The sequence below is a fragment of the Panthera leo genome, chromosome A1, assembly GCF_018350215.1.
Source record: "Panthera leo isolate Ple1 chromosome A1, P.leo_Ple1_pat1.1, whole genome shotgun sequence".
NCBI lineage: Eukaryota > Metazoa > Chordata > Mammalia > Carnivora > Felidae > Panthera > Panthera leo.
The window spans coordinates 204,391,082-204,967,797 of NC_056679.1; the positions used below are offsets into that span (position 1 = coordinate 204,391,082).

General features: G+C 39.0%; 3 protein-coding genes and 1 long non-coding RNA gene across 19 annotated transcripts; 2 read left to right on the plus strand and 2 right to left on the minus strand.

The window, feature by feature from the left end:
• Nucleotides 1-34,587: 34,587 nt before the first annotated feature.
• Nucleotides 34,588-45,400, plus strand: LOC122226859 (selenoprotein P). 2 transcript variants are annotated; one of them, XM_042950753.1, is made up of 5 exons: nucleotides 34,588-34,675; nucleotides 37,943-38,158; nucleotides 38,412-38,624; nucleotides 39,914-40,031; nucleotides 43,900-45,400. In XM_042950753.1, exons 2-5 carry the CDS (start codon nucleotides 37,956-37,958, stop codon nucleotides 44,548-44,550), a joined length of 1,185 nt encoding a protein of 394 aa, XP_042806687.1. In that variant the 5' UTR covers nucleotides 34,588-34,675; nucleotides 37,943-37,955; the 3' UTR covers nucleotides 44,551-45,400. The 2 variants fall into 2 exon arrangements, with proteins under 2 accessions (XP_042806687.1, XP_042806679.1); XM_042950745.1 differs by having other exon boundaries at nucleotides 34,613-34,675; nucleotides 43,900-44,532.
• A 91-nt stretch (nucleotides 45,401-45,491) lies between these two features.
• Nucleotides 45,492-74,152, minus strand: CCDC152 (coiled-coil domain containing 152). 6 transcript variants are annotated; one of them, XM_042950807.1, is made up of 9 exons: nucleotides 74,098-74,152; nucleotides 71,959-72,047; nucleotides 69,931-70,036; nucleotides 64,932-65,000; nucleotides 52,735-52,799; nucleotides 50,765-50,867; nucleotides 48,405-48,532; nucleotides 46,403-46,486; nucleotides 45,492-45,664 (listed from the first exon to the last, which is right to left on the minus strand). In XM_042950807.1, the coding sequence occupies exons 2-9, from the start codon at nucleotides 72,043-72,045 to the stop codon at nucleotides 45,515-45,517; spliced, it is 792 nt and encodes a 263-aa protein (XP_042806741.1). In that variant the 5' UTR covers nucleotides 72,046-72,047; nucleotides 74,098-74,152; the 3' UTR covers nucleotides 45,492-45,514. The 6 variants fall into 6 exon arrangements, with proteins under 6 accessions (XP_042806741.1, XP_042806733.1, XP_042806723.1 ...); XM_042950799.1 differs by having other exon boundaries at nucleotides 71,959-72,052; nucleotides 74,098-74,151; XM_042950789.1 differs by lacking the exon at nucleotides 74,098-74,152 and adding an exon at nucleotides 73,985-74,083.
• Nucleotides 74,153-99,396: 25,244 nt separating this feature from the next.
• Nucleotides 99,397-368,567, minus strand: GHR (growth hormone receptor). 9 transcript variants are annotated; one of them, XM_042950829.1, is made up of 10 exons: nucleotides 368,509-368,567; nucleotides 242,525-242,605; nucleotides 174,525-174,590; nucleotides 131,129-131,258; nucleotides 123,884-124,056; nucleotides 118,827-119,005; nucleotides 110,998-111,163; nucleotides 107,765-107,855; nucleotides 102,756-102,825; nucleotides 99,397-102,424 (listed from the first exon to the last, which is right to left on the minus strand). In XM_042950829.1, exons 2-10 carry the CDS (start codon nucleotides 242,592-242,594, stop codon nucleotides 101,453-101,455), a joined length of 1,917 nt encoding a protein of 638 aa, XP_042806763.1. In that variant the 5' UTR covers nucleotides 242,595-242,605; nucleotides 368,509-368,567; the 3' UTR covers nucleotides 99,397-101,452. The 9 variants fall into 9 exon arrangements, with proteins under 9 accessions (XP_042806763.1, XP_042806771.1, XP_042806798.1 ...); XM_042950837.1 differs by lacking the exon at nucleotides 368,509-368,567 and adding an exon at nucleotides 269,218-269,356; XM_042950864.1 differs by lacking the exons at nucleotides 242,525-242,605; nucleotides 368,509-368,567 and adding exons at nucleotides 160,279-160,450; nucleotides 229,012-229,030.
• LOC122226922 lies at nucleotides 245,968-269,981 on the plus strand. 2 transcript variants are annotated; one of them, XR_006205816.1, is made up of 4 exons: nucleotides 245,968-246,090; nucleotides 255,993-256,128; nucleotides 263,657-263,798; nucleotides 269,909-269,981. It is a non-coding gene; the product is annotated as an uncharacterized LOC122226922 (long non-coding RNA). The 2 variants fall into 2 exon arrangements; XR_006205817.1 differs by having other exon boundaries at nucleotides 263,657-263,794.
• Nucleotides 368,568-576,716: the final 208,149 nt, after the last annotated feature.

A 576,716-nucleotide genomic window follows, 5' to 3' on the forward strand; every position in this document is an offset into this window, starting at 1 on the left:
TGTTAGCATTTCCTAAACTAAGTACTAGGCAAATGTGAATCTTTTTTTTTTTTTTTTTTTTTTTCTGGCCAGGAGTGATAGCAGCAGGAATAGTATAAGCTGCCTTCAGACACTGATTGCTCTTCCCCACCTTTCACTAAAGTTCAAGTAAGTCAGCAGACAGAGATGCACTAGCTTCAGAATGCTTGCTTAACTGACCTGGTTGGGGTGTGTGGTGACTCAGAGACGACATTATTTTGTCCTCCCAGCAAGGACAGCGCAGGACCCTCGTGGGACTGAACAACAGATGCGTCGCAAAGCATTTGGAAAATTTACCATTTTTGGTAAAAAAAAAAAAATCTCATTTTTGAAAATTGTTTGGTTACAGTTATATTTTATTTCCATGGGCAAGGCAGAAACTTGGGGGAAAAAAAAACCCAAATTCGTCTTTCATAAATTATTTGTCTTAAAATAATTTCAGTGAAGTCTGCAAGTGGGTGGGCTTTTGTCTGAAATAAACGTTATTCATGCTGCAGCAGAAAATGCGGCGGTGTCTTGTGTCACTTGTGTCTTCTCAGCCCTTGAGGCTGGGGAACACGACGCACATAGGCCAGGGAGGTCTACAGCACGGTGTTGGCTGGAGCTGGAGATCCCTCTTGATCTGGTCTTTCTGAGACGTCCTGGGGAGAAAGCGTAAGTGTGTGATGCGTATGTGAGTGTGTGTACGTTTGGGAGAGTGTGTGTGTCCATGTGCACGTGAGGGCGCGTCTGTGTGAGCGTGCGTATGTATGTGGAAAGAGCTGGAACCACCAAACTCCAGGAGGGGCTGCGGAGTCCTCCAACCTGAAGGGGTTTCTCTGGTGGTGTAGAGTGAGCCATCAGAGTTGTTTCTCTGGACGAGAAGTAAGCATCCTGAGTGTGTGTCTGTGTGAGTCTGGGGGACGGGATTTGTGGAGCTAGAGCTGGGGTTCAAGAGGAATTTACTTTTCAAGCGCCATGCTCTTGGAAAGACTTTGACCTCTGAGACGCCTTTCATACCTAAGTTGTCAGCTATGTGTTTTCCCGAATTACATCACGTCGAAAAAAATTCTTTGCAACTCCATAAATATTTATATGCATCCTTATTGGTTAGGGCCCTATCATAACACACACGAAAGAGAATTTGTGAAAAGGGGTGAGTGAACAGAGTTTAATGGGGAGTGTTTACAAAGGCAGGGGCATGATTAGAAGCAACGAACTCAGTGAGAACTGTAGCCAACGGAGAAGCTGCCTGATGACCTTTGCAGACTTTCGCAGAGGAATGCAGCGGCTGCCAAACCAAAGCCTGGTCAGAAGAGGCTCTGATCTCTGCCTCTTCCTTCCCTCCATCTCCTGTCAATGGTCTGTACTGGTGGAGACCAACCAGAAACCGAAGGCAAGGAGCCCCTGGTGATGGCAGGCACAGAGCAGGGTGGCGATGGGTGGGAGAGTAGACCCGGACAGGCAAATGGAGAATGTCTGTGACGGCACACTGCGACGTGTCGGGCTCTATGCGAGGTGCTGCAGGTACACAGCGGGCGAGGTGTGGCCCCTTTCTAGAAGAACGCAAGTTAGTAACTCTAGGAGAGAGCTAGCTTAGAATCGCGGTCTAGATAGTGGCTGTCTTATGGCAGAGCAAATGACAGCTTGTAATCAATCTAGAAACTGGAATCCATACGCCTAAGAATAGCAGCCTCTGAACCAAAACCCTGATATTGATATGCAATACCTTTCTAGTGTCTTTCTCTGACAGGGTCCTGTCAGAGAAATGCAGACCCTGACCCTTAGCTATTTGGCAACCTGGGTTCCTTGTCAGTATGACCTGTTTTGCTAATGGCAAAGGTGCCTTGCAGTAACGCAGTAGAAAGGAGAGGGACCCCACCCCCACTCCACTCCCACCTTACCTGCCAAGTTAGCTCACAATGTCCTGTCATCTCCGAGGGGGGGGGGGGGGGACAATTGGCAACTGAAGGAAACATGATGAAACGTGAAACAAGGTAATACAGGATGTCCGTACATGACAAGTACGTGACATTACTTAACTTGTGAAACCTGTCACAGCTCTACATGGCAACACAGTAAACATCATGGGCGCGTGTGTATGTCTTATTTTTTAAAGTTAAAAAAATATATTTATTTTGGGGGGGGAGGGAGGGGCAGAGAGAGAAGGAGAGAGAGAGAGAGAGAGAGGGAGAATCCCAAGCAGGCTCCACGCTGTCAGCACAGAGCCTGATGCGGGGATCCGACCCAGGAACTGTGAGATCATGCCCTGAATTGAAGTTGGACACTTTACCGACTGAGCCACCCAGGCGCCCCAGGTGTATGATTTCAAACACTGAAAACACAGACAGATTATGTGGATTGTATGGATCCACTCCTGCATTGGATTATTCCCTTCCCATCTCAGGAAGCTTCTGCTATGATGAAGAGTAGATGTGGAGGTGGGTCTATATGTCAACCTAAGACGGGGGTGGCAGGGCTCCTGTCCCCTGAACACTGATGGCCCTTGTTCTGCGGTGGCTGACTGTCAGAAGGCAGCTTCCAGGAAGCCTGAGGGTTTGCTGGGCCTCTGACCTCCTGGGAGAGCACCTGCCCATCAAGAGTGGGCAAGAAATCTCATCTTAAATGTTGTAGTTCAGTCTCCAGTTGAACTGCCACTGGATGGTTAGGAAAACGTGAAACAAATTCTTAATCAAATAAAACTGTGAAAAGAAGTGTTTCTGGTCAGAAAACATTCGTTGATTTTTATAAATGCCAGCAAGTATGTGGAGAAAACATCTGATTTATCCAATGCAAGACTCCACAATTATGACTTAATTTTTCTAAGAATTGGAAATGAAATCGTTTCCCTGAGATAGAAAGGAAGTGGTTAATTGACCCCCTCTCAGAATCAAGTCTTCGAGGGAAAGGGAAAGGAGGAGGCAGCACATATATTGGCAGTACTCCGCCATGTCTGAGTCCCTGGGAAGGTGGGGAGGTTTTAACGAACCCTGTAGGCTCCTTTAGCGAAGCAAAACCTGCCTGAGACGGTGTTCGTAAGTTCCTTTCTGAAAAGAAACACAAAAAGAGCGGGAAGGTCTGTTTTGAACACCGACTCTCTAGTCTGACTTTGTTTTCAGAAGCTGCTGTTTCCATTCACCTAAGACTGTGCTTTTTTTTTAATGTTTATTTATTTTTAGGACACACAGAGACAGAATGCGAGTGGGGGAGGGGCAGAGAGAGAGGGAGACCCAGAATCCGAAGCAGGCTCCAGGCTCCGAGCTGTCTGCACAGAGCACGATGCGGGGCTCGAACCCACGAGCTGTGAGATCATGACCTGAGCCGAAGTCGGAGGCTCAACCGACTGAGCCACCCAGGCGCCCCGGGTCTGTGCTTTTTAGAGGTGTACTATGCACAGAAAGTTCCTCTGGGTGGAACCCAGGGGAAAGGGGCCCCAAGGCGAGAAAACAGTTAAACAAACGTGCCCAGGAGAACGAGGGGTGGCGTACAGGTTCTAAGGGCAGACGATAGGGCTGCTCAGTCTTCACCTACAGCCGCTGGGTCGCTTGGTGTGGGGAAAGCTGGAGCCCCTCCTTGTCACTCAGGACGTGACAAGAAGGACGTACTTACTCCAGGTTCCTGAGGAAATAATTCATGGACGGGTCTGCACTTTGTCTTCTGAGATTCCTTAGCAGGTAATCAGTCAGTATGTTGGTAGGTTAAGGCTTGCTGACTTCCTCTTTCATGACTGTGAGAATGGTACATGTATAGTTTTTTAAAATCAGAGGTTGAAAGTACCCATGTCTTTAATGGAAAAAAATGGCTGGAAGAATGCTGTTTGGACTCACTGCCAAAACAGAACTTCCTTCTGTTTTCTCCTTTGAAGTGTGTTAACCCATTAAGCTATGGAGAGTTGAAAAGGAGCCAGTAGAAAGGGGTAGAAAGGTAGCTGGGCCTGCCCAGAGGGAGGAAGGCAGGGAGCCACTGCCTCTGGGTACCGGCTGGTGGGGGAGGAGGAGAGAGAATGAAGGTGGAGGAAAAGTGGGGCACTTGTGTCTTCCTGCCCACATTTTTTCCCCTCCGTTGTCCCACCGCTAGAATAGAGGAATGAATACCCTCCTCCTTTTCCTGTTTCTCTCCTCTTGTAGCAGCCACACATACCACTGTAAAATGCTGGGCGCGTGCTGTTCTGCCAACCCTTAGTGTGTATTTTGGGCAAGCTACTTAACTTTCTTTTCTATTTTATTTTATTTATATTCAAGTTAGTTACCATACAGTGTAGTCTTGGCTTCAGGAGTAGAACCCAGTGATTCACCTCTTACATATGACAGTGCTCATCCTGAAAACTGCCCCCCTTAATGCCCATCGCCGATTTAAACCCCCTGCCCCCCGCCAGCAACCCTCAGTTTGTTCTCTTTATTTAAGAGTCTCTTATGGTTTGCCTCCTTCTCTGTTTTTATCTTATTTTTCCTTCCTTTCCCCTATGTTCATCTCTTTTGTTTCTTAAATTCCACATATGAATGAAATCATATATCTGTCTTTCTATTCTATGACTGACTTATTTTGCTTAGCATAATACCCTCCAGTTTTATCCATGTTGTTGCAAATGGCAAAATTTCATTCTTTTTCATTGCTGAGTAGTATTCCATTATATATATATATATGTATATATATATATATATATATATACATATATATATATATATACACACACACACACCACATCTACTTAATCCATTCATCAGTTGATGGATATTTGGGCTCTTTCCACAATTTGGCTATTGTTGATAGTGTTGCTATAAACATTGCGGTGCATGTGCCCCTTGAATCAGCATTTTTGTATCCTTTGGATAAATTCCTAGTAGTGCAATTGCTGGGTCATAGAGTAATTCTATTTTTAATTTTTTGAGGAACCTCTACACTGTTTTCCAGAGTGGCCGCACCACTTCACATTCCAATCCCACCAACAGTACAAAGGCTTCCTTTTCTCCTCGTTCTCGCCAATATCTGTTGTTTCCTGAGTTGTTAATTTAAGCCATTCTGACAGGTGTGAGGTGGTAACTCAGTGTGGTTTTGATTTGTATTTCCCTGATGATGAGTGATGTGGAGCATCTTTTCATGCATCTGTTGGCCATTTGTGTGTCTTCTTTGGAAAAGTGTCTATTCACACCTTCTGCCCATTTCTTCACTGCATTATTTGTTTTTGACTGTTGAGTTCGATAAGTTCTTTATAGATTTTGGATACTAATACTTTATCAGATATGTCATTTGCAAATATTTTCTCCCATTTTGTCAGTTGCCTTTTAGTTTTGTTGATTGTTTCCTTCGCTGTGCAGAAGCTTTTTATCTTGATGAGGTCCCAATAGTTCATTTTTGCTTTTATTTCCCTTTGGGCAAGTTGCTTAGTTTTCTGGTTCCCTCATTTGTAAAACGAAAAAAATAAAAGTCCTTAAACATCCTAAACATCCACTGACAGCACTTAGGACGGTGTCTAGCAATAGCAGATTCTCAGCAAAGCTGATAAAATCACAGCTCCTCCTGCTGATAACTCTTTGGATTTTCCCAAGGCCCATTGATCACCAAGTTAGGGGTGAAGGAGGTCATGGTACAAGCAGCTTACTGGGAAGTGGAGAAAGAGAATTTGTCAACAGAACCCTCTTCTTTCTGCAAATTCCTGAAGAGGGTGAGGTCAGTGGCAACAATTGATTAGGAGACCACCCAATAAGCATTGAGGATCTAATGATAAGGGACCCTTGCTTCAATGCGTGCTGTTGATTGTGCTGCACAGGCTTGGTACTTAGGCCTGCAGATCTTTCATCCAGAAGCAGAGAGGAGCAGTGTAGATAAAGAATGGGAGTAAAAAGGTGTGGGAGCACCTAGAGAAGGTTAGGATTAGCATAAAAAGATCTTGACTTGCAGAGAAAACTCACACTGGTTTGGCCCGAGGGGGTGGAACTGACTTTACTTCCCCCAGTAGGATTGAGAACTTGAGCAGAGTAAAATTGATAAAGTAGAGGGACTTGGTAGGGAGAATTTTGAGATGTGAAGGGTTAAGGCCAGAGATGAAGCAGGGAAATCATAGCTACCACTTTCACCATTAATAACCAATATTCACTAAATCTCTAGACAATTTTTATCTCATAAGTAATATACACTTGGATTTTGAAACAGGACTGTTTACATGGAGTAATCTCAGTTGTATAGTGTTCTCACTGTAATGATTCAGGTTATAGCAAAAGTTTTTATTTCTAAGTGACTGAGTAGATACCCATGATGAATCTGTCTGTACTGAGGAGAAATGCATGGGAGAGATAGAGCAAAGATGACAATGTGAGGTCTTCGCCCTTCAACATGGAATTCGCCTTTAGCCCCGATGGCAAGGACAGGTCAATGTCTTCACCAAACTACATACATTCAATTCCTGAGCACTCAAGGAAATCACCTTTCTCAGTGTTTTGGGTCCATATGATTAATTCTGGCCAACAGAATATTAGCAGAAGTGATGTCAGCCACTAACATTTCCAGATCTTCTACTCTCTCCTTGTCCTTTTTAGGGAGTAGAGCCATGGTTGGGAGGGAGCCTGTATCCCTGAGTCAGGCTTAGAGAAAATCCACCTGGGAAAGCCACCTAACCAACATCAGCGTGCAAAGTGGACTAGCAACAAAACTGCTGTATTAAGCCACTGAAGTTTTAGGCTTGTTTGTTGGGGAAGCTAGTAGCATCAATGACCCTGACTAGGTCATTGACATCAATGACCCTGACAAGGCTGACAGCCTCAGACAGCAAAAGTGTTGAAATCTTACTATTAAAATAACCATGGCATTTCATAGCAAAAATAATTTATTTTGTCTTAAGATTTTCCTGTTAAAGTACAAATATAGAAGTAGAATATGTCGTGTGATCAAAAGGCATGATGATACCTGCAGAAGTCAGAGACACACGGAAATGCATAGATTCATTCATTCACTCAGCATTGAACAAGTGCTTGGCAATGGGATAGATGCTAAAAGGACTGGCATTGGTGCTGGTTGGTGGTTTGCGAAAGGCTTGTCTACTAGGATGGAGAGGTTTTAATATTTATTTATTTATTTACTGTTATTTTACATGATCTGTACACCCAGTGTGGGGCTCAAACTCATGACCCTGAGGGGCGCCTGGGTGGATCAGTCGGTTAAGTGTGCAACTTCAGCTCAGGTCATAATCTCACCGTTCGTGAGTTCAAGCCCCGCGTAGGGCTCTCCTGCTGACAGCTCAGAGCCTAGATCCTGCTTCGGATTCTGTCTCCCTCTCTCTGCCCCTGCCCCACTCACACTCTGTCTCTCTCTCTCTCTCTCAAAAATAAATAAACATTAAAAAAAATTTTTAAAAAGCCCCTCATGACCCTAAGATCTAGAGTCGCGTGCTCTGCTGACTGAGAGAGCTGGGTGTCCCTAGGATGGAGATTTTTTAGATCGAAATGAGAAGCTTACACATTCTAGTGTGCCTCCTCTCTGGGTTTTATTCCTCAGTCACACCAAGGAAGGACAAGGAAAGAGTGCCAAATGGTGAACATCTTGACTCACCCTTTGCAGTATAAGTGGAGACAACTCCCTGGTTGAGAGGCCCTGGGCTGGGCAGGGGAAGAATAGGGAATCCTTATGCACCCGAGAAGGGTGGGTAGGAGAGGACTACTTACTCATTTATGGTAAGGTAGGAGCCTGGAGGGCTTACAGAGAGCTTGGGATTCTTTGGAATAGGGACCCATTAGGAGGTCTTGATGTCTAACAATGTCCACTGTGTATTCAAACAAATAAAAGCAGTGTGTCGTTTCCCACCTATAGATTTATATCCTTTGGAATTCTTTCAACTCTCTCAATATGATGGAGACTCTGAAGAGTGGGGTGAATGGCTGATGTAGAATTTTAAAATACTTTGTGAGAAAATCCCATATTTATAGAAAGATAGAAAATCACCTTGGTGTAGACATTTGCTTCACTTGACATTTGAGATCACTTGAGTGGCCTCCTCATAATTGTCCAAGATGAGAGTAGAATGCCCTGATGCCCTAGGAAAGGGATCCGAACATTTTTTAAAAATGTTCATTTATTTTTGAGAGAGAGAGAGAGAGAGAGAGAGAAAGACAGAGCATGAACAGGGGAGGGGCAGAGAGAAAGAGAGACCACAGAACTCAAAGCAGGCTCAGGCTCTGAGCTGTCAGCACAGAGCCTGACTCAGGGCCAGACCCAACAACCGTGAGATCATGACCTGAGCCAAAGTCGGACACTCAACCAACTGAGCCACCCAGGTGCCCCAAGGATCTGAACATTTTGTATTTGATGAAGAGAGCCCCTTCCTTGGTTGGAACTTGCAGAGTTCTGGAGAAGGGGACCAATTGCATAAAGAGATCAGGACTTCCTGCAAGAAAGGGATGGGATTGTAGCTCCTGGGTGGCTCAGTTGGTTAAGTGTCCGACTCCTGATTTTGGCTCTGTTCACTATCTCATGTACTTATACCTGAGAAAACACTCCTATGCTTTTTAAGCACAATGTGACATTTATTATGAAATAATGAAGTTCCCCAAGATGGTCTTTCAATTTCCCTAAACGTACCAGGTTCTCTGTTCACGACCATCTACCCTAATCTAAGGAGGAAGCAAACTGGGTCCAGTTGTTGATATTACTAAATAGTGAACTTAAGTCTTGTAAGAAAAATAATACATGTATAGATATGATCTAATGATGTACAAATAAACAGTACATACATACTATGTGTTATAGGGTTTACTTTACAATGTGCCTTTGTATACATACCTAATTTGATTCTTTAACTTATCTGTAGCATGATTATTATTATTAGTGTCTAAGGATTACACATTATTCTTAATTTTGTTATACAATATAATGCTTGTATATTACAACGGACACTGTGGTTGCCTGCCCTTCTCCTTGTAACCACTCCATATTTCATTTGTAGGCACACCTCCTCATGGAGTTTCTAGAGCAGGTTTCTCACCTGGCAGCTATTTTCCCCCCACCCCAAGGACATTTAGCAATGTCTGGAGACATTTTCAGTTGCCAAAACTGGAATAGAGATGCTTCTGGCAACTTGCGGGTAGATGCCAGGAATGCTTCCAAGCATGTGACAAAGCATAGGACAGTCCCTCACATCAAAGAATGATCTGTCACAAAATGTCACTAACATACAGAGAGGTTCTAACAGCGGGGCACATGGTTCAAGCCTAGCTTAAAAATCACAATCCCTGGGGCGCCTGGGTGGCTCAGTCGGTTAAATGTCCGACTTCAGCTCAGGTCACGATCTCGTGGTCCGTGACTTCGAGCCCCGCGTCGGGCTCTGGGCTGATGGCTCAGAGCCTGGTGCCTGCTTCCGATTCTGTCTCCCTCTCTCTCTGCCCCTCCCCCGTTCATGCTCTGTCTCTCTCTGTCTCAAAAATAAATAAAACATTAAAAAAAAATTAAAAAGAAAAATCACAATCCCATCTCCTTGCAAGACTTATGGATTCAGGGTGAACACATGACCATTAATGATCAACGAACCTGAAGAAGATATTTTCTGAGGCTTTCTGGGAAGAGAAGCTTCCATACTCTTTTCTTTTTTTTTTTTTTAGATTATTTATTTATTGGGGCGCCTGGGTGGCTTAGTCGGTTGGGCGGCTGACTTCGCTCAGGTCATGATCTTGCCGTCCGTGAGTTCTAGCCTCGCTTCGGGCTCTGTGCTGACAGCTCAGAGCCTGGAGCCTGCTTCATATTCTGTGTCTCCCTCTCTCTGACCCTCCCCTGTTCATGCTCTGTCTCTCCCTGTCTCAAAAATAAATAAACGTTAAAAAAAAAAAAACAAATTTTAGATTATTTATTTATTTATTTTGAGAGAGTGTGTGAACAGGGGAAGGGTAGAGAGAGAGGGAGAGAGAGAATCCCAAGCAGGCTCTGCACTGTTAGCATAGAACCTGATGCGGGTTTCCATCTCACCAACTGCAAAATCATGACCTGAGCTGAAATCAAGAGTTGGGAGCTTAAGTGACTGAGCCATCCAGGCAGGTGCTCCCATACTTGTTTGAGAAAGATTTTGAAATTGACTTTTGATGGTTCACTTTCCAGCCTAAATGGACTAGCAGTCACAGTTTTACCCTCCTGTTGGAAATTACTAAGAAACAGAAAAAAATATATATGAAACGATGGTTTTAAGACATTGGACATCAGATTGTGCAGGACAGTCATTCCTGAGAAAGGAGAAAAGCTGAAATAAACACAGTATCAGTGAACTATGGAACAACTCCAAGCAACCTAATTCTATGTGTTACTGGATTAAATCGGGGGAAAGAAAAAAAAAAAAAAAAAAAGAAATAATAACTTAAAATTTTCCAAATATGATTTTAAAAAGCTCCAGAAACTCAAGATCCAAGACTCTTGATAAGCTTCAATCATAAAAAAAAAAAAAAAAAAAAAAAAAAAAGGAGAGGGGAAAGAACATATTACTATAGTGAAAGTAATTCACATCAGTGGTGGAAATCCATAAATCGTTTTTCCTTAAAAGAGGTCCATATGATGTCTTGTAGAGCCTGTTGTCAATAAATTACTCTTCTCTAACTCAGCAGTACACTGGGGATAGTTTGGTTTCTGTTTTGGCAGAACTCAAAACTAGCTCGGATATGTGAATAAGTCTCATTGTCCTGCTAATATATTATTCATCTCGATCACATGTTCAGGCCAGACCACTCTTGAGATTGTTGACAGGCAGGAAGAGGATGTGCCCAGCGTGTTGGCAAAGATGGTGAGCAGCTCATCTGTGATCCTCCTAATTGTCTGGGTTCGGCTCCAGCGATCATCTATCTTTATAACCAATATAAAGCATGCTGGGATCATGCAGACATGCTGTGTGTCAATTTATAACAATTGCCCAATTAGACCATGAACATGATAAATGTAGATTAATGGAGATTTGGAAAAGACTTTGAAAGGCTAAGATTACTCCTCCAGGAGAACCTAAGTGATAATCACACACTAGCGCACGGGGGTCGCCACGACCTGGTGGGACAGGTGGGCTATGACTATCGCTCCAAGCCTGACTCATGTGCTCAAAGTTCAGATATCTTCCAGGGATGCTCCACTTACAGAAACAGAAAGGAAAATGTCCTCTACTTCTGCTTCTGCAGGAGAGGAGGGCCAGCCCAGGCAAAACTGAGTCCTGCTAGTTTAGCTTCCTTATTTGGTGAAGGTTCAGTGATTGTGGACTATGTGATCAAGCAAAACCTGTCAATTAAAAACACCAGAAGCTGGCTCTTTAGAAAAAATCAATTGTAACTTTAAATTTAAAAAATATGGAAAATAACAGACACGTATCTATTGAGTTAAAAATATTAACGTATTGTCATATTTCCTTTAGATCATTCTTTTTCTCTATAGAAATTAATCACACTCATTCCTACATCCATCCTAAAACCACAATTTTGAAGTTCTCTTGCTTTGAAATTAGAGACTGTAATTTTATTTCTACAGTGGTTATTCTTACATTAACAAAATCCTCTAAAGAGCCAAAAGTTAATAGAGCTATACTTTTTCTGAACAAAACAATGACTTTAGAATTCTTTACTCTCAATCACCTTTCCACCTTCCATTTTTTGTTTAATATTTTAATTTTACCTCCTTTAAATCCCCCTCTTCAGCCGTTGTTATCGTTGTTATTTCAAAGAGCCAGTGAGTATTAACCTGAGTACTTCCCCAATTCTTTGGTCCCTACTCTTCCTGGTTCCTTTCCTGCTCCTTGAGTGCATCCTTTAGGGATTCCTTGAAGGACTGTTTGAAAATGTATGCCATTCATCGCATATGACATACACACTCGGACTTTTTCAATTTTCTCTCTTCCCTTTTATGATAATTTGGCTGACATGTTTCTTAGGCACTCTCTCTTATTTTGTGGTCTTAGTTTTATTTCTATTGAGAAGTTTCCTTTAGTCTAATTGTTACTCTGTAGGTAATCTGTCTTTTTCTGATTACCGTTAAGATAGATCTCTGATCTAAAACACACATTTTGTTGCTTCCAATAGATTTTAAGAACTTAGCAAGAATTCTTTCTTCATCTGGGAGATGTTAGACATATAGAACATAAAAACTAGAAGGGACCTAGTATTATCTGGTCCATTTTTCATATTTCAGTGATGAGAAAACTGAGGTCTTGAGAGTTTAAGCAATGGCGCCATGGTTGGATCCTTTGCAATGGCTAGCAAAGTGTTACGTACATAGAAATGTGCTCAATAAATGTTCATTATGTGCATGAAAGACTAGAAATAACTTTCAGATGGACACCAAAGCTGGCTTACCTTTCAATATGCCTCAGGAGCTCTATTCTAACAACTTTCAAGCACAAATGTCTGGTCAGAAAATGTGAATTGGATTTGCCCTCTACTTGCTGATCTCTCTCATCCTTGAGTTTTTGTGACATTGTAAGATTTACTGTATGATCTAAGTGCTTATTATCTGAAATATTTTTCTGTACATTATTGATGCTTTTCTGCACTTTAAATGTTCCGAGAGCATCTTAGTTTGTATTGCTCTGCCTCCCTCCATCACACCCAATCTTGGAACAGTGCTGGGATTTTAATAATGGTTAGCTAAGTTCTTTGTCATTAATCACTGATAGATTACTGATGCCTAATTTCCAAGTAAAGTTGTTATACAGGTGACATTTACCTTCTTTGAGCTGAATACTGTCACTTGACATAGTCTTCACAGTAAATGGGTGAGTAAAGGTTAAATTCTCTTTCAAGCATAACTTTAGCAAACAACACATTGTGCTGCCTTGTTTTTGGAGACTCAAAAACACAAAATTTGAAAGTAACTTCCTGTTCTTTAGGGACATGTGATCTTAGTCTGCAAACATTAGTGCATTTGAGAACGATGTCTTATTTACTTATTACACAATGACAAATCCACAGCCTTGTGAATGTTAATATTTTCTGGAATGACAACAGACTTTGAAAAGATAAGAGGTGCAGAAATAGTCGGAAGTCACCTGCAGCTTGGAGCCTGAATGCCATTATTACACAGGAAAAGATGAAGACGAGGGGCCTAGAGCGGCAACAAATTAAATCTCCTGTGAGTCAGGAGGTTAGAGCTCTACTGGTTCAAGCCAGCTGTGAGGCCTCGGATAAGTCTATAAATCTTGCTGGGCCGACAGCTTCTCACTTTTAAAACCAGAGGATTGAATTTCAAGTGATTTGTAATGTCTCTTCCAAGTCTAAGAGTCTACCATTTATTTGAACCCATAACCACTATGATGGAAAGAACATATAATGGTGACAGCAAGTGTTAGCACTGGGAAGATGGGCTGCAGGATGGAGAGGAAGAAACTAGTGGTCTTGGGATACAGGGAGGACTTAATCCTTCAACCTAAAAGCCCACATTTCACAGCATCTGAACTGAATATTTAGGTGTTTATTTCCTTGCTTAAGAAGACTTTGAGGGGTGCCTGCCTGCCTTGTTGGTAGAGTGTGTGACTCGATCTGGGGGTCATGAGTTTGAGCCCCACCTTGAGTATAGAGCTTCCTTAAAAAAAAGATTTTTGGGGCACCTGGGTGACTCAGTCTGTTGAGCATCTGACTTCAGCTCAGGTCGTGATCTCTCCGTTCGTGAGTCCGAGCCCTACGTTGGGCTTACTGCTGTCAGCCTGTGGGCATAGAGCCCACTTCAAATCCTCAGTCCCCTCTCTGCCCCTCCCCCACTTGTGCTGTCCCAAAGATAAATATTAAAAAAAGGATTTTGAAGTCCATAGATATGTCCAGCTAAACATTAAGTGAGTGAAACCAAGATATACGTAGACATAGATAGAAGTTCGTAGATACTAGGATCTCTTCTACGGTTTTCAATCAGTTGTTTTGATTCTGGGACTATGAAGACCAAGTCTTCATGGTCTCTATGACCAAAACTTCCAAATAATTTCTGCATAGGTATTACTGAATTCAGCCAAAAGTCCATCTGACGTGGAAGGCAGCATGTTTCCGGGAATGACAGTTGTGGCTTTGTGAAGCCTATTCTGGGTGATGAGCCCACATACCTCCCCCTACCCCCTGCTTTTTGAGGTTGGGTGTTGGTGGTTGCTCTTTCTCTGCCTATGTGTGAGGTAGTCCTGGGTGAGCATCATGTGATGAGTGGGCTTTTAGCTCTTTCAGTTAAAAGATATTAAGACTTACCCTGGCTGAGTGATCAAGGTTTATAGAGAGGATGATCCACGTGTAGAAAGGATAAACTTATAAAGTGACTCTAAGGGGGGGCGCCTGGGTGGCTCAGTCGGTTAAGCGTCCGACTTCAGCTCAGGTCACGATCTCACGGTCTGTGAGTTCGAGCCCCGCATCGGGCTCTGGGCTGATGGCTTGGAGCCTGGAGCCTGCTTCCGATTCTGTGTTTCCCTCTCTCTCTGCCCCTCCCCCATTCATGCTCTGTCTCTCTCTGTCTCAAAAATAAATAAAAACGTTAAAAAAAAAATTAGAAATAAAGTGACTCTAAGGGATACAGAAAATCCATGAAAAACCAGGGGAGGCTGGGTTGATAGTTTTCAGGGAGAAAAGAGGAACAGCATTTGGGTAGCAGAAGAACAGAGCTTGAATAGCTGCGTTATCTTGCTGAACCCTCAGCACTGGACTTTCTTCTCTTCACTAGAGTATCACCATCACCGTGACTCAACTATGCCCTTATCTTTGTTTCTCTTTGTGCCTGGTCATTTCTCCCCTCAAAATCAACAGTCTGAGGCTATTCTTGTTTCCCAGATTCTATTCCGTCATCAAAGTTTATCAGTCTAGCTAATAATTATCACCTCTGTTTTGGGCCATGTGCAGAAATGAGTTAATACAGCAGGCCCAAGACTGCTATGTCTAGAAGGACAGTTTACAAAGTTGGCCCTCGGCTGGTGTCTGGGTGTTTCCACCATTCTCATAACTGATAAGAGTGGTCCTCTGTGCCTAGACTGTTTGCATAAACAACATGATTCATGATGACTATATTATTTCCTTCTGGGAGTCTGGAATTTGGAAAATGATAAGCAGAATGCAGATGTGACCAGCCCCCAATAAAAATGTTGGACGCCGAGTCTCTAAAGGGCTGTTCTGGGGAGGAACACCATACACATGTTACTGTACTTTTCATTGCTGGAGAAAGTATCATGTTCATGTGTACCCCTCACAGAAGGAGAGGGCACAGGATGCCTGTAAATGGATTTCTCTAGATTCGGCCTATGTCTTCTCCCATTATGATCTGATGGTGTATCCTTACTATGTCATTGTAATAAATCTTAGCCATGAGTCTAGCTATGTGCTAGATCCCATGAGTTCTCCTAGAAAATCTTTAAATATGGGGAAGGTCATCCCAACTCATGCCACCTCAAAGGACCCAGGCCAACTTAGGTATTGGCTGTCCTTGGGCCAACTGTTCAACATGGGTCCAATCAATCACATATGGGGGAGGAAGCGTGGGATTGTACTTAGCCTGGCCAGTTCAGCTTATGGAATAGTCTAGCACAGGGGTTCTCAGTGCAGGCTGAAAAACAGAATCTTCTATGGTGGCTTTAAAAATTAGACCCTATCCGGGGCACCTGGGTAGCTCAGTCAGTTAAGCATCCTACTTCAGCTCAGGTCGTGATCTCGAGGTCTGTGAGTTCGAACCCCACGTTAAGCTCTGTGTTGATAGCTCAGAGCCTGGAGCCTGCTTCAGATTTTGTGTCTCCCTCTCTCTCTGCCCCTCCTCAACTTCTGCTATCTCTGTCTCTCTAAAATTAAAAAAATAAACTTAAAAAAATTAAAAATTAGACCCCACCCAAGATTAATTAGGATCTCAGAATTAGAATCTGCAGGAATGGGGTTTAGATAGTGACATGTTTTTAAAGCTCTCCAGCGATTCTGATGTATATCCAGAATTGGGATAGATGGTCTGGAGCACAAGGCTCTAGGTGGCAGATTCCTTTAGAAGGAGACTATAGTCTTAGGAGGCATTGTGATCCATTTGGCCAGGGCAAAGTACATTTTTCACATGAAGAAAGGAACTCATATCTTCAGTCGTCTTGAAAAAAATGAGTGTGATTGCTTTGTGCTTATGAGCAATATTCTGGGAATTATGTCATTTTAGGAGTTCCACTGGAGCCACCTTCATAGCATAAAGTTCATGTTGACAATTTTCTGTGCTTCTAAACTGTGGTAGAAAAACAAGCAGGAAAAAATGAATTATAATGTATGTAATCAGTTACAGCAATATTTTGCCATGGATCCATATTCTTGAACATATTATTCCACAAAATCTGTCTCTTATGAGATAAACAGTCACATCTGTTTCTTAGGGTTATTTGTTATTCAAAGATCCATGTTAAATTGTTTATCCTTAGAGAGATTCTTTCTTTGTCTTTATTTTTTAATTTTTTAAATGTTTATTTATTTATTTTGAGAGAGAGAGAGAGAGAGCACAAGCAGGGGAGGGGCAGAGAGAGAGGGAAAGAGAGACTCCCAAGAGGCTCTGAGCTGTCAGCGCAGAGCCCAACACGGGGCTCCATCCTACAAACCATGAGATTATGACCTGAGCCAAAATCAAGAGTAGGATGCTTAACAGACTGAACCACCCAGGCACCCCCTTTCTTTGTGTTTAAAAAAGCTGACTGGCCGAAAGTCCCTATTGGGTCAGGCTGTGGTATCATGGTGATCCTTCCCTTTCAGTGCAGGGGGGCACAGCAGTTGCCCCTTGGGTATGGGGGCGAGGGTGAGGGTTCCTCGGCCAGTCTTCCTGTTGCTCACTTCCTCACAGCCTCCAGTTCCAAAGCTGGCTGGAAGCTGCTGCATGAGAGAGCTCCCAGCTGCAGGACGCTGCCTTCATTGGGCAAGTCTACCGTGATGCAGTGTCCTGTTCACAGTGGATGCCTGGCAGATATTTGTTGAGTTGACTTGATGTGATGGAGTTACTGGAAGGAAAGAACTGCAGTTGACAGGTGGGCGCTCACAGCCTTGTGTTTTCTATAGAGCCCAAGTTCGCTCCACAAAGTGCCACCTGTTTTCTATATGGAAGCCACCTTGGTCTGTATGTCCTTGGGAGAGATCCCGAAGCCCAGGTGGAATGTGTCTTTTCCTCTGTAGGGTATTTGTAAGAGACCCCGACTACCAATCATGCCACCTCATTGCCCCCAGAGCTTAGACTGGTCCTTGCACAGTCCTTAGACTGTTTACCTTGGAGGCAAACAGGACTTAACTTCCAGCTTCCCCTTTGGAATCAATGTCTTTCTTACCCACACATGCCACACGTTCTCTCAAGCTGTTCCCCTGCCCCCGTTAAAACCTGCTTTTGGAAAGAACCTGCAACTCATTTATCCTAAGAACTTGAGGTTTAAATGTTCTCATGAATTTTTGCATTTTAGGAAAGGTCAGTGGACAGAACTTCCGGTGAAGGAGGTTGCTTTTCGGTGGTAGAGCCAGGATACGGGCACCGAGGGGGTAACTTCCTGGTACCTTTGGCACCACAGCTGGAGTCTCCTCCTACAGGCCTGCTGCTCTGTCTTGTGGCGGCCTGGCTCTGTCAGAGGTGTGGGCTTGGGGCACAGCTGACCCTTAGAACCACTGCTAAAATCAGCAGAGGAGCAAACGTCCATTCAGCCACCACCATTTTGTGGTCTCTAAAGCATTTTCATTTCATGATTCCATTTTGTTTTCCTTTCCATGAGTTAACCGAGGCATCTGGCAGCTACAACGTGGAGTCAGCAGGAACGGTTCTGTTTAGTTTTTGCCTCCTGGCAGTGTCTCAGATTTGAATGAGTTCTCGACCCCAACTGTGCTTTTGGAAGTTTTCTCAAACACAAGGAGCCTGCTAAAAGATCAAGAGTCTTAGAACGGCATAGAATTCTATACCAAGAGGTCTAAAGGAAGGCTGTTCAAATGAAAACATCATGAGACCAGAAAAAACCATTCTTATGTATGGGGCATTTATATATCCAGAAATGAAACTTAATAGGTAGATAAAACTCTAACAAACATGAGAAAATCTAGATTGCAAAAATAATGTGTACAGAATGACCCCATTTTGGTAAAATACAGACTTTGTAAAAAGACACAGAATATTTATTGTTTGCTTACTATGTATGTACCAGGCACTTAGGGCGCTTTATATCCAGCACTCTATTAATATATAATTGACAAAAGCCCAGAGAGGCCGTTCTTATTATCCCCATTTTACAGATGAGCTCATAGAGGTTCTGACTTGGTCAAAGTTGGCTGAAGTCACATTAATAATATGTGGGAAAATCCATGATCCATTAGAATACTGTGAACCATCACTGCGTATATCTGTTGAGACAAATCATTGGTGCTACATCATAATATAAGTTGGTAAAGGATAACGAGTGATTTTTATTTTCTTCATTTTGCATATGTATATTTTCTACTTCTGTTTATTTTCTAATTTTCTCTCTAATTTCTCTATTTTCTAATATTCTCTAATTTCTAATTTCTCTCAAAACATCTTCTGATGACAGAAGGTTATTCCTTAAGAAACCCATACCAAATACAGGCTTCCCCCACTATCCAAGAGTTGTAAAGTTGTAAAATCTTCCATAATCGAAAAGGCATAAAGTGAAGAAGCAATTGCCATGAATTTATATGGAAACATTTTCGAGCATTCCCAGACCCCAAAAATAATCTCCTCTAGGTTTTCCTAATACCTCAAAACACATCTTACTAAAAGATCATAAAATAAACGAAGATAAAGCACAGACGCTCACATACCGAGACGCTGAGTGTAGTTCCCAGGGAACGCGTTGGGTGGCGCCATTCTCGCTGCCTCTAGAAGACTGCGAAACCAATGTTGTGCGCTGTTGTCACTTTTTGCCTTTTTCGTGAAAGCAAAAATCCTCTTTGGATTTCTTTTGGTTAGCGGAAATAGGTACTAATGTAAATCTTTTTTGTACAAGCGAAAAGGTGTAAGGCAAACATTCAAAAAGCAGGGTAACCTGCTGCAAACAGTTTATAGATGAGTGAAAATATATTTACTATGAAAGAATGATTTTTAAAGTTTTAAGTAAATTCTTTTTATTCTGCTTGTGAAATGATAAAGACTTTAGTGTTAGTTTGCTAGGGCTTCCACCACAACGTACCACAGGCCGGGTGGGCAACCCTGCCGATACCTTGATCATGGACTTCTAGCTTCCAGAACTGTGGGAAAATAGATTCCTATTGTCTAAGCCACCCCACCTAAATCCCTGATTTTAGTGGGGGAGACAGATAATAAACAAATACAGAGATAAAGAAGCACCCAGAAAATCCAGTTATGGTATGAGCTGTGCTAGGCATTAAAATAAGATGAGGTGAAAGAGTAAGCCGAAGTCTGGATTATAGTACAGGGTAGGAGGTAAGAGCAGGGACGCAGGGACTTCGGAGCCTGTGTGACCTTTGGGCACATTATTGTGGTAAAAAAAAAAGTCTTATAAAAAATCTACCATCTTGTCCATTTTTAATATTTTTTTCAATGTTTATTTTTTTGAGAGAGTGTGAGTGGGAGAGGGGCAGAGAGAGGAGGGTTCAGAAGATCCAAAGCTGGCTGGTGCTGAGAGCAGCGGGCCCGGCATCGAGCCCGATGCCGGGCTCAAACCATGAGATCACGAACCGTGAGATCTTGACCTCAGTCGAAGTTAGACGTTCAACCGACAGAGCCACCCAGGCGCTCCCCATCTTAACCATTTTTAAGTGTACAGTGTTAAGTGTATCCACATTGTTGTGATCTTCAACACATTTTTGCAGGAGTTTGCCTGATGGGAAGATTGCCTGGACCCAAGAAGACCCATCTCTCCAAAGAACAGTGAGAACCTGGTCTGAGGCAAGTCTCACCTGATTGCTTAGGCTGAGGTCAGGGCCTCCACTCCTGGAGACTCTGATCTTAGAGCTTATGAGACATTTATCTTGGTGGTACCCTAGTGAAGTCAAAGTCTCTGGACAGACCACTGTGATCTCCTACATGCTGCCAAATGTGGCTGCTTGATTGATACTCGATTGTTTGTAAAGAAACACAGGAAGGAAGGAAGGAAGGAAGGAAGGAAGGAAAAGAAGGAAGGAAAGAAGGATACAGTCAGTATTGTTGCTAAGCAACTTTTACCGTCTTATGTAGACCCAGCTTTCATGGTGTCAGCATTGGACTAAATGATATTTCTTGTGTAACTACAAAATGACCAATGTGCATGCTCCAAGGGCTCAGGATGCTGGAGAAACTGATTGCAAGTCTGCTTCCTTGAGCTTTCTTCACTAAAAAAGAAAAAGAAAAAGAAACATATTGTTTTTCTTCCCTACAGGCCTTTAGCTGCCTGGCATAAATTTGTTTTCTCATATTTTCCAGAAAACCTCGCCGTTGGACTGAGATCAAGAAAACTCTAGGCTTTTCTCAGAGCAAATGCAAATAAGATTCTGAGTGAAGTCTTCAACTCTGAGGAATGCTCTGTTTACTTTCACCCAAATACATGCTTACCTGGCCCCAGGCCTGGGGGGCTCTGTCTGGGAACTGCTGGTGGAAACCCAGGAAGACAGGAGCTGCTAAAAATCTGCCAGAAAACCAGTCATGCCTCTTCTTTCCCCCTAGTTGTTTTGCCAACTCACAATTTCCCTACCTGAAACCTCCTTTCCCAACCCAAAACACAGAACCTTCTGAAGATTCTTGACTCTTCCTTATCAGTCACATCTGTACTTTTCACAGTGACTCTAAATTCTATTACTTGAGGGGAAAAAATTGACTTTCTTTTCTCAGGACGACAAACTACATATAATACATATTTGTGGTCACCAAGTTGACAAGACATGAGTTTTGAGTCTCACTTGAAAGCTAGGAGGGTAGGGGCGCCTGGGTGGCGCAGTCGGTTAAGCGTCCGACTTCAGCCAGGTCACGATCTCGCGGTCTGTGAGTTCGAGCCCCGCGTTGGGCTCTGGGCTGATGGCTCGGAGCCTGGAGCCTGTTTCCGATTCTGTGTCTCCCTCTCTCTCTGCCCCTCCCCCGTTCATGCTCTGTCTCTCTCTGTCCCAAAAATAAATAAAAAACGTTGAAAAAAAAAAAAATTAAAAAAAAAAAAGAAAGCTAGGAGGGTAGATAGGAGTCTAGCAACAACCTTAGGCCAACTCTTTAAATTGAGGGCACCTGGGTGACTCAGTTGCTGAAGCATCCAGCTCTTGATTTCGGCTCAGGTCATGATCTCATGGTTTGTGGGTTCAAGCCCCACATCGGGCTTTGCACTGACAGTGTGGAGCCTGCTTGGGATTCTCTCTCTCCCCCTCTCTGCCCCTCTCCAGCTCGCTATTGATCTCTCAAAATAAATAAATATTTTTTTGAATTAAGAAAAAAAGAAAAAAGAACAACTCTTTAAATTGAGTTGGTCCTTCTTCCAGCCCTGAACTATTCTGGCCAGGTGTGTAAATAGCCCCTCCGAGCTCCTTTTTGAGCCCCTGGGAACCTTCAAGAAGCGGGCTTATGGTTGAAAAGACAGAGACTGGCCTTTGGAGAAGCCTTTCTGGACTATCTAGGCTCCACCTGCCGTTCTTGCTGCCTTCCACCCCACTCCTCACTGTGCGCTAAAGTGATCTTTGAGAATACAAATCGGACATGTGGCACACAAACTCCCACCAGGTGTGCATGGTCTGGCCCCTGTGCATGGCTCCTTTTCATCGCTTACCCTCTGCTCCAGCCACACGGGCTTTATTCAGTCCCTTCTGCCTGCCATGCTTCCTCTCACTATAGGTCTTTGCTCATGTTCTGCTCTCTTCCTTCAGCTTCATCTGATTAACCCCTCCATCTCACGTGGGTGGCAGCTCAGTTGTTATCTCATCAGGGAAGCTTTCACCAACTCTGTGGACTGGCTGCTTTTCCTGTTTTCTACTCGCTGTTACTTAGCACTCGCTGACATTCGTTCTACTGTTAGACTACAGTGTCGTAAGCGTAGGGCTGAGTATTCTTCTGCTTTTTCTTTTCTGCTCTCTAATATACAGCTAGTGCTCACAGCAATCTCAGTATCTAGATACTCAATACATATTTGTTGAATTAAAGAAAAAACACATCTTAGGAACAGAGACCAAGACAACAAACACCACATCTTTCCTTCCTGGGATATCTTGAGGTTTTTGCCATATTTTTTACTTTTATACTGCTTTTAAATGATAGGGTATCATTCTGACACCCAATTCCAATGTGTGTGTCTTTCCCCCACACCACCAAACAATTCCCTGAGACCAGCTGGGTGTCTTACATTTTAACTCAATTCTGCCACTATCTACATGAAGATGCATTAGATTCCACATGTTAAGGGCTCGGTCCCACACGACACTCCCTTCCCTCCCAATAAGATGTCCAGGTTATCACCTGCGTGTCTCACCACCCGGCTGTAGGTCAGAGGTTCCAAGGACCCCCTTCTTGGGTTTGATTAACTGGCTAGAATGGCTCACAGAACTCAGAGAAACATTTTATTACCAGATTACCAATTTATGGTGAGAGGATATAACTTGGAAATAACCAGATCAAAGACACGTATAGGGCAAGATATGGGGAAGCGGGGGCGGGGGGGGCTCCCACCGTGGGCCATGCAAGCCATCCTAGCAAGTGAAGGAGAGGACAGGGTACGAAGAGTTCACTGGACAGTGGTTTTCTGCTCCAGTGCTAGGTCTTTTTATAGTCTGATTCCTGAGGTGAGGGGAGCTTGTTAGAATATTGTATCACTTGATAAGTAAGACAATGTGTAGACATAGCTATTGCTACTATGAATTAGCAGCCTTTCAAAACTTACCATTGATTATCTGTTCTACAGTAGCCAAAAGGTAAATAAAAAGAAAGGTTATTACCTAGATAATTTCATAAAAACCTATCAGCTGTACAATTCATCAAGAGAATTCCTTAGCTTTAAAGAATCTGGCCACAAAGTACAACCAAAAAGCGTGAGGAAACAACTTTTCCAATGCTTCAGGGGTTCCAAAGTTTCTGAACAAGCAACTGATTATTCACCGAGCAGCACCGAGCAGAACTGGGCTAAGCATTGCAGGGAGAGCTCGGACTATCACATGTGCCCCCTACAACATAGTATCTACCTGCAGAGCTAGGAAATACAACTTTAACAACCACAATACTAAAATTACAGCAGCGGGAGAGACTTAAGGCTCAGTGAATGGCGCAAAACGTAAGCTTGAGAGTCCTTTGAGAAGGGAGGTCTCAGCAGGCTGGTGGGCTTTGGAGCCGCTGGGACTTAAGTTGGGGTTTGAAATAGCAAAATCAATGAACACTTCATGAGCACTTACGAAGCCAGGCATTGCGCTAGGTGCATACATGCATTTTCTCATTCAGTCCTCGCAACAACTGTGCAAAGCTCTTAGGTAACAGAAACCCAACTATGTCAGCATAATGAAGGGGAAGCTTACTTGTCCTCACATAAGAAGGAGGCCAAGAGCGGGCGGTCTGGGGCTAAGACAGGTGCTTGAGAAAACATCAAGGCTCCAGCTCCTTCTAACTTCCTGCTCTACCGGCTTGGGTGTGGTTTTTTATCCTCAGTATAAAGTCCTTGGCCGATCCACTTTGGGCCTTACATTGGCATCCCAGCAGAAACATAAAACCACAAGTGCTGGGGCACCCGGGTGGCTCAGTCAGTTGAGCATCTGACTTTGGCTCAGGTCATGATCTCCCGGTTCTTAAGCTCCATGTAAGGCTCTGTGCTGTCAGCTTAGGATTCTGTGTCTCTCTCTCTCTGCCCCTCCCCTGCTCTCTCTCTCTCTCTCTCTCTCTCTCTCTCTCTCAGAAATAAATAAACATTAAAAAACATAAGTAAAACCACAAGTGCTAACAATGGAAAGAAAAACTTCCCTAGGCTTCCCCAGCAGACTTCAGACTTCTGCTCCGTTCCATTGGTCAGACTGTGTCACATAGAGACCCCGGCTGCAGGACTGGCTGAGGAAGGGAGGTGTTTTTGTTTTTATTATTTAGCCTGAGTACAGAGCTGCTTAGAAACTTCAGAGCTGTGTACAGAGGAGAAGGAGGGGAGTGGGTGTAGGATGGGCTGCTGGCAGGGCCTCTGCAGAGAGCACTGCCCCTCTCATTTTATACTTAAGAAAACCTAAGCAGTAAGAGTTAAGTAACTTGCCCAGGGTCATATAGTTAATAAGTAGAAAAGCTGGACACACGCATAAGCAAGCTGATTCCGGAGCCTGAACTTTTAACCCCGTGCTAAGGTCTGAACTGGAGAGCGGAGGGAAAGGCACTCTGGGGCAAGGGGGACGGTGTTGACAAAGGTGCAGAGAGGGGCCCCATGTGTGAGTGAGGCCCTAAGGCTGGAACAGGGGAGCTACCCCAAGGCGTGGTAGGAGATAGGCTGGAACGAGTGGTTTGGGCTCATTCCATCTGCTTGGTTAGGTCTTCAGGGTCATGAGAATTGTCAGTCCTGAGATTGAAATAGTGATAAAATACATAGGTGAGTGCTGGCAAGAAGCGAAAGCCTTGTCCAGAAGGCAAAAAACCAAGTCAGCAAGTATGACCAGGGTCAGTTTATCAGGAGCTGCTAGATGTGAGCAGAGCCCAAACCCACAGTTCATGGCACATTCAACACTGAACTTGGGGGACTCTGGAGCAGCAGCAGAGGTGTGGTCCAGGTCTGTTCTGGAGAACAGATGATTCCAGCTCCCTTAGAGCTGGAGGTCAGGGTCTGGGTCTGATGGTTTGGGGTCAGAGAGGTGAAGAACTGGACCCCTGGATATGACATGCCTAAAGCCTGGTTGGTTTTATAGCAATATTTGTACACTTGAGCACCTTTGGAACGTTACTGTCAGCCTCCAGAGTCGAACACTTAACTTTCGATAGGATGTGATGACACCAGACTATCAAAGCACCAAGGAAACAGAGAGAGATGTTTTCCATCGGAACTTACTGCTTTCAAATATTAGCTTTACCTTAGTTATCTCACAGGGTAACTGGAGTGAGGACACAAAGAGAAAGGCAGAATTCATAAGGAGGGGGCTCTTTCTGTAGAAGGACCAACCATATCAGGTTGAGCGCATATGCCTTTCTGTGTAGCTCCTGAGATGGAGCTTGTACCGTAAGACTTCAGGGTCATGTCAGGAGACATTATTTATGAGACGGGAGACTCAGCAAGCCTGCACACGACCACCCAGAGTGGGAATTTTCCACACTGGCAGTGTTTAAGCAGAGCCTCAGAGAGAGGTTTCAGAACTGTTTCCTGCATGGGGTTTGAGGACTTCAAGTTTACGTCTTTTATAATTGTACAGCATGCTCATCTGAAATCGTCTGAATTTTAGGCTCTAAGTAGTTAATCTGAGAGCATGCTGTTCTGAGTTGGCTGCCAACCAAACAGTAGGAGAGGCTTTGCAGAACCTTCTTCCTCCTCCCACATGTTTATTCTTTCTTCAGTTGAAAAAGCCTAGCAGTTAAGGTAGTTTGGGAAATAGTTATAATGACATTTCTCCAGCAATCGAGAGAATGGAATTCAACTTCAGGTGTCACGCATTTATTTAAATGTACCAAGCCTCAGCACACATGTGCCTAGCCTTAAATGAAACCAGATGTACAGATGATTCTTGAACAATGTGGGGTTTGGGATGCCAACCCCCTGTGCAATTGAAAACCTGTGTATAACTTTTGACTCCCCTCAAAAACATAACTACTCACAGCCTACTGTTGACCAGAAGCCTTCTCAGTAACATAGTTGATTAACACATATTTTGTATGTCATATGTATTATATACTGTATTCCTACAATAAAGAAAGCTAGAGAAAAGAAAATGTTAAGATTGTAAGGAAGAGAAAATGCATTTACAGTACTGTATTTATTTTGAAAATCTGCAAATAAGTGGATCCATGAAGTTCAAACCCATGTTGTTCAAGGGTCGACTGTACACACACACACACACACACACACACACACACACACACGTATTTACACGCACACATACATTTACAATGAGAAGTAAATTCACATTTATTACAGCAGTTGAACTCTCCAACTCTGGAACTGCTGAATTTGATCTCAGCCCCTCTACTTTCTAGAACCAAATCTGGTGGAAGCTACTCACCATCCAATCCAGGTGTGAGGATTAAACGAGCTGTGACCTATAAAAGACTTAGGATCATGACTGGCACATAAGAAATGATAACCATTACTGTGAACTGTTTAGAAAAACCCACTGAGAGCAAAGAAGAACTAAAAGTTACCCTTATACTAAAGGAGAACCACTGGTCATTCTGAGTATATCTTCCCAGTCTTTTTCATGTGCATGTCTTCTGTTTATTTTCACTCTGGTCTCAGTGAATTTCTTGTAAAGGTTAGATTTTTTTTTTCTTTTGCTTCTTGTAAAGGTTAGAATGTGTGCTTTAATGGTTAGATAATCCTGCACAAATACGCATTCAGGATTAAGCTATGCACCAAAAGGTCAAAACTTGCTTTAATAGTTATCTTGGGGTCATTTTTCAAAAAGGGACAAATATTTTGCCATTTTCCCATTAATTTTCTAATCAGAGAAAGTATATATTCTTCTATTGGTTGCTTTGTTTGAATGTTTATATTTTTTAGTTACATAACCACAGAGTATCTTAGGACTGAAATGGATGTCTATTTACACGACCTGTTTCAAAAGGGAAATAGAGTATATTAGGTGCTTTAGTTGTAAATTACTGATAAATTGCCAATAGTGTTTCAAATAGCTAACAGGTCCCTTTATCCATCTGATCTGCTCCTGCCTTCCTCCCCTTCCTTCCCAATGTAGAGAAGTCATTTTATTTAACATGGGTCTCTGCTCACTTATTTGTTGGTTAAGCGCCTGACTTCAGGTCATGATCTCGTGGTTCATGAGTTCAAACCCCACATCAGGCTCTGTGCTGACAGCTGGGAGCCCGGAGCCTGCTTCAGATTCTGTGTCTCCCTCTCTCTCTGCCCCTTCCCCACTCATGCTCTGTCTCTCTCTCTCTCTCAGAAATAAACATAAATTTTTTTTAAAAAGCATACTGTTATACAAGTTAGAAAACTGAAGCACAGGGTGATAAAGTTCCAGTTTCCAGGAAGAACTGGAGTGGTGTATCCCTTATTTATTTCCTGTTTTCCAGAAGGAATATTCTCTACCTAATTTCTTCCCTTCTTCACATGAGGATTTCTGCAGGCTCAGGGACCATGTGTCTCATTGGTGAACAATATCACCCAGTAAGTACATGAGAAACAATGGGTGATGATGACAATGTGACTATTTATGTTCTCTACAGTTCTAAGCTCTAAGTTGCATTATCAGACCCTCCTGGCCTCATTTCCTTAAGCCCGTGGCCTTGTTGCAGCACTGAGTTACTGTGCTAACGGTAGCCTTCTTTCTCAACTAACCATTTGCTATATCCCAGCGCTTTCTGGAGTCAAGGACAATGCTCCTAGGAGGACTTAAGGTACAGAGGAAGTAGTTTTGTGCCTCTCAACTAAACCATATAGATGATTATTTACCTGCCTAAAAAGATAGCTGCTTCCACAGGCTGCTGTTTTATTTCTTTTTAGAAGGACGATTTTCATGACTGCTTGCACCAACTACTGGAAGGGTTAATAAGAAGAAAATAGCAGAGGAGAGCCTAGAGCTAAATTTGGGTGCTGGCTCTACATATTTTGTTGCTAAGATGTCTCCATGCTACCAGCATTACACTGAAACTGTGTTGTAGCAAACCCTAGTCTTAAAACTCCAAGAAAAACTGGGGTGCCGGGCTTCTATTTGGTATTTTCAGGGCATAAGAAGAGTAAAATCCCTTCTGCACCTAGACTTATACTGTTAATAAGCCAGAATTTAAAAGATACACTTACATAAGTTGATACATAAACCAGCAAAGAAAAGCACGAAGTGGAAGTATAATTTCCTCAATATACAAATAATCTTGGTAATAAATTTAAAAAGGTGACCCGATGAATAGTAAAATAGCCAGCTGGCATGTACTGGCATTTCACAGACGAGGACCTACAGATGGTTAATACTATGGTCTGAATTGTATTCTCCCAAATTCATATGTTGGAATCCTCATTCCTAGCACCTCAGAATGGGACTATATATGGACACAGGGCCTTTGAAGAAGTAGTTAAGGTAAAATGATGTCATTCAGATGGGCACTAATTCATCATGACCGGTGTCCTCTCAAGAAGAGATTAGGACGTAGGTACACAAGGAGGAAGACTGTACGAAGACAGAGAGAAAATAGCCATACAAACCAAGGAGAGAGGCCTCCGAATGAAATCAACTCTGCTGACGCCCTGATTTCGGACTCCTGGTTTCCAGAATTGTGAGGAAATAAATTTCTATCGTCTGAGCCACCCAACGTATGGTACTTTGTTACGGCAGCTCTGGCAAACTAATCGTTGGTAAACTTACAAATGATGAAATAAGCTCAAATTACACAACAATTTGATGGTGGAAACAAGTACTACCGTGTACTTTTAGGTGGGAGTATAATTTGAGACACTTTGCGGTGCAATTTGGTAATAACGATCAAATTTGAAAGATGCACTCCTTTGATCAACAATTTTACTTCAGGCAGAAATTATACGTCATGCACAAGTGCATATATTGTGTAAATATGGTCATTCGTTCGTAGAATGAAATTTTGTGCATTTTTCTTTTGAAAGAATGAGGTAACGCTATACACATTGACATAGAAAGATGTCTATGGTTTGAAAAGATGTCCATGATAAATTATTAAATTAAAAATAGTTGTGGGGGTGCTTGGGTGGCTCAGTCTGCGAGATATCCAACTCTCGATTTTGCCTCAGGTCATGATATCACAGTCGTGGGATCAAGGCCTGTGTGGGGCTCTGTGCTAAGCATGGAGCCTGCTCGGGATTCTCTCTCTCCCTCTCAGTTTCTGCCTTTCTTTCTCTCAAAATAAATTAATAGACTTTGAAAAAAAATAGCTGTGAAACAGTAAGTAGAAAATGCCTATGTTTATTTATACCCAGTATATACTTTTTCACCTTTTTAGGATATAAATTAAGACCGCATTTCCTTTTTTGAAAAGTTGAAGTATTTTTAATGAACACTATATAAACCCACCTGGTCTGATATTATTATACTCAGTCAGTTATTCTGTCAGAAAATTCATGAGATCTGCCTTAACATTTTATCAGAAACTCTTTAGATTTGAGAAATCATCAAACACAAGTCCTAGAAGACTTTTTGGTAGTACATACATATGTAAAATGGAAAGTGGCAAATTAAGACCACCATAAATTAATGTATGTTGTCTTGAAATATCCATTTAACTGAGATGAGAGGTGTGGTTTTCCTATATGAACCTGGCTTCTTTGCAAACTGGATAGCATGTTAGACGTGCAATAGACAGCTCTCCAAGTTTTTTTTTTTGAGTTGATTTTTATTTATTTTGAGAGAGAGATAAAGAGCAAATGGGGTAAGGGAAGAATCCCAAGAAGGCTCTGTGCTGTCAGTGCAGAGCCTGATGTGGGGCTCAAACCCATGAACTGTGAGATGATGACCTGAGCCAAAACGAAGAGTTGGACGCTTAACTGACTGACCCATCCAGGTGCCCCAAAAGCTCTCCAGGTTTTAAGGAAAGTGGGCATAAATGGTTTTTGATAGTCAGTCTAAGGCATTGTTAGTTTTGGAAAGGAATTCATCAGATACAACTATGTTTTGGGTTTTTCTTTTTAATCTGGGATATGAAAAATGAATATTCACTTGAGTTTTACTGGGAATACTGCAGCTCTGATCATGGCAAATATTCTGGATAAGAATGAAGGAAATGATTTACTTCATTATGTTTGAATGCTCTTTGGGCTACAAAGGATTTCACAGGGATTTCAATGGAATCTCATAGTTCCAGAATTCAGACTTAGTTCATACGTCTCAGGGAAAAATTCACCATTAATTTACACATCCCTTCAGCAAATATTTATTGTGGATCAGTAATTTATCAAGCTGCCCAGTGAATCTCTACTCTTGTGATTCAGAAGCTCCAAGGGCCATGAGAAAATGTGGCATGTTCCTAGTGCTTGTCTGGGACACCCGTCTCTGGTCCTTGTCATATTGCCGTATCAAGTATGTAAGAGCCAAGTACTGTCAACATTGCCTGTACAGGTGTCTGTCCAGCCATGGCTTCCAGATTACTCTTTTGATTCCAAACTCCCTGATTTTTTTTCTCTCTGCTCCTTTTTCCTAGTTCCATACCTGATTTTTTGAGCACTGACACTAGCTCCCCTTAGTCTGTTGACCTATTAGAGCCCTTACAAACCTCAGCTTCTGACTCAAGATTTTATCTTTATACGCTCCTTCGACTTTAGTGTTTCCTGAAGCTTTGAGTTGAAGATAGTCCAGTCAGCCCTACGTTCAAGAACTCTCATCTTCTGGGCTAGTGGGAAAATTATAAAGGTTAAGCGTCAATTATGAGAAAATATAAGAATAAGACCCAGAGTTGCATTTAATTTCAGATTTTGGGAAAACTAGATTGCACACTTAGGAAGAAATTCCATAAAATTTACTCCAGACACCAATCTAGACAATGGTATAAGGGCTGATCAATATTATTTTTTTTAAGATTTTTTATTTTTAAGTAATCTCTACACGCAACATAGGGCTCGAACTCACAACCCTAAGATCAAGAGTCACATGTTCCACTGAATGAGCCAGCTGGGTGCCCTGGTCAATATTATTATAATGAAAAGTAATTGCCAGATTTGCAAGAATATTCTTGGCAAGAATATTCTTTTTATAAAAACAGTTTTCTAAAAGTTAATAGACTCACAGAAGGAGTCCTTGATCAAAGCCACACATTTAGTTGGAGTGCTGGTTAACTACGATATCAGTGTGCTTTTTCTTCCCTGAGGACTGGGGGCATACCTACCTATAGTACAGGGCAGATGGTGTGAATCAGAACACCACTTTCCCACATGATCTCTGTCTAGTGTGGCTGCAGTTGACTCAAGAATCTCCTTAGTGCTTCTCTAAGCTCAACAGCTGTGTGTGTTAGAGCCCCAGTGCAGCTATAGTTAGGTGGACACCTCTCTAAAAACACAAAAATACTTCTTCAAGGCTTAAAAAAACCTAATGAGAAACACTACTGATATTTTTAAAGATAAGCTAAAGTAAGTGAATAGAACATTGATTTTTCAGAGTATGTGATTCTTAATAGGTCACAATAATGTTAAAATTCCATGTTAAATACTTTAAAAAATTAGCTAATATGTTATTCCCTATTTTTCAAACAATGAATGTTTTAAAAATCATGAATACTAACCTCATTGTTCCCCCCAAACCCCCCCCCCCAACAACTATGCTTTTAAAAAAACTAAAAATTCTTCTACCAATTAGCAAATGCGTTAATAATACTTAAATACGTAGCTGGTTTTTCATTGGTCAAAACACAAACGTCATACTCTATGAATGTGGTGTTTCCTTGATTCAGGGGATTATGTCACTTGGGGGCCATCTGATGCCCCTACATGCTTCTTGCATGTTTGTGCCAACACCGTGTCCCGTGAGGAGCTGTGGGCACCAGCTCTGGCTTTGACAAGTTTGTTTGTTTTAATTAATAGCATCCTATTTCAAGCAAAATTTGTCTCTTGTTTGTTACCTTTGGATGTGCTCAGTCCCACGTGAAATTTGTCACCATATAGTTACCTCCTTACCTGCATTTATGTTTGAAACAGCAAACAGTTCTCAGATCTGTAAACTTGTGAGCTTGAAGAAAAGCTCCCTTCAAAGCAGATCTCAGTCTCATATGAATCGTGAAGGATCAAATTAGTCCTTATCTAATCAAAGCTGCTGTTCCCATGCCTTCCTCTGACTACTGTTCTTATTTATCTTCTTTACTTTGAAAACATCTTGCGTTTTCCTAGGCATCCCTTCCATATCAGTGGCTTATCTTTCAACATGGATGCTCAAACAATATTAGACTTGGAACAATGCGTAGGGTGAAGTCTAAAGCACCTTCTAGTACATGCAAGGGAAAGGACCTTTTAGTAAATACAAGCGAAAGGAAGAATCATACAGGTCAATTGGTGCTATTTCCCAAGATATTTCCCTTTGCATGTAAAACCCCCACCTAACACTCAAGCTAAGGGGGTTAATACTTTACATAGGCTCTTCATGTAGCAATAATACTTTCACTTTCTCATATATTGAGACATCAGTGTTTTACAAATGCTAATGGATCAATGCTGTATTATCACCTGCTGTAGCTAATAAACTCATTTATAGAGTCACAGCTCATAGCTCTTCTCTCTTTTAAGTGTATATTGGACTCAGATTCGTAGGGTCCTATTCTCCATGGAAATTACCTACTACCTATAAAAGGGTGAGCATGCTTATTCAAACTTGGACCTAAATAAGTGCATCAACATTCTGGGGCCAAATAATAAGGATGGGGAAGAATGAGATAGTATGCAGAGAGATCATTAGGATAAAGTTGAACTTGACAGAGTGCAGTCGATGAACTTAATGTTCGATTGTGTGCTGGTGGCTGGAGCAAATGGTCAGATTTTAATCATTCATACAAATTGGAACAAAAAAACTTTCTAGATGGTGCTGTGGCCAGGTCTGCTGGGTGCTCTGAAGTAGAGGGTAAAATAAAAAGGGCCTGTTGAACTTGCTTGAAGTGCACTAATCTAGCATGCTGGCCTATCTGTAGGCTGGGTTTAATGCTGCTTTTTTCATTTCCAGCTTTCCAACAGAACCTTGCGCATGCAGCCATTAGGACATTGTCACACTTTACGGTTTTGTTTTGTTTTTGTTTTTTTCTGTTTGCTTGTATGTCTACCTTATTAGATTTTGAGATCCTTGAGAATAAGAGAACTTAGGAGCATTGTAAGGGAACTTAGCATTGTGCCTGGCGTAAGCACCTAATTAAATGTTTAATTTCATTTGATTTAATGTAATTTAACATCACAGAAAGGTGTGTTTGAAAATTCTGTTTTCTTTTTCTTTATAAAGTTTGTTTATTTTGAGAGAGAGTTTGAGAGAGAGGATCCCAAGCAGGCTCTGCACTGTCAGTGCAGAGCCCACGCAGGGCTTGATGAGATCATGACCTGAGTTGATACGAAGAGTTGGACACTTAACTGACAGCCACCCATGCGTCCCCAAAATTCTGTTCTCTTAACAATGCTGACTGGTCCCAGTTTGCTTGGCACAGAAGAGGCTGAGTCTATTAAGGATGGATTGGTTCCCTGCAAACATCCCCGCCCCCTACCCCCAGTCTTCTCCTTTTGCCATCTGGGGTTTTAGACACACGCTGACCTGCACTCACAATCCTGGGTACTTCGCTGTGTAGCTAGAGGCACATCTGGAGGGAATCCTTTTGGGGCAGGAGGCAGCTGCTAAGCCACTTGTAAAGGAGGGAGGGGCTGGTAAAATTTCCTGCTGCAGACAGACCCAAGATGACTACTCAAATAATCTGTCAGGGAAATGAGGTACAGGGGGGACAATCGGCTTTAAACAAAGATTTTTGACAAAAGTCTTTCAAAAAAATGAGTCTGTATATTTGCTTTTTTATTCCCTGGAAAAACTAGGCATTTCTCAAAGGGATCTGGGACCCAAAATAGTACTACTGCTTAGTTTGAGTAAACAGTTTGGCTTTCAAAATCAAGCTTCTAATTTGATAAATTTCTTTGTGGGAAGGCTGACATCTGAGCCTCTTTGTATTCACCCCTGTGTGGTACAATAGTACTCAGTACAAAACAATCAATAGGGGTTTGTTTGGGAAAAATACATTAATAGTATAAGCAAGGCTTACTTGAAAACCAGGGCTACCCAGGGATGACATTTGACGTTGCTCCTTACCTTATACCCCATGGTGTGCTCATGTGTAGCAGTTATTGGGAAGCGTTTACCCCCTTCTGAAAGAGTAAGAACTTTCCATTTAATTTGTGAAAAATGTGAAATTTCTATATCCTTTTCCATGCTCAACTTCTACCACTAAAATTTTTTATCTGTATGGTACTTATATTTGTAAATATTTCCCATTCAATTCTTAAATGCTTCTGTGGGATCCACAGGTCTTACAGGGAGTACAACATCTGTTATAATAAACTGAGGCTTGGTTTGCCTCTGCTAGGAGGTTTAGTTTCTTGTTCCTTTCCTTAAATGAAAAAGAAGAGAGCAGAGATCCTGTGAGATCCCACACAGATCCAAGTTTTAAACATAGTAAAATAATCCAAGCAACTCTGTAACAGCAGGAGAGGGAAAGATTTGAAACAGCAGGTGACTTTTGTAACAAAGCTCACACAGTCTAGGTTAGGCTAACCTGGCCACAACAGAGCAGAAGGAAAAATCAGATTTTTTTCTTTTTTTTTTTTTAAAGCAGCAGCTTAACTTGCTGGCTCAGCAAATGTTTTTCCCTATTATAGTTTGAAAAAGAACATGACTTGGAGGCTCTTTTACCCTTAGTCCTTCCTCCCGCCCCCGACTGTACCATTAAATTCTAGATACTGGGGTGACTAAAAAGGATAAGGAATAAATCAATAATCACAAAAAAGTTTCCCCCCATTTTATGCCTGGCAGCACTTGCTGCTTTCTTTAAGTTGATTGTAACAACCAGTTCAGGGGTTTGCTCTGCTTGCAAGGTCACAGCCAGAGGGGGGCAGTGAACTTTGGACTACAGCCGGGGAGAGAGGTAAACAACAGGACTATAAATATCAGGGCTTCTGGCTGTGGAGCTGCGGAGCTGAGCAAAGAGAAAGGAAGCAGGCTGATCTCGAAGGGGTTGTGTAAGTAGGAACTTTGTGTTCTCCAGTATTTCTTTTAGAGTCTGGTAAATAATTTGATTTTGAGTCTGATAAAATGTTTCTGTCCTTACAATAGATTTTTTAAAAACAGAGATAGGTAAAGTGATAAAAATAATACAAAAGAAAGAACAAAAGGGTCTGGACTTGGGTGTGGTGGGTGGAGGTCCACAGCCCTTTGCTGATTTCTGCCCTGTCTTGTGCCTCCCGAGGATAGAAGATGGGAGCAGAGGAGGCTGGAAAAATCAGTTACTCTGCAAAGAGTTGTGATGTTATAGAGACAGTTTTGCTTGTTTAAGCTTAAATGTCTCCCACTGCAATGCAGAGTGAGAACTCTAAGGAGAAATCAGCCTGTGGGTTTGAAGAGCAGAGACTGAAATAAGGCCATTCTACAGTGCTGTAGAAACGTCCAGGGATACTGTGAGGAGTTTCAGGAAACAAACAAAAAAAAAAAAGAAAATCCCTGGCGGCAGGGAAAGCAGGTTGGGTCCACTGGGCAGAAATTGTTGCCCTTAAAAGAGTTCAAACCCATGTCAAATCAGGTGGCCTGTGATTAAGTGCAAAGTTTTGCAGTTTACAAGGTGAGTGGGTACTTTTAGGTGAATGAGGAAGGACCTTCAGATGCCAGTTTGAAGTTAAGGGAGAAAGTTTCTGCATATTCTGCCTTTTAATGGGGGAGTTTTAAACAAATGTCAGTCTGTATGTGGCCAGAAATCTAGTTCTGTGATTGAAAAGTGGTGAGATTAGTGAAATTTACAAATACTTTCAACAGCTTCTAATAAATCCTATTTAGTTATTTATACATAGATATAACTATAACCAAATGTTTATTATGCAAAAAAATGATCTTAAGACAAAGTTGAACGGCCTATTGAATATAACAGAAGAGGAAAATTTGCGAGTGTGAACACTGTAACCCACTACCCTTTGTCTTTTTTCATCAAAAAAACTAAATGAAGGGAATAAGGGAAAAAGCCTTTTCATTTATATTTGCTACTTAGCCACTAGAAAGGGTATGCCAAAGTGAAAGGGTATGGCAGAGTGAGGAAACCAAGTGCTGAATTTATGCTGAAGCTTCTATAGTTACTGAAATTCTATTCTAGAAAGTAGGGGAAATCTCTCCATCCTAGTAAAAAACCAAACAGATTGAATTGAATTATTTTGATGTTCTCCTTGCCATCCCAGGGCATAAACAAACAAAACCCTGGCTACTATAGTTATTAAAGGTGATCTACCTCATAGCTAAGAGGTCATGTTTTGGATTTAGCAGAACTGGTTTGAATCTAGTTTCTTTGGTGACTTAATATCTGTGTGGACTTGGGCAAGATGCCTAAACTCTCTTGGCCATGTTTCTTCAGCTGCAAAAGGAGGGTAATGGTCATATAGTTGTAAGGATTAACTGACATGATAAAAAAAAAAAAAACAACAAAAAACTGCTTAGCACCACCTGCATAGAGTTCTGTAAATGCTCAATGAGCAGTAGCCATAATAAGGATAATTGTGTCACCAGTATAAATACGATCCTAAAGAAATTTGCTAGATTTAGTCCAGATATATCCTCTCTTTTTTTAAATATTAGAATTTTAAAAAACATTAGAATAGTTGGGATGGCCTTAATCATTTGATTTATCTGTCTCTCTTTAAGTTAGGCTCTTGGATTTTGTGATATTAAATGATATGAAAGATAGTGAAGTTTTAAAAATTCTATACTTATCAGTGCACCAGATCTCAAATCAATCTGATTCTAACCTTTCTACTCCCATCTTAATTCTGGGCTCACTTTAACTTATCATTAGCTGCCTACTAGCAGCTATCATTAGCTCCCTCCTCCCATCGCTCCCCCCCCCCCCCCAAAGTACTTTTACTTTCTTATCCCAGATCAGTGCCTGAAAATGTGTCAACTTCCTAGTTCTGGAATGTTGCCCTGATCTCTCTCCACAGATTCTTCCATCAGAATAAGCCTGTTCCTGGGTTTTTCTTTTTCTGCTCTTCTCTGCTGAATGTGTTCCTTGTTTTCACTACCTGTCTATAGTTCACCTGTTTCATGTGTACCTCTCTGCTGAGAGTTAGCCCTAGTCTGGGGAATATTTCTAGTCAGATATTTAACTTTTCTACTCAGAGGTACTTACCCAAGAACGTGCCATCTAGTCACAGAAATTTCTTGAAAGTAATGGTAGCCAATAAATAGACTGAGTGTGAATTGCAGTGGGTCTTAAATGGTTGAAGGGGTCGTGATTTGTGACATTTCTCCTTGGTCAGTCAGGCTTTTTCCTTTGGTTCCTATCTATCTTGGATGTGGTAGTAACATTTTGGCAGGCAGTTTTATACCTGAAAAGATTCAAATCCTTTAATATTCACATACAGCTAGACTGTAAAGAATAAGAAGAACAAAAGGGAGCCGGACCCAAGAGACTTATAAATACAGAAGGCTTGAACATGAAGAACTAAGGGCCCCATATGGGCCACCTTCATGTTGGTAAACTGCCCTTACAGCCTCCTCTTTCTTCCGGGGTTCTCTTTCCATGCTGGCTCTTTTCATTTCTGTGCAGAATCGTCTACTTACCCTTTCCTTTCTTAGATTGGTGGAGGACAGAAAGCAGCAATCAGAACTTGGTGCATTTTAAATATTTTTTTTTTTTTAACGTTTATTTATTTTTGAGACAGAGAGAGGCAGAGCATGAACGGGGGAGGGTCAGAGAGAGAGGGAGACACAGAATCGGAAGCAGGCTCCAGGCTCTGGGCCATCATCAGCCCAGAGCCCGACGCGGGGCTCGAACTCACGGACCGTGAGATCGTGACCTGAGCTGAAGTCGGACGCTTAACCAACTGAGCCACCCAGGCGCCCCAGAACTTGGTGCATTTTAAATAAAAACAAAATCATGTCTGCAGAATGTTATTGGGTTATAGAGGGCACAGTCTCAAAATTTTTCTAAACATGTATATTCTCCTAGAGAAATACTGGGCTGCCTGTTCAGGCAGATTTCCATAGCATGCTTACTAAAGTATCTTGTCAGGTCAGATAGTTAAGAGGTGCTTTGACAACTCCCTTGCCTCTGGCTGATTTTTTACTCCTTTTGGGAAGATTTGATGCAGGAAGGCCCAACATGATGAATGAGCCCAGCAACACTGGGATAGAATCCATGGGCTAGATAGTGATAGAAAGGGGGACTGTACTGGCTGTATTTCTAGAAATTCCTGGCTATGACTGTGAAGTCACCTGTGAAGATGACAGCAAGGTTTCCTCTTTTACAGGACAACCCCAGCAATGTGGAAAAGCCTGGGGCTTGCCCTGGCTCTCTGTCTTCTCCCATGGGGAAGAACAGAGAGCCAGGGACAAAGCTCTTTTTGTAAGCAGCCTCCAGCCTGGAGCATAAGGGATCAAAATCCAATGCTAAACTCAAGTGGTTCCGTGACCGTGGTTGCTCTTCTTCAAGCCAGCTGATACCTGTGCATCCTGCAGGCATCCAGGTGAGCTGGTTTCAGTGGTCTAGGATTTCTCAAGGGGAAAGCTATTAAATACATGATACATACATACATAAAATAAAATAGAAATGGAAAAGATGTATTTATTAAATCACATTTTATAAAGAAGAGATATGAGTAAGTAAAAAAAAAGTCGTAAGAGAGTTTCATGTAAAAAAAGAGTGAGGAGAGAGAAGTCACTAATGAATTCAATGAGATTTTTCCTTTTTTTTTTTTGTATTTTTCCCAAATATTTTAGATTGGAAGACCTGAGAGTAAAACTGGAGCAAGCAGGATATTTGAACATCTCTTATGTTGTTGTTAATCATCAAGGACTCTCTTCTCGATTAAAATATATGCATCTTAAAAATAAGGTTTCAGAACATATTCCTGTTTATCAACAAGAAGAAAACGAAACAGATGTCTGGACTCTCTTAAATGGGAAAAAAGATGACTTCTTCGTATATGACAGGTGCGTATACACACACACATGCACACACACACCCCAAATTAAAAGATGCCTTCTTAGCATTTAATTTAATAGTGATTTAAAATAAGACATCTTCTTTTGTTTTATTACCAAGTACTCAGAGTGAGCTATTAAAATGGTTTTAATGTTTTATTTCACAAACTGACTTTCTTCTGTGCAAAAGAATTCACCATTCTAGTAGGGAAATACAGAAAATTGACTATAATCCCCCCCCCGCCCCCGCAAAAAATTAGCATTCTGCCTGAATAAAAGGATCAATTTGTGTATCAAGTACAATTCAAACCTGAGAATTTGCAGAATAACTACACTTTGCAGACCACTTTTTTATCTTTAATCTGATTAATAATTTAAAGGTTACACACCTGAATTTCTGAACTATAAAGTGTTAATCATTTAGATCTAATCTGCATGAATCTGCTTTTGATTTCATGAATAAATAAAACATTTGTATCTTAAGGGAACCTCCATGTTTACATTATTTGATATTACCAACATTTTTAGTTGGTGCTGTTTTCTTTTGACTCTTCAGAAATGGTGAGGCATACTCTGGTTAGACCTAAGCCCTACTTCATCTTACTCTAAATATTTTTAATATTACATACTCTTTTAGGACTGCAAACTTCTAATTTAGACAGTTGCAAAGTGTAGCTCTTTGATAGTCACGTAATATTATATATCCTGGGAAAAATGTGGGAAAGAAGGACATTTCAACTCCACTATTTCTGAGAATGCTGAGTATTATAATTCCATTTCTTTCATTATGCTGAAATTTTTGTTGCATCAGACATATTTTTAAATAAATGGGCTATTGGCCAAGACTTGAGGATGCTGTAATTTTTTGTTGTGTGGAATTTGTGCTGCCATAGCAGTTATGAAAACCTCATGTGATTTGCAGAGCCTGATTTATGGTAAGGTAGTGGTTTGTGCATTCATAGAATTTATAAGTCTATACCAAATTGTATTTGACCAAGTCACAATGACTTATGTATTTTGATATAATTTATAGTGGCATATCTAGAAGATTTCAAAACGCTGGTATGAGACTCCCGGTAGCCTTGCTGTGACCTAACCTGATATGTGGTGCCAGGGAGCTCACTTGAGACCCCATTCAAGGAAGTTTATTGGAGGTGTGAATGGGTCTTAGTTATAAGACCATTAAACCAATAGCACCTATCCCAAACTGCTTGAGTATGATCATGATACAGAAAATATTGTAATGATATGTAATGATATGTAATGATAAATGTAATGTTTGCCCTTTTTTTTTTTAGATGTGGCCGTCTTGTATACCATCTTGGTTTGCCTTACTCCTTCCTAACTTTCCCATATGTAGAAGAAGCCATTAAGATCGCTTACTGTGAAAAGAAATGTGGAAACTGCTCTCTCATGGTATTTTATTTTTCTCAATTATTTCTCCTGGGAGAAAAGAGAAAGTCTTTTAAGAGTTATCTAAATAAGTTAATATTTCATGATCAATTAGCTAAGCAATGTTTCTGTTGGTATACTAAAAATAAACAACAGTCATTTTTATAATTACTTCCTATTATGTAACATACACCGTAAGACATTTTTTTCAAGATCCGTATTGCTGCTTTTATCTAGAAGGAGTTTATAAAACAAAAACCAACATAGATGGCATATTTCAAATACCACCAAATGATGTTGGGTGTGTTCAAAATGCCTAAAGAATTCAGCCAACATAAAATATTATTGTAGTACCCTGAATGTGTTCACACGAGAGCATAGTGATGGCAAAGCTTATTCATGGCATTACCTGAAATGGAATTGAGGCCCAGATAGTTACTTACTATATCAAAGATCTAAGACTGCAGCTTTCCCATGAAGCCCTTACACTGTCTGCCCACTCTGCAGTCAGAATTACTGCATTTATTTCACAGTGGAATAAGTTTTCTACTTGTTATTGATATTTTTCTCCCAACAACCATGAGAATATTTACTCCTTTTTATGAGAAGCTCTACATTTAAGTATTGTTTATAAAAAGATACTCAAGGAATTGATTTTAATTTATATTAACTAGACTCCCCCCTTCCCATATTGAAAAGGAAAACAATTCCAAACAATGTTTCCTTAATAGGGAAAATTGGCAAAATTTGAACTCAGGTTTAAAAATAGTTCTGCATTTTATTTGAGAGCTATACATCCTTCAGATTTTTCCAGTTGTAAAGAAGCCATCTCGATTTGTAATGAATTATTTAATTAATTAATTTAGTTGTTGTGGAGCACAACAGGTTAATTACTCTAGTTATATAATTTTTCACATTTTAATCTTCATTATAATCCTATGAAGCTTAGTCTATTCTTTCTAAAGATGGGGAGACTGAAGTAATGCAAATAAAGTATTAACTCAATGTCTGACTTCTACTAAGTATGTAATAAATGCTAGTTATATTGATTCCTCATATTCTGGGACTATTTTGCATTTTTGCAAATGCCTAATAGTTATAAATATACCCCGTTATATTGAAACAAAGGCAGAAACAGTCCCATAACATGCTTAAAATTTATGAACCTCTTGTAAATAGGATATACCATATATATCTGATGTGCCAAATCAAATTGGAGTTTTCCTTTTTCATTGTATCCTAGATGCCATCAATTGTAGGACACATTATTTTATGTACTATTTTAAAAATGCTGTCAGCTAAGGTAGGACACTGTTACAACACCATCAATAATAGGATGCATTCTGATTTTAAAGATATTAAAATGTGAAAAAAATCCCTTGTAGGATCAATAAAACCTAGTAATCCGTTTCAGAAACTAATTAGACCACTACTGTCAACTTTTGAACATTTAGAACATTACATAGTATATTTTAAACATTTATCAAGTTGTTTATAAGCTTTTAATCAAATAACATTAAATACTCAAAAGGAAACAAGTGACAAAACTAAAAGGCATCCTGTGGAATGGGAGAAAATAGTTGCAAATGACATATCCGATAAAGGGTTAGTATTCAAAATATATCAAGGACGTCTAAAACTCATCACCAAAAAAAAAAAAAAAGAATAATTCAATTAAAAAATTGGCAGAAGACATGAATAGACACTTTTCCAAAGAAGACATACAGATAGTCAACGGACACATGAAAAGATGCTCAACATCACTCATCATCAGGGACACACAAACCAAAACTACAATGAGATGTCACCTCACACCTGTCAGAAGGGCTAAAATCAACAACACAAGAAATAATAGGTCTTGGTGAAGATGTGAACAAAGGGGAACCGTCTTATACTGTTGGCGGGAAGGCAAACTGGTGCGGCCACTCTGGAAAACAGTATGGAGGTTCCTCGGAAAGTTAAAGATAGAACTACCCTATGACCCAGCAATTGTGCTACTAGGTAGTACTAGTATTAGTACTAATTCAAGAGGATATGTGCACCCTGATGTTTATAGCAGCATTGTCCGCAATAGCCAAATTATGGGAACGGCCCTAGTGTCCGCTGATTGGTGAATGGATGAAGATGTGGTGCATATACAATGGAATATTACTCAGCCATAAAAAAGAATGAGATCTTGCCATTTGCTAAAGATGTGGATAGAGCTAAAGAGTATGATGCTAAGTGAAATAAGTCCAAGAAAGACAAATGCCATATGATTTCACTCCTATGTGAAATTTCAGAAAAAAACAAATGAACTCACAGGGATAAAAAAGAGAGGCAAACCAAAAAACAGATTCATAATTACAGACAACAAACTAAGGGTTGCGGGAGGGGAGGCGGGCAAGGGGAATAAGGTAAATAGGTGATGGGGATTGAGGAGTGCACTTGTCATGAGCATCAGATGATGTGCAGAAGTGTTGAATCACTATAATGTATACCTGAAACTAATATTACACTGTATGTTAATTAATAGGAATTTGAAGAAAAGCTTAAAAAATAGCATGAAATTCTCAAAAGTAATTCAGAAATAACCAAAAACTGTACCACTTAATAGTTGTATGCAAAAATCCGTGGAATTTTTAACCTTTCAAAACACGGAACCATACCACTTAGAAAATCAGTTTGAGAGATGAAAAAGACTCACTAAATTTATTTATAAATCACTTTAGGGTAAAGGTTTCATATGATATTGCGATATCTATAAGCTTTGAGCTTATATTCGCAGGCACACAAGACAATAAAGACTTGGCAGCAAATTAACTAGATTGAGGCAGAATGGGATTGTATGCCCAGTGGAAGATGGGCAGTAATTTGCTACTTGCAGCTGCCAGCTCAACAGTAGGGACACAGTAACAAGACTGGTGAATGGTGAAGTTCAAAACATTTCCTGGCATAAGCTGAGGCGTGAAAAACTGATTTTCAGCAGAGTTTATTGGCATTTTTGAATTAGCAGAAATTAGTTTGCTTCAGAATAGAACATTAAGTATGAATATAATATTAGAAGTATCCATGTAGTTCAGCTGCTTTTAGGATTTGATATTTGTTTGACTTTACTGCAATCGATGTAAGTTCTTTTAACCAGTTTATTTAGTTTTGCTTCTGCAGATATAAATATAGTGGTTTGGCTTTCTTTTTAAGCCTTCTGTATCTCTTAAATTCTTCTTCAGGGTTCTTAAAAATCGGGGAAACGCTCTTGATAAGAAAAGGAAAATTTGAATTCTGCTATTGATTTAACCAGTATAGAAGCTTAGGCAAACTGCTGAATTTATTTATTTATTTATTTATTTATTTATTTATAAAAATTTTTTTTAACATTCTTATTTATTTTTGAGACAGGGAGAGACAGAGCATGAACAGGGGAGGGTCAGAGAGAGGGAGACACAGAATCTGAAACAGGCTTCAGGCTCTGAGCTGTCAGCACAGAGCCCGACGCGGGGCTTGAACTCACGGACTGTGAGATCATGACCTGAGTCGGAGTCGGCCGCTTAACCGACTGAGCCACCCAGGCGCCCCTGAACTGCTGAATTTTAATTGTCTTGTGCTTTGTTTTATCTATTTGCAAAACATTAATGTTAATTCCTTTGGAAGATGCTTGAGGATTCTCTGATTAAATGCAAACTTTGCACAAGAAGAACTTTATAATTATGTATGATTGGAACCAAATTTTAATAAAAAGTTTGGGTGTTGAAACACATCAAAATTTTATCTCATTAACATGATGTTAGAAAAACAAAGCCAGTTTAATCCTAATTACTTTGAATTTTATATATGTTAGCTTTACAAAGAATTTTTTGTGCACAGCTCCTAGATCTACAAATTTGTTGAAAAATGATTCATAAATTTGTTCTAGACACCGGAAGATGAGGACTTCTGTAAAATTGTATCTTCAGCTACCGTGGGAAATACAACTGAGGCTCCACAGCCACATCACCACCACGACCATCACCACCATCACCACCATCATCACCATCATAATCATGAGCATGGGCATCAGCATCATGGGAATGGTGAATTTGCAGAGAACCAGCAACCAGAAACACCAGATGCCCCTGGGCACCCCCCTTCTCAAGTCCCTCATAACCACCACAAGCACAAGGACCACCAAAGACAGGGCCATCCAGAGGACTGAGATATGCCAGCAGGCAGTGAAAGTTTACAACTTTCTGTCCCACCAAAGAAGCTCTGACGAAAGGGATGTATAAATCAATTACACTGCAAATTGCCCAAAGATTCAGAGTTGGCTCCTAGCAGCTGATGCTGACACTGACGACATCTGATATTTGAAAAAACAGGGTCTGCAATCACCTGACAATGTAAAGAAAACCTCCCCTCTTTATGTAGCTGACAGGGACTCTGGGCAGAGGAGAACATCATTGAATCTTGACAGTGACGTTTGCCTCCAGCTGCCTGACACGCAGTTCAGCAGCCCAAGCCCACAGAGGCCAGCACCAATTGAAGCTGAGAAAATAAGGCCAAAATGTGAAAATGACCTTCATACTAAATATTTTAAATAGGATTTTACTCCCCAAGTCAGTCTAGACAATTTCGTTTCCAGCATTTTTATATGCTACCTAATTAACAATGATCTAAAACTAAGAATTGGATTTGTACAAAACACGGGGAAATCTATTATATTGGCTCCCAAATTTTAAAATTTAAGTCAAAGAAATTTTGACCTAAACCAAATTTTTATTATTTTATTATAAAGGTGATTGCAGCACTTGGTTAATATGTTTTTCTTTTTCTTTTTCCAGCATTCTACTTGTATTAATGAGAACAGAGACATAAACTATGACCTAGGGGTTTCTGTTGGATAGTTAGCAATTTAGAATGGAGAAAGAACAACAAAGACATGTTTTCCATTTTTTTCTTTACTTATTTCTCAAAAAATACTTGTCTTTTTAATCTTACATTTTTAACTGATTAAATCTTATAAAGAACTGCCTTTATAATTCTTTCAGGTTCCAGAAATACTGACACATGAATATTTTGCTGTGACTACATTTTAAATATCCATTTATACTTTGTATGTCTAAGAGTCATAGTCTTGATTTTTACTATCACATATGAATGAAACTCTTATGTCTTATTTTCTTTATCTAGCATTATTATATCATACTGTTTAAAATTTGAGATAGTCTGTCTTGAAAGATGTAATGGAGAAGGTAAATGAATGTTGTCTGTCTCTTGATTGCTTAGAAAGTATTTCCATAGTCAATGATGGTTCAATAGGTAAACTACGTGCTATAAACCTGAACTCCTCTATGGTTAATACTATTAAGCAAGAATGTGGTACACACAGTTGGCCAAATGTGGATTTGTTTAAATAAACTCAATTTAAAATGTTTAAAGCAATCTTTTTTTCATTGTTACTATTTAGGTAGTATGTTATATTAATGACAGAAGTGGCATTTTCAGCTGCTTTTAAAGAAATTAAGTAGCAACTAATGAATTTACTGTCATACTCAAAACCGTCTACGCTTAGGGCAAGATCCTTTGTCAAAAGGTTTAAGTTGAGAATCTTTGTCAACAGAGAGACGTTGCTCTAAATTGCGAATGGTATTACGAAGAACTGCAATCTCCTTGTTTTTTTCTTCTTGAAGATGTTGAAGCTTCTAAATAAAGCAGCAAAAAATTTGTTACTGCAATTCAGAAATAGTAAGATTAAATACAAGAAGCAATAAAACAACAAAAACTACATTTCTGGTTTAAGTAGATTAAAAAAGCTTGTTTTGAAAGGTTTATGATTTTATTTTTATGAGGCTTATGGGGTACAACTGGAATAAGGATATTAAAACACATTTTAGCACCATTTGTTTTAGTTTATTCTCTTTTTTTGTATATAGCTTGAAGTTATGAATCATAAAGTAGGAGTTGAACAATAAAAAAAATATATTACCTAAGTGCCTAAATAACTTCAGAATAGCAGGTCAGCCTTAGTTCAGAACAGATCATGGAATTCCTTACATGACCAAAGATCAGAGGACTTCTCTAACGTTTTAATTTACTGCTAAGCTTTACTATGTCTTTAAATTTTTTAAAGTTTTATTTATTTTTGAGAGAGAGAGGGAGAGAGGGGGAGAGAGAGGCTCAAACTTGTGAACCACGAGATCATGACCTGAGCTGAAGTTGGACACTTAACTGACTGAGCCACCCGGGCACCCCTAAGATTTACTATTTTAAATTGAAAGTGACTTTTAAATATTACTCAAAACCTAGTATCTTTCTGGTTGTGTGATATATTTTAAGAAAAACTGTTAAGTATATTGTTAGTAAATACTAGATAGCTTTTATAGAAACACACAGAACATTTATTTTCTTATACAATGGCTATGGAAAAAAATTTCACATACCCTTCTGTAGATACTCTGTGGCAAAATAGTAGAATCTGCATAGGATTTTGATTTAGTTTGAACTCTTGCTAGTTTGGCATCAAACTGAATCAAGTTTAAAAAGAAAGTCATTGAGAACATTCTAGTTAAACAACTGCTTCTATAAATATAAGTATAATCCATTATATCTTTTAACATGTAATCTCTAATTTAAGTATATTCTCTGTACAATACAATATAGAGAAGTTTTTCTTTAAGAAACAGTTTTTAAGAAAGAGCAAGGAACACCCAAACAAGATTAACCTTGCTCCATGTTAAAATTTCCTGGGGAGCTTTTTAAAAGTACCAAATACCTGGGCACTACCTTAGAGATTCTGGGATGGAGTCAGCATTATCTTTTTAAGACATTAAAAAGATAGATGATAGATGATTCTATCATGCAAGGCAAAGAATCTAGATAACTAGGGTTGAGAATCTAGTTAAAGATGGATAAAAATATTTTCACGTTACTGTGAGTATCCTTTTGTAAAGAAATGTAGTATAGTCAACAGTCGTGGGATAAAAACTCATATACTCTACTGTAAAAACTTTGAGACTAAGTGGTAGAATCTGGATATAATTTTGTTGATTCAGTCTGAACTCTTACTATTTTGACATTAAACTGAATCAGGTTTAAAAAATTCTCATAAGTCATTCTTACAGGTCATGTATACATATATTTTTTGCAAAATCTTTCATTATAATTCTTCCCTTTGGGTTGAGTTCAGTGTAGCCTCTCTGTGGTCTAAAAACAAACTCTGTGAGATTGTGTTCTGGTTTGAGGAGGAAAATGGATAGCTACAATGAAGACGAGGAACAAAAACAGTTGTGTGCATCAGTGTAAACCACAGATTTGGGCTCCACCAGAGACAGGGCACAGATGGCAAACAAAATGCACATTTGCAATCAATGGATTAGAAGTTGATGGTAGAACCTGAAACATGGCTTATTGCTTCTCAGTTGGCTATCCAGACCTCTCTGTGGGTTGTGGGCACACTTGACCAGAGACAGTAGCAGCAGCAAAATGCCTCTCAAGTCAACATCAGTTCCCTTTTGCTCAAAGATTGTACAGATTTCAACACTGAACCTCACCAAACACCCCAGAGATACCAAACTTCCATGAACGTGAATAGTAAGTTATCTTTAATAACTAAACTGGGGAATTCTGACAACATAAAGTCAGGTGGGAGTCAGACTGGGGAAAAGCAATGGAAGAATGATGGAAATGGAGATGGGTAGAATCTAGAAAAAAAATTTTAAAGAACAAATATATTGTCAAAACATCAATGTCTCTGAGATTCTGACATCTGGTTAAACAACCTACTGAAAAGGCTTTAGAGCCTAGAACTAGAACTGCAGCCTTTGAGATGCCCTATGTAAGGTCCCTTTAACATTTATTTATTTTTTAAATTTATTTTTATTATTATTATTTTTTAAATACAATTTATTGTCAAATTGGTTTCCATACAACACCTTTAACATTTTTTTAAACATCTAGTTTGTCTGCCCTTCTGATATGTATTGTCCACACATTTATTAGGGAGCAACCTGCCTCTTTTTAATAAAAGTTGAAGGAATTTCTATTGGTTTACCAGGGTTCCACAATTTCTGCTGAGGAGAGAAAAATGTTAACGATTAGATACACTCTCCCCACTGCTGGAATGGTAATCCTATGAAGCTTGCATAGACTCAGCTACAAAGTGTGGGTAATCCTTGAATTATCGATCTCCAGTCTCAGAGTAAACAGTACCCTCTCTGGAAACCAGGACCTTTTGAACGACTGAAGAATCCCACCTTCCAGCCAAATGCTGCAAGGTAGCGTAGCTAGCGTGGTCTGGTGTTTGAGAACTGCACGTGACGGAGAATGAGTGTGTCAGGGTTGTTTCTATACCTGAAATTTATCTCACTGTGATGAAAAATAACCAAAATTCAATCTAGACTTAAGGGATGCATCTTCAAATTTAGCAGACCCTTAAACACTTACCTCGAGCTGTAATTTGATTATTTCACTTTGTTTTTCGTTTTCTTGAGTTTTTAACTTTGCATTTAACTCTGAAATTTCCACCTCCTTTTTCTCTATCAGTTCTTTATGCTTTTCTTCATTTGACTCAACTGAAGAAAACGAAAATAAATAAATAACTAATCAGTTAATTCATCTTAACATTTCAAACATTTTATAAGCTTATATTTCATTAGAATTTTAAACAATCCATAAGCAAGTACATTTTGGTAATAAGTACACATATTTTAGAAACTGTTTATATGCAGGGTAGGTTTTATATATTTTGAATAAGCCCCTACAAAATGCTTGAAACACAAAGATCACCCATTAACTGCTTCTGAACAAATAAGCTGATTTGTATTCTTTTTTTTTTTTTTTTAAATTTTTTTTCCAATGTTTTTTATTTATTTTTGGGACAGAGAGAGACAGAGCATGAACGGGGGAGGGGCAGAGAGAGAGGGAGACACAGAATCGGAAACAGGCTCCAGGCTCCGAGCCATCAGCCCAGAGCCTGACGCGGGGCTCGAACTCACGGACCGCGAGATCGTGACCTGGCTGAAGTCGTACACTTAACCGACTGCGCCACCCAGGCGCCCCTGATTTGTATTCTTAAACATGAATTATATATAGAGGTGTCTGGGTGGCTCAGTCAGTTAAGTGTCCGACTTTGACTTGGGTCATGATCTCGCAGTTTGTGAGTTCGAGCTCTGCATCAGGCTCTGTGCTGACAGCTCAGAGCTTGGAGCCTGCTTCGGATTCTGTGTCTCCCTCTCTCTGCTTCTCCCCTGCTCGTGCTCTCTCTCTCTCTCAAAAATAAACAAACATTTTAAAAATTTAAAAAAACGTGAATTATATATAATTATATAATATATAAATAATATAATATGTAATATAGTAATAAAATTAATAATTAATTATTAATAATATAACATATTAATAATATATAATACATATAATATTTTATATATATATAATATATATATATATGAGAGACAATAAATAGGAGACTTAGTGGTTAAACAGGGACACAAGGCCTGGGTTCCTAGGTACAGGGGGTCCCAAATTACTGGATGATTCTAGAGCTACATCAAACCCCCGCTATACTCTGTTCCACGTGATTGGGCCTCTGTCATGTTCACACCATGTCTCTATGCTTCATCAAATTTCCTCTGCTCTTATCTTTCCTATTCCTACTAGTGATACCATATTATCCAGTATGGGAGTCTCAAGGACATTTCTGACTTTAGGGGGAAAAGAAGGAGTCAACTCATCCACAAGCCTCACAAATAAGGGGTCTCCATCCATGATTAATCCACTACTTACTTAGTTTCAAGCCTCATTTTTGCCTCAGTTGGACTCTATGTCCAGGCTCTTAATCACAAGTCTCTACACCCTATACACTGTTGCCAGATTAGTCTTCCTAAAGCATACCTCTAAGTATGGCCATCACTTTCTCAGAAACCTTTAATCCCTCCCTTTTTTTTTTATCCTAAAATTCAAGGGGTCAAAGAATCCAGCCCTAGCCATGGCTGCTGGCTTTTTTCTTGCTAACCTTTCTGTGTGGTGCAAAGAAGAGGTAAGAAATAGACTATTATTCCCTAGAATGTCCTATGTCTTCCCCTCTCTACGTCTTGGCTTCTATTTTCTCTCTACTGAGAGACTCTTTTTTTCCATCCTCTCCAGTGAACTTTAGCCATATTCAGTCTTCAGGATCAGGGCCTTGTACTTAGTGCTGAAGGACAAAAGTTAGTAACTTTGATAAAGTTCAAGTTAAAATGTTTTCCTTCATTGTTTGTGCTTTTTAATTCTTTCCAAGGAGTTGTAGCTAATTCAAGTTCACAAAGATTATCTTCTATGCTTTCTTCTAGCAGTTTTGTAGATGTAGGTTTATATTCTGACATTCATTTCCAGCAAATTTTTACATATGTTGTACATAAGTATGGGCTCATTTGGAAAAGTTTTTATTACTTTTATGAAACCATATAACTCTCAGCATAAGATCATGAGACCTGCTTTAATAAAGGAAGAAATTTTATTATTGAAATTATATCCTATATGCCAAGTATATAAATATTAAAGGTATTATACATTTCACATTAATTTTTATATAAGGACATTAGCTGCTTCATATTAAATAATGTTAAATACAAAAACCATAAATCCAGCTTAGAAATGTTGTAATTTATATCACATAAATAAATTGAAAGGTACAAAACCCAAATTAAAATGCATCAAGGCAATGTTCATTCAAGAATACGGGCAATTACTGAAAAAAGTTTATACATGCATTTAAATTATTTTATGATGTCTTAGAATTCAGTAGGTCAAAAATAAAAACTTACTTTTTTCCTGCATATCCTGATAAAGTTTCCTTATTTCTATTTTATGTCCCTCCTCTTTGATTTTCATTTCACTCATAAGTTTGGCAATATTATTCTTATATTCCTAAAGATTAAAATACATATTAATTCTTCAGTTTAAATATATGTACACAACTTTCCACTAATTAGAAAGGTGAAATTCTCATACTTTATATTAATTGTTAATATGTAACCATATCTAGAGAGGAAAGATATTGTTTATCGCTTGAATAATCAGCTTTGAGAAGGAACAATTTCTGGTCCAAGTAGATACAACCCATCCAGAGACAATGTATTCTTATCTTTGCTTCCTGAATACTCATCACCAGTGTTTAACATATCATATAATCTCAAAGTATTTTGGTAACTGTATAAATCAATGCCATGATAGCATTAAAATATGTCAATTAAAGCCAAAGTTATACTTTAGAGCTAATAGTACATTCTGTTCAATAGCTGGCAAGCTTAACCTAACATAGGATGACTCCTTTGAATGTGACCTGAAGTTCTGTTTCTGAAAATTATATAAACATCCCTAATTCCCAGAAGGAAGTTAAGCACTACCCATGGTAAAGTTTAGTTTTATGAGGAGGAGGCTAGAGAAGAATGAATTTGGGAGTTGAGAAGTGCTTGACAAGTGCCTGAGATTAGTTTCTTAGGTTGCTGCAGCATAGGAATGATTATTGTGTTAATGTGGACAGTCGCATTCAGAGAGGTGTTGGAAGAGAAAGCCCCCAAAGATAAAATTTACAATTTTTCCAGAGGGATGTTCCTACATAAACCACTTACAGTCCTAAGATGTAGGCAGGAGAAAAGGAAAGCAGCAAGAATAAAAATAAAATAGGATACTAAGAAAGGTACATTAATGAAGGCAAGAGGTTCAAGAAAAGCTTCTAAACGTCATAAAAGCAGGGACTTTATTTTTACTCATCATGATGTCTCCAATTCCTATAGTATCTTAGGCTAAGCAATATTCTATGGCTTGACATTTTAGAAGAGAAAGAAGGTAAAAATTTCTCCCCCTTTTCTCTGCCCCAATGATACCCTAACTGTACCATCTACCATTGAGCTTTATAGGAAAGGTATGGAAAGAATGGGAAAGAAGAAAGGAAAGGGATAAAGGAAAGGAAAAATAAAGGGTGGGATATATTCCAGACATATTTAAATTAACTCAAGTGAGGAACCAGATTGAATATGGAAATGATCCTTCAACTTGAAGTTCTAAGCTTGATACAGATCCAATTTGAGTTTTGGAAATCTTAGGTCTGCCAAGGTTTGACATGTTGGCTCTTGGGAAAGGAGAAAAAAATTATGATAATAAGCCTCCCAAAGGGTGGTGGGAACTGACATTTACTGAGAACTTTTTATGTTCTAGGCACTGTGTTATTTGTTCTATAATTGCTGCCATATGCTGTTCCTATAGGAGGAAAGAAAAAGTAGCAGAGGGTATGGTAGCCCTGGGGAGAGAAAGAATTGGTTATCCACATAACCAATGTGGATAAAGTCCACATAAAGTCTTCCCTTCGTTTGGATGATGCAGTAAAATTGCAAAAGGTTACTTAAATCAGAAAGATCAAAGACTCATTTATTTTATGGTAAAAAGTTTAAAAGTGCTAATTAATATAATAGAGTATACTCTAGAGTAAAAGTTTTATTAACATAATTTAAAAATATGTAGCAAAATAGTTATATCTCTTTTTGGTGGGAAGACAAAGTAATGTAAGTGATACCTTAGTGCGTTATAGTCTGCAAAGAGACTAGAGTCCTTAAAACTGTTATTTCTTTAAGAAGTTTTATTCATTAAAAATTCTGGCACACACATACACACATATATATTTCCTTTCCAAATTTTGGCTGTCCTTATTAATGAAAACCACCCTCCTTTTTTTTCTAATTTGAGAAGACAAATGCTCTACAGGAATTTGATTGAATATAAAAATACATAAACTCACTTGTTCATGAGACTTCAGCTTTTCTCTCATAAGATCAGCATTTCTTTTTAGTTGTTCATTTTCACCTGTGTAAAAATAACCAGAGGGCATCCTAATACACAAAAAATTTTAATTAACATGGGAATACATTTAACATTTTGAGTTTCCATTCATGTATGCATTCAACACATACACACAGCATCTACTACACACGAGGTTGCATGCATGGCGCTGGAAATATTGAAACAAACAAAATTATTGCTTTTCAAAGAACTTACGGCCAAACGGTAAAACAGATGTGTAAGTGGTTATGATATGCTATGATAATTGCTCTGGAATGGCAGTGTGTCTGAATTACCATGGGGACTTGTGGAAAAAAAGTCTTATTCAGCCTGAAGTCAGGAAAGGATTTACAGAAGAGAAACCATTTGCACTAAGACTTACATGATAAGGGTTACCCCATGTGGCAGGAACGCATTTCACATACATAAAACTGCACAGAAGACTTTGGGCTTGAGTGACTATAGCACATTTGGGCAAGTTACAATTCAAATACAGTATTGTTGGAATGTAAACTCTGAGGAGGATGTGTTACATAGGTTGAAGCCATATCCTAATAGGAGATGGACATATTGCATATGAATGGCTTTAAATTTTATCTTATAGGTTACAGTCAAAGAACTTTGAACAGTGAAGGGAAATGATTAGTTACATGTTGAAAAAATGATCTGGCAGTGTAGATGACGAATGGGCAGGTTTTGACCCTAGATGAATGGGTATCAGTAAAAATAGATCAAGTAAGAAATAACAGGAGCCTCAATTAGGTCAGTGGCAGTAGGACATAAAAGAAAATGAAGATAATTATTTAGATGGTAAGATTACCAGGAGACTTATGACTGACTGGATAGCAGAGGCAAAAAACCTGCTTTCTAGGTTTCTGGTTTGGGTAATTGAAAAATGTTTGGGCGCCTGGGTGGGCTCAGTTGTTAAACATCTGACTTTGGTTCAGATCACGACCTCAAGGTTCATGAGTTTGAGTCCCATATCCAGTGAGTTCAAGCTCTGGTAAAACCTGAGACCCGCTTCAGGTGAGCCCTGCTTCTCTCTCTCTCTCTGTCTCTCTCTCTGCCTCTCACTCACTTGCGCCCCATCCCTCTCTCTCAAAAAACAAAGCAAAATTAAAAAAAAAAAAAAAGAAAAAAATGTTCATCAGTTTGGGAAAGATTAGAAGAGGAAGACTTTTAGGAGTGAAATGAAGACTATAGATTTTTACTTGCTAAATTTGATTGCTTGAGATATCCAGAAAACATTTCTGGTAGGCTGAGAAATATTTAGAGGTGGCCAAAGGAGAGTATTCTGTAAAGGAGACTGAGAAGTGTCCAGAGATGCAGGAGAGAGTGGTACTGAGAAAAGAGAGGTTAAAGGGATCATAATAAGTAGCAATAAAAGCAGTAAGAAGATCAAGTAAAAGAACTTTGAATCTGAAAACTTTGGGAAATGCTCAATTGTTGTAAGTTGAAGACTAGGCAAAGGTAAGGCAATGGATAGAGTGAGTACACCAGACCATTCCCTCGAGGTTTGATTGTAAAAGGAAAGAGTGAGGGCATTTGGAGGGAATCAACCTAAAGTTAAGGAAACTTTATTTTCTTGTTTATTTAAAATATGGGAAAGATGTGAGTTGTTTAAATGCTGAGAGGAATGGACAGTAGAAATAAATTAAAGACAGAAAAGAAGGGACAATTGAAGATGCAATACCCCAGAAGAGAGACAAGAGTTAAACCCAAGTGGAGGAATTAACTTTGGATAGGAAGAAGGATTTTCTCTCTCTCTCTCTTTTTTTTTAAGCTAAAGAGGAAGGTAGTAAGGATATGTCCAGGTATGTATATATTTGGAAGAGGTATAGTGGGAAGAAGAGGTACTAGGTGGTAAGAAATGAGATAATTTATGTCTGACAGCTTTCACTTTTTCTGTGAAATAGAAAGTAAAATAAGTTGAAAGAGAAAAGAACAGGTTTAAAGTTGGGGGCTAGAAGATTGCAAAGTTTGAAAAGTCAGGATAAATGAAAGGTATAATTGAAACTGAGATTCATAAATTAACATAGGTCTGCAATGTATGTTTTTTTTTTTTTTTTTTTTTTTTTTTTTTTTACCATTAGTCTTCAGTAATTGCAGCCTTATCAGTAAAGCAGGTGTATGGTTGGATTGATCCATATTTGAAAATTACTATAGTTGGTATTACAGGATGGGTAATGGAAATAAAACCACTGCCAAAAGAGAAGATAAGTGATATTCTAAGCTAGATATATAAGCTATAAAGGGAGGAAGGTTTTATCTTACAGCAACATTATTGAGAGCATTGTTATATTTACTTAATGTCTTTTCATGTAAAATGTAAATAAGAAAAAAAGAGAAACATATTAAAATATGGTTTTGCATCTTTAATTTGCCATATTGTTTCAGACCTACCATAATTGACATCTTTTGTATATAACCAAAGCCATCTCCTGACTTGGGATGATTAAGAAGGAGCAGTGCTTGACAGTTTTCTATACTCACCTTGGTAATCTCTAGATTAGATCAGGAAAGAGTCCATCCTGATATAGTGTGTGATGAGAGTTTGAAACAGAGACAGATTCTGTACCTAAGCCAGACATAAAAGGCTCAAAGCTAAAATATAGGCCAGGAGTAGACTTGGCATCAAGACTTGTAATTCAAAACCAGAGTGAAATAGAGGCCGGGGCTTGAGTTCAGGGACTACTGGGGACCAGTGACAAGGATGAATGAGACACTAGACTTGGGTAACAGTAATTATAGCTTTGTATTGTTTAGAATCAGTTTGTCTGTCAATATAGACAAAAAAACATGCTAGAATTTTGATTGGGATCACACTGAATTTATAGATCAAGTTGGGAAGAACTGACATCTTGACAATATTGGGTCTTCCTATCCATAAACATGGACTATTTCTTCATCTATTTAGTTCTTTTTGATTTACTTCATCAGAGTTTTGTAGTTTTCCTTATATAGATCTAGAACATATTTTGTTATACATATACTTAAATATTGAATTTTGGAGGTTATTGTATTTTTACTCTCAAATTTCACTTGTTCATCGCTGTTATATAGGAAAACAGTTGACTTTTATGTATTAACTTTGTATAATGCATGCAACCTCGCTATAATTGCTTATTAATTACAAGTTATTTTCCTCCCAAATCTTCTGAATTTTCTACCTAGACAGTCATGTCATCTATGAACAAGGACAGTTTTATTTCTTACTTCTGAATCTGCATACCTTTTATTTCTTTTTCTTGTCTTATTGTCTTGTCTTACTGTCTTATTGTACTAGAACTTCTAGTACAATGCTGAAAAGGAGTGGTGAGAGGAATATCCTTGCCTTATTCCTGATCTTAGTAGGAAGCCTCTAATTTCTCACCATGAAATATGGTGTTAGTTGTAGGCTTTTATAGATTTTCTTTTTAAATCAAGTTGAGTACATTCCCTCTACTCCTAGTTTACTGAGATGTTTTATTTTCAATCATGAATGGGTGCTGGATTTTGTCAAATACTTTTTGTGCATCTACTAATATGATCATCTTTTCAATCTGTTGGTGTTCTGGATTAAATTAATGAAGCTTTGAATGTTGACCCAGTCTTGTATACTTAAGATAAATTCTCCTTTGTTGTAGTGTATAGGCCTCCCAAAGCCCTCTTCATTTCTGTTACAGAGTTTTTGATCTCTAGCATTCCTTTTTGCTTCTTTCTTAGGATCTCATCTCTCTGCTTACATTGCCAATTTGTTCTTACATGTTATCTACTTGATCCCTTACAGTCCTTAACATAGTAATCATAGCAGTTTTGAAATTCCCAGTCTGATAATTCCAACATCTCTGCCATGCTTGATTCTGCTCTGTCTCTGCAAATTGTGTGATTTTTTTTTGCCTTTTAGTTGGGCTAATATAATAGAGAGTCTAGGTTCACCCTAACTTTTGGTAACATGTTAGCAGCTCTCTTTAGAATACAGAAATATTTAGCTTAGAAATATATATTTTTAAATCTTGTGCCCTAGTTAGTAATTTCAGGTTAATAGCACAAGTCCCACCCAACATCCTATTACACTTTTCCTCCTACAATCTTAACATAACATAATCAATAACTAGTCACAGCAATAATGAATCATTAAAGATTTAAAAAAAATTTTTTTTTTAACGTTTATTTTTGAGACAGAGAGAGACAGAGCACGAACGGGGGAGGGTCAGAGAGAGAGGGAGACACAGAATCTGAAACAGGCTCCAGGCTCTGAGCTGTCAGCACAGAGCACGACGCGGGGCTCGAACCCACAGACCGCGAGATCATGACCTGAGCCAAAGTTGGACGCTTACCTGACTGAGTCACACAGGCGCCCCATTAAAGATTTTTTTAATGTTTATTTTAATTTTTTGACAGAGAGAGAGAGAGAAAAAAAAAAGAGAGTGAGCAGGAGAGGGGCAGAGAGAGAGGGGGACAGAGGATCCAAAGCAGGCTCCATGTTGACAGCAGCGAGCCCAGTGTGGAGCTCCAACTCACAAACTGTGAGATCATGACCTGAGCCGAAGTCAGACGCTTAACTGACTGAGCCACCCAGGCACCCCTAAAGATTTTGGATGTTATATGAACAATGCTTTAGGAAGGCTTGTCTTGCAATATAGTACTGTTAAGAGGAACTTTGGAAATGGAGTCTACGTGTGAAACTGTCGCAGAAGCATGGGTAAGAGGTTATGAATATGTAAAATTGATATTGTTGGAGAGGAAGAGTACATAGTAACTGCAAACTTTTGGAGTCCTGGTTATTAGGAGAATAGAAGTATTTGGAGCAGAAAGAGAAAATCCAGAACTATGTTTACAGGGGAAGATGATGAGCAGCATAAATATCCATTAAATCACAACATTACAGTGAGAGTAGAAATCTAAAATCAGTTTGCTTTCAAAGGCTGTAATCAGACAGATAAGAAAGTGTTATATTTTAAAGTGTCATATTTTAAAATGAAGAGATTAATCTGAATGGTGGCTTTAGTTTATAAAAATTTTGCTGGAAAATTGATATTTCCTTGAATGGAAAGCACCAATAATTTGACAATATTTCCAACTAAAATACTTACTTATAAAATATACTACTGCCTTTAGAACAAATACTTCAGATATGTTTCTCCCACTCACTCCCATTCTAATGGGATTTTCAAACCATAGGGACACAGTACATTAATAACCATGTAACCTGAAAGTTTCCAAGATGAAATGTGACTTGTTAATAGAATATATGTATTCTAGAATTAGGAAACTGGAGATTTTGGAGGATTCTGAACTCTATAATAAAGGAGTTATACTTTCCAGTATCATTCAGTTTTGTATGATTTTCAAGTTTAAGATTTTCTGGTTTTTTTTTTCTTTTGTTTTGTTTTGTTTTGTTTTGTTTTGTTTTTGTCACAATAATTAAGGGCTGGGAACTGTGTAAAAAAAAACAAAAACATTGTGCTAACTAGGCAACTAATACCTCTTGTACCTATTGGAAATGCTGAAGCATCCATCACTGAAAGATGAAAGAAAAGGTATTTGATGCTTTCTTTTTTCAAAAGTTTTTTAATGTTTATTTTTGAGAGAGAGAGAGACAGAGGGAGAGAGAGAGACAGCACAAGTCGGGGAGGGCAGAGAGAGTGAGACACAGAATTCAAAGCAGGCTCCAGGCTCTGAGCTGTCAGCACAGGGCCTGACGTGGAGCTCAAACTCATGAACCACAAGAATGTGACCTAAGCCAAAGTCAGACACTTAACTGACTGGGCCACTCAGGTGACCCCGATGTTTTCTAATTTATAAAAGTATACATGCTTGTCTTAGCAAGTGAAGCATCTGTAAGGGGAAGCTAATCATCTCTACACACCTTCCCTTCCACTTACCTCACCAAAGTTATCAATGTTAGCAGCATGGTCTGTATTTCTTTCCTACTTTTCTTCCAGCTTATATAATCATATATAAACATGTCACACATTTGTACTGGTTTTATTTATTTTTACCAATATAAAATTGTACTACATACATTACTTTGCAAAAAACTTGTTTCCTAAAAATGGATGTTCCTTCAAATCTGTAATTTTTTTATGCATATATGTAAATACATTTTTATAATTTTATATACATAGGGTCATATCATAGATGCTGAGCTACCCTTAGGACACTCTTCCCTTCTCTCTCTTTCATTTTCTTTCTGCTTTCTTTCTCTCCCTCTTTTTTTTCTCCTTTTTCCTCACTCCTCACCCCACACCCCTGGTGTAATTGTGTTTCCTTCTCAGTTTTTCCCTTGAACTTATTAAACTCTGGATCACATGTATGTATACACATACACATTTCCATAATTTTATTCGTATCTTTTGTTCATTTAAAAAATTCTATTTATCCCTGCTGGTCAATTTGTAGATCTCTTTGTATATGGAGAGCTCTTTGTAGATTGTAGATATAAACTACATTTGTATTTGAAAACACTTTTTGAAATAAATTACTTGTTTTTTTTTCACTTTTGCATGACAAAATAACATGCAAAGTTTTGTTGCTGTTGTTGCTGTTGTGTGGTACTTTTGTTGTGTTGTTGTTAAAAAAGTCTGTTAGGTCTTTTTTTCTTTATATAGTATCTGGAGTTTCCAGATTGGTCAAGAAGACACCCTGCAGCTAGCTCTAGGTTGTATCCTGGATACAGCTGATGATATATCCTGACTTTTCTTTTAAGTTTTTATTGTTCTTTTTCATACTGAAGTCTTTTCTCCATGTGGAATTTATTTTTAATGTGGTAGAAAAGAGTCCAACTTTCTTTTCTTCCAGATGGAAAGTTAGTTGTGCCAGTACCATATGTTAAAATGCCATTCTTTTCCCAATAAATTGACATATTTCTTGTGTCATCTATTACATTAAAAAATACTGAGGCCTGTTTCTAGAATCTAGTTCTCTATTTTTTCTGTGGATGTATTTTTCCATTTTTATGCCAATACCATAATGATTTCATTACAACAGCTTCAGGGCATGTTGTTATCTGGTAATAAAACTCCCTTTTCTCTTCATTCTTCTTATTTTTTTTACAGTTCTCTTGTTTATTTGTTTTTTCCATCAAATAGCTTCAAGATTATTTTATACAATCTCCTCCAACCCCAACTTAGAATTTTACTTAAAATGGCATTAAATGTCTATATTAACTTCAGGAAACTGACATTTTAATGATGATAAGTCTTCCCTCTGCCAGAATAACTGATCAACCCATCCAAATGTTATACTGCTTGCATATTATCTGGTTTTGGCACATCTATAATTATGCTAAATGCTAAACAGAACCATATAACTTATCTGTGAACTAAAGCCACCTACTGAAGAAATAACAAACATTCCTTAATACTTTATATTACACTTCAGTTGGCTCCATGTTGCCTTTCATTTGTAATACAAACAACATATGATTATTGTTGGCGCTGTTACTTTTTCGTCATCCTACCAGATTCTACATTAGATTTTCAAACAAAGGTTTCTACTCTGGCTACTTCTTCAAGTGGTAAGGCTCTTCATGGTCTGGCTAGAGTATCTGTAAATTCAAATAGTATTTTGTATCAGTGTAGAGTCTACCTGGTCCTTATATTTGGCAAGTAATCCTTCTCTGGCCCAGCCAAAATTCAACTTATTCTCTTGGACTCTAATAATTTTGCAGTATATTTTTCTAAAATTAGCTATTCTCCTTTAGTACTGAACTGGGAGGAAGTCCTTAAGTGTACATTGTCTTTATATTTATTGTTCACTTACAGCGAGTTTTTAAAATATCATTTATGATTAGATTGCTTAGCTTTGTAATAATTTCATTCCATAATAAACTAGATATTTTTACATTCAAAGTTTTTACTTGATTGGTTGCCTGAATAAAGGCTATGTTGATCTAGGGGCACCTGGGTGGGTCAGTTGGTTAGGTGTCTGACTTTGGCTCAGGCCATGATCTCGGGGTTCGAGCCCCGCGTTGGGCTCTGTGCTGACAGCTCAGAGCCTGGAGCCTGTGTCAGATTCTGTGTATCCCTCTTTCTTTCTGCACCTCCTCTGCTCATACTCTGCCTTTCTCAAAAATAAAAGAAACATTACAAAAAATTTAAAAGAAAAATTTAAAAATTTAAATTTAAAAATTTAAAATTTAAAAGAAATGCTATGTTGACCTAAATTAAGATTGTCCTCCAGTGGCATTTACTCAGATCCTGGAAAAGTTTTTGCCTTTTAACTAACTGAATGTTTTTATTTTATTTTATTTTAAATTGGAAATTTATAGTTATATAACCATTTTTTTTTCTTATTTTGTTTTGCCTTTGTTTCTAGAAAATTTAGAGCTAACTTTTGTGCAATACTGAAGCACCTACTCCTTAAGTGAGGTTTCTGATCCAAGTATTTTCCTAACTCTCTTCCTATTCATTACAGGCAGGGCCAGCATTATGAATGTGCAATCTGTGTGTCCGTGTTGGGCCCTGCACTCAGAAGGGTGCAACGCTTGCTTTAACATTCTGCCACTAATGTCTTGAAGTTCTTTTTGTCTTCGAACTTATATTTTTAAGTAAATTCCAGTGGGACAATGGAGCATGCATGTGAGCAGAGAAGATAAGAGCAACATCTCTGTCTTGCCACTACATTCATACACGGCACTTGCAATGCCCCATGAACACAGAATTCTGGTGGACTCATGATACTTGGGAGTTCAGCAAGACTCAAAAATACAAGTACAAGGTAAACATGTTCCATCTGCAACTAAGTAAGCAAGGGGCCTCATTTTCTTTTTCACTAGAACTCGCTTCAAATGCAGAAACAAAGCAGTAGCATTCTAAGAAATATGAATGACCAAGCAACTCTACCATGTCCTTTCTTAATTCTGTTATTTCCCTCTATTAACCCAATAATTATGCTAAAAATGAAGACATAAAAGGAAAGAGAAGGATAGGAAAATTCACAGTTCCTTTTCCTTTTAGTCCATCTTTAGTAAGTGTAGGTAGAGAGTATTGGTAGCAAGGGCAGGTATCAAGAAGTAAAATGAGGGGCTTTTGGGTGGTTCAGTTGGTTGAAAGTTTGAGTTCAGGTCAGGTCATGATTTCACAGGTTTGTGAGTTTGAGCTCTGCGTCCTGGCTTGCTGCTATCAGCGTGGAACCCGCCTGGATCCTCTGTTTCCCTCTCTCTCTCTGCCCCTCTCTTGCTCTCTCTCTCTCTCTCTCTCAAAAATAAATAAAATTTAAAAAAAAGAAGTAAAATGAATAATAAATGGTTTAGGTAGTTTTGCGCAGCATTTACACTATTCTGGTAAGAATGAAACAAATATGCATGTGCAAGCTAGGAAGTATTAATTATGTACTTTTGTGATTCTGCATAGGAGTTAAATGCTCATGTCTTTGGATTTAAAATTCATTTGCACAATATAAAGATGAATGGTAACATTTATGTTCCTAATTAAAATTTTTCATTCTTTTTTACTTACAGCAACATTAACAGCAAATACAAAAACCTGTCAAGTTGAGAGAGACCACAGAAGAAAGAAAAAAAGCTCTATATTTTAGAACTTTTAATGTTACTTTTTTCCTGCCTTTTGCACATTAGGCCCCACATTTTCATTTGGAATGGGGCCCTGCAAATTATGTAGTTGGCCTTGTTTATATGTTTTGTTCTTTAGCTTTCTTTTAATGTGCCATTAGCAAATCTCTTTTGGAAGGAGGCAATTTTTAAATAATGAAGATTCTGAAGTATATTCTCATAGCAGACCATTTCTCCATACAGAATATACTTATATAAATGTAGCATTTTCCCAAGGATGTACTAGAAGCTAGCATGTCAAATTACTGCATGTTGAAAGAAGTTTTTCTACATTTTTCAAACTACTTTTAATTTGAGCAATACTTTTTTCTTTAGGAGTAACTTGTCATTGATTAGTTTACTTTCTCAGATAATTCTTTTACAAAATAGCACTCAACTATGTGCTATTGTCCTTTTTAAAACATTCTTGTCAGTGATCAATTCTGATTAAATCACTCTGCTTACTACAATTTTGTAAAGTTGTACTATACATAATGATGTCTTCCTGGAAACCTACCCTGATAGAGTCTAAGGGCCGAAATAAATTCAAATTATTCAAGTTCAGTTCAAACAGGGAAAAAAAAGCAATACGAAATTGCAAGAAATCATTTAGAGATAATTGGAAAAAACGAGTTTGAATTCTACTGATTTTGAAGGTGCTCTGTGTTTACAGTTGATTTCATGTGTCTCCCTCTTTTCTTCATATGACACCCTGCCAACGTGTTTCAATTTCTAAACTAAATTCCTGAATTCTCCTCTAATGGACAAAAATCTCTGAATCTTGTTTTCTTTGCCCTGGTAGTAACTAACCATAAGTTAGATGGCATAATGTAACTATCTTTAATACAATGTATTATAGGGGTTCTCCTAAACCAGTATATAATATATAGTAATATGATACAGGAAAAATCCCTATCATTTGATATATTGTGATGAATTACTCTACTAAGGACCCATGTCCATACTCTAAACTCCAAACACACATTACTTCAAAGACAGGATATTATGACTATGAAAATATTGTATTCTTGAGCATTGGTCAATATTTAATATCTTTTGTACAAAAAATTAATTATAATTCAGTAATGAATATGTTAAACATTAACTTTCTGAGACTTCAAAGTAACTTTAATTTCTGGTAGATGTTTTATTTGAACAAAATCCTAGGAAGAATTCAATTAAAGTACCATTTGAATCCTAGAATAAGAGGACTGTAAGGATTATGAACATTCACAATTTTTTAAATGCAGCTGGGTATTGTATTTAGTCACAGAGAAGGGAAAAGTTGTTCTGAACCATTAGCATTGATATGGAAAATGAAAGCCCAGACCAGGTGTGGGATGGGGATCAAACCCTGAAAAAAAGTGAGCAGACTGCTAGAGTCAAGAAAAATGAAAATCTATTGGACACAAGGGAATCAGAAGTCTGCAGGACTAAGCCAAAAGAAAAGGCATTGGAGAGGCACCTGGGTGGGTCAGTCAGTTAGGTATCTGACTTGATTTCGGCTCAGGTCATGATCTCATCATTTGTGGGATGGAGCTCTGTATTGGACCCTGCTTGGGATTCATTCTCTCCCTCTTTCTGTCCCCACCCTGCTCGCACTCTCTCTCAAAATAAACAAACAGTAAAAACACAGAAAAGAAAAGGCACTGGAGATGGTGTAGTTCTCTATATTACTCTTTTGCTCTCCAGAGGAGCTGAATCCTCTCTGTACTGCAGATGCTGCCTGACAATGTAAGTGTAAAGTCTTTTAATACAATTTCTATATTTGTTTCATCAACCCTTGAGGAGATATTTTAAGGTAAAACAATGGGGAAAAAGGAAGAATAGTAATTCTTAAAGATAAATACCAGAACATTATAAAGACAATAAGGAATAACATGCCAAAGCAAATAAATGGTGTGTAAGATCATTATCATACTTCACCTACATATAAAAAGTACTTTATGATAACAATAGAAGACTAAGGTAAAAACATTCTTGTTTGATGAGAGTTTTATGTTGGAAGGGACTCTGAACTAGGGACTTTCATCTAGTCTCCTATATGAAAGGAAAATCCCAGTAACACTGCACTGTAGCTAACTCAGGATGAACACTTGGTTGCTTCATCTGTTTTGTCAATGAAGAGGCCTATTGGGTTATCACGACTAGTAAAAATAAAATAAGCTGAATATGCTGGCTTCATTTACACAAACATAGCTTTAGTCTCTGATAAAACACTAAATCATGAACTATCACTGCTGTTTGAATAGTATATTCATCATGTAACTACTACGAAATACCTACTCTTCAAAACTGAACACAGGATCATTAAAAACCAAGAGTACTTCTGAGAACAAATATATTTCTAAACTTTTGAAAATAATAAAGAGAATTATGAATATGATTATAAAATATCCTCTGATGTTCCTGTCAGAATATGACTGAATTATTCTGTTCAGCATGGTATTTCTTATTTCATAACAATTTAGGAACGTATTATTTTGTAATGAGAAGTCTTGGCATTAGCCGATGAGTTTAACAAGTCCAGATTAAAAGAAACTTACTGTCAGTGATGTAAAAACTCTATTTTTAAAGGCACTCAAATATATCATATTTTCAAAGATTTTTTTCTAACTTACCTTTCAAATTATGTTGATGTTCAATGGTCTGCTGTAGCCCTTTTATCATATTATGAAGAGCAGAACATTCTAAAATATGAAAGACACATTTATTTGAAAATTATTCTCTTTCATTTTGGAACTATGCACTGGTATGACATACTAACTTCCATTCTAGTTGGGCATCTGTTTTGATGGTTAAATATTAAATACCATATTTGCATCTAATAAAAAGTTACCTGTGTATAATAATACCATTGATTGTTTACTCTGCCAGCTATTACACTAAGTGCATTATGAACATTACCCCAATTAGTTTTCAAAATGATACTGAGAAGTTGGTATTATCCTGATTTTACAAAGAGAGATGGTCATCCATAGAGGTTTGGTTACTTGCCCAGGATTTTAGAGTTAATAAGTAGAAGGTATGGACTTGAGCATATGTTTTTCTCATTTCAAATCCTGCTCTTAATCTGCTATTCAATACCTCCTGGGGAATTATAGGATATAGTGATGAAACCATGAAACTTGGAGTCCAAGGAAATAGAATAGAGTTTCCTCTCCACTCTCTAGCTATGACACCCTGGACAAGCTTTTTGAGCTTTAGATTCTCCATCTGCAAAATAAAAGTATGGGTAATACCTATCCTCCTTCACATATAAGACTATTCTCATATATAAGACTAATCTGACAACCAAATGAGAAAATAGTACTCTCTAAATTTACTCACAAATGTTCAATATTGTTATTGTTGTTATTTCTCTCCTCTGTCTCTCAACAATTTGTATATATCTCTTTTCTCCTTTTATCACATTTCATTTATTTGTGGTTCCTCCCACTAGATGGTGAACTCTTTCAGGTAAAGATCATATCTTATCAGTTTTGATATTTATTGCTTCTAATATGGTGGCTATTTCATAGGTATTCAATAGTATTTCTATTTATTGACTAAAGGAAAGAACCCATACTGTGAAGGGAAAATGCAAAATTTTGCCTTTCGGTTAGAGGTCCTACACTCAGTCTCCAGTACTTTCTTCAACTATGCTAATAGAAATGAAAGTACTTTGCAGAAGTTAAAAGCTTTATGCAGATATAAGGTTCTTCTGTTGTGGTTTTTCACTCTTCCTTGTACCCCCTGTACCACCCCCCCCCACCCACTCAAAGTTCCCACCATCCTCCATTTTTTCTCTTTTACTATTTCCTAGTAATAGATTGATGGTTAAATCACACTTGACATTGCCTACTTCATATATGTTACTGTGTTAGCTGCTATAATTAAAAAATTAAGGGGGCACGTAGCTGGTTTAGTCGGTGGAGTGTGCGACTCTTGATCTTAAGGTTGTGAATTTGAGCCCCACATTGGGTGTAGAGATTACTTAAAAATAAAATCTTAAAAAAATTAAGGAGGCATAGACTCTGCCATCACTTCTCTTTGTGCCTTTTAGAGGAATAAATAGATAGCTGAAGCTATTTCAGTACAGTTGACTCTTGAACAACATTGGATGTTTAGAGGTGCTGATTCCTGTGCAGTTGAAAATCTGAGTGTGGATGTGCTTGGATGGCTCAGTCGGTTAAATGTCCAACTTCGGCTCGGGTCATAATCTCGTGGTTTGTGAGTTTGAGCCCCGCGTGGGGCTCTGTGCTGACAGCTCAGAGCCTGGAGACTGCTTCAGATTCTATGTCTCCCTCTCTCTCTGCCCCTCCCCTGCTTGCATTCTGTCTCTCTCTGTTTCTCAAAAGTGAATAAACATTAAAAAATTAAAAAAAAAATCTGAGTGTGACCTTTGACTTCAAAAAGTGAACTACTGGGGCATCTGGCTGACTCAGTTGGTAGAGCATGTGACTCTTGATCTTGGGATTGTGAGTTCGAGCCTCACATTGAATGTAGAGTTTACTTTAAAAAAAAAAGTTTCCAAAACTTAACTACTAATAGCCTACTATTGGCCAGAACCTTACTGATAACATAATGTCACTAACACATATTTTGTGTTATATGTATTATAGCCTATATTCCTATAATAAAGTAAGCTAGAGAAAAGAAAATGTTATTAGGAAAATCAGAAGGAAGAGCAAACACATTTATAGTATTGTACTGTCTTTATCAAAAAAACATGCACATGTGAGTGAATTCATGCAGTTCAAACTCATGTTGTTCAAGGGTCAACTGTAATCAGCAAATTGAAAACAGAGCCCTGAAACTGAAAGTATACTGAATTTTTTAAAAAATGTGTATTTTCAAAATATGAACACAAGGTGGCTCTCTCAACACTTTTTTTTCCCAAAGGAAAATGGCTCAATAAAAATTGTTCATAAGGTAGAATACCATTCCTTATTTTAGAATAATGGCTTTTAATTCTTTGCAAACCTTTATCCACATTATCATTTCTGTTGGATTTTAGAATGAATACTATCCTATCCAATGCTTCTTAAAAGCTAGAGCTCAGAATATTAAGCTACTTGTTTAAAAAAAATTTTTTTTAACATTATTTATTTTAGAGAGACAGAGCATGAGCAGGGGAGGGGCAGAGAGAGGGAGACACAGAATTCCAAGCAGACTCCAGGCTCCAAGCTGTCAGCACAGAGCCTGACGTGGGGCTTGAACTCACAAACCACGAGATCATGACCTGAGCCAAAGCTGACGGCTCAACCGACTGAGCCACCCAGGTGCCCCTAAGCTACTTCTTAATACTGTATAATTTAGTAAATAAATGGTGGTTTTGAGCTCACTTTAGGCTCTGCCATTAACTAGCAATTTGAACATTAATATCTATTTCACAAAGCACTTGGAAATGTTGAATACAATTATGTATGAAAAGTACTTGGCCATTAATACTAACATTATTATCATCTTCAACTGGCACAGAAATTCTTTATCTGGTATCCAATGTAGAAAATATAATGTCATGACCTCATTCTTTATTGTTGAACAAATCGAATCATATATCTAGTTTGTTATTCCTCTCTAGGTCAGTTGGTACACACTTGACTCTACAAACTTATTCCTACTAGTTCTTTTACTTCTGCTGCGTATTATCCAGTAAAAAGGCCATTAGATTTAGAATAAGTAGAGCTGGATTTTAAAAAAGTATTTAATTATTTTTTCAAATGATAAATACACACGAAATACTAGTATAGTAAAAAATGATTATCTCTCCAGTTTCGGCCTCTAGACTAACCAGTTTCCCTTCCCCCAAAGCAAGCACTGTTACCAGGATACTGAGGCTGTTTATCTTTCCAGAGATACACAAATGTATCAGGGAGAGGGTTTTCTGTGTGTACAAAGATATTTTTATAAAAATGATAGATGGTTGTGAACACTGTTGTTTTCATTTATGGTATCTTGGAGATTATTCTGTATCATATAGAACTACTTTTTCTTTTATCAGCTGCCATAATTTAACCAGAATCCTACTGATGGATCACACTCGGAAAGGCCTTCTCCGTACTAAAAAACACACAAAAAACCCCACAAAAACCCATATTCTATTCTATTTTTTGGGTGGTTTCATTTTTTTCACCTTTGATTAACTTTATTTGTTGGCATAGTTTTAGATGTACAGAAAAATCAGGAAGGTATTAGAGTTGCCAAATATCCTACACCCAGTTTCCCGTTATTAATACCTAACATTAGTATGAGATGTTTGTTACAATTAATGAACCAATGTTGATACATTATTATTAACTAAAATCTATACTTTATTCAGATTTTCTTAGTTTTTACCTTATGTTCTTTTTCTGTTCTAGGATCCCATCCACAATACCATATTGCATTTACTCATCATGTCTTCTCAGTGTCCTCTTGGCTGTGCTAGTTTCTCAGTTTTCTTGTGTTTGATGACCTTGACAGTTTTGCAGAGTGCTGGTCAGGTATTTTGTAGAAAAGCCCTTTTTGGGGATTTGTCTGACGCTTATCTCATGGTTAGATGGGGTTATGGGTCTTTAGGAGGAAGATCATAGAGGTGAAGTGCCATTTTCATCACACCATGTCAAGGGCACATACATACGGCTTTCTCTCCTTTCCCTCCTGACACAGGGCACTTTATTAGTGAGGAGTGTTGGTCTGGGAAAAGGGTGTTGGGATGAACAGGATCAGCAACTATCCTGGGGAACATTCCTAAACATCAAGCATTCCTCCACGAAAATTTAGAGAAAACTCCATCATGGATGAAACCTCCCCAGAGGACAGCACTGTGACCACCCGGCCCCGCCAGCAGTGGTACAAAGGGCACCTAAGGACAGAAGGGCTCCAGTACAGCAGGGCTTCAATGTCAGGCACAGACTGTTGGGGGCATACCAGGAACTTCTCACAGTTCCAAGTGAACACGAGGGAATTCTGGCTCTCTTGAGTTCTCCAGATACCCTGAACTGGTTGCACAGTGAAGCCAAGCACTACTGGGCCTTGAGGGCTGCAGGTGCAGCTGAAGCTCATTTATCTGGGTGTAATCCCAGACCATTGTGCCTCAAAGCAAGTTGGCATTCTCAAAGAGCAGCGCCTTGCCCTGCAAAGAGCCTGGGTTTTCAGGTTCCCTGCAGGCTAGTGGGCGTGCAAAGGATGGACCAAGACCAGGGACACAGCCGGGAGGACAATTGGTTGCTGGGAGCTGAGAGGCACACATGGCCTGGTTGTCCCAGAAGTAAGGGGAGAGCTTTGGACTAGAACAGCCCATTTTTGGCACTAAAATTTTTGACCCATCTGAAATTTCTTTTGGTGTAATTGTGAGACAGGAATTCAACTGTTATTTTTTCCCATGGTTTTGAAGGCTTGGACTTGCCATTTCTTGGTTTAGTGGTCTCCAACAGATTATTTAATTTCTCTCATCCTATGTTTCTTCATTATTGAGGTGGCTTAGTAATACCAATCCTATGTATCAGGGCTATAAAAGATAAAATGAAATGATAGCTCGGAAAGTTCTATGTGAATTTAAAATATTTTACAAATGTATGGTATAATATTAATTGTTGTGGTACCAGAAAATACTCTTATGAGATTTTGTATTTCTTCAGGCAGTAAAGAACTAACCTTTTTTAATTGAAACCTCCTTTGTTTGTGTTACTTTTAACAAATAGTTAGTTTTTTCCAACTGCATATCCAGTATATTATTCTTTCCACTGGTTTCTATCATTTTCTGTAGAAGAAACAATATATATTACCAAAGCAAGGAATGTCGCTATTTTTATTTTATTTTTTTTTACCTAATGATATGAAGACTAATGAAAATACAGACCACTTAATACCTGCAAGTCTAATAATTAAGTCTGGCATATGGTTTATGTAAGCCAACTTCCTCATTTATCTAATTTTAAAAGTAACATGGCAAAAAATTAAAACAGACTAACAGTTATAAAGAGTTATGAAAAGTAAGAATATGAGCTAACTTGGAATCCCCTTCTTTCCAACTATTCAACCCTCAGTCCTATGGTTAACAATTCCTTATACATATTTCCAAAATATTTTATGATTAACTATACAACTATAGGAAAGCATCATATTATACTCTGTTCTGCACCTTGGATGTTCCACTTAGAACTATTATCTTGGAGATGATGTCCATACAAGCACATCTAGGTCTACTTTGTTCTTTTTAAGACCTGCATTGAGTTTCACTTATGAATATACTGTAATTTATTTAACTAGTCCCCTTACTGAGGATAATTTGTGTTGTTTTCACTTTTTTTTTTTTTTTTTTTTTTTTTTGCTATTACAAATAATGAATAAACCTTCAACATACCTTTTTGGTATCTTTGTGTACAGTGTAATAGCTGACATATACCCTTCAGACAGCTTCAAAAATCCTCAATTAATTGTATCATCTATATCTCTACCCACTTCCCCATTCTCTCTGCCTCTGAATTTATCTTAAAGCAACTCCCTGACATTATATTATTTCATCCACAAATATCACCGTCTATATGTATCTCTAACAGGTAAGATTCTTAAAAATACAACCACAATACTTTATCACATCAAAAAATCAATATTTCTTATTTAAAATATTTAAGGATATGACAGATATTTCTAAATAATCTCCAAAAATTTTGCACCAATTCCTCTCCCACGAACAGTGCTTCTTATTTCTTTCTCTATTCTCTCTTATTTTAGTAAGAATCACTTGGTTAAGAAAACTCAAGTTCATTGTTTAAAAAAGTTCATAATGTGGGGCACCTGGGTGGCTCAGTCAGTTAAATGTCTGACTCTTGACCCCAGCTCATGAGTTCAAGTCCTGCATTGGGCTCTGCAGGGGTGTGAAGCCTACTTAAAAAAAAGCTCATAATGTTATCTCAAAATACCCATTGTCATGAAATTCCTTTATTATGGACATACCAGACTGTGCAGAGGAAAAGAAGGAATAGAGAAGAATGATAAAGAGAGAAAATAGAGGTAGGTATTATCCTCTTTCCCACCCTTGCTTCAAAAACCCACTCCCCAAATCTTTCATTTATTCACCTATATCTTCTCAACAACTATTCTTATTCCTCTCCAAGGCAGACAAGGGGGAAAAAACCTAATATATACTTGTGGGTTTGGTTTATCATGTAATTTGTCTAGATTTGGGGAGAGGAACTTCAAATACATCTGTTTTTAGGCAACAGAGAAGGAAAAAGGAACAGCAGAGGAAAGAGTAAAAAAAAAAAAAATTAGAGTTAGTCATAATGGTAAGAGACTGAGGATTGAGTTTATTTTATTTCAATTCTTATTAAACCATTCCTGAGTTTATGGACATTTTGAACATTTAAGTATGTATTTTCCTTTTAACTTTAGCCAAAGTATATCAACTATTTCCAAAATGTCCCAGAAACATTTTGATGTATTAGTACAAATGATCCAAAATGAAATATATTTTAAATATGGATTTTAAAAATGAGAAAGGACTTAGCAAAAATATATTTCCATTGTCTTTACTTTGCTTATTTTTTGGTACATTTTTCTTTACTTCCCAAATTCTTCCACTGGCAAAATCTATTTCCCTTTAATACTATAACTTTTATACTATATACTTTTATACTATATATAGTTTTTCTACTATAACTGTTTTATATCTTTACATACCTTTTCTATCTGTGAGAAATCACTTATAAGCTTGTCGAGATTCACACCGCTAATCTTTTTCATACATCCTTCGCTGCTTTGACTCATGTCTAAACTAGTGAAGAGTAAATAGGGTTAAAAAATAGATGAAGAAGTAAACAAAAGCTGTACAATAGTGACAATAAGTCAAATACTAATGTTTCTGTACTCCACGCATAGAGCACCTACTTGAGCTCCATTGCACGTGGAAAATTTTTGCTATACACATTAATAATAGTCAAATGCATTAAGGCCTCTCCATTCTTCTGCATGCCACCCAAGTTTTCTCTAAACAATCTAAAATTAGTGCAATGTTATGTGCATATGTAGAAATTATTTGTCCCTGTTACACAAAAAACTATTCCATTGTTCAACTCATCTTCTTGCCATCAGTATGACAGGACTCAAAATCTGGTGTACTGCTAAATCTGATGTGTGACTTTTAAATACAGGTATTCTCAATGTACGGTGTTTAAAATTTTCATAACTATCATGCCACGAGTATTTTTTGCTGTATTTCCTGGTAGTGTGCTTATTGCCATGGACTGAATTGTGTCCCCCTGCCCCTCAAATTCCTCTGGGTATAACCAGCTAACTGCAAAGAATGAGTTTTAGTTTTAGTCCTATGGAACCAATCATAAGAAATTCTACATTATTCTGGAGGTAAACTCATCCAGTTAGGATGAAGAAATTGACCTTCACAAAAGTGCTAGCATTTACACTTGGGGATGGGAGAGTGTTTAGAAGAATTAGGATTAATACAATCTAAAAGTATGAGACACTTTAGACTTTTCACAAGTGAAGTGCAAGGAGAAAATACAAATTTGAAATTTAGGCATTCTTGATTAAGGAAAGAACATATGCCAATGCCTGGTGTGTGAAAGTGGTAATGGAAACTAGTCCAAAGTAAAAGGTAAATAAAATTCCTAATTTTACAGGTCATATTATTGTTTCAAATGAAGTACAACACAACAGACATTGCTTTGACAATTTGTTACTTCACAAATCTCGTTTCCTTCCTCTTTTTGATTGGACGTTAAATCACATGTATGACATCTGACAACTATTAGTGGTTTTTAAATGAAAGAATTTTTAGCTGTGCATTTTCAGCTTACTGAATTATTATTCAAGTAAAACTATATAAAAATCCCTTTAAAAATTACAACTTGATCTTTAAGGCAGGAAAATAATTGTAATTAGCGTCCCATAATAAATACAGCAAAATTCTTTTTTGGGGTAAAGCTTAACAATCATCAGTATTTGATAACTGTTACTCTTTAATAGAACTATAGGATAATCTGAGGTAGTTAATGCAAAACTTTCCCCCGTCCCCCCCCCCCCAACATTTTTCTTTTTAGTTCCTAACATTTTACATAAAAAGGTTTTACTACAGTTCTCAGATCCCAGCTCTTGAATTAAATTCATTTTAATTTCAGCTTGATTTTCCTCCCAAAAGCCTCTGTTCTAATGAGACTCTGGGAGTGTTTTTCTTTTTAAAACCATCGCTAATATTCCACTGGCTGTTATTGCATGCCGTTCCGCCCGGTGTAGGAGTTTGTCACACAGGCTGAAAAGCCATCCAATCCATTTCTAGGTGTCTTCACGGTACCCCCCAATTTCCTCCATCAACATCTCTTCAGTGGCTGTGGCCTTCGTGCCCGTGAAACTAGGAAACAAGCTGGTGATTCAGTGCCGGTCAAATTCTTCGGTGAGAAGCAGGGACTGACTTGTGACCTTCTGGCCCAGCAGCAACCACCCCCTCAAGTGGGTGACAGCGCCCTTTTCTCCCTGGCTCTTATGCCAACCAGCATCTGGGCCTCAACTCTGTCTCTCCCCCTCCCCGGCTCGGCGGGGCCCGAGGACAGACTGGGGGTGGGGGTGGGGCTCCTCCTCTCCCCTCCCTGCTGCGCTCCGTGAACGCACGCTCGGTCCCGAGGCTCGGGGCTCCCGCTCCCTCCACCCGCGTGCGGGGGACCAGAGGGACCCAACTCTACTGCAGGACTCGCACCAGCGGGCCTGACGGGAGTGGATGGCTTAGGAGACGTGAGGAGGTATGAAGAAAAGAATTTCCAAGGCCAAAGTGGGAATTTCGAACCCGGGGACAAAAGGCCTGGAGCGTACCTGACGCCGCTCACAGTTCCCCACAGTCTCCCGCGTCACCACTTCCGGGTGCTGGTCCGCCCCGCACTGCTGTCCCCTCCCCGGAAGCAAGTTCCCCCAACAATAGGCCCGCCCTTCTCCCGGCCCCGACCTGGGCCGCCAGTTTTCCACCTCCGGTGGTCCCTGCCTCCTTGGCCCTTGCTCGCCTCAGCATCTGGTGCTTCTTAGATATTTTTTTCTGGTTTCTGGGACATGACCCAACATCTAGTGCCTGCCAGATTCCTAATTATTTCCCTGACCAAAGAATAAATCACATTGGTTTTAAGTTTGGAGCAGTGAGTCAGCATCATTGAATTAATAATCCATATTTATTTGAGTAACTTATGAAATAGGCTTATAATGTACGAAGAGACTGTGCTAGGTGATGGAGATGAAAGCATGAATATAATCAGTCTGTGCAGTCCAGAGTCAGCTGATGGAGATGATCTCCCATCTACAAAACTGTCTTGGTAACTAATGGTAAAGGCTTAGGCTCCCTCCGCATGAATTCAAGCCCCCAACTCTTTTATATCCCAACTGGGTGATCCCGGGCAAGTTTTTAAGTATACCTGCCTCGGCTTCTTTATTTGTAAAATTGACATTAATAATGATGCCTACTTCATAGGCCTGTTGTGATGACTAAAGGATTAGAATTTTGGTCAATAACAGTTTGAAACTGTATCCACTGCCAACTCTGGCCTACTTTTTTTTTTTTTTTTGAGTGGGAGAAGAGAGAGATTTTTATGGATTTTGTTTTCTATGAAATCCAAGATGTGGCCAGCAAATACATGTATACTGTAATAGGATAATTCATACTTGATTATTGGGAAGGTAGGAGAGCATGATGGCAAGATAATCTGGTCAAAGTGGGAAATGTAGGGTGGAGCCGTCTCTATGCCATTAGTCATCTGGGAAGGTTGATTCATCTTCCCAAGACTTCCCCCCCACCCCCAATTTTAAAATAAGAGAAGTGGACTAAATAAAAAAGCTAAAATTTTAGAATTTTAAACTGGTCTTATCAAATATTTTGAAAAATGTTTTTTTCATGTTCTTCAGCTCATTAGTTTCACAAAATTTGTGTATATTATTTATGCATATATGTCTTATATATATGCCTTATATATGTCTTATATATATGTCTTATATTTATGCATATATGTCATATATGCATTTTTGTTTAATTTTTATTTATTTATTTATTAAAGTTTATCTGTTTTTTGAGAGTGAGAGAGAATACGCAAGCTGGGGAGGGACAGAGAGAGGGGATGCAGAGGATCTGAAGCAGGCTCCACGCTGACAGCAGAGAGCCTGACATGGGGCTCGAATCCACAAATCATGAGATCATGTCCTGAGCCAAAGTTGGATGCTTAACCGACTGAGCTGCCTAGGCACCCCTTATGTTTAATTTTTAAACTTATGGCTACCCAATAAGCTTTCCTTGATGTAACAACACATAGGGATATTAAAAATGGCCTTTTGAATTGCTGGTTCTATCCAATTAGCACATGTAAAATGTTCCATGTAACCCATATCATAATGGTTATTGAAATAAGCCCATTTTAAGACCCACCTAAGATGCTACCTTCTCCATAAGGCATTCACTGATCATATCGATCAGCTGTGACATGCCTTTCCTTGCTCTATGCTCCTATTACACTTCGGACCAGGCTGGCCTTCCTGTGGCCTTTGTTTGGGCTGTTGGAATTTTTTTCCCGCTGTTTGATCAGCTCCTTGGGGGAAGAATCTCTATTTTATATATATATTTCTCCATAGTGCCTAGCTAATGAGAATAAATAGAAATGAACCAATACACCAGAAATAAATCAGAAAAAATTAGCTTGATTTTTCTAGTTTGAAATGAGTCATAAGCTTCTCTTCTAGTTCATAGATACTAGTTTTTTTTCCCCAAAGAGTCTAGTGAGTTCAAAATATCTCTGTCAGTGAGAAACTATATAAACTTCCCATGATTTCATTTTTAAAAAGGGAATGCCTTTCACAGTTGTATTCACAGTTTTATTCATCAAGTATCATCCAATTGAGAAACAGAAAGGATTCATTGAGTATTTGCTCAGAAACTGCCTGAAAAACCTAAGAGGAATAAATTATATTATTGTGCCATATTAACAAAGGGAGTATAAAGAAAGTAATGTGCAAGTCCATTAAAAAATACCATGATATGGAAAATAAACATACGAGCCTACCCAATTGCAAAAAAAAAAAATCAGAGGCTACTGATTTATTCATATAAGGATCTTAAGATGAGTGATATGTCGATTTTTTTTTGTAGGTTACAAACAGCTTCAGTTATTAATTCATTCAAAAATATTTGTTAAGTCCTTGCAAGGTATCAGCTACTGAGTGTTTAGGCACTATGGAGAGAAAGACAAATAAGGTGCTATCTTAATTTGGACCTCACATCTCATAGGATTGCCTTTTCAAGACCATGAGCAATTACCCATCTGTTCAATCAAGAAATACTTGCTGGGCACCAAACCTGTCCTGGGCTCTATAAGAATAGGAATGAATAAATCAGACATGGTCCTGGACCTCAGAAGGCTTACAGTTTTGAGAGAGAAATACATAATAAATAAGTAAACGACTGATAAATAAAAACTGAAATAAGAGCAAAGAAAGAAACACAAATCCAGGATATTGACTCAAAAAATGAATGGGAGCAGCTTTAGATATAGTGATCAAGGAAAGTCTGAGGAGACTTCCTCCTCCTCCTCTTCTTCTTCTTCTTCTTCTTCTTCTCCTCCTCCTCCTCCTTTTTAAGTTTATTTCTTTTGAGAGAGAAAAAGAAAGCACCATTGAGGGTGGGGCAGAGAGAGAGGGAGAGAGAATCAAGCAGGCTCTTCACTGTCAGTACAGAGCCTGATACAGGGATCAAACTCACGAACCATGAGATCGTGCCCTGAGCTGAAGTCTGATGCTTAACCGACTAAGCCACCCAGGTACCCCTCAGTTTCTTCTTAATGCTCACTTTCCCTGATCGATTTTCTTATTCTTATTTTTCACTAATCTGTTTTAGTGGCCTCTAGATCTCCTATGGGAATTCTTCATGGCACTACTTACAAGGGAATTGGTTCTTGTCCTCCTGAGTTTTAGGGCACTGTTGGTTGGTAACCTTCCAGGAAGCTTCACTGGTCTAATCTGAAACCAGTCCCCCCTTACTGTGAGGGCAGGAAGAGACCAAAGCAAGAGACTTGCCACTCCAGATAGATAGGTGGCAGTTTTAATAAACGAAGGGAACTTATGAGGTTTGTCTTGGGTGGCAGCAAGGTGAATGGATCCCCAAACCCACCTGTCAAACCATAAGTTTACATAGAGGCTGTAACTAGGTTCAATCATGTATACTGTGCAGGTGGTTCTTAACACCACATCACTATCTCAAGGCCCTGCAGCCTCTAGAAGTGGGAAAGGCAAGTGGAATGCACATTTCAAGGACAGCAGAAGGGATGAAGAGCCTCTGAGTGCCCAGGTCCAGCTCATAGGTCAACTGGCAGTCACATCTTTTTGATGACCTTCCTCAACAGGCACTTTTCACTCTTTGAATCTCATGACCAGGTAAGAGAGAGGCTTTCAGCTTGATGGAGACTGAAGGGATGCAATTTCTAGTAATATCCATTATACAATCAAATATAAATCTCCTATTTTATGTTAAGTTCATTCATTAATCTATCTTGTCTCTGACTTATAGTTGAAGACTGGGAATTGAGTTCTAACCACTTTCCAGTATCTTGATTGTGGAACAACTTTGATAAAGCTGTTCGCAGCCTTTGTTGAAAAATGGGCTTAGCAGTCTCCTCTGAGGCTGTGTTCAATCTTCACTAATGGAATTTACCTTGTAATAAGAGCTTATTCTACTCCATGGGATAATATCTTCATGTCACCGATTGTTTCTCAGGCTGCTCATGGAGGTCTGAAGCCTGTGTTCCAGCCGAGACTCAGCCCAAGTTTTTCCCTCCGTCCATTTCACCTGGGAGATTTTCTACTTCTCCACTCCACCCTTCCCCATCATAAGGAAGTATTTGTTTAGTCTACTTCTCTCCATAGTTAGGAGGCATAAATGGAAGTCTCGGGACTTTTCTGACTCAACAGTAATGTTTGTAAGGGGTGACGGTGGGTAGAGGAGCCCTCACTAACCTGCCTGTGTTACTCTCTTTGCTGTCATCTTTTTAAAAAATGTGTATTTATATATTTTGAGAGAGAGTGTGAGCAGGGGAGGGGCAGAGAGAGAGAGGGAGAGAGAGAGTCCCAAGCAGGCTCTGTGCTGTGAGTGCACAGCCGGACGTGGGGCTCAATCTCACCGTGAGGTTCAATCTCACTGGGAGATCATGACCTGAGCCAAAATCAAGAGTCAGTCGCTTAACTGGCACCTAAGGCTGTCATCTTTTTAAATGTATGATATGGGGTTGTCTGGTTCTTGTTGTTGTTGAACTTTTTTATGGTTTCATCTATTTTTTGTTTATCTTGCTAGGTTATAGGGTGATGGGATTCTGTGATTTGTTTATTATCTCCCATCTTTACCAAGAAGCATCAATAACAATTGTACACCAATTGTGTGCATAGTTTGAAGAGATTTAAGGAGATAAATCGTACTTGAAATATCATTTACAACTCCTACGAAACAATTTATCCATGGGCTTCATATGCTAGCATGATTCTCAAATTGCTTAGTGTCATGTCTCCTCAGCTCCATGGCATGCATTATGAAGACTTCATGTCCATTTCTTAATTGATGTTGCTGTTAAAAGGCAATTTCCAGTTCCATTTAAGTTGATCTAGTAATCCCTAAAGGATTTATGTTAGGATTTTAAAGAGAGAATCTGGGTAAAACAGAAAGAAATGATAACCTGTCTCTTCAACACCTTCATCAGCTACTCTGGGGCCCCCTGGGTGATTTCCCCTTGCAGTCGGGTCTCCATCAGGAGCAATGTTGTTTATTTGCCAAAGTACTTTGAACTCTCTCAAAGCCTTGGACGGGAACAAACAAAACAACAATGGGAAATAAAATACCGCTGAGAACCAACAAGACTAATTTCGGCTCCAGGAACTTGAATTACAACAGAAATCTAAGTTACAGTCACCTCACGGGCTCAGCTGAAGGATTAGGCACCTCTAAGTGGTTGGGCTGAAAGTGCCAACCTCTCCCCCTGGATCTTTAGGCCAAACACTCAAAACCAGCTCCCAACAGTGAAGCTGATTCCATCACAGCTGTTGTAAATACTGGAAAATAATATTGCCAAAAAACAGGAAGAAGAAAGTGAAAATAGGCACACAGGAAACGAAGATAATTAGATTCCACCTAGATCCTCTTGCTTACTGAAAGAATCAGAGAAAATCAGCTGCCCAGGGTTAGCACGTGGTAAAATGAAACGAACACTGGCAGAATGTCTTCTAACCAATGTTAAATCGAAAGACTTTATGGCTGGACTTGGATTAAAAAAAAATTTAAAAAAACCTTAATGAAGAAAATCCAACACATCAAATATTTCCCTAGGAAAGGTTTAGTGTGGCTGAAAGTGCCAGGCTTCAAATCTTTTGACCAGAACTGGCTACAAAATTTGTGGGGCCTTGTGCGAAATGAAAGTGTGGGGCTCCTGTTAAAATAATATTAAGAATTTTGGGACAGAATAGCAGAACATGAAACCAGGAATAGGCCCTTCTATACGTGAAGCTCGGCTCTGTGCTACTACACTGGTCACACATCCGTGCAGCTGGCCCTGCCTTTGACTCCTGCACTCTCATCCCACAGCTTTTTACTTTTTTCTTTAAAAAAAATTTTTTTTAATTCATTTATTTTTGAGAGACAGAGCACAAGTGGGGGAGGGGCAGAGAGAGAATGAGACACAGAATCTGAAGCAGGCTCCAGGCTCCGAGCTGGCAGCACAGATCCCTATGTGGGGCTCGAACTCACAAACTTCGAGATCATGACCCGAGCTGAAGTCGGATGCCCCACCGACTGAGCCACCCAGGCGCCCCTTTTTACTTTTTTCGAGTTCCTCTGTTATTTATATATTTTTGCTTAGACGTTTAGGACTTGTCTGTATGCGGCAGGTGGGTAGAGAATGTTTGGGATGCAGAGGAGGAGGGATACAGCTCCCTCTGTTGACGCCTCAAAGCATTGCATAACCTCCTGCCAGGAAGGCAGGCTCCTCCTAGGTTCCCTCTTATGCTTTATCGCTAATAGTCACTGTTTTATAGCCATGAACCAGTGCGAAGAATTCTTTAAAGTGAGCTCAGCAACTGTTGTGTCACTGAGCTATTCAAAAGGTTACAGGTATATTTGTTTATTTCCAAAGTTTCTTTGTTATGATCGGGGGGAGGAAACACTGCTCTTTCAGTAGGTCAGATTTGGTGGAGTCAGGGGGATACAGGACACAAGGCACGGTTAAGGTCACTAAGTCATTTCGTTAAAAAGAGAATCCACACAGGCCATCAACATCTTCAGGCCAAAGCGAAAGCTCAGAGTTTTAAGGATTGGCTCTAGATTGAGATAGGAGTTAGAAGTGCCTCAGAAGGCTGGTGCCGCAGGCCAAGTTTGTGATGAGTCTTAAAGATGAGGCTAAGGAGCATAAACTTAACCTTGATGGCCGTGGTGTTGCAGGATTTTTTTTTTTACCTCGATACCTGGGATTCATGGTCTCACCATTTCGAAGAATGAAGGGGTGGACACGAAATGAGCAGCAGACGAAAGTTTATTAGAGTATAAGAAAGTAAGTAGTATGAAAGCTCTCTTTATAGAGAGAGGGTATTCAAAGGTGAATACCCACGACTATAGGAGAGGGTCCTTATTTCGTAAGGTTCTGGTCACCCCCCACCCCCACCCCCCTTTCCCCTCATTCCTTCTCAGGTCCTACCCTTACTGGCTGGACAACTCTAGGTGCTAGGTTGTCCATTTCTGATTGTCTCGACTCCATTGTGTGAGGAGTCTGACTGGTCATACTACTGTTCCTCCCTCGTAGAACATAGGTTTCATGGTTTACTTTCTGTAGTTAGGTATTTTGATTGTCAAATTCCTGAGGGGAACCCCAGGGAGAGTAGTGGGTGTCTGTTACATTCTTAAGAGGAAACTTAAGCCCAAGGGGCTTTGCTGTGGTCAGATGCTCCCAGCAGTGTTCCAAAAATATGTGTTTTTCCCCACCCAGGGACCTCAGGCCCTAACCTTTCCCCTCTCTGTCTATTTTATCCTATCTTTCCCTATCATAGTGGGAGCTCATCAACATGTTTTAACCAAAGGATTGGTGTGATCCCATCTATATTTTAGAAAGACAGTTCTGGTGAGACTAGAGCTTATGGAAGAGAAATTTGGGAAATCAGACAATAAAAGTCTGAACTTTTAAAAGAGAAAATTCAAGGGATATGTAGAGGTTAAATCCTGGTGATGGAATGGGTGTTTGGAGGTCAGAGAGTGGATAGTTAGGGCTTAGATATTTTGTAACTTAGATCATCCTAAATGCTGATGCATTATTGGATATAGGGAGTACCAGAGGAATAACAAGTCAGTAAAATTCCTGTCTGGGGGCAAGTGTAGGGGGGCCTCCATCCTATGGAGTAAGATAATAACAAACCAAGAGATTTATCTTTTGACTTCTACCATTTGCAACCTCATCTTTAGAGATTTAGTGCATTATAGCTTTTGAAATTATTGAGCAAAAGTAAACAGCTATTGTCCAATAAACTCCTTTTAAATAAGGCCAAATAATTAGAATATAGCTGAGACAGATGTCTGCTAAAAAGTTCTGATAAAAGTTTTAATAAAGTAAGGCATTATGCTATGCATAGTGCTCTTTGGCATGAGGATCATATTGAGGTGATTACTTTGGGAAACAGCAGACACAGGAGAAGCTCTGACAACAGAGTAGAAGTTGCCCTTTTCTAAGGGTAATTTTACATTAGAAAGGGGACCTGTACCAGGAAGAGAGCTATTACCAGAGATAATTTCATCTGAGAGACTTATCTACCCAGTAGGACAATCCTTGTTGAACAAACATTTTCCTCTTTTCACTTTCCCATAAATTGCCTTCCCCCCACTTTGAAGCTCCGGACCCCTAGCCCTTTCTTTAGTTCCAGAAGGTATATAATCCTCAATTGTCTGGCTGCCTTTTGCAGGGCTCCTGTATGTTTGAACATAATTTAAATAAATTTTCTTCTCCTGTTAATCTGTCTCATGTCAGTTTAACTCTTAGACCAGACCACATAACCTTGAAGAGTAGAAGGGAGAATTTTTCCACCTCGACAATATTAACAGTCCAAAAATGGATTTTCTGACTCTAGCTAAGTTACCTTATTTATTATGTAAAAGGAGATTTCAAAATGGAATAAGCAAGCCTAGCTAAGAGAGTCTCTTTTAAAATGAGGTCAGGTCGGAAGCTGTAAGGTTGGGGGAATTTATGCATGTCCTCATTGGAGGAACCATGAACTTTTTGCCTGCTGCAAACCTTCAGCCTGGGTTTAACTCTCTCTTCACCAGGACACCTGTATCATTTGCAGTCTTCAGTTTGAAAGGCGTCAAAGTGATTGACGAGTCTCAATCCCTCATCTGCGTATTAACTCAAGCAATCCTTGACTCGCTTATTTTCTATCCCTGTTTTGCGTCAGGAACCTGATTAAGAACCACACTTGTAATCTTTTGCCTTTATAATCCTGCACCCTCGTTGTCTAACTTGTATATGGATTCAGGTTTCGACATGAATCTGTGTCTCCTTAATTGCCCAAATAAATGCCTGTTTGCTTAATTTTTTTTAGCTAATTCTTGTTCAACAATTACAACAAATTCATTGTAATAGTCATCTACAAATCAGTGAATTATATTTCTGAAACTGATCTAAACGGAAATAGCCCATTCTTTTAGACTCATTAGGAATGCTAGTCAGAGAATGGCAGAGAAATAGAACAGAAGACTATTAAATGTCGTCTTTCAGTTGAGCCCATTTGAGAAACCCTCAGAAGTACATTTCATTGGGATATGTCTTTGTCCTGTGTGCGTGACCTTAGGCGATCAATGAAAGTGAGGTTACTTTGGTCGTGTTACAAAATTAACCGAGGCATATTAAAAATTTCAAGAGTTTATCTGAGCAAAAATTGATTCCACTGGGCAGCTCCAAACCAAAAGTGGTCAGGAGGCCTCTGAAAACGGGAGCTGGGGAGAGATTTGTTTATAGAGAAAAGGTGGAAGCCAAGCAAGGAAATTATTGATGGAGTATAGCTTAAAGCCTAATTGGCTGTTTGTGATTGGTTGTCCTTAGGTTTTGATTTCATAACCTTGAGGCACTTACAGGCTTAGATTCTGGTTTGCTGACGTAAACCTCATGGCATTTGAGCCTCCTCTGTCCAATGGCCTCCTTGTTTAATTAATTTAACAGTGTCATAGGACTTGTCTTCTGTCAGTGTTATGAAAACTATGAGTCTGAGTCAGTACTATACTTCTAGGCCTTTAGAGGTAGACTCCCCAAGAAATTCCAGGGAATTTCAATCTGAGCCCATTTTACCTAGCAGAAATATTTCTATAACCTTCCCCACCCTTCCTGGTGCTCTGTCCACTGTATTACTATAAAATGTAACTAGTCCAGAAATTGAGATAACCAGAAGACCATAGTGGTGAAACACACTGATTTTGCCTATGGATGCTGGGAAGCTTTTACAGTGAAGGCAATTCTTGTAGTTTTTAGCCTCTTCTAGAAGGAGGGGTAAGAATTGTTCTGGATGAATAAAGCAAAGTGTAATATCAACAGGTGATTCTGGTTTGATCTCTTTGCAAAAGAGACTCTCCTCTCCCCTTTGAGAATTGGAAATCCTTAAGCAGGCCAGTGCCCTCTGGAGTTGCTCTAGTGTGATCTGCCTAATAGATATGCTCTATATGGATTGAGACTACCCAACAAAATCAGAACTTCATTCTTAGACTGTGTCAGGGAGTAAAAAGGGGGATATAGAAAAAGAGCATCAGGGCCACAGGAACAGGGTGGGATGATTAGAGGAGAGAGACCTCCAGATGAATGCCTCTGAGGAAATGTAAGAGTTAATAAGAGTTACCGTTGGGTCACTGTTGGAGTCTGATTTCGTAGCTAAGAATGTGACTTTCTTAATTTAATTTCTTAAGTTGATTTGTATATTGAGATCCACAAAATGGAGACTGCCCTAGTGGCCCAGCCCGTGTCACAAATCTAAACCTAAGTCAGCCTGCTCTTACAAGAAGTATCTGTCAAGGAAATCTAACCACAGGTCTCCAACTCAGCTTTAGCTAGCTTTCCTTACTCTAGAAAATGGGACCTGCTGGTCTTAAAAAGGAAACCCCTGACCTAGTCAATCCTGCTTTGCTTCCCTGTTGCTTTTTCTAAGCTCTATAAAACTTGAGCTTGCCTAAAATCCCTTGGGAAAAGTGCTTCACTGCTTAGGAGACATTGTACTCCCCCAATCCATGGCTTTTTTTTTTTTTTTTAAATGAAGGACATCAAGGTCATTAATAAATTGGTTTTGTTTTGTCATTTGACACTTCTTTACTTTTTACTGTGTGTATGAAGGCTCATCACATAGCATGGTAGATTAAAAATGGCCAAAGATTCACTATAGCTCCCGCCCTCAGAGGGGGTTCTGTTTCTTCATCCCTTTTAATTTAGATTGGCCTTGTGACATTCCCGAAGAAGGGATGTTGTGAGATTTTGAGCCTCATCCTCAGGAGGCTTTGCACATGAATCACCCTGTTTTAGAGGCCATATGGAAGAGCCTCTCTAGTGGATAGCTCACCCAATGCCCAACAGGTGTGTCCATCCTAGACCATCCAGCCTCAGCCAAGCCATCAGCCGACAATTGAGTGAATGAGCTTGGCTGAGATAAGCAGAAAAATTGCCCAGCTGGGCCCAGCCCCAGTGGCCAACACACCAACTTGCAAGCTAATAAATTATTGTTGTTTTAAGCCACTAAGTTTTGGAGTGGTATTTAGGGCATCAAAGGCTGAGGATATTGCTCTTACTTGAAACGTGAGAGAGTGTAACATATCTGCTGTGGAAAGAAATCTGGCAATTGTTTTTCATTTACTGCCATTTTCCAGAAATGACCGTTTTCAAATTAGATGAAAGGTAGCTTTCCTAATCTGATGCAAACTGGGGGACAATTTAGGAGATTAAGGCATGAGATAATCAGAGGCTGGACCAAGGTAGTGGAAGTGAGGATACTAATAAGAGGATGCATTAATGGGTATTTCAGAGACTTTCAAGTCACATTCCTGAGCAGGGCTATGGATGACATTTTCATTTTACAAATATTTCCTCTGTCATGAATAATTATAGATTTGTGTGCCAATGATTGTCCTGAGCAATCCCAATGATTGAAATTGCTGGAAAAATCCTAAGTTCTGCAATAATTTGGGTTTTCCCCTTCAAAGCACTGGTCATATGAGTGAAGACAATATTTCAAATAGGTTTGTGCATATAAAATTTCAAAGAAAGTTAAAATAATAGGAACAACAAAATATGAAAACCTCATTTGAGAAAAGAACCACAGACTAGAACTCTTAAGTTCATTTCTCTGCATTTTGACTTTTGAGAGAAAGAGGTATATGGTAGGAATTTCAGTAGAAAATTGAAAACATGTTATATATTATTTTATGACCCTAAAATAATAAATATTAATTATAGACAATGCAGGAAATTATATTGAAGTAAAAACAAGAAAAATTTAAACACCCATCTTCCTACTTGCCAGAGATAACCATTATTAACATTTTGATGTATATACCATAAATCTTCCATCTAACATATACATACATACAAGTACTTGTGTACATGTATATGTGCATATTATATCAAATTTAGACCATACTGATTATATTGCTTTATATCCTCCATTATTCTCTTATTATGAACATTTCTTATCCCTTAAGAATATGAATTTTAGTAGTTGGGTATATTAAAATATATCTAAGTAATGTTGGGTAATAATGTTCTAACTTTTACAAAATACATGTGATAGACTTTTAGGTTCATCATTCTTTGTAGACTCTTTAAGACTAATTTTTCTGATTAGTCTTATAATTAAATTCGTAGAAGTGCAAATACTGGGTAAAGTTTATGAATGTTGTCAAGGTTCGAGATACATATTGCCAAACACCTGTCTAGAAAAGTTGCACCAATTTGGACTTGCACCATTAGCCACTAAGTATTGTCATAAATGACAATAATTTATAAGACTTCCAGGATACATATGATCAGTAGATCACTTACATCTATATACATAGGGCAACATAATTTGAATTGAAATCCAGGGTAATGACCTTGATACTTAAAAAAAATTTTTTTAATGTTTGTTTATTTTTGAGAGACAGAGAATGAGCAGGGGAAGAACAGAGTGAGGGAGACACAGAATCCGAAGCAGGCTCCAGGATCGGAGCTGTCAGCACCGAGTCCGATGCGGGGCTCAAACCCACGAACCGTGAGATCATGACCTGAGCCTGAGCTGAAGTCAGTTGCTTAACCAACTGAGCCACCCAGGCGCCCCTAATGACCTTGATACTTTATGAGAGACTAGGGAAGTGGACTCAGATACTTAGTAACATTTGACAGAAAGTATAATGAAGCATTCTTCAAATTGGGCATTCTAGTTAACCAAGGGTTTACCCTTCTGCCATCTCTTATTTTTATAGTAAAACTGAAATCATCTAGAGACTGGTGTTCCGGTAACTATAAGCGTCTTTCACCACTCTGAATATAGGCAGAAAGAAGACAAGGAAAATAAAGTGTCTCTCTTGGTGAAAAAGAAACTGAGAGCAGAGAACAATCATGAAAACACCCAAGAGCCAGAGGTAGCTTTCCTGACCATTACATACCATATGCTCTGATCAGTTATCTCCTGAACAGAAGGAACCCTACTGGTCTGACTCTGTCTTTAAAGTTCAGATTTTTTGAATGAGATTCAAGGCTGCTGTAAAATAAGCAGAGAAAGAGAAAAAATAGGAGTAGATGTAAAGTAGAGGGAAGACAAGTTTAAAACTGCTTGGGTGATCCTGGCTTCAAGGATATAGAGGAGAAAAGAAGTAGGAATATAAATGTCATATCAACAGTGTGGTAGCAGTCAAACCACAGAGGGAGGAGGAGGGGAGAGAGATAATGTTAATAGGCTTGCTCTTTTTATAGAGAGAAGGAAAAGTGGAAGGGATGGGGTCAAAAAGACCCTGGATAGAAGTTTGGGTTGAATAAAGCGATAGGAATTGTTTGTAATTTTGAAGTCACAGTCACGTTTTCAGCACTTTCGGTTCTTTTCATTGATTCATTTCTATCTTTTCTCAAAAATAGCTGATAATGCATTCCCGGGGAACACATATCTGACCAGGATTCCTGAAAATAACTTATTTTATTTTTTTAACAGTTTTACTGAAATATAACTGACATATAAAAATTATATATATTTAAGACATAGCACTTGATGTTTTAATATAGTATACCTTGTGGAATGATCACCACAATCAAGCTACTTAACATATCTATTAGCTCTGAATAGTTACCATTTTGTATGTGGGAGTGGGAGGGTAGAGATTTAATTCAGGATATATCCTCTTAGCAAATGACAAGTATACAATACAGTATTATTAACTATTATCACTATGTGGTACATTAGACCTCCAGAAATTATTCCTCTTACAAAACTGAACCTTTGTACCCTTTGACCTATATCACCCTGTTTCTCCCTCTCCCTAACCTCTTAGCCTCTGTGCTTTTGTGAGTTTGACTATTTTAGATTGCATATATAAGTGAGATCATGCAGTAGTTCTCTTTCTGTGTCTTATTTTGCTTAGTGTAATTTCTTCTAGCTCTATCCATGTTGATACAAATAGCAGGTTTTCTTTGTTTTTAAGGCTGAACAATATTCCTCTGTGTGTGTGTGCACGCGTGTGTGTGTGTGTCTGACATTTTCTTTAGCCATTCATCCATCAGTGGACACTTTGGTTGTTTTCCTATCTTGGTTACTGTGAATAATGCTGTGATGAACATGGGAGTGCTGGTCTCTCCCTGTGATCCTGTTTTCATCTTTTCAATTCTAGAAGTGGAACTGCTGGATCATATGGCAGTTCTATTTTTTTTTAAGTTTATTTATTTTGAGAGACATCATGAGAGGGGGAGGGGCAGAGAAAGAGGGAGAGAGAGAATCCCAGGCAGACTCCGTGCTGTCAGCTGGAACTCATGAACCGTGAGATCATGACCTGAGCCGAAACCAAGAGTCAGAGGTTAACCAACCGAGCCACCCAGGTGCCCCGGCAGTTCTATTTTTAATATTGTTTTCCATAGTGGCTGCATCAATTTACATTCCCACCAACAAAGAACAAAGGTTTCTTTTCTCCACACTTGTCCTTTGTCTAATCGCCATCCTAGCAGGCGATAATCGGCATCCTAGCAGGTATGAGGTGGTATCTCATTGTGGTTTTGATTTTCATTTCCCTGATTATGGGATGATGAGAGTTTTTGTAAATACCTGTTAGCTATTTGAATTTCTTCTTTTGAGAAGTGTCTATTTAGGATTTTTGCTCATGTTTTTCTCCCACCAAATTTAATAAGTGTTTGTATGGGGAATCCACATAGTGGATGAAATTCCCCCTTTACCAATGTTTTAATTGGGTTATTAGTATTTTTGTTATTGAGTTGTATGAGTTCCTTATATATTTAGAGTATTAACTCCTTATTGGCTATATGGGTTGCAAATATTTATTCCCATTCTAGAGGTTGCCCTTTCATTTTGTTGATCTTTTTCTTTTCTGTGCAGAAGCTTTTAATTTTGATACAATCCCATTTGTCTATTTCTGCTTTTGTTGCATGTGCTTTTGGTGTCCTATTCAAAAACTTATTGCCAAGACCAATGTCAGGAAGGTTTTTCTTATGTTTTCTTCCAGGAGTCTTAATAATTAGAGTTTTAATAATTAAAATTGTTATAAAACCCAGAATGAATATTTGAAATGGGCAGTAAAATAGATAAACATCTGATGAGTTCAATGATGAAAAAGGAGAAAGAAAACACAAATATCAAATAAATAAGAAAGTATATATAACTGTAGCTGAATAAATTTGATAAAATTCATGACCAATTTCAAGATTTAGATAAAGTGCTGGAAAAGCATAGACAATAGACATTGACTAAGAGTTCAACAAAGTACAAGAAATTGAAAAATTTGTTAGCAATCTGTTTCCATAAGTGCAATAGATCAAGGTCTATCAAAACTTTAAAGAAGTCCTTTGTTATTTAAATTATTCCAGAGAATAAAATAAAATTTCCTAATTTATTTTATCGATCAGCGTTTAGGAACAGCATTACTAAGATATAGAATATTCTGCTTAGAAAGAAAAGCAATGAAGACCTATACATTTTATTCCTCCAGCTGAAACCAGAACAGAGATCAAACATTCCAGACAACGTTATCATGCTTATATTTAGACTGGTGCTTTTTAATATACATAACTGTAGTTCAATTAATATAGGTTGGTATCTCTTTTTGAAATTAATAATTCATTTAGAAATTTCATATTTTTGTGTATACATTCACATTTGATTATTGTTATTGATAGGATAGTTGTAATTTTTCCAGTCTCAGTCTGAACAAATCCATACAATTTATTTAATTTTTAAAAATTTTTAGGTTTTATTTATTTTGAGAGAGATAAATTTATTTATTTATTTTGAGAGAGAGAGAGAGAGAGAAGAGAGAGAGCGAGCATGAGCAGGGGAGGGGCAGAGAGAGAGAATCCCAAGCAGGCTCCTTGCTACCATTGTGGAGCCCGATGCAGGGCTTGAACTCACGAACCATGAGATCATGGCCTGAGATGAAATCAAGAGTTGGATGCTTAACTGACGGAGCCACCCAGGCGCCCGAAGTCCACACAGTTTAAATGAGGAAAGAACACAGAACATTTAGTGCAAAGACATGGATACAGTATCAGACACTCTGGTTATGTGGCTCTAGGCAAGTTCATTAATTCTCTGTCTCAACTCCGATAGGAGTGTAATTCCTCTTGTATCTACCTCATAAGCAAGTAGAGAATTAACTTTATGTGAAGACACTTGGCTAAAGTGAGTGCAATTAATGTCTATGTGTAAGGTGCTGTCATCTTAGCTTTGCCTTAATATTTGGTTGTTTTAAAAATTTACACTTTTAGACTATAAAATCCTGTATACTTTTAGGACTATAACATTCAGTCATCTTGAAATCACTTGAAATATTCAAGTTAGTAATTACAAGACATGTATTGATCTATGCTGTCATTTGATTGCAATAAGAACTTACAAGTATAAAAATACAGGCAAAATATCATAAAAATATTCCCATTTACTGTAGTCCAGGAGTTCTTGCCTGAATTACCTGGGATCAGCCATTGCTTTGGGTACTCACAGATACAAACTGTCCAGATTTGGCAGTGTGGCCAAGGTATGATGGTCATTCCATGGGCCAGATTAAGCTTTTCATCCTCCTCATCTGTGATTACATCTTACCTCTCAAATATATATTCTTCAACGATGAAATGACAGAAAGCATTTGAAATTCAAAAGCATCAAAAGCATTTGAAAAGAATCAAAAGCATTTGATTCAAAAGCATCCAAAGTCCCTCACATACACCCAAACTATCAAAATATTTATTTTCTTCACAATATTTAGCCGGGTCACCAACTTTTCTTTGATTTTGTCACAAGCTGATTTCGTAAGAGTTATAATTCCTTCTGAAACTCTTTCTTCTTGCTAAGTAGTGATGTGGGACACTTGGTAGGTGAAGAATTTACTGTGGTAAATTCAACCACATAAATTAAGATTATTCTTAAGTAAAGAATTTAACTTCTGGAAAGTTAATCAGAAAAAACATTTTATCATGTGCTTCAGTCAACTAAAATTGAACAGATGTAAACAACAAAAATACGCTTTGATCAATGCCCTTTGGCTGCCACCACCAGAGAAAACTGGCTGGATTCTGTTTTCTTCTAGACTGGTGGTCCGGGACCAGTAGCCCAAACTTGGCAAGTGGCGAATTCCTCTTTCCATATGTTGACCCTAGTAATCATTTGCTCTTCCAAAAATGAATTCCTTCTGTAAATTTCAAAAGGTCAATTCAGAATGTAGTAAACTTAAAAGAAGTTGGGCATAGATGTTTGTTTAATACCAAAAGGCAATGAGGAAAATAAAGAAAAAACTGAAAATCTAGAATGAAAGATTCCCTTTTTCACTGAGGGAAAAGAATTCTAGTAGATAGTTTTGTCAAATGTCAACCCAACCTATTTTCTCTGAAAATTTCAGCATCCCTGATTATGAAAAAAAAAACGAACCCTACACATTAACACAGGGATGAATATGGAGATCTAACCCAGACTGGGCCAAGTTCATTTTCCTCCTGATACTTAAAATGGAAATTCAAACGTCATCAGTTATTCTTTTGAGTGGTGGGAAATGTGCTATTAGCTGCGGAGCTTTGTGGAGGCTGCCTTCTTCTAATTGCACTGGGGAACAGAAAATCAAGTTTTCAGGGGAGTGGGGAGAGAAAGAGAGAGAGAGCGAGCGAGCGAGCGCTGAGACTGAAACCAAAGGGTGGAGCGAAGTTTCTTTCAGGACGTTGACACCTTTCCAATTTCTCATTTCGATTCATCATGAGGCTCTTCATTCCTGTGCTTGGCTTTTAGGAGACACCACTATGACTTCAGAGAGAAATCTTTTTAGCCAGCCTTTTGTTTCTGTTACCTTTTTTTTTTTTTAAGTTTATTTATTTATTTTTGAGAGAGAGAGAGAGAGAGAGAGAGAAAGCATATGTTTGCATGCACAGGGTGGGGGAGAGGCAGAGAGCAAGGGAGAGAGAGAGAATATCCCAGGCAAACTCCATGCTGTCAGCCAAGAGCCCAACGTGAGGCTCAAACTCATGAAACATGAGATCATGACCCAAGCCAAAACTAACAGTTGGAAGCTTAATGGACGGAGCCACCCAGGCATTCCTGATTTCTGTTACTTGTAGCCAAGAGTTTTAACTACAACAAAGGACCAATGAGGCAAGATAAGCGGCAAGGAAGTAAAAGATAATATGGAGACATCAAATATTAATTCGTGGCATCAAGAAGGCAGAGAACAGTCTCAGGACTAAAATGTGTGTTAGAAAAAGGCCCTTTGCTTCTTCCCTGCTCCACATCACTCTGTGTTGTTCTTTAGCCTGGATGGTCTAAGAATATAAGAGATGGTTGATTTTGAGGGTTCAGTGGTCTGGGATATGTCCAACTATCCTTTTCAAAATTTAAAACTAGCTATTGCACCTTGAACTGTGACCACTAAAAATGCTTGATGGGATTCTTTGGATTTTGGAGACAACATACATTACGTTTGAGTGTGCTGCTCTGAAACATTTATTTAGTAGCCCAGAAGGCTGCTGGGTTTCAGTGGGCCCAGAGTAAGAAAAGGCACTTCAGCAATTCCAGGATGTAGTACAAACAGCCCTCCCACTGGGAGTTATGAGACAGCAAATGCAACAACACTCAAAGTTTCTGTGGCAAATGGAGATGCTGAATGAAGTTTCTGAATAGTGCCAATAGGAGAATCACAGTTTAGATCTCTAGGGTTTGGGGGTAAACCGTGTCCTCCGTTGTCCTCTATTTTTTGAGAAATAGTTCCTGGTTTGATACTGGGTCTCGGCAGAGTCTGAATCCTGACTATGGGACAACAAATGGCTGTGGAACTAGACTGCCAGTCATGAACCAGGTGTTAACTAGCTCATCATGTTTTAAGGTTGGGAGTGTGGGGGGGGGGGTACCTGGATGCCTCAGTTGGTTAGGCATCCGACTCGATTTCAGCTCAGGTCATAATCTCACAGTGGTGAGATCGAGCCCTGCATCAGGCTCTGTGTTGAGTGTGGAGCCTGCTTAAGATTGTCCCTCTCCCTCTGTTATCTGCCCCTCCTCCACTCATACCCTCTCTCTCAAAAATAAAAATGGTTTGGGGGTGTGCAGCAGCAATCCATCATCAAGTGGAAGTGGTCTAAAAGAGACTGGGTTCAGGCAGGCAGGGCACGCGCAAGTAACTTGGTTCAAACTTGTACAACTTCTCTTCCTGCATGCTTCCTGTCTCTCAGGCTCTCAGACTTCACGCACACTCTACTCTCATGGCAATTTCTTATAGCCAGTTGGCAAAGGAGGGGAGAATTCAGGTTTGGTGCAAATGGTTTTGCATGATATGCTAGCGCTAACCACATTTATAGTCATAATCCGGAACGTCCTAGAAAGACAATACTGGAGGAAGAATCCTTCCAATAGGCAGAAATGTGAGCAGTACATATGGCTGCCCCATGTTTTCTTCAGCCTACACCAAAACCTTCTTCAAATGCCCCAGGCAGATTATTTCCTTCCTTGTGCTTTCGTTATGTTCTCTGTATAGCACTGATTTATCACTGTGTCACAGCCATCTATCTGTTTGACCCCCGTCTCAAGTGTGATCTTGAGGGCAGAACCTGTTTTGCACTTATATCCTCTTCATCTAGAAAATCCTTGGTGCACAGTAGGTGCTCAGTAACTTTCCTCAAAACCTCTTTATGGTGTTGGCTCCTCGATGATTATCTGTGGCTATGCTTGTTCCTGGGGTCAGGGAGGCCTGACAGAAGCATTGTGGTTTAGTGAGAAGGCTGGCTCCGGAGACAGAGGGGCCATCCTTCTTCTGCCTCTCACTGGCACTGTGACCTTTCGCACACCGAGGAAGCTCCTGAAGCTCAATGTCTTTACCTTTCAACTGTGAAGGAAGATAACACTGACCCTGCACGGCCTCACGAATTATTAGGGGTGGAGGTGGGGGTATGAGACAAACCAACCTTTGTGGTAGTAGGGCAGGGTTTTTCTAAAACAGTGAGATAATCACCCTTCGATGGTTTGAAGAAGGTTGGTTTGGAGGTTCCTTAGGAAGGAAGAAGTTGGGGATGTTCACGAGAGGTACCCTGTTAAGTAACATGAGAGTAACCCTGTTTACTGTTTTCACATGTGTTCACACGCGCCATAAAATAAAATTTTCTTGGTAATGTTATAATTCTGTCTAGTTAATCACAACCTTTAACATTTTTTAATACTATATTTTATTTACCCCAGTATATCTAAAATATTGTCATCTCAACATGTAATCAAAATATAAATTTATTAATGAGATATTTTAAGTTCTTCCTTATGTGGCTGTTTGTACTAAGTCTTAGAAATGCAGTGTGTATTTTATACTTATAAGACACACGTGGCTACTATACTAAACAGCACACCTCCGGATTATCTTCCCAGAACATTCGTTTAACAAACGGGAAAAGCAAGGTTCAGAGGGGGCAATGACTGGCTCCAGGGAATGCAGGCTGTCGTCTTTATCCCACATTACTCTGCTGTCTAAAGTGTCCGCGGTCCTGTGCCACCTGCGGTGACTCCCAGAATGGCGCCAAACCCCGGCCTCCTAAGGAGAGGTGTTGCCCACACGTGGATCGGGCTTGAGGTGCACAGCCTCTTATTTAACCCACCAGCCTGTGATCACCTTCTGAGGGACTGTCAGCTGGAAGCACTGAGCTCACGGGCAGGGAGGGAATGCTTGGGGTCCGCTTCTTCTCTCACTCCCCCGCATTCGGTGACTGAAAGGGAACCATGAATCACACCTTTCTGCACAGCCTAGTTTGGGAGTGCTTTTGGTAAATAAAGGAAGCAGAGAGTTTCAAGAAATTTGACCTTCCCCAATTCACTGCATCACTAGTACAAGGAAGGTCTATGGTCTGGTTCTGTTCAGTGGCCAGCAGCAAACTTGGAGCAAAGGGGAACGGCACAAGATGAAGTCACCATGGTCATACGGAAGACTCAGAAGCAGCATTTGCCAATCTCTGTTTTTCCCAGATATGAATCTAGATGATCATCCCTGAGGGCCCGGGAGGATGATGCTGTGTTATGTAAAGATTAGCAATACTGAATGTGAACTATTTGCTTGGATTCTCAAGTGCTCAGTAGTTGGCTGACTTTTGTTTCGTTACGTACATCCAATCTGGACACAATTAGCATCTGGAAATTGGCGGGCACTGAATTTAGAGCATAGGCTCTGGAGCTAGAGTGCATGTGTTTGCATCCTGGTTCTAATATTTCTTAATTTTGTGACTTTGGTCAAATTCATTAAACTATGTCTGCCTCGGTTTCTACATCAGTACACTGGGAATAACAGAATTTACCTCGTTGGATTGTTGTAAGGATTAAACTAAATTCATGGATGTAAAGTGCTTAGAACGGTGCCTGGCACATGGTAAGTGCTTAATGATTGTTAGCTAGAAATGTGGTCTACTCATTATTAAAACTGTCCTCCATTAGATGGAATTAATTATAAAATTGTGTAGACTCAGTGGCCTACTGGAGCCAGTTCACGCAGTCCACGAGAGCCTATTGTACAATCTCTTCCCAATTTTGTGTTCAGTGATGAAACTGATAGCTTAAAATCAGTCACATTGGGAGTATTTACACAATGGAAACTGGCAAATGTTACACATCTGACCTCCCCTCTCTCCCCCAGAGGGATTGTTAAACATTTATTAACATGCTGCTGGTTATGGTTATCAGAAAAAGAACATTTTATCTTTAGCAGGTGGTTCTTTGGATCCATGGAGATTATAAAACTATTTTCCATTTTCTCCAGACTATGAATAGGATCAGAAACTCCCTCATCCCTCATCAAGAAATGTTATCACCTCCCCTTTTTTAGAATACTGCACTAGTCAGAAGTTCTGTATTTTTGTCCTGGCTCTATCTCTTACTAGTTAGTTAACTCTGGGAAAATCTATTAGGTTTTCTGAGCCTTGGTCTTCTCTCCTGTAAAATGTTAAAAGTAACGTTTTGGGTTCTCTGCAACACATATTTGTTATGTTTAAATGAAATATTACATATGGAAGTGCTTTATGAAATAAAAATCCTATGCAAATAATTTTTATCATTTGGTACCATTTTAAAAAAAGCTAATAATACAAATCTTTCTACTTTGGCTTTCCCAATGGTACTATAATAAAAAATCCAAAGTGCATGCAAGTTCCTGACAAATTATTTCATGCTTACAGAAAATATTGGTAAAATCTCTTAATGCCCACAGAACAATCATGTATAGATTCTTTTTAAAAAAAATCAATAGATAATTGCTTTTCTATATACCCTGCAAAGACTGTTTCCTGGGCCTATTGTGCAAAAGTTTATTATGTTTGAAGTTCCGTCTGGGTATTTTTTTCAAAACTCAGCAGATGGCAGTAAGGAATGAATTATTTTTGTTCAGGTAGTAACAGATACATATTGTTCTGGAGCTTTACAGAAGCAAAATATGCTCCTTTTCATGAAGAGTGATATAAGCATTTCTGTGTTATAAATCTTAGTTGAGAGAAAACGAGGTGCACTGAGACTAAGAGTTTTGTTGATGTTGGTAAGTCTCACGTGTTAAGCATTCTCCTCCAGTCTTCCGGCCGAAGAGGTAGGAAATTCAATGTCTGTTTCCTCAAGGAGATAGAAAGTCCTTGGCACAGAGAGGACAACAAATGCTCTAAGACCTCCAAGCTCTTAGAAAATGTCATTCCATATATGAAAACAAGTAATGTATCTGAATTGTGAAAAATCTGTGGTTATTTTAAAGGTGTAGCTGCTTTGCCTTTTATATGAGAAGTGTTGCTGAGAAAGCAAGCTTAATGGCATCACATAAAGATGCTTTGTTCAGATTCACATTCATCTGAAATTTATCATAACTTCATTTTGTGTTAGGCCTGTGAATTCTCAGAGCATCTCTTCCCAAGTGTTAATAGATATAATAATGGGTACTCTTTTACCATTATATTTTTGGCTGTTAAATAAAGTAGGAAATGATGTGTTGAGTTTAAACAGGTGCGTGTGTGTGCATGCACGTGTTTTGTAGAAGCTTTAAAATGTCAATAGGCACACTGGCTCTCCCAGAGGGAAGTGTAGTATGAAGTGTTTTCCAAACTTATGTGACCACAGAAATACTCATTGAAGAACATTGTAGAGAACATTTATGCTCCAGGATATATGTTGGTACACCACCCATCTTACATGGTTGTTAGGGGAGCTAACAACCAGAGTGTTATAAACGCCATTAAAAATGGTTTCAAGAGGGGAATGATCACTTAATGTGACGGGAACTGGCATTTGAGTGGGGCCACGAGGGATCAGGGAAATTCCAACAGGTAGGTTTAGTAATTGGGAGGTTTTCGGGTGCAGGAAGAGGAATAGTCAAGGACAGAGAGATGCTAATTGCCTAAGTTAATATGGTTGGCATAATACCCTCATTAGATTTCCAAAAGAACAGAGCTTGAATCTTAACCAAAGGTCAAATTCTCATTCAGAAGCTGTACCTTTCATGCATAGCCTTCACATATTAAGCTAGCAAAGGTGACTGGGCAAATTGTGTAGATCTTGGATTCTAAACTAAAGCATTTGGATTTAAGTAATGTGCAATTTCCCCCCTATTTCTTACCCTAAGCAGAGAACACGAACATTTAGTATTTTAGTGTAAAACTGTGTAAATATGTAACGGGAGCAGACTTCAGTGTTAGTAGGTCTGAGTAGAACCAATGAGAAGATTAAATACAGAAAAACACATGTGTGGCCATCTTCAACAGGACATTAATGTTCTGTCATAGAAAGGGTTGTGCTCTTTCAACCCAAGAAAGTAAAGAGGTCTTCTTTTCCCTTCACCCCCGATACCTCGAAGCACCCCATAAGACTGAGAAGCCTGTAATACCACAAGGCTGAGTTTTCTACAGCATCTGTAAGAAATAAATATTTCATGCTTAAAGTGGTGAGGTTTTATTTGGTTTGTAATGTTAAGGCAGTGTGTGTTCCAATATCTTAGTGACAGAAGAGATGTGATTTTCTAAACCATATTTGCAAAAGAAGGAGTAGGGAAACCCTGAGTCTTCACCCATAGTTCTTTCAGCTAATAGCTGCTCAAAGGGCAGAAGCAGCAGGTAGAGAATTATTTCTGGATTGAACGCAAACTCTCTGGTGTAACGAAAAGTTGTGGCGGTTTGCACTCAACTTGCTGCGGCAATAAATCATTGCTCTGTGGGCTTCACACCATCACTCCATCCTCACTTTTCATGGACCCGGTGCCTGTACAAGAGACTGTGATTTATTAGTTAACCCACCCAAGCCTGTCTCCTGAGGAGGAATCTGCGCTTCATGGCTTTATTCCTCCTTCAGGCTCCGACACAACCTACCTACTGGGCATCCCCATGCGGGCCTGACATATGTCCTTCCCATGATGACAAGTAGCTAGTGTGACAGACTGACTTGTGCCAGTGTGTGCGTGGGACAGAAGGCCTGCCTTCCCTCCTCCTGGGCAACGTGCTCCAGCTAGAAGTGTAGCTTCAAGGCAATGCTCAAGCATGAGAGGGAAAAGCTAGGACAAAATAGGCAGAGAGGGAGAGATTAGGACCTGAGGTCTCTGAGTGGGGAAAAAACCACATATTTAGGAACAATGCTGGGAGCGTCTGACCACAGCAAAGCCCCTTGGGCTTAAGGTTCCTCTTAAGAATGTAACAGACACCCACTACTCTCCCTGGGGTTCCCCTCAGGAATTTGACAAAAGACCTGACTAAACATAAGTAGACCATAAAACACATGACCCAGACCCAAGGAACAGTATGGCCATAGACCATCCCTCATACAATGATTGAGCCAATCAGGAATGGACAACCCAGCACCTAGAGTTATCAGTCAGTAAGGGTAGGACTTGAGAAGGAACGAGGGGGAAGGGAGAGGGGTGCTGACCAGAACCTTCTAAAACAAAGACCCTTGCCTATCGTCCGTGGGCATTCACTTTCGAATGTCCCCTCTCTACAGAGAGAGCTTTGCTACTATTTCTACTTTCTGGTCTTAGACTCTAATAAACTTTTACCTGTTGCTCATTTTATTCTGTGTCATTCTTCGAAGCGGCGAGACAACGAACCCGGGTATGGAGGTAAAATAACAAATCCTGCAACACAAGCACCACTTTCTCCTCACTCTCCCGACTCCTCATGTCACACATGCTATGTTGCATCCAAAACATGGCTCTAAGAGCCTCTGCCCACGAGGTGTTACAGCCAAGGAGAAGGCACAGTCCAGGCAAGCTGGAATAGTAATTTTGAGCTGGGCTCCTGCTTCCTCAAAAAGAGAGGGAGGGAGCTGCCAGCACATAACAAAAATCTCCACATCCATTGCCAATGTGTTTAAACTGATTGTGCTCAGCTCCCCTTCCAATGAGAAGAACTGAAGAGCATGCGGTCTGGTGTAGGGTGCCTTTCATGTGGGTGTTTGACAATAGAAGCATGCCACCACGGGTCCAAGAAAATAAATTTATTAAACTTCGAAGGAAAAAAATCCACAGACATGAGGAGAGTTAAATATAAACTGCAGGACACAACTAGTCATACTAGTGAATAATGGCTTGTGTGGCCAGCAAAGTACCAGAATGACATTCTGAGACTGATTGAGGTATTTAGCTATTTTTGGCTATAGAAATTGTTGTCAGCCTATGGTGAAATAGTAAGATAGTTTTCCCAAGCACACAGTTTTAAGTTGAATTAGGTTCTACACCGATGAAATTGTATATGAAACTAAATTATGTAGCTCTTAGAGAAAACTATAGCAGCAAGGTAGCAGAAAAGATCTATTAAACACCTATTACAAAGTAACATGTTGAACTTGGAACACCCAGTTCTAGCTTTTCACTGTCCTTCCCGCAAGAAAGAGGGAATTTAAAATCACCAACCATTAAGCCTGTTTCCTAAAAAGGTCTGAGCTAAATGGCAAATACTATTTAAGTTAAAGCTAACTTTAAAGTTTCATTAAATGTAAAACAAAAAAAAACAAAAAAAAACCAAAAAAAACCCAAAACTTAAAGTGAGAAGCATTTTTCAGTGAGATGAGATTCTTCTCTTTGGACAAACCTTTTGGGGAATAATCCCAACGCTCCCAAGAATGATGTTGAACGATAATTTCAACATTACTTCAGGACGCTTCTTTCTCTTCTGACTACCCTCTTGGAGGCCAATCCACTCAGAGGGGAAATAAAAAATGAGGACACTTCTTTGCTACTTTAAATAAACCCTAGAAAGAGTTTGGTGAGGAAGAAAGTTTCCGCCATTGGTTTAAGAACATTTTGACTTATCTGAGGGGATTGAAAATCTTGTTCCTTCTGTTTCTTGTTACAATGAATAGTGGGTATATTTCTTGATCTTTTGGTTCCATTATCTGGTTAACTTCATTTTCAATTTGCTTCGACTTACAAAATGCTTCTTGTACTTTATTCCCTTCTTAGGTCACTGTGTAATAGAATCACATTGTGTTAGAAGAGATACTACTACAAAGGTTCTGGGGCCATTGCTCATGATCTGCCTGCCTAAACACTCCCTCCATGTGCAACAATAGCCCCTGAGCAGCCTGTCAGTAAGGACCAGCTAATACCCTCTCCTTCTCTTAGTAGGGAGCTCTCTGACCTGAGCCGAACTTTGGGTAAGGAAGAGTCTTTTGTTTGTTTGTTTTGGTTTGGTTCACGATGAGTAGACCTGTGCATACATCTTAAAAGTTGTCTCAATTAACAAATATTTCTTTAAAAATTTAAATTAAGACAAGCATGTGCCAATAATGCAGGTAACAACAATCACTTCAGAATTGCTTAAGGAGTTTTGGGAGGTACAAAAAGGGCTGCGTAAAAAACTAACTTGCTTATTTGTTTTTCTTTAGGTGGACTGACCAAAGCATTAAACCGGCTTTAGAGTGCGGTTGCTACATTCTCCAGATGGGTCTGCATGAACTACGGTACACAGCGTGTAGTGTAATATAAAATAGCCATGCTTGTAGTGTAAATTCTTAAAAATACCTTTATAAATTTTATGTCAAAATAAATGTTTTACATATCCAAACTATTTCTTGCCTTCTTACCTATAATTTTAGTTCCAGATTATCTAAAAAACATTGGCCTGTGCTCTGATTTGCATTCAATTTTCCTGAACTGCAAAAGCCACCTGATTTTTTGCTTTTTCAAAAAGCATGATTTACTATACATTAGAAACAGCCATTCAATGCTTAGTATCACAAAATTAACACCCACATTAACAAGACAATCACTGCCACTAAACAGTCTTTGAGACGATTCTTTAAAATATTTACAGTTCACAATAGGAATATCTATCCGATCAGGCGTTCTTGTTTCTTTTTTAATATTATCTTTCAACACTTCAGGAAAAAGGCATTTAGAATCCGCTCCCCCCATCCCCCCAAAAGTTTAAACATTGTTTTGGTGTAAGCACTCATGCCCTAGCCAGCTCCTCACCATTCAATATGTAGCTTGTGGGAAATCAAAGAAAGGCTACGGCATGATTTTGTTCAGTTGGTCTGTGCTCACGTAGCCACACGATGAGAGAAACTCTTTGTCAGGCAAGGGCAAGGCTGTGGCATTGAGCACGAGGCCCTGCGGAGACTGTACTATGTGAATGGAGGTATAGTCTGGGACAGGCATCTCAGAACTCGGAGCCCGTTCTGCTGTCCCAGACTGGCCAGCGGTAGTGGTAAGGCTTTCTGTGGTGATGTAAATGTCTTCCTGGTTAAAGCTTGGCTCCACACGTGATTCAGCCTCGACGTGAGGGGCCACAGCGATGCACTTTTTGGCGTCTGCCTCGCAGAAGTAGGCGTTGTCCATGATGAAGTTTGCTTGGCAGAGTGAGACCGCTTCTGGATGCATGTCACACGGGGATATCCCTGCCTTATTCTTTTGGCCTGGGGAAAGGACCACACTCCCCGCTGGAGTAATGTCGCTTACCTGGGCATAAAAGTCGATGTTTGCCAGTGAACTCGGATTGCTTAGCTGAGTATGGGCAGCTTGATGAGTTGACTCAGTTCCACTAATAAGAAGCGGTCTTGGTTTGTTTTCCTTTGCTAGGATAACACTGGGCTGCTGAGTGGTAGGGGTAGCATCAGTAGAAGGTGAGTTATTTTGATTCTTCTGGTCAAGGCACAAGAGATCTACTTCCCCTTTTAACCTCTGTGGCTGAGCAACCTCTGAGGTACCATCACACATGTCACTGGCATTGAAATCAGTCTCCAAAATGTCAGGTTCATAACAGCTGGTACGTCCAGAGTCATCATCCTTTGCTCCAAGGATGTTAAGTGATTTCTCATGGTCATTGCTTAGAAGTCTGTCTGTGTCGGAGCCTTCAGTCTTTTCATCGGGGTCATCAATATCCAGCTCAATGAATTCAACCCAAGAGTCATCGTTGTAGAATTCAGGTTTATAGTTGTCATGAATGGCTAAGATTGTGTTCACCTCTTCTAATTTTCCTTCCTAGGAAACAGAAAGAAAATGAAACCTATCAAAAGGAACTCATAATGATGAAATGTTTTCACAAATAACATTCAGAGACTAAAATTATGGTCACAAGAAAAGCGATAGCAACAAAGCCATATAATAAACACATTAGTGTAGAACTTTCAAATACATCATAAGACATTCTCATAATTTTAAGAGATACATTATTATTTTGAAACATTTTTCTCCAGAGGGGTTAAAAATGGGATGGGATGCACATGGCTTGCAAAAGCTCTCAACATAGGACAGTACGCTTTAGGCGGCATTTAATTAGTGTTATCTAGGCCTTAGATAATTTATTGAGTACCTTGAGGAGATCTGGATCAATTCCTTTAATCTTTGGAACTGGAACTGGGGGAAGAATCAGCATCTTAATCCTTGAAAACAAATAAAATTTTGGTTTGACATATCTGCAAAGTTATACATTCTCGTGTTTCAAAAGATAGGAATAAAATATTAATAGAACTATTACTTATTCCAAATATTCTGGTACTCCATATAAGTGGAGTATGAGAAAGAAAATAGTAAGCAGTAAATGATGAGGAAAAACTACAGAAGAAGAAAAAAGCAACAAAAGTCAACAAAAAGCCCTCATGTGAAGTCAATTTAAATAAAACATAATAGGTTGATGGGGGGTGGGAGGGTGGGGAGGGTGGGTGATGGGTATTGAAGAGGGCATCTTTTGGGATGAGCACTGGGTGTTGTATGGAAACCAATTTGACAATAAATTTCATATATTAAAAAAATAAATAAAACATAATCTTTTTTTCCTTATGTCTTTATTGACGGCCAGCAGCAGTATTTGGGAATGAGAAATCTGACTCTATCTGAAGCCAATTTCCATTTCATCTATAAGGATGGCAATTTTAATGTACATCTCATCAGTAGTTTGCAGAAAAGAGGAAGGAAGAAAGAAGAAAGAAAGAAAGAAGAGCTGACTCACTTGAAGCCAAAATTATTTGCACCCTCAAAAATGGGATGAATTGAGATAAGTTTGTACCACACAGCTCACATTAATCATAAAATTACCTAAGATGATCTCATCAACCAAGGTGTCATTGCAGGCTTCATTTCAGTTGGGAAAGGCTACACTTGAGCTATCTCTAACTGATCAATATGGATTTATATACCCAATTCTATGATGTGCTTGAATTTTCTGTTCCCAATATTTAAATTATTTCTTGATCATGATTCATTTCAATGTCTCTTCTGCCTGTCTTGCAGTTTATTGTATCCCTAGCACTTAGAACAATTCCTGGCACATAGAAGGTACTCAATAAACACTTCTTGAATAAACTTGAATACCTCATATATCTATTTTGTTAATAGCATAACTAGAATTTGTGTCTTAAAATTAACATTGCAGCTCTGGAATAAAGCTCAGAGATTAGCTATTGTAGTCAGTTCATTTATTGTTTTAAAACAAGAGTCAGAGGCACCACTGTTAGGCAGGGATGATAAACTGCTTTTTGGATATTAGCTGATATTCCACTTAATGTGAATGGATCGTCTAGTCTATTCAATAGGGAACCCATCCTCTGAATATTTCCATTTGCCTTTTTACCTAACCAAGGAATAAGCCAAATTTCACTTTTTAAATTGCTGTAAGTAGCCTCCACTAGGTTTACTTAGCGGAGCAAGTGTTAAAACAGATTTTTACTGATGAATAGAAGATACAGAAAAAATATAAATTATTAATAGTTGCTACCATTTTTTTGGAATGCCTCTGATAAAACAGACACCATAAGATATATTTCACACTAACCTATGGGCTAGTAAATGATGGTCTGAGGGCCAAATCTGGTCTGTTCTCTGCTTTTGTAAATAACATTTTATTGAAACACAGTCATGTTCATTAGTTTAGATATTATTATGACTGTTTTCATGCCACGGTGGCAGAGTTGAGTAGTTGTGACAAAGATTTCATGGCTCCAGAGGCCTAAAAATTTACTATCTGGGCCTTTAGAAAACAAGTTTGTCAACCAGACACTAAACATTTTATTTGTTCTTATAACTACCAGGGAGGCAGATATTATCTGTGGAAAGATTTAGAGATTTAAGGAAGGTACTCAAATCATACACTAATACTTGGCACAGCTGGGGCTCAAATCCAAAGTACTTAACCCCCAAACCCAGGCCTTTTGCCTTCTGTCATGCTGCTGTGTTATTTGGTCCTACATCTCTAAATGAATATTTCAAATGTCAAAAACATAGAAAAATGCAACACAATTGTAATTGCAGGAAACAAAGATTCCTAAATGTCTAATGCTTGACTTTGTTATGTTTGCCTCTTGATTTGCAGAGTATAATGCATTTAGGCACATGTTAGCTTTCTCGGACTTGTAGTTGACTTCCCGCCAGGGTAACAGAGCCTGCAGCCTATAGCGCTCAAGCAGGTGATGGAAATGCACGAAGCAGGCCTGTTGCAATGTCAAAGGGAGGGATGCCAATGGTCACAGAGAACACATATCCTTCCCAAATGGAACAGCTGGTCCTCTGCTTCAACACATGTTGCCATGCAGGAATATCAACTGAATGTCACTAGATCTTTCAGATTTTATTTTATTTTTTTAATTTTTTTTCAACGTTTTTTATTTATTTTTGGGACAGAGAGAGACAGAGCATGAACGGGGGAGGGGCAGAGAGAGAGGGAGACACAGAATCGGAAACAGGCTCCAGGCTCCGAGCCATCAGCCCAGAGCCTGACGCGGGGCTCGAACTCACGGACCGCGAGATCGTGACCTGGCTGAAGTCGGACGCTTAACCGACTGCGCCACCCAGGCGCCCCTAGATCTTTCAGATTTTAAACATGACCTGGAAATCTGGGTTTTTGTGTGGAAATTCCCTAGTTTGTAAACATTTTGTAGCAAAATTTTTACTCCAAAATCAAATACATAAAATAACAAAACAATAAGATCTGCAGGCTGAGCTTGGCTTTCAGATTGCCAGTTTGCCACTCCTGTCTGATGCTGATTCAGTTGTTTCTTTCCCCGTTAGTAATAGCTCAGAGGCTGGGATGAGTGTATGGTGAGAATGACTGAATACAGAGTAAAGATAACCTGGCCTGAAGCTATGTTTGTGACTTTGCCATCATTTTATTCAAATCCAAATCACATTATAAATATGGAAAGGGAAAAGTGGCATGGACTCAAAACTTCATACAAAATGTAGAACCTGAGCCCTTTAGAGCCCTAACATTCTGGGGAAAGCTGACATAAGAACCTCATTCTTTGGAGGATCATTTTATTTATTTATTTAAAAAATTTTTTAATGTTTTATTTATATTTAAGAGAGACAGAGAGAGAGACAGAGAGAGACAGAGTGCGAGTGGGGAAGGGGCAGAGAGAGATGGAGACAGAATCTGAAACAGGCTCCAGGCTCTGAGCTGTCAGCACAGAGCCTGATGCGGGGCTCAAACCCACGGACCAGGAGGTCATGGCTTGAGCTGAAGTCAGACACTCAACCAACTGAGTCACCCAGGTGCCCCTGGAGGATCATTTTAATCATTAGAACTTCATGTTCTTTCCACACCTGTTGACAACTGTTTTCTCCTGTTTCCTACTTTCTTTGGAACATGGAAATTTAGACCATGACAAGGGTTTTTATGGGCAAATGAAAGAACAAAACTAATTCTTTTCTATAAAGAACTTATTTAGTACAGGAAATGTGAGAGTATAGTAAAGATTTCAGAACAATTTTATAATTTGGTAATTCTGACTAAGCATTGAAGTTAAGAGCTTCATTATTCATAGAAAACTCTTTTATACAAAGATTAATATATTTTCTTTAACATCCTATTTGTTGAGAGAATTATTTTTTCTTTGAAATATTGGTAGCTAATATAATTAACCAATATAACAAATTTACATGGCCTTCACAAAGACTCAAAACTGACAGCTTATGTTAAGAGTGAATTACTTTATATACATAGTGGGTATGTCTACTGTACTTATATATAAATTAGTCCATCAACTATATAGATCAATGAATTCAAATTAATCAACAGAATTATTTGACTCTTCTGTTGTTGGCATTATTTAAATATATAAATTGCTTAAAATTCTATAAATTTATTTACATTTACTATTTCCCTCCAACAAATGAAAACCATATTGTCATGCTTTATAACACTCATGCTTGTAAAAGAAATGCTGTTAAAAAGTTAGATGAAAATGAAATTCTGCAGAATGTCTTCTGCTTTCCCATTGGTTTACATTATGAAACTGGAGATGCTACTCTAATTAAAAAGCTTTTGCAATGTGTTCACATAGACCCTATTTTGATTTGTAGATGTCTCTTGGCTTCAGCTGGAGAACATGTCTTTAGTTCTAGGAAATATGGCCAACCACCTTGGTTTGTCTGGAACTGAGGGGTTTCCCAGGACACGGGACTTTTGGTGCTCAAACTCCCAGGAAAACCGGGAGAGTTAGTCACCCTAGTCTAGGAGAAGGGGCAGGATTAACCCAGGGGACTTAAAAAAGTACTCTAAAAGTAAGAAAATTTGCAATCAGTACCAATAACATTTCCTATATTCCTATTTCCAGTCTGTATGGAATTTCTTTCAGGGAGAAAAACAGAGAGTGATAGCTCATACAGCTCAAGGGACATTTAAACCTCATTATAATCCAACATCCTCATATTATTGATGAGAACATGCAGCCTGGAGAAATTAAGGGGATAATCAAACAGCAGTAGCAGAATAATAGCTGGAACCAAGTCTTTGACACCAATACAGAATAGAATCTCCTCAAACTTAGAAAGAATTGTAGCTGTATTTACAAATTCAGGTAATTTGTAACATTGAAATAAAATTTAATGATTTAAAGAAAACCCAGATTTACTTGAAATCGCCATCATACGAAGTCTAAAACGGTTATATTAGATTGAATTATCTAGGTGGCTTTAGTTCGCCTTTTAAATTTGCTTCTATTTTAGGCCTGTGTCAAACTCAGCCAAAGGTTCTGTGCCACCTTGTCATCCTAGAGTGGATGGGCCTGCTCGTTCAGGACTCTGAAGAGGTCAAGGGGCAGCTCAGAGGTAATGATTTTGTGAAGGAGGTTCATATCACAAGGTGTGCAGTAACTAGCCTCAGCGTCCTGTGTCCTATACAACTTCCCAGATAGAAAAGACACCTGTGAATTCTCTATGATGAACACAACAACGTGGTAAATGTATACCTAGGGATAATATTTTACTGCATTAATTAAATTTTTCACTCATGATTTGCAAAAGAAAATATCAAGTAACAAATGGAAACACATATGGAAATCTAAACACTGGAAAAAACATCTAAATATTAGACCATTTCCCACCTACCTTTGCTGTTTAGAAAATATGAATAAAAATAGTATCATCGTTAGCCCAAATATTCCAAAGATAGTAATTAAGAACCATGGAAACTGGAAATCTGAAACACACAAGAATAGCATCTCACTCATAGGGTTAGGAATAGTTGAAGTTTACATTTCACTTTCCTTTTTCACATAAAAAGATTTCTTAATTTGTATTCATCTAGTAAAGTCACCGATTTCTTCTGCTAATCACTAAAACAGAATGCAATGATATGGAGTATTTTCTTTTCCAAGAACATTTCTGTCCACTGCTTCAAATCCTTTCACATATGAAAAAAAAAATCGAAATGAAGAAACAGCAAACAATTTAAGCACAATCCATGTTTGCATTAAAAAAAACCCTGCAGCAACCCCTTTAATTAAGCACCTTATGTGTTCAGGGTGCATCCTTAGTGGCTTCAGCTCTAGAAAAAAGTGCTGTTTGTTAACATACTACTTTACCTAAATAATGTCCACTTGGTTCTTTCTTTTTTTTTTTTTAAGTGTGGTAATATTTTTTTTTAATCCTCCAGACTGAGGATATATCAAAAAGATGGAGGCAGAGTTTCTATTTTTGAATCATGACTGAAACTTCTTAGACATGAAGACCATATATTTTACAGCTTAAAACATATCCTGTGATAGAAGATCACTACTGGGGCTCCCATTTTCAGATTTTAGTATATGTGTTAACAGACTTGGGGGAATCTGTTTCTAAAACTTCTGTTTCATTTCTTTTGGAAAATTAAAAATTTTTTCTTTTTTTAACCTTTTTTCCCCAAAGTTTATTATTTATTTTGAGAGAGCAAGCGAGAACAAATGCATGCCAGCAGGGGAGGGGCAGAGAGAGGGAGAGAGAATCCCAGGCAGGCTTCGTGCTGTCAGTTCAGAGCCCGAGGTGGGGCCTGATCTCATGAACCATGAGACTGTGACCTGAGCCAGGATCAAAAGTTGGACACTTAACCGACTGAGCCACCCAGGTGCCCCACTTCTATCTCATTTCTTAAGACCAAGTGCCTACCAGCTGCTTGCAGTAGGTCCCCAGTGTTCTTACCACTTACCAAGAGGTTACCCACTTTTTAGTTGAAATATAGTTGACATACAATCTTATTTTGGCTTCAAGTGTACAACATAGTGATTCAACAGTTCCAAACATTACTCAGTTCTCACCATGATAACTGTCGTTACCACCTGTCACCATACAATGCTATTACAATATTATTGACTACATTCCCTATCCTGTACTTTTCATCCCTGTGATTATTTATTTTATAACTGCAAGTCTGTATCGCTTAATCCCCTTTACCTATTTCACCCATCCTCCCTGTGCTCTCCCATCTAGCAACCACCAGTTTGCTTTCCGTTTTTATGAGTCTGTTTCCATCTTGCTTTGTTGTTGTTCTTTTTTTTTTTTTTTTAGATCACACATATAAGTGAAATCACAGGGTATTTGTCACTTAGAATTATACCCTTTAGCTTCATCTATGCTGTGAAAAGCAAGAGTTCATTCTTGTTATGGCCAAATAATATTCCACTGTGTGTGTGTGTGTGTGTGTGTGTGTGTGTGTGTATAAATCACATCTTTTTATCCATTCACCTACTGATGGACATTTAGGTTACTTCTATATCTTGGCTGATGCAAATAATGTTGCAATGAACATGGGGATATATATATATATATATATATACGCACTTGAATTAGTATTTTCATTTTTGTTGTATAAATACCCAATAGTAGAGTTACTAGATTGCATGGTATTTCTATTTTTAATACTCCATACTTTAATACTCTATTTTTAATATTCCATACTGTTTTCCATAGTGGCTGCTCCAATTTACTTTCTCACTAACAGTGCAGGAAGTTTCCCTTTTTTCCACATCCTCATCAAGGTAATCCACTTTACACAAAAAAGGCAGGTGGAGTTTACCTTAATGTTGCTTTATTAAAAGTAGATTTTATGCTGTAATGTTCCTTTCTTATTTTTATTTTCTTATTCAGTTATTAAAATCTCCAAAGGAGATATTATGTATAGTATAAAGAATTAACGGAGGAGAGAATACCATTTTATATCTTGTGGTATCTGTAACTTTGTATCAATGCCAGAGTATCAATGACAGTTCCTGTATGTATTCAGGAACATAACAAAGCTAGAACTTCAGGTTTTTTTTTAAGGAAAACATTTTTTTGGAAGGAAAAATCAGTTAAAGAAATCTATGCTAACTGAATTAAATGGCATCACAATAAGCTTAAAGGGTGTGTTGCAAATTTACTTTCTAAACCAGAATTTCATTATATCAAATATTATACAAAATAATAAGCCTGTTAACTAGAACTTAGAAAAAAAAACAGTGCTACAGGCATTTTCATTTAAGCGCTATTTAATATCATGGATTTTACTTGTACCATCAATGCAAAAATATAAATTTAATTTCTCTATTGCTTGTGATTGCTTCATTAACAAACTTCACATCCTCATACATAGCCCTGTGAACCCTCTGTGTTTAATTGTGGATGCACTATAGCTAATTCCCATGTGGGAGTGATAACTTTATATACTTATTGTTCATTATTAGGCAGACTTCTTTATGTATCAAAAGTTTTAATTCTTTTATTTTGAATTCATAGACCTCATTTCTTTGAACTTGCATTATCTTTGTATTTTTCTTATATAAGATCTTCAAATGTTCCATGTTGTCCTTGCACATAACTAGCATGCTACTTATTAAGGCTTTCTCTCGGTGAAAACCATACCTAAGCTTCCTAAAACCACTAAGCAGCTGCCATTGACAACCTATGCTGACACAATAGTAGGCTTTTAGATGCCACATATCCATCCATCCATATAGATACAGTATTTCTTCACTATGTATTTGAAAAACATTTTTTTCTGATTATAAATGCAAAACAAACTCATAGAAAATTTTAGAAGTATGGAAACATATAAATAAAAGAATCATCTGAAATTCGGATATCCAGAGATATCCCCCATTAATATGTTAGTACATCTTCTCCTCTCTAACTTACACCTCCCCCAGGACATTTCCTGAATTAAATAATTAAAAAACTAAGTTCTCCTTCCCCTTCTGTAATGAATAATATCTGTTATAGACTGTGAACTTGAGGTCTCTCACTCTGACATTTGAAGCTAATGGATCGTGATCTGAACAACGTTACGACATTGACAAAAGCCACGTTGGCTGCCATTTTAAATCTTTTACCTTCTTCACATGCAAATGGGCTCATTTGAGGAAGTGTTACATAGAGCACCTCACTGAACTCGCCATATTTTTCAGAGTTTCGTTGTCTGGATCTCACACGCACTTCATATTCTTTATCTAGTCTCAGTGAATAAACTGGAACTGATGTTGACAATACAGGGTCCATCTTTCAAGACAAAATATAAAACTTACTGGTTAGTGAGACAACAACTCAATGCAATAAACTCTATAAAGTGTTTCTGCATCTGTACTCAAAATGAATTCTGTGAAATAGCACAGGGGGAGTTTGCTACTTAAAGGAAGATCAAAGCAAATAACTTTGTTAAGAAACATTTTGTTACATGGATCACAGTTCTCCAAGCTATTTTGGAATAAACCCAAAGAAATAATAGGCTTGTTTATAGAATTGCAGCTCCATCTTTGTACTAAGCTGTCAGATATTCTATACAATCAAAGCATAATAGAATTACTATGGAGAATGGTGGAACTATAAAGAAAACTACAGATATGTTTTCTACCCTTTGGGATATTACAGTTTTGCATGAAGACATAAGAACAGAAAAAAAAAAAAAACCAACATTATTTCTACACCAAAACAAATTATAGTCAAACACACACACACACACACACACACACACACACACACAGAGTTTGTTCTTTGGAAATTCTGGGTAGTCACTCATAAGATCACAGAACTGGCAATGGTCCTAGAAAAATCACAGTTGTCTAAATTATTCTGTTAGAAGCAACTACATACCTATTCTGCTTCTTCTAGAAGGCTTAAAAGTACTTCAAATGGTTTGCTATTCAAAATTTGCAAAGACATGCCGCTAGAGTCCTTGGTAACAAAAATCAAGGTCCCACAACCCTTCTTTTACCTTCCTGGGGAAGGGTAATAAGGCTATTAGACTTTTAAGACATAAGGCCATCAAAGAAATAGACCCAAGTAATAATGGTGTTTTCCTTCAAGTTAAATTCTCAAAGCAGATATTCAATATGTGCTTTTCATGTGTTTCCAGATAGAACACCTTGTTACCATTTATAGAAAATTAGGAACACTTACATTTTCAACAGCATGGATTTTTCCATTAAAAAGATTCTCATAATTTGTCTTATTAAGTCAGAGGCTGGGCCTGCAGCTTCTACAATAAATTTCCTTTCACCTCAGTAAGTTTCTACTCACAAAGTCTCTATTTTTTCCCCATGTGTACATGGGATGGTTAGTTTGTATCTTTTTTGAAGCTTTTTAATATATGATATATTTGCATGCCTAAAGTGCATTTTTATTTATTTATTTAAAAAATTTTTTATTATGTTTATTTATTTTGAGAGAGAGACAGAGTGCGAGTGGGGGAGGGGCAGAGAGAGAGGGAGACACAGACTCCGAAGTAGGCTCCAGGCTCTGGGCTGTCAGCACAGAGCCTGACGCGGGGCTAGAACCCATGAGGGTGAGATCATGACCTGAGTCGAAGTTGGACGCTCAACCGACTGAGCCACCCAGGGCTCCCCACCTAAAGTGCATCTTTAAAGGCAGGCTTCTGAATTTTAAACTTACCTTATTGGTTTCCTTAAATATTTTTTAAACTGTGTGTGTCTAGTTTTGAAGCCCTAATTTCTGTTATTGTAACTAATATTATTAGAGTATAGATTTCACTAATAACAAAACTAAAAAGAGGCCGTCAGTGATTTGACCGATGGTCCTCTCTTTATCTTCTCCCAACCCTCTAAAGAAGCCACACCCCACTCGATCTGGCTCCCACAGCCTGCACTGAACCCTGCCACCTGCCTTTGAGGGAAGGCCTACACTCTGCCCATCCTCAATGGAAGTATTGCTGATATCCTAGGAAGTCTTTCTTGGCCCTTTTTCCTACTCCATCCTGACAGATAATCAGTATTAAGAAGATATTACTTCTTATATTTCACTGCTTATATTTCTCTATTACACTGCAGATTCCCTGGAGCAAACAAGGTCTTCATTACCTTTGCATTTCCAAAGCCCAGTTCAATACCAGGTACACAGTGGGTGCTCAAGAGAAGGCCCATATAACTGTGGATAATTCTATGCCACACATTAAGTCTTAAAAAAAACCCCATAAATTCCTTTTTTAAATTTTATTTATTTGAGAGTGGGAGAGCAAGCAGGGGAGAGGGGCAGAGGGAGAGACAGAGAGAATCTTAAGCAGGCTCCACGCTCAGTGTGGAGGCTGACACGGGGCTCCATCCCATGACACTGGGATTATGACCCGAGTGGAAACCCAGAGCCTGACGTTCAATTGACTGAGCCACCCAGGCACCCCAAAAAACCCATACATTCTTAACTTGATCTGGCAGGTAAACAAATTGCAAACAACTACATGGTCATGACTATTACTTTCATATTCAAAACGTATTTAGTTTTAAAAAAAGGCAAAATTCAATATTGTCATTGGCAACCTGAATTCCTGATATAAGCAGCAAACACTAGCTTCCACCCTCCTCTCCACCTTACAAACCTCACTTGTTTTTTTTTTTAAATATTTTAATATTTATTTTTGAGAGAGAGAGAGAGATAAAGCACTAGCGGGGGGGACCAGGAGAGGGGGAAACACAGAATCCGAAGCAGGCTTCAGGCTCTGAGCTGTCAGCACAGAGCCCGACACGGGGCTTGAACCCACAGACCACAAGACCATGACCTGAGCCAAAGTCGGTCCCTTAACCGACTGAGCCACCCAGGCACTTCCAAACCTCACTTGTTTTTATGGTTATGGCATTTGTGCTCATAACCAATTAGATGGTGTGTTTCTTTAGCAGAGGTCAATTTTTTTAAACATTTATTTATCTTGAGAGAGAGAAAGAGAGAGTGGGGGAGGGGCAGAGAGAGAGATAGAGGGAGAGAGAGAGAATCCCAAGCAGGCTCCATGCTGTCAGCTGAGAGCCTGATGCGGGGCTCAATCCCATGAACTGTGATATCATAACCTGCAGAGCAGAAAACAAGAGTCAGATGCTTAACTGAGTCACCCACTCAGTCATGAAAACCCTTGGTGTTCATGACAACTCTGAGATCCTTGTAAAAAAATACCATGAGTATATAACTTCACTCATAAAAGGTAAGTGAAGTAAAAGTTAACTGACCCCTTTGGACTATCTTACAAGATTGAGCAGAGATGCAATTAAAAGTGAAACAAAGCCAAGCTGGGATGCAGCCCTGAATGGTCAATTGACTGAGTCCCAAGCTCCCATGCACCTTCCTCAGTGTGTGAGTTTCATATCTGTGCATCAGCTGATACACAACTATATGCACTGGGCTTTCAGGGTTGAAACTATGATTCGTAAATCTAAGAATGCTAATGTTTGGATTCATACCTTTGCTTTTTCTAGATAGTCAACCTTTTTGTTTCAGGACTCCTTTATACTCCTAAAAATTACTGAGAATCCTAAAGGTTTTGGTTTACTTGGGTTATGCCTATTGCTATTTACTGTATTAGAAATTCAAACTGAGAAATTTTAAAAATGGTATTAAATTGATTTTTATAAAAGTTATACTTTGCAAGACAACAGAATTATAGTGAGAAAAATGACTTTGTTTTACATTTTTGCAAAATCTCTTTAATGGATTTCTTAATACAAGATGGTGGTATTTTTACATCCACTTCTATATATATATTTTTTCCAAACAAAAGGTCTCATATATTACCAACCAATCTACTGGTGCAGAAGCATAGTAACAGAGAAAAATCATTCCCTTGATAAAGCATGTCTATTGTTCAGGTAGTGGTGATGTTTACAGAGTAATAGGATAGGAACACATGACCTTCATGCAACATAAATATGTGTATTATCTCATGTGCAATCCCTTATAGACCCAGCGTGGTTTTTCTCCAATGCCTCCTCTTGGAGTTGTACTTGATTTTATTACCAGTTTTCATCTGAATCCACCGGGGAATGGGATGATTCTGCTTTTGTTTCTTGGCTAGGGATCACTGAACTTTCAGTGATGCTGAAAGTTTTGTGAGAAGACGTGGCGAGGAACAGTGAACTGCACACCATGATGGCGGAGAAAAGGAGCTACATCTGCTTCTGTATTACATTTGCATTAAATCTGATGTGTTGTCTTGGTTGAAGTACATGAATAAAATCTGGTCTCACACAGACATATAGTGAGGAAAAGGAGGGATATTTTAATAGCCTTTTCAGATAACGTGGATATTCTTTTTAAAATATTTTAAAGTAATCTGCATACCCAATGTGGGGCTTAAACTTACAACCCTGAGATCAAGAGTTGTCGACTGAGTCAGCCAGTCCATGTGGATTTTCTTCTTTAACACTAATACCAAAACTCAACAAGTGGTAGTTTTTTTTTAAGTTTCTAAGAAATGTTAATTTTGAAAAAGTGCCCATTGGCACATCTTAGCTTACGGTATTAAATATGATTGCCTGCAGAAAAATCAATACTGGGGATAGTTCAGAGTAATTGTGACCTTCTGTTGGATAAAGAAAGTAGCAAAATATTCACTTACAGACATGTCTATGGATAGACATCTAAGAAATCTTGTTATTTAATAAAGAAATCTATGGATTTTGCAAAGATCACTCTGAGCCATGGAAAGTGATTTAGTGTGGGGGAAGGAGTGGGCAAAGAGTAATACACAGGAGCTGATAATAACACCAGTTCATGATATAACTTGAGCATGAATCAATAGGAATTGGTAATTATTTGGATATAAGGAATAAGATTAAGATACAGATAGATGTCAGAATAATATTCTGGTTTAAATTTGAACAACTTTATCGACATGTTGTCATTTACTGAGGGAGGAAACTGGGGAGATAGGAGGAAGTTTGAACATGCTGTTTTTTTGAGATGCTAATGAGGCATGCCAGTGGATATGTTCAGGAGGCATTTGGATGTACAAGTGTGGAACACAGAAATGAGGTCCGGGCAGAACCACTGTGCTAAGTGCCCTCATGTGTTGACATTAATCTGGAACTTTCTATTTTTCAACTAGCTTCCACCAAATGGATTTTTTTTAAATACTCACAACCATCATGTGAAATAAAGTGAACATGACGAGTTTTATAGTACACTGAAATACTCCCAGCAATAAAAAGGAATGTTACACTCAGCAATATGAATGAATCTCATATGCATTACGAGGAGTGAAAGAAGCCAGAATCCAAAGGTTACTTATTGTATCATTCCATTTGTATGACTTCCCGGAAAAGGCAAAACTACAGAGATGAGCAGATCAGTAGTTGCCAAGGATTAGGGTTTTGGGAGGATTTGACTTCAAAGGGACAGCATGAGGAAATTTTTTGAAGGTTATGATAAGTTGTTCTGTATCCTGATTCTGGTGGTAGCAACAAAGCTCTATGGATTTTTCAAAACTCACAGAATCATACAAGTAAAAAGTGGATTTTAATATGTGCATTTTTTGAGTTTTTATTAAAAGAATGTTAAGCGAGAGAGTGTTTTAGAATGATCACTCTGGCTCCAGTGTGAAGAATGGATGAGACGCATCAAATACCAGAGGCATAAGATCTGCTTGGGGGATGTTACATGAATGCAGTCAGATAGGACTGCAACTAGGAAATAACACATGGTAATTCCTTAAAGGTTAGTTGCAATGTGGAATCTGAAACTATCAATGAATCTTGCCTACCTTACTACATGAAAATACACCTTTCCATCTAGCACTTTGAATGGATCATCTCCCCATGCATGATTTTGGTTACTTAATGTATTTGGCATTTGGAAAATACTCGTGCACTGAGTTATGCAAATTTTCTAAATGTTCACACATTTTATTATACAATATAAAAAAATCACTTTGGCTAATATCACCATTGCATCAGGAAAATCTTCAAAGATTGGGAAAGCTACCAGGCTCACTGCTGCAGAGGCAAGTTTCCCAAAACTCTGATTTTCCTTTGAAGGTTCAAATATCATTGGTAACAACTACCGTCCATTGTTTTTCTTGAACTGATAAGCACGCTTCATTCTTTTCCAAGAAACGTTTGCCAAATACTTGCCAACGCCGCTATGAGAAACCATCTATGGGGTTATCAGGTGTTCTTTCAAGCAAAAATGGCGTTCCATGCGAAAAGCAGCTGATCCGGCTGGCAACTTGGCTTTATTAAGACAACCGTGGGGGACTCAGTGTACAGCAGACGTATGCTATGTGTCCTTGGTATGTGTCATCCAGAATATTAAAAAGCTATGTCATCAGGGGCGCTGGGGTGGCTCAATCGGTCGAGTGTCAACTTTGGCTCAGGTCATGATCTTGCGGTTCGTGAGTTCAAACCCTGCATTGGGCTCTGTGCTGACAGCTCAGAGCCTGGAGCCTGCTTCGGCTTCTGTGTCTTTCTCTCTCTCTTTCTCTGCCTCTCCCCTGCTCGTATTCTGTCTCTCTTTCTCAAAAATAAATAAAATATTAAAAAATCTTTTAAAAAAGCTATGTTGTCAAAGGTTGAGATTTAATAAAGTAAATAAAACATGCAGCTGCATCAAGGACATTGCTCAGTGAAGCTGGCTCTCCGCTCTCATTGACTGTGAGCGCATGGTGACCCTGCCAGTGCGGTTTGCAATGACCGCCTTGATTTTTCCTCAGGTGACAGTGGGTTTGCCGCCATTGCTTTTGTACCATTGCCGCAAATCTCAACATGGTGAAAAAAGGCGATAGCATTTTAGTATGAGTAGGAAAACAGTCTTGACCTTGTGGATTCCCTGCCAGGCTCTCAGGACCCCTCGGGGGTTCAGAGTTCACACTCAGAGAACCTCTGCTCTGGAGTACGCAGTGCAGTGCCTCGTGTGGGGTAGTCCTTTCATTGGCTGTGGAATAAATGTTTGACCGAAACCTGAATTTAGAAAGTCTTATTTGACTCTGCATCCAACCAGGGATTTTTGACCAAGTTAGTGGAACAGATACCTAAATTAAAACGATTCTGGAAACTGTACCGCAAAGTCCAGCATTTAACTGTTCACAGCCGCTCCAAAATGAACTTTAATGACAAAATTGGCTTCTTTTTCAGCAGAACATGGAATGGACAGGCCTGGTGTCTCAAAATTTTGGGAGTGAATCTGTCAGGGCACTGGGCACGACCTGATGACTGGCCAGAACCCACTGGGCTTGGCCAGGGCTTGGCTATGGTTAGACTGATTTAGAATTAGTTATACAGGGAGCAGCAAGATAATCCTGCTTTTCTTCTTGTTGTGTGCCATGTGGAATTTATCTAAGCGCCCAGTTCCCATGAATTTGTCAAGGAGGTAAGGAGTTCAGAGGTCAACCACATCCATGCTGCTTGCCTACACAAAAACTTCTCAGCTTGATTCTCCCCTGAGGTATGGAGCAAAACATCCTTCTGAAACCTCTAGGGGACAAATTCCCTTCCTCTGTTTCCCTCCTGGAGTCACTTAAGCACTTAATTTAATGGCGGTCTTGTGAGCAGTAGCAACTAAAATCATGGGAGAATATTTAGCCATAGCTCCCTATTGGCCTCGATCCTAACTCTTCTCATGTTTAGCCACGTCCCCAAAGACAGCTTAAGTGCTAGAGTACACGATTTTGTTCTAATGTTAAACTGGACACTGAGGACGACTGGGGAAGTAGTTTTCCTTCCTTTCCATAGGCTTCTGTATAAGCTCCCTGTCGGCACCTGCTGTGGGACAGAATTCCAAGATGATATTTTACTGATCATATCCGTTTTCCTCAAATACGAAAATATGGAGTATACAGCACGGGCATGTGGTATTAAGTCAAAAGGAAGTCCAATGATAAATGAGAGAGGTGTTGCTGAGATAAAAAGAAGAAAAGCCAAAGCCTTTTGAAGTGTGATATGTACTGATATCTTACCGTTTTCCACTGGGACTCATTTACTTCTTTGTACTGCAGTTCATACTCCAGGACTATCCATCCCTTCTGAACGTCTGCATTGGGCGGTGGTTCCCACCTCACCTGGATATCTGCATGAATCCCCGTTAAACTGATGTTCAGTAGAGTCCAGTTGAGGCCAATGGGTGGATCTGGTTGCACTGTGCGTTTCGACAGAGAGTTAGTGCACAGAGAGACAGACAGGTACAGCTTGGTATTAATGGAGGGCTTTCTTCTGAAGAGACCACTTACTTCATGCATTTTTATTGTTTACACTCCTAATTCTTTCAATATTCTTATTATACACTCATTTTATAAGAGGGTACCATTTTTTTTTTTGACTTGAGTACGGTCTGTTTTTAACTTTGAAGAAACCCCCTACAAAAAAATTCCTTTTCAAGTCTACGACCTGACCTAAAACTTTTCTTGAGGATCTGCCATGTCTTACAATTCTTTTAGCCCCCAAAGAATTAATGCTTTGGGATTTTGGCAAAGGAATTCATTATAACTCAAAACTGAAGGAACAGAGTCAGAAAGACCTACAGCATTTAAACATGTGGCTGTTTTGGAACCAGGGATCGAAAAATCTTTTTTATTCCAAATTGCTTATTACCTGCGCCAAGGATCTTATATTAACTTCTGTATGGCTACCAGAACAATCCTTCCAAACACAGCACAGGCTCCTTAGCTTGTTGTCCTCCAGTCACATGTCATGATTTTTTTAGACATAAGAAGGATGGGCATTGCACTCTACTCTCAAATGGTGAGGAGTCAGGGTTTTCTGCCTTTTACTTAACTGCATGTGAACAATCTGAAATCGTGTTTTGCTTGGTTTCTACTGACATATTGTACATTCTCTGGTAAGTCGGCTGTATTCTGCTTATTAGGACTGCAAAGACCACAATTTCCCAAAGGTTGATGCAGAGAAATACGGATTCCAAAGCTAGGAACATATCTAAATTTACGTTCTAGATAGTTCCCAATAAATTACTGCACTTCATGTCTCAGTACAGAGGTTTTCAAAAATCACTTGCAGATACAGAGTAAAATGTACTTTCTTTTCTACTGTTTGTAGAAGGGTACCCAGAGTGCTGCAAAGTCTGGATCCCCAGAGCTGACCACAGATAAGCCTACAAATACATGCTCTGAGGAGCCATAACTGGCTATTAAAAACTGGTGGTCAAAAGGGGAAGCTCTTGCATTTAACCAGAGTTAAAACAGACTTCACTGTGAAGGAGCATGATAGTGCCCCCCCTTTCCCCCCCACCCCCACCCTGTAGAGTGGACACAACTTAAAAAATTAGGAAATCCAAATTTAATAATGAACACATTTCAGAAGTTAAATTGGAGGGATTTGCAACACAGCCGAGCCACAGTATGGCTACAATAACGACAGTAATGCTTCACTCTTCTAAATTTGTTGGGGACTGAGCAATTCTGAGAGCCGAAATTTAACACTTTAAGAGACCAAATGTTTTTTTATGGAAAAATTTCAACTTATTACTCATGTTTCATCTTAAAAACTCCCCTTTCTGCTTTAAATAGAAGATATGGAACATGGTCTTTTTCTTTTCACTTTTTAAATGTTTATTTATTTTTTGAGAGAGAGAGAGAGAGAGAGAGAGAGAGAGAGAGAGAGAATGAGCGGGGGAGGGGAAGAGAGAGAGAGAGAGAGAGAGAGAGACAGATAGACTCTGAAGCAGGCTCCAGGCTCTGAGCTGTCAGCACAGAGCCCAACATCGAGATCGAACTCAGTAACTGTGAGATCATGACCTGAGCCAAAGTCAGAGGCTTAACCTACCGAGCCACTCAGGCGCCCTGAACATGGTGTTTTTTGAGTGGACTCATATCACTGTTACAAGCATAATAATAACCTCTCCCTTTCCTCCGTACATACTGCCACACGCTGTACTTGACAGGTCCTCCAAGATGTTGGAAAAGCACCTGAGACTGAATACATCCCCAGGCAGCCCTGGTCCTCTCCCCAGAATATGCTCCCTCCCCTGTCACTTTCCCTCTCTCTGTTGCTGGTGCCTCCATTCCTCCAGTCGTTCAGGGTGAAGTTAGTGAGCTCTTCCGGGACTCATCCCTCTCTTACCACCCCCACAGTCTGTCAGTTGTACTTTCAAGACAGTCTCTGAGCCCAGCCACTGCCCACTGCTGCACCTCTCAACCCAGCCCTGCCGTTAGGGTTTTTTACCCATGTTGTTGCATTAGCCTCCTAAACGGTCTCCTCCTGTTGTTATTGTCCTCATTTTAAAAATTTACTTATTTTTGAGAGAGAGAGAGAGAGAGAGAGAGCAGGGGAGCAGAGAGAGAGAGGGAGAGAGAGAATCCCGAGCAGGTTCCATGCAGTCAGCACAGAGCCTGACATGGGGCTCGATCTCACAAACTGTTCGCTCATTACCTGAGCTGAAATCAGGAGTCAGACGCTTAACTGACTAAGCCACCAAGGCACCCTGGTCTTGGTCCTCCTTCAGTCTATTCTCAACACAGTCCTCAATACACTTGTCACAGTGGTTACTTTCACACTTGATTTAGAGCATATCACTCATATAAAACCCTCCACAGCCTTCCTATCCCACTCCAAGTGGAAGCCAAAGTCTTTCAATGGCTTCAGGTGTACTGGAGCTTTGCCTCTCAGCTCTCTCAGATGTGGCCTGTTCCAGGCCCCTCCTGGCTCACCCTGCGGCAGGTCCTCCCCAACCACGCTGTTCCTCAAGTGAGCAAATGCAAGCTCCCACCGCAGGAGCTATACCCTAGCTGTGCCCTCTTGTTGACGTGATCTTTCCCTCTTGTTGACGTGATCTTTACCTCAGATGGATACAATGTTCTCTCATTTTTTTTCTCTCCCAGCAAAGCCAGCTCTGCTAACTCTTTTAAAATTGCAACCTCTCCTGCATGCCTCTTCTCCTTCCCTATGTTAGTTTTCTTCATAGCCTTGTCTCTCTCCACCCCTATTGGGATAAGATCCCACGAGGGCAGACGTTTTCTTCCTGGCACCTAGAGATGTACTTGGCCCGAGGAAAAGACTCATGGTTTTCATCTTAAGATCTATCAGGCTTACCTTGTTCCTTGCTGTCTCCCCTCTCAGCTCCCTCCCTCCCTGCTATGGCTGTAGTATCTGTCATCATCTTTTGTCTTGGTTATCACAAAGCCTTCTAACCTCTATCTTTGCTCCGTGCTACTCCAATCTACTCTCTCCACTGCAGGGCGGATTTTCCTGAGACATTAGTAATGCGACCGTACGACTTTGAGATTAGGAACATGGACTCTGGAGTTATGCTGCATAGGTTCAAATCTCAGCTCTGCCTACTAGCTGTTTGACCTTGAGTTAGCCTTTAAATGCTCCGAGCCTCAGTTTCATCATCTGTAAAATGGGGATTACAATAGAATCTATCTCACACGGTTATTATACCCAACCCATAGGTAAGGGCTTTGTAAGTGTTAGTTAGCTATTACTATCCCCAGGCCATTTTCCTTCTTAAATATCTTTAAATGCACCTCTTGGCAGTAAGATACAGTCTTATCTTACTGGATACACTTATGATTTCACATAGGAACACTTACGATTTCTCTTGGCTGATCAGTCAGGCCTGCCTAACCGAGGCAGTTAGGTCTCCTGAGTCCTTCAACATTCTGTGCTGTTTGTCACTTCCGGAACTTAGTAGTTGTTGGAAGACACAGGCCAGCCTGTATACTTGGCAGCTCCCACTGATGCTTTCAGAAGGAAGTGAGCTGCCACAATTTCTGGGCACCCCTTTCTCATCCCTCAGGCCCAGTCAATCATCTGTATCTTTGGCCACTACCTCAGCTTACTACGTATTCCACACACCTTGAATCCAGCACCTAAGACACGGTACTGCGGTTATTTAACACATTGGACTCCCCTACTTGACCATATCTTACTCATTCTGTAGCCACCATACCCAGCACAGTGCTCAGGGCATGGCAGGCCCTCAGTGAAGGCCAGTCACAGAAATGAGTGGGGCTAGCTATTGGCAGGGTCAGGATTAGAACATGGGTCTTGACCCGATATTCTTACTACTACCTATTCAGCCATTCAAAAGCTACATCTATTGATATTGGGGGCAGCCACTGAATAGTCTCTCCAAGTTAAGCAGTCGGGTTCTCTTTTCTGCTTGTTCTTCTCCCTGACAGGCTATCAGATTTACTTGTTTCTGCCTGCAGCTTCTAGCCACATTCTCTCAGCCTCTTCTAGACTGCTGATGCCTGGGAAACCACACACAAGCTTGTAAGAACAGCACGTCTCGGAGGAACTTCAAGGAACTTCTATCTATAACAAATGAGCCTTTGTGGATAGATTCTGAGGCACCAATGTCATCTACTCAAAGTCCTTCTTTGGTTCTCTATATTTTGCTGTTTACACTATTCTAGTATAAACATAAAAATTCCAATTACAGTTGTTTGTTTTGTTTTGTTTCATTTCCCCTTGTGTCCGCATGATGGGCAAGGGATAATCTGTCTAGATCTTTCATTTAGTTCACTGAGCTGATTATCTCCAATGTTTGTCTTGAGGTCTTATAAACATGTTTTTAAACCGATTTGGGGTTATTTTGTAACTATAAAGTTCCAGAATTATTATGCCTTGTGATAAAGAAAATCTAGGTTTTGGTTATAGCAATGATAGGGATCAAAGGTCAACATATGTCAGATCTGAATATAATAATCATATTGAATAATTAGGAATGAAGGAATCGTGGGAGTATGCTGAGTTTGTCTCTTGTGGTGGCACCCAAGAACACAATTCAGCTTTCAAGATCTCCTCAAGGAAAAGACTCTGGAAGGCTCCCATTCTTTTCTCGACAACATTTACTGCCATTTATGTTAGAGCCAACTTAAGTCCCCTGCGCCTTCTCTCTCTTGTTCGCTGGCTGATCTCATGCCCTATAAAGCAGACTTCCATTCACCTAGATTACAATGACCAAGGCTTCCTACTTGAACACACTTGGACATTGAGGCTTCCCTGCTTACTTAATCTAAAGCCATGTCAAATAAAACACAAACCTGTGATTTACCTATTTCCTCAACAGAGAAACACTTTTGATCCACTGTACCACCATTGCTGGTTAGCTTGATACAGTAGGGTATCCAAATGGAGGTATAAGATGAATTAAAGTAACAGCTGTTTTCTCCAGCAGAGACATAATCGGGGCATTCTTTCCATTCTTGAGTCCACTCTTGAGTGCTCCTGAAATGGAGGGTAAAAGAGCATGAATTGTTCCAAGCATCATGCCATAGTTTAAGTCAAAGCGAAGAGCCTGACAGTCAGATTCAATAAACTGGAACACAAATATTTTACAAGCAAGTATTTTAGCAGCACCATTTCCAAGAAGTACCCCATCTGTGGACATCATCCATAGTGTCTGCAGACTGAGAGGAGGCCATTTGGGACATGGACTATAGCAAAAGCATCTGTTCATTAACTGCATACGAAGTGCCAGCTCCTAGATTAAGTCATTTGTGGTTAGGTACTTTATTGTCCACATTTTACAGATGAGGGTTCTGAGGCTCAAGGAGGTCTAAAATGTTCCTTTATTAAAACACTCCAGAGGGTCATCTCCCAAACTGTAAAGATTCCCAAAATACAATGGCTCTTTGGACTGGGTGTTTCCTCAGCTCATGGTGGAACATACTGGGGAGGCATGTTCTCCTGGAGGAGTGACACTGAGAATTGGGTGGCTTTGAGGTGGAAAATTACCACACTACTCGGAATCACTATACCCTCTATCCGTCTCCCCAAGGCTGTCTTATGCTTGGGCGAGTTATCCTGATGTCTTGAACTCCTTCCCATACTCCTGGTTTTTTCCTCAAGTATATGAAGAGCCTTGGGAACACTGTAAACAAGCTGGACACCCAGGTGACATTTACGAAGCATGGGAATCCCAGCCTTTTTCTCCCCACCCATAAACGAGACAAAAGGCCATGAACCCAGAAGTTAAAAAATTTTTCCAAACCTAGAAAGCAATTTTTTTTTCTATTTTGTAATTAGAGTGAATGTTTACTTATAATATAAAAAATGGAAACAAAATGGGCTCCACTGAATCCATGTGTTTGCCTATCTGTTCCTTTTTGTACTTTCTCTAAGAAAACAAATTCCTATTTTCCTATATCTTGGATCTGATAAAAACACACAAACAGACAAACACAACAAATCATGGAGGAAAGATGGCCACATGGAGGATACCGAAGGAATCAGAGAAGCCACATCTCTGTAATTACACTCTGCCATACATTTATTCACTTCTGTCCTACTCTACAGAAAGCATCATTTACCCAGATGACCTAAAACACTGGCAGGGTGTGTGAGCTGGATGGAAAAGAGATGCTGGGAAGTTCACTGTGGAAGGAAGCAGAGGTTTGGGAAAGGAAATTCCCTGGTCAGCTGCCATGGGGACCTGAACAAAAATGCAGAGCAACCAAGGATTGCCCAGACTCAAGTCCACCACGGCAAGAACAGAGCAAACACGTGCTAGGATGTGACACAGCTCTCCAGAGTCCCATCCCTCTGACTGACTGACTGAATGAGTTCAGCAAGCGATCTTTGGGGGGCCTACTATACAAGTACTACAGAAGCATTACATCTGGCACTAGCGTGTGTGGATACAATGGTGAATAAGATTTCATTCCTACCTTCAGGCTAGAAGAAGACGCAGAAATTACACCTGAGTACCTTTTATTTTTTTCTGTCTCCTGTATTCATTGCATTCATATTTAATAAGCACTGATTATATATCAAATACTGTGCTGGACATTAAGGGGATGCACGTGTGTCTAAGGAATGACTCCTGCCTCAGAGGGATGACTAAAAAGCTGTATTACAAAGCATCATGAGTTTGTGCTCACAAATAGTGCTAAAAGTTCAGAAGAAGGAATGATTGCTCTGTTCATGGAAGGCTTCAAGGTGGAGGTGGTGTTTCCAGCAAATACATGGCAACAGGGAAAGGAAGGAGGGAACAGAGTAGACAAAGGCATTGAGGTATGCAAGTATGGGCACGAGTGTGGTGAGGGAAATAGGAGACAATGGAATAAACGGGACAACTTTTCTTAAATTAGAATTGCTACTTGGGTGGAGTAATTCATTATTTGCTTATTATTCATGAGGTATCAGCTGAGAAAAAAGCTTGTAAGTCAAGGAGACATAAAGCCAGGGAGTCTGTGACTGAATGAGAAGAAGGTGGGAATGACCTTGTGTAGGCTGAGGTGCTTGGGGCTGGTAGGCCAGACAGTGGGGGGTCTGTGAGACTCCTTCTCAGGGAGGGGTGCTGGGTAGCAGCGAGCGACAAGGCTGTGGGGAAGGCAGGGACCGGAAGGAAGGGACGAGGGAGATAACACACACTTCCTTCTTTACAGCTGTTTCTCAGGCTGGTCTATTGGCACTAGGGGGAAACTTGTACAGTATGAGGGGGTCCTTGAGACAGGTGCTCATCAGCTGTTGGAAAGAACTTGGGATTAACATGGCCAGTGAACTGTTTCTTAAACTCTGGTTGAGATTCTCAAAAGTTGCATACCCTTGGATGAGAGGGAGATCCATCCCTGATGGGAAGTGTGAGTGGTGTGTGTATACATGCATGTACGTGTGTGTATGTGTATGTGTGTGTACGTGTGTATATGTGTATGTATGTGCACGTATACATTTGTGTGTATATGTGGACATGTGTGCGTGCGTGTGTGTGTGTTTAGAATAATAGGAAAAGGATTTAAAACGTTAGGGCTAGGTGGGTCATTGACATATAGTATGGTTTATTTTATCTTGACTGTCAAGCTAGATAAAAGTGTATTTGGGAGAATGGTTTAGCAAGATTGTCCAGAGAAATGAGCCTCTTATTTAATAGCATAGATACAAAATGTATTTAGCATAGTTGATAGTATAAAAGTTAGCATTAAAATGTAAAGATGTAGAACAGGGCCTGTCAGGTCTGGACTGTAATAGGGAGTTTAGCTCCCTATTTAAGGTTTTAAGGTTTCTCAACTTGTGACATCCCCATGGGGATGGGGACTGTATGAAAAATCTTGTTTAGATTATTCCAAATCCATGAGTTCCACAGAGCAAACAACTTAAGCACTTATCTTAAGCACGGTGGGTTGAGAACAGTTAGTTCAAAACATGACTCCCAATGCCCTCCCCATCTTTAACCAAAGTTGAACTTTATTTTAAATAAATATTTAAAACTTCTTTTTAAACTCTTAAATTTAGACAGAGAAAACCCCCAAGAAACAAATGGACTCACAAAACAGAGACTCTGTTGCCTGCTTTCCCTGGTTGAATTTGTATGCAGGCAAGCAAAGCCATATGGAAACTACTCTCCCTTTGTCATGCCGCTAAGAGTTAAGTGCACTACGTTTGTTCCTGGTCTATCTTGTGAAATAGAAGGAAAGCTGTACAATGAGACCATCAGTAAAAATCAGAATAAAGAGCAGAAGAAATGCTTTCTATCCAAATGCTGTTCCATCTAGCAACTGGAAGAAAAATCCTAAAAGTAAAACATCACTTATGTTCCAAGGACGACTATTTTCATTACATACAGATCATGTGTTTCAGGCTTAAAATTCAACCTTTTCATTGGGAAAAAAAAAAGTAATAGTGCCCTTTCTCCCTTCTAATCTCCCCTACAACCTTGCATGGAAGATCAACTTCCCTTTAAAAGGCTAGGATATATATATATATTGTAAGCATTTGTATTGAAAATGTCCCATGGGGCGCCTGGGTGGCTCAGTCGGTTGAGCATTCGACTTCGGCTCAAGTCATGATCTCGTGGTCTGTGAGTTCGAGCCCCGCGTCAGGCTCTGTGCTCACAGCTCAGAGCCTGGAGCCTGTTTCAGATTCTGTGTCTCCCTCTCTCTCTGACCCTCCCCCGTTCATGCTCTGTCTCTCTCTGTCTCAAAAATAAATAAACGTTAAAAAAAAAATTAAAAAAAAAAAAAGTCCCAAATTTCTAAATGAAACTTACTGATAAAAACTGAAAAAAAAAAAAGGCTAGGATAATTGGTTGAGGGGAGTGAGCACGGGGGAGGGCAGAGGCGTGGGATACAGCCTCAGGGACTGAGCCTTCCCACATCCGCCCACTTTCTTCAAAACTAAGGTGTCTGCAGGCAAGGAGCTGAGAGCACAGCAACTCTGATAGGTTTCCCTGGAGCCTCCTGTTGTGGTGCCTGTGGTTTGCATTCAGGTGGGGTCATCTCCCAGCTCGGAGATGAGACCTGGCACCACCTCCATCCCAGGGGGGCAGAGACCGTTCCGAATCAGCTGACCCTCCCTCCAGCTCACCTGGCTGGGAGCAGGGCCAGCCAAGCGTGTGGCTGCCTCTGGGCCCATCCTGTCCACGGCCTGACATGTTTAGGCTCCTCTGTGCTTTAGTTACCAAGGCCAGGCTGGTAAGCGGAAAGCCCAGTGGCCCGGGCCCCTTCTGTGCCCCTCCCTGTCCCCTCTGCTTCAGTTCTGGATGACATCCTGTCACAGTGTTGTATGTCAGGGAAGAGGGGTCATGGTTCTATACTTCCAGAAGTTGCCTGGGAACTGAATTCTAAGAAACAGCGACAAGGGTCAGAAAGTGCATTTGCACAGTCCTCTCTGTGCAAGGGGGCCAATGGGAAGTGTAACGCATTTGTGTACTAGACGCTGTGGTCTGGGCCTGACACTCCAGGCCCTTTGATTCTGCCCTTCCTAGATAAACCGGGTGGGGGCTTATGCTATTTTGGCTAAATCTTCAAAATAATTACAATTTTGTAGAGAAAACAGAAAATACTGGTTTTGCAAGTTTGGGTTGGCTCTGATCACGAGGTTGAAGATGTGCCAATTTTTTTCCCCTGGGATCCCAAACTCCATTAGGGCAACAGTTAACGACATCCTCCCGAATATGTTCCGGTTTCCCTGCCACCTGGTCACACTTTCCGTGGCATCTCTGTTAGCACAGAGCCAGGGTTTGGAACCGGGGTGCTGAGAGCCCGAGGGTGGGCAGAGGAGGCCTGGAGGCAAAGGTCTGTGACCCTGACAGAAGAGGGTAAGGAACAGATACATATTTGTGAGGGCTTTCTACCTTTCGGGTTATCTTTTTGCTCACGTTCAGATTTGGAGACTATTGGGGTGGTAATAACCCGTTTTCATAAAATGGGCCCGACTCTGCTATTTCTTTATCCCGTTTAGCTCATTGTGCCTGCACAAATAACTTGTTTTGTTTCCACTGAGTTGGCTCTCTGTTGCTGAGGCAAAAACAGAAGAACTGTACCTCCAAAATCTCTCTTCACTCAACAGTCAATTCAACAGGCATTCAAGAGAGTTACCAAACATATACGCTTCCTGTCTGACTGTATTCACACAATCCAGCCTAGCCTCTTGGCCCCTACCTCTCTGTAGGGTCAGCCATAACAGAGAAAAAGTGCATTTGGTGCCCAACCTTGTCACTTCCGTGGGTACATCCAGGAGACTGCTCTCACACCCGGGAAGTGGGGAAGGCCAGTAGGGGTTGCTAACTCAAAGTATTTATTTGTAAATCGAGTACCCAGTTTTGCACTAAAAATGGTCTTAGAGCACACCAATAATCACTAATAGTAAAGAATCAAAAGTCAATTTGGTAAGCGCAGCCATTGGATTTCTGTATCATTATTATTTTAAAGGATTACTATATTATAAACAATAATAGCAGCTACCACTTGCTGAGTATGTACAATGTGCCAAGCACTGTGGTAAGCGTGTTTCATGTATTATCTAAAACATCCTCACAAGACGTCATGAGACCAGGTCTGTGATCTCCGTTTTGCAAATGAGGTGACTGAGTTGTGAACAAACTACTTTGCCTGGTGTCTGTAGTGAGTGCCAGCCAGGCTGAGATGTGGCTTTGTTGGCCCTGAGCCCATGTCCTGAACTGCTCACCGCGTCTTCACTCCCTTTCCCCACTCCTCAGTGGGGGTAGATGGCATCCTCCTTGGACTGATAAACACCCCCACCCTGGGATAAAGGGTCCTGGCTAACCTTACCTCTCGGCTTGGGCCTTCCCTGGGAGTTGGGTGGAAAAGGGGAAATGATAAAGTGTTTGAACCTAAAAATTTTAAAAAAGCAAAAAGGGACAACGTAAGAGTGAACAGAAAGGGAAATAATTCTAGGGGAGAAGTCAGAAATAAACAACTTGGGTGGTGATGATACCGAGAGACTCTGTTTTCACTCTTCCTCTGTCGTTTTGCAAGACAACCAGTCAAAATGGAACGGAAAAGGATTACAGTTCCTTACTGAGTATAACTAATTTAACAGGAGCATTGTCCATTTTTACATAGAAACCAAGCTGAGTCTTTCAAAACATACATCTCTTCTAAAAGCCCACCACAGATAAAGTCAGATTCAAAGCCCGGCCGTGACCAGCAAGGCTTGGCACAGTCTGGCTCTGGCTAACCTTCTGACGTCTTCAAACATCGCATCCCTACGTCTAAGCTTGTGCCATTCTTGCTGGCCTCCTGCTTTCCTCCAGCAGCTCAGCCTCAGGAGCTTTGCACTTGCAATATCCTCTGCCTGAACAGTTCCTCCCCCCGCCCCTGCAGATATTCATGTGGCCTCTCTCACTTCACTTATGTCTCTGCTATAATACGACACGCCAGCAAGGCCCACTGTGACCTCCTCATCTAAAGTATCACCAAGCTCCCTACACACACACACACACACATACACACACATACACTCACACTTATCGACACTTTCACATACTATCTCACATATGTTTACACATTCACACATTTTGCACATCCACATACCCACTTTCACACATTCTCACATGCACATACTATTCACCCTCTTGCACACACACTTGTACACACTCCACACACACTCATGCATATTCGCTCTTGCACCTACACTTTCACGCACTCACACATATGCTCACTCACTTTCACACACTCACCCTCAGACACTCTCATGCACATGCATGTACTCATATACAGCGTGGACACTTTTTATCCTCTTTCTGGCTTTTACTTTTCTTAATAACCCATATTACCAGCTGACATTTATTTTTAAATTTTTTATTGTCTGTCTTCCCCAATTGGAAATGAAGCCCATGAGTCTAGGGCCTTTACCTTTTTTTTGTAATCAATGCCATATCTCCAGTGCCTAAATAGTACTAAACACGTAGAAAGGGCTTAATTAATAATTTTTGACTAAATGAATACATTTAAGTCATCAAAATAAATTATTTCCATCTCCACCACTGCATGCAGTTCAGTATACTTTCATCAGAAAATCCATGGAGGAAAAAGTCAGAAAGGCATGAAGGCTGCACCTTCTAATATAGAACAGCTGTGTGGATCCTGGGCTCTTGAAGCCACGACGAACCCCATCTGTCCAGTGGCACGAAAAAGTCTCTAGTTCAGGTGAACGGCACTTGGTGAACTTAGGCTTCCCAGAAGAATCTGCAGAGTAAACAGAAAAGGCAAAGCATGAAATCAGGAGGGTAATGTATGGTCCTAATAAAACACCTATTTAAAGTGGTAAAGAAGAACCACTTTTTCTAGACACAGTCTTTTCCTGGGTCACAGTTTCAGAGCTTGTTGCCTGCCAGTTATTTCTCTGTCAGCTCTTGATTCCAGGAGCAAACTGTTTTGTCTTCATTGCAAACATTATTTTTTAGGGCCTATTTAAGAAGCCAGAGCTAGAGAGAAGGTTTATTTGGAAGGTGACCCTAGGGACAGGAAGTAAGGGCAAGGAGGAGTGGGAAGGGGAGAGTTACCATAGTGGCCAGCTAGGGCCCAACTCCACAGCGGACCCTCTGAAAAGCTGTAGAGTGTGTCCTAGAGAAGGATGGGAGGCTGGGCTGTTTATCCACCAACTCCCACCACCCATTGCCTGAAGGCTACCCTGGGGGTGTTCATGCACCTGCACATGGGCTGAAGGTCCTGCCTGACTTGGGAGAGGCCTGGGCAGGCACCTGAAATGTCCCGGCAATGTTCATGATGGCGATTGTCCACCACAGATGCATGCACTGACATCAGGTGGGACAAAGGATGTGGCGTGGGATCACAGCTTCCACTGTAGGGCCCTTCCTCCCTTTATGGATTGTTTGATAAAAAGGCACTTAGGTTTGCATTCTTTTAAAAGATTCAGCCATTACATGCATTAAATAGATGATGACTAAAAAATTCATGCATACGTATGTGTCAACTCTAGTTTGGGAAGTGATGACTGCCCCTAAGTGTTAGGATATTAGCCCAAACTCCTCTGCATCTATGAAATCTGCAGCAGACAAGTCTGAGGCAAAACCGACTTTTGTATATCAATTCTCATTGTTCTCTGACTTTCATGGCCTTTTTTGGAGATAGCCAAGTTTCTTTTTTCTTTTTTTCCTCTCCTTATCTGATTCTACTTCAATTATACTGTAAACTTAATACATTTGTTCTCTGATCTAAAGCTCTCATCCCTGAGCAACAGGGAGGCTCTTAATTTTAAAGTATCTTTATAAATACTTTAAAATATACTTTAAAAATAAACAGCATGCAACCAAACACATAAAAATTCCTGATTCCAAGTTCCAGGTTCACATCTGGTGTTCTGAACCAAAACATGCCTCCTTTTTTTCCTTTGTCAACCTCGTAATGAATGGGATGTTATAAACCTTCTAAATAAATCCATCATTCAACTATCCACTCGACAAACACTTACTAAACATCTACTTAGTGCCAGGTTCTCTTCCAAGAGTAGAGCAGGAAACAAAACTGCTAGCATTCTGGTCCTTATGGAATTTCCCTTCTGGTGGGGCCTGGGGGGAGGGGGAGTCCCATGTAGAAAAATGAGCAGGGTAAGGACATAATGGGCTGGGAAATAGAGGCCCCATCCTCCTTCCACTAACACCCATATTAATGCATCAAAGAAGCTCAGGCTGGGGAAATGTGTCCTTGTTTCTGAACACCTGCTGCCCCAAATAGTCTGGCCACAAGAAAATGAATCTTCAGGAAATCCTGAGTTGCAGATAGGTCCTGCGACCTATCTGCAGATAGGGGTGGCAGAATGTCTTTATTAATAAAATTCCATGGTCATATTGTTGTAAGAAATATTCCTTTTCCTGTATTAGCTAAGGGATTCACAGAGTTTTGGGGAATGGATAGGATCTGCTTGATACCAAGGGCAGATGGTCAGCCCTCTCTAGGTGGTCAGCATTTAAGAACCCCCCTGAGAGCACTGAAGTGTAGGAGCCTGTGTGAGCTGCTACAAGTGAATATAGTGAACAGGGTGTGTGTTTTGTTAGGTAAGCACCTATTATACTGTAGAGTATCTGGAAAAGTTCCTTTTTCTATTAGCTGAAGCACTGAAAAGGGTATTTTCAGATCCTTCCAGAAAATAAGTAATTCATAAAACATATTTAAGCCACCACTACTTTTAATTCCTGCAGGTGTGAGGAGAGTCTTGCATATTGTGACTACTCCTCTGCATACAAGGCAAGAAGAGGAAATGTGCCGGGTTGCAAAGTGAGAGATCCGTGTTCCAGTCCTGGCTCTGATACTATTTAGCCCTGTTCTTCCCAAGCTGTTTGGGCCTCAGGCTCCTCAATAGAGAGGCTGGAAGAGATGAGATCCAAGGTACTTTACAACTTCATTTTTACAATGAAATGACATATACCACCACTAATAACAACGTACACAACCAAAACGTAATTTTGGCATTTGAAACAACCAGAGAGCACCAAAAGGAAACACTACTCAGTTTCTTCTATTCTCTGTGCCACAAGCCTGCCACATCATGGCAAGAATAGTAAACCCAACTCAAAAACTTGAAACAGAAAGGAAAAAAAAAAACCAAAACTTTGTTAGCTGGGGAGAAAAAAACTTAAAAAATTTAATTTAAAACACATTTTTCTTACTTAAACATAGTACTCTTGTTTATTCTGTTTCCTTTTAACTCCAGATGTATAGAAAGCCCTGTATTATCTTCTCATTATACATAAGAAATAGGAGATTTCTGGTTGTGGTGCTAATGTGATGAAGTGTGTGTCTACACAGGCATTCAGATACAGACCTAGTGCAGCAAAGCTATTTTTAACTTGTCTTTTTTTGGTGTGTATTTTCACGGTCCACCCTCCTTTCCCTACCTTCCTCCTTTCTTTTCCTCTTTCCTTCCTTCCTTCCTTCCTTCCTTCCTTCCTTCCTTCCTTCCTTCTTTCTTTTCTTCTCTTTCTTTCTTTCTTTCTTTCTTTCTTTCTTTTCCTTCCTTCCTTCCTTCCTTCCTTCCTTCCTTCCTTCCTTCCTTCCACATGGGTATGTCCTGCTAAGTGCTGTAGACAGGACTAATTCTCAATGGCCCCAATGATCCCTGCTTCCTATCATTTATAAGCTTATGTATTTCATCTCCTTGAATAACTTGCTAATCTAATCTACAGAATGTGGCAGCATCGAGGGGATGTCGTATCTGTGATTAGACTATGAAAACTGTGGCTTCCACCTCAGCAGACTTTCATTCTTCTTGGTTTTGATGAAGAAAGCTGCTGTGTTGGTGAGAACCACATGAAAAGGGACTGAGAGTGGCCTTTGGCCAATAACTAGCAAGAAAATGAGGCCCTTAGTCTAACAACCCTTGAAGAACTGAATCCTGCCAGCAACCACACAAGCAAGGATGGAAGCTGATCCTTCCCCAGTCTGGCCTCAGATGAGACCAAGCCCCAGCTGGCACTTTGCAGTCTTCTGAGAGTCTGAGTAGCAGAAGTCCCAACTGATGGGTTAATTTGGAGGAAGGGTAGGGAATAATATTAGCTGAATTCTATTTATACTGAATAAATGAATCCAATATATTAGAACTTGAAAGTGGTGTTCAACAATGGCATAAGCCACTTTTCTTAGCAAATGGAATGCCTCACGGTGCGTGTGGGGAAGTATGTAACTTCTCTGTTGGAGGCAAGAAGAACTGTAGTGTAGCTGGCTGCTTAGCTCCTTCTCTGTTGCTTCCTGCTTCAGCTGTTACTACTGTGGCTGAAGATAGCTGGCATTTCTAATGTTCAGCTCCTTAGTGTCATGCTGAGGTTTTTCCAAGTCTAAGAGGTACTGGCCTAAACTTAAAATGAGCACCTCTCTGATTATCTCTGAAAATCCTAGTAGAAGCTTGCCTTTTTTTTTAAGTTTATTTATTTATATTGAGACAGACAGAGAGCGAGAGAGAGAGCGAGAGAGAGAGAGAGAGAGAGCAAGAAAGTGCACATGCATACATGCAGGGCAGGGGCAGAGAGAGAGAGGGAGAGAGAGAGAATCCCAAACAGGCTCTGCACTGTCAGCACGGAGCTGGAGTGAGTCTCAAACTCATGAACAGTGAGATCATGACCCGAGCGGAAATTAAGAATCGGATGCAACTGACTGAGCCACCCAGGCCCCCCAGAAGCTTGTTTTACATTTCATTATAAAGACAACAAATGGCTATTATACATTCTCAGGTCCTCTCTGATGAGCCACAAACAATAATTTTGAACTAGTATAATTCCTGCTCTTTCATGGTTTTTTTTTTAGCCTAAATCTAGAGACAATGTAGTTCAATATCCATTTATAGTATCTCTGTAAAGAATGCTGCACTTCACAAGAGAGCCTACCTTCAGCCCTTACTAGAAGAATTGAGTATTCTAACTCGAGTGGTCCCACATTTTGAAGAAATGTTAGTATCAACACTGATCAGCACTCAAAATCTTGAGAACAGATTTGGTATTTATTTTTATTTTCTCTTTGGAGCCTTTATTTTGAAAATGTGGATTTTGACTTGCAACTCCATATTTATTTTAGTTATAATTACCATGTTACATACATCACCTTCCATCTTATATCATGTTGAATACTTTACATATATTGTCTCCTTTAATACTAACAATAATTACAGAAGGTGGGCATTATATCCACTTAGAGATGGGTGAAAAACTGGAGTTTAGAGAAGTGAGTTGCCCATGTTTATACTGCTGTAGGAAGCAGAGGTGAGACTGAAATACAGGTAGTGTGTGACTTTAGGTCTAAAGTCAGAACTAGCAAAAAAATAGTAGCTTTTTTGTTAGACAATTTTCTCTGGCTTCTCAAAAAATTCCCAGAAGGGAAAAATGACAAGCTCAGATGTGCTCTTAATTCAATTCTCAGAAATCAGTAACCTGGCAAGCCCTAAGAGCAGCATTTCCTAATTGTAATTGCACAGTGGAATCAACAGGGGAGCTTTAAAAAATACTGATGCCTTGGCCTACTCCCAGAGACTTGAGTCAATTTGTCTGGGGTGCAGCCAGGTTATCACTATTTAAAAAATTTTTTTCAATGTTTATTAATTTTTGAGAGACAGACGGAGACACAGAGAGAGGGAGGGAGACAGAGAATCCGAAGCAGGATCCAGGCTCTGAGCTGTCAGCACAGAGCCCAACACAGGGCTTGAACCCACGAACACTGAGATCATGATCTGAGCCAAAGTCAGACGCTTAACTGACTGAGCTACCCAGGCGCCCCTGGTTATCACAATTTTTAAAAGGTCCCCATGTGTTTGCAATGGCACAGGCTGAGAGCCATGTAGAGAAATAAAGTTATAAGTAAGCACTGAAAAGTTGGCTTTATACATTATTAGGTTCTCTGATCAGTTCTAGCAGAGCTTTGTATCAAGAGTAACTCTTGGTTTGAGCACCTGGCTGGTTCAGTTGGTAGAGCATGCAGCTCTTCATCTTGGAGTCGTGAGTTCAAGCCCCACACTGGGCGCAGAGCTTAAAAATAAAAAAAGAGTGACACCTGGTGTAAACTCCCATGAGCTTCATACAGGAGGGTGTGGGAAAGATATGAATATTAACTTTCACCTCAAAAGAGTAAAATAATCCTTCATGACGAGCACTGGAGAACTAAGAGATGGTTTAAACAGGTGCACAAATGGTACATGTCTCAATGCTAATCCTGCCTAAACTTCTGATAAGACTATAAAATGGTAATGGGAATTATTAAGAAGTTAAACTGGTATTCCTACTGCAGTTATCATTTAGAAAGCTTGAAGAGGGTTTGACCAAATTCACGTCTTTAAATGATGATCGAATGACAATGTGTTCAAACTGCAATGATAGAAGAACAGTGTCAGAGGGAGCTGGAGGTCCCTCTGGTTGCAACACGTCACCGTTGACAGTGACCATGGCTGATTCTGCCAGTCAGACCAGCTGGGGTGGCCAAGGTCGGCTCCCCTCTTCACTGGCCAGTGGCTCTCCCCTTGGGGGGAGATGATCTTCCTGACAGTATGCAGAGAGAGAATGTCAAGTAGCAGTTACACACTGAAGAAGTCTTGTGTTCTTACTCTCCCTCATCAGACATGCTTTTCTATCCTCTACTCATGACAAAGAAAAAACAAAAACAAAGGAAACCTCACGCCAGTTCCCAAAGTTGGCTTGGTGCTGGGTGTTAGGGGAAAGGGAAGAAGAGGAGGGGAAGGTTGGTGGGAAAGGACAACCTTCTTCAGAGAGCTCTGGGTTGTGGACTGGAAGGCACTCAGCAGTCATCTGCCCCGAAATGTGGAACATCCACTGGACCACATCATGAAAGAGGAAATATTACAATGAGAGAGAAGCATGACATACGTTGGACCAAATGCCTTTTGGGTCCTTTTTGGTAGATCTGAGCTCTGCTACGAGTAATCATCATATAAGTGTTTGCTGTGGTTATTGTTTCCATGCTCACAGTCAGCTGGGACTGCCAATTTATGGTTTGTTAACTGTTGCTACCTATGAAGAGCAAATGCTGAGCATGCTGCTAGATCTGAAATTTATCCTGCATTTTACATGTAATCATAAGTCCACTAGTGCTAGTTAACACTATGAAGTGTATGTGGTCATATCGTGACAGCTATTTCCCTCACGGTTTAGAGGTGATTTTCTGTGGTTATCTTCTAGATAGTCATAACTACTGAAGTCTGAGTTCTAGATAACTAGAAGATGTTGCTATATTATTATATATTAGTATTGAAATAAAAAAAATCCAAGCACAGCCTTTCTCTGTGTTTTCTTGAGAAGCAGTTAAAAAAGAATGCTGTAAGTCTATGAAGAAGCAGCAGGAAGGAAAATTAGGGGCACCTCAGGCAGGCACTGTGGGGCTGGCCCAAGAGGATCTCTGGAACACTGAGAATGCTACGTGATGCTTTTCTCTAGTGACCTGGGTACCCGTGGCACAAGTGTTATCAGCTTCTTGGCAATGATCTTTTCAGAAAAAGCCCATTAAAACAGAAGAGGGCTGAATTGGAATTTGGAGAGTTCTGGTTCTGTCATGAAGAGTCCCTCCAACTATTTCAACTCTCTGAGCCAAAGCCACCCTGAATGGAATGGGCTGGGTGGTTGAATCATATTTTTAAGGTTTTCCATTTCATTTATCTGTAGAGGAATCCAGCCTGTAAGTATTTGCTGGGGCTTCCTGGGGATGGGGTTCTGTACTGAGGGGTCCTGGGTTTTACACAGTACTTGTAAACAGATTCAGAGGACTAAGCCTCCCCCCCACCGCTTGTGGGGGTCCTCCCTTTTGAAGCTCTGCTTTGAGGCCACATATCTTTTTCCAAAGTACTTCTGTCATTTACAAAGTGCTCTTCTTTCTGAAGAGCTTCAGGAAATCAGTGATTCCTCCTTATACACACTCCCTTTCACTGAAGGTCATGTCCTTGATGGATGCTGGTCAAAATATGGTAGAAGAAATCTGTAAACTTCCTGGTTGATCACTATTGTCAAAAGTCACTGAACTACTTTATAGATAACATAATGTTAAAGAGCGCATTAAAGAAAACTGGTAGGCTTTTGTTTTTAACCTATGCCATTGCCAAGTAGTTATGAAACCACAAACGCTGAGTTTGCGTAGGCTATTGGCACAAAAGGCCGTGAATTAATGGTAGAAATTGGCAAAAAAATTTAATACAGTATTTCATGTTGGACAATACTGAATGTAAGGAATTCACCTTCATAGTTGCTTTCCTTTATGGTTCTCCGAGGCACTGAGGAAAGCACAGCTGTAAAATCTTCTGCTTAGGTACTTACTGTTTCAGAGTTGAGAACAAGGGTTCCCAAGTTCTTTCCTGAAATGTTCATCTTTTTCTTTCTATTTCAAATTAAACTCTAGTACGCTTTTAAAAATGGATTCTTGGTGCATTAAAAAAATTGTAGGGCTGACTAAAATAAAAGCTTGGTGATCATGTCCAGGTACTTTAGGATGAATGTCAAGTCAACTGAACTGAATGGCAAGTCGTTAGTATCTTGGAAAAGTGTTTTTGGCACACGCCGTCTTCCAGGACATAGACCTGAACAGAGTCTACAGGCAGCTCATGTGGATGGCAATGTCAGAAAAGAGTGTCACCTACTACTACCAGCACTTAAGCATTTATCTTTTTGCCAAAACTTACTTTCTGTTGCTTTATTTGGTTTTCATGGAATACTTTATAAAATGTACTGAATTTACTTCCCTTCTTAGGTACTTAACGATTGAACATGATTAATCCTGGTTTTCAACACTCAGGGGCGTTAATCAATCATCTTTCTCCTCTTTCCTTTCTTGTCAATAGCACGTAGCTGGTGCATTTAGCTTACTTAGTGTTTTCACATTATTTCATTTAATTGTCCTGGACAGAGTGATCATATACTTCTCTAGCTAATTTAAAACTTTCTCTCTTCTCCCTAGATTTCATCAATTCTCTTAAGACTCACAGGGCTTCTTGGTGGAATGACAGGGACACTATTTTCCTTGGTGTTTTTTCCTCTGGCTAGAGAGGGAGACGTGCCAAGGCAGCTATAAGCAGCCCTAAGTTCCAACAGTGTAGCCTGCTGGAAGGTAGAAACAGGAACATCACTTCAAAGATACACATTTACTGCCCTGCAGAACTGACCTAGGACAAAGAATTGCCACGGTTTCATTATTAAAAAAAAAAAAAAAGATTCCATATAGCATGGTTTTGAGATGTCCAAGTAACAATTAGCCCTACATTCAATAAAATCTATTTTCTGTTTGGTTAAGGTAAGGGACATCCTAGATAAATATCAAATAATTATATAATCAAATATGTTGGATTATATATATTACAAATGTATTTATAATAGAAATTATACATTATATTTATAATAGAAATTACATGTTATAAACATATGACACAACAGAATCAAATATTAAAGATAATATAATCACATAATTAAAATATAAAGCAGGAGGATTAACTAACTGGAGTAGGTGGAGCTTCTGGACAGCATGTACAATAGTACGGCCACCACAGAAATACAGTTAGGAGTTCTTCAAAAAGTTAAACAGAGTTACCTTATGACCCGGCAATTCTACTTCCAGATATATGTACACCCAACAGAAATGAAAACATACGTTCACAGAAAAACTTGCACAAGTATGTTCATAGTAGCATTAGTCTTAATAATGAAAAGTAGAAGCAACCCAATGCCTGTCAGCTGATGAGCAGACAAACAAAATGTGGCATAAACATATCATAGAATATCATTTAGCCATAAAAAGGCATAAAGTACTGATAACGTGCTACGCCATGGATCAAGCTTGAAAACGTTTTGTTACACGAATGAAGCCAGACACAAAAGGGTACGTATTAATTACATTACTCCATTTATAGAAAATGTCCAGAATAGGCAAATTCATAGAGACAGAAAGCAGATTAGTAGTTGCCAGGAAATGAGGGGAAGGGAAATTGGAAGTGACTACTAATGGGTACGGGATTTCACGCCAAAGTTGAATTGATGGTGGTGATGGCTACACAACACTGTGAATACACCAAAACCTACTTTTAAATGGCTAAAATGGCAATTTCTTAATGTGAATTTTATCTCAATAAGAAAATCTATCTAAACTTTTTAAAGCAAGAAGTTATACTTACTCTAAAATTTATTACATATAATTTAATTTTTATGTTTTCTAAGCCTTACCTTTTCAATCTGAAAATCACTTTTCATTAATTTTAATGAATTTTAACTTTAACGTTGCCGTGACACAAGAGGGATCGCCAACTCACTGAACAGAAGACACCACTGAATCCTTCGGTCCTATGAAAATATCCTGGATGAAATTTAAAGTAATTGCGAATGGGGCTGTCAGGTTCTTTTTTTTTTTTTTAAGTTTATTAATTTATTTTGAGAGAGACAGGGTGTATGTCATGCATGTGAGTGGGGGAGGGGTGGAGAGGGAGAGAGAGAATCCCAAGCAGGCTCCGTGCTGTCAGCGCAAAGCCCCACGCGGGGCTTGATTCCATGAACCATGAGATCATGACCTGAGCTGAAATCAAGTCAGAGCCTAACTGACTGAGCCACCCAGGCACCCCATCTTTTTAATGAGATTATCCCAATTCCTGAAAAACAGTAGCTGAAGAGTCTATAGGCAGAGTTAACCTGTTACATGCTGGAATCCCCTGGGGTTTAAAAAAATGCAGATGCCTGAGTTACAGGCTTCAACTGGAAGGTAATTTATAGAATTATCAATTTAATTATCTGGTCTTTGGATTTTTAAAAGCTCCCCAGTGATTTTATTATTTATTATTATTATTATTTTTTAAAAATTTTATTTATTTATTTTGAGAGAGACAGAGAAAGCATGAGCAGGGGAGGAGAGAGACAGAGAGAGAGACAGAGAGAGTGACAGAGAGAGACAGAGAATCCCAAGCAAGCTCTGAGAGCCCGACTTGGGACTTGAACCCATGAAACTGTGAGATCATGACCTGAGCCAAAACCAAGAGTTGGACCCTTAACCAACTGAGTCACCTAGGTGTCCCAAAAGCTCCCTAGTGATTTTAAAGTGTAGCAGAATTTAAGAACTGCTGACTTACATCTTTTTCCTTCTGAGCCCAGAAGGCATTGTGCTTGTTTTTCACTGCTGGAGCCTCTTGTCTGGTTCTCATATGCAAGTTGTTGGCCAGGAACAGGAGGAAAAAGTAAGTGTGGGGACATTCTAATCCAAGCCTAAAAGTATGGCAGTGCTTTGCCAACATCAAATCTCTGTCACTGAAAAATATGAACCTCCTGAAGTTTAAGGGAAGCCTTCTACTGCCAGAAGAAACCAACTGACAAATGAGACTTTATTTTCCCCATCTTGTAATTTTGCTGAGGTCACTTCATCCTCGTTGATAATGATATATTCTATCACGTAATTTCATTTCCAAAGTTTGGAGTTTCAGATGCAATAAAACATGGTCTTTTGTAGTGAGCACACCAAAGTTTTTTGGTTGTAGGATTAACCACTACATTCACCACTCAGTTATTGATGCGTTCATTTATTCAACAAACAAATCAATGAACACCTGCTTATAAATCAGGCTTCAGATTAACACGTTCACTTGCTGGAATAGTGTATTTGGTCCAAGGATCATGGCACACAAGACAGACCATTTTATTTAAACAGGCTGGCCCCATTCCCCGAGAAAGAGAATCAGCCCAGTCATTCTTCCCTAACTTTTGCTCTGTGTACGTTTTCTGGCTTGGTGGAATTGCTATTACCACTTTTGAATTCCCAAGTCTATATTCAGATTGAAAACCTGTTCCATGTATATATTTCTATTTCCACAAAAGAATGGCCAATATGATAAATACAAGGATAAATATGGTGGATGTGGACATGGTCTCCACAATGCAGAAGCAGAGAACATTTTTTCTATAAATACTTACACAGGAACACAGCTTGTCATTCTTTTGTGCGCGTGTTTTAATTTTTAAGGTATTTATTGCTACAGTAAGGCAGCTGTGTCACACTGCATTCTCCTAAACCAAGTGTCCTCAACCGGGGACGAGCTTCCTTCCCAGGAGACATTTGGCAGCGTCTGGAGACATTTTTGACGGTCACGACTGGTGGAGGGAGTGATACCGGCATTTAGTAGGGAGAGGCCAGGGGTACCGTGAAACACTGTACTGCACAGGACGGTCCCTACAACAAAGAGTTATCTGGTCCAATATGTCAATAGTGCCGTGCTCCAAACAAATAAAACCACTAACTTACAAAGTAGTTCTCCAAAATTCACATATGTACTCACAGTGAAAAAAGCTAACATAAAAATCTACATCTCCAATCTCCTCTACCCCTTTACCTCTCTAAACTCTTTTTCTGCTCAACAAAGAAAAAACATCTTGCATTTTTAAGTCCTTCAGATTCTGTTTTATTTTATTTTGTTTTCTTTGGATTTTTAAAACAGACTTCCACACAGACATTCCAAATTTCAGTTATTCAAGAAGCACTTATACACCATCTATCATGTGTAAGGCACTCCCTAGGTGCAATGGGAATTTTAAAAAGAACATGACAAATGGATTCTGCCTTTGAAGAGCTGTATAAGCTAGTACAGGAAATAATACATGTACATATGAGAAGTAGCTAACAATAAAAGGCAGTTAAAGATAATAATTGCTTTAAGAAACCAGAAAAAGTAGTGAATAATAAGAGCTGAGGGTGGAGGGACAGAGGAAGGTTCCAAAGAGGACCAAGGAGAGGGTGATGAACTCATCCCAGTTTGCCAACATGGAAAAGTGCTGACGGGTGATCACCAACCAAATGCCACTGGGGACACATCTGTACACAAAGTTAGTGTTATTTACCCTCCTAAGTACTGAATCAGAATCTGCATTCTCACAAGATCCCATGTCATCTGTATGTACAATAAAGACTAAGAAACATTGACTTAAGGCAACTGACTGCCAGCCAAGGGCTCTAACTGGATCAGTGGTTCTCAACTCTGGCTGCACATTAGACTGACTTGGGGATCTCTAACAAAATACCTTCTAGAGATCTAATTTAATTAGATTGGATGATGCCTTATACAACATTATATGTCAATTTTATCTAAAAAAAATAACACTATTTCAACATATTGAGTAAAAAGATTGGTGTGATGCCCGGACATTGGTATTTTTTCTAAGTGCCCCACATGACATGTGACTCTAAGGTGCAACCAAGGTTGAGGACCACTGAATTAGAACAATGAGCTTCTATGTTAGATTAAAAGGTCCCTCAAATACCAAGTCCTGTGTGGAACAAACCAAACAAGAATTAGCAAGGTGAAACAGCATGCATTGAATCTCAGGGGGAACTGGACAAGCCCCTGTATACAATAAGGATCTGATGTTGAATGTGTCTGTGTTGGCTCAGAGGGAAAGGCAGTGTGGTAAGAGCACAAGCCTCTCTTGTGGGTGACCTTGCTGGGGTCTCCCAGTAAGGTCCAGCCTTAAATTCCACTTGTGTGGAGCAGAAACATATGCTTACAGCTGTGTTTCAAGGGTTCTAAAGTTGCAGTTTCAAGTATATATGGCAGTGAGAGTGCAGCTGCCTTAATTGTGGGAGTCATGGAAGTTAGTGTTAGATTCTTTGCCATAATCCTGGGAGCAGAGCCAACCCTAGGCTCCAAGATGGCCCCGTGTCAGTCCACACAGGAGAACAGCCATAGTCGGCTTTGTGGGAAACTTGCAACTTCTCAACAGAACACGTTATGCCAATCCCTGGCATCAATCGACTGCAACAAATTTCCTAAGCCTTCATAGTTCTTCATTCATTGGCTCTTTCTGGAGTTCTTTGTTGCAGAAATCTGTGTTTTTTAGAGAGACGCTTCTCAAACTTTAGTGTGTAAAGGCATCACCTAGGGGTTTCGTTAAAATGCAGTAAGTAAAATTCAGTTAAGTGAGGACCGAGATTTTGCAACTTTTGTTAAGTTCTCATATGCTGCCGATGCTGCTTCTGGTGACCACATTGTGAGGAGCAAGAAGTTAGATCTGTGCTGTCCAATATGATAGCTTCTAGCCACATGTGGCTATTGAGCATTTGAGATGGGGCCATTGTGACCAAGAAATTGGATTTTTATTAAATTTTAAGTAGTTTACATTCAAATTGAAAAGTGAAAATGGTACAGAATTTTTTTTATTACATATAACTTTATTGTTTCAGTAGGACTACATTTCACTTTACTGAAAATTTAGTGTCCCAATTGAGATGTGCTGTAAAACACACTGGATTATGAAGAATTATTAGGCTAAAATAATGTAAAAATTCTTAATAATGTTTTTATCAGACTGATTACATGTTGGAATGATAATACTTTGGGTATATTGGACTAAGATATAGTATCCAAATTACTTTTAGCTGTGTTTCACTTTTTTAATGTGGCTACTAGGAAATTTGAAATTGCATATGTAGCTCCCATTATATTTGGTTTAGATGTAGAACTGCTTTCAAAGGAAAACCATATTTAATTAAAAAGGAAGAATTCAGAAAATATATTGCATCGGGCTTAAACATGAAATACCTTTTAAATGTTGCTAAATTGGCAAACTGTAGATTATGGTCTAGCTCTAACCCCCACTTCAAAGCATCTATCTCCTCTGGTCCACTCTCCTGAGACAGTCAGAGTTTTCATCTAGTTCATAGATGTTCAAGGGCTCCTCAGCAGAGCCCCTAAAACTTCTTTAATTTTCTTTCCTACCTTTTTTTCTTTAAAACACACCCGCCCCCATTTCTGATCTTAGATCCTTGCTAAGTAGGGCTAATATGGAATAGTAGAAAGAGCACAGGCTTGGAGGCCAGCGGGATTTAGGTTTGAATCCCAGATGGGCGACTTACTAGAAATATTATATAAATTTTGTAAGCCCCAGCTTCCTCAGGTATAAAATGAGAGCAAAATATCTACACAGCTGATGAAAATTAAATCAGATTATTTACAAAAGTACCTGTCATATGGTTGGTTTTCAACAAAGAACCACCACCATTACTAAGAGAACAAATTCAGCGTTTCTTGTGGATCCTGACTCCGTCTATTGATATTTTTGAAATAGATCAGGTCATTATGCATTGCAAGGACTTAGCCTAGAAGTATACCTCATAATGAGAATCCAAAGCACTGGAATAGTTCACTTAGAAAGTCATTTAAGACTAGGCAAATCTCTTCATAATCCATGAAAATGGAAGCTACCTTCTTATCTGTGCACTTACTTGGTCTTAAATGTAAAACAAACTTAGCTTAGAAGTAAGGGACTCCCGAGGTTCAATGGCATGATTTCTCAAAATGACACTACTTGTATTCTGGACCAGATAATTCTTTTTTGCAGGGGGTTGTCCTGTGCACTAAATATCCTGCATAGGATATTCAGCATCATTCCTAGCCTCAACCCACTAGATGCCAGTATCACTCCCCTCTCCCCCAGTTATGACTAACAAAATGTCTAGAGAGACATTGCCAAATGTCCCCGGGGGCCAAAAATCACCTCTGGTGAGAACCACTGCTCTATGGGAATGTATCACCCACTTTATAACTCTGATTATATTAAACTCTGATTATATTAAAAAAATTTTTTTTAAATCTTTTGTTTTAATGTTTATTTATTTTTGATTGATTGAGAGAGAGAGAGAGAGAGAGAGAGAGAGAGAGAGACAGAGCGTGAGCAGGGGAGTGGCAGAGAGAGAGAGGGAGACACAGAATTTGAAGCATGCTCCAGGCTCTGAGCTGTCAGCAGGGAGCTGACACAGGGCTCGAACTCACGAACTGTGAGATCATGACCTGAGCTGAAGTCAGACATAACTGACTGAGCTACCCAGATGCCCCTAAAAAAATTTTGTTTTAAGTTTATTATTTATTTTGAGAGAGAGATAGAGACAGTGAGTGGGGGACGGGCAGAGAGAGAGCTGGAGAGAGAGAGAGAGAGAGAGAGAGAGAGAGAGAGAGAGAATCCCAAGCAGGTTCTGCACTGTCAGCATGAAGCCTGATGCAGGGCTTGAACTCATGAACATGAGATCATGACCTGAGCTGAAATCAAGAATCAGATGCTCAACCACCTGAGCCACTCAGTTGCCCTGAATACAATTAAATTGTAAAATTGCATTTAAATAGAATAATTTTTACTGTATAGAAGTAAAATCATTTTACTTAAATGATAGTTCTTTTTAATTTTCATTGATTGAGTTCCTACTATGTGCTAAGTTCTTGTCATTTGCTTTCTCATTTCATCCTTAAAACTCTTCTGTGAGGATGTTGTGCAAAAGGATATAATCTTCATTCTATAGGTAAAGAAGCTCAGCTTCAGAAAAGGTAAATACTCTTTAGTCAAAAACCAAACTAACAAGTAACAAAGCTGGGATCTGAATCCAGATTTTTCTCACTTCAAAGGTTTTTTTTTCCCTCATATGCTGCACTGCCTCTTTCCGTTTTAGTTGGGTTTTCTCTTCATTGTAAGGTTACTTTTTTGGCATTAGTCTCAGAGTTATTGGCTTTTATGAACTTGTAGAGACTAGAGCTTAAAGGTTAACTGTCCTATACTTGATTTGAGAAGATCTTATACTTCATCTTTTACCCTCATTCTATGAAGCACATAGGAAAAGCATCTTTATTATCAGAACCATATATATTTCCTAGAGAGCAATGCCAGATCCCCTCATGGAAATAAGAAATAGTCCTTGCATCTGTGAAGTTTTCAGTCTGGTGGGAAAATAAGATTTACAGATATGAAACAATGTGAAAATAAACGTTTTAGGATATATTGGAATAGAAAATGAACTATTTCAGGATATAGCTATATAGAACTTTATAAAGAAAGGAAAGACCAGTATGAGTTATAATAGACCTAGAACCTTTAATAGAGAAGTTCTGGTGGGAAATAGACAGAAAAATGGCGATCAAGTTTAGGAAGCAGATCATTTACAACAGGCATTATAATTCCAAATTTGCCATCGTGAATTAAGGGAAGAGGTTAGATGTATATTGCTGAGTATCTAGTTATCTGTTGGTTGGACAACTCTTAAGAATCATGGTCCACATTTGCCTCTTTCTCTTCCAAGTCAGGCTTTCTGCTAACTTCTAACCAAAAGATGGATAAACACATAGAAGAGTCAGAGAAGCAACGTTTACTTCAGACATAAAAGAGGATTCTGGGAAAATGGCTTTGACAGCTTCAAAAAGAAAACAGTTTATATGTAGTCACACACAGTCTTAGAGCTAGTCAATAAGGCCACCATTTCATTTTACAGATGAAGAAAATGATGTTCAAAAAAAGAGAAGTGAATTGGCCAAAGTGGCACAGCTGGTAAGAAGATTTTACTTCCCTCCCTGAAGAAAAATCATGGTTGCTAATTGTGGTCATTATTATTTACTTTGGATCTACCAACCTCTAAGGCCCTACCAAATTTCCAACTGTCACGTTTACAGAGAGCAAATCCTGAGCCTTACACTCCACGACAATATTTTTTTTAAACTTTATTTTTACTTATTTTGAGAGAGATAGAGAGCAGGTAGGATAGAGACAGAGAGAGAGAAGGAGACACAACCCCAAACTGCTGCTGATAGCAGCACAGAGCCTGATACGGGGCTCGAACTCATGAATCGCGAGATCATGACCTGAGCCGAAATCAAGAGTCGGACACTTAACCAACTGAGCCACCCATGTGCCCCGACTCCACAACAATATTAAGACCATGTTCAGGGTTCCAGTGATCAGAAAAATAGGTATCTGAGTAGGCATTTTGAAAGCTTGTAAGAAACTAAAGCATTATTTTAAGTACTAATGGTCAACCATGTAATGAGTTCAGAATTCCATGCATAATCAATCTATTTTGTTACACTAGATGGCAGCAAATAGGTATCTAGGTGTATAGTCAGTAAACCAGGAAATTGAAAACAAAATGAAACCACACAAAGACTGAGTCTAAATTTGCCTAAATGAAGTAAAAGTTCCCACAATTATCAAGCTCTTGCATGCTCTTGAACATTCCTAAAGAAGTTGTCGTTCTTCTTACATGTTTTTCTATGGAGGTTCCTCCTTACACATAGTAGGGTGCTAAGAATTGTGATGAACCGTTCAACGTTGAATTGTGTAACCACTGATGCTTGAATAGGTAGGGCAGTATTTTATATATTTCCAGAATCCTTGTCCTGGCTGTCAGAGGCAGAGCAATCATCAGTGAGTGGGGGATAGGAAGTAGTGAGAAGAGGACTTGGATAAGATGTTGCAGGATAGGACATCAGGATGCATAAGACAGAAAAAGCATAAAAGAAGGCTGTGAATGCTGGCAACAGAGGTATTTAAAATTAGAAAAAGTAGGTTAGATAATCACTAGTGGGACTGAAAGATTATCTAGGTTATTCTAGCTTATTGTCTTCAAAGTGGACCATGCAAGCTGATCTATTGGGGAGTGAAAACACTAAAACTTTTATTTCTAGGTTTGGTATATCTCAAGTAGGATGGAAATTAAGGTTTAATAACACTGAACATTTAGAGTCACACGGAGCCTTCACTCAGCCTGTGTGTCAGGGTCACAGTCATATTTGGTAAGAGAGAAACCCTCAGAAAGAGTGGGAGAGCCACCGGTGGTTCAGAGGATGAGTTAGCAGTTCCTTTACTTGTCTCTTCATGTTAGAGTTATTTTTCATGTGGAGTTATTCTACATGGCTGCTTTAATGGATAAACACATTATACTGATATACATTCTGGTGGTTGATCATGAGGTAACAAACAAGTGGCTTGAAAGGATTCACGTAAAGAAATCTCATATAAAAAGTAATTCTAATGGTGCCAGCCCATGCCAACAAGAAGGAAATGAGCTGACACTGTTCTTATTGTAGAACAGTCTCCAACCAAATCTGATGAGAAGTTCACTTCCCAAATGGGAAATTATCCTAAAGACCATTTGAAATACAGATTGACATCTACTACAACTAGTGTTCATTTTTTGAACCTCTAACTTGCTGTACCTTGTGCCCCTTTTCAGGTAGGAGATAGTAATGAAAAGCAAATACTGAAGTAAATGTAACCTTCAAGTTGTGTATAAACTATTAAATGAGGACTCCCCCTGCAAAAGAAGTAAACTTCAAACACTCTGATGGAAGTATTTTGTTCTATTAAAGTTAAAATGTTTTATAATATTGCTTGGTTCAACTTTATCAACACTTTAAAATTTATATGTTTATATACATCGTACAGTGAACAAAATGTATACGATTCACAAATAGGTGAGCAATGTATATTGTGAGCATGTGTTTAAAAATTGCTTTACTAATGGCATATAGAATCCAAGTTTCAGTAACCGATAACTTTTGCAGATAAATGAATAAAAAACGAGGCAAGAGGCTTAGGGACTACCAATGTCCCAACATAGCACAGATTCCCAAATTCTTAGTATTCAAACTCTTTCCATTTTATTCTACTCTGCTTTCATTCCCTCCTCAGGTTTGACTTATAGGGTACACATTTAGGTACACAGATCCAGGGCACAGACCTGGGCTCCTCCTCCTTTTACAACTCTCCACATGCCTTCATCCTTAAAGGATTGCTCTCTGGGAAGCACAAACAAAGGTAAAAGTAACATTAAAATGGAAGCATCTGCCCATCAGATAAAATGCAACTATGTGCAAAAGACAGACTCCGATATTAGAGCAGAAAGACACTGCAGTATAAGCCAAGTGCTTATTCCTATAATTAAATCTTTTCACATGAGCCCTCATAAACAAGAAAATTACTAAAAATGTATTCTCCTTTTTAAACTGTACAGGAGAATGAGGAATGGCTTAAAAATAAAAGGTTGACATGGGTTTGGAGTAAATAGTCTGATATTCTGGGGCAAACACAAGGGGAGTTTCCTTCACAGATGAGGGGTTTCCATGGCCCTGATGGGTTTTCTTCTACGTTGGCTCCCTTTTCTTTGTAGAGTTTGGCTGAGAGGCCATAATCAATGGTCTGTGTAAACTGTGCTACAGAAGGTATGAACCCTTCCTATAGGCCAGTGCTTCCATAGTGTGGACCTACGAGTCTGATCTACCTCCACCAGGACCACTTGGATAAGCATCCAGATTCCTGGGCTCCACCTGAGATCTACTGAATCAAATTCTCAAGAAGGGGCTATTTTTGATTTCCCTTGTTGATTTGTATACTTTTGACTTTCGATTCTCAGGCAAAATGTGCTGTCTGGTAACCAGAAAAGGAGAAGAGATCAGAGGTTCCCCGACTGGCCCAAGATCATTAGAGGCTCATCTTTGAAAGACTGTATATTCATGTTATGGGCTTCTGTAAGATGTAAAACTTCTGGCTCATCAAGAAAATTAAACACTAGAATTAAACACATTTAAGGAGAGATTGTAAATCTTCATTTTGAAAAGGACTTGTTTAAGCTCTTCTAAGATGTACCTTTGCCTAGGTGGTGGGTAGGGCACTGAGACAGATCCAGCAAATACTACACACAACTATGTTCCAGAAACACATACATTTAATGCTCAAGATAACCACAGATGGCAGTTTATAGATGGGAAATGTAAATGTCCTCCTAAATTCATTCAGCTGGTAAGAGGCAGAGGTGAGATTTGTACCCAATCTCTGAAACTCACAACCAGTGCATTTTCAACTGCCTTTGTGTTGCTACCTTTCTAGTTCTAAAATTCAGGGTACCACTGGCAAACAGATGAGAAAAAAGGTAAACTACAGAGGAAACATAAAAAAAGAAGGAAAGGCTAGCATATTTGACAAAAGAAAAAAGGCAGGCATTCCTTTTGACTATTTTATAGAACTACAGTAACTTACAACAGAGGGGAGTAAAGGAATCTTTCTAGACAGATGACTTAGCACCCTTGAAGTTGTAGGTCAACAAACAGGAAATACTCACTTGGTTTGAACTAGAACACAGAGTTCCTGTCTTAGAAATTTTATAGGACTGTCAACAGTGACAAGTGGTTGGGTCAGCTGTTGAGTTTCACGTCTTCCATGGACAGAGCAGGCTTAATAACCCTGGAGCATGGTTCAGTACTGATTTAAGAAGCAATAGCTTTCAATTAGGAGCTACAGCTGCCACTTCCTACATCCACCAAGATTTCTTGGGTGGTCTTTCACCACGCTGCAATTATCAATGCAACTTTATTTATGGGCTCAGACAGGTCTTAGGACAGAGCAGGATAGTTGTTATCCACTGAGTCAATACAGCTGCTTGGTTAACTTGCCCTACGGTGCAATTTCACAAGGTTGACATTACTTTTTCTTGTGTGTTTTGTACTCGTGTTTTTTGATCAATGAATCGGAACTAGCTGAACAAACCTGAGCTTTAGAACAAGGCAAGGGTGGTAGAAGGAGCTAAGGCTTTGGGGCCAGTGTGCCCTGAGTCTGAACCCTTGCTTATTTGATTTTAGGAAAATAATATCTTTTCTTGTAGTCTGAGTTTCCTCAAATTCATTGAACTGGGAATAGTAAGAGTAATCTTACTGAATTATTATGAGATTGAACTCTAAGAAATGCCTGCTTAATAAATGTTTATCATCTTTTGCCCAGGATATTTGGGTGATTCATATTTCATATACTGAAGTTGATTTAAATATATTTGTTATAACAAGAGCTAACATTTATTTGGTATGGCCATCTGTCAGACCCTATGCTCAGAGATTTTGATGTATTATCTCATTCAATCCTTTTAACTGTGGTATGAGATGGGGACTGATGGTACCCATGGATGGGAAGCACCACGCCCAGGAGGTCTCATTTCAAATCCCATGCTCTCAACCTCTATATCACCACTTCCTATTATTCTAGAAGAAGAGTTCTACATCAAGAAGACATAAGGAAGTGGCATAGCACAATGGTAATGAGTAAGAGTGCATGAGTAGGATGTCTGGGTTTGACTCATGGTTCTGAACTTCTCAGCTATGTGGGCAAGTCACTTATTCTCCCTGTGCCTCTATCTCCTCATTTGTTAAATAAGGATAACAGTAGGATCGTTAGGATGACTCATAATGATTTAAAATATGTAAAGTGCTTAGAACAGCACGTGGTAATGTAAGCACTACTGTAGGTCTTCAACACGAACTAAAAACAACTTTTTTCTTGCTCCTTTCAATGATTACAAACCTTCCTCACAATTTTGCATCAACTAATAACTTTGCTAGTGCCTTATAAAAAATAAGATCTCAATTTCTTTTTAACACAATAATCCATTCGGGCCTCTTTGTGTTGTGAACAGTACTAAAACCCACTTAGGTCAGTGAAATCATAGGGCAAGAAAAAGAGAGAAAATAAAAGCATGGTCTTGAAAAGCAGGCACTCATCAGACCAGAGACCCATCCGACACTGTAGCCACACCCATCACATGCAATCTGTGATTTTGAAAACTCACACTTTTGGGGCGCCTGGGTGGCTCAGTCGGTTGAGCGTCCGACTTCGGCTCAGGTCATGATCTCACGGTCTGTGAGTTTGAGCCCTGCATCGGGCTCTGCGCTGACAGCTCAGAACCTGGAGCCTGCTTTGGATTCTGTGTCTCCCTCTCTCTCTGCCCCTCCCCCACTCATGCTCTGTCTCTGTCTCAGAAATAAACATTAAAAAAAATTAAAAAAAAAGAAAAGAAAACTCACACTTCAGCACTGTCACACTTTCAAAGACATTTAATTTTTCAAGGTCAAAAACTCAAGTTTAGGATTACATTTGAAAGTTCAGAATTCCCTTTGTCACAAGTACCTGTGATACAAAATCCAGTACTTTCATTTCACTTGTTTGGTATAAGGAGTGGGAAGTGTGCAACATTTTCCTTAATTTTTGCAGCAGGGGGTTTACCACATTCTAATTCTGAATTTTCCTTTGGCCCCACAATTCTTGGTTTATGATTTGTAATTTGAAAGCTATGCATCAGCACAGCTATACAATATAGTAGCACCTGCACATTTCCCTTTTTGAATGATCCTAAATAAACACAATTCAATAATGCCCCCAATAGTTTAATATATAGCTCATTTTATAGAATTTCAAATAGTGCCCTTTTCCTTTTGTACTTTTTTGACTAATTTTTTTAGCCTGGAGTTTAATTCAAGGGTGAAGCAACTATACCATCAGGTTTAAAATCACTGTAAAAAATTTTTTTTAGGGGCACCTGGCTGGCTCAGTCTGTTGGGCATCCGACTTCAACTCAGGTCATGATCTCATGGTTTGTGAGTTCGAGCCCCACGTTGGGCTCTGTGCTGACAGCTCGGAGCCTGGAGCCTGCTTCGGATTCTGTGTCTCCTTCTCTCTCTCTGCCCCTCCCCCACTTGTGCTCTGTCTCTGTCTCTCAAAAATAAATAAATGTAAAAAAAATTAAAAAAAATTTTTACTGTTTATTTTTTAGACAGAGAGAGAGAGAGCACGAGTGGAGGAGGGGCGGAGACAGAGAGAGAGACACACACACACAATCTGAAACAGGCTCTAGGCTCTGAGCTGTCAGCATAGAGCCCAATGCGGGGCTCGAACTCTGAACGCCAAGATCATGACCTGAGCCTAAGTCAGACGCTTAACCGACTGAGCCACCCAGGCACTCCTAAAATCACATTTAAAAAATATTTGTACTGGGTGTTGTATGCAAGTGATGGATCACTAAATTCTACACCTGAAACTGATATTACACTGTATTTTAACTAACTGGAATTTCAATAAAAACTTGAAACTACAAAAAAAATTGTACTGGGACATAATGCTGAGGTTGAGAATACAGCAGAAGACTTACTAAATAAAATCAGTACAACTTGCCCTTTTAATAAAAAACTACCACCCATCTTTTGGATTGATAATATCAGTCTGGAAAATATTTTTGAATAAGCAAATTAACTGCACAGATATGACTGGGAGAATAGGTGGAAATGGAGGAGCAGAGAGAAATAGCTGGAAACAGTTCAGCCAGTCACTCTAAGAAGTATGTTTCCCGTTTCTCACTGCTCCAGGAGACACTATGGGCCAGCTGCAAGAGAAGCCCATCTCTTGGTCCATGTGTGTCTACTAACCTTGGGCCCCTGGCCTCTTCTTCTCAACATCTTTCTTACCGATAAATGGCTGCCACACACCAAGGTTTCTGTTTCATTCTCGACACTCAACCAGGGTATCCACTGAAAACCTGGTCCAGCCTCGAGAATCTGGAGTTTCTCTAACCCCTTTGAGATGTGCAAGATGTTGGGAAGGAGACAGAAAGATTACAGAGGTGCCTGGGTGGAGACTGAAGATTTCCTGGGAGCAAACCTCTCAGATGTGAACCAGATACACCTGAAGGGAACATGTGAGCAGTGTGGCTTCTTTGGCATCGTATCATAGGAAGCCCAAGCCTTGTCAGCATTTATGAAAGCTCTCAGATTCATTGTAGAGGTCCTTAATACCCAAGTGGGGGCCCTTTTTACCAAGGATGGAGAAACCGGGCAAACCCTATTTCCAGGATCTCTTCCCCCTACTTGACAATTCCATTTTTTCCCCAGCAAAGTCCCCAAGGAGCAGACTAGATGAAGTCCAACTTATGCTAATGAAGGCCTATAATGATATAAAATCACCTTAGAGTTTCTATGTGTAAACGGACAGTGGTGACTTGCACTCATGAATTTACGATGCTTGGAAATGTGTTCAAGATAAAGGCTATGTCACCTACTTAATTGGGGAATTTGGTTCAGAATCCCAAAAAAGACAACCACAATTCTGGTACGAAGGATTGCTTCATAAAGACTTTCACATGCTGGATATATTTTTATTGTAATCACTGCTCTCACAGATTTTATTTCAACTATTAGTACTTGATGTGATTACAAAGTGATAAAACATATCATTTTAATCATTATGCCAACACTCATATATTTAAAAACATTATCTTTAAAACTGAGTAGATTGGGAAGTTTTAAATAAATCCCAATGAGGTTGTTACCACTCAAAGGATTTTTAAAACTCTTCCTTGGGAATTATCTTTTGAGTTAAATGAATTCATGCGCCACATAAGAAAATCAGTCTTACTACTTTTTAGTCCCAACCCATCTAATTTAATAATACCGTGAAAGTGTTGGAGCAAAAAATTTCATTATGTGTAACTGGCTGGTACTGGCATTTTCCTACTTGCAGTTTCCCCAGGCAACTGTGGATAACTGGGGTAGTAAACATAATGGAAGCATTTAAGTGTTACTGTTGCTCTCTATAATATTATCCCCAGTAAATTCATACCCTCGTGTATGACTTCGAATAACATCATGGTGTAAGGAAAATTGGGACAAAGAGGCTTCAATAAGTTGTAAGCACTTCAGGTGTAAGTTCTTCTTTCTTTCTAGCCCCTGGCTCCCGTCCGTCTACTTCCTGGATCCCTTAAGATAATTTTATGTTTGCAATAGTGCTCAGTAAATACTCCCAATCCACTAGTAGTGGGTTGAAGGTTGAAATCTACCTTTCTAATTTATTCTTCCAACTGAAATCTATGTTTCTTAAAAGAAAGGACTCTGGTTCTCCCCTGGATGGCTGGCTTACCACCAAAATAAACAGGATTTTCAGAACATTCTGTTTTCTCAACCTGTCACACTGCTTTATAGCAGTCAAACAAAATCCTTGTATTGGGCTACTTTATTTTCAAAAAGACTGCAGAAATTACCCTACTCCATGTCCAGGATCATGCTTTTCAGATTTAATTATTTTAACTAGTTCTGATAAATCATTTCATCTCCTTTACTTACTCTGGCTGTTCTTTTTGTGCTTCAGAAGGTTGCTTATCCAGAGTAGGAAATAAGGTCCAGGGAGTAGACCATAATTTTCCAGATGTCTGTTTTCAAGAGCTCTTCAAAAAGAACCAGACTTTTTGGCTTTGTCTCCTCTTAAATGGGATTTTATGGCTCTGTATTACTTTGCAAATATCAAGGGCCCTGTACCTTATTAGTTTGATAATTTCCTCTTTTGCTGAATATTAATCTTCAGTTTATTTTCCCCAGGTTCACTAATTAAGGTATTTTGTTTATTTTAAATTAGTTATTATTATTTTACAAACAGTCCTTATTCCATTTATAAAATTCCAAATTCCAAATCCCTTTTAAAAAGTATCCTGCAGGACCTCAGATCTTGGGGTTGATACATTTATATGCTTTTCACTTGTGTTAATGAAATGTTAATGGCTTCCTGCACCACTGCATTTTCAGAGCTGGATAGCAAAAAGGAAGGAAACTAACATCGGCTCAGTGGAAACTTTCATGCATGCTTACGAAGTTGGTTGTATTTATCCTTGTTTACAGATCAGCAGTTTGAGGCTCAGAGGTTAAGTGACTCGTCCAAAATCCCACAGCTAAGTGACCAGCAACGTCAGGATTCAAGCCATGCCTGTCTGAGTGCTTCGGCAAGACTTCTAAGAGGGCTGTGCCTTTGAGTTTCATTTTTCAAATACTCTCATCTGAAGGAAGTTTTAGGAAAATCACTTGTGCTTTCTGAACCTCTCAGATGAGAGACATTATCATTACTGATTCCAGGAACAACAAATATTGGTCAGTTTTAAGAGGCAAGATCTCGAGAGCTACAGGTACTGCAGTTTGTCACGGTTTATTGAGGACACTACCAAGTAAGCTAAGTGCAACAACCCAAATCTGCAGGCAGCCGTGCACAGGAAATATTTCCATTTATTTTGATTTCTCTTCCTTATTGTTATTGTTATTGTTAGACATGTAGAACATTCATAGACCAAGGGAGTAGGGTAAGAGAAGGCCAAATGAAATCTCAGCTTTCTGATGTTTATGAACGAAGGAGGGTGAGGAGTCCCTGTTTCCAGGCTTGGGGCAAAGAGAGGAATAAGGCTCTAGGAAAAGCCAGGAGTAGAGATGAAGCCAGGAAGACAAATTATTTTCCCTTTCATCCTCCAACACACACACACACACACACACACACACACACACACACACACACCTTGCAGTGCCAGCCATGTCCCCCTTCACCAGAAAAAATAACCAGACCTAGTCACATGACAGAGATTCTTTGCCACCCTGTTTCACTATTTGGAGCAACCCATAATTTCCTCTCCTTTGAGAGGAAACCTGAGAACTCCTTATGAGTTACAGAGTCCCAGAACACTTGGAAGCAATGTGCACATCATTGTCATACCTGATCCTTGTGAAGGTGAGAGTGTAAATATAAATATTTGCATTTTGGGGGTGCCTGGGTGTCCCAGTCAGTTAAGCATCTGACTCTTGGTTTTGACTCAGGTCATGATCTCAGTGTTCGTGAGTTTGACCCCGTGAGTTTGACCCCCGCATCGGGCTCTGTGCTGACAGCATGGAGACTGCTTGGGATTCTGTCTCCCTCTCTCTCTTCCCTCCCCTCCTTGCTCTTTGTATCTCTTTCAAAATAAATAAAAATAAACTTTAAAAATAAATACATATATATATTTCTATTTTTGAAAAGAAAGACATAGGCTTCAAGAGGTCCATGACTTTTATATGGTGGAGCAGGTACACCAGGCCAGGTTTTCTAACTATGCTCTTTCTACTTATTCTTGTTGCTGGAAATCTCTGGTCTTTAAAAACTTAAAGGGCGCCTGGGTGGCTCAGTCCGTTGAGCATCCGGCTTCGGCTCAGGTCATGATCTCACGGTTGGTGAGTTCGAGCCCCACGTCGAGCCCCACGTCGGGCCCTGTGCTGACAGCTCAGAGCCTGGAGCCTGCTGTGGCTTCTGTGTCTCTCTCTCCGCCCCTCCCCTGCTCATGCTCTTCCCTATCTCTTCAAAGTAAATAAACATTAAAAAAAAAATTAAAAAATAAATAAATAAATAAATAAACTTAAAAACATTTTTTAAACCAAGGTACTTTACACATAGTGCAAAGCATAAATTTAAGTTTACATTTCAATGACTCGACAAAAACACGCAGTGTCATCCATATCCAAACCAAGATACAGAACACTTTTTTAAAAATTTATGGTAGCATAAAATCTTGGACCATTGGGTAAGTCTATTCAAGAGGGGGAAAAAGCCATATTCAGGGAAATAAAACTTTAGGCACTTGATATACTTGTGTAAGATCCTTTTGCCTGGAGGGGAGAGGGGAGAAGCCAGCTAGAGTGCTGATTTTTCTAAGCTATCCCCTTGTAATTTCACTCATGCGTCCTGAAAGTTGGTAAGCCTCTCCACTCTTCTTTATACTTTCATATAAGATCTTCTAAGAACATGTGAAAGTTAAAGAAAAGCATCAGGTTTTCCTGTCATTTTTACTTAGGCTTTTGATTTTCTTATAGTATTAATATCATACCACAAAGCTCTTGGTTGCAGTTGGCTAATTAGTCTCACTCATAATGAAAAAAGGACCAAAATCCCGTCTTAAACCTTACACAGTGCAGCTCAGTGTTTTCTAGTCAGATGGTTCTCAACCGTAATGTTATAATTACACCATTTTCTCAGCAGCACCATCCACTATAATTACAGTCAAAGCTAAGACTATGTTTATAGTGTACTAAAGAGGATGGAATTGCTTCATTTTAAGTGATTCAGTTACCTCCTCTGTTGGTCACAGAAATGTGTGGTAATGGAAGAGTCATGGTCTGAATATACTTCTCCAAACAACAATTTTGGATACCTAGAAGTCAAAAAAGAAAATAAAAACCCCAAACCCCAATATGAGAAAGCACGGGAGACATGATTCCTGGTCTGGCTGCCACAATGACTCCTAATTTGAAAATCTAGGATGGGTAAGGTGATGGAGACCAACAGGCTGGTGGCCCCTGTGGGGCCTAGAGGATGTCCTCACTTGATTTGCTTTGCTGCACATCATGCCCAAGCACTCCAAGTCCGTCTGCAGGACCAACATCGTGGCAGTATTTTCTATCTAGGCTCTGAAGCTACATGATGATGACTCATCCAAACACAGAAAACTTCTGTCCTGAGGGACATTCATTCCTTTAAGACGTATTTCATTCATTGCCATATGGGCCAGTTCTGGGTACCAAGTACATAGCAAGGAACAAGGCAAAAATCTCTGTCCTCATGGAACTTAACTATAATCTATTTTAAACTTGTCTTTTGACTATTTACCTGGATGCATAAAAAGAAAGCTTTTGCTTTTACTAGGAGGGACTGGAGATTTATCCATATTAGCTTGCATGTCAAACCCTCAGTCGGGTATAGACTGAAAGCTAGCATTTTCTTACTATATGGGTATGGACTCAGTCTGGCAAAGAGAGAAATGGGAAGTGAGTGGAACATGCTGGGATTATGTTTGCCGGGTCCGTTGGTAGTCAGCTAGGAGACAGCACCTGTCAATTCTGTGACACTGAGAGAGGCCGAGACAGATACTGCATTTTCAGCGCACCTCTCACTTGCTTGTCCAAAGCCTCTGTTTTAAAATGTTTCATAAAACCTTGACGCTCTTTGCCTTGTCCTGCTCTGTGGAACCTTCGTGTAGGAAGAACAGGAGACAACACTGTGGTCAACCGTAAAGGATGACTTGGTGGGAAGACATATCTAGGTACATGTCTTGTGATTGTATTTTAGGGATTATTTCCCAAGTATATGGGGTTTTGTTCTTTTTCTTTTTAGAATAGGTGTAGGCCAAGTTATGAATAAATTTTGAAAGCTTTTAGGCCAATAAGCAAATGCATATGGTAAAAATGATCCTCTCCTTGGTTCTGAGACATCTAAGAGCTGAGCCTAGGGCTCCTAGAAATCAGTCAGCAACGTTAAGGCAACTGAAGAGTCCTGGAAATGAAATTCTATTATTTTTGGTTATCATTTGGATTTCTTCTTATTTACATGAACTTGAATGACTATGTTACCTGCACTGCTTTCAGCCTCTAGGCTCCCAACTTGGGACATTGTGCAGAGGTGATTGGGGAGAAAGCAGGCCATGTGGCATGGACAAGGGCAGGGGTGGCTGGCCATATTCCAAATGTTCTCTGTAGGCTTGTAAATGGCAAGCCTTCAAGCTGTGGCTTTAAGAGAAAATAGCTAGAAAGTAGAAATGAGAAAAAGACTCCATTTAGAAAATTGCAACTAACTCGTTCTCTCTTCTTTCTCTTTCTTTTTGATTTGTGACTTAATCAAAAGCCTGTTGGTTATCTTTCCTATGTCTTGTTTTATGAGTGGTGAGAGGCTAACCCACGGGGGCAGAATGTAAATGCTCTGTGGCCGTATCATCCCAGAATCTCTACTTGGATACAGCAGTGTTTACTATAATGTGACTTCAGCTCTAGGAAAATGTTTGCACCAGTGTCAGACCTAGAGCAGAGCTGTTGTGCAAGCAAATAACATCACACTAGGTAATAGCAGCAATGAAATCTTCCAAACTTGAGCTCAAATACGACTTAGAACCACAGCCTTAAATTTTAGCCAAGTCGTTTATATTTTTCCTTGCCAACTGAAACCAAGGACGCCTTTCAACATCAACCCTCATGATTACACCGTGCAGCATAACACATTAATGTCTAGTTAGCCAGAATGCAAACATTTTCTGGTTTTTCCTACAGCAGTTCTCTCAACTGATGTGTTCTTATGAGGGTCTTTCCTACTTTTCAGAGAGATAACACTCTGGTCACTAGTAAGGCTAATTTCATGGGTCTCACCGGGAATATGAATTGTCTTTACTAGGGGATGGGGATTGAGATTGTTTATGAGGTATTACTCTATTTTTATTATGGAAATACACGCAAACAGATAAAAATATGCAAATACACACAAAAATAGAGAGCCTGGCTTAGTGAACTATGTTAAATAATAATAAGAGTAACACTAGTAAAACCATGTACATTATGATTAATAATAACAATAACACATATATTCATCACCCAGCTTCAAATATTATTAGCATTTTACCAGTCCTGTTTTGTGTAGTTTATCTATTTTTTGGTCATTTGCTTTTACCCATAACTACCTACATGGCTATCTCTAAAAGCTAATAGACACTCCTGTTAAAAAATTAATGGGGCGCCTGGGTGGCTCAGTCGGTTAAGCATCTGACTTCGGCTCAGGTCATGATCTCACGGTCCGTGAGTTCAAGCCCCGCGTCAGGCTCTGTGCTGACAGCTTGGAGCCTGGAGCCTGCTTCTGATTCTGTGTCTCTCTCTCTCTCTGACCCTCCCCTGTTCATCCTCTATCTCTCTCTGCCTCAAAAATAAACATTAAAAAAAATAAAAAATTAATACGAACATTATACCTAACAAATTAATAATGATCCCTCAATACCACTAAATGCCCAGTCTGTGCACAAATTTCTAAAAAATATCTTTAAAAATGTCTTTTGACAATTCATTTGTTTGAATCAGGATGCAAACTAGGCCCACACAATGTCTTGTCTGTTCAAATCCATGACATTTCTTCTCTCTTCTTTTTATTCTGTGATTTTTTTTTTTTTGGTTGAAGATATTTTCCTTCAGCTTATTGCATCTTAGAGTCATTTACAATGTTCCTCTATGCCTCTTATTTCCTATAAACAGGCAGTAAGACCTAGAGGCTTAATGTAATTCAGCTTAACACTCACGAAAAGAGTCTATCATGGGTGGTGTGGCAAACCCCTGTGTCAGGGACATATGATATCAGACGTTGGTAAGATTGATCTGGGTTCAAAGTGTTGTCAGCCTGAATCACCCAGAACAGAGTTCACTGAAGTATTTTATCATTCACTGACAACCTTGCCCAAATCTATAATTTCATTAGGGGTTCTAAACTGGTGATTTCTAATCCTACCATTTCATCTATACGTACATATTCATACACATATTCATATTTATAGACACATTCACATGCTAGCTAATGCATATATTAGCAAGAGAGAGACACAAGAAGAAAACATTTCTTCACCAACTATTCAGTTACCCTGAAATGCAATTCATACAAAAAATTCAAAGAAATAGCGTATTTCCCTTGATGTATCAATTTTTAGAATAATGAGTACATACCCTTGTAACCTCCAAAGGTGACCATTTAAAACAATATATTGCTATGAACTTACTGATGAATCAAATTTTGATGCCATTGTTGAGAGACTGGAATTACAGGAATAAAAATGATGAAGTCATTTCTCCTTTTTCGGCTATTCTGGGCATTTTGGAGAAAAAAAATGCACATTGTGTAATGTTGGCTACCTTTCCTTTTCCACTCCCCCTTTCTCCACTCTATCATCACAATCCCTCTGAAAATAGCAGAAGGCAAGACCAGAGACTAGATGACATCTAAAAATCCACACACCTACACAAACTTTCCAGACAACCCTGGTGGATATTTACTGAAGGATGCACTCATACTCAGAGAGGGATCAGTACACCCTAAATGTCTGAACACTCACATGCTAGACGCACAGCATGCCCAAATCACTGACCAGAGCTGTGAAAGTGCCAGTTACCTGCAGCCTGTGCTCTGAAGCAGTAATAGATAATCCCTTGAAAAGAAATTCCCCAACCAACTATTTTCAGGAAGTGCTAATTTTTTTTCTTTTTCTGGGACAATCGTAATGCACCCAAGCAGATTAGAGAATCTGAGTAGTTCTGCAGTAAAGAAGCCTGTTTAACTCTGCATGGCCTAGTATTTCCTAAGCACTGGGGAAATGGTGGGCTAATACATGAAGGGCAGAGTTCTTTGCAGGAGTGTGCAGAGTATCATTTTTGGAGGGGATTTTTTTTTCATATATATGTGTAGTGGGTTAAATTGTATCCTTCAAACATATGCCCAAATCCTAATCCCTAGTACCTGTGAAATGTGATCTTTGTTTGAAAAAGGGTCTTTGCTGATATAGTTAAGGTAAGGATCTCAGAATGAGATTATCCTAGGTTAGAGCTCCAAATTCAATGATGGGTATCCTTATAAGAGACAGAAAAGGAGAACAGACACAGAGCCAGGGGAGAGGCCTGTGAAGATGGAGACAGAGAATGAAGTGATACATCTACAAACCAAGGACCATCAAGGATTGGCAGCAGTTTCCAGAACCTAGGAGAGAGAGGCATGGAACAGATTCTCCCTCAGGGCCTCCAGAGAGAATAAACAGTGATGACACCTTGATATTTGACTTGTTGCCTCCATAACTGTGAGAGAATAAATTTCTGTTATTTTAAGCCACCAGGGTTATGGTACTTCGTTACAGCAGTCTCAGGAAACTAATACAATACCTATGAGCTCCATCAATGCAGGTCTGAGGGAGACCTCTGGCATTTGTATTTATTGAAAATGTCCACAGGTGATTCTGATGGACACACTCACCAAGAACCAGCATTTTAGGATCTTGGGGGTTGAAGGGTTAGTCACCTGCTTATATTGACATCCTGTTAGGATTTTAGTCTGTGGCTGTGGCTCTGGATGCACCAATCAAGCCTCCAGCCCTTTATCTCCAGGTCTCTGTTTTTCAAAGAAAGTAGCCCAGAAAAAATATTTATGGGCCATCCCTTAAGAGGTACATTAGAACTGTTACAGGTGGTGACAGTGGTCAAGACTGTGTGAGTAGAGGAAAGGATTTATGGGCTCAAACAGGGGAGGGAGACCAGCTTTTGTCAGATGAATCATATGATCTCACTTGAAGGGAATTCTCATTTTGCAGCCCAAATAAAGCTGAGCTTCCCTTTTTTTGGTAGTTGAGAAATCTTGGTCTCCTAAGACTTCTAATCCTTCTGGACTCAGTTTGCTTCTTTCACTCAGCTGCCTGAAAAGGCTGCTTCTTTCATCCCAGACTCTTTCCATATGAAAATATTTTATTTCTTTTCTTAGTTGTTCTCTTTCTTAGCAGCCTAGCTTCCCCAGGTATCTTTTTGATATACTTATCTCCCAGGCTTTGGGTATCTCCAAAAGGAGCTGGAGACTCCTCTCTTGTCCTGGCAATAATTGATGACTAATAACAAGGTACCTGCTTTTATAAAAACCTCAACAAGGGGAGGTATGCAGGGCAGGAAGGAGTTGGCATGTGTTATTCTGGTTTGAAAACTCACATCGGGGCTGACTATACCCTAAGAGATTATTTAGTCATGGTTTAGCCAAGATTGTTCAGTCACAAACTAAATTTGGGGGAAGGCACCAAAGGAAAATTTCATCTAATTCACAATTTTTGCCTTCATCCAAGAAAGGCAGGGTATTTAGAGTAGGGCATAGGGGGAGACAATGGGTAGGGATAGTGAGGTGTCATGAAGTAGGGTGGAAATTATCCCCCCTCTTTCTGTTCCATTGAGCTCCTGCTCCAATGCTCTGGCACAGCCACAGTTCACCTGTAGCGTGAGTCAAATGGGCTGTCATAGGTGTTGGCCTGAGTATGTCACCACTAGTTAATGTATTATTTGTTGCGGCTGTGAAATTTGATCCAGGAAGCCTCCTTAGAGCTGAACTCCTGAAGCAAAAACAAATTTTAAGTTAGTGACTCCATATAAGAGAATCCTAACAATAAAACAGCACACGATTATTGTGAAAGGAATCATCCAGATAGTAAATGTTCCTTGGGACTGAGTTTAGTCTAGCAGGGGGTAAAGATGCTTTTTGGAAAAGTAGACAGTTTGTTTCGATGACACACACTTCAGTGATCTGTACAGCCTCATCTCTTGTCTATGCCTAAGGACAGTCTTTCAGGGAAAAGAGGAAGGAAAGGCAATAACATTTCACTAGGTGCCAAACATTTTACCTAATCCTGCCTGCGAAGCAAGTAGGCTGGGCTTCAGGCTGCCCTTTTGCTCTCTTCCCCAGCACCCTCTTCCTTAGGAAGAGGCTCTTGCCCGGAGCCCATGTCTTGTCCTCTGGTGTCTAGAGTGTGGCAAACCCCTCAGGCTTCCCCTTCCAATGCCCCCTGCTTCCCTGACTTAAACAGGTAATCCAGATGGCGGTGCTCGTGGCAGGACCCAAAAGCAGGGCTTCTGGGACGAGGGTCTCTCAGGCCATGAAATTAAGTTTTGCACTCTTTTAAGAGATTAAAGCAGAATGAAAAAGATATGTCCATAACATTAAAATTTATTTGTTAAATCAATTTTCCTCAAACTGGGCTATTCAAACATTCTCTGAAATCTGTGAGAATTTTATTTTCTTAAAATATATACTGCTCAGATGTGAGATATACTATATAAGATCTAGCCTCTTTCCTACTGCCCCCCCACCCCCAGTAGAAATGAACTTAAATTGGAGATAAGCTTTGGTGAGTGGGGTCAGGAGGGAGGGAGGGTACTTCCGGGGGCCCAGGCCACTACCGCTCTTTCTACCACTCTGCAGTGACAGCAGTAGTAAAGACCATAAAATAGCTAACAAGTATTCCATACCTATTTTGTGCCAGGAATTTTTCTATGTACCTATTTGCTCCTCACAATGACCCTTAAAGACAGCTGTTGACACCTTCGTTTATAGCTGGATAAGTTGGAGCTTGTGGCATATTGGCAGGATGCTGGGGGCATACACAGAAGGCAACTTGTGGTCTCCACTCCCAAACCCTAAAGTCCTCATCAGATAGCCTATGACATCAACTGGAACTAATAAGAGTTTGCCAAAACCAATACTGTCTGATAAGAGCAAATATTTCCAAGGCTTCCGTAGGACCTTCTTCTCTTCCCCATGAGAAAGAAAAATGGCAGAAGAGGAAAATGTATCTATTGCTCTCAAGTTTGAGGAAACAATTATGTTACTCATCTGCGTGTGTGTGTGTGTGTGTGTGTGTGTGTGTGTGTGTGTGTGTAGGGGGAATTGGGATGCCAAACAAATATCATGATAATCTTCGCTAACACCTCTCCCTCCACTTCCCTTCTAGAAGCAGTTGCTCTCAGGTAATTCCTGGAACTCCACATGATATCAGTTTGACAAATATTAAGCTCCCACTTTGTGCAAGGCCCTGTTTAAATTGTGAAGGAAAGGACAGGGCATATAAAGATGAGGAAGACTATGTCCTTGCTCTCAAAATAACTCACAATCTAGAAGGGAAGACACCAGGTGTACACAAGCCACTTGAGTTGAATGCAAAAGATGGGCAACTTCAAATGCTTTTGGAATTCAGAAACAGAAAAGCTTCACTAGCGGAAAGGATGCTATCCAGGTGCTTCTCCATTTCTTTGGGGTTTGCCTGGCAGGAGCTTCATAGCGACAGGTGCACATAGCCACGTGTGCCGACAGCACTAGACCACAGATGGGCTCGCCTGCAAATATTTGCTTTCCCATTAATTCAAATTTGGAGTTTGAAAATTCTTATTTATTAAAGAATTTTAAGAGAGAATAAAGAAGTGTTCAAGGCTGCTTTTCCATAAAACATGAAAAATCAGAAGTTAGCCTGTAGGAGTAAACACACGATTGCTACTTGAGAATACCTCAAGGACTCATGAAGGCTATTCATCCGAATCCTAACATCGATGGTGATGCTGTGAGGTTTCAGGTTTAGGAGTCTCTTCCATTACACGGTTTCCTAACAAGAGAGTCTTCTGTCTTTATTCTTTGGCTGGAATTCAGTGGCAACAGTCAGTTTATAAAAGATTTACAGACCTGTAAAGTCAGGTTTGCCCTCACACTAGAGCCATGTGATATACTGACTATAATTCTTCATAAGATACGTATTATGTGAAAATGATGATGTATGCAGACAGTTGAGTTGCAAATTATTGCCTGTTTCATCCATCACCGAGCATTTACAGATGCTTTCATCTGACAGAGTACCAATAACAATGCCACCACTGCCACCACTAATAATAATAATAATAATAATAATAAATCCACATGTCCACATTGATTAGAAGATACTTTTAATCTACTTTACAATATAGTGTATTTCAGAAGAATTGACTGTGAAGTAAATTCATATAGTGAATCTAGTATCCTCATTAATGTCAGTTATCAAATTGAAAATAATTTTCTATAGGAGACTAAGAGACAACAACTGATACAAACATGATGACTATCCTCAGAGCAGCCATAGACAATCTGAAGCAAATAGGCATGTTTATTTACAAAAGCAAGCATCTAGTCTGGGGACTATAGTTTGCCAACCTGTAGTTTAAATAATTGTTGACCTTAAAAGAAAATAGCTTATTTTGTATCACAGATTGCAAATTACATGCAAATCAATTTCTTATAAATCATACTTTTTTTGAGAGAGAGAGAGAGAGAGACAGAGAGAGAGAGACAGAATGTAAGCTGGGAGAGGGACAGAAGGGGTGAGAGAGAATCTTAAGCAAGCTCCACACTCAATGCACAGCCCAAAGCAGGGCTTGATTCCATGACCCTCAGATCATGACCTCAACTGAAATCAAGAGTCAGATACTCAACTGACTGAGCCACCCAGGTCCCCCTAAATCATACCTTTTTTTTTTTTTTGGAGTATTGGCCTTTTCTTTTTTAAAACTTTTTTTTTATTTCAGAGGGGTGGGTCAAGGAGGGACAGAGGGAGAGAGAGAGAAAGAATCTTAAGCAGGGTCCATGTTCAGCACAGAGCCTGATGTGGGGCTCGATCCCATGACCCTGGGATCATGACATGAGCCAAAATTAAGAGTCAGACACTCAACTGACTGACCCACTCAGGTGCCCGAAATCATATATTTTAAGAAGCCCTTTGAAAGTTGTATAACTTCTTTTCTAAGTGATACATTTTTCATTTAGTAATTAATCACCTGAGTTATGTCTTACTTAAATATGTTATTTCGTATTGCATATATTTGCCATGAGGCATACTCTTATTTGAACTACTATTTAATGGCATGTGTGTTTGAGTTCCATGAATCTTTATAAATGTGATGTAGTATCGTCTTTCTAAGTGTATAGATTAATTTGTATTAAAATCAGTGCACACCTACATAACAAATTCAAATTTTTTCCCCCAATGTACACGTGTATATTATCTGAAGAAACTGTTCATCACAAGTAGAAGCTGGTGTGGTCAAAGGCTCTTCTGGAATGACAGATTCAGGGGTTCTTTCCCTAGAGAGGCTCCTGTGTGCAGAAGCCAGAGCTCTCTTGAGAGCGGTAATTACAGAGTTGGTTTTGAAGAACTCAGCAGTGAATCAGAAGGCTGCAGGCTAGAAGAACTCCAAGGTCACAACCAACATTGGGAGGCTTTAGCTTTCTAGAGTCTAAAAAGTGTTCACCACCCACTGAGGTCACCCAGGGTGAAAGAACGTTTATCTTGGATTTCATCCTTGAAAAATGTGTGTTATGCTTTGGAAGAGAAACCAAACTAGAAATTGGTGTATAGAGCACACAAAGGGCCCACTGGGATTTTTAGGGAGTTACTTAGTCATCCTTTGCAGACTTAAAAAAAAAATCAGTCACTTCTAAGATTCAAGGCTTTTAGAGGCCTATGTCCACAGATTTCTAAATACTTTCTTATTGTTTGGGTTCCAGAAGAAAGAAAAGACCTTGATAAATGTTTATAACCAGTAAGGAGCTGCAAGTACTTGAGGAGGCTGGCCTTGAGCTGCAGGCTTACTTCCCACTCCCACAGTGCCACTAACACTGGCTGATGCATCTGCACAGAGAACAGCTCTCTTGTAGATTAAGTAGTAAACGTCTACCTACCCCCGATTGTGGCTCAGCAAATTGCTAGGAATTGAGGAAGGATAAAAAAGTTAAGACCTAGTATTTATCTTACAAAGAATCTTTATCTCCCAACAATTACATGTGAAAACAGGACAGTGTATGATAAAACACGAACAGCTGGAGAGTAATGGCAGGCATTGTCTGGGTGTTTGGGGCTGGAAAAAAGTCACTGCCAAGGCCATATTTTGCCTTGTAATTGAACACTGTTATTTGAGTTATCAATAATATGCATTGTCTACACTTTATTTTGCGTATCCTGGGAGAGATACAAAGTACTTTCACTGACAGTATCTTCTTTACTCTCTTGTTGGTCTTGTCGGTCTAGGGACGTCTTTTCTCTGTAACTCCATTTCTTCTTGTGTAAAGTACGTAATTCTGTCTGTCTTCCTCGTACTTCAGAGAAGCAAGGGGGGGGGGGCGGTAAATAGTACCTGTAGGATGCTTGGCGTTACCTGGAGATTAGTGCTATGAGTCAGGAAGGGCTACCACTAGTCTGGGTGCAAGAGAGAGCCAACATAAACACTGTTTCCTTAAAAGGGATCATAATAATCTGTGTTTACTTACTGAATCATTTACTGACTTATTTATAAACAGTCGCCTGTCAAGAATTCAATGTCAGCTTTAATTTCAGAACCCATTGTCAGAACTGCTCTCTAAAGCATGTCTGAAGCTCAAGTTGTTTGTTAGAAGTAAATCCTGCAGATTCTAAGATACCATCCCTGCTCTGACACACTCCCTTGTGTTGTGCTTATTTTAGCCGTATTGTCAGCTAGTCAGCCCATAAAGTTGAAAATATCTGATGAAAAAGAATGCTCAAAGATGAGAGGGTCATTCAGCTTGGATGGGGGCAATGATGGGTCACAGGCAGGAGTGGGGCTATGCTTCCCTCAGCAGCTGAAGTGCCAACAGAATACCACAGTGATGACATAGAGGTCCTGTGACATACCCTAAGACTAGACCATGACACCAGTCCCATGACCTGAAGTTAAGGTTCTGTGGAAGGCTTTTGGGAAAGACTGTACGTGTTTATAGCAATGGACAAGAGAAATTTTTCTTCCTGTATATATTTGTCCCTCTCCTTTCATAAATGCCTGCTGGAGGGCATAGAGGTGCTCTGTGCTAGCCAAAGAGTAATTATGCTATCAGGGAAAACCTGGATTTTTTTTTACATGTGTGCGTGTGCGTGTGCACAAAATCCAGAAACTACTCATTAAGCACTTGGCATGTGTCAGGCACTGTGGGAGACAAGGACGTATACAATAGAGCCTCTACCCTTGAGGATAATATAGTCTATTACAAAGGAATAGAAAGCATACACAAGAATCCATTAGGTTGAAACAAATGACATGATATTAAGGTCCAAAATAAAGCTGAGTATAGGACATTTCATCCAGTTCAATCCTAATACCTGTTGGAATAAAATAAGGGCCACGAGAGAACACAATAAACATCATGGGGCCAGATACTATTCTAACTCTTTTAAATATATCAACACTTATAATTCTCACAACAGCTATGAGGTAGGTACTGCTAGCACCCTATTTTAGAGACAAACAAACAAACAAACAAACAAAAAACAAACAGCCAAGGTACAGAGAGCTTATGAGACTTAGGAAAGATCACTCAGGAAGTACGTGGTAGATCGGGGACTTAAACAGTCTGTCTTGCTATCTTGCTCCACAGGCTGAGTTTTGAAAAGTACTGTGTTATATACTCTTTCCTTAAGAGAAAGCAAGGAAGGCCTACACAGATTCCAAGATGGAAGTACTCATCCTCTTGGGGGATAAAGTGATATTCGAAATATGCCTGAAAGAGAACAATCCATGAAGGATGTTCCTGACTCAGAGGAAAGAAGAGGGAAGTTCTGGTGAAGGGGTTATTAGGAATAGATACAATGAAGCAGGAAAAGCAGAGACACGAACGTGGGTATCCATAGCATACAAGGGCGATAAGGCTAGAAAGGCACTTAGGATCCACATGATGGACCTTCTTGAATGCCAAGGAGATGAGCTTCTTCATAAGGTAGAAAATAGTGGGGGGCTACCGAAGGTGTTCAGGCATAAGAATCACTGCGTGAGACGTAGGCAGGAAGAATGAACATGGGAGCAGAGAGCAGGATGGCCTGGAATAGGGAAAAGCAGGAGGTAACAGAGAGAAATTAGCAGATGAGGACAGGAGTCTGGCTAAGACCATAAGATACGGACATGTAAAGGTGATGATGACTGTATCAAACTTCTGTCTCATAATCATGTTTCTATTGAAAAGTAACTTACGATGTGAAGGAAGTTGTTTGTGAGCTTATAAAACTGTAAGCAATTCATTTGTTGTGCCCATCTAAGATGATAATCTTTTGGAATCCTTTCAAAACTTAACTCTGACCTTGGTCATTATGTTTATGTTCAGAATGCCCATTTTCATAAAATCTTGGACTCATTTATGCTCCAAATGCCAGTCAATGAAACTTCAATATTTTCCTCCGGTTGGATATTCATTTTAATTTCAGGTGGAAATGCCATTGATCTCAAAATTTACACTCTCACAGCAATATGCAGTAAATTCAGTGAAAAGGAATGGCTTTTAAAAGTGAGATAACAAAATCTCTTTCAGAAAGATGTGCAGGATATAGAAGTCTGTCAATGCTGCTTAGCAATGTAATTTGGTGTACAATCCGCACCTAAAGTGGAACCTGGGGGCTGATGGTTAAGGGCGTCCAAACAGTTAGAAAGTGCCTACATCACTGGCTTACTACAGAAAACCCATCATGAGAAGACTTTGGGCTTCCTGGTACAGAGGTGTTTGGCAGGCACTTAGGCAGTGATTCCAAATCTGGAGACAAAGAACATCTGTGTTTCACAGAGGGGACAAAAAGGCCCACACTTGGGTCAGACCCTGGCCAATGCATCCCCTTCTACTGTTACCATATCGTAGACTTTGCCTGTAAGGAAGCTGTCCTCGGAGTATAAACCATTTGATTCCTAGGAGTCCTGCCCACAATGGGAACAGGGTAATTAATGTGTAATTAACACAAGTGGGGAGATCTGATCCTCCATGAGGGTTCCAGCCAGCCCAGAGGCCCCATAACAAAGGGTGCTTGTGGGAATTGTTAAATGTGGAGAAGGATGGGTAACCAGGGAGCTATGAAGGGTGCTTCCATTTAATTAATTCATATGCAAGGTACCGTTCAAGGTACCATGTTCAAGGTACCGTTTTAGGCCCGGTGAATTACACAACTCTAAATAAGATCCAGCTGTTCACAATCCCGATGGGGAGATAAGAGAAATATGCAAATAGCTCTACTGCAAAGCAGCATTTGATATATTCCTTAAAAGTGGTATAAAATAGCATGATCTCCCTCGAAGACGAGCATGGAGAAGGGAAGTACTGCTTCGGGCCAAGCACTGTGTTCTGGCTGAGCCTTAAACACGGGCAGGATTTATATTTACGGGCAGGGTGAAGTGGAAGGAAGATTGTTCCAGAAGACGGGCTGAAATGAGCAAGTCCCAGGGGTGGGAAAGCACAGTGTTGTTGGGGAGTACTAAGTAGGGTAGACTTATAAGCGGGGATGAGGGATGTTGGATTTCAGTGGCTTGGGGTAGGTTTGAAGTTTGAAATTTGAGTTGTTTAGAGCAGAGTGATATGTTGGGTTCTTAAAACTGTCATTGGCAGAGGAAGGTGGATACAAGAAGGGAGAGATGAGGAGGGGGGAGAAGGGGAGAGGAGGGAGACTGCTACTCAGGGGTTACTACAATAGCCCCAGAATAAACTACAGGTGGCCTGGAGGGGTGTGGTGGCATCTATTTACGTTAGGTCAGTTCTGCCTGGAATTTGCCCCGAGGGGGTGTAATTTGTTTTTCCTCCATGGGGGTTTTGCTTTGAATCTGAGAATTTAGAAAAATGCACATAGGAAATGTATGAATTATAACTGCGTAATGATCAGACAGTTCACGTTGAACACTAGCTTCGTGTGTGAAGTTATCTCCTGAGTGAGAATATGAGATTGCTGATGTTAGGACAATATCTTACTCATGTCTTTCTTCCCCAGGGTGCAGAGTTAGGGCTGGGTGGCTAGCAAAGAATTAAACGCTTGGGATACAGTGACAGGGAGGTGATAAGAGCACCAGGGTCTGTCGCATCTCAATGAGATGCTCGGATGATAAAGGTGGCCCTGTGTCCAAGCATGTGCACTGTGGAAAGTGTGCACTGGTAGCCACATCCACGGATGGGAGTAACTTTATCCAATCAGTCCTGGGATGGAGGGGAGCTAACTTTTGAAAAGGAGAAGCTGGAAAGGTAGTATTCTGCCTTGTGTGGGCAGGTCAGTATCTCTGTGATATATCACAGAGAAAGGATAATTGGTATTCTTGCTTATCACAAAGACAGAAAATCAACATATGCCAAATGACTTGGCAGGACTTTCTTCAACACGTCTGCCATACCCAGAGGTTGTATTGCAACAAGGCCCAGCGTGACTTTACAAAGAAAATGGGAAAAATCGTACGACCCCTCCGAGGGAAAGTGAGGAGCAGAGTCCTACGTGTGTGGAGGAGAGACCAATGCAGGGCGGAGCATGCACATCAGTAAGACATTCTCCTTTCTGAAGTTTTTAATTTTAATTCCAGTACAGTTAGCATACAGTATTATATTAGTTTCAGGTGCACAATACAGTGACCCCACCATTCTATACATAGGAAGACATTCTTAACTGATTCCTTTTCATTTCCTTGCAGAAAGTAGCAATAAGTTACATTATCTGCTGCGTGAAGGCTTTGAAAAATACTGGCTGGGAGAACCCAAACATCACTAAAAAGCCACCCCTTTTCTAACCCCTCATATTAGGGGGTTATTAGGGAACAGACGAACATGGTGGAGGCTTCTAAAACAGGAGGGTTTGAGTTCTGCACACAGGACCAGCATATACGCTCAGACACCATGAAGGGGATCTCTAATGGAGCAGTGGACAAAGTTCCTTGGGAGCACAGAGGCAGAGCAAGTCTTTGGTTCTAGCCGATGTAGAGAAGCGTCCCCACAGAGCTGATGTCTGAGTTCAGTATTGGGGATGAAGGGGAGATTGTCAGAGGACAAGAGGGTGATGTGCAAAGGCGTTTTAAGGAGAAGAGCTCGCTTGAAGGCAGAATTTTGGATCATAAGACGATATGGTTGAAGGGAAAGCTTTACTGTCAATGAGATCACTAGGTAAATAAACATCTCAAAATCATACTGACAACATAATACACGATTTGTAAAAGGAGGCAGTTCCTAAATTCAATAAACGAATTGTTGGTCCACAATTATTTTATCTTTTTTTCCCCTTCACATTAATTTGGCTTTACTTAACCTCTAAAGACAAGCAAATTAGAGAGATGAAAAAGCCCTCTTGTAGAGAAGCTGAAAAAGACATCCTTTAAAAGTATATATATATATTTTTGCTTATTTATGCAAATTCAATCAGTCATTTATCCAGGTACCAAATCTCAAATAAGGCAGAGAAAAAAATTGGAGCTTGAATACGGTAAAGCATGGACAGTATCACTGATGACAGAAAAAGGACTGAAATTCTTACTTGTCCCTAGGCCTGGATTAACTCTTTGCAGACTCTGGGAGGCTCTGCCAAGGATAGCTGGTGTGGCTGGAACAGAAAGAGAAGAAAACCATTAGTCATCCCTGTAAAAATGGTCTGATGTGACTCTGTTACAATTTCACTTTCAAGTGACAAAATGTGACCTGGCTCAACCTCACAATAATCCTCTCCCTTGTTTTCTTTTTCTTTTTAAAATTAAAATTGTACCTACCCTCTAAAAAGAACTCATAAATATCAGAGCACATGGAAACCCTGGTGTTAGTCACCTCTGGTCTCATGGCTAGACATGGTCAGAAACAATGGAAAATTGCCTTCCTATAACATCTGAGTCCAAGCTTGAGCCTTGCTTGTGAAAATGCAGAGGGACATAAATTCTCGTTTCAAAACAATATTAAAAACAGTTCAGTCAAACAAGTTTATTCTTGGAAATAAACATGTGAGCAATCTTGGGGGTGGGGTAGGGATGAAGGGAACTGAAAAGTTGCACAGGAGGGACACAGGATTTGTGACGTGTGGCATGCAATGAGTCATCTATTCTAAAAGTGGTTATAATTCTATGGGTACCACTATTAGGTTGCATTAAAAACAGGAAAAATGGAAAATGATCAATGCAGTTGTCTTTGAACCTCTGAACCAGGTTGTTTTGCTACAACTGTTGCTACTATGCAACTGTTACCTGGGTGGACAAGGGGATTTCTCTAGGATTCTGCACCTCCGTAGAGGGGCAACGTGGTCCGGGCTCACAATAAACTCTGGGAATCATGTGGAAGCGGGGAAGCTGCTGATGCTTTTGGGCCCCCGTAGAGGTCTGCAGAAACAATGCTAAGAAATCTCTCTCTGATTATGAACAAAGGGCAAGAAGCAAAACAAAGATGCATTGGGCAGCGAGCTGACTCACTCCTGTCTCCCCGAATTTCAGAGTCAGGCGGGTCCTGCCCACCAGCCCCGGTCCACTGTTCAATGTGCTTTTTCACTAACTGCTCCCACTGAGCTACCAGGAGGAAGCAGCTGTCGGGTGTGGTGTTCATAATATAGAACCCAGCAGATGAAGTCAGGATCCTCTCCCTAAACCCTGCAGGATTCTAACCTTTGTAAGATTTTTTTCATTCTGGGCATATCAGTGAGAGCATTTTTCCAAGTGAAGTTAGGCTTTGGAGGTTTTGGTGAGTTAATATTTTAAATTCTGTGCAACTATGACTTCTGAACTATGAGTTCTTTTTATTCTCTCTCTAAATGTTAATATTAGAAGCTCATTTGCTGCCAAATGCAATAAAGAATTATGACAGAAAGCAAAGAGAATACACATTTGCCCAGAATAGATAATGTATTACACATTGATTTTACGTGACCAGAAGGAAAATTGCATTTTATGAAAATACCCTCAAGTCTACTTGACCAGAGGCCTTGATATCCTCAGTCTTTATTATTACCATTATCTAGAACATGCTCCCCTCCAATTCCTTACCACACATCAGAGAATGCTTTGTTTTATGACCCCTTGCCTTAAGTTGGGCATTAAAACATTATTTCAGTTGGTAAGTTTACATAATTTCTGACTGTAAATGACCTGTTCCACTGACAACTGTATGCACCTTAAGAAACTCGTGACAGCTCAAAGGAAGAGTAAAATTAAATCAATCACAGGACAGCATACAATCCTACGTGTTATTTTGGTCAAAATTATCCAGCAAATGTGTCTCAGCTTAAAACTGAGAACACTAATGGACACCAGTTTCCAGGCACAGATCAGCAGTAAAGCTGACAAATTTCTCCAGAATGATGACTGAGATGGAATGTGGGGGTCAATTATGAGGCCCCAAGGGAGCATGCAGAGCCAAACCCCAGGCCCGGAAATGCCTGGGGAGCCCTGGCTACCCCTGACTCGTCACAAACGAGGATTTTGCTTTCTTTGCAGACAGACATCTGGTGCTTTCCTCTTTATGGTATCAGCATTTGGTAACATTTTCATAAAGCAAAAGTGCTCCTCAGCTAACACTCTCCACAATATGTGATGAGTCAAGACATAAAAGGAACAAATGGCGTCCTCAAGGAAAGGCCACAGATTTGCACCAGGCCCAAAAGGGTGCTGGTTACAAAAGTAAAACACAATGAATAAAACTGTCTCCTTAGCAAACAAAGGTGTCATGCTAAGTTGCTAATTTTAATTAGTGTCAAAGCTGTCCTTAATGTCTATAAGTGCTGAGCAGTGAGGGAAAAACGAACACATGCGACAATAAGCAGATAATGAACACTCTGACATATTTACATAGGAGCTTTTAAATGCTGCTGTTATAAAATGGTCAGCTGCAGCCCCTGGCCTCAGCGAGCCCACAGTCTTCTGGGTAGGAATCTGTAAAGGAGCAGTGGGATGGCCCTTAGCAAGTCTGGACAAGCTTCCTGGGGAAGGGACTCTTTGAGATGGGTGCCGACCTTGGGATGAACAGGCAATGGAGAGAAAGGGAAAGGCAGCTGGGGCCAGGAGAACCACTGCACAAAAGTGAGACACAGGCTGGGTAGGTAAAGAGCCTCGATCTCTCTGTTGGGAGTGGGTGGAGCAAAGCTGAGCTGGGGTGTGTTGAGTTGGGGGCGATGCCAGGGTGCATTGGGGATGGTCATTCCAAACAACTTAATTTTGATCCTGCAAATATTGGAGAATTCCTGCTTTGCAGTATCCTGAGTAGAGCTCCTCAGGGTGGACCTGCCCAAGAACAGGACCCCAAGACTAGAACTAGCTGCAATCAGATCTTTCCTACTTATGTGCAACCTTGTATTCAACTTTTAACTATGGCATATATCTGCCCCTGGTTTCTCCGTCTATAAAATGGGGACAGTGACAAGTATCTATACATGCAAGGTTTAAATCAGTTAGTACACGCAATATACTAAATATACAATATAAGTGCTTAGTAAATGTTAGATATTCTTATTATAGCTATTATTATTTTTCAGTTATTATTGCTAGCCATTACCCTGAAAGCAAGGGCCCATCTTTTCCCATGAAGAATGTGACAGTGTTTTTCACGAGGCTGTGTGAGCTTAGGGCTTTGCACTTAGGAGGACAGGATGCTGCCCTAAGCCCAGTGAGACCCTCCACTATTTACATCCTCCTGTGCAGGCTGAATGTAGACAGTGGGACTCTGGGGAGGTGATTTTGGTCAAAGACTCAGGCTGGGACTAAATGCAGTCAATTCTAGTTTTTGTAAGTTAGTGAATTCTCTACTGTACCAGGAAGGGAGCTAGAGGGGAAGAATCAAGGTTCTGGGGAGTATCGTAATTTACCAGTGGTGCAGCAATGGCATTTACACCCAGCTCCGAATAGACCGTGCAAACACAAGTCAATAAACAAAATAGTGCATGTGGCAGCCATTTTACACGTGACGAGAGGTAACGTAAAGGGCCTCACATGGAATCTGCCATAAATTAAGCATTGATTAATGTTAGCAGTTGTTATCCCTACGAGTTTAGGATTATGATAACGATGATGTAACTGTCATGAAATCTTTATCTCAAGACTGCCTCTGACTGTGATAATTATTTTGCAATACCTGCATCTGTCAAGTTATTACATTGTACACCTTAAACTTACACAATGATTTATGTCAATTTTGTCTCAATACAATCGGGAAAAAAACCTTCTGAGAGGTTTTGCTTTCTCCTTCAGGAAGGTTAGTTGTTCTCCATCCGACAGTCCTGGATACTGCTTTTACCCCCCTTGCTGTCACTGCTCATTTGTCTGTGCCCTTTGACACGCAGCGAGCTTCCTGGGGTGGGTATTTCATCTTTGTAACCTCTGTTAGGACAACAGGGCATGACACTTTTTAGAATCATGATGCCTGCTACATAAATGAGGCAAATGATGATGACTTATAAATGCTCTATACTTTGGCTTTGAGGCTAAAAGGGAATCAAACAAAAATAATTTATTCTCAGCAAATTTTGTCTCTCCTTGGAAACCTCACATTTGATTGACTATTGCCTGTCTTTCTGAGGTCTGTTTATCCTTGACCATATAGCAGAAATCTTCTCTCCTTGGGTTTCAACGGCTACAGCTCTTTCCAGACCCACCTGTTGCCTTTCTGCCCTTCTTTTCTGTCAAACTGTGATCAACCTCACTAAAAGTATTCAGTTTAAAGTCCTTATCTCCCTTCAACCTGCCCTTGCAGGTTCAAGGTCAAGCTCGGTATCTGGTCACACTGATGCCACACCCCAAACTATCCTGCTGTCTGAAGGCGCTGGCTGATGGCAATGTTAAAAAATGCGAGGTGCTTACGCCTCACATTGCTTATGTGCTTAAAAATGCACCAGGCACTACGTTAAGCACATTTTATAGATTTTCCCATTTTACCTTCACAACAACCCTCTGAAGTATTATTAGTCATGATTTATGGATGGGGGGTCAGAGGCCCAGACCAACTAGCTAACTTGTCTTAGGCTACCCAGCAATTACATGGTAGAATCCAAATTTGAACTGGAGCCAGATTCTGAATCCACCCCCGCTCCACTGTTTCCCAAACTTGCCTGACCATCAAGATCCACTGCGACATTTGTTAAACATATGGATTTCAAGGTCCTGTCTCAGATCTATAGAATCTGAATCTCCAGGGCCCTGGTCAATCTGTGTATTGGCAAGGTCCCCAGAATCTATTAGTTTATCTTCTATGCCCCATTCCCCAGCCAGGTGATTGTTATGACAAGGTGTATTGGCTCTGCTTGGAGTCCCTGTGTCCTCTTTGGGGCTCTACTGTGAGGACTTCCCACACACAGGTGATGCTCATGAGGGCATACTTGTGCTCAGGATGAGCGCAGGATGATTTGTCTGAATACTGCAGACATTCTTTCAAGATATATTGATGGGGCCAGGTTGCCGGGGCTTTGAGCAGAAATACCCTTCAGGGGTCAATTCATGAGAGACCAGGTAAGACGCATGACAGTGATGTTACACAGCAGGTCCTGGAACTGCACTGTCTTCTTGGCCATGGCTACCCTTGGGCACAGCAAATCCTGGGCCTGACTGCAGGGATACTTCTAAGCTGGAACTTCCTTTCCTTTGTGGCTCACTGGATTAACTGAATCCCCATCCACAGTTTCTCCTGAATTAAAGCATATTATCTCGTACATATTATGACTCTTGGCAGCTCTAAAGAAGCCTGTGTAATCTGAACAGGAAATCTTTGGACCTTTGGAACAGACAATATTACCTCCCCAGAGCTCAATGAGGGAGTGTGTTTCTTTTATACTGGAACAGTAAATCACAGAGCACATCACGTGAGATAATCGAAACAAGCAAACAAAAAGAACCATGAAATGATGCAGATGGTTTCAAGCACTTTTTAAGGCTAAAAAAGTTTCTTTATGAAACAATATATAACAATTTGGAAGAGAAACTATCATCAGGAAAAGCGCATGCTGAAATAAATCTGCAGTGGCCATATTTTGCTATAAATGTATTTTGAGAGTAGCTGGGTCTCAAGGTAAGAATCCATGTGCAGCGAGAGATCTTAGAGACCTCCTTTTCTCACAGGCCAGCCCCTTGCTTAGTGGGCCCAATGGGGGAAGTTTCCTAATAATAACTTTAAGTTTCACATATTCCTTTCCTGTCTGGCAGCGGTCTCCTTGGTGAATTTTTTTTTAAAAAAAACATCCTCCTGACACAAGCTTATGCACGTACTGAGGACATCTGCTTGCAATTAAAGACAGATACTGGGGCCTGGCATTTCAAATGTAACCCTTTGGGTGATAAAACCAGTTAAAGGTGCAGTGGCTGAAGGAGAACACATTGGTGGTGCAGCTTTTGTTGTCGTGGTTGTTGTTTTTAAGGAGAACTAAAAGGAGCAATTAATATGAATTCCCGGTCTCAGCTGGCTTGCATCTTCCTTCAGCAGAGCTTCCCAGCCATTTGTCTGGCTTTCCCTTCCAACTGCTACAAGAACAGTTAAACACCCTGCCCAGCTAGCCAGCCGCTCCTAGAGCTGCTTTTCATTATGGAGACAGCGGGGGTGTCAACACCCGGCAATGGGCAGGAAGCCAGATCCTGTGCCCTGCGATAGCCGGCCCGAGCATTCATAGACAACGCTAAGAGGAGCAACCAGAATCAGAGGTTGGCACTTGGCCAAGATCAATACTAGGTAGGCCAGTCGGGGACATAGGGCTGAGAACAGAAGGACAGACAAAGAGTATTGAAAGGTCAGACTGAAGCGGAGGGAGAAGGGCAGAAGTGTCTCTTCCCTTATAATGTTGTTTTAGAGGTTTTTAAGACCTGTGAATCCACTCATTAAAGCAGCAGGGTCAGACTGATTTAATAAGGTCCAAAGCTCAGATGGTGACTCATAGATGGTGTGCTGGGGTTGGCACTTCTTCCCAACTTTGTATTCAGTGGCATCACGTCATCGACTTGAGATCAGCCAAACTGGGAATATTTACACAATAAAAGTGGGCAAATGCTACACATCCAGGCCCCCTGCCATCGAATCCTATGGAAATTCCGTCCACCTTTCAAGAGCAGTTTGAGTGTATTCTCTTCCATGAAGTGTTTTATTGTCTCCCATCCCCCCATCCCCCCATCCCTCCATCCCTCCATCCTTTGTGTTTTTACGCTTAAAAAAATACCCGGACTGGGGCACTTGTTATTTCCTGTCCACCATCTTAGTTATCTGATGTGCCCAATGAGTGAGAAATTCTTTGAAGCTTGAAGGCAAGAACCATGTCTCATTCTCCTTTGGGTTCACCATCCCATTAGCATAGTTTGTTAAATACAGTGAGTGCCCCATACATATTCATGAGATTACGGAATACTTCACCATGAACTCTTCCAACAAGGGAAGTTGGGAGGCATCACGACCTTGCTTATATTACTACTTTGAATTTATCAGACATCCTGTGGCCTCTGGAGTCTGAATTTGCACAAAAGAAGACTCTCAAACACGTTATTCGGTCCTATGATAAATGCCCTCCAGGAACCACGCATGCTCAAACCTGAGGCAAAGTCAGCATATTTTAACCCATTTTCATGGTGTCTAGCTCCTTAATAGTGTTCAGTGAGGGAAAGAAATAATGAAAATAAGATTGTTTAATTTTCTCACTTCCCTTCCTGTCACCTGGGTGGTTCACTTGCCTGGCTTTGCTTACAGCAGTGAGCCAGTCTTTTAATATCATGGCATATGGTTCCCGGTGTCCGTTTACGAGGCTGAGACTGGTAGCAGTGACTCTTACGTCCTGGGAATTGGTTGTTTTGGCAAATTTATGGATCTTGTTTAGCCAAGGCGCCATTTCAGAAGCACAGCATGCTAAAGGTGTCCTAAGAAAGCATGTACTTTGCCAGAGGTTTTAAGGTGTATTTTCCCCTTTCTGGGAAAAGGCATTTTTTATAAACAGGTTGGTCTGGCTCCTGCCACTCTGTCTCTTGTTTCCAAGCTCTACTCATCAATTTCCACATAACAGTTCTTGAACAAAATCTTGTTCCTTTGGGAAGTAGGTAGTTGAGAGCTAGGGAGCATGATCTCCAGTCAGAATTGCTGTGTGTGAGGGGGGCCTGGGTGGCTCAGTTGGTTAAGCATCTGACTTCGGCTCAGGTCACGATCTCACGGTTCATGAGTTCGAGCCCCGCGTCGGGCTCTGTGCTGACAGCTCAGAGCCTGGACCCTGCTTCAGATTCTGTCTCTCTCTCTCTCTCTGCCCTTCCCCCACTCCCTCTCTCTCAAAAATAAATAAACATTAAAAAAAAAGAATTGCTGTGTGTGAGTACTTAATGGCATGCCAGGTGTGATCCTAGATGCTGAGGATACAATGGTGAAGACAACAGATGGAATTCTGCCTTTCTGGGCCCATGTTCTAGTGTGTGTAGGGGAAGACAGCAGACAGATAAACAGATAGTGCCAGGGGGCAGGGTAGGGTAGCCAGATGTGTCGAGAGTGGCTATTACAGACCTGAAAAGCAGGGTGGAGGAATTTGGGCTCTGAGATTGGTTTGAGGGATAGCAAGGAGGCCCCAGTGGTAGTAGAGGGAGGGGAAGAGGGGGGAGAAGAAGGATTTAAGGTTGCAGAGGTGCCCAGAGTCAGATATCGTACAGTCTTGCAGACCAGAGTGAGGACTTGTGAACTGCTCACCAGGTCAGTTTCCATGACCCCATGGGACCCCAGTTTCCATGGGGTTCCATGAACCCCAGTGAGGTGCAGCTGCTGTTGCTGTCAGACCTGTCCCACTATGGTGTATCTTTCCCACTTGAATCCCTTACTGTAATTGGGGGACTGGGAGGTATTGGCATTGGGTTCTGAGACTATTTGGTATATAGCTCTAATTCACTAATTACTCTTATCTCACTGTACTTGATCTGGGTTATAGACACAAACCAGAGGGCTTTTTTGTTTTGTTTTTGGTTCATGATATATTTATTGAGCAACTGTTTTGTGCAAGGCACTATGCTAGGCATTGGGATATGGTGGTGAACACACTAACACAGGTCTCAAGGTTCATTTCTTTCTATCCCCTAAATGGGTCTTTAGCCTCAGATCAATGTATCTGCTTGCCATCTGGCATATTCCTGATTCTAGATCTTTGCCTCATTCTTCTTTCTTTCTTCAGAATGGGGAGAAGATCAGAGGTAATTTCCATTTTTAGAGCGAGGATAGTACTTCAGGAAATGAAATAATGTACATAAACTACTTAACAGAATGTCTGGCACATAGTAAGTATTAGTAATTATTTATATACTAGTACGTATTTATTATTACAATTAACTCTCAATTAATGACATTTATTATTTTTGCTACTTATCTGATAGTTACTTGTGCCCTATACTGTATGTTGCACTATTTTGTTTGCATGTGTTTCCATTCTTGCCCCCTCAATTAGATTGCAAGTCCTTTGAAAGTAGAAACCACACGTTATCCTTTCTAACCCTGCATACACAGGCCCTCAGGAAATATCTGTAATACGATGCCTCTCTGACCTTTTATTCTAACAACCCCTCTTTTGATGTGTACCTGCCTGATTATAGGTATGTTCGTTAACAGAGCGTCTTGGTGGTAGGTCACGTACATCCTATAGATCTATTTGTCGCATTTAGATACAATAAAAACAACAACAATAATAACAACAACAGAAAACTTTGACACAGCTTCGCTCAGATACCTGATTCAAAAGGTTTAAATTCATTTTCTGAAGGCCAGCTTTGGAAAGAAATTGTTGGAGCTCTGCTCTGTGGCTAACACGGGACCAGCTCCAAGAATTATTTCGCAGTGGAAAATGGAAGCTCTACCCAACAGTGAATGGAGACGGGTAAGGTGACAATCCATCACAGACACGTACCTTGGCAGCAAGGTACCTGATGCTTGTTTTTTTGCACTTTGTCCTTTTCCTTATGCCTTCTGTAGTTCTTGGCTCCAGTGAGAAGCAACCTTTATGGGTGCCGAAGCTCACTTCTAAATCTAACTTCAGTTAGAGTTTCCAAAATGGACAATTTACAAGCGGAGTCAAAACAGTCAATCAAGTCACATAACATCCACTTAAAGGGGAAAATTATACTGGGTGTAAAAAAAAAACTTATGACATTTTTCTGGAAGGAACATGCTGAAACTGAAAAGTAGGTACACTTCTTTGTAGCTCTAGGGCAGGCAAAGTCTTACAGCGTAGAATCTAAGTTTTGTTTCCTTGCTCGAATTTTGTTTAATGTGATGATGACATGACATAAGGAAAAATCAAAAGCCTTATTGATAGTCCACATGTGGCCCCTGCTCTGGCCATAGACATTTTGCACAGTGAGTCTTTGTGGCGGCCTGAAGGGGCACCCTGCCCATAGGTTTTCTGGCGGGACAGGGACACTGTATGGCTTTAAGTGTTCCCTGATCGAATGTGGGAAAAGAAGCAGCTAGCCAAATTCTGAACAGAGTTTTTATTGTGCTGTGGCCAGGAGGTGAGGGGGAGGGAAAAGGACAGGAGCCCCACACAACTTCTGCCCTGCTCTACTTTCTGGTGGATGTAAGTCGAAGGGACTGAAAGGGACACCTTTGGGTAGATGGGGCAAAGGAAAATCAGGGACCTTATAGAGTTCAAGTTTAGGATCTGTAGCAAATGCAACAAGTATACATATATTTATATTATTTAATTCACATCTATATTTAGTTTACATTTACATTTAATTTACATTTATATTTAATGAATGTCCTAGCAGGAGCTGGTCCAACAGGAAGAGCAACTGAGATCCCAAAGGAATCTTATCAGCCCCCTGCTCTAAATTGCAAAATCTCAATTGCCTAATTTCCTTTTAATAGAAGGACTATGTACGGAAAAGGAATCTATAGAAGGTAGAAATGGTGGGGCCACCAACCTCATTTCAAATGAAGACCCCAACAGGACATTTCTCTTTCCAAAGAATACCATCAGGGGCACCCGCCTGGGTGGCTCAGATGGTGAGGCGTTCCGACTCTTGATTTTGGCTCAGGTCATAGCTCACGGTTTGTGAGCTCGAGCCCCGCATTAGGCTCTGTGCTGGCAGAACCTGCTTGGGATTCTCTCTCTCCCTCTCTCTCTGCCCTTCCACCCCCCCACCTCTCAAAATAAATAAACTTAAAAAAAGAAAAAAAAAGAATAACATAAAAAAAAACTCCTCTGGAAATTATATTCTAGTTTTGGGTTCTTAGGAGTTGTCATCCCAGAATCTTCTTTTATTCCTGCATCTTTTAAGCCCTGCCTGAATGACTGACTCCACTTGTAGTTTCTTCTCTTTTGAATCCACTTCAGCTATACTTCTGACCCTTTCCTTCCACTAAACCTGTTCTTATCAAATCCAAAGCTCTCTTCTTAGTTCTTAGATTTCTCAACTTTTCAGATGCATTTGATTTAGTGGTACCATTGCCTTTTAAAGACATGTTCTTTTGCCTAGTTTTATGATGCCAAATTTGCTTGTTTTCCTTTCTATCTCACTGGCTGCTCTTTCTTGGTCCCCTTTCTTGGCTTCTCTTTCTCCTTATTGTGTTGCAGACTCTGCTTCCAGAGCCTTCCCCCTCCCGCCACCCCTCAAGGCATATCTCACCAAGTCTCATGGTTTTAAACATCATCTATATACTGATGGTTCTGTAATGGTTTCTGTCTTCAGCCTGAGCCTCTCCACTGAACTCCAGACTCTACTCAGCCTCTTTTGGCATCTTCACTAGATATTCAATATTCAATATTCTCAATCGAAACACAGAATTCTTGATAATTCCTAACAAAACCTGATCCTTCTCAACTTATCATTATCTCTGTAAACGATTTTACCATCTAACCTGGTACTTAAGCCAAAAACCTGGAAGTCATTTTTGTTTCTTCATTTTCCCTAACTCCTACCCCCCAGTTCAACCCATCAACAAGTTATGTCAATTCCATCTCAATTCAATTCTCTCCATCTCCTTTGCTATTTTTTATAGTTCAAGCTCCCAACATCTCTTTCCTGGACTATCAGCTTCCCACCCAGTCTTCCCACCTCCCCTTTGTTACCTTTCAATTAACCACTAAAACATTTCACAGAGTGACCATTTATTTATTTATTTATTTATTTATTATTTATTTATTATTTTTATTTTTTTAGACAGAGAGAGAGAGAGAGAGAGAGAGAGAGAGAGAGAGAGCCAGGGAGAGGGAGAGAATCTTAAGTGGGCTCCTGGCCTGATGCAAGGCTCAATCTCAGGACCCCAGAATCATGACTTGAGCAAAAATCAAGAGTTGGACACTCAATTGACAGAGCCACGCTCCCACAGGGTGACCTTTTAAAACCATAAATCAGATCATGCTACTTCACTGTCTAAAATTCTTCAATGGCTTGGTGTGTATACAGAGTAAGTCCAAACTCTTTATAATGGCCTTTCTCCTTCTTCTTTCCTAACAGAATCTTAATTTTATTCAGGAGCCCTTCCTCTCAAGCAGCTCATGTACCTCAAGGGAAGCTGGCCCAACCCCTGCACTCTAAGCAGGTGTAAGAGGGTGGAGGGTCACTCTCATATGCTTCAGAAGTCAAGAAAGAGGATGTGGCCCAAAGGGAATCTTACTGAGGGGATTAAAGAAAATTTAAGGGAAAAAATGTTACAGTATGCCATAATCTCCTTGCTTTATCTACTTCAACCCAAGCCCAAAGATGAAGTTGATACACCTAAGACAGCAAAGACAAAACTCTTGGAAAAGAACTTTGGAGTCACTGGATTTAGTCAATCTACCTCTGGTTTTCTAGTTATATGTATGAGTTTTCTTGTTCTTTAAATCCGTTTGAATTATGCTTCCTGTCACTTGCTCCTGATCCTAGTACATTCCAAGAGTAGCTCCTGCTTTCTGCTTTTACTTCTTATACCAATGTCTTCTTATCATTATACTCCAGCTCTGAAACTTGCTCAACTAATTCAGTCCCAGCTCTTGCTGTTCCTTGCACCTAAATGACCTGTGTGTGATTGACTGAGGTCTCAGGCTCAAATGGTATCTTCCCAGGGATGCTTTCTCTGATCAAATAATTTGAAAGAGGTATCTGCAGTCACTTGTGGGACAACACAATGTTTTATTTTCTTCAGAGCCCTTATTTATCTTTGTGTTATTTTATTCATTTAGTTGTATTCTTGATTGTTTTCCTATTTTTTTCCCCATGAGAATATAAGGCCTGAAAAAGCAAGAATCTACTTTCCTGGCACAAAATAAGCATTCTATAAATATTTGCTGAATGGATAAATACATGAATGAAGCCCTTGGCCCTGTAATAGTTGGAACTTTACCTACTTCCTGTTTGTTACCTTATCTGCAACAAGTTTAAAAGTTGTAGGCTATGTGTTCTACAGATGCACCTGTAAGTATTTTCCTGGAAACTTGATGGCAATTCCTTAAAATCAGCAACAGATAAGTGGTTGCTAATTTGCTTAGCTGGGCATAAAGGGCTGTAAAGCAGGAAGAAGCTTTGAATGCAAATAGTTGGTCATCTAAAGGGTAGCTACTATCTTTTCCCCATCTCCAGCAATGGCATCATCACAGTTTTCTTAGACTCTTAGGCTTAAAATTTTGCACTTGTCTACAACTCCTCCTTTTCCTGCTAGTTGTCAGAACATGATGTTGGTTCTTTCTTTCCTTTATGGATTTCCTAGGCTCTTCCCGTCCTCTCCTTCCCTCTTAACACTTCCCTAATGAGGCCTCATTTCTTCACTCATGCCTTACTCCAAAGTCTTGTGTTATCTCTGTCTGGATCAAGGATTCCAGTCCATTCTTTGTATGCTTGCTGGATTAATCTTCCTAAAATACCATTTGCATTCTGCTATGTCCCTGCTTATGAACTCAACTGGCACCCTAAGTCCAAATTCTTCAGTCCAGCATTTAAAGCATTTCTTCAGGGGTGCCTGGGTGGCTCAGTTGGTTAAGCATCTAACTTTTAAGCTCAGGTCAGGATCTCATGGTTCATGGGTTCAAGCCCTGTGTCAGGCTCTGTGCTGTCAGTGAGGAGCCTGCTTGGGATTCTCTGTCACCCCCTCTCTCTGCCCCTGTCCCATGGGCATGTGTACTCTCTCAAAATAAATAAATAAACTTACAAAATATTTTAAAAAATAAAGCATTTCTTTAGAAGGCTCTGCTCTACTCCTCCAACTCCTGTCTCACAACTTGTGAATGCAAACAGATGCCTCAGACAAGACAGTGTCCTTATGATCATTAGCCCGTGTTCTCTCTTCTATCTTCTTAACTTTTTTCTCTTTATCTTTTCCTGCTGAACATTTCCATCTTTCCCTTCCTAGGCAAAATCTCCAACTCCTTGCAATACACCCCTCCTTTCTAAAACCTCTCATAATTGGCTTTATTCCAACATCTGTTGACATTTCATCCTTCCCCTTGAACTGGCCACTGAAGTTCTCCATCAGTAATTTTTCTTGAAAAGATTGCTGAGGAGGAACATGGAATGCAAACTATTTGTATACAGTTACTATCATTAGGATGATCTCTCCAAACAGGAAAATGTGACCCAAGTGTATGCTATAAATGAGTAGCATAACAGTGTTAGAGGACACAGAGACTTCTAAAAAAGTTCTTGAAGTCACATTGGAATGTGGACTATTTGGAATACTTATTTCCAATAAATATAATCTATCCAAAGCTTCTAGGAAATAATTTACATTGTTTTCCTTCCTTGGACATCTTCCTACCATAGATTGGCACAAATCAGTATATTTTAGAAATATGCCAATTTATAGCCACATAATTTTCTTTAATTAAAACCAACTAAGTGTATTTTTTGTTTTCAAATTTCTACTTCTGTAGTGTGGTTTTAGTAGGTAACTTCCTGTTTCTTCAGCTTAACCACAATACCTATGTATATTCATGACCAGTGGCACGCATGAAGGTAAATGAATGGTATGTCCATATTTCTGAAAATGTCTTCTCTACACCCATTTCTTGATGATCACAAATATTGGGATGACAAACTGATTACATATAATCATTTCAGTCAAGGCATTGCCTCAATGCCTCGCTCTTTGCTGGGTTCTGTGGGCTCAGGAAAAATGTTGAAGACATGATTCCTGGGCTTAGAAATTACAGTCTAGTTGGGGAGCAAAACTAACAGAGCAGATGCTACCAGAGGTTCCTAAGGCCTAAAATGTTTAGAAGTCATTGATGAACAAGGAGTTTGAGAAGTAGGAGAGCAGCACAATCAGGAGAAACTTGATAATTTTTAGTGTAAGTAATGGGACTAAAATTGATTGTGAAAGCTTGGAGAATGGAGGATGCAGATAGACGGGCAAATGAGGGAAATAACATGCCTCAGGGAAATGATAAAAGGGCAAGACTGGCTTGTAGCTGCATTGCTAGGGACAGGTACGGCCATGATGAGAGGTGCTGTGTCTGGAAGGAGAAGGAGGAAAAGCTGGATATTCAGTATGGAGCCAGATGGCCTCAAAACACAGACTTGAAGCATCTGGCAACGGGGAAGCCACAAAGATTCTTGACCTAGAGTGTGGTGGGACAAAAGGGCTGTTTTAGGAAGTGGCACTCTTCAGCTGCATGCCTGAGGAACTGAGGAATCTAAGGGACTCTTACAATGGCCCAGGAATAACCTCTGGAAGTACTAAGGTCATATCCATTATTCTCTGTTGTTCCTACTTGTTCAGAAGACCTTGACAAAATAAGGCTTTCCACATGACTTAACTTCTATGTGAAAGTTTCCTTTTCCATATCTCCTGCCAAGTCTCCTAAGAGCCATCCCCCTAGCTTGCCTCCTTCAGTGGATGATGACTTCCTCTTCAGTACCCCTCTCACCCTCATGACCATTAAGTGCTAAAACACATAAGTGATCCTAAATTTGTGCTTGCTAAAACATCAAACCCAGCAGTGTCCAAAAATTAATAAAAATGTTCATTTCTTGTTGAGAAATAAAAGTAAAATGTTATAAATTTCTATCAAATGTTCCCCACCTCCCTGCAGTGTAGGCTATGTCAAATTCCCCCTTTCTCTTGAGTTGGGGCTCCTGCAATGCCATGTTGGGAAGGTTCTAGAAAATTTCAACACTTCCACTTAATGGAATAATCTCATTCTGATATTAAAGACTCCATCTGTTCATTTTAAGATAGGGCTTCTCTGGCAGAAGAGGGAGTAGAAGGCCCAGGTCGGCCCTCTAAATACATTTATTTGCTTCCTCTCTGCAGAAGGCTGTGGGAAAAGCCTAAAAATTAAAAAATAAAACGAAATACCTGATTCAAATCATAATATTTCAGAGGTCATCTGTACAAATACTTGAAAATGTATGAGGTACTCGTAACAACAGAATAAGGCACTGTTTCTACTCATTCATTAAATCGACCCATGATGCCTGATAACTTACTCTTCCTAGCATGTGACTGGTATGACTGAAATATCCCTGCCCTCAGGAAGGTTATATTCTATGGCAACCCTGTCAACAGTATCAACCTGGTTAAAAACGCTCAAGACGACATCTGTCTTGTGACTTCCTGAAAATAATCTAATTTCTTTAATGAGCAGAGAAATGAGACTGTGATGATGAAGAAACTAGAGAATGAATTTGGAAAATAACTAAAATCTTAGTTAAACCTCCTTTAGTTATCTAACTCAGTATTCAACCAACACAGCCATAAGTTGTATATAAAAATGGTTTCTGGAGTGGGGCGCCTGGGTGGCTCAGTTGGTTAAGTGTCCAACTTCAGCTCAGGTCATGATCTTGAGACCTGTGAGTTGGCGCCCCGTGTCGGGCTCTGTGTTGATAGCTCAGAGCCTGGAGCCTACTTCTGATCGTGTCTCCCTATCTCTCTGTTCCTCCCCTGTTCACTCTCCCTCTCTCTCTTTCTCTCCCTCTCAAAAATTAATAAATATTAAAAAAAATGGTTTCTGGAGAATATGCAACGTATTAACCTAAGTAAATGTCCAGCATTATGTACTGAATGCGTATTTCTAACAAAGGTTCAAGTCTATATGGTGGGTTATTTATGCCTCTTCTACTTCTCTCTCAGTTAACAGCAGCACATCAGTGTATGTGACCCCAAATATCCTTATTTTCTCTGTAGCATTTTTTGTTGTGGAGGTTAAAAAATCTTTGAGACGCAGTCTTGTAAACTGGCCAGGTATAGAGTTCGTGTGAAGCAGGTATGAATTTTCCGCAAAGTCATCAGCATGTGAAGAATGCCACATTATTATACTTCTCTAAAACTGATTTGAGCGTGACTCTGACATCCCCAACTCTTACCAAGTTGGTGGGATATTCAATTCAATTCCCTCTCCTGAGTTGAGAAAGGTCTTTGGCAATCTTATTCAGAGATAAATATTTACAAAAACAAAATTCATTGTCTGTCTCTTTCTTCCCTTCAGGTCCCAACTCTCCTTAACTCCAAAGATGCTCACCTCTCTCCCCAGTATTTATAAACAAACCTAGGAAGAAAAGTCCTGTTCTAGACCTGCAAATCCCCGGGAGCCAAGAGAATGTGAAGACTTGGCTGTCTTTCGGAATGGGAGCTGGAACAAAACACAAATTAATGCATCAATAAATGCTCCTGTCACATTTGAAATGTTAAGTGGCCAGTGTTAACCTTTCATTCTTACAAAATGACTCAGAAGTGTTGAAAGGCAGCAATTTTGAGTCATTAATTCCTTGGAATTGTAACCTAGACTAGAGTAGGAATTTGTGTTCATGCAAAACTGTTCTCTATGTCTTAGAGAGCTTGCTACTCTGGGTTCTGTGCTCTTTGGACCAGCAGCGTCAGCATCAAATGGGTGGGGGCTTGTGAGAAGGGCAGAAACGCTGGCCCCACCCCAGTCTTCAAAATAAGAACCTGCATTTTAACAAGTTTCCCAGGTGATTCATATGCACATGAAAGTTTTAGAAGCACTTCTTTAAGTGTTTTTCCTCCTGTTTTTTCTTTTCTACTTCTCAAACACTAGGCATAATCTTTGCATTTCTTAGGGACCCCCCCAAAATCTTCCAAATGGGTAATGAAAATTAAGCTTTTGAAAGGCGCTTCCTTCTGTTCTGCAACCCTTGGATGAAAACTGTGTCAGAACATCTGGGATTAGGTAATCAATAGACTTTCAATGGAAAGTCCATTCCAATTTTCTTCTAGATGGAACAAGGCATAGTTACACTCTGGTTCTGTTCACGCTGCTAATTCTACTAAATTGTGTATGGAGGGACTTCCAAGCTGGGATCTCTAAACTGTAATTTGAGAAATGAAAGACCAGCATTTGGTCCGGGTTCCAAACACAGCTTACCGACTGCTTACTACAGAGGGCAAGAAAAATGCCCTTTGAGCCAGGGTACAAGTAGTTTTCAAAAGTCATTTGACTTGCAAAAATTCTATTTGGCCTATAAAATTTACACTTGGCTTAACCATTTACACTGTGCAATGCCAGCTTATTTTCCAACCAGATATCCCCTTCTCTGAATGTCCCTAACTTTAATATGCCAAGGATCAAGAACCAGTTTGTCCCTACTCCCCACCCCCACTGGAGATTAGACAAGGAAAACAGATTAGATTAACATTTCTTTTTTTTTCTTTTTTCTTTTTTCTTTTTTTTTTTTTTTTTATCATTTCCACATTTCATGACATTTAGGTACATCAGTCACTCACTCATTCGTTCATTTACATTTTTGTCCACTTTCAAGTAACTGTTTTTAAGGCAATTTTATGTCTTCAAGACAATGTCAAAATCAAATACCTGAAATAATTTACACACGTTTTTGAATGATACTCTCCAAATTACACAGCTTCCTATAATGATGCCCTGGTAGAAAATGCCACCAAGAAATACTTGGCTCACTCATTTCTTAAATGTATTTATCAGGTGGTAGCTATCTGCCCAATCAGTTATCAAACAAGAATAAACAGCATGAGGCAAGGGTCATGGAAAGCAAATAGTATAAGACAAATCCCCATGCTTGAGTAGATTACAGCTTCATTGGAGAAGCTTCACTGTCTCACACAGTGAGACAACTGCAAAGATGAGCCAGAATTAACAAAGCATTACTAGAGGGACTTCCAAAAACGCTGCCTGATAAGTCACTAACTAGGTCAGTGGTGTGGTCTGAAAGTTGGAGCAGTCTGGGAAACCTACATGGATAAAGTAGGACTTGAAGCAGAGCCTGGGGGATGGCTAAGGTAGGAGTTACAGGAAAAGAAATGCCAAGAGGGCACAGTCATAGATAATGTTACATACTTATTTTGACTTTGAAACAGCTTTATCTGAAATAACTATAAAAATATAATTTCTCCTCTGGAAGAGCAATTTGGAAGCAAGGCTTGATTTGTAGAAGGTTCTCTCTGGATCTCAACATTATACAGACAGTAGAGGAGACTTAGAGGGCCACACTGCATGCTGGGTAGGCTGAGAATTTCAGACCAGGAACCATTACAGCAATATTTGCGAGGCTTGGGACCCTGGAATCGGATGGCAATCTCTGGAAGGTGCAGCTCTTCCTCTGAGAGCAGGTGCAGTTCTAATCTAAACCAGGAAGGATAAACAGCTTCCTAAATCTTCATTCAAGCAAATATCTTGAGGTAAAACTAAATAGCCAAAAGTTTTATGATATCAAAAATCTAAAACAAATAATAACACATTAGAAAAATACTTGAGCAACAGTTACACAACCGCAGAGACGTTCTGGTCTAGAATGTGGTTACCAAATACATCCTCGGTATGGTCTTTCCATTCTTCCCATTATTATTCCTCATCAGTTAATACTGCCTGATGGAGTCACCATTTGACACGGCACTAGTAAGGCAAAGTCATTGCAAATTCTTGGCCTCTATCCAAGGAATGCTCAAAAAGTTGTTAAAAATCGAAGTGCCAGAAAATAGTTTTATCTTTATCTCTGGGGCTGTGACTTGTGAAGGAACTAAAGAACAGTCAAGAGTTGTGGTGAGTTGCCAATACTAATCCTCCATGTGTGGCAAATCACCTATTATTGTGAAAATTATTAATATGTCAAAATTAAATGGCTTTCCTAGCAGGCTCACTGGCAAAACATTTCCAAGAAATGTTATGCCTATAACTTTAGGTCAAATAAATGAGACAGCTCATCTTCCCAGAGACTTAAGTGAAATGCCTACTTTTTTTGAGTTTCCGTAAGTCATAATACTATAGAAAGGCCAAACTGATGTCTTTGCACCAAAACTATTTTTACAATGGGGCTAGAGTCGTTCATTCGTCATTGAGGCAGAAGAGCCAATTCCGTGTGTTTGTGTTACAGACTTTCTTTTTGGAAATTAAATACCTAAATTTGGTGATTTTTCAGTCAGCCTACTCTAAGGGAAGCAGGTAAACTACCATTTCTCTGGCATTTCACAAATAGCCATATTAAAACCAATATACCAAGAATCTATAGGCATATTGCTGCTATTTGTGAACTTTAGTAAAGACATTCATGTTTTCATTGCATGTTTTACCATATCTGTTGCCTCCTTTACCATTCTTAAATTTTTTTTTTTTTGACGTTTTATTTATTTTTGAGACAGAGAGAGACACAGCATGAACGGGGAAGGGGCAGAGAGAGAGGGAGACACAGAATCAGAGGCAGGCTCCAGGCTCTGAGCCATCAGCCCAGAGCCTGACGCGGGGCTCGAACTCACGGACCGCGAGATCGCGACCTGAGCCGAAGTCAGACGCTTAACTGACTGAGCCACCCAGGCGCCCCTACTCCTTTACCATTCTTATCTCTACTTTACCTCTAGCTTTTTGGCTCTTCATCATTCAGGATAATAATTTCTCACCTAAGTACAAAATTTCCTTCACCAAAAAAAAAAAAAAAAAAAAAAAATCAAAATAATAAAAATAAATGTCTTTGTTGTATTTCATGTATCACCTCCCTAGATTAGAACTTGGGCATTTTCAAAATTTTTAATTCACAACAGGCAGAAATGAGGACATTATGTGGCAACACTCTGCACAGTGCCTGGACACATAGATATTTAACATGGAATAATAATATTATGTTATTTAATAACCACTTTCCATGGGCCAAACACCATGTTAAGCATGTTCTCATTCAGTTTGTGAGAAAAATCTCATGACACTATTATGCAAGTACTCTTATCACCATCATTTTAAAGACATGACTAGTGAGGTACAGGGAAGGTAAGTAACTCACCCCAAGTCACAAGGTGCTAAGTAACGGAAGTGAGATTTTAAGCCAGGCAGAGGGTCTAGAGTCACATGAGTAAACCCTACAGTCTAGTTGATATTTCTTTGGGTGTTTCTATGTATGGAAACTTTCACTTGGGTCATCATTGGAATCCAACAGCAACAAACAAAATGGACATGAAAGCAACAAACAAAACAGATCATTGAGGGCTAGGGTTTGAGTGGACCTAATTGTTAAATGGGCCACAATTTTATAAACAAAATAATTGGGTCCCAGAGTGGTTAAGGGACTGATCAAAACCAGACAACTAATTAGTTGAACTGAAAATATAATCTAGGTCTCCAACCTTGTCTGTAAGGTCTCTTTCTACTGTGCCATGCACTCTTTCCCCTTTCTTCTTTTCCTCCCTTCCTCCTTATCATTCCTCTGCCATTTTATTCCTCTACTCTAGGCAAGGCTCAGGGCATGAAGATGTTCAAAATCATAAAGACAGAGTATGAGTTATAAATTAAATAATAGTGCAGAATTAAGCTGGCATATACTTTATATATTCCTTTTGATGGCTTTATCTCTACTGAAAAAGTATCGGTTAACAGGTTTTTTTTTTCTGTGATAGATAACATTTTAATGAGAAGTAAAAAATGTAGAAACATATTAAAAGATATATCTATATTGGACTAATTGATTACATGAGATTTTTTTCACTGTTCTGATATAGCCTTAATTTGGGCAATGTGAATTGCAAGTGTGGGGGGGGGGAGCACAGAGGTTAAGAGGATGAGAGACAGTGGTATAATAGGGACGGGAATAAACTTCCAAAAAAAAAAAGGAATGATTTCAGTTGTTAAAAAGATACCGGCAACAAGTACCTCTTGCCCAGCAAATGAACGAAATGGTAAACTGGGTAGAATTTCTAATACTTGCTATTGAATGGAGACTTACATATATAAGGTCAAATTTTATAATATTTAAAAAATCTAGCAGATGTTAAAAGGCATGTTAGTGTTTACAGGCAAAAAAAGTTAATTTGACGTTGATTCATTTCAAATGAATTATGTCCTAAACACTTATTTCTGGGAAACATTTAGGTTACAAAAACCAGTACAGAAGTTGGGGAAGTATCATTCTTATTTACTTGTTCTTTTAAAATACTGTGTATGGTCTCTTTAGTTCTAGGTGAAGGCTGGCATAAATCTTTTCAATCTTTCTACTGTAAGCAACCTTTGAGGAAGTAAAATTAGGTATAATAACACTGGATATAGGATGAGGAACATTCCCATACTGGAGAGTCAAAGCACTACAATGTGCAAATTGCAGTTTTGTCTTAATGAAACTGCCTATCATGGGGTTTCCTGTAGGAAAGGAAATGATATCATTAAAATAGTCCTCATTGAGGAGAAAGGTCTATTTTAAATAAAAGTGCTTCTGTGAATAAGCTCTGAAGTGAAGATCTGAGATTGTAGCCTATCAACAATACATCATGTTCCTTCTCTTTGTAACCCCTTGTTTCTGAGAAGACAGGGAAAAAGACAACAAAAAATAACAACTGTAAAAATCTGTATATTGCTACATACCGAGCTGTAGGTCATGTGTAAGGTGAGGTTGTGTTTGAACACACATGGTAATTTGATACAGTAAAACAACATTTTAAATTCTAGCTGCCAGTGGTAACTACCTACTGAAGAGCTGTTTCAAAATAGTAACTGATTTACTACTTGGCCGGGTGTTCTTCTTAAAACTTGTTATCTGTAATACCTGATTTTCAAATAAATGATAAACTTACAATATCCTATCCTGAAGGGAACCTACAGTTCATTCCCTCAACAGAAATGATCTCGTCTGCTTAGATTTTCCTCTGGTTGAAGTTCAGAACTCTTTGGCTAAGTGAATGCTATTTTCCAACTATGATATGAAGTCTCCATTTTCTTCTACAATTCTGATAAATGTCAGAAAGGGCAAACTTGCAGAGAGCGTGACATTGTTCATGTATTCAACAAGTGTTTGTTGGATGCAACCAGAGGGTGCTATCCTAAATACCATGCTAGATACTGAGAGATGAATGAGACATGATTTATCAAAACTTCAGCTTATAGTCTGATAGGAAATATGAAATACACAAAAATATACTATAACTTATAACATTTTATGTATAAACATGTATTATGTATGAAGGATATACATAACACGGGGCTCAAATGGTTGAGAATCTGATGATGCAAAGACTCTACGAATGCCATGGCAGTATCTTGCAAATGGTGAAATTTGTACCTGCAGAGCCTAAGCTCTTTATGTGGCTATACCTCAGTCCTCATTCAAGTTTCACGTTAAGTGCCATCTATTCTTTGACCGCTGTATCTAAAAGAGAGCCTGCCTCAATTCTGTCAGAACATCTTGTTCTTTGACTTCTGATGCTCACACATGATTTGTAGACATGTATTTGTCTATTGACCTATTTAGTGTCTGTTGCTTCTCCACTAGATTCAAAGCTTCAAGAGGACATAAACTACATTTGTTTTGTTCCCTCATATATACCTAGTTTTAACTACAGGGCTCAGCCTATGGGAGGGGAACAGTAAACATATGTAATGAATGAATTATAGCTGAAAAGAACAGGATGAACAAAGAGATAGCAGTGGATAAACAAGAATCGTTTAGGAAATGGCAACTATTTCAAACGCCTAAAATACGATAAGTGGTGACTAGGGTTGGAAGGTGGGCTGGGACTAGACTGTGGGAGACTGAACTCCAAGCTAAGAAAATTTGGACTTTATTATTTGGATGCTATAGCCATATTTTTTCCAGGCTAAATTTAGATATATTGTGTGCTCATTGGCCAGTGGGCCATCTGAAAAAGTAGTGTTTCACAAAACCTGGGGTATAAGATCACACAAGTAAAGTCAAGGAGAAAGAACTAAAAATTCTTTGATGGGAGGAATGAGATGATAGCTGGGATGTGAAAAATGAATCCAATTGTTAATAAAGGGTCTTCATCAATGTATTTCTTCATCTGAAAAATAAGACATCTCCAAATTTTGCCTGTATAACCCATTGCTCCCCAAAGGTTTTGGGGTTGTGGTGGTCTGAAAATGCATCTCTCAGATCTCCTACCGCAAAAGCATCCCTGGCCTATGCCCGCAGTTGCTGTGTTCTGAAATCCATCCAGCCAATGACTTAGCATGGCAAGGACACCAAGGCAGGTCCATTCCCGGGAGACGGGGGATTCCTCTGTCAGTTGACTTTGGCTTGAAGACTTCCCACTGGCTGCCCAAACTTTCCTAACATAGTACTGCAATCTAAGATCTTTCCCCTCTTCCTCTTTCTTTCTTTCTTTCTTTCTTTCTTTCTTTCTTTCTTTCTTTCTTTCTTTTTTAATGTTTCTTTATTTTTGAGAGAGAGAAAGAGCGAGCAAGCAGGGGAGGGGCAGATAGAGAGGGAGACACAGAATCCGAAGCAGGCTCCAGGCTCTGGGCTTCAGCACAGAGCCCAATGCAGGGCTCGAACTCACAAACTGCGAGATCATGACCTAAGCCAAAGTTAGATGCTTAACCAACTGAGCCACCCAAGTGCCCCTTCCTCTTTCCTATCTTTTTTCCTTCTCTCCTTCCTTCCCATATTTCACTCCTTCTTTCATTTCTTTTCTTCTTCACAGGGGTTGGTCCTGAATTGTAGTCTGACAGCTTGCCCAGTCTCAAGTTTCTTCTCCAGTTTTCTTCACAGGCATTTCCTCTAAAATAAATCTCTTGTACCTCTTATCTCCCAGTAAATCTCTTGTAGGACTGAATCTCAGAAAACCAAGACTAATATAGCAGCCAAACCTTGCATTCCCAGAATCTCAAAGACTTGAAAAAAATAAATGATTTCAACTGGTCAGCCAGTAGCAAGCCACTGTGGAGACCCCAAAACACCATACCATGAACTTATGAGCCACTTTTCTTTGCTTCTTCTCCTAAGAATGAAGTGTGAGCCAGGTAAAATGGCTGCCAAGCTTTGAAATTTTAAAAAAGTCTCAACGGATTAGAGGGGTTCAGATTCAGGTTAGATTCACTGCCAAAGGTATGCTTGCCAAGGAGGACCCAGAGGCTGGAAGAACATGGCTAATCTCAGCATCTAGGACCTTCTCTCTTACTTTTCATTTCCCCCTTGAACATGCTATCCTCACATTTCCTCCATACTCTCGTGATTTCTGTCTGGTCTTCTTCCTTTAGAAATTCCCTTTCCATTCTTTGACACTTGAATAAGAAAAGAAGAGTAACTCCTGTCACCCACTTATAAAATTTTGCCTCCTACCATTCAAGGGCCTCCTAAGAGCCTTGGCTGTCAAGAGCCTTTCATGATTCCTGATTTACTATTTAGTCATGTTCATATTTTAGTGACAGTCACTAAGGCCACCGCATCTTCCAAGGTTTTTCTTAGTTACTGGACCATTACTTCCCCCACTCCAGCATGGTACCAAATGATAGAAAACATAGTCATTAAGGTGGAAAAGGAGGTTGAAATTTCAAATGACACCTGAAAAAGATTAATCTTGCAGAAGCAAAAGATTACTGTAACAAGAATTACCAGAAATGAATCTGGCCACTTTGGGCCTTCCTACCTCCCTTCTAACTAACTTCCTTCCTTCTTTGAACCTGTGACCTAGAACTTGTGTCTATGAAATCGGTCAGGACACTGGACTTTACCCTAGTTCTTCTAAGAAGTTCCTGTGGGCAGGCACCATTAGTTGGTTACCAAAATCCTCTATACATGTGCCCTGAATTGGGATTAGCCTAAACTAGTTCAGGCATCCCATTCACCTTCACCAGATGCTGGCCCTTCTGACAGCCTTTGTAACCGGAGGTAGCAAGAGACAGAGTTCTGACTAAAGAAATTTAAGTGGAAATTGGCTGAAGACTTCTGGAAAGGTTTCAGATGCCTTACAAAATGGACAGGCACAGGCAAAGAGCTTGCAGACATCATTCTCTTAATCTTCAGGCCCTGAATATGTGTGTGATGTCTGGAGTTACAGCTACCATCCATTCATCATGCAGAGACGATCATGAAACCCAAAAGCCGACAGAGGGGTAGAGCAGAGAGCCAGGCAAAGCCAGAGATCTTGATGAGATCTCAGCAGCTTAAGCTGCCCGAGCAAATCGGAGATCACTTACTTCTAAACTTATTTTCAGTACGCGGTAAATGTCCATATAGCTTGAGCCACTGTTGGTGGGATATTTTGTTACTTGCGCCAAAAATAATTTAAAGCCCCCTCCCCGCTTCTCTCTGTTTCTGTGGCAGAGACTGTGTTCCGCTGTGACGGTTCTGGTCATGGGGTTCTTCTCCCACTGCTCCAGTTAAACTCTTTCCTCCCTGGACCGAAACTGATAAAATTGATTTGTATTCACACTGAGCTTTAGGTTTTGATTCCACAATCCTGAGAGTTTTCAAAAACTATAAAAAGTAGGGTAAGATGAGGTTCTAAGCTTACAGATTTTAATGGAAACAAACAAACCCCGTGCTTTCTACACCGTATAGTAGAATGGGAGACACAACTGGAATTTTAACAACAGACATAAGAACGAAATGCCACAAATGTAGTTCAAAGCCCTATTTCATCATAATGTCACTTTCTTTACATAGTATAACTCATCTTTCAAACTTATCTTTTTGGTTAGTTTAACTTGAGGGTTCAAAAATGAGAACTGAACGTTTTTCACTTTCGGCACTATACTATTAAGCAGTGCCTTTCAATCTTCTTTGACAATCCACAAAAAGCAATATATTTTACATTTGACCCACAGGTCCATCACTTATGTCTTGGTGCGTCACTAAACAATACTTAACATTATGATGAATGGTATAACCTTCCATGTTAAAGAATACAAGATGTGTCTTACTCTTCTGTTCTTGCTACCTCATTAAAAAGTATTAATTGATTACTATTAATATATATTAAATATTAATTAATATACATTAATATATAATCAATAAATCAGTTGATTGAAATATTAATTATTACTAAATAAATCTCATGGCGGTCTGATGACTGCTACTTGTAGTGCAAAAGCCATTGCTGAATACAGGTAACTTTTTAGTGAAAATGAATCTTTCCAGTGAGGGTTTTTTGTGAAAAGAATCTAAATCCATGACATAAAAGTACGGTCAGGCAGAGAGGGTAACAAAAATATAATAGTTAAAATTTTTTTTCCCACATTTAGTAATATAATTTAACAGCCACAATAACCCAGGAAGATAGATAAGACTGTCATTTACACTCCTAGATGGGAAAACCAGGGCTTAACAGAGGTTAAATGATTTGCTCACATCCACACTGCCAAACAGTGCAGAAATTTCCATCTTGGACGCCTAACTCTTGCTTCTTCTAGGTTACCCGTAGGGAATCAGAATCAGTCCAAATTGTATTTGAGAAAGTCAATAATCTCAGTTGTAAATCAATAAAAAATACCTGCTTCGTTCACTTTGCCAGGAACTCTTGAAAGTAGATTCAGGTGCTGGATGTTTTCAACACTCAGAATTCTCAGGAGAAGTTAGTAGTAAGTTCTCATCAACATCAAACCTCTCTGTTCTCATCTTTATAAATCTCGGTACCTCTACCATCCATGTTACACAGGAAGGAGCCTCTTCCTTTTATCTCTCCAAGTCCCACCCCCTTCCTTGATACTCAAGTTAGGCTCCTTCTCTTCCCTGCCGTCTTCCTGACCAATCCCCCATCTATCTTGTCCCCTTGCAGTTTTCTGAATTCTACCATCATTTATAAACTATCACAACATTTAGCAATTGATTCTGGTGCCTTGTTATTTTGCGTTTATCTTATGTCTCAGTCTTTGCTCCCTGATTAGACTGTAAGCTGTCTCAGAGTAAGGATAACAAAGCCTTTTATGGCTGTATCTTTCTCAACCTTTAGCACACAATGGAACGCCTAGTTAGTGTGTTTAAGAAATTAGTTAACTATTAAAAACTGCCAGACTTATTTTTATACTGTTTCCTCCCCTCTTTCTTTTTCCAGTTTTCAAATTTCCAGACAAGAGATAGAATTTTGAGCTATAAATCCCATTAAAAACAACTTTGACACACAGTAAGTTTTCATTAAATGTTTAGGGATGAATAAAAAGCTGAGTAAGAGGCAGGAAAGATAAGATCCAGCACAACTGAAATAGAAATGGCTTCTTTAGTATTTGACAGCTAAGGGCAATTACCTTACATATATTTAATACAGTATGAAATTATAATAAATCAGATTAGATTTTAGCAATTAATGACATTAATCCTGTCAGGGATGGGAGAGAGAGGAGAGTAGTAGGAAAATTACATTTGCATTAAGGCTTTACTGAGATTTTAGAAAATAACAAACCTATGATGTGCTTGGGACTGTAATTTCTTATTTGGGAAAACTGTTTCAGAACCACTTAGAGAAATGTATCTATTACTGGGTCAAGTCCCCCCACATCCCTCTTGCAGTGAAGTGAGATTTTTTCAAATGCCTGTGGCAGTAATCTTCATGAATAGATTAAAACAAAATAAATAAAGTAAAAAGTTGCACTAGCAATTATACAAACCACAGTTGAAGACATCTGATTACTCATTTGGTGGTTAACAAAGCAGAGTTATAGGTCTGGGGGAAGAAAAGGGAAGGAAAGAAGATTCTGGTCCTTTTCAAAAAGCATTCTTTTCTGAAGTTAGAATAAGATATAGTAAGAATTGATTCAGATTTCTGGACACAGAGTGGTAACAGTTTGCTGATCTAATATTATGTGAAGATGAAAACTATTTCTGCAGTGACTGAATAAGTCAGTAAATGGGGTAGAGAGTATCATGGCACCATACTGCTCTCTTTAGGGCCAGAACTTGATTCCGAATCAGTCTGAAGAATTTAGGCACAGCCTTGGGTAACCTGTAGGACAGGGTCACACTCTGTACCTAGAGGCAGAATTGATATTCATCTGTTCTCACTGGCACAGCTCTGGTTGTGATGGGCACTGTGGTTTGCTCTCCAGACCCCTTCAGTGAAGGACTTGTTACTCCAGATGCTGGAGGTGTCCTAGGCCAATAGCCTTCAGGTTCTCAGCCCCTTTGAAGGATTGCCTCAGCAGTAGAGGGCTGCCTCAACTGAGGGCAAGACCCTTGCAACCCTCAGTGAGTGATGTGTACTGGGGCAGAATGGCCTGGCCATCTTAGTCCCATCAGAAACAATTATGAAGGGCCATTCTGGCTCCAGAGTTCCTCATGGAGTTGGCTGAGGTTGCTACGAGCCTGTTTTGCAGCTTGACTTCCCCTCTGCCCACTTCTGCTCCCTTTCTCTCTCTTCCACAGGTATTAATTGATTAAGTGGTGTCCTTAATAAACAGCCTGTATGCCAATCTCCATTTCAGAGTCTGCTTCTTGGAGAACCCTACCTATGACATAGATTTTTAACATTTTGAAAATACTTCCATGCTACCTGGTAAAAAGCTATTAGCCCAAGCCCCTGAGGGCCCCACAGCCCTCAGGCTGAGCCTCCTTAGCCCTTCCCTGGGATTTTCTGGTTGTTTCCATGATCCAGTGACTAAAGGGACAATGCCCAGCCTAGCAAAGTCACGTTCTAGGACTCTGTCTTGGTGCCTAGGCCCGGTTTCTTCTGCCTGTATTTGACTGCCTGTGTGATACCTGCTATTCAGTCTTTTAAATATGACCGTGGCCTATTGAAACCAGTGGGTAGCAAAAATGTCTGAAGCCACCATGAAGGGGAACAGTAAAAGAGTGAAGAATGTTTGCTCCATCTAAAAGGGGCAGAAGCTACTTAGATCCAGCCAATTGTCTTAAGAATTCTGGACCAGGCTTGTCTAATTAGTCAAAGAAAAGCCAGAAATAAGAGTATGTTTTTGTTAAATCATTCAAATTTTAAGTGATACTAATCAATTTGACTTTATAAAAATGCTGCCTGGGTAAAACAAAACATGTCCATGAACTAGATATAGCCCACAGACATAAGTTTATGAGCTCTGTGATTCAAGATCTCTCTGGTTCACATGACACTAGGAGGCTAATTCCAGGAGGATTTTTCTCCCTGATCTGGAATCCATGGAAATGTGGAAATACCTGCAACTTATGCAAGTCAGAAGACCAGGCTAGCGGTAAGGATGCCAAAATCTACCTCAGATGGTCTTGATTGACTTTCATTCTTTTCTTCCTTCCTTCTTTCAATTTTATTTATTAAAAAAAATTTTTAATGTTCATTTTTGAGAGAGAGAGAGAGAGAGAGAGAGAGAGCAAGCACACGAGCGAGCAAGGGAGGGGCAGAGAGAGTGGGAGACAGAATCTGAAGCAGGCTCCAAGCTCTGAGCACAGAGCCTGATGCACAGGGCTCGAACTCATGAACAGTTAAGATCATGACCTGAGCTGAAGTTGGATGCTTAACTGACTGAGCCACCCAGGTGCCCCATATTTTTAAGTAATCTCTACATCCAACATGGGGCTTGAACTTACAACCCCAATCAAGAGTCAGATGTTTTATAACTGAGCCTGCCAGTGCTCTGGTCATGACTTTCAATGAGGTATGTGATACTGACCAAACTTTCACTAAAGCTATTGATATCATACAGGATAGCTTTGTCTGCTGTCCCTGGAAGTGGTCACAGAGAGAGACTCAATGACTCAAATTTATACTTTCTGGACTACAAAACTGAATGACCCAGAGCTCTGAAATTATGCCAAATAATCTGAGTGTAAACGAAGTAGCACTCTCTTGAGAAGCTCCTGTCTACGGATACCCTTCATAGTTTACATTCATATCTGTACTCTCAAGTGACATATCTATTTTCTTAAGTTTTTCCTTTTAAGATGATCTCAAGTAATTGGTCCTTAATTTTTAAAAGGTTTTAAGAGGCTTTGGCTATGTGTATTTTCCCAAATTCTCAATACAGATTTATAGAAACACACTTCCTGAAAATGACAGGACACAAAGTTCTATAACTACAGGCAGAAGATGAGTCTGACAAGTGCAAGATGCAAGCATAACGAGTTCTGGGGATTCACAGCCATTTATGTGCAGAAGATCAGTGGACAGTTACTTAAATGATGAAAGATTAACTGTCTTGATTAAAGGTATATTGCTTTTCTAATTTACCTTGTGGAAAGGAGTAGAATAACTTGAAAGATGAAGACTACTGTTTTGGCATTGAGCAAACACTCCCTTTAAGAACAAGTTGGGGCCAACCCCTAAAAGGCCCCGGTGTTGAAATAGCAGGCAAGAAGAAAGCCTCAAGCGGTACCCAGCAGCCTGTGTACTGACTTGGGAAATTTTACCATAATCCCCAGGTGATGGAGTGGTGCCCGAGCATTTTTTTTTTTTAATTCTTACAAAAACAAACCTGATTCTTTCAGTCCCTGCATATTCTAACATCTTTCTGTTACTGAAAGGAAAAAACTAGAAACTCCTTACTATGGCATAAAATGCCCTCGACAACCTGGCCCTGAATCTCATCTTCCACTTTTATCTTTCCTTGCACTCTGGGCTAGAGAGCATTAGAGGGCCTCTTTTACAAGGGCCACTAATCCCTCCACGGGGGCTCTATTCTCATGACCTAATCACCTCCCAAGGCACGCCCCTAATATCATCACCTTGGGGACTGGGATTTCAACCTATGAACTTTGCTATTCAGACCATAGCAGCCCATTACCCAGGTACCCAAGTGGTTACCTGGACAATCCTGAAACGCCCTATGCTCCTTCACACTCCTACACTTTGTCTACCGTGTTTCTTCCACCAAGGATAACCAGTCTCTCATCCTTCCCTCCCAGTGTCAGTGATGAGTCTTCTCTACTCATCATTAAAGACCCAATTCAATGATAGCTTCCTTCCTTCACTTTCCTTTGAACCATTTCAGAACCATAATTACTTCTTCATTTCTGCCTATTGACTATCCTACATTCGAATCCCTCTAAAAAAAAATGTTCCTGAGACTGTCTCAAATTCCTTGGTGGAGTTCTCACCAAATACATCACTGGGTTTCCTACTTGGTACTAGATGTGGCAGGGTGAGAGCTAGCAATCATTCCAGTGTCTCCTAACAATATCACTCTGCTCTCAGGGCCTCCCGGTCTCCTGGCAAAGCTCATGGAGTAGCTCTACACAGTACTTTGCAAATGGAACAGTCAACCATCGATACAGGACCTGAAGCTAGGTAGGCCATTGAGGACGACTCACTCTCCCTTGAGAATGACAGTTTCCTGGCTGTTGGAAGAGACCTGGGAACAATACTGTAGCATCTAATTAGTCTTGCCTCAACCCCGGAACCACGGACAGTTGGAGCATTGGAACCATGGATGCCAGTGTTGGCACCTTTCTTGGGAAGGACAAAGTACTTCTTCCAGTTGTTCTTACCTAGTGGTATGCTGGAATGAGCTCTTACCAGCTCATGGAAGTGAGCTGGTTGTCAAATTTTAAGGAATTTTGTGAGCTGGTTATTAAACACAGTCACTATTAAAAATTAAAACATATCAAGTTAAATAAAACATTAAAAATAAATGTAATAAATACTTAAAACCCATCAGTTCATAATTATTTTACCAAATTTAATTATTATCTATGACCTTGAAATTACTGATGTCTGTTATATCTGTACGATAGAAATACTATATAATGGTGGATGGCTGTGCCTCTTCCCAATGCCTTTTTCAAGCATACTGGTGGCTGGAAGTTGGCCATGGTGGGTGTATTTATACCATGGAAATCAGCAAATGCTACAAATCGCTGCTTCTCCTTCCCCTGCTCCTGCCCCACCACCAAGAGCAGTTGGTGAACATTTACCAGCATACCACTGCAAATGGTCCTTGCCAATTTACCTTGAGTGAACACAACCTGCATCCAGCCTGTCCTAATCATTTTTCATTGTGTCCTGTGAGGATGTCAGGGACTGGCCTCACAAGTCTTATAGGTTGAAATGCAATAGGTTACTAGCAAAGCAGAGTGCAGTGCTTATAGGCCACCCTCTCACTTAGGCTGGTGAGTTGAGTTAAGAGCTAATCTGCTCAAGACTGATCTCCCTACAAGCTGGCCTCCAAGAACAGGAGGTGGATTCCTGCAATGCTCTGTGGAAGAGTTCTGGTCCAAGGCTGAAGCCAATCAATTCTATTCAACCTGAAGGCTTGGACCTCAGACACTTGATCGTGCCAGGCAAGAGGCTGGTACTACCTGTAAGCACAAACACTAAGCTGGTGGGATTGGGCCAAAGTTCTCACATACACTTCAATTGTATCCTGGCTCTTGATCACACCAGGGAAGAAGCTGATGTTTTCCTCATCAGGTGACTTAAAAATCCCACAGTCAAGGACCCTGACCCTGCAAGACTGTTGATGTGCTACCCCCACTTTTGGGAAAAGACAAAGTGGGGTTATCCACCTGCTTCTGCCATCTGTCGTCTCTATGGGTTTCCCTGGCTGACTGTAGCTCCATGCTTTCTGCTTGTCCTTGTTCATAAGACCCTCCCAAAGCAATCAACGCATGGTTCGTTTTATCTACTGATTTACCTATCTACTTCTCTTCGTCTTCCTTGGAGGCAGGGACACATTTCATTCACCTAACACAACACTTCTGAAGCACCCACCATGTGCTCCCTGCTGGGGTAGGCTCTGCATGCAGTAAGGGATAAAGCAGACCTGGCAGAAAGTCAATAGTGAACTGATTTTAATGCCGGTCAGCGACAAAAGCTGGCTGCAATTCACTGATTCTTCTCCATACTCTCACGTGCTTCTCCCTACTTGTGTTTCGACAGGCCTTTCTTCCATATATACCATCAGAATTTTCTCCTAATTGGTCTCTCAGTCTTTAATTCTCTACCTTCTCATTTATTTTAGAAACCAAAGTGAAAATCCTTTATTAGGAAACTGACTCCACCTTTCCTTAGCTCCCATCCTCAGCTGCCTCTTCAATCCAATAAAAACATAATAAGGCAGTCAGCTCCAGTCCCACAGTCAGACAGATCCCCTTACTGCCCTCAGAACATCACTCACTCAGTCCACAGCTGCCCCTTTGTTAGAGCCAATCGCTCACTTGAAACACCCCTCGCCTTCAGCAGCCTGCTTCCTTTTCCTCCTAAGCTCCACTTAAGATCCATTTCATCCATGAAACCTTATACAGCAAACTCTCCTTGGTCTGCACCACTCCGGGTACTCCACTGATCCCTCTAAACTGGATCACATATCTTCTTCATTCATTCATTCATTCATTCATTCATTCCCCCTGGAGATTAAATCCACCACAAGACATAATAAAAAAATATATGCAAAGAAAAATCAGAACAAAGGAAAAACAAGATCCAAAGGAATATGATAATTCCTGGGAAATTTTCATACAGAAGCAGTGCCATTGGGCTCTGAATGTTAAATGAATAGAAGTTGGGTTTTCAGCTCTTATCTTCCTGGTAACCAAAGCAGACCACAAAGCACAGTTACAAGGTTAACAGTGGCCATGAGATAAAAACACAGTACATTCTGAGGAGAAGCAGAATTTTTACTATGGTGTTTGGCATTTCTCCCACAGGTCGTTATACCATTTCTCCCATGGGTCATTACAAAAGGGAACCGTGTGCTCTACATCATTGCTAAGGTTATGGGAAAAATTTCAGAGGGCTGCTTCTCATAAAATGAAAATCAGTTGAAGCAATTCTGCGAGGTAGGTAATAACAGAGTAGTCAATACCAAGTGGCTAATGAATATATGCTGGCTTCTATCTATATTTTTAGGATTATTGCAGGAAGCATCATTAAATCAGAATTGAAATGGCATCACATCATTTATTAGTATTAATCTTCGGCCTTGGATTGTAAGTTTCTAGATGTTATGGAATGTGCCATGAATATATTCTATGTTGGTGGGTCCACAAGTAAAAACTATTATTGTAATACTACATCATTTATGTCTTTCACAAGTGTAGTTTTCCAGAAGCTAGAGGACATGATGAAGTCATCACTCTAATGGCTATGTTCTAACATTTCTCAGTTTTAATTTCGAATACAGTAAATATCAATATAACTCCTATAAATAAAAGCTCTTTGGTGTCTTCAATAATTTGGAATATATAAAGGGGCCCTCTGACACAAAAATGGGACCTCCTGTCCCACTACATTGGTTACTTACTAAGTATGTATAGAAAAATGTTAAAAATTTACAGTATGGGGCGCCTGGGTGGCGCAGTCGGTTAAGCGTCCGACTTCAGCCAGGTCACGATCTCGCGGTCCGTGAGTTCGAGCCCCGCGTCAGGCTCTGGGCTGATGGCTTGGAGCCTGGAGCCTGTTTCCGATTCTGTGTCTCCCTCTCTCTCTGTCCCTCCCCCGTTCATGCTCTGTCTCTCTCTGTCCCAAAAATAAATTTAAAAAAACGTTGAAAAAAAAATTTACAGTATGTGTGCTTTATTGTTACTAAAGTGAGCATTCTAAAGGGATTCTACAGTTGGCATTGCTACCTCTGTGGCTAGGAGGAAAATGTCAGCTTTATCTAAACTCAGCCCTGGTCATGACATTATTTTTGTTTCTTTTCCTCTTTTTCTATTTTAAAGCTTTTGTTTAATTCCATTAATTGATACATCACCCAGTGCTCATCCATCACGACAAGTGCCCTCGTTAATCCCCATCACCTATTTCACCCATCCCCTATCCACCTCTCCTCTGATAACCATCAATTTGTTCTCTATAGTTAAAAGTCTGTTTCTTGGTTTGTCTTTTTCCCTTTGTTTGCTTGTTTTGTTTATTAAATTCCACATATGAGTGAAATTATGGAATTTGTCTCTGACTTATTTTGCTTAGCATTATACTCTCTAGCTCCTAGCTCCCTAACTCCATCCATGTCACCGCAAATGGCAAGATTTCATTCTTTTTCTTAAGTCTGTTTATTTATTTTGGCAGAAAGAAACAGAAAGAGAGAGAGAGAGAGGGAGGGAGGGAGAGAGAGAGACAGTGCACAAGCAGGGGAGGGGCAGAGAGAGAATTTCAAGCAGGCTCTGCACTGTCAACATGAAGCCCAATGCAGGGCTCCAGCTCATGAGCCCTGAGATCACGCCCGAGCCAAAATCAAGAGTCGGATGCTTAACTGACTGAACCACCCAGGTGTCCCAAGATTTCATTCTTTTTTATGGTTGAGTAATATTCAATTGTAATATATATACATATACACCACACTGTCCTTATCCATTCATCAATCAATGGATCCTTGGGCTGCTTCTATATCTTGGCTGATGTAAATAATGCTGCTATACATATAGGGGTACATGTATCCCTTTGAATTAGCATTTTTGTGTTCTTTGGGTAAATACCCAGTAGTGCGATTGCTGGATCATAGGGTAGTTCTCTTTTTAACCGAGGGACCTCCATCCTGTTTTCCACAGTGGCTGTACCAGTTTGCATTCCTACCAACAGTATAGGAGGGTTCCCCCTTTTCCACAGCCTCACCAATACATGTTGTTTCTTGTGTTGTTGATTTTAACCATCCTGACAGGTATGAGGTGTTATCTCAGTGTAATTTTGATTCACATTTCCCTGACGATAAGTCATGATGAACATTTTTTCATGTGTCTGCTGGCCATCTGTATGTCTTCTTTGGAGAAATGTCTGTTCATGTGACCATGACATTATTCTAATGACATATAAAATGCAGTCTTAAGATTTTCAGGAAAATGAAAATAGGCATGTAAGAACTATAACAAATGATGAAAGGTTTAGGGTTATTTAATCCCGAACTGATTCCTTTCAGCTAAGGACTGCATTCATCTATGTGGGAGAGAGGAAACCCAGAGAAGGGAGCTATTTGGATCCACAAATCCACATCACTTTCAAGGACCGTCTAGCAATTCAGTAGATAAAGACACAACCACGACAAAGAAGAGCTATAGAAGTTGGCAGTAAATGGGGATCACATTTGAAAGTTTGGGAACTTCTGATTTAGAAGACAGGAAGGCTAATGTGATAGCATACACAAAGATATAAGATATTTTCATGAGCAAAATGCTGACAAAATTCTGGCAATGCAAATACGTTCCCCATTCACAAAGAACCATTTAGGTTAAATACATAGTAAAACTCTGATGGCAAGGGTTTCCAATAGAAATAGTGCATCGGGGATTGTAAGGGATTTTTTTTTCATGTTCTAAGGATGATTCAGGTACAATCTCGGATGGTGACTGGGAGGAGGGAAGCTGAACTAGACTATTCTAAGTATGTTTATTGCCCTGTGCCCTTTTCAACCTTCAACTTCAAAATACTCTGCCTAAGAAACCAGCAGCTGAATTCCCAATTAGGAAGATCCGTCACTATTTCAAAGCCTCAAGAATGGTTAATAGCCTATTCAATTCAAAAGAGGAAACAGGGTTTGGATCAAGTATCTGAAATCACTGGCTATTTCCAGCGAAGGGGATTCCCCCACAAGTGGAAAATGTGTATGATGTGCTCTTGGAGCTTCACTTCAAATTCCAGGCCCAGGCACTACATTCCAGAGCACTGCCTTCAGAGATACTTTCAGCAGGGCCACTCGTTTCATGGCCCACTAAATACAAATGGGCCACCTTGGGAGGTAGCTCTACCGGTGTAAAGTCTGGAATCCAGTTAGGGAAGCAAGAGTGAAGTGACGATGCCTCACACTTCTTCAGCTGCCCAGCGCTGTATGTACATATATGTATATAGATCTAGAATGTTCACCAACTCAGCTGAATGTTTTTGCAAAAATAGTTTGTTTATGCAAAAATAGTTACTTTGACATCCATATTCATAGATAAGAGCTTCTAAGAGACAGCTTCCCTTGGCTCAATCTCCCATATCCCAAGGAAAACATAGAAAGCACAATAAAACAAAAATTAAGCTACACTGACTCATTAAATAAGCATTTGTTAATTGTCTACACAAAACATTTTGCTAGATGCCGTGCAGACCTACGAGATACGGTACCTGACACAAGGCATTTGTATCCAAGGAAACGATAACAGGGAATCACACAGCTGACAATTTAAATCCAATATTGATTTCTATAAATGCTTTTTACAGTGTCTACTGTTTTGTAATAATGAACAATGCTTGCACAATTAACTAGCATTTTAATAAGAATGATGCTCTGAACTCCATGCTTCTAAACGACAAATTTATAACAGAACTTTGAGGGTAGAGGCCAGGTTTTCCACTGCAAACTGCTTGGCCTTCATGGAAAATTTTAAATCATTTCCCTCTTATCATTGCCTTCTCGAGGGCAACTACTACCCTTATTAACCAGACTAAGGTATCTGTCTCCCTTGATAAGTTGGCAGTACTTTGAATCTGATTAACAGAAACTTTCTGAAGTTTCAGAAATCTACAGGTAAGGCTGTCAAAGAGCATCTTCAGTTCAGCTGGAGACTTGGTTTAACAACCTGAATTAAAATGGTAGCCCCTCCTCCCCCAAAAGCCTTCTCTTATTTTCACTGACCTCAATGAATTTTGGCAAAGGTGTGGAGATAAATGTTTTCTAAGACATGACTGAACTCTACATCTTAAAAAAAGAAAATAATGGGAAGTTGGATTAGGCATTTACCCAGAGAGTACAACCTGAGCAACTAAGGAAAGAATCCCTTGGCTCCCCAAACTGTCCATACCAACTGGTGCAGGAAAACAGAAACTTCAACATTAGAGATTTATTCATTTGGATGAATCATGGTCCCCTATCAAAATGCTCATACCCCTTAGTTATCACATTCAGAATACTTGGCAAGTTATACCTCAGCATAAGTCATTTTATCTGGTTCTTTCCACGGGCCATCAGTTTGGGGCACAGGTAAATAGGTTTGGAGGTAAGGCGAAGGTCTGGACCTCTTTCAGGAGGGCAGGCCTGGTTAGGGATGGCAAAGGAATGCCTTGGCAGCAAAGGGCAGTGGGAGGGTGCTGAGTCGAGCAGGCACGGGGAGGATAGGAGACAGGAGAGAGGGAGCCTCAGAGAGAGAGGTGTGAAGGCCTTTAGATGATGAAAACCGCTGTGCCAATGGCACAGTTCTCCCTGGCTGGCAAGGTTCGGTGCAACAGTCCTTGAGGTGATTTGCCCACCCCTGGGGAAGATGGTGGACACCGAGGGATAGCAGGAAATACCAGGTCTCATTCCTCATCTTCCCTCCCTTCAGCTGCAGCTATGAAAACGTCTAACTCGCAGTAAAAGTGAAGCAGTTCAAAAAGCAAAGATCCTACCCTCTGGTTCTGAACGAGAAAACTAGCCTGAGAAATGACAGAACGAGGGCCCGGAGAGCCGTTCGCCTCACATGGGGTCAAAAGTTCACTTCACGAACCAGGCCGCTGCCACTGCTTTGACCTAATGTGGAAAGCGTCTGCCCTGTTTCTGGGCCTTCTAAGTGCTGTCAACAGCCCGCACAGCTCCTACAGACAGCCCCTGACAGTGTTACAGCTGTTTCCTCGCCTGCCAAAACCGCTTCAACTTGCAGGGCTCCCTGCATTCTTTTAAATCAGGGCTGGAAGCTATAGCTAACGGTAGATGATTCAGCTCAAGTGTTTTTCATTTTGATGGCAGAACTGTATATTTGCCTAATGTGGAATGCTTCGACACAGAGTCCCCTTTGAGCCACTGTGAGGTGGGTGGCCAACAGGGAGTTCTCTTCTGCTCAGCTTTTACTGTGCTGAACTGAAAAACAAGTTGCTAGGCTTACATCAGGGAAATCGACCATGGTCCCAGCAACGCACGCGCACGCGCGCGCGCGCACACACACACACACACACACACACACACACACAGCAGTATTAAGAAATCCAACATGGAAGGCCAGGAGTCTTTCACTGCTGTACAACTCGTGAGCAGCTCTGTGAGTTCTAGGTACACTCGTACTATGTTTCTGATGCTGCAAATCTGTAAGTTACCCATTGGAATGTCAGTAACATGCGCTTACTGTCATGAGTAACAGCTTCTTAATATCAAAATTGCCTGTTTTAGATGCTGGTTTATAGTCACATTTCCCACAGTAGAATTCAAGCAGCAAAAATCCAGGGATAATTCTATGACAGAAACTTTTTAACATTCTGTAGTCGGTTTGCAATCCAAGCATGTGGCAAAACCTGATGAACTGTGTTTGCTTTTAGGGAGACAGTAGCTCTTGAATACTGAACGGATTCGTGTTTCCATTTCCTTGACCACATCTCTAGGATGCTGCCAACACAGCAGTCCTCCTATACTAAACACCAGCCTTATTAACTTTCCCCACAAAAACGCTTCTTCCTTTCTGATTTTCATTTTATGTCTCTTTAAATAGTTACAGATAGACTCTTCGGGAATCTGTCTTTTTATTATTTTGAAACATTACATGTTGAAGTAGAAGCTGGCTAGAGCTTATTTCTTTGGTTGGTTGTGTGTTCGGGACAGAAAAGCATATCGATATGTGGACTGGTCCAGCTGTTGTGGAGGGTGGAGAGTGAGTCCTCCTAACTCATTTTCACTTCTCGTTTTGACTCCCTCATCATCCTAGTTTCACTGGAAAGGATGTCAGGCATGCAGGATGCTCACAATAAATATTTATGAATGAATGAATGAATGAATGAAAGAAAGAAAGAAAGAAAGAAAGAATAAAAGAATAATTGGCCAGTGTTGCCTTTCCCTTCCCCATCTTCCCAATGACCTCCTGTTGACTCCTAAGGTCCCAGAGCCATTCACACATGTTTTCCCCTCTAGCTGTTCCTCTCTGGCTCTGACTTTCTCACCACCATTCCTCTCTACCTAAACTTAATGGTCTTGAGTTTTACTGGGTCTTGCCAAGTAATGGCACCAAATCTGATGATTTGCCATATTTAGTTTGTAATTTTGAAACTTGTAACTTATTCCAAGAATAGTAACTCAAAGCAATTGTCTCCACCTTAAATTAAACCTCATGCATGGGTAGCTTCTCAGTTCTCTCACATGTAGCACAAATGACCTTTAAATATTTAGGATGCACTGAAAGAATGAAAAAAAAAACCTATACAAGCACATGCAGGTGCAAGTGAGAGTGCACACACACACATACACACACACAAAGAAGAAAGAGATACTACAGACTACTCTTTTAGGATGATGCAATAATCAATAGTTTCGAACTTCTACACTTAAATGCTAAAACTATACACTGAGATACATTTTGCCTCATCTCACAAAACTCTAAATATGAAAAAGAAAAGACAACTCTGAGAAGAAAGGGAAGGCAAAGGGAAACTGCTAAAGAGTTTTCTTCTTAGTCAAGGGTAATAACAGGAAGACTGAAGAGTACAGAATAAATGTGGTTAACAAAACTGAAGTCTAAAGTCAATGGACAATAAACACGATCTCAAGCTAATAATGAATTCAAACATTTGAGATCAGTTGAGACCTACCCAAGATCTGGGAAATATTAAATGGATCAGTAAACTACTCGTTATTGCTGAGGATTTTTGGAGGACAAAAACAGGAGATATCACAATGTATGAATAGGTTTAAAAGGTTGATTCTTAAAGCTATACCCTTAATCTCAATCTCCCCCAACCTTCTAGAATGAATTATTAGATGGTTTCTGAGTACCTAGAAAAGAAACAATAGGTCACTTGATGTCAAGATGGATTCACCAAGAACAAATCATTATAGGAAATGTACGTCATTTCCTTTCATGGAAAGAATTATCTGACTGTTGTTAGGCGAGTGTTGCTCATCTAATGTTTCTCAATTTCAGTGAGACAGGTGGTGTAGTCTCTCATATGTTGTGAGTGACATATATTACTGTGACCTGAATAACTATAAAGATAAGTGAATTCACTGGTAGTTAAACAAAAGACCCAAGAAAGTTCATTAGAGAATCCTGAACAGCCTGGGGCACAATCCTCAAGGGCAGGTTACAATGTTTTGAATTTGGTTTTGTATAAAAGCTTTGGTAGAGGACCAAAAGAAAAAAAGGAATGCTTATGGATTTATCAAATCCAAGGATGAAAGAAAACTGGTAATGTTGTCATGGGGAAAAAGATCTCATTAGATTCCACTAATGGACTAAAGTGAACTAAAATTCTCCAAAATTAATTTGGAGATGTAAAGTCCTGAGTCTGAATTTGAAATTCTCCTGCAAAAGTAGAGGGCACTCCTTACCACCATGTACCATGGCCTGCCCTCCAGCTGGCAGTCTGTGTTATCAGAGAAGCTTCCCTGACACCCCCAGACACTGCATCAATATGATCAGACACTGGGCATCATTTTGATTTTGAAGATGAGATTCAAGGAAGACCGGAAATTACTATAATGTTAAACAATGCACACTTGAACTCTGACAATCTTAGTCTCCCTGACTCACACCTCTCTGGCAACGACAGAAATTCTGGCAAGGATAAAAGACAAGTTCAAGATTGGCCCTGAGCCAATGGATTGCTCTTCCTGGGAGATTATAACTCACAGTCAGGGGCAGATGGGTAACCACAAAGTGTGATGGATATGGATGTGGGCTAGGGTGGGAAAAAGAGGCAATGGGAGACAACTCCAGGGGAGGGCATGCTGCCCCATTTGTCTAAGCTCATGATCTTGTTCTTTAGTTAGTTGTGGTTTCCGTGTGCCACGGAAGAAGTCTGTGAGAGCAAGTCAAGTCTCTGTTTCTTTAAAAGAAACAGCAGCAAAAGCTATCCCCTAAAGTTCATATTCCCATCTGAAAGAGAAGGGAGCCAAACTTTTGCCACTAAACAGGAAGACCAGGCAGTTGTGTTTGCACAAGGTTCCCAGGGAGGAAGGAGGAGGGATCTGGACTAGTGATAAGATCACAGCTCCCAGCCTGAGTGGTTTTCCCTGACCCTTTCTTTGGTCTTGGGAGTTCTGGACCAGAATTCAGATCCCTTCTGGCTTTGACAAGGGAAAAATAAAACCAAAAACAGAAAGGGGAAAAGAAAAAGAAAACTTTCCCAAGTTAATGATCTCCTTTCCCCCTCATTCCTTCTGTCTTTAGTCCATCCATCCCCTGCCATGATTTGGAGGAGAAAAAACTATTTCAGTAAGATCCCTAAATATTCCCACCTCTGCAGCATCCCAGCCTTACAGACCATCCTCAGGAAAGCATAACACCTTCATGGGGTTTGTTTCTGGCTTTTGTTTTGTATTCATTTGTTCTCAAATTACACATGTTTTCCAACGTATTCCAAATAAAAGAAATCTTGTTTAAAAATTTGGCTTACTAGACTTAAAAATAAGCCCAGGCAGAGTTCATTTCATCCACAAGATCCATTTTTTTAATGTGCACTCACCTTGAGGTTCGGTGTTAGAAATGGTGAGACTGACCTCAAGTATCAGACAACAGCTCAATATTTTGCCCTTCTACCCTTTTCCCTTTCCATGTTATTTATAAACCATTTCTCCAACAAACTGATCTGCTGTACCCAGTGCCACGTGTTTGGGCTTTTTTTAGTCATACATTTTGCACCTTCATTCAGCTTTGGCCATAGTCCCAGGCCTCTGGCTCAGATGTACTTCATGGCCTGGCAAGAAGGGCCCTTTGAGGTCAGTGAGGCCTTGGTAAGGAGGGGTGAAGATCAGCGAGTCTGGAAAGACACACTAAAGACACTGAAGGCCAGAGGGACAAGTTGCTCTTAGATTTTGACTTCCGTTATGTTTCCATGCAAACTGCAGCAACTCAGGCCAAAGGTTGGTGAAGACAAGGGAGCTTTGCATAGTAAATTCTCCTAAAAGCACACATGACATTCTTTTCACCTTCATCCTGTAGATCCCTGAGCCCAACTGTCCTCCTCTGTCACTGAGGCAACTTCCATGTACCCATATGAAGAGGCCCAGCCATCGAAAAGTTAAGCCCATTTCTTAAGAAGTAAGCTTTCTGATGTCACAAAGCCCTTCACTACTGGACACAGCCCCTTCGGCCGACAGGTATACTTGCCTATCAGAAAGCCTGGCACCCTCCAAAGTTTGCACCTCTTCTTTTCTTCTAAACATTTTGCCAAAAATTCTTAAGTTGTGTGGAAGAGAGATAGGAGGCAGAGGTGGATTGGGAGGTAAGCCAAGTGGGAGCAGAGAAGGCAAAGGGGGAGGAAGAAAGGATCCCAGCAGACTGAATGACTTCGGGGCTCTCTTCCTTTAGTTTTATAACAATAATAGCTTATATCTATTGAACGTTTATGTGCCAGGTAGGCTTGAAAGTTCTTTACATGTATCAACTTATTTACTCCTCGTCATAACCCTGTATGCTAGGTGCTATTATCCCCTTTTACATGAGGTAACTGAGGCACAAAGAGGTGAAAGTGGTAGAAACAGGATTCAAATCCAGTCTGTTCTCTGCATCACTCTGCTTTATCACCTCCATGTTACATGGACGCCTGTAATACTGGGCAGGTGAACATTCCAGGTTTAGACAACGTTCTCTCTCTTTCAGCCTTACTAACTCTGCCCCTCCTTTTTTTTTTCTCCAAGTTTGTTACAAAGATTACATTGGTACATTTATTTAGTATTTTATTCATCGGAAAAATGAAGAGATGGTTATTTCTTGGAATCCTGAAACTTCAAATGGTCAAAATTTGGGGGAAAGAGTTTTTTTAATTTTGATTGTAAACAGGTAAGCTGTGAGAACAGTAATAAACTGAAAAAGTGTGCAGCAAAAGGGGGCAGGAGGGTGCGTGGCTATAATTCTTATACACTGCAAGCTTGCCAGTGCTTAGCCATAGGAAGGAAGCACAGGAAGTTGTAAGGAACATTCCAGGATTGGGGCTGGATAATGACAGACTGCCAGGAACTCAGCCTTCATCTATCAAGTCAGATGTACTCTGCACCTGAAAACTTGAGATCACACACACATAAAATGAAGTTAAAAACAAGATGTCATTTACATAGACATTTTTGTTTTATGAAAGGTATAATCTAGGATTTCTTTTAACTATGCTATGCCAGGGTAGTGCTTATCTGTAGTCTGTTTAGGAACTAGAAGAATCATGAGAGAAAACCAGATTGAAGGAATTCTCTCATTGGAGTACCTGTCAGAAAGGAAGGCAAGCATCATTCATGCAAGCCAATGGAAAAACAAGATCCAACCAACAGAGACTTAATTTTGATTAACATGGTTTTCATGTAACTATTCAGTGGCTTCAACTGTTGTACAAATCAAGGTGCAGCTCACAGGCCAGAGAAGCCAAAGGAATCTTTTGGATAAGACTATTTAATTGAGCCATATATGTAATGTTGTCCTGGGTTTACAAGAGCAACTGAGGCTCACATTTTATTTACCTCACCAAGGTAGCAAAGTTTAAAAATGGCGGGAGGGTGGTACCTGGGTGGCTCAATCAGTTAAGTGTCTGACTCTAGATTTTGGCTTAGGTCATGATCTCACGGTCATGCATGAGATCAAGCCCCCAGTCAGGCTCTGCACTGAGTGAGGAGACTACTTGGGATTCTCTTTCTCCTTCTCTCTCTGCCCCTCCCCTGCTTGCTCATTTTCTCTCTCTCTCTCTTTCTGACTCTCTCCCCCCCACCCCCTCTCTCAAAAATAAATAAATAAACATTTAAAAATGATAGGAGGTCAGGAACTGGAATCCAGATCCTAAGTACTATTGTTTCCAGTGGGTCTAGAATTCACAACAAATTCTCTTATGTACATAGTTGTCTTTTCTATCATTACAGGGAAAAAAGGCATCCAGGTGAGTGTGTGTGTGTGTGTGTGTGTGTGTGTGTGTGTGTGTTTGTGTGTTTGCGTGTGTGTATGTGTATACACATCCCAGTAAAGAAATTAAATAGGCACATCCCAGTAAAGAAATTAAATAGGCACATCCCAGTAAAGAAATTAAATATTTCAATAATAATGATCACATATAATGGTAAGAAAAACATCAGCCAAATGAAATCTTGTATTGTTTATGTTCCTTAAGAAAAAAATTATATGGCTAAAAAAATCACTTACCAAGATATTAACAATCAAGGATAAAAGAAGAATGAAAAACCACAAAAGGGGTAAACTCATGCTGGTATATCAGTCATGAAGGATCTTGTGGGGGATGAGATACACATACACACACACACACACACACACACACACACACACGCACACACGCACAGTTTATATCAGTGCTTGGCCTAAGAGTTCTGATCTATCTGCTGGTTAATATAGATAACTACTTAGTTTCATCAAAGCCTGCAGGATATGTGGCCTCTACCCTGTGATTGCCAGTCTCAGCTTTGCATCGGCACTGTGGCTTCTGCTGTTCTCGCCTCCTACCCAAACTTCCCCACCTGTTCCTCTGCTAAACAATTCTGGATGCAAGAGTATTAAAAGTGAGGTATGGGGATTGTGCGGAGATACGCTGATGATTAAACATTCATTAAAGTAAAGTTGAATGATTTTACTATGAGTATAGTACCAGGAGACTTAATTTCATTTCCCATGAAAGTTATAATTTATTATTCAGAAGACTAAACAATCACTTCATGGGGATAGCATAGCACATTAAAGGAACCCACAAGGGCTTGCCATCAGCTACACCTGAGTTCTAGTTCTGGCTTTGCCCCTTGCTGAGTGACATACCACAGTCTTCTCAAACTCTCTTGACCTCAGTGTCTTGTGGGTAAAAGAGAGTTACTTCAGGTATTTCACAGGATCTCAAAGGGATGCAAGGTGAACACATTGCTGCCTAAGTGTCCATTACACTGTAAATGCTGAATTCGCATCAGTACCTCTTATCTGGTGACTGGAGGCTTCTAAACTGTAAGGATTTAAAAAAATTCTTTCCTTGCAAGATTTGAGAAACTCAAAGATTAGGGGAGGTAGGGATGAACCACCTTCTTTGGCAAGAGGTGGAATTCGGATAAATGACAGAAGAAAGAACTGGGGAGAAAGAGGCAAAAATATCCCAAGGATAATCTTTTCCTGGTAGATTTCTGAAACCTGGAAAAAACCCATAAAGAGATGCAGGGGTCTTCATAAAGCACTGCTCTCAATGTAAGTTGTGTGTCAACAGTGTCCAAACAGCTTGAGGCTATCCTAATGATTTCTCTCATAGCTGTGGTCTGTGGACACCCCTGTGGGGACTGCGTTGACTCCCTGTGAGCTCACCTGTTTAGACTGGTCAACCCCTGGTGCTCGCATTTAAATATTTTGCTGCTTGTCAGCATCTCCACTAGAGGGCAGCAGGTGGAAAGAAGAGGATGTTAACATGGATTATTAATGTAGACACTTGGCAATAATAGCTGTCAAGGTGGGGTGCCAAGCACTAGGGGTACAAGGGGACAAGTTAATGGAGTGGAAAAGATGAGAGCCTGGGTAATTATTGGTTTTCCGTTTCTAAGTGAAGCCATGGGTAGCAGGAGAAGGAGTTCGGCATTAGTAGGAAGTTGGAGCAGGGTTTCCCAAACCCGTAATTTTTAGATTCATGTTCAAAGTTTTCCTAGAACAAACACAAACATATAACATTAAAATAACTTTCAAATCACTCTAGATCTTCTGCATTAGAATCTCTAGGTATAAAGTTTACGAATCTGCATTTTTCAAAAACTTCCCAGCTTATTCTGAGTAATAGCCACGATCGGTTCCCTAAGGATGTCGGAGGTCCCTTCCAACTCTCAGAAGACTAATTTCACTAACAACAAATATGCCTAAAGCAACCTTGAAAATAATGGTAACTTGTGTATCCCTCTAGTAACCTGTTTTTAGAGACAAAAGGGGCAGAAGTAACTGAAATTGCTAGTGTGGACCACCATTTACGGTTTTCAGAGTGCTATTACAGACACATTCTTCCTCAACCTTTTAATCCTCACAACAAGACTGTAAATAAAAAGATTTTAAAACCCCGCTTACAGTTAGGGAAACCAAGTTCTAGCTAGGCTGCCTTATGGTGGTAAGTCTAGAAACAGTGCCTGTTGACTACAGTTCATTCTGTTCCATCAGAGTGCTGTGCCTTTTCAGTTCTGTTCTTGACCTGGATTTACCATCTTTTCATCAAATGATTTAGTGGAACTCTAAGAACGATGGCCAAGTCTAAGTTATATTCAGAAGAGAAATGGAGACAGTCTTAAGAGAAAGCTGGGATGGCAAGGCCAATAGACCATCTCTAACTGTGTCTTCCGGAGCTCTAGGAAACAGAAAGAAGTGAACGGTGACAATATGTGAGCGAGAAAGATGGCTGAGGGTACATGAATCAGAGCCCATGCTTCTGTGGTTTGCCTGCCACATGAAAGAGCAGAGTGATTTCATAGAGGCCTTATCTCAATCTAATTCATACATTTCAAAATCTTTCTGCTACTGACCTTTCTGTCAAGAGGGTGCCATTCTGCATGCACCTAAAGACATTTCCAAATTTTCAATGTTTCAAAATAGATTTTCAAGTGGATTCCACCAACTAGGTCACTTGCTCTCAAAGCGATCTATGGAAGAATGCACAATGGAGCAGGAGTTTGCATGTTGGCCCCACTCCTGCCAGTAACTGCTGGAATCTTGGGGAAGTCACTTAACCCTTTTGGGTCTGGGCTTCCTCTCCAATAACCAGACAGAGGGCTGGTGCTGCAGATTCCAGACAGACCATGAGAATAAGTTTAGTGTCAAATGATTTTAGATTGGTGTCTAACATTTAAAACCAAGGAGATTCATATAAAATATTGATGGCCAACCTTGGGGAACACTCCAACAAGGAACAAATGAAATGGTTTCCTATGGCCCCTTCCAATGTATTAGACAATTATTTTTTACTATTACAGTCTTTCATCTGCCTCACCCACCCACATACCCTCTGCAAACACCTCCTCCCCCCTCCCCCCCCCCCTCCTCACACACCTCCTGTGAAGGAAAGCCCCAGGACAGTAGGAGTTTTTAACTTTCTTGTTCACTGAGGCACTCCAATGGTGCCTGGCACCTAGTTGGAGCTCAAAAAATATTTGTCGAATGAATTCATGGTAACTTTGTGAAAAGTATAGTTTTTGTTTTCAAATGAGGGAAGCTAAAGACAATCCACTCAATCCAGAAATAAGACACGAATATATCTAATAAATTCCTGATTTATCACAATACAGACTTTGTTTTCATGGGCCGCTAAATAAGGACTATCAGTATATATTTATTTATGCCTATATGGTGTGTTTCTCATACATATAGTCAAATTGAGACTAAAAAATAACAATGGTGAAGTCACAAGGATTCTGAATATACTATAAGATCCACCTGTCAGCTGTTTGTTTCACTTATAATGCTTAAAGAAACAGCACGGCATGGTTATTCTAAAGGCATGTAACAGTTCAGTATGTGGAATGTTCCATATTAGTGTAAACTTAAATATGAAGATTGATTTCTCTGGTGGTAAAAGGCAGGTCTTAAGACTGATGAAATTTAATCTCACACCAATTATATTAATTTCAACAGCTGGCTTTGCAGTTACCACACTCTCCCATGCTTCTTTTAATAAATGCTCATGGATGTCTTCCTGTTCGCTCCATCAGCCTTTAATTCTCAGAGCGGTAGAGGGAGAAGTGACAGGAAGCATTTGCTGGAAGCAGTCAGATGTGACAGTGCATTCATGAGGATTTGTTAGCTGATGTTTAAGTCACTGCGCTCCTCATAAACAAGCATGAGTGACAGGCTTTAAGGGTAATCTTCCAAAACAAATGTGACTCATAACCATTAGTGCAGCACATGCTACAGTTAACAACTCTTGTTCTATCTAACCTATGAGTACCTCTGGAGCATGGAATAGGCAGAATCACAGGAAAAGTTTAAAGGGGGAAAGAAGTTGCAGCCTTTATCGCAAATGTGGCTACACCAGGCACACCAGCCCTTAGATGGACTTTCCTCGTCAGTGACTATTTTATTTAGAACACCGTAGAAATTTGGAAATTCTGGTACTGTCATGATGGTTAACCCAATCTCCTTGGTACAGAATTATTTCTGTCGAAATATACAATGTCAGATTTAGCGTTTCAAACAGGTGTTTATGTTGCTAAGAATGTTTGTTTTTGAATCAATAGACCTAAAATTATAAGCTTCCTGGTGTTCCTTGCAAGTGTTTCTGATATTTGTGCCCTCCTTAAGGAAACCTGGGTTGGAGTTTGGGGCTTTATAATTTTTATTTGATTGTTTGATATGGTTTGCTATCATTTAGCAAGTATGAAAAAAAAGATGGGAAAATAACAGGTGTCTGTAACCATTTCAATTCTTAAGTTGCTCATTAAGATTTCATATCACTTTATAAGTAGCCCTAAAAATGATAATACCTTAATCTGTGTTGCATACTGACTGTTGGCAGGCACCTTAAATACTTCTAGCAACACTGCACAAATTTATGACATTGTATGAAAAAGAATTAGTCCATCTGTAATTACTATCACAGAGCTTCAGCTGTAGAGTCCAACTAGTTTTCTACGGTTTGGGTCAAAGGCAGGCCTTTCTTTCCTGGGACTCCCACAATATTTTGTGCACGTTATATATACACATTCATTTTGGAGGTCTCCGTGATCTTTTTCTTCTAACCTCTTTGTTTACTTGGCAAACCCTAAAGCCTCTAAGTTTATTTATTGGTTTCCAGCACCTGCCCACCCCCCAAATCTTAGATGAATGAACGTATGAATCAGTGAAAAGGTAAGAGATGTACTGTAACCAAACATGTAAATATTTTATTTTTAAAAGTACTTAAACACGCTTTCTGTAATTTGACTCCCACAACAATCCTGGCACTATCCGTTCAACAAGCAATCACCAGATCTGGACCAGTGGTTCTCAATGGGTGTCCATTTGCCCACCCCCAGGGAATGCTTAGCAATGTCTGGAAATGTTTTGGTTGTTACAACTGAGGGTAGGAATGCAGCTCCTACCACCTACTGGGCAGAGGTCAAGAATGCTGCTAAACATGCTACAATGCATAGGACACCTCCCACCACAAAAAAAATCACCTGGCTTACAATATCAATAGGCCAAGTTTGAGAAACCCTCATCTAGGCCCTCCATCTCTGAAAACTAGTATAACTCTATGTTCTATGAGCTCCTGTCCAACAATATTTTTCTGATTAAGTATATCCTGTAAGAAATTACTCAGTATTATCATATCAAACGACCTCTTGCACTCAATCATCTTCCTCAAAACATAGAAACAACTAACCTTGCATGGGAATAGCAAGTTCATGGTTAGATTCCTAATTGCGGGGTCAGGATGAATGTTTGGTTTGCTAACTCTGTTCTTTTAGAAAAGACAGATGGGTGTAGTTAGTACCTGGATACCTCCATGCATCTCAATAGGAATGAATTCAGAACATTCACCAGTTCAGCTGTTTCTTATGATCAGAGCTCCTAGGAGGATAGCTAGAGAGGCCTAGGTGGATTTAAATATCAGCTGTTAAAAAAAAAACTTCAGAGTCAAAATGCTGGCAAGTGAATTCCATGTTTTGCATTTGAGAAAACCATACCTGAGTGAGTGGGAGGGAGCAGGAAGTGATGGAGCTAGAGAGAACTAGAGAGAGAGAAAGCCCTTTTGTTTGTCACAACTGAGTATCTTTCTATAACTTCCAACAATGATTCCCTGACTTAGTGGGTGTAGTGAACAACATATCTGGATCCTTTATAACTCAATATCCAGCAATAAATTATAGTTTTAGTAAGCATCAATTCCAGCAATGCAGAAGAGCATAAATCAGGGAGAACAGAGGAGTCTTAGAGATCACATTACTCCGATTTTCTACCTATTTTTAATTTTCTGAATTATTTATTCACACAAAACATACCTGGAAACCTACTCTGTAAAATCAAAGTGTTATTATATGAAGCTGTGTTTGAACAAGAATAGGGCACCAGAGTCCTTGGCAAGTTAGCTCCATACTCCCACATCTTAACCCCAGCCCTCTCTGACCTATTAATTCATCCTACTTTGGGATAATTATAATTGGCATGGAGTACTTTTTGTTTGACTGTTTATTTTTGAAAGAGACAGAGAGAGAGAGAGAGAGACAGAGAGAGAGATTGGTAGACAGAGAAGGAGACAGAGGATCCAATGCAGGCTCTGCACTGACAGCAGAGAGCCCAATACAGGCCTTGAACTCAAGAGCTGTGAGATCATGACCTGAGCCAAAGACACTTAACTGACTGAGCCACCCAGGCACCCTGGCATGGAGTATCAACCTAATTGCCCCCGTTATCCTTTTTAAAAAAAGTTTGTTTATAGAACATGAGTCGGGGAGAGGCAGAGAGAGACAGAGAGAGAGAGAATCCCTAGCAGGTTCCACATTGTCAGCATTGAGACCAATGCGGGGCTCAAACCCAAGAACCAGAGATCGTGACCTGAGCTGAAGCCAAGAGTCAGACATTTAACCGAATGAGCCACCCAGGTGCCCCTGTTCTCCTTTGGAACTAAAGAGGAGATTAGCCTTTATGGAAAACCTAACTCTTCCAGGTAACTACAACACCTACTGAACATGCTGTCTCATTTAATTCTCATGGATAATTTTATGAGCAAGGATTATTACCTTTATGTTTTAAGATGAGAAATGGAAGTGCTGAGAAGATCATTTGCTTAGATTGACAGAATTGATACAGGTTGAGCTGAAATTCATACATGCATATGTTTGGTTCCCAAAGTCTATTTTTATGGTATAATATTTTACCACATTATATAAACAGATTTGGTTACAGCCCTCCTCAAGATGATACACTTTAAAAGCAAATATCTTGTCACTGCCCCTTCATTACCCTCAGACTAAACATCACTAGTTCCTTTCACATGACTTCAAGGATCTTCACCAATAAGTCTGTTTTGTACTAGTTTGTCAATATCCTTCTTAAATCTTGATGTCTGCAGCTCACCAGATTATTCTAGATATGTTGTGGCCATTGCAGAGTCAAGACTGGTAATTTCCTTGTTCTGGACTCTCTATTTCTAATTAAAGCAGCTCCTTGGCAGCCACATCATAACAGGTTAGTTACACTGTACTTGCAATGAACTCAATAACCAAGTCTTTCACAAAGGACTTGCTGTAGGCCAGGAATCTCACTGCCTTTATTTGTGAAGTTAATTTTTTTAAACCTGGACAAAGGACTTTACATTTATCCCCATCAAAGTTTATCTTGGTAGTTTTGGCTCCCAACTGTAGGCTGTTGATATACTCTGGATCCTATGTCTGTCCTATAGCACGTTAGTTATCTTTATTTAGCTTTGCATCATCTGCAGATTTGATTAGCCTGTCTTCCTTGTCTGCACTCTAGGACACTTATTTAAAAAAAAAAAAGTCCAGAAGAAGAAGGCCTATCACAAATGACCTAAGATAGGGCTTGGCAGGAGGGAATCTGTTCCACAGTACCACATCCATGTCTAAGAAATTACAGAAAAAATAGTTTTCGAGTTGAAAGGGACAGATTAGACATTTTTTCTCTGAAAGTTCTATTAACAGGCAACTGAGTTTAGAGAAATTAAGAACTTTTGCACATAACCATAGTGCTGATTACTGATGGAACTAGATTCATAAGCAGGGTTGCTGATTGTTAACTTTTTTTTTTCTATCACACCATTAGATGGGATCACTAATGGCCAAGAAGACATCTCAAATTTGTTTCAAATAGTTTCTTGACACAATTTTCTTTTCTGACAACTTGCCCCTTTCTCCTAAAACAGCAACACAAAAAGAAATTCCAGTGAACTGAAGACTCTTGTTCTTATAAGCTTGGTTTCACTTTCACTGACTTATATGGACAAATCCTATCAGAAAAAAAAAATGGCATAAGAACAATGCTCACCCGACATAAGTCCTATATGCAAAATAGGGTCTATTAATCCTATGAAAGGTAAAACTTTGGGTAAGGAAGTGTAGATTTAGAAGCAGGCAAAAGAATATGGCATAAAAGTGTCTGTTGTGTGTAGCATAACTCTATAGACCTGTTAGGAGAGAGAGGAGACTGCTTCCCTTTACTTTGATAGCTTCTGGATTCATAAAAAATATGTGAATGATACAGAAGAGAAAACCCAGAGTTGATTTCATAAGCAGTCCTTGTACCTCCCTACAACAATGGGGGTAAAGCCTTGTGGGTAAAGGACTGGACAGCAGGAGACAGCTGTTCAGTGACCCAGGAGGTACTTTTCATGGAGTTTTTTTCCAAAGGGTAAGAGGTGGTTCCTGTCCCCATAAACTTTGGCTATTGATTTAGCTTCAGGAGGAGATGCCCAGTTGCTTTGAGAAAATTACCCATACCTCATCAGAAGCTTTATATGTATATCTGATAATTTATACGTATAATTTATACCAGAAGTTATATATTATATTAATTATATTATATTAACTATATTATATCATATATCATACATCATATCATATCAGAAATGAGGTCCAACAGTGAAAGTCTAAGTACTACATTAAATGTAATTAACCTGAATCTAAAGGATTTACTGAAGTAGCTCATGGAATCACCTCCTGTCTTTTTGACGTAATATACTATGGTTCTTTCATAGGCTGATCAGGTAAACCAGCAACTTCCAGGAATCAGATGAGATCCCTACAGAGGCATTACAGTTAGATAGTCACCAAGAGAATCCTAGGACACGACAGGCAGTGTAGTATGCACTCTTGGGCTCTCACTTTTGCCCTCATTAGCTTTGTAAACTAGGTATGAAATTATTCTTGGTGTTCTTCCCTAAGGGTAATATGGAAACTTCTTCTTAGCATTGCTGTGAAGATTAACCGAGGTAGTAATATAAGGGACTTAACACTGGAACCACTAACAAGCTTCTATATAATTATTGCAAGAAATTTGTTTTAATTCTGTCTTTCCACATCCCTACTTCACCTAAGTGACTAACCTGGGGACCTGGCCTCATTCCTCTTGACATTGTGTCTGCCACACAGCAAGTGCTCAATAAACGCTCACTGAACTGAATTGACTTGCCCAGTATTAACTACCAGCAGCAGATTCAACTCATGCCAGACCCCTTTGCTGACTTGGTCAGATTTAATTTAATTAAAAATACAAGAACTAGAGCACTAAGGTTTTTATCAAACTTACCCTCTGAAGATTCATTACAAAAACTGTAAACAGAATAGTGTCTCATTTCGTAAAAGCTTATGCTGTAATGTCAATTCTATTGTTGAAAACACCTTAAATATTAGAATGCTCTTATCGACAGTGTTCTGAAGGCATTATTACAATTATCTTTAGCTTTCAAAACTTCCTTGTGCAATTGAAATGCTTCTTTTAGGCATATATTGTTACAAATCAAATTCTGCACATATCTGTTTGTTTATTTAGGCCTCAAGGTTTGCAGTCACTCACTTCAAAGCCAATAATAGTTACCTTATTGAATATCTGTTTTTCCCATGGAATCTCAACAGGTGGTCTATTTGTGTTACTTCCCCAATGATTTTAAACAAGTTATTTTCCTTCTATTTAACAGATGAAAAAACTGAGGCTCAGAAGCTGTAATAATCTACAAAAGGCTTTGTAGCAGATGTTGTCAGTTCTTTGCTGATGTAGATCCCTTAACCATTTTTTACAAATGTTTATTTATTTTGAGAGAGAGAGAAAGCCCACGTGTGGGGAAGGGGCAGAGAGAGGGGGAGAGAGAGAATCCCAAGCAGGCTCCGTGATTGGTGCAGAACCCTACGCAGGGCTCTATCCCACAAACCGTGAGCTGAAAACAAGAGCCAGATGCTTAACCAACTGAGCCACCCAGGCTCTCCCTTAACTAGTTTTGTGCACACAGATTCCCTGTGTGCCTTCACTCTGGACACCCAGCACCTGTGTCTTTGCAGCCCTCAGGCTGCTGGAGCCATCTTGATCTGCCCTTGGAGAACTGATAGTGTCTAGGAACTTACATCCACCTGGGTCAGCCCTTAACCACCAAATGAGGGCTGATCTGGACAACTTGAAACACTGCTTCTGGACGGGAATGTACCAGATACCACCCTAAACAGTCACCTCACAGTACTTGATATTGCACCCTTGCTTGCTTTTTTTTTTTTAATTTCTCTATCTTATTTCCCTACTTCCCCGTCAGCTTCTTCCTGGAACATTTTCTAACAATTCACTTTCATTTAAATCTTTGTCTCAACTTCTGGCTTCTGGGAAACTCAATCTTTTTTTTTTTTAAGTTTATTTTTTGAGAGAGAGAGAGAGAGAGAGAGAGAATCCCAAGCAGGCTCCATGCTGTCAGTGCAGAGCCCTACGTGGAGCTCAGTCTCACAAACCGTGAGACCATGACCTGAGCTGAAATCAACAGTTGAACATTTAACTGACTGAGCCATGCAGGCAACCCTGAAGAATTCAATCTTAAAAAAAAAAAAAAAAAAAAAAAAAAAAAAAAAAAAAAAAAAATCACGTGACTCATAAATGGCAGAGCTGCATTTCAAACCCAATTCTGACAAAGTTCAAGATCTGAAATCCCTACCTTAAACTACTTATCCTCACAATGAGAGAAGAAACAGGAGTCTGATATGATTGGTACAGAGATTTGCTTGCTGATCCTTTCCCCCAAGCACCTCTGTACGTTCTCTGAGTACCAGCCAAGCCACATGACCAGCCTCTTCTCTTCTTGGCAAGTTCCTCCACAGTCTCCCTCAGCCTCTGACAGTGTAAGCCTCTGGCTGATGGCTGCTGCCCCAAGGAAGTGATAGCCATGGGCAGGACCACAGCACCAGAGGGACACCTTGCATAACCAAATCAAATGAAAATCAAACTGGGCTCCTGTCAACTAACTGCAGAAATCAATCAGTGGTCTATGCAGTATCTACTGAATGCCACTGTGGGCTCAGTGGCAGCCAGTCTCTCATTACAGCCTGGAATTTCAGTCCTTTCTTTCTATCTTCCGGTTTAAGGCATCAGTTGACTGTCCCTATATCAGAGGCTCTGACTTTGGGTTCATAGCAATCCACTCCCAACCAACATGTTGGAAAAATCACCCCCTAAATTCCACAGGGAAGAGTTCTATTTTAGATACATCTCATGTAAATGAAAGTGTTTAATATTCTTATTTTTCATGAAGTTAAATTTTTTAGACCTAGGAATACAGGTTTTTAGCACCCATTCATGGAAATAAGACAGGTCACACAGGGAGTAGCTACACTTTTGCCTTTCACACCCACAATGGCTATAATAAACATGAGTTTGACATACAGATATAGCCAAGGTATGCACAGAAATTAATCCAGCTCTCTTATTCCTCGATCAGAGCTTTCCAGGAAGTCAGGCTTAATGATAGCTGCGAAGAGTGAGAATGTTAGTCAACCGTGCTTATGAAGTTCAGAGCAAACATCCAGAGAATATGGTGCTGGCATGGTTCACACAGGCAGCTGGGCACAGTCATACACAAGCCAGGCCTGTCAGAGCATGGCCCCTTGGGGACTTCGCTGCATTCTACTCCTTGCTACATCTGACCAAACCTCCTGATGTGGAGCAGGGCTCTCTGATGGACTCCTGCCCATTTCCCTATTCCCTTGCTATCAGCACAACACATTCTTCCATCACCAGCTATTGTTCAGAACAGCATAGTGCCTCTTGCTCCAACCAAGGAAGCAGCTGGGTCAATGGCTGAGCAGAGGAGAAGGGAGGGTAGGTCCTAAATGTTAAGAAGCCACAAAATGGTCCTTTCCTTTAAAAATGACCTCTTGTTAGATGCTGGCAAGGATGTGGAGAAACAGGAACCCTCTTGCACTGTTGGTGGAAATGCAAACTAGTGCCCCTCTGGAAATCAGTGTGGAGGTTCCTAAAAAAATTAAAAATAGAACTACCCTATGACCCAGCAATAGCACTATGAGGAATTTATCCAAAGGATACAGGAGTGCTGATGCACAGGGGCACAAGTACCCCAATGTGTATAGCAGCACTTTCAACCAATAGCCAAATTATGGAAAGAGCCTAAATGTCCATCAGCTGATGAATGGATAAAAAAGATGTGGTTTATATATACAATGGAATACTACTTGGCAATGAGAAAGAACGAAATCATGCCATTTGCAACAACGTGGATGGAACTGGAGGGTATTATGCTAAGTGAAATAAGTCAGGCAGAGAAAGATATCATATATTTTCACTCACATGTGGAACTTGAGAAACTTAACAGAAGACTGTGGGGGAAGGGAAGGGGAAAGAAAATAGTTTCAAACAGAGAGGGACGCAAAACATAAGAGACTCTTAAAAACAGAGAACAAACTGAGGGTTGATGGAGGGACAGGGGAGAGGGGAAAATGGGTGATGGGCATTGAGGAGAGCACTTGTTGGGATGAACACTGGGTGTTGTATGTAAGCGATGAATCATGGGATTCTACCCCCAAAACCAAGAGGACACTGTATGTTAGCCAACTTGACAATAAATTATATTTTTAAAAAATATAAAAAAATAAATGAAAAAAAATGACCTCTTGTTTTGGGGGAGGCCAAGGGTTTCCAAAATATAGTGGTCAACATCACCAATTCAATCTCCGATGATGTGAATCTGGTAATTCTTACACATAGCATGTGGCTATCAAGAAGTCAAATGCTCTAAACATTATTTCTCATTCCACAAATTTGCAAAGTTTTACCAAATGATTAGACAATACAGAAAATACCAGTTTTTATTCATATTCAGAGACTAAGAAACTAAGGATTTAAGCAGTATAACTTTGAATTTTAATTTTGAGAGTTTCATATTTTCAGATGGGTTCTCACTGGAAAATTGGAAAGACCTGATATTTAAGGAAAGGAGCTGGGAAAACTGATCTAGCTATCCATATAATCACTAGTCAGAGTTTTCGTAATCTAAAGTTCAATGTCCAAAGGGGCAGAGAAAACTTGGATTTGGGATCTGCAGGCCTCATCATACCTATGTCTGTCAATATTTGAAATGATTTAATCAGGTAGGTGGGGCACAGATAAACGTGGTGTCTATCTGTGGGGGTTGGTGCTGGGTGACTGGTTCTTTCAATGCAGGATGGTAGGCAGTGACTGGTACATGGGGTACAGAGTTCAGTCACTTGGGAAAAGGTTGACAAGACTTAGGAAGGGCATCAGCCTCTTAGACATTGGTGTGTAGGACAGATTTCTGACCTTGATGGCATCTGAAGTATATAGCAGAATGAGATCATTCCATCCACAGAGAAAGCCCATAAATCAGGGCTTAGAGTAGGACACATGGATGCTCAGGGCTTCTTTGAAGCCACTGGGTTCTAGCTTCTATAGCTGCACAGCTATTTCCCACTGGAAGGGGGTCCTAATTCAGCCCCCAGTCTGGTTAAAACAAGATAACAGATCCCTAGTGACAATTGTGGGATATGACTAGAGAAGTCCGAGGTCAGGATTTACATTCTGGTTCATTCATTCACTCAAGAAATAAATGAAGATCTACTGTGTGTAGGGGAGGGGGATATAGGGAAGAGCAAAACATCCTTCATCGATTTTAAGGTTTGGTGAGTTTTAAATCCATATAGAGGGAGGGGATATAGGGAAGAGCAAAACATCCTTCATCGATTTTAAGGTTTGGTGAGTTTTAAATCCATGACACTTTATTACACAGGTACATGGGGGTCATTTTGTTAATCATTTACTTGAAAACAATTAGGTTGCCTAGTTCAAGCCCAATCCAGACTTTGTCACATAATTTAAAACACAGATGTCATTACAACCTCATTGAGAATTGGGACACACAACAAATGTTACTTCTCCTATACCCTGATCCTACCTCCCCTTCCCATCCCCTTGTCCAGCCTTTCGGTGAGAGATTCTATTAACAACATCCTAAAACATTTCCTTCATGCTTGGGACATGATCCACCATGATTTGGTACGTGCAAACCTGCCAAAAAAATGTAATGAAGACACTGTAATGAGTTAAGGTTAAGGCTTAAGGCCAGTAAGTTGTTGTATAAACAGAAGCAGAGATTCCTGATAGATGTATCTGGTGAAATACTGTGGATTCATTTGAACAGATTTGAGAAATATAAGCCAGAGAAAACTCTGATTTGCAGCTGAGGCTGAAGAAGGGCTCCAGGCCCCTGGCCCTTGTGGTCTGTACAGTTACCACCAGCCAGGCCACCACAGAATCCTAGCTTTGTATGGTCAGATGCATCAGATTTCAAAGTGTGTTTATGTTACACATCATTACCGCCTTTACGCTGCTAACTACAGATCATGAGGAAGCTTCTCTTTGGGTTTGAGAATGACACTGTTGACAGCATTACTTCAACACCCATACAAGTGTTGGAAAAGCCAAAACAGGAAGGTGATGCCTGCTGCTTGTGAAAGATGAGGGTCGTGGCTGCTGGGGACTGCCTGATGACAAGTTAGAAGCACAGGCTATGGATAAGCTGGCAGTTAAAAGGAGCAGGGGCTAGGCCTTCAAAAATGTCTTTGTTGCTGGCTCTGAAATGCTTAAAATTCTATATCATATAGAGATTAAAATTAAGGTTTAAACTGAATTAACCCTGGGGAAATAACTCACTGACTTAAATTCACACTGAGGAGAAAACCATCAACCACAGGTTCTTCCCAAGAGGGTTTTCTCGGGAAAAGGTGCTGGGTGGTTGAGGAATGCTGGGTCCCCTGTCGTGGAGGACAATCTCAGGCAGAGGCTGGCTGGGCTGGTCCAAGCTGGTGCGGACTTCTGCACAGCCAAACGTGGGTTAGCCTCCAACCAGAGGCAGGAAGCCCAGTGTGTCCATGAATGGAGGCTCTGGCCACATATCATATCTATTATATCAGCCTCGTTCCTGTCTACCCCATAACCGGAGCCCCAGTTTAGACTACCGAACCAAAGTGGTGGGGATACAGTTTGCATACCAGGATTGGCTCATCCCGAAAGAGCTGGAGTCTGAGGTGGAAGACTAGAAGCACAGTCTGTCACTGGCATGCGTGAATTGAATGTTCCAGGTTCAGACTATTCCTGGGCGGTCCCAGCCCTTTCATTTACTAATTAGCTGAGGCACAAACCTAATCACCCACACTGCCAGTTGCTTTGTAGGGGTGAGTCACTTAGCTATGCGTAAGCCTGACCGACCTCCCAGATTGTGCCCGGTGCAGGGCTTTGCTGCTGTCAACTTATCCCGCATACATTTCATTGTGCTCCATGAGGTAGGTACATACTCTGGTGATCATATAATATCTGGGGGTATGTCCAGGTCTCAGGATATAGTCATGAATGTCCAGAGACTACATGGGGAGACAGCCAGGCCTTTGTTCCATGGCAAACCCTCAGTGCACAGTAGCCTGAGCCATACCACAGCCACATGGCAGAGGCGGGAAGCTAGCTGTGCAGCCCAAGCTGGGCACGGGCAAGAGTTCTGGAAAACGGTACAAAAGGAAGGAAGCTTAGATGCCCTGCTATATCAGTGTGAGTATGTCTCCTCCCTTACAGAGCAGCTCCATGCAAGTACCACTTCACTGCTAACAGTCCAAGCTGTGTTCTGGGACTTCCCCGTATTAACAGTGAGTCATTGCTGATGCTGATAACCTTAACTAAAAATATGAGAACTTAGAGATGGATGGAGGAAGAAAGGTCTGACAGTTCCTGAAGTCAAAAATGCACACATAATTGGGCTCCAAGTACCGACGATTCTGTCTCCTCAACATCTCTGTGATCCATCTATTTTTTTTTATCACAACCGTCACATTTATATCTTCTCTCTCCTGACCTATTACAATCATCTTCCTCTACATTCATCTCTCTCAAATTCACTTCCACCCTATTACCAGTAGTATTTCCAAAGTGAAAACCTAGCAGTGTTATTACCCTGTTTAAAACTCTTTTAGCAACATAAGGGGATCACAATTAAATAATGTTTACTTATCTGTCTTCTCTTCTATAAACCATGGGCAATCTAAAGGCAGGAACATAAATTTAAAATTCATCCTTGGATCCATAAACTGGCCAGGAGGAGGTCAAACTTTCACTCCTCACAGATGACATGATACTCTATATGGAAAACCCAAAAGATTCCACTAAAAAATTGCTAGAATTGATTCATGAATTCAGCAAAGTTGCATGATATAAAATCAATGCACAGAAATCGGTTGCATTCCTATACACCAACAATGAAGTGACAGAGAGAGAAATCAAGGAATCGATCCCATTTACAGTTGCACAAAAAAACCATAAAATACCTAGGAATAAATCTAACCAAAGAGGTGAAAAATCTATACACTGAAAACTATAGAAAGCTTATGAAAGAAATGGAAGAAGACACAAAAAAATGGAAAAAGATTCCATGCTCCTGGATAGGAAGAACAAATGTTGTTAAAATGTCGATACTACCCAAAGCAATCTACATATTCAAAGCAATCCCTATCAAAGTAACACCAGCATTCTTCACAGAGCTAGAACAAATAATCCTAAAATTTGTATGGAAGCAGAAGAGACCCCGAATAGCCAAAGCAATCTTGAAAAAGATGTATGTATGTACACAAATGTATGGCCAACTAATCTTTGACAAAGCAGGAATGAATATCCAATGGAATAAAGACAGTCTCTTCAGCAAGTGGTGCTGGGAAAACTGGACAGTGACATGCAGAAGAATGAACCTGGACCACTTTCTTTCACCACACACAAAAATAAACTCAAAATGGATGAAAGACCTCAGTGTAAGACAGGAAGCCATCAAAATCCTTGAGGAGAAAGCAGGCAAAAACCTCTTTGATCTTGCCCACAGCAACTTCTTACTCAACACGTCTCCAGAGGCAAGGGAAACAAAAGCAAAAATGAACGACTGGGACCTCATCAAAATAAAAAGCTTCTGCACAGCGAAGGAAACAATCAGCAAAACTAAAAGGCAACCGACAGAATGGGAGAAGATACTTGCAAACAACATGTCAGATAAAGGGTTAGTATCCAAAATCTATAAAGAATTTATCAAACTCAACACCCAAAAAACAACTAATCCAGTGAAGAAATGGGCTAAAGACATGAATAGACACTTCTCCAAGGAAGACATCCAGATGGCCAACCGACACATGACAAATGCTCAACATCACTCATCATCAGGGAAATACAAATCAATACCACAATGAGACACCACCTTACACCTGCCAGAATGGCTAACATTAACAACTCGGGCAACAACAGATGTTGGCGAGGATGAGGAGAAAGAGGAGCTCTTTTGCATTGTTGGTGGCAATGCAAGCTGGTACAGCCACTCTGGAAAACAGTATGGAGTTTCCTCAAGAAACTAAAAATAGAACTACCCTACAACCCAGCAATTGCACTACTAGGCATTTATCCAAGGGGTACAGGTGTGGTGTTTTGAAGGGACACATGCACCCCCCATGTTTATAGCAGCACTATCAACGACAGCCAAAGTATGGAAAGAGCCCAAATGTCCATCGATGGATGAATGGATAAAGAAGATGTGGTATATATATATATATATATATATATATACACCACACACACACACACACACACACAATGGAGGATTACCTGGCAATCAGAAAGACTGAAATCTTGCCATTTGCAACTACGTGGATGGAACTGGAGGGTATTATGCTAAGTGAAATTAGTCAGTCAGAGAAAGACAAAAATCATATGACTTCACTCATATGAGGACTTTAAGAGACAAAACAGATGAACATAAGGGAAGGGAAACAAAAATAATATAAAAACAGGGAGGGGGACAAAACACAAGAGACTCATAAATATGGAGAACAAACTGAGGATAACGGGAGGGTTTGTGGGAGGGGGGATGGGCTAAATGGGTAGGGGGCATTAAGGAATCTACTCCTGAAATCATTGTTTCACTATATGCTAATTTGGATGTAAATTTAAAAAAATAAAAAATAACATTAAAAAATTCATCCTCGGATCCATTAAAGTGCTTGATTAAAACTTGATGAAAGATTGTTTTGTGTCATCATCTGCAGAGGTCTGTGCTCACATCTTCCACTGGCACCATTTAAATTGTTGAGGCCAGGAGCTCCTCAGCCTGGTCTGCTACATCCTGCTGAGCTCCAGTGTGGAAGCGGTTTGTGATATCAAGAGGACCAGGTGACACAGGGTTGCTGATATACATGGATGCAGGCTATGGCATGACAGCAGAATGAAAGATTTCTTCTTGCCTCCTGGTGACAGTAAAGACAGCAGCAATCTAGAGCTCTGTGGAGGTTATCTTCACTTTCAGTATGCATGGAAAGCCTAGAACTTCTTGAAATCATTTGATAGGCACACCATTTACTGGTTACCAACTATAACCATGACTCTAATCCTTGCTTGATATATATCCTACAGGTCTTGGCAACTTCTCAGGGCCCTGTGGGGCCTCACTGTCAGGGTGCAGGGAGGGCTTATTAAAAAAAAATACAATGTTCCTTCCACTGGGTCATTATTTCCTTTTTGTTAGCAATGAGAAGAGAGGTGTCTTTTTTTTTCCCACATAAGTGCTGTGTCAGTTTGTATAAGTTTATAAAAAATGTTCAAATATATGCAGAAAATATTATTTTGAGGATCCTGATTCCTTTAGGATGTAGCATCTCACCCCTAGTGCACATTTCTTACCTTGACTGATACAGAATGATGTAGCACCTTTTAATCTGCCGATAAAATACTAATTATGTGCTTTGCCTGCAATCCATGCCACATCCACACACATATATATAATGTACATTATACATAAATATTATAGATGCAATTTACACATATTATACACACACACACACACACACACACACACACACACACACACATAACGTCCCATCATTAGGGCTTATGCATGGCCTACAGCTTTGAGAAGAACTATGACTTGCAGGATATGCTTTACACTCTGTCTCTTCTCTTTCTCTCCAAATACCATCTTCATTCCTCAAGACCCAGCAAGACCCGTCCTTTCCACAAAGCTTTTGCTATTGCTAAGCCTTCTATAATTTAACTCCAATCTATTGACCTAAGTTTACTTCCGAAGTGAATAATTACAAATGGAGTGCTCATGTATAGCACACTCTGGACAAATGAATCATATGCCTTCTGCAAAGTAAGTGCTCAAAAAATAGCTGTTGAATACTAAATGTGTAAAATAGAACCACTCATTGCCTGGTACCGTGTCTGTACATAGGATAAACTCAGTAGCTGAATGAGTTGTTCTTCATGTACACCTTCTACCTACACCTGTGCGCTTCCGTTTATGTTGTTCCTCTATCACATCGGCTATTCCGAGAGTCTCCTCCTGCTCTTCTCAGCCCTTTAAAGTCTTAAACAAGTATTGTAGTTCTGCTGAATAACACCGACCTCCTTCATGAAGTTCTAATTCACTACAGCAGGAGGTGACCCTCCACACTTCACTCCTCCTAAGGAGTGTAGTTCGGGGCCACTATTTCAATTGTTAATAGACATGGTCTTACACGGCAATTCTTTGTGCAGGTTCCTGATCTCTTAACTCATGGTAACTTCCTTGAGAGAAGAATCACTATATTCCTCATAGCCCTAAGTTGAATCTTTGAAAAAAGAAAGCTCTAAAAATATATCTATACATTAAACTTGAAGTAACTATTCCAGTCCATCTTCATTTACTCTTTTTCAGAACATCTTGACCATATGTATTCATTGCACAATTTAGACCTTAAAGCTATACAGTTTCTCATTAATTTCTAGAAGTTCCTTATGTCCCAACTAGACTGAAATTCTTGAGGGCAGGGGCTAATATGCTCCCATGTTTGGTTGCTGAGGTCAAAAAGGATGCTCAGTTGTGGACTGACTGAAGTAGCAGAGATGTGACCTGATTTATAGCAGGCACTCCTTTGAGGAATATTTCAAAATCTTTATACACATTTCTCATTAAAAATCATCATCCCAGGGGGCACCTGGGTGGCTCAGTCGGTTAAGCCTCTGACTTCAGCTCAGGTCACAATCTCACGGTCCGTGAGTTCAAGCCCCGCGTCGGGCTCTGGGCTGATGGCTCGGAGCCTGGAGCCTGCTTCCGATTCTGTGTCTCCCTCTCTCTCTGCCCCTCCCCCGTTCATGCTCTGTCTCTCTCTGTCTCAAAAATAAATAAACGTTTAAAAAAAAAATTAAAAAAAAATCATCATCCCAGGAGCATCAGTTCTGATGCAGCCAGTTGACAGTTTAACCTGTGAGGCCCCTCTGAAAATAAGGCACTGCTGGTCATTCCTGATTTTGGAGTAAGAAATTGTCCCCGAGACTATGTAACTGGTCATGAGAAGCAGATGTAGAGACTAATATAAGGATGAAAGACAATGAGAGGTGCACCTATTACAACATCGGAGCTAACACAATGGTGCACTGTTCCATGTTTAGCTCTCATTAAATTTCTCCCAGGGCAATTAGACATAATGAAAAATCCTCTCAGGGCCGGTATATTTCTAACCACTCATCTGCCCAAGCAAGAAAAACCCTGCTCCAGGCTTCAAGTGCCAACCTTCCCTAGGCATAGAGATGTGGCATCTTTTACCAGCTCCTAGGTAACTTTTCTTCAAGTAACACTTGCCACATGGCTTCCTCAGCCGTGTCACATCTTTCCCTGACCAAACTGATTTCAAATGAATGGTTTCACGGTGAAACTACAGTGGTAGCAGGTTTTTGTTTTTGTTTTTGTTTTTTTTTTAAATTCTTACCTGTATGTTTAGTCTGCCTTATATAATGGGAGACAACGTAAGAACAATTTGGCTGCAATCTGGACCTGGCAGAAGAAGGACTACATGGCCCCCGAATGTCATCTGAGATTCAATCCACGTTGTCACGTGACCACTCTGGCAGAACTCATCAGATAGATGGGCAGAACTGGTAAACACACTCATGTGCATGCACGCTCATGTTCAAACATGTTCATCTACACCTTCTTATGTAGACATCATACTCATCCAAAACAATCCCCAGGCCATTTTAAGGTAGAACCCTGGAGTAGCCACATATTCCAAAAGAATTTTGGTTAGCCCACTAAATTAAAAAATTAAAAAAAAAAACACAGAAGAAAAAAGAAATTTTTTCCTTTGCTAAATCACTTATTCTGTGTAAGTACTGGTAGGCTACATGATTTGTTTACAATAAGCCAATGCATCTTCTTATCTCTGTTACCCCCAAACAGCAAACAAAAAACTATCAAAAAGCAAACATAAAACCAGTTAATGGCGGTGTTTTCTCCACTCTCCTTATGAAGTTAAAGGTTTATGTCAAAGCTAAAATGTCAAAGCAGCTGAAATAGATGCTCTTCGCAGCCTCTCTAGGTCTAAAATGTAACTTGAGCTCTACTCTTTCAGCTGGGGCTATGTTTTTAATTTTCTTTAAAGATTTCCTTTGCCATACTTTTCATTTCACAGGTTTTTTTTTAAATTCCTCAAGCCTTGCCCAGTGGAGTGAAAGCTACCTTAATGAAGAAAGTAGAGATTAAACTACCATGACTTTGGAACAGCAGAGGCCCTCAGCTGTAATTCTTTGGCTCAGAACCAGGGTCTAAAACCAGCCATGGGAAAAGCTGCTGACATGGAGCCTGCAATTCTCTCCATGTTTGACTTGCATAATGTTGACATTATAACACCAGAGAGACCCAAAAATATTTCAAACAATTATGACTTCTTTTCTATAAATATTTTAAAATTGCTTTACAAGATAAAATAACATATTTTACCCTTCTTGTTTTTTTTTACTTTGGTGGCCCTCAGCAGCTCACTACTACAGATTTATTTTTAGCTCAAAGGTCAGGGAGGACATCTTAAGGCACTACCTCTGTTGTTAAACTGTGTTTTCCAACATGAGTTGCCCAGTGAGTAGGGGAGTCAGCTACTCTTAAAGCAACAACTGAATGCAGTGTCAGAGCATAGGAGAAATAGACTTTATTTCTTATGTTGGACACTCAAGCAAGGAAAAAAAAAATCATGCACTCAAGACAATCTTTTAAAAAGTCTCGTCCCCCTTTATAAGCAGAGTTTACTTTCTGGACAGAAACATCCTTCTTCTCATTCCCTTTCATTACTCATTCTCGCTCCAGTTATTTCTGCTATGAGACATACGTTTGAATGTACTGGGACTTCACTAGGAAGAGTGTATAAAAAAGGAAGGAGACTTATAGAGATGGCCAAGGAAATCATGAGTTCTGAGTACATTATTCAACTCTTTTCATTTGTGTCTTCCTTCACACTTTGCCAAATGGTAACCATCCAGAGTGTGAGAGGTGAAATTTATTTGAAACCTGCAATTTCCGTTCTCAGAGAATATGATTCAGAGACCTTAATTCTGAGCTCTGGAAATAGGCGATGATATCCTTAGTCACGGATGAACAGAGTGATCAGTAGGTTAATAACCAACCTTCCAGTGCAATTTCAATATCTCTCCCAGGACCAAGAGACCTGGCTTGCTTTCAGTATAAATGTCCTCAGCATGATTTGCAGCATTTATTTTTGATTTGAAAAGATCAGATGCCAAAACTGTATTCCTCCTAAAACATCCACAGAAAAGTCCACCCAGTTTATGATTTTAAAGCTAAGACCAGTTTCCCATTTGCTGCTACTTAAAACTTACCTCTTCTAATTAAAGCATCCAAAGAACTTATATTTAACAAATAAAGTTCAGTGTTATTTCAAAACACTGGGGGTGGGAATGGGAAAGTAGAACTCACCTTCACTCCCAGAAAAAGCACTGCTTGATCCTGCCACTGCCAAGGTCAACAGCAGCTGCCAGAGATCCATACCTGTAGGACCTGCAATCATACAAAAAGGAGTAATCATACAAAAAACAGTAAGATAAAAGCAGACCATTATCATTACACACTGTTTATAAGCTGGCTAAACCATGAATGAGCTGACATGCATGTCAGTTCCAGAAGGAATCCCAGTAAATCTTTCATTGCCCCAGAGTCTCATATTATTATACTTTTCATAAGGGCAAACAGTAGGTTTGTAATAAATTCTATTTCCCACGTGTGCTTGCCTCAGGAAATAACATGGACACTAGAGAGTTTCCCATCTTGGCCAACAACCCTAGAAACACTTTACAACAAAGGACCCCCTCCCCCCTCTCCCCCCCCCCCCCCGCCCCCACTTCAATAATAGGGCCAGTGTGGTTTCATGTTAATTTGATCTGGAAATAGAAAAACCTGTCAGCAGTATCACCAAGCATAGGGCCTTGAGCTGGACAGGCCATAAAAGGAAAAACACAACAAACTGCTTGTAATAGTAAAACTCCTCCTGTGTTTCTCACTGAATAAAGGAGCTCAACTAATACTTAGAAACCCATGCTGAGGAGCCATCATGAGGAGGTGTAGCTAGAAGGGAGCAGAAAGGAGAAGGTGAGAAGCACAAGAAAACAAAACACCTGTACTTCCTAGGTGGCCTGCCTAGGATACCCTGCCTGTCGTGGGTTGTTTTCTCTGAAAGGCCCAGGAATGTGAACACCCCCGACTCAAAGAAAGGTCAGTTGGAGGCCTTGCTAGCTATCTGGGTGTGGCCACGCCTTAATCCCTTCAGTTTGATGAATAGGGGAGCAGATCATGCCTCAGCCAGCCCACACTTTTACCTGGGGGAAATAAGCTTCTTTGGAATAAATAAGCCAGGTGTCCACTTCTAGGACCTCTGAAGAGACAAGTTTGGGCTGGTTTAAAATGAACTCAGCACACTGTCCTTTGGAGAGCTGTTGCTACATCTGACAACTAATGCCAACTACTTTAAAGCTTAGTGGCAATATTTTCATAAAATTACATTACTTACACATCACTCAGGCATACCTGATCATCACACTGGGAGCTCCACCGGGGCCTCTATTGGCCTCATTTTCTCTATGGTACATTCTTGACAATAATGAAATAGCCTTTCTCATTACCCCTAATCAGGCTGAAATGATGAACAAGAACATTTGTTCTCATGGGTAATGGAATGGTGTGGTTCTCAGTAATGGCTGTGTAATTCTGAATACGTATAAAGTGTGATATTTCAAACTTTCATTTCTAGATAGTGGATGGCCCATCATTTTTTTGTTGTTGTTCCATATGATTTCACGTTCTTAAGAAGTTCTAAGAAAACACATCTCTACATAAACTGAATATCTTCCTGGGTCTGAATACCCATGTATATACCTATTGTATAAAGAATGCCCTCAAACATTGCCTCGCGGAGTCACTGACAGAACTGAGTGGCACTGCATGTGCACACACTGCCAATTACAGGATTGCACACAAATGTGAGTTGCAGTTATTGTAGCATCCATGTTTTAGGTTCCTAACCTGGAAGGCTCTGGGCTAATGGCCTTTGCATCGTCCTCATCTGCTTTGCAAATGTGAACCACTGAGCGGCTCTCTTTACTGCTAGGTGAATAGGCTATGTGATCCTAGCTGGAAGCCGCCAGCAGAAATGTGTAAAAAGGGCAAAAATAAATATGTGAAAGGCTGAAAATGCCATCCTTTTGTTAACTGGATATTTCCTTTTAAAATTTATTTTTAAGGTTTTTTTGTTTTGGTGTGTGTGTGTGTGTGTTCATAAGGAGGAAAAGCATCGAGGAACTGGGCTCTGAACAGTGTTAGTTTTCCTAGCAATCTCCCAATGCACTTAGTGTCAGGTAGAGACACCTCCTCTGGCACTCGCTCTCTCGATATCAGGTTGTAACAGGGAGTTCCAGTTCTAGGCAGGGTTTTTTGCTTCCCAACTGAATCAAGATATGAATAGGTCTGCCTTTCTAAGAAGGCTGCTTTCTCTGGTTTGGAAGTCACATCTTCAAATATTTCAAAGACACTTGGCAGATGCCAGAAACAAGCGAGTTTTGCTTCAGATGAATTGTAGTTGACTCCCTCTCGTCCCCAAACTTTTGAAAGCTGCTGCCTGCAAATGAACTTCACCTCTTCCAAATTTTCACAACATATCTCCATAGAACACATTCTGTCTCATAAAGAAACAAACAAATCAGAGTCCTTAGAGCAAAATTAGCCATACATCTGTTTGCACACCCCTACAGAAAAGGAGGTATTTAAAACTGCTATTTTACCCCTAGGAGACAAGAACAGGTCACTGCACTGAGAGCACTGCATAGGGCCCCAAGTCTCGCTCCAACTAGGGAGCAGAGAAGAGGATGGAGAAGTGTGGCTGGATTCAGGAAGAGCTAACTGCTTCATCCAAAGACTAAAACTCTCCTTCCACTGTTGCTGGCTCAGTGGGGCTGACTCTGAAAGTAGTTCCTTACTGAGCGGTCCCCAGAGCCAGCATGTGGCTGGGCTCATGGACATTCTGTTCGATTTGACTAGAGGCTGCTCCCTTCAGTTTTGCAGAACTCCATGTGGCAGCTTCTAGGTGAGAGGAGCCTTCTTTATTAGGTTTTAGCTGAGAGAAAAATGTCCCTAGGAGAGGACAAAGTGTCAACACACAAAGTCTGAAACTTTAATGTAGTCCATCAGTGATGTGCCCATGTGAGAAGGAGAAAGTACCATTATTCCCCTTCCCCACCATAAGTCTCTATGTAGAGGCAGGTACTCCACAGGAATCTACCAAATTGTACCTTAGCCTACTGGGTTCTTATTTTGCAATGTAAGTTTGTAATATTTTTCTAGGGAAAATACCTCTGTAAATTTCTACTGATATTTATGCATTCTTTGGCTATAGCCTCACAGCAAGATTTTCATTTGGGGTGGGGCGGTGGTTGGGTGGGGGAGACAAGTTTCTATTCTTGCATAATGGAACTCACACCATTTCCACTTTCAAAGCCTGAGGCATTTTGCCTGCCCATGCCCCCAACCCCCACTTCCACAAGGGAGAGCTAGCTGAAAAGCAGTGTAATCCAGCTGGTGTGAGTTTTCATTCTATAAACTGCCCAGCAGAGGAGACCTCCAAATTACAGTTAGGCCTGTGATATACTGACTTTTATTCCTCGGCTATAAAACGGTACATAAACACATGAGAAGAGATGGAGATTAAACATGATATTTTTTTCCAATATGTTATAACCAATTCCAGGCCAAGAAAGGAAACGCTTCCATTTTTTTTTTTAATCTTAAAATGAGCAAGTAGTTGTTGAATTCTTAGTTCTAGAATTGTGCAGGGCACAATGGAGAATACAAAAGCAATCACAATCATGGTTCTCTACCCCAAGAATTAGGCAAGATAGGCACGTGAAATTATGAAAAGAGGAAGTGTACCTAAAAATGAAAGAAAGATCAGAGTGGGGAAATAATCAGCGACTGAATGACAGAGAAGATTGTGCTAGGTAAGGAATAGTGGGGGTAGGATGTGAACATGCATTATGGGTAAGAGCTCAGATGGTACAAATGTCCTGGGTATGGCTTTGGATCTGATTAGCTCAGGGCAGTAGTTGGAATGAGCTGGTGAGATAGAGAACAGGTTTGAAACTATGAATAAAGGGGAATAAAATTGGATTGGCAAAGGAGGACTAGCCCGAAATAGCATTTCAACTCATATTAATCAGAAAGTTACTAGAAGTTTTGGGATAGGCAAAGCATGTGTAAAATGGATTATTCTTGGGCTAAATCTGCTCCTCATACTTTCCTCATTAAGTATCACTGAGAAATACTGACAAGATATGGTGATGACTGGATATAGAAGATGATAAAACATGTCTATTGTAAATGACTGAATATATGTGTGGAGGAAAGATGGCGCTATTGATAGAAATCGGAACTTTGGGATCAGAGCTGTTTAGAAAGGATAAGATCACATGACTGTCTTGGGATATTTGGTATTAAAGTGATTTAACAGTGATTGAAAGACTTGTGGAAATGTTAGAAATGTCTGGTAGGAAGATGAAGATAGGAGACCAAAGACTGGGAGAGAGAATGAGGTCATTACTGGATTTTAGAGATATTTACATAGAGAGGATGAGTACCAGATGAATTTAATGTGAAGACTAGACTATTTCATGAAGAACCCCCATATCAACTTTATTAAAAGTAATCTTAAAAACCATGTTAAGCCATATAGGGGAACATGTGTTCATATCTGGTTTGTAATTTGGCAGGGACAAAATGAACCACCACCCACAGCTACCTACACCCTCTGATTTGTATCAAGTATTTAAAAGGAAAGAGGTCAACAGCATCCCTAGAAGAATGATGTTAGCATATTTATATACAGGAGGAATAGCATGAAAGATTAAGGAACTTGTAGCCCTGTTAAGGCAAGATACCAGAGTGGCAGCTGAATTGATAGAAATAATATATCCCCCAATTTTCATTTTACTGAATTAGCTATTCTGATACCAAAAAAGTAAGAGCTGATTAAAAAATCCCTACAGAAGCAGAGGTGTTTATATTGCAAAACCAAGACTCTAGTTAGATAACATAATAAATGTGTACTTTCTGATGCAGGTGTTGATTAGTAATGAAATATTGCAAAACTGAATCGAGGCGATTTCCTGGTGAAGCTGTGCTAAGAACTCAATGCTGAAAAAGAGGCTAATCCAAAAGAGTATTTGTAACAACCCATTGTAATTAGTACTGGGCACTTATTTGAATAGTTTGCATTTGTTCGTGTCATTACCCACTTTTTATAGTGGTGGTCACTTGAAAATTGTTCAGACCTAAAATGCCTAAGGTCATTTTATTTCTTTCCCGTTAAAGAGACAGAAAAAGTTCACAAACATTACTGACCTCACTAGTTTTGCTGAGATTTCTCTCTTCTCAGAATCTAATGGGGAATACAGGATAGGAAATTATTTTAAATGTGTAATGTGTGAGGGAAAAAGGCCTTTCGGAATATTATATATACTAAGTCTCCTTTTTTATAAAACATTTAAAGCATAGATCATATGCACCTGCATTAACCAATTCAGTTACCAATTCAGTGTCCGTGGTGCATTGGAAACAGGGTTAACGTAACTGAGGAAATAAGTATGCAAAATTTTTACAAAATTTCAATTAGATAGTTTAATTAAGCATTTAATTAAGTATATTTGGGACAGGTTGAGACGTGAATCTAGTGAATCTAGATTTTTATGAAATCTAAATACAGATCAGTATTTCTGATGAAATGTTAGCATTCAAATTAAGATGTGCTATAAGTGTAAAATATACACGGATTTTAAAGGCTTGGTACAAAAAAGGGATGCAAAATATTTTGACAAGGCCTATGCTTACCATATGTTAAACCCATATTTTGGATTGCTGGGTTAAATAAAATATATTATTGAAAACTAATATTCCTTGTTTCTTTTTATTTTTTAAATATGATCAGTAGAAAATTTAAAATCACATAAGTGGCTTTCATTATATTTTATATTTCTCTTTGACAACACTAACATATACATATTATGGTTCGTATGCTTGTACTTGCATTCAGAAACATTAAACTGTTACAGTGGGCATATATGCTTTTGTAACAAACAATAATAAAAAATTACATTTCTAATGATGTATCAAACCCTGTGGTTATATTTTAAGAGGTCGTCCCAAATGCAGAATGATGGGGATTGAAGATTCACTGAAGAATTAGGCATGATTATTTTTGTAGGCTTTTTTTTTTACAGTACTCAGTATGCCTTAGTTTACCGTTAGAAGGGTGACAATTCACACTGTATCTCTCTTTAAGTCATAGACAGTGGTGCACTGATAAATGTGTAACAACTGTCTCTCTGGAATTTAAAGAGAGAGAGAGAGAGAGAGAGAGAGAGAGAGAGAGAGAGAGAGAGAGAAAGAAGGACCATGATTGGTAGCATTTACCACTTTCTTTGGTGTAAATACCTTCACCAAGGCGGATTTTAAGTTATCAAGTCACTGAACCTGGATTGCCTGAAGTCACTGAACGTGGATCCACAAGCGAGTACAAACAGGACCCAGCACACCATCAGCTCAGGAAATGAATGATGTTATCTAGGCTCCATGCAGGTGACAGGTACAAAGATTAATCTGCTGACATTGATAGAAGATGTAAGAGACAGGACTACTGAGTGAACCCTGGACACAATTTCATTTGATGCCATCTGTTTTACTGTTTGCTGATCATATTTAGTTAATAATCATTGACAGATATTTTCCCAAGTCTTTAGAAATTAACATCAGCCTCTACCATAAATGCCATCTTTGATCATCATTTACAGAGAGGGTGAGCTTGGGGCTAAGTGCATGTGTTCTGGAGTCAGAGAGAGCTAGGTTCAAATCCTAGCTTTACCAAACCTTTTTACTAGTCTCTAATATAAGGATGATAATCTTATTACCTTTTTCATAGGAAAATCAGGAGGAGATTAAATGAGATGTTCTATTGAAAGCATTTTACATGTATCCAATAAATAAGTTCTTTATTAGACTCTTTCTGATACTAGTAATAAATAGATTATGTTTTGTAATGCTTCCATTGGGTGGATTGGGGTTGGGGCCCTCATCTATATATCATGAAATAGAAGCCTAGGGGGGTGGTAAAGCAGTCAGTAAATATGTTCTCGGGTAGCCACAACATGTACAACTCCCTTCTTCAATCATGCACTTACATCACATAAGGGTCCGAGGAAAATGAAGAGTCATCATAATGTAATGTGTGCATCTTCTAGGATAAAGCAGGAATGCTGCTCATTTTTGCTTGGGTGTATAGGCAATTGTACACCTTTGACATGGATGCCCAGTTGTGGGAAAAAATCTAGAGGCTGGTTTCACCCGTAATTACTATCTCAGCTGTTGTAAAAAAAAAAAAAAAAAAAAAGTCTATGCTGTTGTTAACTGGGTCCAGATCATTTGTCTTGTGAATCATGCATTTCTAGAGATGAGAACTGGGTAGATGAATTCCAATGATAAGAGGCTTGACTTCAAGCTAGGACTTTCCCTGTGAGAATACAAAAGGCAGCTGGGTTATAGGAATTTTGGTATTAAACTCTTCCTTTCTGGAGAAGTGAAAAAATACAGGCCTTTTCAGAACTAAATACTTAGTGCTGCCCCTATCTTGGTCTGCATGGGCATTCTGCTAGGAGTGGACCTTTATTGGTGCATGGGGCAACCTGTCTGAGTTTATTAGTAAGACTCGGTGGCACTTTGCAGTACCTTGACATAACAACTACCCTTGTGGAGGGTGGCCAAACTCACCCAGCTTGACTCACTTGGTGCATCTACTGATTCACAATGTGGGTATGTGTCTCACATCAAAGAGAACATCAATTGCATAGGTACGTATTTGAACAGTGCGTTCCTTTTTGTATCATACTTTATACCACTGCACCTACAGAGTCATTTTTGTTTTTCCAAAACAGAATTTGAAAAAGCAAGTCTCTTACTGGATTTCTGCTGTGTCTCTCTCTTTTCACAAGTGGCTTTTTTTTTTTAAACCATTTATTTTTTTTAGTGCGATACATCATATAGAACATGGAGAATATACTTTAAACAAAGTTGAAGAGGTTGGAATTTCTTTCAAACTCTCAGACGGAAATTGGTTTTGTTTTACCTAATTTAATAGGAAATGGATAGGCTGTTGAAGACATGATCACAGTGAGTGAAGTCTTCAAGCAAAAACATTCGTTATCTTGATGAGATGATAATCTGACAATGATTAGTAAAGTAAGTCAGTGCACTAAAAGGACTTACTAACAGACCCAGATAACATATAGAGCGAACATTGGGAGAAACTCTTCTTTCCTTTCATCAGGTCCAAAATGAACTTGTTCTTTTAAGGCAAACAAGTTGAGAAACCAAGAGTGAGGCAATATGATCTTCTGGACAAAGCATTTCCAGAGAAGGTGTCAGCAATCCCAAGCCTTGGTGCCAGCCCGACACTGCCTGACCTGGTAACTCAGGCACTCATTTAATCATTGTGGGCCTCAGTTCCCTCGTCGGCACACCATCCGTGATTTTGTGGTAAGCCAAATCCCAGGCTGCGCAATGTAATGAAAGCTGCCATTCTTTGAGGACTGCTTGTCCCGACGCTGCCAGGCTCCTTGTCCTTCTCTTCTTTTAGCTGTGAGTAACTGGGGGCAGGAGGTCTGTCTCACGTACACGTTGTGTCCCCAACAACTAGCCTTGGGCCTGACATAGAGTAGATGCCTCCCCTAAAAACTGCCTTATTATTTCATTCAACTTTTACAAAGACTCTGTGAAAGACAGCCTCATTTTAACGTTGAGAATACAAAAGTTTAGAGGAACTTTGAGAGGTTCCATGAATCCCCCGACAGAACCATGCCCAGAGTCTCCAAGGCCTGTCTTCACCTTCCCATGCTGCACCGTAAATATGAAACTAGGCCAACCGAGCACATGAGCAGAGTACCAGTGAGGCAGGAAAGCTACAGAGGGCAAGAAAAAAAGAGGAAAGTTTGGATTCGAATTATGGACAGGGTCAGACCACAATATTTTCAGTGCTCCGGCCTGTCAAGGGCGGTAATAATTCATAAATGCTGACACAGTAGGTTCTTTAGGAGTATTGCTCAAGGGATATAATATTCATCTCTAGGCCTTACAGCCTCCAAGAGCACCTGGCCTACTTGCGGGTACATTACTTAAGAGCTATAAAGTGTGCGCTTTCCATGACATGGGGCATCCCCCCACCTCCTTTAAGCCTATATATATAAATAGAAAGGAGTCTACTTGGCCAGACTGACTGGCTGCCAGATAGATGGCAGACACGGGGCAGATCAATGTCAAGTCTCAGCTCCAGGAAGTTTATAATATACCACTTCACTCTTCGAGATCAGAGGACGTGTAACAGTTTGGACTTGGACCATTCATTGTTAATAGCTTTAATAGAAGATGTCCTCTAGAACAGTGCTGGGTCACAGAAATATAACATGAGACACAAGTGCCAGCCACATATGTACTTTCGAATTTCCGAGTAACCACGTTAAAAAAGAAAAACATAAAATTTTAATTTTTTTAATATTTTCCTAAGATATCTTATGTACCCCAATATATCTAATATATTATTTCATCATATAGTAAATATGAAAAGCATTGAGGTATTTTTCATATGGAATCTTTGAATCTAGTGTGTATTTCACGCAGCCCATCACAAGTGGCACAAGCCAGATTTCAAGTGTTCCACAGTCACATGCAGTTAAGTGGCTACCATGTGAAAGTGTGCAGCTCAAGGACACAGAGACTGTGGGTGTCCATGTGGCCAGCTCCCTGGCTACCGCAGAGTGTATCTGCACTCATTACTGCTCATGAGCAGAATAAGCTGCTGAGAAGGGACCTTGAAACAGTCATTTTTCAAGACGTAATGGTTTCTTAAAGTCCTGGAAAGAAATAAGTCTTGCTATGAAACCAAGAGGCAGGATGCTCCAGTCCTTCCTAACATCCATTTTACATATAATTACCGAGCACTGAAATCTACGTACAGTTAAATCATAAACCCTTTGTTTGTGGCACAGAACTGGCACAGAGCACCAGATCTGTCACTGGTTATGGGACTTTCAGCAAATCATTTCTCACCCTCAGCCTCAGCTTCCTTATCTTCAAAACAGAATGTCTGGAGCATATCAATAGTTCTCAGCCTTGACTGCAAATTAGAACCATGTGGGAAACTTAAAAAAAAAAAAAATGCCCTGCCTTTACCATATATAAAACAGCATCTCTGTGGTGGGGCCTGAGTATTAACACTTTAACATTTGTTATGTGATTCTAAAGTGCAGCTAGGGTTAAGAATCACTGACTTAGTCCAAACCAAATGTGCTATGATGTTTCAGTTTGTGCCAATGGAGCTCATATGCCCCAGGGAGCCTTCCTCAGCTGAGTGGAGGGAGAGAAAACAAAACAAAACAAAACAAAACATCAATCTTTCCCATCCAGTCAACCAATAAATGTAATTTTTGCAATAGAAAGCCTTCTATGCCAACTGGGGTTGAAATACTAAATATAAAGGTAGGAAAAGAAAATATTATCCCATGAAATGGCAAGATAAAAAGAATACATGTAATGGATGAAATCATTCATAGACAAGATCACTCAAGGAATGATGAAACATTATTTCAAAGTGTTACTGATGAGGTCCCCTCAAGATGACCATCTCTGGTTTTTCAATCAAACGCTAATTTAGGTACTTCCCTGAGGGAATTCTACAGATGTAATTAAGGTTACTAATCAACTGATTTTAAAATAGGGAGATTATCTTAGATCACTGAGGTGAGTCCATGTAATTATCCTATAAAACAGAAGTAATCAATGAGATGTGGCAGAAGAGGAAGGCTGAGAGGTGAGAAATGTGAGAGGGATTTGATGTGCCGTTGCTGGAGGGGACGGCATAGAAAACATGAGATGCAATGCAGGCAGACGAAAACAGGAGCGAAAACTGGCACCTAGCTGACAGCCATCAAGGGAGCAGAGAAGACAGTCCTACAATGACAAGGAATTAAATTGGGTTAGCAATCTTAAGGAGTGTGGAAGCAAATTCATCCCCAGAGCCTCCAGAAGGTAACAGAGCCCTAAAAAGTTTTTTTTTTTTTAATTTCAGCATTCTCTAAGCAGAGAATTCAGTTGAGCCATGCTGTGTCCAGACTTCTGACCTACAGAATTGTGAAGTATTAAATGGGTATTGTTATAAACCAATACATTTATGATGATTGCTTATGGAAGCAATAGAAACTAACACAGTCTCTAAAAGTCCATTAGAGAGTCCTAGGTTGATTTCCTAAACATCAATCAGGAAGATAATTATCCAGTCACCTTTGAAACATGTCCAAGTGAATAAGGGCCTTTTTCCAGAGCACAGAAACTTGTGACTTGAGAGGCAATCTAGTTCAATCAATTAATGATGGATAAGGAATGCTAAAAAAAAATTAGATACCAAATAATCTGTGGCTTTGTCTCCTCCAACTGTCCTTGGCCAAGAGCACTTTAATCAGCCAACAAGAATGTGCCAATATGGAAACAGGTACAATAATCTCTCAGAGCTAGGTGATGCTCTCACCTGAAGTCATTCAGTTCCCTCTATTCCAACTCTACGATTGCCAAATGAACTTCTGATTCTTATCTTACTTTCTGGGTTTCTTCTCTTTCTGGAAAACTAACACAATAACTAGCTGAAATGAAATTGCTTGACAGATGAAATGGAGCATAAATGAATGAACTGGCATTCTGGTATACTGGTCCATCTCTTGAGCTTGGCTAGTAGAAATTGAATTCCTAGAGTCTAATCACCTCTGGGTCATTTGATGGAATTTATTTTTTGAACACATAGATCTGGACATGAGATGATCCCAGGGAAAGTGAGAAACACTGCGCGCACTTGTCTGAATTAGTTTGTTGGCCTTGCTTCTCATCTTAACCCCAGGTCTAACCAGGGAATTAAAAAACAGATGATGTGTCAATGGGAAGGTAAATCAAAACAAAGGTCAAGGTCTATGACAGAATAGCGTAGGGGGAAGATAAGGATAAGCAGCATTTATTTTATGGAAAAGGTGGTTTGGAAGGGGGAAGTACAGGCTATCTTTGCAACATGTCCTTGTAAATTTAACATCTTGGCTCAGGAGAGCCTGTTTTTAGTCCTCTGCATTAAACATTTAATTCCCAGGAGGCTTGTGTTTACCACCCCATGAGACCACAACGTAACTCAGGAAATGGAAATTCAATGAGCTGGCCGTGTTTCTCCTAAATCAGTTGGCTGGTGGATGATGACTGGAACAAGCAGGCTGAGCCAAACCCTGACCCACTCACTAATGAATCACAGAGACTGTCCACCTACCAAGAAGTCAAAGAAACAAACACTTCAATGCTTTTCCATTGTAATCTCTTTGGGTGATTTCAGTTTCATATCTTGTGGAACAGTAACACAACATTTATCTTCTAACCTGAAAACTGATTCAAACGAATTTTTTTTATATCCAACCTCTTGTGATCATGTTACCAACTAAGACTTTACTTCCAAATGAGGAAGAAAAGCTACAGGGAATCCCCAGGGTGGCAGTTTATATAAAGCCTCATGTAAATACTGCAGAACTAGAGAGCAGGTTCCCCAGACACAGGGACTAATACCCATAAGCATCTGAAATAACTCCTGCCCAAATTGAACTCAGCACCTCCTACCTGTCCCCAATCTCATTCCTCATATTCCCTGTCTTGATTGATGAGATTAGGGTTCTGCAGCTACCTGAACTAGCTACCTTGGTTACCCCATCCCTTTTCACAGGTAACTTGATGCTATAAGAGAGTGATTCTACCTCAGAATTCTCTATGAAATGTAACTCCTCCTCTCCCACTAGCCCCACTGCGTCTTTCCTGCCTTTTTTACACTTGATGCAGCCTTCCTCGTGGTCTATCTTCCTTTACTTTTAAGTCTGCTGCCAGACAAATCACAAACCTATTTATGCTTCCATGAAGCCTTCTACACTCCCCGTGAAACATAAGTGTTAACTCTTCTGTGCCTCCACACAGACTTTTTTTAACCTCTGCTATACACAATGCCACAGTCAGAAGATGATGAACCCATTTGTGGAATAAATGAGTTCTCAGTGCCTGTGTTACTATCTAACGCTCTGCAGGGCAGAAAAAATCCCACTTCCGCTATTTATTACTCTACCCCACCACCAAAGTACTTTGCAGGATTTGATGAGTGGACAGATATGTAGGTTGGTTTTGCTGGCGAGTATTGCTGGATATAAGGTGGGCCAGAAGCACTAGAAGTTCTCCCCTCCACCCAAGAATATCCACAGTATCATCTACCTATAGTTTCTGGATCTTTAGAAGTTAGTTTGGGTAAAAGAGAGCACAGCGCAATTTTGGGGTTAGAAGATGGGCCCAGGACCGAACTTTGGGCAGCCAGAATATAGTCTGAGGGTGCCAGGTATAGGTTCGAGAGAATTTCACAAAGGGACAGAGGGTCACAGGTCAAAATTCTGCCTAGGACCCACCTGAATGGCTGCGAATGCTGACTAAAGGCTGCACTTGTTTGGAATATGGCAGAACTCAGCTTCCACAGGTCAGCTTCCCCATGAGTAACCTCACCCTCAGTCCCTTCAGATTCCCCATTCAATTTCCTCTCTACCTTTGCAGGAGGGGCAAGCAGGAAAAGTCAAGAGAAAAAAGAAGATGTATCCAGGTGGTTTTCTGCTTTCCTTTTATCATCAGCACAGCACAGAGCATGCAGTGTAATTATTTTCCTGCAAGTTATTTGCCATGATCACCAGGTTATGTTCTTTAAACTACAACTGGTTTAAACATAAGTGGTTTTGCTAATTTTTCTCTTAATCAGAATGTCTGGAAGTCCGAGGTTAGTGCTGATGGAGGGAAGGAGAGCCAATGTGGAAGCCAGAAGCCCAGTGAGAATCCGAGAGTTGGAGGGAGCTCTAAGGACCATGTTAGTCTAAACGTTTCACTTCACAGCCGAGGTAAGCGAAGTGCAGTGAGACACTGCTGGTTACAGCCGAGCTGGGAGCAGCACCGAAGTCTCCTGCCCCTCCTCCAATGGTGTTTTTTTTTCTTTTTTACAACTCCACATTGTTGTGGAGCAATCACCTGTTGCTATGATTTCAAGAAGCAAAAAGCCACACTTACCCTCAGCTCACATGTGCTGTCATACGCAATATCATTTATCATTAGACATTCAGGACAAGCAAATCATAACACGTATGGGCATACAGCCACCCAGTTCTTCTGGCAGCCACAGAGGGCTGGCCACTACCCACCCTCAACAGGAGCTGAGTGCCCCCTGCCAGCTTCTTTAGGGTAGGAAAAGAGGCCTTGAGTAATTGAGAAAAAGAATTTACTCATAACCAGCCCTAAAGTCTGGACCAAACTGAACTGAAATTTCTGAAAATAATCCTGGATAGAACCTTGCAAAAATCTATCCTCTACATGGATGCCAACGTGATTTTCCTAAATTGCTGATCAACAGCCTCTAATTCAGACTCCTCATTATCAAATGATAAACTCCTAGAAAGGTACATCCAGCCCTGGGTAGTCTGACCTGGCCTCTTTTTTTTTTTTTTTTTCATGTTTATGTATTTTTAAGAGACAGAGCATGAGCAGGGGAGGGGCAGGAAGGGGCAGGGAGGGGCAGAATCAGAAGCAGGCTCCAAGCTCTGAGCTGTCAGCACAGAGCCCAACGTGGGGCTTGAACCCACAAACCGCAAGAGCCTGACCTGAGCTGAAGTTGGACGCTTAACTGACTGGGTCACCCAGCACCCCTGACCTGGCCTCTCTCTACCCTTCCATTCCTATCTTTCACTAATTTCCAAAACCGCCCCTTTCCTCTGTCCATGAGAGGGGACTTCTCTGAAGTTTCCAGACTCTTCACCTCTTTGGCCCCTCTGCCACCTGTCTTCTTCTCACTTTACCCATCTCTGCTACTCAACCCCCCAACCCTCAGATCAAGGTCACTTCAACTTAGATGCATTTCTTCACTTACCAGATAAAATTAGGGGCCCCTCCTCTCTACTTCCATACAGCCTTGACAAACCCCTATCAGAGCAATATAAGATAGCCATGATTTTCCCATCTCTCTTCTGAGATGCTATTTCACAAAGTGCCTAGCACACTCCATTTAAAATGAATTTTGAAGGAATGAACAGAGACACCTGACACTGTTTTAAAAATGGGTATTTTAAGGGGTGGGAGCATGTCCTTCTGTGGAAAGTTCATCTGAGTGCATTTTAATGAGATAAAGTGGCATTTCCATCATATCAGGCATGGTGGGATAGCTTGATTCAGGCATGCAGTAAGGAACCCAAAGCATAGAGAGCACAAAAGCATAGAGAGCACAAAGCATAGCTAGGCTAGAAGCACAAAAAACCAAAGTAATGTTTTCTTTTTCTTTAAAGTGTATCTTTTCTCCTTACACCTGTCAGAATGGCTAGAATAAGACAGACAGGAAATAATAGGTGTTGGCAAAGATATGAGGAAAAAGGAACCCTCATGCACTTTTGGTGGGAATGCAAATTGGTGCAGCCACTGTAGAAAACAGTGTGGAGGTTACTTAAAATATTAAAAAAAAATAGAATTACCATATGATCCAGTAATTCTACTAATGGGTATTTACCCAAGGAAAGTAAAAAAAAAAACTAATTCAAAAAGATATATGCACCCCTATGTTTATTGCATTATTAACAAGAGCCAAAACAAAACAAAACAAAAAACAAGAGCCAAGATATGGAAGCAACCAAAGTGTCCATCAACAAATGAATGGATAAAGAAGATGTGGTATAGGGGTGCCTGGGTGGCTCAGTCGGTTGAGCGTCCGACTTCAGCTCAGGTCACGATCTCGCGGTCCATGAGTTCGAGCCCCGCATCGGGCTCTGGGCTGACAGCTCAGAGCCTGGAGCCTGCTTCCGATTCTGTGTCTCCCTCTCTCTCTGCCCCTCCCCTGTTCATGCTCTGTCTCTCTCTGTCTCAAAAATAAATAAATGTTTAAAAAAAAAATTAAAAAAAAAAAGATGTGGTATATATATATATATATATATATATATATATATATATATACACACACACACACACACACACACACACACACACACACATACATACCATGGATGGTATATCATGGATGGATCTATAAGGTATTATATTAAGTGACATAAATCAGAGAGATAAATACCATATGTGGAATTTAAGAAACATAACAGAGAAAAAAAGACACAAAAATTCATACTCTTAAATACAGAGAACAAACTGGTAGTTACCAGAAAGGACGTGGGGTGGATAGGTAAAATAAAGAGATTAAGAGTACACTTATCATAATGAGCACTGAATAATGTATAGAAATGTTCAATCATTATATTGTACACATGACACTAATATAACACTGTATGCTAACCATATAAATATAAATATATACCCAAAAAAGTGTTGACCTTTTCTAAGACTTCAGAAAACCTAGAAGAAAATGAAAAACACACATGGACCAGAATCAAAACTATGAAGTGTTTCTTGAACGCAAATTATAATCTCTATTGACGTTCTCAAAATGTATGAGCCCCTTAAATAATCAGAAAACTAGCCTTTCATTCAAAGAACAAAGTTTGGAAACCCAAATTATATCTCACATGTTCAGCTAAGGAGTATGCCTTCAGTAGACTAACATTCATATGTTCTGTTTTGTTTTGTTTTGTTTTGTTTTTTGTTCTGGCAGTTGACAAGAAGTTAATTTGCTTAAGGAAAATCCCTCAGTCAAGCCTTTCTAGCTTTTCCTTGCCGTTTTAATGTGGTACATGCTATAGCCCCACAAACGTGTTACTCCAGTATAATCTGCAGTGTCCTAACTAAAGTTACTGACTGGGTCTTATCTGCACAGTTTTTGTGTCCTGTTTGCTTCTTGAATCTGATTAACCAGAATATTTCTCTTACCTCTTTTTAATATGTGAAGTCACTTGACCTAGTTTATGTGTAGAAGCACTACACCATTGGTTTCAATCTTTATATTGTGTAAAAACAAAATCCAATTTATATAATAAAATCATTTCTCTAAAAATTTAAGTCATTTTCAGATAAAAAATAAACATGCATTTCTGATACGCAAAAAAATCTGTTTTTTCTGATAATATTTTATGAACTCCAGCACAAGGAAAGGGGGTTTTGTTTAGAGTAGAAAGGAGAAGGTTGAAGAAGTAGAGGAAAGAGGGAGCAAGGGAAATTAGGGCAGTTGGGGAAAGAGTGAGGTGGGAGAAGAAAGAAAGCAACTGGCTGAGCCATCAGAGATTTACACCAAAAAAAAAAAAAAAAAAAAAAGAGACCTGACTCTCAGCCTCTTAATCAAAGTTAAAAAGAACGGCACGCTAACAAATAGTCCGGCAGACATTCCTGAAGTAGAAGCCGGATTTTCATAGGTTTTCCTCTGGGCTTTACCGCAAGAGGTTTTTAGATGCCCTTTTTCATTCAGTCATGTGTGCAAGCAGACCATATTATACAAACTTGGTTAAAATCTGTCAGAAAGAGGAGGCATGAAGGTGGAATATGGTGAATTTCTTGGTCACTGCTTGGCATGTCTTAATCACTAGCTTCTCGGACTTGCTGCTTTCACTTATATACGGCACAAAATCTTCCCCAATCAATTATATTCCCTCTCGTGAGCCCCGCCCCCCCTCACATGCGTGCGCGCGCGCGCGCACACACACACACACACACACACACACACACACACACACACGCCTCTGGTACCAGAAGAGTAGATGAAAGCACACGACCATTGCCTCATATAACAACCTCCCCCCACCCCCCGACCTTTGCCCAGAACGTCTTTGGGTTCTGCCAACTGAAGTGAAGGCCAGGCCTGGGCTGGAGCCTCCTGAGACCCATCACAACATCACAGTAGAGCCAGCCAGGCCAGAGGAGAAGGCAGCCAAGTGTTAAAATTCAACAAAGAGTATGAGCTGGACAGGCTGACGACAGTGATAGGCGTAACTAACTCTAATCCTGTGGTCTAAGGAGTGCAAAAATGAAAGCTCTCAGAGGGCAGAGGTGTCCATCTGCTATATTCACTGGTGTTTCACTGATGTATACCAAGTGCCCAGAGTGTAACACTTTGAATACTTGTTAAATGAAGGATAAATGAATGACTTCCAAAGCATTAGTGCCCATTGGAAATCTTAACACACTTAACTGTTAAATGTTTAACCATAGTATCAACGATGCAAAGTAGTGGACTAGAAAATTATTAGTACTACCTACATATTAACTGGATATTATCCCACTAATAGGATATTTGGGTTGACTGGCAGGAGGACATAGTACTGAGATTACGCGGGTTTCTCTTTTGAATTAACTTGTAATAAAGAGAAGTAGGTCTATGAAAAAAATCACAAGTCAGCAAAAGGTGCTACACACTCAACATTTAGTGAATTAGGTCCACAAGCGGCACAAGAGACAAAATAACTGCTTTCTAGCTCTGGAGTTTCACCATCTTTCTTGTTGTTCCTCACATGGTTGGAACAGTCATGATGATTTCCATCACCGAGTGCGGGCTGAGTTGTTATAAATGCAAGGCTATGTTACTAACATTCCTGCGTATGATCAACACTCCCGTCCATACTATTAATACGAGAAGACTGCTCATGATTTGTGACCACAGCCGGAATTAGCAAGACCTGTTGTTGGTGAAAACTCCTTTCTGCCTACTTGGCTTTCCTAAGTTTGTATGCAAGAAACCATTCTATGACATCATCCACACAAAGTCCTATAATATAAGAAAACCTCACAGGGGAGCATTCACTTGACTAGGTTAATTAACAATGACTACATAGGAGTCTCATTAATTGTGAATTGGAGGTTAATTTATTACAAACTCATATTTTGGATGTGTAGAGGCAGCCTTCCTGACGGAGGTCTCTAAAGCACATTTCTGAAGTTGAATTCAGGGGTCCAGAAACACTTCCTCCCTCAACTTGGTGTTCCTGCAGTATTTGTAGCACAAGCCAGAAACACAGGAGTTACCTGGCCATCTTCTCTACCTCCTCTGTCCCCATTTCCTCTGTCAACATCACCTCTTCAGCATCTTGAATTCGTTTCGTGCCCTTATCCTCTGTGTTGCTATCACCAAGTCCCAGCCACTCTGTCTCACTTGGACTTCAGGAATGCCCTCTTAACATCCAGTAAGACTCCCTCCAATCCATTTTTTACAGAAAAATTATGTTTTGAAACACAATTATGATTATGACACCCTTCTGAATAAGACATTCAAATGACTTTCCTTCTCCACAGTACTCATACCACAATCCATTAAGGTGGTCTCATATTTACCAGTTGTGCTTAATAGTCACTCACTCTACTTTCAACTAGTAATGGAATCCAGTGCAAGAAGACATTTCCCAGCCAACCTTGCAGCAAACTGTGTCATGTGACTCAGTACTAGGTAGGAGGATGTGAGCAGAAGTGGCAAGTGCATCTTTCAGGGAAATGAACATCTCCTCTACTTCCCCTTCTCCACTCCCGTTGGCTTGGATGTTGATGTGCTTGGTCACCAAACACATGGATAAGAGCTACCTAGATCTGGGGAACACTTCTGGAAGTCACTCTGCAGAAGAATCACAGAAAATGTGGGTTTGAACACTGGCAAAGGACCAAGGGGCCAATGATTTTTTGACCAGCCAGCATAGACCTTTCTAGCTTATCCTTTAAAGAAGAAGGTCATTTTCACCTAATTTTTTAGGCGCAACTGTAAGGGTAGTTGGAAAGAGTAATTACACAGGACTTGCACAAAAACATAGGCTGAAATTTTATCCTTAATACCTATTTTTTTTTCTTTCTTTTCTTTTCTTTTTTAAAGAAAGAAAATGTACCTGAATGTATAATGTGACAGGGCTTTTTTTTGAGTCCTTTATTTTTTTTACAAGAGTTATGAATCCTATTAGTGTGCTACAACCAGAAGTATTTTTTACTTTAGAACCTGTGAATTGTTTTATTGGGGGAATTATTAAGGCCACAGAAATGACCACCATAGTCAGATAGAAATATTTTGGTCTAATAAGAAAATGGGACAATCTATCCCACCCTATCCCAAACCAAGTTTCCAAACCTCAAGTTAGTAAAAACAGTTAATAAACACTGGTTATACAAAGAAGTGTAGGGAAGTATAGGAAATTAGGAAAAGGAGCCTGTCCTATTAGTGTTGTGGGTTATATTTTTCCAGGTTTGGGCACCCAGCTTCCTAAAACCAAACTGTATACTGAGCAATGTATTTTGAAATGGTGCCAGTGGGACAAGCATGAGGCTCTCTGCTTCAAACAGCATTTTATTCACAGATGCTTCATATTTGTACCAAGGAGATGAGCTAAATCAAGAGTAGGAGTATGTGATGCTGGTTTGCAAAATGATTGCTTTCCTGAAGCCAATCTTTATTTTATTTTTCTGATAATAAATGCACAATACTTATGTAGAAGTTTGGTAAGTATTAATACAATCTAAAACAAATTATGAATTCCCTTTCTGTCATTCTCTTTCCAATAAAATTTCTAAAGAAAGCTGAAAACAGACCCTATACAAAAAGCTGTCTCGTGTTTTTTCTTCTTCCATCTAACATTAGTGTCTCTTCAGTACCTGCAATTAGATTGCCACTTTATCTAGGAAACGCAGCTTTTAGCAATTCTTTGTTGATTCCAATGAAATCAACCTGACTCAGCTAATATGAACTGATTAGATTGAGAATGAAGTCCTAATACCAACTGCTGTCCAATAGTAATTACTTGACATTAAATTTTGGGTGACCCAAGAAAATTCTATAAGCTTAGAGAAGTTTCAAGTAAGAGGATAGGGAGCTTGAAGACATTATAAAAGAATCCATGAAGGACCCAAGATGTACCTAGAGAGAGATACATGAGAATGGCTATGCACAGCAGCAGAGATCGGATGTCATTATAGTAAATCCCAATTACATGGAATTATATGGCAGCATCCTCTTCCTTGCTGGCTAAAAAAGCATAATACCCTCCTGCCCAACCACCGCCACCCCAAAATACAAAAACTGAATATAAAATTTAATGGCTGCACTAATTAATATTCCCTCATATTCTTGTTTTTCTAACTATGAGTCACAGCCTATTATACTGTAGGGTCAGTCTAGTGGGCCAAACCCGGCTTTGTTTGCTGGCCTACTTACACAAATAAAATGGTGCTATAAGGCTAAATGTTCATACCTCCTGCTCCAATTCATATATTGAAACTTTATCCTCAATGTGATATTTGGAGGTGGGGCCTCTTAGGAGGTGATTAGGTGATTAGTGCCCTTATAAAAGTGGTCCCAGAGAACTCCCTGTACTCTTCCACCATCTGGGGATATAGTGAAAACAGCTGTCTATGACCCAGGAAGTAGGTCTTCACCAAACATGGCATCTGCCAGCACCTTGGTCTTAGACTTCTCAGCCTCCAGAATTGCAAGAAATAAATTTCTGTTGTGTATAAGCCACTCAGTCTATGGTATTTCTGTTACAGAGCCAGAACAGATGAAGACAAATGGAGAGGAGAAGGGAGGAGAATAAGATAGTTTCTTCACATGAACCTTTGTGCTGGCCAACATGGCACTGCAAGTTTACACTTTGAACTTCCTCCTCTGTGCCAACTACTGCAATGGTAGGTAGGTTTGTTTGTTTGTTTGTTTGTTTGTTTATTTATTTATAACTAAGACAGTAGTACTGGAAAATGTTAAAGAGCAATTACAAGCCATGGAAGGCATATTGAGGAGCTCCAACCCACATATGGTGGGAGTTCCAGGAGAGAATTTAATTCAACTGCAAGAATCATTTTTGGAAAAGGTTATTATTAATTTTATAAAATTAAAAGAATGGAATGAGTTTTCAGATTAAAAACCCACAATACTCACCGAGGATTATAAATAAAAAGTAAATTCACAATAGGGCATCATGATAAAGAAAAACAAGGGACTTCAAGTAAGAGGCCGATTATCCACTAATGAATTCAAACATACCAGTAGAAGATTTTTCCTCAGGAACAACAAATGTCAAAACACAAATGAAAACCTTTAAGTGTCAGAGAAATAACCATCTATTTAGCATTTGATACCTAGCTAAACTGTCACTAAGTCTTGTGGTGAGCAGGTGGTGGAGGGAATATGAAAACAGTTTTCTACCTAAAGATTCTAATTTAAATAATTATTAAAAGAACTATTTTTCCAAGAAGACATCAATCATTTTAAAAATATACTGAAAGTCTTTTTTAAAATGTTCTATCCCAACTATTCCAGTTATTATACCCATATTTGTTGACCCATTTCTCTGCCCCCCATTTAAAGCCAAACTTCTCAAAGGAATTACATTAGACTCTTATTCTCAATTCCTCTTTGTCCACCTTCCTAAACTCATTAAAGTTAGGCCTTAACCTCCACCACTCCAATGACATAGATTTGTCCTTGCCACTAATGACCTCTACATTGCTAAATCTAGTGGTTAGTTCTTAATCATCTCATTTGATTTATTAACATCCAACATAACGGATCACTCTTTGAAACACTATCATAATTTGGTATTTCGACACTATTCTCCATTTATTCTACTACCTCACTGGATACTTCATCTTGGTCTACTTTGTTGTGTCATCTTCATTTCCCAGCCATGTGACACTGGAATACCCTTAGTCCTTATCATCCACTCTTATCTACCTACACTTATTCCTAGGTGATTTCATTTGTAATATGTCATTAATATCATCTATATGATTATGTTCTCCAAATATATAACTTTAATTCAAAACTCTTCCTTGAACTATAGGCTTATACATCCAATTGACTAATAATCCCCTTGGGTGCTTGATAGGAATCTCAAATTTATAAATCTATAAACAAACTTTTGATTTTACCCTCTTAACCTTTTCATTCCACAGTGTTGGTCATTTCATTAAATATCACCTTAATCCTTTCAGATTCTCAGGCCTTTCAGTCATACCTTGAAAACCAATCCATCAACTAATTCTCTTAGATATACCTTCAAATTATATCCAGAATGTGATAATTTCTTTCTTTCTTTATCTCCCTCACCCAAGTCACCAATATTTCTTATCTGGATTATTATAAACATTTCTTAATTAGTCTACATGCTTCTGGTCTTGAAAACCCTTATCCCCAAATATATAAGTCACCCATCAAGATCTTGCTAAAACAAAAACATGTCAGTTTTTTTGTTCAAGACCCTCAGATGGCATCCCATCTCACTTAGAGTAAATGCCAAAGTGCTTACAGTGGTCTAAAAGTCTTACTTGGTCTCCTTTGACCCTCTCCCCCCACCATTAATCACTATCTCTGCCTTCATCTACCACACTTTTCCTGCCCATTCTGCTCCAACCACACTGGACTCTTTGATGTTTCCTGAAGACCCCATGCAGTATATGCTATTCCCTCTGGGATATTTTTCTTCCAGATTTTCATCAAATAGCCATTAAAATATCATTTCATCTTTGAGCTCTTCCCTGAAAACCCAGATTAATAATAACTCTTATATCTTATTCTTCTCCATAGCACTTATCTTTATTTGTTTTCTGATTTTTATTTATCTCCTCTTACTAGAATGTCAATTATATGAGTTAAGGGATTTTATCTGTTCTGTTCACTGCTATATTTCCAAGCACCTATAACCACAGCAGGCCAATAGAAGACATACAATAAGGATTTATTAGATGACTAAATGGTGAGGAAAAACAAAGGTAAAACATGATAGCCAACTCAAACAAATATTGTTTGTAAAAACAATACAGGCCACATTTTCTACTGATCAAAAACGGTGAAAGAAAATTTTAGATGAGGAAAATAGGTGAGTTTATCTCAAAGAACAATTAAAATGTGTTAGATTTTCTACTTTGTTTGGGAGAAGGATAGATAATCTGTGTGAAATGGGAACACTAATGTTGCTTGATGTGGGAGTGAGCGGCCCAGCTGAGGGGTGCATGGGGTGTAAGGTCAGCACTGATGATGTGGCTGTCGCAGGCTTCTGCTGCCTTAAGAATCAGCACAGTTGTTAGGGGACCCACATCAGGGAAGACTGAGAAGGTCACACCCCACCCAGACTCTAAGAAGGGAAAGAGAAGGTGAGCATAATCATGGTCTTGGGAAAGTGGCAGGCCTCACATAGTTTAGGAATAGATGTTATAGACTCATGTTCTGTGGATGTTTTTTCTCAGTAGGCAGAAATGAGAATCATTATTGCCAGGTAATAACTATATGTATTTGAAAAAAATGAAGAAAAACCTTTGCATTTTTAGCTTTGCAAGGAAACATTTCTGAAGAGTGATTATTTAAGTCAATACCTAAAAAAAACCAAGTCTGCCAAAATATGCTTCAAGACATTGTGGGGGAAAAAAGCCCCAAAAGATAATACAATAGAAACATCCTGTACAAGTAACATTTAGACCAGGAATGCAAGGACAGTTCAATATCAGAAAGATTTAGCAATATAATCTACTGCATTAATAATTTTAAAGAGGTAATCAAATGGTTATTCTACCATGCAGAAAACCAGTGTTTATAATTTAACATTTATGATAAACTCTTAATAAACTAGAAATCCAGAGTTTTCTGAATCTAACAAAAATATGTCACCCAAAAACCTGTACCTAACAGCATACTTAAAATGAAACTTTTCAAGCATTCTCACAATTATGTGGCACAAGAAAAAAATGCCTATTATAAAGGCATACTATTTACATGGCATGGTACCTTATAAGGATAGGAAAGTTGAGATCAACAGGGAAAAAAAGCCTAGAAACGTTTAAAGCATATATATGATCTTAGAACACAACAGAAAAGGCACTGCAAATAATGGAGAAAGAATAGAGCTCAGTAAATGGTATTGAGACAACTGGTTTTTCATATGGAATAAAAATAGATCCATGCTTTACACCACATATACAAATTAGCTCCATGTAAATTCAATGTCTACACATGTAAAACAAAACTTTGAGAAATAAATTAAAGCAACTTAGAGTACAGGAGGGATTTAAATATAATCATGGAGGAGAAAGTGATTGCTTAAGCAAGGCACAAAATGCAAAATAATAAAAGAAATTTAACTTTATCAAAATTTTAAAATTGTGTTAAAAGAGGTCATGAAAAAAATTAAAATGCCATCAACAGACAGGAGGCAAAAGTTTCAACAATATATTTTTCAGTATATGAAAAAGTATGAGTCATATGTATGAAATATAAACACATATATTAAAATACATATACATTAGGATCATACACATTTACATGTTTTTGTAAATCAATAAAGAGAACAGACAATAAAAGAGTAAACAAAGAGTAGAAATAGATAATTCAGAGGAGGAAATCCTAATGGCCCTATAAAAATGATGTTCAATTTTACGAATAATCAGAGTAATGAAAATTAAAACAATGAGATACTGATTCATATCTACCAACCCACACATAATTACGTCTGATAATAAGTGTGAGCAAGGACCCGGTGGGAGTGTAAATTGGTAAGAGAGCACTATGGAGAGCAATTTGTTAGTGTCTACCAAACACGAAAATGCACATATCCTATGATGTGGTAAGCCCACTGATATATACTCCAGAAAAACTCTATTACATGTATCCTAAAGGAAATGTCTAAGGACATTTATTTCAGTACAACTTATTTTTGTAAAACAATTGAATCATTTTATTTTATTTATTTTTTTTATTTTTTTATTTTTATTTTTTAATATATGAAATTTACTGTCAAATTGGTTTCCATACAACACCCAGTGCTCATCCCAAAAGGTGCCCTCCTCAATACCCATCACCCACCCTGCCCTCCCTCCCACCCCCCATCAACCCTCAGAATTGAATCATTTTAAATTTTCAGTAGTATGGGAATGGATAAGTTGTGATATTTTCATGAGATGGAGTAATATACAGAAATTTTTAAAAGAATGAACAAGGGGAATATAAAAACATAAATTCTGAAAACAGAATGTTTGATAGTAAAAGTAGTGATTGCCAGAATACCACAGTCCATATTTGAAGTAAAATATATGGGGGTACCTGGGTGCTCAACTCAGTCAGTTGAGTGTCAGACTTTGGCTCAGGTCATGATCTCCTGGTTCGTGAGTTTAAGCTCCACATCGGGCTCACTGCTATCTGCCTGTCAGTGCAGAGCCTGCTTCAGATCCTCTGTCCCCCTCTCTCTGTCCCTCCCCCCACTTGCGCTCTCCTAAAAATAAATATTTAAGAAATAATAAAGCGAAATATATGAAATTTTTATTTATTTTTTTTTTTGAGAGAGAAAGTGTGCAAATACATGTGCATGAGACAGAGAGGGAGAGAGAGAAGCCCAAGCAGTCTCAATGCCCAGTGCACAGCCTGACATGGGGCTCAATCTCATGACTGTGAGATCATGACCCGAGCTGAAATCAAGAGTCAGACGCTTAACTGGCTGAGCCATCCAGGCATCCCAGGAGTATTTTACAATACACAAATAATTTGTATTTCATGCATACAATAATCATGTTTTATATATGTAGCAAAATTTAAATGTATAAAAACAGGACTGTACAAAGGTCAACACATGGCAGTTGTTCCGGGGTAGCAGAGAGTAGGGTGATGCTGAGAAAGGCAAAACAGGGAACCTCAAATTCACCTGTGTACTTTGTTTCTTTACAAATAGAAGCTAGGCAGCACACATGGGAAAAATATTTACTTTTGATGTATTCATCTGGGTGGCAGGTACATGGACACTTATTTTAGGGTCCTGAGTATATTAAAAAAAATAAGAGTATTAGAGAGCTCTAAATCTATATCCCTGCCCAGGGTCAAAAATAACAAGCCCGCACAAATTTATGCAGATAGAAAGATAAAAAGAGGTTCTGATAAAGAGGAGTTTGTGTAGGGCACCCACTCCTGGACAACACTGACAGAGGAGGGTTGGAATGGTTACTCAGGTGAGTTCCAGTCACTGAATCCATGACTGTCACCCTCATATGCACCCTACCCACCCTCATGGCTCAGCAGTTGGCCCTCCCCAGACACAGTGTTATATGACAAGGAAGGGGAGCTTTCTCAATACCTGTTTCTAGGCTAGGCTGAGGAACATTTTCTTCATAGATTCCAGAGAAAAGCCACAGAGTGGACCTTCCAGGAAGAACGGCAAATCACATGTGAGATTGCACAGGCTAGGTCCTGTCACAAGGCTTCCCAGAGTTCTGGTGCCAGCCGTGTCTGATTAGTGCAAAAAAAAAAAAAAAAAAAAGCATATTTTTTTACTAGCTTCAAAAAAGTCAATTTAAGCACTTCACTCCAGTGAAAAACTGATTTGGGGCACAATGATTAACAAATGGTTCTCAATCTCCATCCCTGGAAGTCACAAACACATGCACAAGCCCTAGGTAAGCTGGACCTGGGGATCTTACTTAGTCACGTGAGTCACAACAAATGGGTACGCCAAAGCTGGTTCATCTTACTCAAGTAGACCACCGTGGAACCTTCCAGCAAACACTTATTAAAACAAGAACCGAAACATTTTACAGACTATAGCGTGTTTCAGTTGGTTGAGAGCCATCATAATTAATAATACAGTAACAATAAAATGACAGCACAGGCAAAAGCCCTGTAGCGTAATGATCCAGAGTGAGCTTCACACATCTGTGGTTATGTCAGTTCCTGAGTGCAAAAGCACCAGAATGCCACATTCATGGTCTCAAATGATGGCAGAAAGTATCTGGAGAAAGGCCATGATTCATCTTCTTTTCTTGTCACAGGAACCACTGAGAAGAAACTCAGAAGCTCCTACTGAGAATTCCTTAGAAAGAGAATCAGTGGCTTAAATAAAAGGATTTTACTCTTAAAAAAAGATATTCCGAATAGGCTTCCTTTTATACTTCATGTATGCAGAAGTATTTTCCTTATATATTTATTCTGCATGTCATATAATAGTATCCTTCACAAACATTTCCCATAGAGTTGACCAGCAGCTTCAACTGCTTCCCTAGAAAACACTCCAGCTATTCCTCTCATTAAAAGAGACGAAAAGCCAAGAGGATAGGTGACCGACTTAGTTTGTGCCAACAATCTATCTCTGAATATGACAGAGCTTGTGCAAAACAGGCACTCCTTATATGTTAATAAAAGATTGGGCACTGGTAGTCATTTCTAGAGCCCCAACTGAGCAACTGAGTTGCATCAGTATTTAGAAAATTTAAAAGTCTGTGATTTGACATCTAATTATTTCCCAGTCTGAAAAGATTTTATTTTTCATGTTCCAATGTGGTCCCCGCTTTACAGCAAAAAGGCAAAGTATGCAATAGATAACACCGTATGTGCCACTCTGAGTTCCATCATGGCTCTGTCTTGCCCCTTCAACTAAACTGGCAACATCTGTTATTCTCTAAGACAGTGTGGACATTTCCTTCCATGTCAGTCATTTCAGAGGTAAGTGCCCCCACTAATTCACAAATGTTTGACTGTCTGAGTCTTCCTCATTATCATTTCTAAAACTGAACATCCACATGACAATTTCTCCTCTTTGATCACAATTTTAATTGTGTTGTAAGTTGTAGCCTGTTTAGTGCTAATGTTACATTTAACTTGTTGCAGGTGAGGAAGGGGGGCGCGCGCGTCATAGGGAAGGTGGGCTGAAGAGTCCCTCCATTTGTTCACTTTTCTTTTGGTCCTGAGAATGAAGTTTGGCTCCATTTTTAGTTAATAATGGGATGTTTTTAAATCATAGAACCAAAAAAAAATCATAGATCTTATATCTCAAAGATGAAGGGATGACAAGAGTGAATGTACTTCATTAACTCAGCTTAGGCAAGGGGGGTATTTCCACTATGGATCTAAAACCAGCTGAGACCTCAAATGGAGCAGGAACTGAGTGACCTACCATGAATTAGGCAGTGTCTGTGACACGGGCTTCAGTTAAACACAGTGTGGAACACTCACTCTCATGAAGGCTGTCGAATTCAAAACTTGCCAGACAGATTCACCTTCAGGACTCAGACATCTTGTAGTTGTAGGGAATGAGCTGCCTTAACTGTCGGCAAAGACACACAGCCTTCCAATCTTCAGCGTTGCAGATAGTAAGAAGATGGCCAGAATTTTAACAAGTAAAGAGAAATGTGTACTGATGTATATACTTGAATATACATGTCCTACAGGGTTTATCAGCTCACTGTGATCTGCATATCATGAGATATTGTTCCTAATTCCACAGCTGGATCACCAAACTAAATCCCATTACAATGAAACTCCACCGAATTGTTCCACTTAATTTGTGCTCTAAACAGATACTACTCCTTTGAAATACACTAATCTGTGAAGAGGTCTTACTGTAATCACATACAAAAGTGGATCTATTCCCTTTGTTCATTTTGGGGATGATTACCACACAGTCCCTGTTGTCCAACTCTTCTGTCTCCAATTCATCATTTAATTTTCCGCCAGGAATTCAAAGTCTATCTCCAAACATGAAATTTTCTTGTTTAATATTCTTTAATGACTTCCCTAAGGACCCTGAGTCCTTGCTGACAATCAAGGCCCCAAACAACTTGTCCTGGTCTATTTTTTTTTTTTTAATTTTTTTTTTAACGTTTTATTTATTTTTGAGACAGAGAGAGACAGAGCATGAATGGGGGAGGGGCAGAGAGAGAGGGAGACACAGAATCAGAAGCAGGCTCCAGGTTCTGAGCCATCAGCCCAGAGCCCGACGCGGGGCTCGAACTCACGGACCGCTAGATCGTGACCTGAGCTGAAGTCGGCCGCTTAACCAACTGAGCCACCCAGGCGCCCCTGTCCTGGTCTATTTTTAAGCTATATTCCCCTCTATACTCATCTTCTTTAACTTTGCTGTATGGACTGGCTCAAACTCTTAGTTGATAATGTTCAATACTACTTGGCATACCCAGCTATTTCTCTCCACACTTTAGCTCTTTTCATCTTGTAAGATCCACCAAGCTTTCCAGGCCTACCCTGCCTGTCATGAAAGTTGTCCTCAGCTACCAAATCAGGAGGAATTTTTCTTGCTCTGTAGTTCCAATGTATTTTCTTTGTCACCTGAGCTCACTCAGGTTACCACAGCCTGTCTATGACAGTGAGATGTACGCTGTCTTCTCTTTACCAAACTATCAATGTCCTTTGGACAGGAGAGACTTACTGAATATATTTGCTGTTAAACTGACACTGCTTCATATTGGAAAAGGTGCCTGATAAATGTGATCATGTGGGTCACAAAAAAAAATCTACTTAAAAATGATCTAGAGCTTTTCAGTTCTGCCCCTTCATTCCTCAGTGCCCAAAGGGAAAGAGATATGACATTTGGAAGCAAGACCTCATCTCTGCCTCCTCCATTATCTTGCATAATGTCCAGAAAGTTATGAGCCCTGATAAAATGTTATTTTTCTCCTCCAGTAAAGGAGGCTTGGTTGAACGAAAACAGAGCCAATCTCACTACAAGGAGGCACATCTTTGGGTTTTGATCCTCTTTCCTCTGAAGGGACAAATAACCTTGTGAGTGAGAAAAGTTGCCCAGCCAGCAGCCGCAATGACAACCCACCTTGGCAGCAGAAAAGGGTGATAATTAGACACCAATTTCTTTTGTAGGATGAGTAGTGGGTGGGGGGTTGTTTTTTTTTTTGACTTGTTACTTCAAGATCAAAGAAAAATTTTTTTTAAATGTTTATTTATTCTTGAGAGAGACAGACAAAGCGCGAGCAGGGGAAGGACAGAGAGAGAAGGAGACACAGAGTCTGAAGCAGGCTCCAGGCTCTGAGCTGTCAGCACAGAGCCCTACACGGGGCTCAGACTCATGAAGTGCAAGATCAAGACCTGAACTAAACTGGACGCTTAAACAACTGGGCCACCTAGATGTTCCCTGAGAAAAATGTTTTTATATTTAGCAGTTTTATTTTGATCACCATAGTTAATATTATTGCCAGGGTGAAAACGTGGTAAAAAGATGCTAAGACTGAATTTATCTGTATTTACATTGTCACTTTTAAGCTTCAAATAGGAAATGCCTTTGATCAAGATTGTTCAACAGATTGCTGAAAACAGAAAGTTTCTTCTGCTAAGTACTAGCATGCATAAATTTCTTACATAATACATGAGAAAAAATTTTTTTTTGATATATGGGTGTTTTTTTCTTGTGTTGACAGAAATTTGGCAGTTACTGTGCACCACCCTTCACACAAAAAGTGGCTCAATCAACCACTGGCCTTTTCTTATAAATCTGGTAATCTGTGTCCCCTTAATAGAGTAATTATAGGGATGTTTTCCTATTTTCAATACAAAACTATGGAACAATGGAGTGTTTATTTTGGCCCAATGACTTTGTACAAAGGTCCCATCTATGATCTCCCTTCAAAATCCTGCTTATAAATTCCTAACACCCAACAAGTCAACCTGAGAAAAACCATGACTTTAGTCTTTCCTTTTGGCCAAAATCTTTAATTTGGAGAATGCAAATAAGACTTTCAAAATTACTTTTGAGCAGCTGAGAGAACCCATGAATATGCCAAAACCTTTCAACCCAAACTATTTCCAAAAATTATCTGCTTGTCCCATTTTTGATTCAGTTAAGAATTAGAGAAGTACATTTTATGTAACTACAACTCTCTGCCCAAGTAACATCTTCACTTTTAAAAAGAGAAGTCAGTTTTTTCTCTTCCTTTATTACAGGTTTTCCCAGCAAAGCAAAACAAAACAAAACAAAATTAAAACAAAATTAACTTAAGTAATATGAAATATATGTGCCAAAAGTGTCTTCAGTGATCTGCTTTTTAACTAGACAAGCTCTCTGGCAGATGAAAATCATTAGCAAGCAAAACTGTAGAGCTTTTAAAATGTGCTGGAAAAGTTTCAGAGAAGATATACAGCATAAATAGCTTTATAAACCTGAAGCAAAATTCTAAATCACACCTGGTATATCAGTTGTGTGAAAGGCTTAGGTTAAGAAACATGAATTAAATCTTGAGAGACACTGGCCTCAACAACATTACAGCCTAAAGGGAACCTGTATCCAAGATGCCATCCTTTAATTGAAAAACATCAATATGTGTGTTCCTAGTGCCCACTGTTGCACATGTAGAGAGGTATGGGCTGGAGCTAAGGCAAAGGCACCTCAAGCTAAGGCAAAGGCACCTGATATTCTTGCAAGAAGTTTTCTTCAGGCAAAGAGCGCAATAGGACTGCAGGCCATTTCCCTCAGCACCTAGCCACTCACACATTCAATTTATCATTCAATAAACATGTGGGAGTGCCTATCATATGCCACACAATTTCCAGGGCCCTCCAAGTCAGTGATAAAGGTCTCCTATTTCATGGAAGTGACATTCTAGTGAAAGAAAATTGACAATAAGAAATAAACAAGCAAGAAAAGAACTATTAGACAGAATAAATGCTATAAAGAAAGCATAACAGGGTGATGGAAATGGGGGTGGGGGACTTACTCATCTAACTGGGACCACAGAAGATCTTTCAGTTGAGTTGAGATTGGATGACAAGAGGAGTCAGCTATGCCAAAATCTGAGCACAAAGCATTCCAGGCAAGGGAATAGCCTGGTGGATGAGGTAACAGAAGGAAAATCAGTGTGGCTGGAGCTTAGTCCTCAATTCAATCACCTATAATTGTGCACGCTTATGTCACTGTAACATGTTCTTCAAACCTGGGGCAAAACAAGGAAACCTACAGACAAAAACATACCCATGCCTGTAAAACACGAAGAGGTCTTAGGGTCTTCTGGACACAACAACAACCCTAAGAACCTTCATGTCAAGAGCTTGAGCTTCATTCCAGTTTGTTTTCCAGTACTGATATATTTGACCAGTTTCTCATGGTTGAAGGCAACAGAGAGAGCATGCAAGGCTAGTAGGACTGAGAAGTGTAGGATGTGGCTTTGAAAGGAACCATAACTGCTTATTTCCTGGGACCTCTGACCAAAAAGGAAACACTTTTCTTGATTCGTCAGGAGATTTGCATAAGATCACAAGATCTCTTGTGGTACAGTAATCTCTCTCTTGCTTTTGACTCTTTATTATGTTCTCCCTTGTATAATAGTTATTTTAGTATTGTCTTCTTGCCATTGTTAACCTGTAAGTGACTTCCTGTCAGAGACGGTCTTACTGATTGTTCTCTGAAGTACCGAATACAGTGCCAGGCACATAGGGATGTTCAATAAATGATAAATTCCCTGGGGTTGGCTTTGGCTTTTTTAGTCCAATATTCCAATTATAGGTACAGTAATGGTATCCAAATAATGTAATTGTTTTTGTTTTGCTGTATATGTAATAAATCCTTACGAACTTCTGTGCTGACATAGTACAGATGGATTCCCAGTAATGCTTTGGCACAAAGTAGATAATGTTGCTTGTTGAATGTATGCATGCATGTCTGAGTGGGCAAATCTATGAACAAATTCCAGCAAGAACAACTGTACCCAAGGCCATTTTATTCAATCAGCAATGGGTTCTACTGTATGTTCAGCAGTAAGCTAAGTGCTGTAGAGACAATGGTGAGTAAAACAGATGGTCCTGCCCTAATGGAGCTATTGGTATGGTAGGGAAACATATTGAAGATATCACGCATGTATGTAATTATAAGTGCTATGAAAGGATGATGATCAGAGAAGCGTTCTTTGAAGCCTACCTGAAAGACATGGTCAAGTTTATTCAAAAGTCAATGCCATAATCATGAAGTCTTTTTAGGAACCAGGCCTGTAAACATAGAGCAAGTGGTCAAGAGAGATGACAACTGATGGTAGCTCAAGTTGCCTCTGGTAACCAGGGATGGGTTACTGAGAAAATATTTGGAATCTTCCATTTTGCCCATCTTTAAAATTAAACTCAAACTTTTTATGTGTCTTGATTGTGTGTGGTCTTGTTTAAAGACAGAATATACCAAGCAACCTAAAATCGTCTTCTGCAGGCATTCTTTACTGTACCATGATTCCTTTACTAAATGCTTTAAATATAGCAGCTCAGCTATTTTTCTGAGGTAGACCAGGAAAAATTGAAATTTATTTTATGAGAAAAAAACAATGCAGTGCCCTTGTTCTCCCATCATTCAGGAAAAATAGCTAAGTGAAATTCTGGTCAAACTTTCCAAAAAGCTTTGGGCTGAGGACAAGCATGGAAAAATTCAAGCCCAAAGGAGAAATTTCCAGAAATTTAGAAGCAAGTGAAAACAGAGGGTTATAACAGTTCAGTACTTGCTGCCAGGAACAAAGTATATACGATATTATTTATTGCTGAAAGCTTTTCAGAGAGGCAGCATCTGGTTTCAGTGAGGTCTTGCTTTTTCATCCCATCCAGCAGCTGGACTGAGCACTATGGCACAAGGAGATCAACCAATTGGCCAAGGTGACGCAGCGAGTCAGTGACTCTTTCCAGATTAGACCACAAAAGCCTCTGGCTTCTTGAATGCCAAGAATAAGTCACATGACAAATGGAGAGTTTAGCACTTTTTATTGACTCCAAGTGGATTCTTCAGCTTTAATTTTCTATTTGTGTTTACATTTTCAGAGTCCCAAAGAATAATTCTTTCTCCCTTTTCTCCAGTGGACACATCAGATATCAACTTGGTTCTCTGTGAATGCCAAAATTCCCCACCCCCCTCAACTAGGAATTATTCATCTAGGCTGAGTGTGCTAATGGCAGGACAAGTCAGAAATGGTCATGCAATGTTCCCCTCACACTGGAAAGAGGAAGATGGAGATCGAAAGGCTGGCTAACTCTGAGCAGAGAAGCTGGGCACTCTGCTTTGGTCATTTCAAATGTGCCTCTCTGAGGCAGGGGAAACACTGAAGAAGGTAAGCTTAATCTTCCAGGAGAAAGTGTCATAAGCTTTTACTTCTCTGTGCGTCTTTTTCTCTACCAGTGTTATTTCTCACAGAGCCCTGGCAAGAGAAAACACATCCCTTCATTCCTTCTGCATATGTCTTCCATACCAACAGGAGAAAAGGAGGCTCTGTTTCCTAAGCATATGTGTTTCTCACATCCCAAGAAGACTGTAAGGGAACAAACAAGCAACAACATGCACACACACAAAATACATTTAATAAGAAATTTCAGCATTAATATAATCGCCAGTGTAGTACTTAATTATTCTAAGAAGCAACTTCAGCTACCATCAGTTGTCACCTCTCTTGACCACTTGCTCTATCTACAAGCTTGGTTCAAAACAACGGCACACACATCCCCTAATAGTATCAGTACAATAGTATCAGTACAATTAATTAATGATTAATATTATTACTAGTTTCATGAAATAAAAAAAAAACATTTTTAGGGAAAGAAAGGGAGGGGAGGGCGGCAAAGGGAAAGGATTTTCACCATTTTTTTTTTTAATGCCTAAACTTTTAGACGTAATCGGAGAAGACTAGAGAACTGAGCCAGTTAGTTTGTGCATGAACTTGATGTATTGTGAAATGATCAAAAGAATATCAGGGAGGGAATAAGCCCAATCTGGTTATCAGACTCTGCAATAGCAATAGGGCACAGCATCAAGAGAAACCTTGCAAGCTTTTGGAGTACCCAGCGATGCCCAGAAGGCATGCCATTTTAATAACGTAAAACATATGTCTACGCTATGGCAGCAACCTAATTTCACTTCAAATTGGAATGAACAATACCACTAAGAAACATCTGACAATTTCAACACAATAGGAGTTGGGGAATTTTTACTCCAAACTTAATGCAGATGTCAAACACAATATGAATAGAACATCTCACTTTGTTTCCTTTACATCACAATTCTCTCTTAATTGCAACAGACGAAGTAATTTCTGACCAGAAAGACGTGATGACATTTCAAGCATAAGGACTTCAGTTTTGGCTTACAGACATCTTCTATACCCCTTTGGCTTATTATTACTCGAAGGGACAGCCACAATACTATAAATATTGTACTCATTCATTCGGCATTTATTGCGTGTCTATGACCTGGGTACTAACCGAGGCCCAAAGGTTAGAGTCATAAACAACACAGACACATCCCTGCCCTCCTGGAGCTTCTAACCTGGCAGTTCGCTCTTATTTCAAAGTTCAGTTATTGTTTCGATAAAGCTCAGTTCAGGTTTTAAAAAGGAAACCTTCATCTAAAGACAATTCTTAAGTTATCACTGTCTTTCCAAAACGTATTTTTTCAACCCTCCAATTAGTCCATTGATATTAAACTCCCAGTTATGGTCATTCTTAGAAGAAAGAACTAGACATGATTAAGGGTTCTTTTTCTTTTGAGAAGATGAGCTCTTAAATTACAGATGTCTAATGAGTTAACCAGTAGGTTCAACTGCTACATGTCAAACTAAGAACTGTCACAAAAGCCTGGACAGGTTGCCTGAAAAAGATGCCTCCAAATAGTAAATGTAATCCCTTCTGGGCCAAAAACCCTGAATGGATTCCTTAGCAAGCGCCGGTGAGTAATTACACATTTGGGCAATCCAGTGCAAACAGCCAGGTTAAGTTTGCCCCAGTCCTGTCCACGAGATCCTTTGTTCCAACAGGGCTCAATCTGACCAAAGGGATGCCCAGGCAAATGGCTAGGATGTAGGTCACTCTGCTTCAGCATGAGTTTCCACCTTTTGCTGATGAGTGCTAAGGTGTTTCAAAGCTACGTGAGCACACCTATATGTCTCTTCTTAGAAAACAACACAAAACAAAAAAATAGCCATTTTATATTGGAGATTTCTTCTACCTTACCTTTTTTAGCTTTCTCTCACTGCCCTCGCCCCTCAGCCTTGCCTCCTTTCCCCTTATCATTTCTCTCCTACTTCCCCGGCAACAGGGTGAAACACTATTAGAAGCTCGTTACATTTTGTGAAGCTCTACAAACATTGTGTGTTGCCGGAGAGGACCCTGAAGCCCAAGGTCACACAGTGGGGAAGTAGCCGACCCGGGATTCCAGGTCGCCCATCTGATTTCAGAGTCCTCAATTCCTGGACCATACTGCCTCTTTAGGAATTTTTGGCTTTAAGTCTTTATGATAAAGATGGACTGTTTCTAGGCATCAAGAGTAGCAGTGAAACATAAGAAATTAATGTTAATCTCTGCTACACTTGAGAAAAATCTAACAAATTCACTGAAGTGCTTTAAAGGAAGTAATTAAGGGGACAATTTATTAAGGTTTTACATCTCAATTGCACCAGTTTCAGGTCTTTTTTTTCCTCCGGTTTTATTGAGAAATAATTGATGTACAGCACTGTATAAGCTTAAAGCACACAGCATGATGGCTTGGTTTATAGATACTGTGAAATGATGACCATAAGGGGTTCCATTAACAGCCATCTTCTCATATGGATACAATTAAAAAAAATGTTTCCCTTATGATGAGAACTTTTGGATTTACACTCTTCATAACTTTCCTGTGGATCAAACAGTAGTGTTAGTTTATATTCATTATGTTGTGCATTACATCTGTGGTACTTATTTATTTTATAACTGCAAGTTTGTACCCTCTACCACCTTCCCCCTTCCCCCTCCCCTGTCCCTCACCTCTTCTTTCTACGAGTGTTGTTCTTTTGCTTGTTTTAGATTCCAAATATAAGTGAAATCATACATACATACAGGACAAATACTGTATGACTTCTCTGACTTCTTTCACTTAGCATCATGCCTTCAAGTTTCAAGCATATTGTCCCAACTGATAGGATTTTTTTTTTTAATGGCTGAATAGTGTTCTATTGCATATCCTAGTTTCTTTTTCCATTCATCCATTGCTGGACACTTAGATAGCTTCTAGGTCTTGGCTATTGTAAATAATGTTGCTGTAAACATGGCAGTGTACATATCTTCTCCTATTAGTATTTTTGTTTCTTTTGGATACATTCCCAGAAATGGAATTACTGGATCATATGGTAGTTCTATTTTTAATTTTTTGAGAAACCTCCATCCTGTTTTCCAGAGTGGCTGCACCAATTTACAATCCCACCTACAATGTAGTGGGCCCCCGCCCCCCGCTTCCTCCGCACCCCTGCCAGCATGTGTTATCTCTTTTTTGATAATGACTATCCTAACAGGCATGAGGTGATATCGCATTGTGGTTTAATTTGCATTTTCCTAACAACTAGTGATGTTGAACATCATTTCATGTACCTGTTGGCCTTTGTGCATCTTCTATGGATTCAGGTTCTTTGTTCATTTTTTAATTGGGTTGTTTGTTTATGCTATTGACTTATAGGAGTATTTTATATATTTTGAATATTAACCCCTTATCAGGTATATGGTTTGCAAATAATTTTTTCTCATTCTGTAAGTTGTTGTTTCACTTTGCTGAGGGTTTCTTTGGCTGTGCAAAAGCTTTTAGTTTGATGTAGTCCCATTTGTTTAGTTTTGCTTTTGTTGCTTATGTTTTAGGTTTCATGTCTAAAAAATCATTACCAAGACCCATGTCGAAGGCCTTTATTCCTATGCTTTCTTCTAAAGTTTCATGAGGTTTCAAGACTTACATTTAAGTTAATCCATTTTGAGTTAATTTTTGTGAGTGGCATTAAAATATGGGTCCCATTTTCGGGGCAACTTTGGCTCAGGTCATGATTTCATAGTTCATGGGTTCAAGCCCCGCATTGGGCTCTAGGCTGACAGCTCAGAGCCTAGAGCCTGCTTTGGATTCTGTGTCTCCCTCTATCTCTGTCCCTCCCTGGTTCATGCTCTGTCTCTCTCTGTCTCTAAAAAATGAATAAACATTAATTTTTTTTTTTTAAATATGGGTCCCATTTCATTCCTTTCCATGTGAATATCCAATTATCCCAGCATCATTTATTGAAAAGGTTATCTTCTACATTGAGTGTTCTTGGCTTCCTTGTCAAATATTAGTTCACCGTATATGCTTGGGTTTATTTCTGAGCTTTCAATTCTGTTCCATTGGTCTATTTGTCTGTTTTTATGCCAGTACCATACTGTTTTGATTACTATAGTTTTATAGCATACCTTGAAATCAGGAAGTGTGATGCCTCCTGCTTTATTGTCCTTTCTCAGGATTTCTTTGGCTTTCATGGTTCCATATAAATTTTAAGAGTGTTTTTTTTTTTCTAGTTTTGTAAAGAAAATGACATTGGAATCTTATTTGGGATTGCATTACATCTATAGATGGCTTTTAGTAGTATTGACATTTTAATAATATTAATTTTTCCAGTCTATGAACACAGGATATATTTCCATTTATTTGTACTTCTTTGATTTCTTTTACCAATGTCTTGTTTTCTGAGTAGAGTTCTTTCACCTCCTTAGTTAAATTTATCCCCAAGTATTTTATTATTTTTATACTATTATAAATGGGATTTATTTCTTTTTCAGAAAATTCATTGCTAGTGTATAGAAATGCTACTGATTTTTATATATTAATTTTGGGTCCTGAAACTGTACTGAATTTATTGATTAGATCCAACAGTTTAATTTAATCTTTAAGATTTTCTCTATATAAAATCCTTCATCTTCAATCAGAGATAATTTTACTTCTTCCTTTCTAATTCTGATCCTTGCTTCCTCCCTCCCTCCCTTCCTTCCTTCCTTCCTTCCTTCCTTCCTTCCTTCTTTCCTTCTTCCTCCCCCCACCCCCCACCCTAATTGCTCTAGCTAGGACTTCTAGTACTATGTTAAGTAGGAGTGGTGACAGTGGACACCTTGTCTTATTCCCGATTTTAAAGAAAAAGCTTTCAACCTTTCACCATTGAGTATGATGTTAGTTGTGGGCTTGTCCTATATGGCCTTTATAACGTTGAGATACATTCCTTCTATGCCTAAGTTGTTATGAATTTTTATCACAAATGGATGTCGAATTTTGTGAAATGTTTTTTTTTTTTCTGCATCTATTGATATTATCATATGATTCTTTTCTTTCATCCTATTAATGTGATGTATGACATTGATTTATTTGTGTATGTTGTACCATTCTTGCATCTCAGGGATAAATTCCACTTGATCATGGTAAGTAATCCTTTTGCTTTGCTGCCGATTTGGTTTACTAGTATTTTATTGAGAATTTTTGCATCTATATTCATCAGAAATAATGGCCTGTAGTTTTCTTTTCCAGTAGTGTCTTTTTCTGGGTTTGGTATCAGGATAATGTTGGCCTTGAAAATAGGTTTGGGAGTGTCCTCTCTCTCTCTCTCTTTTTTGAAGACTTTGAGAAAATTGGTGTTAATTCTTTTTTTAAAGTTTACTTATTTATTTTGAGACAGAGAAAGAGAACATGAGCAGAGGAGGGGCGGGGGGGGGGGTGGAGAAGGAGAGAGAGAATTCCAAGCAGGCTCCATGTTATCACTGTGTAGCCCAACAGAGGGCTCCATCTCATGAACTGTGAGATCATGACCTGAGCCAAAATCAAGAGTCAGATGCTTAACTGACTGAGCCACCCAGGTGCCCCAGGTGTTAATTCTTCTTTGAATTTTTAGTAAAATTGCCAATGAAGTCATCTGGTCCTGAGCTTTTATTTGTTGGGAGATTTTTGATTACTGATTCAATTTCCTTAACTAGTAATTGGTCTCCTCAGATTTTCTATATCTTCCTGACTCAGCCTTGGTATGTTGTATGTTCCTAAGAATCTTTCTATTTCTTCTAGGTTGTCCAATTTGTTGACATACAGTTATTCATAGTAGCCTCCTACAATCCTTCGAATGTTTTATTGTCAGATATAATGTCTCTTTTCTCATTTATAATTTCATTGATTTGGGTTCTTTTTCTTTTTTTCTTGGATAGTCTATCTAGGGGTTTGTCAATTTTGTTTATCTTTTCAAAGAACCAACTCTTAGTTGGGTTAATCTTTTCTACTGGTTTTCTCCTATTTCTGCTCTAATCTTTATTATTTCCTTTCTTCTGCTAATTTTGGGCTTGGTTGCTCTTCTCTTTTCTAGTTCCTTAGGGCACAGAGTTAGGTAGTTTATTTGGGATCTTTCTTGCTTCTTAATCTAGGCATTTATTGCTATGAACCTTCCTCTTAGAACTGTTTTGCTGCATCCTACACTGTGGTAGGCTGTGTTTCTATTTTCATTTATATCAAGAAGCTATTTTATTTCTCCTTTAATTTCTTCTTTGGTCCACTGATTGTGGAGCAGACTGCTGTTTAATTTCCATGTGTTCATGAATTTTTCAGTTTTCCTCTCATTATTGATTTCTAATTTCATGTCATTGTGCTCACAGGAGATACTCAGTATGATTTCAATCTTCTTGAATTGGCTAAGGTTGTTTTGTGGCCTACCAAATGTTCTATCCAAGAAAATGTTCCATGTGTGCTTGAGAAGAATGTGCATTCTGCTGTTGTTGGATTGAATGCTCTGTATATGTCTGTTAGGTCCATTTGGTCCATAGTGGTGCTCAAATCTGTTTCCTTATTGATTCTCTGTCTAGATGATCTATCCACTGCCGAGAATGGGGAATTAAAATACCCAACTATTATTATATTACTCCTTCTGGCTCTGTTAGTTTTTGTTTTACATATTTAGGTGCCTTAATGTTGGGTGCATAAGTCTTTACAATTTTTATATCTTCTTGATGTGTTGCCCTCTTTATCATTACATTATGACCTTTTTTGTATCATTTTCACATTTTTGATTTAAAGTCTGATATATGGATAGCTACCCCTGCTTTTTATTTTTTGTGTTTTTTTCTTCCTTTTCCTTTTTTATTTTTTTTGGTTACCGTTTGTTTAAAATGTATTTTTCCATCCCTTCACTCTCAGTCCATGTGTGTCTTCTCTAAAGCTAAAGTGAGTCTCTTGAAGCCAACATATTGTTAGATCTTGTTGTTGTTGTTGTTTTATTCAATTCAACATTCTATGTTTTCTAATTGGAAACCCTAATTCATTTATGTTTAAAGTAATTACTGATAGGTAAGAACTTACTATTGCTATTTTGCTATTTTCTGGTTGTTCGTAGATTCATTGTTCCATGTTTCTTATCATGCTGTTTTTGTGTGTTTTGATGTCTTTTGTTATCAGTACACTTTGACTTCTTTATCATGTCCTATTATATAACTACCATAGGATTTTCCTTTGTGGTTATCATTAGGCTTACATAAATTTATAATACCCTATTTTGAACTGATAACAGTTTCAATAAAATGCATAAACTTTATAATTTTACTTCTCTTCCTGGTCACATTTTAAGTTTTTGCTTTTAAAATCTACATGTTATTTTATTGTAACATGAATTTTATAACAGAATATTGTAGCTATAAGTTATTTTTACTACATTTGATTTTAACTTTTAAACTAGAGTTTTAAGTGAATTATGCCCCACTATTACCATATTGTAGAACAAAACTATGACTATACATTTACCATTACCAGAAGGATTTACTCTATCTTTTTATGTTTTTATGATGTTAATTAGCATTATTTTAATTTTCAAAGAACTCCTTTTAACATTTCTTTTAGGGCAGGTCTTGTGGTAATAAATACCCTCAGCTTTTGTTTGTTTGGGAAAGTCTTCATCCCTTCTTTATTTCTGAAAAACAGCTCTACTGTGTATAGAATTCCTGATTTTCAGTTATTTTCTTACAACATCCTGAATATGTCATCCCATTCTCTCCTAGCCTGAGAAATCTTCCAGTAGTCTGATGGGGGTTCCCTTGTTTGGAACTTCTCTCTTCTCTCTTGCTGCTCTTAAAATTCTTTGACTTTTGATGATTTAATTATAATGTGTCTTGGTATAGTCCTACTTGGGTTCAATCTATTTGGAATTCTTTGGGCTTTATGGATCTGGATAACCATTCCTCTCCCCAGGTTTGAGAAGTTTTCAGCCATCATTGCTTTAAATATACTTTCTGTCCCTTTCTCTTCTCCTGGATTTCCCATAATGCAAATATTCCTTTTCATTGTGTTCCATAATACCCATAGGTTTTCCTTACTCTTTTATTCTTTTTCCTTCTCTGACTGGGTAATTTCTAGTGTCCTATCCTCCAGGTCACTGATTCTTCTGTATGGCCAAGTCTACTTTTGAAACTCTGTATTAAATTCTTCAGTTCAGTTATTGTATTTTTCAACTCTAGGATTTCTATTTGTTTTTTTGATGGCTGCTATCTTTTTGTCAAACTTCTTGTTTGTTCATGCATTGTTTTCCCAATGTTATTTAGTTATCTGTGTTTTCTTGTAGCTCATTAAAATTCTTTAAGAGAATTATTATTAATTGTCTGGCAGTTCACAGATCTCCATTTTATTAGTGTCCTATCATTGGAGCTTTATTATTTTCCTTTGCCAGTGTTATATTTACCTTTTTATGATCCTTGACTCCTTACATTGCTGTCTCCTCATCTGAGTAATCAGGCTCCTCTCCCAGACCTTACAGGTCTCTGCTTTGGCAGAGACAGTTTCTCACCAGTCCGCTCACTTTGGGTTTCTGTGTGTGTTTGCTGGTAATGTCCTTGGGCAGGTGGCACCTGCTTTTATGATCTATTTTTGAGCAAGGCAGTTGCCAAGCTCAGAGGATGGGGATGGTGGTAGGAGTGGTTTGCCACTGGCTGAGAACAGTTGGATAGGACTGCTGGCTTTGTTTCCTACTTAAGTGAAGCTGTAGGATGAGATCCACAGTTTCCTAGATTCTTAGGTCAGGCTTACTAGATGGTTGGGACTGGGTACTATATTCAGTAGTAGATGGGGCTATGAATTAGCCTCCCTGCCCTATCAGGACAGACCTATACAACCTGTTGTTTGAGGACCCAAATCAGTCCAGACTGTGCATTCAATTTCCTGGTCAGGTGAGACCACAGACATAGCCAAGGGTTGTGCTCTCTGTTCAAGTGCCACTATATGTAGGGCTGCTGAATGGGCTCTACAGCTTCCTATGTGCCCGGGTCTGGTTCCCTGGTTCAACAGGCTGAAATCTGTATTCAGCAATGGGTGGGGCTATGAATTAGCTTCTCTGCCTGGGCACAGCAGGAGAAGCAGTTCTAGAGTTGGTAAAGCATGCTAGTGGCTATCCTACTCAAGCCAACCTGCATCCCAAGTTCCCTGACCAAACAGGGCCACTGGCTTTGCTCTGCGAAGTACCAGCTCTGCCAACCTCTTGGTTCAAGTGTCACTGGACTGCACAGCTTCCAGTAGTTATCTCCAGCCCTTCTGGTCAGATGGGGCTGGAAGATACTCTCCATGGTAGGTGGAGCTGTCTCAGCTCTCACGCCTGGGCATGAGCGTAGGGGCTGCTCCAGACTGCTCTCAGTTTCCCAAACAGGCTCTCTGATTGGGAGGAGCTGGGAGCTACCCTCAGCCTTGGCTGTGAATTCATCTCCCTGCCTCTGCATACATTGGGAATGTTCCATGCCTGGTACTGGCTTTGCTCTGGGGATGATCAACTCTGCCTGCTCGCCTCTCAGCTCAAGTGCTGCTAGGCCACACTGCTTTTAGGAGTTGTTACCAGGCCTTCTGGTCAGATGGGGCCAGAAGGCATTCCCCATGGTGAGTCGGACCATGATTCAGCTCCTTGTTTAGGGCTAGCAAAACTCCTCATTTGAGGATCCAAATCAGGCAGACTTGCACTCCATGGAGTTCCCTCGTCCGAGTATACCCTGATTTGGTTCTACAGATGAGCAAATCTTCTGGCTGGGTTTACTACGAGGACATAGCAGGCATGAACCTGGTCTGCCAAGATCCATGTGCTGCTTGTTGCAAGTCCCTCTCATTTTCTCCGTCATAGTCAGATTCCCAGTGGCTGAGATTCCCTGAAATCCCCATGGTGCAAGATTAGAGTGGGGGCTCCTGAAAAGAAACCTACAATGCTGGGGGTGGTGCTAACTGTCCCCCTGGGGTTCTCTTCCCAATGTAGGAACTGGAGGCTCAAGGGAGACCTCTGCCTTTGGTGCTGGCCTTGTGGAGGGGCAATGTGGTCAGTGTGTAGCTGCTTCTTTTACTCTTGTAATCTGTCTTAGCCTCTGTGGTGTAGGGTGGTTCTTCAGCTGCACCCTCTGTTTTAGGATTCTTTCAGTGGTGCCCTATTCTTGAATAGTTGTTATTTGTTTCTCTTATGAGGGGGAAAACCTATGTTACCTTGGTGATGTTAATCCCAACTTCAAGCCTTTTGCCTGTCCCATGTGGGAGCACGTTGACAAAAGTCAGGAACAAATACCAATTAGAGGTTACAGTGACCCACATGAACACATAAGTAAATAACAAAAATCTCCTCTATAATATCACAGTTATGCTCTGTAACTCGCTCCAAAAGTAAGCCAAATGAAGCCTTTGTTTCTATTAGCATTTACTATTGTTATTCATTTCATGGGTCCAGAAGAGCCTTTGGTGGGCATAATTCTTAGATTTATACTAAGCAACTCGATGGAGAGAAAGCTGAAATAATGGCTCCCACAAGACCAACGTACCTAATGAACTCATTTACAGGCCTGTAAAACAGACGACATGGAAGGATTCCTACTGGCCTCCTTACCAAAGCTTTTACAGCCCAACTCCCTTCTTACTGGTTATGAAGCCTGGACCACCCACTAAATTTTCTCCAGCTAAATAAACAGTTATAGTTGAGAGAAGTGCAAACTTCTGGGCTTACTGTTTTTAGATCCACCCAGTGTTCACTCAAGTCTGAGTTCCAGCAGGTAATAGACAAATCCCAACAGAATGAAACTGGGATCTTAATTAAGCCTTACCGCCAAATGCATGAAATCATTAGGTTGGTCCTCAACCTGTGTCTACCATCACTCTTCTTTCCATTGAACAACTGCCTGACTCAGAATAGCCAATGCTTTTTAGATGAAACAGATCATTATAACACTGATTCCATGGAAAAAAGAAAAATGGAGCAGCTTATGAAGGAAGTTCCATTAGTAAACTGACAGCATTTAACAACAGAGAGACCATATACCGGGAGATGAAGAAGGAAAAATATGACAACAACAGTTGTAAACAGTAGCTGTCTGCATGAGAGAGACACCAGCCTCTGCCAAAATAAACTATGAGGAGAAGAAAACTGTTTACCAGTAAGGCAAAACTGGTTTCTGGGTTTGTAATCATTTCCCTTTAGAGTCTTCTTTGGTTTTCTGAAAGGCACCACGTTGAAGGTCTATACAGAATTCTGATGAGATCAGGGGGAAAAATAGCAGCTAGTATGTATTTAGCAAACATATATTAAATGCCCACTGTGTGTAAAGACGTTGCATTTTGGTAAAGCCTGCATCATGCTTTATGACCTTGTGGCATAAGCACTCTTTGTACTTTCAGTCGGTGTTCTTGATAAAAGATGACTGCCCCCTCCTGGCCACCTTTTATGAGATTGTTTTAAGAATCTGTTGTTCCCATCACCTGTCCTCATTGCTCTTCCTTCTCTGAGATGTCACAAACTTCCAGTGAAATGGAGTGTCCCATTGGTCTTTAAAGGGCTAATCTACTTTCAGATGACAGAGACTAAACACAGGAAATCTTACAGAGCTCCTTTATCCAATAGGGCTGGGATCATATTACTTAGAGGGACCCTCCACTGTCCCTCCCACAATCTTTTCTTTCCATCTTCGTCTGTCATTGTGTAATGACTACAAACCTTCACCAATGTTCTCACCATGGTAGAGTTCCAGAGACAGGCCTGGGTATTACCTCACCAGAGATCCCAGTCTATTTACTGCCCTAGCTGCTTCTCTTACTTAGGCCCTGCTCCAATTTTCCATTTCTATTTCTCAGACCCACACCTGGTTCTGCTAACTCTGTACCCTGAGACTCTGTAATTGGTCTCAGGGTATCTTTACATTTCTGAATCATTTCTTTCTTCCTGCATCTAGAACCATTTATGTCCAGGATCAGAGCTAGGTGGGAGTTTGCATAAACCCAGATAAAACTTGCTTTTTGAGGATAAGTTTTAACAAGAAGTAAGAGAGGTCTGGTTATTAGAGAAGCAAGGCTAGAAATCCTACCACGTAGTATAGTGAATTTATCTTCTCAATGCAGAATCTCTGGACCTTCCTATCCAAGGAGGGGACCTTGCTCATGGTGGATTTGCAGAACAAATCTGGACTGGGGACCTGTACCCAGAAGCCACTTGCAAGCATCAAATTCCCACCTGCAGAATCCAAAGCATAGGTGTTAAGATGGATCCACTGACTTTAGTAAATCTTTTACTATAATTAGCCACTCGTCGTCAAGACCAGCTGAAGAACTTGCCAATGTCGACTAGGAAAAATAACATCCAGAGAATAGTAGGTTTTATTTCATTTTGATTTTCCTGTAAGTGATAACATAATTTTTTCAAAGACCTATAGGATCATAAAGAATTTTCATACTGGCCTCATTAATGTTGGTAACCAACTCACACTTAACCGCTAGAAAAAAGGAGGCAGGGAAAGGAGGAAGGTAACGTACATAAGTTAAAGTCACAGACAATCCCCAGATCTCTTCAATCCAGTTTTTTTTTTTTTTTTAACGTTTATTTATTTTTGAGACAGAGAGAAACAGAGCATGAACAGGGGAGGGGCAGAGGGAGAGGGAGACACAGAATCTGAAATGGGCTCCAGGCTCTGAGCTGTCAGCACAGAGCCCGATGCGGGGCTCGAACTCACGGATCGTGAGATCGTGACCTGAGCCGAAGTCGGCCACTTAACCGACTGAGCCACCCAGGCGCCCCTTCAATCCAGTTTTAACCTCATCCTGCTAAGGCTTTTATCAGAGTTGCTAAGAAATAACCAATGTGACATATTTAAGCTTCATCTCATCTATTTCCTCTCCCAGGCTTCTACTTGGGCTGCTAATGAGCTGTGAAGTGGCTAAAGACAGCTGGCCTCCACATGGGAGGGAGAAGACTACAAGCTGGATAATCCACAAAGTCACATGGATACCACGCAAGAAGGCATACTCTTGTTACTCCAGCTCCGGTAGATAGGAATGCAGAGTCTAAACAGGACTTTTTCTTCCAAATAACTGTCCCTACACAGTTGAAATCTCACAAAGGAGGTACTTTTGTTGTTGTTTAAAGCATTAGGTCTCTAGCAATCATCTGATTATCAAATTTGGCTACATCAGCCTACTGAGATGCGGAAATGTACAATAGTTGGTAGTGAAACACAACCTGCCAATGGCAGAGCCGAGAAACAGCTTACAGCAGGGCACTGTTTTCTTCAGGAACCTCACTAAGGATCTCTCTAATTCAACCTTATTTCCTTGATCATTGAAAAAAAAAAGTTTTCTCCCAGAGCCATGAATCCAGGATACCAAAGTAAGAACCTTAAGGTGTTAAAAAATGTTTAGGGTTGGTGAGCTGGGGGGTGGGGAGCAGTGACAGCACCACAAGCCGAGAGGTGAATCGGAAGTGGCAGAGAGACCTGGGGAAGAGGATGTGTCAAAGCTTTTATTTGAAGTCAAAAACAGTTATGGGCAGTTTACTTGTTCTGTTACCTTTATTAATTAATAGTCTTAGCCAGTTGCCAATGGGCAGCTCACAAGTATAGGGCCCTAAAGGATTTAGATACAGAGTAATTTTTGCTGTAGAAAAACATGCAGAAATGAATATTGCTAGTTCATCAGTACATATATATGTATGTGTGGATATATATCCGCACATACATATATATGTACTTATATACCCACACATATATATACACACATGTAAATGAACACATAGAAGTACAAATATAAACATATATTCATGAAATATCTTTACAAACAAAAACAAAATCAGAAAAGGTAGAAAGGCAGATGGACTATTGTCTAGGTAAGAAGGAAATGCAGGTGAATTCTAAAGGAATTTGAATTTCATTAATTCAACAAAGATTTATGAAATGCCTTCCACATGCTGGGCTATGCTCTAGGCACTGAAGATACAGCACAGAAAAACAAGGGAAGCAAAGGAAACAAAAACGACACAATTCTTGCCTTCACAGAGCTTATATACTCGTGGATGCAGGCCAGGCAATAAATGAGTAATATCTATCAGGTGATGAGTACTATGGAGAAAAATAAACAATGGCATCCAGGGAAGAATGTCTGGAGGGGGTGAGAGCGTGGAACTTTTAAATGAGCTGTCAGGGAAGCTGACGCTATGAAGTACAAAAATCTGAACAGAGATCTGCAAGAGATGAAGAAATCCAGGAGGACTCCTGGAGGGACAGAACTCCAGGTGGGGAGAGCAAGTGCAAAAGCCTCAAGGAGATGCTCGCTTGACACATCTGAGAAAGAGACACGATGACAGTAGGTGAGAACAGGCCGTTCTGTTACAACATGTGTTTCTGTAACAGCAATTAGCTCATAGACTATTGGTTAATAGTAGGATAACGTTGGTATAAGATGGCAACAAGATTTTCCTTAGGCAGAAAGAGCCAGAATAGGAGCAGAATTCTAACCTTAGCAGGAAAGGGGAAAGCCCTCAGCTTGGCTACTGCACAGGCTGGAGTGTCTTCAGCTCCATTTAAGAGAATTAAAAAGGAGCACCTGCACCAGAGGTATCTCCCCAGAAATGTGTCGCCTCTCACCTGAACAGCTTTTCCAAGGTATCCTTTATTGCTTTCATTAGTGCTGAGGTTTTAAGTCATATAAGACAGGAGAGGTCTGCTCCAATCCAAATTTTGCCAGAAGCCTTGTTATTTTTAGAGTAGGTTTTGCAGAACACAAAGTTTTTCAGAACACATAGAGTACTACAGTAGAAACATCTGCTCAAGTGAAGCCAAGGATTACAGAGAACCGGACCACAGTGGGCCTTATTGGCCACTATGAAATGGGGAGGCACTGGAGAGCTTTGAGCAGAGGCATGCGATGATGTCATGTGCTGAGCACAAACTGGCGGGGGGAGGGGATCAGAGGAGAGAGGCTAAGCAAGTACAGAAGCAGGCAGACCAGATAGGAGCCTTTACAATAATCCAGGTGAGAGAGGATGGTGGCTTGAACCAGGAAGGTAGGAGTGGAAATGGTGTGAAATGGTTCGCAAGACTCCAATATGGTTCGGCCTAAGCAACTCAAGGATGGAGGTGTCACCAGCTGAGACGGGGATGGTTAAAGGATGACATAATTAAGGGTGATCAGTTCAGTTTTGGTAAAGTCAATGTTATGTGCCTATAAAGCATTCAAGTGGAGATTTCAACACGTCCAGAGCTCAGGGGAGATTAATTTGGAGCTTTTCAGTGTACGGGTATTATTTTAAGCAACAAGAGTAAACATATTCAAATTCCTATCAAAACCTGACTTCCCAGCAACCTACTGGCAGCTAGACATGCTAATATCTACAAAGCCCATGGACTTAATTTTATTTCTTAGCACAAAAGTTTAGATGCCTGGAACAGGAGCAGGAAGTGTTTATGGCGGCAGAGGAGTACCCACCCCTCCCCCAAAAGAAAAGGGTCTAAGGCTTGGTTCCTGGGTCATTCTAACAGAGGTTGGGGTAATGAGCAAAAACAGCAAAGAAGGCTTAGAAGGAAGACCTGTGAGATGTGAAGAGTATCAGGAGAGTGTCTTGTGTCCTGGACACCAAGTAAAGAAGGAGGGGGTTGGTGATCAAACAAGTCAAAGAAGAGGAAGACTAAGGAATTGCTACTGAACTGAGCAACCAGGATATGGTGAGCAAAGGTCCCAGTGGCCAAGCACAGTTTCAGTTTCCATCTGCCATCCCACCATGATCGGTGTAGTATAGACAACTCTCCCAGGGAGTTTTGCTGAAAAGAGGGATAAAAAAAATGGAGCAATGGCTAAATACACAGGATCGACAGCCATGTTTACTTTTTAATAGTACTGGGACATTACAGCATGTTTTTATGGTGACTGGAATGGTCCAGTGAAGAGAGAAAATATATAATACAAGAAAGAAAGGGGAGAATTTCTGGGGTAATATCCCTGAGTAGAAGGCCAGGGGGAAAGCAAGCGTCAAGTGGAGAGGTCCGTCTTAGCTCTTTGTTAACGGGAGGTAGGCAGAGCATATGGGCACCGATTCTGAGACACAGTGGATGTGGTGGTGGGAGCTTGTAGATTCTCTTCTGATTGCCTCTGGGTTTTGTTTTGTTTTGTTTTGCAGTAAAATAGGAATACCAGTTATCTGCCAAGAGGTAGGACGTGGGAAGTAAGTGTTAGAGGCTTGATGATAAATGAGAAGGTGTGAAATAGTTGTCTAGAACAGTAGAAAAGAAAATGGACTAGGGAAATAAGGACACTCCCAGACATTACTAAGGACTCTATGAGGGTAGTGGCTGTGCATTTAAAGAGAAACCAAGTCAGCATGGTGTGTATTTCCTCCAGTGTTACTGAGCTCTCAGGTACACGCATGGTATAGGTGGAGAGCTGGATATAATCTAGGGTGGAATTTTGCCAGAGAGTGTGATGAAGCAAGAGAAGTGCAAAAGATTATGATAATGAACTTCTATCTATGGTTTGAATGTTTGTGTCTCCTCCAAAATTCATATGTTGAAATCCTAACGCCCAAAGGTAATGGTATTAGTAGGTGCGGCCTTTGGGAGATAATTAGATCATGAGGGTAGAGCTGTCATGAATGAGATTAGTGCTCTTATAAGAGATCCACAGAGCTCCCTTCCACCACATGAGGACACAAGAAGTCTGTGACCTGGAAGATGGTCCTCGTGTGACCATGCTGATGCTCTGATCTCAGATTTCCAGCCTCCAGGACTATAGAAATAAATTCTGTTGCTTTTAAGCCACCCAGTCTCTGGTATGTTGTTACGGCAGCCTGAATGGACTAAGACATGAACCATGGAATATGGTTGTGGTAAGGATGTTTATTTCTTGTCAGCTGCAAGTGGACAGTTAGCCGGTGTAGGCTTTAAGCAGTTGTCATAGAGCAAGTGACCATCCATAGATACACATTTCATCACATAGTGATATCTTTTCCTCCTTACTTTTAAAATGTTCCTTTTCCCCTTCAAGCTGGTGGAACAACAGTAACCTCAGACACGAACTTCCTGTTGGGAGATGGGTAAGATGTGTAATATCTCCACTCATACCATGAGTACACATCTCTTGAGGTTCACTACTTATAACAAAGAGTCTACCAACCACGCCCTCAAATGAGGGCTCTAGAAGATAGTGGAGGGGACCAGTAGCAGGAGTGTGGGACAGAACATTACCATATTGCTGTGAACTCATTTGCAGGCCATTTTCGTGCACATGCCTCCTCCAGGCTTCCCTACTGCTCTTATTCCATCCCTAATTGTAACACTTCTGGGGAGATTCTCAATGTCTTTTCTATTTTTTTCCCTTTTGACCTTCACCCATCAGTGAGCTATAGAATGAGCCCTCTCAGTCCCACAACCACATACAGTCTTGAGTGAGGAGACTGAGCCAGGCAGAACTGACCGGTGACTCTGGCTGCTGTGAGGCATTTACAAGTGTGTTTGCAAGAAAGTACCAGGAAGTGGATGCTACCCCAAGATCAAATGAGGTCAGGACCCTGAATTATTTGAATATACTATTCTTTTTTGGCAGCTTGTGGACTCTAAAATAGCATTTCCCATCTGGGCTGGTTATTCTATTTGGCTCTGCTCCCCTAGCAGATCCATTCTAGGTCTTTCTCTCCTCCTCCACCTCAGGAGGCTTGCCTGCTATGGGCTGCCATCACCACGCTCGCTTGCTGGCTGACTTCCTACTGGGTTTGAACAATTTGGATTTGAAAGAGAGGTCAGAGAGGACTTCCCCACAACTCCTTAGAATCCTAAGTCCCGACAGGATTCTAGCTTCTGTCACCTGTCCCTCCTCTGTGGCACCTGCTTTTCCAGAACTAGAGTAACACCATTTCCTCCCATTGCTGCTTCACATATAGGGGTGGTAACAGCCCCCACCTCGTGGCGAGGGTCTGAGTGCCTCAACACACCTTGTTGGTGACTTCAACCCTACCCACACTTCTGTCAATCTCCCCTTCATTAAAGTCTCTTGAAATTTCTAAGTTAGACTGTTTCTTGACAGGACCTGGACTGATACAGCATTTCAAATTCTACCGTGTGTAATTTTACAACTGCATGTCAGTCCTGAAGCTGCTAGAACAAAGGAAGGAAAAGCAAATCTCAAACATGTGTAATATATTCATTCATTCATTCAGTCAGTCAGTCAGTGAGTCTAGGTGAATATGCTAACACCTATGTCTTATTAAAAGTAGAGACAGATGGGGCGCCTGGGTGGCGCAGTCGGTTAAGCGTCCGACTTCAGCCAGGTCACGATCTCGCGGTCCGTGAGTTCGAGCCCCGCGTCAGGCTCTGGGCTGATGGCTCGGAGCCTGGAGCCTGTTTCCGATTCTGTGTCTCCCTCTCTCTCTGCCCCTCCCCCGTTCATGCTATGTCTCTCTCTGTCCCAAAAATAAATAAAAAGTTGAAAAAAAAAAAAAAAAAAAAAAAAGTAGAGACAGAATACTTTTAATTAATTAATTAATTTAATTTAATTTAATTTATTTTTTTTAAATATATGAAATTTATTATCAAATTGGTTTCCATACAACACCCAGTGCTCATCCCAAAAGATGCCCTCTTCAATACCCGTCACCCACCCTCCCCTCCCTCCCATCCCCCATCAGCCCTCAGTTTGTTCTCATTTTTTTTTAAGCTAAGTCGTTTGACATTTATTTTTTTTTATTTTTATTTATTTTTATTTATTTATTTATTTATTTATTTATTTATTTATTATGTATTTATTTATTTATTTTAATATATGAAATTTATTGTCCGACTGGTTTTCATACAACACCCAGTGCTCATCCCAAAAGATGCCCTCTTCAATGCCCATCACCTACCCTCCCCTCCCTCCTACCCCCCATCAACCCTCAGTTTGTTCTCATTTTTTAAGAGTCTCTTATGCTTTGGCTCTCTCCCACTCTAACCTCTCTTTTTTTTTTTTTCCTTCCCCTCTCCCATGGGTTCCTGTTAAGTTTCTCAGGATCCACATAAGAGTGAAAACATACGGTATCAAGACAGAATACTTTAAGAACTTCAGAATCATTTAACAGGGAACCAGCTCTACATATCCCTTTTTTTTTTTCTAATCGAAGTTTCACTTCCTGAATTAAAGGACACTTACAAAGGCTAGTGGTCACCTTTGTTAAAATCTTTTTCTATTAATCTCGAAACTATAATCATTTTGACAACAGAGCTTATTTAATACCATAGACAGCTGGTTATTAGATTATTTGAGAGGTTCTCCTAATAAAATCCCCTAAGTTTCTGTTTCAGAGAAAGAAACACAGGGAATAAGAATTTTAATTTACCTCAGGGCACAGGGGTGGCCCAGTCGGTTAAGAATGGACTCTTGATTTTGGCTCAGAACATGATCTCAGGGTTGGTGAATTTGAGCCCTGTGATGACAGTGTGGAAACTGGGATTCTCTCACCCTCTCTCTCTGCCCCTCCCCCACCCCCACACGCATTCACTTTCTCTATCTCTCCTTCAAAGTAAATAAATGAACTTAAAAAAATAATTTTAATATACTTCAAAAAAAGTCTTCAATAGTAACAACTGGCCCATTGGATAGCTAATTTGTGCTAAATGTCAACAGATTAGTAACACAGTCTTATATGTATCCAAAATTAGCAGTTTGGCTGTAAAGACTAAGGTCAAAGAATACTTCTGTTAATTTTCAATGATTTTGCTTAATAATCAACTGCTAATGACTACATCCTTATTTCCTCATAAGGACCTAGGATCCTGAAAGTCTAGGGAAAAATTTGCTATTACTCAGCTGAACTCAGGTCAGGGTGAAATTTCTAAAGGAGATCTATGAGTCCAGTGGTGTCTTATCTTAAGGAAAATAACTTTTCAGATTGACCAATGTCACCAGTGATGTCAACATCAAATATATGTGAACATTTCATTGTGCAGGATATATAGTCTATAAAGTCTGGCTAGGAAGACTAAAAATGTACTTCTGTTAAGAATTAATAAATAGGAAACCTACAGTTCAACCTAGCGATGGATCAAAACTGTTTTGCTATGGAAAAGGAAGTGAACGAAGATGATACATTGGCAACTTTTCATACACTTTGTTACTAAAAAGTGTGGTAAATGAGCAAAGCCAGACAAATCTCAGTTCAAATACTGGCTTTGCCTTTGTTACTTCATTAATCTTGGGCATGTAAATTTACACCGCCAAGACCCAGCTTTACCACCCAAAATACAGGAAAAAAATATTAGTTTCCTTTGCTTCATAGATACCATTAATTATGAGATGTCCTATCTCACTTAGAAATGGCTTTTGGGGGAAAAATTACCACATTAAACATACTTATTATATAATGAACCCTGACTTAAGAAATATTCAACTGGATAAAATACTGCTTAGAAGATAGGAAACAGGACAAGATTATCCATTTTATTGAGTGTGTCACATGGAATGAATCACAAAGAAAGTAAAGAACCCATATGGCTCCTGGCTCCAGAGTAAGTCCTCAGTAAATACTGATGATTTATCGTTAGCATTAGTATTCCAAAGGAGAAGCATCCACTTAGATTTTTGCTCAATACATTTCAGCCCAAAATAACATGGAATTTTAGAAGTAAAACACATTGTCCAGAGATTTTTTTTTTCCTTTCACTTTATAGATGATCTACACATGTGGTAGGATAAAGTGACTTAACTAAGTTATCTAATAATTGCAGAATCAAAACTAGAACCCAGATCTCCTATTTGTCTAATCAAGTGACAGTAGTAAGTGCTTCTCATGTGCCAGCCTTCTAATTGCTTTGTGTATAATATTGTTGAGTCACCAAAGCAATCCAATGTGTCAATGTAATAGATATTATCATCCTAGTTTACAGAAGAAAAAAGCTGAGGCCCACATAGGATAAGTGAATCTCACCCAGGCATGCTCTTGGTCAGAGTCAGAGCACTGATCCAAATCCAGGTCTACCCGATTCCAAAGCCTGGACTCTTTCTGCTGAGCTAATGCCTCCTGCTTGGCTTCTCACTTGCTCCTTCTTGGAATTCTTTTTTTTTTTTTTGCTGCTGCTGCAAGTCTTATATCTTTTTAACAAAACTAACTCTACAAGTTCAAGGACAATGTTACCTAAGTCTTTTGGACATGTATGGCATAGGACTGGACTCTGGGTAGGTGCTCAGGAAAGGTTTTCTGAGTGCAAAGAAAAAGAATTTTTTTTTTAATTATGACTTGTAAAAGCAAAAAACCATAAACACTGAAGCACTTGAAACTTGCAAACTATGGACAAAATTGGTCAAGTAATGACTTGTGTCTGGATGCCATCCCTTTTCAGGAAGTACTTCCTTGCTTCTTTAATCACTCTTGATTCATCAGTCCCAGGATTGGGCTTGAACAGAAATTCTCCTCAGCTCTAAGAAGTAGAATTCCAGCATATTCTCTTGTTGGTCCTATGCCAGTCCTGCTTTCTTTAATAGTCAACAACTCTCAACACGCATGCTCAACAACCCCGAAGGCAAGGCAATCCTGAGAGGCACAGAGGTGAAATCTGACTGTCCTTGAGAACAGGGAAACCACTTCCAACGAGCACATGTGACCCCATTCGATGTTAGGCATTAAAAAACCTAGAGCAATTCCTAGCTGAAAAGGGCAGCTGATGCCTCTTTTCTTTACATGTTTAAGAAGAATAAAGCCCCTCTTGAGCTAATAAGGAGATACAGAATAGAAGGTAAGAATTTCCTGAAAGACTCTTGGAAAGGTTCTATGACTGAAGTCCTCAGCATCCTTCCCCTGGCCTGGAGAACATGTCACACCCTTTAGAAGAACATTTCGCTCATATGAGACCAGACTAGAGGGACATGAAGGCAATGTGAAGCAAAGTAACATGGGATCTTTACCTATACTCTTCTGTTTTTCCTCCTTGAAACTGCCCTGCCCAGCCAGCTCTCTTCCCATTAAAATCTGGTCAAATGGACTAGGGCCCACAGTGAGGCCCAATCTGGTTGTTTTACTTCCCGGCCCAGATGAATAACATCCTCTAACCTGGGCAATGTTGATGAACTGTTGTTTTTTGAGTTAGCCTAAGCTTTGCAGGACAGCTCAAAAAGACAATCCCATCTTCATTATAACTCAGTTTATACAAAAGACAGAGCTATGGGTCTCATATTTAAAAACCATGTAAAAGATTGGCAAACACATAATTCAATTTTACGGTTTGTCTAATCAGTGTATAAATTCAGTGAACACATTCAATGTGTCTCTATTGCTTTCCCTAAGCTCCCCCTTTTATCTTTCCCTCTTTCATCTAAGCACAGATAGGCCTGCTATTCTGAGTCCTAATAAATTTTCTGTTGGGACATTTATAATGGTTTCCAATATCTTCCCACAGATATCCATAAGACTCTCCGTTTTATTTCCTTCAGTTCTCTGAGCAAATGTCACCTTACTAGAGGCATTTCTTGATGATCCCATATAAAATACTAAGTTCTTGGTCAATCTGCTTCACCTATCCTCTTACCCTGTTTTGGTGTTCCCCATAGCACTTATCTCTATGTGACATATCATATATTTGTTTATTGACCGTCTCCCTTCATTAAATGTAAACACGATTTTGTTTTGTTCACTGTGTAATCTCTACCACCTATAACAGTGACGAGCTCATAACAGGCTCTCAGTGTTCGTTAAATGCATTAACAATCTTCAAAGGCATTCTTCATTTCACATCATTGCCAAAAGGTGACAGCACAGTCTTAGGTAAAAATACCATATCTCTTCAACCACCTCTCTCTTTAAAATCTGGAATAGATCGTATCTCCACTCCTCCAAGAAGCATTATTTTTTAAAGTGAATCATGTGCTTATTTTACTAGCACATTTTGTATTTTGACACCATACCTATTTCTGAATAAGATCATCCTTGAGATCCAAAAAAGGTCGAAGGCATTTCCTGGAGTCTTTTGACAACCTTTATACCGCATTATAAGAGGAAGCTTTCTTTTTATTGCTTGGGCACAGGAAGATATTTGGAGCACAGGAGAAAAGTTGGATCCACACCTGACCTTGGAGAATTGTTTCAGAGACCCTGGTAATCATAAACTAAAGTTAGACAGAGCCTGGGGCACCACACCAGGCAGCAAGAGTACACCTTGTAATCAAAACTTGCACATACCAGGACATGTTGTACCTTTCCTTTGGTGATGTTCTCATATTCCATTTGAACACCATCTGAATCTGATCATCTTCCTGCCTTACTCTTTTTCCTCTGGATCAGGAGCTGACCACATGGAGAAAACATGAATACTACATATTCTCCATATAATACTGTATATTCCTCTAATTCGTTAAAGAAATTTGGATACAGGGATGGGTATCCTGTACCAATGTGATGAATTCATTCACATCACCTTATTTTAGAATTATAATCTGGGTGAAGTTGATAATGCTGCATGGATGTGGGAAGAGAAAGGGTGAGAATATTTGGTCTGTCTTAAGGACAAATTTTAAACCATAGTTCCTTTCAAGTTCCAAATAATTCATTTAGTGGGCATAATTCATAAGTATGATAAGGCACATTAATGGAGATCTACCCTTTCCAATCAGTTGATACTATGCAATCATGTGTTATAAAGAGAAAATAATTATAAATTTTGGGATCCTGAAGCAAAAGGTACACTGATAGTATTTTCAATTTTTTTAATTTGAAAAACATTTTTAATTTTGTCTCTGGTTTCTCTTAATTCCTAAAACTTTGAAAATTGACTTGAGTATATTTTTTAACATTTTACTCAGTAATTCTGTGCCTATACTGTTCTATACCTGTATTGCTGAAAATTTCAGGCTAGTGTCTGAATCACCAAAGTTAATCATAATAAATTATGTTGCAAACTATTCTCTGGACCTCAGTGCCTTGTCCTATAAACCATAAGAAGTGGATTTGATCTCTGAGGTCCCTCTTACTCTTACTCTTACTCCCGATGAGTTTACACCCGAAGAGCTTTCGATGCAAGCGCCAATGGACAAGCAATGCTCCTGTTTACAAGTCTGGATAAATACTTTAAGGGTGATATGGATGATTTGGATGACGACTCATCCTTCTAGACTGGTTAGCAATTTATCTAGTGTGATAGCGATTAACACAACACATGGAAAAGCTGCCATAAAGCTTAGCAAAATCACCCATCTGCCAAACATGGTCCTTACAGGATTTTTCTCTAAGCATTTTGGACACAGTTTGCAGATCAGCTTATTTTCAAAACTTTTCCAACTCTAGGGCCTTTTGGTCACACACACACACACACACACACACACACACACACACCCCAAAACCTGTTGTGTTTACAAATCTCAACACTTTTAGCCAAGAGCAGTTGTTCTCAACCAGGAAGATCTCCTCAAGGTGGCATCTGGTGATGTCAGGGACTTTTTTTTATTGTCACAAGTTGGGGGGGAGGGCATTACTGGCAGCCAGCAAGAACAGATAAAGGATGCTGCTGAATATCCTACGGTGTGCAGCACAGCCTCACAATAGAGAATTACCTACCCAAGATGTCAACAGTGGCAAGACTGAAAAATCCATGTGTAGAGAGCACAGCTTTGGATTTATGGTAGCCTAACCAAGTCTATGTGAAGGAAATAAGAATTCCTGGGGCGATCCTTGTCTTCCCAAGTCTCACCGAGAGTCTTCGTATTTGTTTAGAACTTACTGAGTACTTAGGGAAAGCCTAGATATTAACGAAGTGAGAGAAAAGTTAATTGGATGTAGGTAGAACTAAATACATTGTTTCTTGGATGCCCTTTCCTGGTCATGTTATGGAATAGGTTGACAGGCTGCCTTTTCTTTAAAGAACATTATTGAACACTTTCTTAGGATTGGACCTCCCAGAGCAACACTTGCCTCATTTCAACCCAAATCCTTGCAGAGTCAGTCCCAGATCATCACTCTTCTCAGTAGAGTCTCACTGACGGGAGTTGAGCTTACGTAGAGCCTGATGCACGTTGGATGCAAAGAACTATGATGGTTTTTAACAATAGAGTTATCTACTCTCTGCCCCCCACTTCAAGAGAAGAAGCCAGTTTAGAAAATGAACTCAACTAATTGAGCCCGAGTGTCCTGAAACTCCAACCCTTTTAAATTGTAAATTATTCTAAAACGTATCTCACACACCATGCCTTTTGCAACAGATGATACTAAATTTAATCTTTTCCTAATGATTTTAAGGCATCATGTTATGGATGTCAGCTGTGAACCCCTGTAACTGCTTTATGCAGGGAGACAGAGACAGTGGTCCAAACATTTACTTCACGAAGGTTTTTATGGCCCTGGTAGGCCCACTGGTAAGTAATGCTAGTTTGAGCTCCCTACCCTCACAAAGTTACCAGAGACAGAGCGTAAGCATTTTCTGTATAAATAGGAAGAAATCCTGAAGGTCTGAAATGTACTTTCTCATCCGTTGCAGATGCTGTGAATTCTCCAACAAAACTTGACTTGCAAGGATAGGCCAATGAACGTGCAAAGTCTGTTTTTTACATGATTTTGATATTAACTAACACTTATCAATGCTATTAGCCATACTCTGAATGGCTAAGTGCATTTCATCCATTATTTAATCTCAACCTCGTAATAACTCTGTGAGGTAGGTCCAAGTATTTATACCCATTTTACAGATACTGGAGGTGGAAGCAGAGAAAAACTGAATAATATGCCTAAATACTAAATAGATTTGAAGCTGGGTAGTCTGATGCTGAAGCTTTGTTTAAACCACAACCCCAGGGGCTGCAAAATGATAGTCTGTGGGCTAAGTGTGGACCACGATATCAACGTTACGTGAGCCAAACAAACGTAACTTTTGGGGCCATGTCTCAAAATGGGCAGCTGGTGGGGTGCCCCTCTGGCTCATTTGGTAGAGCATGCAGCTCTTGATCTCAGGGTTGTGAGTTCAAATCACATGTTGGGGTAGAGTTTACTTACAAAAATAATAAAATAAAATCTTAAAGTTGGGCAGCTTGTGTCTGGCACAAAGGCTCTGCCACGGGGCAGGCGAGGATTGATATTCAGCCCGCACTTGACTTGCACAGCCATGGGTCCATGTATGAAGAAAGGGGTGCCATTTCCTAATCTGTACAAAGGAGTCAGATGAGCTAGCAGCAAGCCTGGTCGGCAACACTAACAAATTGGACTATGACACAAAACTCCACATTTATGGCTTCTCAGGGAAGGGAAGGGGAAGGAAGGAAAACCGAAAGGAAGGAGGGAATCAGGACTAGCATTCCTCTGTAGCAACCAGTTCTACAGAAGGGACACATGCTTGCCTGTGTGAAACTGGCTCATTTCACACCTTTATGTTACTTGTCAAGAACGCTCCAAGCTTTCCGAGTTTGTAACCTCTGTACTACATTGCACTTCTGGCATTTTGTTTTAAAATCCCCTCCCTTCTCCTTCTGAACAAGGGTCCAGTCACAGTGCCTCAACTGTTTTGGCCCCCTCTGCAGAGTACAATAAAAGTCCGGCTCTCCTGAGCTGACTGACTCCTGCAGGTGACCAGGCAGGGTGGATTCTGTTTTCCTTTGCAGGCTGAAATTCTTGTTTTTAGGACACACTGTTCTCTTCAGGCTCTATGACTGACGGAAAAAAAAAAAACCACCCCCCAAAAACATGGAAAAGAAGTTTGTTGTGGGTAGCCACGAATGGGGGAAAGACCCACGTATTTGATAACTGTTCCCCTTAAAGCACTTCCTTATGAACGTGCACGTGAAAACTACCCACGTGAGTGTTTACATTTTGGAGGCATCACTATTTCTTCTCCTTAGACCACAGCAGGTCTCAGCCAGGTCCGGGGCATGTGAGCAATCAACAAAGAGCCACAGGGGATTGGCGACTGGAAGATGAAAGTTAGCTGCTGACTGAACAGTAGTCACTTGGAGGGTGCCAGATATTTTCCTAGCCCGCTAGAGCTCCAGTAGGGGCCACATTTGTCTCTGCAAGCTGATGCGGTCCAGCAGCTCCAAGCGGCCTCCCCATGCCCTCACCAAAGGGACTGTTGGCTGGTCCACAGAGACACCTGTTGTTAACACACAGCTAGAGGACTTGGAACGTCATCACACCTCCCCACATTTGGCTGAGGACATCAAGCAGTCACCACTCCTCAGTGGCATGTGTCTTGTTTTAGTATGGAAGCCAGAAGGAATTAATTCTATCTGCTGGATCTCTGCCCTGTACCAGGAGATTAGAGAGGGAAGATAACCTTTATTCTATCAAATTCATTTGAGCTGAGGAAAAGCAAGATCCATGAGAGTTTAGACCAGAAATGTTTAATCAGTCCATGTATCAGAAGGACCTCTTGGGGCGCCTGGGTGGCTCAGTCGGTTAAGCGTCCAACTTCAGCTCAGGTCATGATCTCGCAGTCTGTGAGTTCGAGCCCCGCGTCGGGCTCTGGGCTGATGGCTCGGAGCCTGGAGCCTGTTTCGGATTCTGTGTCTCCCTCTCTCTCTGCCCCTCCCCTGTTCATGCTCTGTCTCTCTCTGTCCCAAAAATGAATAAACGTTAAAAAAAAAAAAAAAAAAAGAAGGACCTCTTGAAGAAAAGACTGTAAATGGCCTATTGAAAAACATTTCTCCCCCACTGCTGTACCTGCAGAACATATTTTTATGGGAGTGGTAATGTGTGTAGCTTAAGACAAAACAAACTGCATATTTTCAGGTTTCCCTGCAGAAAAGGATGCCCTATGATGGTGACTAATGAGATGTAAGTTGAAGTCACCAAGTAGGACATCGAGGAAAGGACAGATGTGGCTAGCTTGTCTGTTTACCTTCTGTCCTTTATCCTTAACCTTCTTCTTGCTTAGAAACACAGTGCTTAAATCTCTAGCAGCCATTTCATGAGCATGAGAAAGGGGCCAACAAGGTAAGGATTATGGAACAGAAAGCTAGAAGAAGCTCGTGGCATTGGCTGACAGAAACTATCATGGGAACTGGGCAATTTACTTAGTTTTTCTGAGTGTCAGTTTCCTGAAGTGTATTACCTCCCTTGCAGGGTTTTTTATGAGTATCTAAATGAGATAATATGTGTCACACTGCCTCACAATGACTGATATAAAAGTCAGTCCAATCAACAAATCACTCCTTTCCCCTTCCCATCAGATCTCCAGAGTCAAGGAAAAGTTAAGCCCGACTTACTTGCTACTAGCTGACATTTTGAAAGTAGGCCTCTGTATAAAGTGGTTTTTTTGACTTGCTGTCAACTGGCGCAGATACTAAGGAGCAAACAAGGCCCGAGGCAAGTGAAAGAGATTCCCTTCAAGGTGAGCAGTAGGAACCAAGGTAAGTAGCAGATTGGGCCTTGCCGGACTGGAGCAGAGAGAAAGCACGGCCTTGCTCAGAAGAGAACCTAAGAATATCTGAGATACAGCAACCATCAGGAAGTATCCAAATCCCCTTATGGTCCAATGCATTCATCCCTCAGGGAAATTACGGCCAAATGGAAGAGTAAAGAGGGAGAGCAATCCTCTGCATGACCTCCAGCCTGGAGACCTCCACACAAAGAGAAGGCCTGTCATTCTCTCCCCCAAGTACAAGCGTGCACAGTGTCTTGATACCTAAGTGCATGCAGGTCACCCGTGAACAAGCGACTTTTCCGACGTGTTCCATTTTTTAAAAGAAAATCTAGAACTCTACAATTTCTCTTTTCTAGCCAGCAGTTCTTTGGCACCATATAAATCTGATAATCTCTTTCTCTTCAAAGCAGCCATAAGCAAACCTTTACTGTAAAGGACCAGAGGGTAAATATTTTAGGCTTTGTGGTCCATAGGGCCTCTGTTGCAAGTATTCTCATCTCTGCCGTTCCGTGAGACCGCAAACACTGGTAACACATGCAGGAATGGATATGGCTGTGTTCCAGTTAATTCCCATTTACAAAAACAGGTGGCCTATAGCTTGGCAGTCTCTGCTTTAAAGGACGCTGAAACCATGCAAAACTAAACAAGAAATGTTCAATAATAGGAAAGACTCTCTCACCAATAATCGTTACCATGAGAGCTTGAAGTAGAGGAAGGAAATGAAATGCGGAGAGTCAGGCATTCATTCCTACATTAGAAACAGTGCCTTTCATGCAAAGCCAAAGACTCAAATGTTTCAAGATTATTGCAGATTGTGATAAGGAAGGGCAGAGAAGGCAACCTGATTGCAGAAATAGGTTAACGTAAATATTCAAGTGAATAAAACAATCTGTGAACTACGGCATGGGGGTTCCACGCGAAGGAATGAATGAATGGGAGACACCATTAAGAGTTTTAGCCTTTGACTCTTGAAGCACAAAAGTAGGACACGAGTAGTAAGTGTGTGAAGTAAGGGCTAGAGGCAGTAGCAGAACATAGGGCCCAAACAGGTATCCTTCACACATCTGAGGCCCCCGGGTTCCTGGCCCCAACACCACTCAGCACTGGTGACACCGCTTTGCTTTCTTTTCTACTCACACACAAAATGTTCAGATAATGAAAATAACTTACATGGAATGGAACGTGGAGAGAGATGGGAAACAGAATTCCATGAAAAAACTTAGAGGAGGATCATCTGGCACAGCTTTCAGGAAGGCTGGTCTTTTGGCTGTTCTATGGCCATGTACTTCTTTTTTTTTAATGTTTATTTATTTATTTTGAAAGAGAGGGAGAGAGAGAGAAACAAGTGGGGGAGGGACAGAGAGAGAGAAAGGGAGAGGCAGGGGAGAGAGAGAATCCCAAGCAGGCTCCGTGCTGTCAACGCAGAGCCCAATGTGGGGACTGATCTCACGAACCGCAAGATCATGACCTGAGCTGAAATCAAGAGTTGAATGCTTAACCAACTGAGCCACTCAGGCACCCCTGGCCATATACTTTTGTTTCTACTGTTCTTCTTTCCCTGAGCTCCCCTTTGCCTTCTCTCATAAATATAGTAAAGTGCTAACGCCATTCCAATGTTCTAATGTATGCCACATTACATGCACACATGTCGATCCTCCTGATCCTTATAACCCTGTACGTAGGAGTTATTATTGTTCTCACTGAACAGACGAGACAACTGAAGCACAGAGAGGTCAAGGAATTATCCCAGGGCTATCCAGCTAAGAAGTGACAAAACTGAAACTGGAACCCAGACAGTCTGGCTCCAAAGTCCATGCTTCCTACTGCCACTTTACCCCGAGTTCACGGTCTTCCTCCTCCACATTCCAAAAGCCAGCCCTGACTGGGCACCTCATACCAATGACTCCACTTTACCCTCCAGTGTTCATCAGTACTTAACGTTTTCATTTTCTCGAGACAGTAATTTAACACAACTTTCAGGTACAATTACCAACGTATAGACTATAGGGAGGACAGAAAAAACATGGCAAAGGATACCATGGGGAAATAATCAGCAAAATGCAGACCGTAGCAAACTCTCCAAACAGCTCGGTTTCTTCAACAAATAAATTGCAGATAGAAAGAGAAAGATTCTGAACCTATAGATTAAAAGGAACTTACAGACTTAAAACCAATTACAGTATATGGAAATTATCTGGAGCCTGATTCAGACTCTGAAAAACAAATTATGACATTTGAAACAACTGTAATTTGAACACTACATGTATATTCAATTATTTAAAAATGTTTATCTTTTGGGGCGCCTGGGTGGCTCAGTCGATTAAGTGTCTGACTTCAGTTCAGGTCATGAACTCACAGTCCACAAGTTCGACCCCCACGTCGGGCTCTGTGCTGACAGCTCAGAGCCTGGAGCCTGCTTTGGATTCTGTGTCTCCCTCTCTCTCTCTGCCTCTCCCCTGCTCGCACGCTGTCTCCCTCTCTCTCTCAAAAATAATAAACCTTAAAAAAATGTTTTATATATAATAAAAATGCATATCTTTTCATAAGTGGGGTGATGGATATGTTAATTAACTAGATAGGGGAATCCCTTCACAATGTACACGTATATCACATCATCAGAAAGTACACTTTAAATATCTTATAATTTTATGTATCAGTTATATTTCAATAAAGCTGGGGAAAAAGAAGAAAAAATGCTCATCTTTTGGAGATTGATTCTGAAATGCTAATGAATAAAATGGAATGTTGTCTGGGATTTGCTTTCAAATAATACAGGAGGGGGAAATTGTGTGGGCAGAGATGAAGTGAGTCTGCCCTGAGTTGCTAACGACTGAAGCTGGGTAACAGATATTTGAGGATTCGTTATACTATTCTGCCCACTTTTACAAACCTTGAAAGTTTTATATAATAAGAGCTTTATAAAAGCTTGAAGGAAAGACACACTAGGGTTTATAATTAAACTTTAGTCAGGGAGAAGATTCTTGATTTCTTGGTATTTCATCTGTATGCCCATGCATAGTTTTGTTTGTTTGTTTGTTTTCTCTCAATGGGTATTTTAAAGATTAAAGGAAGAGTTTAGAGGAAATACAAGCGTGGGAGTAAACTGTTCTTATTCCTAAAAGATAGGCCTTGGAGATGCCGCGATAACCTGCAACTTAATTTCTTAATGAATGAATTTCTTGAATGGCACTAAAGTACTCTCACAGCAATGAAACATAACCCTCTGTAACCCCCTGGCCAACACTTCATCCTGCGGCTGACAAGCTCAAGGCAGAAAGTACGAGGAGGAAGAAAATCACACCCAGAGGTTTTGGGATTGGCGGATGAAAAGGAAACACTGAGTGGAGAAGATTATGGAACATCTACACATTTGACAGAGTGAAAGGTCATTGGGGTCTTGTTCAAAGCACCATCCCAAGAGCCCTAGGTTTCTATTCCGGCCCTGCAACCAACTGACTGAGTAATCTTAGATGATCACTCTACCACTGTGGTCCTCAACTGTTTTATTTAGAAACTGAAGAATCTGGACTAAAATTCACAGAAAGATCCATAATTTAAAAGATAAAAAAAAAAAAAAAACCCTCAGGATTTATGCTCCTGCAAGCCAGCCAGAGAATACTAGCCCCTGCCACATTACCTACTGCTAGTCTAGTGAGAGCTGCTCTGAAATGTTACCACTGAGCCACAGAGCCCCGGGTTTTTGGCAAGACAAAGAAACAAGGTAAAATTAGTAAAGTTAGGAAGAGACCATACTGGAGTAAAATGGAATGTGAAAACTAATATGCCCTACATTGGGGTCAGTGTTTCAACTAAAGGGATAAATTATGAATGCAAATGACTAATGAGAGCAAAGCAGTTTTCTGTTAGCTGCAAACTCTGGGTATTCAACCACCCATGGGTGCCAACTGTCCTGAAGGCAATCTGTCCTTCAACAGCTGCAGTCGATATGCTGTTGGACAAGGCATACCTGACACAAACTTCACAGGCCAAAGAATACTGGCTTAGCTTCCAGAAACTAGGCTCCCACAACACAGCACATGGATTTCCACTCAGTGCCTCAAGATCAGGCACAGTTCCAGATCTGCATCTCGACATAGATGCATCCAACATATCCGGCCTTAAACTCTCTGCATGCCATTAGCTCTGAAACAAGATTTTTTAAGAAAATACTCAGACCAGTTTGCCCAATGACCTTCAAAGAGAGAAAGAGTCATTGGAAACGATGAGGAAGCCTGGCATATTGAATTAACTGACTATACTTCTTGACCTTAAATTGCAGGAACTGCTCACTAGTCAAGAATTAATTCCCTCTACTCAGAAAGCCTAATTATTTTTGTGCTTATGCTTCCCCTTCTGACATAAAGTACCTCTTCACAAAGCAGGGAAGTTCCTGACTGCGTTGCCTCAACTGGTCTTGACAAAAGAAGAGATGAATCACCGGAGCAGCCTGGCACCATCTCAACTTGTAATAACTCTTTACCAAGGGCTAAATCATAGCTGGCCGGACACGGGGAGCTCTTCCTTTCTCCCTCCTTTCTCTCCTTCCTTTAATAAAAAGAGGGGCATTCACCAAGGATCACTCCTACTTGACATAATTGGTAGAATCACTGGTGAATTAGTGGACAGAACTGCTGTCAAGAGAGGATCTATGTATATAGTAAAGGCAAGGACAGACAGGTTGACTTGATCTTCAGGAAAGCTTGTTGATGGCCCCCAAACTAATCTGTAGCAAGAGATGGAGAAGTCAACATAATCTCCTATATAAAGATGACAGAGAGAGAGAGAGAGAGAGAGAGAGAGAGAGCGCACTAATTACCTCTGAGATTTCTGAGCATCACCTCAGACTTCCTCTACTGCAAATGTTTCTTCTTATAATTTGAAGATATATATACAAGCTTCAGTTATCTGCATGAACAACTCTCCTCCAACCCAAATGAACCTACTACCCCATATGTCTGGGTTGGGCTAACTTTGAAGCCTGTGCATTTTTTCCTGATCTCATAGGAATGGGGCAGTAACAAAAAGCTGTCCAGAAGAAAAATATGGGATGGTAATGGGTGTGTGTGTGTGTGTGTGTGTGTGTGTGTGTGTGTGATACAAACAGGATGAATAGCCTACATAAGGAAAATATGCAAATAAATAGAGTAACCAATATTAATAATCTACCAGGCTGGCAAGCAACAGGTGAGATGATTGTAATCTTGGTGGAAAAATTAGCTAATAAATAATTCATAAGTCTCTGGGGGGGGTGAACAGAGAAAAAATTATATTTACTCTGTAGCCATACCATGTCACTCTCTAAGGAGCCCACTGCTGTATTCTTTTTCTGTGTGTGAATCTCCAAGTACACACAAGGTGACTGGAAGTACTTATTAGACTGTCTCTAAGTACTTATTAGACAGATGGAGTGACCTGAATGTGACATGGGAATACCTTCCTTCTATCCATTATTTTCTCTTCTCTTTTTTTCCTTGCCTATAAAAGTAGCCAGTACCCTTAAACAACACCTGCACCTTATAAATGTAATCTATCCTCCTCCTTAGATAAATAGATAGATAGATAGATAGATAGATAGATAGATAGATAGATAGGAATTGGGAGATATGTCATCTAGTTCCATACAATAAAGTGTAGATGTTGGCATATTGTCTCAGTGAGGCAAGATTCAGAAATTCAGAGATTCAGAAATACCAAGAAACACTCAGAAACAGCAAGATGTGGGAGCTTCCATCACCTATCTAACGGGGGTTCTGTTGACAACTTAATTCCAACCATTTACAAGTTTGGCTCTGATAGTCAAGCACTACAAAAGAACTAATCCATTCATATAGCACTAGGTTATACCTTCTTTGCAGTTCATCTATCTATGAAAGACAATGTTCAGAAATAAACATCTAATATGTCAAGAAGACTCTCTATTGGACCTTTAAATTCTGGCTAAGGATGTTATCCATCTGTCTAAGCATCAGTTTGCTATACATAAGTTGTATTTAAGGTAGTATGTTTTCTCTCTTATCCTCCTATTCATGCTAGGCTATGCTTAAAGGTACACAGAAATGCCCGACTTCCTCATGGCAAATTTCCAGAAGATAGAGTGTTGAATGAATGCTTAGGTTTGTAGGATTAGTTATGTGTCTCCTGGATACTGCCACTTTCATATATATCCATCCATGCTTGATGATGCTTGGGAATTTAAGACAGAAGACAACATCTGGCTCTTTTATTCTGCACCCCTCCCCAACAAGTCTTAAATAATCAGAGTCGGTTTCTAAATATTAGAAATTTAAATAGGGCTCCATTACATCTTGACCTATGTTACTAGTATCCAGGAATGAAGATAAAAATGACCCCTAAAAATGACCATCCCACCACTTCAATCAGCCAGGATACGGCTGCCAATAGTTCCAGCAGGAAGAGAAGTGTTAGGTCAGCCACAGAGAGTTAAGGTCCAGTCTTGGTGATGATGTTCCCTTTAGTTTCTGTTGTTCCTTTTGAGTTCCTAAAAATAGTTCAGCAAGAGAGCTTATGGAGAGTTTGGTCATGAGAGGTAGAATAAAATATATGCTGCACTATGGAACTTATATTCTCAAGCATTTTCTGGGCACCCGTTTAGAACGCCTATTTTCTGCTGCAGTGAGTAATATTCCCAAGAAACTGTAAGATTCACTTTCTGTCCTCCAAGTGCTCGCTGTCAGTGTCTTAAAAGGCTTCTCTGTGCTGATTATGTAAAACCATGTTAGTTGACCTCTAGATATCTAGACCTACAACAAAACCACGATGGAGGGTTTGCAGCATGACCATAATGTAGGCAAGATAAGGAAAACTAAATCCACCTGCCTGTATCTTACTAATAGAGAGTCTGTCCTGGCAAATGAAAGCTGGAAGAAATAGTTCAAACCTAATACCTGTGTAAAATGTATACGAAACTGGTAATTGGGTATATGGATACAAAAGCAGTACTTCTAAAAAGATTTCTTTTGCTCTAAATTTATAAGCATTAACAGACTGAAAAGTTTACTTTCTTTTCTGCTATCCCATTAATTCTGCTATCCCATTTCCCATGAATAAGAAATACACAATGCATGATCCTTCTAAATTATGTGTTAGATCCCTCCACAACATTTATAATTGGATACCAAGGTCCTCTCAGAAAGTCACATACATAGGTCTGAGACTATGTATCCTGTATGTTCATGTAACTGCAAAAAATAATTTTTAGGTTCACAACCCTCCACTGAAACAGATTTCCTTTCCTTTTCTTTTCTTTTTTTTTACTTGAAGCCTGGAAGTGTTTAGGTATTTAGGCAGTTTGAAAAAATAGACTTGATAACTTAATAATATTTTTAAAATCCAGCATTAAAAGAACATTTTCCCTGATAGGATATACCAAATTCCTTCTCCTTTCTAAAGAAAGGCTGGCTTTATTCAAAGCAACAGCTTTCATTAAACACACTTTAAGTCCTCTATCTCCCCACCTCCAGAAACACATTTGGCACCAAAAGCTGTTTTCCCTACAAAATTATTAAAACTGGAAAACGCCCCAATCACTCATGGGGAGAGGGGAGCATTAGCCTTTTGAAAACACAATTTCCATTTTATCTTAAATGTACCAAATAATGGAGTTTCTACATACTAATAAGACTTTCCGGACAGCATGGATTCCAATTTCCTGTTACATTCCATTATTTTATTTGTGGTGATTTAAGCTGCTTCTGACATTCTTTGATGCCTCCACCCTTTACACACTTGCAGGCTTATCTGTGTTTTAAGTCAACTTTGCCCGCTGTTTGCCAAATTCCCATTTAACTCTCAAAATCTTTACCCAGGCAACACGGTTTTTGGTTCCCTTGCCTTGAATTTGAATGCACAGAAAATATGTCCTTTCAGGATGGCCCATTTGTAAAAGCTCTCTCTTAGGAGTACCTTTAGGCTGTGATACCAAAGTGTGCTCCATCAAAAAATATTTAAACATTCTAAATATATTTCTCCGCAGATTTGTTTTCCAAGTCTGCAGCAAAAAGAAAATCTGGATTATAACCAACATTTGCAAGTGTTAGTTTATGAGTTAGCATTAGTTCATTATATTTAAAAATCACTCTTTCCTCTCTATATAAACAAAACCTTAAGCCAAGTGGAACCACAGCCTTCTCCACCTCCCTGGGTCACCTCAACTACTTCTGCCTACAGAGGAAAAACTCTTCAGCATCTTCCTGAACATGCCTTCCCATTCTCAAACCAACGACAAGAACAAACTCCAGTTTTTAGCTCCACATATCAGAGACATTGTTCCATCAATCAATTTCTATATGGCTTCAACCTGAATCATTAAGTAGTCCCTTCCCCATATTTCACTTCACTTCTCCCTTATTCCCACTATATTTTACTTTTCTCTATCCTAATCCTCATATTCCTCAACATTAGCCACTCATTGTTTTTCCCACCACTGTCCACTATATGGATTTGCTAGTTTTATAAACTCAACCAGCCTTTTGCCTCATCATTAGAGTCACCATCTAGTAGTTTGCAGAGCTTCACAGGGACCATACAAGTGGACATACAAGTGCAGACAAAAAGGGGTCCCTTCCTGCAGGTTTGACTTCTTAAAATTGCTTAAGGAATTGCACAGGAACAGACAGCAAGGAAAAGTTGGAATTGGCGAATATGACACAGGCAAGAGGGGAAGTAGAAGGAGAAAGGAGGCCTGTGATTTTTCTTTTACTCCAGCTAGTAGTCACTCTTCCATGAACTCCCAGTCTGCTTGCTGTTCAAGATCTTTACATCCAGGCTTATCTAAAACTTCCTAATCTTTTGCCCTGTAAATGCCACATGCATTCCTGCCTTCATGCCTTGGCGGGACCCACACCTGCTGTCAAGAATGCCCTCTCCCTCCACCTGCTCAATGGTGTCCCACCCACATGTCTGTTCTCAGTTCCAGCTGACCCCTTGGACAGCAGACCCCCTCATTCACACCTCCTGCCTCCTTGAGCAGGAGGAAAGGAAAACTGAGAAAAGGAATTGAGCCTCAGAAAATTTAAGTGATGAGCCCAGGGCCATACCTGCCTCTGAAACCCTTGTCTGTTTCATTATGCTAATTGCCTCTAAAATGCTTTAACACCAGACCTGTGTCTCACATCTCTCAGTGTCCTCAGCTTGTAGGCTGTGAGCACTTAATGAATATTCATGGGAGCTTATATTCAAACGAGGTCATATTTCCCCAGTATACCACTATAGAGGGAGAGAGCCAAGAGGCAGAGGAGAACAAGTGCTGGATTAAAATTTCCGTAGATAATCCACCAAGTGAATGATCCACAGGCATGATAATCCAGTGTTGGCTAGATACCCAATTCCACAGAGGTCTCCTGCTTCATGTCACAATGTCAGAGCATAAGCACCAGCCTGTGCTTCCATGGCCGTTTCTGCTCATCCAATGAACTTGCTGGGCCTGGAATTAATCCTCGGTGGATGTTAGAAATATTATGACAACAGCTGGCACTGTCATTTGCAGTGTCCAAAATGGAACTTCCATTTCTTTTTTTCCCCAAGGAAGATTTATGTGTTTCTCTTCAAGTACCGGGCTTACTTCAAAATTAAAATATTCAATTTCTCTTCAACAGTTGGATTTTCTGATGATTTAAAACAAAGAAAAATGGCTTTCTAACATCAAACTAGCCCCTGTGTTATACAGGCTGTGATATATTCATGTTTTACATTCAAGGTAGTGTTTCTTAGAAACATGTTTTTGATGATGATTTTTGAATCTGTGCAAGTAAAAGGTGTGATACAATGGATGCCACCATAGTGCTTTTCGTAGGGGATGGAGAGTAGTTTTTATTAAAAAAAGAAAGAAGGAAAGGAAAAAAAGAAAAATGGCTCAATTTTTGTTTGTTTGTTTGTTTGTTTTTCTTTCTGAAACTTGGTCATGGAAACGTCAATCCAGAAAGACCAGGCAGGATATTGGGGGCCAGGCTAAGGCTGAAGCCCTGTTTACTAGGGCAGCCATGTCTATGGCATTAACAGCCTGGGCACAGCAAAGTGGCATATGCCAACGAAGGCTATCCCAGCTGTCACAAATGCAGTATAATCAGGCAAATTTGACAACACAGCTCTGCCAAGATAATTCATATTCCTGGGCCAGGGTTATAATCAGTTTGTGCAATTTTCAAATATTTTTGTGATCCTTCTACGCAATGGTATGCAGTATTCATAATATAATTCATGTGGTGATCCCATTACTGATAATAAATGTGGTCTTAGGCAGCACAGAGCCTAATCTTTCTGTAAGAATTAAGGTAGAAGCCACAGGGGATCCTATAAGCCATTCTAGTGTTTCAATGAGTAAAACTGGATCTCCGGGAACATTTCAATAATCAAAACTTCTCCACACCATTCCACAAGCTCAGAAGTTCATTCCATGGTTCTTCTTCCAAGTTCTACCGGTCAGCTTTAAGTACTTGCCCAATTTTTGTACTTTTCCATGTGGGAATCTCTCTTACCAAAATGTTCTTACTATATTTTTCTTTAGAATCTACTGTAATCGTTAGGCTTTTTTTTTTTTTTTTTTTTTTTTTTTGGCTTCTCTTCTTTAGAGAAAAAAAGTGGGGGAGGGTGTTTAAATGAGATTTAGAGTTCAAAGCTAAATAGAAGGGCAGTTTGTTTAGCTGGGCATATCCAACGCTGTTTCTTAAATGTTTATTTTATGGCTTTGTCCTACTTTAAAAGTCTTATTTAAAAGATGAATGACCATGACTTCAGAATTTGGACAGAAAAACAAAATGCCTAAGCCCAGACATCCAAATGAGACTCCAGTGGTAATTCATATCAGTGTATAATGATCTCCAAAGTAACTCTCTAGACAATAGAACACAAGAAGGAAGGCCATGTGATGAGCCTATCTATGCTTCTGTATGATAACTTGAATTATTTTGTGGTTGTTGCTGCATTGCTAAAAATATGCTGCCCAATAAAATGGCCATCAATGCATAAAACAATTTTGTGTGTGTTTAAATAGTGCTTTATTTGGATACTTGGAAACCAGGGAGTTCACAACATTATAGTCACTCATCATTTATGTTTCTAATAAAAAAAGTAAAGAAATCCTTTATTTCAATTCTATATTCTACTTCTGTTTTCACCTAGCTAATTATTATCTTATATGGTAATGATTAGAAATTGCCAAGGAAGTTAGAGGGTCCATTGTTAGGCGTGAAGGTGTTTTGTTTTAAGATTAAAAGGTTAAAAAAGTGAAAAGGGGGCCAGGCAAATGAGGTGGGAGGGCACTGGGAAGGTGGGAGAGGACCAAAAGAGGACAAAGTTAAGAAAGAGGAAGATGGAGAAGATTGAGTGGGAAGGAAAGAATAGGTAGGGAGGGAAGTGAGAAGTAGAGAGAACAGATGGTAAAGAATGGAAGGAACAGACAGTAGGTAGAACCCTAGATCCCACTGAGGGAAACATGGGGGTAGGTAAGCATGTGGAATTGGTGTTGGATAGACTCAAGCTCTACCATGTAGTAACTGGATGAACTTGGGCAAGTCTCTTAACCTTGAGGATAGCAATATAATCCACTTGACAGGGTTATTGTGAGGATTAATTGAAATAATCCACGCAAATGTCTGGTACATGGTAAACACTGCCTAGATGTCAGCTGTGCTGATGAAGATGAGGAAGACTATTGGGGGTCAGGAATGTATGTGTTTGGCTCAGTGGAGAGTCCCTAAATGAGCAACTTACAATTACTCTCCACCAGAAACTTACATTAGAAAGGAAGATAAACATGTAGACAAAAGAATCACTATTATGTAAAATAAGAAATAGTTGGTGGGTCTTCAATATTAACACATGCACAAAATTAATACACTGAAACCCTTCTAAGTGAAAAAAAATGGGAAGTTAAAATAGAGAGCAGGTGAGATGTGAATAAGGTTTTGCATCATAGTTAGCAAAAAGGAATATGGCGACTGTGTACATAGTAGTTAAAAGAGTGGGCTTTAGAACTCTGTGCATCTGGGTCTAGCTCACTCATTTACTAACTTTGAACATGTTACTTGTTCTGGACCTCTGTTTATGCATCTATAAAAGGAGAATATAAATCCCTATCTTGTAAGATTGTTATGTGGATTAAATGAGGAAATATACAAATTTAGCACAGTGTTATGATAAAGGTGATGTCATTATTACTTTATTAGAGTTTAGTACTATAGTTAGAGTTCATCACAGATTTAGAGAATACTTTATATGAGAAAAACAAATACAGCTAGGCTCACTAAGCTTACAGAAAAGATGACAGGAGCCAGAATACAGGGCACAGGGAGTAGACAGAGTAGGTATGTTGTGGTGGGCAGTGAGAGGCAGAAGTGTAAGCACATTAAGGGCCGTATCAAGAAAGATAAGCAGCTGTTCTCATTTTCTGATGTGGCCAAGATAAGCCAGAAAAAGTGGAGTTTTTTTTATTTTTTTTTTTAACGTTTATTTATTTTTGAGACAGAGAGAGACAGAGCATGAACGGGGGAGGGTCAGAGACAGAGGGAGACACAGAATCGGAAACAGGCTCCAGGCTCTGAGCGGTCAGCACAGAGCCCCATGCCGGGCTCGAACTCACGGACTGCGAGATCATGACCTGAGCCGAAGTCGGACGCTTAACCGACAGAGCCACCCAGGCGCCCCTCAGAAAAAGTTTTAAGTTAAATGTTGGCAGAAAAGTTCACAATATGTTCAGAGCCATGACAAAGATCCTCAACAGTATAAGCTTCCTTTGGAGGATTTTTTAAAAAATTTTATTTATTTTTGAGAGAGAGAGACTGAGTCGGGGAGGGGCAGAGAGACAAAGGATCCAAAGCAGGCTCTGCGCTGCATGCTTGAACTCACAAACCGTGAGACCATGACCTGAGCCCAAGTTGGACACTTAACTGACTGAGCCACCCAGGTACCCTTTCCTTTGGAGGGTTTTTAAGATATATAGGAAGTAATCTTTACTAGTGTTTTTAAATACAAGTCTGCTTGCAGGCTGATGGATGGAGTAAATAACTCTCTTAGTCGGGTCTTCTACTCTAGAGGACAAATGGCATTTGCCTCTTAGTTGAAATATAGTTTCTTTCTTCCTGGAAGAAGACAGAGGAACAAAGAAGGCCCACTATCTTGAGAAACTACATCTAAGAGTCTGGCATTATGGTAGATCACCTGTGTTGGATTTGTAGCAATTCTGCAATCTGTTCCACAATGATCTTTTTATTATGTTGTATTTCATGATCTCTATTCATTTTAATCCTACTGATGAGCAATATTGTAGTATAATCTTTATTTAGCAAACTTGGAGACTGAGGCACAAGGAAATTAAATTAGTGCCCAAAATAACCATGGAAGATAGAGTTTTTCAGCCTAAATCTATTTGTCAAAGCTTATGTTAAAAATGGCAGTGAATTGCCAATGAGTTATTAAACAAAGAAAAATGTTTCCCATACCAAAAATTGATACACTAAAAAATATTCATGATAATATTCTATTTGATAAAACTGCTCTAACTAGGAGAAAACCTTTCCATAGCTTAGGATCCAGAACCACTTTGGCCCCTTAACGTGAGGAGGGTTTATTCATCAGAGTTGGACTGAGATTCACCATGAAAAATTATGGTCAAATTGTATGAAATTTTCTAAAGAAAAATCAACGTCATAATAGTAACAGCATGTTAAAAGAAGAAGAAAAAATGAACCCTGAAATACTGAGCCTGTTAAGGATATCATTATGTAGAAGACTGTTATCTACAAATTTGAAAAAGTGATGATTTGGAACCCATCTTCTGGATTAAAAATAAAAAAACTATTAAATAATGATAACCAGGTATTTTTATAAATCATGCAGAGAGAGGACAAGAGGGAAATTCTGAACCATCTCACAGCATTAAACATTTATTTAAAGAGCATCATTTGAATTCAAACAAATGAGACTTTTAAAGGATAAAGTTAGAGGCTTACACTCTTTCACTCATGACTACCACTCTTTCATTCAATTGGCACTGATTAAGCTCAGAGCCCTCTATCAGAATGTTATTAAGGGTTCAAAAGGAATAAAAGATATGGTCTTTGATCTCACAGAATACACACCTTAGATAGGAGATAATGTTTCATTAGGTTTCCTCTGGATAATTTAAAATCTAGAGTTATATATGAACAAAAATAAAGTTGCATGTGTTATAGGAATATAACCCATTTTTAGAAAATGAGTAAAGCAGGGAAGTTTCCATTTCTTTTATATGTCTTGCCTACATGTTTTATCTAATTCCTATGTATTTTAAAGAATACCAGTATTAAATTAGGAGAAGCATTAATAGTAAGAACACAGGTTGGAATGATTGCAAAGTATGTTTGGATAAGATTATGATTCATTATAAGTAATCAAGATTAATGAAGCAAGGTGAATGCAAATGAGAAGGGTAAGTGACCATCAGAAAAACAGACAAAGCATCCTTATGCAGCAAAGTCCTTAAGGAAGGAGAATAATCATTAGAATGCAAAGGAGTTCATTGTGAAATGTTTCAAAGTACATTTGCCCTCCCCTCTCCCACCTCCAACTGCTTAATGTAAGGCTGGCGGCAGTCCTTCGATGCCCTAGAGGGCAACAAATTCGGGTCAGTGAACCAAGTCTGCTATTCCAATATGGTTCCTAGAGGAACCATCCTTATTAGAATATAGAAATGTACAAGATAACTCTTTAGTGATGTGTCATCAGTCTCTTCCATCCACCTCCATAAAAAAAAAAAATAATAACATGGCTTAATTCTGCTATCTTCAAACCAATCCCCAGATTACAGTATCTCAGTTCCTAACCAATGGAAATGAATTTGAAATTGTCATGTATTCTTACAGAAATCATTTTGTTTACGATTAGATGTGCCAATGTATCTTAAATGCTACCCCTGAGAGAAGAAATTAAAGCAGTTTTGTTAGTAAGAGAGAAACAAAGGCAATAGAATGGGTGATATAAAAGCTGCAGAGGGACCGATGGGCTACAAGACCCTGAACCAGACAAAACGAGCTGGGATAAAAACTGCGGGTAAAAGGGTTTGGCTTTGGAAGAGATCAGGCTTGTCTGAATTGTCACTCACAGACAGAAAGGAAGGCTAACAGTGGAGAGAAGTTTTGTATCGGAGGAGACAGCCAGCACACAGAATGGCCTAAATCAGTGGCTCTTAAAGTGTGGTCCTCGCGAGAGCTGCACTGGCATCCTCTGCGAGCACCACCCCCGAATCAGATGTAGCGAATCAGATCCCTGAGGATGAGGCCCAGGGAACTGTGCTACAACAAGCCTGTCATGTGATTTGTATACGCACTAAAGTTTCAGAACCAGGGACCTAAATCATCTCGGTTAAAGCAGATCCTCTGCTGAGAACAAGAGGGTGGGGTCCGGACTTCAGGGTGGAGATTTAGAACAGCTGCAGGGAGGAATGTAGGATGGAGGTGAGAGATGAATTAAAGGCCTGTATGAGGCTAGGAAGCATATCCCTCGGAACTGAAAAATCTTGTCAGATGGCTTCTGGGTCTGTCTTCTGAGCACAATAATAATGAGTCTACGTAAAACTGCATTCAGATTATCACATAACTGACTACGAATCTGGAAAGACAGCTTGATTATGATTTAGGGACTGCTATATATGGTATATATGTAATCCACATATGGGGTGTGTGTGTGTGTGTGTGTGTGTACAGAATGGGTCAAATGGAGCAAAAAAGAAGAAAATCTTCAGATGCCTAGCAGAGAAAACACACTGGCACAAGAGACTCAGAATGAAGTCCATAACTCTTCTGTGTGGCCCTGGGAAAATCATTAAACTTCTTCATAGCTCATTTTCTCATCTGTAAAGTTGAATCCAGTATTCATTTATTCAAACAAAGCGGGGGTGAGGGGGAGTAGACAAGTCCATTAATAACTACAGCACAGAGAAAGGCTACGATAGGGGTATTTATGGATATTTACAGAATGCTTGGAGAACAGTAAGGAATTACAATCAATTCTAAATAAGGAAAACAAGGAGGCCTTCACCCTGAAGAGGCCACGGAGCTGGACCACAAAGAATGAGAGAAAATTCAACAGATGTTAGACCATACAGGTAGAGCGTAAGGGAATGCAGGGCAATCAGAGGGAACAGAAATAGGCCAGCACGGATTTGTAGGCATGAGACTATTCTGAGGGAGGGAGAAGGTCTCTTCTAGCTCCACAGCTGGTTTTTCAAACATCTTTCAGCAGCCTGAAAATAATGGGCAAATTTGATCGTGTACTCTTATCCACCAAGCCAGTGCTAGGGCACTTTTTTCATTTTTGAACAGTTCATAAATATTGAGCTTTGGGTAAAAGCCTCTCAGAATTCTTCCCGGTTGGTTTTAAAGTAAAAGAACCAGGAGTGTAAACTGTCAAAGGATGCCTAGCCCTTCCATTTTCCATACTCCTGGCATGGGGATCACAGGTATTCTGGGGGCCACTTGGCAGAAGGGTTACTTGCCTCTATGAAAAATATTGCTGCTCAGAGGCCAGAATTTAAATTGATTCCATCGTAGGAAAAGGAAGAACACACTGCAATGAACTTTTGATTACCCTTTTATAAGTGGGCCAACTTTTTATTCTTGTAGTAAAATTCATATATTGAATCTCTGGCAAAGAGCCCTTGCTAAGCACCCTTTTCTTGTCTTGGGTCAAGCCTCAGGGGACCTGAATGAGCAGGAAGCAGTTGTCCTCTTGAATTTAAAAGCAGTTCTGAGCTCTCCTCAGGGTAGCTCAGTTACACTTAAGACAAAGGAGTAGCAGACTGAATTTCTGGAAGAGAACACACATAAGAAGAGCACCTTTTTCAGTTTGATCAGATTCCACGATTCCAGGACAAAGCAACAGGCTGATCAATCACAATATCATACCTCCCTCTTCTGGAAAATGTTTCTGATCAGTCACTTTTTTACAACTTCTGAAAACATTCCCAGCTGCCAGCCTGAAAGGGCATCCTCACAGGAGACACCTATGGTTCTACTTGAAAGAATGAATCATTTTTTCAGGTAATGAATTATATACCAGGCACATGAGCCTCAAAAGTTTAGTCCAAAGAACATTATTTCACTAAGTTCTAGGTTCACATGGAATAAATCACACGCCTATCTATTAAGATGATTTCTCTGGGCTTTTTAAGGCTTCCCACAGTGTGGAACCTCCAAAGGGAAACCATCTTCCCAGAGCAAAGCGCTCAGGATACGCACTCACACCATTATCGGGCTGCGTGATGACCAGCAAGCATTATGAAGCATCTACTTTGTGCTGAGCAGAGACTACAGTGGTTGGTTCGAAACACAAAAAATCTGAGTCAAATCCTGTCCCGGAAATATAGCCCAGAATGTTACAGTTGTTGGTTTTTAAGCCTTCTCTGACCGTGTTCTGACAGAATGACAGTGAATTTTGAGACTTCAGATCTGGGTGAATTGGTTAGCTACCCTTTCCCCGTCTTTATGTTAATGATAATGTTTTGAACATGGGCCAAACCTTCACTGTGTAAGTTTTTCTCAGCTCTTACTACATCACTTGGCCTCATAAAATGGGTATCGCTTTTAGATTTGATTCCCTCCCCTAACATGTTAACCAGGTATCATTCAGGAAATAGTTGATATCATGAATGATCACCCCTTTCCTCGATAACCCTTATCATCAATAAAAGGTTTTGGATACTGTAAAGAAACAGGTTTTTGTTTTGTTTTCACATATCCAAATCAAATGAACCTTGGAGATCTCACAGAATCATAAACTGACAGATGAGGCTAACAGGAAACTTTCTCCAACAAGCACAGGCTCTTTGGGCAGATTTCTCATTTGCAAGCCAGGCATAATGCCAATTAAAAGAGAGGCAGTGTGAATGCCAACAAGAACCCCAAGTGTGTGTGTGAGGGGAGACGGGGTGGAGGACACAGAAGACAAACCATTGCCTTGACAGGATTTCACTGAAAGCCCAGCAGAGGCAGTGATACCCGGAAGCACTGTAATTGTTAGAACCTCAGAAGTCTCCAATTTCTGCTGAATTTCTGTTGGCCATTATCTCTCCCTCAGAAGGGAAGTCTGAGAAAAGGCATTATCATTATGTACAGTGCCAAGGAAAAGGGAAATACAGTTTTCAAACAATTTTTCTCTTCAGTTTTCTCACTATGACTTTCACAATTAACTCAATTTGTATTATTTTCAAAAATTCATGACTTTAAACATTATTTAATCTGATGTATTTTTCTTAACCATTACATGCAACCGTTCCATGCAATGGGTAGTCTGTTCAAAACAGACCCCAAAGACCAGGATAAAAAGCCCGATTTCCCTACTGGCAAATGCTGGTTGGGACATGGATTCCCATTTGCCCTCCCTTATGGCATCTCCCGCTTTTATTTCTGACTCTGACATTTTGGCTCTGATTCATAGGCAATTTCTGATTCATAGGCAATTTCTGATTCATTAGCTATTCCATTCCTATGCCCAGGGGAAGATCCCTCTTTATAGTGCTTGAAACTCCTGCAATTTGAGGGATCCTTTTTAAGAAAAGGATACCACATAACAAATACAAAATGTTGATGATAACTTGAAAGTCACCCACGTGAAGGGGAAGCACAAAGAGGGAAGTTGAATTGGAAAGTGACAGTGATTTTAACACTTACCATTGAAACACATTGTGTTGAGTTTTTACAAAAAACCACCATGACAATACATTACTAGAGCGCTTTCCAGAATGCTGGAAGGGGCCTGTGTAAGTGAGGAGCTTCTACAGTTTCATGACAACAATCCTGCCTCTGCTCTTGTGCAAATCTCCACAGCCACCTTTACAGCCAAACCAAGGGGCAGCTCCAGCCCAAGAATAAGTCTAACCCCCTTTACTGGTTTCCCTGAATCCAGAGAAAGATCAAGCTCTCAAAAGAGACATAGTTCAAATTAGTGTTTTCATTTTCCTTAGGTAAATACCCAGAAGTAGAATTACTAGGTCATAGGGTACTTCTATTTTTAGTTTTTTAAGCTACCTCCATATTGTTTTCCATAGTGGCTGCACCAATTTACATCCCTACCTAAAGGACACAAGGGTTTCCTTTTTCCACATCCTTGCCAACACCTGCTATTTCTTGTCTTTTTGATACTAGCCATTCTGACTGGTCCACTGACAGATGCATAGATAAAGATGTGGTGTGTGGATATATACGTGTATATATGTACGTGTATACACACGTGTATATATATACATATGTATGTATACACGTATATACATGTATACATATATATATGTGTATATGTATGTATATATGTGTATATATATATATATGTACACAATGGAATATTACTCAGCCATAAAAAGAATGAGATTTCAGCATCTGTGAAACACGGATGTACCTAGAGTATATTATGCTAAGTGAAATAAGATAGACAAAGACCAATACCAAATGATTTCACTTGTATATGGAAATTACAAAAAACAACAAAACAAACAACAAAAAAGAAAACAGACTCCTAAATATAGAGAATAAACTTGTGGTTGCCAGGGCAGGAGGTGGGGAGGGGGGGGGTGGGCGGGGCAGTGGAAGGATAGGCAAAACAGGTGAAGGGAATTAAGAGGTACATCCTTCCAGTTAAAAATAAGCCACAGGATGAAAAGTACAGCATGGGAAATATAGTCAATAATCTTATAACTTTGTGTAGTGACAGACGGTAACTAAACTTATCATGGTGAGCATATAGGATATGTATATAATTGCCAAATCAGTGCTGAACACCTGAGACTAATTAAACATTTTTTTTTTAGTTTAAAAAGTTAAAGAATTAAAGGTAAAAAAGTGAAAAAAATATTGTAGAAAATTAAAGTATTGCTCCTAACTATACAGGTTTCTGATCCTCAAAATACTACCCAATACCTCCTTGATCATCTCATCTGAGTATCCAGTTTTCTTTTTTTTTTTTTTAATTTTTTTTTAACGTTTATTTATTTTTGAGACAGAGAGAGACAGAGCATGAACGGGGGAGGGGCAGAAAGAGAGGGAGACACAGAATCTGAAACAGGCTCCAGGCTCTGATAGGTCAGCACAGAGCCTGATGCGGGGCTCAAACTCACGGATCATGAGATCATGACCTGAGCCGAAGTCGGACGCTTAACCGACGGAACCACCCAGGCGCCCCTGAGCATCCAGTTTTCATAAGATGCACATTACCATAATGTTCCTCCTCATGGAATGTTGTATTTAGTGATCAAAATTTACTTCTCTGATTCCATGCCCCCCTCCCTTTTTTTCTTTAAAGTTCAAACAGGATCTTCCATTGTGGTTCCGGACTCAGGTCAGAGAGACATACGTTATTCACAAATAATTTGCCAAATACTTCTACAGGCTTCTAGAGCTATTTTTGATGACTCTCACAGAAGGGGTTTTATTTAACAGTCTAGTCCCGACTGTGTTCCATCAAGTGACTGGCTCCCCAGGCAGCCGCTAGAGCTCACGGCCATCCTGAACCAGGCACTGCCACAGTAGCAGAGGGGCCACTCAGAAGCACGTTGGCAGACAAAAACATTGCCATAGACCATTCTAATTCACTTACCAGCTTTCCTGAACCTTGCCAAAGAATAAGTCCTCATCTTCAGAATGCACATTGTATGATTCACCTAATTATGTTCTGGTTATGACCTACTATGTATCCAATACAGACCCAGAGAATAAATTCTTTCTAGCCACAGAGAAATCTTATTCTGGAGCCATTCATATCTCTCCCACTTAGACCAGCTTCATTCTGAGCCTCAGCTGCTTATATGGCAAAGGCCATGCTGATGGCCGCATACCAATTCACCCAATCTTTAGTCATATACTTTTTTTTTTCAGTTTTGTTATTTACTTTTTTGTTAAAGTATAATCAACATACAGTGTTACATTAGTTTCAGGTGTACAGTATAATGTTTCAACAATTTTATACATTGCTCATTGCTCATCAAGATAAGTGGACTCTTGGGGCACCTGGGTGGCTCAGTCAGTTAAGCACCCGGCTTCAGCTCAGGTCATGATCTCGCAGTTTATGAGTTCAAGTCCCACATCGGGCCCTGTGCTGACAGCTCAGAGCCTGGAGCCCGCTTCAGATTCTGTGTCTCCCTCTGTCTCTGCCCCTCCCCCACGTGTGCTCTGTCTCTCTCTCTCTCTCATAAATAAATAAAAACATTAAAAAACTTAAAAAAAAGAGTCTCTAAAAAAGATAAGTGGACTCTTTTTTTTTTTTAATATGAAATTTATTGTCAAATTGGTTTCCATACAACACCCAGTGCTCATCCCAACAGGTGCCTTCCTCAATGCCCATCACCCACTTCCCCCCCCCCCACCCCCCACCAACCCTCAGTTTATTCTCAGTTTTTAAGAGTCTCTTATGGTTTGCCTCCTTCCCTCTCTGTAACTTTTTTTCCCCTTCCCCTCCCCCATGGTCTTCTGTTAAGTTTCTCAGGATCCATATAAGAGTGAAAACATATGGTATCTGTCTTTCTCTGTATGACTTATTTCACTTAGCATAGTACCCTCCAGTTCCATCCACGTTGCTACAAATGGCCAGATTTCATTCTTTCTTATTGCCAAGTAGTATTCCATTGTATATATAAACCACATCTTTTTTATCCATTCATCAGTTGATGGACATCTAGGCTCTTTCCATAATTTGGCTATTGTTGAGAGTGCTGCTATAAACATTGGGGTACAAGTGCCCCTGTGCATCAGCACTCCTGTAACTCTTGGGTAAATTCTTTGCAGTGTTATTGCTGGGTCGTAGGGGAGATCTATTTTTAATTTTTTGAGGAACCTCCACACTGTTTTCCAGAGTGGCTACACCAGTTTGCATTCCCACCAACAGTACAAGAAGGTTCCCATTTCTCCACATCCTCTCCAGCATCTATAGTCTCCTGATTTGTTCATTTTAGCCACTCTGACTGGTGTGAGGTGATATCTCAGTGTGGTTTTGATCTGTATTTCCCTGATGAGGAGTTGAGCATCTTTTCATGTGCCTGTTGGCTATCTGGATATCTTCTTAGAGAAGTGGACTCTTAATCCCCTTTATCTATTTCACCCATCCCCCACCCTAAGCATCCCCTCTGGCAACCACAATTTCTTCTCTGTATTTAAGAGTCTGTTTGATTGTTTTATCTTTTTTTTTTTTTTTGCTTATTTTTTCTTAAATTCCACACATGAGTGAAATCATATGCTCTTTCATATTTGTCTTTCTCTTGTCTGACTTACTTTACTTAGCAATATACCCTTCAGGTCCATCACGACCCAAAGCAATCTACAGATGTAAACGCAATCCCTATCAGAGTACCAACATTTTTCACAGATAATACTAAAATTTGTATGGAACCACAAAAGACCCCAAATAGCCAAAGCGATCTTGAAAAAGAACAAAACTGGAGGTATCACAATTCCCTATTTCAAGACATACTACAAATCTGTAGTAATCAAAAGACTATGATAATGGCACAAAAAGAGACACACAGATCAATGGAACAGAAGAGACATCCCAGAAATAAACCCACATTTATATGGTCAATTAATCTACAACAAAGGAGGCAAGAATACACAATGGGGAAGACAACCTCTTTAACAGATGGTGCTGGGAAAGCTGGACAAGCCACACACAGAATGAAACTGAACCACTTTCTTACAGCATACACAAAAATAAACTCAAAATGGATGGAAGACCATTACATAGGAGACTTGAAACCATAAAACTCCTAGAAGGAAACCTAGGCAGTCATGTTTTTGACACTGGCCATAGAAACATTTTTCTACAAATGTCTCATCAGGCAAGGGAAACAAAGGCAAAAATACACTATTGGAACTACATCAAAATAAAAATCTTTTGCACAGTGAAGGAAACCTTCAATAAAATGACAAAGCAACCTACTGAATAGTAGAAGATATTTGCAAATGATATTATCTGATAAGGGGTTAACATCTCAAAATCATAAAAAATGTCTACAACTTAACACCAAAAACAAATAATCCGATTAAAAAAGTGGGCAGAAGCCCTGAATAGTCATTTTTCCAAAGAAGACACACAAATGGTCAAAACACATGAGAAGATGTTCATCATCACTCCTCATCAGGGAAATGCAAAGCAAAACCACATTGAGAGATCACCTTACATCTGTCAGAATGGCTAGAATCAAAAAGACAAGAAATAATAAGCCTTGGCAAGGATGTGGAAAAAAAGGGACCTTCATGCACTATGGGTGGGAATGCACACTGGTACAGCCATTACAAAACAGCATGAGGTTTCTTTAAAAAATTAAAAATAGAATTACTATATGATCCAGTAATTCCACTACTGGGTATTTACCCAAAGAAAATGAAAATACTAATTTGAAAAGATATATGCACCTATATATTTATTGCAGCATTGTTTATAATAGCTGAGATATGGAAACAACCCAAGTTTCCATCAATAGATCAGTGGATAAGGAGGAGATGTGGGGTGGGGGGGGGGGGGGGGGAGAGGGAGAGAGAAAAGAATGTGATCTTGCCATTTGCAACACCGACTTAATATTAGACTAGCTAGCATAACAGCAGCATTGGAGCTAACATCCAAGTCATGAAATCACAGAGTAATGGATTTTTAGAATATAAGGAGCCTCCAAAGTGATCTGGTTGAACGTCCCATCTAGCAGAAGGAGTCTAGTCCCTAGAGCTCAGAAGCTTGTCCATCTGGCTGCAACTGCATAGATCCACTCACACAGAGCTCCTCCTCTTATATGGCAGGCCATTTCCTTGGAAGTTGATTTTAATGTTTAGAAACTCTTCCTTATATTTGCTCATTTCTAGGCCATAGTCCCCCACCTACCATTCCTATTCTTGGAGCATTCAAGAATAATCCTCTTCTTACTCTACCAATGACAGACCTTTTAGCTCTTATGAACAATATACTGAGTTCTACTTAGGCATCTAATTCTTTTTCTACTATTAACCATTTGGCATGGTTTATTACCCTTTCACTATTCTGGCACCTGCTTCTAGGTGTTCTCTAATTTGTCATATTCCTCTTAAAACATCTCACCTACACCTGAAATTACTAACCTAAATGTGGTCTATACATATTTATAGTAGATACTTCTATTTTTGTGGAATAGCATTCAAAGAATACACAACTGAATTAATTTTGGGAGTCAATTGTGTGAAACCCTTGGCTACAATTAAGCTCATAACCAATTAGATTTAAAACAAGAATGTTCTCTAAACTAGATTCTCTAAGAATAGAATATTATGTCTCTAGAAGGAGTTAAAACTGTCTTATAATAATCATCTTCCAATTGATATTAAAAGAATGGAACTCCATAATAACCATCCCCCATCCCACTGTGTTGACCTGCTGTAGAGTTGGTAACCTAAGGTCTGCAAACTCATCCTCAAATTCTGCCAAGTGTCTACATGGTACCATGCTATATACATAAAAGTTGTCTTGCAATTTATGACTACAGTCTTCAGTGGAATGGTCACCAGTCCTAAAAAAAAAGTCATCTAGCCTAACCCACGTTAGGTAAATGCTCTATAAATTTCTTATATTTTTATACTTGTCTTCATATTGTTGATATCGTTCCAAGGCCTATAGTAAGCATTATATCAATACTTACTAAGCCATCAGATAAATGAATGATGAGTTCCCTTGCTCTCACCCTCTCTTTAATAATGTTGATTGGTTTTCCCAGTCCTTCAAGAAATTGTAAGGGGGACTTTCTGAGGGGAGATATTTAGAATCCAAAATCTATAAAGAACTTATCAAACTCAACACCCAAAAAACAAATAATCCAATGAAGAAATGGGCAAAAGACGTGAATAGACACTTCTCCAAGGAAGACATCCAGATGACCAACTGACACATGAAAAAATGCTCAACATCACTCATCATCAGGGAAATACAAATCAATACCACAATGAGATACCACCTTACACCTGCCAGAATGGCTAACATTAACAACTCAGGCAACAACAGATGTTGGCGAGGATGCGGAGAAAGAGAATCTCTTTTGCATTGTTGGTGGCAATGCAAGTTGGTGCAGCCACTCTGCAAAACAGTATGGAGTTTCCCCAAAAAACTAAAAATAGAACTACCCTGTGACCCAGCAATTACACTACTAGGCATTTATCTACGGGATACAGGTGTGCTGTTTCAAAGGGACACATGCACCCTCATGTTTATAGCAGACTATCAACAACAGCCAAAGTATGGAAAGAGCCCAAATGTCCATTGATGGATGAATGGATAAAGAAGATGTGGTATATATATATTACAATGGAGTATTACTCAGCAATCAAAAAGAATGAAATCTTGCCATTTGCAACTACGTGGATGGAACTGGAGGGTATTATGCTAAGTGAAATTAGTCAGAGAAAGACAAAAATCATATGACTTCACTCATATGAGGAATTTAAGAGACAAAACAGATGAACATAAGGGTAGGGAAACAAAAATAATATAAAAAAAGGGAGGGGGACAAAACAGAAGAGACTCATAAATATGGAGAACAAACTGAGAGTTGCTAGAGGGGTTGTGGGAGAGGGGATGGGCTAAATGGGTAAGGGGGCATTAAGGAATCTACTCCTGAAATCATTGTTTCACTCTATGCTAATTTAGATATAAATTTTAAAAAATAAAAAATAAAATTAAACAAAAACAATAAAAAAATAATAATGTTGATTGGTTTTCAATGTATTTCATTCCCCATATCCTTCTTAGGAACTATGGCTCTCCACTAGGGCACTAAGCAGTGATACTATTCTTGACTCTGCCATTGAGTGATTGTGTTACTTTGGAAATATGTGTAAGCCTCTAAGGATCCTTATTTCCCCATGTGAACAACATTTCATGTATTTATTTATTTTTTTTTAATTTTTTTTTTTAACATTTATTTATTTTTGAGACAGAGAGAGACAGAGCATGAACGGGGGAGGGGCAGAGAGAGAGGGAGACACAGAATCCGAAGCAGGCTCCAGGCTCTGAGCCATCAGCCCAGAGCCTGACGCAGGGCTCGAACTCACGGACCGCAAGATCGTGACCTGAGCTGAAGTCGGACGCTCAACCGACTGAGCTACCCAGGCGCCCCAACATTTCATGTATTTAAACAAAGACATAATAATACTTCATTTAATTTTCAGGCAAATCAGAATGAAGGACAGAAAGGTTAACAACTAATTTTGTCAGGGTCATTTTGCTAGCAGGTGGTGGAGATGGGATCTAAATCCGGGCAGTCTGGCTTCTGCATGTGTGTGCTCAATCCCTGTGCCATACCATCTCTCCATGTCTTCTGAGGGCATAATGTTTGGGAAATAAGGAAGAACTTTCTCTTCTTTTCCTTGGGTAGTATGGAAGATCACTGATCACACTGCTTACATAATAAGTGAATCTCTCAATATATAAAAAACTGATTGGGGGCATCAGCTGTGGTGACAGCTCAGAGCCTGGAGCCTGCTTCAGATTCCGTGTCTCCCTCTCTCTCTCTGTCCCTCCCCCACTTGCACTCTGTCTCTCTCTCTCTCTCTCTCTCTCTCTCAAAGATAAATAATAAACATTAAAAAATTAAAACAAATAAATAAAAATAAAAAACATTGATTTTTCATTAGTTCCTCAGAGAATAGCCTCTTCTGAATCATATTTTTTAAAGTTACCAACCAATGGAAAAATCACTCAAAATACAGTGCCTTGAACACAGAATGGATGCAAATGCCTTGAACTGATCTGGATTCCTTCCAGTCACAACTGTTGGAAGAATTTACCCGAAATGTTAAGAACCATGAAAGTCAGTTGACCTATTGCCAGAACAACAGCAAATCAAAAAAGTGCTACACCAGGCACCAGGAATCCGAGGGAAAAGGAAAAACGCATTTCCTCAGAAAAACATCAAGGTACAGACTATTCCAGAGCTGAGCACTGGAGCACTGGCCCAGTTGAAGGTAAGAACAGAAAGGTACTCAGATACTTGCAGGCAGTTTACAGTAGCATAAATAGTTACTTATGACCTCACAAATGAGAAAATTCTCAGGATTTATTACCTTCTCCAGGCTTGTCCACACACATGCCCCCAGTCAGTGAGTTCGCTTGAGTTCAGTATTTCCTGGGTGCCCACTACTCTCAGGGCTCTTATCCCAATGGGTTCAGTGCAATGTCTTTTTACAAAATAATTAAAGCCAGTTCCCAAAAGCTATAAACAAACAAACTCCTCAAGAATGTGGTGATAGGGAGAAAAGGAAGAGTTGGAAGGCAAAGTGGTCACAGAAGCAGTTCCACTGAGTGGCATTTTTTTACTCCAAATTTAGATTCAAACTGAATCCAGTATTCCTTCAGCTGAATAAGAAGTACTCTAGCACCGCACAGGGCAGAACCCTAAGGGGGAGGTTTCTATTTCACAGTGGGCTTCACAGAAGGCAAGATCTTTCAATGTAAGGTTAGCATCTGTGGCAAAGTAGTCTCTAAGTTCAGAATTTCTCTCCAGAAAGGTTATTTCTGAAGGGAGTTTATGATGATTAACTCTAATCATCAGAAAGACAGACACTGATGGTCTTCTGAATGACTAAAAGTCACACTTCATTTAAATTAAGCAGCAGGACACAGCAATAGAACATCTGCATTCAACTAATGTTAGAGATAAAATGATCCACCAAGATTCTGGAGGGAAGCTTTTGGGAATACAAATATGAATCTGGACTTTTACCTTCGGCTAATTGAAATACTCTTCTAACATATTAGATGCAAGGAATAAAGAGCAAGAAATTGCAAGACAATTTAAGAAGATAATGCAATATATATGTATACTCGTTTGCGCACACACACACACACACACACACACACACACACACACACCCCTACATTCCTTCCACCCTCTTTAGGGGGTAAAACTGTTAGGTTGTTGACATAGGCTAATTCTTGACATGGTTTTCTGAAAGATAAAATGAATATTTGCCCCCAGTGAGTAAGTATTCCTGGGAACTTTCCAGAAAGAAACTATTAAAATGTGAAAACCAATAAACAGAAAAAGAAGCAATAGCCCAGGTAAAGTCCAAACTTAAGAACTCAAACACACCTTACACTTATTCTGGCACCAAGGGCTCCATTTCCCAGTTGAGGAGGTGACCCAAATACCATGAGAACAGAGTCCAGGGATGCCCTGGGTCTGTAGGTCTGAGGAGGCTGCTCTCCTCTCAAGTCTTTCCTGGGCACTGGTCTGATTGTACTGGGAATTGAGTTTCTGGAAGATGCCTGAATACTGGCAAGAGAGGAAAACCTCATGAGACTCTAAGGCAAGGTGCTTAGACATGTCTTGCAGAGGCAAAGATGGGCAGTAGCAATGGCAAGGAGAAAGCAGACCTTTTTCCTGCCACCATGAGACTCTTTTTTCTCCTTGATCTCTTCGGCATCTCCTCTAATATAGGCTGAGGCAGATAATGGATTGTCAAAGTGGAATACTAGATGTGAACAGGTCTAAGTCTCAATCTCTTGATCTGTAAAGTGGGGATAACTATAGTGTCTTCCCTATCTCAAAAGCTTGCCATGTAAAATCCCAGTGTGTATGATCCATCTGCTATAGACTGAATATTTTGTGTTCCCCAAAATTCCTATGCTGAAACCTGACACCCAATATAAAGGTATTAAGAGGTGAGGCCTTTGGGAGGTGATAAGTCATGCAAGTAAAGGCCTCATGGATAGGATTAATGCACTGAAAAGAGACCCTACAGAGCTCCTTAGTCACTTCAGCCACATGGGGACAAAGTGAAAACATGGATGTCCACGACCCAAGAAGCAGACCCTCAGCAGAGACTGATTTTGCTGGTGCTTTGAGGTTGAACTTCTCGGACTCCAGAACTAGGAGAAATTTCTGTTGTTAATAAGCCACCTACTCTTCTGTTATAGGAGCCCAAATGGATTAAGACACTATCCTAGTATTATATTTCTTCCTTTATCAACAACTTCTAGACTATAGAAATATAAGGAATAATTTTCCTTCTTTTCTCACTTCCCATGGGGCTATCATAAGTTCCCTGGACCTACCTCTCCCAATAAAAAGTGGGAAAATGCAGTTTGTTAACAGAAAGTAATAAAATGACAATATCTGTCTTGTCTCAACCTCCCAAATTGCCTCTTTCCCAAGACAAGAGAACTTCTTCCCAGAATAAAGTTATTTGGAACTACCATTTATCATAAACTCATAATTAAATATGACTCCATTTTATGGACTTAAAAAAGCCATACTGAAATTTACCTTGCCTGACATGTACAGACATATTTAAAATAAACTTGTTCTTTAAAATCATCATATTCCATAAAAGAAAAACAATCTCCATCCAAAGTTACAGTTCTGGCTTTGTCAACCTGATGGCAGCCTCTGGGCCTAGTTATTCTGTTTTCTTCTTGATTCAGATGCTCATTATTTTTTTTATTTTTTTTTTTTAATTTTTATTTTTTTTTACATTTATCTATTTTTGAGAAACAGAGTGAGACAAAGCGTGAGCGGGGGAGGGGCAGAGAGAGGACACACAGAATCTGAAGCAGGCTCCAGGCTCTGAGCAAGCGGTCAGCACAGAGCCTGATGCGGGGCTCGAACCCACAGACTGTGAGATCACGACCTGAGCCGAAGTCGGACGCTCAACCGACTGAGCCACCCAGGTGCCCCGCTCATTATTTTTTTAATGTTTCATTTATTTATTTTGAGAGAGAGAGAGAGAGAGGGAGTCATGAGCAAGCAAGGGAGGGGCAGAGAGAGAGGGAGAAAGAGAGAGAGACTCTCAAGCAGGTTCCACGCTCAGTGGGAAGCATGATGCAGGGCTTGGTCTCACAACTGTGAGCTCATGACCTGAGCTGAAATCAAGAGTCAGACACTTAACTGACTGAGCCACTCAGGTGCCTCCAGATGCTCATTATTAACCAGTGTATCCCACTGCTTTTCATTATATCTTAGACTAAAAGGAACTGGGGTCTGTGTCACACGGTACCTATGATGGAAGCACTTTTAACAGAATGATCATTCTCTATGTTGAAGGCCACAGAGTTGGTCAATCGGCAACAGGAAACGATTATTCCACAGAGGAGAATCTTCTCCTAATGTATTTCTTCATTATTTTCATGGAAATAAACATATTCCAGCCATATGAAAATCCTGGTTTTTCAGTCAGTTTAATTCACTCACTAGGTTCACTACAGCCTGGTCATTTCTAATCCGAAAAGAATCTGATTCTCTTCCTTTATCTGTGAAGATAGAAGACACTTGCTCATAATGACAGACTTTAGCCAGTACATTTTGTGTGTGTGCATGAGTCAGTGCAGACATTCATAATTGACAATACAGACTCTGCTAAGGACTCCAGGGGGCCCCCTGCCTCAACCCTCTTTGATCCCCATTATAACCTGACAAAACTGAGATAACATGGCTGAGGCTTCCCTGGTACTGTTTCTTCTTCCAGTCTATTAGCCCACATATGCAGAATGGATTCATGACCTTCCTACCTTTCCTCTCCTTCCCACTTGGCTCTTTCTCTGTCTTTTCTCTCAACCAGGTCCACTTTGTTCAGCCTGCACACCTTTCCATCAGCTGCCACCTTCCAGAGACCTCATTCACACAGTGCATCTGAGTTTTTCATGGAGGTGTTTCAGATGACATGTCCCTACTGCCAATTCTTTCAAAAATGCAAAAGTATCAATAAAACTTAAACTGAATGCTGCAGATCAAGCCTCAAAAGGGCAGTTTCAATCAGAACAAGAAGAGAGAAAACTAACTTTTGAGCCAGAATGCAAGCTCCCATTCACCGTTGACATTACATCCTCGGCATCTAAAGCAGTGCTCAATAAATACACACGTAAGTGCTCAATAAATAAATAAATACAAATGTAAGTGCTCAATAAATACACACGTAGATTACTGTGGAGCTCCAAGGACCAGTCATTAGCGGATAGAAGATCGTAAAGCTAGAGCATTAGAAGTCAGAAGCCCTGGAACCTAGTACTGGCTCTGAAAAAAATAAATTTTGTGACTGTGAGCAAATTTTCTCCTTGGTAAAAATCAATCGATTACCACTAAATTATTTCTAAGGTAGCTCCTATTTAAAAATTCTATAATGATAAAATACATGAATCACAGCTAAAGGTTGAAAGGTCTCTGAAGAGGTATATGGTCAAGCCACCCACCTCTCCCCTTTTTTTTATATTTCCAGAAAGATGACTGACTATCCTATTTGGAAAATTTCCAGGAAAATATCTGAATTTCCTATTGTCATCTACGCTGAGATTTTAGTTCAAAAAAGTCATTCTCAGATTTAACCTAAAATCCATTTCTATGCTGTTTCTACTGCTGTTAATCAATTTAGGGCGTAACTATCCAATTATAAAATTCCACAATCCTCATAATCTTGGAATGTAATTTTATTTCCAATTCAAGTATTAAAAGATATGGCCAATAAGGCATAAAAACATTTTCCCTGAAGTCGTATCATTGACTAAATCATTAAGCTTGTCTACTGTGCTTCTCTGTAAATATACATTTGTAGCAGGACTTGATTAGTTTTCTACCAAGAAATACATGTTTATTAAATTATATCTCATGCACCAGGGCTCCTTATTTATCTTAGTAATTTTTAATGGAAAAGTAAATGAAACATTATTACATAAATGCTTAGAGAGATGACAGTAATTTTATTCTAAATTAAATAAAGAAAAGGTTAAATAAATGTTACAATTTTTCAGGAATTACAGTATAAGCCTTAAAATCATAAATCTCCCACTTGCTTTTTTATAGCTTATTCTTAAAATATTTATCAGCATAATATTGAAACTAAGTTCTTGTTAATTATTTTCTGGCAATTTCCTGGTTTTTCAAAAGTTTCAGTTAGATGATGTGCCAATTCCCATTCAGAACTTAAATATTACATTTTTAAACACATTCTAGTTTTCCAATTTAGTAATGCATTTTTGTGCAATAGGAAATGCTGACATTTCAACCTTCTATCATAATCTCTGGATTTTAGGATATATATATATATATATATATATATATATATATATATATATATATAGACACACACATTCTCAAACACACAAAACATTTTGTTGTCAAATATCTAAAACAAAGTACTCAGTCTCATAACCATAATAAACCAGAAACAGAGGAAGAAACCTGCTTTCAGTAATAAGGAATGGCAAATATCTGGATAATCTCATTATCTATTTGAAAGTACATCTCCTTCATGAAGAAATAATAAATTACACATTATGACAAAGTGGTTAAATCTACATCTGGATTAATAAAATCATTAAAATCTAAAGTTCCTCCCCCCACCCCAAATCTTGCATCTTTTTTGGGTGCAAAATTAAAAAAAAAGTTCTAAACAAGTACTATTAAATTTAATTTAGCTTCATTTTTAATAAGAAGTGACCTCATAATTCCCATAGACATGTTGAAAAATAAAACCTATCTCTGACTTGGAGAGTCTGAGTTGAGAACCATCAAAATAACTCTAAGGGCAGAAACACAGCCATGACCTGTTACAGACGACAAGAGAAAACCAATAATTGAAATAAGTCCTAAACAGAGTAATTCCCAGTTTTGTGTTCAAGTCAGTGTCTGTATCTGGGCTGGAAATGTGAACAGTAGATTTGACACTCATTTTTAAGACCTTACTTCCAAAAATGTGACCCTGAACAATTTCATCAGAATTCACTTCTTATGAGGCAGTCCTTTGTCCCTGGGTACCAACCTCTCTGATAGGAAGAAGAAACCACATACTCGAGGGGTTATGTCTATAAGCTTTTAGGTATGGGACTTGGAGGTGGTCGCCAGAGGTGAAATTGCAGAAAGTAACACTCATTCTCTATGCTCTTCATGCTCCACGCTCCTTAACTAGTTTCCACCAGCCTCTCCTGCTAGCACCCTGCTTCCCTAAGGTCCCATCTCACTCTCCCTAGATAAATCTTCATGCATTTCTTTTCCTCTTTTCATGTTCCCTTCTATAAATACTGAAAGACTTCTGGTGTTGAACCCAGCACCAAGCAAGGGAGGGGTTAGGGGTAGAGTTGGAACCAAAGTCACGCACAGTCCCATCCTAATGATGCTGACAGACTACCAGGAAAAGATGACCACAAATCAAATAATCACACGGATAAACATACAGCCAGTCAAGGTGGTTGCATCTCTAGTTTCTTTGCCTCTTTAAGGAAATGACAACTGAGCAGATCGTCATTATGTAAGGAGGACACAGTGGGGGAACAAAGAGTCTCATGACCTGAAAGATGATAAATGTGGCCACTGCAAAAAAGGAGGACTGTGACAGAAAGCTGGAGAGGTAGTCAGGTGCCAGACCATGTGGCTTTTCAAGGAAAAAAGTAAAGATTTACTCTAACAGCACTGAGGAACAACTGAATAATTGTACACAGATAACGAATGAAATAATGAGGTCTGAGTTTAGGAAAAGGTCATTCTGACCAAATGTGGTGGACAACAGAGTGGGAAGAGGACAAAATCTAGCCTGCCTGACTGCCCAGCAAGTTCACTTGCCTCCTTCTCCCCTCTGCACTTAGGAGGGACAGTTGTGTCCTCTATGGTCAGGACCTGCCCTTCATTGAAGTGGGCTGCTCTTAAAATCATCTATGTCACTTTGTTTTCCTTATTGGCAAAGAAGGAAAATGCCCACCCCAGGATTGGAAGCAGATCCTAGATATGAAATACTCAAGGGATCTCCCATTCCTCAGCCACAAAGCATGATTAACGGCGGGCTGCTAGGCTGCTGCACACCTTAGGATATATTCAGGAACGTGGGAGCTTTCTCATGTCTCTCAAATGATACTGAATAAGGTCCTAGAAGTCCATCTGAAGAAAATGCACTAGAACTCTAACTTTGCTTCATTGATTAATAATGAAAGACAATTATTTCCTTACTGACCAGGCATTCAGATGAGCATTATTAATATAGCTTTCATTATTACATGTTTGGTTTCTTTCAGATTCCCTATTAGCCCATCAACTATTAAGAAACATTTATATTGCTTTTGGGTTGAGCACTGGTATATGCAGATTTAACACCCTGCAGATAAAAATGTAAGTTTAACATGAAAAAAATTATTGCAATCAGTCACCAGACTATTCCAACAGAAGGTGAACCCTTTGCAGAGGAATAAGCACTCCCCAAGGCAAATACCTGCATAATTAAAGATACTTTCCAAACTTCCTGGAAATGAAACCAACTTTAAGAGCCTACTATGGGTCCGCATTATGAAAAGCAAGGTACATATGCAACTTCGTTTAAAACTCAGACAAAACCATTTTGCAGGTTGAGGAAAAAGAAATGGACCTATATGACTAGTAAATGCTAGAAGCAGGATGTGAAATTTTAAGTAACTTACTCACCTTTGAAGTACATTCAAGTAACCTGCTTCCATGATAAATTAGTCTGCTCGGGCTGTCATAACAAAATACCACAGGCTGGGAGGCTTAAACAACAGAAAGTTTTTTCTCACAGTTCTGAAGGCTGGAAGTCTAACATCAAGATGTCAGTCAACCTGGTTCCTGGTGAGAGCCCTCTTCCTGCCTTGCAGGTGGAAGTCACAGCCGTCTAGCTGTGTCCTCACATGGCAGAGAGAAGGCTCCAGGGTCTTGTTCTCTTCTTTAAGGCCACTAGCCCTATTGGATTAGAGCCCCACCCGTATGACCTCAAGTAACTTCTATCTATCACCTCCTCACAAGCCCTGTCTCCAAGTATAGTCACACAGGGGGACAGGGCTTCAAACATAAGGATTTGGGGAGACACAAATAGTCAGTCCACATGTAACACGTGGCTAGAAAATGGTAAGAGCAGGACTTGAATAGAGGCCTCAAACACCCACGATCAGTCTACTTCTCCTGCTGTCCCTCTTGGGGTGAGAGATGTAGAAGTTTAAGCTTCAAATAGCTAGAACATCATTAGTGTATCAGGACAGCGGGACTTCTTGATCAAGTCTCTAGCCTGCTAACAACACAAAGAAGTAACTCATTCATCTCACTGCCCTCACGTCACACTCCTTAGTCTTTCAATTTCTTCTTTACCTTGCTCACAGGCTCTTTATAAATGAAACTGATTAAACATTTTCACAACTATACTACAAATCCACCCTGTCAAGCATTTCGCCCCAGGGAACAAAGTTTAGTAAAAACCTTTGACTGAAACACAGGGTAACAACAACGGGCATTTAGCCTTTGAAACTGAAGTATAAACAAGCAGATAATTCATTATGTTGAACATAGTCAAAGGACTAATTTATTAGTGCCAGAAAACAGGTATTCGATGGTGTGATTTATACAGCTTTTCTAGTTTGGCATCATTCTCTTTCAAGTTAGACATTACTCATGAGGTTGGAAATAAAAATCCTCTCCTTTAAGCAGAAATTCACATTAACTGAGTTTGAGCAAATAAGAGTTATAACTTGTATTAATAAGTAGCTCTTAAAAGACTTCAAGTTATCTTGAAACCAAATAAAACCTCAAAATACATTCTAATTACTAAATTAAAACTCCTAAACTTCTTTTTAATAAATCTTTAGAGGAGAGATTAGAGACTTCAGAACATTTATCTTTCACTACCTTTAGAAGATTACTCTAAGAATTAACAAATATTGGTTTTTATGTGCCAGAGAACTTTATGAGAAAGTTGTTTTAAAATAAATATTTATCTTATCCCACAATATGAAAAATGGAGTTTCTCAGGCGGCTAAAGCATTTACTAGGGAAGGTTATGTTTCCTGGCCTTTTTCTAACTGTTGTCATTGTTGAATTCATTGCAGTGATTACATGTAGTATCAATTATAGTAAGTATGCACACATTCTGCCTATATATGTAAATTCATATCTATATATACATGTCTAGGTGTATATATATACCTAGACATGTACCTATATACATACCTATATATATATATACACGCACATAGCCACTGGGACCTGAGAAGAATATGGATCCCTGTTTTTAGTTTTTTACTTTTTTAAAGGCTATCTGTACCATAAAGTAAAAATTAATGATGACAAGCACACAACCACACGTGACACAATGAATGAAAGGGTCAACTCATAATTTAAAATACTTAGCAGATGGGAGAAATTGTGCCCCCATCCCACCCCTATTCCCAGCAAATCTTTTCCTGACAAGTTAGCATGAGTTATACAAGGAGAGAGATTGACTTCGTGTGTCGACTTATGACAAGGTTGAACACACATATAAGCAACCTTTCAGGACAAAGAGTAGACATGGCTTCAACAGGAAAAAACAATCCATCACATCATCCATTTGCACTGAAAACAGCTTGCCAGCTGATGCCTCGAACAGGTATGGAAGGAGACTGTTCTGGGAACAAGTGTAAGAATGAAATCAACTTGCAGCCTGAGCTTCAGAGACAAAAATTCCTCTTGTCTGATCAATCCACATACCTCGAAAGGGATTAAATCTCTAAAATGGAAAAATCGCCATGGATTATCGTCCCTAAGCACAAGTATGTTTACCTCATATTCTACATCATAATGAATACATCAGTATCTAAGATAAACATGGACATCTTCTAGGGTTGATGAAATACATTTTCATTCATTAACACACTCGATCTTAGAAACATCCCTGTGGGCTGAGGTTAGGTATATATTGTCATTTCCATTTTCCCAACAAGGAAACCCAGGGTCATGTGGTTAATAAGTAATTTGCTTGGGTTACAAGTGCCTTTTTTTTTTAAGTTAAAGGTAGGAAATACAGGTGATAAGCTTATATTCAAGATTTCTGAGGTTACTGAGAATTCTGTAATCTAGCACGAGTGAACAATATCAACAGACCATAAAAATATAATCCAGTGAAGTAACTGGAGGAACTAGGGGGAAAAATAACAATTAATCTGCAACAATGTACCTTGTCTTTGTCAAAAACAATACCAAAAAACTGCTAACAGAGGTCTGGTTATCCAGGTTAATGGATCTCACCCGGGCTTGGAGCCTTAGTATTCCTCATCTATAACACAGGGATAATAATAATACCTATTTTATAGGTTAGTTGTGGCGAATAAATTAGATATATGTGTAAAGCAGTTGTAACATTGCTGGCACATAAAATCCTCATTAACTGTTATTTTTATTATTGTCATCACATATAATATATCATAAAATACTGTTTTCTTAATAGAACACGGCAGAGAGGATTATTCACTTTGGGTAAGAAGTCCTGCACAAACCAAATGCATCTTTTCAACCTGTAAAAATCCTATTAATTCAAATATGCCCACTTAGATCTCACTCCAGGCGGCTGCCAATTAACCACACAAATCAGTCCTCTCTCCCACCTAGGTATTTGCTCTCAGGCAGACACAGCAAGAAGCCACAAGGAAGCTGAAGGAGGGCAAGAACCTCAAGAACCTTCCACAACCAAGCACAGGAAGAAGAGAGCAAAATCTCTGATAATTGCCTCTTTGCTCCCTAGGGAAAGCCAGTCACATCCCAACTAATGATCCCACTCCTAAACAGGAAAGAATGAAAAAGAGGAGGAGAGGAAGCTTCATTAAAAGTCACCGGAAAATGAATTAATCCTCTGCTGCCCCCCCTCCCAAGCAGGTGTTCTCTATACAGCAGTATGAGGAGTTCTGCTGGTAACAAGACACATTTCCCCTTCCTCTGGACCCTGGGATTTTTCCATCTTCAAAGATTGAGTTCCCTTTGATTTCATATAACGACTAGCTTATAGATAAAGGTGTCATTTGTTTGCCATCACTTTTCTGGTTTTGGAAACAAACGATTCAAAGAATTTGAGATTTTAAGACAATCTAGTTCAGTTTCACAAATGGAAATGCTTTCAAGAGCCGGGAAAGTAACACAAATGGATGAAGTGGGCCCAGCAGAAACTGTGGTTTATTTTGTGGAATTTATGCCACTCAAAAATATACACTTAATTGTTGCCCAATCTTTCCCTTTTTTTCAAGAGAAACTGGACCTTTCTTTTGAAATGTTAACAACAAATTTAAAAAATAATTAAGCTCTATTCCCACATTCAGAGAAAATTCCCCTATAGATTTCCGGTAGGGACCTCCAACCTAGTGCAGCTTCCAAAACAACAGAATCACTGGGACCTTTAAAAATATGCATGCCTGGGGCGCCTGGGTGGCTCAGTCGGTTAAGCGTCAGACTTCAGCTCAGGTCACGATCTCGCGGTCCGCGAGTTCGAGCCCCGCGTCGGGCTCTGTGCTGACAGCTCAGAGCCTGGAGCCTGTTTCAGATTCTGTGTCTCCCTCTCTCTCTGCCCCTCCCCCGTTCACGCTCTGTCTCTCTCTGTCTCAAAAATAAATAAACGTTAAAAAAAAATTAAAAAAAAATATGCATGCCTTCTCCTCCAACGGCAATTCTGATTTAAGTGGTCAAGGGTAAGTGTTCAGGTGATTGTAATGGACAACCAACGTAGAAAACCCCTACTCTGGTCTAACCTACGGATTCTACAGATGAGGAAACAATGGTCCAAAGATGAACACAACCCACAGCGAGCAAGAGAGCAAGAACAGGACCTCTCATTCCATTATGCTGTTAGCAAAACCCTAACACAAATGCTACTTTTTTGCCCATGAATGGGAGTTTGGGCTTCAATATGCTTGTCTGTAAAACATTTCAAATGTTTCCCCAGCACAAGTGTCAGTTTTTGATGCTAGAGTTCTTCTTTCCCTAAATCCAGTGACTCTCAGGCCACATTTACTTGGACTATGAACTTCATGAAAGCAGAGGGCTTGTCAGTCCCTCCCTCACCTGTGAAGCAAGTCAGCGCCCCCATAAGTACTGAGTCAATGAATGATGTGATTAGGATTTTCCAAATTCTCTTCCCGTGCAACCTGGGAATCCAGTTTCATGAAAGCTCGAAAATTCATCCCATACAGAAAAGTGTCCATAAGCAGGTCCGAGTCAGGGGAAACAAACTGCCAAGTGTTGGCTTTAATCTAATGGGAAGATCACTTGGCTCACTTGATAGAAAGCCATGAACAGTAAGTGCAAGAACAGCAAGCTGTTCACAGGAACCCATATCACTGGATTTGAAGCTTCCTTTCCCTGTGACAGCACAAAGGAACAGAAAACTCTCCTCATGTCACCCTCACCGCCACTGAGTTGGTGTATTTACTTTCCCTGGAGCTGAACCCTTGCCAATACCAATAGCCATACTTAACTATCCTGTCTGGTTTCCTGCTTGCCTGTGACAGAGAACTCTGTGTGGCATGCCCTCATCTGACTGCACGTGATGTGCTCTTCACACACTATGTCCTCGAAAATGGAATACAGCCTTGTGTTAGAGTTACATCGCAAAAGATTTGGTGACGAATACCAGGCTTCCTTTCATCTTACGAAGATGCTGGCAGAATCCTACTCATCGTGCAAGAGTAAGACAAGTTATTGCTCATTCGGTTTATTATTGAAAAATACACCTCCGCCCTACCTGTCAGTTAACACGATGTAAGTGTCTCACTCCTTCACATTGAGCTATCTTTCTAAAATAACAAATCTGATCATGTCACTTACCTACAGAAGATATTCTGGTACAGCTACCTACGGTGCCCCAGAAAAAGTCCAAGATCCCAGACACAGCTCATGAACTCTATCTCCTTTTCTAGCCTCATCTCCTTTCAGCTCCCTCAAATATCCTCCGGTTCAGCCACCTCAAACCTTATCTCTCCCTGACACACCACATTCTTTTATATTTCCATGCTTCTGGGTTGTCTCTTTAAAGAACACCTTTCCCCTTTTCTCAGCCTAATGGCCTCTTCTAGAACACTCAAGAATCACCTCAAATGGCAAATTTTCTGGGAAGCCTTCCATGACTCCTCCAGGAGTAATGAGTCCCTGCTCCCCATCTCTGCAGCCTCCCATTGGGCTCGCTGTGAGTGTGGCAGTGGGATGCCTCAAGGCTGTGTCCCCCAAAGCCCAGGTCTGCACTTTATCACACCCCTGGTGCCTGACTCATGCAGGCACTTGGTCTGGAACATGGGTTTACTGAGTTCACACTGATGCCCACTGCCCCACCTGTGTAGGTAAAGCAGACAAAGGTGGGTTTCCTGGGCAGTTCTGCCTTCTATGGCAACTATGGCTTCTATCCACAGTGAGCCTTGTTAGTATCTGTGGCTGTTTTGCTTTGGCATCAATTAGGAATCTCATAAATTGTTTGACCCCATTTTTAAGTCTGTCTTGTGAAAGAAAAAAAAATGCAACATCTCACTTATGTGTGCAACATGAAAAAGCCCAACTCATAGAAACAGAGAACAAATTGGTAGTTACCAGGGGCTGGAAGGTGGGTGAAATGAGGAGATACTCATCAAAGGGTATAAAATTTCCATCATAAGATGAATAAGTCCTAGAGACCTAATGTACAACATGGTGACATAGTTAACAAAACTGTATTACATACTTGAAATTTGCCAATAGAGTAGATCTTAAATGTTCTCACAACACACACACACACACACACACACACACACACAATACACACACAAAGGTAACTATATGAGGGGATGGATATATTAACTAACCTTCTAACCTTAATATAGTTATTATACATATGTGTATTATATGTATGTGTGGTATATCTATCTATCTATCTATCTATCTATCTATCTATCTATCTATCTATCTCAGGGGACCTCAGTGCATGTCTTAAGCTTATACAATGTTGTTCATCAATTGCATCTCAATAAAAACCTTAAAATACATTAAAACAAATAAACAAAAATTTGCTCTCTTCTGTGAATCACGCTGAGCTTAAGTCAGACTCTCCTTACTCAGCATTGCGTATGACATATGAGCAAATGTTGAACTGAAGTACATTTTTCAAATCAGAAGACAGATACCATAGGCAGTCTCTATTGATATTTATCCAAGTCTCTTTTGCTGTGGTTTAAATCAGGAAACATCAGGAACATTTTCACAAAACTCACCACCAGAGATTGGAGGAAACAGAAAAGCACTCTATGCCCAGTTTATAAATTAAAAAAAACATTTTTTTTAATCACAGGGATTGCTGGACTACCGAATCTCTTCCCCAGCAGAACATGCTCAGACTGCTCTTTTAGTACATAAAGTTGGCTATGGGTGCTCTCAGAGTGGGGTATTTTCTGGAGACATCACCACCAATACATTAGAGTTTGATGGTAACACAATTCCACCGATGAATCTGACTCATGACTGATTCATTTTTCTCTTTCCTGGGCTTTAAAAGATACCATAGTTTCCTCCCATGTGCCTCAGCAATAATGCTGCCTTTCAAGGCTTGTATCATCAGACCAAGCCTCCTTTAGCCTGAAAGCACCCAACAAACTTTATCAAATAGAGAATAAATCCATCAATTGCTGATTAGTGAATGCCCACTGTGGGCCCACTGCCTAGCATATCACTAAAGTACTGTGGAGGATGCACAAAAAAGTCAACAACAAAAAAATCTTTCCTTGGATGAAACTGATAAATCATACGAGGCTTTACCCATCGGGTCCCTCACTTTAATTTTCTCAGCAAGAACACAGGAAGAGCACATCACGTGCAAGGTACTGCAAGGAGACAACTGGGGAGTCCGCAGACATCGATCCTGGCAGTGGACCCCACAAGGTGAGCCAATGCCCACGACAAACTCATGAGTGAGTCTAAGCAAATGTGCCAATATTTACTTAGGAAAGAATAAAGGAGCTTGTAGCTGGAAAGATGGCAGGTGGGGCAGGGGAAGGATCAGAGCTGACACTATGGAGCTGTGTTTTGTGGCGTTTGAGCTCAGCCTCAGGGTAGCAGAATGAGACACAGAGGGGCCAAGGCAGAGGGCACAACATGCACTGAAGCTGTTGGGCAGACACACACGAGATATTTTGAGGGCCAAGGAGTAGTTCAGTTTGAAGCTCAGCAGAAAATACAGATAGATAGGTAGGCTGGGGTAATATCACAGGGCTGTGAACACCAGGTTAGGAAATCTGAAAGTCAATCCATAAGCTGGAAGATGGTTTTTGAGAAAGTGAGTGGTCAGAACAGCATTTCAGATGCTTTGGCGGCAGTGAGAGAGAATTAAAGGAGGATAAATCAGGACTGCCGTGGCTGTTTATTCTGCTCCAATCCAGGTGTGCGAGCTGAAAACAACAGGGAACCTTCTGGTTAATGTTTACAGCCACTGCCAAATTGAAATCTATTAACTGCTGTGGTGTCTTGTTTCACAAAGCTTTGGCTTCAAACACAAGTGTGTGAAGTCACTTGTCACTGGCACTGAGCACTGTGTGTGCTCTGTGCACAGAGCTACCAGAAGTGTTATAAGACAATGCCAAAAGACATATATAAAATACCCAAAAGAAGACCAAACTTGTAGTATAATGTCTATATTCCACATAGCCCCTGACATATGTTAAGCACCCTACAAATAACACATTGGACTGAATTCAATCTTGTTGAATCCAGAGAAGACAGCATCATAACTTCCCTTGGTGTGACGGTTAATTTTATGTGTTAACCTTCCTGGGCCACGGTGCCCAGATAGAAGCATCCCCCACTTTTCAAAAGTTCATGTTATACCACTTCACTTTTATGAAAGACCTACATTAGGACTTGTTCTCGCCAACGGACAGAAATCCAAAGAGGACTTTTGCTCTTAGGAAAACGGAAAAAGTGAAAATAGAGCTCAGCAAGCCATTATAGAGGTAGCACCCACCCCAAACAGTAAGAGTGGCACCACCCAGCTCCTTTGCTGGGAATTACATTCAGCATCTCAACATTAAACCACCACAGCTTTGAACTGTGTCTGTGAACATCTGTGCTTTATCTTGATTTATTTTGTGCATCTATTAGCAAGATATGTCCTAACGTATCACAAAAGCCTAAGAGAGATTATTTTGGGGATCTGGGAACACTCAGAAAGTTTTCCATATAAATTAATATAACTGCTTCTTTGCTTTATGCCATTTTAGTTTACAAAAGTGTTCACAGGAATGCTCCACTTTCAGATATTGGGGGAAACCTATATGTGGTCAAACATAATTATGTTTCTGTGAGGTGATTTTGGATAAGATTAACATTTAAATCAGTAGACCCTAAGGAAAGCAGATTACTCTCCATAATGTGGTGGGCCTTATCTCATCAGTTGATGGCCTGAATAGAAGAAAAGACTCACCTGCTCTGAGCAAGAGGGAATTTTGCAACAGACAGCCTTGAGACCTGAACTGCAGCATTGGTTCTTCTCTGGGTCTTCAGCCTGCCTGCCCACCCTGCAAATTTTGGACTTGCTAGCTTCTATAATTTCTGTGAGCTAAGTCTTTAAAATAAATCTCTTTCTATACACACACACAAACACACACACATCCTATTGGTTCTGTTTCTCTGGAGAACCCTGACCAATATACTAGTAAAACATGCTAATATTTTCACAATGTGCTCTATGTCTACTTGAATCTTTTTATGATGGTCTTCTCTAGAAAATGTCCTTGATCTATACAGTGGACTTCTATTTAACATGGAAAGAACAGAGATAAGTTTCCTTAACTGAAAGAGCTGGCAGTGATGACCCTTGTCACTGAATTCCAGATAAAACCTTAACAAACCTCATATGTGATTTCAATGAATAGAATTTTGCCACTATTCCAAGATGAGTGGACTGTAATACAGCCACCAAGTCCAAGGATCTGGGCTGAGGGCTGACCATGCCCCATATAGGGACCTGAGCCACACATGCAGACCTCTGCAGCCAGTCTGATACCATCCCATGACAAGTGAGCCAAGCATTGTCCCTCCAAAGAGACTGTATAGTCACCATGCTTCTAATTCCAGTTTCCATTAGTCAAATACCTAAGCATCTAGCCCCCAGGTAAGTCATCCTGAATTACACCATTTTCCTCATAATAATCTTTAATTCTTTGCCTTGGACATCTAATAGCAGAGAGAATAAAAAGAAGGCAAGGCTTATGACTTCAATTTGTAAAGAAGGAAATGTGTGGTTTCTGTCTTTTTATTTTTTATTACTATTTTTTTTTATTTGAGAGAGAGAGAGAGAGTGCACGTATGTGCACACAAGTGGGGGAGAGGCAGAGAAAGAGAGAAAGAGAATTCCAAGCAGGTTCCAAACTGTCAGTGCTGAGCCCGACATGGGTCTCGATCCCACAACACTGGGATCATGACCTGAGCCGAAATCAAGAGTCGAAAGCTTAACCAATTGAGCCACCCAGGCACACCTATTTTATTTTAAAGGCACAATTCTTTGCTTTCTCTTTTTGTCTCTTCAACTTGATTTCACACTACTAGTATCTTTTGCCATCATGGGCTTAATGACAATGACATTGGCATTATATTCCTTTTTTAAAAAGCACTGGACTTGCCTGAGGACCTTTAAATAATTGATAGGCCCCGCCCCTGAGATTTGGATTTAATTGGTGTGGTATGCACCAACCTGTTCTCATCACTGACTTCTGTTCTCCCATCACCTTTAATCAGCTTCTCTGACTACAACCTTCACACAGACCTCTACTCCCTCCCTCTCCTGTCTACTTTATGCTTAACCAGCTTTGGCTTTGACTTTGACTCTTGGTTTGTCATTTCCATGGCTCCCATGCTGCTGTCATCTTTCCATCATACCTCTCAGACAAAGCCCTAGGTCTAGATGATTCCACTTTCTCTGTACCTGGTGAACTGTGGAACACCTCCAGAAAGGGTCACATAGTTTGTAATACTTTTAATAGTGGCACTACCATGAATTTGTGATCATCAACCCCAGTCCAGCCTTCAAGTAATGACTAGCAATCCTACTAAGCTTTACTAATTTATTCCCTTTTATGTTCTAGCTTTCTCTCTCCTCCTCAAACACCTGAAATTATCTCCTTTCTTTTCCAGTATGCCACCTCCTTCCTGTTTCACACTGACCTTCCAAAGCAGATAGAGGCCATAGAACACATAGAGACCACGGAACAGAAATGTCTTTAACTTTTCAGCTACCACACCTCAACATCTGCACACATTCCTCTTCCTTCCCTCCCTGGACAGAAGGGCTAGCACCCTTTCTCCTCTCCAGTTACTCCCAAGTGCTCTGGATCTAACCACTCCTATCTTCTCAGGAACCTTACGTGACTAGGGTTCCACCCAACTGGCCTTCCCTATCAACGTTTAAACATACTCAAATCGCCCACCTTTATCAAACCCTCCCATAACTGTTTCCTTCTCCAGCTAAAGCTCTATCCTTTTGATTCTCTTGACAGTCAAATGTCTTGAGTTACCTTTATCCATTGTCTCCTTCCCTTTCCACCCACTCACCAAGACACTTCATTCTGGCCTCTGCCCCCATCACTGCACCCATGTACCTCTCCTTAAAGTCCTATAACATCCACTTTACTAATCTAAAGGACATGTGCAGGACTTTCACTTTTCCCTTTATCAGCATTTAAACTGTTTTCTGTCCTTGGCCTCTGAGAGCCAGGTAATCTCCTTAAAATGAAGACCTGATGGTGTCACCACCGCCCCCCCCATGCTTCAAAACCTTCTATGGTTTTCTATTGCTTTTACAATATATAAAGACTATAACACAGTCTGCAACACCATGTAAGATATAGTCCCTTCTTTGGCCCCTTCTTACATCATACTCCTTCCCTGCTCTGAACTCTGGGCACCCTGACTGTTTTCAGTTCTCGAAAGTACCAGGTATCTTCTTGACTCCTGTTCCCTTTGCCCAGATTGCTCTTCTGTCTTCCTCCTACTTCTACTCCTTTATATTTTAAATATTTTCTTTTGAAAGCCTTCCTCAACCACCAAGCCCCAAACAGATCAAATCCCCTTATACTTTTACTTCATATTACTTACAACAGGTTTTTAAAAAATGTTTATTTATTTTGAGGGAGAGAGCGAGCACAAGTGAGGAAGGGGAAGAGAGAGAGAATCCCAAACAGGCTTCACGCTCAGCACAGATCCTGACACAAGGCTCGATCCCATGGCCATGAGATCATGACTTGAGCCAAAATCAAGAGTCAGACACTTAATCAGCTGAACCACCCAGGTGCCCCACACCAGTTTTTAATTTTTTAATTATACTTGTTTAATGTTTTTCTCCATCTTAGACCATGAACTCTAATAGAAAAGAGACTATTTCTTGGGGCACCTGGGTGGCTTGGTCGGTTAAGCATCCGACTTTGGCTCAGGTCATGATCTCTTGGTCCGTGAGTTCGAGCCCCACGTCGGGCTCTGTGCTGACAGCTCAGAGCCTGGAGCCTGTTTCAGACTCTGTGTCTCCCTCTCTCTCTGCCCCTCCCCTGTTCATGCTCTGTCTCTCTCTGTCTCAAAAATAAACGTTAAAAAAAATTAAAAAAAAAAAAGAAAAGAGACTATTTCTGGGTTGCTTATTAAAGTATTCTAGCACCTAGTCCACTGTTCTGGACAAAGTGTAGATTAAATTAGTGAGTTTGTGAGTAGGTGAGCATATGAATGAATGTGTACTGGATTTTTACACTCAGGCTATCAGTATTCCTCTTTATCTCCCTCTGCAGCACAAACCCATGAATCAAGGTCAAGTATATACTATTAAGTCCAGTTGAATATAAAAAATGGTTTTGAGAACTCACGGTGCAAGCTGCATGGAGGAAAACACATTGAAAGGGAAAGACTAGGAGAGTCTGATCTATGTTTTCCAGCTTAGGCAAGGAAAAGGTAGCAGCTCTACCTTACTTTCATTCTGATTACCAAACAAGAACTAGCCGTATCTATTTCATGATGAATTCCTTAACTCACTTAAATTGCTTTGTAAATATACAAGAAAAAAATCACTTTCACGTAATTTTTAAAGGCAAATCAAGTAGGATCTTTTGTAAGGACTTATAAAGCTTCAAGTTCAGGGGGCACCTGGGTGGCTCAGTTGGTTAAGCGTCCGACTTTGGCTCAGGTCATGATCTTGCATAAGTTTGAGCCCCACATTGGGCTCGCTACTATGAGCACAGAGCCTGCTTTGGATTCTCTGTCCTCCTCTCTCTGCCCCTCCCCTGCTCGTGCTCTGTCTCTCAAAAATAAACATAAAAAAAACCCTCTAAATTCAGTACCTATGCATGTACTAAAACCAACACCAATGCACCTCCTTCCAGCTTTCAGAGTCCATCTTTAAATAAGTTTATAGTACTATATCCCAAAGTCTTATACGAATTCTTAATCTCAAGCTAAAAGATATTAATCAAAGTCCAAGTCATTTATTAAACTGCAAGTGGCCATAAAGCAGAATTCATGCAATTTGTCAGGCAGAGCAAATCAAGAAACTGCTTGACCTATGAGCTTTTAGGACCCTCTTTGAAAAGCTGGGTAAAATCACCAGGGAAGAGGTTAAAATTCAACTTTGCTTTATGTCCCTCTTTAAATCACGTAAAGTGCAAGCGTGCTCCTGACAATTTAAGATTATGAGTGATAACTTATCAAACAGAACACTTCCTGAGTTTTCCCATGAGGATTTTTTGAAAGTTCAAAATGCTATCTTCAGCAATGTGGTTATTATTAATATCCTTCCTCTTTAAATCACGGATTTTTAAAGCAGTTGTCATTTTGATTACAAAATCCCAAATCCCAGAGAAATCATCGTAACTATTATGTTAATTGGGTATTAATATTCTACTAGTTATATTGAGTAGCATGTTTTTTCTGGAAAACTCCTCCTTGCTGTGTCAGTATTTCAAAATTTAAGATTCAATGAAATTAAGACAATTTCTTTTTAAAAAAAAATAAGGCAATGTTAGGCTGCCTTAGTTATTCTATTGCCACATAACAAATTAACCCAAAGCTTAGCAACTTAAAACAACAAACATTTATGATCTTGTAGTCTCAGGGCAGGGTCCTGGAAGAGGTTTGGCTAGGTTGTTCTGCCTCAAAGACATTCATGAGGTTGCAGTCAAGCTGTTGAGGGGAGGGGGCTCCAGTCATTCTGTAGCTGGACTGGGTCTGAAGGCTCTACCTCCCATGGTGGTGGTCATCAAGATGCTTCAGTTTCATACTGGCTATCGGACTGGGGGTCTGAGCTCTTCAGTCCCCACTGGTTATGGGACTCTCTTACTGCCCTTCCATCTGGATGTACCCATAGGGCGGCTCAAGACATGGCAACAGGTTTCCCCCAGAGAGAATGATCCAAAAGACAGAGCAACTAAGACAGAAGCCACAATGCCTTTGAATGATCCAGTCTCTAAAGCTGCACATCTTCACTTCCATTCTATTTGTTAGAAATTAGTCATTGAGTCTAGCCCACATTCAAGGAGAGGAAACCTGGACTCCACCTCTAGAAATATCAAAAATGTGTGAACATTGTATTAAAACCATCACATAGTGGTGGCTAAAATGGTTGGAAGCATGGGAGTTAGAGTCAGAATTAGGAAGATCTGTTTGATTCTTGATTGTGCCACTTGCCAATGGTGAGTCCTTGTACAAATTACTTAACCTCCTAATGCCACAGTTCCACTAAATGTAGAATTCAGTGGATCATGGGGGTTTTGCATGGGATTAAACAATACAACATGAAAAAGAACTTTATAGAGCCCTGGGTCATAGTAACCACTTCCTTAATGCTGCCCACACAACAGTAACTGGTGAAGCCAACTGTTGTGTGCCCACTAAGTAGAGATTATGCAGTCCTTTACCCTATAGGAGCTTAGAGTTGAGGAGTTGGAAAGTAAATCTGAATGTGGACATAGAAAAGCTAATGTGATTTTTCATCTAGAAACCAAGGGACTGCCTACCAAGAGATAGAAAAGCAGTCTGTTCCGCATAAGGAACTCTACAATGGGATTTTAAAACCTTTTTGTTTGCTTGCTTTTTTTAAAGAGAGAGGCAGTTTCTTCAACTTAGAATTTCTCAGACGCGCTATGTGTAAAACAGATGGGCACACGGCCTCTTGCTCGGTTTGGAGGCCTGCAATGCAGCCAGCCTGGCCCTCTCTTCTGGAGCCCCCAGGGCCCCTAAGGGAGCTTGCTACAGCACAGTTTGCAAATCTGCGCAAACAGATTTTGCCAGTAATTGCCCATACAAAGGATCGAAGGTCATGGTTTAAAACCATGCCAATTTAAAGTAGCCATTTAAGTAAAGAAAAGTTTTGAGCATAGGTTCTTAAAGGTAATGGTTTTTCTCCTTTAAAAATGTCTAATGCTCTAAACATTAGAGTCTGAAGCGATTACCTTTCAGTCAACCCCTGTTTATTCCTTCTTCAAAAAAAAAAAAAAGTCCATTTTCACATGATTGTCCCTTTGTATCTTCTTGGAAGTTAGATTTCATAGTGAGCCAATAATTTGTGTTTTACATAGATTGTGTTATTAGATCCTAACTCTAGGCTTCCAAAACTTGTAATCAAAGTAAAAATAAATAAAAAACCTTAAAGCCTATTCTTTTCTGAATTTAGAATTAGAGGTTAGAGGAATCTCAGCATTGGTTAGTCTAGATATTCATGTTGTTTATTTTCCCAGAGTCAAAGCCCAAATAATTTATAGGAATTTTTCCTTCTGAATTTCATGTCCTGCACTCTAAGGCAACCAAGGCAAATTTTCGGTTGGGCCACTGCAAGTATAAAGATTAATCAAAGATTTCATTGAATGCTTCATATCCCTGAGGTAACAATTAAAAAAAAAACTATGAAAAGACTGAAAAATGGAGGTCAGCAACCCAAACTCAAATGCATTATAAAACAGTAAAATATTTTAATTATTACACAACATCAATGCTCTGCTCTTTAGAGATGCTTGCTCCTAAGACTGTTATTAGCCCTGTATCAAAACTTTATCATTGATGTATGGGTGTCTTTCTGAAGAGCCCATACGTATGTGGTCAATGTATGTGTATACCAAGATGACAGGTTGTACAAATGTTAGGTGGGCTTTGAAAAAATTCACAGATTTCAGGTTGGCGCTTAACCCAGCTCACTTAGAAATATACCATGCATCCACATCCATTGCAGTTTAGTAATACAGACTTGTTAAAGAGCACATGCCTAGCAAAAAGTCACCACAATGAGGTGTTGGGCAAGCAGAGAAAAATGGGGATAAGTGAGTATAGTAGTAAGAGTGTAGGAGCCAAGGCAAGAGATGTTTTTCATCTCAGTGGTGTCATTTACCATTTCTGAAGAGCCCTGAGCAAGTAAGCCTAACAGTCTCAAGCCTATGCGACTCACAGCAGAATTAAGTGCAACACGCACATACAATGCTAGGCACATTGGAAGGACTCAGTCATGTCTGATTTAGGGGGTCCTGCTTCATATTTGATGATCAGGACACATGTGCAGAATCAAATTTCTTCCAAGTCGTCACACTGTTATGAGTACTTCCTAGCTAACTGATGGAGGCTCAGTTACACATATGTCTATTGAGTAGACTTTTGCTCTTATTGTTGTTTTGATGTATTTGTTTTGTTTTCAAAACATAGCCTTGTCTCACAATGATGCTGGATGTCAACATCATTATATTTTCACTCAGAGAACGTAACCACCTAGTTACAAAGACTAGTCAATCACGAGAAGGCTCAGTTAAAACAGTGTATGCACAGTATTTAAAAATTGTAAAATTGCAATGTGATATTATAAATTGAATCCTACAATACAAAAAGGCCATTAGCTGAAACAGAGAAAATACAAATAAAGTCTGGAGTTTAGTTAATAGCATTGTACTAATATTTGTTTCTTAGTTTTGATAACTAGACCATGATTATGGATGTCAACATGAGGGAAAACTGGACAAGGAATATATAGGAACTCTATTATTTTTCTTCACAGGTTTCTGTTAATCTGAAACTAGTCCAAACAAGAAGTGTATTTAAAAAAATACATGGTCTTATTCGGGACAAGTTGCCTGTCCCTTCCCCAGCCAGATCCCCTCACCTCTACTACTTCCCACTGCCTAATTCCTAACTGCCGGCACCTGCATTTCTTCTCCTAAGGGTTCGCTTTTGCATCCGGAGACTGCTTTGTCCTCCCCAGAATCACTGATCAGGAACTAAGCCTGATGAAAGCTGGTTGGGGAATATTCAAACCTTTCACTGAGAGGGACTCTGACATGTGTATTTTGCCTGGGCTCCCAAAATCTCTCTGGGAAGATCAAAAACTCCAGGGGCTGAAGGTATCTTGCTTCCTAATGCACCCTCTATTGGCTCCTTTCCCTTCCTTATTTCACTTTTCTAAATAAACTTTTACCTGAATCTTTATCTCATCGTCTGCTTCTGGGAGAAATCCAAACCAAGACATTATTCCTAACTGTATTTGCTGATAAAGTGGCTACTACATGTATCAGTTCAAGGTAATTTACAGGGAGGTATTCTAGCTGTCCTGGATTATTTTTGGTCCCTGGAAGGCGCTCCTCACTCCATACCATGAGGAAAATCACCAAATTATAAACATGCTAGGAACTGGCACATGAAAGCTATACATTTTTGGATGTGTGAAAGAGATTTAAATATCTGGAAGAATGCTAACAAAACTTCTCTTAACTACGAAAAGGCATTCATTTATTTATTCAACAAAAGCTTCCTGAGGATTTTCTATAGGATATAAAGTGAACAAGACAAAAAAAGTTCCTACTATTAAGGAGTTTACATTTTTGTCAGTGGAAATGGACAAACAACAGGAAATCTAATAAACAAGATAGTATCAATAGTGATAAGTAATGTCAACACTAAACAAGGGCATATGATAGAATGACCTAGCTGGGGGAAGGTTACTCTATTAGATTGGGGTCAACGAGGTCCTGTCCTTTCTGAAAAGGTGACATTTGAGCTGGGGCCTGAATGACAAGAGAAAACCATTGTGAAGATAGATACACACACATACACACACACACACACACACACACACACACACACACACACACAGATTTTACTTTGTTGAAATGACCCCTTAACATATCACAAAATCAGGCCTGAAGAGTATAATGTCCCCTCCAAGTATATCTCTCTATCCCCATAAAATATAGACGGTGTGGTTACTAAAAAATAGGAGACTTACTTGTTAGACATGCATGTTAAAGTATTTACATGTACAAATGAAAAAACACAAGATGTCTGGGGATTGCTTTAAAATAGTCAGGACCACGGTGGAAAGATGAAACAAGATGAGCAAAATACTGATGACTCTGGAAGCTGAGGAATGGGTACCTGAGGCTCAAAATACTATTCTCTTTATTTTGTACGTACTTAAAATTTCCCATAATCACAAGTTTTTAAAACTAAAGCATATATTTGGGAAAGATGGAGAATTCCAAAGGTTATAGGAATCCTACTTCCCCAAATTTTCATCAGCAAATTAGGAGTTCAAGCCAATAGAATCATAAAGGTGTAAGGAAAACTTTTGACTTTGAAATGAGCAAGGAGATTACTGGCTATCCTTTCAATGGAATGCTGAGGCCCCCAGGGATTAGCTGATCCTATGGAGATCAGAGCCTTTGTCTTTGACTATGCTGTTTTTCAGCTCTGAGGAGACAGAAGTTAACCTGTAGAAATCAGTCATAAAAATAATTTTTGTCCATACAGTGCAAGTCAGCTGTGTCCAGCGGAATGTAATTGATTACCGTCCTGTGGATAGATTGGATTTTGCAAATTCTCTTCAACATTCCTTTATATACATTTGTGGTTCTTTGAGTTCTCCTCTAAAATGGCTACACAATTATCTTTTTAAATTACTTCATTAATTGATATCTGTATCATTTTCCATCTGTTCACTTTATATCTGTATCATTTTACCCTTTTAGAGAATTATCTTTTAACAAAGAAAAACAATTTTAAAGTGTTCCAATAATGGGAAAGTGTGTACCTATGTGTCAAAGTCTGCATATTTCCTCAAAGTCAAGGACTGAAACACTCAGGCTTTTGTGTGCATTCCTCCAGGCTCTTGTATCTTTCAGTGGACCACCATAGGCTGTTCTTTACCCAGAAAGGCCTTTTACCACAACACTACCCCAACTGGCCAACTTTCAATTGTCCCTGAACTTACAGGGGACCTTGCCTGAGGAGGGTCTCCCAACACTGGTAGAGATCTCTCTGACAAACATATACATCCAGGAATAACTTTTAATATTGATTTTTAAAACCCAAATTTTATAAGCCACCAATAATCATCTGGATATAGGTTTTGTTTCTGTTGTACAGTAATAGTCTAGGCACACTGACAGTGAAGTCATGAGCAACTAACCTCTGGCCAGTAGTACTCTTCTGAAGGAGAGACGTTTCAATAGTTTAAACAAAAGAAACACTTCAAGAACTCATTAAAGCCCTAAATTTGGTGGAATGGGGAAAGGCGGAGGAAGCAAAAAAAAAAAAAAAAAGCAGATACCAAGTGATCTTTATGGGTGAAGGTAGGAAGTCTCCTTTCTCCAAGTCTCTCAAAAGAGTGCTGCAGGGAATCTTCTCTTTCTGCAGTGTCCAATATGAGTCGGGCATTGTTTTGACTCCTATAAACTACAACAGCTTCATAAAGTAAGAATCACTATCGCCACTTTGCAGATAAAGCCGAGAGAGTTTAATGAACTTGCTGCGAGTTGCAAAGGTAGTAAATGGCAAAGCTGGATTCAGATCTCATCAGACAAGCCAGATTTATGGGATTCCAAAGCCTACTCCATGACCTTTCCAGAATTCCAACCTACCTTCAGGCCTTCACAGTGGTTGGCCCCTCAGAGGGCATCTGTCAGCCCTTCTTCTTTACAGTGAAAAGAACTGCTGGTCAGGTGTCATTTGCCTCAGTTCACAACCCCCCCACTCAGGTGGTTAACACAGCTTAACTATCACCCTCACATATGAATGACAGAGGTAAACAACACCCTATTCCATGGGTAAAGTCCACGTTTATGGGTGGGAATGCGGTATAGCAGAAAAAACCCTTGAAAGAATGCTAGAAGAACTGGGTTATAAACCTGTCACTATCACAGTGGAGTTTTAATCCTAGAGAAGTCTTGTCACTTCTCAGGGACTCCCACTTCCTCACCTATAAATAAAGTGAGGATGTTGCACTCAGTTTTCAACAGCGGTCTACTGGCATTTGAGGACATATAATTCTTCCCGGGGTATAAGGCTACCCCGGGGATTACAGAAATTTAGTGTCCTGACTCTGGGCACTAAAAAAAGCCTATAACTCTTTTTTAAGTTTTTATTTAAATTTCAGTTAACATACAGTGTAATATTAGTTTCAGATGTACAATGTAGTGTTTCACCACTTCCACAAAACACCTGGTGCACAAGTGCCCTCTTTAATCCCCATCACCTATTTAGCCCATTCCCCCTGCCCGCCTCCCCTCTGGTGACCATCAGTTTGTTCATAGTTAAGAGTCGGTTTCTTGGTTTGTCTCGCTCTCTTTTTCTCTCTCTATATATATATCATAGTTTAAGTACTAATTCAGAAGCCACTTTGCCCATAAGTGCTTGCCCCAAATACTTCAGGCCAAACAGATCTCCTTTCTCTCAAAATAAATATAGCATTTATACCCTGTAACACAATTTTTCATTAAATTGTATAATTGTCTACTGCTCCTTAATCACACAACAGACATTATTAGTGTTGCCTTCCTAGCTTGAATGATAGGCCCCAGAGTCAAGGGTCATGTCTTATACTACTTTTATATTCCCCAGAGTGTCTAGCACATTCCTGGGAACACAGTAATGGCTCAATAAATATATGTCCTGTCTTTGATTTTTCAGTGATCCCAAAAATACCACTAGCTTGGCCAAACTTACATCCTGCAGGCTAATAAAAAAATTTATTTATTCAGCATCTTTTTCCCAAGTAGTTTTCAAAGTATTTTTCAGATGACATTCCTAATTCTCACATACCCTACATGTACTATAAGGAATAAATAAAAGCAATGAAGTTTCAGGACAAAAGCAAAGAGAATTAAAATTTCATGCTCTTTGATGAGAGGCATTCTGAGAGCTGGCAAACTGTGTATGTCTCCCAAGTCCTATTGATTCACACAGAAAAACTCCAACACATCTCCATCTTGCTTCAAATATTAAAAACGTCTCGACATTGCCAAGGCCCTGAACAGGATCTGCCTGGGACAGCTGGTCATCAAGTATGGGTGTTATCATTAACCTAAACAGAATAATACCAAATTTGCATTATGAGCTTAGATTCTAGTCATCACCTGACCTGTTCAATATCCCTTTGCCCCCAGCTCTCCACATCCTTCTTATCAACACTTCAATTTCTCTGGTTTACTACAAACTAAGGTCATCAAAAAATATTTATTAAACAACTGTTCTATGACAAGCAGAGCACGGTTTTGCCAATGTCTCTAAAGGAAATAAGATGCTATGCTGACTGCGAATATGAAAGAAATCATTCACCTTTATTCCTGCTCCTCTTTCTTCAATCTTTCTGACATGCTAGGTATCAACGTGCTATGTTTTCTTCATTCCTCATCATCTTGTACAGGGACTCTGGTGTCCTCCTCTACCCCTAGGGGAAGAAGCCATGCAGAGGCTCTGTCTTCAGTATTCTTTCCATAATTCATCATTCACATATGTTGTGCCAGACTGTTTTTCACTCTGCTTTGCCAAATTGGGGTTTTCCGGGATAACAATAACATAGCTTGAAGGTGTCTAAAGAAGCCACAGAGACGGTGAATTAGAATCATATGCCATCATCCTGACCAAGGACAAAGGCTGCTTAACCAATGGCAATCAGAATTGGAAGTCTGACTAAAGTTTGTCACCTGCCATCACCAAACTTGATGTGAGCTGTTTACTGCATCACTTAGCACCTTTTGTTTCAATAAGCATCCCGGGGGAGAGCTACGGATGTCTATCTTGTACTAGTTACACTCTACTTTTTTCTGACATGGCAACTCAAAGCAAAAAAAGATAGGTATGATATTTGTTATGATAAAGTACACTTTTTAAGCAAGAAAAAAATGAATTTTTCTTTTGACCAATGACTTTATGATATATCTAATATATTCTAAAGGAACAGAGAGGGATACCTCTTCAAAGTTTTTAAAAAATATATTTTCAATGTTTTATTTTATAAACAACTGAAGAAACAATCAAGGAGGAGTCACTATAGCAAATGTCTAGCAGAGCAGGCTGTCCACCACAGGTAATTACAGAAAAGAACCTATTCAACTTGCAAAACCTTTTGATGTTCTAATACTGAATAAGGGCTTTATCAGGGTATTCTCTATCATCTGCCTCAAATCCCCATGAAATGAGCATCTTCACCAGGAAACACTTTTCACTCAGAAGCCCAGCCAGCTGGAGATAGATTTGTTTATGTTTACACAAATTCACAATCTAGGAAGTGTAATTCATTGGGATTATAACGATATTATTCTAAAGAAAACTGACTGAAGTCTTGTCAATACCAAAAGAAGCAAGGCCTAATCAAAGCAGTAAACACATCTGGAAGTTTTAAGGACTCTGTAGAAGAAATTATCTATGATTTTGAAATGGAGTATTTGAAGGTGGGTTTAGATGCTAATTAAAAAGACACAGCCCAACAATTTCTGACAAAATCACAGACTTCTTATAAATCATTATTAAGTAAAATTGGTACCTGACCTAAGGCTTCATTGCCTATATTAAAAGGCAGTGAGAGGCACCGAAAAAAGATGTTGAAACTAAACCATGACTGTTTCTGTCACCCTTCTTTTTCTTTCTTTTTAAAAAAATATATTGGTGACATTTTACTTTTTTAAGAGAGAGCATGAGTGGGTGAGGGGTAGGAAGGGAGAGGGAAATGCAGAGGGAGAGAGGGGGAGAGAGGGAGAGAGAGGGAGGGAGAGAGAGGGAGGGAGGGAGAGAGGGAGGGAGGGAGAGAGAGAGGGAGAGAGAGGGAGGGAGGGAGGGAGAGAGAGAGGGAGAGAGAGGGAGGGAGGGAGGGAGAGAGAGAGGGAGAGAGAGGGAGGGAGGGAAAGAGAGAGGGAGAGAGAGGGAGGGAGGGAGGGAGGGAGGGAGGGAGAGAGAGAGAGAGAGAGAAAGAGAGAGAGAGAATCTTAAGCAGGCTCCACGCTCAGCACAGAACCCCACTTAGGGCTTGATCCCATAACTGTGAGATCAGGACTTGAGTCGAAATCAAGAGTTGGACACTTAATCCACTGAGCCACCCAGGCACCCCATCATCCTTCTTTTGAGATTCTGGTACTCCTCATGGCAACAACAAACAAACAACAAAAGAACACAGTTTTCAGAAAGATTTTCTGCATCAGACCTTGGCGAGCTGCTATGGTTCCAGAAAGCATAGCGTGATTATATTTTTATCTGTTTCCCTTAATTGATTAAAAATATTAATGGTGAAGGAATAAAATAAGCAAACGCTATTTCTCGATGCTTATATTGAAAATTATTGGGGCACCTGCGTGGCTCAGTCAGTTGAGCATCTGACTCTTGATTTCAGCTCAGGTCATGATCCCAGGGTCATGGGATCAAGCCCATGTTGGGCTCCACATTAAGCATGGAGCCTCCTTAGGATTCTCTCTCACCCTCCCTCTCCCCATGTTCCCTACTTGTGCTCTCTCTCTCTGAAAATAAAAAAAAATTTAATGAAAATTGTACCTTAAATAAGTGATATGAATTATAGCTCAATTATCCAAAGCATTCCACGTTAATTACACTAACACTCTTTCCACAGCTGCTGTGTTTACAAGCATTCAGCAAAGAACGGAAAAATATAAAAATGAATAAAATTTATTTCCTGTTTCAAGGAACCCTTACTAGCAAGGAAGACAGATAATGAAAAAGTAGACCACGAAACTGAAAGCGAATGAAATAGGTGTTCTTAAAGAGTTTCAAGCAAAGTCCCAAAGGAGCTGAGAGAAAAGAGAAATTCAGTAATCAAATGAATTTAAATCATAGCCCTGTAAAGAATCCTAATAAGGCATCTTGTTTATTCCTCATTTTTGTTGCTGTTGTCTGTTATTAATGTGTAAGAAATATGAAACCCAGGAAAGTTCAATAGTTTGCAAAAATCACATTGCCCATTTGAGGCACAGCTTGAAGGCACAGAAGTTCCCTGACATCGAGTTTACTATTGTTTCATATTATGCCATCCTAAGCTGAGGGTTTCTTATACCAAAGTAGAACTTTGGGTTGGAAACTGCATGTCTAAGAACTTGTTGGGGATGTACTGCAATCTTTTGTTTGTTCATTTTTGCAGGAGGTTGGGGCTAAATAGGAGGTGGAGAGTTGTGAAATAAATTTTTGAGCTTTAAAAAAAATATGTACTTTATCATTGGTTATTTCCTCCCTTTATAGGAGAACAAAATAAAGCAAAGAAGAAAATGTAATATAGATGGAGATCATAATTCAAGGGGCTTAGTGAGCAGTCTCACTGCAAACACACACACACACACACACACACACACACACACACACACACACACACGAGGGGGAAGAGCATGAACAATTTTATTAAAGAGAACAAGACTGCATTGGCCCCTTGTTCTGACAAAAGGTCAATGCACAAAGTAGGAGCTTCTGATAGGCCCAGATGTCAGCCTATATCACAGGTTGGTTTTCTCTCTTTGCCAAGAAAAATGGTTATTTTGTTCACACTCAGACTTGCTGAGAAAAACATTGTCATCATCATCAACCATAAACATTTCTTGCAAGAGGACAGAAGATTCTCAGCTGAGGCAGATTCTCAGCTGGTAGCAGGGGAAACATAACTTCCTTGGGAAGCCCCAGACAGATACATAAAAGGGAAATCAATCATGTCAGGCAGGTGTCTAATGTGCAGTGCAATGCCATAAATGCTACAGAGGTTGTGTGGAAACACCTCAGCCCAGGATGGTAAGCATCGTAATTTTCACAGAGGAGAAGAGTGAGTCTCAGAGGAGCTAATCCGCACATTGGTGGTAAAGCTCAAATTCAAACTAGGGTCCAATGGGCCTCAAAGTACATGCCTTTGAACCACACCCTCTCCCCCTGTATATACCAGCTTTGCTCCCTTCCCCCAAGAAGGTTAGAACTTGGTAAGTGAAGACCATCAGAGCCTTTGTCTGACTTGGATCCAGACACACAGCAGGAGGGAGGAACCTTCCTTAGAACTGATGCAGTGATATACCTGCTTTGGACTTCTCTGCCACATCGCAAGCCATTTACCTCCAGGGGAAGAAGAGGTTGTTGACTCAGTCATGCCCTGTATGTACATCTTAAATCCCAGTTGCCGAAGGAAGCATTTCTGTCAGTTGTACTTTTACCTCATTTAGGGCCAGATGGCATACGGTCTGACTTGGACAGAATGAGCCATCAGTAAATGCCTGATTACTAGTACTGACTCATGCTTGTGGAAGCAGACACAATAAGGTCCAGGAAAATAATACCTCGTAGTCCCTACCTGTCCATGATATGCAACTTCAATTTGCTTGTCTCCAGAACATTCTATGTCTGGGTTTTTTTGGGGTTTTTTTGGCTTGGTGTTCCTTGACAGGGAGAAATTAAGCAGCCATTTTCATTGCATGTAGAATTCTATACACCTGCATAGGAAGACACTTTCCATAGATTTATAGGAAGTTCAGGCATGAAAAGAAAATTTTTTTATTATTGAAGTACAGTTTAAAGATATTTTGAAACAATTATAATGTTTCGACTACGGATGACTAATAATCTGAAAAGACTAAATTGTTATCTTGTTTACAGGTTTGAAATTAGTGAACAGTGTAATGAGGTGGCTAAAATAGTACATGAAGATTAACCTGCCTTAATGGATACAGAAAGTCTAGAACTAAGGATTTCATATCTGTGTTTGAGATGACAACCATGATGAGGGGGGCAGCATAAATGCGGACTCTAGGGCATATTGGTCAGGGCAGGGAAGGGTGGGACCCCACTGTGGGTGAGAATAGCTGCAAGAATAAGCAAGAAAAAAAAAAGGTATTCAGGAAGAAGGGGCATAATGTTTGTTTTCAAATACAGCACTTAAAAGGAAGAGAGATTAGATTCATTGTGGGTTGCTCCAGCAACTGAACAGTAGGTCAATAGGTAGCAGAAAATGTTGATTTAATGCAAAGCAGAACTTTCTAAAAATGAATCTCTCCTAGAATGGACAGGCCAGTGGACAGAAGCAAGATTCCCCCCTCCGATTATTTTCAAGAAGAGGTGGGCTGGCCCACTTATAGAAAGGGCTACTGAAGTGGAAGTTCATCCATATGATAGGTACCTCTGAAGTTGGCTCATACTCATCAACCATTTTATTGGGCACATCATTGATATTATATTGTCCAAGGTCCAAAAATAAATGACTTGCCAAGAAGACATCCTACATTGTTTTGTTTACACAATAAACAGAGGGCTAACTCCAAAGCCTTACCAAACTTCAACTCATTTTTTTACGTTTATTTACTTTTGAGAGAGAGAGAGAGCGTGCGTCTGCATGAGCGGGGCCAGGGAAGATAGAGAGGGAGACAGAGGATCCAAAGTGGGCTCTGTACTGACAGCAGAGAACCTGAGGTGGGCTCAAACCCACTCTGGGAAATCATGACCTGAGCAGAGAGCTGAAGTCAAACACTTAACCGGCTGAGGCATCCAAGCACCCCAAACTTCAATTCTTATCTATTCAATATTCCGAAAGTGATGAGATGATTTGAAATCTCATATTACTTAAATAACTACTATAGAGATTATAGAGTTTTCTCTTTTTTTAAAAAAAAAAAGGGACAATTTTTATGGACATATGTAAACACACTAAGTTATTTTCATTATTGACATGTTTTTAACTGTTCTCTAAAACTAAACCAAGTCTCCATAATTGTGCAATTTACTAGCAGAATGACCAGAGAAGCTTAATCTTCAGGATAGCAGATTTAATCAATATAACCCATGCCTGTTTTTCTAAGTTAAGCAATTTGCTGTGCCACATTCTCACTGTATCACTCAGATTTATCTTTACATTAACAATGCTTACCAGCAGATAGCCAAAAAAGACTTGCCAAGTTGGACCAACTTCAAGGTTTGTTTCCATGCTGGGGTGTTTCATGCACTTGGCAGAAGCAGGCTGCAACTGGGGCTCCATTTATTACATTCTGCTATAAACATTATGTCCTGACCTAACAAGACACTGCACATGACAATCCCATAGGTTACCAAGCACCGTAAACATCTGTTAACACAAGCACCAGAGATAGCATGGAGAAGATGTCTAGCATCCATTCTAAGTGGTTTATGATGTGGAGTCTGCTGTTTACACACAAATAATCAAAAACACAACCCCAAGTTCTGCCTAGAACAAATATTTGCAAGACAAAGTTATGCTCGGTTTGAAAAAAAAATACACTGGAGTCATCACTTTGTCACTGCATTTACAGACTTTTATTTCATACCTTTACCTATTAAGTGTTGGCTTTCCATGACATTCAGTAGACCTAAACTATAATTTCACTGTGATATATTTACTCCAAATGAAAAGCTGAATGTTGACTTACCAACTTTCCTTAGACTTATGTGAATCAAAAGTTTACAAGTGTGGAAGGAGATAAGGGATGGGTGGTGCTTAAACTCAAACGATGTTTTCCAAGGGTCTCTGGGTGAAAACACATCCTTCCAGCTCCATCTAAAGTCCATCTGAAGAGAAACCAGAGACCCCCTTTAAATCTAACCTGGGAACACCAACTTTAAATCTAACCTGGGAACACCAAGCTTTGCTTTTCTCAAAAGGAAACAAATCCCCAATCACAGAAAAGATGGAACCAACAGTCCTGTCTACTAAATTATTTTATTTTGTTGCTATCCAGCGTCTTAATTTCTGGAAAATGTTTCCTACTAGTTACCTCCAAGGTCTATATACCTTGGCACTCCAGAGAAAAGGATTTGCAGGGTGACCCAGGTGGAAACTAGCCTAGAACACCAATCGCTTAGGGCACAGCTGCCACAACATGTCTGAGGAGAGACGGGTGCCTTCCCAGGCACACATGCCAGGGATTCTAAAGGTAAACATCACGGAGACCATGTAGTCTCTGGACTGTGCACAGCAGCACCCCGGGAATCTCAGATCCACAGCTCCAAGTTGGGTCTGGGCCTCCAGGGTTCTGTGCCTACACATACACACGTCTTCGAACCCTCGTCCTCCTCTGCTAGTCTCCTGAGAGCTTCAGGAACCTTCACCTCTAGCCCTCAGCTCCTCAAAGGCAACGGGTTTAGTTAGTGTTTTAAAGTCCGTGGTATTTAAATCCTACGCAGGGTTGCGACTTCCCAACCCTCTGGCCTCCCGTTACCTTTCCCTGTCCCTTCCAAGGTCTCCTGGCTGCACAAACGGGCGGGCGGCACCTCTCTGGCCTCCTCCTCCCACCCTGCACACCCTACTGGCTCAGGCGCCGACACGCCTCCCCAGGCGCACACACACGCGCGCGCACACACAGTGCTCACGTACACCCATTCAGCACACGAACCCGGAGCCAAGTTACCAACTCCCGCAGCCCGGCCCGAGAAGGCGTCCCCCACTCCGGTTATATATAAAGCACTCGCCCCAAATTAGACTCCCCCACGCGCCCGGGAGTGGTGACCCTGCCCGGCACCCTGCACGAGCGGCCAGCACCCTCTCCCCTGACACGCCGCTACCCCACTCACTCGCAGCTCTCAAGATCCGGGCAGTTCTGTCAAAACTTTGAGCCTGGTTGATTTCATAACCACTAGTGTGTCCGGGGCTGGGGGCTCGGCTCGCCACGGTTTCCACCCACTCCAGCTCATGGGTACTGGTGGCAGTGACTCTACTGACCCCAGCTCCGCGGGTGCCAAAGCGTGGCTGCAGCCTGCACAAAGGCGCAGAGGGCGGTGCGCTTTGGGGAGGAGCGCACGGTGTCGACGAGCACAGCCCGACGACCTCCCCTCTCCTCCGGTCGCGCCGCCAGAGACCTCTCTCCCCGCTCAGCAGCGGCAGCCTCAGCAGTTCCTGCCCCAGCACCGCTGATGATGTCAAATAGAAACACTCGCAAAACTTTTACGACTTCAACAAAACTGGCTTCGGAGGCAGCCCCTCCAGACACCGCAAACATCGGTCACAGCAGGCGCCAGCGTGGGATGGTTCGCCTGTGGCCCCCAACTCCCTGACGCCCCCCACCAACGTGCACACACACACGCGCGCGCGCGCGCGCGCGCGCACACACACACACACACACACACACACACACACACACACACACAGCGTGGATCGAGTTACGACAACCCACCAGCAGAAAACAACTTCGCGAGGAGGAGGGGAGCACAGCCAACCCCCAAGTCACCCGGAAAAAAATTACTCGTGTAAAAATACATAATCCAGACCCCCACTTTCATAAACAACTGGTGCCCCAGGGTCCACTCCCAGGTTCCCTGGCACAAAAGGGGGGAAAGAAGAGCCCGACTCCCTCAGCCCCCCTCCAGTACCTCCGAGCCTCGCCTCCGGATAGAGGGCGCGGGTTCGCTTCCGCGCTGGGGCCGAGGGCGCGGGGGCCTCCGGCCTGCGTGGCCCCAGCCCGGGGTCCCCGCCGCCGCTTCGGCTCAGCAGCAGCCGCCGCCGCCGCCGCTCCAGCAGCCGCCGCTGCCGCCGCCGCCGCTCCCTAGACCGCCTCCTCTTCCCATGGCTGCGCCCTGCTTGGCAGCTCGCGGGCTGTCAGGCTTGGGGAGGAGGAGGGGGCGGGGTGAAACGGGAAGGGAGGACGGGAGGGGATGGGTGGGAAACGGCGGCCGCCGCTCACCAGGGGTCACTCCTGGCCGGGCCTGCCGCCCCCGCGACCCGGGCTGCCGCCGCGAGGTGAAGCGGGAGTTCGGGGCGACCGGTTCGAGACCCGCTGCGGAGGCGCGGAGCGCCGTCCGGGCCAAGCATTCCGAGCAGCTGGGATGAAGCGTTCCCCGGCGAGGAGTTGGAGTTGGTGCGTGTCACTCTCATCTGGGCTGCGCGGCTCCTCCTAGAGGAAAATATTGGTAGTTGCAGGACACTTCCTTCCTCTCCGCCCACCCCTGTTCCCAAAAAGAAGGCAGGACCTAAAAGAGCATGAAGTGCAGTCAACAAATTGAAAAGAACACTTACAGAAAAGTTAGCTATCTGCAGGAATGGGAAAAAGACGAGCAGGATAGCTCGGAAAGCGTGATGAGCCAACCAAACATTGCCTCTCTCCACCTGCAACCAATTTCCAAACTCTTGCTTCCTGGGTAAAAAGATAGTTAAAAGTAGACAGGATCTTATTTTAGAGGTTAGAAAACAGAGACAGAGAGATGAAGTAATTTGCCAAAAACACAAGGCTTGTTAGGAGAGACGTCTGTCGCGAAGCCAGTGCACGGGGCTACAGGGTGTCCGGACACAGGCCTCAGCCGGAGGACTGTCCTTGTGTATGACTAAGGGAACGCAGTTTAACTGCCCTGCGCAGAACACAGCTCATCTGTCAAATACGAGCCTGTCCACCACTTTTCACCGTAGGAAAACAAAGTGACAGGAGACGTTGTCAAAGTGCTTCAGAAAGTTAATATCGTTGTGCATGAGCATGTCGTTTTGTAAAGCATCAAACTCCCAGTCACCACATGCTTTTCTCAGCAGAAAGTACAAAAGTCCAGTTCTAGGTTGTCTGAGATCTGAAGGAGCAGCCAGTCATGCTACCTTTTTACTGTTTACTTTACTACTGACAGCCAGTTATAATGTCGTTTATCTAACAGCTTCTAAACAGCTTGGGCTTACAAAATGACTTTTTTTTTTTTCTTTTACAGGGCTCCAAACACAAAGCTGAGTTTATAACCAGAGAGAAATGTTGAAACAACAATCTAAAGAAACCAAGCTTCTTAGCACTGGAATAAAAGATTCCCGGGGTGTGGAGAGCAGCACATGGTGAGTGGTACATGGCAAGTAGTACAGAGAAGGCAAAAGGAAGGAAGGAACTCAGGACCCAAGAATGCATCACATAAGATTCTCCCATTTTTAAAGGAATCAAAGAAATGGAAAATTCTGTTCCTTAAGAGTCCTTTTTGAGTCTCAGCTATGGCTCAACAACCCAAATGTTCCAGGCAAAGAAGGACAGCCAGAATGAAAGAAGGAGGAAAGATTCTAGAAGGTGTTTGTATCATCACAGTCCTATACCGTGGCAGGAGTCAGGTGGATGTTGATTTTGAACTGGTCCTGTTCTATCCCACCTAAGTACAAGGTGGCTCTCCTTCTCTTCTCCAGTCCCTTGATTTCTAGGGTTCCGGGCTCTGCAAGAGCAGTAGGGTGCTTCCCAGTGTCTAGAGTTTTTAAAACAGGAGTTGCTCACATTGACAAAGATGAGGGCCCAGGCAGGCGGAACTCCTGCTGGGTGTTCTATCCATGCCATGTCAGCTGAAAGGGCATGAAAGGGCATGACAGGAGAAAGACAAGGCAGTCGTCACGTGCTGACTCCATTCCTGTTTGAGATGACCTTCCAAGTTGGCCCTTCAGACTCTGGCACCACCACCTTCTCTCTTTATGCCTTTTCATCCTCTTTCCCCCATCCTCCAGCCCAGGGAATCTTGACATAGTCTAGAAGATGCCAGATGGACTCACAAAATATTTTCTAAGTTCTATTGTTTATGGCCTGAGATGATTTGAGAGCAATGCTATAAAAGAAGGATTGCCTTCTCTTTTTTTCTGGGTTCAGCAGTAGCCTTCATTCCCTGAGTCAGGAAAATGTAGACTGATTGCTTTGGCTTCTGCTCCATCTTTGGTAAAATAGTCATTGTGCACCAAAGCACAGGAAAAGACATGTTGGTTAATATAAAATGTTATGGAACTAGATATAGCCTTGCAACTTACATGAAGGGCAGTCTTTAAGTCCCACAAATAAAGGTTCTTGATCTCATACATGACTATGTATAGGTCTATAGTGGTATGTCCCTCTTTATATTTTCTAGGTTATGGGGGGAAATGTATCAGGTCTTAGGTTGACTAATATGTTACAAATTAAGGCATACCAAAGCACACTTGCCTTGTGAAATGTGCAATTGCATTTCCTCATGACTTCTCCTCTGCCTGGAATATCCTACTTTGACGGTGTAGGGAAATTCTCCTTAACCTTCCAATTCCAGCTCAGTTGTGTGGTTTCTCTATAAAGTCCTTCCTCGCTCTTCCTAAAGGTGGAATTAATGAATTATCTTTGCATCTGCATCCTCATAGGCTTTTATACCTACTTTCATTACGGTTTTAATTGATAGGTCTACTTTCCCCATTAGTTATGAGACCTCCAAAAGAGGCACAGGTAGTCTTAATATTAGTACCTAAAAAGTCTAGGTTTGTGCCCAGCAAATGGTAAAGTGCCTGACAAATGCTTAACCAAGTTCAATGAAAATTTATTCCATCCAAATTTGTATCTCAAACCCAGATCTCTATACAGAGCTGCCATGTTCCATGTCTCTCAAACTTACTTTAAAGGATTTTTAAAAACTAACCCTGAATTCCCATCCACCAGTTTCTTTCATTCAACAAATGTTAGAGAGCATATACCATGACAAATTTGTTCTAGGAACTTAAGATGCATCAGGGAACAAAACTTATACAGCATCCCCATAAAGACCTTGCCCTCAAGGGGCTTGCATTCTAGTTAGGAGAGACAATGAACACAGTTAAGAAGTAAATCACTGAAGTGCTGATTATAGAGAACTATGGCAGGGTAAGGGGCTGAGGAATGCCAGGTAACAGGTACAAGAATGCTGGGAATTCTCTCCTTGCTCAGAACTGAGCAGTGTATTAGAGGAGTCGAGCATGTGATGGTTATGAACACATTGTAAGCGATCCTTGAGCAGGATAACCTCTCCATCCTCATCCCCAACTCCAGCCACAAATGCCTTGGTTGAGAGGATGCAAAAGGAATCATAAAGGGAAGAAAACAACTTAGGAAACTTCCTCTACTGAAAGGCAACATGGGAAAACCCATTTCATGATCTAGAAATTCTTAGCCGAGACTTATGAGGAGGTCCCAGAACTAGAATGAAAGCTTCAACCCACCACTGATTTTGTGAATTTCAAAAACAGTAGGTATTTCATTTCAGAGCTCATAAAAGCTAAAAGGAATATGATTGCCTTGACTCTCTGGTGGATTCAGAGCCACCCACAGGAAAGCTCAGGGCCTGAGCAACACCAGACAATGGACAGACACCTGGTGGAAAGGAACAAAATAAGACAGGTCTCCGTAGGGACTCATGAATGAATGTTCCCTTTTAAATCATTTCAGTGTAGGGGCGCCTGGGTGGCCCAGTCAGTTGGGCAGCAGACTCTTGATTTCAGCGAGGGTCGTGATCTTGTGGTTCATGGGTTCACGCCCTGCATCGGGCTTTGCGCTAGCAGTGTGGAGATTGCTTGGGATTCTCTCTCTCCCTCTCTCCCAGCCCCTCCCCTGCTTGCATGCTCTCTTCTCTCTCAAAGTGGGTAAATAAACTTAAAAAAAAATTTAAGTGTAAAGATTTAAAAAATAAAAACAATTTTTGAGATTATTTTTCCCCTCCTCCCATCAAATGCAAAACCTTGTTTTTAAAAAACGTAATAGAAAGTCATCTGGCTTCTGTCTGGATAATTATGTTGATGAGTAACCCACTAACTCCCTTACTGGGAAGCAAGCATATTCCATTTTGTGACTACACCATTCGTTAAAAGTACTTTAGCCAGACTCTGCTATTCTATTATTTATACCCAGTTCTATCTCTCAAGCTCATAGGAACAAAATTAGGCATTTAAATTTATTTATTTTTTTTTGAGACACACTTTCACTCATGTCAGTGCAAGTTACTTCTTCTCTGGGCCAAACGTGGCAGATCTTTTCGGTACTTCTCATGCAATGTGGTTTCCAAACCTAACAACATCCTTGTCCTTCACCTTAGTGTGTGCTCTGCTTCATCGAAATCCTTTATAAAGTGCTGTTCCCAGTATCAAATTAAGTCCCATTATGGACACCACAAGAGAGAGGAGAACCGTGAGCTTCCAACTACACCTTCTGGAGTAATGGAAATGGTAGAAAGAATCCCTGGAGTCTGGCAGATGGGGCCGGAACCCCAGCTCTGACCCAACTTAGCCTACGCTCTAAGGAAGTGAATTTAGCAAACTTAACCTTGATCCTGGCATTTGTATCTCTTCTTTCCCTCCACATTCAGTCCTTTTCTACTTTTGTCTTCACAGATTATTTTGTTCTTTGTTTCTATACTTCTCATCTTTAAAAGAGGTGGAAATATAAAAGCAAAAAGGGATGTGAATGAAAGGAACCTGAGGAGGTATGAAAAAGTTTCTCATAGCAACTTTCCTTTATAGAAATTAGGCACACAGAATATTTCAATTACTAAATAAACTACCAATCTAATTTGCTTATCAGACTTCTCTGAAAGCGACCCAAGGGGAAGAACATTGAATCCTTTGCACATAAAAGGAACAGACCTACCTACCTACCACCAAGGTTCTACCCAGTGAAATCAGGAGAGGTCAGGGGAGGAGATGTGAGAATTCCTGGCTGGAAATTGCCTTAGGTATATTGAAGAGGGAGAGGGCTTGCAGGGTAGCAGCATTTTTCTCAAGGTCACCAGCCCTCTGTAGCAATTGCTGAACCAAGCCTATGGTTCTCACCACAAGAAAGCACAGTGTCTTTAATAAGAAAATTTGAGGACTAAATAAAATAGGTCTCAGCTATTGTAGACAACTAATAGATTAGAATGTCTGTCCAAATTGCATTTGCCTCATAAATTTGTTTATCGTACTTTCCTAATAGTATTCCAAAACGCTCACATAAATTATGTCAATTTCTCTTCACAGCAGTTCTGTGAAGAAGGTGCAATTGTCTTCTGTTGATCAGTGAGGAAGCTGGCTTAGAGAAGCAAAGGGACTGGACCAAGCACACAAGTAGGCAGATTCAGGTTTGCATGGGGACCCAGAGACTTTCTGGGCTGAGTCCATTCTTTGGACTCCTCTACTGCCTCTGCAGGTAGCAAGGGCTACCATCTTGTCCATCTTGCGTGTGTGTGTTTAAATATTAATTACAGTATAGTTAAAATACAGTGTTATATTAGCTTCAGCTAAAACATCATGACTCAACAATTTTATACATTACTCCGTGCTCATCGTGGTAAGCAAGTGTACTCTTAATCCCTTTCACCTATTTCACCCATCCCCCACCGACCTTCCCTCTGGTAACCATCGCTTTGTTTTTACCCCCGCAGACCATAAGCATCTGTCTGAGGCAAAAACTTTAAAATTTCTTCAAATTTCCAGGAACCAAGTTAATAGGGAGTGGTGGGGGGACATAAGCAGTCTATTGCATTTTTAATACCATTCCATGCAGGTTCACCTCTAATATTTGTGGGGTTCAGAGCCAGAAGATAAATGGAGCCCACATACCACAGGTCTAGATATCTAAAAGTGATGGCCAAACTAACAAATTGTTGGATACAATATACTCTATCTTCTTATCTTGAGAAATGTACCTTCAAAATGACCTGGGAGGACAGATGTGAGTTTGGATTTCTCAGAGTTCTGCATCGCCAAGTGGTAATGTAGTAAGATCGGCTTGATCTCAGTGTCCATCCTCCCCACTTCTCTTCCCACTCCTGGCTCTCCCTTACACACAGAGAGGTCTCCTATACATATGTGAAGGACCCTAGCTCACATGTGTAAGCTCTAACCAATCTCTCTCTCTCTTTCCATCCTCAGGACTTCAAGACATTTAGGCTGGGAACTCCAAAGTCTGAGATATCCAAAGGATAATCTAAAGAAAGCACAGCCCATGGATAGGCAATCTCATTCACCCAGAGGTTCCTTGTCTTGTGAATTAGGACATGGCCCCAAGAGAGCCAGTGGAAGGACCTTTCTTTCATAGGTCTGAAGGCAGTACTTATTATTTGATTTCATTTAGATGCATGTACATTTCTTTAATGGAGGCATTGGTCTAAGGGCATCTTGGAAAGGACATCCAGTTGAGGAGCTCAGTGCAGAATGCAGCATGCATTAAGTACTCAGCAAATGCTTGTTTAAAAAAATTGAATTTCAGGGGCTCCTGCATGGCTCAGTAGGTGCAGTGACTGACTTTGGCTCAGGTCATGGTCTCGCAGTTTGTGAGTTCGAGCCCCACTTCATCTCTGTGCTGACAGCTCGGAGCCTGGAGCCTACTTCGGATTCTGTGTCTTCCTCTCTCTCTCTGCCCCTCCCCTGCTTGTGCGCATGCTCTCTCTCTCTCTAAGAATAAATAAACATTTAAAAATAAAAATAAAGCATTGGATTTCATATTTAAGGCAATTTGATGCTCAATATTGAAAACAAACTAAAAGAAAAGCAATATATTACAAAATATATTTGAAATATATATCTAGAAGACACCAACAACCTGATAGTAAAAATGCTTGTATATATGGGAATTTGGGTAAATTGCAAATTTTAGTTATCGTAAGTAGTTCTCCTATGGACTTCTGATATGTATCTTTTGGTGAGCATTTGTACCCATTTCTATTGGGTATACAACCAAACGCTGCTCAAAGTGATTGTATGAATTTGTACTTCTGCCAGCACTATATGATAGTGATTGTTCATATCCTCACCAACACTTAATATTTTTCACCTTTTTGGATTTAGTCATTCTGGTGTCTGTGGAGTAGCACTATATTCTGATTTAAATTAGTATTTTCCTGATGTCTAAGGAAGTTGAGCATCTTTTCATATATACTGGTTACTTGGACCTCCGCTTTTTGAAGTGTCTGTTTAACTCTTGCCATATGTGTGTGTGCACACACACACACATCATTATTTTTCAGTTATTTGTAAAAATCACATTAAATTATTAACTGTGCTTTCCTCTAGGGAGTGAAATTTTTTGGAAAGTAGGAGGTGGGTGGAAGGAATGAAAGAACAAGGTTTTTTATACTTTTAAGCTCTAGTTTTGTTTTCAATCAGGAAACGTAAGACCTGAATTTGCATAACAAAAACCTCATCCGTATCAGAAGCTGAATATTTATACAATATTCATATGATACTAAAGCTCTGTGCTTATGAAGCGCTCAAATGGCAAGTTCCTGTAGTAGATTAGATACAGAATTTGCTTTATAATAATCTGATTCACAAGCAACGTTCTACAAATAACATCTGTTGTGTGATGTGATACAAGGTACCATCGCTAATTAATTAATTATTTTTATACAATAAAAAACATGGATAAATCAAAGCAGTTGATACATAATAATCACTTTATTTCTGCTGACTTGAATAAACGAACATATGATGTCAGAATTTTTTAATTTGCCTATATGCCTTATTATCCACTTTATCATTCATTTACCTTATTTGTCTAATTATTTAATGCTTTTCTAGTTTCCTTATTCTAAACGAGGACTTGAGATGGTTTGCAGAGAAATATATAAGCCATAAAGATGAATAAATAAAACAAATGAGAAAATGGGAAAGAAAGGAAAAGAGGGGATAAAACTAACATAACAAGCAGGGATACTTAGCCTTTGAAATTCGTATCATAATGTCCTGTTCATTTGCCAGAAGTCAGACACAATATTGGCTCTGTCGATTGGTGACTATAACAAATAAGAAGAAAACTATAACAAATAAAAAACATCTGCAAGATGTACCCTACCCATAGGTGAAAGCCAAGCATTGGAAGGGCATCTTCTTCTAAAACCAATACATTCAAGAAGTTGTTCCTGGAGGTCATCTTACAGGGATTTGACATGGTGGGCTGGATGATGTATTGGTGACATATATGATAAGACTGAAGGACCTTCTTTCCTTTGTGTGGAGATACCCAAAACGGAAAACTTTGCCAGAAATTACAGGCAATCTCATACTCACCTTTAACTTCTTTTTAACACAGCCATTGATAACATTTAATTTTAAGAAACAAAGTGTTTACTTCATAGTAACCACAGAAAGTTTGGTTCAAAAGTTATTTCAATTTACTAATATCTTAGATTTGAGAATATTGGTGTTTAAAATTTAATTGCCCTCTGGGGCACCTGGGTGGCTCAGTTGGTTGAGTGTCCAACTTTGACTTAGGTCATGATCTCACAGTTCATGAGTTCGAGCCCTGTGTCGGGCCCTGTGTAGTGCCCCTCTCCCACTCGTGCTCTGTCTCTCTCTGCCTCTCAAAAATAAAGAAATGTAATAAATTTTGTTTTTTAAATTTAATTGCCCTCATAGTTCATGAAAACATTAAAGAGTCTATGGAACTATGTGTTCCAGGGTTTAAACAAAATCCATCCAGATAAGCAAAAACCAAAATGAGCAAGGTATCTGAGATTTATTTATGATTTCCAGCTTTCTTGGGATTATTTGAAGTAAAAGGTTGATCTATCAACTGCCTTTTCTGGGGTTTATTAAGTTTACTAGAAATATATCAATTGTTTCATCCATGCTTATGACATACAAAAGAGTTAAACAATTTTAACCACATTTACATGCCTTATACATGATGAATGCTGATTTCATCCTGAAAACTATCAAAATACAATCCAGAACCTGTTTTTTACCCCTTGAGATCACTATCTGAAAATAATTTTACAGAAATAAACAGCCTCATTAACTTTAAATTATTGTAAACATCTATAACAGGACTGGTAGGATCAGCAGCCCTACCAGAATTTCTGGACATGAAATTCCAATTTTAAAATACCTTCTTTTGGTCAAGATTTAATTTGTAGAGTGGTCTTGTCAAGATTCAAATATATTTATTTGAGATGAGCAACAAAATTAATTTATTTACTAGAAGTTGTATATGCATTCACAGGGATGAATGAAGTGGTTATACGTTTTTAAAACAATTTTTAAAACATTTTAAAACCTGTTTCATTTATATTTTCCCCCAATAATTCCACATTTGAGACTGTATGCCAGATATTACATTCATTTATTCCCATTTTTATTAATTTATCCATATAAATACAAAATTGAGCTGCTGATCACTATGAGATAACATTGAGTTAACACAGTTTCATTCAATAGGGAGGAATTTGGTGTTGTAGATTTTCTATCTGGTTTTATTATAGGTAGTGTATATTTTGCATTAGAAGAAAGTGACTTAGATATAGATGTAGCTATGTCATAATACTATATATGTATGCACATGTATTCTAGAATTTTGCTTTAATTTTGAAATATAATATATCTCTATGGTAAAAAAAAAACACAAAAGGATATAGAATGAAAAATTATTTGCAACATATAAAACAGAAGAAAAATTTAATTAACATAAAAGGAGATCTTAAAAACTGATTTATTGGGGCACCTGGGTAGCTTAGTCAGTTAAGCGTCCAACTTTGGCTCAGGTCATGATCTCACAGCTCGTGAGTTCGAGCCTGGCATTGGGCTCTTGGCTGACAGCTCGGAGTCTGGAACCTGCTTCAGATTCTGTGTCTCCCTCTCTCTGCCCCTCCCCTGCTCATGTGCTCTCTCTCTCTCTCTCTCTCTCTCTCTCAAAAATAACATTAAGAAATTTAAAACAACTGATTTATTAAAAATAGACAATTTAGTGGAAAAATAGGCATTTCAAAGATGATTAAGAAGAGACAATTCAAAGAAAAATAAAAATAAAGTATTATGAACATATGAAAAGATGTTCAAATTCATTTACTGCTAAGAAAATGTAAATCAAAATAATAACTTTAAATCTATCAGATTGGAAAAGATAAACATGTTAATAGCATACATTATTAGGGTGCAGGGACAAACACCTTTTCAGGACAATTTGGCATATCTATAAAATTTTCAGTGCATATATTCTTTTGGCCAGAGATTCCACTTTTAGAGGTATATATTTATAGATAAACTCACAAAATTTTGCTAAATTATATGAATGAAAGCAATTTCAAAATAATTCTGCATTCTTTACCTTGTAACTTTTTAAAATGGTATATTGTTTTGATACAGAAAATAATTTTTATTTGGTCATACTTATCCATTTACTTATCACAGGCTATTAATTACCTTATATAGTCAACTCCTGTGAGATAGGACAAAGTACCCCCACTTTTCATCTGAGAAAACTGAGGCTCAGAGCATTTACCTACTCAGAACGAGAGTAGAGATTTGATCCCAGTTCTATCTGACTTCAAAACCTATGATATTTTCACCACATCAAACTCCATTTTGAAAACTTGAAAGATTGAAATCTTGAAGGTAGCTTGGGCATCATCACCACCACTGTTTGAAATCCTACCAGTCTGGGGACTACCAGACAGGAAGAAACTACTCTTTGCTAATACACAGTTCCACTAGTGAATTTACTTATTTCACTTCTTAGTTTTTGGTATATCGAGTATGCGTCCAAACCTTGCTCCACTATAGAGTGTTGGAATAAATGAAATCACATTTCCATATTTGGAAATGTATCTCTGAAGATACTAATGTTTTCAGAGATTTCCACAAGGGAAATTAACACATCAAAAAGATAGTGACAGCAAGCACATGGGGAAAAGGACACCCCCTATATAATGATGAGATAGATGGTACGGTTAATAACATTTTTAAAAGGCACTTTGGCAATAAATATCAAAATTTAAATTCCACATATCCTTTGCATCATCTCAAAAATAAATAAACATTAAACAAATTTTTAAAAAAAGAATGTGATAGACCAGTCATCCCTGATATGGGCTGCTGTCAGTGATTAAATAAAAATAATTGCCAAAAAAAACCCCTAAAGTATGAGTCAAATTCTATAAAAATGAAGAGCGAAATATCTGGTTACCCCAGGGGTAAAAATAGAGGAAGGGACAAGTGGGGAAAGGTGAATATTCACTCCTTATTTCATATAGTTCTGTGTATTGTGTGAATTTTTCCCAGTGAGTATGTAAAACTAACAAATCCACTCCTCATATAGTTTATTTTATGAGCTTTTTTTCAATGAGCAAGGACAACTTCTGTAATTTTTTAAAATGCAATGATGTTTTTTAAAGCACTGTGATTTTTATGAAGATAAAAGTAGCACATATGCTTTGGTTTAAGAAATAGGTAGTGTAGTCAAGCTGTGTAGACCACGTATTGAAATAAACCCTTGAAGCAAACTGAGGATGAAAGCTCACTTCTACTAACACAAAGCATTAGATTAGACAGCTTTTCTTTCAGTAAGAATTGTTTACCTTAAAATTTGGCATTGTTATTAAACCAACTTTCTTGAGATGGCCTAATACCCTTAAGCAAAAATGAATCTCAGAGAATGACAGTTGTGTTAAAAATTCCCATAAGGACTCTCTTGGGGAGATTCAACTGATTCATATACTTTGAGGAAAGGAAGAGCTCAAGTGGAATAAGGCTGGTCATTATTCCAGCTCCTACTAGAGATCAATTTCTTTTCTTTCTTCTAAGTGCTGGCACCCTATCCCTGTGCTTGGCAGAGTATTTTCTCTGCATAAGTTAGGGAGGGGTTGAGCATTCTTTCTTGTGGAGGAGCTGTCAGAATCCTTGGCACATTTTAGGTTAAGGCTGGATTACGCTATCATGGTAAAAAGTTTAGCTCAGGAGCTAATCTCTACTTTGTTAACTTATCCAGGCACGGGATTTACCAAGGAAAAACTGTAATTATTGCTCCCTAGTGGATTCAAAGAAGACACAATAGCTTTTCTGCTTGAATGCTTTGTATATGATGTACAAATCTCTACCCAAAATGAAATGTTTTAGTTGGAAGTTTGAGATGATTCTTTTAAAAACATAAATTCCAGATATGCCAGAAAGAAGGCTGGGCTGGTCAGAAAGTGTGGGGGTGGTGCTGTTATAGTTTACACTCAGTTGTTATGAATTGATAGAAATACCTCTGGGTGTTGCGGTGAGAGGTCTAGCAGTGTTGTGCAGAAGCAAGGTGTAACTGACTATGGTTTGTTTCTTCTCAGGCTCAGTCCCTAGGGTTTCCTCCCAAAGACCAGAGACATAAAACCCACCCTCCTTCGTCACCACCCTACCTTCTCTGGGTAAAACAGAAGTAGCTCAGAAACAGAACTTTGTGAGATTTTTTTTAATGTTTATTCATTTTTTTGAGACACAGAGAGAGACAGAGCGTGAATGGGAGAGGGGCAGAGAGAGAGGGAGACAGAATCCGAAGCAGGCTCCAGGCTCTGAGCTGTCAGCACAGAGCCCGACTCAGGGCTCAAACTCACGGACCACGAAATCATGACCTGAGCTGAAATCGGACGCTTAACCAACTGAGCCACCCAGGTGCCCCAGAACTCTGCGGGATCTTAAATGCGGTCATCATTTCCACGTAATTTTGATTGTCAAAGAAGGAAGAAGAATCCTTTGTAATAGTTGTTGTGAAATTAGGAAGAGTCATCAAATTACTGAAATAATGTACATAGACAGAATTCATGTAACAATAACTCTGCAGTGGAGACTGATAATTTTGTAGTATTATTAGTAATATGGTCAATTATTTGATGGAAAAGCCATTTCAACGTAGAACTTCATGAAACTCATGAGGGGGATGAAGGAAATCTGGGCCATGAAATAGTCAAGAAGGAAATCTGAACTCAGCACAACAGAAGCAATTACTTAAGCCGTGCTTCTGAGCACCAGCAATTGTCTGTATTTCATTGTATGTAATAATATATATATACTAAACTGCATTTAATTGTTGTTTCAACCATTGTTAACTAACCCTCTTGTCGTTTTAAGGAGCACAGTTAGAGAATCCTGTGGGCATTATTTTAGAAAGGTATCTGTGGCAGCCATGGTGGTGCTCAGATTTCCCCCCCAGAGAACTTTATGCAAGTACTGGGGTTGGCAGACAGCCTCCAGTGGCCACACCTTGGAATCTGCCATAATGTGGATGCCAGGGCCACACTTTCTCTAGGCTGCTCCCAGCCAGTGACTGGCCTACTAGAACTGAGCCACTTCTGTCCAATAGCAGATTCTTCTAAAGGGTAGTCTGTGCTCTGGGGCTCCCTGTCGACCTGACCGAGTCATTCTCAGAGCTGCAGTATCGTCTGAGACTCTTCCCACATGATCTTCCTTCCTTCTTTCCTTAGGTGCTAGACCTGCATCACAGTGTGATGCTCTGCTTGCCTATTCTGCTCCCACTCCCCCACGTCTTTCACAGGGGTCTCCTACAGTAAATCCTGCAAGCATCTAATTCTGTCTTGGCATCTGCTTCTTAGACAACTGGAAATGACATAGCATTTGAATTAAGTGGACCCTAACTTGCAATAGAGTTAAAAGTTCTCCTAAGTACTTTTTTTGAAGAATTTTCAAGCAGTACTTAAAAGCTTGCTCCAGCAAGAGTCATTGCTGTCTGGATGTGCTTTAGATTATTTACAAGGAGGCCTTGATTAAGGAGCCCCTTATCTGAACAATGGAGCTATTGCTGTTTAGAATGCTATGTATGAGAGAATCCTTAGGGACTTGGCTTTCTCTCTGACCCAAGTACAATTTGTCTATCAGCCAAAAAGAGTTGCTTCAAAGCCAGCTGGCCATAACTGTTTATTGGCATCTCATTGGCAATACTTTGCAAACATATGTTTGATGTTCAGGTTCAGAGTTCGTACATGCAGAAATCAAACAACTGAATAAGAGTATGATGTTGGATTTTTCTTACACTTGCCTCTGCTTAAAATGATAACCTATTCACTTTGGATGCCAAAATATGATTTTAGTATGATTAGATTCAGATTCAATTAATTAAAAAATAAATCAAGAGGGCCAGTTTACTTAAAATTTTCAGTCACATATATATGTATCTATAATATGTTACTTCGCCCTGCAGATGAGTGTGTGGGGTCATGCACTTTTTCACTTCTTGTTTTCTTATCCATTCTGTTACCCTATGTCTTTTGATCGGAGCATTGAGTCCATTGACGTTTAGACTGAGTACTGAAAGATATGAATTTATTGCCATTATGATGCTTGTAGAGTTGGAGTTTCTGGTGGTGTTCTCTGGTCCTTTCTAATCTTTGTTGCTTTTGGTATTTATATATATATATATATATATATATATATATATATATATATACACATACATACACACACATATATACATATGTATATATATACATATATAAAATATACATATATAAAATATACATATATATAAAATATACATATATATAAAATATATACATATATATATATATATATATATATATATATATATATATATATACATATATTTTCATCTTCTCTCCCCTCAGAGAGTCCCCTTAAAATTTCTTGCAGGGCTGGTAGGGCTGGTTTAGTGCTCACAAATTCCTTTAATTTTTGTCTGGGAAACTTTTTATTTCTCCTTCTATTTTGAATGACAGCCTTGCTGCATAAAGAATTCTCGGCTGCATATTTTTCTGATTCAGCACATTGAATATATCCTGCCACTCCTTTCTGTCCTGCCAAGTTTCTGTGGATAGGTCTGCTGCAAACTTGATCTGTCTTCTCTTGTAGGTTAGGGACTTTTTTTCCCCTTGCTGCTTTCATGATTCTTTCCTTGCCTGAGTATTTTGTGAACTTGACTATGATACACCTTGTGGATGGTCAGTTTTTGTTGAATCTAATGGGAGTCCTCTTTGCTTCCTGGATTTTGATGTCTCTTTCCCCAGGTTAGGGAAGTTTTCTGCTATGATTTGCTCACATAACCCTTCTACCCCTATTTCTCTCTCTTCCTCTTCTGGGACTCCCATGATTCTGATGCTGTTCCTTTTTAATGAGTCATTGATTTCTCTAATTCTTAAATCGTGCTCTTTTGCCTTAATCTCCGTCTTTTTTTTCTGCTTCGTTATTCTCTATAAGTTTGTCCTCTATATCGCTGATTCTCTGTTCCACCTCATCCATCCTTGCCGCCACTGCGTGCATCCATGATTGCAGCTCAGTTGTAGCATTTTTAATTTCATTCTATTTTTTTACTTCTTTTATCTCTGCAGAAAGGGATTCTAATCTATTTTTGACTCCAGCTAGTATTCTTATTATCGTGATTCTAAATTCTGGTTCAGACAAATTGCTTGTATCTGTGTTGGTGGAACCCTGGCTGTCGTTTTCTCGTGCTGTTTCTTTTGGGGTGAATTCCTGCTGAATTCTGTGGTTCAGGTTGTACAGATTGTTGTGTTAATCCTCCAATCAGTTTTCTAGGTGTATAGGATGGTTAAATGTTGGTCTGGCTCTATTTCATGGACGTGAGACACACAAAAAACTTCCATGCTGTTCCGCCATCTTGGCTGCTCCCCCACATTTTTTCACTTCTATAGCCCTCCTTCAAAGTGGCTTGGTTTTACATAGAAGGTGCCCCAGGTTCAATATTATACCCTGTGCAACTAATGAGATGCACAAATATAATTTAAATAGCCTGAAATATTTCTTGATAAAACTCTATTCATATTCAATTTTTAAGCTATTAAGAGCAGATTTTATTCACTATGTGTTACAATACTATCAGGAATTTTAGCATGATGAATTTATATGTTTCCTGTGTTATCTTACTGTTCTCTATGTGTGATGACCTATTAGATGGATTATCTCACATAACTCACATTATAACCTTATATGGTAGGCTACTTATTATCTCCAATTTAAGACATGGCAGCTGGGTTTTAGAGAGGTTGTATGCTCGCTCAAGGTTACATAGCTAGCTATCATTTTAGCAAGGATTTTATTGTGGGTTACTCTGACCCCAAGTCTATACTTTTATGTACACATGGTACTTCATTCCTAAATAAATTCCCTACACAATAAAAGAAAGGGGCCATGTTACACATTAATATGACATTGGGTAAATCTCTTAACTTATTTAGGAGAGTTTATAAAATAGAGTTTATAAAACAAGAAGGTTGGATTGGCCTTAAGCCCTAGACACTCTCTAGGGGTCCCTTCTGTTCTAACATTCCTTTACTTTAGATCTCATCTGGATAAGTTCCTACTAAAACATAATCTGAAAGAAAAATTATATACAGTGTAGGGTGCAAGCCTCTGCACATGCTGATTGGGTATTCCATGTCTTCTGAAATGTTCTTAAGTTTTATTCCTTCCTCTATCTTAAAAATGGAGTATATATGGCAAGAAAAGAAAAAGGTTTATAGTTTTGATGAATGAGTGTCCTGTGCTCCTGTTGAGGAATATGATTAAATTAAAAGCCATGAATAAATTTCAAAACCAAGACATCATGATTTAAGATGAATGAGTAGCTGTAAACTATATTTAACTATGCAAGTGAATTCACCCCAAGGTTTAAAAAGGCCATATATCCTACAAAATTTACATTAGTGTTACTTATTATAAATTCTAATTTAAGCAATATTATTCAGGGGGTAGGTCTCTGATATGTACATTTCCTCACCTGCACTCATCTTAAAGTCTCTAATCTGATAATACTAGTAAGTTATAATATCTGAGATAATGGCCATTTGGATCTAGAAAGGCCACTTCAAAGCTGTTCAACAATCAGTGAATGATCCAAATAGAAAGTCTCCTACAGGCAGTATGACATAAATTGTTCTGTTTGAAGGACTGGCATCTAAAATTTATCTTATGCTTGAAAATGTATAATTTCCATACAAAATATAGTCAATTTCATGTTTGTATTAGTAGACTGATGCCATATGGACAGAGTACTATTGTATAGGCCAGGTGGCACTGTGACACAATCTTGTAATTTCCTCCTCAGGGTTCTCTTCAGTTTTATTCATTCATTCATTATTCCCATTGTTGTATACTACTGGAAGCCTAGGGTGAACTTTCTGCCATTTTGGGCTGTAACAGATTGTTGTTGAATAACCTGCTCATCCTCCACTTGCTATTATCAGACAAACAATAGGAGTACTGAAAAGTGAAGTCAATATTTAACTCAGCAAAGCACTGAGAGTCCTAAAAAGCCCTAAGCCCAGTATTTACTTCATAAAATTACTCTTTTCACACCTTCTCTCTCCATCTGTTATTTTATCATCCACTTCAAGTTAAAGACACAACTTTTGCCCAATGGACCTGCCATTGCATTTTTATTATTTTTTTAAAAAATCAAATTGTGCAGCTTAGTGAAGACATATTGAGTGATCAAAATGAAAGAGTTCTATAAAGCTTCGTCTTCCTTTCCTATTTTTTTCACAGTGGCAGCTGGAAGAGAAGCTTTCATGTTATTCAGGAACAGACAGAAATTGCTCCTTTTTATGGATACATTAAAACAGACCTGGAAATATAATTTCCTTTTCTTTTCCCCACGAGGGGAGATAACCCAGATTTTAATATGACAAATATGCCTGTAAAACAAAATGGAGCTATCTCAGTTTATGTGGATAGTCTCCTTTTGATACACTGTCACCAAAATGAAACGGAGAAACGTAGATTTTTCTTCCTAGTTGAAAGAAAGAATTAACAAAAGGAAATGGAAGAAACAAGCTAAAAATATTTATTCTTTATCTTGCCAGAAACACACACACTCATCCCTTCCCTGAAGGTGCCACACAGCTGATATGGCTCTTGTTAAACAGTAACTAACAGTGAAATGTCAAGCGTCTAAAAGGAAATTGGTTTATAGTTCTCGATTCCAAAGTGAAATGTAATGAAAGTCAAACGCAGCAAACATGTAACTCAGTATCTTGATGTTAAGTCATGGAAGGTAACTGTCAGAATTGAGTTTTGTGAGAGCAATGAGAGTTTAGTCATGCCCATATTTTTCTCGATAAATAATGCTTACGTTTTCAGCTGCTTAATTTTCTGACTAATGCTGCTACCCTCCCAGTCTGAGCCCATTTAGAATGACTTACCAATCATTTAAAAAGCATGCAATTTCAGATGATTATTTCACATCATTAATCTCCCCTCAAACCTGCAACACCTCTTCTTCACCTTCATTTTTGGCTGTTAACACTGCTTCTTAGTTCACTAAGAAAATTGAAGTAATCCAAGGAGAGAATCCAGAGACCGGTGCCCCCTCCACTGCCAACACCACTGCATCTACCCACATGCCAGCATCTGTCCACGTATCTCTGATGGGTCAGTTTTTTCACTTATACTAAACCCAGACTTCTTTCTTGTGCACAAACTTCTATGACATGTCACTCCAGACATTACTGTCTCCCTTCTCTCCTACTATCAATTTTTGCTCTCTCCTGAATCATTCTTATAAGTAGGCAGACATATTGTCATAATTTTTATATTAAGAATAAAAACTGTTCTTGATGCCATTTCCCCTCCCAACTGTCACTCAATTATTGTTACTTGCCTTTGACAGCAAAACTCCTCAAAAGAGTTACTTACACTCACCCTTTCCAACTATTCTTCTAAAACTGCTCTTAATTCCACTCCACTCAGCCATTTCCTCAGCCACTCCATTAATACTGGCATTAATACTCCATTAATACTAGGTGATCAATGAACTTCCCATTGCTAAACTCAACAGTCAATCCGTAGTCCTCATCTTAGTTAACCAATCAGCAACGTTTGAAATAATTGAGAGGTCTCAACTCCTAGATTTTGCTTCTTCATTAGGCAAGCAGAGACATACAGATGGCTTTGGAAACTCATTTGTTCTTCCCTTCTGGTAGTTTAGTGATGCTGAATTAACTCAACAGAACTGGCAGGTACCAGTGCTGGGTTCCAGAGTGGACTTTCTAGGAGTCACTTTCTCAATAAGGAAGCTTTCATTGTTACATAGTATCTAGACATTGTTGTCTATTCTTGTGCATACACAGCATATTAGAGTGGTGGTATCCTTCTGGATTCCTGCCTGTGGAGATGGTGGCTCAGGGGATCCTTGTGTGCTCTGCTTGGTTTGTGAGATTTTGCCCAATATAACCTATTCTGAGCGTAACACGGTGCTCACAAGTAGTGCATGCATGAGACTCTTCTGCTGTCAAATGGCTCCCAGAATGCTTCATTCAAATATTTTTTCTCCTTCCATGGTGGCCACTTTCTGAATGATTTCACCCAGTCTCATGACTTCCACTTCTAAGCCAGACTATTCTATTGACCATGAGAGGGCAAGAGTGAGGATATTGGGTGCTGATAATGTTTTAAGCCTAGATATGTATGGTGATTAAACAGGCTTGTAAGAATTCACTGAATGGTACACTTCTTACGTGTTCATGTTTCTGTATGTTATCTTTCAATAAAAATGCATCCAGGGGCACCTGGGTGGCTCAGTCAGTTGAGCCTCCAACTCTTGATTTCAACAAAAACACTTAAAAAAAATTTTTTAATATCCAAAAAAGTCATGTTGGAGGTCGTGTCTTATCTCCAAAATGGAAATAATAATACTTACTTCATAGAAATGCTATGATTATTAAAAGAGGCGATACCTGTGCAAAATACTGTCAGTTTCCAAGGTGGTCAATAACTTTTATTTTACTCCTTCACCTTTCTTCTCGTTAACATTCTGATATTTACTCATTTTTCTATAAGCAAAATTCCTCATGCATTTAAAGAACTAGTAGGTCTTATGGAGGCTACTTTTGTCACAGACTGGAACACTGACTAACCACGAAACCATTAATAAGGGATTATAGTAACTTAAGGTCAAAGGAATATTGATTCTAAGAAGGAGGTGATCAAGTATGTGTCTGATCACAAGGAAAAAGATGTGTGTGTGTGTGTGGTGGGGGGGTTAAAAATAATAAGATGAACTAATTGGTACTCATCTGCAGCTACAGAGAAAAAGTACAGTGCTGAATGGTGTGTAGAATATATCACCGTACCACCCTCTGTGTGTGTGTGTGCCTGTACATGCACATGTGTGCTTGTGAAAACATAAACACACACACACACACACACACACACACACACACACACACACCCTTAGATGTTTGCACAGGCACAGAAAGATAACCAAGATGCTAAGTGCCTCTGCGAACAAAGGAAGGGACAGGGTTCCCCAACACCACACAGCTACTACATTTGCTCTGGACTGCCTATTCCAGACATTTTCACTTGGAAGAAAAATAAAACTCTGTTTTGTGTAAGATATCTGTCATACATGGTTGAACCTGATAGCAATTGCCACAGTTCTATTTCTTAGTGATTAATTTTTTTTTTACTGAGTAGGTAATTTTTTGAAAATAGTAATAGAAATGAAAAATTGCCATTTGAATCTATGCCAAAAAACCAAAAGTAGATTAACTGACAGAAACTAATAAATCTAGGAAAATATGTGGGATTTATGTCTTGTATATGAAAGGTCAAGGGAGATGATTTAGGTGAAATTAGCACATAGATGAATTTTGTGTTTGGGGTCCTATCAATTGCCTTCATCCACACTTTCTCTCCTTCTATAATCTCTAGTCTCTGTCCTGCCCCCTAATCATTATTATCCCCAACCAATCTTTCCATGTTTCATTTTGTTCTCTTTTTAAAAGATTTTATTTTTAAGTAATCTCTACATCCAACATGGGGCTTGAATCACAACCTCAAGATCAAGAGTCATATGCTCCACTGACTGAGACAACCAGGTACTCCTTATTCTTGTTCTTTGATGACTTCCACAAATGCTCTCTTAAGAATTAATAGTTAATGGATGAATGGATAAAGTAGATATGATATATATATGTGCATATACATATATATGTATATATATATATATATACATATACATACATACACACATACACACATACACACACACACTAGAATACTACTTAGCGATGAAAAGAACGAAATCTTGCCATGTGCAACAATGTGGATGGAACTAGAGGGTATTATGCTAAGCAAAATAAGTCAGTAAGAGAAAGACATCATATGATTGCACTCATATGTGGAATTTGAGAAACTCAACATATGAACATGCGGGAAGGGAAGGAAAAATAAGATAAGAACAGAGAGGGAGGCAAACCATAAGAGACTTTTAAATACAGAGAACAAACTAGGGTTGCTGGAGAGGGGGATTGCTGGGGGAAAGGATTAAATGAATGATGGGCATTAAGGAGGGCACTTTTTAGGATAAGCACTGGGTGTCATATGTAACACATGAAACACTGGGTTCTACTCCTGAAACCAAGACTACACTGTATGTTAACTAACCTGAATTTAAATAAAAAAATAGAATTAATAGTTAGCAGGAGTGTTAAAAGTGAACTGTTAACATTGATTATCTGTTGGGATTATAGAGAGGTGGGTCTATATGGAATGAGGTACTCTAGTATAGCAGGAAGAAGCTTCCTATTATTCTTGCCTCTTCGATATACTTGACATATACATTCCATGTTATAAGGCACTGTTTTTTAATCAATGGTACATGTTCACTTAAAGGCTGTGCAATCAGTTTAAGAGGGCCATAGCCAGATTAAAAATGGAAAACCAAATGGAAGAACATTTATTTGTAATAGATTCAAACTGGAAACAGTCCAAATGAATACCAACATGTTAATGGGTAAATAAATTATGATATATCCACATGATGGAATACTATTCAATACTAAAAAAGAATGAACTGTCAACAAATACAGCATAGATAAATCTCAGAATAATTACATATTTAGTGAAAGAAGTCAGACCAAAAACTGCATACTCTATGATTCTATATTTATAAAAACCTAGTCAATGAAAACTAATCTATAGTGACAGAAAGCATGGGTGATTATCTGTGGGTGGGGGAGGGAAAAAAGGGAGAGGAAGGCTTAACAAAGGAATATGTGAAAACTTCTGAGTATGTTGGATATTTTCATTATTTTCATTGTGTTGATGGATACAGGTGTATGCATATGTCAAAACTTATCAAATTGTACACTTCAAGTATGTGTAGTTTATTTACCAGCTTTATCTCAACAAAGCTACTAAAGAAATTCATAACATCAGAGTATATCATACAGTGAGTTAAAACTTTGTCTCATGAAAATTTTCAGTGTATTTGTGTGTGTGTGTGTGTGTGTGTGTGTGTGTGTGTGTGTGTGTGTGTACAGCTCCTGTATTTACATACTGATTCTTTAAAAAAAAAATTCTGACTGGTTAATTTCTGCTTTTATTCTTCTTATTTTCCTTAGGTATGTTTTTTGCACCCCCCTCTGTTTCTCCTCCTCCTCCTAAATTCTGGAATCAAGTGCATAATTCATTTATTTTCATTCTCTTTATTTTAAGAATAAAATAATTTAAGGTTATAATTGTACCCCTAAATAATGCTCTTGGGGATTCTCATATATTATTTTCATGTAGTATTTTCAGTGTCATTAGTTTGTTTTGGGTTTCTTTTTGATGAAACACAGATTAAGAGAATTTTTAATCTATCTTTTTTAAAGTGTAATTTCTAATTTTATTGCTTTGTGCTCAGAGAATGTGCTCTGATCAGCTTCTCCTAATAAGAATTAATCAGTTAGGAGCATAGCTCTGAAGTCACATATGCTGGAGTTAGAATTCTATCTCCCTCACAATAATTGTGATTTGGAGGCAATAAATTAGATAAGTTCTTTAAGCTTCAGTTCCTAGATCTTTAAATATGTTTAATAGTTTCTGTCTATCTCTTGTATTATGGTGAAGATTAAATGAGATGATATATACAAAAAAGTACTTGGCATAGTGGCTGGCCTAAAATGGAATTAAATACATATTAGCTAAATAATATTAATATTGTCAATTCATTTTTGGACTAGGAAATAAGCTTATTCTAACATGTATTCTCAAGATATAGCATTTGTTTTAACTTCTAAAACATCTTTTATTATTTAAATCTACTTATTATTTAAATCTATAATTTTATTATTTAAATATGTTATGTTCTTATTTTGTCTGTTTTAGAATGGTGTGTTAGTCTCCCACTAAAATTGTAATTTTTTAAGAACTTGTTTTGGCAATCACTTGTTTATATATTTCAGTGTCTTGATATTTATTCCACAAAGTTTCATGATTATAATATCTTCTTTAATACTATACTTTAAGTAAATATAAAATGGTGACCTTCCTCATTTAATCAAATGCTTTGAGGCTCAAATTCTACATTGTTTCTAATAATAGATTAGTTACCTGATTTTTTGTTTGTTTATACTTACCAGAAAATATTCTTTTTACTTAAATCTTTATAAATTATGCTTTTTTTTCCTTCCAAGCTTTAATTACATTCAAATTAGTTAACATATTGTATAGTATTGGTTTCAGTAGAATTTAGTGATTCATCACTTACATACACCACCCGTGCCCTCTTTATTTTTTTTATTTTTTTTTTTTAACGTTTATTTTATTTTTGAGACAGAGAAAGAGCATGAACGGGGGAGGGTCAGAGAGAGAGGGAGACACAGAATTGGAAGCAGGCTCCAGGCTCTGAGGCAAGTGCCCTTTTTAATGCCCATCACCCATTTAACCCATTCTCCCCCCCACCCCCACCCCCCCGCCCACCTATCTCCCCTCCAGCAACCCTCAGTTTGTTCTCTATAGTTAAGGGTCTCTTACGGTGTGCCTCTCTGTATTTTTTTAATGTTTATTTATTATTGAGAGAGAGAGAGAGCATGAGCAGTGGAGGGGCAGAGAGAAGGGGAGATACAGAATCCGAAGCAGGCTCCAGGATCTGATCTGTCAGCACAGAGCCGGATGTGGGGCTGGAACCCACAAACCGTGAGATCATGACCTGAGCCAAAGTCGGACGCTTAACCGCTTAACCGACTGAGCCACCTAGGCTCCCCAAGCCTCTATTTTTGTTTTATTTTTCCTTCCCTTCCCCTATGTTCATCTGTCTGAATTACACCTTCAAGCACATCTTTGTAATTAAAATAAAGATGGAATCTGATAAATTCATTAGCCTTTATTTTTTTAGTAGAGGGTATCAATACAGTTATGTTAGGATTATGTATTTCTGTGTTAATGCTTTTTAGAGGTTATTTTTTACTCTGATATTTTATGGTTTTCTTTTTTCCTTTTGTTCAATAGATTTTTTTAAAGATAAACATGACTTAGAGTTATCATTTTTATTGGAAAAATTATATTTGTTTTTCTGTAATTATGAATGCCAAGAATGGAATGGTTTCTATTGACACACCTGTAAAATAATTTTGTTCTTTTCTTCTTCTCTCAATTTACCAGTTTTATTAACATAATCTATTATTTAAGTTGGGAGTCTATTTTATAAGATTCTTATGTTTTACAATTTTATTTTTAATATTTGCATTGGATTTTCTAAATATTTAAAAGTAACTAAAATTTAAAATGTCTCTAGCTTTCTAGTTTCATTGCCTACTTACAGTTCATTTTATTTTCCTCATTCTTGAGTTCTTCACTTAGTTTTATCTCTTGGATAGCTCTAGTAAATCTTTGAGTAATATTTGAAGGAATGGTATCTTGAGAGTATATTTTCAAAGCCCTGACGTTTCTATTCTTTGATGAGTGTTTTTGATTAGTAGACTCAGATCTTTCTTCAATTCAGGAAAGATTTTATTTTCCTATTTTTTCTTTGATCATAGCCTTTGCACAGTATGCCTTATGCTTTTCTTCTTGAATTCCTATTAAACTCACTTTGTTCTATCTTCAATCTATATACAGAGCAGTCTCCATTTGCCCCATAGATTCATTTTTGTCCCTCAGCCCCTCTTGTCCTGCTACATTTCGCAGAAGGCTATCCTCTATTGACTGTATTATCTAGCTTCTTTTGCCCTCTAGTTCTGGTTGTCAAAAGAAACCAGCAAGGGATCAGAAGGATGAGGAGTGAGGTTGAGGTAATTATTCACCTGCTGTCTTCCATCGGCCTTGGTTGGAACAGAGGCTGCATTCCTCAACCAAATGTCATAGCTCCTGTTGGATAGCATCTCTCTTATGGCTGATAGAAAAGAAAGATAATAAACAATGGGGTGTTGTGGTAGAGAATACCCTCAGGACTCTACTTAGGAGAGCATGGGCAAGGAAACCTTCCCTCTGGAGGTAACACTTATGCAAAAAGATGAGCAAGACTGGTCATATGAAGGCTGGAGAAAGAATGGCCCAAGCAGAAGAAAATGTAAAGCAAAAAGCTTTGGCCATTCTAGGAATGAAAAAAGTCCAGTGTCACTAGAGCATAGTGAGAAAAAACAGCCATGGCATGAGATGAAGAAGACAAGGACTTAAAGTGCAGTGGAAAGCCATTTGAAGTCATGTCAGCAGAGAGAGATGTTTTGGTTTGTTGTTGTTGTTGTCGTTGTTTTTAATTTTGAGAGAGAGAGAGGGAAAAAAGTATGAATGGGGGAGGGGCAGAGAGAGAGAAAATCCCAAGCAGGCTCTGCTGTCAGTCAGCACAGAACCTGACATTGGACTCAATCCCTGAGCCATGAGATCATGACCTGAGCTGAAATCAAGAGTCGGACACTTAACCTACTGAGCCACCGAGGTGCCCTGACAGATGTATGTTCTCAAAGGACTGCTTTGAATGCTCTATGGAGGGCGAATAGGTTGTAGAAAGGCAAAATGAAAACAGTCCAGTTAGTTGGCTATCTCAGGAGTCCATGTGAGAGATGTGGCTGGACTAAGGTGATGGCAACAGATTGCTCCTGAAAAGATTTGCTGATTTACTGGATGTTTTGCTAAAGGAAGAAAATAATTCCACAGTCTTTTGCTTGAAAACAATGGGACAATTTGTAGTGATAAGAAAGACAGTAGAGAGAAAGTCATGAGACAGCCAATAAGCCATTGGAGATGTTAAGAGGGAGTTTTTCATATGAGACAGAATCTCAGAGGAGAAGTCTGTCCTGGAAATAGAATTTCAGCATTGTTAGCACATAGACAGTATTTACATCAAGGGAAGATCTGGAGAAAGGATGTATAGATAGAGGAGGGAAAGTGGCTCCATTTGGATCCCTGAAGAACTTCAGCACTGAGACATTGGATGGAGGAGTTGACTGCGAAGGAGATGTAGAAGAAATAGTTGGTATGATAAGAAAAAAAAAACAAAACCCTGAAGAGCATGATGTGAAAAAGCAGAAAATGGGAATATTTTCACTGAGAAAAGAGTACCAATTATTTCAAATGTGGCTGAGAGATCATTAAGGAAAAAGAAGGTATCCACTGGATTTTGCAATATATAGATTATTGTTGTTTTTAATAAAAACTGTGTTAGTGGAGAGGTTGGGACAGAAGCCAGATAACATAGGTGGAGGCATGAATATTTGATGAAGAACTGGAGAAAATGAATGTAAGCAATTCTTTGAGATATTGTGCTATGAAAAGCAGGGAAAAAATGGTGTGGAAACGGGAATAGCAAGTTTTGTGGTAAGATGAGCACTCTTATTTAATTATTGTTAATTTTTAATCAGAGAAACTAAACTATGTGTTTAGGTTTATGGGAATATGCCTAGATGATACAGGTAGAGGGACTGAGAGATTGATCTTGAAAAAATAATTTTTTAATCTTTATTTATTTTTGAGAGACAGAGAGAGACAGAGCACAAGGTGGGGGGGGAGGGGGAGCAGAGAAAGAGGGAGACACAGAATCTGAAGCAGGCTCCAGGCTCCAAGCTGTCAGTGTTGAGCCTGATGCGGGGCTTGAACCCATGAACCATGAGATCATAACCTGAGCTGAAGTTGAATGCTTAACTGACTGAGCCACCCAGGCACCCCAGAGATTGATCTTTGAAGAGGGTAAGGACATGTCCTCTTATAAAAAAAGGGAAGAAACAAAAGATGGTAGTGAGTATTGCATAATGTATAGAATTGTTCAATCACTATGTTTTACACCTGGAGCCAATACAACTTCGTATGTCAAATTTTTTAATAATAAAAAAACCTTAAAAATATAAACAAAGTTAAAATGTTTAGGAATGCATAGCCTGGAAATAAAAACAATTAAGAAAGTAGTTACAATAAAAGTTAGAATAGTGGTTGTCTTGGGGGAAGAGATAACAATGGGGGGAGCAGAGGGGGATCTTTGGGTGCTGGTGATGTCCTATTTCTCACATGGATGGTGGTTGTCGAGGTATATACTTTGTGACAAGTCATTGAGCTACATTTTTCATTTTGCGTATATTTCTGTATGTGTGTTATTATATAACTAAGAAGGTAAACACTAGCTTCTCAGTTAAAATTGTGAGCATAAAAAATCATTTCAGGTCGTAATGAGTAATTTTTAAAGAGGATGATTCTTTGCATTATTTTTCATAAACATACATATCTATACCAGTCCAAAAAAAAAAAAGAGGCAGGTTTGTATGTTTGCTGGTGTAAGGAATTCCCAAACTGATGGCCTCTATATTCTTAATAAAGATGAGGTAAGATTATTCTCTAAGTACAAGATGTCCAACTTTTAAAAAATAAAAAATAATAATTTAATCTCATTTTTAACCACAATTACTTGCTAATGGGATATGCATATTCTTGGCCACAACCTCTCAAACTTTGGAATCGTATTAGATACCGCCACCTTCATTTCCTGCTCTGCATTGATTCTAGCATGGTCCTTGCTTACGTAGAATGTCTTAAGTGAAGGTGTGAAATGGTCAACTCAACTAGTGGGAAACCGCATTTACTTGGAAAATATAGTTGAATTGTTGGGAAATGTTGAATGACAAAGTAAAGTTTTTCAATCATCAATTTAAAGTACAATCACTTATACAATTTTATTTTTCCTAGTTCCTTGGGTGTTGACAGATTAAAAATAAACATCTAGGTTGATCCAAGTTTGGGGTTTGGAATATACAGCATTCATCTAATCTGCTTTTTATTATCTCCATTGCAAATTTAAATTCTAGGATCATACATTACTTTGCATGAAATCTTTCTTAGTCTCACAGTATAATCACTCATGACTTATTCTTCGTGCATGAACTTAATGTTGGATTGAACCTTCATACAACATAATTCAGAACACACTATACTTTTATTTCTTGTGGCCAGTTTATTTTATGGGGAATGCTGATCATCGGCTGATTTCTCAGGAAAAAAAAAAAACTCTTGAATGCATATGTTATTTTATATGTCCAGGGAGGTGTTTTTTTGTTTGTTTGTTTGTTTTGTTTTCTTTTTGTTTGTTTTAATTCTTTCCTCATCCTTATAAGGGAAGATCTGTGATTGGCAGGATTGGGAATTAAAATAGATTCTTTCAGGTACCATGTGAATTTCTGTTCATTTTTTAAAGATCAAAGAGAGAAGAGAGAAGTTGGAGATTATTGCAGCTAACTCTCTTAGTTCAGAAACCCAGAAATATGGAGGGTGTGAGAAGAAAGAGACAGGGCTAGACAGAGTGGTGACAGGAATCCTTACCTATGTAAGGAATTATTTTTCTGTCACCATTACTGTGGTGCCAGGGGGAAGCCAAAGCAACATCTCCACTCTTTGCCTGGGCGTTCCTTTATTAAGAGCCCAGTGCAGGGGCACCTGGGTGGCTCAGTCAGTAAAGCGTCCGACTTCAGCTCAGGTCATGATCTCACAGTTTGTGGGTTGAGCCCACATCAGGCTCTGTGCTAACAGCTCGAAGCCTGGAGCCTGCTTCATATTCTGTCTCTCCCTCTCTCTCTGCCCCTCCCTTGCTTGCACTCTGTCTCTCTCTCTCAAAAATAAATAAACATTAAAAAATTAAGAAAAAAAAGAGCCCAAAGCCATACTCTCCATCAGTCTGGTGGTTCAGAGAAAGGGTAAGCTTGCCATCAGCACCATGGGTGTCTCACATACTATGGTCCTGAAACCTATTACACTTCCTGAGACCATGGTGTATGGTCTTTCTGGGCTTACTTTGCTTCCCTCCACTCTTCACTCTTTGATTTAGACTCCTAGCAAAGTTCTACCAGGTTTTCTGTTATTCCCTTCCCAAATAAGCTGCCGGGTAGATTCTTTTAATCTGTTCACATATACACAGTATCTGGAGAAATCCTTCCAATATTCGGATTTGGGAATATCACTGCTTACCAATTCCCTGGGCTGAGTGGGCTTTTCCTTTATCATTATATGAGATGGCCATTTGAATGGGAATCTGGATAAGAGGGAACATAGCGAATCTCTGTTGTTCCAGAGACCCTGCATCCAGGCACCTTTTTGTTGTAACCATAAATCACCTTTCCTTTGGGGAGCTAATCTGCAAAAATATCAGTCCCTGTGCTTAAAGATCAGAGAATGAGACAGATAAAGCCTTTTGCTGCACTTTCTGGGAAGAGGTCCTTGTTCTCTCCCATGGGGTCTGCGCCTGAGAGAATGTGGTGCTAGATATGCTGCATCAGTGCTGTTTGCAATTGTGAGGGGAGAGGCTGTGTAAGAGTGGATTTGCCATAGTCAGTGGCAAAGCCTCAAACCAGAGGCCTGGCACTATCATCTGAGCCCTGGAGTGTAAAAAGTGTATCCCCTACACTTTTCAGATACGTGAGCCAATTAATATCTTTTCTGACCAAAGACAATTTGAATTGGGTTTCCTTTCATTTGCAGCTGCAAGATTCCTAATTGATAAACACCGAGGTGAGAAGCTAAGCTCAAGATATCATCTTATCTAGAAACCTTTCCTTTGATAGATCACATACTGGGTCACAAAACAGCCCTTCATAGGTATACAAGAATTGAAATCATACCATGCATACTTTCAGACCACAATGCTATGAAGCTTGAAATCAACCACAGGAAAAAGTCTGGAAAACCTCCAAAAGCATGGAGGTTGAAGAACACCCTACTAAAGAATGAATGGGTCAACCAGGCAATTAGAGAAGAAATTAAAAAATATATGGAAACAAATGAAAATGAAAATACAACAATCCAAATGCTCTGGGATGCAGCGAAGGCAGTCCTGAGAGGAAAATACATTGCAACCCAGGCCTATCTCAAGAAACAAGAAAAATCCCAAATACAAAATCTAACAGCACACCTAAAGGAAATAGAAGCAGAACAGCAAAGACAGCCTAAACCCAGCAGAAGAAGAGAAATAATAAAGATCAGAGCAGAAATAAACAATATAGAATCTAAAAAAACTGTAGAGCAGATCAACGAAACCAAGAGTTGGTTTTTTGAAAAAATAAACAAAATTGATAAACCTCTAACCAGGCTTCTCAAAAAGAAAAGGGAGATGACCCAAATAGATAAAATTATGAATGAAAATGGAATTATTACAACCAATCCCTCAGAGATACAAGCAATTATCAGGGAATACTATGAAAAATTATATGCCAACAAACTGGACAACCTGGAAGAAATGGACAAATTCCTAAACACCCACATGCTTCCAAAACTCAATCAGGAGGAAATAGAAAGCTTGAACAGACCCATAACCAGTGAAGAAATTGAATCGGTTATCAAAAATCTCCCAACAAATAAGAGTCCAGGACCAGATGGCTTCCCAGGAGAGTTCTACCAGACGTTTAAAGCAGAGATAATACCTATCCTTCTCAAGCTATTCCAAGAAATAGAAAGGGAAGGAAAACTTCCAGACTCATTCTATGAAGCCAGTATTACTTTGATTCCTAAACCAGACAGAGACCCAGTAAAAAAAGAGAACTACAGGCCAATATCCCTGATGAATATGGATGCAAAAATTCTCAATAAGATACTAGCAAATCGAATTCAACAGCATATAAAAATAATTATTCACCATGATCAAGTGGGATTCATTCCTGGGAAGCAGGGCTGGTTCAACATTCGCAAATCAATCAATGTGATACATCACATTAATAAAAGAAAAGATAAGAACCATATGATCCTGTCAATCGATGCAGAAAAGGCCTTTGGCAAAATTCAGCAACCTTTCTTAATAAAAACCCTCGAGAAAGTCGGGATAGAAGGAACATACTTAAAGATCATAAAAGCCATTATGAAAAGCCCACAACTAACATCATCCTCCATGGGGAAAAACTGAGACTTTTTCCCTGAGATCAGGAGCATCACCGCTGTTGTTTAACACAGTGTTGGAAGTTCTAGCATCAGCAATCAGACAACAAAAGGAAATCAAAGGCATCAAAATTGGCAAAGGTGAAGTCAAGCTTTCGCTTTTTGCAGATGACATGATATTATACATGGAAAATCCGATAGACTCCACCAGAAGTCTGCTAGAACTGATACATGAATTTAGCAAGGTTGCAGGATACAACATCAATGTACAGAAATCAGTTGCATTCTTATACACTAATAATGAAGCAACAGAAAGACAAATAAAGAAATTGATCCCATTCACAATTGCACCAAGAAGCATAAAATATCTAGGAATAAATCTAACCAAAGATGTAAAAGATCTGTATGCTGAAAACTATAGAAAGCTTATGAAGGAAATTGAAGAAGATATAAAGAAATGGAAAAACATTCCGTGCTCATGGATTGGAAGAACAAATATTGTCAAAATGTCAATACTACCCAAAGCTATCTACACATTCAATGCAATCCCAATCAAAATTGCACCAGCATTCTTCTCGAAACTAGAACAAGCAATCCTAAAATTCATATGGAACCACAAAAGACCCCGAATAGCCAAAGTAATTTTAAAGAAGAAGACCAAAGCAGGAGGCATCACAATCCCAGACTTTAGCCTCTACTACAAAGCTGTAATCATCAAGACAGCATGGTATTGGCACAAAAACAGACACATAGACCAATGGAATAGAATAGAAACCCCAGAACTAGACCCACAAACGTATGGCCAACTAATCTTTGACAAAGCAGGAAAGAATATCCAATGGAAAAAAGTCTCTTTAACAAATGGTGCTGGGAAAACTGGACAGCAACATGCAGAAGATTGAAACTAGACCACTTTCTCACACCATTCACAAAAATAAACTCAAAATGGATAGAGGACCTGAATGTGAGACAGGAAACCACAAAAACCCTAGAGGAGAAAGCAGGAAAAGACCTCTCTGACCTCAGCCGTAGCAATTTCTTACTTGACACATCCCCAAAGGCAAGGGAATTAAAAGCAAAAATGAACTACTGGGACCTTATGAAGATAAAAAGCTTCTGCACAGCAAAGGCAACAACCAACAAAACTAAAAGGCAACCAACAGAATGGGAAAAGATATTTGCAAATGACATATCAGACAAAGGGCTAGTATCCAAAATCTATAAAGAGCTCACCAAACTCCACACCCAAAAAACAAATAACCCAGTGAAGAAATGGGCAGAAAACATGAATAGACACTTCTCTAAAGAAGACATCCGGATGGCCAACAGGCACATGAAAAGATGCTCAACGTCGCTCCTCATCAGGGAAATACAAATCAAAACCACACTCAGATATCACCTCACGCCAGTCAGAGTGGCCAAAATGAAGAAATCAGGAGAGTATAGATGCTGGAGAGGATGTGGAGAAACAGGAACCCTCTTGCACTGTTGGTGGGAATGCAAATTGGTGCAGCCGCTCTGGAAAACAGTGTGGAGGTTCCTCAAAAAATTAAAAATAGACCTACCCTATGACCCAGCAATAGCACTGCTAGGAATTTACCCAAAGGATACAGGAGTACTGATGCATAGGGGCCCCTGTACCCCAATGTTTATAGCAGCACTCTCAACAATAGCCAAATTATGGAAAGAGCCTAAATGTCCATCAACTGATGAATGGATAAAGAAATTGTGGTTTATATACACAATGGAGTACTACGTGGCAATGAGAAAGAATGAAATATGGCCCTTTGTAGCAACATGGATGGAACTGGAGAGTGTGATGCTAAGTGAAATAAGCCATACAGAGAAAGACAGATACCATATGGTTTCACTCTTATGTGGATCCTGAGAAACTTAACAGAAACCCATAGGGGAGGGGAAGGAAAAAAAAAAAAGGTTAGAGTGCAAGAGAGCCAAAGCATAAGAGACTGTTAAAAACTGAGAACAAACTGAGGGTTGATGGGGGGTGGGAGGGAGGGGAGGGTGGGTGATGGGTATTGAGGAGGGCACCTTTTGGGATGAGCACTGGGTGTTGTATGGAAACCAATTTGACAATAAACTTCATATATTGAAAAAAAAAGAAACCTTTCCTTTTATTTTGTTTGTATAAACTCATTCAATATTTTTAATGGATTCCATTTAACAATTTAGCTTTATGCACTGAAGTCAATTCTAAAATAATTGATTTAAAGTCAAATGAATGTAATTTTGAATTTCATTTTTGTACATCAAATTGAAAAGCATGACAGGTGAATGCTATTACTCCTGTTAGAATTTTAGTCAAATATCATTTAATAATAAGTCATTCAAAAAGTTTTGTCAATAAACATATTCTAAAGCCCATCTGCCCATTTATTTGTCTGCAACCTTTTGGTTTGCTATAAATTTGAGTAGCCCAGAATAAGACAAACTGCATCTAAAATATTCCTACCCATTCTCTTCTGCAAAGTGCCCATGCGGTGCACTTGTTTCAGGATAACTCAGGGTTATCTTGAGTTACTTTCTACCTACTCAGGTAGAAAGAGTATTTGCTTAAAGTTTGGAAACAGTCAAGAATTAGATATGTAATCTTAGACACATCGAAGAATAAAATTACATTTCTATGCATGCAAATATATAAAAATAAGTTTCATGTGGACCAAAAAATAACTAAATATGAAAAACAAAATTTTAATCTGCCATTAGAAGAAAATATGGCTGCAAATCTTTATGTGCTGGATGGAGAAGAGCTTTTTAAACAGGGTCCAAGAAACACAAATCAAAAAAGTAAAGTTTGGCTATATCACCAGTTAATCTTTCTATATAATTAATAGTCCTACAAACAAAGTGAAAAGATGATAATGAAACTTATAGGAAAATATATTTTCAATGTATGCAACAGATAATGCATATTATGATAATGTATCTAGAGTATATTGAAATAAATTTTAAAAATCAAGAAAGAAAAAGACTACTAAAAGAAAAATGGGGGAAAGACAAGAACAGGCAATTTACAGAAGAAAAAACTCAGAGAATCAATAAACACATAGAAAGGTGTTCAACTTCATTAGTAATCAGAGAAATACAAAGTAAAAGGAAAAAGGGATTTTATTGTTTACCTATCATATCTCTTAAATATTTTTAAATGGGTAAGATCAAGACTGGCAAAGCATGTAAATTTTTATTAAATGCTACAGAGAGCTTAAGTTACTATAGCCACATGGAAGAATGCACTGAAAATTTTATAAGCTATAAAAAGCATATAACTTGTGGCCCAGTAATCCTGCAACTACTTATATAAATCCTAGAGCAATTATTATGCTATACACACACACATAAACACACATATAAGATATTAATTTCAGAACTGTTTATAGCAATGAAAATTTTAAAACAATATATCTTTGGTGGCCATAAAAATCTCCAGCCTGCCCTCTGACTCTATCATTGCCTTTAAGCTAAGATCAGACTTCCCGCAGGCTGCTCTTAGCCAATGATTGAGCACAATGAAGATAGTAAGGCAGTCCCTTTCTATAGGACATATCTGCAAGTGACACTGAAATAAACCTTGCTGAAACACTCTTAGAACTACAGCACATTTGGTTTTCCTTCCTTCCTTCCTTCCTTCCTTCCTTCCTTCCTTCCTTCCTTCCTTCCTTCCTTCTCTCCCTCACAGGAGCCGGACCTGCATCCCAGTCTGATGGCTCTCCCAGATTCCTATAGCTACCTATACATTGTCCCTTATAGGTAATTTCTCCAATAAATTTGTTGTATAACTAATCCCATGTTGGTATATGCTTCTTGGGACTCCTCAACTAGCTCAAAGGATGCCAGAAATGGTCCAACAACACAGGTGGTAAAATGACATGGATATTGCTACTGGTCCAACTGCTACAAATATCACTGAAGGTTACCTGGGAAAATCTCATAGTGGAGGTGGGGCAGGGGAATCCCTTTATGGGTGAATTGATTCATAAATTTAAAAGATGGTGGTGGTAATGCAAATGCTTACAAAGACAGCAGAGCTGGCTGGCTACCGCTAAATTGTACTGATGTCTTTCCGAGTAATAATGAGAAACTTAGATCCATCAGTAAGAAGTTATAGGTTAAGTGTGAAGACCAGAGGTCCTCACTAGTAACTAACAGAGGCCCATATCTCCTATAGTGGGATTTATGACACAGTTAAGCAGCAAACAGTTGGTAGTTAGAGTTGCAGAATTATAGAGATGTTTGAATGCTCAGCTAAGGCAGAACTCTTACACTAACAGACCCAAGTTGGGAAAACCTAGGATCTTGAAATATTGGATACAAATATCTAGGTGGATGCCCTTGAGGATGCTGGCTCTGAACCCTCAGAGCCTACAGAGGTACCACACTTCCTAATAAGTGTGAGCACCTGCCCTGTGAGGCAGAATACTGCAGAGGTCCCTCTCCCACAAGGCAATAGGTGCCCACCCATTGGAGTTGTCTGCATCTCCTCTCCTGGCTGCTAGACCAATAACTAGCAAGGCCTTGCCAGGGAAGTGCTAATTCTATAAAAGAGAGAGACAGAGAGAGAGAAATGTTATACATAAAAGGAGATACAAGAATTAGCTAGGTTGTATTGGCAGGAGCCATTAGAGCACCTTTGGGATTGGATTTTGAGGGTGCATGATCAAGGAGGCCAGCATGTAAGACAAAGCAAGAATTTATTGAGTCAGGGTCAATTTATCAATACACGGGATTTATCAATTTGCCAAGGCTTCAGGGGATGGAGCAAACTCACTGTCAGGGTGGCTCTCAGAGGTCCAGAAGACACTATAGCCAATGCTGAGTGAAGTGGAAATGCCCCATCTGCCCTGGCAGACAATAAAGGAAGGGATTAAGAGGCTGCTGAAAAATAGGCATACCAGAACGGATATATTATTATATGAGACCAGAAAAGCCAACAGAGGATTGTGTTCTACCAGAGCCCAGAAGACACACAACTCACTAAGGCCATTACTGAGGACACCAGTCAGCAATATCCAAAAATGTGGTAGTAGCTCTCCTTTGTCGACCAATGTTAATAGTAAAGGAGGTGGCCAAAGAGTTAGGTTCATTAATATCATGGGGACATGGGGCTGAAATGATAAAAGCCATTGGCAATGCTTAACTGATAGGAGCCAGGCAGCTGAAATTACCATAACGCCTGGCAAGGTTATAAAGGTAGCAAGAGGGCTTAACTGGCAAGGAATTGCAGAAAAGGTAAATAGAGCATGACATCCCCAGAGGCATATTCGAGGGCAGCCAATAAGGATGCTGTTTACCATCTGCAACCAAAAAAAAAAAAAAAAAAAAGTAGTTCTAGAATTCTGGCTAAAGTGCAACTCCTAGTGGACCCACTCTAATTATTTGCCCAGTCCCTGAATGTATAATTGCAATTGTTACACTTGGCATTGAGGTTATATGCCCCTCCAACACACACACAAACTGGTCCTTTGCCTCTGCAGTAAAAGTTATCTTAAGGGAGAAGGTCAGGTGGAAAACTCTGAAACTACCCCCCACCCCGGCTAAGAGAGTAAATCAAAAGCAATATGACAGTTGGGTGAGATGGCAGAAATGAGTGTGTCCATTACAAATCTAAAAGATTGCAGGGGTAGTATTCCCTACCATATTTCTGCTCGGTGTGCCAGTCTGGCCTTAGCAGAAACTGTATGGATCCTGGAAAATGACTGGAAAATGAGGACTAGTGCAGCTTAACCAAGTAGTAGCCTCAGCGCAGTGAGAGTGATTGGGTGGCCAAGGAGGGTGTTGCCATTAGAAGAACAGATTAATAATGCCTCAGGTACATGGTATGCAATCATTCATCTGGAGAATACATCCTTTTCACTCTGAATCAGGAGAGAGGATCAGAAACTGTTTGCATTCATGTGGGACAGCAATATTCATTTACAGTTTTGCCTCAGGCCTCTCTGAACTCTTCTGCTCTGTGCCATGATATGGTCTAAATAGCCTGGGCATTCCACAGAACATCACACAGATATATTACATAAATGACATCATACTAATTGGGCAAAACAAACAAGAGTTAACTAATATGCTGGAAGCCTTGGAAAGATACACATGTTGCAGAGGGTGGAAGATAAACCTTATGAAGATTCAAGTACCTGCCATTCAGTGATGATCTTAAGGATCCACGATCAGGGGCATGCCATGATACGTCATACAAAGTAAAAGCCAGAATTCTGCACCTCTCCTATTCCCCCATACCCACCCTCTGCCCCAACAAGAAGAAAGCATAAAGCTTGATGGGTCTCTCTTGGTTCTGGGCTCCCTGTGAACTAGACTTCCATGACGGGGATCTCTGGGCTGGGTAACTGGCGGATGGTAAAGTCATTAACTGAACTAGGAGAGGCAGAGGAGGACAGTTTTGCTTGAGGGTAGAGAGAGACTTGAGACTGCAATAAACACAACCTCAGACCTCAGATCAGAAAAGGCTCCAAGACACAGAAGGGCTGTTGGAGTATAGGTGTAAATGGGGACAAATAGCTATTTTTTATCTATGTATGACGAGAGTTGCAGGGATAGAGTCCCAAGTGAGCATTCTTCTAGCATGACACTGCTTAGAGTGTGTGACAGTTTTGAGGAGTATTATTTCACTAAAGTCATTATAGATGTAGATGTAAAAAATGCTTATTTGTTTGATGTTCTTACTAACCTCCATCGAATAACATCTTATAAGGACATTTTAAAGCCCTTGATTACTCATCAAAGAGTAACTGTTGTTTGCTCATTAAGATCAGTTAGTTTATGAAAACATCCTGCATTAGTACCAGATGTTTTCAGTGAGTTAGAGAAAGAGGTTGAACCACCAGAAATGATGTCTATGTTGAAATCTAGATGTAATTAAATGACACTAGGTTGAAAACCCTATGTAATATCTTTCTGCATCATGTATGTAACCTATTCCTGTGCTGTGAAGATGAAACCTCTTCATTTTTAAAGTTATATAAGGACCTTTTACAAACCTTAGAAGGGAGAAAAACAAGGAAAGGTGTTGGAGGAACTTTCACTGGATACTCTCGAGTGCATATTTTATTTTATTTTATTTTTTTTTTTTTAATTTTTTTTTTTCAACGTTTTTTATTTATTTTTGGGACAGAGAGAGACAGAGCATGAACGGGGGAGGGGCAGAGAGAGAGGGAGACACAGAATCGGAAACAGGCTCCAGGCTCCGAGCCATCAGCCCAGAGCCTGACGCGGGGCTCGAACTCACAGACTGCGAGATCGTGACCTGGCTGAAGTCGGACGCTTAACCGACTGCGCCACCCAGGCGCCCCAGTGCATATTTTATTTTGATCCATGGGTATATATCTTATATTTAAAAACAAATAAATATTTAAAAATACACAGAAGTGAAGAAAAACAGTTCTATTCACAAAGTCATCCAAATTATAACATGCATAGGAATAAAATATAGCAGGAAAGGGGTAGTATTTTTATGACAAAAGCTAGAAAATATACTTTAAAAACATACAATAAGACTTGGATTGGAAACAAAACCTATGTTCTTGGATGGAAGATTTACTATAAAATATCAATCCTTCCCAAATTAAAAAAATAATAATTTTTTTTAATTTTTTTAACGTTTATTTATTTTTGAGGCAGAGAGAGACAGAGCATGAACGGGGGAGGGTCAGAGAGACAGAGGGAGAAACAGGATCTGAAACAGTCTCCAGGCTCTGAGCTGTCAGCACAGAGCCCGACACGGGGCTCAAACTCACAGACCGCGAGATCATGACCTGAGTCTAAGTCGGAAGCTCAACCGACTGAGCCACCCAGGCGCCCCCCAAAAATAATAATTTAATGCAATTACAATCAGAATTTCAATGGGTTGGGACAAAAGCATTTTAAAGTACATATGGATGCATAACTGATTAATAATAACCACGACAATTTAGAATAAGGAGGGAGCATTGGTGAAGGATCTAATGTTATTGGATGTTAAAAATTTGCTGTAATATTTTTATAACCTACTGTTTTGGATAGTATACCGTTGAAATTTATCGTTCTAAGTGCTTTACAAACATTAACTCACTTAACCCTTAGACAACTCCATGAGAGAGATACTATTCTTATTTCCATTTCATAGGTGAAGAACTAAGGCCAGAGAACCTTGCCCAAGGTCACAAAGTCAATACATAGGAGAAGCTGGATTCAGTCATGCCCTTCTTAGTATATTAGGCAACTTCTCAAAGGCAAATAAATCAGTGGACTACAACAGAGTATAGAAACGGATCTGTTCCCGGGTGATGGGCTGTGGAACTCCTCAGTCCTTGTCTTCTGGAAAGAATTCAGTCAAGACATTCAACAGAGAGTTAAAGTAGCAAAGTTTTTATTTAGCAAAGAGCAACAGTACTGACCCGAGGATGGATGGCAATGCTCTGAGTCGCTGACTCTTCTCCTTTATGGGGATTTATTTGGTGTGCTCCTTCCCATCTCATTATCATCACTCCACCCTTGGATCCACCTTGCTTTCCTCCCCTTCAACATTTTGCTCAAATTTATGTTAGTCATTTTCCCCGTGAGTGCCTAAGTGTAACCCATGGCAATGCAATGATGCTATGGTGATATTATAATAACCTCGGGGTGACTAGTGGACAAGGTCTTTCTCAAGTAAGTGTGCTTCAAAGTTGTATCTTCTGCTTGTCAGTCTGTGCTAAACCACAATAGAGAGTGGTTTATGAGAGCTGGACAATCTCAGGGTGGAGACCAGGTGGTCTCTGGCAATTGTCCATTTGTTATTCCATCATTCTTCTTTCTCTCCTCCTGCTTGTGTCTATCCGCCTACTCTAACAGATCCACTGGCAAACAGGATCTTATTAGATGCAAAGAGTAGTGTTTCTATTCAGTAAAACATTACTCTCTAGTACCAACACAACTGGTTCTTCAACAAAACTCTAACTTGTCTGATCCTAGATGACTAAAATCATTTGAAAAAATGGGTCACGAAAAAAGGTTTCTTGGAGGCGAAAAGAAGGTAAGGAATGACTGTTGTATACTTCTCTAATCTCTTTATCATAAGAATTCATGTATGGAAGAGTGTTTGCACAGATACCAATCCTCTGGGTGGGGATTATGTGGCAGAGATCCTGTGAAAAGAAACAGGATCTAAGGTCTTGACCAACTGGTCAGGGATGTAAAGACCAGAGAACTACTTCAAGCTGTTGGTGGTAGAAATAACACATCCCACCAATCAGCACAAAAATACCCAGGAGCTAACTGAATTTGGCTACTACCCTGCTTTTATCCACAGGCAATTATTCTGTTTCTTCTGTTATTTCAGCTATAAAAATAGGATTTTGGGGGCACCTGGGTGGCTCAGTCGGTTAAGCATCAACTTTGGCTCAGGTCATGATCTCATGGTTCGTGAGTTGAGCCCCGTGTCAGTCTCTGTGCTAACAGCTCTGAGCCTGGAGCCTGCTTTGGATTCTGTGTCTCCTTCTCTCTCTCTGCCCCTCCCCAGCTTGCTCTCTCTCTCACTCTCTCCACCCCCCCCCCCCGTCAAAAATAAATAAATATTTTTTAAAAATATGGTTTTCATTGATGTATTTGTTATTTTAAGATCATCCAACATAAGAAGACACTATATCACCCATTCTACAGTTCAAATTGGAACTACTTCTAAAAAATCACCTTTACCCATTTTCACATTTCCCCTAATTCTTGCATTTCATTAAGAGAAAAAGAACACATTAAAGACATATACAAGCAGATATGTACATGGATTCCCATGAAAGCCAAATTAAACTGAAGAGACAATGAAGATACATTATAATGCGTGATTTCACTGCCTCATTTTCTTTAGAGCTATTCTGAATTCTTGTAGAGATTGACCACTTCTCTCCCCATCTCTCTTCCTCCTTCCCCCTTTCTCTCTCTCTCTGTCCACGCTTTATCCCTCCCATCAATTGTCTTTACTTTAGATATAGCTTAAGGCTACAGCCATTTTTTATTCATTTTCTTTGCAAACATTTTACCTTGGCAGTGTTTCTCAAAGTGTGGTCCATGGACTACCTGCAGCAGAAATACCTGAGATATTTGATATAAAAATGAAGGCTACCATGTTCCACTTTGTACAAACTAAACCCAAATCTCTGGGAATGGGGATCTAGATTTACAAGCATACCGTGCAGAGATGTGATTCCCATACATGTCTAGATGTGATCTAGACATAATATTTAACATGGATACATCATTTTAGAATGCTAGTGATTTGCACATGAAAAGAAGTCCCAGCAGTCATTTCTTTAATCAACAACTTTTTTTTTAAGTTTATTTATTTATTTTGAGAGAGGAGGAGGGGGGGGGAGAGAGACAGAGAGAGAGAGAGCGAGCATGAATATGGGAGGGCAGAGAGAGAGGGAAAGAGAGAGAATCCCAAGAAGGCTCTGTGCTGTCAGTGGGAGCTGGATGTGGGGCTCCAACTCAAAAACTGTGAGATCATGACCTGATCTGAAACCAAGAGTCAGATGCTTAACTGTCCAGCTTCACTTAACTGAGCCACCCAGGTGTCCCTCTTTAATCAACAACTTTTTAAAGGACAGTTACTATGGACCAGGCACTGAGTTGGGTACAGTAATATGATAATGAGTAAAGCAGACATTGTCTTGCCTTTATGGTGCTTTTAGACTAATGGGGAAGAAAGATATTGATCAATCAATCATCTAAAACTGTGTTATGCTATGAAGTAGTACCATATAATACAATAGAACTTGGGATTCAAGGAAGGCTTTCTGGAAAGAAGTCCCACTAGAATCACACTTAAATTGAACTAGGGAAGAAATGGAAGAGAGTTTTCTTTCTAGACAAAAGGAATGTGATGTGCTCGTTGTGCAGTAAGTCCAGTGCATGGGACAGAGGAGAGCTGTATGGCTACCTCTGAGACAGTGGGGACCGTACGTAGTGCAGGGTGAGAAGGAGCTTGGGGCTTACAGGACATTTTTAGACAGTTTCTCAGATTGTAAAATCGGGTTTGTAGGTGATGACCTATCTTGCTAGGATGATGCAGCAGGATATTCTGCTAAGAGTACTTGAGAGATTGAGACATGTTACCTTGTCCTACCGCCAACTAGTTGCATGATAAGCTATTTAGCTTCCTTACATATGAAGCATGGGTACCTTCCCTGTCCCTGTATACTCTCAAAGTGGTTTTTGTGCTTTAACCTTTATTATTACCCAGGACAGGGAAGGTACCCATTTCTGAAGGTCTGTCATGAACTCAGCTCTTGATCTTTGCTTCTGCTGGCTTTTACCCACTATTTCTTACTACTTCTCTGAGCTCTTTTCCTGATGATTACACTAGTCTTATCAGCTTTAGATGACTGATGTCTCAGTTCATAGTTGTTAAAAAGCACTCTGAGGATGTATTTTCCCCTGAGTTTCTGGCACCTTTTCCTTTCTTTCTTCTTTTTGCCTTTTTGAAGTTCTACTATCCTTTATTCTTATGTCTTTTATTCCAGTCTAGAATTCAAACAGCTGAAAATACCTTAAAAACACCCAAAGATTGCCCCTTTTTGCAGTACCCCTTTCTTAGCTGTTTAGTCTTAGAAAGTTCTCACTTGCCTCAACTTCAGTGCCAGATTTGATTCTACTTTAAAGCAGAGCATTAGGTCCCTTTAGTTCATACATTTTCAGAAACACTGAAATTGAACAATGTGTCTGTATTTCTTCTCTTCCTTAGCCTTGGCCATCTCCACTGTCATAAGCAGCACTGACTTATCTTACTTTCCATAAATATTAGATTTGAAAAAATATGCAATGATTTAGATTCTACTTACAATTAACTCTGCTGGTATTTCAGAGGAGCTGAGTCCTATAATCAAGGTTACCCCTTATCACAGTCTGGTGGCTGACCATGAAGAAAGTAGATGGTGAGTCTCCAAAGTCCTTGGAGAGCAAGGCCATGTCTTCTGTTTCTTTCATACCCTTCAAAGTTCAGAGCTGAGCCCAGAGTTAGTCTCAGCTCTGGTACCAAATCAGTGAGTAAGGGAATATCTCAGAGTTATGCTTTCCAGACCTCTACATGGCAAGTTGTAGCTGTGACTCTCTTTATCTAATGACAGACTTGATGTTTGACAGTTTCTTCTAATTCACTTAAACCCACTTCAAGTTTAACAGGGAACTAAACCTCCTCCCTCTTCTGCTCTGTCCTGAGGCCAGACACCATTTCTTGGGTCTCTCGGTTCATGGCAAGCCTGTTGCCTTCCCTAAAGGATTTGTTCTTCATTTCATTCTGGCAGTGTCTCAATTCTAGAAGACTTGGCAATAATCCCCAAATGCTTTGCGTATGTTGTCCCATAAGGACTGAGAGAAATGTAAACAAATTTAGGGATAGCCCCATCCTACAGTATAATATAAAAAGTAGGCATATTAAAATTCTTCATGGTCTTAGCTTATATGGTTATGAAAATTAGTTTTAGTTCATGTATCCAATATCTAAATGAAGCAAATGTGGGACACATAAAAACCAGACAGTAGCTCTTGGAAGACCTGCCTTCTTCTGTTCTCTCTCTGACCCAAGAATGAATTGATAATAAGGGAAAAACCCAAGCAGAGTATATCTGTTAAAGGAAGACAGTTAAAGCTTCCTGGGTTTTATCTCTGCATTCATGTGCCTGAATCAGTTTTAGCAGAGTCAAAGCAGTTGCTAAGTAGAACGTCTCAGTGGCCAAAAAGGTTGAAATGACTAGTTGTCTGTGCTATTATGCTGTTGTTTTGATTTTCCATTATCAGGCTAAATAATTTATTTTAAAAATGGTTAATCAATGAAACATAAGCATAACCTAAAAATCAAGTTTGTGGAGTTATTAGTCCTACATGGCTGATGGAAACTAGAGAATAGATAAGAATAAATCTGCCCTTGAGGGCCTTATTTACTAAAGTGTGGGAACTATTCTAATCAATAGAATACAGAAGATAAATCACAAAACCAAAGGGAGTGGAAAGAAAGGAGCTCACCAAAGTAACTTTGAGAAATAGTGTTTTGACTGAATAGAAATAGACTAAATAAAAATTTAAAAATTCTGAAATGACTTTGTTTTTATACTGTAGTTGATAAATAAGTATATGTATGATAGATAATAAGAGCCAGGTTTCTCACCATCAGAGAAAGAAGATATAAATAAGGAAAAGGAGGAAAGCAGAATTAACCCTGCAAGGGTGGATTGGTATCCGAGGCATCAAAATGACTCATGTTTGTTTTTAAATACTTATACAGATAACTAAATAAATAAATAGAAGTTAGTATATTGGCTTTATCCACTGAGAGTGGCTAGAATAATGAACGCTCAAGAGCAAGGAGAACATCTAATACCAAGATCCCATTTTCTAAATACGATTCTCAAACTAAAAACAAACAGACAAACAAAAACAGAAGTCTTTAGAGAACTGGTTTATTCCAGGCCTGAGTCAGGGAAAACACAAGATTAACCTGAGCATCTTGTAGTGTCTAAAATAAGGAAGTGCTAAACAAACAAACAGACAAAAAGTGAGATCATACCAAAAGGACACTGGAGATCCTCTAAAAGTTCCCAATGGCCAAATTTAGAATAGTTTGAAGAACAAAATAAATAATGATAGCATTGGATTATAACCCAAAGACTAAAATAAATATCTATGAGTGTATATTGATACAAATAAAAATAAATAAATGGTCTAGAAGTGACAACTTACAAAAGAATTCCAATTAATAAATGGAAAAAGAATGATAGAAATAGAAAATCATTATTAGCATAGCATAGTAAGAATTGTTGCAGACAAGGTCCATTATGGAATGCTGAAATCTGTTGACTAAACTTTAATTAAAATAGGGTATTTGCATAACCTTAAAGTATCTTTGTCAAAATATTAATTTCAAAAGGAAAAATAGTACATTTGCACCTTAGTCAAGTGATCAAGGTTAACATCATCATTAAAAATAGTGACATCATGTTTGATGATTTGATACCCTGAGAAGGGCACATCATGCCTTGGTAGCCTTCCCCAAAATACGTAATTTCAATATAATCATAGGAAACTTCAGATAAACTTAAGTTGAAGAACATACTTCAAAATAACTGACCAGTGCTTTTTCAAAAATGCCAAGGTTATGCAATATAAGACAAGACTAAGGAACTGTCAGAGTGAAGGAGACCTAATTTAGATACTACATCTAAATTAGGGGTAGGCAAAGTTTTTCTATAAAGGGATACATTGTAAATGTTTTAGGTTTTGTAGGCCATGTGACTTTTGTCCAACTATTCATTGCTACCAAATTTAGTGTAAAAGCTGACAGAAATAATATGTAAATAAATGATCTTGGCTATGTTCCAATACAAGTTTATTTACAAAAAAGACAGTGGGCCATATTGATATCTGGAGCCATAGTTTACTGACCTCTGATCTAAATGTACTGTAGAATCCTTGAGCAGAGAAAGGACAGTTAGTGGAAAAAACTGATAAAATCTAAATGAGTTCTGTTTTTTAGTTACTAGAATTATATCAAGATTACGTTCTTAGTTTTCATAAATGTTCTATGGTTATGTAAAATGCAAGCATAAGAAAACTGGGAGAATGGTGTGTAGAAACTCTGTACTATTTTGCTATTCGTCTGAAAGTCTAAAATTATCTTTAAAAAATTCCAAAAAGCCATTAGTCAAATACATACATTCATAGCTAGATACATAGATACATAAATGGAATTGAAGATGGCTAGGAGAAAGAAGAGACAGGGTTAGTTACTGTAGGAAAAGTCAATGCAAACATAGCCAGAAGTATAATATTCGTTGACCTTGTGAGCTTTTAAAACTACTACATATTGAACTCTTATTTAAGTTTTTGTTCAAGTCACTAAGATTTTTCCCCATAAGCATTTTTTCCCCCTTGTGATAAGAGATGGGCCAGGGGCCATTAGGAGACTTTTGAGACAATGCACACAAAAAATTGTTCATTTGTAGAGAAAGCTTGCACAACTTTAAAGAACTACTAAAAGGCACATTTATGAGCTGGTCAAAGCAGCTTCTTATACTCATTGTTGAATGATTCTTTGATTGAATCCAGGCTGACCTGTCAATTTGTTTAGGGACTGAGGCCTTTCATGTGGTTAGAAACACAAAAAGACCTCTCAAAAAGACAAAGGCAGATATGTCTACATATGCATATCCACAGATTTAAAGGGATCTGCATTCCCTTTACATCCACTTTAAAATCCTTAATTCTTTTCCTAAGAAATATAGAAATATGCGAAGGAAATGGAGGAAGGGATTGTGACATTTGGGCTCAGGCTCAAATTGAAACACCAGCTTCTTCCCTTGGTGAGAATCATATGCACATATCTGCATATCTACATACATATATTTGTTCATTTTTATCTTGTTAACTTATACTTAGAGGATCTTAATTACTTATCTTGGAAGGATCTGAACTCATAAGCCATCAGCCAATCAAAAAATCCTTATTGAGTAATTACTGTGTGATAACCCTCTCTCACACCCCATCTTATCCAATACAAATCCTTTTGGTGCTAACTCTGAAATCTATCACAAGTGTAACCATTTTTTCCACTATATCCTAAGTCCAAAACTAGTACAAACCATCATTTTTCCTTGCCATTATTCCTGTACTACCTCTTTCCTTGTCCCCTGGTCCACTCTTCAGTTTGTACTTCATATAGTAGCCAGAGTGGTCTTTCAAAACTGGAATTCAGGTCACATTACTTCTTTGATTAAAACCCACCTATATTTTTCCATGCACCAAAAGTAAATCTGAAATCCTTTTCAAGTACTGCACAATCTACACAATCTCTCTTCTGCTTACCTCTCCAATCTGATATGATTATTCCCTTTAGTGTGAATATCACTCCTCCAGATCTTTCCTTGGCTTACTTGTTCTTACTTAGATCTCATTTCAGATGTCAGGAACCCCTCCTGAACTTCAGAAATAATGTTGATCCCACCCCATCAGTCTCTATCTCATTACATTTTTTTCTTCATAGTACTTACTACTCTCTGTAATTATCCTATTTGTTTCCTTTCATATAGTGACTTCCCCCAACTAGTTCCTTAAGGGTAGAGGCCGTATCTGTTTTGCTCGCCACTGTACTTCCAATGCCCAACATTGTAGTTGGCATAAATATTTCCAATAAAGAAATATTTATTTATTCCAATAAATATTTGTCAATAAATATTTCTTGATGGAAACAAGTGAACATGTAAATGAATTAATGCAAGGCCCTGTGCTAAAAATAGCAAGTGTTCAAGACTTATTTCTGGGCTCAAAGAGTTTATAATTTGGTAATAGTCACATTAGGGAGCATAGTAGAGTGCATCTGCATGAGGTCGTAAAAGAGAGGTCTTAAAAGAGAAGAGTAATGCTGAGTTAGGATTCATAGGAAGGACTAATGGATTCTGACCAAGGAGATCAAAGTGGTGTCATTCAGATTAGGCCTTAACGAGTGAGTAAACCTAAATGCAAAAACCTGGGGCTGCAAAGGGGATGGACAGATTGCCCTTCCATTCACCCCTCCAGGCCAAAACAATAATATAGCCTATCAATGAATGCAACAGTAGATGCAGACAGTGGGAAATAGGAGCCAAGGATGAAGGATTTCTTGGGTCATTAAGTTTCTTGTCTCATTAAGTCACAATTGGAACTACAGAAGTGGAAGAAATCTGGGAAGCAAAGAGGGAAAGTGTACAAATGAAGGTAGAATAATTATATTTAAGAAAAAGTGAGCATAAAAGTCACTACCAAAAAGAGACAGAAAGAGAGAGAGAGAGAGAAAAAAAAAGACAGAGACAGAGAAACAGAGAAAGAATGGTCAGAGAGGTAGCAAGAGAACATGTGATGGGAACTCATATTATTTACCAGCCCTCTGTAGTCAATTCTGAAACAAACAAATGCAAACATTCTCTCATAGTTTAAGTAGGAGGATTATAGAAACCAAGGGAAAAGAGATTCAAGAGTGAAGAATTGGTCAACAGGGTCAAAGAACAGTTATAGAGAACTGGGAATTGGATTTGGCAATCAGGAGGTTATTGCTGACCTTCTGGGAACAGTTTCAGAGGCATGCTGGAGGGAGAAGCCAAAGTGCAGTGGGGTAAAGGGAGAGTGGCAGGTGGTCAAGTAGAGGCAAGGCAGTGAATTCAGCTTTGTTCTTCAAGAAGCTTGGTGGTAAATGGAGGCACAAGAAGTGTGTTTTATTTTTTGTTTTGTTTTGTTTTGTTTTGTTTTGTTTTGGTGGGAGGACTTCTGGCCATTGCAAATCATGTCAGGGAAGAGGGTGGGGCAGGTAAGTGAGCCAGCGGCATCACTGAGTGAGTCCTAGTCAGGGAAGTGACTTTAAAAAATTTTTTTTTTAATGTTTATTTTTGAGAGAGAGAGACAGAGTGAGAGCGGGGAGGGTCAGAGAGAGAGGGAGACACAGCATCTGAAGCAGGCCCAAGGCTCCCAGCAGGTTGGGCTCAAACTCCTGAACCGTGAGATCATGACCTGAGCAGAAGTCAGACACTTAACCAACTGAGCCACACAGACACCTCTGGAAGTGATTTTTGATATGCCAATATACTCAATGCTGAAGGAAAGTAAGGGGTGCCAGCCAATTTCACCTGTTCAAGTTAGTGAACTGAGTTAAATTTGGCTCAGAAACATATGCTTTTAAATTCATCTATTCCTATATTCTTTGTTTTGTGCTCTCATTTTTTTTTCCTCTCTTAAAGTTTTCTTTTAAAAGCTCTCACCTTGGGGCACCTGGGTGGCTCAGTTGGTTAGGCACCTGACTTCAGCTCAGGTCATGATCTTGCAGCACACATCGGGCTCTGTGCTGACAGCTCAGAGCCTGGAGCTTGCTTCAGATTCTGTGTCTCCCTCTCTCTCTCTCTCCCTGCCCCTCCCCCACTCATGCTCTGTCTCTCTCTGTCTCTCAAAAATAAATAAAAACATTAAAAGAATATAAAAATTCACCTTAATTTGGCTGAATTAAGATTTTTTTTTCACTTTAGTCAAGATAGACTAGGATATAATTGGGAAGGGTGTGTGTGTGTGTGTGTGTGTTGGGGGAGGTGTGAGTGATAGTTAAAATGATTGAGAATAGATGGGTGGGATTGGGGACAAGGGGTAGGGACAACTGTAGACACTGGCCCTTTATTACTTACATAGTTGTCCCTATTATATTTACAGAACAAAAAACAGCTGGGTGTCAAACTTTTGGGGAGCTCAAAACCTTATGCAAACTTTAGATATGTTTGAATGCCTGGTTTATCCCTTTGAGTATAGGCATCTCAACTTCTGCATGTGACTGTCTCCCAACTCTGTTCACCGTCACGATGTCTAATATGAGATCATGTACTTCGTGTGTTTTCTACTGATGGCCATGAACAAAGTTCACAGCAGCTATAAAATTCCTGCTGCATTTTGGTATATCCAATGTGGACTGAGGCATTTATTAAGACATAATAACTGAATCAAGGATGACAATAATTCTATATCTAATGTGAACCCTCTTAAATTAATGGCTAAAGTCTGGAAGTTGTTTCTTCTTCCCCACACCCAAGGCAATAGCTAATTATTTCAGTGTGAAGGCTATTCATGGAGCTAGTTGAAGAAGAAAGCCACTGAGGGGCACCTGGGTGGCTCAGTCAGTTGAGCATCCAACTCTTGATTTTGGCTCAGGTCATGATCCTAGGGTTGTGAGATCAAGCCCCATGTGGAGAGCCATGTGGAGCCCTGCACTGAGTGTGGAGCCTGCTTAAGATTCTCTCTCTTTCTGTCCCTCTCATCCACTTGCATTCTCTCTCTCCCTAAAATAAAAATTAAAAATAACAAAAAGAAGAAATCTAAACTCTTTACTGTACCTGTGCCCTGGTAACAAAGGATATCTTTTTTCAGAAAACTATCTGAAATGGGTTTCACTGGATTCTGTCTGGTGACAGTATTTTATTACTGACCACAGTCTATCAGACTGATGAACCAAAATAAGGTGGCAGCACTGGGCAAGAAGCAAGTGGGAAAGAGCCGCTAGCCTTTGGCCAAAGCTGGTAGTTTTGGTCAGAAAACCTGAGTGTGTCACCTTTTCAAATAAGCTGGTCTGTAAGAATACATTTAACCCCTTTTTCTGTATCTGTGCTAAGTTCAGAATCAAATATGTGGTATAGCTTGCTGGTATTCAGTAAGAGAAATCACTCTCTCTATTTAGACCGAGTTCTGGACCAGAGGTTTTCACACCTGAAGTGTGTGTGTGTGTGTGTGTGTGTGTGTGTGTGTGTGTGTGTGTGTTGTGTGTAATTCTTCTTTTTCAAGAGCCATGATACTTAAATCTTCAACCAAACTTTAACCAAAGCAGGCAGGCAGATTTATGTGATCTATGGGAATTCAACTTTTATTCTGCTGCCCTTAAGTCACTTTTCTTATTGCAAATTTAGACTTTTATCCATTAGCAGAATATCAAGCATTACCATCCATCTCTGGCCTAACAGCCAACCTATTTGGTTTCCATAAAACAACCATTTTTATATTACAATGGTACTTGTTTGTTGATCCACTTGAGTGTTTTATTATGTTTTCCTTCATTGTTTAAAATAAACAAATGTAAGATGGAGAAATTTAACATGCTAACATTAGCAATAATACAATTAAGAAAAAGATGGAGAAAGCATGAAGTAGACCACACATTGGTATTGCAACCTCAATAGTTCCCTGGATGAAATATGAAATTGGCTTCCATAGAGAGAGGTCAAAGAGAGACTGAAAAAAGAGACAGACCACTCCAGATTGGTAAGTGAAAGTTTTAAGAAGCAAGGGAACTTACATGTTAGGCGTTTCTTGGGTGGCCACAAGACAAGTAGCTCTCCACACCAGCCCACCAGAATCTTAAATTTTTGTAGTAGGCTTAACTGGGTTCAGTCCTGTTTTAAGTCCAGATGGCCTCAACAACACTTTACTCCCTCAAGGCTATGTCCTTGAAATAACTTCTAGTGTGGAAATGGTGAGTAGAAGGACAGGAGAGAGGGTGAAGACCTTCCAATGGCCTGGGTCCAGCTCACAGTTCAACTGATAGTCATGTCCTCTCAATAACCTCCTCCAACATCAAAGGAGGTGTCTCTTCCGTCTGGTTTGGATGCACATTACAAGTAACCTTGTTGAGAAGAAGTCAAACCTTCACTCTGCAAATGACATGATACTCTATGTGGAAAACACAAAAGACTCTAATAAAAAACTGCTAGAACTGATATATGAATTCAGCAAAGTCACAGGATATAAAATCAATGTACATAAATCTGGCATTTCTATATGCCAATAATGAAATAGCAGAAAGAGAAATCAAGGGATTAATCCCATTTACAACTGCACCAAAAACCATAAAATACCTAGAAATAAACATACCAAAAGAGGTAAAATATCTATACACTGAAAACTGTAGAAAGCTTATGAAAGAAATTGAAGAAGGCACAGAGAAATGGAAAAATATTCCATGCTTAGGGACTGGAAGAACAAATATTAAAATGTCTATACTACCCAAAGTAATCTACATATTCAATGCAATCCCTATCAAAATTATAGCAGCATTCTTCACAAAGCTAAAACAAACAACTCTAAAATTTTTATGGAACCAGAAAAGACCCTGAATAGCCAAAGTAATGTTAAAAAAAAAATCAAAGCTGAAGGCATCACAATTCTGGACTTCAAGCTGTATTATGAAGCTGTAATCATCAAGACACTATGGTACCAGCAAAAAAACAGACACATAGATCAATGGAACAGAATAGAGAACCCAAAAATGGACCCAAAAATATATGGCCAACTAATCTTTGACAAAGCAGGAAAGAATATCCAATGGAAAAAAGACAGTCTTTTCAGCATAATCGTTTTGGGAAAACTGGACAGACATGTAGAAGAATGAACCTGGACCACTTTCTTACACCATACACAAATAATAAACTCAAAATGGATGAAAGACCTAAACATAAGACAGGAAGCCATCAAAATCCTAGAGGAGAAAACAGGCAACAACTTCTTTGCAGTAACTTAGCTGCAGTAACTTCTTACTTGACATGTCTCAAGAGGCAAGGGAAACAAAAGCAAAAATGAACTATTGGAACCTCATCAAGATAAAAAGCTTCTGCACAGTGAAGGAAACAACAAAACTAAAAGTCAACTGACAGAATGGGAGAAGATATTTGCAAATGACATATCAGATAAAGGGTTAGTGTCCAAAATCTATAAAGAACTTATCAACTCAACACCCAAAAAACAAATAATCCAATGAAGAAATGGACAAAAGACATGAATAGACACCTTTCCAAAGAAGATATCCAGATGGCCAATAGACACATGAAAAAATGCTCAACATCATTCATCATCAGGGAAATACAAATCAAAAGCACAATGAGATACCACCTCACACTTGTCAGAATGGCTAACATTAACAACTCAGGCAACAACAGATGTTGGTGAGAATGCAGAGAAAGAGGATCTCTTTTGCATTTTTGGTGGCAATGCAAGCTGGTGCAGCCACTCTGGAAAACAGTATGGAGTTTCCTCAAAAAGCTAAAAATAGAACTACCCTACGACCTAGCAATTGGACTACTAGGTATTTATCCAAAGGATACAGGGGTGCTGTTTCAAAGGGGCACATGCACTGCAAAGTTTATAGCAGCACTATCAACAAGAGCCAAAGTATGGAAAGAGACCAAATGTCCATCAACTGATGAATGGATAAAGAAGATGTGACTATTCTCCTTCCATTCCATACAGTGGAATGTTATTCAGCAATCAAAAAGAATGAAGTCTTGCCATTTGCAACAATGTGGATGGAACTAGTATATTATGCTAAGCAAAATAAGTCACTCAGAGAAAGACAAATATCATACGATTTCACTCATGTGTGGAATTTAAGATACAAAACAGGTGAACATAAGGGAAGAAAAATAATATAAAAATAGAGAGGAAGACAAACCATAAGAGACTCTTAAATACAGGGAACAAACTGAGGGTTGCTGGCAGGGTGTTGGGTGGGGGAAAGGGCTAAAGGGGTGAGGGGCATTGAGAACATTTTGTGGGATGACCACTGGGTGTCATATGTAAGTGATGAATCACAGAATTCTAGTCCTGAAATTATTATTACACTATATGTTAAGTAACTTGGATTTTAATTAATTAATTAATTAAATGGAACAAAGAACAACAGGAGGCCTTTCAACAACTGAAAACTAAAAACAAAACAAAAAAATAGTGTCTGACTTTGGCTCAGGTCATGGTCTCACCATTTATGATTTTCAGCCCCCGAAATGGGCTCTCTGCTGTCAGTGCAGGGCCTGCTCTGAATGTTCTGTCCCCCTCTCTCTCTGCCCCTCCCCCCTTTCAAAAATAAACATACATTTAAAAAAAACATTTTTGGGCTTTGGGCCAAAGCCCTTAATAGACACTTTACCAGAGAAGATACACATGTGACAAATAGGCATATGTAATATGCTCCACCTCATGTCATCAGGGAAATGCAAATTAAAACGACAATGAGATGCCACTTCATACCTATCAGAATGGTCATAATGTGGAACACTATAAGGCCAAGTGCTGGTGAGGATGTGAAACAATAGGAACTTGCATTGCTGGTGGGAATGTAAAGTGGTATCTTCACTTTAAGAGAGAGTTCGGTGGTTTCTTCAAAACTAAACACAGTCTACCATTCAACCTAGCAATTACATTCCTTAGTATTTTCCCAAAGGATTTGAAAATGTATGTCCACACAAAACCCTTCACATAGATGTGTATAGCAGCTCTATTCATGATTGCCAAAACCGATGAATGGATAAGTTAACTGTGGTACATCCAGATGATGGAATATTATTCAGTGCTAAAAAAAGAAATGAGCTATTAAGCCATGAAAAGATACAGGGGAAATTCAAATGTATATTACTAACTGAAAGAAGTCAATATGAAAATGCTATATACTATATAATTGAACCATATGACATCCTGGAAAAGGCAAACTATAGAGACAGAAAAAAAATTAGTGGTTACCAGGGGAGAGATAAATAGGTGGAACACTGAGGATTTTTAGGGCAGTGAAAATACTCTATATGGTACTACAGTTGAGCCTTGAGCAACACAGGCTTGAACGGTCCCACCCATAAGTGGATTTTTTAAAGTATAGTACAGTGCATGTATTTTATCTTATGATTTCCTTAATATTTTCTTTTCTCTAGCTTATTTTATTGTAAGAATACAGTATATAGTACATATAAAATACAAAATCTGTATTAATCAACTTCATGTGAGTGGTAAGGCTTCTTCTGGTCAATAGTAGGCTCTTAGTAATGAAGTTTTTGGAGAGTCAAAAGTTATATGTGGATTTCTGCAAGGGATTGGCACCAAAGCCCTACATTGTTCAGGAGTCAGCTGTAGAATGATAGCTACACGTCATTGTACATTTGTCCAAATCCACAGAATGTGCAGCACCAAGAGACAACCCTAAGGTAAACCAAGGACCTTGGGTAATTATTAATGTATACCTGTAGGTTCATCAGTTGTAACAGACGTGTTGCACCACTCTGGTTGGGGATGCAGATAATGGGGAGGTTATGCAGGTGTGAGGACGAGGGAACACACGAAATCTTGGTACCTTCTTATCAATTTTGTATAAACTTAAAACTGCTCTAAAATAACGAAGTCTTTAAAAAATAAAGTCTACTCCCTTTTTTTTTGAGAGTCTGTCTCAAAAATAAATAAACATTTTTTTTTTTAAATTAAAAAAAAGGCGGGCGCCTGGTAGCTCAGTCGGTTAAGCATCTGACTTCGGCTCAGGTCACGATCTGGCGTTTGTGGGTCGGAGCCCCGCATTGGGCTCTGTGCTGACAGCTCAGAGCCCGGAGCCGGTTTCCGATTCTGTGTCTCCCTCTCTCTCTGCCCCTCCCCCACTAGCGCTCTGTCTCCCTCTGTCTCAAAAATAAATAAACATTTAAAAAAATGTTTTAATAAAGTCTACTAAAAATAATTTATAAAACACTATCAAAGTTATCATTATAATCTCCTTTCCATCTGTGGCAAATTACCATCAGGGATTCCATTTTACTTCATTACACCTTTTTTTAAAATCAAATGTGATTTCAGTGAAACTAAGAGAGCTAGGCTTTGAGGTAAGAAATTTATAAAATTAATTTTCATCGCACATTATTAATGTTTAATCCTTGTTTTGAATATTCATAGATATAGTGTATGACATACAGGGGTTAAAAAGCTGCAGTAATCTTTCTGTGTGTGAAGAATTTTAGAATTATTATTTATTCTCTGAGAAGATCCCTCACTCCCCTTTACTTTCTTTCAATCACACTCTCAGGAAAGCTTCATTTATAAAAGTAGCAAATTGTATCTTAATGAAATATTAGTTTCATACCCTCACAAAACTTATAACCTGACTCTGTCTACAATTCCCATTTTTAGACTCACCTTTGGGTTAAGGCTGTTACTACAATGTAGGCAACAGAAATAAAGCCCCATTATGTTTCAAAATGAAAACATAAAAGATTAACTTTTTTGACGGGCATTTTTCTAAAATGTATTGCTCACGTGCCTACATTCTTAGGGTATGTAGAACATAATGACAAGTGTTCTTAGTTATCTGTAATCATTACCATTACGTATTATTGTGCCATTTGGTATAATATTCTCAGGGCCTAATGAAGTAGAAGTATAGGGTTTTATGGATTTACTTATAGGCATATATAATAGCAACCATTTAACTTGTACAAATTTCATGTCTGTTTTTTATGTATTTTATTTCTTCTTTTTCTTTTTCTAATTACATTTTACTTCTTACTACTTTTAGCCAATCTTATAAAATTACATTTAATAGGCTGTAAATAAGGATCTGAGAGTTTCTGCTAGGAATAATAATTATGAGTTTGAGCATATAGTTTTAGAGTTTTTGTTTGGCAACTGAGATGCCTCTTGGTCTCAATTGTCTTTTATATGATGGAAATCACCCAATGAGTGACAGCTGGAAATGTGAATGTTATGTTTCAGTTTACTAATAACTTTATGAGTATTCCTAAAGGATTGGTAAGCTTTCCCTCTTCTATGACAAAATATTTCAAGAATGTCAAAAATACCAAAAAATATTTTTAAATTTATTTTTAATATGTGCATATATGCCAAACAGATTATATAAAATATTGACATTTTCCTATATTAAGAATTTTTGTTAAGGGCACCTGGGTGGCTCAGTCAGTTAAGTGTCTGACTCTTGGTTTCAGCTTAGGTCATAATCTCACCATTCGTGAGTTCAAGCCCTGCATCAGGCTCTGTGCTGACAGTGCAGAACCTCCTTGGGATTCTCTCTCTCTCCCTCCCTCTCTCTCTCTGCCCCTCCTGCACTCTCTCTCTCTCTCAAAATAAATAAATAAACTTTCAAAAAAGAATTTTTGTTAAAGAAATAAAATGCATGAAGACAATTGAGGTTTTTTTATATTATCACAGATTCCCTTCTCCTTTCTCAGATGCAACCACTTGCCTGAAGATGATGGGTATCCTTTCTGTCCAAGGTTTATGCATTCACAGTGCACATGTATTAATAACTCATTTATGTAATATACTGTTGTATGTTTTTTAAATTTTAAATAAGTAGTGTCATACTTATGTAGCATTCTGCAATGTGTTTTTCATTCAAACTTTTTCAAGGTTGGCCTATATAATTCATGGAGTTCTAGTTCATTAATTTTAAATACTGTGCAATATTCCATTGTATAACTAACACAATTTACATGAATTTTTCACTCTTTTAAACAGGATTGCTATAAACATTCCCTTGCATATTTCATTATGTATATTACATCTTATATGCGTGTTGGAGAATTTCTCCAGGGTGTATAGCAGGCATTAGAATAGCTAGGTTACAGAATATACACATCTTCACATTTACTAGATGTGGCAAAGCACCCTCAGGTAGTGGCAACTTCTATTTACTCCAGCAATGCCGCGGTGGTCCCATTATCTCAATTCCTTACTAACTCTTGATTTTGCCAAATTTAAACTTTTTTTTGCCATTTTTGTTTTTGTTTTGTTTTGTTTTTGTTTCGTTTTTCATGAGTGAGGGCATGCCAGAGAGAGAGGGAGAGAGAGAATCCCAAGCAGGCTCCTTGCTGTCAGCGCAGAGCCCAATGCAGGGCTCAAACCCACAAACTGTAAGATCATGACCTGAGCCTAAGTCAGATGCTTAACTGACTGAGCCACATAGGTGCCCCATTATAGTTGTTTTAATTTGTATTTCCATCATTATCAGGGAAGTAAAACATTTTTCTTATATTTACTGGACGTTCAGGTTTTGGTTTCTGTAAACTGCACGTTCATATCCTTTGCTCATTTTCCTATTACATTTTTGAATTTTTCATATTCATTTGCAGTTATATTTATATATTGAAATACCAATCATTGGCCAGTTATTTGTGTTACAATGGTCTTTTCCTAGCCAATGGTTTGTTTTTTAAATTTATTTATGGCAACTTTTATTTCACACAAAACATTCTCGTTCTTGAATTTAAAGGAATTGAATATATTAGTCTTCTGCTTTTTGTTTCTTAATGAAATGTTTTCTACCCCAATGTCTTAGAGATGTTCTTTCAGCTGGGATTTATCTGTGTGCATTGTGTGACACAGATATCTCACTTTGTTTTTTCACACAAAGAATCTACTTAGATCTCTTTTGGAATCATCGACATCTTTTGGATATTGAGTTTTCATTGGTGTTAAATATTCATTTTTTGGATAATGTGTGGTTATGTTTCACCCTTCCTTTTAGAGGTTAGTTCTTTGGATAAAGTGACCTTTCATCCATCAACTCAATATCTATTAATCATATTGTTGTTATAACTATTGTTAGTGATAGTAACAAGCTATGCTGAGTTGGAATGCAACAGTCCTCATTTGTTCAGATTAAGCATCACACTTGTTCATGTGCAAGGGCAATGACTAGTCCATGGAGCAAATTAACAGAGCTACAGTAAATAATAATGATTAGTTATTATGTGCCAGGCATTATACTTAATATTTTACTTGAATTAAGTAATTCAATCCTCATAAATATTCCTTGGGATAAATTGTTATTATCCTTGTTTTCCAGAGGATGCAGAAGAGGTTTAATAACAGTCTGAGCCATTGTCAGTTTTGACCACAACCAAAAACCTATTTATCCCAAAGTCTTCACTGTTTCTTAGGGAGGTGGTTATTGTGAAAACAGCAGGAAAGAGAAGTATCTACCCAAATTATTTGGCTTTTGTTGTGATTCTTCACCAAAGAATTATTAAGTTGCACCACAACCTAATGTTTGCCCTCCCTTGAGAATAATTATTAGCATTTCTAGGATAAGACACGTTGTTGGTTTTTTGGTTTTTCTTTTTAAATCAAAGCAGCAAGCCCTAATCAATCCAATAATTGACAGAAAGGACCAGCTGATGGGTGAGATTTTTAAATATGGCTGTAATAGCATAACATATCGAGAAGTTGAATCACTATGTTGTGCATCTGAAAATAATGGAGTATTATGTGTCAACTATACTCAAAAAATAAAAACAAAAAAATAATACAGACGGCTCTTTCATAAGTGAAGAACAGACGCATATAGAAGAAAACTGCAATAGATATTTCATCACCGTGTGAAATACTCTAAAAATATTCAGGGCAAGGAAGAATGATAAACCAGTGTTTGGCTGAAACCATGCAGAAAATAAAGAAATCTAAAATCACATGAGATGTTAACTCAGAGTAGTTCCATCTCTCCACTTGGAGAATTCCCTAGTAATGTTAGTGTAGCTGCTTTTGTCCAGCTATTAACTGAAAGCATTCTGTTGCTCATTAGTGAAGAAACATATTGAGTCCCCAGCAAAATATAAAGGAGTTATAAGCTAAATAACGTTTTAAAACATGCTATGTAGTAAAATTACGGCTTTAGATTTTTCTAGTAATGGGTAGTAGTCCAAATCAATACAATAACATTCTATAAAACATACTGTTAAATAGTTTACTTAACTCTTAGAGAAGAAAAGGTAGGAAAGACATTTTCCACAGTAAACATTAAAAAGTCTTTGTAAACCAGTTTCTTGTCATTTCAACAAGTATTTTTTTTGAGAGCTTGCTTTGACCCTTGTATTGTACTAACCAAAAATACCAAGATTAAAAACTTAATTATCCTTACCCTTTAAGAAATTGTCATCGTGATTAGTGGGCCATTAGTGGCCATCACTTAGCTATATCCTGAGAGCATAGACTAAAGACAGATAAAGTTTGATGGTAGACTGACTGCAAAAATGGCCCAAACATTCTATTCTCTGTAATCATGACTTTTGCAATATGACTTTATAGGTCCTCCCATTAAGAGATGAGTCTGGCCTTGTTATTTGCTAATAAAATGTGATAGAAATGATAGCATATCAGTTCCTCATTTAGGCCATAAGAAACTTCTGCTCCCTAAAGCCCTGCCACACCCATGAGAACAAGACTGGAATAGTCTAGGTCAGCCAGCCTGCATCATTGATTAGCTAGTTGACCATGGAATGAATTAGGTGGAGCAAACATATTTGAGATCAACTTATGTTGCTCCAGATCGCCAATACTGCCCAGCTTACCCACGGCTCGTGAGAAGTAATAACTGATTATTGTTTTAAGGCTCAAAATGTAAGACACTAGGTTTTGAGGTGGTTTGTTTTATAGAAGTAGCTAACTGATAGAAATACGCAAAATATTTATGTGGCTGGAGTATGGCTCTAGAAAGTCAAGTCCTTCCGGAGCAATTCAGGAAGTTTAGGCAACTGAATGTTCCTTGGCAGGTATTTGGTGGGAAAATATGGAAATGAAGACAGTTGAGGAATTATCAAGTCAAACTTGACCAACTTCACAAGATTTTCAAAGTCAGGGCCTCTATACAGCTGTTGCCAGGCTTCTAAATGTCTTCTTTTATGCTTCTGACAGTCAGTGTTTAGGCTCAAAATCTAGTGTCAAAAGACCATAGAATGTGAGAGCTAATAGAAACTTCAGAGATTTCATACCCTCATTTTGCAAATAAATAAGAATAGAGACCCATCTCTATTCTTATCGATCGAAAAGTGATCGATGACCTGTCCTAAGTCACACAGATAACTTTTATCTCTCACTCTTATTTGTCACTCACAGTTAGTTACAATTGTCAGTGTTCTATGGATTGGTGCCTCTTTTTCACTGCTTCCTTCAAAGTTTATGGCTTTATCGCTCGGTATTTGATTTACTTCAATGGCCTATTTCTTGATATTTCTTCTTATGGCAGTGTTTCATAATAAGAGCACCACTGGCATTTTAGGTAGGAAAATTCTTCACTGTGGGAGACTGCCTTGTGTCTTGCTAGACATTTTGTCTCCTTGATCCCAAGGTAATAAGTGGTATGTTATGTGAGTTTTGCCACACCTAAAAATAAAAGTTAAAAAAAATACCCCTACATAGTTACAGTTATGCCCCTCTCTCACTGACACTATGGAGGGTGTACTAAGCCACTACAAAGACTCTTGAGAAACCCTTTGGAAATTACTCCTCCTAGAGCCTTCCCTGGTGAATCTAGCCCATTTTATTCTTTGAATTTTCTGACCATAGCAATAATTGACCTTTATTATATTTATTCATAACTTCAAATTATTAGTATCACATAATCTGATATTTTATACATTTTGTTTCATTAAATGGCTATTATGGATAAGCTCTGTGTTCTGGGCTAGACCTTAAACTGCTTGGGCTTTTGCCTTTCTCATAGCACCTTGCTCAGTAGTAGGTCTGTGGTTTATATTCTACATATACTTGTTGATCAGTTGACTATTGGAGACTTGACTGGAGAGCAACAGAAAGCTACTAGAGTCGTGGTTACTTTGAAATTAAATGTTGCATTGTGCACTTTACTTAGCCTTTCTCTGCATTGTCTAGTGTACTACAGCACTGTGAGCTGCTGTCCTCCTACAGACTACAAAAATACACCATTGTCCTGTGGATTTTGAGTCTTGCTGCCTAGTTTTATGGAAAATAGTAAAGACCTCTTTAAGTTTGAGCTCCCTTTATCCATGTAACACACAGGATGGCTTTTAAATCCAGGGCATTGTCTAGGCCCTCCTGGAGGAAGCCTCCCTTCAGTTATCACATTCACCAATAATGCCAGACCTTTCCCACCTGTTTGTGTTGGCCTTTTCATTTACCATTCTTTGGAACCATTTCAAACTTACTGTCAAATAATAACCTGCCATCACGTAACTGTGTACCTTATGGCTGTCTTCCCTCCTGCACTCTCTTCCTCCTCATGTAACTCTCCTCACCCACTCCAATCCCTAAACTAGACATTACTGAAAAAGATCCATGAGGTTTTCCAGCATTCAGCATTTCTCTGTCCCCAACAATTCATTTTAAGAATCATAATGCATTTAATCTTTCTAAATTTCTCTGACCTTAGGCTTTCATGCAGGAATAAACACCATGCTCAGTTTGTCAGAGTAAGTAGTAGAGTGGGGAAAAAAGAACCTTTGCAGTTTGGTACAGGGAAATGGAACCCTGAAAATCTATTTGAGGCATAATCATCTGACAGTTGTTCATGCCCCGGATGGAGCAAATCAGATTTATTATGCTCAAAAAACACCTTCAATTTTGATAGAGTTTCTATACAAGAAAAACAGTCATTTCATGCTGATATTACTTCTTATATTTTTGTTCAATTTTAACAGCCTATGCAAGAGCAATAACGTTTCCCCCCTAATTTTTGCCCTTCATATTCGTTCGGAGGTCATAAACCCTACAAGTCATTGATGACCATCTTGACTGATTTTATTTAGTAGAGTTTTAGGTGGGCTCCATGATTTTGGCTCACACTGGAGATGAATTATACAGGTCCTGTTTTCAGCATGAGGCTGCGATTCCAAGTGTTAACTTGAACGTCTGTTGACTTTGATATCTGCCTACCCAGAAGGCATGTGGTTCTCTTCTGAAGAACTCATGTTAAATGTTAATTGGCTCCTTAGGGGAGTCTTCTTTGTGAAAATAGAAGATAATTTGTACTTTGTGCTAAACATTTTTCTCCATTGATTTTGGCATAGAGCTGATGGGAAATGTAATGTTTCCTTTAGCCACAGGGAAGCAATGAGGCTGGAAGCGTGGGTAGAGGGCTTTATTTACCTGTTTCCTCAATGTACCTTTCTTTCCAAGGCAATGTTTCAGGGTAGAGAATGTCCTCTTTGAGCACAAATACTGGTAATGCATTTCTCAGGGCAATATAGTTAGCAAGGTCCAAATCCACTTTTGTTAGGGCAGTTTTGGAATGTTTCAAAGCAGTCCTGCAATGTCATAAAGTCTTATATTTCAATGCTCCATTAAGAAAAGGTGGCTATTAATGTAACGGAGAAAGAGGCAGGTGTGCTTGGCACACTTGTATGTTTTCTAATATGTGATCTGAACAGATGGCGAGGAATGTGTAGAAATCCTGATGTCTCCTGGTCTTCTGACAAGTTGATCTCTGTGCTGCAGTGTGAACAAGAGTGGACAACTCTTCAAAGGAAGACCAGTTGTTATGTTGGCAACTCTGTCAATAAAATGATCCTGCTCAACCTAAGTCCAAATCTGCCAGGGACTGAGGTTAAAAGAATTCTATTCACTTCAAGAATTGGTAGTCCTTGTACTGCTAATGTCGTTATTTTAAAATTAGGGATTCATGGTCTTCCTCCTCTAGGTGTGTGGTGCCCTATAAAGTTGCCCAACACTACAGGAAACAGACCTACCTCTGCTTCATAGGCATCATCAGTTAACCCTTTACTTAGTGTTTTTGAGTTTCCTGGGAGAATTACAACATAGCTTTAAAATGTGTGAGCTGTGAATTCATCTGTGTGATTACCAAACCATAAACCATTTGGTGGCAGTTCTACAAGTCCAACATGGGCAGAGACTGCAAACACATGTTTATGTTCTCTATCTTTGTGGTATTTAGATTCAAAGTGATTCGCATAAAGTCAAAATGATCCTCCTCAGATGAGAAGGTGGTGATTATTCCTTTGACAGAGAGAGAGAGAGAGAGAGAGAGAGAGACCTTGGATCATCTGGAAACTCTTGGTGAAGGGTATACATGCTTGGAGGTCAGGCCAGCTTCAGTTACAGCTGGTCTTTGTGTCATCTACACATTAGGCTCATGTATAAGCTTTTATTCAAATTAGGAATCCGAAAAGTTAAATCCATGACAAAAAGCTAAAAAACTACTTTTTAGCATATTACAGTTGGCAAAATTAATTTTTGATGCCATGTCTCACTTCCACCCCCTTTCTATGTCCTTATTTTCTTGATTTTATTCCAGTCAATCAATCAATCAAGCCTCTGTGGCCTCCTTTTGGAAAGCTTAAATTGAAGTAGGAATAGAAGATGGCACCATCTATGGCTTAGAACCCTTTTTTTTTTTTTTTTTGAAAGACCCTTCTCACTACTCCATTATCTTCTCTCTTTCTCTACTTTTCTCACTTTGACTTCTACTTTGATCTTTACTCTGCTTTCATCTAAAATTTTCTTTCCTTCCTTCTTTCTTATTCTTTTCTTTCTTCTTTCTTTCTTTCTTTCTTTCTTTCTTTCTTTCTTTCTTTCTCTTTCTCTCTCTCTCTCTCTTCCTCTCTCCTTCCTCCACCTCCTCCCCCACCTCCTTATCCTCCTCCTCTAATTCTTATTTCAAGTGGAACTATAGAAGATTGTGAGGCAGAGAACAGGAGTCAGAGAAAAAACTGCATGTCTGTGATATAGATACAGTTATTCTTTCCTTGTTTTCTGTGTCCTAATTTGTTCACCTTTTACTGGATCTTAGTTCTTTCTCTTAAAAATATGCGCAGAATTCTTTAGAGCAAAGCAAAGAGCAGCTTTAGCTGCAGAAAACCTGGGATGCTGGGTCTTCTAAAGCTCTGCCATGCTTTTCCAGGCATGTCTCCTCCACTCCCTTAAAGCACTTGGCCCTGCCCCAGGCGTGCTCCATCTCGCTGCTGTATATCACATAGCAAAAGCAAATTCTCAGTGGATATGGAACAGGGGTTGACAAATTTTCTCCATAAAGAGCCAAATAGTAAATATTTTAGGCTTTGCAGACCATCTATGGTTTCTGTTGCAACTACTAAACTCCAGCAGTTGGGCCACAATATCTGCCAAAAGCAATACATAAATGAATGGGCATGGCTGTGTTCCAATAAAACTATATTCATGTATACTGAAATTTGAATTTCAAATAATTTTCATGTGTCAGAAAATATTCTTCTTCTTTTCGTTTCCCTCAACCATTTACAAGTATAAAAAGTAGTCGTACCTGGTAGGCTGAACAACAACAAAAAAACCACCAGGCTGTGAGCCAGATTTGGCCTGAGAATTATAATTTGCAGACACCTAATATAAAGGATAAATTCACAGAGACTGGGAATTTTATGTGAATGGCATGAAGTTTAAACTACTTCTATTTTGGCACAAGTCATGCTCTCAGGTTGGGCTCTTGTGATATATCTTAAGATCTCCTTATGTCATCCAATTATCCCAAATTGTAATAGAGGAGAGACAAGTATTCCATCTTGAAAAACCTGAAAATCATTCAGGAAGTCAGATTTTGGAGCATTATGATCCATACCTGTCACCTTTTACATTCTCATGACCACAGGTGGTCTCCCCCTGTGGTGTGTTTTCCTTCTGCATTTACCTCCATCTGAAAGGAACCCAGAAACGGTTGCTACCTAAATGATGACACTCCCCTCTAAGCATCATACCTTAAAGAAGGGGAGCAGCAAGGTTGGGGAAAAATCACATGAAGGGAAGAAAAGATTTTTACCCCCTGATGGAGGTTTCCATAGCCAAAACCAATACAGCCATGACCCAAATCTAAATGGGGATAGGAAGTTCAAAAGTTGACTCCAGTGACCTCTAGGTATATTTGTACAATACCCCACTCTCCTCCTCTCCTTTGGGTAAAAACTGTCTTCCAAGAAGAATAAGATTCCCAGGGTGTGCCCTTTTTTGACAGTCACTGGCCAAGACTGTTTTTTGATGTGGGAAACAAAGGCAAATGAAAGTTAAATTTCCTTACTGCCTACAGCCCACTGACAAATCCTTGAGACAGGAAGAGTAACCTTCTTTTGGGAGCTCACTGCTTCCATGTTAACACTTTGCTAAGGGCAAAAGGGAACCTTAGCTTAACATTATCCCGACCTCCCACAATCTTTTAAGTCTACTTTAAATTTTTACATATAAAAATTCCTTTGGAAACTTCCTTTATCTCTACCCCCACCCAAGATATATGTTAATAATCATATTCCAAGCATATGGCCCCTGATATAAATCTGAAGGGTCTCAGGACTGAGGTTTTACTAGACAGTAATACATGATCTTTTCTTGACAACAGCTAGTCCCCCAAGGTCTTGGAAATCTTGCTTCTAAAATTTCTTAGAGACTTACAGTATCCCTAACCCCCTTCCAACTGAAGGTTGGAAGGTATATATATTATATACTGAAGGTATATATTCAGTCACCCATCACAACCCCAGTGCAGCTCTTTCTGCCCACAGGTCCTGTCCCTGTGCTTTAACAAAATCAGCTACCTTTTTTTTTTTTTTACCAAAGATGTCTCGGGAATTCTATCTTGGCCATTGGCTCCATACCTCAACACTTCAAACCACAACACTTTTCACCTGCACTTGCCTTTGATCTCTTCAAGAAAAATACAAAGGACCTGGACAAAAGATTAAAAGACATTGGCTTCCTGCGAGGTTTTCACCAACTTTGTTGCTCTCAGACTGAAGTCTAGCATCTATATCCAAGCAACAAAACAACTGCATCATTTGAACAGCAGAAAATTGAATAGGAAAATTGAATTCTTTTTTTTTTTAATTTTTTTTTTAACGTTTATTTATTTTTGAGACAGAGAGAGACAGAGCATGAACAGGGGAGGGGCAGAGAGAGAGGCAGACACAGAATCTGAAACAGGCTCCAGGCTCTGAGCTGTCAGCACAGAGCCCGACGCGGGGCTCGAACCCACGGACCGCGAGATCATGGCCTGAGCCGAAGTCAGACGCTTAACCGACCAAGCCACCCAGGCGCCCCAGAAAATTGAATTCTGAAGCTGAAGGACAAAGTATAGAATCAAAGGCCCTTGCTTATAAATGAGTCCTGTTCAATCTTGCTTTTTCATTTATCTTCTTTTTTATTGTTGTCAGACTATTTTCCCCAACTAGATATTCATATTGGGAAGTTCTGCTTAAGCAATTTGTTATCTAGAAGGGAAAAAATGTACAACTTGAAGAAGCGGTGGGTTTTCAAAGAAATGAAAAGAGGGGCGCCTGGGTGGCGCAGTTGGCTAAGCATCCGACTTCAGCCAGGTCACCATCTCGCGGTCCGTGAGTTCGAGCCCCGCGTCAGGCTCTGGGCTGATGGCTCGGAGCCTGGAGCCTGTTTCCGATTCTGTGTCTCCCTCTCTCTCTGCCCCTCCCCCGTTCATGCTCTGTCTCTCTCTGTCCCAAAAATAAATAAAAAATGTTGAAAGAAATGAAAAGAACCATTTGTTGCAATGACTTGTAAAAAGCCTGTGGCAAAGATCTTGTGTTGGTACAAACAGCTCTAGACTTATAAGTGGATTGTGAGCCAAAAGTTTGTTTGTAAGTCATTTGTTTATAACTTGGAAGGCATTTGCCTATCGGAACGGTGTTGTAGGTGGTGGCTGAACACCAGCATTTAGTTACCACAGCTTGTGTAATACACCGTCTTACATTTGAAATGGTAAAATAACAGGGCTTGAGGCTCTCAGACTGAAGTATGCAGAGACATGGCAATGAATCCTTCTGGCCATGGAATAAACATGGTGCATCTCTCTGATATGTTCATTTTGTTATAAAATTTAGGGAAGTATCCCTTCTGAATTAAAAATAGGTAATGCAGGGGTGTCTTAAGTACCTCAGTCTTAATTTCTGCTCAAGTCATGATCTCACAGTCGTGAAATCGTGAAATGGAACCTCCAGTTGGGGTCTGTGCTGGGCGTGAAGTCTACTTAAGATTCTCTCTCCCTCTGCCCTTCCCCCACTCATGCTCATGCTCTTTCTCTCAAAAAAAAATAGGTAATGCATAATTTATCGAATAAAATATAAAATCCCTGAAAAATGTAAAGATAAAGGACAAGACTCAAGAATATTTTGTGCTTGTAGCTTGAAGCTTTGGTCCAAATCCCCAGGCTTCCTTGATTTCCCTATTATGCAAACTGGAGATGTGAGAGAAGCAAAGCAGGTCAGCATTCCAGCTCCACCTTTGTCTGCAGCATGGCAGCTTCTAGAAGTAGACCCCCGTGGCTCCAGCCAGGCAAGGACAATAAATGAAACTCACTTTATCTAAAATGTAAATTACCATCTTGCTGGGGTAGAAGGAAATAAAGTACCAAAAGTGACTGGAGGAGACAAAGGAGTCTTGACCACTTCATGCAAGGTGGATCCTAGACTGGATTGTGGAATGGGAAAAGGACATTAATGGAAAAACTGGTGAAATTCTTTTTTTTAAGTTTATTTATTTTGAGAAAGAAAGAGGAACAAAGCGGGGAGGGGCAGAGAGAGGGAGAGAGAGAATCCCAAGCAGGCCCTGCTCTGTCAGAGCAGAGCCCGACACAGGGCTCAAACCCATAAACTGTGAGATTAGGATCTGAGCCAAAGTTGGACACTTAATCCACTGAGCCACCAGGCACCCTAAAACTGTTGAAATGCTACTAAAGACCAGAAATTAGTTCAACTATTGTAATAATGGTGGAATGTCAAAGAAGAGTAGTGGGGAAGTCAGAAGCACATGCTAAAAATTAAACTGCTAAAAACAGTGCTCATATCAATCTCAGTCTTTTTCCTTAAACGTCCTTTTATTAATTAATAAGATAAGGGGATATCCTGATATTGTTTCCACATCTGTTATCTCTAGAGATAGGAATGGTGAAGCAAGCCTGGGGCTTAGTGTAAAAAGAGCTTGCTTCAGATGGTTCACACATCTGAACTGGACAGTTCATGGAAATGGATCAAGTTTTCCAGACTCTACTATGGCTGGTAAAGTTTGGGGTGAGACAGAGCTTTCCTGGGAGACTTCTTGGTTAACTTTCTAAGTCAGAGGCCTTGTTCCAAGACAGTTGACCTGAAAGCCTGCCCCTGCTCCCAAGGTATTGGTGGATCCAGGAGTATTTCCTGCTCACTGGGGTTAATCCAAGATTTAGTATCATTTTGGCATAGTGTCCAATTCCCCAAGCCCTTAAAAACTTCATGCCATCCATGAATGGAAAAGACCTGTTATATTAGCCTGACAGATACACTGTCAATATAATTAGTACTATTGAATTTCTTTCTCCTTTAGGAGGGAATAGGAAAGACAAAGCAGAAAAAGAACTAGTCATGTAAAATGAAAAGACAGATGCGGGGGGATGCCAATTAAAGAGAAGGGAAAAAAAGAGACTACGGCAGCAGGTACAAACTCAGTGACTGCAGTTTTGCTGCTCCCCTGTGGAAGCACAAATAGAAGTTTGGAGGTTAGTATCACGAGAACTCCCTAAACTACAGACACACATGTGCACATGCACACATGCATGTGTGCACATTTAATGGGACTTATTCTGACCTATGCTTACTTTAATTCCAGAGAGCAGAGTCTAGGGAGGGTGTCAAGGGCAGGGTGGAGGGAAGAGTAAGGGACGCTCATGATTCTTAAGGTAAGTGTAAGGGACAGAAAGAAAACTCTGCATGTAGCATGGAAGGCTTCCTCTAGTACACACTTACGCCTAAGGATGTTCTTTATGTCTCCAACTATTTGAGAACAAACAAAAATTACTCCCAGAGGTGTTCTAAACCATGCATGGATCATAAAAAAAGCACTTCTCCACTTTATTGTTCTATTGCTGGTTCTGAGGTCTGCAGAGCATTTAGTGAGACTTTGAAGTCTCCAAGAAAATGCCTTTCTCTGCAGAGAAAATATCCCCTGTCCCAATATGCCCCAGTCCAGCCATCCAAAGGGGGAATTAATTATAAATGGCTTCACCGAAACCAAGACATACTTATGTATTGTTGTAAGAGGGGTTTTTCCTTAATGTTTAAGTTTTTATTTTTTTAAATGTTTGAACTTAAAGAAAAGTTGCGAAAATAGCACAGAAATTTCCCACATACCCTTCACTGAGGTATTCCCAGTGTTAACATCTTACACGACCATGATACAATGATGAAAACAAAAAAATTAACATTGGTACAATATTGTAGATAATCCATAGACTTTACTCGGATTTTCTTAGCTTCTCCCCTGATGTCCTTTTCCTATTTCAGGATCCAATCCAGGATCCCGTGTTTGAGTTAACTGTCATGGCTCCATAGTCTCCTTTACTATGTGATAGTTCCTCAGTCTTTCCTTTTCTTTCATGACCTTGACACTTTTGAGGAGTACAGATCAGTACTGAAGTTATGCATTTTGATCAAGAGTACCCTTCTTGGAGCATCATTTTGGGAGTTTATGATGTCAGTATGTTTTATTATTAATGATGCTAACCTGGTTAAGGCGGTATCTTCCACGACTCCCCATTGTAAATTTACTATTTTTCCTTTTATAATTAGTTAATATATTATAGTGAGACACTTTGAGCCTCTTCAAATATTCTTTTTCATTATATGTTACTAAGTTTAACATTCATCAACAGTTCTCCTTTGTAACAATTATTATGATGTCAGTCACCTAAAGATGATTTTCTATTTCTATCACTTTTTCTACATTTATTCATTGGAATTCTACTGTAAGGAGGATGTGTCCCTTCTCTCCCATTTATTTACTCATTTGATTATTTATATCAATATGGACTCGGGATTTTTTTTATCCATAGTTATAATCCAATTCTATCATTATTTGCTGGAAGTTGTTTTTGTTTTGTTTTTTAACCTTATGCATCTTGAGCTCCTAAAAGGTGAAAATTATACCAGGAAAAAGAGATCCTCTCATCTATCTTAGATATTACATTCTAGTGCTAGACCTGAATGAATCTTTCAGAAATACTAAAGACAGACTGGAAGGCCTGGGGAAATGTTTGGTACATTTTGGTAATGCATAATTCTGGAGAGCCTTGTCTCAAGCAAGCAATTTAGAGATACCCTTAGTGGCTAAAGATAAGATTTTAAACCAGGAAAAAGAGAACTCTTCAATTAAGAAGATAAATAGGAAGATGAACCCATATTGGAATCCTCAGAATTTGACTTTGAATGTTCAGAATTTGTCTAAATTGTAAATGTACAATTGCTTTGCTTCTAATGGAATCCCTTGCCCTGTTGTTTCCTGCTTACTAGGGAAAAGGGAAACAACACAAAATCCACAAGTATTCCATGTAGAAGAAGGACTTCCTCCTGTGTACTATTTCAGAACCACTTTTCTGAGAAAAGCCAAAAACAAACACTTGTAAAATGTCCTAAATGTCGATCCTTTCCCTTGGGTGAGATGTTCTTTAATGCTGGAAATCATCCTCCTTTCCGCAAACTCCCACAGCTCCTTTGCACTTTTCTTAGGACTATTACCACATTTGGTCCTATCTTGTAACCTCTGTATATATCTAAACTTCCCTATAATTCCAAGTCAAAAATAAGCTGCTTTATTTGATGATACTAATAAATTATTCTTACATTTTTAAAGCTTGATAATAGTATTGTGGATTTGTTTTTTAAGAACTTGTTTTTTTGAGATACACACCAAAATATTTATGGATTTCATGGTATGTCTCAGATTTATTTCAAAATCACCCAGCATGGGGGTCGGGGGAGTAGGTAGCATATGTAGAGGGTGGAAGAGAATATCCTCATGACCTGGAATGAAAAAGAACTTCTTAAACAATACTTCAGAAACATAAACCATCAAACAAAGGATTGATGACTTTGATTAAAATTAAGGCTTTTCTTTGAAAAATGGTGGAACATGGGTAAAGGCAAGACAGATTTGGAATTACAAAATATATTTGCAATATTAGAACTGATAAGAGGCTTATATCTAGAATATACACTACACAATCTTCAGATCAGCAACAAAAACAAAAGAACAGTCATCCCCTTCAAAAAAAAATGAATAAAGCAATCTTCAGCAGAGGAACTCCTCAAAATTAACAGGCATATTAAACAGAAGCTCAATGTTATTCATAGTTCTAAGAAATGCAAGACAATACAGTAGATATATTGTTTTATTGAAGTGGCAAAAATCTGAAAGTTCTTTACTGTCAAGTAAGTAGGGACATGGGGCTCTCATAGTCCTCATTCTTAGTTGGTAAATTGTAGGCTGGAATGGTCATTTCAGAGAGCAGACAAGCAGAACTTAGTCATGTTAAATTTACAAATGCCCCATGATCCAGCAACCATGCTACTGCACGTATATCCCAGGGAAAACCTCAACAGGTCTGTAAAGATGTTCATTGCAGCATTACTTTAAAGATGGAGATTTGTAGTCCCGAATAATCTTATAGGCAACACTAAATAAAAATATTCAAGAAACAGATATTCCATTTCTACAAATTCTTCCAGAGAACAGAAAAGAAGAAATGCTCCCCTACTCATTTTCTTAAGCTGAAATAGCAACAGTAGATAGATCAGTGATTCTCAGTTCTCAAATGTTGCCTCATCTTAAAAGCATGATGTTTTTCTTGTGATCTTTCATACTTCTGTGGTATCGTTGTAATGTCTGCTATTTCACTTCTGGTTTTACTTACTTAAGTCTTCTCTCTTTTTTCTTAGTCTAGCTTAAGATCTGTCAACTTTATCTTTTCCAAAACAACTCTTAGTTTCATGTATCTTTTCTGTTTTTCTAGTCCTTACTTTGTTTATTGCTACTCTGATCTTTGTAATTTCTTTCCTTTCTTCTAATTTTGGGCTTAGTTTCTTCTTCTTTATCTAGTTCTTTGAAGTGTAAAGTTAGGTTGTTTATTTGAGATTTTTTTATCAACATAAGCATTTATCATTATAAACTTTTGCCACATCCCATAAATTTTGGTATGTTGTGTTTTCATTTTCATTTGTCACAAGATATAATTTTTGTTTCTCTTTTGATTTTTTCTTTGACCCGTTACTTGATCAGGAGTATATTGTTTAATCTTCACATATTTGTAAATTTTACAGTTGTCCTTCTGTTATTGATTTCTAGTTTCATTACATTGTGGTCAAAAAAAGATATTTGAAAGGAGTTCAGTCTTCTTATATTTGTGAAAATTTGTTTTGTTACCCAATATATGATCTATACTCGAGAATGTTCCATGTGTGCTTGGTAAGAATGTGTATTCTGCAGCTATTGGATAAAATGTTCTGTATATGTTTGTTAGATTCATTGGTATAAAGTATAGTTCAAGCCTAATCTTTCCCTGTTTTTTTTTTTGTTTTTTTTTTTTTGGTCTGGATGATCTACCCATTATTGAAAGTGAAGTCTTGTACTATTTTATTGTTTTGCTGTCTATTTTTCCCTTCATATCTATTAATATTTGCTTTATATATTTAGGTGCTTTCATGTTAGGTATAAATATATTTACTATTTTCAGTTCTTGGTAAATTAACTATTTTATTATTATACAATGATTTTTGTCTCTTGTTATATTAGACTTAAAGTCTATTTTGTTTGATATAAATATAGCCACTATTCTTCTCTTTTGATTTCCACTTGCATGGAATATCTTTTCATATCCCTTCACTTTCAGCTTGTGTGTGTCCTTAAAATTGAGGTGAGTCTCTTGTAGTGCACATAAAGTTGTGTGTGTGTGTGTGTGTGTGTGTGTGTGTGTGTGTGTGTTATCCATTCAGCCACTCTATGCCTTTTGATTGGAAAAGTTAATGCATTTACATTTAAAGTAATTTATATGTAAGGACTTACTAATATCATCTTATTAATTGTTTCTGGCTGTTTTGTACTTCTTTTGTTTCTCTCTTGCTGTATTCTTTTGTGATTTGATGATTTTCTACAGTGACATGATTTGATTCTTTTCTTACTATCTTTTGTGCATCTATAAAGGTTTTTGCTTTGTGATTATGGTGAGGCTTATATAAAACATTTTTCCTTTTATTTTTTTAATATGAAATTTATTGTCAAATTGGTTTCCATACAATACCCAGTGCTCATCCCAACAGATGCCCTCCTCAACGCCTATCACCCACTTTCCCCTCCCTCCCAACCTCCATCAACCCTGAGTTTATTCTGTTTTTAAGTCTCTTATGGTTTGTCTCCCTCCCTCTCTAACTTATAAAACATTTTGTAGTTATAACAGTCTGTTTTAAACTGATCATGTAAAAACTCCACCCTTTTATTCCCACCTCCACATTTTATGTTTTTGATGTCACAGTTCACCTCTTGTTTGTATTGTATATCTAGTTATATTGGGTATTTAACAAATTAGTGTGGCTATCATCATTTTTAATGCTTTTTTCTTTTAATCTTTATACCAGAGTTAAAGTGATTTACATGCCACCCTTATAGTATTACAATAGTCTGAATTTGACCATATACTTATCTTTACCAATGAGTTTTGTGCTTTTATGTTTTCATATTACTAATTAACATCCTTTCATTCCAGCTTGAAGAACTCCTTTTAGCAATTCCTATACAGCAGGTCTAGTGTGAACCTGCTCAGCTTTTGTTTGTCAGAGAAAGTCTTCAGAAGAAGGAGAACTCTGTCAGGTAAAGTATACTTGGTTGGCAGTTTTCTTTCAGCACTTCAAATATATTATCCCATTCTCTCCTGAACTAGTAAGAAATCTACTGATAGCTCTAGGGGATTCTCTTGTATGTGATAGTCTCTTCTCTTGCTGCTTTCAAATTTCTCACTTAATCTTTGATTTTTGACAGTTTAATAATGTATGACAGTATAGACCTCTTTAGGTTGAAACTCTTGAGGGACTTTTGAGTGCCATATATCTGCATGCCCAAATCTTTCCCCAGATTTGAAATGTTCTCAGCCATTATTTCTTTAAATATACTTTCTACCTCTTATTCTCTCTTTTTTTTCTGGAACTCCCATAATTCAAATATTAGGTCTCTTGATGGTATCCCATAAATCTCATAGTCTTTTTTAATCCATTTTCTTTTTTTTCTCCTCTGACTAGATTATGTCAAATAACTTGCCTTTAAGTTCACAGATTTTTTTTCCTTCTGCTTGGTCAAGTCTGGTGTTAACATTAATGATTGCGTTTTTCATGTCTTTCATTGTATTCTTTAGTTTCAAACTTTCTGTTTGGTTCTTTTTGTCTCTTTTATAATTTCTCTCTCTTTTGTTCAGCTTCTTATTTTACTTATGTATTTTTTCCTGATTTTATTGAGTTGTCTATTTTTTCTTATAGCTTGCTGAGCTTCCTTAAAATAATTATTTTGAATTTTTTGCCAGAAAATTTACAGATCTCCCTTTATTTATGGACAGTTACTAGAAAATTATTGTTCCTCTGATGGTAGCATGTTTGCTTATTTGTGTGTGTGTGTGTATGTGTGTGTGTGTACACTTTGAAGTCTTGTATTGCTATCTTTGAATTCGAAGTAGGTGTCACCTCCTCCAGTCTTTACTGGATGGGTTCAGAAGAGAAATGCTTTCACAAGTCGGGCCAAAAAAAGGTTTCTGAGACTCTCTCAGACCTTTTGTATGGATGCGCCCACTCCACAACTCTTTTTCCTTCTTGGGGGATTAGTCTTAAGATTGTATGCCCTCTCTTGATCCTGCAAAGCCAGGTAGAATGCTGAGAGCCTGCCATTTGTTTTCCCTAGGGCAGTGTCCTGAAGTGCTTGTGTTTGTGTGCCTTCTCTCAATCCTGCAGAGTTAGTCTGGCATTCTGTGCATGTTTGCAAGCACCTGCAAAGACTCGCACTCACAGTCCATATGGGAATGTGCAGGGAGCTGGCCATAGGGTGGTGGTTGAGGTAATGGAGCATTGGGGATTGGCCACATAAGGGATCTGCAGGCAAGGCATGCCTAGTGGCTCGCGGATGGGCTTCCTGTTGGGAGTCTACAATGTGGTTAATAGGATCAGCAGCCCTGTGATGAGTTCCAAGTGCTGTTTGATGTGCTTCCAGCCTCTCCTAACCCTTCAGTCATGCCAATCACTTGAGTATTTTGCATTTGATAATAAATAAGTGGGTTTCTTGGGCAGTGTCTCACAGAGCTGAGGAAGTCAGACATTCACTCACTATGTTCTCACTTTCCCTCTGTGAGAATTTGGCAGGGAGCTCTGGTGCCTTGGAGGAGGAGTTGACATGGATAAATTGAAATTTTTCTTACCCTCTTCAATGCATCTATTCTTAGATGTTTTTTCTCTTATGGTGTGTTAGAACTTCTCCACTGGACTCCCAGTCTCCCACATAGTTACAATTACCTATGAGTGGTTGTCAAAATTGATCTTCTGTGGGGAATGATGATAGAAAACTTCTATTCCATCATCTTGTTGACATCACTCCTTCCTTTCTGCCTTTATTAATGGGAATTGTATTGTAAAGAATATCTATCCATTGTTCCCAATTTATTTATTTATTAAAGAAGAGAAAAGGATGGGAGTTAGATGTCTTTTATTTCCGTTACTTTACAATTTTTTTAATGTTTATTTATTTTTTGAGAGGGAGAGAGCACGAGCATGGGAGGGGTAGAGAGAGAGAGCAGAATCTGAAGCAGGTTCCAGACTCTGAGCTGTCAGCACAGAACTCCATGTGGGGCTCAAACTCACGAACCACACATGAGATCATGACTTGAGCTGAAGTCAGACGCTTAAGCAACTGAGCCACCCAAGCACCCCAGATGTCTTTTATTTTAAACTCAAGTTTTAAAAACTAATATTTTAATTAAACATGATACAGATAAGTATATAGAACATATATGCACTACCTTACAAATATTTTTGAACACATTGTTCAAGAAATAGAATATTAATGACTTTCCATAAACCCTTAGTCTATTCTTTCCCAGTGAAAATTTATCCCCCCCTTAGAGACATCTGCAACTGCCATGACTTTTATAGTAAACATTTCCCTCCTTCTCTTTACGTATCCCTAAACATTAAAGCTCACTTTTGCCAGTTTCTGGATTTTATATGAAGAGAATCATGCTCATGCTATATGCGTTATTTATAACATGCTTTTCCTTCTTCAACATACTTTGAGATGTCGATAATTCTTTAGATTTCTGAAGCTCATTCATTTTTAGTGTTGCATAGTATTCCATTGTATGACTAAAGCACAATTTTTTATTCTATTGTTGATGAGTATATGAATTGTTTTTAGTTTTTTGCAATTATGAAAAAAAGTTATTATGAACATTTTTCTGTGTTCTCCCTAGCTCACATGTCCACTTATTGCTGGGGCTATATTTGAAGGATGAGAGTGCTTGTATAATAAGGTAAAGATATCTTTCATTTACTCCATAATACCACAATGTTTACAGAGCCAACAGCAGTGTATGACAGTTTCTGATCCTTTACATATTTGTCAACAATTTATCATGTCTAACTTTTAAACTTTAGTGACTCTAGTACATATAGTGTTATCTCAGTGGGGTTTTGATTTTTATTTTCTCAGCTACTAATGATGTTGACATCTTTTAAAATATTTGTTGGTCATTAACATATCCTCCTTCATAAAGTATCTGTTGTAATCTTCTGCCCATTTAAAAAAACTTGTTTTGGGGGGTGCCTGGGTGGCTCAGTCAGTTAGGTGTCCAACTCTTGATTTCAGCTCATGTCATGATCTCATCGTTCGTGACGATGCATCAGGTTCTGTGCTGACAGTGTAGAGCCTGCTTGGGATTCTCTCCCTCTCTTTCTCTCTCTCTCTTTCTCTCTCTCTGTCTCTCTCTGCTCCTCCCCAACTCGTGTGCACGCATGTGCTCTCTCTCTCTCTCTCTCAAATAAATAAATATTGAAAAAAATTAAAAGGCTGGTTTTGCTGTCTTTTGGGATAGACCTATAGTTCTCTGTATCTTCTTATATGTTAGTAGTTCTTTGTTGGTTATACTACTGCAGACATCTTTCTTCCACCTGGTGGCTTATCTTTTCATTCTTTTTATAATGCCATTTGGTGAACAGATGGCTTAATTTCAATGTAGCCAAATTTATAATATTTTCCTTTATGGCTAGTGCTTTTGTATCTTGTTTATGAAATCTGTCTATACCACAAGGCCATAAAGATATTCTCTTATATTCTCTAAAACTTTATGATTTTGGCTTATACTTGCAGACTTTCAATCTATCTGTGATTGATTTTGTGTTTGGTGTGAGGTAAGAATTAATTTTTTTTAACCCATGGGTAGTTAATTGTCCTGAGATCATTTATTTAAAGGAATGCTTTTTATTTAAAAGAGAAGCGGTTGCCAAAAACCTCTTTGATCTTGGCCGCAGCAACTTCTTACCCAAGACGTCTCCAGAGGCAAGGGAAACAAAAGCAAAAATGAACTATTGGGATAGCATTAAAATAAAAAGCTTCTGCATGGTGAAGAAAACAATCAGCATACCTAAAAGGCAACTGACAGAATGGGAGAAGATATTTGCAAACGACATATCAGATAAAGGGTTAGTATCCAAAATCTATAAAGAACTTATCAAACTCAACACCCAAAAAACAAATAATCCAGTGAAGAAATTGCCAAAAGACATGAATAGACACTTCTCCAAAGAAGACATCCAGATGGCCAACCGACAGATGAAAAAAATGCTCAACATCACTCATCATCAGGGAAATACAAATCAAAACAACAATGAGATACCACCTTACACCTGTCAGAATGGCTAACATTAACAACTTGGGCAACAACAGGTGTTGGTGAGGATGCCAGAAAGAGGATCTCTTTTGCCTTGTTGGTGGGAATGCAAGCCACTCTGGAAAACACTATGGAGGTTCCTCAAAAAATTAAAAACAGAACTCCCTACAACCCAGCAATTGCACTACTAGGTATTTATCCAAGGGATACAGGTGTGCTATTTCGAAGGGACACATGCACCACAATGTTTATAGCAGCGCTATCTACAATAACCAAGGCATGGAAAAAGCCCAAGTGTCCATCGATGGATGAATGGATAAAGAAGAAGTGGTATATATATATATACAATGGAGTATTACTCAGCAAGCAAAAAGAATGAAATCTTGCCATTTGCAACTATGTGGATGGAACTGGAGGGTATTACACTAAATGAAATTAGTCAGAGAAAGACACATATCATATGACTTCACTCATATGAGGACTTTAAGAGACAAAACAGATGAACATAAGGGAAAGGAAACAAAAATAGTATAAAAACAGGTAGGGGAACAAAACATAAGAGACTCATAAATATGGAGAACAAACAGAGGGTTATTGGGGGTGTGTGGGAGGGGGGATGGGCTGAATGGGTAAGGGGCATCAAGGAATCTACTCCTAAAATCATTGTTTCACTATATGCTAACTAATTTGGATGTAAATTAAAAAAAAATAAAATAAAAAAAATGATAATATAACAAGTAATAAGCATAAAAATAAATGTTCTTTCCTTCTCCAAAAAAAAAAAAAAAAAAAAGAGAGAAGTGGTTGCCAGAAGTTGGGGCTGGAGAAAGGGAAATTATAGGTAGAGCACAAGAGATTTTTAGGGCAGTGCAACTATTCTGTATGATATAGACATGATGGCCACATATCATTATACACTTGTCAAAACCCATAACATGTGCAACACAAAGACTGAACCCTAATGTATACTATAAATTTAATTAATAATAATATATAAAGACATAAAAAGAGCAGCATGGTCGCGGCCCTCTATGAACTTAATGTCTTTTCAAGTTTAGCTGGATACATTAGTTATTTATGCCCTTGAGATTCTTTGCAAAAATAAGAATGGAATTTGCTACATTTACAAAGAAGGTGATTATAATTGAAATGTACAATATGTAGCCTTAAAGTTTGATCAAGATGAATTTTATACTACAATGTTATAAACTGAAAGCAGTTAAGCTGTACTTCCACAATGGAATCTTTATATCTTTGAAGAGAGCAGGAGACAGCTCAGGGGTTCTTTCCCCCAGGTCTGACCCAATTACAAAAGGATGTGATATTTCTTGGGAAAGCGTTGCTCTTTAGAGTATTTCCTTAAAAAATAAAGATGTCAAAAAAACAGTGATATAAAAGGAAAGAAGAAATAGAAATAAAGAGAAAAATGTTCAAAGCATAAAAGAATGGATGAAAGGAAAAGAAAGAACTGGCTAAAAGGAGAAGGGGGAAAGAGGAAAGAGGAGCAGGAGAAGTGACAGGAGGGAAAGGAGAGAAGAGGAGTAGTTTGGGAAGAAAGAGGATTCAGTAAAGACTGGTGGTTTCCTGAGACACAAAGGGGAAAAAATAGCTACTAAAAGAATTTTTTATCTTAAAAGAAAAAAAGAAAACATTGCACAGTCAACCCTTCTGTCCCTGGTGCTCCACTCCAGCCACACTCTTATCCGAGGCATTTCCAGGGGAGCTTAGGTCCCCTTGGACCACTTGCCTGTTTTTTCTCCAAAGCATCTTACTGGAGGCTTTCACAATTCTCATTAATAAGCTCTAGATATTCTGGCTTTGTAAGTCTTTGAGGAGAAAAGCATTTCTAACCTAATTCTGAAATAGATATAATTAGATAAAATAAAACCAGCCTTTTAAAAACATGGCTTCATTAACATCATCTGCTTCTTTTTTTTATATAGCTTTTCTCTGAATCCCTTCTATGAAGGACCATGCAATGAAAAAAGGTCAGGGAGAAAGAATGAATACATTTTAATGAATATCATTTATTATGGCAACTGGACTTTAAGGAGTCACAAACATTTAAGCACTGAATACAACCTTAAAGATATTTTTATCCAAATACTTTGTTGCATATGTCGTATATGAAACAACATATCCATATATTTTGTTTCTAAATAATTTTTGGTGAGAAGCCCATTTGGGAAGAATAAAATGCTGTCATATATAGAACTAAACATTGACCTGTGTGATTTGTGCTCAGTGCGGACTCTTGGCCAGGTCTGGGCCTGTTGTGCAATGCAAGGCACAGAACTCAAAATCTCTAAGCCCCAATGTCTTCCACATGTAAAATGGAAAGAATACCATTTATCCTTTAGGATTATCAGAATTAAGGAAGATATATTCGAAGGCAGATGGAACGCAAGAAATAAGTGTCATCCTCTATTAGGGTGCCTGCCCTATGTGAGCCTCTTAGAGCCTCTTAGACTTCCACAAACCCCAGCATCTTTTGAGACTCATGTCCTTCCAGAATTATCTTCTCTGGCCTTCTCTCCCCAACGTGACTCTCTTATTCATGAATTCACAACTTTTCCTTCTCATTTCTCACATCAAAATTTATTTGTGCTGTGTCCCTTTCATATATTTGTATAATCTTGGAGATTAAAGGACATGATTATCTAGTAGAATTAGGAGTTCTTATTATGATAGTGGTTCTGAGGGGTTTTTGTTTGTTTGTTTGTTTGTTTCAGTTTCCCTTTTATACTCATAAATTATTGAGAACCCAATAAGCTTTTGTTTTTGTGGGTTATAGTTATGAAGATTTGCCATATTAGAAGTTTAAACCTAGACCTATTACATTTTACGATAAATAACATTGTTATGAGAAATAACTATTTCCCAATAATTTGTAAGAGCAGTGCTGTTTTACGTATTTACAAAACCTTTTTTATGTTAGCTTAATAGAAGACAACTGGGTTCTCATATCTGCTTCTGCATTCAATCTGTTGCATTATTGCATTCAGATAGCTTCTGAAAAATCCTGTCGTTCACTCATGAGCAAATGAGAATGGAAAAGCCAAATAATATCTTTGGATTTGTATTGGTTTTCTACTGCTGCTGTAACAACTACAAATTTAATGGCTTAAAATAACACAAATGTATTATCTCATGGTTGTGGAGGTCAGAAGTCCAAAAACTTTTTCTGAGCTAGAATCAACATTGGCAGGGTTGTGTGCCTTCTGGAGGCTCTCAGGGTCAATAGGTTTTTGGTCTTTTCCTTCAGGCTTCACGTGGCCACCAACACCACTAGGCCTGCGGCCCCTTCCTCCATCTTCACAGACAGCAACAGTTAGGCCCAGTCCCCTTCTGTCTGGTTCCCTCTCTAGATTCTCTCTTCCACTTGTAAGGACCTTTGTGATTACACTGGGCCCACCCAGATAATACAGGATAGTCTCTTTATTTCCAGGTCAGGTGGTTAATAACTTTAATCCATTACAATCTTAATTCTCTTTACCATGTAATGTAATATATTCACTAATTCCTGAAATGTGACCATGGACCTCATGAAGAGAGTGTTATTTTGCCAACCACAATACTATTATTAAATTCATTTTGACTTCATGGATCCCATGAAATAGTCTCAGAAACCTTCAGAAGTTTCCAGATCCTACCTTGAGAACCACTATTCTATAATATCCCTAATAGGTAGTATGTGCCTGACAAAGCATCTCACAAGGAAGCCTTTTCGAAAAGTAGTGAAAATTGAACACTTAAAAAAGAAATCTGTCTTCTGTAATTCCCACCCAGTAATGTTCTTCTATTCTTTGGAGCTACAAATAATAAATCTACTCTACAATGTTGACAACCTTTCAAATATTTAAAGAACATTAATGTGCCCCACATGATTTTTCTCTTCATGTTATATATACACAAATCCTTATGAGAGAAGTTATGACGACATTAGCAGCAATAATATTTGTCCAAACTCCACCTCCCTTCACAGCCCAGCCTACGTGTCAAGTTTTCTGCAAACTTCCTCAGATGCCACTAATGGAAAATTATTTTTTTTTCCTCTAATCTCCCACAGCACATTGTCAGAGAAGTCATTTACATTCAGGGCTACTCTGTAATATGATTGTAGATTTCTTGAGCGCAAGGTCTTTCACTCATTTGTTCTTACATTGTACACAGCTTGATATCTATTGGAAAAGAAACACCCTAAGTGATGTCCTTTTGAATAAAAGGACCAAAGAATTAGAGCAGGAGTCCCAGCTGGAGCCCATGCTTACCCTTGGTTTCAGGCGCATATGATTAGGTTGAAGGTTCCATGTAAGAACCTCCTACCTGCAGGGTATGTACTCCAACGGAAAGGAGAATAGAGACCCACTCTGAAGTGAGGAGGATGCACAGGTTTGAGATTAGGAATGACTGAGCCCAACACAGTGTCCATCACTGGGGCTGTCTTGAATCCTAGAGAGAAAGGACTCAGAATGAAAATGAAAAGTACTATTTCCTAAAAATCCCTAGAAAGACCAGATAACAAAGTGCAGCCTCACTCTGGGGTCCATGTTTTAGTGATTATCACCTGATGGTACAATGTACACCTTCTCTGAGGCACAGACTGGGGTATCATCACATGGGGCCTGCTCAAGGCTTCTGTTCAGATGGAGCCAGCTTCTCAACACTGGGCAATGGCAGCTTTAGCAGAGACAGATTGTTTGCTAAAACTTCTTTCTTTGAGCAACATCTTCCTATTTCCCTCATCCCTTGTCCCAGCGACCATCATTCTACTCTCTGCTTCTAAGAGTTTGACTTTTTCAGGTGCAACATATAAGTGACATCATGCAGTATTTATCTTTCTGTGACTTGTTTCATCTAGCATAATGGCCTTAGGGTCCATCCATGTTGTCGTAAATGACAGGATTTTCTTCTCTCTTTTTTAGGCTGAATAATATTCCGTGTGTGTGTGTATGTGTGTGTGTGTGTGTGTGTGTGTGTGTGCGCGCGTGTGTGTGTGTGTTTGTATATATACATCTTTGACCTTTGAACAACATGGGTTTGAACCGTGCAGGTCCACTTATATGTAAATTTTTTCAATAAATACAGTACAGTAATGCAAATGTATTTTCTCTTCCTTATGATTTTCTTAATAGCATTTTCTTTTCTCTAGCTTACTTTATTGTAAGAACACAGTATATAATACACATAACATACAAAATATGTGTTCATCAACAGTTTACGTTATTGATAAGGCCTCTGGTCAACAGTGGCTATTAGTACAGTTAAGTTTTCGGGGAGTCAAAAATTATATGCAGATTTTCAACTGCTTAGCGGTAGGCCCCTGGCCCTCACATTGCTCAATATATATTACATATTCTTTACCCTTTCACGCATTGATGGACACTTAGGTGGTTTCTATATCTTGGCTATTATGAAAAGTCCTGCAGCAAACAGGGAGGTGCAGATTTCTTTGATATACTGATTTCATTTCCTTTGGAGTTTCAGATATGCATGATGACTATAGTAAATACTGTATCGTGGAGCACCCGGGTGGCTCAGTCGGTTGGGCATCCCAACTTAGGCTCAGGTCATGATCTCACAGCTTGTGAGTTCGATCCCCACATCGGGCTCTGTGCTGATGGCTCGGAGCCTGGAGCCTACTTCGGATTCTGTGTCTCCCTCTCTCTCTCTCTGCCCCTAATCCACTCGCGTTCTGTCTCTGTCTCTCTCAGAAATAAATAAACATTAAAAAAAAATTTTTTAAATACTGTATCATAACTGGAAATTTGCTAACAGAGTAGATCTTAATTGTACTCGATTTTTTTAAAAAAGGTAATTATGTAAGATGATGGAGGTGTTAATTAACTTGACCGTGAAATGTTTATAATGTATATGTATGTCAAAACATCACATTGTACACCTTAAATATCTACAGTTTTTATTTGTCAATTATACTTCAATCAAGTTGGGGGGGGGATCCTCTTTCTTCGTGAATAAACACAAATATTACTTTTAATAATATGACTGAGAAGACGAGAAACAGCAGCAGTAGCTTCCTAACCTCTCGGGTGGAGGCATATTCCTTCTCTGAACTCACGCAGGGAGGCAGGAGCAGAGGTGGCTATTCCACTGTTTTCAGAGGCATATAAAGCAACAAAGCACATGGGTGAGGAGAGGAGGGTGGAGGACACTTATCAGATGCCATATGACAGCTTGGGAGCCAGTGCTTACCTTGGAAGACATGGTCTAAACAGAGGAGTTGGGCTTAAAATGGGGCATGGAGGCCCTAGAATGGTGAATAGGTAAGGCCGGGAGAAGAGAAGTTCTGTTTTGGCTCCTGTTCATTAACTCCAGAATGGCATAGCCCACAATGGGCCGTGACTGGGAATCCTGGCTTGACTTGCTCACAGCTCTACTTACCAGAGGAAGAATCTTGGTCTCCCCATTTCCCACTTACTTCCACTGTTATAGCAGTTCCTGACTCTTTCCCCAGTTAATGAACTCTAGCACTTTGCCATAGGGCTAATACTTAGCTTCTGCAAACACTTGAGTCAGCTCTTATTGGAATCAATGTTTTTGTCTTGAAACCAAATCTGTTTACTATTAACAGTTCAGACATATTAACTTCAAGCTAATTAGAAACATACACAGTGTAAAAGAGCAAATAAATATTGTAATTCATTCCTTGTTTATTTATTAATGAAATTGGATGAACACGCTGATCTTAGTATTCTAATGATTTAACTGTATATGTGGCACTAACTACATAATGACCCCCAAAATTAAGTAATCAAGCTCTTATCCAACAATTGTATAACACTAATTTTGGTCCAGGGCTAGATACATCATAAAAACACAAATGCTGCTCTCCACCAAATGAGAAGAGCGTTAGTAGCTCCCTACCCTCCCCATCCAGACATCTGTGTTTGCACACGTCCTTAGTTACTGAGGTCTCTATCACCACTGAGTGTCTACAGCAGCATGTACTATGGGGTCCCCTGTACATACTAGTGTTTGCTGTGGTATAGCTCCTCTCCATGTGTGCACATTGTTTGATGTGCTCTGATAGCTGAGATGTTAGTCCCACCTGTTTTTCAGACATAAGCTACTGGCCGGCATCATTGATAACTGATATCCGTGGTCTCTGCCTTTGTCTCAGATCACAACATAATTTAGTGTCATAGTCACATTGACAAGAGTCCTGTGAGTTGCCTAACTCATTCCCAGCCAGCTTTTTGGATGCTGTGTCATACTACACTAAGCCAATCTGCCAAGATGCCTTTGCCTGTCATTGGCATTTGACCACCCACGTGTTGTATTGGACTTGAGGCTTGACTCCTAGACTTGCACTCTTTCAGGCAGGAAGCAAGTGCAAGTCCTCTCTGCTGTAAGATTTAGCCTAATCTACTGTGGATTTCTGGGGTTATCATGAAAGCACGCCTCTCAGATGTCTGACTATGGAGAGTATAACTGATCCCTAGCTCCACCTGCCGTGCTCAGAAATGAGTCACTGTGTTTGAACGATGTTACACTTTCTAGGGACTGTTCCCAGTAAGTAAGGAGCATGGCTGGGCTATAAAGGTCAGAAAACCACCTGGGAGGCACAGGGCTCATCTGATGGGGGACTTTGGCTTGAGGACTCGCTGTAGGCTTTACCAAAATCTTCTTAGAAACTGCACTGCTGTCTACATCTTCCCGCCCCCTCCTTTCCTTTTTCCTCCACAGGCTCCAGATCATGGTCTGACAACTGTCTTGTCTTCACCCCTACTTTTCTTACCCCAGGAAATCTTCTTCATTTCTAATCCCATCTTGGCATCTATTTCTCAGGGGGCAAGGACTATAACAATTTAAAGCAACTAAAATTTTCATCTTCCTGCCTTATTTCTTTGGGATACTCTCTTTGGGACCTAAATATTGCCAATTTCTTCTACTTCCCCTCTTCCTTTTTTCTAATTGAACTTATTTTGTGGGTGGGAGAATGGCTAACATTATCATTCTGTAAACACTTCAATTTTATTGTTTATTTTTGAAACTCTATAATCTAGCTTTAACTTTCATCTTGCTTAGAAAAGTTAAGCTTTTGGAATTTCAGAAAACAGAATCTCTAAACCAAGCAAATCAAACAAAAATATCTATTCTTCCCACAAAACTTGTCTCTTACTTTGTTTCCATACAATGTGTTCATCAAAAGCCCATTCAGAAATTCATCTATCCCTTGGTTTTTGGATGTGTTCACTCTCCTTTTGTGGGCAGAGCAATGAAAAAAGCTATCACTGATAATTAAATGGTGGGAGAGGTATAAAAGAATTGTGGGGAAAATGTAAAGCAAAAGGAATAAAAAGTAACATGTAATTTAGAATCAAAATCACTAAAGTATCATTTAATATAATTTAGCACCAAAATATTTTTAATCCCATCTAAAGTTCATCTCTTCCTTGTGATTCAGGATCCATGGGAAGGAACTGACAGTTCCCTAGTAGGTATATTTCAGTTGTAGGAAAAGATTATATCTATTTTCCCCCTTCCCCTCTATTTCTTTTGGGAACACCAGCCCAGAATTTCAAAAATTCTTGTGCACTATTACAAACCATATATGAGAATTGGAGTAAGTCAGCTTGAGGCAAGGACTTTAACCCTAGGAGAGATGCTATATGCAGAGAGGGAGCCAGATTTTGGTTTTAGAGCAGTGGACTTATTAATATTTAGCTTGAAAGTATACTACAGAATACTTTAAATCCCCAGAAATAATCAGCAGAAGTAAGAAAAGAGGAGGAAGGGGGCAGTGTCATGGAAAATTAGGATTCTCTTAGACTATGAACATTGAAAAGAATTGAAGCTTTTCTTTAAGAGAAAAGACTGATTCCAATGATATTAGCCCAAAATGCAAGAGAAGGATCTTGAGGGGGGAAGATTTTCATGATGACCGTTAAGAGTTGCTCTCCTTTTGGGTTTTCTTTTGGTAGGAAAATGGAAATTTGACATTAGTTTTATCAACAAAAAACAAAAGGCATTTAGACAGAGTTCAGATGGGGTTCAGGAATTCTCTGGAAGTCAGAGGGAGACCAGAGACTGGAGCCCAGGTCCTGGGATCATGCCAGGCTTGGCTGGTGCCTACTCTCCTTATAGGTCAAGGCCAGTATCTGAGCAGTGACTCATTCACACTCTGTCAGTGAAGCCTGTGGAGTCGGACACACACAGGGATGCTTCTCATGCTCCTGAGGGCAGAGCCCTGGAGGATGAGGGAGTGGTAGGAAACACAGAGCAAGGAGCATAGAGGCGTCAGGTTGGGGGGGGGGGTTAACCCAGTATCCAGGTCCTGATATATGATCTCAAGAGCTTGGCATTATATTCTAAAGAAACAGACTGTGGAAAGAGTCATAATCCCACCTGTTTAGAAGGGAAGAATATAGATGAGAGTAAACATCCTTGTGGTGGCTTATTGGGAAAAAAGAAGGAAAAATTTATATTATAAATTTTCTTGGTAAGTTACATTTTTCCTAATTCACTTTCTTTTTACATCCTTCCCAACATTTAATGGTGATGAAGGTTTTCATCTTAAAGCCATGACTATTAGGATGGGAACGACACAGAAAAAGATAAAATCTAAATTCTAATTTTCGAATTATTTTATAACCTTCTGTAACCTACAGCAGAAGCAACATTTTTGAAAGACATGACCTCAACTGCAAAAGCAAAGCATTTAAAAAACTAATGATTTATATTTAGCTACCTATTTATAATTTTTTTTTTACCATTTCAAAAGCTTCCTTTAAAATATTGAAAACTATATAGGCCAATACAGAGATATAGAACACAGAGTTGATAATACAAACAACAAAGTCTGGAAGAATCCTTGATTTAAGAGAAAATTTCCCCACTATGGCAAGAGAAGTCTCCTTTCTAGATTGGGAAAAGGAGTTTATAAAGGAGAACAAGAGAGTTTTAAGTTAGTGTTGGGCTCTGAGCACTGCTCTAATCGTCTCTAGGAGTTGAAACATTGGGGTGTGTGTGTGTGTGTGTGTGTGTGTGTGTGTGTGGTTTGTGATAGAAATCTCTTGGCTATGTTTGAATCACTGAAAGCTGATAGGTCTTGTGTCCCATTTTATATCTGAAACTCTAGGTGACAAGATCATAGGTTTTATTTCTCTCCTGATCCCTTTTAATAGATAAAAAAAAAAAAACTCTGAAAAGTGTAACAGATAACATAATTGATTCTTTGGGGGAGTATAATACTCTGTGGTGGGGGCTGTTCTGTGCATTGTGAGATTGTGGGGTTTATAGAGTATCCCTGGTCTCTATTCACTAGATGCCAGTAGCATACCCCCTCCCCCAGCTGTGGCAACAAAAAATATTTTCATACATTGTGAAACATCCCCTGAGTGGCAAAATTAACTCTGGGTAACAACCAGTGCCCTATAGTAAATTAGAGTTTGTTAGATCATTCTCCTTCATGCTATGGGGACTAGGATGTCATAGGCAGTAAGGACAAGAATGGAGAAAGGGCATTGAAAAGGAAGTTGGAACCAAACCCCCAAGCTTCCTCTACCAACATTTTGTCCTGGGTTGGGTCTTTGTTCAGTCTTCAGATTTTTATTAACATTTTTTTAACAAGATGTCAAACTTAAGGAATGAATTCATCTCCTTAGGAGCCTCTCCAAGTATGTGGAAAGAAGAATTATTCCAAACAACAGGAAATAAAAAAGACAATGTGTGTGTCTAATGGCTTGGGGTTGGTTAGGTTGCAGTGAACAAACTAGTTTCATTTAATGGCTCATTAGTGGATGGCTGAAAAATGTGTAATCGTTCTAATATAAAATCTGCAGCTAGACCAGAAAGCAGCTTGAGTCCCAGACATACATAAAAGTGTCCCAAAATAATAAATTGGAATTCATTTAACAAAATATTTGCTAATGCATCTGAAAAAAAATATATGCCACAGATATTCTGATGGTAATATATACCTAATGAATAATATTGCCAAAAAAAGCCCATGAGTGTGCACACAGAATGAATTCTGCAATCTGATACCCAAATAAGAAGGACCAAAACAGTGTTTAGTTGTTGTGGAAGGCCTGGAAAAAGCATTAGCTTCATATGCTCTGACTCTGAGATCCTGGGCGGTAAATATATCCAGGTGAGGTCACACCTGCCATTTTAAAATGTACTTTGGCTCATTTCAGGTCTGGATAGACATAAATTATTTGGCAAGCATTCAAGAGTGAGCAATGATGAAGGTAGGGGAGGTGGTGGATGGAAAAAATAGAAGCTAGAGGAGACAGAATATTACCAGGAGCCTCCCCCAAGTAACAAGCGTGAATGCTACGCTATATGCACACATTGTCTGAGACCAATTTATGGTTGAACCATTTAAAGTGACTCATACTCTAACAAGCATTGCTATTAACAATGTACTAAGGCAACCTGCAGCCAACCCAATTTGGAAGTAGATTATTGAGACAGAGGTCTATAAGAGACATTACTTATCTAGTTTATCCATTTGGGGTACCAGAATTAATTATAATAGGTAAGGTTCAAAATATCACCTGGAACTGTATATGTTACTATTGGAAGGAGGTTCCTTAGATTGAAGCTTTAAAGAAAACAAAATGACACCACCCTATATATTTTACTGACCCCAACAAATTGTTGAGAATCTATGTATATGTATATTTACATGCGCTCTCTTTCTCTTTTTTTTCTCTCTCTCTTTCTCTCTCTGTCTCTCAAATATTTTGAGATCTATTTCCTAACTGAGGAATTAGAAATAACTCATAACTAGGGGCGCCTGGGTGGCTCAGTTGGTAAATCATCCGACTTCAGTTCAAGTCATGATCTCATGGTTCATGAGTTCTAGACCTGCATCAGACTCTGTGCTGACAGCTCAGAGCCCGGAAACTGCTTCAGATTCTGTGTCTCCCTCTCTCTCTGCCCCTCCCCCACTCATGCCTGTCTCTCTCTCTCTCTCTCTCTCTCTCAAAAATAAATTAAAACATTAAAAAAAATTTAAAAAAAGAAATAACTCGTAACTAGCATGGTCAAGAGAATAATCTGCATCCTTGTCTGATGTTGATCCTAGTTTCCATGTCCCATGATGTGTTCCTCCCAAGCAGTCTGTGTTGGGTATCCATTTCTTATTGAAGGGGCTCTGAATTAATCCTAGAAGGAGGACAGCAAATAAAGGCTGGGTTTGGGGGAGGTGAGCTGATAAATTTCCTTATAGCATAGATATTAATATGCTTTGGAGATACTGTTTTTTATGGAAATACACCTGTAAATTTTCCTTGATAAAATTAGATTCATTACACATAACTGTTTTTAAGATCATCCTTTCAGGAACATATATATTCTATATGCATTAAGGATCATTCACATATATTAAAATGATTCAATTCCAGTAATGTTGTCATTTTTACATGTTCAAAGAACCTTAAAAAACTTAATTATATGAATCACCTTAAAATGGTCAAACAACCAAATAAGAATGTAGAAAGACTTCCCACCATAATACTTTAATTTGACTTGATAAATACCATTCTGTGTAGGTTCCTGCAATGGCTTTCTTCTCAGTTGGATGGGAAAAGAGAGGAGTCCAATAAGACTCTCTTAGAGCTACTCTCTTCCGGTTCTGACTCCTGCCCCCAACCCTTTTCCCCTCAAACTTTTCCTTCACACCCTCTTGCTCTGGTTTGATTTCTCCAGATTCTGTAAAGTTGCCTAATTTATAAATAACTAACATTTATTTAGTGGTAACTATATGGTTAAATATCTAGTTAAAAGACTAATGGCAAAATATCCTTGTCTCTTTATGAAAAGAATCTATGATCCTTTGTTTATTGTAACTTATGCTAATTGGGCACAAAGAAAAACTACTAATGGGTGTTTTGTTTAATCCCCACAGTGTTTTATAAATTGTCCAATTGGGGACAGAACATATTTAAATGGGAAGGAATTCATGGATCTGACAGCCAGTGAGCTGAAGCTGGGTAGTCTGTTTTGCTAGGCAAGGCTGCCTGCCAGTGCTTGAGGACAGGCTGGCATGCTTTAGGTATCAAGGATATTTCTGATGACATCACAGAGAAGGTGATCCAGAGGATTGGTAGAAAAGTCAAAAGATCACCCCAGAATATGGCTGGTAGAAAGTTCTAAAAAGAAGTATCTTTGGCAGAATAGCATTATTACTTTATCATCAGTTAATTTGCTGATGTTGGTCTTTATAGATTTGTTTCACAACCAGAATTTTGAAGTAACTTGTCTTACTTCGATCTGTTCTCAGAAGGTTACAGTGTTTGATCAAACTGTTTCATTCTGATATGCTTTCAGAGGTATAATGAGCCAGAGGCCCAGGAAATGTTGAAATCCTACCGCCTCAGGATTCTTCCATATTCACAGATGGCCACAGTATTGTGATTATAAAAGGAAGCACAAGTCTGTATTATTATGTAAAGATTAAAATGTGAGTTCTCCTGACTCTTCTTAGTGAAAGTTTATCCATGATTATTCACACCAGGCCTAATGGTTCATCTGTGTGTTTATAACGTTAATGAACTTTTTGAGTTTTCAGATTCCAACCTCAAACATCTGAGTGATAACAGAAGTTTCCATGTAAAGGTTATATGATTTAAACAATAGATTTACTGTTTTACTAGGGACAGCATTTTTCTTCTGTCTGAAGGCTTAAGGATGAGAGAATGCTAGGACTTGGTAGTTTTTTTGTCACTGTTTTTCATCTTTCATACATGTTAAAAGGGATGAAAAACACCGTAATAAAAGGTTGGTGAGGAGGCCTTTGAATTCTGTATCAATATTTCAGTCCCTTGACTAGATCTGCAACCATTTCCTTTCCAGTAAGATTAAAATTGAAGTATTATGTGATGAACATAGACCAGTTTAATAGAGATAATTAAAGTGTAGCATCATCTTTAATTAAGGACACGAGATAATTTCCTTTTCCATCTGCATGGCTATTTAAAATTGTCTCTTATGGACTATAGATGCTGGAGAGGATGTGGAGAAACGGGAACCCTCTTGCACTGTTGGTAGGAATGCAAACTGGTGTGGCAACTTTGGAAAACAGTGTGGAGGTTCCTCAAAAAATTAAAAATAGACCTACCATATGACCCAGCAGTAGCACTGCTAGGAATTTACCCAAGGGATACAGGAGTACTGATGCATAGGGGCACTTGTACCCCAATGTTTATAGCAGCACTCTCAACAATAGCCAAATTATGGAAAGAGCCTAAATGTCCACCAACTGATGAATGGATAAAGAAATTGTGGTTTATATACACAATGGAGTACTACGTGGCAATGAGAAAGAATGAAATATGGCCCTTTGTAGCAATGTGGATAGAACTGGAGAGTGTGATGCTAAGTGAAATAAGCCATACAGAGAAAGACAGATACCATATGTTTTCACTCTTATGTGGATCCTGAGAAACATAAAAGAAACCCATGGGGGGAGGGGAAGGAATAAAAAAAGAGGTTAGAGTGGGAGAGAGCCAAAGCATAAGAGACTCTTAAAAACTGAGAACAAACTGAGGGTTGATGGGGGGGTAGGCGGGAGGGGAGGTTGGGTGATGGGTATTGAGGAGGGCACCTTTTGGGATGAGCACTGGGTGTTGTATGGAAACCAATTTGACAATAAATTTCATATATTAAAATAAAATTAAATCAAATTAAAAATTAAAAAAATTAAAAAAAATTGTCTCTTATACCTAAAGTTTGCCTATTGATCTACGGTCATCCAACATTTCAATCTAATAAACATTGCATTTTCAATCCAACAAAAATACTCTAACTCAGTGCTACATCTCAGTTTGGGTTTCTGAAACCTGTAGGTGCTGACAATTCTGGTACATTAATAAAACTATAGCAGTTTGAAGAGAAAGCTTTCTTTCCAATGTTTTCCAAAGAAAATGCAGTATAATTTTGTAACTGCAAGGTACCCTAGAAGTATTTAATCCAACATCTTCATTTTACATAGGAGAAATAAGACTTAAAGGAATGGAAAAAGTTGTCTATCACACAACCAACTGGCCCTAAAATCTATGTTTCTTTATTCTGGGTCCAAAGTTGGTCTCTCCCTATGTCATGATTGTACCATGTATAGAACTTCTCTCATCATGTATCTGATAGCTGATAGCTAAGGAAGGAGCCTCTGCAGAGGCAGAAGAGCTTAGTGGGTAAGGGTTTGGACCACCAGCTGAGAAGATTCTGGTCTAGAAACCTGATTCTACTGGATGTGATTTTAGGTAAATTACTTAACTTCTCTGGCCTCAGTTTTCTCATCTGTAAAATGGAGTTTGTAATATCACTAAGTTTACAGGTCATTATAAGAATCAAAGGAGGCCCTGACACATATTATGAACTCAATATGTTTCAGAATAAGTATCCTAACCCTGCTTTTGATAAGCATGAGTATAGTTCAGTAACTTTAACATTGAGACCTTTATCTCTTTATCTTCAGACAACATAATTCAATAGATAGAGAGTAGGGAGATCCAAATCAATTTTGACTAAAATACTTCTTATAATGTTTTGACTTGTCAAATCCAGCCAGGCTGTATAAATTGGAAATCTGAGTCCTTTCCCATAGATTCAGATAAGTATTACCACAACCATTTCAGGCCGCAAAGTATCTATCTCAACTTGTGACATCTCCAGAGATAGAGATTTGAGAGACCTGTGGTGAACCCATTTTTGAGCTCTAATCACCATCTTCTTTTCAGTTTACCTCACTAATTAAATATCAAGAAGAGAAGAAAGTTGAACTTGGACTTACTGAATGCTTGTACCAATATGTAAAAGATTTCCTAAGTATCTGCTTTGGGTCCCCTGAGAAGCAGATGCTAAGACAAAGATTTGAGTGCAAGTGGTTTATTTAGGAAGCCATCTCAGAGGGAATCAGTAGGGGAGCAGAAAATAAGACAGAGAAGGGAATGAAGTACCTTATCAAGCAGATTATTGCTGGGAGCAACTGGCACTCAGTCTCTCTGGGGAACTACATACAGAACACACCTGGATTTCTCAAACCTGACAGGTTGGGGAGGTTAGGATATTTATTCTTCAACGTCAGCCATGCCTGAGTGAGAGCTGCTCCTGGAAGATTTAATTCCCCAACATTTCTGGCTTGTCCCATACTTGGGCTGAGAATAAGCCATGTGGCAGGGTATTGTAGTAGAATGCTGCCAGCATAAATTTGATCAGTGAATATGCAAGGAATATGGGTGATGTCCACTGTAGCATGCCTTGTGATTAAAACAATAACCACTGAAAAGTATCTAGGCCTAGAATGTGACCCATGAAACCGAAGAATCTGATAAATTTATCTAATGAAATGTCACTGAAGAAAGAGTCATAGACCATATTATATCCTTCTTAGAAAAAGCAGGAGTAGGTGGATTACAGGTGCCCTTTTACACATTCAGATGCATACATGTAAACCCACATAATTTCAATCCCATCTTCATTTCTCATTTCACTAATACCTTCTGGAAATATAGCCTATTGGAAACCATTCTAAAACACAATGGGCTGTTATCTCTCTAGTGCCCATTTTCTACTCAGCACACAGTGACAACATGTTTATCAAGTTTGTGGAAGTATCAACAGTCCAAGACTTGACCCTCCATTAAGCACTGTATTCTACAAAAGCTCAGTTGAGGAGTAATTGTAAGTAGGCACAGAAAGATAATGCAGATAGTACCGAAAGAATAACAAAATAAGGAAAGTTAACTTGAATCTAACTCAAAGTTCAGAATAAGTTCAAGCTGTTGCTCTGGCATATGCTTTCACTTGGGACCAGAGTGAAGGGTGGGAAATTTCAAAATTACCCAACATGTTTTCTTGTTATACTTGGAAAGATGTCTAGTGTTATTTTTTCTTTTTCCATTTATGAAATGAGCCCAGTTGCTTGTGTTTCTATGATGCATTCACACCACTAAGAATTAAAGCACTATCTGGGTTCTTTCTTCTCTACCCAGGCTCACTAACCTGCTAATTGGGAAAAGTCATTAACATGTATTGAATTTATTTGCATGTTGCGACTTGCTGTAACAATAATGCAATGGTATCTTTACCTTTTGCAGTCAAGGTTTCAAACAAAAGAGCCTTGTTAAGGATGTCTTATCAATAAATTTTGACAAGACAGATTGTTAATAACCTATTTTCCAGAGGCAGTCTTTGGATAAGAATTTTATATTAGACTATCAGCTAAATGATTGCTGTAAGATCCACAGCTATAGAAGTAAATTAATTTCTCTTTTGGTATGCCCTGTGACATGGTAGGAACACTAAACCCAAACTATTTAAAGTGAGTCTATGAGAGCAGAACATTTGTTTCCATTGGACTTTAAGGTGGGGAATTAGGCAGAAAGCTGGGTCTGGTCAACACAATGCTTTAGCTGATTGTTTAGAGATCAATCACCATCAAGGCAGGAAAGTAACATTTTATATTTTTTGGTTCCTTTTGATCACTGCAATAAGCTAATGGATTGTTAGTGAACTGGAAATTAAATAGCTGACTAATGACTAAGCAATCCAAGAGGAAATGGTTAAATCTTTTACATTTTTTTAAATGAATGCATTATAAAGCCGGGGGTTAGCAAACTATGGGCCACGGGCCAAATCCAGCCCACCATTGTTTTTATAAGTAAAGTTTTATTGAAATTTTAGCCACACTCTTTGACATATTGTTTAAGGCTGATTTTATGTTACAACAGCAGAGTTAAGTAGTTGTTGCAAAGACCAATAATACCCAAAGCCTAAAATATTTACTATTTGGCCTTTTACAGAAAAAGTTTACTATATCTACTATAGAGGTGTAACTCAATTTTTTTTTTTTTTTTTTTTTGGTACAAAATACGCTTGATAGACTGCTTACCTAGAGAGGCCAAAGTTGTGGATTTCACACCACATACACATGTTAATATCACCTTCTGATGCAAATTCTGTTCTGCCCTCTTAAAAATAAATGCTATTAATCATAAGAGAAATTGTTGTAGCAAAAGTTAGAATGTAAATTATTAGAATTGGGAGCATGCCATAGAGACCATATAGTTTGAGGTTCTAATTTTATAGATGAGGAAAATGAAACCCAGAAAGGTTAAGAGGTTTGCCCAAGGTTACTCAGCTAATGGCAGAGGCAGGTCACCATTTCTCCTCCTAAAACAAATAATCAAACAGCAAAAGCCCTTTTGATGAAGCCCAGTTCTTCCTGATAAGAGGCAGGGAATATTAATTTTGTTCTTTCAGGAACAACCCTCATTCTATGTCGAGTAAATTCAGTTACTTTAATAGAGTGGTTCTCAAATTTCAGGGTGCATGTTGTTTAAAATGAGGATTTCTGGGCTTAATGCCTCCTTTCCAAATTGCTGATGCAGTGGGTCTCAAGAATTTGCATATCTAACAAGTCTTCCAGGCAACACTGATGTGCTGGTCTTGAGAGCACATTTAGGATACACTGGGAATGATTAATTTCTGTCTCTCTCATGTGTAGGGATTTGCTGTAAGGTTGAAACAATGATAACTTGCTCATGGCTTATTAGAGGATGGTAATCAACAAAGAGCTAGCAACACACTATTGCACTATACCAAATAACGCAAAAAGAAAGAACAAGAACAAATGAGACTAACCACTTTAGTCTAGTTAGCAAGCTCCTGGAAGGTGCAGGGACAGAGATAAAGGAAAGATGATGTAGAAAGTTTTCGTTCTGTGGGGTATAGCAGTTGACAACAGAAGGAAGAAGGGTTTGTGAGGGTAGAAGAGATGACACAAACTGTCAGGATGTCAATATGTTCTCAGCATTTTTAAGTATGTGATTCATTAGGTAGTGATTCAGCATTTACATTATAAGAAATCACCTGGTACTATCTTCTCCCCCACATACAAATGAGTTAATTTAATATATATGTATGCAGATTTATATAAATATTTATTCCATAAAAGTTTCATGTGAAAGAAAATAAAATGTTATTTCCCTATGTTCATAAATTCACAAAATCTCTTTATGGTCAAAGATTTCTTTTACAACTAGAAAAACAAGAAATAGAAATTACATTAAGTACCTAATAACCATGCAACAAACCAGTAAAAAGACAAAGAAAAATGCTAAATTCCCTTGATTCTTTGAGAAAAAGACATTAATAGAAATGAATAAGGAATAGAGGTTTATTTTTCTTGGATACTTTGTAATTTAAGTTGTTTTGCCTTTTCTGGAGAAAAAATGGGGGAGATATTTAATCTCAAAAGATTGAATTTGAACGGGGCAGTGGTGATGAAGAAAAATAATTCACACCCCACCCTCTCACCAATCATCAATAAACATGATTGAAGTGGCTTCTTGTAAGAAAAAGCTCTAAAAATTTAGAACTGAGAAAATTTAAACCTGATGTTTCCATTTCCTTCCAACTTCTCCTGTGTCTGTTGCAACACTTGACTTTTCTTCTGCATCTGTGCCTGTGGATTACTGGATTGCTGGCACCATGGGCTCCCTGACTATTCCTTTTGGGATTATGAGGCCCACTCAGGGCATGGCTGAAACTGAGCTCACCCCTACCCTGCCCCTCTCTTGGCCCCAGTTGCTCCCTCTCTGTACATCCTCACTTCTGTCAAAATTATTATCAATTCTCCTGTCATACAAGCTCGAAAGAAACCTCAGTGAACCCTACCAACTCTTTCTTTCCTACCAAATTTAGCCTGCTCCCGATCCTCTTGATTCCCCCTTTTTTTTTTTTTTTTAATTTTTTTTTTTTCAACGTTTTTTATTTTATTTTTGGGACAGAGAGAGACAGAGCATGAACGGGGGAGGGTCAGAGAGAGAGGGAGACACAGAATCGGAAACAGGCTCCAGGCTCCGAGCCATCAGCCCAGAGCCTGACGCGGGGCTCGAACTCACGGACCGCGAGATCGTGACCTGGCTGAAGTCGGACGCTTAACCGACTGCGCCACCCAGGCGCCCCTTGATTCCCCCTTTATAATGTTCACACTTATCCTGTTTCTCTCCCTCTCTTCCACTCCCACCCACCCATTCTGAGCTCTCTGCAGGGAATAGTGGTTAGAGCAGGGGCTTCAAATTCAGATACCTAGACTGCACTGCCAGCTCTGAAGCCTCCTAGCTGGGTAACTTTCAGTGGTGAAGTGTCTGAACCTCAACGTCATCATTTTATTTCTAAACTGGGCATAACAACATTGCCCACAGAATTGTTATGTGGATAAGATAGCATATTCAAAACGCTTAGCACCGTGTCCCATACAATGCTCACAGTGACACACAGAAATGCAGTCACTAGAGTGATTATAACAGTTCTTATGTGAGAGGAACACTTACAGTGTAGCTTCAACTTTCATTTGCCCCTTATATACAAATATTCACTCTCATCTATCATCTTGTATTCAAAATTCTATTTTACTTTCTCATATATAATCTTTATTGTTTTTAACGAATGATTCATCCTCTGCTCCAGATGAGAAAGAACGCTGTGGAAAGAGAAAAGCAAGAAGTATTTCCTTCCACATTGACCGTGTAGGGGTAGTGGTGAAATTTATTCCTTTGTGCAAATGTCAGGAAAATAGAGAAGGCTCTGTCCTTTCTCCCACAGTAGTATTTATATGTCCCATTTAAGTTTCTAGGGTGCTTTCACATTTGTCATTTCTCTGAACCCTAGTGTTATGGATCAAATTGTGTCCCAGCTCCAAATTCTTACATTAAAGTCTAAAACCCCAGTACCTCAGAATGTGATATTATTTGGAAATCGAGTCATGCATATATAATTAGTTATGGTGACGTGATTCTGGAGTAGAGTGGGCCCCTAATCCAAGATGACCAGAGTCCTTATGAGAAGGGGAAATCTGGACACAGATGCACACACTGGGAGAACATCATGTGAGCATGAAATCATGGGTAATGCAGAAGTCAAGGAACACCAAAGATGGCCAACAAACTACCAGATGCTACAGAGAGGCATGGAACAGATTCCTCTTCGCACCTCAGAGGACGCATGGCCTTGTTGACACCTTGACATCAGATTTCTAGCCTGAAGAACTATGAGATGATAAATTCCCATTGTTTTAAGCCACTCAGTTTGTGGTAGTCTGTTACGGCAACTAGCAAATTAATATACCTGCAAAGATGCTATGGGACAGAGCAGATGGTGACTCTCAAGCTGGCTAGGGGCTGGTGGATGGGACCAGGCAAGGTGAGAGCAATGAGTGGTGCCAGGCATGTCATGGGACCAGGTTGGATCCTTATGCAGCATCTCTGTTTCCTTCTCTGCTCACGTGTGGCAAGGAAGGGACTAGGAGGTTAGATTAGAAAAGGAGGTTTGAGTTAGCCTCTGAAAAGCCTGAAAGTACGGGTAGCTGCATCCCCATTTGCTGAAGGTCCATCTTACTATAAGGGAGGGGAGTTCTACAGGGGTGTTAAAGAGTGGAAGGTTTCTTGCTCCCAGCCCAACCAGCCTGGGATGGTTTTTAGTTTGTAGAATTTTCCATCTAACACAATTTCCCAGTACACTGGATCCTCATACTCAACCAACACACTCCCTGTTGCTTTTAATCCACAGGCCAGAACAAATCATAATCATGCTTTTAAAGGCAAGAGGGTAAGTTTACCCATAACCATACCAATAGGTATAGAACATATGCCAGCACTGTCTTATTTTCTACTTCTGAGGCTTTTCCTCTTTAATTGTGAATTTATGACTGTTTAATTGATAACTAAATTGCCTGGAAGTCTGATATCAAGATAAGTAAGATTTTATTTTAATCAGAAAATAATTCCTTTCAAATTTACCATCTGAAAAGCATGCAGGTCTTATCCCTTGGGAGCTAACTATGGTACCTTCATGATGATGAGAATGGCAGCTCAGCTTGACCCAGGAAACAGATCATGCCCTAGGTAATATAGACCATTTTTTTCCTTTATACAGACTCTACATTCCCACAATGCTAACTACTTTTTCCCACAATACCAATGTGAAGACACCTGAAGATACCAGACAATCTGAAGACACCTTGTTTTCTCAATGCCTTCTTCACAGTCTTCATCTATACATCTCCATCTACCCTCCTCTTTGTCTTTCTGAAAAAATGCCCATTTATCTTTTTATCAGCTGGATCATTTCTTTTTTCTGTGAAGCTTCCCCTGATCCACCCCTTCATCCCCCTCCTCCACCCTTACCCCCTAGACAGGCAAGACTGAGGGACTCTTTCTAGCCTCTCATATCACCAAGGAAAGAAATGGAAGCCGGGCAGATCTGGCCATGGAAGATCTGTAAGAGACCATGTTAAGGGTTTGTAGAGTGCTGAAGTATGTTAGGCTCAGTGAGGGTAGAGAGTGGGAGACTTCTGTGGTGGTAGCATTTAGGACAGGGAGCAGATGAGGTGACAGAAAAGGAAAAGTGAGTCTAACATGACTGAGATTTTGATCCTGGCTGACTTAGGGCAGGTGTCACAAACTTGTTCTGTAAAGGTTCAGATACTAAATATTTTAGGCTCTGTGGGCCATAGAGTTTCTGTCACAACTACTCAACTCTGCCACTGTGGAACAAACACAGCCACAGATGAAGTGTGACTATGTTGCAATAAAATTTAATTTACACAAACAGGTGGTAGATCAAATTCGGCTTGTGGGCTATTGTTGCAAACCCAATTGAGAGGATGGGGGTTTCGTTATCACAAATAGAGGCTCTAAGTGCTAAAGCCTGCAGATGAGGACAAACTGGCAGAGGTGGGACTCAGCTGAATTTGGATGAGCCAAGTCTGAGATGCCAGCATGATTTCAATATGAAAGGGTCCAGTTTGGAACAGACACCTGAAAAAATCAAGATGGACACAAGGCTGACGTATTAGTTTTACTTTAAAATAATTTCTATAGGAGATAATGTATATAAAGCATTTAAAAGATATGAAGTTATGCTTGTTACAGTTTCCAGAATTCAACTTTCATGTGCAAGTCATTTAAAGAAGGCCTGCAGTTTGAAACTAGCAAATAAGGAGTCAGGGGGCCCCCTTAATGTCACTGATTGGTCAACATAGGACTCTAAAATAGTAAGTCTCCTGTGGCAACTTGAAAACAAGCCAAATAAAAAACAAAACCTGCTCTTTCCCCTGTTTCCTCTATCCTCCTTAGCAGTAACCTAAGCTAGGGTCATAGGGATTATCTGAAATTTCTTACTCTCCTTTAGCATACTCCTTCTATTCATTTGGCTTACTTCATATTTTTAGTAATTCAGATGCTGATCTTTCCTCTTCATTGCTGCTGCCTTACTTTTAGGCTCCCATTAGTTTTTGCCTGAATCACTACAATAATCATTCTCCCAATCCTTGACCTTATCTTATACTACTACTAATATTATTATAATATTATTAAATACTAATAATCCCTATACTAACACTCACTCTTGCATTCTCTGTGCTGGGTTTACCATTGATTTCAGAGATGCACTTAAAGAATGTGTGTTTCCCTTCTCTATAAGATGCTATTGGTCCAAAGAATCTGCTTCCAAAGGGAGAAGGCTTTCATGAGGGAAAATAACTGGTTCTTCCTGGTCACTTTTGCTCCCTTGTATCAAGACCAGTAGTTAGGCAAGGAAGAAGCACTGTCCCAACAGAAATAATTGACCCTAATGACCAGGAGACAGTAGGGATGTTTGTTACACACTGGTAACAGGGAGAATATATTTGGCACTCAGATGATTCACTATGGTGTCTCTTGCTTCTCTCCTAATTTTGATAATAAATGGACAAATGCAGAAGCAGGTTTGTCCAATTGTGACAATAAATGGACAAGTACAGAAGCTGCACTTCTAAACTTAAGGATGAGAGTCAGGGTCACCCCCTCAGGTAATCCCCTTAGACTAGCAGAGGTACTAGGCTAGCAGAGAATAAGAATAATCTATAATGGGTAGTCAAGCAAAAAGATGATAAGAATTAGTTGCAATTCTGAGACTAGCTATAATCATGGAGACTCCAGTTTTATTCTGCTAACTTTTCTTATGTTAAGTCTTCCTGGAAAAGAGACGAACCAGAATCCTGGAAGAGTTCTCAGTGGGGATGAAGCAAGCAAATCTGAGTGATGTAGGGGGTGAACTCTAGTGGATGCTGAGGTGCACAGCCTAGGTCCCCTCTGCAGGACCAAGGCCCCTACACTCCTGCCTGACATGAGTGTTGCCTGTTGACTGCTCCAAGCTGGGGCCTTCCTCAGGGTATAAAACCTAGCCCCTGTTTTAGTTTGGGATATAGCTAAAGAACTAAAACAGCCCAAGGGCTCCTGTGGGAGTGGCTGATGCCTCTGTTGCAAACTCATCAGTTCAACTTCTTCCCCTGCCCAGTCCTGCTTCCCTTACTCCCTTATGAGTACTGTTCCTGAAGACACTCCACAATAAGCCACCCACTTGCAAATCCCATCCCAGCGTCTCTTCCCCTGGGGTCCCAAACTATGACATCAATATTACAACATTTTCCAAGTGGATAGGTACCATTTCAAGTCTTGGAATCAAGTACGCACATTTTTTATTAATAAAAACTGTGTTCTTGATTCTTTCAAAGTTCAGAACCTACAATGCTTCCTATCTACGGCAGCCTCTCTGCTCACAGGCCCAACTAGTTCAGTCACTGTTCATGGCTTCTCCTCAGGCACATCATTTAAATTCTTTGGCCTCATTTTAAGCCAGCCAGGAAATTGAGCCCAAACTCTAGCCTGGAGACCTTTGAAAATCATGTTAGAGCCATATTAATTCAATTTCTATTACTTTGGTTATATTTTATGATATATTTAAAACTGTCACTTTTTAATCATCCTGATTTTCATTGTTAAAAGATGAATGATGTACTCTAACCTGATTCAATCAGCTGGACCCAATATGTGAGATGAAAGCCATGTAATGTTGAAAACGCTGCTGACCAAATAAAATTTTCCAGGATACAAAACAAGTAGATTAAGGAGGTCAATATTTTGCTTCATGGTCACTTTACTGCAATCGTCAGTGATGAAGATAAATGTAGTCTGAAATTGTGCCCATGTTACGTAGTCAGTCAATACATCCTAATATGGAGGAAGTGCACTTATAAGGTGAATATGACCTTTGGCATTTGATGGTGTTTCAAAGTACTTCCAAGTAAGACTGTCTATTTAATTTGTGGAACTCAGTGCAAAATGAAAACACAGGGCTCTTGTTGAAGAATTCTCAAGAATCTTTAAGATAACGACAGTAGAGCATTAAAACCAGCACAAAGCCCTTCTAAGCCAGGGGCTCTGTGCAGATGCAGAGGTCTCATGTCCATGAAGCCAGCTAGGGCCCTAACCTTATGATTCACTTAATTTGTTCTAGAATTTTATTTGATATTTGACAAAGCAAACACGTACTGGAGGGGAGAATATAACTGTAACCAAGAAGGGAGGTAAGCACATTTTATCATATTAGTGTCTAAATAACTGCTATGGAAAATAGCATTGTATTTTTTAAAATTTATTTATTGATTCTGAAAGAAAGACAGAGAGAGTAGCAGGGAGGGGCAGAGAGAGAGGGAGAGAGAGAATCCCAAGCAGGCTCCATGCTGTCAGCACGGAGCCCAGTGTGGGCTTGAATCCACTAACTGTGAGATCATGACCTGAGCCGAAATCAAGAGTCAGATGCTTAACTGACTGAGCCAGCTAGGCACCCCATAACATTATAATATTTTTAAAAAATGTTTCATTTAATATTTTTAACTGTTAATTACTCAAAATCTCAAAAATCAAATTAGTAATACGTTTCATGGATATGTAGGATTTTAAGGTTTAAAAGGCAATTGGTCTACAGATACTTACTCTGGAGAAGGAAGAAATTATCAAATTTTTCCTTTTATGTAAATGAGCGTATGAAATGAGCCTGTATTATACTTTCTACTGAGAAAAAATTATTTAGGAAATATTTGTCTTTCTGTGTCTGGGTTATTTATTTCACTTAGCATAATGTCCTCCAGTTTCATCCATTTTGTTGCAAAGGGCAAGACATCCTTTTTTGTTGAGAGATTTTATCATGAATGGATGTTGAATTTTTTCAAATGCTTTTTCTGCATCTATTAAAATGATCATATGATTTTAATTCTTCATTTTGTTTATGTGGCATATCACTTTTACTGATTTGCCTATGTTGAACCATCTTTGCTTCTCAAGAATAAATCCCAATCGGTCATGTGTATAACTCTTTCTAATGTGCTGTCGCATTCAGTTTGCTATTATTTTGTTGAGAATTTTTACATCAGGGATGCTGGCCTATAGTCTTCTTCTCTTGTGGTGCATTTGTCTGGTTTTGGTATTGGGTGATGTTGATCTGACAAAATGAGTTTGGAAATATTCCCTCTTCTATTGTTTGGAAGAGTTTAAAAAGGATTCTTTTTTAAATGTTTGGATTAATTCACCTGTGAAAGCCTCTAGTCCTGAAATTTTCTTTTTAGGAGGTTTTGATTACTGATTCAATCTCTTTATTTGTTACTGATCTGTTCAGGCTTTCTATTTCTTCTTTGGTCAGTCCAGGTGGATATATGCTTCTGGAATTCATCCATTTCTTCTAAAGTGTCCAAATTATTTGTGTGTCATTGTTCATAATAGTCCTTTATGATCATTTTTATTTCTGTGGCATCAGTTATAATTTCTCCTCTCTCATTTCTGATTTTCTTTAAGTCTTTTCTGTTATTTTCTTGATCAGTCTAGGTAAGGGCTTATTGACATTGCTTTTAGTTTCATTACTTTTAGTTTCACTGATTTTTTTCTATTGTTTTCGTTGTTGTTGTTGTTGTTGTTGTTGTTGTTGTTGTTGTTTTTCTCTATTTCATTTATTGCTGTTCTAATCTTTGTTATCACCTTCCTTATGCTAACTTTGGGCAAGTTTTGGAGCTTCTTGGAAGGAAGGGACAAACGGAAAAAAATTACTTGAAGGTGATTTATACAGTGGGAAATTAGTGGCATATGAATTATATGCTCTTTGGAGGGTGAGGCCATTTGTAATTTGTGAAAACCCAGGCAATTTGTGCTGTTGGTTCCTTAAAATAGTTTTAAAAAGAAAAACTGGCCATATTTAACCAAGTATAATCTTCTCTGAGGAAGTACTCCAATCCCACTCTTACCCAGTGACATTTTCTGGCTCTGTTAATGTTTGGGCAGATGAAGAGGGAGTCACAATGACACAATAAATTAATACACTTCCAAGAGACTCTTGTGAAATACTAAAGTATACTTCCAAACCAGAAAAGGCTACTTACACATTATTCATGTTGATAATAGTATTTAATTTTTGAAACTTTTCTGAGGATCCAGAGGGATACTTTGTGAATTACACCTCATGAAATGAGAAAGATAATTCAGTTCTAATGGTTTTTACATGGCCAAGTGATGCATTTTAAAATTTGGCAACAATCTATAAATATTATAATTCTCATGCTTGGATGATGATCAGTAATTAGAAGAAGGGAAGGCAGGAACACATGTCTCACTGAGGAGCTTTTCAAATGAGCAGATTCCCCATCTTCTGCCAGAAATTGTGACCACTGTGTCCAGAGAGTTGCATGTCCACATGCAACATGCATAGTAGATGATTCTCATGCAAATGGCCCACACTCTTAAATACACCAGAAGAAACTCTACCTGCTGTAATCCGTCCAAGGAGTATCTGTTTTGCTTTTCCATTCACTTTTTAGGTCAGTAGCATGATTCCATCCTCTTCTTTAGAGCTATTGATTTAGAACATTCATGGGTGTGACCCCAAAAGAGATCATTTAAAAATGGTCCTGGGGGATTATAATAACCCATTGGTTTCCTACTGGATTTGGTATCCAGTGCCCCAGAGCAGTGTTTGTCAAAGTTGATTCAAGAATCACTTGTATCAGCACCACCTTTGAGCTAGATAAAATGTAGATTTGGGGGCTCTATCTTTAGGCTCATGTACTCTGAGTTGAGACCTATAAAAAATAATTTTTAACTAGCTCTGTCCCTGATGTCTGAGAATATCCTGGTAAACAGTTTGTTCCTGGTAAAGCAACAAAGGGTCAAAACTACAGTAAAAATAGTTACAGGACTGGTTGTCCTACTAGGCATGTCAAAGATTCAGATCAGACAGAGCATGAAAACCAGCAGGATGCCAGCTTCACATTAGGTGGGTGTAAGAGAAATGGGCTTACTCAATAGTCTATAATTAAAGAATAAGGGGGAAATGGTGAGAATCAGCAAGAGGCATTCACAAGAGGACACAGAGGTCTCTCTGGGGAGTTCTAAGGACTGCAGTTTGAGCAGAAGGATGAATTCAAGAACTGCAGAGCTCACTTTCAGAGTTAGAGTTTAGTCATAGGATAATGAGATGATTTTTTTTTTTTTAATTTTTTTTTTCAACGTTTTTTATTTATTTTTGGGACAGAGAGAGACAGAGCATGAACGGGGGAGGGACAGAGAGAGAGGGAGACACAGAATCGGAAACAGGCTCCAGGCTCCGAGCCATCAGCCCAGAGCCTGACGCGGGGCTCGAACTCACGGGCCGTGAGATCGTGACCTGGCTGAAGTCGGACGCTTAACCGACTGCGCCACCCAGGCGCCCCGAGATGATTTTTTTTATTAACAGGTTTTACTTTCAGAAAAAAATTGAAAGTTTTATATTGGAACTGTCCCCTACATTTTATGTTCAAATAGGAGGAAAAGTAATTATCTAGATCAAATTAAATAAACATAGATTTACCAGTTATAGAGTGAGCTCCTTTAGGGCAGAAATTGATCATTTTGATTTCCTTTCCTTATTTTCATTTTTAAAAAATTGTATTTAAATTCAAGTTAGTTAACATATGTAGAATTTAGTGATTCATCACTTACATATAACACCTGAGATATCTTCATTGTATTGTCTTAGGGCTCTTTGGTTTGAAAAATAGTCATTCAGGCTAACTTAAACAAAAGGAAATTTACTGTAGGAATGCTCATAGAGTAAAAACGAGATGAAATATACAAAAATGCAAGGGCTCAATGCTAGAGATGGAAGAGGCTCTAAATGCCTATAAACAGAAAACTTAAAGACTGTCACTCTGGTGCCCTGCCATTAGCAACACTCAGCTGCTCTCAACCCATCTGGAGTGTTCTAGGTTTTCTGCTTTAAAATGAGTATTTTTTTCCCTTTGATTTCCATTCAGTTTTTCAAAGAGGGAATCTAACTGCCTAAGCCAATTGTTGGTCTGTTTTTCTCCAAGTTGGCCAACCTACGGATCAGGTTGCCAACATGGGTCTAATTCTTGCCATGGCAGAGGATGGGGACATGGAATTGGGATTCAGGCATATGCATCAAAATGACTACTTTGGAAGCAAGGGGTGTGGGAGACACAGATTCCTTTAAAATACAGAAGGTAGGCAGCAGACAGGCAGAGTAAACATGTTTGGGACCTTCCTCTTTTTATGTGAATCACTTAATGTCAGCATTAGTTTTTACCTGGGAACATGATAATTTTGCTTGACCTTTCATGTTGGGGCACATAAGTAAAACAGGCAGAATGGCCTGGCTAGAAATTCAGGGAAAGGGCTGGAACCCTGATAGCTAGACAGGACACTGTCTGGTGGCTGAGACTTAGGAAGACAGAGCTCATTGTTTTGGCCTATATTTCAACAAATTTGTATACCTTGGAATTAGGTCTACACAAACAAATTGATAGGTTTCTACCTTACTTTTCATTTCAATCTTTTGTGGAATTCAGGTAAGTATGTGTGATTTCAGACTATGCTTCAGTACCTTTCTGCCAACTGCAACACTACTGACTTCGAGATTTCAAATCTTGCTAAAATTACAATAACTTCTTTATGGATACATCTCAGGAGATCTATATAATTTTCTCTTCCTCGCTTTGGTAGTTGGTTGGAAAAAGTCCAAGATATGCCACAATTTCCATGTCTCAGTATGACAGATGTTTTTGTTTGTTGGTTTGCTGGTTTGTTTGTTGCTTATATTCTATAGTCATAGTCAATCCTTTTGAGATTTAGCAAAGGTCAATTTTATTTAGACTTGTAAAAATGTGAGGCATTACAGTCATTGGTCTTCCCTTATGACAACTAATTTTCCACTTCTTTCATCACAAGAAATCCTAATCTGTAGGGAATAAGTTTAGGAATCCCCTGGGCTTACACCAATGGGGTAACAAGGCATAAAGAAGTACAAAGTCATAGGATGCTCACACCTAAGTGTGGGTAAACAAGATTAGCACACCAGAATAGGGAGGTGAAAAGGCACCAAGAATAGGGAGGTGCAAAGGCACCCCACAATAGAGAGGGGGTACAGAGTCCCCAGAATAGAGAGGGAGGAGCAAAGTCCCCAGAATATAGGGGGGGGGGGGCAAAAGCCCCCAATACAAAGGTATATGAGGTAAGCAAGATTAGACATTCAGGGCAAAAACAACCCCCCAATTTAGTACTATAGCAGAAAGCTGCTTTCACAGGAAGGAAGGACCAAATTAGGTAAGCAAGTAAATAGGGCTATAGACCACACTCTGAGGGGCGGTTGATGCTCCCCAGAGTGGAGCTGATTAACAAAAGAAAAGATGCCTTGTTAACCCTGAGGTTATTCCCCTTACCTGTCTTATCTCCTAGGCTAGCTAAGATAAACAGACACAGCACCTCCTGTCTGCCTTTAACAACCATCTGCCCGGTGCCAGGATTTTGTTTTATATTAACCCAAACCCCAAACACCATATATCTTCAAAAGCCCCTTTTCCCTCATGCCCATGGTCTCTTTGTGCATGCCCATCATGTTTGTAAGCCTTCTGATCCTAATAAAACCGGGGCAAGGACACTTACTCAGGGCTCTTGTCTTCTCCTGGACCTTAGCCATCTCTCACTTTTCATCCTGCAACCCACTGTTTTGCTGGCCAAAAGAGAACTTCAGACTTAGAGTCTACGACACTAATCCTACATTTTCTGTATGCCTTTGAGAAATATCAGTGACTGGCTTTCTGAGGCTAAATTAGAAGAATTATTAAATTATTAATCAATGTGTATTAATTAAATATATAAATTAATAATGATTAAATTATATCAAATATTTTCAATAATGAAGAAAGGAAAAAATATGGCTAAAAGGGTAAAGGTGAAACATCTAGAAGTAAAAACATTGCATCATATGTCCAGGAACCAGAGTCTAGTCCCAGCTGTGACATTAACTCTGTCTTCTTGGACAAAGTCACCTAAAACTCTTGAAAAATTAAGGAGTTACATTCGTTCTGTAAACTATACAGTATGAGAAGTTATTTTGGGAATATATGTGCATATATATGTATGTATTTATGTGTATATATAAAGAGTATGTCTATATGTATATGTGTGTACATGCATATTTAATATATATGTAATATTATCTAGGTAATATATATTACATATATAAAATACATATGCAATGTATTAAAATGTAATGTGTTATATTTAATATATATTACATATGTAATCATATATGTAACATATTGTTTATATATACAAAGAAAACTCAAACTTTCTATATGATTTCTTTGTAAGCTCAAGCTCCCTCTTTAGAAAACCCAGGACTATGTGCTAAGGACTTTGAATTCAATCAACAGTCAATGTCAATTAATCTATCCATCCATCCATCCATCCATCCATCCCCCCATCCATCCACTTAGTGTTCCTCAAACTCTAAGGTGCTAGATAGTGACACGGTAAGGTTTGATATGTGAAAGGAGAGGAAATAAATCATTCCAACTCTGTTTTGTTATTGTTTGTTTGTTTGTTTGTTTGTTCCTTACTTTAAGTCCTGGGTTTCATTTTATGGAAGGAATTGAGGCAATGTGTCCCTTAAAGGAAGTAGCATGTATCCTTATCTATCCCTAAGAACTACTGGGGTATTCAAAGATATTTGAAAGCATGAATAGGTGAACATATGTGTGAATGTACTTCAGAGACCAAAATGCTAGAAATTTCTCTATGATCTATGCCTTTTGAAGAGCTCCTGTCCAAAGTTTACTATGACTGACAAAACCAGGGACTTGAAGAATGGAATATTTCTCATTCCTCTTTTGTTCAGATTTTACTATGTTTGTGCAGTGGAGGACATTGGAGAGCAGAGAAAGAAGAGGAAAATGGAGGGAAGAATTGAGAAAACATTTTGGAATGTTGTATGCATGGTCAAAAGAGGTCAAAAGTTAAAGAACCCAGATGGTGCATCAGAATGGCATTACCACTAGCTCTCTCAAGCCCTCCACCCCCACCCCCCACTTCAAACCCAAATCTCTTCTCTTAAGAATAATGAAAATGTTATACTGATGACATGGATGAATACTAATCCATGTGAAATATCAATTTTGTAAAGACAATTTAGAAATAAAAATTATTCTATCCAAATTCCTCATTCCTGTGGCTAGTCAAACTTTCCCTAGATTTAAATAATAGCAAAGGAGAGAACAATATTTATAGTTGACTTTGTCATTGTGGGAACACAAGCAACCTCAGCCTGAAGGATGCTGAGACTTCAGAGGCAAGCAGGCAAAGAAAGGAGCATATGTTAGGACAAGCTGGCATAAGAGAACTGGAGAGAAATGTAAACCAGGCTACTTGTGGTTGTCTTTGCAAAAGCATTTAGATTTTAAGTCGTTTTTTATTGCAGCTAGCATCCAATTACAGTGACGTGGCCATGGGAGTTTAAGGACCAAGCACTGCCACTTTATTTTTTTATTGTTGCCTATGTTATAAAATGGGTGAGTTTAATGCCTAGATCTTTGAGTATATGATTTCTTCTGGAGGCATGATAATCTCACATCCTTTCATAAATGCCATCTAGTCATCCTCGTGTGGGCGCTCAGTGAAAGTCTATAACATTATAAGAAATGGAGTTAAATAAAATGCATTTGAATTTTAAAAGCTGCCCTTTATTGCCCATGAAATACCCAGAGGTCTCTTTTTAGCACAAGAAGTCTCTTTTACACTTATGGACAATGGTAGCTATTACAGACCATTATAGAGTTAAGTTAGTACTTAGGTAAAATTTGGTCATTTTATAAAATCCTAAGGAGTCTATGATGTTTCCAGTTATCAGAAAAGATTCTGAAAAGTTATCTATGCTGCTGACACCATGCACGTAAAATTAGGTCCTGAAATGTAGCTTGGACTCCTTGCAAACTGAAATCTTTTCGAAGGTGAAAACACAGGAAGAAGGAATCAAATCAAAGAGTAACCAAATTTGACAACTGCCACAAAGAGAAAAATGGGAAAAGAAATGACACTTTGTGTTTGATCTTGATCATAACATGAAGAAGTTTCCTCCTAAAAAAAGTGGCTTGAATTCCCCCCTGTAATTGATTGGCAAATAGACAATGCTACACCTGTAAGCAGTCAGGTAATAAGAGCAATTAAAAATCAACCCTACCATTTAAATAAGACCTTATCAAAACTCGCTACCAGAACTTCCCTTTTGAAACAATTCTTTTCAAAGGTTAATTTCAACTGACAGTTGGATATTTAGCATTCCTTTGTGGAAGTCATTTCAATTAAAAATAGGAATTTGTGCCTTGGGCCCAATTAACCCCCCCCCCCCAACCTTTCTAAATTACATCCATAGTAACAGGAACAGCTCTTTCTACCCTGGAACATATTTAACCTGGTGTCAAATCCTGGTATAAATCGAACATAGTAATTCCAAAATTTTTCTGAGCCTCCTCTTTGAGAATCTGATGAGAGCAAAAGTAAGAATTCATATCTACACAACAACTTGTCAAAAGTTCAGCAAGTTAAAAAAAAAAAAACTTGAAGCCCTTCATAACTCAAATGAAAAATTCTTGAAATAGAGCCTTTGCCCTAAAATGTCTAGATGCCCAGCTATACACATAAGCTATTGCTATTGAGTCAGTAGCAGATTCCTAAAAACGGAGTTGCAAAAGAACTTAGCTATGTCTCATAAAATCTAAGATACTCCTGAAATCTGTTCAGTTTATTGTGCTCAAAGGAGTATCAAAATATTACACTGTTCATTTGTTTTCATCTTTTTGTAATTTGAGGAACCACTTGTTGTGTTCATTCTGATACTCCAGTGAACCCTTCATGACAAAATGTTACTGAAGCCATATCAAATTTGGCAGGTTTAGAGCATGATGATAAATGAGGGATATCCTCTGGCTACCCAATGAGGGTGTGTGAATCAGCAACACTGTATCATATGAACATTTGAGGTCACTGAACCCATCTTATAACCAAATCCAGGGATTCCCTCAAGAGAATTCCTTGACCTATAGTTTTCAAGCCTCTGCTGAGACACTTCAGTGAAGGAGAGTTTATTACTCCTCGAATGAGTCATTGTATTTTGGCAGAGCAGAAAATATTAATAAAATTAATTAATAGTAATAAGGTAAATTTTATTCATTCATGTTGAGCTGAAATCTTCCTCCTAACTTCCATCCTATAACCTCCACATGAAAATAAATGATGTATAATTTTCAAAAATACAAGATATGTTCTTTTGTGCTTGCTCCTTCTCTTTAAACTTCTCATAAAACTGTTTAATTTGCAATTACAGAATTCATTAAAGCAATGTTAGATATTGATAAGAAGATCATCATAGCAATGCATCACAAAGCTAGAGAGGGATACATTTTGGTAACATGCATGATGCTTAGGAGCATAGCCCCTGGGTTAAACCACCGTGTTTTGAATCCTAGCTCTGCCCCTTACTAGCTGTGTATGCTCTGATGAGTTACTTAAGCACTCTGTGCCTCAGTAAGATGGAGGTTTTATTATCCACTTTACAGTGTTGGGAGGATCAAAAGAGCTATCTCTAAAATATCTAGAACAATGCCTTGCTTATAAAAATAATACTTTGGTTCACTGTGAAGAAAAATGTTAACAATCAGAAGAATATATTTCTTGGCACTAATAGAAATTTGAACAAAAACGAGACACCTGATTTTCAGGATTAAGTGTGCAGTCTTGCATCATGTACCAGTTTGAATTAAGACTGAATTAAGTCATCTGTTAAATTTAAGGTCTCAATTTAATTATAACTAATCCAAGGCAAATTCATGGAAGATTAGGCCTTTACCACTTTCACTGTAATGCTTTAAAATATGTAAGGATTGCGCCTTATATAGCTACAGTTCCATCTCATGCTTTAGGCATTCTTCATTTCCTTAGGTCTTATGCTTAAGCCACTTGTATCATTCAGACAGTGAAAAGTACCCACTGATGGAAAGAGTGATTTGTGAAGCCAATGAAGAGGAACAATAACAATGCACATACTTAAGGAAGCTCATGGTGTCTTCACATACGAATGGTAAATGGCCTTCATCTGCTTACACCAGAAGGCCTGGCAGATACAAAATTAAGTGCTCTGAAAGAAATAAATCTTTATTTCTTTAAGAATACTGCGTAATTCACCAACTTTGCCACTGAGTTTGGCTTTTTTTTCCTTCTGAGGACACAAAAATAGCAATAATAACAATAATAAAAGGTATTCTTAACTGTCCTCCTTTTTTCCATACAGTTTTGGAAGAACTTGTGAACATCCTCTTTCAACAACTTGTCTAGAGTTCTCAACACTTCCAAGTAATTTAACACTCCACACGGAGCCTTTGTGTCATCAGGCTTATTTCTTGCCCTTGTAGCTGCGTTTCCAAATAATTCGATCCCATTCACTGGCTTCCACAGGTGGCCTCTGGTTTCTCAGGACTAGATAGAAATAGGCCCCCATGAGATAATGAAGTCTTCCATGGCTGGTCGCAAGTTTCCCTTTTAACACCGAACTCTTAAGACTCCAAAATATTCATCATTTGTCACAGCAGATAGTCTGCAGGAGATACTTGGCTTTATAATCGGCAAAACAGGTAATTTTAGTGCAAGAAGGAGCTATGGTCTGAGGTTGGGCATGCGGTTTATTTTCCATTTGTTACTGGGAGTTGAGTGAGCACCTGAATAGGAATGAAAAAGTCCTGCTGCTTTTTTATTGAATCACCGGTAGCAAGGTCTTCTAGGTAAGGCTATTATAAATTGGGAAGTTATTCTTAATTTTCTATGGCTTATTTTCTTCTCTCATGACTGCCAAGATAGAACTTTGGAAATTTTAAGTTATGTGAATATCATTAGAGAAGATACAAATGATGAAGATTTCAGCACAATCCCTGTTCTTAGAAACCAGAGAGAAGAGCAATCTGCAGCAAGCCAAATCTGTTTCTACACAAAATGGGGTTCACCTGAAATCTCATTCCAAATGCTTACAATCAGCAGTGCAAGAGGACATGCCTGTGATTCCCACAGCTTTGTCCCTTTAGGATCATTCTGCAATTTGTATTCACCAAAGGCACTCCTGGGCAATACATAGGGGACTGTTTTTTTAACAATGCCAAGGTTAATAAAGCCAAGATTAAAGGTTATAAAAATGTAACACTGAAAGTTGAAAAGCCACACACAACCTAAGATCCCTGGTCTGAGGAAGCATCATGGCTCAGTGAGTCTATTTATCAACCCAGCTTTATGTTTTGGTTTGTCTTCAAAGCTAGAATGGAGCTCCAAACAAGAAAAATAACCACATATTTGGTTGCTCCAAGCAACCAAATAATGCCCAGTTATTTTCTTGATTCCTATTATTTCTTCTTCTGTCACTTGTTCATGCCTTTTGTCTTTATACTGCTGGTCTGTCCCTGGGTTCAAGTGAAGATTATGAAATAACAGAATTTCCCCCGTGAAAATCCCCCAAACAAGTTTGAGAAAATATTCAGAAGATAAATAAGTCATATTCTGAAAATTGGTTGGTTAGAACTGAGAAAATAATTCATTTAGAGAAATAATGCTGTGATGGTTGGTTGGTCAGCAGCTAGCCCAATCCACAAAAGCCACTTTAGTAATTCATTCCATTAATAACTGTTTATTGAGTATTTGCAATGGGCCAGGCACTATGCTGAGCACTGAGAATACTATAATGAAGGAACAACTTCCTCTGTCCTGCAATTGTTTACAGCTTTCCCAGGAGACAACAAGTATCAGACAATTGAGAGATAGTAAGATAAATTGTATTTCAGAGGCAGATTAAAAGTCTGGATCTTCTTTTCTTACTTTTATGATACGATTAATAAAAGTGAGTCTTGGAGCACCTGGTTGGCTCAGTTGGTTGAACGGATGACTTTGGCTCAGGTCATGAGCTCACAGTTCATGAGTTTGAGCCCCGCATTGGGCTCTGTGCTGCACAGCGTGGAGCCTGAGCCTGCTTCGGATTCTGTGTCTCCCTTTCTCTGTTTCTGCCCTTCTCCCGCTCACACTCAGTGTGTGTCTCTCTCTCTCTAAAATAAAATAAACATCAAAAAAAAAGTGAGTCTTCATTTCCTGACCCAATTTCATTGTTTTCTAGAGAAAATGGAAAACACACTTGTGAGACTGTTAACTTCTGCTGGTTACCTTTAAGAATCATGGAGAATGCAAAAATTAGAAGACTCAAGATAGGGAAATATCTTCATATTATCAAAAAAGACTAAACTGCAATTTCCATAAAATATTAACTAGTAGATGTGATGTCAATCTCAAGTAAGCTTTTAGGAAACATTAATGAAGAAATAGTTTGTAAGCACCTAGAAGTGAAAGCAGAGATTACTAGTTTCAACAAGCAGTGAAATTCTGTATTAAGAAGATTTTTTGATAAACAGAGCAGAGAAAGGCACTTGATGGAAATCTAAATTTTACCAAGATACTTGACAAAATATATCATTATAACACTATGCATAAATAAAAGTTGGAGTAATATGGTTCTCTTAAAATACAATTCATCCAATTGAATCGTTTTCTTTTTTTTTTTTTCAAAAAAAATCAAAGTATCTAAGTTTGCAACAGGGTTCTGTCCTAGCCAATATTTATCATGACTTGGAGAAGATACAGAAGGTATTGTAATGGGACTGAGGTTCACACAGAGAGTCGTGACACTGAGGCTTTTCTTTCCAGGAAGCAACTTTATTTGTGCTGGCATGGGCTCAGTGGGTTTGTACCTGAAAAACACCCCCAGCACAGTGAGGTGCATGTAGCCTTTTATAAATTTTCTTCTTCATTATCTCCCATACATGATAACCTACAGGCATACAATCTGATTGGGTGGTCTCATGTTACAGGGTCATGAGGGATGTCACATATGCACACATAGCCAGGTTGCCTTCCCTTATCTTGAGGGATTTTTTCTCACCACATTCTTTAGGAAGGGGACTCTACCACAGTATGTTCATCCAATTTGAGGATAAAGAAAATCAAATCTGGAGGAATAAAGAGTGTTGAGTAACAGACTCAGAAACTCCAACAATTTTCACAGGCTATAAGGAAACAGACAAACCAAAGCTACTAGAATGAAGATGACAAATAAAATTATCTAGCATAAAATATTACCCTAAAAGTAGAAGCTTTAAAAAGTGTAAAAAGAAATATATGTAGAGCTGAAGTATATAATTCATTTCAATTTTTCTTGAAATGAGGAGCTAAATTTTTCTTTACGTTATGTGCCAGGAAAAACTGAAACAGAAACTTGGACACTAAAACACATTCTAATTACTGAATGTCATGGCTAATTTCAACAGAAAGTTAGACATCAAGACATATTCTAGTTTTAAACTTCAAAAAAGGTCACCTTCAAGTGGGAAGAATCAGGCTGTCTCAGTTTTCTCTCTAGTGATACTCAATTCTCAAAGATAAAGGAACTTGTCTCCAAATTTGAGGAAAAGAAGGTGACCCAAGAATTTTTTTCCAGCCAAGTTGTTGGCTGGAAACTTTATTCTCTGACATAAAAGATATCAAGAAAATTCACACCTGTAAGTTCTTCTTCAAAACAAAATCTAACTGAGGCACCTGGATGGCTAAGTCAGTTGAGCATCCGACTCTTGATTTCAACTCAGGTCACGATCCCAGGGTCATGTGATTGAGCCCCATGTCAGGCTCCATGCTCAGCATGGAGGTTAAGATTCTTTCTCTCTCTCTCTCTCTGCCTCTCTCTCTGTTTAAATTAAAATTTAAATACAAAAATTTTTTTTAAAAAGGAAAGAAAATCTAACCAACTAGAGGATAATTCAAAATCAACAAAAAATTAAGAATATATGGAGGAAGGACTGAGAGTGAGCATTGAACTCATTTAAACATAAAATTGGTGGTTGAAAAATAGAATATAAATATTATAAAATCTAAACTTACAAAAATAAGCTAAAAGGATTTGGGACTAGGGAGAAGATACCTAATTATAAGTTGGAGAATATATAATCTTTTTTTATTTTTAAAATACTTTAGATCTATTTTAATTTGTTTGGGGTTTTTGTATTTTATTTCTGCTGACCCTTAAAATTTTATTTATTTATTTTTGTTTTTCTTGAAGTATAATTAACATACAGTGTTATATTAGCTTCAGGTATAGCATATAATGATTTAGCAATTCTATACATTGCTCATTTTTCATCACTATAAGTTTACTCTTAATCTCCTTTATCTATTTTACCCATCCCTTTATCTACCTCCTCTCTGGTAACCCTCAGTTCGTTCTCTCTATTTAAGAGTCATTTTTATATGTTTGTTTGTCTATTTTTAATCTGTTCATTTGTTTTGTTTCTTAAACTCCACGTGTGAGTGAAATCATATGGTATTTGTCTTTCTCTGACTTATCCTCACTTTTTAGTTTTTGTTTTTAATTAATGAGATTTTTAAAAAGAGTAATTTTAGGTTCATAGAAAAACTGAGCCAAAAGTACATAGTATTTGCATATGCCCCTCGCCCTAACCACACAGTTTCCCTTATTTTAACATCTTGTATCACTGTGGTCCATTTGTTACAATTTATGAGCCAATACTGATAGATTATTATTAACCAAAGCCCATAATTTACCTTAGGGTTCACTCTTGGGTGAATATTCTGTGAGTTTGAACACATGTATAATGAAATGCATCCACCATTTAGTATCATATACAATTCATTTGTGCTCTATCTATTCATCATTCTTTCCTTCCCCCAGAACTCCTATCCCTTAGTAACACTGATAATTTTACTGATCCATAGTTTTGCCTTTTCACATAATAATTTAATTATCAATTTAATAGATACTGTCTAAAATGAAATGTACTAAAAAATTCATATGGCTTCCATCCCCAAGTTTTCACTTCCTTTTAACTTTAGAAAAGACATCATGTATAAAGAGATATTTGAAATTTATAATTAACTTCAATTTTAATTCTTCTCCTTTTTAAAGTTTAATAAAAAATACTTTTATACTGATAACTTTAAAAGAGTATATATAGGGTAGATATATACTACGGAATATTACACAGCCGTGAAAAAGGACGAGATCTTGCTATTTGCAACAACATGGATGAACCTAGACAGTATCATGCTAAGTGCAATAAGTCAGACTGAGAAAGACAAATAACATATGATTTAATTTATATGTGGAATCTAAAAACAAATTTAATTTATATATGGAATCCAAAAACAAAACAAATGAATAAACAAACAAACAAAAAGCAGAATCAGACTGATAAATACAGAGAACAAACTGATAGTTGCCTGAGGGAAGGTAGTGGGAGAATGGACAAATGGGTGAAGGAGAATGAGAGATACAGTCTTCCAGTTATGGAATGAAGAAGTCGCAGGGATAAAAGTCACAGCATTCGGAATACAGTCAACGATATTGTAGCAGCATTATATGGTGACAGATGAGAGCTACACTTGTAATGAGCATAGCACAATGTATACAGAAGTTGAATCACCATATCGTACACCTGACACTAATGCAACATTGTGTGTCAACTACAAATAAAAATAATTAAAAAAATAAAATAACATGAATAGTATAATTATATTTGTATTAGTTTTTTTCTGAATATATCTGTCCATTGACCCAACTGCACATATACATAGAGAGAGATTTGGAATCATGTTCAACAACTATCATAAGGTTATTCCAAGGTATTGAAATTTTAGACAATTTGTAGGGTTTTTTTCAGGTGATTTATAGCTGCAGTTGTTTTGCTGTTTTTCTTTCTTTATTTTTTAATTCATGTTAGTTAACATACAGTATAGTATTGGTTTCTGGAGTAGAACCCAGTGATTCATCACTTACATATAACACCTAGTGCTCATCCCAGCAAGTGCACTCCTTGATGCCCATCACCCATTTAGCCCATCCTCTGCCCAATGTCCCCTCAAGCAATGCTCAGTATGTTCTCTGTATTTAAGAGTCTCTTATGGTTTGCCTCCCTCTCTGTTTTTATCTTATTTTTCCTTCCCTTCTCCTATGTTCATCTGTTTCTTAAATTCCACATATGAATGAAATCATATATTTGTCTTTCTCTGACTTATTTTGCTTAGCATAATATACTCTAGTTCCACCCACGTTGTGGCAAATGGCAAGATTTTATTCTTTTTGATCACCAGGTAATATTCTAGTGTGTGTGTGTGTGTGTGTGTGTGTGTGTGTGTGTGTGTGTGTGTGTTTGTGTGTGTGTATACACACCACATCTGTTTAATCCATTCATCAGTTGAGGACATTTGGCTCTTTCCATACTTTGACTATTGCTGATACTGCTGCTATAAACATTGGGGTTCATGTGCCCCTTTGAAGCAGCATTTTTGTATCCTTTGGATAAATACCTAGTAGTGCAATTGCTGGGTCATAGGGTAGTTCAATTTTAAATTTTTTGAGGAACCTCCATAGTGTTTTACAGAGTGGCTGCACCAGTTTGCATTCCCACCAACTGTGCAAAAGTATACCCTTTCTCCACATCCTCACCAACATCTAGTGTTTCCTGAATTGTTAATTTTAGCCATTCTGACAGGTGTGAGGTATAAGGTATCTCATATGGTTTTGATTAATATTGCCCTGATGATGAGTGATATTGAGCATCTTTTCATGTGTCTGTTAGCCATCTGGATGTTTTCTTTGAAAAAGTGTCTATTCTGGTCTTTTGCCCATTTCTTCACTGGATTATTTGTTTTTTAGGTGTTGAGTTTCATAAGTACTTTATAGATTTTGGATAGTTGAGTTTGATAAGTACTTTGTAGATTTTGGATACTAACCCTTTACCTGATATGTCAATTGCAAATATCTTCTCCCATTCTATAGGCTGCCTTTTAGTTTTGTTGATTATTTCTTTCACTGTGCAGAAAATTTTTATTTTGATGAGGTCCAATTGTTCATTTTTGCTTTTGTTTCCCTTGCCTCTGGGGACATGTCAAATAAGAAGTTGCTGTGGCTAAGGTCAAAGAGTTTACTGCCTGTTTTCTCCTCTAGGATTTTGATGATTTCCTATCTCCCATTTAGGTCTTTCATCCATTTTGAATTTATTTTTGTGTATGATGTAAGAAAGCATCTAGTTTCATTCTGCTACATGTCACTGTCCAGTTTCCCAGCACCATATGCTGAAAAGACCATCTTTCTATCTTTGGATATTCTTTCCTGTTTTGTTGAATATTAGTTGGCCATATATTTTTGGGTCCATTTCTGTGTTCTCTATTCTGTTCCATCAATCTATGTCTGTTTTTGTGCCAGTACCATAGTGTCTTGATGATTACAACTTTGTAATACAGATTGAAGTCAAGAATTGTGATCCCTCCAGCTTTGGTTTTCTTTTTCAACATTACTTTGGCTATTTGGGGTCTTTTCTGTTCTATACAAATTTTAGATTTCTTTGTTCCAGCTCTGTGAAGAATGTGTTATTATTTTGATAGGGATTGCATTGAATGTGTAGATTGCTTTAGGTACTATAGACATTTTTACAATATTTGTTCTTTCAACCCATGAACATGGAATGGTTTTCCCTTTTTTGTGTGTATTTTTCCATTTCTTTCATAAGCTTTATATAGTTTTCAGCATACAGATCTTTTACCTCTTTGGTTAGGTTATTCCTAGGTATCTTATGGTTTTTGGTCAATTGTAAATGGGACAGATTCCTTGATTTTTCTTTCTGCTACTTCATTTTTGGTGTATAGAAATGCAACAGATTTATGTAGATTGGTTTTATATCCTGTGGTTTTGCTGAATTCATGTATCAGTTCTAGCAGTTTTTTGGTGGAGTCTTTCAGGTTTTCTACATACAGTATTATGTCATCTGTGAAGAGTGAAAGTTTAAAGTCTTCCTTGCCACTTCGTATTTCTTTTATTTCTTTTGTTATGTTATTGCTGAGGCTATGACTTCCAGTACTATGTTGAACAAACAGTGGTGAGAGTGGACATCCCTGTAGTATTCCTGACCTTAGGGGGAACGTTCTCAGTTTTTCCCCATTAAGGGTGAGATTAGCTGTGGGTCTTTCTTATATGGCCTGTATGATGCTGAGGGATGTTCCTTCTACCCTTTCTTGAGGGTTTTTATCAAGGAAGGAAACTGTATTTTGTCAAATGTTTTTTCTGCATCTATTGAGAGGATCATATGGTTTCTACCCTTTCTTTTATTAATGTGGTGTATCACGTTGATTGATTTGAGAATACTGAATCAGCCCTACAGCCTAGGAATAAATCCAACTTGATTATAATGAATAATTCTTCTAGTGAACTGTTGAATTTGATCTGCTAGTATCTTGTTGAGGATTTCTGCAACCAGTTTCATCAGGGATATTGGCCTGTAATTTTCCTTTTTAGTTGGGCCTTTTCTGGTTTTGGAATCAAGGTAATATTGGCTTCATAGAAGGAGTTTGGAAGCTCTCCTTCCATTTCTATTTTTTGGAACAGTTTGAGAAGAATAGGTATTATCTATCCTTTAAATATCTGGTAGAATTCCCCTGGGAAGCTATCTGGCCCAGGGCTCTTGTATGTTGGGAGATTTTTGATAACTGATTCAATTTCTCTGCTGGTTATGAGTGCGTTCAAATTTTCTATTTCTTCCTGTTTCAGTTTTGGTAGTGTGTGTGAGTTTCTAGAAATTTGTCCATTTCTTCCAGATTGCCCAGCTTGTTGGCATATAAGTTTTCATAGTAATTTCTTATAATTGTTTGTATTTTTGTGGTGTTGGTTGTGATCTTTCCTCTTTCATTCATGATTTTATCTATTTGGGTCTTCTCACTTTTCTTTTTGGGAAGTCTGGCTAAGGGTTTATCAATTTTTTTTCATTCTTTCAAAGAACTAACAATTAATTTCATTGATCTGTTTTACTGGGGTTTTTCATTTCTCTATTGTTTATTTCTGCTCTAATCTTTATTACTTTCCTCCTTCTGCTGTCTTTAGGCTTTATTTGCTGCTCCTTCTCTAGCTTCTTTAAGCGTAAGGTTAGGTTGTGTATTTTAGACTTCTCTTGTTTCTTGAGGTATGCCTGAATTGCAATGTACTTTCCTCCTAGGGCTGCCTTTGCTGCATCCCAAAGGGTTTGGACTGTTATGTTTTCATTTGCTTCCAACTATGTTTTTATTTCTTCTTTAATTTCATGGTTAACCGATTCCTTCTTTAGTAGGATGTTCTTTAACCTCCACATATTTGAGGGCTTTCCAATTTTTTTTCTGTGGTTGATTTCAAGTTTCATAGCATTGTGATCTGAAAATATGCATGGTATGATCCCAATCTTTTTGTATCTGTTGAGGGCTGATTTGTGACCCAGTATGTGATCTATTCTGGAGACTTTTCCATGTGTACTCGAGAAGAATGTGTATTCTGCTGCTTTAGGATAAAATGTTCTGAATATATGTTAAGTCCATCTGGTCCAGTGTGTCATTCAAAGCCATTGTTTCCTTGTTGATTTTCTGCTTAGATGCTCTGTTCATTGTTGTAAATGGGGTGTTAAAGTCTCTCCTATTATGCTATTATTATCAATTAGTGTCTTCATGTTTGTGATTGTTTTATATATTTGGTTGTTCTGCATTGGAGGTATAAATATTTACAACTGTTAGATCTTCTTGATGGATTGACCCCTTAATTATGATATAATGTCCTTCTTCTTCTCTTATTATAGTGTTTGTTTTAAAATCTAGTTTGTCTGATATAAGTTAGGCTACTCCAGCTTTCTTTGACATCCATTAGCATGACTGATGCTTCCCCACCCCCTCACTTTCAATCTGCAGGTGTCTTTAGGTCTAAAATGAGTCTCTTTTAGGTGGCATATAGATGGATCTTATTTTTTTTATCCATTCTGATACCCCATGTCTTTTGATTGGAGCATTTTGTGCATTTACAGTCAGAGTGATTATTGAAAGATATGAATTTGGTGCCATTGTGTTACCTGCAGAGTTGGTGTTTCTGATGATGCTCTCTGTTCCTTTGTAGTCTTTGTTGCTTTGGTCTTTTTTCCCCCCAATTCAAGATAGTTCTCCTTAAAATTTCTTGCAGAGATTTTTAGTGGTCACAAAATCCTTTAGTTTTTGTTTGTCTTGGAAACTCTTTATCTCTCCTTCTATTCTGAATGACAGCCTTAGTGGATAATGAATTCTTGGCTGTATATTTTTTCCCATTCAGCACATTGAATATTTCCTCCCACTCTCTTCTAGCCTGCCAAGTTTCAGTGGACAGGTCTGCTGTTAACCTTACATGTCTACCCCATGTAGGTTAAGGACCTTTTCCCCTAGCTGCTTTCAGAATTCTGCCTTTACCTTTGTATTTTGCAAGTTTCACTATGATATGTCATGGTGTTGACTTTTTTAGTTGAAAAATGCCTGTTTCCTTCCCCAGATTAGGGAAGTTCTCAGCCATATTTTTTTTCAAACAAATCTTCTGCCTTTTTTCCTGCTCCTCTTTTTCTGGGATTCCTAAGATACAGATATTGTTTTGTTTTAGGGAATCACTAAGTTCTCTAAGTGCTCCCTCTTGATCTAATAGCTTATCTCTCTTCTTTTCTAGCTTTATTATTTCCCATAATGTTATCTTCTATATCACCTATTCTCTCCTCAGCTTCTTCAATCCTTATTGTGACTGTATCCAGTGGGTTTTGCATCTCAGTTATAGCATTTTTAACTTTCAGCCTGACTAGTGTTTAGGTCTTTGATCTCTCGGGCAAGGGTTTCTCTGGTGTATTCTATGATTTTTTTCAAGCTCAGCTAATAATCTTATGACTGTTGTTCTAAATTCTTATTCAGATATATTACATATATCTGTTTTTGAGCAACTCCCTGCCTTTGATTTCTTCTTGACCTTTCTTTTGGGGAGCATTTCTTCATCTTGTCATTTTGGCTAAGTTTCTGTCTTGTGTGTGTTTTAAAAGTTTATTTTTCCTGCACCTGAGAATACTGCTATATTAAAAAGGGGTAATACACCATCCAGGGCCTGGCACTTCAGGAAGTGTTTCTGGTGTATGCTGTGTGCACTCTGCTGTTGTGTTTGGCTGCTCTTTCCCACTGGTCAGTCCTCTGCAGAGCTCCTCCTTGCTTGCAGTGGGGAGTGTTTGGACCTTCAACTAGGTGTGTTTTGATTTGTTTGTTGAAGTAAGCCTGGGAAAAAAAGGAGGAAAAAAGCCTAATCCCAAAAAAAGAGAAAAGGAAAGGGAATAAAAAAAAAGCCAAACAGAGAATCAAACAACTATAAGACTGAGTCCAAAGAAAAAGAAAGGGAAAAGAAGAAGAAAAGAAAAATAAAAGAATAAAAAACCTGAACCAAAAAAAAAGAGAAAAGGAAATGAAAAAAAAAAAACCTATGAGCCGGATTCCAAAAGAAAAAAAGAAGGAAAAAAAGAAGAAGAAAACATAAGCTTAGTCCTATTTCCACCATAACTGCGGGTGACACTTTGAAGCACTTGATTTTCAGTACACTTGGTGCATACAGGGTTCTGGTTGTGCAGGTCTTCTAGACGAGAGGCTCACTGAATAGGCTCAGGGTCAGTCTTACCCCAGTAAATAAACAGTTGTGAACCATAGGCGAAGGATGGGGGGTGGGGGGGGGGGGGGGGGTGTTGGTGTAAGTGGGTCCTGCCTCCACTAGGGGTCGCTGTGCTGCTCTCTGAAGTCCAACCATGTTGGTGTTAGGGGGAAATGGCACCACCCCAATCTCTCATCTCCGGACAGGGGATCTCACACCCTCCCTCCCCACTGTTCAGGCAGCCCTCACAGAATAGCAAGGGCAGTCAGCTCACCTTGTGCCATAACTCTCCTGTGTTTTTTCCCTTTGTGCATAGCTGGGATTCAAAACTTGAAGTCTTAATGGCCCCCACTGCTGGATCTGCCACCCTCCCCCAAAGTAGAGCCTCTCCATGCTGTGTCTGGAGTCCTCTGTCCCTGAAAAACAATCCCATGCCTGCACATTGTGCAGAATCTATGGTATAGCAAAAAGCAACAAAGGTTATATTCCCTCTGGGTGCGCCTCTGTCCTTTGCTGATGAAAAGCCTTTTGCTAGTGCCTGCAGGGTCTTTTGTCCTTGTGGAGGCCATATATCCTCTTCAAAAAGTACTTCACAAAGGGAATGGTTTCTCCAAATATGCCCTGGAGATCCTTACACCATGCAATGCACTCAGCTGCCAGCTCCCTCCTCCCCAGAACTGTGTACCACAGCTCCACTCTGGAGAAAGTGGTGCACTGCCAAAAACCTCAGTTTGCAGTCCAAACTCTGTTTCCAAAAAAACACCTGAAACATTCAGTACTTCTCGCTCTCCAGTCAGTGGTCCAGAGAGATTTTCATCTTGTGTGAACATGATGCCGCACTTTCTCAACTTCTCTCTTTCTCTCCATTTGTCTCTCCAGGGAAAGGGTTCTCTCCTCTCTGTAACACCAGTTTTTCTCTCCCCCAATTCACTTCCACGCAGCTCACACCTGCCACACTGTCTCCCTCCAACTATAGAGATCCTTCTGTCACTCCATAGATCCATTTTCTGGGTGTTCCAAATGATCTGACATCAATACAGCTATGTTTCAGGGATGAGAAAAGCTCAGAGCACCCCTACTTCTCTACCATCTTAACTCCTGCTGTTTTTCTTTATATATTTCAGGTGCACATATTTTTAATAAGAATTATTATTTTAAAAATCAAATATATTAAAATAAATGTAATGAAATTATGTAAAACTTTTCATTTGGGTCAAAAATGCATCTCATAACTACAAGATAAAGAAATGAAGACTAAAAAGTTTTAAAATACTTTTATTATTGATGAGAGTGAGCTTAATGCATACACCTGAAAAGCTTAACAAAATATTAGGCTATATTAATAATGAATCATGTCAAATGAAGAAGTCCTTGTGGGTTTTAAAGACCACATGTGGAAGTTGAATTCAGCTCTGGATGCAAATTCAAATGCTTTCAGAAAAAAAGTGACTAGGATTTTGAAAGAATCAAAATGAATTCATGATAGACCAGCTTGTGAAAGTGTTAGTATTCTTATGCTTTGTGATTTCAAAGAATTCAATATGTATTAATAGGTAGAACCTATGGAGAGAAATAATTTGATTCAGTAATGGAAAATCTTCCTGAGAGGACTCTCCACCATAGATGTCTGAGCATAAGTTGATCATTCCTTTTGGCAGGGATGCTGTGGTAAAGAATTCAAATTTCAGGCAGGTGAAAGAGTGAAAATATCTAAAATGTTACCAGTTTTAAGACCCAAGTCTGGAAACAAGCAAAGATAATGTGATGAGTACAGTGTTTCACAATCAAATAAATCCACTGGGAGCCATACTGATGCTATATTGGATCACCATCATGAAGTGTGAACCATCAGTGTTTCAAAAAGCTGTTGTTAGCCTTCATTACTCCAAATGTTGACAAAGATTTTTCTTTTCAAGGGGCAGTGGTAGAAGAATGGGGAAAAACTATGTGCTAATTAAGATGTATATATTTTTATGGTTAAAAAATTTATATTTAGCCAGCTGGACTCAGTTTGGCTGACCCCAAATTTGTTGTGGCAGCATCCAAAGCATCAGGGTCAGGAGCCAGTCAAATATATGCCTTCTTCTCTCCATTGGGCCTGATCAGAGTGTTGCCCTTGGCCATGCCAATGTCATAGAGCTTCTTCTCAGCCTGTTTGATCTGGTGCTTGTTGGTCTTGACATCCACAATGAACACAAGTGTGTTGTCTTCTATTTTCTTCATGGCTGACTTGGTGGTCAGGAGAATTTGAAGATGGCATAGTGGTCAAGCTTGTTTCTCCTGAGGGAATTCTTTCCAGCCACCTTCAGAGATGTGATGTCTTGGGCTGGTGGAACATAGGTGACATGCAGATCTTCTGGGGCGGGGGGGGAGAGAAAGAGAGACTGTGGATGCCTTTCACCACCGCTTTCTTGGTTCTTCAAAGCCTTTGCTTTGGCTTCAGATTTGGGAGGGGCAGAGGCTTCTTTCTTTACTTTTGGTGCCATCTTCATGAAAGATGTATATTTTTTAAGGGGTAAGTTTTTATGGTTGATGCAAAGACAACATTCCTTGCCCCCCAATTTTTCTTAGCCTGATTTTCAAAGTTAAAATTAAGGAGGAATTTATAATTTGTGTACATATAACATGTGCAAATATATGACTGAAGGGCAATGCTTGTGGAAATACCTGCTTCTGTATCTTTATTTTCCAAGCACTTACTTCTTTCTAGATTGTAGAGATTTATAGCTCAAAATGGTCTTAGAAATCATTCAATACAACACTACATCGAAGAAACTGAGCAACTTGCTCAAGGTCACATAGTTACTTCCTAAAGGAGGTAATTCTATACCTCAGTACCTCTGATACTCAGCCCAGAGTTCTTTACATTACATCATGTAGTGAAATTTCTGTGCTTTATTTTCTCTTTTCATATTGGCTTCCTGATAAAGTGCAATGCTTTGTGCAGAAGCCTTTTCTGTACATACCTGTTGCAGACATTTTGAATAAAATATAATCTTTGACATTCTCCTGTTTTTGTGTCTATGAACTGTGCCTGTGAACGAGTGTCTATGTCTATGAACGAGTGTCTATGTTCACTGTGCCTGTGAACGAGTGAACTGTGTCTATGAACGAGTGCTGTGCCTGTCTAGTCTCTTTCTTGAATTTTGACTGTTTTGCAAAAACCACTCATTTTCCTTTGTTTAAGGGGATATATTATTTAAAGAAATTCTTGGGGTTTTGTTTTGTTTTGTTTTGTTTTGTTTTGTTTTGTTTTGTTTTGCTTGAGAATATTGAGTTGAAGAGAGAATCCCTGAATAGGTCAAGGTTCTGGTTTGCAAACACTAAGATCCATTCTGCCCAACTTCTTAGGTTTAAGCAATAAGGAATTTGTCACAGAACACTAATTAGCTCAGAACACAAGATGGTGAATTTAAAAAAAAAATCACAACTATTATGCTCACTAATCCAATTTATGAGAACTCATTCCACTCAACTGAAATTTTGGAAACCCTATTATCAATGGTATTATATCAGAACAAAAGATGAAATTTCTGACATATAATTGGAATCCAATATGCTCCACAAAGTCTAGACTAGAGTGAACATAAATGCTTGGATATAGACAAGCAGGTGAAACCCAATCCATCTGACATTCTGCCAGGTATATTTTCTGCTAGAAGTGGTAACACTTTGTAAGGAAAATTCACTTTCTGAATAAAGAATTTATTTAATATCCATATACACAAGGCTGGGCACCAATTCTGGGCACCAATTCATTATAAAAACATAATATCTCACAGAACTAATAGTTTGCAAATGAAAATAGATGAATAATGATCCAGAAAGACATATGACAGGGCACTTGTACACATACTGAATACAGAAATTATTAAATGTGTTTCTATTATGTAAAGTCATCAGTGGGAGTCGGGGGGTAGATAGGAAATTGTTTGAATAGTAGTATAAGACTTATGGAAGGTGAAGTTTTCTCCCTTCCTGTTATTTGTGAGAGACTTGGATTTAAAGAGAACCTTGAGGGGCGCCTGGGTGGCGCAGTCGGTTAAGCGTCCGACTTCAGCCAGGTCACGCTGAAGCCAGGTCAACTCGTGGTCCGTGAGTTCGAGCCCCGCGTCAGGCTCTGGGCTGATGGCTCGGAGCCTGGAGCCTGTTTCCGATTCTGTGTCTCCCTCTCTCTCTGCCCCTCCCCCGTTCATGCTCTGTCTCTCTCTCTGTCCCAAAAATAAATAAAAAAAAAAAAAAAAAAAAAAAAGTTAAAGAGAACCTTGAATGAATATTCAGGTTTCAGAGCTATACCAAGTCTAATAGAGAATCAGAGCATTGGCTCAGAAATACTTACAGCACAAAATTCATATGTTAGTTAGCTTTGTTGCCGTAACAAACAATCTCAATAATTGACAAATATTTATTTCCTGCTCTCATTACATTTGGGCTATAGGTCAAATAAATAAGGCTTGGCTTGGCTTAGCTTCATGCATTTTCTCATTCTGGAACCCAGGCTATTGGAATAGCTACCATTAGGACATGTTGTTTTCAAGGGCAAAGGTTGTAGAAGAGGATGAACAGAAGCATGTGATGGCATTAAAGCCTCTGTTCAGAACTCACACACTGACATTTCTATCCACTTTCTATTGGCTAAACCAAGTCACATGGCCAAGCCCTAAGTCAATGGATGAGGATGCACATTCCACCCACTGCAAGCTGCTGCAAAAGGTGTAGATGAATAACTTTATCACAGTGAGGGAGAGAATAGTTGGGAACAATAATCTGATCTACCAAAATGTATGAAGAATAATTGTTTAAATAGATGTCATAAAGGCTGGAGGGGGCAAGATTAGGTCATCCAGGGTTTTTTCGAAAACAATCTGTAAATACAGAAGTTTGTCCTGATTTAGAGAATAACCCCAAGCAAGTCAACCAGATAGACTCATAGCTGGAAGTAGGTGATTTGTTTTAGATACTTCAAGTCTCTGCTTTTTACATCCTTTCCTCATCCCATCTTAAAATCTGCAGTCACTTTATGAGCTCCCAAGTCACAACATCAAATCTTACTTAGGACCAGGACCCATCAAAGTAGGGTATTCACCATAGTCTTGAAACTTAGCATTTTGATGTTTTCTCTAAATGGCAGTATACATAGAGTCACACAACAATATTGAATATTTAATTTTAACCCTTTCTTGAGCATTTTTTTCAATTTTTAATGTAATAAAAGCCTCAAAAACAAAAAGCTCTATCTCAACTTCTGAAAGGCTCAGCCTAGGAATATATTAAATAAGGTATGTCTGGTAGAATAGTAGTTCCTTCAATGAAATTTTACAGGGATGCCCAGTGGATACAAATATATTTTGATTTCGGCAGTCCAAAGGGAAGTCCAGAGTTACTTCCACCTTCAACTCTATTCTTTCCAACTACCTTTGAGGGACTACTGAGGAAGCCATATCACTTTTTGAAACACCACCAGTATAAGTGTCTGATAAGGCCTAATGAGTTACATCTTTTGAAACTCTTAAACAGTCCCCAGTTTGGTCAGGCAAGGACACAGAGTATGAACTCTGGAGTACATGGTTCTTTGGGTAGGTCAAAGAAGTACTGAGGAGCAGGAGGCATTTCTGCCATCCCAGAAATCGTGCCTCATAGAAAACTACTACTCATAAGATAATTATCCTCAGCACTATCAATGTCACTACATAGGAAATTACATCTGATGTCACATTAGATTAGAATGAAACTTATCAAAATCATAATTCCTGCAACCAATTAAAGGCCATTTAAACATATTCCTAGATGGTATTGTACTCTCTGACACAACAGTCAACTATGCCAAGTTATGTAGATGCAAATTACCTTAATGTTTATCTCAGATAAAACAATTTTACTTTTAGAAGTCTCAGTCTGAAATAATGGAAGACAAGTATACATGCACACAATTACACATTTAAATAAAACGCTAAAATTCTTTTGGGAGCTCATAAACAAGAGTAAGGAATGAATGGTCCATGAGTCACTGCAGAGATCATTTTGGATGGACCAGGACCATGTAATTAACTTTAAAATGAAATGGTTCTTGGGCATTAAAATATGAGGAATAATTATTAACTATGTAATTAGGGACATCTCTAAGTTTTCCAGTTTGATTTAGTATCATCCCTTTTATCTACATACAGGGGATCCTCTGTATTACACCTCTTAATCCTCTGTATTAAGGGTTATCATTCTTCATTCAAGAATGATATTCAACAAACACACTGGGGAATCATTAGCTCAATAAAAGGACAGGAATTTATGGGGGGGGGGGCTTAATGAATAAAAGGAAATATTCACTAATCTCTTCTTGAACACCTATTATGTGCAAGAATTGTTCTAGATTCCAGAGTTACAATGTTAAATAAAGCATTAAATTCCCCCAAGAAATTTGCAGTCTACTGGGGGATACAAATGCATGAATTGATTACAACGTGCAAGGTCCTGACCTAACAGACCCAGGCACAATGGGCACTGAGACACATATGCTACAGTCAACACGTGGTCAAAACATAAAATAGAGTTTATTGGTGATAAACTTGCTAGCAGAGAGATAGTAAAAACCCTTAATACTCTGGGTTCTCATTTTCTCATGGAGTGGTGTGCCTAAGCCAGCCACAGCAAACTGCCCCTGAAACACTCTTCATTTTTATACAGAAAGGCCACGGTCCTCTAGGTGACTATATAACAACGGAATATTTGATAAGAAAATGGCCTTGTTATCAAGGAGGAGCCTATAGCAATTGGTCCCTGGATCAGCCTGTTCTTCAGGTGAGTTACTCAGGCTTGCTGAGCCAGCAACTTGCCAAGCTACCAAAGGGAAGGGATATTAACCTCAAGGACCATCACTGAATTTGCTGCTTGTTACTCTGGAAGCTCAGAGGATGGCATGAGGATTCAGAGAAGGTTTCCCAGAGGAGGACATTAGAATTTAATTTTGAATTTTGAATTTTGAAGAGGTTTGCAAGATGAGGAAGAGGAAGATCATTCTGGTAAAGAGAAGAGCAAGTAAGAATGAATAGCATAAAGGACACAGTATAGTCAACATACTCCTGGAACTGCAAATGGTCCAGTGTAACTGGATAATAGTTAGAAGTGAGATAAGTCTACAAGGCAAGTGGATACCAAATCAGTGCATTATGCAATTTCTAAAAGGTCAAAACAATGAGGAATTCATCAGCCTATATTCTTTCTATTTAGTCTTCATTTACTGATGTTGGGGAAGAGAGATCACCAAATAACCAAGAAAACAAAGATGACAAATTCTACCTCTTAAGTTGAAAAAGCCACTGGTTTAGGTATAAACCAGAAATATTCTGATGTATATGTACAGACAGAACATTCTTTTTCCTTTTCTAGATAAAAACAGTCTGATGGGAGAGGGGAGAGGAGAGATAGCAAGTGGACAGAAGAAATCTGCAAACTCCAAGAAGCTACCAGGAGTCTCCAGAGACAGGAAGCTAAAATAGATGCAAAACAAAACCCAGAGACTGCTCTATCTCTGTGCAGTGTACCCCTGAATCTCTTGATTCCATCAAGTGAGATCTGTTGATCAACAATATTCTATCACCTATTGATTGTCCAACAGGATGAAGGCCCTCTTGTGTGCTAAGACTGTGCTTAGTTAGCTCTTTAAACAGCTCACAAAGACAACTCCATTTTTAAGAGCCTAAGATACTGTAAATTCCTAGGAACCCTGGACCTCCAGAGGGGTGGGGATGGTATGGAAAGGAGAGTGTCTCCAATGGTCAAATATGTGGTAATGGAGCTATATATATGGTAGAATGTCAACTGTAGGTAGCTTGTGAGAAGCTGTGGTGAGCTGGTGAGACTAATATGGTTATTTTCCAGAACGGAATATCCAAACTAAGAAGGGTTTAGAGGACTATGAGGAGGACCAATCATGATGTGAAATCATAATCCAAACTAGTGAAGTCTCTTGAAATCCTTTAATACTTGTAAAAATCAGCATTGCAAATTCCTCTTTTTTTATTTGTTAAGAACACTGAATGAAAAAAGTCTTTAGAAATCTATATAAATGTTTTTAAGAAAAAAGATTCTTAATGTTAATTTCTTTTGCTATAATTCTTACTATTATGTAGTATGAGTATCATTATATAACTCAATTCCAAGTTATGATATTTCAACCTGCATTCAGTGCATTGATCTTAGTCTTTTGGATAAATTACTTTTCTTTCCTGATTATCAAAGTACTAAAAATACTTTAAAATAAAGGAATTCCAAATTTCAGAAAAAAAATACCAAAAAGCAGGAGAAAATCATATGTCATTCTAGCACCCCAAGAAAACTAGTTTTCACCTGTTAACCTCAGGTCTTTATTCTTTCCAGTCTTTTTGCCATATGATCTTTCTTTTGTGTAGTTGACATCATACTGTTGATAAAATTTTTCTTATTCTTTAACTTAATATTATATCAAAAGCATTTGCACATGTTCTTGACCAAGAAAGAGTTCATTTTCTAAACGTTTTTTAGTTTTACTAGTTGGTTTTATCATACATTTGTCTCCATATATATCCAGGCAACGAGCAGGAACAAGGTGAAGTAACTGAGAATGAGAATAGCCCCTGGGGATATAACAGTGACTAGAAGTAAGGAAAGAAGGGAGTATATGCAGAGGTACAAATGGGGATATCTGTTTGCCTCATGCCCTCTAGAGGGCACAGACTTGGGAATGTGTCTCAAATGAACTTCTGGTACCAGGTATGCTTGAGCACCTTAAAGGGCAGAGAAAAGGAACATCATTAAGCTTACGAATAGATTCATTAATTGTTAGTACCTGCTTTGTTAATTAATTTTGTCTAATAAATATTATATGTGTGGAAGATTTTATTTGACACTGGATTTCATTAAAAACCAGTGAGATTTTGGGGGAGTAACACTTAGCATCTCATATTTTATTAGCAGACATTCTTTTCTACCAAGAAAAATATTAAGAAAACTGAGTTGCTTGGGACAGTTTGCAACAATTTCACAACTCCAGTGCATCAGTTCCCCAGGGCCCAACGTAGAGTCTTGTTTCTCCATAACAGCTCCCCGGTATAGAAGCTGTACTGCCACTTCAACTTTCCTAAGATTTGTGCACAAGGAATGCTCATGGGAAAAACCAAATACTCTGTTACTATAATGTTGTTGGGATGGCTACAGAACCCCTGCTGCCACCACCATTAAGAAAGCCCCCGTCCTACCCCAACTGCTGAAATTATCTTTACTGTTGCTCTCCAGAAGGAATTATAAACTGGGATTACATTATGAGCCATTCCCTTGCCTCCCATCACGCCCCTCAATTCTATCCCCTCACACAAGAGAAATATATGCACCTAGAGCCCTATATTTTTCAATGCCTGGCCCTACTCATGGGATCCCAGTGGTAAGCCTACTTTTCCTACTTTTTTCCTAGTTCCTTATATAGCAATCCAAATGGTACAGATCTTCATTTTTTCCCACTGGCAAACACATTCCAGACTACTTACCCCAGGCAGATGGATAAGACCAGCTAAGCTTACATTTATATTCAGTACCTCTGGTTTGTTTAAGTCTGGCATTTAAGCAGGAATGCCATCCAGATATCCTGAGAAGGTTTTTTTTCCAAATATATATACCTACCTCCCACCAACAGAGAATCAGGTTCATTTCTCTGGGTGGGCCCAGGCATGTATAATTGGAAAAAATCCAGGCTATTCACATATATAGCCACATTTCAGCATCACTGATTAAGTCTCTAGATAAATGGGCAGGACCTAGGTGCATTGAATGGGTAACTAGGCTTGCTTTGATACACATTTTCAAAACATTTCATTTCCTAAAATTGTGTAAGAGCAGCCCCTAGATGTTCTCAGCTGTTTTTCTTGCATTTTTGGCTGGTTCTTAAGGACTGGGGTCACTTTTGTGCTCCTCCTCACTTTTTAGGTTGCCTGGCATAGACGAATCAGGGCACTTTTAATCATATTTTTCTAGGTCTTATATTACACAGACAAATTGGAATATTGGTTTGGAGCAACAAATATCTTTCTGGTTACACAAGCCTGGTCGCTGGGTTTGGGCTGTGTGCAGTAGGACACTTCACTATGGGGGTGGGGAACGGAGAGCACACAACTGAGAGGCAGTGTTCCCTAGCTCCCGGTGACAAAATAGGATGGGTAAAAAAAATCAAGCAGGTCAAGAATTAAGAGTTGCTGAGGGGCTCAGACAGGGGGACAAAAGGAGGGGAAGGAGTATTTATGAGAACCTACGGCCATGCGTGGTACATATTACAGTGCATTTGTAAACTCTAGGAAATCCCCAAGCTGGGGAGCACGTGTTCAACCATGGCTTGTTATACAAGCCTAAGGCCTGTGGTATGGGTGTGCTGGGTTAAAAGTCTAGATATACAGGAAGGATGGATAGAAAGAAAGGAGTTGGCTTGCCTGGGGATATGTGGATTCTTCTGGTACCTTTGATAGTAATAAAACAAGGCTACAACAATTTCTACTCTTCTTAGAAATAATTCCCCTATCACTGAATGTTCCAGAATCTATGTGAAATTTGGTCAAATGAAACTCTTATTATTGAAACACCAAACATTAATCTGTTCATTTTTCATACTTGTCATTTTTTTCTCTGATAAGAAATGAACTAAGCTTTGTGATTATTCACCCTGTCACCACTTAAATGACTCATTTACAGTGCAGAACAGAAGTGATTTTGTGGACAAAGGACCTAGGTTTTTTGGGTTTTCTTTTTTGCCACATGTGTTTCCAGATGACAAATATTGAGCATCCATGGTATGCCTGTGCTGTGCTCTTTTCCAGTAGGTGGGAAAGACCTGACTTGTATTTTCTTATAAATCACGAGATTCTAAATAAAAAGCTTCAAAATAAATGAAACTAAAATTATGCCACAAAGCTTTATCTCCCAAGGGTACCCATTAATTTTTTCATCCAAATTCCTTGCATCATAGCAAGGAATCAAAATCATAAAATATGAATTTTTCAAGGGAACACTGGAAACCAGTTGTAAACACTTGAAAAACACTTAGATGAGTTGACAACTCAAAAGCAATTTTTTTTGTGTTTTTTATATTCATATCATTTTGGTAGGAGTGGGCAAACTGTGTCACTGTGGCTACCTTTCTTCTTTTTGTGCATCATTAATTCATTTCCACCTTCATTCATTATTCATTCAACAAGTATTCATTATGTTTGCCATGTGTCAGGTACTGTGCTTTGTCAGGAAATAAAAGGGTGAACACAAGTGGTTACATTCCTACTTGTTAGAACTCTTAGTCTGGCAAAAGATATGCATTAATGAAAATATCACACATACTTATAAAATTGTATTTTAAATGTTAAGTATTAGAAAGGAAAATGACAGCATACCATAAAATAGGGATTTAACCTAGTCAGATGAATCAGGAAAGACTTCTTTAAGGATAGGAAGTGAGCTAAGATCTGCACAATAGGTAGGATTTATCTAGGCAAAGACGTGCAGCAAAGGGAAGAGCATGGGTGAAGGCCATGTGGTCAGAGGTGCATTTTGAGATCAAGGACCTGAAGGAGGACCTAGGTAGCTGGAGTGAGAGAGCAAGGAGAAGTACAATAGGAGATAAGGTTGAGAAGGTATAAGACAAGGCCAGATGAGGAGGGCTTCCTCTCAAGAATACCCCTCTTACCCTGTCTTATTTTTCCTTACCCAATGCTCTCAACTGAAGAACTCTTCTTTCCCAAAACACCCCACCACTTTCCCCATATCCATTACTTTCACCTAGAATTTCCCCCCATCTCCATTTCCTGTGATTTTATTTAACTTTCATTCCTGCTGAAGTTCCATTTTCTCTGTGAACCTTTTAGTAATGCCCTAAACAGAATTAATCTTACTCTTTCTGTTTCTATGAACTTTGCATTTTTTGTTAGAGCTCATCATATTCCAGGTTACCTACTTTTTTTTTTTTTGGTATATATTTCTCCTTTTCCAAATTGTATGCACCTAGATGGCAGGAATCATCTCTCATTCATTTAATATAAAGCCTAGCATAGATTCTGTGTCTAGTAGGTATCTAATCAATTCTTATTATATTGCATTATAACACCAAACTTCTAGAAAATAAAAAGGCAAGTACATTCCTTTGTTTTCTTTCTCTTTAAGAAGTTTGTTGTTTTAAGAAAAGGCAGTAGATAACAGTGAATGTAGCACTGAAGACAGAATCCAAATAGCTGCTTAATATTTATGAAAATTAACTTTATTTTAAAGAAGAGATATGCCACTTATTGGCATGATGCATGGCCATTAACTTTCATACGTGTACTTTCTGTAATCCTTTCTTATGCACATACTTATGCCTTATGCCATTACTGACTTCTTTTAGAAAATGTTATTTCTAAATTTACAATCATGCCTGAGGTTAAATGTAGACTTAAAGTTTGTTAGTTTTAACCCTGATGGAGTGGATTTAGGTATTGAGGTGCCCTGGTAAGTGATCGAGAGAAATGAAATTTAGGGATTAGTGTTAAATGTTGACGACAGGCATTGTAATGATTTGTGGCAGTGGGAATTATTCTTTTCAATAATTATGACAGTAAAGAAGGATAGCGGTGTCATTGCTAAGTAAGAGGGACAGGAGAAAAGCTGGGAGAAAACAAAAGGAATCTGAACCACTTTGCATGAAGTTCATTCAACAAAAGGAATTGCAAATGGTTTTCATGGCCTTTATGAAACACTGGGAGTTTACATTTTCCACAGAGGCAGAGTGGTATGAGCTGAAAGGGCATTGAGAGAGACAAGAAAGAGTATAAAGAGTAATGCACAGTGTCCACTGACAGATTTTTAGCCTGGGGTCCACAGATCATTTCAAGGAGCCTGTACACAAATTTTGCATCTGTGTGTATTTTCAGGGGTTCATGAAAGTTAAGAAGCTCTAAGTATGGTATAATTTTCTACTTATTTAATCAAATACATGGTCTGCTATTTACTTTTGAATACTTCATGTTAAATCGTGTGATATAGTTGTGTCTATTACCTAGCTTTAACTGACATCCTAGTGTAGCAGTTCACAGTGTGGTCCCACACACCTCCGGGGCTCTCCAGGACCCATTTAGTTCAAAACTATTTTCATGATAATACTAAAAGGTCAATTACCTTTTTTACCGTGTTGACACTTGCGCTGATGGCGCAAAAATGGTGGTCAATAAAACGGCTGGTGCCTCAGCATGCATTAAGGCAGAAGTGCATAAGGTAGTGGCAGTATATTCTTTGGGTTCCATTTTGGGCAGTGGGGCAGAAATTTCTATTTATTTTCAGTTTACCACAAGAACAACGTGTGTAGTCACTATACTATCATGCTAAGCATTTGTCCAGAGAAATTGTCAAGAAAAAATGAGCACAAAACCACTAAACTCAAAACCTGTGAGTTCACAGCAGCAAATTCTGCTACTTAGCGTACAGTGGTGGGCAGGTGGGCTACAGCAGGCACCAGCACTGACTCACACGGCAGGGGCCCCTGAGTTACTGCCTGTAGGAAACACAGCAGACTCCTCTCGCCTCTCCATCTACGCTCCTGTCAGCACAGCAGCTTCCCAGGGCCCAGGGCTCAGGGTAATTGGGCCTAGTATCATAACTACAGATACCATTTCCTGCCAGTTAGGTTAGAGGGAAAGTCTCCCCAGAAAGGAAAATTGGAGGATCCTTCCTTTCATGTGCACCTATTTGTGTTGGATACCTGTATTCTCCTGGCCAGCCAAAAGGAAACATCTCTTGAGGAAACCTAGGTCAGGAAGAATTTGGGAGGGGGCTCCCCACAGATGCACATCTCCACTTCTGATGAAGATAGCCCCTGTCTTCTGTGTCTGGGATCCTTCAGAAGTGCTGGTGATTGCACGGGTCAGCCTGCCCTTCCACAGTGGCCCTTCCTCCTTCCCTGTCCTAATGTTCTATTGAGCCCTTAATCCCTTTATCATTCCTGGAGACATCATGATACAGTTCTGCTTACCAACATAGTTTGCATGCACAGCCCTGGTCTCAGCATTCTGAATTGTCTGTGCCATGACAAAGATAGAGAGCAGAGAGTTCAAGGAATTCCACATAGGACATGACAGTAATTTCAAATGGAAAAAGACTGTCTTGCCTAAAGCACCCACCTCTGAAGGGATTTGAGGACCACGGGGAGTGGGCCAGCAGTGACAACAAAGTGACATATTGACTCCTAAGGATGACATATTAAAAAGCTGAGTAGAGTCTGGCAGTCTTAGTTTTAGTGATACAGTTTTAGAGTTCAAGGTTTGACAAGATAGAGGAACCTTGGTAAACATTCCAGGATTTCATTTGAAACCCCAGAAGATGGAATCCTAAGAATGGGCCAAACAGAAATAGATCAGCCCTCAAAAAAACTGGCAGAGAGACTTGAGGGCCCTTAGTCCCTGCTTATATTATGCTAACTTGCCCCTGGGAAAACTACATGCCAGAAACAAAAGCAAATTCTCTTTAGAAAACGATACAATCTCTGATTATTAAATGATTCTTCATAGGCAAGATCCTGCATTTAATCAAAGCTATCTTTGTTTTTCAGCATCTTGACACCATGATGTGCCTATGTGTGATTTTCTTTTTATTTATACTACTCAGTTTATTAGTGTTTCTTGAATCTCTGGTTTGATGTCTTTTGTCACTTTGGGCATACCAAAAGACAAGTCCAAAGGACTGAAAACTAGGAAAAAATATCTATAGGAAATCCAGATTTTGAAGTTATTATGCAGGGGTTTAACCATGATTAATACATTCAAGAAGATACAGGAGAAGGTGAAATTTTTCAGCCAAGAAGTAGACTCTATTTTAAAATTATCCATAGAAACACTGAAATTTTAAAATGTAATAACTGAAATTAAGAACTTAATAGATGGTTGCAGGGACAAAACCAAATCAAAAAATAGAGAACTGGTAAAAAAAAAAAAAAAAAGGTTAAGCCAGAAACCAGTGAAACTGGGTATCTACATGAAGTATATTGAAATGAGGTGGAAAGTAAATGTAACTTCTTCAAATATTCATTTTTATCTAGCTTGGGATTTGTAATCATATTACTGTTTTACATATTTGAAAAAGTTTTAAAATCAACAATAAAGGGAAATTAAAATAGAAACAAATAAATATAATCATGTATCAGATAACTATGAGAATTAAAAAGAGGCCAGTATCACAACCATGAATTTTATTAAGAATTAATACTAGATTTTACATTTCAATAAAAGAACTTACACAAAACCACAAATAAAGATGGGGTCTATTATGTTATATGTTTTCTTAGGTCAGCTTCCTTAGAAGCAGAATGTAAGATGGGGATTTATGTGCAAGTGATTTATTAGGAGAATATGCTCAGAAAAATCCTCTATGGGAGTGAGGGAAGCAGGCTAGTCAAGTGAAGCAAATTAGCAAGGAGGTGATTTCAGATAAAACCTTGTCTCAGACTGATCACACATAGAGATATGAAACCTAAATTATGCCAGAATTTGTTCTGCCTAGACAAGGGGCTGGGCTTGTATAGGCCTGTATCTGTCATTCATTGGATAAAGGCCATTCCAAAGGAGAGGCATATAACTCTCAAGTAACCTAGGAGTGATGGGTCTAGCTATGAGTGTCCCTCCAGAGATTGGTAGCAGCAACTCCTGAACAGCTACAAGTGGGGAATACCAAAGAAGTAAAAAGAATTCCTGAGATCTGGGCAGGACTACACAGCTTCTACAACATCCATGTGTAAGTTCCATGAGTTAAATTCCTCCTAGAATTTTGTTCTGAGAAAAGCACACTATGTGGTCTATCGTGGTCTGAATGCTGTAATGACAATGATTATAATTATAATGTGGTGCATACTAGGTGGCATTCATCTCCCATAAAGGGTTTTGCATGTGTCAACTCACGTAATCCTTATTAATGACCCTAAGCTGGAGAAACTATTATTACATTTATTTTTATAGGTGAAGAAACCGAGGTAGAAAGAGTTTAAAGCTACACAGTTAATGGGAGACTGGGATTTGAACCTAGTAAAGTTCTAGAATTTCTTACCTAGTAGGGAAAGAAAAATATACATTCTCTTTATGTTGTGTTAGGCTACAACCTGGGCCACAACTGACTGCACTGAGAATTAACACTGAATTCAAAGGCAGCTCTCTCCAGACCAGACATGAGAAAGGCCAGTAGGCTATCAAAGGCATTGGATGAGATATCTGTTGAGTGATACTGTAATCTGAATACTGGTCAGTTAATCAAATCACAATATTTAAATGTGACAAAAGGTAGAGAGTCAGGAGTAGAGGTCAAAGTCTTAGATAGAAGCCAGTAAGCAGAGACCTTCAAAGGATAGAAACAGGATCAGTAGATGGAAGTGGAAAGAGGAAGGAAGTAATGAGAGGATGAATCATACATATATATGAGTAGGCACAGAGTTGGGGCAGGAACTCCAAAGGAACTGACAAGGGAACTGAGACACTAGTCTGGGGCTGCAAAAATTGTTAATGGGACACGTCTCTTGTTGTGGCACATCAACCCACATTTTAGCTGTTGTATTTTTAATATAATAAAACTTCATCAACATATTTTTTTAACAACTGAACTGAAGGAAAATATAAATCCCATCTGATGAGCTGGGATGCCTCATTTTATCAGACAAGGGGACCAAAAATATCCATTATGTTTCCTTTTATGACTTAGCTGTTGAATGGCATAAAGCTAAATCTAGTTTCAAGACTGGGAACAATTTTATTCCCATATTCTGATAAAATATTATATATGTATAAGGATTGCTCATGGCACTCATTTTTTGATCTGTAACTGTTCTGCTTTAATCTAGGTTTGATATTTTAAGCTTCCTTTTTTGAAAACAAGCACAGCATAAATTTCAAATAGCAATATGGGAGAGATGAAAATGTTATTTCATATCAGGTCATGGTGTAGGAATATATGACAAAGTAAGTTGATAGACATAAAGTAAAACTTCATGGAGTAAAAGCATGTGACAAAAGACAGAAAGTTAATTTACACATTAGCAAAGTACACAGCTCCTTAAAATGCAGCCAAGAGTGGCAAAGAATGGCCAAGGAAACCATTTCCTTGCGTAGCAAGAGCAAAATACTTTATGTTGGGAAACAGGAAGATGGAAATTCATACTGGTTGTGACTATTACTATTTATTTAATCTTTTGTAAAATCAGTTATTGTAAAAGTTTGTAAAAAAAAAAAAAGCAAAAACTGAAGTGTGAGAGTAAATGCAAAGTAACTGAATAAATACATTAAATAGTACTTGACTAGATTAGAACTTTGTTACTTAATGCAATAATTATCAACTCTTAAAAGCTGTGGAACATCAATAATAACATAACCCAATGCAGAAGTAAAACTAAAACCTCCCAGATCTCAACTAATCAGAATTTTTAGGACATAACTACATTTTTTGTTTCTAATTTTTTTCTATTAACCGAGAGTTCACCATTTAGTCCATTTTGCTTCAACCCTCTGCAGCTAAAAATATCTATAATTATCATGGTAGCCATCAGTTTTCATTGTTGTTAGGGGAGCCTCTTTGATAGAATATAAATGTTACGACTAAAGGTGCTTTTAAGGAAATACATTTCTCACTTGCCACAGGAAGTTTTGTAAAAATACTCAGCACAGTATCTGGCCCAGAGTAAAAATGCTCTGTGCATGAAAAATTAGTATTAGTATTGATATCATGATTGGCCCACCTATAATAAAGTAGAAAGCAGAAAGACTACTAAGTTATTGAAGATTTCCTTTATTTTTCAACCCAAGTTTATTTCTTTCTATGATAGTTTTTCATATTTATTGTATAATTTTTTTAAATAGAAAGAAGAAAAAAATAATGTCAATAAATAAATAGCTGGGCAACCTTTAGCTGTGCTTTAGTAAACTGTTTTAAAACTTTTTCTTTCCTTTGAGAAGTGCAAAATGTTTCTACACATATTCATCATCTATCTGCATAGCAGTTCTGTGTAATAAAGGGCAGTCACTGTACCCAGTGCATAGAGGAAAAAACATACAGAGGTTAAGTGATTTTCCTACTTGGTAAAAACAGAACTAGAACCTCTGGCACTTGGTACATGAAGCTCTCACTATTTGGCTTAAGACCATCTTGCTACCAAACAATATTAATTACTAAGCACTAAAATATTCATGAGCACAACAATCACATGGATTGATTTAGGCCCTTAACATGTGGTGGGAAACCATTTCTTGCCTCCTTCTCCTAACAACTAAAGCCCCGATTAGCTAAAATGTGCACTTAACAGTTTTAAATTTTAAATTTCCACCTGTGATACCCTTTGAAGATATCATGTAACTCTAAAACAGAAATGAGATTAAAATAAATAGATGGATACAGTCTTGCACAGAAAATTAGAAAGACATAACATCCTACAATCTAGGATATACTGCTTACAACTCAACCCAAAGCTGGCTTCTAGTGATAATCATAGAGGTGGTAAGACAGAAGAGATTAAGATGCACTTTGGAAGTAGAGCTGGCTGGGTTCGCTGACAAATTAGGTGTGAGAGAAAGAGTCTAAATTCCAACTTTTGAGTCTGAGCAGCAGAGTGAATGTAGAATTATTTCCTAAGATGAGGAAAATGGGAAGAACATGTTGGGGGAGATGGAGAATTTGATTTTAAAAATATTAAGTGTAAGGTGCTCAATATCCAGTTAGATGGAGCTATCACATAGGCAGTTACATACTTTAGACCAAGACTTACAGGAGTGATCAGAGCCAAAGATAGAAATGTGGGGGTCATTTGGGTGGCAGGGAACTAGATGGGATCACCAAATGGAGAATTCAGGTCAAGATTTCTGATGGCTGAAAATTAGAAACACTGAGCCAAGGAGGATCCCACAGACAAGATGGTGCAGTTAGGGAGTTTGTGATGCAGTATGGTATCCCAGAAACCGAGGGAAGAAAACATTTCAAGACATGTTCCCAAAGTAATGATCAATTCTATTAAATGCTACTAAGAATTCAAATAAGAGGACTGAGACGAGATTCTTGAGTTTTGCAACATGAGGTTCATTATTGACCCTGAAAATGAGATTTCTATTGGAAATAAAGTTCTAATTGAAATGAGTTGAAATATGAAATGAGAAATTAGAGACAAAAGATAAACAACCAGTTCTGGCAGTTTAGTCAAACAGCAAAGCAAAAACAGGACAGTAGCTGGAAGGATATACGGGGTCAAGCTTTCTGAGGTTTTTTTTTGGTTTTGTTTGTTTAGACTGACTTGGTTTGTTTGCTTTGTTAAACATGAGAGATAGTACATCATGTCTGTATGCTGTTGAGAATATAATAGAGAGAGAAAAACTGATGGTACAGAGGCAAGGAGGAATAACTCCAGGAACAGAGTCCTTAAGTAGAAGAATGACACCAAGTGTATAATTGATATATCAGCCATAGTTTCAAGCATCAATAATTTATTCACTGTAATAGGAGAAAGGTAGAATGCACCAGTTATAGATGCAGATAGTTTATAAATGGTGTGAAAAAAGATGAGGAAGGCCTATTCTGCTTACCCCTATTTTGTTAGTGAAAAGAGAAAAAAAAGGCATGAAAGTGATTTTGAGGAGAGGGAAGTTGGGAGAAGAGAAGATCTAAAAAGTGGTCTCGAAGAGGGGGAGAATGAACTGACTAGGGAAAACTGTAGTACTGGCATTGAGTACTTGGGAACTATAGCATGGCTCTGTGTTTTTTTCCAGGCATCTTTAACTAACTGTTCATCCACAGGCACTGAGACTGAAGACAGTTGGATTTAACCAAGATTGGGGTTTGCCAGTGAGTATAATGATGGGAGAGAAAATTAGAAGAATTAGGAGTGTATAAAGGGTAATGATTATAGCAATGATTATAGAATCTAAACCAGAGAAGGAGGGACGCCTGGGTGGCTCAGTCGGTTAAGCGGCCGACTTTGGCTCAAGTCATGATCTCACAGTTGATGAGTTCAAGTCCCGCATCAGGCTCCGTGCTGACAGCTCTGAGCCTGGAGCCTGCTTTGATTCTGTGTCTCCTCCTCTCTGCCCCTCCCCAGCTTGCACTCTGTCTCTGTCTCTCTCAAAAATAAATAAATGTTAAAGAAAAAAAATTTAAACCAGAGAAGGAAAGGACGAAGTACATTTGCAGATTAATGGAAAAAGCAATAATAAATGCATTAAAAATATCAGCTGGTTCAAGAATGGAAAAGTCTATGGCTCTTATCCCCTTTTCTGCAATGGTATGAATATTTTTATAACAAAAGATTTCTTAGAAATGTTAACTATCATATAATATTATTGTATAACAGTCTACATTAAAATGATACTAATTTGGTGGAAACTCAGTGAAAGTTACACAGTTTTTTGACAAATAATTACAAACTTTCATTTATGTATTCCAAACCTAAATCATAGGAAAGTCCAATTAAACCAGCATTGCCTGTTGGGTTTGTCCAGTACCTAAATCTGTTTTGACTCATTCTTCTCAAACTCTATATCGAAATGAATCCCCAAGCACTTTGAATTCTTTTTTCCATAATGCTTCTTTTATTTGTATTACTTCCTTTCATATATACCTTAGACTCATAACAATACAATCTTCATCTAAAGACTCCAGCCTATGTTGCACTGCAGGATTAACCATCAGGTTCCCTGACTTATGCTCCATTTGCAACCTAAATGTGTCTCAAATACAGCTAACTTTGCTTCATTTTATGTCCCAATGCAAAATGTTCACATCTTTACAATACTATCCAGTTAATCTGGAATTTCCTGTGCTTTTACATTGTTTTATGTCTTCCCCTTTCCTCCCTGTTTCTATTCCATACCCCATCCTGTGTATGCCTAAACCTGCCCCTGGAATATTCAGAGGTTCCACTGTGCATTTAGGCAGCTGTGAGGGAGGGACCTTGAGAATCCTGGACACCAGGGGACCACAACTAGCTGGCAAGATCTTCTTTGGCAGCCTTGGTTTGGAAACACTTCACAGGCCGTTTCTTGTGAGCTGGGCAGAGATTGCTCTTTTGGAAAACTCCCTCCTAGTGAGCTGCATGCTGGCTGGCCTCTGTGCAAAAGTATGATCCTTCAAAAGAAGGCAGCAGAAGTTTGCTTGGGAATCATTTGTTAAAGATGAGAACGATTGTGATTTTGTGAATTCAATCCTAAGACCAACCAACTTTCTTTCCTTCCTTCAAACATATGGTATGAATATAGAGAGACAAGTTAGTTTAGTGACTTAACTAAACTTATTTATCATCTCCCCCTTTCCAAAAATAAAAAAAATAAAATTTATAAAGGAGAAAAAAAGCCATGGTGGTTTCACAGCTTAGTTAGAATAGCTGGTGACCCAGCTAAATTCTTCAAAAGCTTTGGCCAGAGGGAGGGGCAAATATGTAAGATAACAAGATATTGATATTTTATACAACATAGAGGAGCCGATTATTAGGTCCATAGAATAAAAGAATTTAGCCAAATGCCAGGTTATAAATTCTTTTCCTGAACACGTAATCTAAAAGCCTAAGAAAGTGTCATTCATGAAACCTGCTGATTGTTCAGGCTGTATGCAAGAAACATTTCTTTGTACTGTCTTTCCAATAGTAAGATTAAAATGATGGCCTAAGGAAGACAGAATACAAAGATGTTGGTGAGTGACTTCCTGTGTATAGGAGATGTTTCAGGGACACTGCAGACTGGGCCTTCAAAAGTATGTCACTACTTCCTCCCCACATGTTCACAGCATGAGCCCAAACAGCCAACTGGCCTCCTCCTTGTTTCAGGGCAGACAGAGGTCAATGTGACTCAGGATAGAAAGTTGCCAATGGGAAAATGAAAACAGACCTAACTGAATGGATTGCAAGAACTGAAAGAAATCACATCAAAGCCCATGAGGTTCACAGAGTGACCCACAGAATGTATAAAGTTCACCAGTTTCTCATTGGCAATTCAGGTGCAATTCAGAGCAAAGTGTCAGTCCATGCAAATCGCATGACTTGGATCTCCAATGCTTTGCTTTCCACAAAAATGGAAGGTTCTGCAAACACTGCATTTTCTCCCATTATATTTGGTGTATCTAGGGAGGAATGTCAATGAACATATTGTTAGAGAATGTTGTTGGTAAAAACGCGATCATAAATCTGGAGTGTTTATATGTCTTATTATACTTTTTAAAGGCTCTACCATAGACTAAACTTAAGAAAATTGGTAGTGTCTGGGGAACACATTAAAAATGAGTTATGTATACAGCCCAACTCAGAAAGCCCAAAAATCAGTTGATCAAATATAAGTGGGTCTATTACTGGATATATAACTATAGCTACAGCTATAGGTATATTCTTGTGTATGTATATGTGTGTGTGCATAATATATATATATATATGTACACACAAAGACACACACACTTATATATATACACACACAGACAGTCCTTATGCCAATATCATAGTCTTAATTATTTATAGCTTTATAGTAAATTCTCTTTTTCTTTCATTCAAAATTATTTTGGCTATTTTAGATCTTTTGCATTTCCATATAAATTTTAGAGTCTGCTTGTCAGTTTCTATAAAAAAGCCTTCTGGACTTTTAATCAGCTTAACATTGAAACCATAGACCAATGTGTGAAGAAATGACAGTTTAACAATATGGGATCATCCAATGCAGAAACATGGTATATTTCTACATATATTTATGTGTAATTTCTATCAGCAATGTTTCATAGTCTTTAGTATACAGAACTTGCACATAATTAAAATTTTTTCCTCTATCTTGGGTTTTTGATGCTACTGTGAATGGTATTGCTTTTAATTTTTATTTTTAAATTTTTTATTACTAGTATATAGTCATTTTTGTGTATCAACCTTATAAACTGTAATCTTTCAAAATGCGCTCATTAGTTATGAAAACTTTGTTTTTTAGATTAAGATTTTCTGTATATATGATCTTTATATCTGAAAACAAAGACAATTTTACTTTTTGGTTCCAAAATATAACTTTTTTCTTTATTCTTATTACATAGGCTACCTTCAGTACAATGCTCAATAGATATGATGAACATAAGTATATTTGCCTTGTTTCTGATTTTAGAAGATGGAATGTCATTCACTCTTTCACTAGTAAGTCTAATGTTAGCTGTGTATTTTGTTATAAATACCATAAGTTGAGAAAATTCCCTTCCATTTCTACACAATCATGAAATGAGTATTGAATTGTACTCAGTGTTTTTTCTGCATCTGTTTGGATGATCATATTTTTTATCTTTATTCTTATAAAATGTGAATCTCATTGATTATCAAAAACTAAACCAAATTTCAGTTCCCAAATTAATCCCACACCAGCTTACAACTTGACAAAAAAATTTCTGAGGATTCTTGCATTGATATTCATGAGAGGTGTTAGTTTATAGTTTTATTTTCTCATGTTTCTTTTTTCTGGTTTTATTTTTTATCAGGTGGTGCTGGTCTCATTAAATGAAGTAAAAATTTTTTCATTTATCCCTTATTTTGCAAAAGAGTTTGTGCAAGATAGGTATTATTTCTTCCTTAAATGTCTAGCAGAATTACTGGTAAAGTCATCCAGACCTGGAATTTTCATTGTTCAAATATTTCAGATTACAAATTCAATTTCTTTAACTTAAATAGAGTTATTCAGATTTGCTCTTTCTTCTTGTGTATGTTTTGTTAATTTGTACTTTGCAACTAATTTGTGCATTTCATCTATGTTGAATTTATTTCCATATAATTGTTCATTATATTTCCTTCCTATCCTCTTAATGTCCACAGGATCATTGATTTATAATAATCATAGTTTGTGTTCTATTCTTCTTGGTCAATATTTTCAGAGTTTTCCAATTTCATTAAGTTTTTCAAAGACCCTATTTTTGGTTACAATTATTTTTGTCTATTATTTGTACATTTTCTGTTTTACTGATTTTTAATATTAGATTTATCACTTCCTCTCTTCTCTTACTTTGGGTTTTATTTGCTTTTTCTGGCTTTTTAAAGTAGAAGCTTACAACATTATTTTTCACTTTTCTTCCTCTTTAATATAAGCATTTAACTTTCTTTTAAACACTACTTTAACTTCATAATAAGAGTTTTGATAATATTTTTTGTTATTCAATTCAAAATATTTTGTAATTTTTTTCTTTATAAATGTATAAAGTTAAGTGTCCAACTCGTGATTTCAGCTCAGCTCATGATTTTGTGGTTGTGAGATTAAACACTGCATCAGGCTCTGCACTGACGGTGTGAAGCCTCCTTGGGATTCTCTCTCTACCTCTCCTTCAGCCCCTCCAACTCTTGTGCTCTCTCTCTCTCAAAATAAATAAATAAACATTTAAAAAATTAAAATTAGGGGCGCCTGGGTGGCGCAGTCGGTTGAGCGTCCGACTTCAGCTAGGTCACGATCTCGCGGTCCGTGAGTTCGAGCCCCGCGTCAGGCTCTGGGCTGACGGCTCGGAGCCTGGAGCCTGTTTCCGATTCTGTGTCTCCCTCTCTCTCTGCCCCTCCCCCGTTCATGCTCTGTCTCTCTCTGTCCCAAAAATAAATTAAAAACGTTGAAAAAAAAAAAAATTTAAAAAATTAAAATTAAAAATATTTTCATTTATTGATATCTAGTTTAATTTACTTTTGGTCATAAAATTAAATTGCTAAATATATTAAAGCCAGAATAGCAATATGTACATAAGACAAACTAGATTTTAAACCAAAGACTGTAACAAGAGATGAAGATGGGCACTATATCATAATAAAGGGGACTATGCAACAAGAAGATCTAACAGTTACAAATATTCATGCCATCAACTTGGGAGCACCCAAATATATAAAACAATTAATAACAAACATAAAGGGGGAGGAGCCAAGATAGCGGAACAGCATGGAAGCTTTGTGTGTCTCCTGTCCATGAAATACAGCCAAACCAACACTAAACCATCCTACACAACTAGAAAACCGATTGGAAGATTAACACAACAATCTGCACAACCGGAACCACAGAATTCAGCAGGTACGCACGACACAAAGAGCTGAACTTGGGGAGCAAGAAGCCCCGAAAGGTAGGGAACTCCTTTTGCAGGCAGAGAGAGGACGGAGACCGGGGGGGGGGGGGGGGGGGGGGGGGGGGAGCATATGGGAAAAGCATCCCTCCCCAAAAGCAGCTGGAGAGAAAGTGGAAAATTGGAAACACCCTCAGGGACTAAACTAAAAGAGGAGAAAGGAGAGGGTTTAAATTCCATTAAGACTGTAAACAAGGGGAGCGCAAAGGCTGCAACTCTGCAGCTCCATACCTGGTGGTGCTCTGGTGGGAAAGGTGAATCCCCAGGAACAAAGTGAGGTCTGGGAGGTTCTCAGGCCACACAGGGAAAAGCGGTTCCACTGCTGGAAGGACATTTGGTAGAGACTGTTGAAGCCACCTGGTCCCAGCAGACCCCGGAAGGCAGCCACATTCGCTGGTGCTGGGGCAAGGTTGTTGAGGGTGAAGCCTGGTGCCAGATGTGTGTTGCGATTTTCCTTAATCCCTGAAACGCTGATGCTATACTGTCTTGCGATCTTTTTTGGGGGCGGGCTGGCACCTGGCCGCAGTCTCGGGGCACCAGCAACAGCAGGGTCCAGTGGGTATTCCTGGGTGCAGCCAACATTCGGCCATTGCTCTTTCGGCCATTGCTCAGTGAGACCCTCCCGCAGAGGGGTGGAACGAGTCAAAGCCGCAGTCCTTTGGAAGTAAGGGGCCGGGAAAAACAGCCACATCTGAGACAAAACTTGGGAGAGAGATACTGCCTGGGGCCTGGTCATGGAGAGTGGAAAAGCGGAAAGTGGAAGAGAGCTGAAGACGGAGGACCGGTGCGCGATTGCTGATCTGGGAAAACAGACTGGGTGGCTGGGTGGCGCCATTTTTCACGGCTCCCGCGCATGCACATGCGCACCTACGAGCACCGCAGCAATCCACCCCAGTAGGCTAGCAGCGCCATCTAGTGGAGAGCGGAGTTGTTACACCGAGCCCCACCCAACTGGGCCAACTTTGCTCTTCAAGAACGCAAACCTCACCGCTGGCTTAATGTATGGACTATAAAGAGCTACATGGACTGACCTCTAGGGGAAAATGAAGCAATTTTAGTCCTACTTCAACCTGTTAGCAGGTTCATCCATTCAATTTTTTTTCTTTTTTTCTCTCTCTTTTTCCTTTTTCTCTTTTACACTTTCTTGAATACGGAAAGAGAAAAACTCATTTTTATTTTCAATTTTTATTAAAAATACCTGTCTTTAATTTTTGTTACTATATTTTTTATTTTTGTGCAATTTTTTTCAAATTCTACTTTACTTCCATCATTTTATTTTAGTCTATTTCAGTGTACTCACCTTTTCAAATTTTCAAACAATTTCCTTTTTTTCTTTTTTTCTCTTTTTCATTTCTTTTCTTTTTATTGAATGCAGAAATAGAAAAACTTCATTTTTACTTTCAATTTCTTTTAAAAATATTTTAATTTAATTTTTATTACTTTTTTTTTGTTTTTATGTAAATTTTTTCAAATTCTATCTTACTCCCATCATTTTATTTCAGTCTACTACAGTGTATTCATTTTTTCAAATTTTCAAACGATTTCTTTTTTTCTTTTCTTTTCTTTTGTCTTTTTTTATCCTTTTTCTGTTTTTAGTTTCTTTTCTTTTTCTTAAATACAGAAAATGAAAAAATTCATTTCTTTTTAATTTTTATTAAAAATATTTTTCTATAATTTTTTCTACTATATTCTCTACTTTTGTGTATATTTTTTCAAATTCTATTTTACCCACATCATCTTTTTTCAAATTCTCAAACGATTTCCTTTTTTTTCTACCCCCCCTTTTTTTTTTGTTTCTCTAATCTCTCAAACCATTTTCAACACCCAGACCAAAACACACCTAGGATCTAGCATCATCTATTTGATTGTTGTGTGTGTGTGTATGTGTGTGTTTAATTTTTAATTTTAATATTTTTTTAATTTTAATTTTTTTTAATTTCAATTTCTCTACCTCATTAATTCTTTTTCTCCCTTGAAAATGACAAAATGAAGGAATTCACCCCAAAAGAAAGAGCATGAAGAAATGACAGCCAGGGATTTAACCAACACAGACACAAGCAAGATGTCTGAACCAGAATTTAGAATCACGATAATAAAAATACTAGCTGGAGTTGAAAATAGATTAGAATCCCTTTCTGCAGAGATGAAAGAAGTAAAAAATAGCCAGAATGAAATTTAAAATGCTATAACTGAGCTGCAATCAGCGGATGGATGCAGCAGCGGCAAGGATGGACAAGGCAGAACAGAGAATCAGCGATATAGAGGACAAACTTATAGAGAATAATGAAGCAGAAAAAAAGTGGGAGATTAAGGCAAAAGAGTACAATTTAAGATTTAGAGAAATCAGTGACTCATTAAAAAGGAACAACATCAGAATCATGGGGGTCTCAGAGGAGGAAGAGAGAGAAATAGGGGTAGAAGGGTTATGTGAGAAAATCATAGCAGAAAACTTTCATAACCTGGGGAAAGACACAGACATCAAAATCCAGGAAGCACAGAGGACTCCCATTAGATTCAACAAAAACCGACCATCAACAAGGCATATCATAGTCAAATTCACAAAATATTCAGGCAAGGAGAGAATCATGAAAGCAGCAAGGGAAAAAAAGTCCCTAACCTACAAGGGAAGACAGATCAGATTTGCAGCAGACCTATACACAGAAACTTGGCAGGCCAGAAAGGAGTGGCAGGATATATTCAGTGTGCTGAATCAGAAAAATATGCAGCCGGGAATTCTTTATCCAGCAAGGCTGTCATTCAAAATAGAAGGAGAGATAAAAAGTTTCCCAGAAAAACTAAAATTAAAGGAGTTTGTGAGCACTAAACCACCCCTGCAAGAAATTTTAAGGGGGACTCTCTGAGGAGAGAAAAGATGAAAAAAAAAAAAAAAAAAAAAAAAAAAAAAAAAAAATATATATATATATATATATATATACACAAATAAATAAATAAATACCAAAAGCAACAAAAGATTAGAAAGGGCCAGAGAACACCACCAGAAACTCCAACTCTACAAGCATCATAATGGCAATAAATTCATATCTTTCAGTACTCAGTCTAAACGTCAATGGACTCAATGCTCCGATCAAAAGACATAGGGTAACAGAATGGATAAGAAAACAAGAAGTGAAAAAGTGCATGACCCCACACACTCATCTGCAGGGCGAAGTAACATATTATAGATACATATATATGTGACTGAAAATTTTAAGTAAACTGGCCCTCTTGATTTATTTTTTAATTAATTGAATCTGAATCTAATCATACTAAAATCATATTTTGGCATCCAAAGTGAATAGGTTATCATTTTAAGCAGAGGCAAGTGTAAGAAAAATCCAACATCATACTCTTATTCAGTTGTTTGATTTCTGCATGTACGAACTCTGAACCTGAACATCAAACATATGTTTGCAAAGTATTGCCAATGAGATGCCAATAAACAGTTATGGCCAGCTGGCTTTGAAGCAACTCTTTTTGGCTGATAGACAAATTGTACTTGGGTCAGAGAGAAAGCCAAGTCCCTAAGGATTCTCTCATACATAGCATTCTAAACAGCAATAGCTCCATTGTTCAGATAAGGGGCTCCTTAATCAAGGCCTCCTTGTAAATAATCTAAAGCACATCCAGACAGCAATGACTCTTGCTGGAGCAAGCTTTTAAGTACTGCTTGAAAATTCTTCAAAAAAAGTACTTAGGAGAACTTTTAACTCTATTGCAAGTTAGGGTCCACTTAATTCAAATGCTATGTCATTTCCAGTTGTCTAAGAAGCAGATGCCAAGACAGAATTAGATGCTTGCAGGATTTACTGTAGGAGACCCCTGTGAAAGACGTGGGGGAGTGGGAGCAGAATAGGCAAGCAGAGCATCACACTGTGATGCAGGTCTAGCACCTAAGGAAAGAAGGAAGGAAGATCATGTGGGAAGAGTCTCAGACGATACTGCAGCTCTGAGAATGACTCGGTCAGGTCGACAGGGAGCCCCAGAGCACAGACTACCCTTTAGAAGAATCTGCTATTGGACAGAAGTGGCTCAGTTCTAGTAGGCCAGTCACTGGCTGGGAGCAGCCTAGAGAAAGTGTGGCCCTGGCATCCACATTATGGCAGATTCCAAGGTGTGGCCACTGGAGGCTGTCTGCCAACCCCAGTACTTGCATAAAGTTCTCTGGGGGGGAAATCTGAGCACCACCATGGCTGCCACAGATACCTTTCTAAAATAATGCCCACAGGATTCTCTAACTGTGCTCCTTAAAACGACAAGAGGGTTAGTTAACAATGGTTGAAACAACAATTAAATGCAGTTTAGTATATATATATTATTACATACAATGAAATACAGACAATTGCTGGTGCTCAGAAGCACGGCTTAAGTAATTGCTTCTGTTGTGCTGAGTTCAGATTTCCTTCTTGACTATTTCATGGCCCAGATTTCCTTCATCCCCCTCATGAGTTTCATGAAGTTCTACGTTGAAATGGCTTTTCCATCAAATAATTGACCATATTACTAATAATACTACAAAATTATCAGTCTCCACTGCAGAGTTATTGTTACATGAATTCTGTCTATGTACATTATTTCAGTAATTTGATGACTCTTCCTAATTTCACAACAACTATTACAAAGGATTCTTCTTCCTTCTTTGACAATCAAAATTACGTGGAAATGATGACCGCATTTAAGATCCCGCAGAGTTCTGGGGCACCTGGGTGGCTCAGTTGGTTAAGCGTCCGATTTCAGCTCAGGTCATGATTTCGTGGTCCGTGAGTTTGAGCCCTGAGTCGGGCTCTGTGCTGACAGCTCAGAGCCTGGAGCCTGCTTCGGATTCTGTCTCCCTCTCTCTCTGCCCCTCTCCCATTCACGCTCTGTCTCTCTCTGTGTCTCAAAAAAATGAATAAACATTAAAAAAAATCTCACAAAGTTCTGTTTCTGAGCTACTTCTGTTTTACCCAGAGAAGGTAGGGTGGTGACGAAGGAGGGTGGGTTTTATGTCTCTGGTCTTTGGGAGGAAACCCTAGGGACTGAGCCTGAGAAGAAACAAACCATAGTCAGTTACACCTTGCTTCTGCACAACACTGCTAGACCTCTCACCGCAACACCCAGAGGTATTTCTATCAATTCATAACAACTGAGTGTAAACTATAACAGCACCACCCCCACACTTTCTGACCAGCCCAGCCTTCTTTCTGGCATATCTGGAATTTATGTTTTTAAAAGAATCATCTCAAACTTCCAACTAAAACATTTCATTTTGGGTAGAGATTTGTACATCATATACAAAGCATTCAAGCAGAAAAGCTATTGTGTCTTCTTTGAATCCACTAGGGAGCAATAATTACAGTTTTTCCTTGGTAAATCCCGTGCCTGGATAAGTTAACAAAGTAGAGATTAGCTCCTGAGCTAAACTTTTTACCATGATAGCGTAATCCAGCCTTAACCTAAAATGTGCCAAGGATTCTGACAGCTCCTCCACAAGAAAGAATGCTCAACCCCTCCCTAACTTATGCAGAGAAAATACTCTGCCAAGCACAGGGATAGGGTGCCAGCACTTAGAAGAAAGAAAAGAAATTGATCTCTAGTAGGAGCTGGAATAATGACCAGCCTTATTCCACTTGAGCTCTTCCTTTCCTCAAAGTATATGAATCAGTTGAATCTCCCCAAGAGAGTCCTTATGGGAATTTTTAACACAACTGTCATTCTCTGAGATTCATTTTTGCTTAAGGGTATTAGGCCATCTCAAGAAAGTTGGTTTAATAACAATGCCAAATTTTAAGGTAAACAATTCTTACTGAAAGAAAAGCTGTCTAATCTAATGCTTTGTGTTAGTAGAAGTGAGCTTTCATCCTCAGTTTGCTTCAAGGGTTTATTTCAATACGTGGTCTACACAGCTTGACTACACTACCTATTTCTTAAACCAAAGCATATGTGCTACTTTTATCTTCATAAAAATCACAGTGCTTTAAAAAACATCATTGCATTTTAAAAAATTACAGAAGTTGTCCTTGCTCATTGAAAAAAAGCTCATAAAATAAACTATATGAGGAGTGGATTTGTTAGTTTTACATACTCACTGGGAAAAATTCACACAATACACAGAACTATATGAAATAAGGAGTGAATATTCACCTTTCCCCACTTGTCCCTTCCTCTATTTTTACCCCTGGGGTAACCAGATATTTCGCTCTTCATTTTTATAGAATTTGACTCATACTTTAGGGGTTTTTTTTGGCAATTATTTTTATTTAATCACTGACAGCAGCCCATATCAGGGATGACTGGTCTATCACATTCTTTTTTTAAAAATTTGTTTAATGTTTATTTATTTTTGAGATGATGCAAAGGATATGTGGAATTTAAATTTTGATATTTATTGCCAAAGTGCCTTTTAAAAATGTTATTAACCGTACCATCTATCTCATCATTATATAGGGGGTGTCCTTTTCCCCATGTGCTTGCTGTCACTATCTTTTTGATGTGTTAATTTCCCTTGTGGAAATCTCTGAAAACATTAGTATCTTCAGAGATACATTTCCAAATATGGAAATGTGATTTCATTTATTCCAACACTCTATAGTGGAGCAAGGTTTGGACGCATACTCGATATACCAAAAACTAAGAAGTGAAATAAGTAAATTCACTAGTGGAACTGTGTATTAGCAAAGAGTAGTTTCTTCCTGTCTGGTAGTCCCCAGACTGGTAGGATTTCAAACAGTGGTGGTGATGATGCCCAAGCTACCTTCAAGATTTCAATCTTTCAAGTTTTCAAAATGGAGTTTGATGTGGTGAAAATATCATAGGTTTTGAAGTCAGATAGAACTGGGATCAAATCTCTACTCTCGTTCTGAGTAGGTAAATGCTCTGAGCCTCAGTTTTCTCAGATGAAAAGTGGGGGTACTTTGTCCTATCTCACAGGAGTTGACTATATAAGGTAATTAATAGCCTGTGATAAGTAAATGGATAAGTATGACCAAATAAAAATTATTTTCTGTATCAAAACAATATACCATTTTAAAAAGTTACAAGGTAAAGAATGCAGAATTATTTTGAAATTGCTTTCATTCATATAATTTAGCAAAATTTTGTGAGTTTATCTATAAATATATACCTCTAAAAGTGGAATCTCTGGCCAAAAGAATATATGCACTGAAAATTTTATAGATATGCCAAATTGTCCTGAAAAGGTGTTTGTCCCTGCACCCTAATAATGTATGCTATTAACATGTTTATCTTTTCCAATCTGATAGATTTAAAGTTATTATTTTGATTTACATTTTCTTAGCAGTAAATGAATTTGAACATCTTTTCATATGTTCATAATACTTTATTTTTATTTTTCTTTGAATTGTCTCTTCTTAATCATCTTTGAAATGCCTATTTTTCCACTAAATTGTCTATTTTTAATAAATCAGTTGTTTTAAATTTCTTAATGTTATTTTTGAGAGAGAGAGAGAGAGAGAGAGAGAGAGCACATGAGCAGGGGAGGGGCAGAGAGAGGGAGACACAGAATCTGAAGCAGGTTCCAGACTCCGAGCTGTCAGCCAAGAGCCCAATGCCAGGCTCGAACTCACGAGCTGTGAGATCATGACCTGAGCCAAAGTTGGACGCTTAACTGACTAAGCTACCCAGGTGCCCCAATAAATCAGTTTTTAAGATCTCCTTTTATGTTAATTAAATTTTTCTTCTGTTTTATATGTTGCAAATAATTTTTCATTCTATATCCTTTTGTGTTTTTTTTTTACCATAGAGATATATTATATTTCAAAATTAAAGCAAAATTCTAGAATACATGTGCATACATATATAGTATTATGACATAGCTACATCTATATCTAAGTCACTTTCTTCTAATGCAAAATATACACTACCTATAATAAAACCAGATAGAAAATCTACAACACCAAATTCCTCCCTATTGAATGAAACTGTGTTAACTCAATGTTATCTCATAGTGATCAGCAGCTCAATTTTGTATTTATATGGATAAATTAATAAAAATGGGAATAAATGAATGTAATATCTGGCATACAGTCTCAAATGTGGAATTATTGGGGGAAAATATAAATGAAACAGGTTTTAAAATGTTTTAAAAATTGTTTTAAAAACGTATAACCACTTCATTCATCCCTGTGAATGCATATACAACTTCTAGTAAATAAATTAATTTTGTTGCTCATCTCAAATAAATATATTTGAATCTTGACAAGACCACTCTACAAATTAAATCTTGACCAAAAGAAGGTATTTTAAAATTGGAATTTCATGTCCAGAAATTCTGGTAGGGCTGCTGATCCTACCAGTCCTGTTATAGATGTTTACAATAATTTAAAGTTAATGAGGCTGTTTATTTCTGTAAAATTATTTTCAGATAGTGATCTCAAGGGGTAAAAAACAGGTTCTGGATTGTATTTTGATAGTTTTCAGGATGAAATCAGCATTCATCATGTATAAGGCATGTAAATGTGGTTAAAATTGTTTAACTCTTTTGTATGTCATAAGCATGGATGAAACAATTGATATATTTCTAGTAAATGAATTTAAGATTTAGAGAAATCAGTGACTCATTAAAAAGGAACAACATCAGAATCATGGGGGTCTCAGAGGAGGAAGAGAGAGAAATAGGGGTAGAAGGGTTATGTGAGAAAATCATAGCAGAAAACTTTCATAACCTGGGGAAAGACACAGACATCAAAATCCAGGAAGCACAGAGGACTCCCATTAGATTCAACAAAAACCGACCATCAACAAGGCATATCATAGTCAAATTCACAAAATATTCAGGCAAGGAGAGAATCATGAAAGCAGCAAGGGAAAAAAAGTCCCTAACCTACAAGGGAAGACAGATCAGATTTGCAGCAGACCTATACACAGAAACTTGGCAGGCCAGAAAGGAGTGGCAGGATATATTCAGTGTGCTGAATCAGAAAAATATGCAGCCGGGAATTCTTTATCCAGCAAGGCTGTCATTCAAAATAGAAGGAGAGATAAAAAGTTTCCCAGAAAAACTAAAATTAAAGGAGTTTGTGAGCACTAAACCACCCCTGCAAGAAATTTTAAGGGGGACTCTCTGAGGAGAGAAAAGATGAAAAAAAAAAAAAAAAAAAAAAAAAAAAAAAAAAAAATATATATATATATATATATATATACACAAATAAATAAATAAATACCAAAAGCAACAAAAGATTAGAAAGGGCCAGAGAACACCACCAGACTCCAACTCTACAAGCATTATAATGTCAATAGATTCATATCTTTCAGTACTCACTCTAAACGTCAATGGACTCAATGCTCCAATCAAAAGACATAAGGTAACAGAATGGATAAGAAAACAAGATCCATCTATACACTGTTTACAAGAGACCCACTTTAGACCTAAAGACACCTACAGATTGAAAATAAGGGTATGGAGAACCATCTATCATGCTAATGGTCAACAAAAGAAAGCCAAAGTAGCCATACTTATGTCAGACAATCTAGACTTTAAAACAAAGACTGTATCAAGAAATGCAGAAGATCATTATATCATAATCAAGGGGTCTATAGACCAAGAAGACCTAACAATTGTAAACATTTATGCACCAAATGTGGCAGCACCCAAATATATAAATCAATTAATCACAAACATAAAGAAACTCATCGATAGTAAGACCATAATAGTAGGAGACTTCAACACCCCACTCACAGCAATGGACAGATCATCTAATCAAAAAATCAACAAGGAAACAATGGCTTTGAATGACACACTGGACCAGATGGACTTAACAGATATATTCAGAACATTTCTTCCTAAAGCAGCAGTGCACATGGAATGTTCTCCAGAATAGACCATATACTGGGACACAAATCAGCCCTAAGTAAGTACAAAAAGATAGGGATCATACCGTACATATTTTCAGACCACAGTGCTATGAACCTCGAAATCAACCACAAGAAAAAATTTGGAAAGGTAACAAATACTTGGAGACTGAAGAACATCCTACTAAAGAATGAATGGACTAACCAAGCAGTTAAAGAAGAAATTAAAAAGTATATGGAAGTCAATGAAAATGATAACACCACAACCCAAAACCTCTGGGACGCAGCAAAGGCGGTCATAAGAGGAAAGTATACAGCAATCCAGGCCTTCCTAAAGAAGGAAGGAAGGTCTCAGATACACAACCTAACCTTATGCCTTAAGGAGCTGGAAAAAGAACAGCAAATAAAACCCAAAACCAGCAGAAGACAGGAAATAATAAAGATTAGAGCAGGAGTTAATGCTATCGAAACCAAAAAGACAGTAGAACAGATCAATGAAACCAGAACCTGGTTCTTTGAAAGAATTAACAAAATTGATAAACCACTAGTCAGTTGGATCAAGAAGAAAAAGGAAAGGACCCAATAAGTAAAATCAAGAATGAAAGAGGAGAGGTCACAACCAACACAACAGAAATAAAAACAATAATAAGAGAATATTATGAGCAATTATATGCCAATAAAATGGGCAATCTGGCAGAAATAGACAAATTCCTAGAAACATATACACTACCAAAACTGAAACAGGAAGAAATAGAAAATTTGAACAGACCCATAACCAGTAAGGAAATAGAATTAGAGATCAAAAATCTGCCAAAAAACAACAGTCCAGGACCAGATGGCTTTCCAGGGGAATTCTACCAAACATTTAAGGAAGAGTTAACACCTATTCTCTTGAAACCGTTCTAAAAGATAGAAATGGAAGGAAAACTTCCAAATTCTTTCTATGAAGCCAGCATTATCTTGATTCTAAAAAGGAATCTCTTAAAAAGGAGAACTATAGACTAATTTTCCTGATGCACATGGATGCAAAAATCCTCAACAAGGTATTAGCCAACCGGATCCAACAATACATTAAAAAAATTATTCACCACAACCAAGTGGGATTTATACCTGGGATGCAGGGCTGGTTCAATATCCGCAAAACAATTAATGTGATTCATCACATCAATAAAAGAAAGGACAAGAACCATATGATCCTCTCAATAGATGCAGAGAAAGGATTTGACAAAATACAGCAACCTTTCTTGATAAAAACCCTCAAGAAAGTAGGGATAGAAGGATCATACCTCGAGATCATAAAAGCCATATATGAATGACCCAATGCTAATGTCATCCTCATTAGGGAAAAACTGAGAACTTTCCCCCTAAGGTCAGGAATAAGACAAGGATGTCAACTCTCACCACTGTTATTCAACATAGTATTGGAAGTCTTAGCCTCTGCAATCAGACAACACAAAGAAATAAAAGGCATCCAAATCAGCCAGGAGGAGGTCAAACTTTCACTCTTCGCAGATGACATGATATTCTATATGGAAAACCCAAAAGACTCCACCCAAAAACTGCTAGAACTGATTCATGAATTCAGCAAAGTTGCAGGATATAAAATCAATGCACAGAAATCGGTTGCATTCCTATACACCAACAATGAAGCGACAGAAAGAGAAATCAAGGAATCGATCCCATTTACAGTTGCACAAAAAGCCATAAAATACCTAGGAATAAATCTAACCAAAGGGGTGAAAAATCTATACACTGAAAACTATAGAAAGTGTATGAATGAAATTGAAGAAGACACAAAAAAAAAATGGAAAAAGATTCCATGCTCCTGGATAGGAAGAACAAATATTATTAAAATGTCAATACTACCCAAAGCAATCTACATATTCAACGCAATCCCTTATTAAATTAACACCAGCATTCTTCACAGAGCTAGAACAAATAATCGTAAAATTTGTATGGAACCAGAAAAGACCCCGAATAGCCAAAGCAATCTTGAAAAAGAAAACCAAAGCAGTAGGCATCACAATCCCAGACTTCAAGCTGTACTAAAAAGCTGTAATCATCAAGACAGTATGGTACTGCCACAAGAACAGACACTCATTCTGTTCACTCAAAATAGAAATGGAAGGAAATCTTCCAAATTCACTACCCTAATATCAATACCAGAAAGACTCCACTAAAAAAGAGAACAACAGGGCAATATCCCTGATGAACATGTATGCAAAAATTCTCAATAAAATACTAGCAAATCTAACCAACAGTACATTAAGTGAATCATTCACCACTATCAAGTAGGATTTATACCTAGGATGCATTGGTGATTCAATATTTGCAAATCAACCAACATGATACACCACATTAATAAAGAATAAGAATCATGTGGTCCTTTCAATGGATGCAGAACAAGCATTTGACAAAGTACAACATCCATTCATGATAAAAACCCTCAACAAAGTAGGGTTAAAGGGAACATACCTCACATAGTAAAAGCCATATACAAAAACACACAGTTAATATCATCCTCAATGGGGGAAAACTGAGATTTTCTTCTATGGTCAGGAACAAAACAGGGATTTCTACTCTCACTACTGTTATTTAACATAGTACTGGAAGTCCTAGCCACAGCAATCAGACAACACAAAGAAATAAAAGGCATTCAAATAAGCAAGGAAGAAGTCAAACTTTCACTATTTGCAGATGACATTATACTCTATATAGAAAACCTGAAAGACTCCACCAAAAAGTTTCTAGAACTGATACATGAATCAGTAAAGTCTCAGGATAGAAAATCAAGGTACATAAATCTGTTGCATTTCTATACACCAATAATGAAGCAGAAGAAAGAGAAATCAAGGAGTCAATCCCATTTAAAATTGCACCAAAACCCATAAAACATCTAGGAATAAACCTAACCAAAGAGGTAAAAGTTTTATACTCTGAAAACTAAAAAACACTGATGAAAGAAATTGTAGATGACACAAAGAAATGGAAAAACATTCCATGCTCATGGATTGGAAGAACAAATATTGCTAAAATGTCTATACTACCCAATCTCCACATTTAATGCAATCCCTATCAAAATACCAACAGCATGTTTTGCAGAGCTACAGCAAGTAATCCTAAAACTTGTATGGAACCATAAAAGACCCAGCTAGCTAAGGAAGTCTTGAAAAAGAAAACCAAAGCTGGAGCAACACAATTCTGGACTTTAAGTTACATTACGAAGCTGTAGTGATCAAGACAGTGTGGTACTGGCACAAAAATTGACACATGGATCAATAGAACAGAATAGGAAACCCAGAAATGAACCCACAACTATATGGTCATTTAATCTTCGACAAAGCAGGAAAGAGTATCCAGTGGAAAAAAGTCTCTTCAAAAAATAGCGTTGAGAAAACTGGACAGTTACATGCAGAAGAATGAAACTGGACTACTTTCTTACACCATACACAAAAATAGATTCATAATAGATTAAAGACCTAACTGTTAGACAGGAAACCATTAAAATCCTAGAAAAGAACACAGGCAATAACCTCTTTGACACTGTCTACTAGATATGTCTCCTGATGCAAGGGAAACAAAAGCAAAAATAAACTATTGGGACTTCATCAAAGTAAAAAGCTTCTGTACAGTGAAGGAAACAATCAAGAAAACTAAAAGGCAACTTATGGATTGGGGGAAGATATTTGCAGATGACATATCTGATACAGGGTTAGTATCCAAAATACATAAAGAACTTATAAAACTTAACAAATAATCCAGTGAAGAAATGTGCAGAATACATGACTAGACATTTTTCCAAAGATATACAGATAGCCAACAGATACAAGAAAAGATGTTCAACATCATTTATCATCAGGGAAATGCAAATCAAAACTACAAACTGATATCACCTCGCACCTGTCAGAATGGCTAAAATTAACAACACAGAAACAACAGGTGTTGGTGGGGATGCAGAGAAAGGGGAACTGTTACAGTGCTATGGCAATGCAAACTGGTACAGCCACTTTGGAAAGCAGTATGGAGGTTCCTCAAAAAGTTAAAACTAGAACTACTATATGATCCAGCAATTGCACTACTAGATATTTACCCAAAGGATACAAAAATACTGATCTGAACACCCAGATGTTTATAGCAGCATTATCAACAATAGCCAAATTATAGGAAGAGTCCAAATGTCCATCAACTGATGAATAGATAAAGAAGATGTGGTGTGTGTGTGTGTGTGTGTATACAATGGAATATTACTCAGCCATAAGAAAAAAGAATTAAATCTTGCCATTTTTGCCAATGATGTGGATTAAGACAGAGAATATTATGCTAAGCAAAATAAGTCACTCAGAGAAAGACAAATACCATATGACTTCACTCATATGTGGAATTTAAGAAACAAAACAAATGAATGTAGGGGGTATAAAAGAGAGGCAAACCAAGAAATAGACTCTTAGCTAAAGAGAACAAATTGATGGTTACCAGAAGAGAGGCAGGTGGGGGTGATGGTTTAGATAGGTGATGGGGATTAAGGAGGGCATTTGTGACGAACACCAGGTGTTGTTGTAAGTGTTGAATCACTAAATTCTACACCTGAAACTAATATTATATTGTATGTTAACTAATTGGAATTTAAACAAAAACTTGAAAGAAAAATAAATAAAATTACTATATTAATGATAAATTTTTAAAATTTCAGTCCTTTTATGTTTTTTGAGCCTTTTAATAGTTTGAGCATACATCTGGGTGAAAGTTTCATATGCAACCTGAAAGAGTATGCATTATTCTTCGTTATGTTCCCTTTTCTTTCTTTATTTTAAAGTTTATTTATTATGAGAGAAAGTGAGGAGGGGAAGGGAAGAGAAAGGACTCTGCACTGTCAGCAAGGAGCCTGACACAGACTCAATCTCACAAATTGTGAGATCATGACCTGAGCCCAAATCAAGAGTCAGTTCCTTAACTTACTGAAACACAGGCACCCCTGTTGTGTTCCTTTTTCTATATATACGTTAATTAAATCAAGTTGTTTGATAGTATTGTTCTGGTCATCTGTGTTTTCTGGCAGAGAGAGGATCCTTTAAATTCTGTCAGTTTCTGTTACATCTATCCTAGGAAATTTTCCATCTTGAAGTCTACTTATTGTTCTGGCCAACCCAGATTTCTTATGTTTATACATTCTGAGTTTTTCATTCTTTTTAACCTATTTGATTTTCTTATACATGTCATATAGGTCTACTTTTGTGTGTAATAATCTCTGCCTTTTAAAATAGTATTCTTAGACCATTTATAGTTAAAATAATTATCAGTATGGCTGTTATTTTCAAATCTACCATTTGCAGTTCATGTGTTAATTGTTCATCTGCACTTCATCCAGTATTCCTCTTTTCTTGCTTCTTTATGATTGTGTATATTTTATATTCACTATTAATTGATGTATTTTATATTTTATAAGATAGTCTTATATTGGATTTATATTAAGCATCTGTACCTTATTACAGTCTAGTCTATTTTCAAATAATATTATACTACTTCATGTGGTATACTTACAAAATATAATTTTTGGACAGAAGCACCTACACATCATAGATGTAGTCTGCCCTTGAGAGACTTATTAAAGAGGTGTGCATTGGCCCTGGTGGGCTTGGTGACTTTGGGTGGGGAATTCCAGGCTCAGAGAATGGTCTGGATTAAAGAACATGTAGGTGGGTGTATCCTTTTGACCCTGTACACTTTCACCAAATGGAAGGGCAACAGCTAGATGAGGACTGCAGCAAGACTTTCTACAGTTCAAGGCCCAGGGTCTATGGGCAATATTACCTTCTAACTTTGACTATGGTCTTTAGCATTATGTCCTCAATAATTGGTTATATCTCTTCATCAGAGCTTCTAATTTGAGATAGATTTGGAAATAATTTCTCTTGGAATTAACTTCACAGTAAAAAAGTAGAGTGGGAAAGAAGAAAAGGCTAAAAATCTAAGGAACCTTTAGACAAAGTGGTGAAAATATTTGAATTTTCACTGCCTGACAATTTCTCTGGATTAATTACTAGGGTAGTATAATTAACTAATTCATAACTTCATAGAATTATTCTGGTCAGTACCAAAATTTTATGATTCCTTTCTCTTCTTTGGATCTTCCTCCTCTTTTCAAGACCTTCTTCTTTGCATGGGTCTAAATTCCTATTTTCACATATTTCTGTACATCTTTAAATGTCTAAATATTTTCCCCAAATTGAGGCTGTTTCTACTACCACTGAAAATATTAAATTTTTAAAATATTTTTTAATATTTATTTATTTTTGAGAGAGAGAGAGAGCATATGAGTGGAGGAGGAGCAGAGAGAGGGTGACACAGAATCCAAAGTAGGCTCCAGGCTCTGAGCCGTCTGCACAGAACCCAATGCTGGGGCTCGAACTCATGAAGTGTGAGATCATGACCTGAGCCAAAGTCAGTCACTCAACCTACTAAGCCACCCAGGTGCCCCGAAAATATTAAATTTTAATAATTATATTCTGTTTAATTTTATTACCTATTTCATGTAGAAATAATGACACTGGTACTTGGGAGAAGAGAACTCAATTGATTTGTACTAGCAAAATTGGGTTCACACACACACATACACACACACACACACACACACACACACCATAGTTAAAACCAGTGATTATTTCAAAGAAAATGTTAAAAGTTTTTTTTCTCCCTTAGTTAAATGGGACTGTGCTATCCAAAGAATGACTGCTTCTCTAAACTATGTCTAAACTATGACAAATTTAGGGGCACCTGGGTGGCTCAGTCGGTTAAGTTTCTGACTTCGGATCAGGTCATGATCTCAGGGTTCATGAGTTCGAGTCCTGCATCAGCTCTATGCTGACAGCTCAGAGCCTGGAGCCTGCTTTGGATTTTGTGTCTGCCTCTCTCCTGATCACCTCTGTCTCTCTCTCTCTCTCTCTCAAAAATAAATAAACATTAAAAAAAACTTTTAAAAAAATCTATGACAATTTTGGCCTAATCACATATTAAACATTTATTAAGTTGTCACATCAGGATAGATCGTGTACCTAATATTAAAAAGGTATGTTCTCTCCTCAAAGAGCTAATGTTCTAAAGTTAAGAGAGGGAGAAATAACATAAACAAACAGAGACAGGAATGGATCCAAACTCAGTAGAGACTCTCTTTATTATAGTTTCCTTTTTTGATCACTCCCTGATTGTGTACAAATAGACTTTTGGCATGTGAAATTATGTCATTGTTTAAATTGGCAGTTTGGGAAACTGGCTTGACCTGACTCCACCTCTTTCAGCCTGAAGGATAGTCCCATCTTGGGTGGCCTTCCCATCAGAAAAGTGTCTCAGACAGGATGCCAGAGCCTGGTCTGTGGCCTACAGCACAGGAACTTTCCAGAGGCAGCTTTGAGATAACCCATCTCTAACAGCCAGAATATTAGTTGATTCAAAGTGACATGGATTCACTGGAGTCCAGTGGATTTCAGTCTTCACAGTAGAGAGAGAGAGGAAAAAAAACTTGTTCAATTCATCGTGTAGCATGATTGCTAAATATTCTTGCCAACAGTCTTTTAAAAGTTATAGTTAAAATGTTGATGAAATGTGCAAAGAATACAGAGAATATAAAAAGTGAAGTTAGCCCTGGTGGGAGAGAAACAATGGGGAGAAAACCACTTACGTATAATGATATGACATATAGTCCTCACCCTTTTCTCCCTATTCACAGAAAGGAGATTGCCTTCTAATGCCTTATGAGAAGTTTTGGTAAGAGGAAAAAAATTCTGAGATTGGTAGTGGCCTCCTCTTGGCACTAATTGATCATGAAATCATTTACATTGATCTCCTCGAATATCACGTGCCTAGAAATGGTGCAAACACTGTTCTCCATGCTTATGTGTCCTTGAATTGGTCTGAATTAAACCTCTAACTGGACTAAGGGCTGGTATGTATTTTGCAGCCCATGCCTTTAATAAAACCTTCACCTATTTTTATTGACAGAACTCTACAGGAAAACGCAAGCCTCATGTCAAAGGGACTAAATGTGGGGCTCTATGAAGAGAACGACTGAAAGAAAACTTAGAGGTAGTTGTATATAACCTAGAAGGGAGAAAATGGCTTCTATTTTTTGGATAACCATTAGGTAATTACATCTGTGTGAGCTTACAAGCAGAAACTGAAAACATTCCCATTAAAAGCTTTGTGAGTTCAGTCCACCAGTAGCATCGCTTAGATGGCCAGAAAGAATGTATAGCATAAAGCTAGCAGGAGGGTGTTCCACACTGCAGGATAGAATACTGTCTGATTCTGTTGCACTGAGTCTCCGGAAAATATAGCACCGCTCTGGCATTTCTTGGCTGCAGAGAATCCATGACAGCAATGACCATGGAAATTATCATGGAGTGAGGCAGAGATACTAACTTCTTGCCAAATATCCATGTGCTCCTCACATTACCCAGTCTCAATGCGATAAAGTGAGACTACTTCTGGTCAATGCTCTGTGAGCAGAAATGACCTATTTATATTTGGGCCAAAGCATTCAAAAGCCAATGCAAGTCCTTCCAGTATTTCTTTGCCTTAATGACCCTTCAGGCCACTTATTGAGTTGGAAACATTGTAAGATGGTGAAACCTGTTAGATTGGATCTACAAGTCACAACTTAGAGGAGAGTTCCAAGCTATCTCGGGATGGTTGTCAGATCCTCAGAGAATCTGGCATGCTCTTTGAGTAAGAAGGAACTTTTATATGCAAAGCCATTAAAATTTCAGGGTTTGTTTCTGTAGCATAACTGAGTGACTAACATAAGGAGACTATACCAATAGAAGGGAAGAAAAGGTTAAATGCCACACAATAGGTAAATAAATGTGTTCATGAGACATTTGTAGAAATACCTAAAATACTGTTTAGAGACTTTAGAGATATATAAATAACAGGCAGGTTAAGATTTGGTAAAATAAATGTTATTACTATTCATGTATTCCTTCCTCTTAAACCTTATTATGCTGTATATTAGAACTGATAGATCAGAGATGGCTTTTCCATTTCTCTTATTTTATATATGTGCCCCTTAAAACATGAGTGTGAAAAGTTGCTTGCCTAAACCTTCTCAGCAAATTAGTGACAGAAAATGGGATGAAAGGCAGCTTGGGGGTCTAGGAGCCAGGTAGGCATAGTGAAGGCCCTTTACAGATGACTTCATTTTCCAGCTCTCTCAGGTGCTTCCCTCTCAATGTTCTCTTAGTACTTTGCTCTACTGGTACAACTATACTTATACTCTACCGCAATTTGTGAATTCCACAGTGAAATACTTGATTATAGAGATCATTAATCTTTGTCTTCAGTGTCCAACACAGAGACTGCAGCAAAAAATGAACTAAATAAAATTTTATTGAATAAATGAAACTTCAGGTGGTATTAACGCTACATAAAGTTTTGGGTAGGGTAGTGCTTTGGATATATGGAATATATACATTAAAATTATGTTAAAAAATCCACTGATAATATTGGATAGTAGAGCAAAAAATATCTTCTCCAACACTGATAACAGTATATCTCTTACCATTCAGCCCAGAGGTTGGAATTCTCAAAAATAGAGTATACCTTAGTTTGGGTATTGAAGGTATTTAATAAAATAGAAATACAACCTGGGAAAAATGGAATGGCATATAATTATCTATCTGTTAAAACCTTGGTACAAATTAACCAACCATATAGTCTTAGCAGACATTAGGTTCCTGATGGAATGGGATGTAGTTCATTTTTAAGGAAGTGGGAGCAAGAATACGGACCTATCTGAACAGGTAAGATATCAAAGTGTAGAATCTAGGCCATCGCTTAATGGCTTTATTAAAGTCATGAAGACATGAGAAAGGTGAATATTTTGTCATCATCTTATCAAAATCAATCAGAAAGGTGAATATTCTGTCATCATTTTGTCAAAATTACAAATTAGACCTATATATAAAGTGTCTCATGGATAATTAATTAGTTGCCTTTTTTTCCCCTCATCACTTTCTAATACCTATCTTAAGTTGTAAAGGAAAGGGAGGGAGGAAGGGAGGGAGGAGTTAAATATAAATTCCCTTTTCACATTATATAATATGACGTCATTGAGGTTAAATATATCTTGTTGGCAAATTCACTGCAATATGTTTTGTCAGTCAATGCCTAATACCTTGATAAGATAAATTTGCCTTCAGTTTGTCCCTACCTAATCAAACACAACTTACATTTTCATATCATCTGTATGAAATCATCAGATTGAGATTAGGAAAAATGCAGACTTCCAAGTCAATGTCTGTCCCCTATAAGAAAGGACAGCTATGTCTTAGCTATGCTAATGTTGATTATTAGATTATTCCTTTCTGTTTCATTTACTTAGGTACCAAATCACTTTGCTATATCCTTAGGTGAGGCAGCAGAGTGCCCTCAATAAAATAAACAACATTTAGATAAACATTAGATAACAACATTATCTAACGTGTGAACATACAGATACCATGCAAACTAAATCAAAAGTCTTTTTTTAATTAATGTTTTAAAGTTTATTTAGTTATTTTGGGAGAGAGAGAGAGAGAGAGGAAGCATGAGCAGAGGAAGGGTAGAGAGAAAGGGAGAGAGAGAGAATCCCAAGCAGGCTCTATACTCAGCATGGAGCCTGGTGCAGGGCTCAAACTTTCAAACTGTGGGATTATAACCTGAGCTGAAACCAAGAGTGGAACACTTAACCAGCTGAGACACCCAAGTGCCCCCTAAATCAAAAGTCTTAATGGAAAACAATTTCCTACACTTGCATGACCTTTGTAATAATAGTTTCCTTTTCTTAAAAACAAATAGTTTTATAAACTATGTATGTACTCCTAAATAGTAGAGTTTAGTTTTTCCTGGTTTTAAAATTTCTACAAAAGAAATAAAACTATATTCTCGCATGTCCTATTCTTTTCATTGAATATTGTAAGATTCACCATGTTCTGTGTAGCTATAGTAATATTCTTTGATATGAGTATATGCAATTTTATTCATCTTGCTAATGACAGATACTGGTTTCCAGTTTGTTTAAAGCATTATGAACATTGACAAATGTGGCAAGAAGTTACATATATAAGAACTAAAAATAAGACAAAATTTGGAACAATATTTTATCGTAGTTTCCTCATAGATTTGTTACTGAATCTGGACTGAGAATATGTCCAAATCAATCATGAAATCATCCTAGGAATCATGTAGTCAAATCTTTTACTTAATAGATAAGGAAACAAATCCAAAGAAGAGTTGACTTGGTCATAGTGACATAATTATAGAGTCAAGGATGAAAGCCAGCTCTCCAACTTCGGTAACACAGAATTCTCTTAATTTTTTATGTTGCCAAATTTCTTCACCAGCACCAGTATCCACCAGTGTTAAGGAATAAAGACCATCTGAAAACTTCCTGTTAGTCTACCCAAAAAGATCACAGTCCATGGTCAAAAATGGATAAAAAAAATATTGGTGTTATATTTTGAAAAAAATTTTTTAAATATTTTGGGCACCCATTCACCATGAGAGATGTGGCATTGAAAATACTTAAGGAAATCCTTTTTGGATTTTAGATGTAGAGGATTTGTTATAAAATTTTAGGGTAATGTTATTTTGCTTTAAAATTTTTTTAAACAAAATTTATATCTTTCCAAGTCATTAGCTATTTAAGGAACAAAACAAAACCAAAATGGTTTGCTCAATATCATATAAAGAGTTGGCCATAAATTGGAAAGAAAAATCAAGCTTTGTGGTTTTTTGTTTTTTTTTAAAGAATGAGAATGCAAAGGAAGAAACACCATTCCAGGAGAAACATTCTGGGTGGCGTATTGGAAAAGACTCTGCAAAGTTCTGTGCAATTAAAAAAAAAAAAAGATAACTTCCTCCCTGACAGTTTGAAATTTCAATATTTTTAGAAAGTGAAAATTAAAATGTTCTGCTACTTAAACTAAAATTCTGAAACAAGAAAGTAGATTATATCAATACAACTGTCATGGCTTGGGATAAATAAGATATTTATGAGATTATTTCTGCACTTTCTGCACTAGATCATATAACTTGATAGTCAGTGTTGACAATGAGATACTTCTTGTCCTTTTTAGTATGACACATATAGAAAGATGATGTGTCTATAGATTGGCGGCTAAGGGGAGAGACATAGAGTAAAACAAACACATCTATAGAAATCTGTAAGTACCAATGGGAAAGTTGCTGGCAAAAGTCATTGATATAAGGAGCTTAGCCAGTGGATCTTTTTCCTCAAAATGTTTTCACTATGTGTCTCTAGGCAGTGTTGACATTTTTATATTCTACTATATGCATGCTTTTTCTTCATTTGGTTTTGCTTTGGCTTACTCCTAAATAAAATGTAATTCCCTTTCAATTCTTACCTTGAAGTTAGACTTTCCAAATAAAAATATTCTCTTCTGTTTTATTTCCTAAAACAACCTAAGACATAGGGAAGAATAGAGGTTTTACCTTTCTTGAAACTTGCCGTATTCACTTGCAATGCAAATTTCTTAACTTTTTATAATTTATCAACTTCTGTATCATCATCATTACCAAACTATATGACTAGAATCTATTGGGCACTCATTGCATTATACGATTTGACCTCCTGCATTAAAATGGCTATTTTAGCAATGATTTGGAATTTATCTAGATGGTTGAAATATGCATAATTCTTTCAGTTATCCCTGAAATACTGGTGCTACTGAAATACTGCCATTAAATACTGAGATAAAGAGAAGAAAATATCTCACCAATGAGCTTGAAATCACCAAAACATGATGCTAGTCTATTATCCCACAAGTCAGCTAATCTTTGCCTCAGATATAGGAAGAACAGAGAAAAATAAGAACATAATTTGTGATTCAATGTAAACTGTCACATTTTAAGGGACTATATTGTTTGTGAATATAAAAAAGAAACATACAATCTAACGCATGCTTTTATTCTTGGAATGAATATCTAGTGCTGAAATCCTAAAAATACTTTAGTACTGTTGATGTACTTATAAAATAAGGCTTGTGGTAGATGACCAGGAAGAAACGCTGTAGCAAGAAACATGACATTGAATTCAGCTGTCACTAAAGATGTTCAGAGATTAAGCAATATACATGAAAGTGTATGGCACCAATCAGGTAAACTGTAAATATGTGATAGTGTTACAGAATATGAATTCTGCCCAGTGGGGGGCCCAAATCAAAAGATTTTTTAGTGTAGAATGGTCCACAGCTGCATTAGTGCTCTGTTATCTGAAAGACAAAACAGAAAGAAAGAAAGAAAGAAAGAAAGAAAGAAAGAAAGAAAGAAAGAAAGAAAGAAAGAAAGAAGAAAGAAAAGGAAAGAAAGAAAGAAAGAAAGAAAGAAAGATCAGATAATTCAGTAGTATAAAAAAGACATTTACAGAACCATTTCAATCAAAAAGGCTATTTCCTAGGGTACAGGCATTTCATTATATGCCAATTCATTCAGCTGACCCTTTTGTATAAAATTGTTTGACAGCATGGTAGGTGTTCATGGAAAATGAAGAGAAAAACAAATTGCTACAGCAAGAGAGGGAACAGTGGTTTAAGTTTCAGCTTTGAGGAATATGCTAAATCTTCCATGAGATATATGTATTTTTTTTTACTCTTCCTCAAAACAATGAAATATCACTCAAGTAAAATATAAACTGTTTAATTAACGTGTTCATGACTTTTAGGTGCATTAATAGACATAATGAGAGCTGAAAATGCGAGATCCAGGAAGAGCTCTTTGATATCCAGACAAGTGGAAGATGGGCTTTAAACCCAAATTTGTAACTCACTCCCTACAAAATCACCAGGAAGTCATAGCTCTGATATGACTGACCTAAAATGGGAGGACCAATGGCCTATTCCTCTGGTTTGTTGTTAGAAGAATTTGTTTCCTTGCAGAGTTTCATCTGTATCCTGAACCCTCCAAAAACAAATAAAGTCAGCCTCTATGGTCCTCCTTCCTGCCCCAGTTAAATTCTTCTGACCCTGTCCCATTTTGAAAGCATTGAAGTTCAAAGGCATACTCTGGCATTGTTTCTTGTTTGTAGAGACCCCACAGACTTTAAGCCCTTTTAACTAATTAACTACTTACTTCCTATCTGCACCATTAGAATAACAGGACAGCTTAATACTGGTTCAAGGAAATAACACTTTATTGCTTCCACAGAGTTGCCACCTAATTGAGTAATGTGGATAAACTTAAACAAGGGAATGATCATATAAATAAAATTTGCTAAGAGACCAGAACGTAGATGTTCTTGCCACACCCATCCCTGCAAGAAAAGAGCCAGATAATATGTGAAGGGAGACACATATATCAAATCACTATGATGCACCTTTAAGTATCTTACAACTGGGGCGCCTGGGTGGCTCAGTCGGTTGAGCGTCCGACTTCGGCTCAGGTCATGATCTCGCCATCCGTGAGTTTGAGCCCCGAGTCTGGCTCTGTGCTGACAGCTCAGAGCCTGGAGCCTATTTCAGATTCTGTGTCTCCCTCTCTCTCTGACCCTCCCCCATTCATGCTCTGTCTCTCTCTGTCTCAAAAATAAATAAATGTTAAAAAAAAATTTTAAACATAAGTATCTTACAATTGTATTTGTCAATTATACCTCAGTATAGCTAAAAAATAATTAAATAGTTAAATTAAACAAATAAAATGGTCTAGAGCTCTCTCATCTCTTGAGGCTACTTCTTCAGGACACTTAGAGGACAATTCAAAAAAACACTGCTATAAAAGGATAGGGAAAAAAATGTTTTTAAAAGCTGCAGGTAGCTCCTGACAAGTTTAAAATGTGTTGACTAGAAAAAAAAAATATGTGAAAACTAAATGACTATGTTATCAATTCATTAAAAAAAAATAAATTGAGAACAAAAGAAATTACAAGAAGAAAAAGTTCATGCATAGCAGACTTTCCTTTTTGTTTTTCTTTTTTTCTCTTTGAAATCTTTCTCCTCCCTATATTTCCTCCCACTCTGGAGAATTTCTCTAATGATATTTGTTGTATTTTGGTGGCCCAGGACCTGATCTCCTTCTGGTGTTTGTGGAGTCCTCTACTCTGTGCAATGGTGAGAAGATGGCCTGTAACCTAATAGCCAGACAGGTCAGATGCTTGCTTCCCATGCTCCCCAGAGCTTTGGTACGGTCTTTGGGAGCAGCCAGATATACTTTCTCCATCTCAGAATAAGATGCAAGATGTTCATAGCCCAGAGAAGTAAGTGCAGTAGATAAGCTACTATAATGGGGACAAGACCAGTTCAGAAATGTCCTGTCCTCCCAAGGCCACTATTTCTTTTTTTTTTTTAATATGAAATCTGTTGTCAAATTGGTTTCCATACAACACCGAGTGCTCATCCCAACAGGTGCCCTCCTCAATACCCATCCCTCCCACTGCCCCCTCCCCACCATCAACCCTCAGATTGTTCTCAGTTTTTAAGAGTCTCTTATAGTTTGGCTCCCTCCCTCTCTGACTTTTTTTTTCCTTCCCCTCCCCCATGGTCTTCTGTTAAGTTTCTCAGGATCCACATAAGAGTGAAAACATATGGTATCTGTCTTTCTCTGTATGACTTATTTCACTTAGCATCACACTCTCCAGTTCCATCCACGTTGCTACAAAAGGCCATATTTCATTCTTTCTCATTGCCATGTAGTATTCCATTGTGTATTTAAACCACAATTTCTTTATCCATTCATCAGTTGATGAACATTTAGGCTCTTTCCATAATTTGGCTATTGTTGAGAGTGCTGCTATAAACATTGGGGTACAAGTGCCCCTATGCATCAGCACTCCTGTATCCCTTGGGTAAATTCCTAGCAGTGCTATTGCTGGGTCATGGGGTAGACCTATTTTTAATTTTTTGAGGAACCTCCACACTGTTTTCCAGAGCGGCTGCACCAATTTGCATTCCCACCAACAGTGCAAGAGGGTTCCTGTTTCTCCACATCCTCTCCAGCATCTATACTCTCCTGATTTCTTCATTTTGGCCACTCTGACTGGCGTGAGGTGATATCTGAGTGTGGTTTGGATTTGTATTTCCCTGATGAGGAGCGACGTTGAGCATCTTTTCATGTGCCTGTGGGCCATCTGGATGTCTTCTTTAGAGAAGTGTCTATTCATGTTTTCTGCCCATTTCTTCACTGGATTACTTATTTCTCAGGTGTGGAGTTTGGTGAGTTCTTTATAGGTTTTGGATACTAGCCCTTTGTCTGACATGTCATTTGCAAATATCTTTTCCCATTCCGTTGGTTGCCTTTTAGTTTTGTTTATTGTTTCCTTTGAAGTGCAGAAGCTTTTTATCTTCATGAGGTCCCAATAGTTCATTTTTGCTTTTAATTCCCTTGCCTTTGGAGATGTGTCAAGTAAGAAGTTGCTGCTGCTGAGGACAGAGAGGTTTTTTCCTGCTTTCTCCTCTAGGGTTTTGATGGTTTCCTGTCTCACATTCAGGTCCTTTACCCATTTTGAGTTTATTTTTGTGAATGGTGTGAGAAAGTGGTCTAGTTTCATTCTTCTGCATATTGCTGTCCAGTTCTCCCAGCACCATTTGTTAAAGAGGCTGTCTTTTTTCCATTGGATATTCTTTCCTGCTTTGTCAAAGATTAGTTGGCCATATGTCTGTGGGTCCAATTCTGGAGCCTGTATTCTATTCCATTGGTCTATGTGTCTGTTTTTGTGCCAATACTATGCTGTCTTGATGATTACAGCTTTGTAGTAGAGGCTAAAGTCTGGGATTGTGATGCCTCCCGCTTTGGTCTTCTTCTTCAATATTACTTTGGCCATTCGGGGTCTTTTGTGGTTCCATACAAATTTTAGGATTGCTTGTTCTAGTTTCGAGAAGAATGCTGGTGCAATTTTGATTGGGATTGCATTGAATGTGTAGATAGCTTTGGGTAGTACTGACATTTTAACAATATTTATTCTTGGATCTTCTTCAATTACCTGCATAAGCTTTCTATAGTTTTCAGCATACAGATCTTTTACATCTTTGGTTAGGTTTATTCCTAGGTATTTTATGCTTCTTGGTGCAAATGTGAATGGGATCAGTTTCTTTATTTGTCTTTCTGTTGCTTCATTGTTAGTGTATAAGAATGCAACTGATTTCTGTACATTGATTTTGTATCCTGCGACTTTGCTGAATTCATGTATCAGTTCTAGCAGACTTTTGGTGGAGTCTATCGGATTTTCCATGTATAATATCATGTCATCTGCAAAAAGTGAAAGCTTGACTTCATCTTTGCCAATTTTGATGCCTTTGATTTCCTTTTGTTGTCTGATTGCTGATGCTAGCACTTCCAACACTATGTTAAACAATAGCGATGAGAGTGGACATCCCTGTCGTGTTCCTGATCTCGGGGGGAAAGCTCTCAGTTTTTCCCCCATTGAGGATGATATTAGCTGTGGGCTTTTCATAAATGGCTTTTATGATGTTTAAGTATGTTCCTTCTATCCAGACTTTCTCGAGGGTTTTTATTAAGAAAGGATGCTGAATTTTGTCAAATGCTTTTTCTGCATCGCTTAACAGGATCATATGGTTCTTATCTTTTCTTTTATTAATGTGATGTATCACATTGATTGATTTGCAAATGTTGAACCAGCCCTGCAGTCCAGGAATCAATCCCACTTGATCATGGTGAATAATTCTTTTTATATGCTGTTGAATTCGATTTGCTAGTATCTTATTGAGAATTTTTGCAACCATATTCATCAGACAAGAGCAGTTCAGAAATGTCTTGTCCTCCCAAGGTCACTATTTCTTCCATTGCTTCAACGACAAATTCTTTCCTGATGGCCAACGGAGGTCCTGGATGATGTCCCTAGGGTCATGAGACCACAAGCAGTCTCATGAGCATTTAATATGCTGTGCTGAAGGAAACTTCTAGTATGTCTGGGAGTTGGAGTCCTTGATCACTAATGTAATTTACCTGCTGTGCATAAAGAGGCAAATTACCTAGTATCATCTGCAACTGAGGGAAATAGTATCTAGTTCATTGTTCTGTGGTATTAGAGAATTCATGTAGAGTAACTGGCATAAAGTTTGTCTGTAACAAATAGTAGCTATCATTGTTATTGTTGTTTCTATTGTTTCTATTACTAACCCTGTGACTATTTCCATTACTATTCTATCTTGCCTCTACTAGCTTGTGAACTCAGACCTCACGTCCAGTTCCTTCAATTAAGCAGCAGCTAGTCACCTCTAACAACAAAGTCCCCCTTGTTGCCCTCTGTTTCTGTCTCTATGCAAACACATCCCATCATTTTTTCTTCTTCAAATAATGGCGGTTGATGTGAACGTACATGTAAATATATCTTCTTCTCGAATATATGACGGTGGGCACCCGGGTAGCTCAGTCGGTTGGGCATCCGACTTCGGCTCAGGTCATGATCTCAGGCCTAGAGAGTTCCAGCCACGTGTTGGGCTCTGTGCTGAAAGCTCGGAGCCTGGAGCCTGCTTCGGGTTCTGTGTTTCCCTCTCTCTCTGCCCATCCCCCACTCTCGTTCTGTCTCTCTCTGTCTCTCAAAAATAAATAAACATTAAAAAAAATTTTACAATATAAGATGGTGACATTAGTGGTACTTTTATTCTTTTCTTCCTAATTCTTAAATGTTTGTTTTTTAAAACAACTGCATATTACTTTAATAAACAGGAAAAAGTAATAAAGCTATTTTAAGTAATATCTTCTTGACACATAAGGCTATTCCATCTTCATTTTGAATAGATACAGTTCTTTGGAATAAGGTGTACCCTTCCTTTTTTTTTATATTCCTATTTTTATTTTGTCCAAACAATTACACATAAGATGTAGTAATATGTAGTAATAGCCATGATATTCTGTGTACTACTTGGTTACAATTCATATTCCCACTGATCATATTTATTTCTCCTATCCTATACTGTTACATGTGTATTTCTCAGGATCCATGATTTCCAAATATGTGAATTCTTTAACATATTCATCTTCTCATCCTACCTCCCATGTTATGGTTCTTTTTCATGTTTTAGAAGTTGTTGGTCATAATAACTGATTCCTAAGTTATAGCAGTGTTTGTCAAAATCTGATCATGCCTCCTGGGTTACTGCATTACTGAACAGTGATCATATAAAGCTAATGCTTTCTCAAGATCATTCAAGAAAATCACACACACACACACACACACACACACACACAGAGAGAGAGAGAGAGAGAGAGAGAGAGAGAGAGAGAGAGACAATGGCACATAATTCCATAGGAATTAATTTTTATGCGTGTAGTAGGGATATTTACTGGGATAAGTACTAAGGGAGTAAAGACTATTAAAGTTTACATTCATAAACTAAATTGAACTCATTACTAGAGTTTCCTGAGCTCTAATTGAGGTCCCAGGCAAAGCCTAGCAATGAAGACAATAATAAGCATAGCTCTCAGGGCAGCATCATTACTGGATCTTGAGTTGATCATGACTGTTAGTTGTAGCTGTTCTTGGTTGCTAATTATAAGGCAACTATCAAACACCCCCATTCCCTTCTCTGGCATATCTAGAAAAATGTGAGTTTGTTTCATATTCATAAGTGAGTCACTTATCCTATTATATATTCCTCCCATTGGTCCCAGGTCCCCAGTGAGCTGTCTGCCCTCTTTTTGCTGCTAGCCCTACACTGAAATGTTTGGACTAAAATCTCCCATCCATATATAAGTAGATATGGCTACCTCTTTGACATTCTCAGTGGTGAAATAAATACAGGACAGGGTATACTTCCCATGATTGCCACAGAAGTCTATCTGGTATATATCAACCTTTACTGAAAGATAGAAGGTCAATAAAAAAAAATTACAGTGGGGATCAGGTGCATTTAAGACTATATGCCAAATAGGGCTATTTCATAATCCAAGGAAAAACACAAAAATATCAAACACGTCCTAGGGAATTCTCCCATGGTTATACTCCAATTCTTGGTTGCTCCATCATATTTAGATTCTCCCTCCTCTATAAGGATTTCCTCCTCCAAACTTCCCTTGAGGGCAACCCCATTCCCTATTTACACAGGTTGATGTGAGTCTGGAAACCATCCACTTCTTACTCACAGGAATTCTGTGGATCCCATAACCCACTAGTAGTATATAGCCCAAATTCTGAGTTATTCATCTCACAAAGACTAAAGAGTTGGGGGATGACGTTGAGTGAATTACAAAATGGGATACAGTACTACAAAATCTGTTAAGTTGCAAGTACGTCTTCTTATTCTTAATGATAATCCAAATGGATCAAAAATATACATTCACAAACATCTTCCTAGGATAAACATCAATTCTTAGAAAGACTATAGTATAAGTCCTTATTGAAGTAGAGGAATATTTTACTAACTATAATATAATTAGTACAGTTGGCCCTCACTTAATGATACAATGTAAAAGAGTAAAAGTTTTCCTTTGTTTATACTTCTGTTTTCAGACTGTGCTCTTGAGCCTATCATTATGTAACAAACAACAATTCCAGTGACTTCTAACTTTGATGACTGTAGCCCAGCCCAAAAGCGGCATTCTATAAACTCCAGTGATTTTCTGCAGGAAGATTTTTTTTGTTGTTCTGACTGACAATGATTTGGTAAAGAAATACCTGAGTGTGGATGAACTACTCTGAGGAGTGTTCTTTCAGAATTCCTTAATGAACTTTACTTCTGGTGGCCTAGTGCTAGCTTACTTTCCTACCATCTTATGTCCTCGTTCCCTAGTGCTTACTGGGTTCCCCAACAAATGATATACTTGGACTTGTATCCTTGTCTTGGGATCTGCTTCTGGGGATTGCAAGCAAAGACAATGGTCATCCTTCTCTTTTCAGATAGATCAGAAGCTTTCAGATTAAACTCATTTTATATTTTGGGCCAAGTCAGATTCCTAGGCAGGGTGAATTTGTATATTTTCTGAATGAGGAAAAAAAAGCCAGTGCAATGATCCATTATTCTTCTGAGCAACAAGATGGAGCTGTTGTTCATGTAGGTAAGAAAAGATTAATCTTCTAATAATTAAAATCTTAAAATAAAAAAAATACTGTTTAGTTTATGATTGCCCATTTAATTTTGTTTGAGTTTTTTTAATAATCCAAGTGCAGAGCAATACATTTAGCCACAATATTTTAGCCAATACTTTTTCTAAAAACTGGACTCTAAGTCATACATGTATCATCATTCAAATGTAAATAAATTACACTCCTTTCACAAAAACAGACCATGGTAATTTCCATAAATTCTAATGAACTCTATCCTCTATCTGGTCAACTATTCTTGCAAGTCCTCTTACCTATTGGGAGTAGTACAGCTTTTGGAGCACAGGTTTAGGACTAATGTAGCTGGAGCTCTCCTGAGTTCTATGCATTCTCATTTTAACTTCATATAATACACTTAAACACTGCTTCGGATACCTCATGTAGAAAGGGTTCGTATTACATAAACGGAGCTGTTGTGATTAATGAGGTGATGTATTTATTTTAAGTAGTTGGTCTAGCTCCTGGATCATGGTATATAAGCCTCATTGTTCAGCATTATAATGATTATTGAAGTAGACTCATTCTTCAATTGGAAGAAAGAGTGAAACGCAACACTTAACTGCCTAAGGGTCCTCACTTTCCAGACCAAGAGTTCCCAATGACAAAGGGGGCTTCCTTCTTTTCTTCTCTCCTTATATTATTAATCCCCATGGAAGCACTGGGGGTGGGTAGCCATCATCAGATAGGTAAATCTTGGTAGGCTTTTTGGAGCATTCTGAATGTTCATTCTAGAAAGACAACATGCCTCCAAAACATAAGTGAGATTTACATGGTATTGCTTTTCACTTTTCTGTTCCCCAAGTTTTTCTTCCTCCAAGGGCCACAGGCATCCTTGACTTAGCCTGTGCTCTTCTTTTTTCCATAATATGCTATGTTCAATCATAGCCAACACTAGGCTTTTATCTAAACCATGAGGCATGGCCAAAGAGGTGACAGAAGTAAAAGTGATTCACTAATCGGAAGCTAAGAGGAAAGCAAGGTCAACATATGATCCCTTCCAGTTTTGTGGAAAAATACAGAAATAAAGTGTGATCATACTCTGCTTCTCTATTAAAGTATTGGTACTTAATTAAAACTTGAATTAAAGATCAGATTTGTTTCTGTTCCCCACTTCCCTCTTCACACCTTATTAATGGTGAATTTTGACCACTGTCAGCTCCTAGAACTGTAAGACATATATATATATATACACTATATAGAGAAATACAGTCATCTCCCGCCAACTTCCTGAAATAGATGTGAACAAAATGAAGAAAAAAATGATAGATGTATCAAAGTCCTGATAGGAAATGGATGGTAATTGAGAATAATTTTAAAAGGTCTATTTACTTAGGAATCAGGAGAATGAATGGAAACCAGCAAAAGATAGTGTGTTCATCTGGGGAAAGAATGGAAGAGGAGATCATTGGGTTTTTTGGTTTTCATTTTTTAACTAATTGAATATCTGTAAGAGATCATACATGTTAAAAGGCTCATTCCTCCATGAAACAATATAGCTAAAATAGCAATCTATCTTAAATCTCCTTTGTGTTCCTACTCAGCTCTAACACTTAATGACATTATCTAATTGTCCCACTACCTAGCAAGCTAATCCAAAATATTTATCTGGCATTAATCATAAGTATGCTCTTTTCACCATCTGAGGTATATAAAAGAATAAAAATTTTTTTTAAATTTTTTTCTTAATGTTTATTTATTTTTGAGACAGAGAGAGACAGAGCATGAATGGGGGAGGGTCAGAGAGAGAGGGAGACACAGAATCTGAAACAGGCTCCAGGCTCTGAGCTGTCAGCACAGAGCCCGACGCGGGGCTCGAACTCATGGACAGTGAGATCATGACCCGAGCTGAAGTCGGACACTCAACCAACTGAGCCACCCAGGCGCCCCAAGAATAAAATTTTTAAAAAATCTTGGAAATAAATCTTCATACTTTATAAGTTTGACAAATAATAAGGAGAAGTAAGAAGTAGGGAAAGGAACTAATTTGTATTAAGTATTTTGATTAGGCAACTATGCTATATGTTTGTAAAATTTCCTTTCTATTATTTGTTACAATTATGGTTTTTCACTCTAGAACTATTAGATGATCCTCTGAATTCTGAGCAGTGTCATGGTGAACTATTGCATTGCTGTAGTATAACAGCATATATTCTTACTAAGGTTACATTGCCATTATAAAACGGACAATGAAATCATTTGGAATCATTTCCTCCACAAGGGCCATGAACTTCCCTTCTTTAAGATAAGGGTTAGCACTGGGCATTCCCTTCCTGTACCTTAGAACCCAACTCTGTTTTTTTAGTAAGTTTGGAAAGAAATTTATCATTAGTTGATAAGGGAGAAATTCAGTTTCTTTCTATTTATCATTAAAACCCTATTGGGAGCTTCATCTCTCTTGTCTAGAAGATTCTGCTCCCATCTTGCACATCTGTCATATTTATCTGTACACACAGCTTTCATATTCTTCTACTAATGCATTTACATTACAGGAAACTGGCAACATTAAGTATTTACAGGGTGAGAAGGTCAGAAAGAGAAATTGCCAGAATGCCTGGAGTTCAGTCAAAAGCCCAAGGGTTAGTACAGTAGGTGATGTTTTCTACTCTTTCTGTCTGAAGTTCAGAAGTGGCTACTAGATTTTTTCAAAGTAATATTAAGTTCCTTGGAAAAGGATCTTACTTCTGCTATAAGTTACAGGAAGAAATAAATCCTGTTGACTCCTACAACAAAAAGCTGTGACTTGGGTGTGCTACAATGTATCTCTATCTTCAAAGAGAGCTGTAAGAGTAAAATGACTTGCCTGTATTTAGTAAAACCTACTTCAAAGGTTAGGCATTTATGTTCTGAGAGTTTTCAAAGGAAATGCATTCATTTCAGAGCAGTTGCTTGAAATGACTAATTTTCTGTTGCTTTTCCTAATTTCATTCTCATTTGATTTATCTTAGAGTTTGGGAGATATGAACTATTCTCCATCAATTAATTTTCCAGAATTTTAGTCACATTGGGAAAAAATTAAAACTTTATTAAAAAATGGTCCATGTATGGAGTGCCTGGCTGGCTCAGTCAGTTAAGTGTCTGTCTTTGATTTCAGCTCAGGTCATGATCTCACAGTTCATGGGATTGAGCCCAACATTGATTGGGGTTCTCTCTGTCTCTCTGTCTCTCTCTCTGTCTCTCTCCCTCTGCCCCACCCCCCTCACTCACATGCTCTCTCTCTCTCAAAATAAATAAACTTAAAAAAAGGAAATTAAAAAATGGTCCACGTGGATAAAATTTATCATTTTAACCTCCTACCTGTTGGCTCTGCTGTCCTGTGGGACAGTAATATCTTGTCCCGCCATATTCTTGGCAGTCAGTGCCATACATGACACATCCATCTATTCAGCCAGTCACAGCTTAGTGCCTGCTTTGCACTAAGGTAGCATGACTAAACCTGGTCTCTCCTTCACTGAGTTTATTTATTTAGAAGGCATTCAACACATATACATTAAATTGATGAATATGAATAACACAAATTCCTCTGGCTTATTGCCTCTACTTACAGATATATGAAGAACTGCTACTTAACCAGCAATTCTTCCCAGCTATTTTGGAGTATCCCCAGGGAGTTTTCGATGTACTTGGAAATAGGTCTGCTTATGATCTTCTCTTTCATAATTGTTACTGTATGTATGTCAGACCTGTTCTAACCACTGTTCTAATATACATTAATTCACCTATGTTGTCCTCATGACAACTATAGGACAAGAGCTGCACAACAAAAGGTGGAAGAAAAAACTTTCCTCCATCTTGATTTCTACTTGGTTAGCTGATCCTAGAAACACCAATCTTTCATGAAGATTGCTCATGAAAACTGGTGATTGGGTTCTGCTTTTAAACCCCGCCCTCCTCAAGTGCTGATGAACAACCTAGCAAGCCAAGAATTGGGAAGAGTTATCATATCATTCTCCCCCAATGTCCACCTGTCTCTTCTTTCTCCCCACATACATTTGCTGTGATTGTTCTGTTTTTTCTATACATCAAATATCAAAAATTTTCATTTACATTAACTTGCATATAGATATATTGAGGGGTTCCACAAACCAAGAAGAGAAATCCCATTTGTGCTGAACTAGGACAACTGTTAAACCATATGGAGCATTAAGCACTATTTCAAAATGTACATTCATACCCCTTCTCACTAACTGCTTTAATCAACCTTGGGACGGGAAGGCGGGTAACTAAGCAACTAAGCAATTGGTTTTCTAGGGCTGATGTAACATTACCACAAACTATGTGGCTAAAGACAACAGAAATTTATTCTCTCACAGTTCAGGAAGCCAGAAGTTCAAAATCAAAGTGTCAGCAGGGTTGGTCTTTTTGGGAGAGGAGAATCTCATACATCTCTCCTAGCTGCTGGTGATTGCTGGGTTCTTAGCATTCCTTGGCTCATGAACAAATCACTCCAATCTCTGCCTCTCTCACATGATGTTCTCTGTCTGTGTCTGTATCCCTGTGTCCAAACTTCTCTCTTCTTATAAGGATACCAGTCATATGGATTTAGGGCCCACCCAAATTCTGTATGACCTCATCTTGATTACATCTGCAAAGATCTTATTTCCAAATAAGCCCACATTCATAGATTTGGGGGGGGGGGCATGAATTTTGTGGAGACACTATTTAACCGAGTATAGCAATGATGTTTGTTAAATGGGAAGAAAATGGTGACACTTTATAATGACTGGAGACAATTCTTTCCACGTCTAGAAGGACGTTTTCCTTTACTTCTGCATGGAGGCTCTGTTGAGATTGGAAGAACACTAAACTTCAGAAAAGTCAAGTGTTATTGTAGGTTAGGTGCCCTTCACCTATCTGTCTATCTATCTATCCATTGAGAAAGTCTTATCTAGTTACAGTATATGAGGTTTACTGATTTTGTACCTGACATTTCAGGATCTTGGTACTCAGAATGTAAAGGACACCAGTTCCTACTGCCTTCTTTCTGTCGTGTTCAATATTGTATCATGCAATCTTCCATCTGAGGGTTGGGGTTCTTTTTCTTTTTCTTTATAACATTTGAAATATCCTTTTTTAAAATTAAAACTAGGAAAACTTAATCAAAGTAGGGACATGAAAGTTATTAATTTTGTTATATGAAGTACAGTAAAACCTTGGATGGTGAATAACTTGTTTTGCAACTGTTCCCCAAGATGAGCAAACATTTCTAATAAATTTTAACTTGACAAATGAGTGACGTCTTGCAATATGAGTGGTACTTGACACCGGATGCCACATGATCACAACCGAGCCAATGGTTCTTTTCCCATCTCTCGCTGCAGGATTGTGGGTGATCATCTCCCATGCTCAAATGCTCAGTCTCAGACATTGGTGTTTGGTAGAAATCAGTGATTTTTCAGAATGTTTGAAAGTGCCCACAACTGGCACTAGTGTATTTTTTGTCACTTCAAAGCACCAGTCCTAAGGACAGTCCTTTGCTTTCCATACAACAGCAAGCCTAGGAATGTTTTGCTTCATTCTAGGTCAGGTTGCCTGAAGATAGAGACCCTTTCCTCTGCTGCCTTATTGCCAGTTACATTAAATACAGTGCATGAAAAGAGTTTATTAATACTATACTATAGTCAACATTCTTTAGTGATAGTGAAAGTTGTCCTACACAATAACCCTCCTCTCTCTTGTCCCCCTTACCCCGGCCATGAAGGTTTTCAAAGGTAAGTGCAGGTTAATTGGTTTATTTTTCTTTTTATTTTGTATTTTCTTTACTATTTTGTATTATGTTACAGTACTGTAATCATTTTTATATGAATATTTTTGGGTTGTGTAATGAATCATCAAAGTTTCCATTATTTCTTATAGGGAAATTCGCTTTGATATACAAGTGCCTTGGATTACAAGCATGTTTCTGGATGAATTATGCTCGCAAACCAAGGTTTTACTGTATATGCTTTTGTATATTACTTCAGAATAAGTACTTACATTAGATACTTTAATCATACAAATAGAATTTAATTTTATCCTTGAATCAGATACAATGGGCACAGTAGATCCAGCACAGATATGGAAACTAGAATGATAATGTTAACATTTCTATTTCTACAGCAAACCCACATAATTATCCTGATTAAGTACATAATTTGTTTAATATATATTCTTTGTTTGCATCTTCTGACTCTATTATTCAGTGCCTTAGATGTATCTAAAATTTACCTTTTAGTGTCAAATTAGCATCTGTCATCAGCTACCCAAGAAGACTAGGTGTATGAAACAAGGAGTTATCCTAATGGTGGGATAAGGGAGTATTTGGCTTAACCAAATTTAATTAATATAAATGTCACATAACGTTTGGTTTTCAAGGAAATAGAATACAGTGAGATACAGGGAATAATACAGCCCAAATGTGGGCAAGTAAGAGCTTCTTTCAGCTCTAAGTGTAACCATTGCTTATTGCTCCTTTAATCATTCAGAAAGATGAGGATGTGGAGAAAGGGCAACGTTGTTGCACTATTGGTGGGAATGCAAACTGGTGCAGCCGCTTTGGAAAACAGTATGGGGATTCCTCAAAAAATTAAAAATAAAACCACCTTATAATCCATCAATTGCATTACTAGGTATTTACCTAAAGGATACAAAAATACTGATTTGAAGGGATACATGCATCCTGATGTTTATAACCACATTATCAACAATAGTCAAATTGTGGATAGAGGCCAAATGTCCATTGACTGATGAATGGATAAAGAAGATGTAGTATCAATGGAATACTACGTGAGAATGAGAAAGAATGAAATATGGCCCTTTGTAGCAACGTGGATGGAACTGGAGAGTGTTATGCTAAATGAAATAAGCCATACAGAGAAAGACAGATACCGTATGTTTTCACTCTTATGTGGATCCTGAGAAACTTAACAGAAACCCATGGGGGAGGGGAAGGAAAAAAAAAAGAAAAGAGGTTAGAGTGGGAGAGAGCCAAAGCATAAGAGACTCTTAAAAACTGAGAACAAAATGAGGGTTGATGGGGAGTGGGAGGGAGGGAAGAGTGGGTGATGTGTATTGAGGAGAGCACCTTTTGGGATGAGCACTGGGTGTTGTATGGAAACCAATTTGACAATAAATTTCAAAAAAAAAAAAAAAGAAAAAGAAAAGAGAAAGAAAAAAAAAGAAGATGTGGTATATATAGGCAATGGAATATTATTCATCCATAAAGAAAAATGAAATCTTGCCATTTGTAATGACATGGATAGAGCTAGAGAGAATTATGCTAAGTGAAATAACTCAGAGAAAGACAAATACCATATGATTTCACTCATATGTGGAATTTAAGAAACAAAACAGATGAACATAGTGAAAAAAAAGAGAAATGCAAACCAGAAAACAGATTCTTAACTATAGAGAATAAACTGAGGGTTGATAGAGGGAGGTGGGCAGAGGGATGGGTTAAATGGGTGATGGGTATTAAGGAGGACACTTGTGATGAACACTGAGTGTTGTTTGTAAGTGGTGAATCACTCTATTCTATACCTGAAACTAGTATTACACTGTATGTTAACTAATTGGAATTGAAATTAAAACTTGGGGAAAAAATCATTCAGAGAGCTGGTTGGCTATTTCAGTGCTCTATGGTTAGCATTAAGAGTTTATTGCTATCCTGTAAAAATATTAATAATTAACACTACATATAGTACTTAGTCACATGTTATTCAATAAGCATTTCATGTATATTAACGTATTTAATCCTTTCAATAGTTCTATTAATACAGGTACAATAATTATCTCTATTTTAGAGAAGAGAAAGCTAGGCACAGATGTACTATGTGACTTGCCTGAAGTCACAAATTGACAAGTGGCAAAGTCACAATTTGAACCCACTTAGGCTGGTTCTGGAGTTCATGCTCCTACCCTTCTTCTACATTGCCATGTTAAGGGGTAGGATGCAGTCTCTGCATATTTAAAATCACACTCTACAGAGTATGAACTGTGTGCTACATTGATCGTTGAAGACTAGTTGGCAGTCTCTATCATATTGACAAAGACAGTATGAATATTATCTATGGAGTATTAAAATAACATAGCTGGAAAGCATATTTTATTGTGTTAGTCAACCAGTCTTCATGAATCAGCTTTTAGGTTCTATGCACTGTCTTATGTATTATTGATACAATGGTAAGTGAACCACAGCCCTTGAAGGTAGAGGGACACAGGCACATAAATATCTATATCACATACTATCTGTTAGGGTTCAAAAGCACAGCACTGTCAGAGGAAAACATCTTGCCATGATGCCTCTGAATTGGTCACAACTCAGTATAAAGAACCGAAGCATACCTTAGATACCAAGCAATGTATGTTAATGAGGTTCCTGGACTTCATTACGGGACATTCTGAATGTTTTGAAAAACCTGCCAGATCATCCGGGATCTGCAGACAGTGCAGGGCATGGCTCTCGGTCTGAGAAATGCTTGCTTGCATTTACATACCTTGCCTCAGCTTATCTGATGCAGGCAACCCAGTGTTTTGCTGATCAATGACAGGAGTTTAGCATTAAAGCCGTGCCCTTAAAATTTGGGGCAAGAATTAATGCAGGCTCACCAGTTAGGGAGTTTTCGAAAAGCCTCAATGATTTGATTATTATTAATCAGGGTTTATTAAGAGTGGGTCAGTGCACTAAGCACTTTGCATGCACCATCTCATTTAATCTTCACAGCTTCCCTATGAGGTAAGTAGTCATAATTATCTCTATTTTACAAATGAGAAACTGAGGTGTAAAGTTTGCCCAAGGAGTGACTAATAGAAAGTGGCCAAGTTAGGACTCAGTTCCAGCTCTGTCAAAGTATAAGGCTAATGCAGGCCCTTAACTGCCATGCTATCCTGCCTCTGGTTCATTCAAAAAGCACCACTGAAGAGCCTTGCCACCATGTGCACCTATAGAATGGAACCTTCAGAGTGCATTGTAGAGACAGGAGGTACCACGGCTCTGTATTATAAACATTAAAGCCCTCCATATCCAATGGCTATTCTCCCTTCCACTTGTGACATTCGAACTTTTGAACAGTGTTTAACAGTACAGATGAGTATGCTTACATTAAGCATCAGTCTAACAAATGTCTTGTATTAAATAAAGGTAAGATCTCAGTATGGAATATATCTGGACCCTCTATCCTGCCAGGAAGCCAGCAGACTTTAATGACATTGTTGCTAGCTATTGTTTCATTTGAAGATCATCACTGTCAACTCAGAAGTGAAAGCTGGAGAGGGGAGAATATAAAGGACAGGGCAGGTAGATGTTTACTTAGAAGTAGAACTTCTGCATTAGGTCAGAAGAATTTGAAGTTGTTAGTGAAGTCATAACATTTAAGCTTATCATCTAAAAGTTGTTCCATTTTCTGAGAAATACAATTTAATAAGGCAAAATGTATAGATTATTAAGTTTTCAGTAAATGCATAATAAATAATTTGAAGTAAAACAGTGTTTTATGTAGAGGTTATGTTTATAAGGACATTAAGTTTAGAGAAAGCTATTGTTAAAAGTATTAAGATGATAAAGATACCTCTGTGAGACACACGGAGACTCTACTTAAATATGTATTCAGTCAATCAGTCAGTCAGTCAGTCATTCTTTCCAAACATTGAGTATTAGACATTTTATTAATAGAGTAGCAATAAAAATAGTAAAAATATTATCTTTAAAATATTTTAGATGGTTTGTGGATTTTAAGATCGACTTTAAAATGTTCCTTTTATTTAAAATCACAAGGAACTGAAGGGCCGTATTGAAAGTCAGTTACCATAATAAAGGTTAATATCCAAACTTGAGCCAATCAGTTAACTTCTCCAAGCCTCAATTTCCTCATCTGTAAAATGAAATGTTGGATTAGAAAACTCCTAAAGTCTTTTCAGCTATAAAATCTTATGCTTCATTCACAGACTTCCCATTTATTTGCTTAAGTATAAAATTAGTCTCTCTAGAATTAATCTCAAGAAGCTAAGTAGTCAGAAACATTTTATAAGCAATGAATGAGACTTGAAAGAGAACTAAACTGTGAATATATTGAGAGGAGAGGAGAGAAGCAGGTGGAGATTCTAGTTTGGAAAAAGAATGTAGGCTAGAGGATATTGCCTTGAGATTGGAAACTGAGCTGTGGACAATGGAAAGTTACTAGAGATTTGTGAGCAGATGACTAAGAGTGGCACTATCTGGGCTTTATACAAAGGAATAAAGACTGTTGAAGAGTTGACCAATTTGAAGTGTTTGGGGAACTGTTTAGTTAGTTACCATTTAATGTTTCAAATACCAGAGCTATCACAGAAAAGAAGGAAGGAAGGAAGGAAGGAAGGAAGGAAGGAAGGAAGGAAGGACAGAAGGAAGGAAGGAAGGACAGAAGGAAGGAAGGAAGGAAGGAAGGAAGGAAGGAAGGAAAGAAGGAAGGAAGGAAGGAAGGAAGGAAGGAGAAAAATATTTCTCCTTCAAATATTCAAATATTCATCCAGATAGATGCAATAATCGTTCTAGGTATCTACCTAAGCTATCCACACTGTTTTTTCCCGTGTATAATCATGCCGGGAGCACAGTAACACTGTAGATAGGAATACATAATTTCATGGTTAGATACCTGAGTTACAGATCCAACACCCTCTGGCAGATGTATATAAAATATATCTAAAGTCTCTTAATAATATCCTCTCTGTAAAGTGAGGATGATAATAGTATATCCATTTTAGGATTGTCATGAGGTTTAAATAAAATAATACTGTAAAGTATACAGCTAGTTCTTGACATGTGCCCAACAAATGCTATCAGTAACAATAATAACAGCTACTATTATTATTACTATTAATATGATCACTGCTTGAGTAAATATTAAACAAACATGACAAATAACAAGGGTATCCAAGAACCAAGTATGAGCAAGATGGTACTTGGAGTTGAACCCCGTTTTTCTTGAAATGAGTAGTTGGAGTTGAGGGAGGTTTCCTTGAAATAAGTGACATTTGGTGGGTGATAAATTTGGATTTAAATAGGTGACTTTAGAGACAGGACAAGCCAAAGCTCAAGGGTTATATTGGTCAATGCATCATCTGAAAGCAATGACTCCTTAATTCCTTTTATTTTCAGATTTTTGAGCCACTTAACTTCTCAGCATGTTGAGAAGCACTGGTGTAATAAGAGAACTGTATTAAGTTGGGAGTGTTGTGAAATTCGCTTATCTGGGTTTGAATTTTCGAAAACTTTAGTTGTATAGTCCTTTGAGTTTTAGAGGGCTGTGATCTTCTGCCCTAAATACTTGATGTATCTTTCTAGAACTAAAATTGGTTTGGAGAATTCACTCATGTTATACAGAGCAAACCAAGGTCCTGATACTTAATTTAAACATGAGTAAGCTTAAAAGAAACAGCATGACCCTATGTAAAACTACAGCTAAATAAATAACCAAGAAAAAGAAACAAAGAATGAAAAAGATACATAGGAAAGCCATTAGTATAATTCAAAGACCCTTTTATGTATAGCCACATAGCTGCTCATATATAAAGAAGATAAACATTATAAACACAAAGAACTCTGAGAATATAATAAGCATGAGCTGTTCATTAAAAAAAAAATCTGCTTAATGACCTCCCTGTCACCAGTGGAGACATCAAAATAGAAGAACTAGTGGCAAGCACTGATTCCAATGAAATATGGAACTGATCTAAACAGAGGTAGGAAAATGTACACAGAAAATAAATTCTGTAAGCCCAGACAATGCGAAAATAATACAGTGATAAATGCACACTAAAAGGTTTATCTCAAAGGGGTGAGGGGCATTAAGGAGGACACTTGTTGGGATGAGCACTGGGTGTTATATGTAAATGATGACTCACTAAATTCTATTCCTGAAATTAAAAAATTTTTTTTTAAATAAATAAATAAAATTTTTAAAAAGTCAAAAATAAATAAATAGAAATAAAAGGTTTGTCTCTTCTTTCTCACTGGGAATTAATAGATACTGTCTAAAGTTGATAAATCAAGAAACAGAAGTTTACATACTTTGTATAAAATTAATAATATAACTGCCAGGGAATAAATTTCAGTACTGACATAATATATCAATCTATATTCAGATAACACAGAAAATACATTTTAAACAATCCCCCTTCCACCAAAATAAAAATAATAGTGAATACTTTTTCTGATTACAATGCATAAAAGTAGAGAATAGTATAGAGACCAAAAAATTTCCAATGCATTTTCCATTCTGCAAAAACAAAGTAAAACAAAACAAAACAAAAATTTTCCCAAAAGAAGGAAAAACATCCCCATGGTCTTTTTCTATAGAAGACCTGAAAGAAAACGTAAGCTGAATAAAGTAGACATCAAAAATGAGTGACAAAATACTGAATGAGATTAAAAAAAATTTTTTTAATGTTTATTTTTGAGAGAGAGAGTGAGAGAGACAGAGAGAGCGGGGGAGGGGCAGAGAGAGAGGGAGACAAGAGAATCCCAAGCAGGATCCAGGCTCTGAGCTGTCAGCACAAAGCCCAACACAGGGCTCGAACCAACGAACTGTGAGATCATGACCTGAGTCGAGGTTGGACACTTAACCAACTGAGCCACCCAAGTGCCCCCAGAATGAGATTTTTTTTTAAAAAAAAGGAAACTGCATATTTCCTCATTATTAAAATCTTACATTAGTGTACTATATTTGTTGGGACTGAGGAGCCAATATTGATACATTATTATTACTAACGTCTATAGTTTATACCAAGGCTGACTCTGTGTTGTTCAGTTTTGACAAATGCAAAATGTCATGTATCCACCATATAGCGTCACACAGAATAGTTTCACTTCCTAAAAATGCTCCATGTTCCACCATTCATCTCTCCCAAATATCCCTCAACCCCTGGCAACCACTGACCTTTTTAATATCTCTCTAGTTTTGCCTTTTCCAAAATGTCAAATAGTTAAAATCATGCAGAGTGTAGCCTTTTCAGACTGGCTTCTTCCATTCAGTAATATGCATTTAAGATTTCTCCATTTCTTTTCATGGCTTGATAGCTCCTTTGTTTTTAGCACTGAGTAATATTCCATTGTCAGGGTATTTATTCAGTTTGCGTATTCATTTACCTATTAAGGAACATCTGGTTGCTTTCAAGTTTTGGCAATTATGAATAAAGCTTCTATAAATATTCTTGTACAAGTTTTTATGTGGACATAATTTGCCAATTCATTTGGGCAAATACCTAGTAGTGCAATTTCTGGGTCATATGGTAATAGTATATTTTGTAAGAAAATTCCAAACTGTCTTCCAAAGCCACTGTACCATTTTGCATCCTTGCCAGCAATGAATGAGAGTTCCTGTTGTTCACATCCTTGTGACCATTTGGTGTCATCAGTGTTTTGAATTTTAGCTATTCTAATAGGCGTAGAGTAGTATCTTATTGTTTTAATCTGCATTTCCTAATAACATGTGATATTGAACATCTTTTATATGATTATTTGCCATTTGTACATCTTTTGTGAGGTGTCTCTTCAGATATTTTATTCATTTTGTAACTCAGTTATTTCTTCTCTTTGTTTCCAGGAAAATTCATCATCTTCCACGTTGATCTTATTTTGTTACTTTCAAAGGTGTCCCCTCTCTATGTTATTTTTTTATTTGTATTTTATATTTCAAGTTTATTTATTTATTTTGAGAGAGAGTGTGTGTGTGCAAGCAGGAGGAGGGGCAGAGAGAGAGAATCCTAAGCAGGCTCTGGCAGGCTCAGGCTCATGAACTGTGAGATCATGTATGACCTGAGCTGAAATCAAGAGTAAGACACTTTAATCAACTGAGGCACCCAGGCGCCCCTCTCTTTTAATTGTCATCAAAGGCACTTAGAATAATTTCTTTAATAGGTTTGTCCTTTAGGAAAACAACCACCAGGAAGAAATTTATCTTTGAAGAAAGACATGGGGTTTGGGGGATATAGAAGTAAGATTTTTCATTTTATAACCTGCTCTACTAATCGATTTTTCCCCATATGCATACAATTATTTTTAGTTTTCAAATAAACAGATAAGTTAAAAAACGAGGAGCGCCTGGGTGGCTCAGTTAAGTGTCCGACTTTCGCTCAGGTCATGATCTCACAGTTCGTGGGTTGGAACTCTGTGCTGACAGCTCAGAGCCTGCAGCCTGCTTCAGATTCTGTGTCTCCCTCTTTCTGCCCCTCCCTGCTCACGCTCTGTCTCTCTCTCTCTCTCAAAAATAAATAAACATTAAAAAAGAAAATTAAAAAAAAACGGAACTGCCATGATGACAAAAGAAACATTAATTATAAGAAGCCAGTGACAGACAGCCTTACTCTTCTCTAATGTTATTTCTCTTTTACTGCTCACTTTGTCAACTGTTGCCAAAAGAGAACATCACAAAACAGAATGTAAAGAACTAAAAAAGGAAAGAAAAGAAAAATCACATTAGCAAGATTTTGAAGAGAAACTGTGATTTAAAAATACAGAGGTAGAAGATTTATGTAATATATAGTGAGCCTCCTACTCAGCTTCTCACGTGAACCCTCAGTCAAGCTGACTTCTAGTAGCTGACCACACGGAAGTCTTTCGATGCCTCACTAAGGCTGGAAAAACATGGGAGAGGATATTAAAGAAGAGAATATTTTATTAGTTCCTGGTTTCAGTGCTAAAAAATTACTGGCTGAGGTAGAAATAAAATGGTTTTCCTTCATACTGAACCAAAAACCAAATACTCCTGTGAATTTCACAGAATATAATTAAAGAGAACTTTTAACCCAACCATAAGTTCTCAGTGCTGTCCCTGATTGCAAGATGGTCTATCTTTGCCTTGAACCAAGATTCAGGGTAGAAATGAAAATATCTCTTCACGTGGGGACTGCAGAAGCTGTTGCTAGGAATAAGTTAGGGTGCACATCTTCCTGGCTAGCTGCTTTCAAATTTCCAGATGATAAACCAAAGGATAAGCAGAAGGCACAATTCCAAATTGCTGCTGAGGGAACACCAAATATTCCTTTTCTTGTCCCTCTATATCTCATTTTAAGAAACAAACTTGCAGACAAAAACGACAGCAAATCCCCAAAGCTCCCCATGACTTGTGTGTATCTATCAACAATCTTATCTTGGAAGAAGAGAGGAAAGTTTAGAATTCCACCATTTTTGAGGGGTAAAAGAAGAAAACACTGTGTCCCTTCTTGGAAAGTTACTTTCCAAACATCTTCTTGAGAGTGAGTCCAAATAAAATGCATGTTGTTTGCTTTAAGCAGAAAACCTCTACCAAAATACTGCATGTAATGGTAGAATTGCGTCTCCTTCACTTTTAATTAAACAAATAACTGTAAAAAATGTTCTGAGCTAGTTATGCCAAGGCCTTATTATTTTCAGATTTGGGAGAAAGTTCCAAATGAAGTAGTTTCAGTGATATAGCTTGGCTAATGGCCTCATCTCCCTAAGAGTCAATTCAGCCTTTTTCTCAAAATATCACCCTCCCCTATATTTCTCAGCTCTGAGATTCAAATCCAGATGGATTTTGGTCCTACTTTTATAAAGCAATTCCTAAAGTTCATGGAAGGATTTGATAGAATGCCTTTAAATTGGATTTCTGAGTTAGGGAAGCAAAGTGAAATATTATTCAATTCAATTTAACAAATAGTTTTTATGTAAGGAAAAAAATGCTTCAAATAGCCTGTAACATTCTTTAGCATATTATCTCCTATACTGGAGAGTAGAACTATAGTCATTTCTATTTCTAAATAATACGGCCTGAGATCTGCCCATTTCTCTCTTTTCATCTTGACATTAACCATCATCACACTGAATTGCCTAAATCATGTGTCCTCCATTCAGGCTGCCCCACTCAGTATGGTAGGATTCTTCAAAGAAAATTAAATTAGGGCAGACAATTAGAGGCTTAGAAATGTTTGAGCCCTTTGTCACAAGAATGACACTTCTATTGATTTTTCCTCAATAAGTCATCTTATGCGTAGAAAGAAAGAAATAATGGGGCCCCTGGGTGGCTCAGTTGGTTGATTGTCGGACTTCAGCTCAGGTCATGATCTCACACTTTGTGAGTTGGAGCCCCGCATCCGGCTCTGTGCTGACAGTTCAGAGCCTGGAGCCTGCTTCGGATTCTGTGTCTCCCTCTCTCTCTCTGCCCCTCTCCTGCTCATGCTCTGTCCCTCTCTGTCTCTTAAAAATAAATAAAGGTTAAAAAAAATTATTAAGAAAGAAAGAAAGAAAAAACTGATATATAGAAACATATTAATCACAGCAGTATTTATAATGATGAAAATTGAGGGGCGCCTGGGGGCCTCAGTCAGTTAAGTGACTGACTCTTGATTTTGGCTCAGGTCATGATCTCATTGTTCATGGGTTCTAGCCCCACATTGGGCTCTGAGCTGACACTACAGAGCCTCCTTGGGATTCTCTCCCTTTCTCTCTGCCCCTTCCTGCTCGTTCTCTCTCTCTCTCTCTCTCTCTCTCGCTCTCAAAATAAATAAATAAATAAATAAATAAATAAATAAATAAATGTTTTTAAAAAAAGAAAATTGAGGCGCACCTGGGTGGCTAAGTGGTTTAAGTGTCCAACTCTTAATTTTGGCTCAAGTCATGATCTTGTGCTTCGTGAGTCTGAGCTCCACATCAAGCTCCCCACTTGCAGTGCAGAGCCTGCTTGGGATTCTCTCTCTTCCTCTCTGCTCCTCCCATGCACGGGTGCTCTCTCCCTTTCAAAATAAATAAATAAACTTTAAAAAGAAAATTGAAAATAAACTTAATGTCCAAGAATCAGGGAAAGGTTAAGGAAAACCCCCACGTTTAAATTCTGAACCATTAAAAATGTTGGTTTATCAAACAACTGAATTATTGTGGGATAATGATTATTTAATTATTAATTATTAAAGCTATGTTAAAATATGATTTTATTGTGATTTTTCTATCCTTTTATATTTTTCCGATGATCTCTCGTGGAGTTGCACTACTTTTATAATTTTTTAAGTTTATTTATTTATTTTGAGAGCGAGAGAAAGCGGGGGGGGGGTGGGCAGAAAGAGAGGGAGAGAGAGAATCCCAAGCAGGTTCCACAGTATCAGAGCAGAACCTGATGCGGGGCTCAAACCCACAAACCATGAGATCATGAGCTGAGCCAAAACCAAGAGTTGGACATCAACTGATTGAGCCACTCAGGCATCCCTATAATTTTTTTTAAAAGCATGTTTCTGAAAGTTGGAGCAAACAAAGACATATTTTTGTCATACACTTATTATGTTATGAAGGCTTGTTTTTGTTGTAGTGGTTACCAGTTCACATGCTGACAGAGGACCCAGACTAAAGCAGGAAACCAGCATCTCTGGAACTCTTGGAAGAGAAGATGGACTGACAGAGGTAAATATCTGTCTTCCTCCTGGAGAAATCGGATGACAACCAGGAGCCTAGAAATTATAGCTACTGGGAATAGACGAAGGAGTTAACAGGGAAAAGAGATCCTGAAAAATGAGGTGTTTCTTCTAAAGAATAATATTACTTAATATTTGCAGGGCATTTCACAGTTGAAACAGTTTGCAAACATGATCTCATGCTATCCCTCCAACAACTTTGTTAGAGAAGTGTAATTGTTTTGGTTTCACATTTCATGAAGCTGAAGCTTAGGGAAGTTAAGTAATTTGCCCATAGTCACAACCCTTTTAAGTGAAAGCTTGGGTTCTCAACTCAGGTTTCCTGATTTTCAATTCAAGCTCTTTCTGCTTCCACATTGTTACATAATGTACTATATGTTGTTCAAGACACTACCCACATGCAACACACACTGCTGAAATTAAAAGGGGGAAAAAGAAGCATGGGTTCTAGTCTCCATGAACTTAACAACCTAATAGAAAGAAAAGGATCCAGAAAAACTGCCTAAGAGTACAGGTCATATTTAAGCGCCAAGTCAGTAGTGTGGACTGAAAATGCAATAAAAGTTGAGAGGAAAGAACATCAGCTGTGAGCAGAGGAGACTGTGAAAGGATGGTCTGGTTATCAGGGAAGGAATTGGGGAAGGGAGAATGGTGCCATGGCTACCGTGGGGAGAAGAGGAGACTGAATAAAAAAGCAGAAAGGATGCCAGACCAGCTTCAATTATCTTCTTCCATCTGGATGGAGATTCACTCATCCTATTTGTAATATAAGCTCTCAGAATATAAGTAAGTAAATGTGTCGATTTTTGTAGCTTTTAGTTTTGAGTTTTGTTTGTGTGTGCACGCGCACAAGTGTGTGTGTGTGTGTGTGTGTGTGTGTGTGATCACAATGAATTACAGTTATTGTACACCTTTCTCCATTATCTGAGATGATGATTTTCCTCCACTGATTAATTTACTCAACCAGCCACATATGTGTGAGCCTATGATGAACCAGACATTGGCACCGGTGTGGCACTGACTACACAAAGTGTACCAGACACTGCTGACTGCCCTGAAAGTGCCTACTCTCCGAAGGGAGAGACTATATAAAAAATGCTAACAATTACATGCATAATGATCAGGATGAAAAGTCAGCAATCTATAACGTAAAGGGGAAGCACCTACTCCTGCAGAAATGGGGATATGGTGTAGAGGGAGCTAGCTAAGGATAAATTGAAACTACCAAGCAAAGAAGGGAGGACGGGCAATTTCAGCAGAGGCTACATGGCCAAAGTTAAGGGTGCAAGGAAAGGCCAGTGTATCAGGAATTGCTAGCAATTTGGTACTTTTGGAGATGAGGGTAAAAGGCAAAAAGGAGATTAAATTAGGTTTTGTAAACTATTTTAAGGAACTTGAACTTTAATCTGTACAGATAATGGAGATGCACAAGACTAAAGCACAGGCACAGGTAGTGTAATTAGTAATTACACTAATTACTAATTAGTAACATCGTGGCTATACTATACCGCACTATTCTATACCATACTATACATTACTATACCTTACTATATGTTACTAAGTATATTCCAAACATTTTTTCAGATTTTATGGGAAATATCTTTTAAAAATAAACACTATGAACCTTATTAACTTTATTCAAATTTCTATGTCAATGCCTAAGCTTTTATCTCATTAATAGGAACTTAAGGAGAAATTTAGTAGAGCATGATTATATGTCCTCAGTATGACAGATGATTCCTGTTTACCCTCTACCAAGATTTGGGTTTAGCTTGTTTATGTCACAGGAGGACCACAACCCAGAAAGTGGCTGTAAAGGTCTATGGGATATTTTTTAACTGCTTACTAGAAAAAGAAGGGTAAATATATCCCTACAGGATGAAGACCCTTGGGGACATAATTTAAAGGGAGTCAAATTTTTTTTCACCTTCTATAAGCACTCTCTTTTTAAAAAAAAATTTAATGATTTTATTTATTTTTGACAGAGAGGGAGAGAGAGAGAGAGACAGAGCACAAGCAGGGGAAGGGCAGAGAGAGAGGACACAGAATCTGAAGCAGGCTCCAGGCTCTGAGCTGTCAGCACAGAGCCCAATGCGGGGCTAGAACTTACAAACCATGAGATCATGACCTAAGCCTAAGTTGGATGCCTCACCGACTGAGCCACCCAGGTGCCCCTGTAAATACTCTTACATTTAACAACCACAAAAAATAAAATAAAACAAAAACACACATAAAAAAAATCTTTGCATTTTGCTTCATTGTTTGCTTTTAAAAATTTTTATTTATAAGTTGAGAAATGTGTTTTCCTAAAAACTATGACTAATCCAGTTGCCTAGATTCAAAACTAGGAATTAGGAACTGAGACCTATTTCTGTAGCTGATTTTCTGCTTAGTATTATAAAAAGCCTTTCTGTGACTCAGCCCCTGTTAGAATCAGATTCTGGGGTTGTCCATGCTTCTTGATGAAAAAAAAAATGGAGATATTTCACATTCCTTAAATGCAATCTATCTTAGAATTATGAAAACCCTGGAATCAAAGAATTTAGACTTTAAGGATGGGACTTTATAAGTTCTCTGAATCAATATTCCCTCTTGATCATTGCATCCAAGGTCCCATGCAGCAATGTTCTGTATACAGTTATACTAAGAGTTTGGAGAAGACCTAGAACAGTCTAGTTGGTCTATCTAGGAAGCAAGGATCACACAGGTGAAGGCAGTTGTAAGAAAGGATTCGGAAAGCGGATATTCTGAAGGCCATAAACCTTGAATGAAGCTGGTTCCTTATGGGATGGGGGGAAATGGTGCCTCTCTCAGTGTGATGTTAATGTTACCTCTAACGCTGCCTGCCTGGTATCATTTCCCTCAAGCTGGCCCTCATATCACCCATACCTACAGTCTGACCCAAAATCCTTATTATCAATAGTTTTTTTTTTAGTTTAACTGGTAATGACAGCAACATGGCATGAATGTTTTAATTCCCCATTCTCTGCCCATCAGACATTACTACCTGGGCATGTCTCATTCCCTCACTGAACCCAGACTCAGCCTTAGAATTTGTCACAGCCTAGTACTCTGGGCAGCCACTGCCAATGGACTTAAACTTATCCCATCAGATACAATTTCTTTGCCATCCCCAGATTAGAATTTAAGATACATATACTGGTTCCAAAATTTCTCTGTTGCACTGAAAAGATGGTGTGATATTTTTGCTTAATACATTCTTTTTCATTGAATGCCCAATTTTCATTTAAGCTTACTCAGACAATATTTCTCCAGTTGGCTGAGAGATGGTGTCAAATGCTTTACTCTGTGCCGTAGCTCTGAAAGCTCTTATTCCAATAAGCTGACTTTCTTTGGTGTTACTTTTTCCTGTGCTAATTACTTTCATCATCCTACCCACAGGGAGGTAGATACTAACACCGGTATATACATTTTTAAAAACCTCAATTTGTAAAATAAGCAATAAAAGCCCTGCCCTTTCCCCTGGGTTTCTACAAGGTGCCTAGTTAAATACGGCCCTGTGTGAGTTCTGGTTTCCTTATTTGGTTGTAGAGGGCAGAGACTTTGCTTTTTATGATTCACCCTGCATATTCATGACCCCTGCCACAGGATGCTTTTTGAATCTTCTTCATAGTTTTGGATAAGATGAATTTGCACATCCCCCAACCCATGTTTGCTTGCTGAGGCTCTCTCCAAGTGGCTGCCATAGTCCCCTGTGTGGGTAGAGGAAAGGTGGTTCATTCATTTAGTGAACAAATGTATACTGAATGCCTACTATGAGCCAGGCTCTACACTAGAGACCATGTTTGCTGTGGTTGGTCAAATAGAAATGATTCCTGGCCTCATGGAGCACAGGGTTCAGTGTAGAAGACAGCAATAAACAGAGATAAATGACATACTAGCATGGTGTGATAAATGCTTTGAAGGGCAAGAACTTAAGATTTATAAGAGAATGTATGTAGAGAATCCATTTATATTGAGTGATTAAGGAAGACACCAATGAAGAGGTAACCTTGAAGTGGAGACCTGAAGATAAGCAGTTATTCATGAGGAGTAAGGAGAAGTGTTCTACTCAGAAGGAGAAGTGTGAGTGTAGGCCCTGAGGTGGCATTTGATGTGAACAATGACCCCAGCTCCCCTATGAGGGCCTCATCTGGCTCTCAAATAGCCAGAGTAGCTTTGGCAGACAAATACAAATCCCAGTCCAGGAAAGAGGAAGACCACCTTCTGAAAAGGTCTCATGTAAGAAAGATTTTCCATTTTACCTGGGGTGAGATATGCCTGTTAATTGATTTAGGAATGTTTCACAGCAGTATGCATGGGCCAGGAATGAGGCTTTATATTCATGGTAAAAATTTAAGCATTTGGGACTGCTATTTGGGAAGGTCTGCACTGCAAAGGCCAAAGTCAAGACTGGAATGCTGGCTCCCCCATGTCTTCTGACAGTTTGGTATCCTTGCTGCTGTAGTTCAAATGATTTTCCATCACTCTGGCCTTTGGGAACTAAGGTGCCAGATTCTCTGAAGAGAGCATTGTCCTGATAAAGGAAAACCATGAAGGCACTGAATGTTTTTTAACTGTGGAACATAAGAGAGAAGGGAGGTAATGTTTTAATGTTTTGTTTTTTTCCCTCAATTTGCTTTACTTTTTAGACCAGATTGTTTGGACACTGAAAGTCATATTTTTGCACTTCTTTTGTGGCATTTTGACTGCCACAAAAGAGCCAGAAAAACTATTCCAGAGCCAGAAAAACTAAAACATAAATAAATCCAGACAGGCTCTTACAAGCAGTTAAATTAGTCCTATATTTAACTTTTTTTTCTTTTCTAAGTAACTATTACTTGAGCTGAAGCTTAGCTTACCAGATCTGACTCATTTGAAAGCTTTCTGAAACAAAATACTTGACAGAGTTTCTTCCTGTATTAAAATTAATCACATATATGAAGACTTTTTCCAAGTCTCTACAGAGTGAAGGAAAGCAAAAAGGGGAATTAATTGCCTAACAATTCGCCTACAAAGTTGCTTATAATTGGTCTACATTTCTCCAAAACAAACATAACAAAGGTTTTTTCTTTTTTTTTTTTTTTATTTATTTATTTATTTATTTTTTTTTAATATATGAAATTTACTGTCAAATTGGTTTCCATACAACACCCAGTGCTCATCCCAAAAGGTGCCCTCCTCAATACCCATCACCCACCCTGCCCTCCCTCCCACCCCCCATCAACCCTCAGTTTGTTCTCAGTTTTTAACAGTCTCTAATGCTAACAAAGGTTTTTTCTAACAGCTTAAGAAAGGTGGGGAGAACAAGACAAATGATTCACTTTATTTTGCATAAGGAAAATAAGTGGTAAGGCACACTCACTTCCCTTGCATCCACTGCTCTCCTTTTTACTTCACCCATTGCACTCAACAATTAAATGAGCTAATATCTACTAAGTCCCCCCAAATACTGGACCCATATTGCCCCCTGTATAGCATGCGTTAAATTTTAAAAAAAAATAGAGGAATTAAAGAAGCACAGGAAGCAGAAAAAAGAGAATGAAGAAGGCAAAGGAGGAGAAGCAAGCAGAAAGAAACTGTGGAGAGAATTCGGAAATGTTCAGACTACACAAAATGAAATCAAATTCTTCCAGAATGCTTCAAGAACCTTATATGGTATCTTCTTAAACTCAAGTTACACTAACAGACACTCTCAAACAGATACATTCTGTAAAAAGCAAAGTGAAAGTAAACCCTACAAGTTTCTGATCTATAGATGTCATGTGCCTATACCCTGAAACTATTCTATTCTTTATAAAAAGTGCCTAAAGTCTCTCGGTTTTGAGTAAGTCTAACAGGTTCTGAACTAGCCCTCCCCCAGCGTACAAACATGAAGCTGGGCAACAGTCTATGAAAGACTGCAATCTCTGAAAGAAGAGACACTAACAAGAGAAGCCTCATATTAGCCCTACCTCCCTGCTTGGGATTTTCTGCACTGAAGCCAATGACATGGAATCAGCAAAGCAAGATTGCCCTGCCGACTTGAGGAAGCTGAAGTGGCTGGAATCTGCAGGGCAGACGCCAGAGAAGAGGGGATTGCACAGAGCAGAGCCCCAGTAGTTTTCATGGCGATCGGAGTGATGGGGGGAGTTCTACATAAGTCCTTGACCAAGGGCTGTGCTTGACATGAGCAAGACAAGCTGTGTGAGGTTTACCAGAGGGTGGAGAATGAAATAGAGATACTAGTGGTTCTGCTAAGGACAATGGAGTTCTGGCCCAGTGGGAATGGAAAGACAGCTCCAACACCTTGTTAACATCACAGGCACTTAGTTGAGACACAAGAAAGGATGTGATGGGTTGTGTAAATGAAATTATATTGTTGTAAGGTTATTGCATTTCTTAACTGAGAACTATGAAGTGCAAAATGGCTCAATATTGACTATAGACTTGGATAAGTTCAGATATATGTTATTAACCCTAAAGCAACCACTAAGAAATAATAAAAGTAGATATAGATAATAATTCAACAAAGGAAATAAAATTTAATATAAAAATTGCATAAACACAAAAGAACATAGAAAAGAAACAAGAGAAAAACAAAAGGGACAAATGAGAAACAAATATCAAGATGATAGATATAAACTGAATCGTATCAATAATTACATCAGGGGCGCCTAAGTGGCTCAGTCAGTTGGGCATCTGACTCTTGATTTTGGCTCAGGTCATGATCTCAGGGTCCAGGGATTAAACACTAAAGATTCTCTCTCTCTCCCTCTGCTCCTCTCCTGTACTCACACTCTCATTCTCTCTCTCTAAAACAAAAACAAACCAAACAAAAATTGCATTAAACATTAATGGTCTAAACAATCCAATTAAAAGGCAGGAATTGTCAGACTGGACAAAAAAGGCAATATCAAACTAGATTTCTGCCTAAAAGAGATATTCTTTAAATTTAAAGACACAAACTAATCAATTTGATTAGATTTTGCAGAAATAATTTTTTTTATTTTCAAATAAATAAATTTAAAGACACAAATATATAGAAAGAAGGAGGAAGCTGTGTAGTTATATTAATATCAAGGTAGACATCAAGACTAAGAGGTTTTTTTTAATTTTTTAATGTTTATTTATTATTGAGAAACAGAGAGATATAGAACATGAGCATGGGAGAGGCAGAGAGAGAGGGAGACACAGAATCCGAAGCAGGCTCCAGGCTCTGAGCTGTCAGCACAGAGCCCAACGTGGGGCTTAAAGTCACAAACCGTGAGATCGTGACCTGAGCTGAAGCCGGATGCTTTACCCACTGAGCCACCCAGGCACCCCGAAGACTAAGAGTTTTTAAAAAGGACAGAGGGCCATTTCATGATGATAAAATGTAATAATTAGGAAAAATTAACAATCTTAAATATGTATACTCCAAACAACAGAGCTTTAAGCTTCATGAAGCAAAAATTGATAGATCTAGAGATAGAAATCAACTAATATAAATTTAGCAAGTTTGTAGAGTACAAAGTCATTATACAAAATGATTCCATTTCTGTATTGGCAGCAATTGAAAAATTCAATAAAATGCTACTTACACACAAAACATAAAATACCTACAGATAAATTTCATAAAAGATGTGCAAAACTTCTACATCAAAAACTATAAAATATTACTGTCAATTATATTTTAAAAAGCCTGTTTATTTTGAGAGAGAAAGAGGGAGAGAATGGGGAGAGAGACAGAAAGACAGAAAGACAGAGACAGAGACAGAGAGAGAGAATCTCAAGCAGCTTCCATGCTGGCAGCGCAGAGCCTGATGTGGGGCTCAATCTCATGAACTGTGAGAACATGACCTGAGCAGAAATCAAGAGTCAGACACTTAATTGACTGAGCCACCCAGGCACCCTAACTATGCTTTTATTTAAAATTCTATAAAAGGGGAGCTTGTATAGCTCAGTCTGTTAAGTGTCTGACTCTTGGTTTCAGCTCAGGTCATGTTCTCACAGTTTTTATGAGTTCAAGCCCCTCATAGGGTCTGCACAGCTGGCAGTGCAGAACCTGCTTGGAATTTCTTGGAAATATCAACATGAATTCATTTTAAAAGTACATTTCCTGGGTCGTTCCATTAGAGTAGCCTAAAAACAATGGCACCCAAGTAGCAAGAAAAATACATATCACTCAGATATTAGTTTTGAATACTATTCCCTAATAAAAGGAACTGAGCATTTTGGAGAATTATTTGATTCCAGATATGGGACAGGAAAAATCTACAGTAAGCATGGGATGCTTTCTTGGTCTAGAAAGCAGAGGAGTGCTCAAAGACCAACAGGGTAATATCAAAAGCACAGAGGAGCATACTGAAAGGGGCTCCTCTTGACCAAATGTGACACAATTGGAGCATCAAAAAGTAGAGATAGTAATATATTATAATACATTAAATGTAAAATACCCTATGAGTCCATTGTGATATTTAAAAGAGAAAGGAATGGGGGAGGAGTGGTTTGTCTTTTGAGAAAAATTCCAGTTAATAGATAAGATTAGCCATTTTTCCATCTCCAATGTAGTAACTAATCTAGGTAAATAATATCAATGAATGCTAAAATTGGGATGTGGGATTGTGGGAAACAAGATACACAGTTGCAAAGAATCACTCATAGATCACTTATTAGATATAACTTTGTAAATTCAAGTACAATTAACAACACAGTATTATATTAGTTACAGGTGTATGATGTAATGATTCAACAATTCTACACATTACTCAGTGCTTATTGGATATAATTTTAAATAAAATTAAACAAGTTATGAATTTATCATTAATCATAGTAGTTCAATCTGACACTATATGTGATGTGATGCATTAAGTACACAACACCTCCCATAAGTTAATCTTATCAGAAATATTTAACCCAAATCCAAACATCAGAAAGCAATAAGACAAACCCATATACTCTTTCCTTTTCCAAGTCAGTACCATGAAAAACAAAACTAAAAACAAAAAGCAGGGACTATTCTAAATTAAAAAGGCAAAAACATGGGAATGCAAGCTGGTGCGGCTGGAAAACAGTATGGAGGTTTCTCAAAAAACTAAAAATAGAGCTACCCTATGACCCAGCTATTGCACTACTAGGTATTTATCCAAGGGATACAGGTGTGCTGTTTCAAAGGGACACATGCAACTCCATGTTTATAACAGCACTATCAACAATAGCCAAAGTATGGAAAGAGCCCAAATATCCATCTATGGATGAATGAATAAAGAAGATGTGGTATATATACAATGGAGTATTACTCGGCAATCAAAAAGTGAAATCTTACCATTTGCAACTATGTAGATGGAGCTGGAGGGTATCTTGCTAAGTGAAATTAGTCAGACAAAGACAAAAATCATATGACTTCACTCATATGAGGACTTCAAGAGACAAAACAGATGAGCATAAGGGAAGGGAAACAAAAATAATATAAAAACAGGGAGGGGGACAAAACAGAAGAGACTCATAAATATGGAGAACAAACAGAAGGTTACTGGAGGGGTTGTGGGAGGGGGCATGGGCTAAATGGGTAAGGGGCACTAACGAATCTACTCCTGAAATCATTGTTGCACTATATGCTAACTAATTTGGATGTAAATTTAAAAATATATAAAATAAAATAAAATAAAATAAAATAAAATAAAATAAAATAAAAGGCAAAAACAGCTAAATGTGATTTTTGCACCTGGGTTGAATCTTTGAGAAAAAAATTAGATACAACAATGGAATTATGGTTCTGTTAAAAAGGCCCTTAATGGGGGCACCTGAGTGGCTTAGTTGGTTAAGTGTTCAACTCTTGATTTCAGCTCAAGTCATGATCTCACAATCATGAAATCAAGCCCTCTGTGAGGCTTTGCAATGAATGTAGAGCCTGCTTGGGATTCTCTCTCCCTCTCTCTCTCTGCTCTTCCCCTGCTCATGTGCATGTGTTCTCTCTCTCTCTCTCTCTCTCTCTCTCTCTCAAAAATAAATAAATAAACATTTTTTAAAGTTCCTTAAGGTTAATGAAACCATGTTAATATTTTAGGGATGAAAGGTTATTGTGCATACAACTTACTTTTAAATAATTTAGGAACGAGAGGAAGAGAGAAAGAGAAAAGAAAGGGGTGAAAGAGAGAGAAAGAGAGAGACAAAGTCAAATGCAAGAAATTAGTGACTGTATACAAAGTGTATTTGAATGTTCATTGCACTAGTCTTCCAAAATTTTTGCAAATTTGAACATTTTCCAAATAAAGAGTTCCAGAAAAGTAAAACAAGTACTTGCCTTGAAACTGTAGCCTTACTGTCTGACCAAATTGCCTATTGTCTATGGAATAATGAAAACAAAAAGTGATGACAGATATAACTTTAACTTTGTTTTATTCATT

What these genes read in the sequence shown, in the direction of transcription:
- GHR (XM_042950820.1), bottom strand. Translation starts at nt 242,615, where the DNA reads ATGATTGCAGGTCCTACAGGTATGGATCTCTGGCAGCTGCTGTTGACC. An exon ending in ATGAGTCCCAGTGGAAAACG is followed by an intron (nt 111,164 to 118,826) that starts GTAAGATATCAG and finishes TTGTCTTGAAAG; the next exon opens with ATGGACCCTGTATTGTCAAC. An exon ending in CCCATTTGCATGTGAAGAAG is followed by an intron (nt 107,856 to 110,997) that starts GTAAAAGATTTA and finishes TGTGTGTTTCAG; the next exon opens with ATTTCCAGTTTCCATGGTTC.
- CCDC152 (XM_042950807.1), bottom strand. Translation starts at nt 72,045, where the DNA reads ATGAGTCAAAGCAGCGAAGGATGTATGAAAAAGATTAGCGGTGTGAAT. An exon ending in ATTTCTCACAGATAGAAAAG is followed by an intron (nt 70,037 to 71,958) that starts GTATGTAAAGAT and finishes TTTCTTCTACAG; the next exon opens with AAAATGATAGAAACCAGTGG. An exon ending in AGCTGAAGTCTCATGAACAA is followed by an intron (nt 50,868 to 52,734) that starts GTGAGTTTATGT and finishes TTTAATCTTTAG; the next exon opens with GAATATAAGAATAATATTGC.